Below are 504825 nucleotides of genomic sequence, written 5' to 3'. Positions count from 1 at the left end.
GGAGCATCCGACCAACTCGATGGGAGAACGCGCAGAACAGGAGCCACGGGAGAGCAGCGGGTCAGAACGAACCCCCTCTACGGGCCCACCGCAGGAAGCAGCCAGTGCAGAACCACGCACTCTGGAGTCCGGAAGAAGCGGCACACGACGAAAGAAGCAGACACGGGAGGAACGAACCATCGCCGTCGTCTCAGTCGACGAGCACGGAATGCTCAAACACGAACAATGGGTCAATCAGCTCGAAGCGGCAAGCATCGAGCTGACAGCAGAAGAAGTCAGGGAACTCGAAGCAGCGAGCATCGAGCCTGGGAACAACAAGTTCGCGTACTACGAGGGTACGGCGAAGAACGCAAAGACGGGGCAGATCCCAGACGACTACAAGGGGCACCCGGCGTTCACGGCAAAACATCTTGCAGGGCTACCAGACCACGGACCTTGGGATCACGAGATCAAACTCAAGGAAGGAGCCCAGTTGAAGTTTTTCAAGGTGTACCACACCAACGAGAAGCAAGACGCAGAGTTGAGGAGTTATCTCGAAAAGAATCTCGAGATAGGACACATCAGACCATCGACATCTCCAGCAGGCTACCCAGTCCTCTTCGTTCCAAAGAAAGATGGGAAGCTCAGGATGTGTGTGGACTACCGACAGTTGAACAACGAGACGGTGAAGAACCGATACCCGCTGCCACTGATTTCGAGGCTTCGAGATCAGCTGTCAGGAGCACAACACTTCACACGACTCGACCTTCCAACAGCGTACGCCCACATCCGCATCAAGGAAGGAGACGAATGGAAGACGGCTTTTCGGACACCCTACGGGCACTACGAGTACCTCGTCATGCCGTTTGGGTTGACCAACGCACCAGCGACATTTCAAGCCGCTATCGACCACGCAATACGACATTGCCTCGATAAATTTGCAGTCTGTTACCTGGATGACATTCTCATCTACTCCAAGACACTCGAAGAGCACAAAAAACACGTGCGGCAGGTGCTGGATGCACTGCACGAGCACAAGTTGTCAGTCAACAAAGACAAGAGCGAGTTTCATGTCAAAAAGACAGTATTTCTGGGTTACGAGATCTCCCCAGGATGGGTCAAGATCGAACCCGAGAAACTGGAAGCTGTCAGGACGTGGCCAACACCGACGAACGCCACAGAGGTCAGAGGATTCATCGGATTCGCCAACTTTGTCAGGATGTTCATCAAGAACTTTGGCGACATCACGAGACCCCTACACGAACTCACGAAGAAGGATGCCACATTCCAGTGGAAGCAGGAGCACGAGCAAGCTTTCCAGCGGATCCGCGATGCGATCATCGCCGACCCGGTGCTCATGCTGCCTGATCCAAGCACACCTTTCGAAGTCGAGGCTGATGCTTCGGACTTCGCGATCGGAGGACAACTTGGTCAGAGGGACAAGGACGGCAAGCTTCACCCAGTTGCGTTCTTCTCCAAGAAACTCGAAGGACCAAGGCTTAACTACCCGATCCACGACAAGGAGCTTCTCGCAATCATCGAAGCATTTCAGGAATGGAGACCATACCTCAGCGGCACGACACACGAAGTCCAGGTGTACACGGACCACAAGAACTTACGATACTTCACCACCACCAAGGTGCTGAACGGACGACAGACTCGATGGGCAGAATTTCTGTCCGAATTCAACTTCACGATCCACTACAAGAAAGGCTCAGAGAACGCACGAGCGGACGCCTTGAGTAGGAGAGCGGATCACCACGACAACACATCTGAAGTCTCACCACCATTGCTATATCAGCAGACAGACGGATCCCTACGGCACGCTTCCCAACCGACTGAAGACTACGAGATCGCAGCGCTTCAGCAGCAGTCGGAAGATCCTGAAGGCAGGCCTCTGCAACCGTTTGTAGAATGTTGTGCGACTTTCAGGGAACAAAGATTGGAACGAGACTTCCAAGGAATCATCGCGGACGACGAGCGCGATGCATGGCAAAAAGAGCCAGAATCCAAAATCGCGGGATTGCGACTTGAAGGAACGAGACTCTGGTACCACGACAAGGCCTATGTCAGGCTGGGTGACCAAAAGGAGCTCATTCGAAAGATCCACGAGTCGAGACTCGGAGGACACATGGGAATCAGCAAGACAATTGCGAAAGTCAAGCAGAACTACGACTTCCCAGGAATCAAGCAGACGGCAGAAGAGGTCCGGGCGGAATGCGACCTCTGCGGACGAAGCAAACCAGGACGACACAAGCCATATGGGCTGTTGCAACCATTGCCAGTCGCAGAACGACCATGGAATTCGGTGACGATGGACTTCATCACCAAACTACCAGTCTCCCAGGACTCAGTAACGGGAGTGGAATACGACAGCATCCTCACAATGGTGGACAGACTCACCAAGTGGAGTTACTTCCTCCCTTACAAGGAGACATGGTCAGCAGAACAACTCGCAGACGTGATCTATCGCAACATCACCTCGGTCCACGGATGGCCGGAGGAATGGATCACGGACAGAGACACGAAGTTCGCATCAAAGTTTTGGCAAGCTCTGATGACGAAGCTGGGTACGAAGAGTAAGCTTTCGACTGCTTATCACCCACAAACGGACGGACAGACGGAACGACTCAACCAGATCGTTGAACAATACCTACGGTTGTACGTCAACTTCCAGCAGGATGATTGGGTCGAGCTGTTGCCAACGGCACAACTCGCCTACAACACCACCGTCACGGAGACCACCAAGGTCACGCCATTCTTCGCGAATTACGGCTACGAAGCAGATTTGCGACAAGGGCCCGATGTTTCGGTGCCCCGAGCGGCAGTCAAAGCCGACAAAATGAGCTCGCTGCACGCGATGCTCAAGGAAGAACTCGAATTCGTACGAACACGGATGAAGAAGTTCTACGACAGGAACAGGCTCGAGGGACCTCGCCTAGAAGAGGGGGGCAAAGTTTACCTCGTTTCTCGAAATCTTCGCACGAAGCGACCAAGCAGGAAACTCGATTTTCGCAAGATCGGACCGTTCAAAATCGACAAAAAGATTTCGGAGAACAATTACGCACTCGCGTTACCCTCGACAATGCGACTACGGACCAACGTTTTCCACATCTCGCTTCTGGAACCAGCACCCAAAGGCGCACGACTCGACAAGGACGCCGAAGCAGAAGACGAAGAGGAGGAATGGGACGTTGAGGAAGTCCTAGATTCACGCATCACGAAAGGACAGTTGGAGTACTTGGTTAAGTGGCTGGACTTTGGCCCAGAAGACAATTCATGGCAACCAGCTACGAATCTCAACTGCCCCGAGAAACTTCAGGAGTTCCACCAGAGGAACCCGGATCGACCAAGGGAAGCCCCGCGGACAAGTCGACCCCGGCGAGGAAAGGGTCGTCCAGGGAGAAACTAAGACGGTCAGTACGGAACCAAGGGGAGGAGGGAACAAACGAACCCTTGTAGCCAAGGGGGTGGATCACGAGAGGAGGTGCCAATGGCCTCCCAGTCCAACACATCGACACCACCCGCCGTCTGCACCTGGCCAACCAACTGCTGTGTGGGAGACATGGGCGCAGGGGAAGGAGGGTCCTCTTCCTCTTCCAGACGCTCCATCCCACGACGAAACACTTCAACACCCCGATCCCGAAGAGACCGCTGTTGGCCGCGCAGGCGCGACAAACGGCTCAAAGCTTCGGCAAGCGTTTGCTCCACCGCCTCAATCTCTTTCGCCACCTTCTCTTGTTCAGAAAGGTTTGACAAAACTACCACGATCAGCACACACGCAAAAAAAAAAAAAACCATGTCACTTACGAGTGTCGGCCACGTTTGGCCCACTACACTTCTTACCCATCTTGACGCAGTTCGAACACTTCCTCCCATCCTCCAGCATCATGCATCGCTTTCGCGGTTTCGCATCCCAACACCGCTGGCAAGGCATGGCGACTTCGTAACCAGAACGATCAATTTCCGCGGCAAGAACTTGGCGTTCACGTTGCAGGTCGCGGCGAGCGCTACCCAGACGATTAGCCATCATGGCCAAGGGACTGCGATAAGGTCAAGGAAACATACTCACTAGCAAGGAAGTGGACGTTGGCGCGTATTTCAAGAGGAAGTGCGGCATCTCTCGGGGCGAGAGATGTTGGAGAGGGGGCATCGTGTCACGAACCAACCATATAACGGGACCGCGTGGGGCGCAGCAGGACTGCCCTCACCCAATCGGCTGGGAAGCCAAGACGCGGGGGCCCGTTGGGTAGCCCAGGGACGCTGGCTACCCGGGACAGGCGGTAGCCTTGGATCGCAGTCTACCACGAGCTACCACGGGTAGACTTGGGTAGACGGGCGACCATGAGCTACCACACACAGGACAGGTACAGAGATACCTGGGACTTAGATAGTATATAGTCACTCGTTCTGGAGAGCTCTGGGAGTTCTCCAGTTAGCAATCACAACTACAGTTCGCTACAAGCTCGAGAGCCTACTGTTGAGACAAGTCTTTGTTGTGCACCCTTTGGCTGCACCGAACCTACGCACCCTTGAGAGAATACCTTCGACCGATACTGAACCCTAACAGGACGGGTCCAGAGACAGGTTCGTCACAGAGCGGTGGCGTGCATCCGTGGGTGAGATCTCGCAAATCTCCTCACGTTCTGCGAATGGCATACACAGGAGGTCCCTGAATAAGCCTTGTCTGAGGTGGGTGAGCTGTGGCGAGTCCGGCAACTATGCGGTATTAACATCAGGGGATGGAACCAGAACAGGCTTCACAGTACCCTTACCTTCGTACTGATGCTTCAACGGGATGGGGATATTGGTGAGCCAGCAAACAGCGGGTTACCGTTCCGCGGGCGGTCGTCAATAACAAGATCCAGACGATGCACCCCCGACATCTCCATGCAAGCCACTGGTCCACGCCCAAAAGAATGGTGGCCCAAATGAACAGTCGTGGGCTTGATAATAAAGCTTTACACCCCTCAAGTCGCCGATCGAGCCGCCGTCCACAATTTACAAGCACAGCCTTCAATCCTTCAGCGTAGCGCCCCGACACTTGTTCCCCTTCCCGGCATCGGCGCGTTAGTAGGTACCTTGCTTTACCACCAACAAGGTGTTTCTTAAAATCGTCAGTTACTCTTCCGAGCCCTAAAAAGGACCTAAGTTGTTTGAGTGACCGATCTTCCGAGTCCTATATCTCCATTTCCGTTCCCACGTAGCTTGGGTCGACTGATTTCAGGAAGGGGTGGATTAACTTGGGATCAACGCCCGCCTCCAGGAACGCTCTTGCTGTGCTCTGAAGAAGCAGTCTTTCCCGTCCGCTTAGCTTGGAGCCCTCGGGCTGTCCGGACTCATCCACCCAGAGCCAAAGATTGTCCATCCACAACACACAGATATCCTCGAGAAGATCGGCGCCCTCAAATCCAGACTTGAGGAGCAGTCGGGTCATTTCGGTACGGCTGAATATCCCGTCTGACGGCTCGTCGTTAAACTTATGACTGAGACACCGCTTAGAGACCGCGTGGATGAGAATTGGCCTGCATGTTTGACACGGACAGCGGCGGTTCCGAGCCTTGGCCGCCGCGAAGTCAGGGTGCTGCCGGACAAAGTTCAACGCTCCGGCTTCAACAGCCAACATGAAGCGGGCCGAAGGGTGTCCAGGAGGGGCCGCGGGAATGATGGTGGCGTATAGCTGTTTAAGTCTCTGCATGGTCGCCGTCCACAACTGCCTTCCCGGCTGACTGAGAGCGTCGAGAAAGGGCCCGAGGTGAAAGAAGCAATTCCGAGTGTCGCCGGGCCTCTCCCGATCGGCCACCACTCCCCACCAAAGCCCTACCTCGAGATGGTCCATGGCCTGAACGTCATTTGTCTCGGACAGCGCTTGTACGGCCATGTGGATGCCATAGAGGGACAATGCCGTAGCGGCATCGAAGGCGGCATCTTGAGTCCGTAAGCAGTCCAACTTCCAGACGTCGGCGTTATTGAGAAATTCAAATACGGTGCGGTGCATGAACGACACCTTTGGGCCAATTTCCTTTCCAGCTGGGGGGGTTCTAGCAGTTTTCATCTCCAGCAAGCCACCGCAGCGACTTCTCAGTCGGCCTTCAAGTTCCTCACAAATCTCACGGTCGTCTTCGGCGGTCACGGCTTTGATCGATATCGGACCCGTGTGATAGTCGTCAACCAATGCGAGACCAAGCGCAAATAAATCCGTGCGCAAGAACGGGGAGTTTGTCTTCTGGTAAGTATGGCATATCTTGAACAGCTGCGCGCCCTGCCGCTGGTGCCGTTTTTGGACCTTGCCGAGCATGTGCCTAAACATGTCTTCGAGTTCGGGTGGGAGTTCATCGACGCGGCGACGGATCTCCGAGAGTCGATCACTGTCAGCAAAACCGCCAAGGACGGACCGACACGCGAGGATGACCCATAGAAATACACCGCACGACTTCTGCACCAGTTCACTCAAGAGCTTCTGGGAATCTTGTGGGAAACGTCTCATGTGGCTCTGCATGGACGGGTGGCCGCCGACGACCTCGTTGACATACATTTGAATATCGGTCTGCGTCAGATGGTGTAGCTGTAGACGCGGTAAAAACCGAAAAGCGTCAACACATGCTGGAACTGGCCGACTCGAGACGACAACCTTGATGTCCTCGCTCTTGGCAAGCTGCTTGACGAAGTCGACGGCATCCGCATAGTCGCCCACGAACTCGTCGAGGCCATCGATGAAGAGACAGCACCGTCCTACAATGGATGCGTGGCCAGCGATGACCTCAAGTGCGCGACGCGTCTCGGTTGCAGAGGGTAAGCCGATGCTCTCTGTCCTTTGACTCTCTAGGGACTCTTTCCACATGTTGGGGAGCGCGTGTTGGATGAGGGACGGCCTCTGCGACAGAATTTGATGCAACAAGGTTCGCGAAAGCCCGTCCTGCGTCTTCTGCTCGTCGGAACCGAGGTTGGAGACAAAGAAGTGGCATCGGACATAGCGGCCACCATTGGCCCACTGGGAAAACATGGTATCAGTGAGGCCGTGGCTGTATATGTATTTCATGAGTGTCGACTTCCCGCTCCCCGCTTTCCCCGATATCCAGTAAATGCCGGATCCATGCCGGAGCCAGGCCGGGAGGCTATCCCAGGCATCTGTACCTTTCGGTGGCTCTTCTAGCGCCCATTGGAACGTCTTTCTGTGAGCTTCGGCGATGCTGTCCTTTCGGTCGTTAATTCTTCGAAACCACAATGTGTCCAGCACGTGATCTTGGTGTGTCTTGTCGATGGCGTGTTGCGTAGACTCAGCTATGGCCCGGTGTTGGCCCTCGGATGCTTCCAGGATTATCTTCAGATGCCCCAAATTCGTCTTGATGAGCGCAAGGTCGCTGGTAATCATGGCATTGTCAGAGGCAGAGGCCGGGTCGTAGCTTGTAGCCGGGATAACCTCGCTGAGCTTCGAGATGAAATGTGCGAGGTCTTGAATCAGATGCTCAAACTTTTGCTTGTCTCGAATGACCCAGCGCGCCTTACAAAGGACCGACGCCGCCTTCTCCCGAGAGCCAGCGCGCAGTTGGAGAGCATTAAAGTCTCGGACAAATTTGTCCATCCGCGGTTGACTGATGCGCCAACGGCTTTGTTGTGTCGATGATGTCGACATGACTACAGGGGACCGATTGGATGTAGAGGGCCGATTGACGTCGATGGGCAAGGCTCGCCACAAGTCAAGTAAGTCAAGTATGAAGGCAAACTTGACTTGACTTGGCTCAGATTTGACTGGATTTGACTTACTTGAACTTACTCAAGTTGAATCAAGTCAAGTCTCCACCCCCATATATAGCCCTAACCCCCATCTACCCCCTAGATTTTTTCTGACTTACACCCATTAAAATTCACCAACTTTTTTTCAAAAATATACTTAAATCGAATGATCTTACAATCTACCGAATCGCGGTCGGTTCGGTTCAGTGGGCTGGGGAAAGTGGCGATGGGAATGTCCCTGTAAACGAACTCAATTATGGGTGGCGCAAGTCAGGGATAGGGGTTACACAGGCACAGGCTGGGGGCATATTGCAGTGCCAGCCACTTTCTGTGGCGAATAGTGGCTAACTCAATTAACTCAAGTAAACTCAAGTAAGTAGAGGGTCTTACTTACTTGACTGGGTAGCCGATTTGACTTGATTTGACTTGATTTGACTTGATTTATTCAAGTATACTTGACTTGCGGCGAGCCTTGTCGGTGGGCGGGCTGGGCAATTCCCTCGTCAACGCCTCCAAGGGTAGACCGGAAGCAACCAAGTGGGATGATGCTGGTGCGATGGGGTCCGCAGCCAGAGATGCATCATCTTCGGATCGCAGGCCATATCGCTCCTGCAAGCCCTCCGAATCCGACAAGATGGAGCCGATAGATGCAAGTATTCGGGTCAGAAGCCTCTGGGTGTTCGCATCGTCGAGCCGCTTGTCATAGTCATTGCGAAGCAGTCTGACGCGATCTGCCCGCTGTAGAAGAAGTGTTTTCTCGATGTCAAGTTTCGTGTCCAAAATCTCGTATTGGCGGCCCAGATGGCGCGTGTCAACTACGAGGGTAAAGAGGTCGATGGTGTCTTTGAATGCACCGATCAGCCCGCCGAGGCCGATGATACCGATGGCGAGCCCAGCAACCTCAGCCATCGCGCAGCAGGAGAATTGAAGGAGTAAAAGAACCTAATTGTGGCGATTCTAGCCTGAAGTCGCTCCTGCCCAACCATTCATGGTTGATGCCTGAAGCCTGGTTCGCTGCTTGTGCTTGACGAGTGCAGTGCGCCTTGCCGCCTCTGGAAGCAGGAACGAAGGTGCCGCCAAGCCCGCCATCGGCTGATAGACGTCCCCCTCAAGGTACCTACCTAGATACTAGGTAGGCTTTAAGTTCAGGTTGTATTCGAGAACCGAGTTTGTTCAACAATCGGGGAAGGTTTGACACGTGCGAGTTAACTGCCTCGAGAAGCCCTACCAGATATTGAGTATGATCCAAACCCACAGACCACACGCCGAACAAACCTACCATACCCCAAATAACCTTGCTCACGGTACGGGGAGTAAGAAGCGTGGTATTAAGACAGGAGTCAACCGTGGCCTGACCGCACTCTATCTAGGTCTACTCGGATCATAAGCGTCCCAAAAGACGCTACATCTAGAATCCACTACGGCCGGGTCAATCACGGTGATGGAAGCCCGATCTCCTTCACCACCGAGATCCCCAAGAGACGGTGTAGTAGGCGAGTACTTTGTCCATCCGGGGCCCGACGATGGATCCTTCGCAAAGTCGGCCCACGCTCCTTGTATTTTTGCACTCAGCTCTTGGTTTGCTGGAGTGCTTTGAGGATCCCCAAAAACGAAACTGATCTCGCTGCCGTGTGATGCGAGTCCACTCGGGAGAGAGGCGTTGAAAAGGTAGCGCCAGGTTGCTGGTCACTGCATTAGCATCCGTCACTTGCACCACGGGCAGATGTGAGTACTTACGTATGTCAATGGTGGCCATGATGTTGCTGTCGTATGTAGTGGTACAAGCAAAGTGGAAGTCCGAATGCAACAGCCTGACGGCGTCATCTGGAGTTTGAGCCTGCCAGCTGGACCCAACGGAATATGCGTTGACAACGGCAGCCGCTGCGGTCGGATTGTTGGGATAGATCACATCCGCCCAACCCTCCAGTGTCTTTTGTTGTAACGTTTTATCGGAGAATATGTTGCCTTCCATAAAGGTACTGCCGACGAGCACAGGCACCCTGGCAGTACGCCCTGCCCGCCGTGCCGAGTCGGTATCAGCAACACTGGTCTTGCCCCCGTCATCGACCGGCGAAAATAGAAGATTCAAGGTGAGGACGGCGGATTTGACCAACGCCATGGGTTTAGATTGGAGACACGGGACCGCATTCTCCTCGCTGCAGTTCAAGTATTTGGCTAGTGTCAGGAACGGCGCTTCCCCGGCCTTGTTTCCCGTACCCATACCCGTTACCGACACACCAACACCCAGCGCAACTCGGTTGAAAGTGTGAAGACCTCCGCTCTGCAGAATGGCGGCTCGGAACGGAGGGTGGTCGCTGAGCTCGCTTATCAGATGACTATCGGCCGAGACTGCGCCGGCCGATTCGCCGAAGATGGTCACCTTGGTCGGATCACCGCCAAAGCGAGAAATGTTTTCCTGAATCCATCTCATTGCCATTTTTTGGTCGCGGAAGCCGGGATTCAGCTCGTCCGGTGAAAGTCCGGATACATTCCCCGGGAAGCCGAAAACGCCCAGACGATAGTTGCAGGCCACAAGGATGATGTCTTGGTTGGCAGCGAAAGACGAGCCGTCGACGTCCGTGATGGAGCCGAACGACAAAGCACCACCATAGAACCACAACATAACAGCCTTTTCTGCTTTGGGCTTGCCACACCCAAGATGCGGCGCAAACACGTTCAGAAACAAGCAATCTTCACTCTCAGGGGAGCTTTCGGAGCTTGCTATTGTCTCGAGTCAGAACACAAATTCGTGCATGGAGTAACCGGAAGGGTTTCTCACATTGCTGGATACATGCCGGCGGCTGTTCTGTCGCATTCACAAATAGCGAACCCGGAGGCCGAGGACGGGCAGCCCGAAACCTCTCGGGGGTTGTTGCGTAGGGGATCCCCAGAAACTTGTCCACAGTAGCTGTGGCCGAGGCTACGTGGGTGGTGGTGCCGACATAGACAGCATCCTTTAGGGTCACAGTTGGTAATCGGGCCGCCGCAGTGCTAAGTAGAGGGATCAAGGCCCAGAAGAGGCGCAATGATCGCATGGCCGGACGTGGGGACAAACTTGCGCTAGATATCAAGTGGCAGTGACCATAAGCAAGGAATCGTGTAAAAGTCCTAGGTAAAAAAACAACTTCAAGGCCAAGTTTATAAACCCACCGAAAAGACAGTCCATTAAACAGTGTTCCTGACGAAGACCGGCAACTGGCGGCGGCAATTCTGGGTTCTCCAACTGAAATCGGCTAATAGCTATAAGCGCACCAACCATTTCCGGAATCGAGGCAGGATCGCAGAACTTGATGGCAAGGATGACTGCCCGAGCTTTATCAACTCCGAGGTTGCAAGTGCCGGGTCGATCTAGGGTGCGAGGTGAAGATGGAGGCGCGAAAATGACCACAAACTGGATAGGAAAAGAGGAAAGAAATTAAAACTACCAGTTAATACTATTAGCTTAGGTGTCGGGGACTATACTAGCTACCTAGGAACATAGATAGCAAAAACACACCGAGCAACCCTACCCGCCGGTGTAAATAGTGGCATTGGATTGTGGAGTTTACTTCGCGGCTGGGGGCCGCTTCACGGATGTTGCAAAAACAACGGACTTAAATCATGCCACAAAAGACGTTGCGATGACATTTGAACAGCCAACATGCGACGATGTCAAAGGACACATGTGAATCAAAGGAAACCCCCCCATGCCATGCAACGTGTGAGAAAGTGTTGTCCTCACGCACTTATAAAGACTTTCATTTCCACAATCCGTTCCGTCCACACCATCCTCAGCCACCCTTTGGACGGGTTAGCGCCGGCCTCCAACCATGCGTTCAAGTTTGGTCATTGTTGCGCCGCTTGCTCTGGCTATCCCGGCACTTGCCTCTGTCGCTACAAACTCAACGGTTGTTGCTACTACCCCAGTTCCCCTGTCAACTGCCAACGTAACGAACTTACCCACGCAGAGGGACGGTTGGGAATCTTACTATCGGTATGTCTGCAACCCCGGCATCAGGTTCAAAGAGAATCTCTGGGCGTGGATAGATCGTGAGAATGGCCCAACTAAACGAGAAGAGATCTTCGACTATGGGGTCCTCATAGCCGTCACCGCTCTATGCGTTATTAATCTACATGTTCCAGGGGCCAGGCCGTCAAAACGCTTCCGAGCATGCGCCGCCTTCGTGGGCCCGCTCCTGGTGGCACAGTATGTAGCCTTGTCCATCGTGCCCGAGCTTTTTGAGCCCCCCTCGGACGAATCGAGCGCGAGGAGACGCGAGATGACCAGGTTTGCGATGACGATCTGGATGACACACCACGAGTCGTGGGAACTTTCGGCGTGGCTTTACCACGGGTTGCGGTGGGTGCAGGAAGTTGGTCTGGTCTATGACTTGGTTACAGCTATGAGCATGGCGCCTCCCAGGCCGAATTTGTACGGTGTGGTTGCGGCGGGGACGAATTTAGCCCACATGCTGGGCACGGATTTGGGGTATTTGAGGAGATGGTGGGAAGCCAGGGGTTGAGGACAGACAATTTCGGTCTTAAGTAGAGTGGCTGGATGAGATAGCAGTTAGATTATACCCATGACAGTCTCCAATACACCAGGGCTATGTGCAGCATCAACCACACCTGAAAGTAGCAATAGAGTATAATATGGTATTCGTGATATGCAGCGACAAATGAAATGTAGTACAGGTGCATGGATGGTGTATAATGTTAACCTTCTTCCCTCTCTGATGCTAGTTGAAGCAAAATTAGAGTTCCTCCTTCTCGGTGCTCTCGGTCTCTTCGACCTTCTCGGCCTTTTCAACCTTCTCAGCCTCCTCGACGTTCTCGGCCTGCTCAGTCTCCAAAGTCTCACCCTCGTTCAGCTGCAGCACCTGCGCCTGGATCTGGAACTCAATCTCCCGCTTGCCCTGGGCCCGCTTGGGGAAGCTGTGGTGGATCGGGTACGCAATGACGCCGCCGTCGACGAGCTTGGAGCTGTACTTGGAGAGGTCGAGAAGCGGCCCTGCACGATCCCGGTACGTTAGCAACAATCTAACACCCACGAGACCAACCTAAACGAAAAAGAAACAAGTCATCACTCACCCTCACACTTGCTCCCCTCCACCACCCACAACGGCAGCACCTCATACAGCGCGCCAGGCGCAAACAACGCCACCCGGATCTCATCCCTCGCGCGCCACTCCTCCGTCACGGGCGTCTCCTTCGGCACCTTAATCGTATGCAACACCCTGGTCCCCGGCAAAGGGCGCTGATAGACCGCGAACAACCCCTTGCCCGGGCCATCCGTACGCTCCTGGTCCTCGATCCACTCGCGCACGCGCAGGGGGACATCATTATAATCCATGGTCAGCAGATCGCGATCGTAGCCGTGGGGGTCGATGCCGTCCCAGCTGCCGGGGTACTCGCGCGCGGCAAAGACGTCCTTGAGCGCGTCGCGGTACTCGAGCAGGCCCTTGGGCGCCTTGGCGGCCAGGTCGTCGAGCATGAATTCCTGGGCGCGGAAGGTGCGCAGCACGTCGCAGGCGGGCGTGAATTTGGCGAGCTCGGCGGACTTGAAGGGGTTGGGCCACGGCCAGTTGGCCATCCGCTCGGGCTTGCCTCTGAGTCGCGGCGGTTGGTCCGGCGTGGCGGGGCCGATGGCTGTGGTGGTGGCTGCTAGCCAGGCGGCGGCGAGGAGGGCTTCGAACTTCATGGTCGTGGTGGTTGTGGTGGTGGTGGTGGGTATCACAGGGTTGAGGGTGGGTTGTGGGGGTGGAGGAAGAGAAGCCGGAGGATCAACAAACTCGGCGGAGTCTCTCGGTTTGGACCTGGGGTTCAGCAAGGTCCGTCAACAACAACCAAGTCACCAACGGTCGAGAAAGAAATTCGCAAATAATTCTAGGAGGAAAGCATTCGGCAATTGAACGTATCCTCCATAAAATTGGCCATGGTTCCCAGTAAATAGGCCGTCAATGCGTCTGAACTACGTAAAAGTGTCGTGTTGTCCTCCGGAACGGCCTTCCCGAGATGCCAGATTCGAGCAGGTCCGGCAAGGGTCTAGATGGGGAATATGGAGACGGGCCCGAACCCGCGCAGATTCCCCGCATTGTCTGTGTGGGGAAGTGCTTGGCTTGCTGCTTTGGGCAAAGTTGGAGTTCTTGTGTCGTAACCCGTCCGGGGGTCGGGGGGTTGGGGTTGCTGAGCCAAGATCGACTCCAAGAAGGCATTACCGTGTTGAGATTGTGTTCCGACCATTAAACCACACTGTGAATGGATTTATCTCTACACCGTTCTCTCCAATGCACACGTCCTTCTCCGTGAGATCAGGGTTCAAAGGGGCAGAATCCAGCAGTGAGGACCTTTTTATGGCCGTCAATCAACACCAAGGTAAGGGAAAGGAAGCCCATTATGGTAGTGGACTGGAGAGTTCATCTGGAGTTGGAGGTGAGGGTTCATTTTGTGGGTTGACTTAGGTGTGGCGGTTATCTACCTACCTTACCGTGTACATTCTGGGGACACTCGTCGTAAGAGTTGAGCATCGAACGAGGTTTGGTACAGTAGGCAACATTGCCAGATTCAAGTCAATTCTTCACTGGTTACATGTATCAATATGTATCAAGAAATCAAATAGTCATGTCTTGACGTCTATCCCTTCTCTACAAGTAGTAATTACAACCAGCCGAAGCCTTCCCTTACTGGGAGCACGACTTGCCCTTGCCCTTGCCGCCGCCGTTCTTGCCCTTGCCCTTGCCCTCGGACGACTCAGTCTCGTAGGTGGAGTCAATCTCACCCCAGCGCATGTTGCTGAAGGTGACCTCCGGCTCGGGCTCGACCTTGACAATGTTGGAGGGGTTGCCCTCGTCCAGGGAGCAGGGGCCGGCCTCACCAGCGTCGAGCCAGTTCATGTTGCCGCCCTCGTCCCACCAGATGCTGAGCGCGAGAACCATGCCGCGGGTGAGAGCCTCGCCCATGCCCTGCATGGCGCCGAGGCGCATGAAGCCGTCGGAGCCGGTGGCCTCGCAGAACTCGTCGGTCATGCTGTCGGTGGAGGGCAGGCCGGGGGCGTCGACGACGTACGACTCGATGACGCGGCCGTCCTGGACGTAGAGGCGGTGGATGGCCTCGAGCTTGCCCTTGCGGTTGGCGGGGAACTGCGTCACCACGGTGAAGGGCCGCGACGAGTCGACCTTGAAGGCGTCGCTGGCGCCGTAGTAGTCCGTCACGTTGACCCGGTACGGGTTCCACGCGCACCCGGCCTTGTCGCACACCCCCTCCTCCTCGCAGTCGACGCCCTCGCACAGGTAGGGGCCCTTCTTGTTGCAAGGGTGGGGGGCGATGTGGTTGGCCCGCTTGTTGGCCTCCCAGATGTCCATCTCGTTGCAGCACGCGCCCTTGCCGTCGACGTTGCCCTGGTTGCCAGAGTTAGCTTGTTTTCATTCTTCTCCCGTTGGCCTATCATAAAAGGGCAATCCAAAACTTACGATGCCGTTGATGAAGGGCGTGATGTAGCACTGCGCATCGCAGTACCCGGTGCCGAAGTAGGCGCCGCCGGGGTTGAGGTCGCTCTGGGCGCCATCGGCCTTCATCTCAGAGAGGTAGAGGGCGCTGTTCATGCCGCAGGGCAGCTTGGTCGAGTCCACGTCAAAGGTGAACTCGTTGCCGGTGAGCGAGAGCATCTCGTAGTTCTTCTTGGCCTCGTCGAGGAGGTAGACGCGAGGGGTGACGAGCTTGCCGTCGAGCAGCTGCTGGAGGCGGAGGTTGGTGCCGTCGGTGGTCACACCGTACTGGCTGTAGTCGTCGACGGGCTCCATGATGCAGTTCTTGGCGCACGACTCCTGGTCCGGGCAGGCGGTGGCGTTGGGCTTCTGGCCCCACTCGCCGCAGCCGTGCTCGTTGGTGGCCTGGTGGACGGGGTGGGAGAGCGAGTCCAGGACGATGTAGTTGGTCTTCTCCGTGCACCCGCCCGCCTTGGTGCAGCGGTAGGTGGTGATCTTGGGGTGGACCTCCTCGCCCTCACCGGGCAGCTGGCCGTTGGCCGCTCCGAGGAGGAGCGAGGCCAGACCGAGGAAAGCAGCGCCGCGAGCCATTGTGTCGAGTCTTGAAAAGCACGGGTCGGTAAAACTCGTGATGGGAAAGGTCAAGCAAGGGTGGACTGGGGAGAGCAGGAGGAGAGGTCTGATGGACGAGGGAGGGCGCCATCTCATATACTCCCACGATTACCTCTCTTCCACCCCGTCGGTTCGCCCTCCCCGCGTCCCCGGGACCACGATCTTGGATGCTCCGCACGGAATGGACCCCCGTCGGTGTCATTGCTGACCGTCATTGGAGCGCCTTATCCCTTTCGGTGCTGGTTCGGCGCGCGTTGGGATAAACAAGGCGGAAAACGGGCAGCGGGGCCGCGTTTCCGCCGCATGAGGACCTGCAAGGGACAGGACCAAGATCGATCTCGGTTGCCATGCGGCAGCGGAGGGACGGTTTAGCGTTGGTTGACCGTTCGTTCAGCGTTGCAACCTGGTGGTCCGCCAAGGCGGCCAAGCCGGTTCACGGAAATTGACGAGCCGAATTCCCAGGTCTGGAATGGGGTTCGGGGATTGCGGGGAAGAAGTGGAGGAAGAAGTGGAGGAAGAAGTGGAGGAAGAAGGGCTCCAGAAGGGCGAGCAGGTTCTCGACTCCGCCCCCAACTCTTCTGTGCTGTTCTGCGGCTGGTGATGAAAGGGGCTCTCGCCTCTGCGGGGGAAGGGGTTCGGGATGCACGTTCAGGGGTTCACGAACCTGACTGGACTCCAACTGCAAGCGTGAGGCCATGAAACCATGATTACAAGACACTTACCTAGCCGCGCGATTAATAACAATGTAGAAATGATCAGCCGGCCGAGCCCAAGATGCGCGCAGGTCAAGCCCTTGGCGCCCGTGAACGGTGCGGTTTCGTTATTGTGTATATAGTACCCCCACAAGAAAAGAGCAGATCACGGCCGTGGCAAGTGTTTCCCCGTCTTTCCATACGGCATTACAGAAATGGGCGAGGGCTCACACCACCATACATTATACACTACCTTGATATCCCCACATACTCACCGAGGTCACCAACATACTCGGATGCTTTTAGTTATGCACCTACACGGGAGCAGCGAGACTTGGCTGCGTCAACCCGTTCTCGGGTCTTGACGGCTGGTCTAGCCGGTTAGGAAGTCGGGTTGCAAGAAGACTTCTAACTATGAGCAGTCACCCACGTATTCCTTAGTTTTAAAAACCAAGAGCCTCATCTCCCTTGCGCTGCCAACCAAATACGCTCGGCACCCGACCTGAGAGTGCCTCCCGAACCATCAAACAGGGTCCTTCCCCCCAACACCCTCACCACTTTCAGCATCGGGTTGTTTCGGCCTCGCTTGCCGGTCGATCCACCACGTCTTCGGTCCCTGTATCCACTTTCTCCGTGCCTTTACGGTGCTGCCCTCATTATTTGGAATGGCCTCCTCCTTCACCGCCGCTTCCTGGCCCGGCTTCTGCTCGGGCGCGCTGCCGTTGTCATCGTTCGGGGTGGCTTGCACGGCCGCTCCCTGATTTGATCGCGCCGTTGGATTACTTCCATGATCGACGGGTCGAACGATATACCGGCGCCAAAACGCCCTCACGGACGCCCTGCGCTTCGCTCGCGACTCGTGGTCAAGGTTGAATGCCACAAGGACTGATGGGACGATGAGGATGACAGAAACCGCAACTAATAGCCGCCCGAGAGCGCCACCGGTCAGTTAAGTTGGTCTAGACAGCAACCTGCGCCGAGTAACCTAAAGCGGTGTCTCAACACGATACCAGGGATTATACCGAGGGGGGACGCACAAATAACCTGGAGCACAAAATCAATTGAAAGCTTGCCATCATCCCCACGGGGGAATTGTTTGACCTCGATAGTCAGAAATGAAGACATGAATGACAATGGAAGCTGGGAAACGAGTCAGCAAGTGTTGTCAAGTGAGGCCTAACAAGGGGTGTTCAGACAAAGATAATAGTTGCCACGGTGAAGTATAGGACCGTCTTCCCCTGCTTGTCGGTCCCTTGTGTCAGCTTGAGATTTGCCTGCTTGTTTTTCAAGTCCAACAGCTGCTGGATCTAAAGGGGGAAATGTCGGATTCGTTAGCACTCCCTCGCGCGGTTATTGAAGACACGGACTAGGATTAAGAAGTTGATAGGGAGGATGGTGGCTCACCGCTCGAGAAGCTCTTTCCGCGAATAGGTCTAGGCGATCCACCTCACGGATGTTCCGGTCGACAACCGTCAGCATTCGTGACTGATACATCCGATGGTCATTGATGGCTTCCAAGCTGTAGTCAGAATTGCCATTTAAAGTGGCCGCTCTGTGGAGCAAGTCCGAATTCATCCGCCTCGGCCGCCCTGTCGTGTCGTTTCGCTTGTCCTTTTGCTCCCGCAGCATGTGTTCCATGGCCTTCATGACCTCATTCTGGGTATGGAAGACCGATGACATGATGTTGAGCTCGTCACGGATGTCTTTGATTTCTCGGAGGTCCTTGATGTCGTTTGCAATTTCCAGCAAGCACTCTAACTCCGGATTTTTCGGCGTCTCCTGATCTTGGTGGGAGACCGGCCTAGCCAACGCCGCACTAGCTGGGTTGATGTAGTGCTGAAAAGCCCTAAAGCGACCAATCTCTCTCTCGGTCTGAGAACATGGCAGTCAGTTAGAACCGAATTATCACGGCCCATCGCAAAATACTAAGCTGGGGCGCATGGATTACTCACGATCCCACCCATGGAGGTGGTATAAATTTCCGAGAATTGGAGTGATTCGTCCCTGTTGCTCATTGTATCAAAGTAGATTCGCGAGCACTCGGCAGCTATCACTTTAGCTAGACCGTCAACGGTCCTTTCTGGCGTCTCCTGAAACTGGGCGATGATGTTGGACACCAGGGCCGTCATGTTCTTGAACCCACCAGATCTCATCCTATTAGACCGTTGTGGAAAGGCTGTGATGATTGTAGGGGGTAATTTCCCGCAGCGTGGTAGCACCCACATCCAAAGTTGATCCACCATGGTGAGGACTGGTGTCGGGTTGTTGGCCTGTTTCGGATCGGTCGACTTCAGGTGATCGTTGTGATATCTGATGCCGGTCTGGTCGTTGTCACGTTCTTCTGTATTTGGCAGTGTGTGGTAGTAGTATTGGTCGAGGGTTCGCCGGACATGTAGCGGGTGCTCTTCGTCGAGGTAGACCCAGTGGAGCTTCTCTGTTCCCTTCGGATCCTTCAGGGATGGGTCCGCGAGAATGAGATCTCGTTTAGCTTTCCTCTCTTCTTTCTTCAAATTCATGATCTCTTTCATGTTCCGTTGCTGGTTCTGGGGTTCCCAATGTAGATACGGCATCTACGCCCAACTGTCAGAGCACTGCGCTTCTGCCTTGTGTGACAAGAGTGAGTCAAGTTAAAACATCCGATACACTCACAAACAAAACCAAGCCTTGGCTTGACGAGGTGCCCTTGTCCTCGACAACTTTACTTTCCTTGATATCGCGCTCTTTACGACCCGTTTCGCCTTCGCTTGCGTCTTGTCCCCGTGGTTTCAATTTGCTCGATTGGGGCTGCGACTGACCCTTGCCCTCCGCGTTCCGTTCTTCTTGGGGCGGTTGTGCACTTTTCAATCCGTCTCGCTCTCGTTCCGGTTCGCTCTCCTTCGGCTTCTCGTTCACGTTCTCCTTGGGCTTCTCGTTCATAGACTTACTTACCGTTCCCGATCGTCCCGCTGCATATTGGACTTCTATCAGCAACTCCCCACGGCGTTGGGTGTCAAATGGGAGTTACATGTAAGTATAGCAAAGAAAACGTACCAAGAACGAAACGGTGGCATGCCGGTCGCATGAACCTCGCGTAATGGGCGCCCCTCCGGGATTTGTGTTGTTGTTGTTCCCAAAGCTTGGATTGAAGCACGACACTGGCATTCCAACGTTCGCTCTCGCCGCAAGCCTCGTAATGTCTGGTCATCAACACCTAAGGGGTTTCAGCACGGCATTCAACAAGCCGTGTGTCACGTTAACGTACCTCGACCCATCGCATCTAATCGTTTTGATCAATTCCGTTCATGTTAGCAAGCCCTTGGTATAAATGACTAGTAGGAGTAAGATAGGTACCGACATTGTTGGCAGGGAGGTGCATCCACGCGCAGCTCGCCCCCTGGGGATCGGGAAGCCCTTCCCCTCGGAGGAGAGAGTGGACGGAAAGCTGTGTCCTTGATTCGAGCTCAAGTTTCTCGTTTTCCGGGACCCGCAAGATGGTCGCTTTGAACTCTTCATCCAAATCAGCTGCGCCATCCAAAGGTTTGGACAATAGAGCCTGGGCCGATCTCAGCTGCTCCAGCATCGCATCCAATGCCGCCATCACCTCAGGTTCGACCCCCCCCGCGCTCTTTTTGTTAACAAGAATTTCATGCAGAGCCTTTCCGCTTTTGTCCATGACGCCCGGGTCTGCCCCGTTAGCGCGCAGCGTCTTGAAAACCGTCAGATGGTGCCCTATGGCCGCATACCAGAGGGGTGTTCGCTCTTCCACGTCTCGAGAATCCACCGCCACAGCCGCGCCGCCATTGTCAGGACCCGTCCGCCCAGTGCTGTCCTTGTTTCCGTCACCCAGCCTGTCCTTTGCACCTGCGCCGCCGTCCCTGGCACCTATTCCCCCATGCCCTTTCTTGCTTCTGTTGACGACACCCTCGCTCGTCTTCGTCTTGCCATCACGAAGGGACAGCAAAAGGTTAACAACTTCAACGTGGCCCTTTTCAGCAGCCAGCGAAAGCGGCGTTCTCCGGTTCTTGTTCGGGCTGTCCGGGTGCGCCCCGCGGTCCACTAGCATTCGCACACATTTGTCGTGACCCTGAACGGCTGCTCTGGAAAGCGGGGTCCGTCCAAACTCGTCCGCAGTGTCAACGGCAACTTGTTCGTGTAGCAACCACTTGACTACCTTGCGGTTTCCGCCCTCTGCTGCCCAGTGGAGAGACGTACGGCCGATGTTATCCTTCGAGTTGAAGTCGAGCCGCTTCGCACGTAGCATATCCATCTCCTTGGGACTTCCGCCCTGAGCCGCCCACGAAGCCAGGTTCCTGCCGTCATGGTCCACGGCTTCGAGATACTCCTTCTGGTCCAGGATGAAGCTCGAAACGGGGTGATGGGTCTCATCCCCGCCGTGTAAAGAGGATGTACCGGAGGATGTGTCATCAGAAGACAGGTCCGGTGTGTCTGAGAATGTGTCGTCATCGAGATTACAGGAATACCGTAAAGCCAATTCTATCACGCGCACCCGAGGTATTTTCTCGCCTCCATCCCTCATTGTATCCCTTGGCTGTTGGATGAAAGCTCGGAGTATTTCCAAGTTATCTAAAGCAAAAGATACCGGTGTGTTTCCGTGGGATTCAGCGTAGAGATCTGCCTCAGCCTTGATCAAATCCGTGACGGCCTCCAGATAATTGCCCTCGGCGGCCCAGGAGAGGGGAGACTGTCCCCAACGATCGTCGACAATACTGAGGTCAGCTCCGGCCTCAATCAGAGCGCGTACGCCCGCGGCATTTCCCCTTGATGCCGCAAAGGTCATGGCTGTATATCCGCGCCAGCCTCGGACGTTGACGTCGTGACGATCAAGTTCTCTGCAGAGTCGCTCCACGACTTGACCGTGGCCATTTTCTGCAGCCCACATGAGTGCCGTCTCCTTGTATTCGTCGTCCGACAACTTGGGGTTGGCATGATGTTGAAGCAGAGCGTCGACAATCGCAAGATGACCGCCCATCGAAGCCCAAATGAGCGGAGTACGGCCTTGGGCATCCTGGGCGTTCACCATACCGGCGTCGGACGGCAGCGCCAACATCCGTTGGACGGCTTTCTCAATGCCGTGCTGCGCAGCGAAGTGGAGCGCGGTTGAGGTGCGATCGCCTTCCTCTGGCGCTGCGCGGTGAGGGTGGGTGTCAAGAAACTCGTTCCATTCCTCGTCCTCCCCCTTCTCGGCGAACGCAAAAGCGATGGCCTCATCGTTGGGCAGCTCACTTATCTTGCGGGGCTTAGCGCAGGCTTCCGTCAATAGGGCCCGTATGACTTCAGTATGACCCTCCTTCGCAGCCCAGTAGAAGGCGGTGCGTTGATCCTCGTTCTTCCGGAGTGGATCCGCCCCAGCTTTCAACAGAACGACAACATTGTCGAAGCGGCCATTTTGGGAGGCGGCCATGAGCGGTGTCGTCCCATCGCTGTCGACCTGATCAGGCTCTCCCCCCACAAAACGATTCACATCCTCGACCGAGCCACGTTGGGCGGCCACAAAGAGAAGGCCTCGGCCCTTATAATACCGATGGGACGCGTCCTGCTGTCGGGTAAGAAAAAAAGAAACCACGTCTGTTCGGGAATTCCGAACAGCCCAATCCGTCGGATACCAGCCGTTCCGGTCAGCAATCAGAAGGCTAGCCCCGCGCTCGTAGAGAGTCTTGACCACGTCCAAGTGGCCCCTCTCTGCGGCCCAAGATATCGGCGTTTGCCCATAGTCCCCGTCAGTTGCGTCGATATCGGCTCCCTCCTGCAGCAGTCTCTCGACATCGCCCAGTCTATTATCTCTAGCGGCTACGATAAGGTCGCTTGCCATTTGTACGTGTGGTTCGGTTGAGCTAGACTGTAGCTTGCGTTAATGTGATATTAGGGATGAAGTGGGTGGTGTACAATATCAATATGTGCTGAGATAGACTTGTGACGTGGTGGATGGGCAGGAAAGGAGCACAAGAGCAACAAGGCCGCCGGTCTTTGGAAGAGGTTGCATCAAGGGACAGAATCGGACATGCAAATGGAGGTTCCTCGACATCCCGCTCAACCCCCATTCGAGGTACACGACCTGGACGGAGGTGCAGGCGTGCCCAATGATAATTCCCCGGGCATGGGTAGAAGGCCCGACTGGCGCCAGGCTGGGTGCCCGCGGAAGACTGTTTTCAGCTGTGATAGCTGCGAGTCCATGCAGCACTTTGACCTACCACTGCAACTCCCGGTGTCGCACAGCATGGTACGATGCTAATAATGTACCCGTGTATGGTTAATCGGTTTTCAGCTTTGCACTTTTCGGGCGCCATTTCTCCACCATACCAAGGTAGCGAGGTGCCTTATGAGGAGCAAGTCCGCGGCAGTCGAGTTCCTGGGGGCATTGTCCAAAATAGGGACCTCCCCACCTAAACCGACATACATAGGTACCTCACCTACCAGGTAGCAATAGTTAATCTCTCCCACCAAACACCATACCCCACGGGCCACCTAATGATTCGGTGTAGTCAAAGTTGGTAGTCGACGTAATGCTCTCTTGCTCATTGCAAATCTGAACCTTGGCCTCCCAAATAAGTACATGTAACAGCCACGCCACCGAGCAACATCAAGGCTTCCCCCATCCTCGGATACCATGAACTCGGCCGCCATCAGTACTCGCCCCGGTCTTCTCAACCAGTTCTCAGGCCCCCATCACCGGCTGTGACGCATCGCCACTTTGCTTAGAGCGATCGAGATCCTGTCCATTGTGGCCAACCCGCCTCTCGTTCCCGCCCTTGGTTCTCCCAATGCCGATCATCTGGCCCATTTCTTTCCAGAAGCCGGCCGGGGGATCGATAAAGGTGGCCTCGTAAGCGTCGATGACCGGGCGCTCCCAGACGAGATCGGCTTCGTGCGGCTTGACGAACTTGGTTCCCTTGAAAAACTTCCAGAAGATAAAGAGCGGCGGGATGAAGAGCTGCATCGTGTAGCTCGAGAAGAAGGTCGAGACCGACCAGGGCTTGAAGGACGGGTACCCGTACAGGAGGGCCACGGCGAGCATCCAGGCGAGCCCGAGGTAGGCGCAGTACGGTTGGAACCAGCCGAAGTAGGAGAACTGTCGGCGGTCGATGCCCTGGGCCTTGCAGGCGCGGTAGTAGAAGATGAAGGTTGTGGTCATGACGATGTAGTTGATTAGTCCTGGGTTTTGGTGGTATTGTGTCAGCAACATTCCTCTAGCATCGATAGGCAAAAGGGGGTGGGGGTGCAAGAGCGGGTGTAAATATACCTCCACCTGTGATAAGACTGGCAAACCAAGTGATGACGACCGACGAGTTGCTCGAAACCTGCATGAACGACAGCAGCGGGAAGATCATGACGACGAAGAAGCAATAAATCGGTACACCCTTCTTGTTTGTGTAGGTGAGGAACCTCGGGGCTCTCCCCTCAAGCGCGAGCGAATAGAGGGTACGAATGGCGCAGTAGGTGTATGTGTTGCCGGCGGAAAATATGGAGGTCAACAGAAGACTAAAAGAAGCGTTAGCATCGAACTTGACTTGTCTACCGGACGCGGTGATTTCATGTCGTGTCGTGTTACTAACGCGTTGACAATGTGAGGGAAAACGGAAACGCCGAGGTTCCCCATGGCGATCACATAGGGTGAAGCCGATGCAGTGGCGCCGGAGGTGTTGCCGAGTACGACATCCGCTAGAGCCGGATCCCTTGGAGAGCAAGAGATGCCGACAGCTAGCGCGCCGCCGACGAAAAAAAGACAGAACCGAAAGTAAACCGTCTTGAAGGCGCTCTTGATGTAGACTCGGGGCCGCATTGCTTCAGCCGATACCATGGAGATATACTCGGGTCCCACGACGGTGAAACATGCTGACCACAGGGCTCCCAAGAAGCCTTCGAAGCGACCTAGGGTGCCTTGGCTCAAATACTCCATGAAGGCCCCGGGTCTCTGCCAGTTGACGAAACCGTAGACATCATTTTGAGGGTTCCCGCCCACCATAGTGATGAAGGTGAACAAGAACAAGGCGAAGATCAAAATGACCTTTCCGCCCGAGAGCCAGAATTCGGATTCACCATACGCTCTCACAGCCAGAATGTTGATGGCGCTATTCACACGACAAGTTTTAGCATTCACACTTCACCGGCAGGGAGGGGCTGCATTGAGTTGCATAGGGTAAAAACGGCCCGGGGGTGAATCCCGCTCGGGCTACGTCCTTGAGGTTCTTACGCATAGCAGATGATGATGGCCGCGCAGATACCAGCGACTGGGCCAGGCTCAGTCACCGTAGGGCTCCAAAAGGACAACACCAGGGTAAAGGCCGAGATCTCAAAAGGAATCAGCAAAGCTTCATAGAAACTACATTTGGTGCCACAGTGTTAGCTCTGCCTAGGTACAAATTCCGCATCGATGGTGATGCGGGCGGGTTGGGTGTCAAGAGGGAGGTGCACAAGAAGTTCCAGCCGACCATGAAGCCGAGCGCTTCGTCTACCCATTTACCGGCCAGGCGGATGAAGCCGCCGCTGACGGGGTACGCGGTGCTCATCTCGGCGATGCAGTTGTTGACCATGGCAAGGAAGATGGACTGGATCGAGTAGGCGAGGAGCAAGCTGCCGGGCCCGCCATTGTACAGACCGGTGCCGATGCTCACAAAGAGGGCCGTCCCGATGGAGCCTCCGATGGCGATGAGCTGGATCTGGCGGTTGTTCAGGTGCCGTTGGAGGTTGTCGCTGTTCCCGGTCACGATGCCCTCCTGGACGTCCGAGTCCTCGGTGTAGTTCGGCGCACTAGCCGCCTTCTCCCCGTCTTTGTCCTTACTGAAGGACAGCATGTTGGGGGGTCCCTGTGGAATGTCGGTCGTCGTGGAATACGTATGTCGTGGGATACGTAGGTATTCTGTGGGGGATACCGGCGAGAATAGGGGTACCGAAATCAATCATTCACTGCGGACACGCGACGAGGCTGCCAGAGTACGATGAATTGACGACAATGGGTCGTGACATGAGGGTCGGAGTTGCAGCTAGCTGCGTCGTTGTAATCTCAGCTTTACACCGCACTACGTTACAGTAGCAACTATGGCGAAAATAGACCAGAAAGTTCAATGTTTCTCGAAGGAAAGTGGAAAAGAAAGGGATTCTGCGTGTCTTTTTATCTGAGGATTCCACTGGGCAGGCACATGTGCAGTTGAGCGAAAAGTGTGAACAAGCGACATCCCTGGTTGCAGGATCAATCCCAGTTCTTGGCGGCACACAAATACCAAATGTTACCTGGCGGGATGCATGCTGTGAATGGAGCGACCTGAAGAGATTTACGCCTTGGTAAGAGGAGAATTTGGCCGAAGGGACTTGTGCTGACAAGACGCCTCGGTGTGCTGGGAAGGACTACTCGGCTAAGACGGCAAAAAATCACCAAATGTAGGAAGGGATCTTCCCTTTTGTCACTCCAACCGACTCCAACTGATGTCATTTTGCAGCGCCAAGGGGGGCAACGTAACATGATGGGTGTTGTGGAACCCCAGGTGGGACCACCCACATACATACATGTACACCCACTCACCCACATAACTACAGGTACCTGGGGGAGAGAGGGGGAGTGCGGCACGGGGGGCGGGCACTGGCGGGGTGCTGGCTGTCGCGTGGGCTCGTGGGGTAGCGTTGTGGATTGTGGATGCGCTCTCCATGGAGTGTCCCAGGATGGCCCGAGGAAGGCCAGGCACGCCAGGGGCTGAGCCTTTCTTTCCAGCTGGACTGCAGGGCGGTCGGCTTGACTCGGTTGAGGGCCAACTCGGCGCCGCAGGGGAGGGTGGCGACGCCGATTTCGTCGCCGGGGAGGGAGTTGATGATGGTGGTGTTGATGGCGGCGCTGTGGCGGACGACGGCGCGCTCGATGCTTTTGGAGAAAGAAGGCGACGCGGGTGGTGGTTTTATAGGAGGATGTGGTGTGAGTGAAAGAAATAATCAGCAACCCCATCAAACGATTGAGTTCGGCGGGTGAATCTTGGGGAGTGACGGTCTGACGGGTGGACAGGAGCGATATTTCGCCGCCCGCACATGAAAGGACAGGGATGAAGAGGGAGGGACTGACGGCAGACGACCTGCAATTTCAACAGCGCCCGGGCAAGGATTCGCTCGCATGGCGAGCTCAGAAATGTGACTCGGGAATCTGGCAGCCGTCCCATGGTCCAGCGACGTTGCACCACTGTGATGGGACCGACACCACATATTCTCCCGAGAAGTGACCACCGACTAGTTCCGAGGTCACAACCACGGCCCCATCCTCGCCAACAATCTTGGCCATGCCGGGGTTCGGAAAAGTCAACTCGAGGATGTGCTCAAATACAACCTGGAAGTCCGAGGCGGCGCGGTGAATTTGCTGCATCTGTCGGCACAAAGCCCTATGTGGGGCCCAACGGGCAATCTAGCATTTCTTGTTGCAGGGCTGTGACCAAAGTAATTAATGCGGCCGTCGGTTCAAAGTTCGTAGCGGGAGCAGAACAGGTAGGTGCTGGTATCCTGTTTGTTGCACCCGGTATGTACAACATTTGGCGGCGGCGTGGCCATGGAGCACAGCATGAGAAACATGTCCCGCCGCCATCGGTAGGCTCCTAGGCTGTCGCTGCAAACCTAGCGAAGGGGGACAAAGCATCGTCGTTGGATAGGTACTCACACTATCCAATCCCAAAAGCGAAGCCGTTCGAGGTACGCTTTGGTCGCCGGCCTGGAGATGTGCGCCAAGCTAATTCGCTAAGGTGCCGAGTCAAGGAGACGTTGGAACGCAAACGGGTCGAGTACGGGGCGTCTTTACAGTGTTCGAGCACGTAGTTGATATCTTGGTCTGTCAACTGGCGCCCCGAGGTTGCGTCGACGAGCCGGCGCATGTATGGTATTGGTCATCCGTGGGCTTCCATGGTTTTGGCTTTGGCTAGGCGACGAAAATACTTGTTGCGATGTAGGTACCTAGACATTAGAAGTAGCTTTCGACTGGGTTGTCGAGGAGAGGTCGCAATTCCATAGCTTGGTGTAAATAATGAGACGATCGACTGCCAGGACGTGGTAATAAACAAAAGTTTTGCCCGCTGATCTTGTCGTGTAGGAAGGATTCGTTGAGATTCTTGAAATCGTCAGTTTCCAGCCGCGTAGAAGGTAAGGTGGGCAAGTGGTAATGGGCTGTAGGCATCTAGTCTTAAGAAAAGATGAGTTTGCGGGAATGAATGGTCGATGAGCGGAAACCAGACTCGAAATCAAATTACCCACCCATCAGCAGCACCGGGTCTAGCTAAGACGCAAACATGGGCACATCGGCCACCCCCGATCCACCGACAGTCTCGCCCAATTTAACCAAGGTATACTCATATACCTGCGCCGCATCCATGTAGTCGGCCTCCACGTCACGCTCATTATCATCGCCATCATCATTATCAACCCCGCTCTCACCTTCGTCATCGCCCGCCTCCCCTCGCTCCATCTTGGCCAGAACAGCAATGACGACTGTCCTGGCGTTCAGCGCCGTGCTCCTGCAGCGGACCATGTCGGTCGGGCTCATGCCGCTGCGCAGGCCGTTCTCGAACCCCGGCAGGGGCTCGTGGGTGACGATGTCCTCGCCCGAGAGCAGGCTGGCGAAGCAGTGGTCCAGTTTCCGCAGAAGCGGGAAGATGTGGTCGGGCGATGGCGGGAAGCCGAGCATCCATGTGTTGAACTCGCTGGCGATGCTGAGGAGCGAGGGTATTTGAAGACTTGCTAATCAAGGAATAGCTCGTTAACACCATTGGCGATCATCTCGATCACCTGTATCCAGTCTACGATGGGACAGTGGGACACTCACGAGTACCGGACCTCCAGATGAGATGGATCACCGGATCAAGGTCTCTACACAAGCCGTCTATCGATTTATAGCCCTCGTCGTCTCCCGGCTGATACCCCGGGTCGTTGTCGCTTCTAGCTGCCCCGGCACGTTTTACGAACCAACGGTTGATGTCGGCCATGGTGTCTGAGATGAAGTTCCGCGCGAGGTTTTCTTTCGCCGACCCAGGGCGGAAAGGGCGCGAGCGTGGATGTGGCAAATCGGGACGTTGTGGCCTGTCCCACGCCGCGGATGTTGCGGGAGGTGATGTCGCCGGCGCCGGGGAGGGCGAGGGGGTAAGTGTCATTTGTTCAACCATTGCTAAAACTGGGTCTGGGTATTAGGAGAAGAATGGGTATAAACAACTGGCTTATCAGCGTTGAGAGCACGCCGTCTGCACAACTGTGGAAAACGTGAAAATGAATGGGAAAGGGGCAGGTATTATATATTCTGATTATTCACTCCAGGCTGATGAAGCCCGCCGAGTTAGAAGGTTACGCAACGGCATGGAATGCGTTGGTAGGACAGATAATGAGAACACCGAGCGCTGCTTCAGAGAGCGTTGTCGAGGGTTTGCGAGTCGAAAGGGCAGTCGTGGTGGGGTGATGTCACCAGCACACGTGATTGAGCAGGTGTTTGCATTGTGGGCGGTTCAAGTTGCCGACCGAGGCTTGAGGTGCAAACTGGAAAAAAGACAATTGACTGCGTTGAACTGACTGCAAAACAATTGACTGCATCAAACTGACTGCAAAAACAATCGACTGCGTTGAACTAACTGCGAAAACAACCAACTACGTTCAAAACTGACTGTAAATCTTTTGTGTTGAACTCGGTGGAGTCGACTGAACGGAACGGTTATTGTGGTTGAAAGAATACTGTGATCCGAGTGGGGGTTCGCAACTAACTAATGTGGTTGGAGAAACTTCCATTTGCATTGCGGCCTGTGCGGGTGCTTCGTGGGGCTTTTTTTTTTTTCCAGTTTGCACCTCAAGCCTCCGTATTGGTTGCGGCCCTCACGGGTAGGTCTGCAGCCCGGCCCGCACCCTCCCTACAAGTCAGGTTCCAGCTGGCGGGGGGTCCTGAATACTTGGCGGGGGGTCCACGGCCTTACTTCGGGGAAACTTAGCGGGGGGTCCAGTTTTTCCGACCCCCCGCCAAATCGCTGAGTCATCCCACTGTGCATTGACTTTTTTATTATCGTATAATTAATTGAAAAGTTACGACATATATACGGGGTGTATATGTGTAAGGTTGTGCGGTATGTGGCTGATATCGTATCTGCGTTTATAAGGTAGTAGATAGTGGTGTAAGGAAGAGAGTGATGTGTTTTGTTATATGCTTTATATATCTAATAATTATAAGAGTATTAGATGATTGAGGATTAATGTAAGCTTTTAACCGAGCTTCTATATTGAATATAGTTTAAAGGAGGTAGAGCCCTTTAATATACTGGGTATATAACGGTAAATTGAGGATAATATAAGGGGGGTAGGGTTATATCCGATACTAGTACTATAGGTATATATATACTGTATATATATAGTAATATAGAATTTATATATAATATAGTTTAATTCTCTCTTTTAAGTTTATTAAATAACTATATAACTTATTATTCTATTATAGTACTATCTCTACTTATATATACCTAATACTTATAGTATATTAATACTGTTCTATAATTTATTTATAGATAGGTAGGAGTTATCGGATATTATAAGTGAATTAGATTCTAATAACCTATATTGCTAGAGGTTTATATATATATATACCTAGTATATAGAGGGTATAAGTATAGACAATACTATAATAAAGTAGCTTTAGAATATAGATAACTTTATACTGAACCTAATATATTAGACTAGATATAGTCTGGATATAGTAAGAGAGTTTGTTGGAGTAGGTATTCTACCCTTTATTTAATTAGCTATAAACTAATTGCTATTATAGAAGCCTATTTCCTTTATTAGTATATTATAGAAGTTTAGTATTAAGGTTATAGAGTTTGTGGACTATAATATATACCCTGTTTACCCGTATACTGTATTAGGAGGGGTTGTATACTTTGTTTATTTATCTATTCTGTTCGGTAAGGGTAAGGGTATAAGCTTTGAGGAAATCCGAGGTATATTTATAAAGATTAAAGAACTGGTATTTTTTACCCTCTATATACTAGGGATATACTAACCCCCTTTAGATATAGTTCTTACTTAGTTAGCTAGTAAAGGGTAGTCTATAGTATAATATAAGTTGTATATTGTTACTCGGGTAAGGAGCTTAGCCTATATACCCTATATATACTTACTATACTTAGAAGGAATAACGAATTTAATAAGGTATAGTATATATAGTACTATTATAGTGGTATATATCTTTACGAATATGCCGATCCAGAGTTTGTTTAACTATTAGAATAGTATAATAATATTATTGAGATTTAGGTAGGTGAGGCCCTGTAGTGCACACACTAACAGGGCTTACAATGCACTTTGGGGAAGCAATGTACAGTACTATTGCTTAGCTACCAGCAGTAATTACAGGGCCTAGGCCCTATAATAGTGGTTAATTTAGTGGGTAGACTACTATTGTTTTGGGAATGCCTCTGTATTTGCTATCTTAACTACTGGAGTTAGATTTACTACTTCCTTCTTATATACCTACCGACCAGGGTGTAGTGCCGAATTCGGCCTAGTGGTCTTAGTGGTAAAAAACTGAATCCCGTAAAACTCATTTGTATAGGTTTGACTAAAAATGGGCTCACCTGCTCGCAGCCGCACCTAGAAGTGCCTGGGCCCACTTATACTACTACCTTAAAAACCGGTGTAGGGTAGGCCGGTTGGGGCTAAGCGGTGTAGGGTAGGCCGTTTGGGAGCCAACCACCGGTGCAGGGTAGGTTGCTTGGGATGCTAAGAGGTGTAGGGTAGGCCGGTTGGGAACAACCGGGTGCAGGGTAGCTCGCTTGGGAAACCCAGGTGCAGGGTAGGTGCAGGGTAGCTCGATTCGGGAGAAACCAACACTTAGTGAAAAGAAGAACCAACCTTCTTCAAACTAAGATAGCTAGCCACCCAGTAATCGTACCGCCACAACCAAGATACCAGTATATAGCTATAGGCCATACGAATTCAATTACAGTACTGTAGAGCCCCCCAGATGGCCACAGCACTAGTAATCTGAACTCTAGGGTTCAACAAATATAATATTAGAGAACCTTTAGAAAATAAACGAAAGGCTAGGTAAACCTTTAGATATAATACTACCTAAATAGTTAGTTTATAAATAAATAGAAGAGTAAATATACTATCTAACCCTATATACTCCGGATATACTAACCTAGTAGCTAGTACGTTCTAGGTATTCTATATATTATAGGACTGTTATATATACCGTTGCTAGATGTTAGATAACTTACTATTGTGCTATATATATAGCCTAGCGGTCTTCGAATGTAATAGAGTAGGTAGGCTGGTTAGGGATATATATAGTATATACTGACGATATTCTTTAAGGTTACTATAATCGGTTGTAGTCTTAGCTCCGAAGGGCAACTATAGTACAGATTATAGCCTCTAGCTAGAACAACCGCTAGAATTAACATTCTATATCTCAGGCATCTCTATATAGCTGGTATATATAAGGTATAGGAGATATACTTCTAGGTTAGATAGTTAAGTTTAAAATAACTAGTTTATAGTATGTATATATTAAGTATTTAGCTGCTTATATACTGACTATATATAGGGCTTAACTATCTATAGAGCCCTAGGAAGGTAAAGCCTTATAAGTACTATATAACCTTTGATATCTATATACTAAAGGAGTTTGAACGGTTTGGCTACTATATACTAGTATGCTGTAGGTGCTATAATTATTACCTACTACTACCTATTCGGCTATCTTTATAGGTTATTAACGAACTTTATAAGATTATATAGAACTATAATATTACTATATTTACTAGATATATACCTTACCTCCGGACTATATAGGGTATATATACTAATATAGAATTAGGATAATTCTTTATATTCCCCTAGTTCCTAGCTCTACGATCGAAGTATACCTAGCTAAATATCGAAAGTACGATCCTGCCGGTACTTAATATCTAAGACCGGGTTACAGCCTTAATTCGTTGTAAAAGGCTTTTACAGTATCTATAAGGGCTATATCTTACCGGTATATATGCTGTATATACTGGGTATATCTAGTAGATACTAATAGTTTTAGGTATTTATCGAGAGTTTCTCCTAGACTAGGAACGCCTAGTTAAAGAGTATTGGATTTACTATATTAGCTACAGCGAATATCGTCGGCTTGAAGCCGACTAGTAGATTACTATCTGCTGTATATATCCCTAGGCGGAGCACTTCCTATCCTAACGGTTTATTAAGATTAACCTTTTATTTAAAATAGTTAGAGGAAGTATTAAGACCTTCTCTATTATAGGGTTTGATGAAACTATTAATTATAAGTTAAGACTAGGATATATATAGTATATACTAATGTCTTTAGGGAGCGAAACCTTTATCTACGCCTTTATAAATGCTACTAGCTTAGAAATATATTAGGTTATATTTTGTAAGGTATTTAAAGCCTTTACTATAATTACTAGCTATATAGTTAAGTAGTATTATATCTATTATAGTATTGGAATCTATATTGTAGCTATAGATATAGATAGTATATAGGTAAAGGGTATGGATACTATATATACTGTAGATATAGCTAGTTTATAATAATATCTAGGTTTTTAGCGAATTCCTAATATCTATTAATAGAAGTTGAAGGTGGGATGAGTACCTTTAGTATATGTTTATCTTCTGTAAGGTTTATATTAAGTGGAACTTTCGGAAACGATATCTATACTACCTAGGCTTCTAGGAGCTTGAAGGTCTCTAGGAGGTAGTATTAAAGGAGGACTATATTGTATATATAGGCCGTATATATATAAAGTATCCAGACCTTAAACCTTGGTTTAAGGGTAAGAAGAAACCTTGGGTTATCTCTATACTTATATATATAGAATTAAAGATACCTAGTATAAGCTGGGTATATATATATAAGAATATAAACCCTGTTGAGATCTTATATATAGAAGAGAATAATACTATTAGATATAGTTTACTATTACTCTTTATAGTATTAAGGTAAGAGTTAAACAGTATTTATATATATAGAGTATATACTAACCTTAGTAGATTTTAATAGTTTGTACTTTAAAAGGCAAAGGATGTATAGGTATAGTATATGTTTGGTATACCCTCTATATGGCGAAACTAGTCTAACCAAGCTCGAATTTCCAAGTAGGCTCGAAAGTAAGAACAGGGGTTATAGGTATAAGCCTAGTACTATTAGAACTACCTATCTCTACCTATAAATCTAAGGAACCCTTATAATATAAGCGAAAGGGTTATAGCTGCCTAGTATATACTATACCTATCTATACCTCTATTACCGGTTAGTTCCCTAATATCTATACTCCTACTAATCTAACCTACTCTATTAATTATACCTAATATACTAGGAACGAGGAATACAAATATACGGTTATATATAGGAAGTATATACTTGTTGCCTCTACTATTTTAATATAGAAGATAGGTTACTGGTAGTATCTCGGAAGATATAGTATATATAGAGTATAGGTAGAATATAGAGAGGATCTGGGAGCTGGAAAGTTAGAAAGAGCTCCTTAAATAGCGGAAGCAGATCTAACAACTTAAGGAAGAGCTTGTATAATATAGTATGGATTAAGATATATATACTAGGTATAGAGAGAGTATAGTAGGTATAAGCCTAACTAGTTTAAGTAATTGAAAATGCCTAAACATTCCTAATCTAGAATATAGTATATACTGTATATATATATAGTAGATATTGTATATAGCTTTTAGGCTATACTATTATTAGCGGGACTATTATTAGTAGGATCGATATTATCCTTATTACCTAATAAATAGTAAGTATATATAGAGTATCGGTAAACTATTAGTATATTTACTAGAGTTACTAGTCTTTTTCTAGTTACCTTTAGTATTAGTAGTATCCTTATTACCTAATAAATAGTAAGTATATATAGAGTATCGGCAGACTATTAGTATATTTACTAAGGTTATTAGTTTTATTTTAGTTACCTTTAGGGTTAATATTATTATTATTACCTAAGAGGTAGTTAGTATATATATAGTATCGGTAGGCTATTAACAAATATACTAGTATTATCCTAGCCTTTATTACTAGTATTGTTGCCCTTATTACTAGTATTATTCTATTTATCCTTGTCTATTAATTTGTTAGTATATATAGAGCATCGGCGGACTATCGAGAGAGTTACTCCAAGCACTTTTGTTAAACCCTAGAGTTTAGATTACTAGTGCTGTGGCTATCTGGGGGGCTCTACAGTACTGTAATTGAATTCGTATAGCCTGTAGCTATATACTGGTATTTTGGTTGTAGCGGTACAATTACTGGGTGGCTAGTTATCTTAGTTTGAAGAAGGTTGGTTCTTCTTTTCACTAAGTGCTGGCTTCTCCCGAATCGAGCTACCCTGCACCTACCCTGCACCTGGGTTTCCCAAGCGAGCTACCCTGCACCCGGTTGTTCCCAACCGGCCTACCCTGCACCTCTTGGCATCCTAAGCGACCTACCCTATACCGGTGGTTGGCTCCTAAGCGGCCTACCCTGCACTGCTTGGCCCCAACCGGCCTACCCTGTACCGGTTTTTAAGGTAGTAGTGTAAGTAGGCCCGGGCACTTCTGGGTGTGGTTGCGAGCAGGTGAGCCCATTTTTAGTTAAACCTATATAAATGAGTTTTACAGGATTTAGTTTTTTACTACTAAGACCGCTAGGCCGAATTCGGCACTATACCCCAGTCGGTAGATATATAAGAAGGAAGTTGTCACGAGAGGTGGTTGCCTGTGATGGCACTGTGGCTCAATCGGGGTTAGCGCGCATAGCGCCTCGCCCTACTTCCCCACGAAACGATCGCTAGCGATCCCACCACCTCTCTTTTTCTCTTTGTCTCAGTTTCGATATTATAGTTGTATTGACTGGTGGCCTGACCCCATGGAATATCTGCTTCTCGTCACAAACTGAGACCAATCTCTCTTACCTGGGAAGGTATAATTAATATCCCACCGAAGAACCGAAGATCAAAGATTGAAAGCGTTGTTTCAATCGACCCGACAAACCAAATCCATCCACCTGCGTTTAGCCGAACCAACCGGGTTGGATACCGAAGACCGCCAAGATGGCACGCGAGTCAGCCGCTGACGATCGCGCCCGGAAGGAAGTACGGTTCGTGATCGAAGAGATCAATCGTCACGATCTCAAGAAAGATACCCCGTTGCGCCGCCGCTCGTCGGCAATCCACGACGTGCCGCTGAACCAGGCAGAGCCCCTCGTGGCCGAAGATGACGAAGACGCCGAGCCGGCTACGATTGAGAAGTTCACCCGCGATGTCACTACACAACTCCCAGACGTGCGTTACACTGAGACGCGCGAGAGCCTTGTGGAAGACCTGCGTGCGAAGCTTGTTGCATTTGCCGACCACTTCGCTGGCAAGTACAAGGACAAGGCTCCTGCGATGCCGTTTACCCGGATGGTCGACGACGACCCCAAGAAACCGGATGCCATGTTCGCGGGCGTGATCAATGGCACAGTCAATGCCACCGAATTCGCGGATCTCGCTGCCCGTTTCCCCGACGAAGTATTCAAGGAAGTCAAGATGCGCGGACTGTTGACCGCAGCATACGCGGAGCAAGTCGAAGAGCTCCATACTATCGCCAAAGACCTGGACCGTAACTTGAAGTACATCCACGATTGGGTCCCGATCATCGCCGACAATCTGAAGACGACCCATGACGCAGACTTGAACAGCCGAACCGAAGAGGTCGTGGGCCTTAACCAGATCATCGCCGATCTCATGATGCAAGCGCGCGAGGGAACGGTCGCTACCCACCATTCTATTCGCAGCACTGAAACCGCATCTGGCGGGAGCAAGGGGCGCAGCGCAAAGCAACCCGACCCGCCTATCTTCCTCAACGACGGGGCTAAAGATACTACGACCTTTGAGACCTGGTACCGCAACCTCCAGAATAAGCTCGCCGCCAATGGCGACCACTTCTCGAACGATGCTGCTAGACAAGGGTACATCGAGGGGAGGGTAGGTGGGAAGGCAGCTCGCGAGCTCGCTCCCTATCTCCGCGAAACCCACCCTGACGTAATCAACACGTCCGAGAAGCTGATGGCTCACCTCTGGTCGGAATACAACGACCCGCTCCAATCCGAGAAGTCCCTGACAGACTTCATCGAGCTAGAGATGAAGCCGGGTGACAGCTTCACTGCTTTTAAAAACGACTTTGTACGACTTGCTGGTGAATGTGGCAAGAGCAAGGTTGAGTGGAAGGCTGAGTTCAAGCGCCGACTTCCCGGCACCCTCCAGAGAGCGTTGGCACCGTCGTACCTCGATCCCGCTGTTACGTTCGATCAGTATGTCCGACTTGGCGCAGAGATCTCGCATTCCTACCGCCAGACAGGCAATGGCCATGCCCCGCGCCGCGATGGCGCGCCACGCGCCGCGAAGACCCCGAAGATCTCGGATCCCAGACCTGCAGCTCCCAAAGCCAAGAGCCCGGCTCCCCAGCTCTCACCCGAGGAGGTGCGCAAGCTCTATGATGAAGGCCGCTGCTTCGTCTGCCGCGAGAAGGGACATACGTCCCGGGAATGCCCGCAGAAGACAGGCGGCGGAGCCGCAGCTGGAGACTGGAAAGCGCAGCGCGAGTCCCGCATTGCGAACCTGCAAAGCCGTTGGGCGGCGAAGGAGCCTGCTGAGGAGCCTGCCACTCCCCGAGCACCCGCCTCCAACAAGAAGAAGCTTGCGAAGGTGGTTGAGCTGCCTGACAGCGCCTCCGACTCGGAAAACTAGATACCCTGGGTAGTCTCGACTCCCTCTCAGGGTTGGTATCAACAGTCGGTGTGACAGAAGCTCGACCGGATTTCGTTAGCAAGTTGCTGGGAGGAAGACCCTTTCTCACCTCTTGTTCCATAGCGAATAATGGAGTTTCGTTAACCACCACCGACGTTTTGGTTGATACGGGAGCCAATGGCTACCTCTTTGTGAGTGTTGCCTATGCAGAACGACTGTTGAAGCAGTTGAAATTGAAGACTCGAACCGACTTCACGCCCCGACCCGTGGGCGGGTTTGACAACAAAGGCGCGTGCCAATTGGTCGACGTGGTGCTCGTCGGGCATTTTACCATCCAGAACCGCACTCTCCGCGACGAACCGCTGCTGGTAATTGATTCCAAGCACGATGTGATCGTTGGTGACAAGTGGCTTGACTATCACGACATCCTTACCGACAGCCGACGCCGGAGACTGATCTTCCCTACTGAATGGCTCCCTGATCCAGGATGGTGGAAGAAGGCTGATATCGAGCTCGGCGCACCCCCGACCGGACGCCCCGATCCTGCTATAATGGAAGACATTCAGCGCCGCGAAGCATTGATGGAAAAGGAAGACCAACGAAGGCGCGATGGGCGAGCTGTCGCGCAGCGAATCGCACAGCTGGAAGCGCAGGCGAGCCGCCAGCCTGTTCCGCGGCCGCCGACGTCATCTGCGTCCCCGATTACCCACCTCCTATCGCGATCCGACCCGATACCCAAGACCGTTCGGTTCGATCCCCCTGAACAGCAGAAGATGCAGCGCGCGCTGCAAGGCCTTCCTCCCCCGCCAAAGGAGCAGCCTCCTAAACCACGCGTTCGGCGAAAGGAACCCGCGATCGACTACAAGCGTGGCACAGATAAATACGGACCGTACACTCTACGTAGGGATAGCATCGGCTGGTACAAGGATCGCCCACCCGATATGGCCGTTATCGGTGCCATTGCATTCAGGCAGATTGCGCGCAACCTGCCCACCGGCTGCGTCACTCTTCACGAGATCGACAGGATGATTGAGGACAAGCTCGCAGAGTCGATGCCCCGAGATGATCACGACCTGCGTCAGAAAGCAGTCAACGCGATCCCGAGCGAGTACCATGACTTCCTCGACGTGTTCAGCAAGGCGGAATCCGACGATATGCCCCCATACCGCCCGCAAGTCGACCATAAGATCGATGTCACTGGCAGGCCGGAGGATCTGGGATATTCGCCGCTGTACAAGCTCTCTTTGGAGGAATTGGAAGCCGCTCGGAAATATATCACCGAGAACCTGCGGAAAGGCTTCATTGAACCAAGCGATTCCCCGTGGGCCGCGCCCATCCTGTTCGCGATCAAGGCTAACGGTGGACTACGCTTCTGCGTCGACTACCGAAAGCTCAACGCGATCACAAGGAAGGACCGGTACCCATTACCGCTGATCGACGAGACTCTGGCGCGGGTCTCCCAAGCCAAAATCTTTTCTAAGATCGATATTCGCCAAGCCTTCCACCGCATCCGGATCAACCCGGAACACGAAGAACTCACAACGTTCCGCACGAGATACGGCGCGTACAAGTACAAAGTGATGCCGTTCGGCTTGACCAACGGCCCAGCGACCTTTCAACGGTTCATCAACAACACTTTGATGGGTTATTTGGACGATTTCTGTAGCGCATACATCGATGACATCCTGATCTTTTCGAACAACCTCCGGGAGCACAAGGAGCACGTCGGGAAGGTTCTGGAGCGCCTCCGCGAGGCGGGCTTACAGGCCGACATCGATAAATGCGAATTCCACGTCACCAGCACCAAGTTCTTGGGATTCATTATTGGAACCGACGGCATCGCTGTCGACCCAAAGAAGATTGAAACTGTTCGGGATTGGGAACAGCCGACTACTGTCAAGGGAGTCCAATCGTTCCTTGGCTTCTGCAACTTCTATCGACGCTTCGTTCGCGAATACGGTCGAACAGCGCGCCCACTAAACAACCTCACAAGGAAAGACGTACCATTTGACTGGAATGCGGATTGCCAGTGTGCCTTCGAGGAGCTGAAAGACCGGCTACTTAACGCGCCTGTTTTAGCCCATTTCTCTCACGACAAGCCAACCCGCGTCGAAACCGACGCGTCACAGGGAGTGGTAGCAGGCGTACTTACCCAGCAACAGCCGGACGGCGAATGGCATCCTATCGCCTTTTTCTCAGAGACAATGCACGGCGCGGAACACAACTACCATATCCATGACAAGGAACTCCTGGCGGTGATCCGCGCGCTGCAGTGCTGGCGAGCCGAGCTTGTTGGCCTCCAAGGGGACGACCCGTTCCTGATCATCACGGACCACGAAGCGTTGAAGTATTTTGGCACGAAGCGCCTGCTCAACGCTAGACAAGCCGGATGGGCTGAGCTGCTCGCGCAGTACCATTTCCAAATCACGTACCGGCCGGGCAAAGAGAATGCTGCGGCAGACGCTCTCTCCCGCAAGAGCGAGGATACAGTGACGCAGAAGGCGAAGAGGGAAGCCTATCGCACCTTGCAAATCTTCACCCCCGTGCTGGAGGATGGCGCAGCAACCCGCACTGATGATCTTGAAGTTGAGTTGATGGCGCTTGACGAGGAGATAGAGGCGCCCGCAGACTCGGGTTTCGAGCTCATCGACGAGCTCCTCCGTTACAACCAATCTGCCCTGGAGTTGGAGCCATACCGTGAGAAGGCCCGCAGCGAGCAGGATTCCGAATACTCGCTCCTGGATGGCCGCTTGCTGTTGATGAGCGGTAGATTGGTGGTCCCAGCCGTCAACCATCTGCGGACCCGCATCATTACTGAGGCACACTCGCGCTTGACGACCGCCCACCCGGGCATAAACAAGACGCGCAAGTTGATCAACACCCGGTACTGGTGGCCCCGAATGGGCAGCGATATCGATCAGTATATCGCTAACTGTGTGTGCCGCGCCGCGAAGCACCCGAGAGACAAGACCCCCGGATTGCTACACCCAATCCCCCCCTCGCAGCGAGCATGGCAGAGCGTTGTGATGGATTTCAACGAACTTCCGAAAGACAAGTACGGATTTGACAACGCTCTGGTCATGATTGACCGCCTCACGAAAGCTTCATGGACTATTCCCTGCACGAAGGGAGCCACGGCTCGCGATGCGGCGAAGATGTACTATGAAGGCCCGTATCGAGTCTACGGTCTCCCGATGGAGGTCATCAGTGACCAGGGGCCGCAGTTTCGAGCCGACTTTACCAACGAACTGTCAAAGATTCTGGGGATCAATTGGAAACTGGCCACACCCGGTCATTCGCAGACCGCGGGCCAAGTCGAGAACCTTAACCAGTATATTAACCAACGGTTACGACCGTTTGTAAGCCATTACCAAGACAACTGGTCCCGGGCAATCCCAGCTCTTGACGCGGTACAGTCGAGCCTCCCGCACGACAGCACCGGATTGTCGCCCCACGAAGTGATGTTTGGGTTCGCGATGCCCTTACCATTCGACTGGGAATCACGAACCGGACTGACAGATCTGCCGCACGAAGAGCGTCTCAATCGCGAAGAGGCCCAGCGGAGGGCGCGCCAGATCCAGGAATTTGGGGACTTCGCGCGGTCCAACATCCTTAAAGCGCAGGAGAAGCAAGCAGAGCAGGCGAATCGACATCGCCGCGTACCAGATTTCGACGTCGACGACCACGTCGTGATCATCAAGCGCACCGAAATGACGAGCAGACCCAGCGATAAGCTCGATTTCCCCGTTACGCGGCAGCACTTCCGCATCATCGAGAAGGTTGGCCACGCGTACCGTTTGGAAGTCCCAGCTTCGTGGAAGGGAACCGACACGTTCCCTCCCGACCGACTACGATTACACCTAAACAACCCTCTTCCTGGCCAAGCACCCGAGTCCCCGGATGCCGAAGAGGTTGGTCCGAATCAAGACATGGAATGGGAGGTCGAACAACTCTTGGCGAGCCGTGTTTACTATGGAAAATTGCAGTACCAAGTCCGTTGGAAGGGCTGGGCAGCCGACCCCGAATGGTATCCCGCGGCCGACTTCAAGAACTCGCCGGAAGCGTTGAAACAGTTCCATGACGCGAACCCCGACAAGTCTGGCCCGCCCACACGATTGCAAATATGGTTGGAAATGGCCGAACGCGACGAGTTCGCGGCGGATCATGAGGATGACAACGAACCAGTCATGGTGGGCGCGCCGTTGAGGCGATCCAACAGGAAGAAAAAGTGATGGACCTTTTCCGAGCAAAAGCTCGCGGACGAGCTTTTTCGTGGAGGGGGGGGTTGTCACGAGAGGTGGTTGCCTGTGATGGCACTGTGGCTCAATCGGGGTTAGCGCGCATAGCGCCTCGCCCTACTTCCCCACGAAACGATCGCTAGCGATCCCACCACCTCTCTTTTTCTCTTTGTCTCAGTTTCGATATTATAGTTGTATTGACTGGTGGCCTGACCCCATGGAATATCTGCTTCTCGTCACAGAAGTAGTAAATCCAACTCCAATAGTTAAGATAGTAAATATAGAGGTATTCCTAAAACAATAGTAGTCTATCTATTAAATTAACTACTGTTATAGGGCCTAGGCCCTGTAATTACTGCTAGTAGCTAAGCAATAGTATTATATATTGCTTCCCTAAAGTATATTATAAGCCCTGTTAGTATGTATACTACAGGGCCTCACCTACCTAAATCTTAAAAGGTTATGAGCCTGGAAAAGTACTATTTCCAGCTGTAGGCTTATAAATTGCCCTGCAATTTAGAGCCTTTAAACGCTATAAGCTTAGCCTGTTTCTACTGCTTACAGTTTGGAATCTTTAAATTCTTCGTTTCTCTAAGCTAGAAACTACTATAGGAACTTCGACCTATAGATAGACCTCCTAGTACAAGGTTATTAACTATACTAGATAGCTGACAGTTAATATAGAGCTTCTAGGGGCCTATATTTTAACTTTTCCAATAAAGTTTAAAACGTTGGTTTTCTTAAAGAGATAGAAAAATCTAGCTTAACTTTGAAAGCTAGGGGTTATTATACCTATTGAAGGTACTATATTTATAGGCCTTCCCAACAGCCTAATTAACTGTATTGGTTCTACCGATTCTAGTAGGTAGGTAAAACGTAGTACCTTAAGGTACTAACTACTACTGTAGCTAGTAGTTGTAGTTAAACTATATAAAATAAGGACCTCTAAGAGCTGTACTGTGTAGAACTTAAGGCCCTAACAACCTACTGTAAGGTTGTTAGTCTAGATAACTAGACTACCACTATAAGAGCGAATAGTAGTTACACTATATTAAGGCTAGTAGCATATAAAAAACTTACTGTGGTTACAGTATAGAATATAACCCGGTATTTTATACTGTTAAAGTCCTAGACCTATATAGTGGTATAGGCCCTATAACTATAGCGAAGGTAGTAATAGGATAGTACTTACCAGCCTATGGCAACTGGTATAGCCGCTGTAGCCTATAGGCCTGTACAGAGGCACTATAGCATAGCCTGGGGGCGCTGGGAGCCTCTAAGCCTAAATAGAGGAGTTGTAAACCCGATTAGAGGCCCAGGCTACCCAAAATGGCACAACTACATACCACTATAGCTACGTTAACGGATAGTTTACAATAGTTTACTATTTAATAACAATAACGGCCCCAGATACCTACCGAACAGCAGCTTACAGAAGCTATTGCTTTTAAAGTAGAAAATAGAGTAAAGGCCGCTTTACAGGCCCAACAGGCCTGTAATACTAGCTAGGGCCCTCCGGAGCCACTAGTAGTACTACCTTATACGGTACTACTGCTAAATACAGTGCCTCTAAGCCCTGCCCTGTAACCTACTATACTGTAAGATAATTTAAACAGTAGGTTGGTAAAAGAACTATTAAGAAAGGTGTACGATTTCCCTGAAAATCTACGTCTTATAGGGCTAGATAACTTCGATATCTGGAAATAGGGCCTAAATATTATGTTTAGGGCTATCGGTATACCTACCTTTCCTTCTAACCTAGAGGGATTTATAGGGGGTAGCGACCAAACGTTAGCTCTACTTCTAATGCTACTACGGAATAGTATAGGCCCTAGACCACAGGCCGCTATAGCCTGGCAAACAGACCTTGTAGCGGCCTATAGGCTTCTAATACTACGGTATTTACACTCTACTGGAATTTAATGGGACCAACTATATAGGAAGTTCTACGAGTTGGATTTTAGTAAATTTAGTAGTTCTTTAGTGGATTTCAACGCTGAATTTTCCAACTTAGCTAGCTGGCTAACCCTAAATAGGGTTGAAATATAGCCTATAAACCAAGTAAACTACTACTTAAAGGCTATGGAAAAAGCCTTCCTATAGTGGGCTGAACGGTAACGTAGTTAAATGCGGGCCCTGAGGATAGTTGGCTAAGGTGTTGAAAACCTGAATTTGAGCTTCTTAATAGCCGACCTTCTGGAAGAGCATAGAATTCCAGCCTCTACTACTAATAAAGGTATAGCTAATAGGGCCTACGGCGAAAATAAGGGTGCTAAAGGCCCCTATAAAGGCCCTAAAAAACAGGGGAAAAAGGGTCCCCAAAGCTAACAAAATACCAACGGCAGTAGTAGAAATAGTGGTCAAAACGGCCAAAAGAAGAAGAAGAAGAAGGGTTAGGGTTCAAAATCCAGTTCGAACCACAGTACCCAGCCCGATTCCTTTGCCTGTATTACAGGGGCATACAATATCACTACAGGGCACTACAGTAATAGTAGCGAAGATAGTAGTTCTAAATCCGATTCAGATACTAAAGAACTACCTTCTTTCTTCAATGCTACCCACTAGGCCTCAAAATCTACTACTAAACCAACTAGTAGGAAATCTTCGAAGCTAGCCTATAAAGATCACTGTAGCTACTAGGTTACCTCTGATGCTCTACTCTATAATACTGGTTCCACAGACCATATCATAAATAATAGGAAATGGTTTACTAGTTTTACTAAAAGTACTGGTCAAATACTACCTATTTATACAGGTAGTAGCCCTGTAAAACCCAAAGGTATTAGAACTGCAAAGTTCAAAGTACTGGTCCAAAAGAGTCCCCCAAAATACTTAGAGTTAGTCCTTAATAAGGCCCTCTATATACCCTCTATAGATATTAATCTATTTAGTAGGATCTGGTACTATAAGGCCGGAGGCTATTTGGACCGGGAAACGTTGAAGGGCCCTATAGGGTCTACTATTATAGCTCTGGACTTCTAGAGATCGGGCTTCTTCCTTCAAATTAAAGGTCACCTTCGGCCAAGGCTCTATCTTACTAGCTATATTAATATAGTTGGTATAGGGTATAGCCTAGCCTAAATTACTAAAGATTTAGTGGTTGAACTACCTTCTAAAACCCAATCTTAGAAGGATAGTTATACTAGGTACGATGATAACGAACCTAGTAGTATAGAGCTAGATAGTAGGGGTACTATCGGCTCTTCAGGGCCATCGAGCCCTGAATCTCAGGGTATACCCCGGAGGAATAGGCCCTGTAATTCTAACGAAGGATCTATAAGCCTAGGTGCCTCTGGGAATATAGGGTTATAGGATCTACCCTAGGGCTCTATAGTAGAGGAATGGCCCCGTATACAAATAGAGCCCTGGGACAACGAATCTTAGGGCCTTCTAGAGGAGGACTTGCCCTGTATATAGAGGGGGCCCCAGGATAGAAGTAGTGGAACTACTACTATAGTACCTGGTTCTCAGGCCTATAAAGATCTACTTATAGTGGCTAAACAGTGGCATATTCGGCTAGGGCACCTTGGCCTATACCTACTAAAGAAAACTACTAAAAATACTAGTGGTATCCCTGATTTAGACCCTATAAGGGAGGTTGATTTTCGATGTATAGCCTACTCTAAGGCTAAAGTAACTAGGAGGGTAGACTGGAAGTCAATTCCAGATCCCCCGGCCGTTTTAGATATAATAGAGGGGGATATAGTAAAAATCAAGCTAATTCCATACAATCGGCTTCCTGTAGCCCTATTTCTAATAGATCGAAAATCGCGATTCCGGTAGGTAATTTTAATACCAAACAAAGAGGGTCCTACTGTTTTCAACGCAATTAAAGGCCTATTTCGTAGTCTAAAAAACAAGTGGGGAAAATACCTAAGAAAATTCCATTTCGATGGTAGCACTGAAATTAATACCCATTTACAGGCCTGGTTAACCCGCAAGGGCATCGATTTTTCTACCTCTAGCCCCTATGCCTACGAACAGAACGGTCTAATTGAACGATCTATTCGGGTGGTTTTAGATAGGCTTAGATCTACAGTGGTTCTATTACAGTTGCCGCAGTACCTCTAGTACTATATACTATCTAGTATAGTGGATCTCGTCAATTCCACAGCAGTAACTAATAAAGACCTTACACCCTACCAGGCCTTCTTCGATAAATTAGAGCCTGGTATTACCTATATACCCGACTTAGGGTGGTATAAGGCTATAGGTTCTAGAATAGAACTACTTATACCCAATGAAAAGAGGCCTAAGTCCCTGAAACTATAGGCTCGTACAGAGCCTAGTAGGCTTTTAGCAGTACTGGGAAATAAGACCTGCCTAGTTTGGATACCTGCTAGAAGAGCTGTAGTAAAATCACCGTTTGTTAAAATAGTTGACGAAAATGATACTATTCTACAAATTACTACAGTACCCTCGGAGACCTCCTCTATAGGTGGTTATAAAGAGGATAGTATAGTTCGAGAAGGGGATAATATAGTAGATATAGAGGAAAATCCTACCTCTGAATCTACTAGTGGGCCTTATAAACCCACTAATCTTATAGAGGATCTATTATCTACTACTATAGTATTGAAAAATTTCGAACCCTCTATATCTACTACTAATATAGATTAATCTAAATCTATAGGTGATAGGGCTAGGCTAAATAGTAAGCCTAATAGACCTACTATAGTATCTAATCTATAAGATCCTATAATAGCCGAATCTATACTACCCCCTCTAGTAAACCCGCTATCTAATATAGATATCGATATTAATTATAATATCGATCCTAAAGATAGAATATAGTTAAATAGTTTTATCAGTTCAACTATATATTATCTTTCTAATTGTTATAAGGCCTTGAAAGGTACTACCTTAGAGCCCCAAATACTAAAATAGGTCTATAAATCTCAAGATAAAGACCGCTGGTTAGAGGCTATATATAGTGAATTTGATTAACTAGTTAGCTAGGGAACCTTTAAGTTCCTACCCTATAAAGACCTCCTAAAAGCCCGTAAACCGTTAACTAGCCGGTTAGTCCTTAAGGTAAAGAAAAACAAGGATAACCAAATTGTTAAATATAAGGCTAGATTAGTAGTTAGAGGATTTTAACAAATCGAAGGTTTAGATTTCAACGAAACCTTTGCCTCTACTACTATACCACCTTTATAGTGTATCCTACTGGCTATAGCAGCTATAGAGGACTGGGAAATCGAACAAATCGATTTTATAGGGGCATTTTTAAATGGGGAATTAGAAGAAGAAAACTATATATAAATTCCAGACGGTTTTATAGACTATGCTTGTAGGGCCTTAAAATCTATTAAGGCTTTACTAAAGAAGTAAGGATATAATTCTAAGGAGAACTAAGTTATACTTCTTTCTAAGGCCCTATACAGCCTAAAACAGAGTCCTAGACTATAGTAAACTAATCTTAATATTTTATTAAGAAAGGAAGGCTTCGAACCACTAGTTTCAGACTCTGCTATCTTCTATAATTCTACTGCTAGGATCTTTATAGTTACCTACGTTGACGATTGCCTCCTTATAGGGCCTGATATTAAGAAAATATAGGCCTTTAAACGTCGTTTCAACAAGGTCTATACTATAGAAGATAGAGGCCCGGCAGCCTTTTTCCTAGGAGTTGTGACGAACCTGTCTCTGGACCCGTCCTGTTAGGGTTCAGTATCGGTCGAAGGTATTCTCTCAAGGGTGCTTAGGTTCGGTGCAGCCAAAGGGTGCACAACAAAGACTTGTCTCAACAGTAGGCTCTCGAGCTTGTAGCGAACTGTAGTTGTGATTGCTAACTGGAGAACTCCCAGAGCTCTCCAGAACGAGTGACTATATACTATCTAGGTCCGTAGGTACCTTCGTACCTATGCCTCCTGGATCGTCTTATCCTCAAGACGATCCATCCTGGATCGTCTTATCTATTCCACGATCCCATGGATCGTGAATTCTCCCACACGATCCGCTTCTTATTGGCTGACGCTCCCATCCTTGACGATTGGCTCGGGGCGTCCCGCGCCCCGCTTCCGTGCGTCTGGCACAGTGATCATGACACGATGCCCCTCCTCCGTGCCTTTCGACCCGAAAGGCCCCAACAACCTTTCTGCTTAAGTAGCGCCAGTCAGCCCATCCCTGATGTGCGTGGTTCCCTGTCCTTCTTTCTGTCCTCGCCTTACTGCCGCGATGATGCTGACAAGATGTCGAACCGCGTAAGCAAAACGAAACCCAAACCCTCTACGCCTCATCCCAAAACTATTAAACGTGACGAGTTGCTAGCGCGTATCTTGCGCCTAGGAGTCATTATGCACAAGCCTTGTTCTCGGTGCGAGGAGTTCGGTATTGAGTGCAAGGTGTCCTCCGACGATTCTTTTTCTTGTTACGAATGCACTCGTCGACACGAACCGTTTTGTGATGCCTTGGGTGTAACAGCCCAAATGTTTCAGCGTATCGTGGCTCAACATGATCAAGTTGAGTCGGATCTGGAGCAGGCGGAGGCTCTGGCGGAGGCAGCCAACGCCAAAGTGCGTCGTCTCCGAAATCTGAAAAGAACGTGGCTGGTGAAGATGCAGCGCGCCATTGCTCGGGGGCTCGATTCCATCGAGGAGCTGGAGAAACTGGAGCGCAAGGAGGCGGAGGAGGCGGCGGCAAAAGCAGCTGCCGGTCCCCCGTCGGCAGACCCTTCTTCCGTCGGGCTCCCTCACGACCCTGCGTGGCTTTCAAGGTTCGTTTTTCTTGTTCCCCCCCCGTTGTTGGTTGCTGACGATTGACTTAGTTCCTCTGGCGACCCTTCCTCCGGGTTCGATTGGTCCTTGGGTGACCCTCTTGCTGGGGTCGACCTGTCCGTGGGGTTCCCGTTGGTCGATCCGGGTTCCTCTGGTGGAACTCCTGAAGTTTCTCGGGGCAGTTGAGATTGGTAGCTGGTTGCCATGAATTGTCTTCTGGGCCGAAGTCCAGCCATTTGACCAAATACTCCAACCGTCCTTTCGTGATGCGTGAATCTAGGACTTCCTCAACGTCCCACTCTTCCTCTTCGTCTTCTGCCTCGGCGTCCTTGTCGAGTCGTGCGCCCTTGGGCGCTGGTTCCAGAAGTGAGATGTGGAAAACGTTGGTCCGTAGTCGCATTGTCGAGGGTAACGCGAGAGCGTAATTGTTCTCCGAAATCTTTTTGTCGATCTTGAACGGTCCGACTTTGCGAAAGTCGAGCTTCCTGCTTGGTCGCTTCGTGCGAAGATTTCGAGAAATGAGGTAGACTTTGCCCCCCTCCTCTAGGCGAGGTCCCTCGAGCCTGTTTCTGTCGTAGAACTTCTTCATCCGTGTTCGTACGAATTCGAGTTCTTCCTTGAGCATCGCGTGCAGCGAGCTCATTTTGTCGGCTTTGACTGCCGCTCTGGGCACCGAAACTTCGGGCCCTTGTCGCAAATCTGCTTCGTAGCCGAAATTCGCGAAGAATGGTGTGACCCTGGTGGTCTCCGTGACGGTGGTGTTGTAGGCGAGTTGCGCTGTCGGCAGCAGCTCGACCCAGTCATCCTGCTGGAAATTGACGTACAACCGTAGGTATTGTTCGACGACCTGGTTGAGTCGTTCCGTCTGTCCGTCCGTCTGTGGGTGGTAAGCGGTTGAGAGCTTACTTTTCGTACCCAGTCTCGTCATCAGAGCCTGCCAAAACTTTGATGCGAACTTGGTGTCTCTGTCCGTGATCCATTCCTCCGGCCAGCCGTGGACCGAGGTGATGTTGCGGTAGATCACATCTGCGAGTTGTTCTGCTGACCATGTCTCCTTGTAAGGGAGGAAGTAACTCCACTTGGTGAGTCTGTCCACCATCGTGAGGATGCTGTCGTATTCTACTCCCGTTACTGAGTCCTTGGAGGCTGGTAGTTTGGTGATGAAGTCCATCGTCACCGAACTCCATGGTCGTTCTGCAACTGGCAATGGCTGTAGTAGCCCGTACGGCTTGTGTCGTCCTGGCTTGCTCCGCTTGCAGAGGTCGCATTCCGCCCGGACCTCTTCTGCCGTCTGCTTGATTCCTGGGAAGTCGTAGTTCTGCTTGACTTTCGCAATTGTCTTGCTGATTCCCATGTGTCCTCCGAGTCTCGACTCGTGGATCTTTCGAATGAGCTCCTTTTGGTCACCCAGCCTGACATAGGCCTTGTCGTGGTACCAGAGTCTCGTTCCTTCAAGTCGCAATCCCGCGATCTTGGATTCTGGCTCTTCTTGCCATGCATCGCGTTCGTCGTCCGCGATGATTCCTTGGAAGTCTTGTTCCAATCTTTGTTCTCTGAAGGCCGCACAGCATTCTACAAACGGTTGCAGAGGCCTGGCTTCGGGATCTTCCGACTGCTGCTGAAGTGCTGCGATCTCGTAGTCTTCAGTCGGTTGGGAAGCGTGCCGTAGCGATCCGTCTGTCTGTTGATGTAGCAATGGTGGTGAGGCTTCAGACGTGTTGTCGTGGTGATCCGCTCTCCTACTCAAGGCATCCGCTCGTGCGTTTTCTGAGCCTTTCTTGTAGTGGATCGTGAAGTTGAATTCGGACAGAAATTCTGCCCACCGAGTTTGTCGTCCGTTCAGCACCTTGGTGGTGGTGAAGTACCGTAAGTTCTTGTGGTCCGTGTACACCTGGACTTCGTGTGTCGTGCCGCTGAGGTATGGTCTCCATTCCTGAAATGCTTCGATGATTGCGAGAAGCTCCTTGTCGTGGATCGGGTAGTTAAGCCTTGGTCCTTCGAGTTTCTTGGAGAAGAACGCAACTGGGTGAAGCTTGCCGTCCTTGTCCCTCTGACCAAGTTGTCCTCCGATCGCGAAGTCCGAAGCATCAGCCTCGACTTCGAAAGGTGTGCTTGGATCAGGCAGCATGAGCACCGGGTCGGCGATGATCGCATCGCGGATCCGCTGGAAAGCCTGCTCGTGCTCCTGCTTCCACTGGAATGTGGCATCCTTCTTCGTGAGTTCGTGTAGAGGTCTCGCGAATGTCGCCAAAAGTTCTTGATGAACATTCCTGACGAAGTTGGCGAATCCGATGAATCCTCTGACCTCCTGTGGCGTTCGTCGGTGTCGGCCACGTCCTGACAGCTTCCAGTTTCTCGGGTTCGATCTTGACCCATCCTGGGGAGATTCGTAACCCAGAAACACTGTCTTTCTTGACATGAAACTCGCTCTTGTCCTTGTTGACTGACAACTTGTGCTCGTGCAGTGCAGTCCAGCACCTGCCGCACGTGTCTCTTGTGCTCTTCGAGTGTCTTGGAGTAGATGAGAATGTCATCCAGGTAACAGACTGCAAATTTATCGAGGCAATGTCGAATTGCGTGGTCGATAGCGGCTTGAAATGTCGCTGGTGCGTTGGTCAACCCGAACGGCATGACGAGGTACTCGTAGTGCCCGTAGGGTGTCCGAAAAGCCGTCTTCCATTCGTCTCCTTCCTTGATGCGGATGTGGGCGTACGCTGTTGGAAGGTCGAGTCGTGTGAAGTGTTGTGCTCCTGACAGCTGATCTCGAAGCCTCGAAATCAGTGGCAGCGGGTATCGGTTCTTCACCGTCTCGTTGTTCAACTGTCGGTAGTCCACACACATCCTGAGCTTCCCATCTTTCTTTGGAACGAAGAGGACTGGGTAGCCTGCTGGAGATGTCGATGGTCTGATGTGTCCTATCTCGAGATTCTTTTCGAGATAACTCCTCAACTCTGCATCTTGCTTCTCGTTGGTGTGGTACACCTTGAAAAACTTCAACTGGGCTCCTTCCTTGAGTTTGATCTCGTGATCCCAAGGTCCGTGGTCTGGTAGCCCTGCAAGATGTTTTGCCGTGAACGCCGGGTGCCCCTTGTAGTCGTCTGGGATCTGCCCCGTCTTTGCGTTCTTCGCTGTACCCTCGTAGTACGCGAACTTGTTGTTCCCAGGCTCGATGCTCGCTGCTTCGAGTTCCCTGACTTCTTCTGCTGCCAGCTCGATGCTTGCCGCTTCGAGCTGATTGACCCATTGTTCGTGTTTGAGCATTCCGTGCTCGTCGACTGAGACGACGGCGATGGTTCGTTCCTCCCGTGCCTGCTTCTTTCGTCGTGTGCCGCTTCTTCCGGACTCCAGAGTGCGTGGTTCTGCACTGGCTGCTTCCTGCGGTGGGCCCGTAGAGGGGGTTCGTTCTGACCCGCTGCTCTCCCGTGGCTCCTGTTCTGCGCGTTCTCCCATCGAGTTGGTCGGATGCTCCCGCTGTTCCCGCGGTCGCAGATGGCCATCTCCCTTCCAACTGATGTCTGGGTCGTATTCCTCATGCCATGGGCGCCCGAGAATCATGTCTTTCTTCGGCCCCATGTTTACGATGTCGAACACCACTTGGGTGGTTTTTCCTTCCACCTCAATGTCGAGTGGTTCTGTCTCTCGTCGTACCCATTGTGTGTCGAATGGTCCCTTGACGACGTGTGGTTGCTTCTTGATCCTCCATGGGATTCTGAGTTGATTCACAAATGCGGGCGAGATGAGATCCATCTGCGCTCCTCCGTCCACTAACGCGAGGGCTTCGATCTTCCCCCATCGCGCTGTGATCCAGAGCCTGTTGTCTGGCTTGGTGCTTCGTACAGCAGCTACTTCGTGTTCGTCTGCTGGGAGGTCGTTGTAAGGCTTCTGCTTGCGCCAGTTCTTCCTGTACTGCGCAGCCTGTCTCCGTTGCTGTGGAGTTAGCGGTTTCCGGGCCCCTCGGAGGGCCCTGAGCCGTTTCCCAAGCTCTTGTGGTGTTTCAAGGCGTCCCTGTCCGCACCTTGGCTTGCGGCGTCAATCGTCTGGTGTTCTTGGAGCCATTGGGCCGCCCATGCCTCAACTGGGCGCCTCTCGTTCCTTCGGGACGCTCTCGTCCTCTGGTGTGGCTTCCTCTGGGATTGCTGTTCCATGTATCCCCAGATTTTCTCGTCGGCGTGTGGTAGGCAGTCTGCGCTTCGGCATTCGTTGACTCCTACGCCCGCCATACAGCGTCGGGGCCAGGCTGCCTTGGGTTTAACCCTCAGCCTGCCCTCGTGAGTGCGTTGGGTGTCCCACAACATGCCTGCGGGAGCGTCGCCGCTGTCGTATACCCATCTGATGGGCAGGGGTTGCGTCCCCTTTTCTTCCCTCGTGGGCCAGAAACTGTTGCGAAATTTGTCCTGGAAGTGGTACCGACATTCGTGCGCGATGCACTGGAACCAGGGCAGATAGGTGTGATTCTCCTTTCGTGGGTCCACCCGCTCATGGTCCTCTGGCAGCAACTGGAATCCCTCCGTGTTGTTCTCGCCCCGGAAACCCCACCATTCAAGGTCAGCGGTTTGTCGTCCGGTGCGCACGATGTGCTGATGTCGAGTCCAATATTCTTCCCAGCTCTGCTGTTTCCTTCCTTTCGTCGCATTTTGCTCCTGTGCGTAGTCGAAAAGTCGCTCGGGGTATCGTACCCCGTTTTCGTATTCTTCCGCTTCTTCGGTGGGTCCATCCCACGGAGTGTGATCCGGGAGTGCCTGGCGGATGTCGTCCTGCAAGGCCTGTGCCTCTCTTAATGTCTTTTCGACGTGATCCCCGGCCCTGTTGTTGGCCTCGGTGATCTCTTGGACTCGTTCTCTGGCGAAATCGAGTTCCGCGCAAAGTTGTCCGTACTGGTCGTTTCTTTCTTGGAGAAGCTGCTCGAGTTCTTCTTTTTCTCTCGACAACTCCTCGATCCTTTGCCGTTGGCTTAGGACCCTCTGCTGTAGGAAGGTGAGGTTCGGGCTGACTCCTCCTTCACCCTCGTGGGTTCGCCATTGCCCGTCCTCCTGCTGAACCAGGGTGATGCCCCATTCCTCAGCGACTTGTTGGATGTACCGCGGGGGAGCCAGTTCTCCCTCGTCATCCGTCTCGATGAAAGCATGGTGGGCGGTGTCGTTTTCCTCCTGGTGGTTGCTGCTCATCAAGTCTCCTTGATCCGAGTCGGTGAGTTCATCGTCCTGCTCGATGACTCGGTCAATGTCGATTTCGAGGTCGTCCTGCGTGTAGCTGGCGGCTGCGACCTCCAGAAATCGGGTTCTTCTTCCGACCGTGTTTTGGTCGATGGTGGCAGCTTCCTTCCCTGGAACCGGTCTCCACTCTTTCTTGCTGCGGCAGTCTCGTTTGAAGTGCCCCTTCTTGCCGCAATTGTAACAAGTGATGCCTGATTTGTCCTTGGCACCATCTCTCTTTCCTGCCCATTGTGCCTGGGCAGCGCTGACGTCCATGGGTCCCGAGTGCGTGCCGTATGACGTGCTCTGGTGCTGGCGTTTCTTTTTGTCGTTGGGCTTGTGGTAGCCTGCGGATCGCTGAATCTCGCTGCCCTTCTTCTGTTGTTTGCGGGCGAACTGTCGGTCGTCAATTTTGACAGCCATGGCGATGTACTCGTCGAGCGTGTCAGGTCGGCTCTCCTTGTAGAGCTCGTCCTTGACCTCCTCCTTCAGTCCTCCGTAGAACAGGTGCATCAGCCCCTCGTCGTCTATTTCTGCCTTCATGGAGTCTTGTCGGAAAATCGTGGCGTAGGCGGTGGCTGACCTAGTCTGCTTCAGCCGTCCTAGCCGTTCCTGGGCGTGTAACTTCTCGTCCTTGTCACCGAACACCTTCTGAATCTCACTCTCGAACTCGGAGTAGTTCTCGAAGACCTTTTTGGTGAAGGGTTTGTGGATTGCTCCGCCGAGGAAATCACTCAGTGTTCCCGTGAACCACTTGAGGGCCTTGTCCTTGAGTCGGGTGGCGGCGTACCTGGTCTTGGACTCCTCAGTGGCGAACTGGTGCGAGTTGTGGTCGAGATAGTTCCGCATCTCCGTGATCCAACCTGGCAAGGCTTCCTGGTCGCCCCCGTACTTCTCGGGTTGCTCCAATTTGACCTTCGTCTTGGCCGGGTCCTTGGTGTGGACCTCGGTCGCCGCAAGTCGGGCTGCCAATGCCGCGTTGCTGGCCTTGGTCTTCGCAAGCTCTTCTTCAGTTTCGTCGAGTCGTTCGGTGACTCTCTGAAGCGCGGCCGTGATCTGGCCCGGCGTCGGTTGAGTTGCCATGTCGTTTTACCTTCGAGCCTGAACTGTAACAGATCAAAGGGAGTTAGCAACGTGTGACGAACCTGTCTCTGGACCCGTCCTGTTAGGGTTCAGTATCGGTCGAAGGTATTCTCTCAAGGGTGCTTAGGTTCGGTGCAGCCAAAGGGTGCACAACAAAGACTTGTCTCAACAGTAGGCTCTCGAGCTTGTAGCGAACTGTAGTTGTGATTGCTAACTGGAGAACTCCCAGAGCTCTCCAGAACGAGTGACTATATACTATCTAGGTCCGTAGGTACCTTCGTACCTATGCCTCCTGGATCGTCTTATCCTCAAGACGATCCATCCTGGATCGTCTTATCTATTCCACGATCCCATGGATCGTGAATTCTCCCACACGATCCGCTTCTTATTGGCTGACGCTCCCATCCTTGACGATTGGCTCGGGGCGTCCCGCGCCCCGCTTCCGTGCGTCTGGCACAGTGATCATGACAGGAGTTCAAATAGAGAGGGTTAGAGAAAAGAGAATACTATATATCTATTAAAAACAGTATATTGAAAAAGCTTTAAAGATATTCAGGTTAGATTCTAGTCGATTAATCTCTATACCCCTATAATCAGGAATTACTAGTTATAAATCTAATATATCTAGTAAAGGCAGCCCTATAAATAGGTCCAACTATAAATTGTTCTAGAAGATAGTAGGTACTATAATATACCTAATACTCCTAATAAGGCTAGATATAGCCTTTACGGTATAGTGGCTCTTACGAGCTATACAGGGCCCTACTATAGAGCATCTTAATGCCGCTAAAAACCTATTCCGGTATCTAAACGGTAGTAAGGATTTAGCTATTTGTTATAGTCCTACTAAAAAGGATATAGTAAATACTCTTTTAGAGGGGGCAAAGAGCCTATAATTAGTGGGCTTTTCAGATAGCGACTATGTAGGCGATAAAGAAACGTCTAAATCCATTTACGGCTATTTATTTAAATTGGCCGGTGGACCTATAACCTAGAAATCGAAACGGGCTTCTACTATAGCCCTTTTAATAGTTGAGGCCGAAACCGATGCACTTACAGAGGCTATACGGGAGTCTCAGTAGCTAATGGATTTCTTTAAAGAATTAGAGCGCCTAATTATAGGCCCAGTGCCTATATTTGAGGATAATACTGGCTCTATAACTACAGCCTATGACCCAGCTCTACATAGTAGAACTAAGTATATACTGCTGAAATTCCACTATGTATGTAAGAAGGTTAGAGGGGGCTTAGTTTCCATTAGTTTTCTTAATACTAAATGTATACCGGCCGATGGGCTTACAAAGGCTTTAGCGAGCTAACTCTTTAGGGTGTTTATAGACCTACTAGGTTTAAAGAAGCCGAGGCATTTATAGTGGTTATTAGATTAGACTACCTACTATAATAGCCTATCCATTCCCTACTATTTCTTCCCTTTATAAATAGTTTTGAAATTGGTCCTATAATTTAGTCCTTTTTATATATAGCTTCAACAGCTAGAAAAGCCTGTAAATAGTATCTAACTACTATAGTTCTTTAGTTTTAGTTTAGTTAGTTAGTCTTTTTTATTCTCTTCACTAGTATAGCTAAGGTTTAAACCTTCTATACTCTACTAAGTATACAGGCCTATAAAGAGGGGGTATTAAACCCTAGAGTTCAGATTACTAGTACTGTGGCCATCTAGGGGGCTCTACAGTACTGTAATTGAATTTGTATAGCCTGTAGCTATATACTGGTATTTTGGTTGTAGCGGTACGATTACTGGGTAGCTAGTTATCTTAGTTTAAAGAAGGTTAGTTCTTCTTTTCACTAAGTGCTAGCTTCTCCCAAATCGAGCTACCCTACACCTACCCTACACCTAGGTTTCCCAAGCGAGCTACCCTACACCCGGTTGTTCCCAACCAGCCTACCCTATACCTCTTAGCATCCTAAGCGACCTACCCTACACCGGTGGTTAGCTCCCAAGCGGCCTACCCTACACCGTTTAGCCCCAACCGGCCTACCCTATACCGGTTTTTAAGGTAGTAGTGCAAGTGGGTCTGGGCACTTCTGGGTACGGTTGCGAGCAGGTGAGCCCATTTTTAGTTAAACCTATATAAATGAGTTTTGCGGGATTCAGTTTTTTACCACTAAGACCGCTGGGCCGAATTCGGCACTGTACCCCGGTCGGTGGGTATATGAGAAGGAAGTAGTAAATCCAACTCCAGTGGTTAAGATAGCAAATACAGAGGCATTCCCAAAACAATAGTGGTCTACCCACTAAATTAACCACTGTTACAGGGCCTAGGCCCTATAATTACTACTAGTAGCTAAGCAATAGTACTGCGTATTGCTTCCCCAAAGTGCATTGTAAGCCCTGTCAGTGCGTGCACTACAGGGCCTCACCTACCTAAATCTCAAAAACTTTAGTGTAAACCCGGCTTAGGCTAGTTCTTCTTCTAGACCGGCTTCTACGGAAGCTTTATAGCTATAAAGCGTTAGTTATATATATGCTGAGTAGGTGAGTAACTTACCTATAGGTTTCTTCTTAGTAGGGGTCTCGGGCTCGGACTTGCTATTATTATTATCATTATACTAGATATAGTTAGTATATACTTTGTTAATGTATTAAGGTATAAAATAATACCTTACGTTTGGTACTGCTAGGAGCGGTTGGGCTAGCTGTACCGGTATTATTGGGATAAATAGACTAAGGGAGTAAATAGTTAGTATATATAGGATATATATAATATAGCTGAAGCTTAGTTATCAATTTCTAAAAACGAAATAGGTTAACTAATAGAAATATATAATAATTGCTGGGTTAGCCGTATAGGCTATAGGACCTAAGCTTGTATAGGGTGTATATATACTTCGGTAGGTAGCTCTACGGTGGGTAGAATAGTAGGAGGGGGGGGGGGTAGATTGCTGTTGAGAGGGGGTAGGTGGATTTACTGGGGGGAGGGTATAGGTTTATTGACTTTGTAGTAGTAAACGAGGCTGTTGTTTCTGTTATCGCTTTTTAGGCGCTGTATATACAGAGCCTAGGGGGGGGGAAATAAACTAAGTAGGGAAAGTAACTTAGAATGAAATATAGATAAATAGTAAAATATAGCTAGGAGATAATGGTATAGTTAGTATATATACGGTAGGTGGGTAACTTATAATATGGTGAAAGAGGGTGCTAAACTTCCTAGCGAAGTTGGGATTATAAGTATTAAGATATTAGTATATACAGGGTATATACTAGCCTTGGCTTAGACTTATATAATTATCTTATAGTTGGTAGTAAAGTTATATAGGTAAGAGCCGACTAAACTATATCTATAAGAAGGTTAGTATCTATAGTATATATACTAAGTATATTCTAGATATACCTAGGCTTATAGGTATAGTTAGTATATTACTAACCTTATGTTAGAACCTATTTGCAAAGAGTATTATTATAGTTAGTATATATATACTAGGTAGGTGGTAAATATATACTTCTAACTAACTAGAATCTCTATAATACTGGTATTATTGTATAAGGGATTAACTATTAAAGTTATAAATATATATAAAGTAGGTATAGGTATCTTATACTTATAAATACTAGGATAGGCTATACAAATATAGTAACAAAGCTAAAAGGAAATATCAGCTATTATAGCTATATAGAGTATATATATATGAAACTTATACCGGGCTGGTTACTGTAAGTAATATTATATATAATATTGCTGTTGGGATTAATAATAATGTTATAACTAAGGATATAATGTAAGTATATACTGAGAGTATAGTGGACTTAGATATATACTATACTATTAATAGTAGATATTATAGTACTATCTTCGGAGACCTCGGTATTTTCAGTAATAGTAATAGTAGAAACTACTAATTATTAATATATATATAGTATATAGACTATGAATGAACTTATACTTCCTACTACCTACCTCTAGGACCTACTTATAGGATAGTAGGACCTAGTTATAGTTACAGTTCTCGATCGGACCTAAAAGCTTTTATTAGGCAGGTATATACAGAATATATACAAAGTAGATAATATACTATAGTAGTAACTCTACTAGATAGACAGATTCTCTATATAGTATATAGAGTTATTATCTATTAAATATTAATAAGGTATATATAGAATATATATATTATATACTAAAGGTATTATATATTATATAGATATATATAGGTATCTCGTTAGTAGCTATTTTTTAAGACTAGTAAACGCTTATTATTAATATATACTTAGAGGGAGTATATAGTAATTCTAATAGATGTTTTCTTTATATATATATAGTTGGTAAATCTATAATAAAAATATAGTTAGTATATGATATTGTAAATAAGCGATTTAGCGATAAATAAAATAAACTTATAGGTAAAAATATAACTATAGTTGTAGAGTAGTTGGTTGAAAGTTAAAAGAATTTAAAGTTATAATTTCGATAGATAATTAAATTTACGTTTATACAACGTAATACAAAACGTAGGTCGGAATATCATTTATCCGGCCTATACATACTGTATATACCTACGAATCCAACCTTTGAATTTCTATTCGCAAATACTAACTATATACGCCCAGTATATAGCGGTAACATTTCGCTCAATTACCCGTAACAAAAAGCGGTCAATGCACGATGGATGACTCAACGATTTGGCGGGGGGTTGGAAAAACTGGACCCCCCGCCAAGTTTCCCCGAAGTAAGGCCGTAGACCCCCCGCCAAGTATTCAGGACCCCCCGCTATGTGTATACTCCCTACAAGTACACCAGTTGTTAATTTGTCAATCGGCAGCAATGTGATCTGTTTTTGGACAGGCAGCGACCGGGAGCCACCGCCATCACACATCACAGCCGTAACTTCATAGCTCTGACTCTCGGGACATCCCGAGTACCTACTGGGCGGTTAGGTCTTCGGTGATTGTAAGTTCTTAACCGCCGTAAAGGCCCAGACCTCCCCAATTAGGTGGTTCTCGCTGGTGTGGCTTCGCGGATCTCCGACCCCAAGAAGGACCACGGGCAACTACGCTAATGAGCAGGAGGAAATGATCGCCGCGAGTCCAATGGGATCATGACAGCTGGACTCAGTGGCATGAGAGAGCCTTCAACAATTTGAATCATCATTTGACCAATGATATTCGGGCTTCAGGCTGGGGGAACCACGACAGATCGTAATGCTACCTAGGTACCTAAGTATAAGATAGACGATGGCTGTCAACATATCTCGCGTATTGAATCGCAATGTCGCTTGCCAGCTTTGCTGGGTTGATGGCCCATCTGGCCAACCCGCTCACTTTCGCCTCTACCTTACCTACCACCTATGCAACGATGGGTTTTTTTCGCCATCCTGTCAGCACCGTGGCCCTGATGCTTGCCCTGACGCAAAGTGTACAGGCGATCGTACGGGACTACAACCAGTTTAAAACATGGTATCCGCGGTTCGGCTTCATCTTCGACAGCATTCTGCATCAAAACTGTACGCGGGAATACGATATCTATCTCTACGGAACCGAGAGCAATGTCAGCACTCCGTGGGACGCGGGAGGAGGAGAGTACTCAAGATACACGCTGCCTGTCATCCAGTGCCTCATAGAGAATTCCTCTGAGTTCACCAAAGCCAGCCTGTCCGTCTCACAGCTCGTCCTCGGCCTTGCACCCACCCTTCTCACCCTGGCCGGAGCCAGCTCGCTCGAGATGTCGCTTCTCGCTGTCATTGGCAAGCGACCGCTACTCACCACCATCTTGGCCATCGGGTCGCCCGCTATCCACATGAGCCGAGCCTTCGACGCATACGAACCCAGCGAGGTCCTAGCGGCAGAGCGGGCCAGCCGGTACCGCCAGAACTGGGACACGTCCGCGTCCCGCCTGCGCCGCTACGGCGGCCGGTCAGTAGTGGCCTTTCAGTACGTCCTCGCCGCCGCGGCGGCAGCAAACGTCTCCATCGTCAACTGGGAACTCGGCACCCAGGCAATAAACATGCTCACGCCCAGCTTTATCTACTACCCGCTGGTGTGGACCTTTATTGGACTTGCTGTGCATCTTGTTGGCGCTGGAATTCTCCATATCCGGGCCAGACGTCTGCCAGCCTCGGAATGGAGCCTCCGGCACCATAGCATCAAACGCTATTTCGCCCTCGAGTTCACCCTTTTGGGGAAGCAGGAAAACGGTGGGCCTGTCTGTATTCAGTGGGCTGATGAGTCGGTTCTTTTTCTGGCAGCTTCTTGGTTTCACTCGCTGCTCTGCCTTGTCCACCTTGTCTTTGGCACCATCGTCTTCTCGGGAGTCATGTTTATTGCACCCGAGGATGCATTTTTTATTCTTGTTCGCTACGCTGCCTCTTGCTTAATCTGTAGGGTTATCCTAGTCTTCGAAGTAGCCGGGCTGCGGGAAGCTTACAATCGCCCCAACACATGTTAAGTAGAAGTAATTAGAAGTTGAGTTCCCCCATCCAGGAATAGCAATATCTAAAAAGGTCATTCTTTCTCGATACTCCATAGTACATTTTAGCTGCCCGAATATCATACCTGCTGCACTCGATCTTCATAATAAATTGGCGTGGAGTCAATACTAACGCATCATTTTGAAGCTCGTATGGTGGTCTGGTCACTTGTATGAGACGAATCTGGGCACTCACAATTGCCATTGCCGTTCATAGTCCCGAGCCGCAACCTCATCTCCTTCAAGTTCAACCCACTCTCCTAGCTCACACATAGCCTCTTCCTTAACCTTTCCTTTCTCCGTTCGAGATAGGCCTGATACGGATCTTTGGCCGTCTTTGCGTCGCTATCCTCCCACATCTCATACGCAACTTCCTCCCACACCCTCAACTGCTCCATAAAATTCGGACTCGGCCGCACCTCCTTCCTTTTCCCCTTGACGTACTTGAGCGTCTTGTCCAGCCCCTTTCGCCACTTCCTCACCAGATACGCCACCACTACCGTCGGCGACCGCGACACCCCCGCGATACAGTGCACCAACACTCGTCTGCCCACTTCGTGTTGGGCATCGATGAAGTCGCATATCTGCTGCAAGTGAACAAGCAAATCCTGAGTGTCTGTGTCGCCAGCGGGGACGATGAGGTGGTTCTCGGCTGGGATCAACGCGCGGTATTCCTGCAGCTCCCACCGGGGATTGTTGTCCTCGATGACGGACACCACGGCCGAGATGTCATGCTCCTGGAGTGTGGGGATGTGGTATGACGCGACCACGTTACCGAGGAAAAGGTTGGGGATAATTCGGGAGCATGATGTGAATCGTGCTTCGTGGTCATCCTCCTGTGCTGGATGTGTGGTCGGCTGTGTGGTCGGCATGGTGTTGCGGGGTAGGGGCGTTAGAGAAGATGCTAGGCTGCACCGTTCTTATCGAAGTTGGGGGCGCTTAGGTACCGACCTAAGGTACCTTGACTCGTCAACGCTGTTACAAGTTGAAGAAAACGGATTCCTAGATTCCGAAGTTAATACTTTCTCGAACTAACTACAGGTACCCAAGACTAGAACGTTTATTGGAGAGTGGTAGGGTCCACTAATAGAATTGGAGGGGGCGAGGTACTCAGTACTTGGCTGTGACCAAGCGCCCTGCACTATCAAGACACCGGAAAATGGCGCCAGAACAGCAAGTTCTACATTTAATCTGTATTAAGTTATAGGAGTTGAACTTCTCTGGTGTTTACGGGGTGGGGGGGAATGCCGATGTAGAAAACGTCTGGAAGTATTTAGTAGCCGACAACGCTCTTGGGGACTGCCGTTCCTTCTACGAGAGGAAAAGCCAAGACTCGTGGAGGAAAGGGCAGTTGTTGACTGAGCCTCCGCCTCCAATTCAGTTTGATCAAGCACGTGCCAAGGCAGTGGTGGTCCGTGCAGCAGGGTCCGTGCGTCCCGTATCCCTGCTCGCCCAAAATTTCGGCTTCTGCATCGCCGCCAGGGTCCCGCCACGACCAAGACCTCTCCATCCATCGCACCCATCGCGCAAGATCACCAGCCGACCAGCTCACCATATCACAATGGCTCCCAAGCGTCTCGGCGGCTCGCGCCGCTCCTACAACCCCATCACTGGCGTCTACAATGCGTTCGTTGTCTCCGAGAACGCCCCCATTTTTCGCAGCGTCGCTGCCTTTGGCGTGAGTTGCTACCCATCTTCGTGATATCAAGACCCCGCTAATCGATGAACAGGTCGCTGTCAGTTTCCTAGCTAGCGGGTTTGCCGGAGCCATCCTCTGGTTTGTGACCCCTCCGCCTCCCACGCGATTCCTGTATTGACCCATTTTAGCCCCGAGTAACCGACCGAATATCACGATCCCGAAAAACGAGGAATACGACGATGCGGACGGATACATGTACGAGACTTGGAAGACTATTGTACGATACAAACTAGATGGACCGGATGCTCGGATATCGGATTATCTAGTAACTCATGGGCGGCGTTTGGCGGATGCAATCTCGATGCGCATACACGATACCTCTGTTCTTCGTCATCCATCATTTTCGTGCAGGCCCAGCGCTCCTTGGGTTAAGAACCAACCCACTCGGGCCGCTCTCATAAACCTCTCTCCCGAGCTTTTTCCGTCCTTCAAATTACGAAAGCTTGCTGGGTGGAACGGGGGGGACGACCAACGGCTCCCGCAGACCATGACCACGTCTCAGGTCGAGGTACCTAGATTGGCACCTGTAGACGATGGAGACGATGGAGACAACAAGCCGCCGCCTAGGACATGGTCCCGGTAACCCAATTAACCCGTTTGTTGCTGCAGAATTTCTTGAGCCTTACGCTTTTAGAGCCCCACGCAATTGCCAAAAGGTTTCTTAACCCAAAGCTTTGGTACTCCTTTGTTCCGTTGTGGGATTCATGGACTAAACAATGTGGCCCGTCAAAACTGATGCACCTCCCACGCCTGTTCAGCCAGCACGGAATAAGTTCATTGTGGCCAGTTCTTCAGCAAAGCGGTATAAAACCTACTCATCGGAGACATCTTTGAACGCCGCAAGACATGCCCGACCCCCAAACCACACCACAACCCACACCCACCTCCATCCAAACCACCACCCAACGCTAACCAAGCAGTATGTCTTCCCCAAACCCCAACCCCAGCATCACCCCACGCCCCAACCACCCACCCACCCCATCCATCTCGTCATGCTCAACCCACTCCCTCAACCCCAACGACCCCCGCCCCCCCAGCAGAGCCTCCCACCGCTCCGACACCTACCCCCCAAAGTTCCGGAACTCCTCAGCCTTCTTCCGGCCCGACTCCCGCGCCTCCTCCCAGCCCCGCGCCAACCCCGTCTTCCAGAAGCACCAGCAGCAACCACCACCGCAACACGACCCGCGCGCCAGCGAGGGTTCCCGCCTCGGCGGCTACCACGGCGGGTATGACCGGCTGCCGCCCTCGGGCGCAGACGCCGAGCCGTCACGGCTGCCGTTTGTGGAGCCGCCGATGGAGTATGATGATGACCAGGTCAGTGATCAGGTCAGTGACGGTGGTGAGAGGAGGAATGGGAGCAGGGGGAGGCAGGTGCTGCGGGTGAACCTGGAGACGATGCCGACGGCGGCCAAGATGGGCCTGTGGCTGATGGGGACGACGCCGCGCAAGATGGCCAAGGCGGCGCGGGCGCAGCAGGAGAGGAGGGAGAGGGAGCGGGAGGCGAGGCGGTTGTTGAGGGATGTGAGGCGGGTGGAGGAGGAGGGGGAGGAGCAGGAGCGGTTCCGTAGGGGGAATGATGTGACGGCGGATGAGAAGGAGGAGTGGGAGAGGGAGTTTCAGAGGCTGGGGATTAGGGACGATGATGGGGTGGCTTTGGCTGCTTGATGGGGAGAGTGGGTAAGCTAGAACATGTGAGTGTGTCTTGTTACAACTTGTTTGTTTTGTCTGCTTTGCTCGGATTTCACAAATTATAAACGTTAGAACGGAAAATATACTTTTTAGTACAAGGACTAAACTGTGCCGCATGGATAGTGTTGTCTCTTTTTGTGATCATTATGAGTGGATGACAACGGACATGACATATGTTGGTCAAAAATGCTATTAGCGATATCGCTTTACTCTGCTAACGCTCTAAACTCCCGCTCTCAAGTTCCTCTACCCCTAGTAATTACAAATGCCACCGACGTCATCATCCATAGTCCAGCTGCCCGCCAGCCCGGGCACCGTCACCTCCTCCGTGTTCGCCGCAACCTCGAGGCCGGCCCCCTCCTCGGGCTTACCGGCGAAGAAGTCTCCCTGGCCTTCGGTCCGCGGCTGGCGGCTCATGAACCGCTTGGTCCACTCTTCGACGGCAGGCTCACCCGTCTCGTCTCTCGCCTGCTTCAAGAACGATATCAGCGCGGTGCCGCCGGTGCCCTTGAGGTTCTTCTTGCCGCCGCTCGCAGCGTCCGGCTCCTCGGCGTGGTACGCAATACCCGGCGCCTGGGGGCGCTGGCGGGAGCCGGTGGCGAGGTTCACCCTGCGACGCGTGGCCTCCGGGCTGCGGCTGCGGGCGCGGACCTCGCGCGAGGGGATGACGATGTAGCGGGTGACGATGGCGATGTGGCGGTCGCGCAGGGCCCGCAGCATGGACAGGCAGGCGTCATAAGCGACGGCCAGCGGGCGGTTGGCGCTGTTCCGCTCGACGTAGTCACGTAGGTTGGCTACTGCCTGCACGTCGCTGAGGAAGCGCGCATGCGGGCCCGGCATGTACCGGCGCATCTCGGTGATGAAGTTGTGGTTGGGGGGCGGCGCGCGGCCTTGGCGTTCCGTCTCCTCGCTCCCGGCGCCCTGCGGCTTCTTCTCGCCCGTCGGGCGGTGCTCAATGCCCAGAACAATGTCAAAGAACTGGAAGAGGCTGCTCTGCGCGTTGCTGCCACCAGCGTACTGGCTGTACGTCTCTTTACCGGAACCATCTTCGTAGATGACACCGTGGGGTAGGCCGGCGTCAGTCATGTTCTTGCTCCCAGCGAGAAAGGGGCGGATCCGGTGGTAGAAGATGTGCGGGTCACAGCTCTCGTGCATACGGTGCAACAGGGTGGAAAGGTCATCCAACCGCTCGGCGAACGTGTTAAGGCAGCTCGTCACGGTGGTGGCATCGTCCTCGCGGGCGGCGGCGATGGCGGTGAGCATCAGAGGGATGATGGGGGCTCCGCGGGCTTCCATGGCCACCGAGACGAGGTAAAACCACGACTCATCAAGCGAGCCGGTGAACGTCGTCAGGGTGGCGAGGTTCTCGAGATTATCGATCTCCTCGTCCATGAAGAGCGGCTTGAAGTTCCACAAGCATACCGCGGCGTAGGTGGCGACGGGCGGCACCTCGAGGTGCTCAGCGATCTCCAGCAGGGGGACCGAGATGGGGGCCGGCAGGCGGTCACTGGGGCTGTCACCACCCCAGATGTAGCCGTGAGCCATGAAGCATAGCAGCATGTAGGCTCTGCGCCATTCTGCGTCATGTTCCAGACCGATGGTGGAGAGCACTGGGAGGCGATCGACGACTCCACGCAGCCGCCTGCTGAGGATGAGGCCCTGCAGGTTCGCGACGATGGCCTCCCACTTGTTGTAGTAGGGGTCCGGGAGTCGCGTCAACGGCAGGACGTTCGGGAGGAACCCGTGGGCTGGAGAGATTCCATAGTCGGCCAAGACCGGGATTGAAGGAAGCATGCCTTCCGCTGGGGGGACGGGCCCGAGGGGGAGGAATAAATTCGCTGGAGTTTAGATGCTGTTTCTTATGGCTGTGGAAATAAGGACAAGCCAATTCGCTTGCTACTAGCCAATGCGGAGCGGAAAATAATGTTGCTGATTCTTAGGCGATTGAGGTTAAACGAGAAGAGTCCTGACGCAAGGAGTATACAGAATGAGTTCTGTAATACTCCTCAGCCGTGCGAGAACTGGGATGTGGCGTGGGCATGTAAAAGAGTTGGGAAGGAAAAATTCAGTCCAGGCCGGTGTTTGGGAAAGGAAGGAGGGATGATGATGAGTCGAGCAGTAGCGGCCGCAGACTCTGGCTCGGAGGAGTGGGCCCCCTTTGTAATCGCCAAACCTCAGACGACCAGAAAGTTCGCCCCTCTTCAGGGCTGTTTCGTTTATCCTGGCTGTTCCACTTGCGGCATCGGGTTTCTAGAAACACTAATCCTGTTCTTCCAATTGTGGCATGGTGGGGAACGGGGAAAATATCGCAGTCACAAAGAGTTGCTGTTGGCCGATTCTGAGGACCTTTCCGTGCCTTGGGCCGACAACGGCCGCGGCCGGGCCGAGAGTGTGACCTCTGCCATTTTGCGCGTCATCCGGCATTGCCGCGTATTCCGGCTGGTCGCGGGTTTATCGGGCTTGGGCGCAGGATGTTGAAGTATCAGTCATGCTGGTAACGGAATAACATTAAACGTGTTGAAACTCGAAAGGTGTCAATGTCAATGTCAATGCAGCGTCAACAAACCGGGGTTCATGGTCGCGAAACTGCAGGCGAACCCAACCCTTCGTCATGTGGCGCGGTGTGCATGTGGGGTCACACGAGGAAGCGCGCCACAGTCGATCCAGGGTCGACCGCAGCAAGACCGTCAGCAACCGAATTGGTCGCGGCAGGCAAGATCTGGGGAGCTTGGGCCACCTCACCGCCAAGCACTGACTTCGTCATGGCGCGCCAAGACACGCGATCGGAGGGGCTTGGCACCTCCACACGGGAGCATTGCGCTGCTGTTCGTAGGCTGCGGCAACAAACACATCTCGACAGTGAAGGCCATGCGTCGATAGCCCCGTGCCGCAGCCGCACCAGCCAACATGGTGGTCCAACAACATGTGCTCAACTGGCTCTACAGCGTCCTAACAAGTGTGCGCCGCCCGGACTCGCTCATCGATCGAAGCCAAGAAGCTGACCCCTCTCCTCCTCCCACCAGGAATATCACGATGTCAATCGAACCTACAACGATGTAGCCCAAGCGCTGTCACAGTATCCATCTCTGTCGCCGAGGACTGATGTCCACAGTATGAAATCCGCAATCCCAGCTTGGTGTTTCTCAACTGTAGCCTGTGGCCCCGGTTAACAGTGCGTTCACAGCGTTCCCCGACGGCAACTCTGCCCTGCTTCTCCATCTCTCGGGGACAATACCGGTCCTGTTCCGCGGCGCAACTTACCGTTTCCCGATATCGATATGGGTACCGCACGCATACCCGCGCGAGCCTCCCCTGGCCTACGTGACCCCGACCGAGACCATGGTCGTCCGTCCTGGTCAGCACGTTGACCCACAGGGTCAGGTCTATCACCCCTACCTTGTTGGCTGGTCGACGTTTTGGGATGTAAGTTGTGGTATATCGCCGGAGAAAGGATACGGAGCTGATTTGTGACGGAAGAAATCTACTATCCTGGACTTTCTGGCTATTCTACAAGACATCTTCGCCAAGGAGCCCCCGGTTGTTGCCCGCCAACAAGGGCCACCTCCTGCCGCCCGACAAACACACACACCGCCTCCCGTACCTCCGCTGCCGCCCGACCTCGCCCCGAGACCTGCCAGCGGAGTACAATCCGCGGCACCGGACGATACAAGACCACCCCCACCTCCACCAAAGCCGGGGCCCCAGGTCGCATCTCAACCGCAACCCTCTCCAATTCCCGTTCAACAGAGCGGACCCCCAGTCCCCCCGCCTCCGCCAAAGGTGGGCGGCCAACCGAGTCACCATGCACCCAACGGGCAACCGATGTCGCGTCAGGAACCCCCGAGACCTGGACCCTCGCGTTACGAGACAGCCCCTCCGCTGCCGCCCCAAGGACCACAAGCTCCACTGGCGCAAAGGGGACCCTTATCCCCCCCCGCCCAAAATCCCCCTCCTCAACGCCCTCCGCAGTATCAAGGGCCTCCGCCAGCCGGCTTCCCACCGGGTCCCCAGCAGGCCCCCGTCCCACCGTCCGACCCCCGGCACATGGCAACCTTCAGCCACCCTCCGCAATACAACACCCCTCCGCCAACCTGGCAACAACCCCCGCCGCCCGTTCAGCCCCAACCGAAACCCAAACCGCCCCCTCCTCCCGACCTCATGGACGACGACCTGACGCTCGCCATCCCCTCCCCCTCAGCCGTCCCCGCACCACCCATCCCCCCCAACCCCGAAAAGGACCACCTCCTCCACCAGCTCGCCCAAACCCTCTACATGCACCGGCAAAAAGCGCGCGCCCAAAACACCACCTCCCTGCAGGGCCTCCACGCACAGCGCGCCGCCATGCAACAAGCCATGGCAACACTCCAAGCCGAGTCGGCGCAGCTGACGCAGCTGACCGCACTGCTGACATCCAACACGGCGATCCTGCAGGACTCGCTGCGGCAGGCGGACGGGGTGATCGAGGGGTCGGCGAACCACCCGGAGCCCGACATCGACGAGCTGCTGGTGGCGCCGACCGTCGTGGGCAACCAGCTGTACGAGCTGGTGGCCGAGGAGCGCGCGCTCGCCGACGCCATCTTCGTGCTGGGCCGCGCCGTCGAGCGCGGCCGCATCGTGCCGCAGACGTTTGCCAAGATGACGCGCGGGATGGCGAGGGAGTGGTATCTGAAGAAGGCTTTGGTCAAGAAGATTGGGCGGGGGATGGGCTTGGCTGAGTAGGGGGGAGTGGGCGGAAGTTGAAGTTGTGGAAGAAGGGTGCTGAGGGACAAGAGTGGGGATGATGTGAATGTGTCATGAGCATGAGGTCCAAGGATTATGGTCGTCTGTAGAAGGGTTTAAAAAATATCAAGGCCGTCGAAAGCACATGCCTGTCTGTTTCTCGATGACAACAAAGTTGACGCAACGCCCGCTTCCTCGCGCGTCTACGTCAGGTTTGGCGAACGAGATCCAGGAACACTATTGCTTTCCATTTAAGCTTGAGCTTCGACCTCCGCGTTGCTGATGTAACCTAGACCATAAGAAAAGACATACAAACAATACACCAATCTCCACACTACCACCAAGTCAACAATACAACTTCCTTCTCATGTCATCGTAAACAAACCCATAACCTCAGCCAACCCCCTGAATAACTCTACAACCTCGCTCTCGCCACCACCAAACCCCCATGGCCCATTCCAATCCCAATGTCCATGCCATGTCGCAGTTCAAGCTTCATATTATGCTCCAATCCGCACCCTATGCCATACCCCATACCATGCCCCATCCCAACCCCCACACAACCTCCCCACCCTCTCCCCATCTCCCACCCCCAACTACGCAACCCAACCGGCACATCCAACGCCCCAATCCGCCCCAAATCCAACACCCTCGCCGGCCGCGGATGCACCAAATGGCAGTCATGCAGGCCCACCACCACCACCGGCAGCGACACCGGCGCAGCAGCGTCCTACCCCCCGCGGCCGCGGCCATAGTCATACCCCGCCGCGACTCCGCCCATTGACATCGCCGTGGCGGGCCGGGATCTCGCTTCCTCGACCGCATCGTCAGCAGGGACAGCGCCGAGCCATTCCCCGCCGTAGCCCCCGGCCACAAACCCACGGTCATCCCCGTCCACGGGCGTGGTGTTCACCAGCGTGGAATACGACAACCCCGAACGCCCCGAAGAGCTGGCTTTGCGCGCCTGGGCTTGGGTCTGCGTCTTGAAGCGGCGCCCGATATCCAACGCGACAGCGGCGGCGCGGCGACCCCATGAGACACCGGCGCTAGTCACGCTCGCCGTTGTGCTTATGTTTGTGCCATCATTTGCGTGCTGAGTGCGGGATGTGAGCCGGCTGTTACATGCCGGTTCTTGGGTTGGCATGCCGTTGATCTCGTGGGTGGGGATTGGTTGGGTCCTGTGGAAGGGTCGAGGGGCGATTTTGGCGGTTTTGTTCAGGAGTTCAATGGAGGGGGTTGCCCTTGGTCCGACCGGGGTGGCTGTTGCGGAAGGGAGCCGGCTCTCGGAGTTCTTGCTGGATTTTGAGATCTTTCGGAGAGTCGCCTTGAAGGAGAAGCTTGACTCTCGCTTCGAATCGGTAGAGACAGCTGATGGTGAGCCAGCCGCGGCGGGAGTTGGTCGACGGCGCTTCTTCAGGACGGGAATCCTTGACTTGGGTTCTTTGCGCAGCTTTCTACGACCTGTGAGAGACACTGATCGTAGCGTTTGGGACGCGAGCCTGCGCTGCCATGTTTGCCTCTTTTCCACGTGCAACTCCTCTTCAACGGAGCTTTCCGATGGTTCACTCCCCTTGACTCGAGACATGGGTCGGGCGCTCTCTTCAATGCTGGGCGGGCGCCCCATGTTCTCAAACAGATTAATTCTGTCTTTCACCGGGGACTCTCCAGATTCGGCTATGTCACTTCCAAAGATCTCTAGGAGATCGTCTCCCGACCGCCCTTTGGAAGAGGCATGCGCTGACATCCGGGTTGAGCCGCGTGACCTTACGCCACGGTGTATCAAACTCTCTGGGGAAGAGCACTGGCGTATGCTGCTACGAGTGCTCGCAGCAATGGTCGTCGGTACAATCATTGGGAGGCTTGGGCTGGACTTCAGTGATCTCCTATCCCCTCTCGTTCTCCAGTGCTGAAGGTATGGAGAAGTCATTGGCGCCCCTGTCGTCCCTGTGGAAATCTCCGGAGAGTTGACAGAATCTGCATCGGGTCCCATTCCAACTTGTTGTATCCTTTTGTTCGGCAATATCGCTTGCGCATTGCCACTCGAGCCGGGGCAAACGGGGTGGTCTTCGACAGAACCCGTCCTTGACAGCAGCAATGGTTCTGAGTCTGATGAACCGGAGCCTGAGGCGCCCACCAGGGTTTGATCGGTACTGTGGTCCTGTTTGGGCGCTCCATTCCTCCGATTCATAGTCCGTGACAGTTCATTAATGAGGCTTGCTCGAAGACCCCTTCCCCCAGCCTGCCGAACGGTGACTGCTTTTGCGCGTTGCCGGGCATGCGTTTTATTTCGCGGCTCAGGGATTCGAGTTGGCGAACAAGCCATGTCAACACTATCGAGGTCACTGGGCTGCCCATCCAGCTGTGGCCTAGAGCGCCGTATGGTTGACTGACCTATGGATCTGGGCGGTATCTCGGTACTGGGCGGCCGTGGTAGCTTCGGCGTATCTGGGAGTAAGGGACTAGACACCTCATCCGGCGTCGGCCAGTGTCCTGGGTCAAAGGCTCGGCGCAGATCCGCGACACTGTGGCGTTTATATTGGTTTTCTTTCGGGTGTTGATGACCAGCAGCTCGATGGCAATCAAGCTCCGTGATTTGCAATGCCTGACGAGCGCGCGCATCGGGAGACCGTGTCCCTGAGACTGGATGGGTGGGTGCTAGGAGTGGGTCGGTGCTGCGGAGGGTTGACTCTCTTCGTGGCTTTTCATCATGATTGAGCAGCGTTGTCGCAGACTGCGTAATGGCGGGCTTGCCAGCGGCTTCCGAGATCACCACATGGCCTTTACTGGGTCAGAGCTGTATCCAATACGGAGTCGAAGTTTTTACACTGACCTGTTTGTGCCTCGAATAGCTTCCTCCTCTCCGCAACCGACAACGGGGCCCTGCCTCCCCGACCTTCAGCGGCGCGAGCTGCCCGCTGCACCGATGTGGTTAATTCTTTCGAGTCTGTAACAATGGGATCCGTTCGAGACTTCGGAGACACCTAGTCCCCGGACGTGCCACAGTCCTCCGGCCTTTTGGGCGCCTGATCCGTCTTGGCCTCCTTTTCTGTGTTTGGGCTGGACGGACCCTCGCGTATCATTGCGGCTAAGCATACGGTTGCTGCGGTGGTTTTATCGGTGGGGGCCTTGTCACTTTCGACTAAACAAGCAGCGAGTCGCTCAGGCCTGTGTTCGTTTGAGACAACTTGGATATCAGCCGGGGCGCTGAACGTAGCCAGTTGTGGAGGGACCAGATCAGTGGGTTGGCGATGAAGTGTTGCGTTAGCGTTACCGACAGCGTCGAGCATTTCGAATTTGGCCACGAGAGCGGCAAAGTGAGGCGTTGTCTGTCTGCCGCAATCGGTCGTTCCCCCCTTTTTCGTTCGGTTTGGTCGATGTGTCTTCGCGTCGGGGTAGAGATGCTTGCAAGCGGAAGGGCGGTTGCTCTGCGGGCTCAAATGACTCCTGCGTGATACTCGTAGAGGTTCCGGTTTTAACTTCAAATCTGAAAAGTCCCGAGTGGGCGGAATGCCCAGGCCTTCCATAGGCTGAAGTGGTGTGTGTCGTCGTGCTGCGTTGAAATCTTCAGGCTTCCACTTGGACTCGGGGGCATTTTGAGACAAGAAAGCCGGGCATCGAACCGAGAGGTTTCCACGTCCCATCCACAGCTAGGTCGCGCAGCCCAAAAGGGACGGGAAAGAGCACTCCGTTGTCCCTCGCAGAGTGGCTTGGGGGAAGGTGCCCCTGGAATTGAGGCGGAAAGAACATCACGCCTTCCCGGGCCACTCTACGTCTTTGGCAGTGTTTTTTGAGTCCCGGTCGGCTTTTGAGGGTTTTGGGACCGAACAACAGTACCAAGACACCGGTGCAGATTGGAATCGACAACGATGATCGATGAACAAGATGTGTTAAATGAGGGCAAAAATGTACCAGCCCAAGAAATGGTAATTACAATCTGCCATCCACGGCCTGTGAAGAAAGTATTGACGAAGGAAACCAGCGCGCAATCCTCGATGATCAACTTGGTCAGCGCCCAACCCGAAAGAAACAACCTGGAACTCTGGCGCCATGCAATCTGAAGTTTCAACAACCCACCCGCCTCCCTTGCCTCACCCACCCAACTCCATCCCCAGCTAATTACCCCCGACCTAAACCACCTCAGCCTCCTCCACCGCCCGCTTAAACAGCAACTCCGCCTAAGAGCCACCGCTAGCAGTCGGCAGCAAGCGCTCCTCCCTCCGCTCAATGCCATAATCCACCCTCACACCACCACCAATACCACCACCACCCCTCTCCAAATCCACCCCCATCATCTCCCCCTCCCCCATACCTCCCCTCCCATCCACATGCATCACCCCCCCCTTCTCCCCCACTGACGACGCCTCACTCCCGCCCGCAGCAATATGCGTCGACACATTCCCACGGCCCCCACCCCCACGATGCACACCCCCGCCCACACTCGTATTGCTGCGCACGCTAGTCAGCAGCGGGCGGCGCGCGCTCGTCGCCGTAGTAGTGCCGGACAGCGCGCCGCGGGAGAGGGCCGACGATCCTCCCGCGCCGGAACCCGTGGTGTTGGCTGAGGAGGAGGTGTCGGCGGCGCAGTGGCCCGTGCCGAACCAAGCTGGGTTGGCGAGGCGTTGGGCGACAAGGGTGCCCAGGGGGAGCACGATGATGACGGAGGTTTGGGTTATGGAGCCGGGCTCGAAGCGGTCCCATTGGACGAATTCGAGGGCGGCGAAGATTACTGTTGAGGGGGTTAGTACGTGGGTGGGGGGTGGGTGGTGAAAGAGGTGGTGAAGGTGGGGGGGAGGGCTTACCGGGAACGAACATCAGGATGCCGTTGGTGATGACCAGCACGTCCATTGCCTTGAGGCCCTTGAGGCTGGGGAGGATGCTACGGTTGGTCCACATGTGCATGACGAGGCGGATGTTGAAGAGGAAACAGAACCAGCAGATGGAGGCGGTGATGAGACCCAGGTACGTCTGGCGCACCCAGTCGGCGATCTGGCTGATGTCGGCGTACAGGATCGCACGCGTCTGGATCACCGTCGTCATCATGTTGAACGCCACCGTCAGCAGCACCAGCACGAGCGACAGCGCGGCGGCGGGGAGCTTGTAGAGCGGGCCCCAGAGACGCAGCATGGACCAGGCCTGGATGGAGAGCGCGGCGAGGATGAGGACCGTCACAGGCACACTGAGGACGGTGGCGGCGGCGCTGAGGTAGAAGTCGGAGCGCGGGACGACCGTGGCGTCCTGCGCGACGATGACGTACAGGTCGACCCACGACGTGACGAAGAAGACGGCCAGCAGCACCATGCGCGCCGTGTTGAGCGCCAGCGCCGCCACGCTCACCAGCGTTGGCAGCCGCCGGAACCGCGCCCGCGGCGTCATGCCCAGCACCACCACCAGCGTCATGAAGCAGGCGCCGATCTGTGTGCCGTACAGGATCGAGAGCGATGTCGCCTGCAGGTAGATCTGCGTCACGTTGAAGGTGTTGAAGGGGACCGGGGTGCTGCCGTCCCCGTAGAGGAGGAAGGACGTCTGGTTGAGCGGGTCGAACGGGGTGGCCGGTGGTGGCAGCCCCGGTGGCGGGGATGTGGTGTTGGACATGGTTGTGTCGTTGGTGTTGAAGAGAAAGGGAGACAAAAGAAGGGAGTTTGAGAGGTGCAAGGTTGGCTGGTGATGGGTTTGTCGCGGAACTGGTGTGGTGATGAGTTCTGGTGTCTCAGAGGGCTCTGTTGATGGCTGTTGGAAATGGGCACTTGAACGGTATATGTCAGTTTGATGTTGACGGAGGCACGATGAGAACCCTCCGAGCCATGTTCTGAGAATTGTTGATGGAGATGATAGCAACACAGCGGCTGAGATTGAGCTGGTCGTTTCGGACATGAAGGATTTCCTCAACCAGCCGACCCCTATTCTGCTGAGCTGTCCTCAAAGAACAATCCCAAGATCCAGACCGGACCAGGCCATCTCCCCTTCGGCACCGACTCACTTTTGGGTGGGCTATCTTCAAAGAATACCATCATCCATCAGACGTAGCATATTGCAGGGGACAATGAGAAGTGGTGAGCGGTGGGCCATTCAGGTGGCTAAGCGCGTCCCGCAATAGTCGTCCTGTGTTGGTATTGTCCTTTGCCGCGCTCTTCGTATTGTTCTCGAAACGGACCCACACCTGGCCGCGCCGCTGATCGCAGAACATCTGATAAGTCGGGGGAGCACGTCTGGATCCTGGATACATTTTAATTCATCACAGGAGGTGGCAGAAAAATCAGTTTGGAGCTAGTTGTGCTTGGGAGGTTTGTGCAACCTGGCAGCCAAGTTCCGCAACTTCCGACGGGGATCTCGCCGAGGTTTTGCTCGGCATCATCCAAGGTCACCGGTATCACTTTTTGGCATGGAAGCCAACTCTGGTATTTCCAGCCTGCTATTTTGGGATCGGAGCAGAGTCACCACAGAGAGCCGGCACATCCCATCACAGTTCGCCAACCAGGGGTGCAGCGGACTTTGGGGTTGATGCCTCAAAACTTGTTCACTCCCTGTCTGCGTATTGCCCGCAATGATCTGTCTTCCTGTCAAAAGTTGTGACTTCTGTCTGACCCCAGTCCCACAAAACTCTTGTGTTCAACGATGCATGAAGCTCAGCCGCGTGTCCCACTATTCGGATCTCCGGGCTGTGCAACAACCGGGGTCGGAGGGAGAGACAGGTGTGGGGGAGAGGAACCGGTCCGACAGCAAACGCGATTCTACAAGGCCTGTGTCGGAAGTAGCGCTGTAGCATTGCAGGATGCATCATCATGCATGGCCAGGCGCGCTTGAGGATGCCCGACCTTGACAGATTCGGCTCTTCAGCGAACCCCAGGGCATCATCCTAGCCGCGCGAATGCCGGTGACAGGCAAGGGAACCGGTGGTACGCCAATGGGCGTGGTTGTGTGTGCGATGGTCGATTAGGGCTGCAGGCTGCAGCACTGCAGTTTGTGGCTTGCGGATGCCGACATGACGACCCCATCCCAGGAGGGTTGCCCCAGGCGGGAAAGCTGGGCAATCATGAATTCACGACAGTTCCGAGACATTCCGAACCCAACCTTGCGTCTAAGGATGGATGGGTCTTGGTCCCGTGAAGGTATGCCATGTTCGTCAGTGGTGTTGCTATTGTGACATCTAGGGGAGAACGTGCTTGGCTGGTAAGATTACCCAGATCGGGGTGTTGTGAAGGCTTATTGCGACCGCAGCTGTGTTTCTCAAGTGGGCTCGGGGGAGAAGTACTCAATAAACACTGTGCTGTCAGCAATGTTGACCCAGAAACCATTCTTAATGGCACGTATGCATTCGGCTAAGATGACGAACCAGTGGGTATCAAGCCATGATTCCTACTAGATTCAGTCCCGTTCAGAGAGTGTTTTTCCGTTTTGGTGCCTGGGTGAGGTTGAGAGTTGGGAACCAAGCCCACTGCGGAACACAGTGTCGAAAATTGCGTGCTGCCGTCAGCCTGTGCGGGGATTTCGTCGTCTGACCTTGTTTTCCTTCGCCCACCCTCACCGTCCACTTTGGAATGCTCTCACTGTTGATCCATGAAATACCAAAATGACGGACGAAAGTGGACAAGTTAACCCCTCTAACAATTCGAAAAATGACAGGGCGCGGATAGTAGTAAGCCACGACCCTGGTGTCTAGCGAGAACGACTTCCGACTCTTCTCCTTTCTCCTGAACCCGCACGCCTTTCCAGCTGACACCCTCTCTGTGAGCAGGCTGTAGGTCAGCTAACATCGACCTCTCACATCACCCACAATCTTACCCAGTGCCGCACCCTCGTCGAACAAGCAGCCCAAGCCAGCGCCCAGGTCAGCTCCATCATCCATGCTCACTTTCCCAACCATCCTCTCTCACTGCCATCTCAGACATCATGCTAACCACCTCCACATCAGGCCCTCTTCCTCCCCGAAGCAAGCGACTACATCGCGGGCTCCGCAGCCGAAAGCATCCGCCTAGCCCAGCCCGTCGAGCAGAGCGAGTTTGTGTTGGGCCTGCAGGACGAGGCGCACCGTTGGCAGCTGCCCATCCATGTCGGCGTGCACGAGCCCACCCTAGACGGCCACAAGCTCAAGAACACTGTCCTGTGGATAGACGAGCGCGGCGAGATTGCGCATCGGTACCAGAAGATTCATCTGTTTGATGTGGATATCGGGGGAGGGCCGGTGTTGAAGGAGAGCGAGTGCGTGTCTTTGAGTGGTTGAGGGGCTGGTTGTTGGTCTGACTGTGGTGTGTTTAGGTCCGTCGAGAAGGGAATGCGGATTGAGACACCGTTCGATACGCCGGTTGGGAGGGTTGGGTCGACGATATGTTTCGATGTGGGTACTCCGCACTGCCGTCGTCTCTCGCTGGCTGACGCCGTGTAGCTGCGCTTCCCCGAGATTAGCCTCGCCTTGCGGCGTCTTGGTGCCGACATCATCACCTACCCCTCCGCCTTTACCGTCCCCACCGAGAAAGCGCACTAGGAGGTTTTGTTAAGGGCGCGAGCCATTGAGACACAGTCTTACGTCATTGCTCCCGCCCAGGTACGTCCTTCTATGTTGTATGTTGTTGGGCCTGCTTGCTGAGTGCTGATGCCGCATAGGTCGGCAACCATAACGAGAAACGGGTAAGCTACGGCCACAGCATGATTGTCGACCCGTGGGGGACAGTATTAGTCGACCTTGGGGACGCCAGTGATGGGCCCAAGATCGGTACTGCTGTGATCGACCATGACCTGCTGCGGAAGGTCAGGATGGAGGTGCCGTTGCGTAGGCGGACGTAAGTTCTAAGCTTGCAGTGTTGGTCATCTGGCTGGTCCTAACACTACCGCAGAGACGTCTACCCGGAAGTTTAACGAGTGCAACCTCGCCATCCCGCCGTTATCGTAGTTTAGCCTTGTATGTCTGATCGCCGTTGATATGTCCGTGAAGACTGAATTGTCACTTGCTCAACGACCCTCCAGAGCCTGTTGATTACACATGGACTTCTTATTTTTACGTGATACACGGTAACACGTTGCCATGTCACGTCTCCTTGGCAATGACGATGGCTTGACCCTTGGAAGTGTGGCTTTTCCATGGACAAAGTCACAATGCCCCCTTACCACTGTTCATTCACATCAGTATGCCCACGGTGCACCCATTTCGGAAGTGGGTTGGGGCGAGTGGTTTTCAGTCGGCTGCACGTGAGTCCTGACACTTCCGTCAAAGCCATGCGAAACCGCAAACATGGCTATTTTGATGGCCGTCTTCGATCTTCACGTTTACGCGGTGGAGCGGGTCCCAGGGAAGGTTCCGATGTCGGATAGTGCCCCTGAATGCGGATTCCGAGAACAATCGATGCCATGTTTCCAATCACTTTTGATCACTTCGAGTGCAAGCTGAATCGAAATACTTGTTCAGGCCGACGATACGTTAATGCAGGCGGAGAATGCCATATGTGGTTCCAACCATCAATATCCACCCTGATGCATGTCAACTTCCACACCCTCCCCAAGCTGGCTCCTGTTCTACACTGATGTGGCTCGTCTCCACAACGGAATTCACGGCAACTTGGCCGAGTGGTCTAAGGCGACGCACTCAAGGACTACCTTCCCCTAAAAAAGGGGCTGCATTGCGTTCTCGCAAGAGGCGTGAGTTCGAATCTCACAGTTGTCAGCACAGAATGGAACTGCTCACAGAGTTTCCTGTTCTCTTTTTGTTACCTTTGGACCCTTTTGTCGTGTTTCATTATTTCCTTAGCTAACTTCGGCGGCTATATCTGACTCCTTATCCCGGGTGATCGGATTCACTAGAACGGCCCTCAGCGACCCCCTACCAAGAACACTCAGTTCGACTCAAGTAGGGAACGACAAAGCATCGAATTGTTGCGCAGCATGGGGTCTCCTTAATGAAGGCCCCGCACCGGCCCTACCGGATATCAATCAATCCTCGGTTAGAGTTCCGAACATATGGTGGGTGCATGACAGGTTGACAGTTGCGGACCCGTCCGGTAATTGTGCCATTTATCCTCATCTGGCGAAGGGAAAATTAGCACCAATGGTCGTCCAGCTTGGCTGCCAGTCCTATGCGTAAAGACTCGAAACGGCCGAAATAGGCGCGGAACAGTAGCGTAGTCCGCTCTCTGAGCTCCCCTCGCCCGACCAAGGACCTGGTATAAACCCGGTAGATAAATACGTGCATCTGGCATCAATCTGACCGTCACATCCGGCCGTCTGGAAGGCGCTGAATGGGCTGGAGAGCGGTGCGGCTCTCGGCCACGGCAATCTGATGGTGTGCTAGTGCTCAGTTAGGATACGCGTACAATTTAGAGTGCTTCTTTTCTGCATCTAGAAGGAAGTGTACTTGCCTAGGATTGACACCGCCTGTTATCCGAACCATGTTGTTGGGATATAAGAAGGAGCTTCATGCCGCAGAAAGCGCCGACTGGACCATATTATTTCTCCAATAGTAGCACAGGTCCCAAGTGTGTATAGCTAAGAACCGCAACCATGCACGTGTCGGGTATCCTTTCAGTCTTCAGCCTGGCCAGCCTGGCCCTGGCTAGCCCGGTGGAGATCGCCGAGCGTCAAGCCCAGAAGCTGAAGATCAGTAAGCTGTCCTTTCCGAGCGACCGAACTCACCCCCCTAACAAGACACTAGTGCCCCTCGGCGACAGCATCACCGAGATAACCTGCTGGCGGGCCTTCGTGTGGGACCAGCTCGCAGAGGCCGGCCTCGCGGACCAGGTGCAGTACGTCGGGTCGCAGAACAGCAACCCGCAGAACTGCCGGCCCACGACATCCAACTGGGACCAGCACCACGAGGGCCACTCGGGCTGGCTGGCCGTCGACATCGCCAACAACTACCTGACCAACTGGCTCCAGACCACGCCCGCCGACATCGTCATGTTCATGCTCGGCACCAACGACGTGGTGCGCGGCAAGACCACCCAGGATGTCATTGACGCGTATACCAAGATGGTCGGCATCATGCGGGCATCCAACCCCAAGACCAAGATCATCGTAAGTCTCCCGGCCACCCCACCACCAAACCCGAAAACTAACCTCGCACTGCTAGGTCGACCTCGTAATCCCCCTCTCCTTCTCCAACGCCGCCATCCAGGCCATCAACGCGCGCATCCCGGAGTGGGCGGCCGGCCTCAGCACCGAGGAGTCGCCCATCGTCGTCGCCGACTGCTACACGGGCTTCACGACCTCCATGTTGCGCGACGGCGTGCACCCCAACCTGGAGGGCGACCGCGTGATTGCCGACCGGGTCGGGCCGTTGCTGCTGGATTATGTTAAGGAGGCGTTGGGAGTGTAGAGGGTGGTGGAATAAGGCGGGGTTGGTTGGGGAGGGTGTTGTGGGATGGGGTCGCGGGAAGGAAGTGGTGTGTGTGGTTGGGTCTGGGGTCGTGAGGTGGTGGTGGTTCCAACGGTGATGTAGGTATTGGGGCCTGGGCCGGGGAGACCTTCGTGCCCGTTGATGGCCGGGATGTGGTCACGTCGCCCGCCATGGGGGTTTTGCGGGGGAGGGTCGCCCGGGGGAGGCTAAAATTGATTCCCGGGAGATACTACCGGCTGTTGTAACACGACTCCTTGACAACTAAGCGCCCCAATCCGAAGCCGCCGTTCTCTGCACTCCCAATATACGATCATCAGGAACAGTCGTCGGTACCGTATGCAGCACCGTTGTTCCCGGTTGTTCGGTTTGGTCTTGAGCGCAACGCGGACCTCATCGCATTATAAACGCAGTTTTGATGGAATTGATTGGCGATTTAATGAGCACTTTGTTAGGTAACCGGCCCGTGAGCACGAATAATTAAGAGCAGACCTTTTATCAGCTCAACTATTATAGGGACACCGTCGCAGGTCCGACTAATGCTTCCCCAACCCCACAAGACAACTCCACAACCCGATAGCAGCCAAGTGTCTCGGTATCACGGAAAGTGGTAATTCCTCTGGAGCTCACTGTCACGGTGGGAACGGACCGGCAATAGCCGTGGATCTCGATGCCTCGTTGACCAATAGTGCCGAGTGCCTAGAGAGTAATAGAGAGTAACGGAGGTGAGGGCGGTTGGCTCCGACGTCATCGTCGGGCCGGGGGCCGGACCCGTCCCGGTCTCTAGGCCCCGGAGCCAACAACTCCCCCTCCGGCCTCCAAGAACGGCGATCCAACTCCCCGCCAAGTAGCCGGCGGAGGCCCGCCGTGTATCCCCTGTTCCTAGGAACCCCCAGGGTTAATCTGTTATTAAAATGGGGGTTCACCCCCAGCCATCCATCCACCTCTTCGACGCTCCCATCCCTTCATCACAAGTCGTTCAATCATCATGGTTTACACGTACCCGGGCTTCCTCGCCCTTCTTCTGCCTGCTCTCGCAGCCGCGCAGCAAATTAGCACCGCCGTGCCCGAAAAGCATTTGAAGCTGCCGACTCAAAAATGCACACTCAAGGACGGGTGCAAGACCTTCGAGACGGCTGTGGTCCATGATGCCCTCTGGCGCAAGCTTCACAAAGTCGACGACCCTAGTACCCCGTGCTGGCTCGGCAGTCCTGACTGCACCGACGTGGAGGCATGCGCAAAGAACTGCGCGCTCGAAGGAGTGGACTATGCTGTCCGCGGTGTGGCCACGGAGGGAGACGCCATCACACTGAGCCAGTTCGTCAAGGCCCCCGATGGAAGCCTCACCGTCGGTAGCCCGAGGGTGTTTCTTGTGGCTCCCGATGGAAAGAACTACGAGCCTTTCAAATTGCTGAATCAGGAGTTCACCTTTGACGTCGACTTGTCGAAGTTGGTGTGTGGCATGAATGGCGCTCTGGTTATCGGCGAGATGGACATGACCGGGGCACGGAGTGAGCTGAATCCCGCTGGTGCCGAGTACGGAACGTCAGTCTCCCCATACACATCCTGGAGGCTATTCCTTCTAGTTGGTTGATGAGTTCCAAAGCTGACACTCCCTCAAAGTGGCTACTGCGATGCCCAGTGTGCGCAGCACGACTGGATCGAAGGCATAGTAAGAGCCCATCTCCCTGCCCTACCTACCCTGCTTAACCCCCCTCGCATTCTCACAACTCGTCTAGGCAAACATCGACCACAAATACGGCGCGTGCTGCAACGAGATGGACATATGGGAGTCGAATTCCCTTTCTCAAGCACTCACACCCCACTCGTGCAACATCACGGGCCTGTACAAGTGCACCAGCGAGGAGGAGTGCGGCCAGGACGTCGGCGTGTGCGACGAGTGGGGATGCAGCTACAACCCATACCTGAACGGAGCTCACGACTACTACGGTCCGGGCCTGAAGGTCGACACGAAGCGCAAATTCACCGTCAAGACGATATTCGTCACCGACAATGGCGAGGCAACCGGCACGCTGACCGAGATCCAAAGAGTGTACATCCAGGACGGCAAGGTGATCGAGAACCAGTCCACGACCGTCGGAGGCGAGGAAGTGTCGGCCATCACCGATGGGTACTGCAACGCGACCGCGTCGTGGTTCCAGCAGCGCGGTGGGTTGCCGACTATGGGAGAAGCGATTCAGAGGGGCATGGTCTTGCATATGGTCATCTGGAATCACCCCGACACTTTCATGAACTGGCTGGATAGCGGTGATGCTGGGCCATGCAACGCGACCGAGGGCGACCCGGCATTCATTGAGAAGAATCACCCGGACACGGCTGTCACTTTCTCGAACTTCAAATGGGGTGATATTGGGTCGACTTAGGGTATGTAACATGAAAGCTCATGTCCCAGATTAAGAGCGTTCAATAACAGTACCACCTTTAGCAGAAGGTCGACCACCCCCGCCCTGCCTAGATTGAAAGCATATTTATAAGGATGCGCCCAGGTGCCCGACGTACCACAGCAGCATGGAGGTCAAGTCACACTGCATGTTTGTAGCCTGCAGCCGTACCTAAATGCGACGATCCTTGAGCTGGCAACTTTGAGGGGTACTTGCCGCCTCCACATTTTCCCTCCAACGGACACTGGATGTTGCGTCCCGTGTTGAGGTACGTGGACGGGGGAACGGGGGAGGGGGAGGGGGAGGCGGGGAGGGGACGAAAGCCCTATAGGAATACTCAGCCCCCCCGGGCCCCTCCCGCTTCAACGTAAAAGGTTTTCTTCCCATTCATGATTTCGGGATAAATTCCTTACGTTTGCCTGTTCTTTCGACCATAGTCAGATTGCCTACGCTTGTTATTACTCTGTGTGTAGTCTCCATCCTATCCACGATGCACGTCTACGTTGGAAAAGTCAACTGGTATGACTACGCGAAAGACGAGTGTATCACGATCGTCTTCCCCGCCGGTTTCGCCGTCAACGACCCCGTCTGCGCCTATTGGCAATGGACTGTTGATACCAACGGTAACAAGAAGAGCAACACTACACAGCTGGGCCTGATCACCAGCGTGACCAAGACAGCCATAGAATATGGCGTACGCTTCGCTTTCGATTATTACGCCTTCGAGGGCGTCGTATCGGAAGGCCTCAACACCTTGTCCCTCACCATGTCCAACCCGTCGGGTGACAAAAGCAATGTCTCGCTCTCTAAGCGACATGGCGATGCTGTGCGCATCCCTACGACTTCGGTCTTCACCGGAAAGCTTCACTGGTTCGAGTACAGCCAAGACGAGATGGCAACGCTAGTGATACCCGGCGACGTAGCCGATGGAGAGCCCGTGATCCTCAGTCATCAGTGGACAAAGGACGGCGAGGGGAACCCCAAGGCCAACCATACCGTGAGCGGTACTATGACCGGTGTTCAACCCAAGTCGGACGGCACTGTGAGCGCGCAATTCAACGATGGATACTATACGTACAACTTTACGATGAATACAACTGGCACCAACCTTCTGCTCCGTATGGCAAACCCGTCCAACGACCGGGACTCGAATGCGCCTTACTCTCTGAAGCGGACTGACTTCAGGGACACGAACAAGAAAAAGGTGAGTACCTAGGTATCTTACCTCTTACCTACCTCTGTCTTCAGAAAGTGCCACGCCAGCTAACGAAGGACGCAGGGATTGATCTTGCGTTTCGGGACTAGCACTGACAATGGCATCTTCACAGTGCAAGAGATGCTTGTCGAGCGTCTGGGATTTGCAGAGGCCAACGTCGAGATGGTGTATTTTGACGTCGATCCAGCCACAGGACCGAAGAGATGCACCCTAGGGCAGGACCCGCCCACGGCGACGAATTTCAAATCCAAGTTTGCGCAGCTTTGCAAAGACGCAAGGCCCGGCGATGTACGGTTTTTGTATGTCGACGCTCACGGCACGACATTTCCCGACGAGGAATCTGGAGAATCAGATGGTATGGATGAGGGTTGGATTCTTGCCGAGAATGAAGACGGTACTCGGAAGGAGGTGGTCAGTGATGACTGGCTGGCTGATGCCATCCGAGAGGTAAGCGTGCTCACTGCTATGGACCTAAGTTAGCCTTACTCGTTGCGACGTCTTATAGCTTACCATTCCGGCTACCCATCTAGAACCTCGAAAAAGGGGTCAACCTCACTATCTTAACCTCGTCATGCATGGGTGGCGGGATGCTTGACAAGCACAGCGCGACGCCGGGGGTCCTGCTTGCAGGTTGTCACGAGACGCAATTCAACGTGAAGGCGCTCAAAGGCAGGGATCCGTGGATGGTTGGTATCACGACGGTCATCAAAAACAATATCCGTCGCAAGCGGGGCATCCCAACTTACTCGGTTCTCTTCAACGATGCGAAGAAGTTTATAAAGGCACAGCTCGCCAACGGCCAGCTCGGCAAAAAGTATCAGGGCCCAAGCCCCAACGAGTTGGAGCCGATCCCAAGAGACGAGGCAGCGTTTACAAGCCACCAAGACCCGCAGCTGATCTTCGACGCTGGATATATCGACCCGAACGAAGAGAGGTTCCTCGTTCCGTTTGTGTTGCCGACGAGCGGGGAAGCTACGGGAGACGCGAGTAAATACCCGCGGGACGAGTACCCACACGATGAGCTTTGAGGACTGTGCCTGTGCAGGACGGTGTCGGAAATGACGGCCCAAATTTAGCCTTAGCTTTTTCTTTGTCTTCGATTTTCCTAGCGGCCAATTCGCAATCTCTGCTTCTACATTAACGCGTCTGATAATATTCACTAGCCCTCGCATGTCATTGAGTGTCCTTCTATAGTCGCACGTGAAGTGGACATTGAATTGGCGCCTGACATGGGAGCCATCATTTAGCTCCCCTCGAAACACCAGGACCACATGCATACATCAAGGCCAAGGCCATGATTTCTTACGGCCATTGGCAGCTGAACAAATCTTCCTACCCCGTAGAGGTGAGGTCAACTATCGTTTCTCCATTCAGCAGGGAAAGCCGATAAACTGACCGAGACCTTGGACTGTAACAGATGCAGTGGCGCCGGCTCGTGGCCAGTACCGTACCTAGGCCAATGGCATGTGGACATAGGATGTATGGGGGCTCTTAGCTGCATCGCGACCAGAATAGCGTTTCGGCCGACTCTCCCGCCGTGGTACACTCCCCTCCTTCTGTGGCGCTAGAGAACTTGCATCCCGTTGTTGCCGCCGACGTGTCCGTTAACTATTTCCCGAAGACAGTATTTCTCGAGAACTAGGTTCCTCAGACCCTTAATAATTTGTTGAAATATCGACGTAATTACATCCTATGAGTCTAAGTATAATATGAGAATAGGAAGACTACAATATCTAGTTCATAATACGCTTTGATTAACAGCTCCTTTATATAGACGAATTCTATATTCTAAAAATAAAACTTGTAATTACCCTACTTAACTCAGTAAGTGATAAAAAATGTACAACTCCGGTACGGGGAATCGAACCCCGAGCTTCGCGGTGAAAACGCGATATGTTAACCGTTACACTATACCGGATATAACCGCGCTAACCCGTTCTGGAATGCGATTGGCTGGCGGGAAGGTGCAAGCTTTGATCTGAAAAAGGAAAGAGCAGCCCATGTGAAACTGCCGGATTAGGAAATAGCATCCTCAACGACCCTGATTGTCACTTCCCGCATTGGCAATCGGATAAAAACATTGCTCGACTGAAACTATTTCTCAGTTTACGTCGCTCCTTGGTCGGATTGTAAAGACCGTGAGTAACAAAGTCAGTCGATAACAATTACGGGAATGTCAAACAAATACAAACGAGTATGTAATACGAATACCACTAAACCGTCCGCCCGAACCACCTCTCGTGGCTCAGACACTCACTATGAAATTAAGTTAAAAGCCATACATCTAAGGACTAGCCCGACACATATACAAGTTTAAAGTCTCTATGAATTACCAACTGGGTGGTTAAGACTTTAGGAATATAAAGTATGGCTGTCTTACATTCTGTTCCGGCCCTGGGTGGGGCTTCATGTAATGAAGGATCCAATGGCGTGGACGGGCGAATTGGTGTCCGAGAGTCCGCCGTCGGCACAACAGGGATGGCTTAACTTTCCGGATAGGCAGCGAGCTGCTCGGACTTCAAGTTCCTCGTGAATATAAATAATAACCTTCAGCCGCTTTCAGCCCAGCTCGTTTCAATATTATTTAGCAATACAATAATCATCACCTCTCATCCCCCGAAAATGGTTGCTTACAGCGAAATCCTCGCCTCCAACGCGCTGATTAACGATGCCACGGCACCACGCGTCTCCGTCTTTATGGGCGGCACATCTGGCATCGGAAAACTCACCATCAGAGCCCTTGTCGCCACCGGCGCCAGTGTCAAGATCTACCTGGTCGGCCGCAAAAGCTCGGAACAACGCACGTTCGCCTTCATCCGAGAGCTGCGCTCCATGAATCCCAAGGCCCAAATCATCTGGACCGAAGCCGAAATATCCTTGCTCGCCGAAACAAAACGAGTATGCGACGAGATCAAGCAAAAGGAACGACACGTCGACCTGGTGTTCCTGACCGCGGGCTACGCGCCCTTCGGTGAGCGCATCGAGACAGCGGAGGGTATCGAGGTCTCGCAGAGCCTCGAGTACTACTCGCGCGTGGCCTGTATCTTGCATCTCCTCCCCCTCTTGGAGCAAGCGGAAGCCCCCCGGGTTGTTAGTGTTTTGGCGGGGGGGCTGTCCAGGGCAAAGGTCGAGCTTGACGATATCGACCTCAGGAAGCCGGGGAACTTCGGCATGATGAAGGCTCAGACACAATACGGCACCATGAACTCGCTGGGGCTGGAGAAGCTGGCCGATGAGAACCCTCATGTGGTCTTCGTCCACTCGTGGCCGGGCTGGGTCAACACGGGCAATCTGGGCCGGACATTTGATTCGAAGACGGGCATCATCGCCCGAGTCGCCCACACCATTTTAGGGTGGCTCATCGGCATGTTTGCGATGAGCGACGAGACGTCGGGGCAGAGGAACCTGTTTCAATGCACCAGCGCTGCGTATGGCAGCCGCGGCGTACCGTGGAAGGGCAAGCCGGGCGTGAATACGCGGAACGTGGTGGCGGCAACGGAGGGGTTGTTTCAGGTCGACTACAAGTGCGGCTCCATGCCGAATGCGCGCGTCATGGCTGTGCTTCGGGAGAATGCGCGGGAGAGGATTTGGGAGCATACTAAGGAGGTTCTTAAACCGTATCTATAATGGAGAACCTTCATGTAATATCATACTATGAGGTAAACAGCATCATATCCAATACCATCATCCAACAAAGCAATATTTGACGCCTCCCATTCTGCGGAATCCCGAAACTTGACTAGGTACGGTGCATGTAGATCAAAGACTTTGCCGAATTCAGGACGATATGCTGCGACCCAATCCCGCTGGTTGGGTACACACTCAGCCCAACGGAGTCAACAACCGACCCAACACACAACCGAGCCTGCGACCCAAAACCTCCCCTTGATTAGGGTCAAAGACCGTCACTAAACTCGACATCCTCTCCCGCTCAGCAAAACACGAAATCAAGAGGCCAAGATGTATTACTTCAACTCCATAACAGACGTTTCCACCTTCGCGGCCCAGTACCCCCTCCACCGTCGAGGATCTTAACAAGGTCGAGACCATCCCGGCGGGCAGCCAATGGTCGACCAACCAGCTCTTCGCAGCGCGTGTCGTGGTACGAACTGCCCGGTCAGATCACAGGGAGGGCCACCTCCTGCCCAATCTCCGAGACAGATTCTACGATGGGATTGTCGCCGCCCGCAAGCAGCCGCAACTTCGGGCTCTGCTGGAACCTAGGCCCCCGCGAGGTATTGGCTCAGCATCGGACGCTTACGGAAACAGAGTTGGTACACCGGTACGGGGCGAGCCTCGGGTCTTTTTGGGCCGCCTTGGCGCAGTTTGGAGATGGAGACGGATGTAGCGGGGACAGTAGGGACGATGAGAGTGAGAGCAATGAGATTGGCTACGAGAGCGGCGTGGGCAGCGACGGGGGCGAAGTGGATGCCATGAACGTAGACACCGCGGATGCTGGGGAGGGCGAAAAACGCGCGTACAGTTCCGGGTCCGAGGCAGCAAACGCAGCATCCAACTCCCGTCCGCGACCGAAGCGAACCCGGACCCAACCCCACCGCCCCGAGTTCGTGGACAGCCAGACCGTGCAGGCGCAGTCGAGTTCACCCTCGAAACCCTCGGGGCAGGGGTCATCCCAAAACTCCAGCACCGCTTACGTCGCCGACGTCCACACCTCGGCGGCCATGCCGGAACTCGCCACCATCCAGATTGCGGCCTCCTTCCTCCGACACGTAACCCAAAACTGCCCGCCCTAGGACGACACGCAACACCACCGGCCAGAGCGGCTAGTCGAGTTCTCCGGCATCGCCCGCGAGCTGACCGGGAGCACCGCCAGGGGGGAGCTCATCCGCGCCACGGCGGACGGACAACTCGTGTCGTACACACTCTCGGATGCAAACGACGACGGCGGGGGGTGGTACGGGCGCACCGCACACTGCCCGGCCCTCGTCGAAGGGAAGAAACGCTTCACCGTCCTGGAGGACGGCGTGCCCGTGTTGACGGACGAGGTCCTGGGCCAGATGACGTGCGAGGCGCTGGCGCTGCGGCTGTGGCAGGAAGAGGCGGAAGACGCTGTTTTGCCCGACGAGACGTGAGACAAGCCCCTGGTTTCGTGCCGCAACGTTTCCCTAGGCTGGTTGTGGCGATGATTTGCTGACGATGTGTCCGTGGTTGGTTACCTTAGGGTATTCGTAATCGCCGTCGTCCGGCGATATATGCGTTTCTTGCAATTTAAAATCTCTCGGTCGTACGTCGCGGCCTTGGTTGCACACGGCGAGATGACCGACTTCTTGGAGCTCTGGGCTACACAGTGGTTTGATCTAGCCAGTCCTACGGGCCGCCGTTACGCCGTCGATAATATCGTCGGGTTGGTTCAGCGCGAGCCTGGTTCTTGATTCTTCCATTGGGGTAATCCTCGGTCCCCCGTACACTCTTGATCTCTCCGGCAAGGGAAAACTGGCACTGGGGTGAAAGTCGACTTTACTCGTTTTGTCCTCGTGTCTTCTCAGCATAGTCCCGTGCCAGACAATGGAGAAGACGGTGCGGAAGATTCTCAAAGGGCTCCAGCGAAACACGGCAGTGGTGGATGTCGAGATCGGAGCCAAGCGGTGGCTCCTGGGCTGGAGTATCTAATTTGTGAAGAAAGGTGACTGGTACATGAGCCACAAACGTGTTGAACGATATCGGGGACCTTTTGCTTGAGAAGAGGATCCGGACCTTCCAAGACCAGTCAGTTGATAGGCATGCGCATCATGGGCAAGAAGAACACAAAGCTCACCGTAACAGCAGACAGGGCCGGCTCCTGCTGCATCATGTGACGCCGACTTTGTTGCGCAAGAGCGATGACAAAAGCCACCAAATATGGATCTTTTTCGTGCTCGGTGGGCATATAACGTTTCAAGAGCCGGTTACAACGTTGTACTCCGGGCAGATCCATGGCGGCGAATTTGGTGGGAGGTGGCTTGAAAAGGCGGTAGCGTTCTTGCGCAATGTCATGTGCGTCAAACAAAGCAAAAGTAGCATTTCCGGCAGTTATGCGACAGTACGGAAAGCTGGCACATGAGCGCCCCTCAAACTCAAGACTGGCTACGCGACTCGGGGGTGTGTCAGCGAGTTGACAGAGAAGCTGAATGACGGCCACAGGATGCATACTTCGGCTTCAATAAGACGCTGCCGGAGGCTAATCGAAGGAGCCTGCGAACAGTATCTTCCAATTCATCTGCAATTGGTTGGCGTTTCCGAAGACGAGTCAATAGAGATAGGAGCTTGCCGTCGACGCGGTTGCCATTCTTCGGAGCGGGCCAGTCTCGCGGCACCACCCCAAGGCCGCTTCCGCAACTGGCTTCGTCCCTAACATGGATTCGACAACCAAGCAGGGCGAGCTGTCGGTTGGTCCAGAGCAAGGGCTGAACGAAAAGCCGCTCGCGGGGATGGAGAGCGATGATACGTTTGATCGAGACCGGGCGCTGTGCGATGGAGGAATTTGGTGAATCTTCATCCAGATTATGCCTCAAAGCGATGACCATTTTCGGTGCGAGCTGTGGGTGGTGGACTGGCGGGTATCATCACATTTGAACCCAGGAGCTGCCTGGGCAGTCGCGCTTTCTGGTGTTTCGCCCACGTCTCGTCGCCAGTTCACGTGACCCTCCAAATGCCCTTCTAACTGCATACTTGCGCTCGGTGCATATTGCCGTGTACCTCCGTCTTCCACCCCCTTTTTTGCGGCTGGTTAGCAGCCAGTTCATAACGCGCTCCTTTCCAATCATGGAAGTCCCTTATAACCTCGATTCGGCCATCGAGGCCTTTTTCCATGCTAATACCACCGCCACGAGACAGCAATGCGACAATTTCGCCCGCGTTCATGGAGGGTCCCCGGTCAAGCCCGTCCAGCTTCAAGGAATGTTCAGCTATACTGTCCTCGTTGGCACGGATAAAATCTTCCAATTTCGGTTTTCCAATTCCCAGATCGATATTGAGCTCTTGAGTCTAGCCGCGACCATTCACGGGGCAATTATTCCGGCTTGCACGTACCATGGAATCATTGGAGAGTCGCAACCCCTTTGTATTTACGAGATGAACAATCTCGCGGGCGTCCCTTACATTATGGCGCAAGATACATCCATTCCTCAGCCACCCGAAACAGTGAGATTGAAGGAACAAACAGTCCGAGACTTTGCAAAGTACCATCCAACCTCACCTTGTGCTCTGATGAACCTAGCTGACATACCTACTCATGTAGGTTCTTTGCCCAGGGCTGGAACAACCCCCAGCGGAGGAATCCGGACACCCTCACTGCCCTATCCACCGAGTTCGGGAGCGCATTTGACCGCCTCGCCGAATCCCTCCCGCCGCGCTTCACTCCGGTCCTCGCCAAAGTCAAACAAGACCTCCCCTCTCTTTTTGCGAGGGGCGATCTTCCCCTCGTCTTGACACACGGCGATCTCTGCGAGATGAATATTCTCGTCGACCGCCTGTCCGGTAAGCTGACGGGCGTAATCGACTGGGCCGAGGCGCGGGTCCTGCCCTTTGGTTTTGCCTTGTATGGACTGGAGAACTTGTTGGGGTACATGGATTCCAAGGGGTGGCATTACTACGACAACGCGCAGCAGCTCCGCCGCCTGTTTTGGGGGGGGTTTCGGAAGGAGACCGGTGATATGATTTCGGACGCCGCGTTCCGGACGATCGAGACGGCGAGAATGGCGGGGCTCTTTTACCGGTATGGGCTCGTCCATGATGGCACCGCCGTGCTTGGCGTCGTTGGCCCACAGAGCTCTTCGTTGAAGTACTTGGATGCATTTTGTAATTTGGATGGCTGGGTGCAGGCAGACTAAGGCCGGCATGGAGTCAAGACACCTGACTACCAACCTGTGGTTTGTGGTTTCGGCGAAACGTGTGTCATTTCAGATCTTTTCTTCGCTTTGTACAGTCGCATCACTAGCTACCCTTTCAACTTGGTTGGTGTTAAAACTGGGTATTGCGAGACTTAGACACAACTCATGCTATAGTTATACAAGGTCAATCAGGTAGCTTCTCTTACAGCATAGTAGAAGGTCTGTTCGAGGTAAGGTGTTTCGTTAACAATGGGCTAATACAAGAGCGGAGCATTGATTTACATTCCGGTCGCAGTGATGCCTCAACTCACTTCAAGTTCGCCATAGCCATGATCGCTTCCCTATCCAAGCCCTTTCCCTCTCCGACCCCAAATTTCTTCACCCCATCCATAACCTCTCGCAGCTGCTGCCACCCTTCCATCATGTCCCTGTCCTCGGTTGACAAGGCTGCAAGCGTGTCCCCGGGGCTAGGACCCCAGGGGTGCTCATCCGCATCACACCGCTTCCAGTCTCCACGGCACTGATCGTCAGCTCCCTTCGGCGGCGACGGAACCTCCCCCGTCGCCAGGTACTCCCTGACCACCTTGGCCGTGCACCTCGACACAGCCGAGAGGGTGCAGTGCCCCGACGCATTTTGCTCCAGCAACCCGGCACCCTTGAACTTCTGCGCCATCTTGACCGCGGCACGGAGCGGGGTGACCGGGTCGTAGGTGTTGGACAGGAAGAGGAGGGGGTTGGCCGTCTCGATCTGCTTGTCACTTCCCCAGCGGTTGTTTGGATCTTGCTGTGGCGGGGTGAGGTCCCAGCCGCTGCACTGCATCATGAGCCCCGTCCAGATATCGGCGAATTGGGAGGTCGAGGCCATGGATTGGTAGGCCGAATCCCACTCGGCAAGCGTGAAGTTGACCTGGCGCGGATACTCATTAGTTGTCAAAGCGGAGCAGTGGGGGGTGGTGGACTTACCGGCTGCGCCTTGTCACTGCACATGATGGTGCGCTGGGCATCAGTAAGCATGTGCATGAGCATGGGATCCGCTGATATCGAACACAGCAGCTGTTCGTCCTGGAACATGCTGCCCAGGAGCTCGTGGTTGCGCTGGTAGACGTAATTGACCAGCCATGCCGTCATTGGGAAACCCTGGATCGGCGAATACAAGGCGACGAAAACCAGCTGCTTGACCAGGTCATGGCGGAAGATGGCGGGGTAAAAGTACTGCGGGTGCGTGAACGTGATGGGGTCGGTCCGGAGGCTCTCCATGGCCGTCTCAAACCTCCGCTTCACATCCTCCGTCTTGTCGCCGTTCCGATACAACTGGCACTTCTTCCCGGCCTCAGCACAATACCGATAGAACTCCCCCAGCACCTTATCGGCATCCACCAAGCTCTCCGCCCACACGGCGTCCTCATACAGCTCGGCATCCACCACCCCATCCAACACCAACCTCCCCACCCTCTCCGGAAACGCCCTGGCAAACGCGGCCCCAAGGTACGAGCCATACGAAAACCCCCAAAACACCAGCTTCCCCTTCAGCTCTCTCTCCGGCAACCCCTCCCTCTCAACCCACTCATCCCACTTATCCACCACCTCCACCAAATCCCTCACCACGTACTCCGTCCCCGCCCACTTCAGCCCACTCTCCCCGTCCAACCCCCGATCCCTCTCCGCGCACAACCCATTCACCCCCCTCTGCGCCACCTCCAAACTGCGCATCGCCCCGCCCCCCTCACTCACCAGCCCAACCGCACCCGCAACCTGCTGCCACTGCAGCCGATGCATCAGGCCGGCAACCACCCCGTCCTTCCCATCCCCACAGTCACCCTTACCCTTACCCTTACCCTTACCCGGCTTGCAGTCCTTCGAGGGAGGCTTCGACCAGCAATCGGAGTTTGGCGTAGTAAACATGACGCCGCGCGGGTCGAAGCCCAGGACGGGTTGGTCGTAGCCGAGGACTTGCTGCAGGCCCGAGGCGGCGAGCAGGGTGAGGGTGACGCCGGAGCCGCCGGGCCCGCCGGGGTTGACGACGACGGGGGATTTGGGGGGTTTTGCTGACCTGTTACTGGTGGTTTGGGCGGGGAGGAGGAGCAGGGCGATGTGGACTTCGGGGACGGGCGGGTCGAGGGGGGAGGTGGGCAGGGGGCGGTCGTAGTCCATGGGCAGGGTGAGGCGGGCGCAGAGGAAGGTGGGGTTGAAGGTGGTGTAGCAGGGGTGCCAGACAAGGTCGCGGCTGGGGGTGATCTGGAGGGGCGGTTAGAGAGAGGTTTGGTTGTTAGTGAAAGGGGTGGGAGGGGGACGAACATCACTCCAGGGGTCCATTGGGTTGGGGGAGGAGGTGTCGGGTCTGGCTAGGGGGATTTGACGTTCGCGGGTCCCAAAGCCGGAGGCGAGGAAATAACCCAAAGGCAAAAGGCTCACGAACAAGGCTTCAACGAGTAGCAAGCGCCACTGGGAGAGTAGGAAGCACCACTTGGAGCCATGTCGTCGAGCGGGTTCGGTTCGCGTCGGCGGCGGCTGCGGCCAGGCGCTGCCTAAAGCTTTCTCGTCCATGTTGCCGACCGTTCTTTGTGTGTGCAAATGATGAAAGATGTAAGTCAAGGCTGGGAGTTGATGGCGGGGAACAGCCCTTCGTTTTGAGTGACAGGAGGATTTCCGCCCCGCCAAAGGAGCCGCGCGTCGTTGGTCGAGGAGGATTCTGGGATTTGGGGGCTGGGATTGTGAGTGGTTACCAACCATGTGCAAGACGGACTGCAACCCTGTTTCGATTCGCGAATGGTAACCACCCCGAGCTGGATGGGATCTACATCGGTTTAGGAGAGCTCAGCCTTCGTCGGTTTCTTTGTCCCATGCCTTGCTCATTCATCAAACGGAACCCGGCTTTCAACCGTTGAGTCTCCTCGATGTTGCCTATTCGTCATTCATAGCGGCAACAATTGCCTCGCCCGACATCTATTAAGAGGGATATTGGCGCCATTCAAATATCATATCTCATACAGTGCTTTTCCATACCATCCAGCCGACCGGATATCAACTCAGAAACTTTGACTCACCCTGCTGAAACAGCCAGTCCCGATTCACGTCCACCATAAAGTCCGTGATATTAAACTCGCCCGGCACAGCCCCGTTCAAGTTCCCACCCCCCGACTCCACGCCATTCCCTCCCCCATCCGCACCCGCACCCGCCGCGGCCGCCCCCGGCCCGACCGGCAGCCGGGGCACATTAAAAAAGTCAAACACGTCCAGATATTCCAGCTCATTCGGCGCCGGCGTCCTCGACGCGGGCGTGGCGCTCGCAAGCCGGCTCTGCCACCCGCCATTCCCGCCCGCCGCGCCCCCGGCCCCTCCCCCGTTCCCATTCCCACCCCCATTCGCCGGCGGCACATGCCGCGGCTGGCGGCTGATCAAAAAGTCCAGATCGAACGCGGTGCGCCGCATATCCGCCAAGATCCTGACGCTGCCGGGCACCTCGCCGCCGCCCTGGCGCTCGCTGTCGCGGTGCTCGTCGAGCACGCGGCTCAGGAGGCTGCAATAGCGGGCCGCGACGGGCCAGTACCGCCCCATCTGCCGGAGGGTATCGACAAAGGTCCCGATCTGCGTGCCCAGCTTGCGCTCGACGGTGCTGCCGTGGACGAGCAGGACGCGGGCGGCGACCCAGAGGGTGAAGGCGAAGGGGGGGCCGAGCTTGACGAGCAGGCCGTTGGCGACGACGAACTCGCACAGGGCCGAGATGTTCTCGACGGCGGCGTGGCAGCGCTGCGAGGCCGAGAAGGACGGGGTGAAGATGGGCGAGCGCGTGGTCGGGTAGGCGGCCGACGAGTGCAGCCGGATGAAGGCCGTGTGGTACGTCGCGTGCAGCATCACCCAGCCGCAGTTGAGCGTCTTGGCCGAGGCGGGCTGGAAGAGTTTCGCCATGTACCCGTAGTCGCCCGGCAGGCCGAACTTCCAGGTCGCGAGCGCGTTGTCGAGTTCTTTGTACCGCATCTGCCAGGTCTCGACGTCGGAGAGGGCGGTGATGTCGACGGGCTGCTTGAGGAACTGGTGAATTTTGGAGAGGATGCCGAGAATCTCGATGTAGTAGCTGAAGGCGCCGAGGTTCTCGGGCTTGTCTACTTCGTGTTCAGGGGGGCCGCAGCCCCCGGGTTTGGTGTCGTCGCCGCGAAACCAGCGAGTGTCGACCTTTTGGTTCTTCAACCAGAGGTCGTCTCGACAGGGCAGTGTTCGGTCGATCTCGCAGTCGTCGATACCGAACTCAAACGCTGTTGCAATGGTGGCATATCGGTCAAGCAAGTATACCATCCAAAAGAGCCGTCGCCTTGATTCCTCCTCGATGAAGTCGCGTGGTTCCGGCAGGATCATAGCCCGCAGGGTGTAAATGGACGTGTAGCTGGGTGCCACGGAGAAGGAATTGCTCTCGACGGCCAACCCGAGTTGCACCGCAGCCCGCGTGATGAGTGCCATGATATTCCACCCAGGCGGGCCGTTACTGCTACCACACAAATCCAATGCGAGGATCACGAGGGCCTGTAGTGACTTGACCGACAGGTGCTCCATCCCATACAAGAGCACACGCTGCTTCGACACATCGTGGTAGCGCTGTCGGCTTTCCTCGGTCAACCGAACGTCGGTCGAATACCGGAGAGCCGTGGCGACAATGGAATGAAGCAAGATCTTGTCTTCGTCGTCGATCATGGACGGCCCGAAGAGCGAATCCAGTGTAGTCTTGCGATGCAGAATGGGGCACCACGTATTGACATGTTTGAAGTAGAGATCCACCAACGCATACAGCAAGTCGTAGGGAGGGAGTTCCTGCTCCGAGCCTATCTGTCCCGAATTCTGCGTGGCGGTCGAAGGTGACTGTAGCTGCGCGCCGTGGCCAGTCCCGTAGTACTCCTGAGCCGCGGCGCTCGGCGGCACAGTCGGCTGGATGTGGTTCGTCGGTGATATACCGCTGACAGCCGGGAAGCTATCATGACCCGGCGCCGTCGACAGGCCAAAGTCGAGCGACGTTGTGGGCTTCTGGAGGAAGAGGGCGGTCTCGGCTTGCGGAGTCCGAAGTGTGTCGTGGCCCGGGCGGCCGAATATCGGTGGGATGGCCTCGCGCGGTGTTCCATGGTCACTAGGCATGCTAGCATTGCTGCCCTTCGTGCTTGGTGCCGCATGATGTGTGGGTCCGGGACCGTTGCCGCCGTGTCCGCTGACGGGACTCGTGTTCGAGGTCAAGGACTGCAGAATCTCGGCGTGGACCCGGAGCTTGTCCTCCAAAGTGTCGAGGCGCTGCTCTAGTTCACGGCCGTAGCCCGCACGCAGGCCTGGCTTCTTTCTTTCCCTGTACTCGCAGACGGCGCCATTGCGGCTGCACCACCCGCACGACGGCTGTCCTCGATCACATTTGACCTAGTCTGGTCAGCCGAATGCCGAGAGGAGGTAGATGGTTATGGCGTGGAGCTGGAGCAACGAAGGACCGGAACCTACTTTCCGCTGTTTACACAGCTCACATCTGGGCGGCGTCAGCATCCGACCGCGCGAACCGGGAGGGCGATAAGGCTGCCACCGCGACCCGTTACTCGGTTACTTACGACACGGAGATGGGGCGCTTGCGTTTGCCGAGACGAGTTACATCGGGCTGGTCGTCATCATTGTCGAGGTCGTCTGCGCTGTTCTGGCCATCGTCGCTGTCGGCGGGGTCGGGTTGCGAATGCGGGTTCGGTTGAGAGTGAGGGTGAGGATGCAAATGCTGGTTTGTCGAGGTCGGCGACGACTGGTGTTCCCGGTCGCGGTCGTGGCCATTGTACCGAGCACCTTGCGGCTGCATCATGGTAGGGTACATCAACGGCAAGTGATGGGCCACTCACTGCCCTCAACGGTTTCCGTCACCAACAGAAGAGGAGAAGTGGAGCGGGAGAGGGACAATCGACACCGAAGCCTGGGTCTGGACCTTTCTTCGCCGTTTGTCTCGGGTATCGGGACCGAATGACACGTGCCAAAAAAGCGATGCAGCCTGTCACCAAACAGAGGCGCGTCTTCTTTCGCAATCCCGCCAACGAACAGGCGCAGTGTGGCAGCCGATGCTCCGTGGAGCGGTTCGGGGTAATGTTGAGTAGAGGAGCGAGATGGACGCAATTGTGGGGAGACCTCGGCCGTTTTATCGCGGTGCAAGCCCTCCCGAGTTCCGTGGTCCGAACAAAGCCCATCCGCTCGCCCACTTGGCCCGTGCTGCCCTGCCGATTCCCCTTTGAGACTGCCATTGACTTTCTGGGGTGTGGGGAAGCGAGATTGGCGGAATGTGGGGTGCCGACAAACGCCAATTCCACATTCCATCTCCATTGCTTTGTGCCTCCGAAGCAGAGAAAGGAGGGGGCACCTCAGCTCTAAATAACTATCAAAGAAAATGGTTCGATTGGCGCAATTCCCCGACATACCATGGTGATGGTACAAAGCCCTTCATTGTGAAGGCCGGTAATGAGATCGATCAAAGCCAAACCCTTTGGCCTCTCGCTTCCGGCATCACGCTCCCAAGCCCCCATTGCCGGTGCTCGACACGACCCGACACCCGCCATGCGCCATGCATGCCAGGTGTCCGTGGATGTCCTACCCGTGGATGTTTCGATAACGGCGAAGGGTGGGATGGAGAGTACGAAACTGCAAACTTAGGATAGGCATTCGAGGTGTACTGTGTGAGGCCGAAGAAAAATGTAATCCATGTTGTCTCATGGCCTGGGATGGGCAAACGAAGGAGCAAGCGCTCGGAATATTTCACATTCGCCAATTCGATCCGTTCTCGTCCCATGCCAATTGGTCAATCCCCCCCCCAAAGCTCGAGTTCCTGGATGTGGGGTGCGCAGCGTTGAGCGAGTTCTGGGGGAACTCGCGTGGGGCGACTCCCGAGGTGGTCGACCCCAAAACACGTCTCCATCATCGGGGCATCAACCCCCGATTCTGCCCCGTTTGCTCCCGATAGCCCATAGGTGCGACTAACAAACCCCAAAGGTGGCCTTGTCGAGTCATTTTACACTGGACATACTTTCACGGTTTCACCTCTTCCGTCGCCAAGACAGCGTTGGGTTCCAGGGCATTAGTTATTTCCACCCATCAACTTTCTGGCGCTGCTTTTCTCTCCCACCCATTACCCACTCGTGCATCCTTGGTGTCTGGTGTCACAGAGTTCAGCACGATGGCTGCGGCACGACAATTTCCGACCATCAAGGCCATCAGGTCCTATGTCATTGGCGGTGTTGGGTCAGGTAGATGACAAATTCTCCTGGGCAATAGAGAGCAACTAGCTAACAGGCTGCAGGCGGTGATTATCACAATGTCAAAGGGGGCCACTGGTAAGGTGCCTTGTTTCTCCGTCACGTCCGGCGCTGACATCCCAGGTTGATTGACTCACCCATCTCGACCCCGTGCTCGCAATGGGAGAAGTACCGAGCTTCGCGGACCAGCTGGGGCATCAACGTGCTGGGCTCGTTCTTCGTTGAGGTCGAGGCCACGGATGGAACAGTCGGTTTTGCTACAGGCTTTGGCGGTAAGCGGTGTTAGCCTCCGAAATGTGTGCGTAGCTTTTGCTAACAGCAACAGGGCCGCCGGCGTGCTGGCTAGTGCACCAGCACTTCGAGCGCTTCCTAATCGGGGCCGACCCGCGCAACACGAACCATCTGTTTGAGCAGATGTACCGCGCCTCCATGTTCTACGGCCGCAAGGGGTTGCCGGTCGCCGTCATCTCCGTCATCGACCTCGCCCTCTGGGACCTGCTCGGCAAGATCCGCGGCGAGCCCGTGTACAAGCTCATCGGCGGAAACACCAAAGACCGCATCGACTTCTACTGCACCGGGCCCGAGCCCACCGCGGCTAGGGATATGGGTTTCTGGGGCGCCAAGGTGCCACTCCCTTACTGCCCCGAGGAAGGCCAGGCCGGCCTGAAGAAGAACGTCGAGTTCCTCCGCAAGCACCGCGAGGCCATTGGCCCGGATTTCCCGCTCATGGTCGACTGCTACATGTCGCTCAACGTGCCGTACACGATCGCGATCGCCAAAGCCTGCGAGGACCTCAACATCAACTGGTGGGAGGAGTGCCTCAGCCCGGACGACACGGATGGGTTCGAGCAGATCAAGCGGGCGCACCCGACGCTCAAGTTCACCACGGGCGAGCACGAGTACTCGCGGTACGGGTTCCGCAAGCTAATCGAGGGCCGCAACCTCGACATCATCCAGCCCGATGTCATGTGGCTGGGCGGTATGACGGAGCTGCTCAAGGTGTCAGCCATGGCGGCGGCGTATGACATCCCTGTGGTGCCCCACGCCAGTGGGCCATACAGCTATCACTTCGTGATCAGCCAGCCCAACACGCCGTTCCAGGAGTACTTGGCCAACTCGCCGGACGGCAAGAGCGTGCTGCCCGTGTTTGGGGATCTGTTCCTGGACGAGCCGATCCCTACCAAGGGGTTTTTGACAGCGGCCGATTTGGACAAGCCCGGATTCGGGTTGACGCTGAACCCCGTGGCGAAAGCCAAACTGATCCCGAGCACCTACCTGCTCACACCGCCGATGAACTCGCTCAGCACGCCGGCCGAGGAGGCCACAACCGAGAATGGAACCAATGGCATCGCGGGTAGCGCGAAGAGGGTCAAGTTGACAGACCCCGCCAGGCCATAGGCTTGCAGTGGAAATACGGACAATGATGGAACTGCTCCAACCCTTACTCCTGACCAAACTGTCCCCTGCTTCCCCTGACGTCATCTGCCAAGGCGTGCCGTTGAAACCTTCCCTTCTTTACCACGTCTGGCCGGAATATTTTGCTCAAGTCAAGCCAACGGAGATATACCCGATACGCCTGTTTGAGACCTAGCCGCGCCAACGGGAACGTCCTGTCGATCCGGTGGCCATGGGGCTGTCTCCGTCTCGACCCGGCTCGCTGCAATTCAACCCGAGATGTGGAACCTTGGGCCCGCAGGAGTGGGGCGCGGGGAAGGTGGGGACAACGGCAGTCGAGGATCAAACTTTCAAACAACATCAGCATTGAAGCGGATGAAGCACAAAAGGACGTATTCCATGCGCGATATTGCTATCGCGCCAAGATAAGCCATGATAATAGCAGCACAAGGTTGACTTGGTAAACATCAAAACTCTATCGTCACCGAAACTACATTTCATGTCGTGATCCACCGAATGATACCGTATTTACCCCGCCATCTGGCCCCTCACTTTCGCTTCTTTGGGCCGCAGAGCGAGACGTGAATTTCCTGTGTCTAGCAAGTCGATGTCCTACACAAATCCAGCTCCTAACAACAAGGTCACATCTCATGCCAACCCAAAACATAACACTACCAACTCCCAAATTGTATCTATCAATTCCAAAACCATAACATGCCCCCCACCAACCTCCTCGCGGGCAAGACCGCCATCATCACCGGCGGCACCACGGGCATCGGCCGCGCCATCGCCCTCGCCTTCCTCGCCCAAGGCTGCAACGTCGCCGTCAACCACCTAGACCTCCCCAGTGACAAACCGCATCTCGACTCCCTCCTAACCGAAGCCACCACCCTCCTCAAAATCAACCCCACCACTTCAGGCCGCCTCGCCCACCTGCCCGGCGACGTGCGCGACCCGGCCACCGGCCCGGCCCTCGTCTCCTTCGCCCTGGCCGAGTTCTCCACCGCCCGCCTCGACATCTGCGTCTCCAACGCCGGCGTCTGCACCTTCGCCGACCTGCTCGACGACCTCACCCCGGACCTCTTCGCCACCACCGTGCGCACCAACCTCGACGGCGCCTTCTACGTCGTGCAGGCGGCGGCGCGCCAGATGGCGCGGCATAATGTACCCTTGGGCGGCGGGTCCATTATTGCGGTGTCGTCCATCTCGGCGCTGGTCGGGGGGGGGAGGCAGGTGCATTATACGCCGACCAAGGCGGGCGTGTTGTCGCTGATGCAGAGTAGCGCGGTGGCGCTGGGGAAGTATGGGATACGGTGCAATGCGCTGCTGCCGGGGACGGTGCGGACGCAGTTGAATGAGGAGGATTTGAAGGATGAGGGGAAGAGGGCGTATATGGAGGGGAGGATTCCGCTGGGGAGGACGGGCGTGCCGGGGGATGTGGCCGGGCCGGCGGTGTTTTTGGCGTGTGATGAGTTGAGTGGGTATGTGACGGGGGCGCAGTTGCTGGTGGATGGGGGGTTGTTTGTGAATTTGCAGTGAGGGTTGGTGTTGGGGAGGGGGGTTGTGAAGTGTTGGAGAGGGAAGATGGACAATACGACAATGTTCCAGATTCTAGTCCACAGCCAGCAAGGTGCGCAAACTCCATCCTATACCCTCGACATAGGTCCCCATTTCCTCCTATCAGGCCCTCAACCCTATGGCAACCGCATGCGGAATGAAAGAATAGCCGGTAGCTGTGTGTAGTTGCTGGAGGATTCAATTCTGTCGTCTTCTGCGTCCTCTTCGGTGAACGCCAACTCTTCCATGGCATCCATGACCAGGCCGGCGTTGAAGAAGATGCCGAACAGCTCATGTATCGGACGGTGGAAGTAAACCTACCATCATTAGTAAAGGAAGTGCAACTTGCTCAAAACAACAAACCTGCTTCACCGGTTGCCCGGGAATCGCAATGCCCACCGCCGGGGGCACCGACATGTACTCCTTAATCAGCTTACCCCGGACGATCTCGCACTCGCCCGTCACAGGGCTGTATCCCACCTCGATGCTGCGAGTAGCGTTGGACGTGAAAAAAACGGGATGCAGCACCGTCGCCACAAACCTATCAGCATCTCAGCACACCGGCAAGACAGTCGAAACCATCTCCCCAGCTCAAGGGTAGCAGTTCAGGGGAACTCACACCCCGTCCACCTCAAGCAAGCTCGACAGCTTCTTCGCAAGCGGCGCCAAGTCCGCAATATCCATAGCCGCCATATTCAGCAACACCACATCAAACGGCCCCTCCGCCGCCAACGCCCCCAACTCCTCCTCGCTCGTGACATCCACCCTACGAAAACGGATGCTCTCCTCTACCGTGCCCGGCTCACAATGACCCTTTGCCAGCGCGAGCATGTTCTCACACGCATCCGTGGCCAGCACCGAAGCACCACGGTGGGCGAGCCAGCGCGCGCAGAGCCCGTTGCCCGTGGCCAGCTCGAGGGCGCGGTATTCCCGGTTCGGGTCGGGCTTTTGGTTGGGCGACGATGAGGGCCCGATGAGACGGGCGAGCGAGGGCTCCTGCAGCCGCTTCCAGTACTTGTTGCCGTGCTTGGTGATGCTGCTGTCCCAGTAGGCGGCATTGTCTTCCCAGCTAGCCACGGCGCGGGCCGAGAGGGAGGAGGTGGGTACCGTGGACATGGCGGCGATGGGTTGGGGTGTTTGTTGTGGTGGTTGGTTGAGTTGGCTGGGCTAGGCAAGTTGACTGATAGTGAAGGGTTGAGGTTGAATTAAGGTCTCGACTTATACGAGCGTTGTTTGGGACTCCAGAGCTAAGATCCGCCCCGCCCGCCGCGGAACCCGAGATGCAGGTTAGCCCGGGTGACTCAGGCCGGACAAGGGCCGGACGGAGCTTGCATAGAATCCTGCAGCGCTGGTTGGTTGTGGTCTGTGGGGAAAGGCAAGACAAGACAACGAACACGGGTTGTGAAGACACGTTGAAGAGTAAGCGGAGCAATATCAAGTGAGAAAATATGGAGTGAAACCCCGATGAAGGTGACGTAGGCACCGCTACGAACGCTAATCGGTAAGGGGACCCCAGCCCTAGCAAGCAAGCAGGCCTCTTCCCCTTGGCCATATGAATCTAACCTCAACTCGAAGGACCGGCCCAGCCAATGACCCAGACGTTTAGTTGAGTATCTCCAGGCGAACCCCCCTGTCCTCCAGTCCCAGTCATTCCCACCCTTACCCCTTTTCACCCCCAACTCCCTCACCATCACCACCCACCCCCAACTCAAGAACTCACAACCCTCCAATCCACCCTCACCTGCTCCCCCTCCACCCTGCGACACCACACCCCACTGCTGACCCCGACCCTCCCATCCACCGCATTGCCCTTCCCAGCATGCGCACTAATATAAAACCGCAAATCATTCGTCCCAAACCGATAATCCACGACCCCCGGCTCCCCCTCGCCATCATTATCCGTGCTCAGCCTGACCTCGAACGCACACGTCCCCTTCTCGTCCAACCGCGTCCACCGCTCCGCGCCCGAGTCCTGCGCCGCCCGCGTCTCGGCCGCCGTCACCAGCCAGTAGCCCGACGCTTCGTGCGCCGCGCGCAGGGCGGTGCAGTCGTCTACGAGGGGCCTGTCGTCGCCGGAGGTGGCGCGCGGGTTGGCTTCGCCGCAGTAGTCGTTTTCGGCGCTCTCCGAGGGGTGGTAGGTGGCGCGTTTGGAGATGAGGGCGGTGGTGGGGTTGGGGGTGGTGGTGGGTGCTGCCAGGGTGGTGGCTGTGAGGGTTGTGAGCCCGGCGAGGAGGAGGGTTTTGAGTGAGGGCATTTTGGCGGTGCGGTTGTGGTTCAACTGGTGTGGTTGAAGTTGGTGGAGGGTTGGTTGGATGTTGAGTGATTGACTGCGGCTTAGGTTGATTGTGATGTCAACCGTGGTGTTGATGACCAAGGTGAAGAACTATGCGGTAATGCTGCTTCTTGTGGTGGTGAATGGCCCGGGGTAAATGGATGCAAAACCCTCGCCGAAGCGAGCTTACTTATACTTAACCGTCGCCCCTATTCCGGGCCAAGGACATCCCCCATGACAACCCTACCTCAAAGGCAGTTGGTTCATCACGGGCCAAGCCGTTGTCGCCACCCGAGACACGCCATCACAAGTCCACCGCGTGACGGCCACTTCAACAAACCGTTGTGGTGACCCCCGGTCAACATCGGATCACCCACCGCCCCCCTGCCCGGAGATCAGATCACATCCCGGTTTGCCACAAACAACAATGATTTGCAGATCCGCATTGGCCCCCGGCCAGAGTCCCTCGAGGACGGCGGCTCAAGCCAGCGGGCCAATGGCAACCAGCCCGCCCTTTGCGGGGCCGAGGGTACACAAGCGCTGTGGTTGGGCGCCCCCCGTGTGCTCAGCACACAATGCAGGTAACTGTGATGCGGTTTGTCGAAAGCGGGAACCGGGTTGGTTGGGTCTGCTGTTAGCTCAGGGGTATCGTGCATTCCAAATGCCGTCACGCTGAGCTTAAGTCAGGGGATGTGTAACTGAAATACGCATCAATTGGGTATTCGCGGTCCGGCATTCAGTCCGAAGTGGCCACAGGGAGTGGGTACATCATGCCATAATCCGAGTGAGCTCCATCGTTGCTTTCTGTGCGACAGATATTGCACTATTTAACCCTCCACCAGGGTGGAAAGCTCCAGTCAGTAAACAATAAAACGGATAACTGCGTTTAGCATAACTGCTTACCCAAGTCCTCTGCTGAGTCTGCTCCCACTCTTTTTGAATCCGTGTAAGTGTGTACAACCAATAAATAAACCATTCTTAACAGAAGCAAGCAAAAGCAAGCCGATCTCCCACCTTGATCGACACTCCATAGCAATAAGGCAATATGACCAAGCGCAGAAAACACTACATTGTTTGCCTCACAACGCCCACGCATCACACTCACCCCAACCCAAACACATTATCCCCCGTCATCACTCGCTTCACCCACCACCCTCATCCCCTTCCACCCCCTCCTCATCCCTCACCCTCGGCATCGTCCTCACCCCAAACCCCATCACCACCCAATTCGGCGGCGGCACAAACCCCGGCCACACCGGCACCCTTACACTCCCGACCCCAGGCTTCAGCAACACCGGCGGGACATACACACTGCGCAACCACTCCGCCGGCGTAACCAGCCGCTCGGCACACTGCTCGCCGACGCAAAAGATCACCACGATCGTGTCCTCGGCTTCGGGCGGGTCATCATCATTGACCCGCCGCGGCAGCGCCATGGTCAGCTCGCCCGTGCGCTGCTGCCGCGGGGGGATGCGCACGTTCCAGAGCAGGGTGCCGACGGTCCAGGAGGCGTTGAGGCTCAGCATGTGGACGTAGGCGGTGTGGGTGTCGGTGCGGTTGGAGAGCGTGTAGGCGAGGACGTCGCCGTCGTGGAGGTGGAGGGGGTCGGCGCGGGCGCGGGTGCGTTTGTTGGTGAAGCGGACTGAGAACCAGTCTGGTGGGAGCGGGGAGTGGTGTTGGTAGGTTGTCAGCGCCCGGACGGCTTGGATTGTTGACACTGAGCGGAGGACTGAGCTGAAGCGCTGCAGGGCATGTGGAGATTCGATATGGATTCGTGGGGTGCGAGGCAGTGGCTTCCCGCTATGGTCAGTGAGGACAAGATGGCTTCCATCGATCGCCGCGTTCATGAGATCTCGGCCCTGCCAGGGCTCAAAATCTCGACAATTGGTACCCCAGGGTCCCCTAATGTCATCCGGCAACAGGGCTCTTTCCAGCGCCGCCCCGTTTATCATGATCCAAGGCGACTTCAGTCGAATGCCGGTCACCATCTTGCGGTACCAAGGACGCGACAACTCTAGTAGGCTGAGGAACTCTTCTTGGCCACTCGGCGTATCCGCGTCGAGAGCCACACACACGTGGCTATGCCAAAAGGAATGTGCGTAGCTAGCAAATGCGAGCTCAGCATCGTCCCACATGTGGTGTTCGCCGTTATTCTCCGTGGTAGTGGCGACGCCCTTGAATCGGGAGAGTACGCGCAAGGCCAGAGAAAGATACAAGATGCAACTCTCGGCCAACGTCTTATGGCAAGCCTGGATGGTGAAATCGCCCAGCCAATCCGGCTTTCTGTGTCCGTTCTCCCCTGGACCAGCCAGAAGGAAGTCCTTGGCAGTTTGGTGGATAAAGTAGACCCTGCCATTGTAGACATCCAAGAAGTACTTGCAAGCATCCAGAATCCAGTTCCGAAAACAGTGCTCGTCCTGTAGACCCAGGCCGTGTTTGCTCCCGTTTGGAAGGTCTCGGATATTGAGGGCGATATTGACCTCCTGAAGAGTGAGCGGCCTCGCAGCGGCAAGGACGATCCGAAATAAGCTTTTGACGTCGTCCCTCTGGGATTCCCGAACCCGGTTGAGGAACCCAACGTATGCCTCTTTCACCGTCGCTGGCAGTTTCTTGAAAATGTCGATCCAACCACGGGGCACTCGCGGCAGACCGTCCCGCATTCTCAAATCAAGGTAGTCGAACAACAACTTGACATACAGATACGTCCTGTCTTCCCTCGGCCGAATGAATTCCAGTAGTTCATGTCTCAGCCCGGTGTCCTGGATACACCGCAGCGCAAATCCATCGAAGCGGGCCATGACGACGCTCTCGATGTCTTTGCTAATGTGTCTAAGGCAATGTGGGTCCTCCTCGAGCTTTAGGACCGTAACGCCGGGAGAGAATATCAGTTGCGGTGCCGAAACTAGAGGGCGTGTGGTGAGGAAGAACTTCACCCTTGGGCTGGGCCCAGCAAGATATTCGGTCAGCTTCTGCCACAGTTTGTCAGCCGATTCCGGCTCGCATTCGTCGAATCCGTCCAGAACAAAGGTGACACTCCCCGGCTCGCAATCCTGGGTAGCCTCCTCGAGCACTCCCCAGAGCAGATCGAAATTGCATCGCACTTCCTCCGGGAGAAGGTGATCCACTCTGGCGCATATTCTGTCAACGAGGTCGGGCTGCTCTCGGAAGAGCTCATCTAGAACTCGACAGAGCGCGGTTGTGGCTCCGTTCTGAGCCTTGCCGTTCTCTTTGAAGAAGAAGGCGCAAATTGACGAGGGCCTCCACTTTGGCAGCTCCGTCAACAAGGACTTTGACAGAACTGACTTGCCGGAGCCCGGGATACCCTCCAACACAAATACACCAGAATTGCCCGTAGCCCACTCTAGAAAGACTGGATGTGTAAGGACCCCAGCCCCAGTACCATCTTCTGGTGACTCGATGCTGTCGAGGTAAGCCTGGTAGACGGCGTAGGGGAGGTCGTCGGGGAACTTGAACTTGAGCAGCGTCTCAAAGCGCTGTTTGTGCAGCGCATCCTTGGAAAGCGTGTGGAGTTTGTCCAGCAGATGTTGTTCGTAGTTGAGACTCATGTAATCCTCCAGGCGCTTTTCGCTCTCTTTGATCTCCGAGAGCATGTAGTTCCAGTCATCGAGTTTGAGGATGTCCCTGGAAATCGTAGTCAACGGGCGACAATAGGTGTAGTATGCTCGCAGGTGATACTCTATGAGAAGTTTGTAGAGGGCAACAATCTCGCCGTGGATCGCGTGTCGGAGTGCGGAGAAGCTTTGCGGGCTTTTCCAGTACTCTCGGTTCAGAAGATCGAGAACCTGACCGTACCATGTAAACCGTGACATGACGTAGGAGAAGCCCGACTCCCGGGCAGCAATCTGCTCGGCGTGGTTGACGATGATCTGGTTTTGTCAGCTGACGTGCACGTAACGTCTGGAAGAGAACACATACAGGCAAAACAATGGTGCAAATACCGGTCCAAGCAAGTGACGCAGGTGGCGAGGAAGCGAGTGCAAGGCCGACAACGTCTCTCGTCTTCTGGATGAACTGCACTGCGGAAGAAACAATACTCTGGCTGGCAGAATCCCGCCTTGCCAGGTCCAGGTATTCTTGAGCTAGTCTCGTAAAGCATTCTTCGCCGGCGTTGCTATGCTCTTCGTCATCAGTCAAGGGCTCCTTTTGGATACGCGAGGAGCGACGCGAGTCGAGAAAGCCATCCTTTGTGACGGTATTGAAGAGCGCTTCGTAGTTTTTTACTAGAGGCTTCAGCGCCTCGTCGTCCTTGACCTCATTGTATGCTTCTTCCCAGATTTCACAGGCCGCAAGGATAACGTCTTGGTGATAGGTGATCCCAGAGCTGCTGCGTGCCAAGGGGGCAGTTTCGAAGGACGAGAGCCGAGATGCATCGCGTGCAAGAAAACGAGGAGACGGCGCCAGGGTATAGGATGGTCGACGAATGGCTGGAGAACTCGCCGCGCGGCGCTTGGGGGACGGATGCTTGGGGGACCGATCTGGAGACGGTGCCGCGGATGAAGGGCCGAAAGGCGAGAGCAAGAAAGGAGAGGATGGTATGATAGACGGGAGTGCGTCAGGCAACGCTAGGGGCGAAGGCGAGGATGGCGCAGGAGAATCGTGTTCTGGGTTAATGGATCGCTTGCAAGAGGTTGATCCCTGGCGGTTTTTACGTCGACGTTGGGAAAAAGAACAGCAAAATGGCAGCCCCATCGTGTTCTTAGCTGCGCGCGGCAAACGCTGACGCGTTCTGGATTATTCGGAGTCGGCGTGGCAAAGATGCAAAGGAGAAGGAAGAAAGCAGGGGGGCATGGCGGCCTGATGCCAGAGTTCAAGCTGGACCATTGGGTATGGGGGAAATGAAGGTTCGGTTCTAAGTTCGGGTTTGGTCATGTTCCTACGTCCGGTTGAGGAAGCTGCTTTGCGTCGGCGGTCCAAATTCCCTACTTGGTTGGGAGAGAGGCCAGGGCCGGAGCAGACTTTTCAGGTACCTAAGAGGCCAGCCGCCGCCGCCAGCGTGCCTTCCTCTATTGAAATCAAACCATCGAACCGCACCTCCCTAACCTACCACGGCAGAGATTTGGCTATGGCGACTCGGAGCCTGAGGGAAAAAGGAATTGTCTTCAACCCACAACCCGGCATGGTCACCAGCTCGACGGGATCGCATAATCTGCCCAATTCACGGTAGCATCCTTAAACACCTCGATTGACCCCTGCACCCCGTGCGGCCCGACAGCCCAGACCCCTCGCTCGACCAGGCTTGCCCAGTGGTCCAACAGCCGTTCCAGACGCTGAGGCCGGTGTGGGTGTCCCCCGAAAGGCTTGAACCCATGCTGGAACAGCTCATCCGCCACCGTATCCTTCATCTCGTCCCCACTGCTAAAGCGCGCGCCATACAGGCGAAACGGCAGCGGCAGCCGGAACCCTTCCTCAGTCGCATCTAGGTCGGACCGCACGACGCACTCGTTGTAAACACCCGGTGGCACGCGAGACGGGAGTGGGATGCCGTCTGGCACGATGCCGCGACCGCCGCCCCAGTAGAGGCGGAACGAGGACCGCCGGCCTGACACGTCGACCTGCGGAGCGCCCGCGTCGCTGAAGAAGATATACACGGGCGGCACGATGTCTTCGCGGTCCATGCCGTGCCACTGCGGCACCCGCACCCTCCGAGGCAGGTGGGTGAAGGGCTGGGCGGCGGCGAAAGCAGCCGCATCCGCAGGAGGGAGAGAGAGCCCCGGTGCGATCTGGCGGATGTGCCGGGGACGGTGGGCGAGGCCCAGGAAGGCGCGCGCGAAAGAGGGATCCGGGATTTTGGCGGCGTCCATGGCCTCAGGCGTCAGCAAGGGCTCCCTGGGATGGTTGTCATCCGAGTCGTCGACCCTGGCGCCGCGGCTCTGTCGACGACGTACCTCTATGGCGTCACAGAGCCGATCCCACGCCGCGACGCACCCCGCTATCTGGCCATCGCCATACGGCCGCCACTCCCAATTCCCGACCTTGACACCGCCGTAGAGGGGTGGTTGGTCGGTCGGGGAGGCGACGACCTTGCCGAGGTGGATCAGGGTTATCCAGTTGGAGAGGATGGTCTCCAGGGGATGCCAGTTGTGCCGGCGTTCGTCCATTGGAAACGCAAACTCGGTGTCGTCTGGGTGCACAAAGAAACAGGCGAGGTGGCGGGCCTGGTGGTACAGCATGCCGCCGCCTGACCCGCCATCGCAGACGTCCATGTGGGGGAAGTACAGGCGCACGATGGAGTCCTCGGGCTCGCCCTCATTGTCGGCCGTATAGTTGTCGAAGAGGCCGTTGAAGTCGCCGTCCGGGCCTGGCAAGTCTTCAACAAAGAAGAAGAGCGGCACATCGGGAGTGTGTGCCGCAGCGAGGAAAGCGACCACCGAGGGATGCAACCTTGGGCGGACGGCCTCGGCCGCGTCGCCGTGCGTGCTGAAGTAGGTGGCGCGGCTGCCCCCAGCATCTGGATCGAGCCGACCATCGGCCGCCAGGCAGTAGTCAACGAGGTAATTGTGGAGGGCGGCGCATCGCGCGTGGTCCATGCCATCAAGGTCTATCCGTGGCGGATTGTCGGGCGTGACGAGCTGCTTGTCGATGCTAGGGAGTTGGGACGCCGACATCGCCGCAGTGGTTAATAGTAGTTATGAGGTACTAAGGTGGAATATTTGTGTAGGATTGATGCTAATCGCTAAGCATGTGATATTGACCAATCCCGCTTGGTACGATATAATCCTCTGGCTAATAGCCGTAAGAGCTGCGCTGTGTTGTTAGAACAGTTGAAGTCGGGCTGGGCCTCCAACGCTCCAGATCCTTACCACCCGATCTCCTTGCTGTCGGTGCCAAGGGTACCCCATTTTACCCGCCCGGTCTCGAACATGAGCGGTTCCGAGTCGTCTCCGGTTGGTCGCTCTCGGCGGATTGAGTTGCGCCACCAAACTTAGAGTAACATCATGATAGAAAAGTAAACCGACCCAATCCCATTCCCCAGTAAGTTGTTGACTGACATTACCTCAACCTGTGCCCTAAGGAAATATCTCCCTGTACCACATAGTAAGACGGTTACTGATGTTACGGCATGTTGACTGTGACTTGCTTAAGTCTTTTCCAAGTCTGCCTTAGCCATATCGCCCGTCTTCTCTTGCCGACTTCTTCAACCTTAAGCTTCTCCAATCTGCCATCATCCTCCCCTTTTCGCTGACTGTAAAACAACTGGCCGATATCTCCGACGACATCGGCACCCTCACCGGGGAGCTGGCGCAGGTTATTGAGTTGGGTTGAGGAAGCCTTTCGATTGATCGAGCTAAGATGAGAAAATTGCTAGATGCCCTCTTGCGTCTCGCTAAACGCTGCCGGCTTCCCGAATGTAGAATTCGTGATATCTATCTTGGTATTGGGGAGCGAGGTTTCTATCTTTTTGTATTGTGAGCTGTACACGTATTTCAATCTTAGGGTAATCTCGGGGGTGTTCCCAAGGCCAAATCCGTGGATTCGTCTCTCTACCTACCTAGGCCTCTATCATACGTCTTCTAGCTGCGAGTAGCTTCGTTTCCACCTTGGCTTTCCGCAACCTCCTTTTCGCATCAGCGACCATTATCCCAAGCTAAAGACCCAGCCTGCTCTCCGCCCACCACTGACACCTCTCCTTATTTACATTATTAACCGCCACCTCTGCACCCGTCGCAGTAATATTAACCAACATCTGATTATCTCCCCACTTCGGCCAAGCAACCTTCCCTTTCCCCTGACCTTTAAACACCGGCGTGCCATTAACAACAAACGTGGCAAGCGTCTTCTGCAAAATCTCTTGCATGATGGGCTCAAAAGCAGGCGTACCCGGGTCGTTGAACGTGTACTTCAGATCCTGCGTATGCAGGCCTGGCGATCCAAACTCATCTACACCCAACAGTTAATTAGCATCCCCCCCCGGTAGGTAGCTCACAGTCACGGAAAAGTACGAATTAGGTACTCACAAGCAAAGCTCCGCCCACCAAACGCCTCATTCGCATACAAAAAGTTGCAGTCGAAGAGCGCATCCCCCCACACATGCATCATGCGCGAAAGCAGATCGACATAGCCCTGCGACCCATCATACACGGGCGGGTAGACCACCGCGGCGAGCGAGGCGATCTCCGCCGTCGACAGGCCCGCGAAGGAGGACTTGACCCAGCGCAAAAAGTCGGCCTCGGTGCGGGCTGTCGGGTCGAAGAAGAAGGCGCCCTCGCGCGAGTTGTGGGCGGCGAGGAGGTTGATGGGCGACGTGGCGAAGGCGCCCCTGTTGAAGGCTTGGAGGGGTTCGAGAGGGGCGGTGGTGGGATCTTGGACGGGGATGTGGATGTATGTGTTTGCCGCCGCGGTGCGGCATTGTTCCTGGTTGGCGAGGACGAGGGCGGACGACGGGAGCTGCCGCGCCTCGGCGAGGGTGGTGACGTTGAGGAGGGACAGGAAGTCGTTGTATGCCGACGGCGGGGCTGCTGCGGAGAGAAGCGTGGCGGGGGACTGGAGGATGGCTTGGGCGAAGGGGGCTTTCTTGCCTTCATGTTGGTAGGCCGACATGTGGAGCATGATGGACCCGCCGCCGGCGGACTCGCCCATGACGGTTACCTTGTCGCGGTCGCCGCCGAAAAGGTGGACGTTGTTTTGGATCCATTCAAGTGCGAAGCGTTGGTCGAGGAGGCCGGCGTTTTCGTTGCCGTCGGCGCGGACTTCAGGCCCGGCGAGAAAGCCAAGGGCGCCGAGGCGGTAGTTGAGAGAGATGAATATCATACCTTTGCCGTTGGCTTCGTGGGCGGCGCGGAGCAGACCGTCGGGTTGGAAGCCGGGCGTAGGATGGCCGATTTTGGAGCTGAAGGTGTAGCCAGCGCCATGGATCTAAGAAAGAGGATATGTTAGAGTTGGTGGCTTTAAGGGAAGGGCCGGGAGGGTGTACAAAAACCAGCACGGGCACATCACGGCTGCCCTTCTTGTTCTTGATGGCCTTAGAGAGAACCTTGCCTGGAACATGGAGGTCTAGGAACAGGCAATCCTCGGTGACGTTTCCGTTGAAGATGGCCTGATCGAAGGGAGTGGACGCATCGATGGCCTCCACCCAGGTGGTGAGGTTCCACGGCACGCCGCCGGTATAGCGCCCAGTTGGGATGAAGGCCCTTGACTGCCAGTCTGGAACACCCTGCGGACAGGTCCTCACACCATCGCCGTTCTTCGGCGCGCTACGATCCGTCTTGGGCGCCTTTGGGCTACGCCATCGGAGATCGCCAACGGGTGCCTGGGCGTAGCGGATATTGGAAAACTTGTACACGTCGGTGGTCTCGTTGTGCTTGAGGGCTTGGTGAAGTTCCTATACCTCGGATTGTTAGGATCCCGTCCTCGGTTTCTCCTGGGACTATAACCAACACCGAAAACCTACGTAGCCGAGGTCAACGACAGGGAGGCAAGCCGGCTTAGGGGCCTTGTTAGGGGCGGCCAAGGCCGCCTGCGCCACCAGCGCGGTTATCAGGCCGAGTGCTGAAGCCCAATGCATGGTGAACAGGGCAAGAGAAATGAGTAGCTGGCTTGTAGTTGTATGGGTACTGCTAGGTTGAGGAGAGTCGAAGAGCAAATGTAGGTATGTGTAGAGTAGTGGTGATGGTAATATCGAAGTCGGCTGGGGGGGTTGGCGGCCTAGTTGCACTTTATATAGCACGTCTTCGATATCCTCGTACTCCCAGAGATTTGTTAAAGTGCTCCTATTACCGACACATGCATTAGTAACCTTACTAGCATCCATGATGGCGCAAGAACTTCGCATGGAAGGATCGAAGTTCTGGCTTGTAAACAGGGGCATTCCGTTGGGACCTCCCCCCAAGACCCAACCGACTTCCCAAAGAGGGCCGGTATATCTTTCGGCAGGGGGCATATCCGGATCGCATAGGGGCGCGTTGCAACAAGAACCGCTACTCGGCCTCGTCAGCTTGGGAAGGATTGCATGGCGTTAGACCGGATCGGGTAGTGTATATGTACTGTCTACTTCTTACTGCAGATGCCAAGAGGCATAGCCCTCATGATCCGGCTATTTGCTCCTTCATTCGACCCAAGCCCAGGTTTTGGGTGGCAATCGGCAGCCGGATCAGCCCCGAGACGCACAAACACACACTACCGCATCAAGCCCGTCCACCAAAAGTCCCGCGTGTCGAACCTCGGAATCCCGTAGCATTAGGCACTCAAACGGCAAGGAGTGTCGACGTTGCCCTGAGCGTTTGACCATTGATCTGCCGGGAAGAGCGAAGCTAGGCCCAGCTGGAAAGTGACTACCATGCCGGAACTTTTGTTTGTAAACAAAAACCAGTCGTCCGGCATCCTGACGCGTAGCAAGGCGGGCGAGAAATCTCGCATCCTCCGGCACGTGCAAAACCGCCGGCGCAAAGATGAAGCCCGCAAGAAGCTGGAAGCACAGATGGCTCAGCCATCGTCTTTGTCCGCCGCCATAGCCTCCTCCGAGTTCTGGGCCTCCCGCCAAACCCAACAACCCAACAGCGACGACGACTACATGGCAAAATCTGACTCCGGGTGGAGGGGCAGCGGGGTTGGAAGCAATCGAAGCACGACGTCTCTCGTGTTATTCTACCCAACCCACAACAGCAGCGACCCTTTCTACAGTACCGTAGTCGGCCGCGACGCCGGGTCGCACGCCATGCTGCAGCTATCCTTTGGCAAAGGCGTCAAGATGACCTTTCTCGCCGAAGCCTTCGCGCCAACCAACATCTTTCCCCCCTCAACCTCCATGCGACACGACAGCGTGATCCAGCACCGCCTCCAACGCTGCATTGAAGATGATCTCCTCATGTACGCCACCCTCGCATACGGCTCGAGCTGCGCGGCATGGATGTTTGGCATCCTTGACGACGAACGACCACCCGAATATTTCATCGGCAAAGCCGCCCGCCAAGCGCAACTCCGGCTGGCGAACCTCCAGGGGGATGATACAAAAGCCGGTCGTGTGGCTGATAAGCAGTGGTTCGCGCTGTCCATCTACGCGCTCGCCATCACCGAGATGTGGAACCACATGCCCGAGCTGTGGGCGAGGTGTCCACCGCGACAGGCCCTGGCGATGCGAATCGGCAACCCCGGCAGCCAGGAGACAGCACGCACCCACCTCCGGGCGCTGGTACACTTCGTCCAGGAAGCAGGCGGGTGGGGTGTGTTTGACCCGTACGTCCTGGAAAGCTCGTTGCTGGCCGACAAATACCTTGCCCTGTGGGAGATGGCGCCTCCCATCATCCCCCTGACGTTTGATCCGGGTCCGCTTCCCGAGGCACTACGAAAAGTCCTCACGCGGCTGCATGTGCATGCAGGTAGTGCGGCGCTGAGCCGGCTGGGACAGAACTTTCTCAACCATTCATGTCTTGACGCCACCCTCCGCGTCATCCTCGCCGATGTTGCCGACTACGTGCACATCGCCCGGGGTGCGTGGGCGGAGCTTTCCGTGATGTCGTCGTCGTTGCAGTCGTGGCTGTTTCTGCGGTTACAGGCGCTGTTCTACCGGCTGTTGCTGCTTGATAGCCTGCGACCGGTTGACGAGGCCGTGCAGCTGACGGCTTTGACGTTCCTGCTTGCCACAACACAGTATCATGGTGCTCGCCTGTCGGCAGAGTCAAAGCCGTGGCGGATACGGTCGGCGATGTTGAATGCCAGATATTGGGATAATGGAGAGTTTACGGATGGGCTACGGTTTTGGTGTCTTGCCACTGCTGCCATGTCGGCTAAGGGACCGACTCAGAAGGAGTGGTTTGTTAGCCGGATTGTTGAGTTGGTGGATGGTGATGGGGTGCGGTTCTCTGACGGGGTTAGCTTGGATCCGGACAACGCGGAGAGTCTGGATGGGTACCTGTTTCTCCGGGATGTTCAGGACAAACATCTGTCCGCACTGATCAACCGTCTTCCACCTGATGTGGCGGCGAGGTGCATAGCAAAATTCTTTTGACCAAGCAAGAGGAAAGGTGCTGCAGTCTTTTTCGGCGGAGCGTGGGCCACTCTCATCTCGTTTATTGAAGCGAAGCTTCAATGGTGAGTCTCTGCCTCTCTGGGATGTACTGGCAATGTACATTGAGGAAGCAAAGAAGGACCGCTTCGTTTCATTTACGGGCGAAATCACCAGAGTTCTCAGGGGAGCAATTGGATGCCACAGTTTTGATGAAAACTCGCCAATGTACTCCCTCAGCCGATGAGAGTCACTTCATATAACTAGATACAAGTAAAGGCCGAAATCAGTGTTCCAACTTTGATGTTAAAAGCATTCTCCGCAACTAGTCATTTTCACCCCTGGTTACAGACTACACTCGCCCGCTGATCTACGGATTTCAGTTGGGTGCGCTCAACGAAAGTTCCATTTTGACCTCTGAGTTGCTAGTCAAATCCAATAAACCCCAAATCCGCTCTCCATCAGCCGAACTTAGACTTCAACAGAGAACCCCAGACCCCATACAACGGCCGAGAGCCATGATCTCCAACACACAGTAGCGTCCAGACCGTCCCGCATCTCCAGTAGATTTGCAACGAAATTCCCACCCTGCCCAGCCTCCTGACCATCCAAACTTCCATAAAAGCCACATCAGCAGGGCTTTAAAGGCAACAACGGGCGTAATCATCGGCACAGTTGAGCAGGAGACACGGAACAATTCTTGACGGGACCAATCGTCTGAGGCATTTGACCGCTTCGTCTCCGCATCCCATTCTGACGCATCGGACACAGTTGGGGTCGAGCGGGTCTCGCGCTTCAATCCGTCCGTCAGCGGCGTCACGTTCGTCAACGGTTCCCTCCGCCGCGGGGTGGGCGATTGCGAGTCCGGCGAGGACGGTGAGCAGGGTGAATGAGAGCTTCATATTTGCGGTTGTGTGTTTGAGAAAGGAGTGTCCCGGGGCGATGGTAAATATGAACGTTTGAAAAGGCTGTCACTGGCTTGGTGCTTGCTGACTGACTTGTTGCTGTCCATGTCTTGGTGATATTCGTGAGTACACCTCATATTTATACCTTTTGCTTTCATCACTATTGTCCCCATCTTAGCCAGCAACTCAGCCATCTCAATGAGAAAGCTGTTCACGGCTTATGGTGGCAGGAGCTGTCAATTAGTCCGGGCTTAGAAGCAGCCCCTGAAAGGGAGTAAGTTGTCTCGTTGAGCTGAGGTCATCGGTCACGTTTGTGTTGTTGATCTACATTTTGCATAGCGTTTTATAGAAGAGACGATACAACATCAATGGATCATGTGTCATTGTGCCCATCTTATGAACTGGCAATTACCCCGAGCTTACACGTTGAGGTTATCGACCATATGAAGCAGCAACGCGCTACGGACAAGGAGCTGAATATGTTAACAGGATGGCCGAAAGGCCCCACCGCGGCGAAGTCAATGACGGACAGCCAAAATAAGAGCAGTGTTACAATTATAGAGGACATGTCAGCTTACAAGTATTATTTCCCAACCATTTCCAAGATACCCCCACCCCCAGACTGCCATAGGCTGTGCTGCGGCATTGCCCAAAGTCTATCAACCAACCGATTTAGGATCGTCCCTCGAACTTTAAATAACTGTCTCCAGCTCTTGTTGTGGATCAATCAGAACGGGCGGATCGGCGCGGCCATCCCACACAATCCCGCACCCACGAAGGTAAAAAGTAGGAGGCGACTCTACAATGCTGATCTAGCCTGCGAGTTCCATGGAGGCGCACAGGTGCAACGACGGAGCGCCGAGGACGCCGGGAAGTAGCAGGGAAGAAGGGGACGATCAGTCAATTAGGGTGGCAAATGGAGGAATAAGATTGGGAGGAAAATGGTCCGGGAGGAAGTATTGGAAAAGTGGGAGGTTAGGGCAGGAGTTCAAGCGAGAATTCAATGTAACTATCGTCTTCCTCCCGTTGAACCACACCTTGACCGCGCGGACACGACTTGTGAATTGCTTGTACCCTGTCACCTTACCTCGCATTCCCTTGGTCCTGACACATGATATGTGCGACTACTGCAAGAAAAGAACGATTTTAACTTTTTGGTATGGTTAAGACCATTTACTAACAGAGTTTTCTAGAATGATGCTTGCATATACTTTTTTAATTTAGGGCTGGTCGGAAGAGGCCGAGTAGTGGTACGAGTATAGAGGTAATGGAGATCCGCAAGGTCAAACTCGGGGACGGTCAGCGAAATACGCTGACGAGCATGGTCAACCTGGCGTCGACATGCTGGAACTAGGGCCGGTAGGAGGAGGCTGAAAAACTGGAGTTATAAAATGATAAAAGCACGCAGGATTATACTTGGGTACGACCACTCTTCGATGCTAACAAGGAGCCGGGCCAACCTCGCGTTGACATTTTGGACTGGAGCTAGCGTTGGCCAGGGGAGGTTGAGAAACTAGAGGTGGTCGAGATGGGAAAAAGCAAGCTCGGGGCCGATCACTCAGATGGACGCGCTGACGAGTATGTCGAAGCACCCCGGTAACCTCGCCTTTTCTTGAAAAGGTTGACGTCAACACACCGGTATATGATCATCAATGTAGGAAGGGTTATGCCCAGGTTTAGCAGTGAGTGTTTGGCGCAGAGGTGACAACGAGCGAATCCTCGGTGTTGTATGTTACTTTGCTTGTCCTACTTTCTGTCTCCATTTCGAGTTGAACGGGGTTGTAATGGTTGTCATGCGAGTCTCCCTTATGTGACAGTCTGGCGAAGTTGGGTATTGGAGCAGTATTTGGGGAACCAGACCCTGCGGGGTGGGTACATACATGTCCATACCTGGTAATTAGGTACGCTTTCTGGCAGGTCGGTACAGAGGTATTCGTACCGACACCCTGTTGGCTGGCTGGAGTGCGGAATTACAAGGGCTAGTGTCCCAAATATTAAGACCCTCTTAAATAATTTTAATTTAAGGCCTCGCTTTTGTGACAGTTTGGTGAGGAACCGGGCTAGTATGAGTGCTCGAACGTGGGTGGAATTCCATGGCTTTGTCCCCAACTTTACCGCCAGGAACTGGAAAGAAGCTGTGGGTCGTGCCTGGCTGCGTGCCCCTGACGTGTGGGGTCGCGCCGCGTGACGGGCGACTTGGCGTGGTATTCGGAAGCAGGCACGAGGCAGGCACCATGTCCCGCCCTGTGTCCCGCCTGCGGTCATCGAAACGGGCCACTCTCTTCCTGTTGGGCAACTTTTCCAGCCAGCCACACACCATTCCTTCCTCCGTCTGTCGACCTGCCCGCCTGCCCTGACACTCGCCGGCCCCATTGTGCGACGTCGAGCACACTTCGCCATGCCCCGCCTTTGGCTCGAGACCAAGGACTCGAATGGTCTCAGATTCAGCAACCTTCGGAATCCCGGTTAGCGGCTCCCAGGCGGTGAATTTGGCCCCACGTTTGCTTTTGCACGTTTGCACGTCCACCAGTGGCAAACTCCGCCTCGACTCGACTTCATCCTCAGTTTGTCGCAACGGCAGCCTTTTGAGAATCGGACACGAACCCTTATATCCCCAATTGACGGCGATCTTAAACCAAACCCGAACCCGACGTTTGTCGACTTTTGCGCTGCGCAAAACGGCACGGGCGTAATCAATTACTCACAGCCCCTTCCAACGCCGTTCAGCAGATCGATTGGTGCTGCGAGGATGCGACTGCCCCCATCGACATTCCAGGAGATTTGCCTTTTCGTGGAGTAGTGGGAATGGCAGATACCCAGACCGCGAATGATAGCTCGCTGCAAAACACAATGGGGGCCGTTGCTGTTCATGCAAATGAAGACGGCAACCTCCAGTGCTGCTGTGGGAAAGAGGACTGCGTCTTTCTGGTGCACAACTGCTCCGTTCTGTCGAGCGTCGAGCGGGATGTGCACACTGCGGCGAGAATGGGGCAGGTCAGTTATCCCGCCACATTCCTTTGCTATAGCCTCTCTTTCATCGAGTTCCATATGCACCCTTTGTTCCCCGATCGCCCCGGGGACCCGGGCCGCTCGAGGCAATCGTCGGGGTAGTGTTACACACCGCACCGCATCATGCAAACACGCGAAATGGCTGAAATCCGGGCGATATGGCGGTCCCGCCAACCGAAGCCCGACGATGGCCACCCCTCGCTAACGTTCGCCCTGCAGACGCTCCTTGCCCGCCATGAAGCCTACATGGCATCCGCCGAACGCGACCGACTCGAGCTTACGGCCCGCATCGAGCAATTGGAACAAGACAATACGGAACTCGAAGCCAAAAACCGATCTGTCGCCGACGAGAACCACACGCTACGAGACGAGCTAGAACGGGTAAACGACACGGTAAAGGATGCCGAGGCCAATATTGGGATTCTCGAGGCGTCCCTGCTCGACTCGCAGCGGGAGGTACGGCGGCTGGAGAATGCGACCGACAGGGCGATTAGCCTTGAGCGTCAAATAGCGCTGCTAGAAGAAGAGCAAGTTGTATTGCGGACCACCATTGCGCGCACTGAAGAGGAATCTCGCACGACCATGTACCGGTGGAGACAGGCTGAGAAAGGTCTTAGTGACATACAAGAACAACTGGAGCGCATGGAGAAGGAATCCCGGGAGGAGCGCGAGCGCCATGTCGAAGTTATTGGCCGCATGGAGCGGCAACGTGCTATGGAGAAGGAGTTGAACACGGCAGCAGGACGGCTCAAGGGCGCCGCCGCGGCGAAGTCGATGACGGACAGCAAGAATAGCGGCAGTGTTGTATCACATTTTGTACGCGACCTGTTGCAGGATAATGCCCACCTCCAGGTCGGCATGGCTGAGCTTCGCGAGATGCTCCTCAGCTCCAACGATGAGATTCAGATGTTGCGGGAGCAGCTGGCGTATCACCAGCCGGCGGCCAGCCAGGAACTGACTTCGCCCACGACACTGCAAGCCGAACTGGCCCAGAAAGAGCCGCCAACGCCGCCACAGCCCCCGAGGGTGTCGCAGGAGCTACACATTCACCACCATTACCACGTTACGCACAAGCCAGAGGCACGGAAACCGAGGAAGAGAAGGCAAGGGCTCACACCAGGTGTTTTTACTCCGCCCCAGCTTTCTGCCCCTACCTCACCGATCATGTCGGCCGCTCGCTTTCAGCGGGGCACCCTCTCCGGGCCCTTGTTGTCGCCGAACGAGCCTTCTCCGTCAACGGCTCGCTGGTCCCTCCAGTCCGAGAACCACTCCGAATTTGCGCCGTCCTCAGCACCCACCTCCCCACGGTCAACGAACAGGGACTCCCTATTTGACAGGGTCCCCGATCTACCGTCACCGGCGTCTCCAACGACGACCGTAGATCCAACCTCGCCGGGCTGGAAGCAGGCGCACAGAAAGAAGATATCGGAATACTCCCTCAGGAGTATTTCCGAAACAGCCATGTTTCCAACGGACACGCCACATCGAGCTCATGGTTACACCCAGCGGCCGCATCCCATGACGCGTTCGATGATGAACGATCGTTCTCCCACGGCTTATACCTCCCCCTACACCACTGACGATGTGCCGAGCATCACTTCCCCGTCTCTCGCTACCTACACCGACTACGACAGCAATACCGACATTGGGGCAGAAGATGTACTATCGCCCGCGTCATCTCAGTTCGATTCCAGTGTCGAACAGCGGCCTCGCGGCCTGCGGCGAGTTATCTCGCACGAGTCTATCGTATCCCTCTCCAACGGGCTCGACATTCACACCCTCAGGGCACGACCCAGCCAGCTCTCGCTCCAACCACTCGGTCTCACTGCGGCGGGCACTAACGTCAGCGCGGTCACCGCCCAACCAACGCTCCTGAGCAGCAGCGCTGAGGGGAAGAGGGGTAGCGTTATCCTCAGGGACAGTATGGCCCGGAAGTTCTCCACGCCGAAATCACGGCAGGGCGGCGGTAGGGTTGTGTCTACTCCTAGTAGGGGAAGGGGACCGGAAAGGGATTCCGGACGGACTCTATCTCGGGCACCCTCGGCGCTGGGAAAGTTGGTTTCGTGGAGACCCTGGGGAGGAAACAGCAGCAATGCCGATACGACTAACGATACCGCCTCGCCCGAGACGAGCCCATCGTCAACGCCTGTCCTAGGGGCATCCACATCCGTGACCCCCGCGGCGGCCATCCCCACACTCTGTCTTCCAGACGATGGGGACTCGATCACGAGCTCGACTGCGAGCAACAATCTTAGCAAGTCCCCTCAGGGTAGCCTCTCGTCAACGGCTACCTCGACGACGACTGCAGCGGCGGCGAATGCGGCACTAGCGGCCGTGTTTCGCGCACCGGGGATCAACCAGCCGGGACCGGTCCCGGGGTTTCAAGAATACTGGGCCTCGCAGAAGAGGCGGGGCGCACCCAGCAAGGTCTCGGTTGAGGACCAGGCTGGCGTGCAGGAGGCGTTGAGGGAGGTGTTGGAGGAGGATTAATAGGCAATGGTTCTTGAACTAGGATTCGAGCCGGGGTCGTTAATGAGGACGCTTGAAGTGAGACTAATACCCGGGGTGGTTGCCAGGAAACGGGTTAATTGGCTTCGCACCCGTGAGGTTCTCGCACGCGGATATATGGGTTCATTTTGCATTTTGAAGTTTAGAGTTGGCCATATCGGTCCGGTTTTGCATAGCATTGGGAAGGGGCAACATACCAGTGACGGACATGGTTCTTTTAGTTTCCAGATACCCGCAACAAGGCGAATTCGATTGCTTACAGCGTACTGTGTACAATGAGGGATCACCGTCCAGTGTCTACCTAGGTAATAAGGTTTGAAGCCTGGAAAAAAGAAGCAAACAAATAGAAGACTATCCGAATCCATATCGCCCGCGTTACCACATGCGCGCACCATGCACTGGCATATTTCCCTGTATTTAACGCTCTAGAATTTGCATCTAGTAGCGGATTTGATGTGGATAAGAAAGTCTCGTCCCCGTCCGGTCCCTGCATCCTTCCTCCGGTTGCTGACTTTATGGCTTCCTACCCACTTACACACCACGTTCAGACAAGCACACAATCGCTCCTACTCGCACACTGCTACCCAACATCAACAAACATACAATTCATTTCTGCTACCACAACATGAAGTTTCTCTTTCTTCTGGACGGACTACTGTCCCTGACTTGCTTTACCATTGCCGCCCCTGCTGGCGATGCCAGGCTCGAAGCCGCAGCGTCGGCGCGGATTCTCGAGCTGCAGACGCAATACCAGCAGAACATCCACGACGCCATCAGTAACCGCACGACAGGCTGCACCACCAAGAGCATCCGCCCTCGCAAAGAATGGTAAGTCTTTGTCCGCCAGTCGGTTCTCCCCAATACCCCTATCCGCGTCGTCACACCCCCAACCCCCAACGTGAATCCCCCCTTCTCTAACCCCCCACCCCAAACCATAGGAGCGGCCTCACCCGCCCACAACGCGCCGCATTCATCTCCGCCATCCACTGCCTCAACACCCAGCCCGCCCTCACCCCACCCACAAAGGCCCCCGGCGCCCGCGCCCGCTACGACGACTTCATCGTGACCCACATCGACCAGACCCCCTTCGCGCACGCCTCCGGCCTCTTCCTGCCCTTCCACCGCCACCTGATCCACCGCTTCGAACACGCCCTGCGCGCCCCGCCGTGCGGCTATACCGGGCCAATGCCGTACTGGGACTGGACGACTTCGTATACCGATCCGAGGGCGGCGGAGGTGTTTGATGGTGGGCCGTATTCGCTGGGCGGGAATGGCGAGTTTGTGGGTGGGAGGGTGCCGACGGTGATTGAGTTACCTGGGGGGAAGGAGATGGTGATTCCACCTGCGACGGGGGGCGGGTGTGTCAAGACGGGGCCGTTTCGGGAGGGGGTTTTTGAGATCAGGCTGGGGCCGGTTGGGTATGAGCCCGCGGGGCCGGATGGCGGGTTGGGGTATAACCCGCGGTGTTTGACAAGGGATTTGAGTCCGGTGTTTAGCTGGGGAACCAGGCCCAGTGCGGTGACGGCGTTGGTGGATGGGTGTGCTGGGGATCTGGGGTGTTTTGTGGAGGAGCTGGACGCACCCGGCGGTGTGCCAGGTGGTGTGCATGCTTCAGGTCACTGGCAGGTTGGGTTGAATGCGCTGGATGTGTACGCTAGTCCGAGTGACCCTGTGTTTTGGCTGCATCATGCCCAGGTTGATCGTTTGTGGACCATCTGGCAGGGGCAGGATCTGGCGGCGCGGACATACCTTGTATGGGGAACCGGGACGGCGGCCAATGGTGAGTTCTTGAGCCAACGTGTTTGGGATTTGGGTTGTGAATGCTGACTTCTTCAGACCCGCCGAGTGACAACGTCACTTTGGACACCTCGATGGACTTCGGTATTATCGGGGACTCGAGGACCATTGGCGAGGTTTCGTCGACCATCGATGGGGATTATTGTTACGTGTATGAGTGAGAGGTTAATTCTGCGGAATGACCCAGTTGGGGTTGTTTATGTACGAAAGGGGCTGCTCAAGAGGTCGGATTAGAACAGGCGTAGATGTATGTACCTTATGCGCCATTGGCCACGTTGTCATCTGTCGATTAACTTCGTGAACCCGTTAATCCAAACCAGACGTGCTACATGTGGCTGTTCTCATAGTCTGTCCCAGGACACCCCAAGCTGGTTACCACAGCACCTATATCAGATAGATTCATTGGGAACACTCATCGGACAGCGTATACCCAAGAAACTAACCACACTCTGCCAACAACCGGCATCAAAGAAGATAAAACTCGCTTAGCTCCTGGTGATCTACGACCTCCCCATCCATCACCCCGTCGCAATACGCCTCTCCCACAAGTTCAAATAACTCCACGTTCCGCACATCCAACTCCAACTCAGACGCGGTCGGCCTCAACACGAATGGGATACTCGCCCCACAGAACACCACTACCACATCGCCCACCTCCACCCCCGCCGGGCCCATCCCAAGGTACCCCTCCGACGTCAAGAACGGGCGCTTCCCTACCATACACACCATACTGTCACGATACTCCGCCCCCAACTCTTCCCTCTCCTTCTTCCCCTCCCAATCCCACGCCTCAAACCTCCTCACCCGCTCGTCCGCCCCAGCATTCTCACACTCCCCAATAAACCGCAGCACCTCCACAAACCGCCTATACGCCACAACCTCACCCCCCACCGCCCGCTGCACACCCTCCGCCCTTGTCAAAAACAACCCCCCAATCGGCACCCGCCACCTCGCCTCCGCCCGCCTGTCCCCATCCCCGCCATACATCACCGGCACCCCCGCGTGCTCAACCATCCCCCGCTCAAACAGCCCATCCACTTGCTCCAAAACCCCGCGAAACCGCCCCGCATCCCACGACATATCCGTCCACGCCTGGTCCGCGGCCACCGCCGAGATGGTGTCGACGCGGAACCCGCCGAGGCCCAGCACCCGCGGATTGGCGGCGGCTATTCCTGCTGGTAGCGGGAGGGGGTGCACAGCGAGGTGGGCGGGTCCGCACGCGGCGAAGTGGTGCTTGATCATGTGGGGTTTGTAGAAGGAGGGGCGGAGGTCGCCGCACCAGTCGGGCACCCAGGAGGGGAGGTGCGGGGCGAGTACCGGGGTTTTGGGGGGCTGGGCGTAGCTGAGGATGGTGAGGTTGCCCGTGGCCGGGTTGGTGAGCATGGCGCGCGCGGCGAGGGTGAGGATGCGCGCGTCGACGGCCGGGTTGTCTTGCTCGCTGTAGTCCGGGGTGAGGCCGAGCAGCGGCGCGTCGACGGCCAGGCTGAGCACCGAGAAGATGCGGTCGCGGTGCAGCCAGGCTTGGGTGTTGTGCCCGACGTAGAGCTCGCGCATCAGCACGTGCAGCTGGTCGCCGGTGGCGCCGGGCTCGCCGCGGTCGAACCGGAGGCGACCCTGCCGGCAGCTGAAGAGGCTCGCCGTTGGATCTTCGAAAATGATATCCCAAAGCTCGGAGTAAACGCCGGCGCTGGAGTAAATACCTATGCTTGGGCCCAGGAAGGATATCCGCAGGATGCCGATGGCCATCTCGACGAGCTCAGCCTGGACAGTCTTGGCCCCGCACACGAAGGCCGTGTCGGCGCAGAGACAGAACTCTTGGATCGTCCACGCTCGTGTGAACCAGGGTCGTGCAAACCAGTGTCTGGGGATATCCTTCTTAACCAGGGGAGCGAACGTTTCGGCCCCTATCCTCAACAATGCTTGGTACTCGATGGTCTTCGGGTCTGTTGGTTTCGTATCTTTCGTCATGCGCCACAGCAGAGGCTCTTGCCTCTTAGCGTAATAGCTCTCCAAGCCGAAGGCTCGAGCGGCCCGGCCGACGGTCAGGAAGACCTCCATCAGGGCGTCCGAACCGTCGGCTGCCGGACCAAGCCATACCAGTACCTGCTCAGCCCCGGCGTAGATGCGTCCCATTAGTTCGACCTGGTTCCCCTTCTCGACGTGGTCCTTTTGGTGGATGCAAATCTGGTCGACCCACAACCAAATCGATTGTCGGGTGTGACGGAGATGGACCAAAGCGGTGTGTAGAGATTCCGTGATGGCTAAGGTCGTGCGTTTGCCCTCACTGCCCTCTGCAGGGAGCACGGTGATAGAATGTGACATGCGGCCATTGCCCCACGCGTATGAAAGTGCCTTGTATTTCCTTGATGATTGCCCAAGTTGGCTCACGAGAATGCGGCATGAGAGCTCACTCTGCTCGGCGGTGGACGGGAGAAGCTCCAGCAGACGGAACTGGGTTTCCGCCGCGCTCAGCTTTGACGCGGTGTAACAAAAAGGGTCATAATCTTGAGTCTTCTGTAGCTTCTCCATGATTCCTGGTATTTCTGGCTGCTGTCCGTGTTAGGAACGAGAGTGAATAGAGTAGGCATTTGAGGGCTGTCCGGAATTCGGAGGAGGTGAGTCGGCCTTAGGCACCATGCATGTGGCAGTGTGTGTACAGCCTCACCGCCAAGACAACTCCGCATGCTTAGTGTTGCCCTAAACATTCATCCATTGGCAAGAAGAGCCCCCTGTGTTCGGTAGCCCGAGATAGACGTTGTGCTCGCAGACGCGGCTTGTTCCGCCATGGCCAGAGGCCGAATGAAGACAATCCGGGCTATGCAAGTTCATTGAAACGACAACTAACTTATACTCGACTCGATCAAAATTAGCGATTACATAGACCTCTTGTATCCCTTACCCGTCTTGATCTCTGGATCACCAAGCTTTTGTTTGTGCCCCCCTATAAAACCACTCTGTCTTACACCCCCACCCCCCAATCTCATCAGACGGCGTGTTGTATGCCCCAAATTCCCCACCCGACGGATTAAGAGGACGGCGGCGGCGGCGGGAGGGTGTAGGAACCACCAATGTCGAGCAGGTAGGCGATGCTGTTGAACTCGACGTCGAGGGTCTCGATCTGCCAGTCGCCGTGGTCCTTGGTGGCGCCGAGGATGGTCAGGCCGCGCACCTGCTTCTGGGCCTTGCCAAAGGTGGCCTGCCAGATCAGGGCGATCTCGTCGCACGAGTAGGGCGACTTGTGCGTGATCTCCAGCGGGAGGTTGTCAGGCTTGTGTTGTGTGTTAGTTGGGTGGGTTAGTCCGGAGAGGGGTTAGGGATGCGTGGGAATACCTGAGTGTGCTGGTGGTCGATGAACGCCTGCTTCGTCGGGAAGGTTGGGCCGCCGAGCGGCATGCCGGCCAGGATGTTGATGCTGTCCGAGGTGTCGCGGAAGTTCTCGGCGAGGTACTTGGCGTCGGTGTCGTTCCAATGAGAAAGCATGCGCACGTAGGCGTCCACCAGGATATCAACGTCGTCAGGGTGCAGGCAGGGCGTGTGCCGCGCCTCGTTGCACTTGCCGTTCCCTTCGCCAGAGCCTTTGCCTTCGTGGTCACCCTTGGGCTGGCCCTTGTACTTGGACTGGCTGCTGCCCTCGTAATGACCCTCGTTCTCACCTTTACCCTTATCCTGACCCTTGCCCTTCGGCTTGAAATTTCCCTGGCCCTCCCCCTTACCATTCCCTTTGCCCTCTCCTTTGCCTTTGCCATTCCCCTGGCTGTTGCCATGGCCCTGGCCTTCACCACCATGCTCACCACCGTGCTCACCACCGTGCTGACCGTTGTCGTGGTTGGACTTTTGGCCCTCCCGCTTACCCTTCCCCTTGGCCTGGTTGTTGCTATGGCCCTCGTTGTTGCCATGACCCTGGTCGTTGCCATGACCTTGGTTGTTGCCATGGCCCTCGTTGCTGTGTCCCTGGCCTTTACCACCATGCTCACCACCGTGCTCGCCGTTGTCGTACTTGACCTCTCCGCGGGTACGGAGGAGGACACCGTTTCCACTACTCTCCTCTTCGTCTTGACGGCGGCGGGCGCCCTGACCAGAGTAGCGCTTGTGTTTGTCGTCACGCAGGCCAAGACCGCCCGGTACGAGACCACCGACAGCGCCGGTCGCGCCGGAGCCGCTGGTGAGGCCGTCGGTTCCGCTGGTGGCGCCGTCCTTCCCGCCGGTGAGACCGTCGGTTAAGCCGGCAATCGGCGAGGCGAGGCCTAGGCCTGCTAGGGAGAGGACGGTGATGGAGTTGATGAAGCGCATGTTGGCGAGTGTACTAGGACAGGAGATAGAGTTTGCTCTGGTTGGTTTGCGAAGATGGGATGGGGAATCGAAGACGGCCACCATCAACATCGGGCAGGCCGTCCTTTTATCCCAGCTTTCAGTTTGCTACGACGGCGGTCGGGTACCAAGTTGGCCGACGGCGGGACTTCCCCAAGCGTAACTTCCGAACTGCCGCGTAGTTGGCGTCCATGTGGCTGTCAGTAATGTGTGATTCCATGAAGCATCTCAACACACCGGCGGTTGGCGGCTGAGGATGGCTCTCGGGTCAACGCCCGCGCTGTCAAGGCAGGCAGCCGAGCGCGCTAAAGGCAAGCTGCGTCCCTTCATGCACATACCCATAGACAATAAGCATGGTGTTAGTGTTTGCTCGCAGGATTTATCGGCTTGAGAACGCCACTTTCGGGAGTCGGAATCAACATGTCTCGGACCTTGGACCGATGATGCGACTGTGGAGAGGAACCGGGTAGGGTTGGAACCCGATTGGGAGGTGACACCTGGGGTGTGGTTTTCGAAGTTCCTGGGTGGAATTGCAGTGTTAAGCCACGGGCTTAACTTTTGGTTGACGGTCGAGGCGTTGTTCTATCGTGATTCGGTCGAGCGGCCGACAGATCAACCACGGTCCCGAGCCGATCAACAAGACCCGAAGCCCCCATTCCTCTCCTAGGGCCATGCTTGGCCAACATCGGCCAGCAGCAGCCAGCTTAACCAATCGCAAGAATACCTGCATTTTCATATTTTTGTGCTTCTGCTTCCTTGATGCAGCGGCTGCATGAGGGTCGTTTAAGCGTGTACCCTCGTCCATAGTAATATGCGTTGGATTCATTGCAGTTGGCTCATGTTGTGCAACAGTTTGTGTCCGTCGAAATGGCTGCCATGAACCCGGTCCCGGGTTGTCGCGCTTGGCTCGACGCAGTCACATCCATCCTTCCCCACCGGGAGTGCGATGATTATATCTTTTGATTGAAGGTTGTTGTACCGAGTTCCCTGGCAGGACGTTCGAGTGGTTATTCGGCTCTGAAATAATCGTGTGCAAACCCAACACCACTACTTATATGGTATAGATAGATGTATACACCACACCGTAGGTCCTCATCGGTCGACGTGGTTAAAATAAAGTTAGGTCTCCACCAGTGTCGTGAAAAAAAAAAAAGCTTAACTCGACGTGTCAATGGCGGGTGATGCACGAAAATCGGGCGGTGGGTCTGGGGGGAAAACAGGGGCAAGAGCTGCAGTTTGGGTGCCATGCAATTTGCGTTTCATTCAGCCAGATTCCGGGAAGGAGCCCCAGACAGTCCGTTTCGAGCAGATTCTCAAATCGAACGAAGGCCATCTTTGGTTATTACAACCCTACGAATACTCCACTTCCTTTTGTGGGTTTAAATGCAACACTCCGTCACTCGAATACGAGAAATGCGTACTTGGTAAGACGGCTCTTTTGAAAACGCCGTGCCGCAACCTGAATGCCAAGTGGCAAGTTCATCGCAGTGCCTATGTTGCGATGCCAGAATCATTCCAAAATTGAAGTCTCGAAAACACCAACCATTCCTGGATAACGCCTTCTCCAAACCAACCCAAGACCGGATCTACCCAAAACCTCGAGATCACCGCCGGGATCATTTTAGTGTATATCTACTTATACAAAGCAATACAGCTCGTGCTGATCATGCTGATCGTTAACCCCGTTGCCTCCGCCGGCGCAAGTGCTCCCCAGGGACATGCGTGCATACCCGCTGCAACACTGTTAGCAAATGAACTGGTAGACAGGAAAGCAGAGACACTGCTGTTACTAACCTTCCGCCTCTCCTTGAACTCATCATAAAGCGTATTCCATATCTCCCTCTCCACACAGCTGGCCACCCCATCGCGCTCAAAACAGTCGGGCTGCTTGCTCCACCTCGTCTTCTCAATATCCAGCCACGGCTTCGGCACGGGCCAGTCGGAGAAATGGACAAACTTGGCCTCGTTGAACGCGGCGACAGCATCCCACCGCTCGTCCGCGTTGCCGAGGTAGCGGCCGTGCTTGTCGGGCGCCTCGCGGAACTCGCCCGAGACCAAATCGTACGGCCGGTGCGGCAGGACCAGCGCGCTGTCCCCGTACAGGTAGTTAACGATCTCCATGTCGTAGTCGTTGCCCCCGGCCTCTTCCACGCGTGCCAGCACCCGCGCGAACTCATCCGCGCTCGGTTGTGCTAGAATCAACTGCGAGGAGAGGATCTTGTTGTCGGGGTATAGCCAGTATGCCCGCGGCATTGCTACGGGGCAGGGTGGCAGGAGAAAGAGTTCGTCCATGCTTTGTAGTATTACCGAGTCCGAGTCAAGCGAGAGTACGCGCGTGTATTGGGTTTGGTTGAAAGCGAGGAGTTTCGTGAAGGACTCGGCCCAGGTTTCTGGAATGGTTGTCATGAGCATTGGCAACATACATACAGCATCGGCATATCACTCGGGACGTACCGTCCGCACCCTCGCGGCGCTGCACCTGGATGGGTACCAGCTTAACGCCGTACTCGTCGCGCGCCTTCATCAGCAACCGCGCATCGTCACTCGTGCGGCCGTTCGCCGCCGCCGGTACCGCCGCCGCCGCATTCGGGTTGAACATCTGCGCCGGGTACATCATAACGCGGTCGGCGCGGCTGCCCAAGTGGTGCAGCCGCTCGAACAGCATGACCGAGTTGCACAGGTAGTGGCTGTCGGTCACGTACTGCGTGTAGGCGAACCGCGACCAGTCGACTGTGCCATCGTTCGCCGGCGCGCCGGTACTCGGGTCCCAGATCGGCGGTTGTTTTGTTGGCGCTCCGGTGTCTGACGTCGGGCTGTCTTCCTTCCTCCACCCTGCCGGGAGGCTGGAGAGCGCATCGTAGCGATGCCCGAAGAAGAGGAAAATGCAGATGATCAGGACGGTCGGCACCAAGAGGCGTATCCTTCGTGACGCTAGGAGAGCCGTTACACCGGGCCAGGACTTTGGTGAGGGAGATGATGTCGGGCCGCCATCGGCGGCGGCCGGGCTGCCATTCAGGGGTGAGTATGGCGCCTGTTGCCAGAATGCCAACACCCGCGAGAACATGGTGACGGCAGCCGTCGTTGATGAAAGGTGGAAGCCTGCCCCGACACCACCACGCGGCGGGGCATGGCTCAACCATGTATGAACCATGGGCTGACCGGGAAATCCGGCATCCTTCGAGATGCAGCTTTTACAGCGCTGAGGGAAGTGATCAGCCCTGCAGAACCACATCCGTCGGCATGCGAAATTCCGCGGGCCAACAAGATCAAAGCAAATCCAGCCCCGAACGCGCGGTTCTGGCGTGCGCTGGGCGGAACCTGGTTGCATGCAACCCCTGGGTGCGACCCCAGACGGTCGGGAACATTGGCTCATCTCTCATTTGTCAGCCCGCATCAGCCTGCTCTCCCAGCGGAGCCCGCCCGCCTGCCGCTCACCACGTTGCGTTGGTGGAGACAGGTTTGACAGTGTTTCTGATCGCAACCAGAGTGTCGGGTCGAGGAAGTCTTGACGGCGCTCAGGGGCCGAGGCTCACTTTACAAAGATGGGAGCAAAGAGATGCATCGCCTAGCGCGCCCACCACGGCCTTTCTGGTACCAAAACGGGATGGCCCCTGGTTCGAGGATCCATGCTTTGAAATTCAGGGGTCGCCGCTGACTGAATGCACAGGGCCAGGCCGTTGGTTTTCAGACCGTCGTGGACCTATCAGAGACACAAAAGTCCTCGCCGCGTTAAGTCACGTTCAACACCCGCAGCAAACACAGTACATATGTCGACAGCAGACATAAATTTGGAACCACTCCCGTCCGAACGTCCGTCATCCCGCCCGCATTAACACCGACCCGTAACACAAACCCCCCCAACCCCTAACCCCTTTCCCATACCCACCATTACCAGGGCGGCACCGCCCCCGCTCACCACTCAACCCATACCCCCCGATCTCCCTCCCCAACCCTCACCACCCCTGCAAAACCCTCTCCCTCCTCAACCCCTCCACCTCCGCCCTCACCCCCTCCCACTCCCCCAGCAACTCCCTCACCCGCACACACGTCAAATCAAGGATCTTGCCCTTATTCAACGCCCTCCGCCGCCGCCGCCTCCCACTCCCTTGTTTTGCAGTAGCAGTACTGGTAGCAGCAGCAGCAGCAGCAGCAGCAGCAGTAGTCACCAGCACCACCAGCGCGCCGCCACCGCCGCCGCCGCCGCCGCCGTCCTCTCCGGAGTCATCATCTTCTCCCGAGTCCGATCTGACAGGGGCATCGGCATCGGTATCGGCATCCAACGCGTCCCCGTCCGCGCCGGCGTCGAGGCCGAGGCTGGCTTGCAGGCTCTCGAAGCCGGCGGTGAGTCTGTCGCGGTAGCGCTTGCCGACGCGGTTTTGGCGGTTGCGTACGTGGTGGTGCTGCGCATGCGCCGCCTCGTGTTGTGCTTGTGCGGTGTTGTTGTTGTTGTTGTTTGGGGCAGCGGTGGGGCGGGATGGGTTTGGGTTTGTGTTGCGGCCGGTGGCGGCGTTGGTTGCGATGGAAATGATGGGGTTGGCGGCAATTGTGCCCCGGCGGCGGCTGCTCGTTGGCTTGGTGGTTTGGGGGTTTGCTCCTCCGACTGCCATTTTGGGGTTGTTGTTCGCCTGTGAAGGCCGGCTTTGACGAGCAAGGTTGGGGTCCGCGTTTGTCGATGGAGGTTGTTGGTTGCGTGAGCGGGGGAAATAAGGTTGTGGACCCTCTGCTCCTTGCTGACGATCAATTGAGGTGGGCGGGGCCGCAGTCGGGGTCGGGTACCCGATTAGGGATGCGGGTCGTGCCGCTGAGGAGCCCAAAGATGTCGGTACAGAATCCGTATCATGCACCTGTGAGAAATGCAAGGGCAAGCGGGGTTTGGGGGCCTCGACTTCGGCTGCAGTCTGTGTCTCGGGAGTCGGGCCTCGGGCCACGTGGGGGCGATTCACCGTTGGCGTGTTTGCCGTGATTTTCTCGGTGGCTGTGCTCTGTCTCAAGGTTGATCTATTAACCTTGGGCAAATATGAAAATTTTCCGTTCGTTGTCGTTGATCGCTCCTCGGGCGGGGCGAGGGGTGCGAGGATGGAAATACCTCCACAGACGAAGTGACGGAGCGCGCCCGCAATAATTGACATGTATGTAACGTAATACCGTACATCGATAGTTACATACGCAGTGCACATAAATACAGTTCCAACCATCACCCTGCAGTCATCCCCGCCGCCCATGATCGGATGACAGGGTTCGATCACAGACGACAACAAAGCATGCCAAACTGCCAGATTCGTCCACAACACAGCGGCTTCAGCAAAGTGCACCAAATTAGCATCAACTAATTCTTTATATTACTAATGCGAACATACGTCCCCAGCTGCAAACTCCGACACTCACGGCCCCCAACCCCCGGATTCTAACCAACAAAATCCTCGGTCGAAATCGGCCCTTTCAAAAACGCAGTCCAGTCTAGCGATGACGACGACGTGTTCGAGGCCTGTTGACGGGGTCGGATGTATCAATCAACAAATCCATGGTTTATCTAAGCACACCCTCCCAGCTCAGAGCGGACAGCTCACCCGCTGCCGAAGCGGAAGCCCAGCCGGGGGACGGCGGCGATATTGGGGTTTCCGCTGTCCATAGTGAGGGACAATAGTTTCCTGCGTTACAACGTCGTTGATTCAGCTTTTGAGCTGGAAGCCTCCGGCGAGACTTGCGGCGAGGCTGGACTTTCCTTGGAATAATGCACCAGGCCACACTTGATCTCCCATGCGAGCCAACATTATGCCTTCCCACCAGGAACCAATCCCTGTAGGTGGACTTTTGGTCAGGCTGTCGTTGGGGACAAAAGCTCGACCGAGTTAGCAACACCGAGCGCCAAGTCGGATAGGGCGGCCAAGCGGCCCGTGATACTCGCGTACGGCGTTAACTCCGTTTATCTTGTCATGGTTGCGACCTGGGTGGGGACGGCTCGTTGGTTTGTTGTCTTCAAGTTGTATGCCAACACGGGCGCACCCCCCTTTCCCCAACCGTACCCGCTCCCTGGGGATAACCACCCACCAACCCTTTCCCACTCAACATCCTTCTTTTCTGTCCTTCCTTTTTCGTTTCGTTCCTCGGCTTTCCCCCCTAACCATCTCACGCTTTTGCTTCCGCCCCAACGCAACATCTCCGACCCGGAAGCTGGCCATACTGCCTTCTAGGACACCTGTGCTCAGCCGCCAACAACTACGACAGCCTTTTCGGCTGTTGTTGAAGTCAGGGGCAACATGCACCTCGTCTCTCGAGCTGTACGGTTCCTGGTGGTTTCCCTGACCTACCTTGGGGCCGTCGTCGACGCCGCCGGCAGTGGCGTGTTGGAGGCCGATCTGATTTTCCCACGCAATGAGACTTACGCGCCCACGGATTCGTTTCCCATTTTCTTCGCGTTCCAGAACGCCGAGCTCGCGTGGTACCTCAACACAGATATCTCTTACACGCTAGGAAACCGGTCGGACCTGCTCGGCGACAACGTGCATGGCTCCCATGACCTCCGATGGGCCAACTGATCCACTCACGATCCCCACTTTGTTGTGTATTTCTATGACGAGCCCTTCGCGGTCGAGGGCCAATGGTGGCTGAGCTGGGAAGTGGGCTGGCAAGGCTGTCTCGAGGACTCCTTCACCAGGGGTTACAAGGATCCGGACGACCCCGGGATAATCAGCAATAGATCGCGCTGGTCTGTCGACTTCACCATCAGCAGCGGCGGCCAGGCGGCGGATCTTGCCACCGCTACCGCCGACTATAAGACATGCCCGGGGGAGCTTGGCGTCGCCATCAAGGTCACGGGTGAGACTAAGCGCGCCGACGAGTTGAGATGGTCCGGAGGCGATACTTCCGCGGTACTGGACATTTCCTCTCCTACGCCCACTCCGAACCCGTGCGCGGTCAAAATCGACTCGGCTACAGCTGCCAGCATCTCCGCTTCCTGGACTACTCGGCTGTGCAATAACCTCTTGCTGCCCGACTGCCCACCGCGACCAAACAGTGCTTCGCAGCGCCTAGCGGTTGCTGGCGTGGTATCCTTAGCGGCCGCGTTTGGAGCGTTTGGTTTCCTTTTTTTGTGAGCACGGGATCACGGGTGGTGATTTGCAGTGGCTCCCCGTGTTATTTTGCCCCTTCGTTCAAATACTCACCGCAGAAGGTTTCCTCCAGAAATAGGCCAGGCACGGCCCAATACAACAGGAACCAACTCGCCCATTTCATGGATCCAAATCATGCGAACGGGATGGCTGCTGCAGGCTGAGCGCAGCGCCCATGCCTCTGCAGGTAATAGAGCCGCATCTCGGCGTGCACGATTCTCGGTTCAACGCCTGAACAATGAACCGTGACCCCCGCCAACTGACCCTCGAGTCTCATTCTCGTTACTAGCCGAGTCATAGTTCACCGCAAACAACGGTATCCACCCGCAACATTTCCAATGATGACAGACGTGTATCACACTCTATCCACGACGGCTCGGACCACAACAGCCAAGCAAAGAATGACTGGCTTCCGGGCCGGAAGCTGGAACGCTGGGAGCATGGTGATCAGGCAACTACACATGTATGTTGATGGAGGACATGGGGAAATGAACGAACACGTAGTTCGTCATGTTTAGTCCTTGTATCTGGCAAAACCAAACATACTCGTGTCCGAGGAGCAGTAGAGGTACATACGTTGACAAAGGACATCCCAGTCACGTTATATAGGTACCCATGCTAATCTGACAAAGGCTGAATTCGGGATTTGGGCTTCGCATAATTACAAGCAGGCCGTAAGTAACGAGCGGCGGCCTACGAAACTGTGTACTGACCGATGTGCCAGCCCTGTCCCTAGCAAAACGACGGTCGTCTTGTGGGCTGATCGTGATACGCAACGCCATGCTGCGGATGAATGTATGCGAGGTAGGCAACAGGGATGCCAAGGTAAACACAACACGCCTCCGTATGGAGTTGATCAAATACATTCGAGAACACCCTCCGGAACAACAGCCTACAGCCAAAAGCGACAAGAGACGATAGATGTGGCAGGGGTGGCCCAGGTTGATTATATAGGTGACTATCAAGCAAGGACCTAGATCTCGGCACTGGTGCATGAGGCTGTGGAAGCCGCCGCGGGGCGTCCAAGTCTGTGTTTTCCCCACCGACTCCCCCTTCCGACGTATTGGCGTGCCTCTCTTGTTGACTCGATTCACACAGGACTATCCCATGAGGCTCGAGAGTCGGTGCTTCGAGTTGTCTTACGCTCCATTTCGACTTGCAAGTCTACGAACTGGGCGATGCGTGTTCAAGATGAAACTCGGCAGGGCCTCATGACTGCCATTAGGTGCAACCTGTGCGAAAACCTTGGGGCGGCCGTCAATCCGCCGGCCGGGTGAGCAGGGCCGCTTTTAGTGGCGCGATTTTGTGCGATCTCCCTTTCGCCGGGTGAACACAGACGAACTCATCAGAAGACGGCAAGCGATGAAGCATAGATTCCGTAACTCTCTCTGCGTGCGTGCAAGCATGACTGAATGCCTGTCCATCCGTGAATGCATCAAGACTCCTCAGAAGTGGCGCTCCAAGGACGTGATGAGGTCAAATGTCCTGCATCGGACCCCTCATCAGGAACAAGGCACGGCGCGGAGGCTACCTAGTGGAACGTAACGTCAAGGGAGTCGTTTGGGAAGGGATAGAGCCAGAGCCTGAGGGCCCCATAGCGTGGTGCCGGTTGCGCTCGGGGGTATGGAGCCTAAGTTGGGACCTCTTCATCAACCGGCAAAGGGACAACCAACTGATCGACCGGGCGGTACCCGACGAAGCCCAAGAGGTGCTGGTATCGAGTCCTTGGCTCTTGTTCTTGATATTGCGGATAGTCTAGAGGTAGTGTTTGGAGCTGGACGGTGCTCGGCCGGTCTAGCCACGTGCAAGGACCAGAAGGCGGAGATTCCGTGGAAGTTCCAGCCTAGCCGGATACCACAATGATAGTTGGCGCCAGCTAGAGCTGTGTTCGGCTGTATCCCAAGCGCTGGAATTGTGAAGGGGCTGGTCGGATCCGCATTTTCAAAGACTCGACGAGTACATGTGATGGGAAATCAGTGTTGATATCGAGGCCTCGGGAGTTAGGGAATTAAGGGGTTAATTCCGAGGCGCGAACGGGAATACCTTGAGAAGCCCTATGGTCAAGTTGCCCTATCAGTGTCTGTGGGGTGATCAATTACGTCGGAGTGGAGCGGGGCAGTTCGAAACCTTCAACTTCATTCATGCCTTACACTCATCTCAACGGATCACAGAAAAGTATCAGGAGATAAACACCCACACCCCCTGTCTCTCTCCGTCCTCTCTCGCTCTCTCACAAACCCCACACAATCCTCCACCATGCCAACCCCTCCACCCCCCCAACACGAACAGAAATCAGAGGAGCAGCCCTACGCGCCCGGCCACGCCGCCTCGCAAACCCAGCACCACGAGTGGCGCACCGCCGCCAACAGCGCCGCCCACCTCCTCCGCCACCTACCCCAGCCCACCACCACCACCAACCCCCAACATCCGCATCCTCCCCACCACCACGGTCACCACATCCAACTCCTCGACGTCGGCGCCGGCTCCGGCACCATCTCGGCCTCGCTCGCCCAGCACCTCGCCCCGCTCGGCGGCTCCGTGCTCGCCACCGACATCTCGGACGACATCCTCGCGCGCGCCGCCGCCCACGCCGCCGCCGTCGGCGCCAGCGCTAACATGGCCTTCCGCCGGGCGTCGGTGCGCGCGCTGCCCTTCGCCGACGGCGCGTTTGATGTCGTGCATGCGCACCAGGTCCTGTGCCACCTGGCGGCGCCGGTGGAGGCGGTGAGGGAGATGGTGAGGGTTTGTAAGGGTGGAGGTGGTGATGGTGGTGGTGGTGGTGATGGTGGTGGTGAAGGTGGTGGGGGTGGGTTGGTGGCGCTGCGGGAGTCGGATCTGCACTCGTGGTGTGTCTGGCCCGAGACGGAGGGGCTGCGCAAGTTCCATGCGCTGATGGTGGCCACGCTCGTGGCGAACGGGGGCCAGGACCGGGGCGGGCGGCGGTTGCTGTCGTGGGTGCTGGAGGCGGGGGTGGATAAGGAGGATGTGGAGGCCGGGTTTGGGGCGTGGTGCTTTAGTACGGATGGGGAGAAGCGGGTTTGGGGTGAGTTTGTGGCTTTTATACTCTACCCTCCTCTGTCTTGCCATAAGGCGTATGTGGTGTCAACTAACTTGTGGTAGGTGAGTCGATGATTTCGAGGCTGCGGACCGGGCAGATGCGGGACAAGGGGCTTGAGATGGGTATTACGACCGTCGAGGACATCGAGGAGATGATCAAGGCGTGGGCGGAGTGGATTGAAACGGAGGGTGCAACGCTGGGGCTCATGAATGGCGAAGTAATTGTGAAAAAGAAATAATTACGATGCTAGGAAGATGGGAATGCAAAAGTATTGGGGTTCCGGGTCATGGTTTGCGTGGTATATTCTCGCCAGCATAGTTCACTCTCGCGCGGTTGGCTCCAGCAAAGCTCCGGCCGCTTTAAGCAGGCTGGGTGAGCTAGGGGTAGGCCAAAGGAGGTAGCTCACCCTACTCTATCGGTCGTGCGAGCTCGGGTGAACCGCAGGTGGTAAGGTACTCTATCACTCCTCTATCCGATCAACTCGAGCCGCCGCTATATTCTTCAATTTGATCTTTGCCTACCATGGAGATATCTGTATTGTATTAGCTGTAAATATGTCAAGGACCCGGTTACCCGTTGTTGTGCCCAACCCTCAGCTGAAGGGATTTGAAAAGGTGTTCCTCAAGGCCGGGGAGAGGAAAAGAGCTACCATGAAGGTGAAGATGTAGGATCTAGGGGTGTGGAATTCAAGGATGAAATATGTCCTTGAACCAGGCGACTTTATGTTTACTTATCGTTGGTGCCTCGAGTATTTCAACGGAAGTGTCACGGTAATATTGAAGCATTTCACAGCAGCACAGCAGGCGGTAGAGGTTTATTGACAAAGAAGACTAAAGGCATTATCGGTTTCTCCCCGTTCCTCATGCATGGTTCCGAACGTGGCATATTGACCGTCATCTATCCCACTGCAACCTCTATGGCTAACAAGCATACATGCGCCCAACTATACCAATTTACGAACCGCTACAGTGACTGCCACAGTCGCCGCAACTAGCGAGTTCTTGTTCATGCCCCCAGCGCGAGCTACTTGTGTCGGTCTCGTAGCACCGGCACACTGCCAAATCTAGTACAACCGAGCGCTCCAGCTGACGGGTCCGGCGGTTCAATCGAGTGACGATGCTTTGAAGAGCGGTCAAGTCTGTGTCTGCGAGTACTCCATTTCGGTCGAAACGAGTTGCCTCGCAGAACCAGCTATTGCAGATGGAGTAGTCCTCGCCAAAGAGGTCGTAGTACAGACGCTTGGTGCTTTCAAACGCGGTCTGAATCGCCCCTTGCTCAATGCTGTCGTTGTGATTGATGAAACGGCCCATGGTGACCGCATGAGAGAACAGGGCGTAGCATGCTGGCGAGAGTTGATGCGTATGCCAGACCAGATCTATGTCGACCGTAGGCACGATTGCATGACCAGTAACGGCGAAGAGAGAAAGGAACTTTCTATATCGGGCTACTGCGCGTTGGAGGATCGAATCCGAATGTGGGCTATGGGCCCAACCAAACCGTGTCATCTTTAGCGCGAAGCCCATCTGGCGGTGCACGGCGGCTGCTAGGTCAAGAGGAGGCGCGAATCCGGTCGGAAGTCCACTGTTTCTCGCCTCGTTACGTCGATATTCGGCTGCCATGAGGTCCATGATGTCGATACCCGTTTTATCCTCGCGCTTGAGGGGCTCGAGAAGGTCGGCAGGGAGATTGGAAAGGGCTGCATGTTTAGTTTGCGACTTTGAAAGGACAAACTTTCCCGAGTCAACAGAAATAGCCTCGTGCTATGTCCTTGTTAGTACAACTCGGTTCTGACTTTCTGACTGCCATGACCCCAAAGGACCTACCACTAATGACCACGGGATGCCATGTACGCCAGCTCCGTCAGGGCGTGCGGTCTTGCAAAAGTCGGCATAAGAATGGGGTCTCAGCATGAATGAATGCCAAACCATCAGTACGTCTAATGTACAGCCATATCAATTTAGGTTAGCATTGCTCATCAACTCTTTAAGTTCAGGAACTGACCGAGAGGGGGAAGCGAGGTCTGCATCACGGTATCGCCTGCTGTGGCAAACCAGCGATTAAATCGCGAAGCGGCTAGGCGAACAAACGCCTCCCACCCCGCGTCTTGGTCAGCGTGACAAGACCAAGCCAATCCCCTCACTTCATCACGCAGAATAACGAATGCTTCAAGGAGTCTAAGATGACTGAAGCACGCATCGACGGTAGGGGGTTCCTCGCTAAGGTGATCGTAGGCCCGGGGCTTCAGCTGACGAGGCCGGAACGCAGGAGAATGGAGTAATTGCTTCTCCAGATCCGAATGACTAAGCCGAAGAAAACGTCAGGCATTGAATCTTCCAGGGTAAGGTTTTTAATGGATCACTTACGCATTGGTGAGTCCGGAGGTATCTTCGACATTTTGTCCTCGTCGGCCGTGAAATTGAGTGGTCGAGCTTGGCATAGTCGCGAGGTCACCGAAACTGAGAAACTGAGGAGATCCAGTCTTAACCACTCCGACACGACTTCGGTCGAGACTGCAAGAGGCTTTTTAAGAACATCTGCGGGTCCCTCCGCGAGGCGCGCACGGGCTAAGGAACGCCTCGCGATGCCTTCTCGAGAAGGGGCTGAGGCAGTGTGCGGGGCCAAGGCGAATCGGATTAAACCCGAGAGTTCAAATATTGATGTCGCCTGCAGATAGATGGTGGCCTCATCTTGGCAGCGTTCACCGCTGCGGACGTGGCTGCGGCATTAAAGAGAGTCATGCTCTCTGTCCACAGGCAAGGTGCGCTCAGGATGGTCACCAAACGAGATATCTAAAACAAACGTCTTGGTTCGTGATTCTATCAGATCCCATAATGGCTGAGATCTTTGGGATTCTAGCTGCAGTTGCCGGTCTCGCAGACGTCGGGACGAGGCTCTCCTTACGGATCAGGGATGTTGCCCGGTCCTGGAACGACGCCCCAGTTGAGATCCTGGCGCTCAGCAACGATGTCTCAGACTTGATCACTGTGCTCCGATTCACCGCGGACGCTTGTCAGGAGACTAAGAAGATGTCTGCGGACAGTTCCTTCACCGGCGCTCTCGAAGAACACGTTGGAACGGCCCGTCGACTTCTGGAAGGGGTTGATGATGTCGTCACCTCGTTAGCGTCGACCACCGGGGCGAAGCAGAGGAGGAAATGGGTCAGGGTGAAGCAGTCTATAATGGCAAAGAAAGAGGAATTAAAGACCATCCGCCTCAAGATATGGGACCTTTTACAAGTCTATCAAGTGTGAGTTGATCAACGAGCTACGGATATTCTCCAGTCACTGTAATAACCGTGTGAAATAGGTTGACCGGATCCAAAATTCAGCTCGAACTTGGCTCGATTCAGCTGGCGATACAGGATAAAGCTTACGCAACGTCAAAGGAACTTCGCTCCATGGACCGGAGAATCGAAAGTCTCAACTCAAATTTGGCGATCTTGCTCGAGTCAACCACGCAAAGCCATGTGGCTACGCAGAAACTGGAAATGACTGTCTCAGAGATGCTGAAAGGATTGAGATATGCAGACACAAGCTCTCCTGCCTCGTTCTCGCACGATCCACCGGCGTCTCATGCTACACCAGCGCAGAGAGCTGGGAATCACGGCACATACAGCATCTGGGCAGTCTACCGACAGCGAACGTGCCCACCGGTTTGCATTTGCGCTTGCCATTCCGCTAGGAGCCCGAGGAGAGGACTCAAGACCCCAGCCTTTCTCCGCGGCCTGCTTGGTTCCTTATTTGCCGCGTATACGGGGGCCCCAGAATGGCGCGGCGCGGTTGTTTGTGACACGGCAATGTGTCACCGTCAATCATCAAGGACGTGGGAAATAGAATACCAGTTCCCGCTCTGGTTTGCAAACTGGAATATCCACGCCCTTATGCACATGGCATCGACAGGCGGCCCTACGCTGTGTGTAGTAGTCAGGGAGCGTGTCGAGTACCGGTTCGATAACATCTTCCGGGCCGTCGATTCCAACAACGTCGACGCTATCCAGGCCATCCTCCAGAGGAATCCCGACAGTGTCAACTATCGGTTACATCGCGACGGCTTTACCCCATTTCACTACGCTTGCTTGCGGCCAACCAAGATTTCCTTCCGCGTCTTCCAACTTCTGCTGCGGGCTGGGGCAGATCTCGATGCCGAGAATGACTCTGGTCGGTCGGCGCTAAGCTATGTAGCTAGCCATATAGTGTTAGGCGGGTTCCCAGACGCGCATACACAGGAGATATCCAGATGGGTCTCGATGTCGCGTATCGTGCACGAATTGGAGCTCTCCCCCGTCGCCGAGGTAGCCGTAGGACTGCGCGTAGGAGACATCACACAGATGTTGCGAGCCCTGCCCCCATCAGAGCTCAAACTCACTGATTTCGACAACACCGGCTCAACCCCGCTGTGTTGGGCGTCCAAGGCGGGTAATCTTAAAGCGATTCAGGCCATTGTCAAGATTGGGGGTGTTGACATCAACCAACCCACTAGCACGGGCAACACGCCCCTGATGTGCTCGTTCGCGCTGCAGAACCAGGTCGGCGAGCTAATTGACTGGCTCCTCGACAACGGCGCAGACCCGGCGCAGCAGAACCGCGACGGCTATAACGCCTTCACCTTGGCGTGCTACATTAGATCCTTCGACGTGGTCCAAAAGCTAATCGAGCGGGGCGTCGACCCCGACATCCGCGACGGCCAGGGCAGGACCGGGCTCTGCACCTCGGTCGCGTACGATCACGATCACATCGCCCGGTACCTGTGCAAGCTAGGAGCAGATGTCAACGCCGTCAATGCTCGGGGCTTCGTTCCGCTCTTGGTTGCGACGGGATATAACGCACATCGCTGCCTGCGGATGCTATTATTCGAAACCGAGGCCGACCACCTATTCCATGCCCACGACAACTGGAACCTATTGCTGCATGCGGGCTCCTGCGGCGATGTCATGACAATGAATATTCTCGCGGATCATGGCCTGAGGGGTCTGGACGTCCAGGCTAAGAGTAGCAACTTAACGGTCGAGGATACATTTTTCTCCCGTCCAGCTGCCGCGTCCGAGTCGATGTTGGTGGCGTTTAGAAACCTGATTGCTGTGGTGGAGCGGAACACTGCAAACATGCCGCTTGAAGAAGTAGTCCAGGCGGGGGAGGACACCGAGGAGGAGGTGTATTTTGATACTGTATGTACACTATAAGTGGATAAGGGAGGTATAGGGAAGACGTGGAAAATTCAAGCTTATGCATTGACTGGCGCATCTTTGGCCAGGAGGTTCGTGGCTCAAAGAACCTTGGCCTATTCGTGCACTCTCGCCCACTAAGGATTTCCCTTGACGCCCTTTTCCCGCCCACGGATTAGAACTCAAGACCGAGATACGGAGCCGATCCATACCTGCGTTCCGGCGACCCCCTGTTCGCAGACCGGACGGCGAGCGCCAGTCTGGGCACGCTTCGAGGGGTTTCGTAGCGGCGGCCGAGTTTTGCGAGCATATCAGCTACAAGTCCCTGATTCAGAGGCCTTGAAGATACCTTATCGAGGAATGCGGACCGTTTGCGTTAGAAGAGATGACACGGTTACGTCGAGAGAACGTCAAGAACCTCTAGCCTTTATGTTGTTAGCATCTAACGTTCAATGTTACCTAGTACCTAGGTAACCACTTAATTACCTGCACGTTCGAGATTCACCCACAGCTCACCCCCATTGGCGGGTAGGCCGGAGCCATGCACGCAAGAATGCGATATTCCCTATATCTTTAATCGCGGACAATACGACCCGGGCTAGGTGATAAGTGCCGTGAAATTATAGGATCAGCATTTGCTATAGGTTTTTTGTAATGTCTATCTTTGTCACCTCGTACAGATGCATAACCCTGCCATTCCCAATTTGGAACGCGCTAATAGTTGCGAACTCATTATCATGTCGGTATCTCGGTAGTCTCAGGTATTTTAAGCAGGCTCTTATGTTGCTGCTGATGGAAGCGAGATGGCCCGGGATTGGCTTTTGGCTACCCTTGTGATATCTTTTTCCATCCTGACAAATTCTCAGATGAAGCAAGTGGAAAAAATGTGACTGACATGACTATGAACTTCTATGCAAAACCCGGTAATCCCTGCTCCTGATTTCGCGCGAAAAAAAAGTCTCCCCCCTTTCGATGCTCAGGGGCTGCACCTGGGTTGATAAGATAACGGCAGCAGTCGAGTGAATGATATTGAGTAATAATAATATCGTGTGTCGCGTCGCGTGGTCAGCTGTCGGTTTCAGGGGTAATGGTTCGCCCGATTCATTCTTTCGCTACCATCTTTGGAGACCGGCCTCGAGTTGCCTTTTGTCTTGCCCTGAAACTTGGACCGAGTTCCTTTTCCTTCCGTTTCACCCATCCCCTTGCATCGATCCCCGCTCCCAATCTTAATCCCCTCGCTTCTTTCCGCGCATCTTTCACCCCCACTATCGGGAACACTCAACGTACCTCTTTTTTCGCTTTTCATGCCCCCGAGTTATACCACGGGACCAACTGCCGTGGGCGACCCAACCCACACCCCGTTTCAGGGAGTCCCTATTCCTCGCCTCTTGCACACTGACTCAAGAGGCGATGGGGTTGGGTGCCGAAGATTGCCGTAAAGGGGCACGTGTTGGTGGAGGCCGGTTCGGGATCCGACGCTAGTGCGACGGGACATCAACTGGATCTGGGGAACCGGGCGGCTGGAGCGGTATGGATGTGTCCTGTTGATCAGGTGAACATTCCGGAGGGTATGGGCGGTTGATCCCGGAGCCAAAAAAGTGAAGCGGGAAAATCGTACAATAATTATCGGCCAGTCTCTCGACAAGTCACGTTACATGAGCGACATAATTAGTGTCCCCCCCCAAGGCATCCAGGGGGTCTGGATCTGGGTGGGCAGGTGGGAGAGCTTTGCACTGCGGGACTGCGTGACTGCGTGACTGCTGGTCGGTGTGTCTGCGCTTGTTCCGGCGCACAAATGCTCCACCTGCTCGTCAACCACAATGACGCGATGTTTGCTAAATTCCCGTCTGGGGTGGGGGGAGCCGGGCCTAGACCCGCCCAACCACCGGATATGACGGCATGCCACACCTGCAGAACGACGTCATCGGTCTCTCTGGCGTTGGACCCGCGGTGAGACGACGTGGGCCGCAGTTGGGGGTCTCGGGGGCGAGGGGGTTCGTTTTGGACCGGAAGAGAGGAGACTGTGGACGGTTGACCATGCCACAATTTTCCCACGCCGCGGCCATGCACGCCAGGACGATTTATAGGCCTCAGAATTGCACGAAGATGGCCGGCAACAGTCAACCTTTCGCTCTGGTCAGGGTCCTGCGAAGAGGGAGGGCGCCGTCCGGTCATTGGTCCGAGTTTGCGAGATCAGCAGGATCGGCAAAAGCCCAGAGCTTGGCGTCTTTTGGGTCCCGGAGCCAGGAGAGAGAGACCCTGAAGATGGCAACGGAAGCAGATGAATCCGCCGTGGTTGCAACCAGCACTCTGGAGATTGTTGTCGGTCACGTCGGTGTTGTTGCAGTGTTTGGGCGAATTCGACTCGTGCAAGGTTGATCACAAGAGGCCGTCTTTTTTCTCCGAGTTGGGAGGTTGGAGGTCTGGACCGGGCGTGGAAAGAAAGGCGGCTCTGACCTGAACTTGACTGGCGTGACTGACGTGACTGGCTTTGACTGACTTGACTGACCTGACCTGGAACTGACCTCACTGCAACGCAAACTGGGGAGCTTCGTTCGGGCTGAAGAATCTGAGACAGACCCATTGATAAACCTTCGGAACCATCTGTCTGGGTCTCTTTTCCGGAATCAACTGAATGCGGCTGGCTGTTCTCGACAACAAAGAACAATGGCGCCATTCTTAGGGTAGGTTCCAGGTTGTTTTTGGTACATCTGTATTTTGCATTTTGTGCCGAAGATGGATGCGCGGACAGCTCGCTCTCGATGTGGAAGCAGCAACTGGATGGATGGTCGCAACCTCTGTGGATGGATTCACTCTTAGGTGCTTGGCAAGAGAGGAGGTCTCCAAGACAGAGTGGAGCCTTCCTCCCATGGGCTGCGATTTCGTATTTCCATGGAGCACGGTCACCTATTTTCAGCGGCTCTCCCGCGCCCAGGGCCACCCATGGACCACCACCCACCCACCATCACCCACCTGCACCTACCCAGAAGCTTGACGCCGCTAGGTTCACCCGTGCACACCTGAGGCCGCGCATCAGCCCGAGGTAAGGCACCCAAGCCGGGGGAGCACAAAGGTCCAGACTCGGCCTTTTCCCACCTGCAAAGTCCCAGTCCCAGAGGATTGTCTGCGGAATTTCCATGAGAGCTGCCGGAATTGCATCCCAACCCGCGAACACACTTCGCGTCATCACCAGGGTTGAGTGCACGCAACTCCCCATCTCGCAAATCCCAAGCACTGGCACCGCATTGCGCTCCTGCAATTCTTTGTGTGCACAGCGAAAGATTCCGTTCCAGACCGGGTGACAAATTTCAGCCCTCGCAACCGACCGCCGATCCATTTGCGGCAGCACTTGGCTTTTCTTGTCCCGCAACGTCGCCTATCACCACCACGCCAACCCTGATACTGACAGATTTGACCTTTCGTTCGGTATTTCCCACGCGCCATCCCATCGCCTTCGCCATCAAACTCGACTTCCCCGCGATTTCCCCTCGACTTCGTCCTCGTCCGCGATTCTCGAAGCTCGACGTCATCCTCGCCCTCGTCCTCATAATCGACTCTCCGACATCGCCGTCGTCATCCGATGCCTCGGCTCTACTGACCCAGCTGGAAACATGGCGAACCCGGTGGGGGAGGACAACTGGGTCGAGTTTGTCGACCATCAGCTGCGCGAAGCCACCGACTTCGAGGCCCGCGTGCGCGTCATCGAGGCCTTCCGCCGTGCTACGACCGCCGAACCCGGTAGCATAAAGGTGTGGACCGCTTACTGCGAGTATTTCTGGTCCCTCTACTCCGACTGCCAGCCCGGCAGTGACGCCGGCTGGCCCCCCGACGAGCAGCAGCTCGGCCGCGAGACCTTCACCATCGACAATGCCCTCAACCTCTGGCAGGAGGGCTACGAGGCTGTGCAGTACCGCCTCGCCGACAGCCACGAGCTATGGAACCGCTGGGTGTCGTTCGAGATGGAGATGCTGCGGCGCACCGTGACGGCGAACGGCGTGCGCAGGATCACCCACCTCTTCAAGGACCGCCTTACCGTTCCGCACGCCACCTGGGACGCCACTTCGCAGATGTTCTCGACCTTCCTCTCTGAATACAACCGCCAGGCCTACGAAGTCGAGATGCAGCAAGTGACGCGCAACGCGAAGGCTGCCAAGCGACTCTACGACCTGCGCGACCCGTGGGAGACGAAGCTCGCCCGCGCCGCCAAGTCGCACGATGCCGACGCGCTCAAGGCCATCATGTCCGAGTACACCGAGTGGGAGATCAGATTGGTGAAGTCCAAGAAGGATGCCAAGGACCTCGCCGTCAATTTCCAGATCTGTCTCGGCCTGTTCACGCGCGCTCTGACGGGCGTGCTGGCCTCGAACGAGGACACCTGGCTCAACTTTTCCGTGCTCATCTCCACCACCCACACAGACCTCAAGGCCGGCCGGTGCTACATCCCCCCGAACCTGGTGCCCAACATGCTCGACGTCCTGCAGCGTGCCGTGCACCACGTCCCTTGGTCCGGCCCGATCTGGGCCCGCTACATCCTGACGGCCGAAGAGGCCGGCCTGTCCTTTACCGACATCGAGCGCATCAAGCACGCCGCCACCGACAGCGCCCAGCTGGACAGGGACGGCATGTCGGGCGTTCTGGACATGTACTCGGCTTGGTGCGGCTACCTCAAGCGCTCCGCTATGAACCCCAGCGCGAATGAGGAGGCCGTTGACGTCGCCGAGGTGGGGCTACCGTCAGCCCTCGAAGATGTCAGACACTGGGGCAAGCGCAAGTACGGCGAGGCGTACCAGGGCGACCCGGATTACCGGCTTGAGAAGATCTTGATCCAGTTCCTTACCGAGAGGAAGGACGATATCGAGAGCGCCCGCGCCGTCTGGGAAGAACTATCACGCGTCGAGCTGCACGCAAACGGCTACGACTTCTGGCTCAACTGGTACATGTGGGAAATGATGGTATTTATCACCGCGAGGAGCAAGACGCGCAGCCCCACACCGGCGACGCTCGCTCATGGACTGCGGGTCCCCAGTTTCGCCACCCGCGTCTTCACGCGCGCGCTCAAGGTGCGCACCGTGGACTGGCCGGAGCGCATCATGGAGGTGTATCTGAAGCACTGCAACGACTACGAGCTGGCCGAGACGTTGCGGGACGCCCAGGACACCATCTACAAAACTCGCAAGGGCGTGGCCAAACGCCGCGAGCGGGAAGCGGCCCAAGCAGCGCAAGCTGCTGCACAGGCTGCCCAGGCTGCCCGGGAAGCGGCACACGTAAATGAAGCGAACGACCAGCGCATGACAGGCTCTGCCGAGATAAACTCGTCCCCCAGCTCCAAGCGGAAGCGGGAGGCGACGCCAGGAGACGAAGAGAGCGGCAACAAGCGGGCGAGGAGCGAGACCCACGGCGAGGAGCTGAAGCGGGACCGCGAGAATACGTCCGTGTGGGTGACCAAGCTGCCCAAGGACGCGACCCAGACCAAGCTGAAGCAGTTCTTTCGCGGATATGCGCACATCAACAACATTGACCTGCAGAAAGGGGACGAGTCGGCGATTGCCTTGGTCGAGCTCGGCACGCCAGACGACGCGAGGTCGGCGCTGCTGCGCGACGGCAAATATTTTGGCGACCACGCGGTCCAAGTCACCCCCGCGACCGACTGCACCCTTTTCATCACAAATTACCCACCCGAGGCCGACGAGCAGTACCTCCGCGACCTCTTCAAAAATTGCGGCGAGATCTACAGCGTCCGCTTTCCCAGCCTAAAGTTCAACACGAAGCGCCGCTTTTGCTACGTCACCTTTCGTGAGCGCGCGGCTGCGGCGGCGGCGACCAAACTCGACGGAAAACCGCTGGAAGCGGGCAAGTACAAACTGCTGGCCAAATTCTCGGACCCGGCGGCCCGCCAAAACCGCCACGGTGCGCAGGCCGAGGAGCGCGAGCTGCACATTGTCAACCTTCCGCGGAGCGCGTCCGAGGAGGACGTGCGCGCCCTGTTCGCCAAAGCGGGGCGCGTCATCAGTGTCCGCGTGCCGCGCAACATGGCGGGGTACTCGCACGGCACGGCTTTCGTCGTGATGGAGACCAAAGCCGATGCCCAGGAGGCCATCAAAACCCTCGACAAGCTCATCTTCGGCAGCCACCCGATCAAGGTCGAGCTATCCCGCCCCCCCGGCAACAAGACCACCGCCACCAGCCGCACCGACGGCACCACACCCACCGACACCGCCTCCCCATCCCCAGGCCCTTCACACCCGGGCGCGGACGCCGGAGCCGGCGCCGGAACCGGAGCGGGCCCCACCCCAGCCGACCTCGCCGCGCGCACCATCGCCGTGCTCAACGTCCCCGACACCATGACCGACGCGCGATTGCGAGCCGTCCTCGCGCCCGCTCTCTCGTCATCGTCGTCGTCGTCGGGGCCCGATAACGAGGCCGGCCTGACCAAGATGGTGCTGCACCCGACCCACGGCGGCGCCGTGCTCGAGTTTGCGAGCGCCGCGGCCGCGGGCAAGGCCGCGCTGGCTGTGGACGGGCTGGAGGTGGAGGTTCCGGGCGGCGGGTCGAGGAAGCTGCGCACGGGCACGGTGGCGGAGCTGTTTAGGGGCCGTGGGGAGAGGAGGGTTGATCGGATTGACCTGCCTGCAAGGGGGGGTAGTGGTAGTGGTGGTGGTAGTGGTGGTGGGAGTGGGAGTGGTGCGGGGGAGGGGCATGGTGCGGCAAAAAAGAATGTGAATGCAAACGCGAATGCGAATGCGGCGGAGCTGATGCCGCCGCCGCCGCTGGTTGTGCGGCGGCCGGCTGCCGGGGGCGCGAGGGCCGGGCCGAAACGGGTGTTGGGGTTTGTGGGAGGCGTCCAGGCTGCGAAAAAGGCGGAGGGGGCTGCCGGCGGGAGTGGGATGAGTAACGGCGAGACGAAGGGCGAGGGTCAGGCGCAGGGCCAGGGCCACATTGGGGGGAAGAGCAACGAGGATTTCAAAAAGATGTTTCTGGGCGCGGGCAAGAATAGCAACAACAGTGCGCCGCGGGCTGAGAGTACGGCTGCGAAGACGGAGGGGAATGGCACGATGGAGGAGTAGGCGAGACGGCTCTGTGTTGTCGGTCTACGACCGCGGCTTATTCGGACGGATGTATGATACCACTCATGGATGGTGCGGTGCGCCGGCAGGAACAGCGGCCCAGGCTTAGGTAGTCGGTGCTATGAATACCCCTTGGCATGTTCTTTTTTACCGGGGATTACAAGTTGTATGGGGTTGGTTGTACATACATATTTCCTGTTTAGGCTGCAATCTTTAACCCCCTACCAAGTTACCGAGAAAGGGGTTAGTGAGCCACCGCTATCCAACTAACCCCTGAAGACAAAACAAACTGCCCAAACCGAACTCAACCGACTTAACCTATTCGTACACGTACACGAGGTAACTGTCCCAATTTTAAACCCCCAGCCCCAAACCCTCAACCCATTCATCCCCTCCATCCCTTCCATCCCATCCCGTCCCCAACGCAAATACCACCGACACAACCACAACCACAACCACAACCACATTCACCCTCACCTCACAATCCTCAACCCCCCCTCCCCCCCAACCGCCGCACCGCCACGCTCCGCCCCTCCGGGTCCGCCACAAACTCCTGCAGCAGCTGCTGCGCGTCCTCGCGCGCCGTGTAGTCGCCGCCGCCGCCGCCGCCCGCACAGAACAGCACGTCGAACGAGGCCGTCTCGTCGCCCGAGGCGGAGGCGGCGGCGATGCTGGCGGGGATGAAGGCGTGTTGGGGGGTGTGGGTGTCTATTTGGTTTTTAAGAGGGAGGGGGGTGGTTAGTTGGGTGTTTGTGGCGGGTTGGGTTGGGTTATTTGAGGGGGGTGGGGTGGGTTGCGTTGGGGTGGAGGGTTTTATAGGGGTTGGGGGTGGGTTGATGGTGTTGGGTGGTGTGTTGTGGTCGGGGCTGCGGGCTGGAGGGAAGACAGGGAGAGAAATTGGCGATCTTTGTGTTACAGAGATGCCATTGCATTTTCTCCCCACCTCATGTACTGGTATGCTACCCGAATATCCCTCCGTCTTCCCGATGGGTTTCACAAAAACACTGAGCAGACGTACAAATCTCGGCGCCGGCCCTTGCTGTGCCGGCGCACTGACCGAGGCCGACGTTGGTGGTTGCCGGATCGGGGTCAGGGGCTGCGGATGTCACGCACATCGTGTGTCTTGATGTTTGGTTGTCTTCCTTTGGTAAATTGTTGCCTCGGGTTAAGGTGGCTCGACTTCTGGTTGGATCACCTTCGGTGAGGAGTTATGCTTCTCCATCATGACGATGGCCACGGTGGCGACGCTTGTCCCTTTGGTTCTGGCCGGTCCGGAGTTGACAGGGCCGTGGGGTCTTCTCCGCTTTGACCCCCTGAAAGAGAGACGAAGCTCCTTCGCCAAAGGCAGGGTGGGGTTCCGAAAACTAAAAAAGAAAGAAAAGAAAAAAAGAGAAAAGAAAAGAAAGAAGCTAAATGGAGATAAAGAAGTAAAAAACTGGCAGAATCGCGAACCGCTTTCATGGTCAATCCGAGCCAGCCATGCAACCTGCCTGATGTGATGTTTTGCACTTCAGCTCCCAGGGAAAATGGCCGCTATGGCCGTCTAATATCCAGCATCCTTCGCGGCTGAGCTGGGAGGGCGGCCATAACTGGTGTAGCTGACCGGGGTGCGAGGCCCCAGGCCTCCTCGTAGGTACATAAATCTGGCTCGCTGCTTGCTGGTTCAGCTGAGCCTCGCCGAGCACTTCCGCTTTTCCTTCTGCACCATCTCGGAAAGCAGCTGAGCCATGACGTCGATATGCAACTATTCCCATCCCGAACTCCAGATCTCCGAAGGCTTGGAGCGCCACGGCGCAGGCGTGCTCTTCCCGTACAACCCCGAGTTTTACGAGCTAGCATCGGGGTTATACGGCCCAGGCAGCATCCTAGCATGGCACTTCCTCGTTGCCTCCGTCGTGTTCCACTGGTTTTACGGGCCGAGGGACGATCAGGGCCACACCCGGCCGGGCATGTCAACCGACCTGCTGGCCGTGGTCGCATACTCCGTCTTCGCCGCGACCGACCTGCTCGTCCAGGCCATCAACATGGCCGGGACGGAACATCGAGCCCTCGCCATCTTCTGCCTCCGACATCCCACCTCCACCCTCGAAGGTTTCGGCGAGTTCGGCCACACCCCGCTGCGCCTTGCTGAGATCCCCCCCGATGTCGTCGGCCTCGGCCAGCACGTGGTCGAGCTTACCGGGCCGCTAGCCGTGTCCTACGTCTTCGTTGATGTGTGCTTCCTGCTCGCCATTTCTGTCTTCTCCTCCGGGGGCGCGAACATGGTACCGTGGCGGCCCACCGCCGCGGCGAGGACGTATATCTTAGTCGGGTACGCGTACGTGGCTCTGGCCCTGGTGATTTTCCACCTTGGTCTCGGCAGCCTGGGTATCAGCATCATCCTATTCATCTATGAGGCCGCGCAGCCGTTCTTGCTGGCCTTCACGCTCGGCACGGGCATCGTCTTCGGCGGTAGTACCCTAGTTTTGTCGATCGTCTGCATTGCCGGCCTGATCCGACGAGACCGGGGAATGGTGCTGGAATATGCGCAACATGTGGGATGGTGTGTCCTCGCGTCCCTACTCCCAGGCACGACGGCGGTTCTTGTTGTCACAACTCGTGCCTCTCTGATCCCGGATCTCGGGGTTACCATCGTCGAGCGGGACCAACTTGCTGCCTTGCTAGCGGGGTTGGTGGCGTTGGTCTATACGGTGTATACTGTTTTACGGGATCGGTCCCCGGCGGAGGCGGCGACGGGGCCGGGGACGGGCATGGAGGAGATGCAGGCCCTTGCTGTCGGGGAGGAAGACGGCGTGGGGCTCGAAGCCAGGGGCTCCGTACAATGGCAGGTTCAAGAGCGCAGACCAAGAACGACGTACGATGATCGGATTGCAAGCCATGGTACCCGCAGCATAACATTTTAACGAGCGCTACCGAAGACGATAGGAAAGGGATGTGTAGCAGAGGGGGGCAGCCCACGCTCGGTCCACTGGAAGCTGGAGACATTGGGTCTGTGCTAGGTCATCTCAAGCAGAATCCTCTTCGCTCTCGTTCCCAAGGGATTCGCCCTTCTCATCCCCACCCTGTTCATCCCCGCCCCCCTCCTTTTTATCCTCATCCTCGCCCTCCCCCTCCTTATTCTCGTCCCCGTACAGGTCAACCATGACTATCATGGGACACATCTTGAAGGGGCTATCCCAGCTGCACGTCTCGCGAGATAACTCATAAGACAGCAACAGCGGCCGCACGATATGGTCGACGGGCCGGCCCACGGCGCGCTCTAGGTTGGTCGACTGGTTGACGTGCACGTCCATAGTGTGGGCCATGTCGGTCTTTCGCCCGACGTAGCTGCCGCTGCCGCGGTACGCAAACCCGGACGTCCCGCCGGTCGCCGGGTCCGCGAAGTGGAACTGCCACTGCACCGGGCTGGCCTGGAAGCAGCGGTCCGCGTGGACCACCAGGGCGGCCACCCCGGCGAGGTCGTCGGCCAGCTGCTTGGCCTCCTCCTCCGCCTGCTCGCCGTCGGGCTGGCCGAAGAAGGCGCCTAGCTCCTCCTTGATGAGACCCACCACATGGCCGCGTTCGAAGCGTTCCATGTGACCCGTGGCCAGCTGCAGCAGCTCGACCGTCCGAGGGCGCCAGTTGTAGTACAGTTGTTTAATCACTTCGGACGACTTCTCTTGCCAACCCTCCACCCCGGGGAGCATGCGGATGGCGTGGTGGGGGGCCAGGAGGTGCGATGGGAGCGTGGCCATATCTTGTATGTTCACTGTTGTTAGTGCATGGTAGTACAACGACGACGGAAAGGGGTGGTGCGATGGGGAAAGGGGGGATAATGGCTTGGGGGTTGCCCTGCGCAGGGGCCAACACGCTTGGCAGGCGGAGAAGCAAAGTGAGAGATGGGCAGGAGAGGGCAAGCTAGGTACGGGGGAGAAGGGGGGAGGGGGTGGGCGGCGACTCACGGTCTAGCTTGGTGACAAGTCGTCCATAACCTTCCCAGACCTCGCAGTCGTGTCCTTTGAACACACGGTCGACGAGTATACGCCATATCCAGCCTTCGAAGATACCTAGAGGCAGGGGAATGGAGTCAGAACACCGCGGTGAATGGCGCAGGACCATAAGATGGGCTATGGGCCTCGTAGCTTACTGTGCGATTCAAAGGCGGATTCGAGATAGTCCCCGGCGTGGGGTGCCCAAATGGAAAGCTTTTCCCTAGTGCTAACGTCGAGCGTGTCCCAGGGAACCACTTTGACAAAGTGGCATCGAACAAGGCTCATGATTGCGCCCTCAAGCTCCGACCAAGCCTCCACGGCTCGGAAGCCATCCATCGCATTGCCATAGCAGGTCTCTAAGATCCTAAAGGTTTGCCTGTTCGCGACCTTCTCAGTGTCCGGTTCGTTACCGCTGACTGTTAGGGGAGCTGCTACCACGGCGGCCGGGGACAACAGGGCCGTCGAGGTGGTGGCGGGCACGACTGCGCCCGGTGGAGACGATGGGACGGTATCAAGGGGGGGTACCGCCGTGACATTGTGAAGCGGCGGAGAATCGAGGCACGGTAGCGCATCGGGGGACGCCGGCACATCTGCAGTCGGCGGTGCATCAGGGGCCGGCGAGTCATCCGGAGAGGGCGCGGCCACAGCAGCAGGACAGGGCGTTACTCCGGCGTCCGGCGAAGGCGTCAGCGCGGCGCTGGAGGACAATGCGTCCTCGGCTAGTTGGCGTTGACGTTTGGACCTCGTTTGGCGTCCACCACCGCCGGGTCGGGCCTCCTCCTGGCGTGGCCGCCGCAATGACTCTTGAGGCATGGCACCCACTATTTTCTCGTTCGGGTTGGCGTGGAATTCTGGATGATAGCCAGGGCAGCGACAGGAGTCAAAGAGGGATGCTCAATGGGATATGGGCTGCTGCAGGGTGGCCAAAGGCCGTCGCATCCAGGATAATGGGGAGAATTGTGTCGACGTCGGACCAGGCGTTATCCTGGCGTAATGTAGGTGCAATGTGATAAAGAGAAGAAGGGAAGAACACAGCCAAACCGGGCGGCTGAGAAAGCAGTCTGACGGAGTGGCTTGGTGCCAGCTGCCCGCAAAAGAACAAGCAACAGCCACAGCAAACAAAGCCGCTCGCTCTTATACGCCAGTCAGGACTGAGGGGCGGCCAATGACAATTCGTGAACACTCGCTTGCGAATTCCGCATGCGGTTGCCAGTTCCTCCACAGGTGTCCCACAGGTGTCGGTCCGTTCTGGCCACAAAGTACATGTTGTGTGTGTGCGTGTGTGTGGCGTGTCTTCCTTGTTGGAGCCCGTTGTTTAGTTGTTCCGGCATGCCTGTCGCCTGTTGGCCGACAAGCCCGTTTGCGCTGATGGTGGTTAACACATACACAACGCAACGCTGAGGACACACTCGTTTGGGTCGTCTGAGATAATCGAACTTCCCATCTATTCCTCACCAATACTATCCTGTCCACTTCTTCTTCTGTCGCTCTAACGAGCTTCCCCCGCGACCTCCCTTCGTCACGCAGCTCCCTCTTTCAGTCCCTGCACCGACAAGAGCCCGCGCTCCCCCCGATATCCACCGCCACGTCTGCCACAAACGCCTCGATAATGGATGTCCTTGCCGCAGAGGAGCCTGCTGAACAGTCATGGGCCATCGGTGTGGGCATCGACTTTGGCACGACGTAAGTTTTCGACTCAGCCATCAGTCCCCAAAACACGAGCAGCACTAACGAGCCGGTCGATAGTTACTCCTCCATGGTATTCATCGATTCCCGCAAGAAACGCTTTGTATGCGTGCGCCAATACCCGGGCCATGGAGACCACACCTACGTCAACGAGACCCAAGTTCCTTCCGCCGTTGCCGCTGATGCCGGGAACCCACCGGGTCCTGGGCACCCCCGCTGGGGGTTTCTCGCGCCTGTCGACATGACAACTTTCCGACTGTTCAAGCTTGGGATCGTGCACCCTGAATATCTCCCTAATGGACTGTCGAACTCGGATGCCCTGATAAGGGCACAGAGAGTCCGCACGGCACACCAAGTGACACCAAGCCAAGTCACCGAAGCTTTCTTTCGGGGGTTCTGGGCCACCGGTCTCCAACTAGCCGCTCCTGAGCTCGGCATGAGTGTTGACGAACTGCGTGCCGCCACCCTCCTCGTGGCCATGGGTAACCCCGCCAACTGGCCGCGCGTGGCCTTGGGGTCGCTGGAGGAGGCTGCCAGCAACGCTGGCATCGGCGGGTCCCCCGGAGGCTCAGAGTTCGCTTTCCTCTCGGAACCCGAGGCTGACCTCATCAACTTCATTGAAGGCAACGCAATCTCAACCGATTTCACGGTACGTTCTCTCCGCCCTGCATGTCCCCTTCCCCTTCCCGAGGCGGACGGGGTTCCAACTTCACGACCTGTCTCTCTAACCGTTCCCAGATAGGCGATATCGTCGGAATTTGCGATGTCGGCGGAGGAACGGTTGTGAGTCTCCCTTTCGTCCTTGGTGGCCCGGCTCCTACTGACACCCAGTTACAGGACGGAGGTGCATATGAGTCTCGCACATCGCAACCGCCTTTCATCTTCCGGGAGTGCGTTGCCGGTGATTCACGGCTAGCCGGGACGATTCTACTCGACGACAGGTTCTTCGATCTCGTCAAGCTGAAAATCACCGACCGAGCAACGCCGAGCATGTTGGACGACATTACCAGCGACAATATGATTGGCCAGTTCGGTCGGTTCTGGGAATCCGACCTCAAGAAGCATTACAATGGGACCGGAACACGCTCGGTGGAGGTGCCCTATCTGTTCAGGACCTGGCAGGAACGATCCCCCGCCCCCCGGGCCGCAGGCGGTCCACCCATGATCACATTTACCCAGTGAGTCTCTCTTCGAACCACCTGGTTGTTTGCCTTTCCCCTCTTCCCGGGCAATCGAGCTGTTTGGTGTGAGCGTCTCTAACTAGGGGAAAAGCCAGGAGCTCCAGGCCCTTTTCAACCCCGGGGTGGATCACGTTCTCGATTTAATCCGTGACCAAACGGATGCCGTCGTCGCGGCGAGGGGGAGGCTTCCGAAGGTACGCATGAGCGAAGCCACCGGCGTTTTCACACTTCACCAACCCCCTGCCGTATGGACACTGACCTTTCTCCTGTCAATTCCAGGTGCTTGTGCTCTGCGGTGGTTTCAGTGGGAATCCATATCTGCGGTCCCGGGTCCGGGCGTGTGTCGACGAGCTGAACCACATCCATCAGGGTGCCGGGGTCCAGGGCGAAACTCGGGTCGAGCACGTCAGCGGAGGTGTTGATCGGTGAGTCTCGACTGCAATAAAACCAGACACGTCCTTCCCGGGTACTGATACCGAAAAAGCATGGTTGCCGTAGCCGGCGGCTGCGCGTACCATGCCCTCGGGCTGCGCAACTTCCACGACACCGCTCGAATTTGCTCCCGCGTCTGCAAGGACACTTATTCCTTGACTCTTCAAGTTGACGGACAAACGCCCATCCAGAGACTCATCAACCAGGTTCGTCACACGGACCACACGGTTGAACATGCGGTAGACTAATCCGGGGCAAACACAGGGCGACGATCTGTCCCTAAACGACCCGACGCTCGTCCGCGTCGATCTGGCCGCCATCGGTCTCGATATACGCGCAAAAGGTAACATCGGCCTTGTTATCTATCGAAACATGAACCAAGCGGTTTGGCCGATCCCACCAGGAAAGAAACGTTGCGTGATCCGATTCAGGGCAAGCGGCGCCGCGAAAGTACGGACCGCGAACGAACCTGGCGTCATCGAAATCCGTATTACCTACTCGTGGGGTAATGTCCTCTTCCACGTGCTTGTCGACGGCGCGCCCCTGACTGCGGGGATCGAGGTTGATATCCAAAACATTGGGGCCAATCTTTGATGGTGGCTTAACTCGGTTGCCCCGGCTGTGCAAAGATAATGCCTCTTGTACATGGACCAAGTGCCTGCTGGTGCGGGAAGTTGACGCGGGAAGCATGGCTGCGTGGATATCGCGGGGTTGGTTGGGAGTGATCGATTAACGGGAAGGCACGTCTCAGGCCTGGAGTCTCCGGTCACTCATGGCCTCCTACCCAACCCGGCCATGTTGGGATGGGATGCTCTTTCCCATCAATGCCCCTTCCCTAACTCGTACTTCAGACATGGCTACCAAACGGAAGGCGCAACGGATATCCCACCAAGAGATCTTTTCTTTTGCCAACCTAGTTGAAATGCAAGTCCCAGTCCCCTCCCCTTCCCGTCTTGAGATCTCTTGTCGTGTCGTCTTGTCCTGTCGTCTTGACGTGTCGCCTTCTCGTGCCGCATCTTGTCGTTCTGTCACCCTGCCGTCGTCCTGCTGCTGCGCTGTTGTTCCCTTCTCTTCTCTTCTTGTCACCATGCCGTCCGACCTCTCGCAGAGCAGGCTCCAAGGGCTCCCGTTGGCCCCCGAGACCGTCCTCGCCCTCGCCGCCAAGGGCCGTAGCCTTTACGAAAACTTAATCCACCGGCTCCAGCACTCACGGAGCGACCCAGCACTCCACGGGCTTGACCCCAACTACGAGATCGAAGCCTGTATGTTTCACTGACTGCTTTGTTTGCTTCTCGATTACAACATAATGTTTTGGACGACATGTGGACGCAGCTAAGTGACGTTTGTAACTGCCTCCTCCAATCTAGCGCATCTTGAGGACGCAACCGTCGGCGAGGAACTGGACGTCGCCATCGGTAACGCCGGGCACCCCTTGGCGGGTTATATATTTATCCAAATCCGAAACAACCCGTCCGCCGTCGCCACCCCTCCCGCGGACATCTACCAGAACTATGCGCATGCCGGGGGCAAAGCTTTGCTTTGTATGAGTAACTATGCGAGCCGCGATGTTGTCTTTCGAGAGGGAGGGGTGGGACGTTTGTTTATGTCGGACGCTTTGGCGGAGACCTGTGCTTGGGGTGCGTTGGGCTCATGCCTACCTCCCCGGGCTCTGGACTCTTGCAACCGAGGATGCACGGTACCGACTGGCGGGGTCTGGGGGCCATTTGGCGCCTGATCATCAGCAACGAGCAAACCCAGCGGCTCATTGGCACTATTTGCGGAGGTCGACTCGGCCCCCAGGAGTTTCTCGCTGGTGACGACCGATTTTTCGCCCTTTTGGGCAGCGAGCACGGCAAAGCACCTTGTCGTATGTTGTCGACTTACCCGGATATGTTCGGACGGAAGTGTATCTCCCGGGTGGGCGTGTTCCCGAACGGCGGCCCGAGAGACCGGCCGAGTCTTTGCTGGTTCCTCGAGGAAGCACCTCCGCCGCCGCCGCCTCCGCCATCACCCCCAGCCCCAACCTCCACCACCACTCCAGACCGGCCACTCTCTCGAAAGGAGGCCCGGCAGTATAAAAAACGTCTCGCTAGCCAGGCTTCGTCTGCCTCGCCCGTCACGCCGACTCGCCCTTCCCGCCGCTCGCACGCGCGCAACGCCTCGGCGCCTCAGTGAGCCTTCCCTCCTTTGACCCGGGTATGTCGTTAAAAGGCCTATCACCTACCATCTGGGGTGTCACTCTGTGGCACAGCCCGTTGCTGATCTGGAGCTCGATGACGGATGCCATAGATGCGTCCCGAGGGTGTAAAATGCACGGAATCCCCTGTCGGTCCTAAGAAGCCCGTTCTGATGATACGAGGAACGGCTCCCCTCTTCGAGGGACACCTATACGAGTCTGCGCGTCTGAGCTCCTGTTGGTCGGAGTGCCGCGATAGGTGACCAGTACCCTTTGCAGCATCGCCTGGGTGGACCTATTCCCCCAGGGGCCAAGCGATGAAGTAGACCCTGCAAGGCGAAGCCAATTCACAGACTCATCCGAGGTCACCCTGCATGTCAATACCTGGCTGTGGTTTTTAAGTATTTATTACATATTATACATTTGCATTTCCTTTCCCTCTCATTCGTATTCCCCGGCGACACGAGCCTCCTTCCCTTTTTCTGGGTCTGGAAGAGGACTATACGGTGGTGGTTCCCGCCGTCCTTCTCTGTACATTTGCTGTGCGAACAGGAACGACTTGTAAGAGCGCAGTGCCCTCTGCTCGAAGCGAGGACACCTGACCTCGTCCCAGAGCCGGCCGCGTCCGCCCCAACCCCACTCGGCCGCCTTCTCGTCGCTAACCCACTGGCTGCTCGGAAGTCTTGTCAGCTCGCGGCCTTCCTTGTCCCTTGGCGGCGCCTCGATGTAAGCCGGGTCTGGCTGGGTGCCAAAGACAGCGGCTTCGCGCGCTTCCAGAGCCATGATGAAATCGACGGCGGCCTCAAGCGTTGTCTTTACGACGTTTTCCGACATGAATTTCATCCTGTGGGCGGCAAGTTCGGCATCGAACGAGATGGGTGCCGAAAGACCGTCCTCGACGCCGGTGCGGACCAGGTAGACCGGGAAGCGGCCCGCCGTGGTGGAGTCCTCGTTGTCGTAGTCGGCGCAGCAGGTAATCGCCATTAGGGCTTTGAAGAGCGGACGGAGCAAGTGCGCCTCGGACCATGGGACTCTGGTGGGCGTGGGCCAGCTGTTGTTGACGTTAACCGGGCCCCTCTTCTGCTCTAATGCCTGCTCCTCGACTCGGGCCATTCGGTGTCGTTTCTCGACCTGTCGCCAGAGAATGCCGTGGAACGTGGTGAGAGTGCGGATGGTGGCGTCGGATGGCGGCCCGCTGGAGGGGCTGTATATGTCCTGCGGCATGATGAACCTGCAGGGGAACTGGCTGGTGGTGATCTCGCTCCTGTACGGGCGGAACCAGCGGCGGTAGATGTAGTTCTCAAAGACGTTGGTAACCACCCCACGCGGGGCAGACTGCAAGAAGTACATGGGGACCGTCTTGTTGCAGCTTTCTGCCAGGCAGGTGCTGTCCATCATGTTCTCGGGGTCGTCGAGGACGGGTTGTACCGAAATCTGGAAACCTCTGTCGATCTGCCAAACGTGGAGCGTGTAGCGATGCTCGCCTTCGTGCGTGGTGCGGAGCAGCCAGAGGAGCTCTTCGCCCTCGAACTCGGATTTGGGCTTTGCCAGGCCGCCCCCCGGGGGAGTGTACACGAAGGGGCCGTATTGAATGTCTTCTTCGGTCATTTTGAATGAAAATGTGGGAGAAAAGATGCTTGGAAACGAGGTTCGAAAGGTTGCTCTCCACGGTGGATGGTGCGTGTTGAACGGGGCCGACGGCCTTTCTATATATACCCCGCATTGTCAAAACGGCTGATTCCGAAGAGTCATCATTTGGGTTCGCCACCTGGAGACCGCGAATGGCGTCACCTTGGGAGACGTTAGGATGGAGGCACCACGGGAAAGGCGGGCGTGGACATGGTGGGGCCATGGGCACTCATTTGGTCGGCCATTTCGAGAATGTGGGAAAAGAGAATTAAAAAGTTAAAAATTAAACGTATGCTCAAACCCCTGTTCAAATGCACACTCCAGCGGTTGAACAAGGTGGGATGCCTTTTTATGGCTCGTGTTAACCTGAAAATTGGAAACGTCTGATCGCGAGGAGTCGGCGTTTGTGTTTACGCCCGTCGCCTGCCTAGAAGTCGTCCCCGGGTCTCGCGAGGCTCACATCCTTTCTGATAACGATAGGTAGCGCCCGAGTTCGGCCCGGGCTGCCCGTCAGTGGTCAGTGGTAGCCGAACACGCGACGCTGTCGGCGCAGGACCCCGCATGTCCAGGACTCCAGGCACCCAGGGCTCTCAGGCTTCATGCTTCCACGGACAGCCTTCATTTGGAAATAGTCACCCAATTCCTAATCCCTCACAGCCTTACGAGCCCGCCAAGATGGGGAGTTTCGACATGTATTGTGCCATTTGCGGCTGCTCTCTCGGATGGGGAGGGAAGATTGGGTCGAAGTCCCCCGCGGCCCTGAACCGGCGGCGCGCAAGAATCGCCCGGATACGCGCAGCACGGGAGCGTGGCGAGCCCGATCCGGGCACTGACAGTGATGAAAAAGAGGAGCAGGAAAACGGGAATGAGACGGACGACGAGGTTTGGCATTCAGCGGATGAGGACCACAGCCACGACCCATCTGGATCTCTCGTCACCCGAGAGGCCGCTGAGCTGGACCCGGACACGGATACTAATGAGCACGAGAGGGAGGAAGACAGTGACGAAATGGACGAGGATGCTTGGTATCCGGGACATGAGGATTACACCTACGACCCCACTCTCGTCACCCGGGAAAGCCTTGAGTGGCTTGCCGAAAGCTACTGTCTGGCGATCAATCCACAAGCACAAGGCCACCCGAAGTACGTGCATTATTATTTACCCCCTGTCGAAAAGCCCCTGGGTACATACATACTAAACGCGTCACCTTAAAAGGGCCTTCATATCCGGTAGATCGCGGTACTACGACAACGTACGTCTCTACGTCACTAATCAAAATAGTGATTATAGGGAACTTGAAGCTAATATAACGACTTCTACAGAATGGTGTAACAGTCCAGGCTGGCAGCGGTACGGCTCCCTCCGGCGCTCAACATTTGGCGACCCGAGACTGTGCTAAAGCTACCTATCTATCCCCAGACCCAAACGAACCACACGGAAGCGAAAACACGGAACTATTCGAACTATCCTGGTAAGATCTATAAACTAGTACCGGTTGTGGCTCTCTATGAGACTGTACGTATTATGGATCGTCTGACTACCCCAAGCTACTCCTTTACTGGCCCGGTAGCCTTTCCCTTTCACCCATGCTGCTTCAGCATCCTGACCGACGTGCTCGCTGGGTCTACGGATGTTACCACAATCGACAAGGACGCGTTATACAGCGCCATGTGTGAACTTGTCACACCCTACGCATCGTGTCTGAGGATCAACTACGGGGATATCAATGGCAGGGATCAAACATGGGTGTCGATACCCGGGGAAGAGGTAAGCAGAGTTCGACAGGCACGACCTTACTTACCATTAGGAAGGCCTCTATGATTAACCGTCCCTTTCCAAAGTTCTCTGTAGCGCACCCTGGCACAACACCCGAGATGGCCGAGGTGCTAGTAGCCTGCGTGGCCGATGAGATGTTTCAGATGCGGCCGGACAGTTTAGGAATCACTCGTGAAGTTCGAGTCCAAGACCCGTTCGCTGCACTGCCGCCCGAGATACTGCCCAATATCTTTCGCTTCCTTCCGGGAGACGCCCTGCTCGCCCTGCTCAAAGCCTCCTGGGTGGCCTTCTGCACGACCCGCCACAATTCGTTCTGGAAGTGGTTCCTCAAACACGATATGCCGTGGCTGATCGAATTGCGGCGACTGCTCGAGGATCCACGGCGAGGCCCTGAGCCGAATTACAAAGTCTTATACATGTGGCTAAATGAGCTCACAACCCCGAGCTTTGGCATGGACAGCCCCCTTACCGGTCTCGCAAATAGGAGACGCATCTGGAGTGTTTGCGAGGAGCTTGCCCCTCGTTACTTCCGCCAGCTCCAAGTCCCACTCCAGCAAACGCCCGATGACAGTATGCTCCAAAGGGCCCACTGCCGCCATCTCGTTTTCGTATCCGGCGCCAGGGAGCCGCAGGGGGAGTCTTGGAGTTTTCAAAGGACTCTATTTGTGTACTCACAAGATGAGATTAAGAACAAGTTGTTTTCCTTCAGCGCATACTGGGCGGAAGACTCCCGCCTTGCTGGGTTATGTGTCATGGTCGGCAAGCAGAAGCGCACCTTTGGCCTCACGGACAACGACATGCCTGATCTCACCAAGACGGTCATGTGTCTCGCAATGGGTGACTGTATCAAGGAAATCACCCTACTGTTTGTAACCACGGACCCCAACAAAGATATGGCCGCGTCGCCCCGAGTCGTGGGACTACAGGTACGTAGATGCCCTCACCCGGAAACTACCGAACTCGCGCGAGACCCTTCACCCGCGCCGATTTCCGTTTCCTAATTAATCCCCGACAGGTCCACACACAAAGAGGGAGATGGGCCCTGCTGGAACCAGGCGGCGGCGCCATACCCGAGCTGCCCTTCCGCAGCCAAACCCTCCTCAAAGTTTCCGACGGGGCAGGGCTTGTCGGCATCACGGGCCATGTCGATCGTGTGCGTTCCCTTATCCCGCATCCGGCGCATAGGCGGCGCTTAACAAACCCCCCTTCCCAACCCGCCGTCCGCTAACCAACCACCCCAGGACGGCACAATCCGAAGCATCGGCCTCCTCGAAGCGCCCCTCCCCCCATCGGAATCGGACGCACCACCATCTCCACCCCCGCGACCTCCCTCCCCACTATATCCCGGACTCCCGGAACCAGTCCAAGCCCACCCCCTCCCCTGCACCACCCACCGCCTCTGGGCGCCAAACACGCCCCAACACCTGATGCACTGCGTCCACGGCGAGGGGGATATCGCGCCCAACAGAAAGAGTAACGACAGCAGCCGTAACAGCAGCAACAACAACCACCCCAACGTCCAGCCCCTCACCGCCCCAGAAACCCCCACCCGCCTCAGCGTCATCCCCGCCCACCTGATCCCCCACGAGACACTGGTCTTTGCGCCCGACCGGGTGCTGCGCAGCAAGCTGGCGCGGGTGGCGGTATATCTCGGGCCGGGGGGCGTTCCTGTTGCTGCTCCGCCACTTGCTCCCGGTTCTGCTCCCGGTTCTGCTCCCGGTTCGGTTCCTGTTCCTGTTCCTGTTCCTGTTCCTGTTCCTGTTCCTGTTCCTGTTCCCGGCACCACCGTGTCTTCCACTGGTTCTCTGCTGCGTTCTAGTAGTAGTGGGGATGTGGATGGTGGTGTTCGCAGTGGGGGGATGGATGGGTGTGACGTGGTGGGGGCGGTGGTAGTGCATGGGTTGAGGGTGGAGTATATCCGGCGGCACTGGGAGCCCAAGCGCTACGCGGGGTTGCGGCGCAATGCGGAGGGGTGGGATGACCCACCGGCGTGGCCGGGTGAGCGGGTGGTGGAGTTGGAGGTGGATGGGCCTGGGGGGGAGCGGGTTGAGGAGGTGGCGGTTTGTGAGGGGGCGGGGGATGCGTTGGGGTTTAGGGTCAGTTCTTTCTTTCTGCTTGTTGTCGTCTCTGGGTGGCGGTTGGGTTGTGGTGTTGTGAGGGTGACGAATGTGGCGCTTTGCTGACTGGGCTGTTAGATCAAAACTAACTGGGACCGTCAAGTGTGTGTGGGCGATGAAGCGGCCGATGGATGGACGTCCCGGCGTGCACCCGCAGGGGAGGCCATCATTGGGTTCATTGTTGCTTTCACGGCGAGGAGCAAGGTTCCGGTATGTTCTGGTAACCTCAGTTATGCCCCGATGGAAGCTAACATATTTGGTTGGTAGGGATACGGTGGCTTGTCTTCACTTGATATCTTGACGGGTCCAGAGTAACAATTGTCTAAACGGCTTAACCATGGCCGATAACGGGAAGAATTAAAAAACGAAGACTGCCTACCTAGACAGTGTTCGACCGGGCCGGGAAGTCGTAGACTCCCTGATTTGTAAGTCGTCACTCGCCCCGTCTAGCTCCGGCGTGGAATCCCCGGCGGAGTGCCCTTTTCGTGCAGTTGTGTCCAACACCCCCATCTGAATCCGTAGTAAACAAGCTCGTCGCCTCCCCAATCATGTCCGATATTCTGAGAATAGCCTCGACTTTGACCACCTCTTCCCTGACATCCCAACCCAGCTCGGTTGGGAGACGTTCGTTTTCTAATGTGGGATGCCTCGGTTAGCTGCTAATAAATCTTGTCGAGAAACCCCAGAACCTGGTATTCGTGTCCACACTCACCGAAAAAGTACTCAACCAACGTCCTGTTTACGGTGGCCTGCTCGAGGTCTCCAAACGCAATGAAGGGTGCGGCCATCTCGCCGAGGCTGAAGTGCTCGACAGAGTCGGTGAACCGGTATTCAGGGTTGAATGACTTGGACTCAACCTGGCGGGCGATCTTGGCGTTGGCCATGTGGGACGTGGTGATGAGGGGCTCGGGCCAGTAGCGCCGGGTCTGGTCGAAGATGGTCTGGTTGAAGATGTGATTGCTGCCGAAGAAGGCGTCGGTGCGGCTTAGGCTGCCGTCGTGCTCGAGGACGTTGTGGCGGTTGAGATGGTCACTGTGTCGCCCAAGTGTGACAAGTCAGCAAATGCACCTGGCTTTGCGTCCAAGCATGCCCCAATCTCCCATGATACCGAGTTTAAGTTGAAGCACGTACAGGGTGAAGAAGGTGGCGTTGGGTTCCGGGTTGGCGATGACGGCCTGGTCGAACATGACAATGGCGAGGGTAGAGTCGAAGTTGAGTCCCTGGTGCATGGCTTTGATGACAGCTTCCCTGGTGATGGCCTTGCCGTCATGGGGCAAGATACCGTGGTTGGCGAGCGTGTTCATCATCGGACAGGGACCGCGGACTGTGCCACGACATCAGCGGATGGCCTCAGGGTACGACATAAAAGATGGAGTAGACAAGGGATACTCACGATCACCAGGGCCCGGGGGGTGCCATTTGGGGATACCGGTCGCCTCTGACATAGAGCAGGCGAGTGAGAAGCAACCGAGAAGGACGGCGGGAGACTTCATTGTGGTGGACAAAGTTAGGTATGTAATGAAGAGGTACCTTAGGTAAACGGCAGTTCAGAACTGAAGCAGGGTGGGCTCATCTCATAGATTTGTTTGGTCTTTTTCCAGCCCGATGTCCCCTTTATATATCCATGCCGTCTTAGCGTGGTCGTGGCCGGCATACGAGCCCTCGTGTTTCTCGTGTTTCTCGCGTTCTCGTTGCGACCCTGAACGGCACGGACCCACATAATGCACCCCGGGGATCGTCAAGGCGCAGTAAAGCTTCTCAACCTCGCCAGGGGCCAGGGTAAGAGAAATCTCTCGATTGCTCCCCATATTTTACCAAAGAGATGCCGGATGATGACGTTTCCTTGCCGCAGTGAGAGAGTGAGACCGCGTTGTCAAAGAAGACAAGCCACACGAGCTGAACGAGGAAATACGAGTCAGGAACCGAAAAAGCCATCAACAAACGACATGAATCTACGTGGGTGCCAAAATGTTGCACTGCTGCAAACATATTTAAGCTAGAGAATTCCATGTCTTGGGATTCAAACCTCAAGTCAATGTGCCGGTCCATCTTCCTCGTCTCACCCGTCTCATAATTAATATTTAATACTCACCTCGCCGTCAAAAACCCACGATCCCGTCGTCACACACACCAGACACCATGCAGCAATCAGACACAGGTCTCCTCGATCCGCGATGGAAGCTACGGGGGCACATCATCGTGCTATTTCTCGCCGTCCTAGTCATTGTGCTCACGGGCGTCTACATGAGCATAAGCGCCTTCTTCACCAGGCCCGACATCATGGCGATCCCTTTCGTGAGTGTCCTTGCCTCGACCATCGCCGAGGTTCCCAACAATGTGACGCGGCGAGTATGGCTAACGCGGGGTTCGTGTACAGGCCGTCAAAACACTTGTTTTCATCACGTACCAACTTGTTACCGAACACACGGAACGGTTCGCCAAGTGGAGGAGTCTAAAGGCCAACTTGATCTTGAACTGCATCGAGCCGGTCTTCTGGCTCACCCTCGTCATCCTCAAGTTCATGGGGATCACCAGGTCTTGCAGTGGGAGCGGCTGCGCTGTGACTTGGATTATTACCTTGGTGGCGATTACCATCTTGTACGTTCCCCGCGAGAGGAAGCCCCTGACTTGAACGGGTTTCAGAGAATGACAGACAGACAGAGTGAGAGGGCTAACATGTAATTGCACTGCAGAGTCTTGTCAGTTCATGCCGCAATCGTTTCTTTCAGGCAATACCGCCAGTCGAAGCAGTCTGGCTCTGCTGGCTATTCCTGATTGTGGCGGGGGTGGAGGTCGTCAGGGGATCGTAGGCGTGTTCGATGGTGGATGGGGCAAAAAAGGAAATTAGGTTGTTGATAAATGCGTGGCCAAGCATCCCAGTCAGAGGTCTCGGGAAATGCCGAATCGGGTCGACATGTGGAAAAGCTGAACGCGCGTCTTCCGTATTGTTCGCCCCACTTGGCAAAGTTCTCGTTCGAATCTCGTAACTCTCGCTGTTCTTTCCTTGCGCTTCGTGTGCTGTGCCGAGCTTGGCTCCAAGTCTTGATTGGCAAAACGAAAAAAAAAAAACATGGCAACAACATCATTAAACTCGCTGTCAATACCCGGGGAACCGAATGATGTCAGCTCCATACAAACCGATTCCTCCACGGCAGGCCCGTCCCAAAACACCAGGAGAAGGGGACAAAAAGCCGTGCGACGGGCTCACGAGAAATCTCGGACCGGTTGCCGGACTTGCAAGAAGCGCCGGATCAAGGTAAGAAGAACCCTGGTGTTGCCCCCAAAAGGAAAAAAAGAAAAAAGCGAAAGGGAGAGAGAGGGAGAAGTCACAATGAGGTGGCTGTCATCATCTCAATTGTCAGGCCATTGACCCTTTGCAGTGTGATGAAAAGCGGCCCTCATGTCGAAATTGTGAGAAACACGCCGTGACATGCGATTTCGTGCGATCCCAGCCTTCATCCGCTTTCACGCCTGTGTCGCCATACGCAGAACAAGGACAGGGAGGGCCTGCTGAATTCTCACCCACGTCCCAGCCCTCCTGCGATATCAACATGATCGACCTTGAGCTGATGCACAACTTCACAACCTATACCTGCACCACCTTGGCGAGCGACCCATCAGTCCGGCAGTTCATGCGGACCACCGCCGTCCAAATGGCTACGGATTGCGAGTACATCATGCGCTCTATTCTAGCCGTGTCTGCTCTTCACCTCTCTCGATATCGCCCCCAAAAGAAAAAGACCTACCTCCAGCGCGCTATGCAGCACCATCAAGCCGCGACCTCAACCGCCCTCGAGCTGATGACCAACTTGAAGACCGACGAGTGCGAAAGGCTCCATATCTTTTCCATGCTCACGGTTTACTACGGTATGTGGCCGTTCCTTGGCCGTGTCATATTTTCGGGTTGCTAATATTGTTAGCTCTGGGATGCCCCGTCGATGAGGTTGATCTGGCCCCCGAGAGCCCCTTGATCCCTCACTGGCTACGGCTCCTTCACGGCATGGAACCGATCCTGCACATGCTCCGGCCGCAAACCTACCGTGGGATACTGACGCCGCTGTTTGACTTTGGCCGCAGACGCATGACACCCTTCCTGAAGACAACACCCCCGCGGAACCCGACCTTGCTGGTAGACATCCAATCCCTGATTCACAGGGCCTGTAAAGATACTAGCCTCCTCCCCATTTACGACGACATGATCGAGCAACTCCGTCGTATGCTCGGTTTAATCTTGACGCCAAGCGGCGAACCCGCGGGTACAGCGCCTGCTTATCCTAATTCTCAGAGCGGTCAAAACGGGTTGGAGAACTCACAATCGCCGAGCGCAAACCAGTCACCAGCAGCGGAGGTAGTGGCGCCACCAGCGTGGACGAAGCTCGAGGCGTGGGACATCCTAGTCTGGCAGTGGACACAAGGAAAAGAGTTTCTCCCGCTGCTCGAAGCCGCCACTCCGCCACAGGAGGCAGTCGTCATATTTGCTTACTGCCTGCTCGCGCTGAGAAAGCTAGAGAACCAGTGGTGGGTAGAAGGCTGGGCCGACCATCTGATGGGCAAGACCTGGGCGTTGCTGGACGAGGAACATCGCCATTGGGTGGTCTGGGCGACCGAGGAGATGGGCTGGATCCCCCCGAGATAATGCGAGCATGTAGTACAAATGCTAGGCCGTTGACTCCCGCAGTAATAAATGCACCACCCTGCCAGACCTTTTCCTGCCCCTTTTTCTGCCCCTTTACCCCCTTGTTTTGCCCCTTTTCTTTTGCCTTACGCTTGATCGTCAACAACAACCCACCCAAAAACCAATCAACATGGCAAAACGAGACGTACGACTATCATTGAGATTTCGAGACCATTCTCCTCCCATACTCCGCTTCACGGCATGAGACGATGGCCCATACTTTTCACTTCCCGTCGTGGAGATCTTTCCATGTTCATTGCGATCTCGAGGCCAGCATGTAGGCTTCCTTCTGCGCCATTGGGTTTATGCACTCTTGCTCACAACCAACCGTCACAACCCCTGCGTTCATTGCCAACAACGCAACGCAATTGGATCTCGCATCAGGCAGGAAAGATACCTCTGTGCAACACATTCTGCTAAACGCCTCTCCCGAACGGGATGAAGTGCTGCGCCTTGCCCAGTTCGCGCCGCTGCTTTTAACCCCCTCTTTCTTCGCTTCCATTCTTCTTCCCGTCTTCCAACGCACTACTGCCCTTCCTTCACGCCGTCGCTTTTACGCTTAGATCACCATGTCCGACTCATTTGATCATGTCAAATTCCTCGATTTCCACAACTTGACGAATGAAACAACCGAGGCATATACGGCACACTACCAATACAACAACCAGGTGTTTTCCGTCCTCATCAGCACTACACCACCTGACGGATACGACAGTCAAGGGGCGATCGAGTTTCTGTGGATCGAACGCTTGTGGGATTTGTCGTCCCACCATAGTAACGTCCATGCGCAGCTCCTGAGGCAATTGGATGGTGAACTCGAGATCGCGAGAGAAATCCAGGATGTGGTATTTCCCATGTTCGAACATCTATCGTCGTCTTCGACACCCACAGCTTCCGAGTCGGACCGGATTGGAAATACCGTTGCGGAGTATCTGTTTCCTCATCGCATCAACCTTGAAGTGGTCACGAAGGAAGGAAAGCTGGAGGTTCTTTCTGGTCATCATGAGGACCTGGACCGGGCCCGCATAGCTATCCCCTGGAGTGCTGTCCGCGAGGCTGGTGTCGAGCCGGGTTCTGTTCCTACTTTTGATGCACACCACGTGTCACTTGGTAGCAGACTCGTTACGACCCCTGAACTGGTGGAAGTCTTTAACATGTCGGTTGTCGGGATGGATCAGGAGGTGGTTGGGAAACTTGGACGGAGTATGGGGGAATTCCGGGTTTCTATGAAAAGGGAGATAGAGATATACGGAAAGCTGAAGAAGTTGGATTTACATCCCGAGGCCAGGTTCCCTGAGTTCAAAGGTGAGAAACATCCAAGACCAGCCTTCACATTCCTACTCTCGCGCTCACTAATGTGTTTTATAGGCTTGATTACGCATAACGACGACATCGTTGGCTTCATCGTCGCCAAGATACCGACCAAATACCCAAGCTTGCGTCCCGTCATCGATGGCCAAGGGGAGACCGCACTCCCTGCTCTGCCGCTGAGGATGAAATGGGCAGCACAGATCGAGCAGGCCGTAACAGAACTGCACCGCAACGGCTTGGTATGGGGGGACGCAAAACCTGGCAATGTTGTTATTGACACCGACGACAATGCCTGGGTCCTCGACTTTGGGGGCGGCGGTACAGACGGCTGGATGGAAGAGTCAACATACCAAACGGAGGAAGGGGACTTGAATGCTGTAGCAAAGATGAAGGAAATGTTGTTGCGCAGTGACGATGCCAAGGGGGCAGCAGGGTTGTAAGCCCATCGGACAAACATGTCAGATGGGCATACCAGGAGCCTATGAAAACGCGGCGCTTCTACATGCTCTCACCTGATTAACACTGGGACTGCTCTACACACCTTGTTTATTTTGCTTTAGGCTGTTTTCGCTCCGCTCCAGCTGAGATCTGGGCCCTGGCCTTCCCCGGATTCCTGCCGGCCCCCGCATCTTTTATATGATCTTCCCCCCTATTGCCAGCAACCGGGTTCTCGCCAGACCCTTCCCCACCAGGTGCTTCTCATTCATTTTACTGGGTGGCTCTAGTCTCGGCCGTGCCTCGGTGTACTAGACCCCATTCCAACAATTAGTGTGAGTAAGAAACGACCGATTGGTTGGCTAATCCCGTACTATGCTGTCGTCCAACACCAACTAATAGGCGCAGGCATGTACTTGGGACCCTGACCAGCAACCTTGAACCGCTTGTGTGGTTGTAGCTGAAACTGCTCACGACCGAGGTCCGATAACTCGCAGGAGGACGGACCCTATACGGTGAGCCGAAAATAGAGGCGAGCAGAGTATAAAGGGTCAAGATATTATATTGGAATCAATGTGCGCCGGCCGCGGAATGCTTGATATTGGGTCGACAGTGCCTATGTGATGTTGGCCACTGCACCATGTTGTTTGCCTTTCGGGGGGAACTAAAGCGCAAGAAAGGACTGGCACACTTATGTGTAATTAACGACAGACCAACCATCCCAGTACGTGTAAGTGACATGTCATTCCAGAAGTTGCGTCCCACATCTAGGCCGTTCTTCATGGCCAGAAATAGAAACAGCTTCAAGCTCCCATCGGGTGGTCGCTTTTTCGAGGTATAAAGAACCATGACCATAATCTTGCCTCACACTCCAACGCGTTCACTATCCGCTATTAGATATTCAGCACCCAAAACAACAATGCAGCTCATCAACATTCTTGGCTTGTTCTCCGGCCTTGCCGCCGCAAGCCCCGTCATCGTCGACAACCTCTCCGACGCCCCCTCCGGCCATGAAGTCCAGATTGTCGGCCTGGCCTTTGCCGGCTCGGGCTGCCCTGCGGGCACGGTGTCGGGCCAGCTCTCGTCGGACCTAACGACCATCACGCTGCTGTACGCCGACTTTGTGGCCCAGGCGGGCAACAACATGTCGCCGTCGAACTACCGCAAGAACTGCCAGCTCAACGTCAAGCTCAAGTACCCCTCGGGCTGGCAGTTCTCCGTCTTCAAGGCCGACTACCGCGGTTACGCCCAGATCCCAGAGGGTGACACGGGCACCTGCAAGGCCACCTACTACTTCTCGGGCGACACACGCCAGGTGGGACAATCCTATACCCAACCTCCCCTCCCCCCCTTTACCCTGCTACCCTAAACCCCTGAACCCCCAACCCCCTCCTCAACCCCCAAACCCCTCCTCAACCCCCAAACCCCTACACCCCCAAACTGACTAACCACCCCCCCTATACTTGCCCCCAACCAACAGATCTCATCCACCATGACGATCCGCGGCCCCTACGACGACAACTACATCAAGACGGACCAGTTCGGGGTCGAGAGCACCGTGTGGTCGCCGTGCGGCCTCGAGGGCTTGCTCAACATCAACTCGGAGGTGCGGCTGTCGCCCATGGACGGGACCAAGCCGGCCCTGATGACGGTAAGGTCCCTCGGGTCCGTCGCCATGCGGTGGCGGCGTTGTTGAGGGGTTCCCCCCCCCCTGGGGTTGTTTGTTTTTAAGCTGCGCAATGATGATGTGGTGGTTAACAAAAGTGTTGTTGCTCGTGTGGTGTAGGTCGACTCGACGGATCTGCGGTTCCAGCAGGTTCACCATCTGCAGTGGCAGGTGTGTGAGGAGAGTGAGGATTGAAGGGGGCGGGTACGCCTTCACAGTTGGCGGGGGGGGGGGGGAGGTGATGGGAGCTGAGAAGAGGCGGCATTCCAGTTGAGTAAGGGGTGGCTCTATTGATGTATCAATGAAGTATTTCCGGTTACCTACCACGTACCTAGTCAGCAGCGGAATATGTCAAGACATGGGCTCCGACACTTTGCGCTCCTTGCGAGTGATAGCCACCTCGAGATCGGGAAGTAACTTAGCCACTATCGGGTGCGTATTGGGGATACTATGAGAGGCACCCCAATCATCTGGCTGTCTCGCATATCTCATGGCCATTGCCGCCTTTTAACTGAACTACCGCCACCCTTCTATCCTCCTTCTCGCCATTTCCCCTTAAGTCCACCCGCCGACGTGAACCCCTCACTTCGACAACAACCACTTAAACCCCTCCATAGTATCCTCAGTCCTCTTCTTCGACGCCTCCAACTCCGGATACATATCCCACCAGCAATGCGGATACCCACTATACAAGTCCAGCCGCGTCGGCACACCACACTCCTCCCGCAACACACTCTCATAGATCAGCCCATCATCCCGATTCACATCCATCCCACAAACCTGAAAATACGCCTTCGGCATCCCAACATGACCCCTCTTCACATCCCCCTCACACCCAGCCTGCACAAACGGCGCCCAAAGCGGCGATTCCACGTCCGGCGCCACCGCCTCGGTAACCGCGCGGATGAACTGCCCATCCACCACCGGCGCGTCCGCATTCTGCTCGCGCGACAGGTACCGCCCCCTATACTGCACCGGCACCCGCCCGGCATCCATAAACGCCCCGCACGCGAAGAACAGCCCCGTCAGCGGCGGGCTCAGACCAGCATCGCGTGCCTGGTGAGCGACAACATCAGCGAAGTTCGCGCCCGAGGACGCGCCGCCCACGATGAACCCCGCGGCGGCGTCCGCACCGGGCGGGAGTAGTGTACGTTCGCCTAGGGGTAGCGCGGCGTCGTGCGCGACGGCCTGTAGTGCCGCCCAGGCGTCGTGCAGCATGGCGGGGAAGGGGTCCTCGGGGGCTTTGCGGGTGGAAGGGAGGACGACGGTGGCGTGGTGGGTGAGGGCGAGATGGCGCGCGAGTTTGAGGTCAAATTCGGGGAAGCCGAGGACGTGGATGCCGCCGTGGAAGAGGAGGATGATGGAGGATGGCCCGGAGGATGGGGCGGCGGGCTGGGTGACGGTGGTGGTGGGGTGGCAGATGAGGATGCGGGATGGGAAGCCTGTGCTAAGGGTCACGGTGTGCTCCGTCTCGGTGATGTTTGCCGAGCGGGTTGAGGCGAGCTGAGCTTGGAGGCCGGGAAGGCTGCCCTCGACGATGCGCTTGAGCGTGGGGACCTCGGCGGGCATGGAGCCGGGCGGAGAACCGCGGGCTTTCCAGGCGGCTTCGAAGTCGGGGTGCATGATGCCGGTGGCGAGGATGTCCTCGGGGGCTTTGGGGACGGCGGTCATGGCGAGAAATTTAAGGGGGGGTTTTGAAGGTTCGTCGTGAATGCGATTGACAAGACGGCAGCTTCAACATCCCAGGTACCAGGTACCTGTGTTTATGCAGATACACGAAGTGAACGCCAACGTGCGCTCTTCTTATACCTTAATTATGCCGAGAACACCAAGGATACCTCACCACCAGTCGAGATCAACAACACAGCTTTTGAACGATTTGAACTTTTAATATGGTGTTCTGATGCCGGCTCCGAAGGGCCTTGCAGACACGCGAAATACGTTCGGTAACCCCCATTGGGTATCTCTCACGCTGGCTTGGCTCCCCCGAATCGGGCGTCATGCATTCGGGCTGACTCACTCGGCGGTTCTCGAGAGCTGAGAGGAGCTTTCGGAGCATGGTGCTGGTTCGACACCCTTCCCGGGCCACAGCTTCTAAATTCCTCGTTCCCCCGCTTCCCACAATTCCAGTTCATTCTCAGCCCTGGAAGACGGATAGATTGACAGGCCGAAGCGAAGAGACAGACCGTACTCGGTGCTGCAACCCAAACAGGCGTTTCTTCCCGTGCTAAGCAGTCGGCCATCCTGCACGAACGAATACGGTAATTAATAAAAGACAAGAAGATATATGACCGTGAAACAATATGATATCTTCCATGTCATCTTCAAACTTGTCATTCACTCAGGAGAAAAACGAAGAGAAGAGAGAAAAGAGAAGAAGTTAGAAAAGAGGAGAGGAGAGAAAAGAAGTGAGAAAAAGGAAGATGAGACAAAACAAGAAAAGACAAAAAAAAAGAAACCCCGCGACAAAACAAAAGAAGAGAAACGAAAAGACAAGACAAGAAAACACAAGAAAGAAAAACCCCTAGAGAAAAGAAAAGAGAAGAGAAAAGCAAAGACAAGACAACAAAAGACAAGAAAAATAAGAACTCCATTCTAGACCTATACGAGGTCAAGTCCGGATGCAGTTTCAACCTCTATGGCCATAAAGAACACAATTTCCCAAGCCCTCTAACCAGCTTTCCCCTTCTTCTCAGCACGGAGACAACTACAGAGGCTGAAGTGACGGAAACGAAGGTCAATTAGTATGGTATTACGGACATAATACTTGCAAATCCAAAGTCAATGCTGGGGCCGACATTGGCGCATGCACGTACGTCCCCAAAGACAAGAGCCCCCCCTTCGGGACCAGAAACTTGCGAATCCTGTGGTTGACACGCTAGGCTGCGAGATGTAACAACTCGCCACGACGTCGAGGTATTTCAAGGCAATATGGTGTCTCTAGGCGAAGTGGTCGGTCTAGCGGTATCAGTTTGATGTTTCGGAATCTGGGACCTTGGAGGCTTCGGAAGTTGCAGATATTACCCATCTTTGTGGCCTTGATCACCGCGAGTGTGAGCTCCCATTTGTTCAACTTCCCGCCAACCCGCCTGAACGCGCCAGGCCTTTTAGCAACGGACTACCGCTCATGCCAGTATGCCCCTTCCCGCGTGCGTTTCCAAAGGAAGTGAGGGAAGTCGGATCCCTCTCCAGACCGCTCGAGGCCAGTCACTGGACTATCAAGATCGAAGTTGCCCCATTTGAAGGTGTAAGGAAAGGAGACAGCGTCTTGGCCACTACTGCCGTTGCTGGCCAAAGAGAACTTGCCGATATGTTGACAGCTTTCCCGTGAGGGTTCCTAAAGGACGTTGCCGCTTAAGCTTTGTATAATATGCCTTCCCTCCGCGCTGCTGGGCGAAGTCAGGGAAGGCGTACCGGCCTCGATACACCCATATATATAATTGCCGTGCCCTCAATTGCCTCTGACAACTCCATCTTCACTTTGAACCACCTGCGACAACTGACGAAGTCATATCAACCGTGAAAATTTCGGATCCAACTGCTGTTAAAAACCGAAACACCACCCAGCTACGTTCTCCAATGTCGCAGTACTCTGCTAACGAAATCGGCTTGACCGCGCAGGACGAAGAGTTCCGTGCGGCCTCGACGCAGTACCTTGCCCTCCTCTGCGTGGCGGTAGCGCTCAAGTTCTCGGGCTCGTCCCCCGTCGCGAACGATGTCAACAAACTGATGAACCTCGTCGCCATCCTCCTTGGCGTCTTTGGTTCACTCCTGGCGTACAACGTCCGCGTCGGTGCTTTCAACCCGCCCCGAGAAGACAGCGACCCGCCCCCTTCGCCGGTAGCCATGATGGCCTGGAAGTTGTACAGGTGGTTGGCAATTTGGCTCGTCGTGCCCGTCACAGTCCTCACCGTCGCCGCATACATACGGTGGATGTGGGACCTCGGTCGTGTCCCAGCTTGGCGTTGGGCAGCTGCGTCGCTGGTCATCATTTTTGTTCTGTGTTTACTCGGTGTGTTCCTGGCCTTCCCAGACGCGGTACTAAGCAGCTTGCGCACAGTTCGAAGATTTCCGGCCTTTTTAGGCGATGGTTGGCCCCATGACCTCCTGGAAAGGGGGCACAATCCAGATTTCCAACTACCGATTTCGCATAACGCGACAGCAGCCCAGACGTCTGTTTCGTCTGAAGCGGTAGCTGCCTCGTCAGTCCATTCGACGATTTGGGTTTCTGCCCGATCCTCTCCGAGTCCGTCGTCTTCCCGATCCCCGACCGTATCGACGCAAGCAGGCCCATCCCACACGCAGAACGTCGCCGGAGGTGAAGGCCTCGCTGGCAATACCGAGGGGGGACAGTGATGATCGTGGGAGGCCGATCCGTCCTAGTCTCTGGAAGATGAAATGGTCCGTCCGACAGGATGGTGCCAACACAGAGACGTCCCTTTGGCAATGGGTTTTTCTCCCCGCTCTCGTAGCAAGGGTTTCCCATAGGGAGACAGAGTGTGGGCTCTGGCTGGCCATCTGGCTGGTTTGCTTCTGTCTGGCGTGGCGCGGGGCCGCCAACAGGGCATTCTCCTTTCTTCACGTCATCCATACCCTGTGGTATAGGAGCTTGCCGACGGAAGATGTCAAGAGTTTCCAAAAGGGCCTTTTCCTCACTGAGGTTTTCCCGGAAACTAAAAATTAGCTCTCATGGCTTGTTGTTGACATGTCGTGCCTTAACCGGGCCATCCGAAAAGGGTGGATAGCGATCAACAACCTGCCATTACCTCGGTCGGTTTTCCCTCGTCAGAGGTTTTCCCCGAGAGGAATCATTACTCAGAACTGAAATTACAAGGACGCTCGCTCGTCTTGCCCCTCAAACCAGCCGCCACCCTCATTGCATCGCATCGTATCGTGACCCTGTACCGTGCCGCACCGCCATCACCCTCATAACTAAGTGCCCTAACAACCCCCGGAAACTCCGGACTCCGCCCCTTCCTCTCCATGCCCCGCCCCCATCGCGCTCTCAGCACAAGCGGAAGTTGCAGCGGCCCTTGCAGCACGAGAAGCCGCAGTAGTGCGTCATGCCGCCGCCGCGCAGCGTCATCTCGTTCTCCATGGTCGGGCGCGGCTCAGAGCGCTGAAAGCGAGAGCGCAGTTTGCGGTTAGTCTTGCTGTTTGTGAGGGGGGAAATTGTGGGAGAAGGGGGGAGGATAATGCCTCACTCACCGGTTGCGTTGCGACGATGGTCTTCCCGTCTTGCAGCGGTGCGGGGTTGGCGGCCTCCATGGGCGCTTGCAGCTTAGGCTCGTTGACGGTCGGCATTTTGTTTGAAGGTTTGATGAGGGTGTTGTGATGTTGGGTTTGAGTGTTGGAGTTGTGTGAATGAAGCGGAGTGTTGGTGAGAATGCTGCAGGCGGAGGACGGTGTGTGGTGGTGATGGTTGACCGAGGAAAATAGGTGGCTGTGAGACAAGGAAAGGCTGGGGAGAGGAGGTTGAAATAGAGTTGCGGTGTGAGACGAGGGTAATATGTAAGCGCCCGGGGGAGATGCACGAGGGTCGCGAGCTGACGAGGGCGCCTGACTTCCAGGATGGGTTAGGGGATTGAAATTATCGTGGGACCTCCAGATTGGTTGGTTGGGTGGCTGGAGAGGTGTGTGACATCAGGAGAGCATTTGATTCGCACGAGCAGGGAACCGGGTTTCAGGGCTGAACGCGGCCTCGGCTGAAGGAGGCGCTGTGCCTGGAGATCAGGGGAGACGGAGGAAGCGGAAGGAGAAAATATAAAAAGGGATCCGAGGGTTCCGTTGGCAGCGGGACAAAAGAAAATGGAAGACGAGATGAAACCTCTCTATCTACGGATAGGTAAAAAGTGGAAGAAAAGAGGGAAAACCATGAAAGAGAGGGAGAACGAAAATAAGGGGGCTGGGAAGCAAACCCGCCCAAAGATGAACGGACAATTCGAGAACATCATCAACAACGCTATTCCAGGATCCGGACAAATCACCAACCACTCCAAAACCTCGAATATTACGCTTGATCACAGGCCCTCAGCTCCAACCAATCCCATCCACGCCAACGTAACCTATTACCTACAATACCGTATGCAATGCATTCACCACCGCTGAGCCAGGTCTATCCATAGCCGTCTGTAAAGAACACAAACTCCCCAACGACCGAGCATGTCCAACCTCGAGCCATCCGTGTCCGCTCTCCGTAGACAGGACCACATCCTCCAAGCCCAGTGACCGCCCGTCCCCGTCAAACGAGGGATGAGATCTGAGCCCAAGCAACCCCGCCCGCCCCCACAGCAGAGCACAGCACAGCGCCATCAAGCCCGCAACCTCCCCCGCGACACAACCAACCCGGCTCAACAGCGCCTCTAACGCTCCGCCGCCGCAGCCGCAGCAACCGCCCTCTCGCGGTTCTCCTGCGCCAGCGCAAAGACGCGCTGCCAGACCTCGAGCCAGCGCTCGTGCTGGGCGGTGGGCAGGCGGCCCGGGTTGCGGAACGCGCGGGTGAGCATCTCGCGCAGGCGGGCGCGCAGCACTTTGAGCACGAGCATCGACTTCCAGTCCGGCAGGGCGAAGCGCGCGCGGTTGCCGTCCAGCACGAAGACGCCCGCGTACAGGTCCGCGCGCACGTCGCCGCAGAGGAGGGCGACGGCGAAGGGGTCGGTCGCCGTGGTTTCGTGCGCGTTGTAGAATCTGGGTGGGGGCAGTGTTGGTTAGTTGGAGAACTCAGCGGGAGGAGGGGTTGTTGTTAGAAGAGGTAAGGGGGTGCTTACGCCTTGGACTGCATGATGTGGTAGTAGCTGAGCCAGCGCAGGTCGTTGAAGCCCTTGTTGACGCTGCTCGGGTGCAGGCTGATGGACTGGTTGTTGCCGACGTTGCGCAGGCCCTTGCTGCCGGGGTCACGGACGAGAAGTTTGGGGTAGAAGCTCCAGGCGATGACGGACTGCGCGACGATCTCGTTGTCGCTGTTGCTGTTGACACGCTTCGGGACGTCGAAGAAGGCCTGGTGGCGCCGCCGGCCACTGAACCGTAGCTTCCTGAGCGCCTGCCGCTCGGCTTCGGTGAGTTGTAGGAAGCCCGAGTCGGCGACCGCAACGAGGAGTTGACCCTTAAGGTCTTCGATATTGGCGAGAGTTTGGGGCGCAAGGAAGTTTTTGCGGCAGAACTGAAACTCTGCCCCACCGGACGTTGTGGACTGGCAAACGCGCTTCCAGGCCGTGTATGCGTTGTAAACTGTCAGTAGGTCTGAGTCGCCCTTACGGAAACCCCTGCGAATGGTGTCGGCTTGGCTCCGCTGACCAAAGGGCGCAACAAATGGGGATTTGGACGAGAGGATGGCGGCCACAGTGATGGCCATGTCGAGGCACTTAAAGACGGCACCCATAAGGATGAGCTTTCCGAGGAATACGTCTAGGGGCAGGCGTGCAAGCTGGAGACCAAGTGGCGTTAGCTCCTCGGTCGTGGACGTCAACGCACGAACATCGACAAGAGCATCGATAGCCCGACGAATATTCTTCGCCGACGGCGGGTCCAGTGCCTGGCTCAACGTCTCCTCGATACCTCCGATCTTACAGATCTTGACACGAATAGCCAGATCTTGGAGTGACAGACGCAGCATCTCGGGTGTCTGCTGGTCGTTCATTGAGGTATCGTGTCGATACTTGGTGAAGAGATGGAAGCAAAGACCCTCTTGCACACGGCCAGCACGGCCACGGCGCTGCTTCGCGTTGGCGCGGGAGATGAACGAGTCAATGAGCCGTGACAGCTGCCGCCGCTCATCGAAGCGCATCTCTCGGTGCTTGCCCGCGTCGATGACGCATGTCACGTCGGGAATAGTGATACCCGTCTCGGCAATGTTGGTAGCCAGCACAATCTTGCGCATCCCTGGCGGCGGCACAAGGAAGGCTGCCTCTTGCTCCTCGCTGGCAATCGACGAGTGCATCGGATACACAAGCCAGTTGTCGGCAAAAGTCCGATCCCCGAGGAGCATGTCGTTGAGCGTGCGAATTTCAGCAATACCGGGGAGGAAGACCAGAATGGCTTTGCTGAACGAGGCATAGTCTGGGTCAACAGCAATCCTCGAGATCAGTTGTACGATCAAGTCGTATTCCATCCGGTACTCGTCCATCTGAGCGAGCGTGTTTCGGGTGCGGGCTGAATACCCCTTCAGCCCCTTGAGCAACTCGGGCTTCGACGACGTATCGACCTCTGGTTCCACATCGTCATCGAGCTCTGTGAGCTTCTCCTGGCTCCGTTGGTCGACAGTATATCCCGTCAACTCGATTGCGTCCTCAAGATATGCAACCCGGACGGGGAAGGTCCGCCCCGGAACCGTCAAGACAGGCGCGCGATCCAGGTAGTTGGAGAAGCGCTCGGCGTCGACCGTGGCTGACATCAGCACGACCTTGAGGTCTTTCCTCCGCAACAACAACTTCTTCAGCACAATGAGCAGGAAGTCGCTGTCGATAGAGCGTTCGTGGACTTCGTCAAGCACCAGATGAGTGATGTCTGCCAAATCGTTGGATCCCTCCAACATGCGCATGACAATACCGGTCGTGGCGTAAACAAGGCGGGTCTCCCTCGCCGTGTTGGATTCGAGCCGGATGGAATAGCCGACGAGCGACTGGTTCGTACCAAGCTCAGACTTGGTCTCGCCGAGCTCCTCGCTTACACGTCGTGCCAGGGAGATGGCCGAGATACGCCGCGGCTCTGTGCAGTAGATCTTGCAAGGTTTGCCTTGAAGCAACTGGTGCTCTAGTAAGAACGAAGGTACCTGTGTACTCTTGCCGCACCCAGTCTCGCCGCAGATAATAACCACCTGATTTCTGTCGACAATGTCGACCACCTGTTGCCGGAACTGCCACATGGGCAGCTGTGTGCGTGATGCCAGCATATGCTGATACCTTGGTGAGCTACTCTTTTGCAGCCAAATGTTTTGGTAGTATTCGGGTCCGTAAGGCTGCCGCTTTGCTCGTTCATGGTCAGACTGATCCGAGTCTGGTTGGTTCTTCGACTGTCCGCGACCCTTGAACCCCTGGATGAGTACGCCATCCTCCAGTTCTTGCTCCACCCTCTTGCGTACGAGATCCCGGATATGCCTGAGGATGTCGCGGTCTGCTGCGTCAAGCTTGTCCTTCTTAGCACCCGAGTACTCGGACCACAAATCCTTCCAGGTGGCAGGTAGCCTGAGCGCCACTTTCTCTTCCTTAGGCGAGGACCCGAAGACGCAAAACAGTGCGGTGGTCGCGATGAAGGCTTCGGACTGCTTTGCGTCGGGTGCAGCAATGGACTGCATCTTGTAGACAAATTGAGTGGGTGATGTGAACACTTCAATCTCGGGAATATCGGGAGCAGGTGGGACCTCTTGTGGTTTCGACCAGACGATATTGACGGCGTGTCGATTCGCAAAAGCAACATCGGAAAGGAGATGGTACGATATCCGTACGGACGAATCCCTACAAATTATTAGCGCGGCCTCACTACGACATAGAACAGGGGCTCCAACCTCGATCGGCAGGCCTCTTCCAAGGCCCGCATAGGGGTCACTCCGGTCCATTTTCCAAAGTCCCGGATGATGAGCTTTGACCCATCCGCCCCATTCACAACCGTGTTCGTCTTCCCCGTCACAGGATCAACCTCGCTGACCGGCAGCGTCGCAAACAAGTCGGCCAGCGCGTCATCATCGTCATCCTCGGCGAGGATTTCAGCCGCGATGCGCTCAGCTTCCGCGTTGACATCGTTCGAGTCGTCTGGCACCTCAGTCTCCTCCTGGGTCTCCGTCGGGGTCTCCTTCCTTTTCTCCTCTGCCCTTGCCGCGGCGTACTCCTTCTCCAGGGCTATCCTCTTGTTCCTCCATTGCTGTTCAGCCACGTACTTGTCGAACAAAACGTCCCTCTCGACGCGAGCAACCTTCGCGAGCAACAGTGCTTCTTCCGGGTCGTCAGAGCTATCTGGTTTCCCCTTTGCTCCCTTACGCTTGTTTGTGTCCTGGCGAGGGCGTTGGATCGCAAATAGCTTCGTCTTGGTATCAAGATAAAATGGAAGCAGCTGGTCGGGTTCGATCTCTTCATCATAGGTGACGGCGGGCCGTTTCGGGGAGGCTGGACGTGACGTGAGTGCGCCGCCCTTCAACTTGGTTCCAAGGCGGGGATCGATCTCGAAGGGTGTCCCTGACCTAGAGGGCGTATCCGTTGGCGTATCTACAGCAATGCGGTCAGATATGCAAAATGAAACATGTAGGTTGCCATACCTGTTTGCGACTTGGACCCTGTCCTGCGCCCCGAGTAATCCGGGAGGTCTTCCTTGGAGCATTCCCTCGCGAACCAGTCCAGCACCTCTTCCAGTCCCCAAATCAACTCGCTTCTGGAATTGTATGGGATGTTAGGCGCGATATCCAAAACAAACTGTAGTGCCGGCTGTATCCTGTCCTCTGGAAACCCCGAGTTCTCCAGCGTCTCTTGTAGGGTCCACAGCCGAATGATCAGGTCTTCTTCTGGAGGTAGTCTACTAGCTGCGCCCTCGGACGAGACACTGGAAGCTGCAAATCGACCCTCCGCCTGTATCAGACCCAGAATATGGTCCATTAACTCTTGTGGAAGCCATTTTTTGATGTTGAGGGTTTCGGCGGCGTTTCGGAGCAGTCGTCGGTCCGTTTCGAGGCGTGTCTTTTGCCGTTGAGAGTCCTTCCTAACTTTCTGTGCGTATTTTTCCACCAGAAGCTGCAATGCTGACTCTTCAAGCTGCCTCTCGAATTCTTCGGGGCTCAGCTGCTCTGCTGGCGCTTTCTGTTCGGTCTTGGTGTTGTTGGTCGTTTGTTGCGGGGCATCCTTCGTTGGCGGGGTGGCATCATTGACCTTGCCGGCCGGGGTATTATCGCCCGGATCTTCAGCGGGGTCAACTCGGGTTTTCGACGCGATCGAGGTGGTCGCAAAGCCTCGCGCAGGGTTGGCGGCGGGCTTCTTCGCTTTCTTCTTGCCGGCCATGGCGATGAGATTCTGCTTCAGAAAACGCGATGCCGACAGTGAGTTGTAAAGCGGAGAATGGCCGGGGTTGTTTCCACCGACCAAGACGTCAGTGAGGCCTGAAGCTGCTCGGAAATTTTACGACTCGGGCAGCAGGCTTCCAGGGTTTGCAATGCGGAACACGACCGCCTACCGTTTCAGGGACTCAACCCCACACACAGCAACGGATGTGGGGGTTGCTATCCTCACAGTGGCATGCGTTCGAGCTCGCCGAACTAGAATGGATCGTTGATCCCGAAAGCTGCTTATCGAGGGAAGTGGAAGCTAAATGTGAGGAGGAGCAAAGATCAAAGTTGGAGATGAGGGGACAAAGTCCTCGTCAATCTGTTGAAGATGCTTGCCAATTCATGGCCGTCTGCAAGCAGGGGTCGTGTGCCAAACTGTAAACAAACCCCCTGAAAGCGCAATTCACACTGTCTGTGTAGCCAGCAGCGCCAGCCCCTCCCCTCCAACACAAGAGCAACCCACTTTCGAAATGTGAGTCCCCGCCGAAAATCAGCTTCTGGATGAATCACGGCCCAAAACAAAACGGGGCCAGCAACACCTCACACAAGGCTGCGGGTTTCTGCCACCCGGCCATGTCATTCCACGACCCCGTACAAGAACCGAACGAAAAATGACTGAACCAGGTGCCAACGACACGCCTGGCAGCTTCGATCTCGAACAAGCCAAGGCTGCACTGACCTCGTCGTCGACAACTTCCCGGATCGCCCAATTGCGGGGAGTTGACGAGAAGCTCTCGCAAAAGGGTAAGTGCCCGGGCATGCACTCCCTCAGAATTGGGTTTGGGGGTGGGGGGGGACAAGAAAAGGGCCAGGCTAACCTCAACTGTTTCTATTGCTATAGCCCTCGACAGGACAACGACTCTCGGAATCCTCAAGGTGCTCTTCTGGACACATGCCTTCTATACCGACCGACCATCTCGACAAGCAGTACAAAAATGTCTGGTATCGCTATGCCAAGTAGGGAATACCGACATCCTCACACCTCTCGTTGCCGCGATCCGCCAGGAGGCCCAGAAACCAGGGATTGCGCCTGACAGTGCGTTTGTGCTAGTAGAGTGGTGCAGCCTGTTGACGCAGAACTTGTCGGGCACACCATTATGGGACAAGTTCGGCAAGGATGTCACACTGGCTACGGCCGATGGCCTGGACAAGTGCCTACAACCCACAGCAAAGGGGACAGTAGGCACGTCGGCCCTGGTCATCACAAGGCGGGGCCTCCGAAAGCTGGCCTCAGCAGACCAAAAGGGGATCGATGCCGCCATCCAACTCCTGGCCGCCAAGGGAAGCCAACCCGTCGCCAAACATGCGGTGCTGCTGGGGGCTATTGCGGGCGTCTGCTCTCGCAAGCCAGAAGTGAAACCCGTCGTTGAGGGGTTGAAGGGCCAGTACTTCGCCTTCTACATTCGCGAAATCGTCGGGTCACGGACACCGATTCCCGCCCATCTCGCGGACGGCCTTGCCGATTTCTTTTCCGCCTTTGCCTCGCTTGAGGATCTCGAAAAGGAGGTGTTCCCGGCGCTGGAGAAGGGCTTCCTGAGAGCTCCCGAGGTGGTGTTGAACGACCTGATCACGCCCCTCGTGCGCTCCGTGTCTCAGTTTGACCTGTCCAAAGCCCTGAGCGGACGCTTCATCAAGCCGCTACTATCCAACATCAAATCATCCAATGCCGCCATCCGCAGCGGCGCCGTGGCAGCCTTTAGAGCGATTTCCTCCACCTGTCAAGACCCCGCGCTTCTAGAACCGGTCGCCGACGAAGTTCTTGGGCCCTTGAAATCTGGCAAGCTTGCCTCCGCCGACCACAGGGTTCTTCATTCAGAAATGCTGGTTTCCCTGCCCTCGTCGAAAAGCATCGCAACCAAGATTGCTTCCGGACTTCCTGCCGTAGTCGGCAAGGAGGCAAATGAGGCGGCCCTGAGTGCCGAGACTCTGGCTCTAAACGCCAGTGCCGCTACTCTTCTTCGCGATACCGAGGTGCCGAAACCACTCCTGGATGCATACGCTAAAGGCCTGGCCGATAAAAAGCCACCAGTACGGCGGCTTTGGATTCTTCGTACTGGAGATCTCCTACAGAAGTTTACCGAGGATGCTCAAGGGGAGCTATCCAAAGGGGCAGTGGCCTTTGCCGAAGCCACCGTCCCACCCCTCCTGTCCGCGTTCAATGATGTTACCGCAAACCCAGTGGCCGCCGCACAGAGTGGGCTTGTCACTGGGGCACTGGTGGTATGTGGCCTCGGAGCTCTTCTTAGCCGCCTCGAAAGCGCCAGTGTACAATCACTGGTGAAGAAGGCATCCATACAAAAGAACAGCTTGGCTGTAGAGCCAAAACCTTCGTTCCTACTTAATCAACGGATATACAGCAAATTCACTGAAGACGACCTCAAGTGGCTCTGTCGTGCTCTGTCCGAGATAGTACCCGCCCTTGACTCCAGCTCTGACGCGGTCAAGGTTGCGTGGGCGCAGGCCTATCTCTACCTCGTTTGTTCGACAGCCTCATCTCCCGCTGTGCGCCGGCAGGCCCTCCAGGCACTTTCCGATCTCTGTGCTCGCACCATCGGCGGTGAAGGAGTCTCTGTTTCGGCAGCAATCATCAATGGTGTATGGCATTGGGTCGAAGCCACGGAAACGGCCGAGAAAGAGAGTGCAGCCGTGTTGGCCAAATCCGGCAATTCCAACCTTCACCTAGTTCTCAGGTCGATCTGCCTTACCCCTCAAGAGTTTGGGGACCGAGCCGGCCCTGGAGTGGACAAGTCCCAACTCGAAGCTCAAATGTGCTCTCTCCTCGTACTAGCTAAGCCCCAACTTATCCCTCGGGCGAGCTGGATCCAGCTCTGCTTGCGGGTGGAACTGGACCCTGGTGACTTGGCGAAGAAGTACGAGGAGCCTTTGATCCAGGAGATTGTCGGGCGAACCGGGTTCGGCCAGAAGGTAATACATCCCCCCTGTGTCATTCCCTTGCATCACCGACCCGTGCTAACAGACACAGTCCGAGTCCGCCAAAAGTGCGGCTTACAGCGCGGCCGCCGAGCTCGTCTTTGTCGCCCCCGAAACCATGACCCCTCGCATCATTGCCCTCATTCGAGAGGACCTTGACGCTACCCAGCTTCAGGGAATTGGCCCTCTCGAGGCCGCCATCTTCCGCACCCCTGAAGGGACGGCGTTTGTGGATGTCCTCGCGAAGAAGCAGAACGTCGTCCCAAATAAAAACGTCAAGGACTACGACACGTTGAAGTGGGAAGAAGAACTAAGGGCACAGTTGGCCCAAAAGAAGGGCACGCAAAAGAAGCTCACCGCGGATGAAACTGCAAAAGTCAACGCCCAGCTTAAGAAGGAGGGCGAGATCCGCGAAAATGTCCGGCAAGCCGCTGCCAAGTTGTTGCGCGGCTTCGGCATTGTCAAGGGTCTCGCAACTGGCCCGCCCTCGGATGCCAGCCGCTGGATGGGTCCTGCTGTCCACGCTACTCTGGCGTCTATCAACGCAGGAGCGTCGCTCATCACTGCAGAAACCGGGCCGATGGCGCTCATCTCCTGCGCAGGCCAAGCTACTTCGCGCCTTGGAACCATCCGCCCATTCATCGGAGCGGCCACGTTGCGCGCCCACGAGGTCTCCGCGCTCCCGGAATCCCTGACCCAGGAGCCCTTTGAGGATGTAGTCACAAGAGTGCTCTACCGTCTTCGCTTTGCCGGCGAACAGCGGCCCTTCGACCCCGTCACTCTCATCTATATCCTACCGCTTGTTATGTTGGTTCTTGAGAAGGGGGGCTTTGGCGCCAACGCCGATGACCGAGATGCCCAGTTGGTCCTTGCCATCGAGACCCTATCCTTCCACACGAATGTTGCGGCAGACGAGGTCATTCCGCGCGGCGAAATCCTCCATGCCCTCATTTCCTCGATGGAAAAGTACAGCCAACACTACAAGATCATCAAGGACTGTTTCTCTGACATGGTACGGTGCGTCGCTCCGAATATGACCATCGAAGAGACCGGTGTCCTATCGCGCGGCACCATCGTTCCCAAGGCCAGCGTGCGGACCGCAGTGCTGCAAGCAATCAGCGCCGAGGTCGACATGAGCGAGGCGGGCGTGTCGGAAGAGATTTGGGTTGCGTGCCACGATGACATCGAAGAGAACGTGGATCTTGGCCGCGAGATCTGGGAGGAGAGCGAGTTCCAAACATCAGAGGAACTTGCGCACAAGATGTTGCCCTATTTGGAGAGCAAGGACACCCAGCTTCGGCGCGCCGCTGCCAAGTCCCTGGCGGAGACATCCAGCGAACACCGTACCGTCATCACCCCCGTTCTCGAGAAGCTCCGGGCGTCGTATGTCGAACTCGCAAAGCCGCGCGTTCAACAGTTGGACGAGTTTGGCATGCCAAAGAAGATGGACCTGTCGGATCCTTGGGAGGCACGACACGGCATCGCCATGGCCTTCAGGCACCTTGCTCCTCATCTAGAGAAGTCACAACTCGAACCCTTCTTCAACCTTCTCATCGAGCAGGGCCCGCTCGGTGACCAAAACGCAACGGTGCGTGGCGAGATGCTTGACGCTGCCAACACCGCCATCGAAGTCCATGGCAAGGGCATTCTAGACAAGCTTATGAAGACGTTCGAAAAGACCCTGGAAGCGCCTGACAAGCACTCGGAGGCTGCGGACCGCGTCAATGAGGCCGTCATCATTATGTATGGTGCACTAGCCCGCCATCTGAAGCCTGGGGACAAGAAGATCCCCGTTGTCATTGAACGGCTCCTTGCAACTCTAAGCACGCCGTCCGAGGCAGTGCAATACGCCATCGCCGAATGCCTTCCGCCTCTCGTCCGGACCTGCGGTGACAAATCGGCCAAGTACTTCGATCAGGTCCTCGAAACAATGCTGACGTCCAAGAAATACCCCGAGCAGCGTGGAGCCGCCTATGGTCTGGCAGGTCTCGTGCTTGGCAGAGGTATCAGCGTCCTAAGAGAGTACCGCATCATGATCACCCTCAGCAGTGCTCTAGAGAATAAGAAAGAGATCAACCAGCGGGAATCTGCCATGCTGGCATATGAGCTTCTCTCTACCATTCTCGGCCGACTTTTCGAGCCGTATGTGATCCAAATCGTGCCACAACTGCTCACAGGATTTGGCGACGGCAACGCCGATGTACGCGATGCTGCGCTGGCAGCAGCCAAGGCATGCTTCGCGTCGCTAAGTTCGTACGGCGTCAAGCAAATCTTGCCAACGCTCCTGGACGGCCTTGACGAGGACCAATGGCGCAGTAAAAAGGGCGCATGCGACACGCTCGGTGCCATGGCTTATCTTGACCCCCAGCAACTTGCTCAAAGCCTGCCGGAAATTATCCCGCCGCTGACAGCCGTCTTGAATGACAGTCACAAGGAGGTTCGATCCGCTGCGAACAAGAGCTTAAAGAGATTCGGTGAGGTTATCACCAATCCCGAGGTCAAGGGCCTCGTCGACATCCTCCTCAAAGCGCTCAGCGACCCGACAAAGTACACCGACGAAGCTTTGGAATCGCTTATCAAGGTCCAGTTCGTGCATTACCTCGATGCCCCGTCCTTGGCCCTTGTCAGCCGCATCCTCCAGCGCGGCCTCGGCGACCGGTCCAACACCAAGCGCAAGGCTTCCCAAGTCATTGGCAGCTTGGCACATCTCACTGAGCGCAAGGACCTTATTGCGCACTTGCCCGTGCTTGTGGCCGGCCTCAAAACCGCCGTTGTCGATCCGGTGCCGACTACCCGTGCGACTGCCTCTCGTGCTCTCGGGTCACTCGTAGAAAAGCTCGGCGAGGACGCGCTGCCGGATCTCATCCCCGGTCTCATGCAAACTCTCAAGTCCGACACCGGTGCTGGCGACAGACTCGGTTCTGCCCAAGCACTCAGCGAGGTTCTCGCCGGCCTGGGTACATCAAGGTTGGAGGAGACGCTCCCTACCATCCTACAAAATGTCGAATCTACCAAGTCGTCCGTCCGCGAGGGTTTCATGTCGCTATTTATCTTTTTGCCCGTCTGCTTCGGCAACAGCTTCGCCAACTACCTCGGCAAGATCATCCCACCCATCCTCTCTGGTCTTGCCGACGACGTCGAGACCATCCGTGAGACGGCTCTTCGGGCTGGTCGGCTGCTGGTCAAGAACTTTGCTGTACGCGCAGTTGACCTACTTCTCCCCGAACTGGAGCGTGGTATGGCCGATGACAGCTATCGCATCCGTCTCAGCTCAGTCGAGCTTGTGGGCGACCTGCTCTTCAACCTCGCGGGCATCAAGGCCAATGACGAGGAGGAAGAGGAAGAAGAGGACCAGGAGGTCACCAGAGAAGCTGGTGCGTCCCTCCGCGAGGTCCTGGGAGAAGAGAAGCGGAACAAGATCCTCTCCGCGCTGTACGTCTGTCGCTGCGATACTGCCGGTTCTGTGCGCTCCGCTGCCGTTAGCGTGTGGAAGGCCCTGGTTCACAGCCCGCGGATGCTCAAGGAGTTGGTCCCTACACTCACCCAGCTTATTATCCGGCGCCTGGGCAGCTCCAACATGGAACACAAGGTTATTGCCAGCAACGCCCTTGGCGAGCTCATCCGCAAGGCCGGCGACAGCGTCCTGGCTACACTCCTTCCTACACTCGAGGAAGGGCTACAGACATCACACGACGTGGACGCCAAGCAGGGCATCTGCCTGGCTCTCAAGGAGCTCATCTCATCCGCCTCGCCAGAGGCCCTCGAAGACCACGAGAAGACGCTCATCTCGGTCGTGCGCACAGCTCTCACGGACTCAGACACCGACGTCCGCGAGGCCGCGGCCGAGGCGTTCGACTCGCTGCAGCAAATCCTCGGCAAGCGGGCCGTCGACCAGGTTTTGCCTTTCCTCCTCAACTTGCTCCGCTCCGAGGAAAACGCGAACAATGCGCTTGCCGCCCTTCTCACCCTACTTACCGAGTCTACACGGTCCAATATCATTTTGCCGAACCTTATCCCTACCCTCATCACGCCACCTATTTCGGCCTTCAATGCCAAGGCGTTGGCCTCCCTGTCCAAGGTCGCCGGTGCTGCTATGAACCGCCGGCTGCCGAACATCATCAACTCGCTCATGGACAACATTGTCAACTGCACCGAAGAGGAGCTACGGAAAGACCTCGATACCTCGTTCGACACGGTCATCCTGTCCATTGATGAGTACGACGGCCTTAATGTGGTCATGAACGTGCTGCTACAGCTCATCAAGCACGAGGACCACCGCAAGCGTGCCGCAACGGGCCATCATCTTGCCAAGTTCTTCGCGGCGTCGGATGTGGACTACTCGAGATACAACCAAGACATCATCCGCGGCCTCCTAATATCGTTCGATGACAGAGATATGGACGTTGTCAAGTCGGCATGGAGCGCACTACAGGAGTTCACGAAGCGACTCAAGAAAGAGGAGATGGAGGCCCTTGTCCAGTCCACGAGACAAGCACTCCTGCACGTTGGTGTTGCAGGCCACAACCTGCCCGGCTTCGAGCTTCCCAAGGGCATCAACGCCATCCTGCCCATCTTCCTGCAAGGTCTCATGAATGGTACAGCGGATCAGAGAGTATCGGCTGCCTTGGCCATCTCGGACATCGTCGACAGGACGAGTGAAAGCTCGCTCAAACCATTCGTCACGCAGATTACTGGTCCGCTCATCCGTGTGGTCTCGGAGCGCTCTACCGAGGTCAAGTCGGCCATTCTCCTCACTCTCAACAACCTGCTCGAGAAGATGCCCACGGCGCTCAAGCCCTTCCTGCCTCAGCTGCAGCGCACGTTCGCCAAGTCGCTCGCCGATACTTCGAGCGACGTCCTTCGGAGCCGGGCTGCCCGCGCACTCGGCACGCTTATCAAGTTTACCCCGCGTGTCGACCCTCTCATTGCCGAGCTGGTGACGGGATCCAAGACAACCGATGCCGGCGTCAGGACCGCCATGCTCAAGGCGTTGTACGAGGTCATCAGCAAGGCGGGCGCCAACATGGGCGAGAGCTCGCGCACGGCCGTCTTGGGGTTGATTGATACCGAGACCGACGAACGCGACACCGCGATGACTGTGACCAACGCCAAGCTGTTCGGCGCTCTCGTCAAGAACGTGTCGGCAGAAGTGGCGACCGGGCTGCTAAAGAACCGAGTCATGACGCGCGACTTCAGCAACTCGAGCGTCCTGGCCCTGAACGCCGTGCTCCTTGAGAGCGCGGACACCCTGTTGGACTCGCCCCTGGCAGACGACCTGCCCGAGCTGCTGTGCCAGGGGATGGAGAGCAAAGATGTAAGCAGGCCCCTTCTTCTGTCTGCCGTGTGAGAGAGCAAGACAACAATTAACACAACCCTTCGCAGCCCTCGATCGTCGACAACTTCATCGTGGCCACAGGCAAGTACCTGCTCAGCGACGCAGCCAAGCCCTTCGAGAGCACCAAGGCCATCTTCACGACGCTCGCACAAACAATCCCGCCCGGCGGACCGACCGACTCACGCCGCCTCGCGCTGGTCGTCGCGCGCACGCTCGCGCGCGCCCACCCGGACATGGTGCGCCCGCACCTCGGCATGCTGGCCCCGCCGGTCTTCGCCTCGGTCCGCGACGTCGTCATCCCCGTCAAGCTGGCCGCCGAGGCCGCCTTCGTGCAGCTCTTTGCCGTCGCCGACGAGGAGGCGAAGGTGTTTGACAAGTGGATTGCTGCTGCCGCGGATTTGCAGCCGAATGTCAAGCGCAGCATGCAGGACTACTTCAAGCGCGTTGCGCTGCGGCTGGGCGCGCAGGTCAGGGAGCGCCGTGAGGCGGAGGGCGGTGCCGGGGGGTTGGGCCTGGCGAATGATGAGGTGGAGGATGAGAAGGAGATTATGGCGGTGGGGAAGGTGGATGTTGGGTCGGATGTGTTTTCGGCGGAGTAGATAGGTAGGTGGGTGGTTGATGGGGGGGTGTCTGTGTCTACATGGGTGTCTGGGGGGGGTGTTGGGGTGGTGAAAATTGATGTGTTTTTGGGTTGAATGCCGTTCTACTCTGGTGATAATTGTGAACCCAAAAATCCGTGAGGTTAGGTGCCATACCGAAGCGCAGGATGCAGCCACGGTAAAAGCATCTGCAAATTGAGCTCCCAGACGGATCACAAACGTTGGAAGTCATATCAGGGGAGTAAGAAACTTTCATAATTTGGGTGAGATGTTAAATCCAAAACACAAACATGGGAACTCGAGACGCAATCCTGTCGACTGGCCTGTGAGGGGATTCGGAGTCGGGTTTTGGCAATGGCACCGCCCACCAAAAGTCCAACAAAGCCGAGTCTACTGCGCATTGGTATATCTCAATACCACACAAACTGTTCCCTCCATGATCCAGATCAGGCACCATAGAAATTCCGATCAGTTTTCCTGCTACTTTTGTGGCCGCTGCAGTTTTCTCACTTCCGTCAACATAATGTGTAAACAAAACAGTGGAGGTGCAGGCCCACCCACTCGCTGCGCTGCTCAAACCCAAAGCACGTGCGAGGGCGCATGACCTGCCTAACCCTCGCCAATCGCAACCTTCTATCTGCCCCACCCGCGAAACCCACAAACTGTTGCTCGAGAAATTCTGACGACGAACTTCCCCTCAGCGGAAATCCCAACCCATCGACAAACTCGACTACTAACCATCTCCAGCATCAATCCGTCAAGATGTGAGTACCCCGAAATCCGTCCCGTCACATCAGCACAGATGCAGCACTTTTCCACGATGGATTTCCCGTTGTTCGCCACAGCATCCGATGCTTGCGAAGCAACCTCCGAAAAATCCATGACGACTCTCCAACCCGCGCCCACGAACCTCTCGAACTCGAATTTCGGCTCGGAATGCTGACTGTTTGCCCTGCTGTAGGGTTAACCTTACGACCCAGAAGCGGCTGGCGTCGTCCGTGCTGGGCTGCGGCCAGCGCAAGATCTGGCTCGACCCCAACGAGGTGTCCGAGATCTCCAACGCCAACTCCCGTCAGACGATCCGCAAGCTCGTCTCCGATGGCCTCATCATCAAGAAGCCCGTCACCATGCACTCGCGCTCGCGCGCGCGTGAGCTGAACCTCGCCCGCCGTATCGGCCGCCACCGCGGCTTCGGTAAGCGCAAGGGTACCGCCGATGCCCGTATGCCCGAGTACGTACCACCACCACCGCCACCACCACCCCGAATCCGGATGCCGAACCACCAAACACACCATTGTTGGGAGGGTTTGAAGGAAGGGGGTGGATATGACGGGACAGCGTGCTGACAACGGATACAGGCAGGTTTTGTGGATGCGCCGCCAGCGGGTCCTCCGCCGTCTGCTCGTCAAGTACCGTGCCAGCGGCAAGATCGACAAGCACCTCTACCACGAGCTGTACCACCTCGCCAAGGGTAACACCTTCAAGCACAAGCGGGCGCTCGTTGAGCACGTATGTTTCGGGATCCCCCAGGCCGGTCGGCGTCTGAATGCCGTGCTGACAAATCTTTGCAGATTCACCGTGCCAAGGCGGAGAAGGCGCGTGAGACCCAGATCAAGGAGGAGATGGACGCCAAGCGCGCGCGCACCAAGGCGGCTCGCGAGCGCAAGCTGGAGAGGCAGGCGGCGAAGCGGAACGCGTTGATGGGCGACGTCGAGGAGGAATCCAAGTAGATTTCATCAGGGACCAAGTGAAATGGACAACATGGATTTCTCGGCGGCCTTGCATTCGGAGTAATGGGTTGGGCTTCTTTCTGGGCACGCTTTCTCTCTACACATCTCGGCTCCTGCGCGTGGCCATGGCCCTCTAGCTGTGCGCGCTCTCTTATATTGAAGCGGTGCGGCCACTAGACTCGAGACGTTCTGGCTTGCATGTACGGCATTGAAAATGGAATCAATGGGTTTGCCAGCTGTGGTGAAAATACTTCTAGTTGAATGTTGGTTCGGTGACTTTGCGGGCAACGAACATCATCACAAGACGTCCATGTCGGGACCACAACACGGAGACGGGGACAGCACCCAGTGCAGCAATCAGGGCAGTGGCAAAGCAAGTTCATGAGTTCGGGTATTCTATTCACTTAGATATCTAGGAAATTCAAGTACGGGCTGGAACCCCAGGCGCACGAGAAGAAGCACCGCCTGGCAAGAACAAAACAATGAGAGAAGCGGCTTCGTCGCCGGGCATCAACGGGTTGGGTCAGAGTCTTCAAATTGTCCCTCAAGAGTGGTGAGGTTGTGCCAGGACATTTCAGCATGTCCCCCAAGCTGTTTTACCAGCGGAGGACCTTGCATTTGCCGTTTGGGAGCGTGCTCATCACCCCCAATGTAGTTGATTGCGAGAGAAAAAAGGAGAAATTCAGAATCGTGAGAAATTTTGGGGTTGAAATCGCTTGGCGGAATTGTGGGCTTGCTGGCCTGTGCGCGATAAGATACGCTCACAGGCTCAACCCCCCGGGTTCTCCGGTTCTCGCATCCGTTTAGTTACCCCACACCAGCCAGAGCTTAAGCCGAGTCAACAGACAAGGGCGTCATGGCCGGGTAGAAGCCTCCAATCACATCACCTCTTTCTCTGGCCATCCTCCGGGTCTTCCCACTTATCGAACAACATTGCCGGCTCTGCCAGCTATCGACACCGACGGCGAAGCTTGCTATCCAGTAGGCAATTGGCACAGTCGGGCTTCCCTCTTAATCCAATCATCAATTCCCGAATCACCAAACCAACTCTCCCCCTCTCCGTCCCTCTCCCTCCCTCCTCAGCTGCCATGTCGGCGTTCGGCTCGGTCCCTGCGCTGCGGAGCACTGCTGCCCACGCCTCTGCCTCCGCCTCCCTCTCCCTCCGGGCTGCCGCCGCCCCCTCCTCGACGACGATAGCGAGCCGTTTGCAGCGGGCAACAACACGACAGCCATGGTTCCGCGGGGTCGGCTCGAGGCGGTCCGTTGGGACTATGCCCAATGGCAATGATACGCAGCAGAAGGTGGGATATCGCTGTAGTGTGTGGTATGGTGTAAGGGAGTGTGCATGATGCTAATATGCGCCCGTACGATAGCTGCTTTCTGCACATTTGCAACAGGCCGATCCGATTATGCACGACATCATTGAGAAGGTTGGTTCTCAAGGCGGTCTTCCTCTAGTGGGCGGCGCTAATCGTGTTGGTGGGGGTACAGGAGAAGATCAGGCAAAAGCAGTTCATCAACCTGATTCCGTCCGAGAACTTCACCTCGCAGGCCGTGCTGGATGCTCTAGGGAGTCCGATGCAGAGTGCGTACCCCGACTGAGCCGACACCTCCGGAGCGGGGCTAATTGGTACAGATAAATACTCCGAGGGTTATCCCGGCGCGAGGTACTACGGCGGCAACGAGTTTATCGACGCTTCCGAGAGACTGTGCCAGCAGCGGGCGCTTGAGGCGTTTGGCTTGGATCAGAGGGAATGGGGTGTCAACGTTCAGGGTGAGTCCCCCCGTTCCGTTATGTGATGGAGAGGGTGTGGTATGGGTGTTAACCGCCGTAGCTCTCTCCGGTGCTCCCGCGAACCTCTACGTCTACTCGGCATTGATGGACACACACGACCGCCTCATGGGCCTCGATCTACCCCACGGAGGGCACTTGTCCCACGGATACCAGACACCAACCAAGAAGATCTCGTTTATCTCCAAGTATTTCGAGACCCTCCCGTACCGCCTCGACGAGTCGACCGGCTACATCAACTACGACAAGCTCGAGGAGACGGCCAGCCTCTACCGCCCCAAGATTATCGTCGCCGGCGCCTCGGCCTACAGCCGGCTGATCGACTATGCCCGCATGCGTGACATCTGCGACAAGGTTAACGCCTACCTCCTCGTCGACATGGCCCACATCTCCGGCCTGGTCGCAGCCAAGGTCATGCCCGGCCCCTTCGCCTACGCCGACATCGTCACCACAACAAGCCACAAGTCCCTCCGCGGCCCGCGTGGTGCGATCATCTTTTTCCGCCGCGGGGTCCGCCGCACCCACCCCAAGACGGGCGTGGAGGAGATGTACAACCTCGAGAACCCCATCAACGCCTCCGTCTTCCCCGGCCACCAAGGCGGCCCGCACAACCACACCATCGCCGCCCTCGCCGTGGCCCTCAAGCAGGCGCAAACCCCCGAGTTCCGCACCTACCAATCCCAGGTCCTCTCCAACGCCCAGGCCCTGGCGCGCCGCCTCGGCGAGCCCAAGGAGAAGGGCGGGCTCGGCTACCGCATCGTCAGCGGCGGCACGGACAACCACCTGGTACTCGCCGACCTCAAGCCGCAGGGCGTCGACGGCGCGCGCGTGGAGCGCGTGCTCGAGCTCGTCGGCGTCGCAGCCAACAAGAACACGGTGCCCGGCGACCGGTCGGCGCTGACCCCCGGCGGGCTGCGCATGGGCACCCCCGCGATGACGACGCGCGGGTTCGGCGAGAACGACTTCGAGCGCGTCGCCGACATCGTCGACCGCGCCGTCACCATCGCCGTCCGCGTCGACAAGGCCGCCCGCAAGGCCGCCGAGGAGAAGGGCGAGGTCAAGACGGCTGGCCGCCTCAAGACCTTCCTGGAGTATCTCGGGTCTGGTGAGACGGATACCGAGATTGTGCAGCTCCGGAGCGAGGTTGCGGATTGGGTTGGGACGTATCCCCTGCCGTGGGATGCCAAGCCGTAAGTGAAGGGGGGTTGGTTGTGTGGAAAATAGGGGGTGGAGGAAAAGGGACGGGTTTTGTGAGAGGGTTAGACGATGGAGATGATACTATGTAACTGTTCATGCGGCTTTGGCTTTTTGTTTGTTGTCACCACGAGGCGTTGTTGTGCCGGGCGAGCGGGTTTTAACAGTCACTTGCCCCGATTCTTCTCGGCTTTCAACTCGAGGATGGAAGTCGGTAGCCGAATCTGATATATCGATACACTGCCGAGACTGCGTGTTGGGGTGCTGATCGAGGATGTCAAGGGTCTGTCTGTGCTAAGAGTACGTCATGGCATGTATCGAGCATCGGGAACCCGCACGTGGTATATGAGGTCCGCCTCGCTGACTTCGACCGAGGCACACCGCCCACTCGACGGTTTGGCCAAATGGTAACCGGCGGTGGTCCTTGAGGCCCGGGCGACCCAGGTTCAACCCCCCTCCATCAGTGACAACTGATCGAGGGGGGTTGGCCGGTGAGCTTTTGCTATTTTCTTTTAATTTTAACGAAGCTACGCTTGTCTCACCACTTCTTTTGTTGTTGATTTATCGCAATCCCAGATATCGATATGAAATGTTACTTGTTTTATAAAGCTACATCTATTAACGCCTCCTTTCCTTGTATCTTGTCCCCGAAATGACTTACATTCAACCGACTATCTCGGGTTGCAGGTAGCTAGTTTTGCAAGGTAAGGTTTTTTTCTTCTCTTTTCTTTTGACTTTAAACACCTGCTCCTTTTTAGCCTTAGGGACATATATCTGTTTTGTAATCATAATTCAACTTCTTGTTTGAAGGTGGCCCTCTCTAAGTCTCATCTACATTCCGCTTAAAACATAGAGTTTAACATCCGCTGCTAAATGGCATCACACTAATATCTTTCAGTTGTCTCTGACAAACAGTTGAGGCAATCATTCATGAACCTCGCGCCATATCCTCCACCTGCCCGACCGTCCATCGATCTAAAAAAACATCCCGCTTTACCCACAGACACAACGAACCGTTGATGCAAACACAAAGTCATTCCAGAGTATCCTCAAACTATCCAACCCATTCATCCAACCAAATCTGCTCGCTTACTCGATTCAGAAAATATCATAAGATAATCCAACCAGCCCAGCCCTAAGCCAAACCCAAAATCCTCACGCCGCCCTGATGTGGCCCAAAGCCTCCACTAGCAAGCACCAGTCCTTGAAAGCAGAATAATACTGCCCCAGATGCTCTCCCAGCACCTCCTCACCACACACCCTCACCATATCATGCAGAACCGGCCACAGCGCAAAGTCAGCCGGCGCCGCCTGCTCGCCGCCGGCAATGGAAAATTTTATTCCGCTGATAGCGGCCTCTTTCGCCCACCCGTCCCACTCCGCCAGCTCCTTGCCCAACAGCTTGACAAGGGCCTTCACCTCCTCCTTACTCGCATGCTTCTCATCACCCCCTTCCACATGCACACCCACCTCCTTGACAGCAGCCGTCCACTTCCCCAGCAACTCCAGCCCCCTCTGCAGCCGCACAACCCGCCTGGCCACCTCCCCCGGCAGCATGTGATCATAGCGCCTGCCAGCGCCATACACAGCGTCCAAATACCGCAACACCACCCCATCCCCCTCCACCACCGTCCTGCCCGGATCATTATCCTCAAACCGCACCTCGCCCTCCACACTCCCCTTGGCACACCCCACCGCCATCTCCGACAGCGCCCACGCAACCCGCATATTTTCAACCCTCGCACCCTGCGAGGCCGCATAAAACACCCTCTTCGGCGTGCCCATATGCAGCACATCAAACCCGGCCCCATACCACTCATCCCACACAAACCCCTCCCCGCGATTATTCTCCGCCCCAAACGCCTTCAACAACCTCACCGCATCCTCCGTCTGGCCATTCACCACCGCACGCGCGCCCCCCCTCGTTTTCGACGTGGCGCCCTGGCCCCAGATGACGGCCTGCGCGGCGTCGATGAAGGTGCCGATCTGGCGGAAGGTCAGGCTGACGCGGGCGCCGCCGAAGGCGCGCTCCGGGGCGGTGCGGTCGCGGTCCGCGCGCTTGTCCTGCCGGATCGCGTGCAGCCAGCGCGTGTTGGTGCGCAGGCCCATGCGCATGAGCGAGTTGTGTGGCAGGGCGGCGCGGTGGGTTTGGCGGGGCGGTTCCGGGGTGGCGGGAGGTTCGGCGCTGGTGGGTTGGGGTTGGGGTTGGGGCTCCTCTTTGCTGGGGGCTTCTTCTGGCTTTGTCGGGGAGGCGGTGGTGGTGGTGGTGGTGGTGGTGCTGGTGTGCTTGTCCTTGGGTGGGCGCTTGGTGCGGAGGATCATGGTGCGCTCGGCACCCAGGCTGACGTTGGCGATAAACGTGCCGGGAGCAATGTCCAGCGTCTTGTCGCTGTGCTCGCTGATGTAGTCATTGCCCGTGCGGTAGTGCTGAATGAGCACGTGGTTGAGGGGATGGCCGAGATGTTTCTCGATTTCGGCCTTGATCTGGAGTACGGTAGGGGAGAATGGAAGCAAGGGCGGCGACTCGTCGGCTGGGTGTCGGTAGACTGGCATGCTGCCGTCGTCGGCGACGGCCCCCTGCACGGCAATGCGACGGGGCACCTCCCCACCCATGTGTGACATGCTGGCCCAGCTGACCTCTTCCAGGAGACGCTCAAATCCGTCTGCAGCGAGGGGCGGCGGGAGGACATTGGTGATGACGTGAGTGTCGCCCTCGCAGAGGGCTTCGCCAACAACGGGGGTTGCTTGTGGTTCCGTCATGTTGTGCGGTGATGATTTTTGTTCCGGCGTCAGAGGACGAGGTGGGCTGGTGGTGGTCGGCACTGGGGGGTTCCGCTTCTTCGTGTCACTCGAGGTGTCGCCCGGAATCACGGGGCTCGAAGATGAAGAGGGCGTCGACTTCTTATTTGACTGCGCGCGTTGGGTACGTTGCTTCACCCGATTTACGACCCTGGGTTTTTCAGCATGAGTGCTGCCTGTCCCGGGGGAGAGGGTTGGACCTTTTGAGCTTTCTAATTCGCTCCGCTTCGCCTTCGGGGGCTGCGAACTTCTCCGCGCTTCTTGGGGCTTCTTCGCGCTATGCGTTGACTCACGGTCCGATGATGAGGGGTCAGACTCGGCTTCTAAATGACCCGTGTCTTCCAAAGGGCGTTTCCTCTCCCCTTTCGAACTACTCTTGCTCTGAATCGAGGCCGTGCGTCGAGGCGGAGTTGTTGGCTTGAGCTCGTCCCGGGCCCGCTGCGGCGAAGCAGGCTTGGCCGGCGGGGATCCGGGTGCGGGGGAGCTCTCCGGAGACCCACTCCCGAGCTCAAGCGCAATCTTGGAGATGGACGGCGAGAGCCCCGTCGACAGGCTCTCTGTGGGAGGAGGAGGTTGTAATTGATCGAGTAGGGTATCGGAGCTGACCACATCGCAGCCTACCAAGTGGTCGAGCTGGCGCACGGCGTTAAGGTGCCGCATAGTGCTCCGGAAACCGCAGCAGTCCTCAACGAGGGTCACGCCATACCCATGCTGTCCCGCCCCGAGCGCCGTCGCGTAGATGCTGATGTTTGTCAGCGCTCCGCAGACGTACATCTCGGTCACGAACCGGCCCCGAAGCATCTGAACCAGCTGTTGTCCTGATCCGAAGGCACTGTATTGTGTCTTGGTGAACACGATATCGCGCGCGGGAACTATAGCCGCTTTCACCCTTGGCGCGAATTCGGCGCCTTTCGTCCCCTTGCGGACGCATGTCTTCTTATCCTTCTTCGTACCGACACTGAGGAAGGCCTCGTCGTCATTCTCCATCGTCGCACTTTCATGCCCGGTAGAAGTCTGCTGGCGTCCCCGCGACTGTGCCGTCTTTTTGTCCCGCAACATAGAATCCGTCGTGATGATCTGATCACCTTCTTCCGTCAGGGGGCGATGGCTCTCGAATTCGCTGCGCACCCATATTACATCGCCAGCGCCGGAGTCGCGGAAGGCTTTAGCTACCTCCAGGATTCGTTCCAAGTAGTCTTCAGGCTCCTCGGTGAACAAGGCGCCCTCACGACACAAGAAGTCATTCTGCAAGTCCAGCATTATGAGCGCCTTCCGAGTCCGCACTATGGGAATGGCCGACGGGTTGATGGGGAAGGGTAATGACATGGTGGGCGGTTGCCGTTGTGCGAGTCTTGTCAGTGGCGGCTGATGTGAAGAGAAATAGAGTGTCTAGAAGCCGTCAGCGCTTCGCTCTGCTCCACGGAGCGCTGGCCGAACTCACCCGGAGGAAACGGGGCCCGGGACTCCACACACGGCTCGGCTCGGCTCGGTAGCTCTGCGAGCTCGTCTCCCGTCAATCCCGGCTGCTTAGTGGGCCAAGCACATTCCAACTATGGATTGTCCAGTCGTTTGGAGCACCGTTGAGACGAAAACAGAGCCCGTCAACACACAAGTCTTGCTTGGGTGTTTGGGTAAGGGAGGTCGTAGGGTGTAAGGGAAGGTTCGCGAAGATGTCCGGAAGCCAGCGGGACTGTTGGGAAAACACCACGGGATGAATAGAGCTGCCTTTCAGCCTTTGAGTGGTCACGGTCGGAGAGAAAAAGTTTCCGCTTGTTGAAGATGCTGAATTTGTCACCGGCCTAGGTTTTGTTCGGAGCCGAGAGGCTGTGGGCGGTGCCTCACGGGGATTGTGTGGGCAAGTATAGACGTATACACGAAGGCCGAATCGCGGACCGGGAATTGCTTCCGTTTGCCACGGGTCAGGTCTGATGCCGGGTCAAGTCTGTCGTTCTGGTTGGCCAGCTCGGATATCCGGAAAGCCAGGGAGCCGTTCTCATTCTCTGGTTCGGGGCGGCCGAGGTGAAATTAGGAGAATACTCCAGTTCGTGCCGTTTGCTCTTTACTTGTAACGAAAACACAGAGTTAACCCCGTGTCAGACGGGCAGCACAGGACCATTTATGCGGTGACATGGCGTCCCCCCGGAACCAGGGCCGGAACAGGGGTCAAGCGAAGCGGGAGCGGGAGATGGTGGGGTAAGAGGGCGATGCCGTCTCCCCCCGGTGGATGTGCGCCCTGAAGCCCTACCCTGACGAAACTTGGGTTGTTGAAGCCCTGTTGCCGGATTCGGCCTGTCTCTGCCTCCCCCGTGATGAATGATGGTGTGGGACCGAAGGGAACGAACGGATAGTTCCCGCCGCGGGCGCTAGTGAGCTCCCTGAACCACAGGGCCCCCCAATGACGGGATGGAGAACGGTGATCCGCAATCAACTCTCGACATGTACAGTCCTCTCCCTGAAAGTTCGCTAGCGCGTGACTTCAAGACCGGGGTCCTTGCCAAAATCTCCAACTCAACGGCAAAACGGCGCTTTTTTGAACAGAAAAAAAGGTTTGATTAGAATGGTCTTTACTAACGGTTCTAGATATTGCATTTCTTTGCATTTTAATCGGTTGCTGGGCTGGCGAGGTAGGGGTTTTTGACTTTTGAACTAGGACCCCTGTCAGAGGAGCCGCGCTAACAAACAAACAAGTATTGAACTGTATGGGCATACAGGAACATGCGCGTTCCTGGCACTGCTGAAAATGCGGGAAATTAAGCGATTCTGATCGAGCCCAGACCGCCGCCAACCGGTTGCGGATCCCGCAGGGCGATCACTCAGGCTTTTCGCGTCTTGACCGTTTCGCTTCCGGGTTGCAACTGCTGTGTCCCCCAACGCCTCAATGAACCCTTGCTTGCGGCTTGTTGCAACGACGAGGGGGGGAGGGCTCCTGCATGTCTCAGTGAGGTCGCCGAGAGTCTCGTACACAGTAACTAGTGAGGAGAGCTCTTCGGGGTTCCACGACAGGCTGCAGCGGCTTTGTCTGTGCACGGCGAAGGGGTCAGCCAGGACCAATTCTCTCCGTCGAACATTCCGTCTCTTGATGGTGGTGTGGTGGCCCGGTTGAGAGTTGGCCCGTTTGCGGCACAGCATAGAATACGGATGGAAAGCGGGCAGAACATTGGAAGCTTTGGAAAGGCACAGTCCCGCCCGCGACCGGCCGCGAGTTCGAAGACGTGTTCAGACCAACCGGCCGCCAACCGACCGATGAACAGACGACAAAAATGGAAAAGAGAGTGGGACAAAATGGCCAGGGTCTTGTGGCCCCATGCGCGAGTTGAATTAGCGTCCGATCCACCCCAGGTGCCCAGCCAAGGAAGGGCAGGAAGGGCAGGAGCAGTGCAGGAAGTGCATGCCACTCAGAGATTCGCGCATCGACAAGTTGAACTTTGAAGTGTACTGTAATACCCCCCCCCCTGTACAACTCAGGTAGGTAAATCGTAGGCAGTAAAACCATCCGTTTTTCGTTGAAATAGCCATGACCTCATCCATGCTTCCTGCATTTGCGCATCGCCCGAAGTATGGAGATTATTACATTACACTGCAGACAGATTACTATCCGGCCGTTTACAGTGCGGGCTCGAAGCTTCCCCCCACAATGTCCATCTCCCGCTCTGCTAACAAGCGAAACTGCGAAATTGACCAACCACATACCGGCGGAGCTGGCTCCAATTTGCCCCGCCATGAACCAGGGAAATTTTGAGACGGCAACAACGCAAATCCCGCCCTCATCATTTGTTGTTGTTGAGGTATGTGTCAGTGGTGAGGGCATGTGCACACACCATCACCGACGTACGTAAGGAAAATCTTCTTTGCTTCATCTCAGGGGTTGATATTACGGTATAATAACATCAAACGCAATACTTCCTCTAAAAAACTGGATATGTGTCGCCGTGGCACCTCTTGTTAACATTAGGGCTGGACACACGGGGCGGCACAGGGCACAAAGACTGCTTCCAGAAATATTCGGCGTGAAGGATGGGGGCATCTGCACGAGACCTTCAGAATTGGCCGTCCACACGTGTCAGAAGGGAGAGTTTAGCGCCCGTCATGCAGGGCGACCTTGGGGTGCCGCAAGAGCTGATCCAATCGCTTTATGCAGCCCACCTCCAACACAACCTGGAACATACACAGGAGAGTGAGGTTGATGAGAAACAAAAAGTGTATCCCACCCACCTCCCTCCCCACTCACCCACTCCATCCAACGATGCGTCACTTGCACAGTAGAGGATGCAGCACAGAAAGCACCCTGCATGCGGCATGGACCTGCAGCAGACGTCCGATCTTTCGATTTGGCCACGATGTCTCCCCCCGCGCTCGGACGGCTCTCTAACCGGGGCAGCAAGCAAAAGTGCAGGGAAGAAGACCGAGTTGCAACGCTGCGGTAGGCAGCGCATGAAAAGGATCGTATCCGTGGCGTCCGAGGGTGCTCACATGACCCCCAGACGCGGCAAGGCATCGCAGTAGGGGCCGGGCCAGTGGCTGACTTGTCACTGCGGCCCTTGTGTAAGTCGGAAGACACATGCACGAGCGGGTTTGATTCACAAGGTTCTCTCGGGCGACCGCTGGATGAGGAGCACGTTGCGGCACAGCAGCTTCCATGTGCACCCGCATTCAACGTAACCTTGGCGAGGTTGGCAGTGGCCGAGAAACGGAGCAGGGCGTGGGTGCGTGGGTGACCTGTTTCGTTCGTTGTTACCGCGGCAGTTGGGATGCCCAGTCGAGGTATCCACCACATAGCAACATAGTACGCGGTACATGATATTGCGGCGGTGAGTAATGAGGTTGATGTGCTGCAGTTCATCGCCAACTGCAGCGTTCGATAATCCCCCCAACTTCCCTCCTCGGCCGTCCGCACAGACGAACATGCGGTTGGCTCGGCTGCCACGTAAGTTGAGCGACATCCGTTGCCGGGAAGGATACTCTGACGTTGGAGAGCCAGGATTTTATTAGAAATCCAACCAACCGACGGACAACGGCCCGCCATCTCGACTGTCAGATCACGACGTCACCACAGGCAGCAGCAGCAACTCCAGACACGCGCGTTGCCGCCCAACAATCCCGTCCCCCCCCCTACCGAGGCTCAACGTCCGGAATTCGCATCATGCCGCGCCAGCCCATCAAGCCCTCCAGCACTTCCACCACCTCAGCAAACCCCGGCCGTGCCGCGCCGTCAGCGGCCACACACCGCCCACACAACTCCCCAAGCCCCCTTTCCACCTCCTCCCGCTCCCTCCTCTTCTCATCATCACCCTCACCCTCCCCCTCATCACCGGCACCGTCCCGAGCAACCCCCAAAACAAACTCCATCACCCGCCCAAAGGCAAGCACCTCAACCTTCTCCACCCCCTTCCCCCCGCTTCCTTGCTCGGAGCCGTGCCCGTAGACAGTCGCCCCCCGAAACCCCGTGAGCAGCGCGTGCTTGTCGGCCGCGCTGGCCAGGATGTGCCGCGGCTGCAGCGAGCCGTGGGCCATGCCGCGCGCGTGGAGGTGCGCGAGGCAGTGCGCGAGGCCGGTCAGCATGGCTAGGGCGGTGGGGGGGTCTATTGATGGTGGGGTGGTGGTGGTAGTGGTGGTTTGTTGAGATGGGGTTGCTGGTTGTGGTGCGGGTGGTGGTGGTGACGAGGATGGGGAGGGGAGGGGGGGTTCTTGGTTGTTGGTGGTGGTGGTGGTGTGGTAGGTGTTGAGGGGCGTGTATTCTTCGGGGATGAGCTGCGTTACGATGCCGCCTTGGTAGCTGGGTGTGTCCTCGTCCGGGTGGCCGTGGATGCGGCCGAGGATGGTGACTAGGCTCTCGTGTGCGCCCGCCGCGAGGTACGCGGCCATCTCGTCCGCGGCGGAGCCGTCGTCGTCGTCTTCTTCTTCGGTGCCGGCGGAACTGCGGAAGAGTTTGATGGCAACCTCTTCGGCGTAGTGTGGCGATCGGTTCCAGAGACCTTGGGAGGTGTGGGCGCCGAGAGGCTGCTGCACTTCGAGGTCGGACCAGGCGATGCTGGCTAGTCCGCGGGGGGCATGAAGACCGTTGGTGGTCGGGGAGGAGCAGGGATTGCTACCGAACGAGAGAAAGGCGAGTTCGGGCAGAGTGAATAGCCAGGAGGGAAGGGCTGAGAGGCGGTTCGAGCTGAGTCGGAGGAGGGTGAGCTTCTTGCAGCTGGCCAATGCATCAGGTAGGTCCCGTAGCTGGTTGGAGGCGACCATGCACTCTTGTAGATGGCCACAGTGGCCGATACTAGATGGCAGCGTGGTGATGCGGTTGCCTGTGAGAACGAGACAGCGAAGCGGCGGCGGGAAGGCATCTTCGGGAATCTCCTCCATGCCATTGTTGCGGAACGCAACACTTTCCAAGGCGGGGCATGATGCAAGCTCTCGCGGGAATACCTTGAAGCTGCAGTTGGATAAAAAGATGGCCTTCAACTTCGGAAGGCCAGTGCCTAGATTCGCAGGTAATGATGACAGTCCGGTGCCCGAGAGGTCCAGCTGTTCGAGCGTATCACCGAGTTGGAGTATCCCTTCTGGAAATGAGGCCAAGGGGCATGAGAGCTTGAGATGAGTGAGGCCAGCATTCCTGTAGCCGCCACTCTGGAGAGTCTCGAGGTCGTGCATCTTCTCGGAGTTAGCTGGCCACTTGACTGTTGATTCTGTCTCGAGTTCGTTGAAGAAGTCCAAATAACTCGAGATGGTGCGAAAACGGTAAGTGGTTCAATTGCTTGGCTCCACAACACTTTCACTCATCCGGCAGCTTTGCTTAATATTTCTATTATTATGTCCCTTGCAAAACCAGATAGTGTTTGCAAATACAGCCATAGCCTCGAAGTCAGTTGTAGTGGTCGGAAGCCATTATTTACCTATTTAGTCAATGAGTTCGAGATGCGGATGAAAAAGAACTGAATGAAGCCGTTGGAATTTGTGGGGAACAAACCGCGAGAACCGTGGCGCGAGCCACTCAGGGTCAAGGACAGCGGGCCGTGCACAGTCGTTGATCTCAACACCAGCTCCTTCCCCGAACTCCCGAACTGACCATCGCAAGTGCTTTCCCATCGGCTTCATTTAATCCCACCACCCGCGCATATTCCTTTTCATCTAGGAGTGTTATGGGATTGCAATCTTGGCCTCGCCCATGTTGTCAGCAACCGTTGAAGAACAAGCCGCGACAATGTCGATCGAGTCACGGAAGCGACCGGCCGTGACCGACCACGACAGCCCCGACCCCAAACGCCAACGTGTTCAATCTCCGCACGTCATACTATCGGTTGGGGAGGTTGGGGCCTCGCCATGTTCTTCAGCGGCAGCGACCACAGATGAGCTAGCGAACAAGGGTTTGCGACGCGCCGTTGCGCTCGCGCTGGAGAAGGTCGGTTTCGAGGGCGCCACGCCCGATGCCATGGAGAGCTTCACTGCCATGGCGGAGACCTGTACGTGGCCGAGCAATTTGGGACTTGTTGGGCGATACTCTAACCCAGCTCCCAGATATCACCTCCCTAGGCGACAGCGTGAGGATGTACCAGAATGCAGCTCGGCGGCCGCATCCGATCCCCGGCGACTTTGAGCTCGCTTTGGGGCGCTTCAACTTGACCACATCGCTCCTCGACCCGCACAGGAAACCACCGATTCCAAAGTCGAAACGTCTTCCCACATTCGAGCCTCTGCCGGTCAACGACCGCCTCGAGAGAGATCTTCCGATCCTTGGTCACGAGCTCGACGGTGCGCCAGACAAAGCAGTCAAGCAATACATTCCCGATTCGTTCCCCGCGTTTCCGAGTATACACACATACAAGTGCACCCCCGAAAGCGTCGATGCCGTCACTGTGTCGGATGACTGGGGTGTGTTCAGCCCCGACGCGCCGCCCCAACCCCTGGAGGGGTCACAAATACAACCACAACAACCACAGCGGCCGCTTGCGCCGGACGAGATTCCGCGCGGTGACCCCAAGAAGATGAGAGAAGCGGCCGCAAAGGAGGCCAAGGCAGGAGAGGGAGCGCTTAGAAGGCTGATGCGCGCGTCCAAGATTGCCAAACAAAAGGAGGTCTGGTCAGCGGCACAACGGCAACCGGCCCGCCGCGACCGCTACAACCTATGGGAGGCGGCGATGCGCGAGCTGATCGAGGACGACACCAAGTCCAAGGGCAAGGAAATTGTTCCGGCGGCCATGCACGGGGACAAGGGCCGGTTCGAGATCGCGGATCACAGCATGATCGTGAACACGGAAAAGGCTTGCCTTCGCCAGGACATACCTCGGGCGGGTGTCAGGAAGGCGGTTGCTGCAGGGCAAGGTATCCCTGGCAAGGGGTAAGGAAGAAACGGAGCATGGCAAGTTGCATTTGATTCATACTCAACCCATAGCGCATGGTGTTTTGGAGTTTGGTTGGGACAACACATTAACAGGCAGAAGATACCCGGGCCGTCGGACTGACGGTAAACATAGATATTATATCGACTTGCATTTGCAACTTCCTTGTGCGCCTTGAACAAACTGGGATATTTCTTGTTGCATTGGATGGGTCGGTTGTCGAACAGAGCGACGGCATTTTCTTTTCCGGCGTTGCGTAGCCGTGATGCGAGATCCATGTCGGTTGCAATTGGGCGCGTTGTTGCGCGCTGTGAATGCCTGCCCCGCTTTGCTAAGCGACCGAACCGAGCTCCCAGTTGGTTTGACGGGCCGAAGGCTTCCTGCCACCTGCCCAGCGCCGCCACCGCCTTCAACCGGACCCCACGGCGCACCCTATTTCCGCCGCACAAAAATTTCGGAATTCCCAGAGCTCTCGTAGCGCCCCGATTTCTGTTGACCCCGACGAAACGAGGCACCGCCAAAAAGCTCACCATTCTTCCACCGATCCCCGAATCCCAGGAAGGACGTCAACATGGCTGAGCAACTCATCCTCAAGGGCACCCTGGAGGGCCACGTAAGTTCTCCCCGCCGCTGTCAATTTTCGCACCTCGAGATCAACCAATTTCGAGGTCGGCGATGCGAGCTTGAATTTCCGGGCTGGAGCTGACGGTGTTGCTCTCACAGAATGGCTGGGTCACCAGCTTGGCCACGTCGATGGAGAAGTACGCGCGCCCGATCAATCGTGCCGACGCCGAGGACCTGCGCTTACCGTGACAAACAGCCCCAACATGCTTCTCTCCGCTAGCCGAGACAAGACCCTGATCATCTGGAACCTCACCCGCGATGAGACCCAGTACGGCTACCCCAAGCGGTCGCTCCACGGCCACTCCCACATCGTCTCCGACTGCGTACGTCCTCGCAAACAATTTTTGGAAATGGGAGGAATTGAGGTGTGCTGATTGGCGTGGCAGGTGATCTCTTCCGACGGTGCCTATGCCCTCTCCGCTTCGTGGGACAAGACTCTCCGCCTGTGGGAGCTCTCGACCGGCACCACCACCCGCCGGTTCGTCGGCCACACCAACGATGTCCTCTCGGTCTCTTTCTCCGCCGACAACCGCCAGATCGTCTCCGGTTCTCGCGACCGGAGCATCAAGCTCTGGAACACCCTCGGTGACTGCAAGTTCACCATCACCGACAAGGGCCACACCGAGTGGGTTTCGTGCGTCCGCTTCTCGCCCAACCCGCAGAACCCTGTGATCGTGTCGTCCGGCTGGGACAAGCTGGTCAAGGTACGTTGGAAACGAGTCTTTCAGTTTTTCGCAATGATGCTTGCAACTTTTAAAGTATTTGCTACTTCAGAGCCCGTCTCGCCACGGGCCATGAGACCAACATTCACCATGCACTGAGCGACCCCCAAAATTCTGTCACCTTTTGTCGAAGATTCCGTATGGGTTTCGTCCAGGCTGACAATTTTTGCAGGTTTGGGAGCTCTCTAGCTGCAAGCTTCAGACCGACCACATCGGCCACACCGGCTACATCAACACCGTCACCATCTCTCCCGATGGATCTCTGTGCGCTTCCGGTGGCAAGGACGGTACCACGATGCTGTGGGATCTTAATGAGAGCAAGCACCTGTACTCGCTCAACGCCAACGACGAGATCCACGCCCTTGTCTTCTCCCCCAACCGCTACTGGCTGTGCGCTGCCACCGCCAGCAGCATCATCATCTTCGACCTCGAGAAGAAGAGCAAGGTCGACGAGCTCAAGCCCGAGTTCCAGAACGTGGGCAAGAAGAGCCGCGAGCCCGAGTGCGTCTCCCTTGCGTGGAGCGCTGACGGCCAGACCCTCTTCGCCGGCTACACCGACAACATCATCCGCGCGTGGGGTGTCATGTCGAGGGCGTAAGGGACCGGTGTTTCGGCGTCGGGGCCGGGGAAGGACGGGTCGCAGGGAGGGGGTTTGCATCGCTTCGCTGCGCTGGAGGCCGGGCGCGCCTGTCGCGCGCCGGGGCTCTTTCGACGAATTCCATGGTGGGGGCGTACTTCGGACTGCTTATCTCGCTTTTGGTCGCTTTCATGGCAAGAAAATGAAAGACGGGGAGCTGGGAAAAATGCATCTTGTCATGGCAGCCCTTGCGGCGGAAATGATCCGTTGCTAGATGGCAGATGGATAATGCAACCCATGAACCAAAAGCCTCAGGGTGGTGTGCCAAGTGATTGACGAGCTCCCAAGTGCTTCGTGATATGAATCTCCGGTACCACAGTCTACATGTATCATGATCCATGCATTGCTTCCCCATCCGCCGCCCGACAGAGTCAATTGCTTCGTTGCCCAAAGCCGAACAAAAAGGGGCGGTGCAAACTAAAAGCAACGATTCCTTACATACATGTCGGCCACATTGCGATTATGACGGCAGTAAGTCTGCCAAAGGACCGACACCTTCGAATCGGTCCAAACACGGCAATGTCGGGCGGCTCCGAGACTTGGAACCCGCTCAACAATAGACTACTGCAGATTGACTACATGCTATGATTCATATGCCAAACAACCCCGCCTTTGCTAAATTCACAACTGAGGATATCTTTTGGGTGAAATAATTTGGGCTGTGGATTCAAATATCAACACATCATTTACACACAATGACACCACGTCCTCGTGAAGATAGGACAGCCGACCGTCACCAGGATTTGAATTTTGGCTCCATGCCTCTTCTGAAATATATTTATAAGCCCCCGTGTTTTTCTCAAGCTCTTTCTCTCTCTCTCTAATCAAGCATCAGTCCACTACCTTACTTAACCTCGCACCATATTCCTCTCCAACGATGAGTAGATACGTACCTGCTGTTCTTCCTAGCGAAGTCTAGCCATTGCGGCCCCAGACGAGCCCTGAGGTGGATTGGGTGAGTATAGGGAGCAAACAAGCCGCACCCAGCCCCAGAAGCCACGAAACCCGGCCACGATGTTTAGATTCGGACCGACAATCATACACGATACGACCGACATCCGGCACTCCCGAGTCGAGAACCCTGCTAATTACACAAGTCGGTTGGGCCGAACTGTCACGGGGTTATACATATCTAGGGGCCGCAAATGTGAGTATATCTTTATTTATATTTATTGTAGGGTATCCAGTCGGGCTTCTTGGATGATTAGTGCTATCAAACTGGCGTATGCTTTCTCACCTTGACACCCCGCCGTCAACTCACTTATACCCCACCACCTTCAGCAACAAGCCTGAGCATCCCCGCCCAGCTTCAACGCCAGCAGCGTCTTCGCCGCCTCCTCAAGCTCAACATCCTCGTCACGTTCAACACCCTCCATCGCCTGCGAGTCCATCCCCGCCTCCGCCTTCTGCACTATCAGCACCAACCACTCTTTAAACCCCGACTGATCCCACATCCTCACCAGCGGCAGGACCCACTCCCCACCACCGCGCGCAGCGAGCTCGCCACAATACCGCCCGTACGCCTCCCTGATCACCGGATCCGTGTAGCGCATCACCACTTCCACATGCGGCGGGGTCCCGCTATCCAACCAAGTCTGCGCGGGGAACCCGGCCTGCAGGCCGGCGGCGGCCATCGCCTGCCGGTCGCTGTCGGCGCACGCGCACGCGCACGCCCCGTCGTGGTACGGCTGGAAGCCCGCCACGACCCGCCGCAGGTGCATACCCTCGAAGGCGGCGTAGCCCGAGTAGGCGCGCCCCCGCAAGAGGTCGTTGGTGGTGTAGTGACCCGCGCAGGCGAACCAGAGTTTGGTGAGCCACTCCTCGCTGGTGGTGACGGCGTAGTTGATTTCCGGGGGGAAGAAGCGGGTGGCGGTGATGAGGTGCGGGGGAGGGGCGGCGGAGGGGTTGGGGGGCTGGTGGTGCCGCTGCTGTTGTTGGGTTGGGTCGTAGGTGGTGGTGGAGGTGCTCCTGGCCGACTCGAACATGGCGATCCAGCCGTTGTGCAGGAGGTTGTCGAACTCGGCCTTGTTCGCGATTCGCCAGCAGATTGCGTTGACTAAAGCGTTATCTCGGCGCTGAGCGACCTCGGCTGGGTAGCGCTGGTCGGTTAGCTGGGAAGGGAATAGCTGCAGGCCTGTGCCATGTTTGGCAGAGAGTGCGACGAAGGTGTTGAGGATGGAGCTCTGGCAGAGGTGGCAGATTCCGCCCTTGGGGTGGCGCAAATAGTGCCCGAGGAGAATGAACTCACAATCTGCCTTGTTGAGGCTGACGGGGAAAGGTAGCAGCTGGGATGATAGAGCCATGGTGTGTTAGTACTTCCTTTTCTTGGGGATTGTGGATGATAATGGACGAGACTCAGTGTAAGAGGGTTCGTGACGGGCTAAAGCAGCTCTTTTCACATCGTGTGATAATTATGGTTTATGTAGTCGAGAGACTTGTGTGTGTGGAACAACATCATGTTTGTCTAACAACTCGGCCGCACAGCAGGGTTGGATGAACAGTTTGGTTGTCCTCGGGTTGAGTTGATTGCGAAGTGCTAAGCATTAGTGATGGAGTTAGTCTGTTGGGACACCCTGAAAGGAAGTTTCGTTGAATATTGAATCAGCCCGGCATTGAACAAAGCCTTTGTCTGCGACTCGAGGTTTCCGGTGCGTGCGAGGTCTGAAAACTGTTTACTCGACGTTCGTGCCTAGTAGAGGTAGCGAATAACCATAACGGTGTAAAGAAATGATCGGTATCTGAGGCGATGACGCTTGCTATCTCTATTCTATTATTAGTCTTATTACAGGCTGACAATCTAGCAGAAATAAAACGAAATCGAACACACAAATCCCATCCCCTGCGGCCCGGCCTCCCTTTCTTTATGCTGCCGAATCCCCCTCAGGACCAGCCGGATGCTTCTTCCTCGAGTATAGCGTGATGTTACTATCCCCTGCGCTTTCCTCGGCGGCATTCAACCCAAAGCCCGGTTCCTCCGCTCCCTCAGCGTGACCCCTCCCTGAATAATGACCCGGTGCCGAGCTGCCCTCCGGAACGTGGAACCTGCGATCGAAGCGGAAGATGGCGTACGAATACACCACCAACAGCTCAATCACAAAGTTGAAGCAGTAAAATGCCGCCTTCGAATGATACCACTGCTCCTGCCCGACCGGCTTCACCGCAAAGCTCACCCCAGCCCTGAAACCCGCACCCAGCGTCAACACCACCGACGCACCCAGCAACAACAGCACCTTGGCCCCCATCCCCCCCTTCCCAAACCCCTCCGGCCGATGCACCCCCCGGTTCGGCACCAGCCACGCCAACGCCACCATGACCGCCGGCAAGAAGGCAATAACCGTGACATACACCCCCGCAAACAGCACCACATCCCTCTCCCTCCGCCTCGCCACCGCATCCAGCGTAAACATCGAATGCACCGTGCACACCACCACCATGACCAACATCCCAATCACGCTCCCCAACAACAGCCCCACCCCAACCTTCATCGCCTTATGCCAGCCCACCTTTGGATGCAGCGCCCTAACCACCCTTCTCCCCAGCACCAAATTGACCACAAACAAGATCATGACCCCCGCGGCCGTGAACACGGCCGCCGCCAGCGCCAGACTCGCATTCCGCGGCGCCTGCGACCAGGCGATGCGGAGAGACAGGGCGATGACGCGCAGGGTGCTGAAGATGAAGAGTAGGAAGGAGAAGAGGAAGCGGTGGGAGGGACCCCGGCGCTTGTTGCGGAGGAATATGGTCAGGTGGGTTGCGGCGGAGCATGCGAAGAGGGCGAGGAACACGGCGGCGATGGGGATGTCGGGGAGGGTGGTGGGGATGCCGCCTAGGGAGGCGCCGGAGGGGGGGTAGGGTGGTTGTTGGAGTGGGGGTTGGGCCTGGGTCGGTGTTAGTCGGGTCTTTTTAACTTTCTAATTTTTTTTTTCTTTCTCTTCTTTTGATTTGATTTTCTATTATGACAATGTGGTGAAAAGAGTACTAGGTACGTACCGACTGGCCCGGGTTGGAAGACATGATTCAGTTGACTGGCTGAGAAAGAGACTCAGTCGCTAGTTATGGTATTGATGTCTAAGATGCACCAAGTATGATGTTGGTCGTCTAAGTGCGTGCCAGCCGACGGCCGATGCAACATCGAATTACACAGCAGACTTGGGGTCAAATGCTGGGGAGAGACTGGACACCAGTCTGTCAGCGGTCGAGGTATTCATACTTTTGGAACCGGCGAGTAAAACCGCAAAAAAAGAGAAGGAGGATCGGTCAAATTTGAGACACTCCCGCCGCGCGATTCCGTTTTCAGACCATCGAATTCGGAGCGGTGTCTTGGAGAGTGCGCGCACGTCTTACGTGAGTGGCAGCCCCCAATGAACGGCGTCGGCACGCCTTGTCGCCGACTCAGCCCGTGAGTGATTGGGTCTTGGCCCGGCCAAGGACCGGGGGATGTGGAACGCGAGCCCCGGGCAGAAAAAGCGAGACTCCGACTTCCGTGCTGGTCAGCCAGCCACCCGCACGGCTGGGCCCCCTCGCCCCCAATCTTGTTGGTCCCAGACGAGCCGGCATGGCTTCTCCGGTGTGGCGCCCGCCGCATTTGGCACCAAAAAAAGAACATGACAGGCAGATCCTGACGACAGGCCCAGCGAGAAACGAGATCATAGATTGAACAAATTGGGAATGGATCCGACACCAGAACACCTACAAACAACCCTCCCGGTTGCCACACACCAAAGCCATCACCCACCCTCGATCCTCAAGGCATCTCATACCGCGCAGTGCCTCCAATCTCTGGCGTAGGCTTGCTCTCGTCGTGCATCTTGCCCTCCGCCTCCGCCACAGGTACTTTCGCCGCCGCCCCAGACGACGGTCCCAGCCAGCCGGGCGGTTGGTTGTTGATGAAGGAGAACTCGAACGGGGGCGGGGTCTCGGCGCGCACCGGTGCCTGGCGGCGCCGCTTGCGCTGGTAGAAGAACACCAGGACGCTGCCGGCAATCAAGATGGACGTGCCAACGGCGACCCCGACCGCAACCGGTACGGCTGAGCTGGCTTGGTCGTCGTCGTCTTGCGGTGGGTCAGAGGGAACTGCTGTCGGAACTGCTGTCGGAACGTCTGTACCAGTTGCGTTTGGTAACGTGCTCGGGGGTGCCGCTGTTTGAGAGTTTGGGGTGTCTGGTCCCGGTGCCGTCACGGGCTCTCCCAGCGAGAATTGTATGGTATTGGAAGGGGGTATCGCGCTCGCCGTGTCCTTGCTCTCAGGAGGATCCCTCGACGGGGTTGGGCTTGGTGACGGTTTCGGCGTGATGCCTGCTGTGGCATACACGGAAATGTTCTCTAACCCTGTTCGTCAGCGCACCCATACGGAATCGGAGGGGAGCAGGTTCGGGGGCGTACCGGGCAGCTCAACGTCACCATCGATATCCTTGCAATCCAAATCTGCTGGACGGTTCCCATTTCCACAGTACCACTTTCTCATCGTCTTGCCGCCGCTGCACCGATGCATGGGAACTATCTGATCGTCGCCGGCGGGTTCAGGACAGAAATCCGGACATCCTGGGTCGGTCCAATTCGAGTCGATGCAAGCTCCGCGATAGTAATGAAACTCATCGCTGTGGTCCTTCATGGCGCAGATTTGGTTCGAGAGACACAGGTCGCCGGTTTGGCAGCACAGGACCGTCTGCCCGCTTGTCCCGTTCCAGCAACTGGCAGCGAATCTCGCCGTTGTGCCGTCTGGGAAGAAGCAATGGTCCGGGTCCGCAAAGATGGAGACGAAGAGGAAGGGGAGTAGGAAGAGGGAGCCGAATGGAGCCATGATGGGCGTCATGGTGTATTTTCCTTCGACTTGCGTGATGCAGGAATTGTTGGTTGGATGCAGGAAGGTGGTTCCGAGAGGTGCACTACTTTTCGAGCGACCTTCACAACCTGAAAGAGAACCGAAGGAGGGGAGATTGCGGGAGAAGGACTGCGCTGCACTCGCAACGCAACGACTTGGAAGTTTTCGGTAACTTGGGCTGAGTGCCCTCGCCTGGATGGAGGATAAGCCGAATCCCGCGAAGAAAGGGACGGGAGGAAATACAGAGGGGATTCGCCTGGAAGGAGTGAAAACCACCATTACACGCGGTTACAAACACCTTCCACGTCCCCCCTTCGTGCAACACTGATTTCCGATGTGTTGCCATTCCCAGAGCACGGTCTGGTTGTCTTTAGGTAGTATGCATTGTCTTGCACTTGCAATTAACTCGTCCGCAGCATTGTTAGATCCCGAGGTTGAACACTAGTTCATGATTCCAATCCATCCTCAATTCTAACGAGGGAATAGGGGATGCGAGAGGGGATGCAACCGGGGGTACCAATTCCGAATTATCCAGGATAGCATCACCATGCTTAAGACTAAATTGACCAAAGATCTAAGTCAAGATGAAGCTGCAGAATCGAGAAATGTCCCTGCAGCAGGCTGCAAGTAACAGTTTGTGTAAGATGGATGCGGTGGTGATGTGCGGGAAGGTGCGTCGGAGGCTCAAGGTGTTGACGGTGGAGCCCAATGCAGCTAGCGCGTTCCGAGACAGCGAGCGGGATTTGCCGGCCGAACTTTTTCAATGTCCGATTGCAAACGTGCTCCAGAACGACGACCCGCCTAACAATAACCCGCACGTTGATGCCATCTCCGTCGCCGCCATGAGCCTCAGCGTGCCGTCGAGGCGGCTCCTCCGGGGTGGTAAGCACTAACACACCTACTCTCAGAATTTTATTTAGCACAACACAGAACCTAACTAACACCAATCTCCTCCCCGAATAGCCCCCGCCCTCGCAACAACCCCGACGACGACGACCTCCCTCGTCCCCGCCCTCCATTCCCTCACCCTCACCCCCACCAAGCCCACCACCCCCGCCCGCGGCATGCACACGACCCCAACCAACCAATGGTTCTGGAGCCGCGACAAGAAGACCGAGGCCCAGGCCCCCGCGAGCCCCATCGAGAAGCAAGTCTCGGGCACGCAAGCGGCGCGGCAACAGCTGCTCAAGGCGCTCAACAACAAACCCCTCGAAGGCCCCGCCATCTTCGAAGACGAGCTCAAAGAAACCGCCGACAAAACCGGCACCGAAACCGAAGAATACGAATCCCGCCGCACCAAGACGGGCCTCTCCCTCGCGCGGGAGCACCTCTCACGCGCCACCGACCCCGACCCCCGGGCACGCGTACGCTGGGAGCGCAAGATGGTGATCCGGCAGCTGCAGCGGGGGACGGACCCGTTCAGCCGGGAGCCGCGCGCGGCGCGGATCGCGCGGACGGAGCGGGAGCAGACGACGCGGAGCCCCTTCATGGCGACGAGCACCAAGAAGCTGGTGCACCTGGCGCGGCAGATCCAGGGCAAGACGGTCTCCGAGGCGCTGGTGCAGATGCGCTTCAGCAAGAAGAAGTACGCGCAGGAGGTGCGCTACCACCTCGAGGAGGCGCGCGACCTGGCCCTGGTCCAGCGGGGGATGGGCCTGGGCAGCGCCAAGAAGAAGGCCGACGGCAGCAGCGGTGGCAGCGGCGGTGGCGGCAGCGACAAGCCCGTGGAGATCCAGACCAAGGACGGCAAGTGGATCAAGGTCGACGACCCGACGCGCATGTACGTGGCCGAGGCCTGGGTGAACCGTGGCCCGTGGCGGGGCAAGATTCCCGAGTACCGGGCCCGTGGAAGAATGAACATCAGGAAACTGCCTTCGGCTGGTGAGTATTTCCTGGACTATCCCACCGCCTGTCCCAATGGCTTTCTGACAGTTGTGTTTCAGGCATCTCGGTCGTCCTCAAGGAGGAGAAGACACGGATCCGCGAGGCCGCCGAACGCGAGGCCAAGAAGCTCCGCCATGGTCCTTGGGTGCACCTCCCCAACCGTCCGGTTACTGCTCAGCGACAATGGTATTCGTGGTAGTTGGTTTGCCAGTGGCTGGATTGGAGTTGTAAACGGTATATTTCCGATAGATGGGTGGAGAAGACCATTGTCAGTCACGTCACACGATGGCCACTCTTACGGCTTGTATCAGTATCAGCGCAGCAACGGCGAGGAGCCTGAGCCCGCAAGGTTCTCTGCCCGTTACGGCAAGAAATATGTACAAATAAAACAAATGTCTTCAGCAGCCGCGCGGCCGGCTGACTCGACATGAATGAAGTCTTGCAACTCCGCCCCCGATACCTGACGCCAAAACCGACAAGCCAGGGCCCGATGGCCCGTTCCGGATATCTTCCGGCCACGTAGACCCAGCCAATCCATTGTAAAAGCACAACACCCATCCCGGTCCCATCGTGACCATGTTAAACCTTGCTCATACAGCACTCCTTCCGACCAGGGCCCCAAATTTGCTCCTGGCCCAAGTATTTCGCCTGTAGTTCGACCCCCTATTCGACATTCCAACCCAGCTCTAGTTTCCTTCTGTTTCATTTTCCCACAGATGGCGGTCCATCGGTTGCGCCATTTCCTCTTTCCTAAATCGAAACACCTCTCCGGCCTGCACCAGAGGACCCTGCCATTCCAGAACCCCGAGCAGTGCCTAACTAGACCATCTGCCGTGGTTCCTCTCGCGGGAGCATGTCCTCGTACCGCCGGCTCTTCATCTCCAGGTCGCCCGATCCAATGTCGTAGTCCGAGTTGTTGTTATGCGTATAGGCGTGCTCATCGCTGGGCATTGGTTGCGAGATCTGGAACCGGTCCATTTGTGTGGGGGCCTGTCTGGCCCGCCGCTTGCGTAGGAAGATGCAGGCGGCCACGGCGAGGAGAGCGAGCACACCAGCGGTAACACCAATGCCAATGCCGATCTTGGCAGCCTCGGTGATTCCGGCCGGGCTCGAGTCTTCAGAACTAGCCGAGGTTTCTGCCGCGCCGGCACTTGAGGAAGATGTTGAACTCGTAACAACCTTGGTCGGAACAGCCGTGGGAGCCGTCGACGCTGAAGATTCCGTGGATTCTGTTGATGTTGACGAAGATTCTGGGCCCTCGGATGTCGTCGAAGTCTCGGGCTGCCAAATATGTAAGACATTTTACATTCTTGAACGAACATGCGTTGTACTTACAGTCGAAGTTGTTGATTCCGCGGGCGCCTCGGTGGGTGCCTCGGTTGTCGACGGAGCTGGCTCAGTGGTGGTCGTCTCCGAAGTCGGGGCTGGGGCGCCAGGGGGAAGTGTGGCCGCTAGTGTGAACCGTCAGTTGAAGTTCCCTTCTCAGCACTCGACCAGCCACATACTCGCACACATCGCAGAGGCTGCGTTCGTGACAAGCGCATCGGACCCCGGGGGGCAATTGGCCACCGCGCAGTCACGCATATCAAAGCCCCAGTTCTCAACGCGGCACAGGCAGTTAAAGTCCATCGCCGCACAGGCGAATGAGCCCGCCTTGTTCAACGCTTGGGTGTAACATTGTTGCTGTTGGGGTGTCAGCGCTGCCCTTGTTCTGGCGGAGACCAGTCTCGACGTCGACGACCGAGTCGGGGCTTGGGACATACTTCACAGGCACCGAGGCCCTCGAGAGTCTGGGCGCTGGCGAAAGCTGCCAGCGACAGCACCGTCAAAGCCCGAACTCCCTTCATGGTGGTAATGTTGCGCTGTGGTGATAGAAGGTGTATTGATGATCTATGAGGTTTTTGTGGGTGGAAATTTGAACGGAACCCAAGGCCAAAAATAGACGGCGGTGGTGAAGGTCGTTGTGAACGCAAAGGGCAGCCGCGAAGAGAGTGGTCGCAGGCTGTAAATCGAAGGAGTGGACCTGAAGGTCAGTCGTTGGGGGAAAAAAAAATGAGCGTGGTGGGTTGCAGTCGAGAACGAAGTCAGGCGCGAAGAGGGACCGCAAGCCCAGGGAGAAATGGAACAGAAAGAAAATTGAAGGCGCCCCGTGAGGAGAAGTCCAACCTGGAAGCCGTTGTGTGGTGAGGGTGAGGAGGCGGAAGCTTCCCAGGGAGGAGAGGGCGTGCCAGAAGTTTAACTGCCCAGGGAAGGAGCGGCAGCCCAATCATCAATCCGGGGAAAAGGGCAGGGCTCCATCGTCCATGTGCCCACTCTCCCACTCATTCCACCCCCTGTACTTTCTGGTGGAGACGAAGGGGGGGGGGAATCCTGCTCCAGTTTCTGTCATGCTCCTTATTTAGCATTTGAGTTCCCTTCTTCTTTGGCTAAGCATTCGTCTCTTCTTCGCTCCCTTCTTCCACTTAGTTATCTTGGCCGGCAACGGATTCAACAAGGTTTCCCAATGAAGAGGGGCTGAACCTAGGTAATATGTGCATTCTTGGTCTGTCGTGTACTCTGGACCCCTGCCTCAGCCACCGTCGAATATTCGGGCATGTTTCGCTCTGAGACATGGCACGTCATTGGCATCGCGAACTCCCGCGCCGGTCGGCGCTGTGCAGCAGCAGGGACGGGGTGATGCTGTTCCGTTTTCCTCTGCTTCGTCGATATGCTCGGCAGAGCCGGGCGTCTCGATCGTTCAGCTCCGGTATGACGGTCCCGATATAGACATGCGGACCGGGGTGACGACGCCGCATCTGCAGAATTGACGCGTGGCACGGTTCGCTTCCAAGCCGATGTCCCGTCGTCTCGGGACTTACACAGTATATACACTTTTCCCGAAAAACCGAACTTGGCTCGGCTCGAAGGGTTGACAAGTCCTTCTCGAACGCATTGTTTTGGAGGCGGTGGCATTGGGTTCATCTGAAGTTGAGCGAGCATTGACTTGGAGTTCTGTTCCTGCATTAACCCATCCGAACCCGCCTTCCTTTGGGGCTTTTCAAAAGATCCACGCAGGGGTCCAGCACAAATCGAAATTGAGCTGCTCGCAGGGGTAAGCGAGTCGGAGGCTGCAAGGTTGGCTTTTCAGGCCAACTTGCAAAACCTGTCACTCCTGTGCTCATGAGTGCAGACTGGACAAAAGTGCGGAGTGTATGTAGGTACCTTATCACCCAAACAGTTGCCGCCCAGAGACACCCCCGCTGCTTCAAGTTTGTGACATCACAAGCACCAACAACCCCCCCAACAGCGCCGAGCTTCGAGAAAGCCAACGAAGCACTCACAACCGTGCTTGGAGCCCCGCAGTTAAGCGGTTTCAGCAGTCCAGATTCGGGCAGGTGGGGTAGGGGGCTCCTGCTCAATCAGCGGCCTGCTTTCTTTCTCCTCGGCATCCATCCATGGATAGGTGGGAAAGTGGGAGAGCGACCCCTGAAAATCGATTGGGGTCGGGTTTCCGGAGCGCCTGCACTCTGAAGACTCAGCGCGGCAAAGCTGGTTTGCAAAAGAATCGGAGGATTGGGTCGCCCGACTGGCGGCCCGGTTTTTGGGCCTCAAGGGAGGCAAAATCATCGACTGAAGCGCAGTCCCGCCACTGAATCGCTTGTCGATTGCCGTTCAGTTGGTTGGTTGGTTTCAGCACGCGCTCGTTGTGAATGAGCGAACTTTTAAGAGAAGCACACTGATTGATTAGCGCGCGGGCGGCCGCGGCAGCTTGCTGGCACTGAGTTATCGCAGGCTTAATAAATGCTCCACGGGCTGCATCCGCTGCCCGTCATTGGCATATTACGGATTCCTCAAAGCTGCGGCGTCAAACTTTAAACTATTTGCCGGCATGGGTAAGCCCCTCACATCCTGTAACGAGGCCGAAATTGCTCTCCAATGCGTTCCAAGATACTGCAACTGACTCGATGATCCCCTTAGGAAAACCGTCGATGGGTCGCAAACGAGACACTCCTGAGCCCCTAAGGTTTGTCAAAGAATAGGTGTGCAGCAAGTGACGATAATGTCCATCACAACTCATCGAGGCAAAAAGGTGAGACCCGTCTACACACAACAATTTCGGTGAATTATACGGTCTCAGTATGAATAGCGACATCTACTTTATGGAGTCAGAGTTGTTACCTACTAGTAACGCATCTGAGTTTTGTAACCGGCTTCAGTCGTCCCAGTTATCTCGAGGCCCGAACTTTGTCGACAGAAACCAACATAGTCATAAAGAGGGTTTAGGTTTGAGTCCGAATTTTTTCAACGGCTCGTAAATGACCTCGATAATTAAGGTATTTACAGACTAGACTTGACGCCGCCAATCTCGAAGCTACGGGTTTGGTGGTGAAACCGGCGAGAGATCAATCCTCAAGACCGTCCGGGGCTGTCCCGTTACAAAGATGCTGTCTATAAAAAGAACACTCTAGCCACAGCGGGATGCCCATCCGTCACACCAGTATTACTCCCCATCCCACATCCCACTCCTGCCTTCGCTGTAATATTGGCCCGAGACCGAATCTGAGGCCGTTGGCAAAGCGCACCGTTAGTACTTACGGACGTATCCCCCTCTTGGCCTATCCCACTTCACTTATATTGACCGAAACGGTGGGCTTTCTATATGGTTGTTGCCCTTATGTTTCTCGCGTCTAAAGCATGTCCCTGGCCGTTCTGTATCATAATAGTAATGCTCTAGCAGCCTTTCGCCTTCAAATTGAGCGCCAAAATCGGGCGAATACGCTGTGTTGGCGGCAACAACCCCCTTGTGGCTTGGGAGCTACCTTGGCGGGAGGGGGAGCTGACAAGAGAGGTCTGGAAAGTTTGCTAGGGCGGTAACATCTTGGTGCAGGCTGTTTCTTTCGACCGCCATCAGCCTGTTTGGGTGTTAACAACGTCCTACATTATGTTGTGAAACCCCTCCTCTCAGCAAGCGCTTCAGTTGCGCTCTGCTTACCCGGCCTAGTCCTTTCCCAGTACGCATCCCTAGAACCACGAATAGAACAGTCGCGCCCAGCTCTCTACCCCCGACATCTTCAACTACCTCGATCATTCTTCGTCTCTACCCAAGCACGTACATAGCCCTCTGACAGCACACTACTCTTCAATATGCCAAATCGCTTTTCAAAGCTCAACCCCTTTACGCGGCTGCAAAAGCGAGCAGCTGCCTCGTTAACTCTGGAGACTCAGACTGTGCCACAGATGCCAGCGTCCCGGCCAAGAGAGCGGGGAAGCGGGCGGGGAGATGACCCCAAGCCAGGTTTGGAGACGACATATTTAGACCGGCAACAGCAGCAACTCGACTCTGGGGCTGGAAAGACCGTTTTCGAGACTGCCGTGTTACCGGCTGGCGCCTTCGAATCACTCCCTGCCGAGTTGCGATGCCAGATCCTTTCCTACCTAGATGACCTGGAGGACCTCAGAGCGCTTGCGATGGCATCGCCCGTCTTCTACCAACAGTACCTACTCGACCGACGGGCACTCCTAGAACGGATTCTGACGGCAACTCTCGGTAACTCTCTGGCGGATGCATACGCCGTGCACACGTCCGATGCGCTCTACGAGGATTCATCCGACCACCACCACCCGCCCGCACCGGAGGTCATCGGCCTATTTATAGACGATTACGTCGCGCTGCGTACCGCAACGCCCGAGCTGATACTAGAAGGATGCACAGAGGAGACCTTGATCGATATCGCGAGCTTTTATCACTCCCTGGCTCGGCCCTTGGTATTACAATCTGCTGCCCTGTTCTGCCACGCCCTCGACCCTTATTTTGAAGTTGGCGACCTATCCCAGGCAGAACAGAAGCGTCTTCTACGGGCCCTTTACCGCTTTCAACTCCACTGTAATCTCTTCGGCGAAGGCCGTTGGGGACGCCGTGGTGAGGGTGAGATCGGCTGGGAAGAGCAGCTCTCCCTGTTCTTTTCCATCTACCAATCCTGGGAGGCGGAGGAGCTCTACTGCATATACACACTCATCGAGAACAAGTACGAAGAAGTCTTTGCTGCTGTGCAGTGGGACGCCAATCTGGGAAGCTCCAAGTCTAAGGGTCGGGGCCGGCCGGATACCCCTTCCAAGGTTCTTAACCTTCGTGAGGAATGTGAGTTACTTTCAAAAGACAACAGCTTCTCCATTCTCTAGAGAGCAGAAACAGGCCGGGACCTTGGAGGTTGCCACACTGCCGGACTGACAGCAGCTTGATAGTAACGCGCGAGTCCTCGCGGGACGGCACTCTTTCGAGGCCCGGGGGTTTACGCCTTTTCTACGAAATCTTGAAAACGCAAAACCACGACAGTCTGATCCAACGGGTGCAAGAGCATGCCGTCCTGAACCCCAGGCATAATTCCGGGCGCTGCAGGTTCCCTGAGGATGGTGACCGGGCTCCCAGAGAGTGGCCTTTATTCTCTGGTGACACCACTGACGGACCCCCGCTCGCTTGGGTCACAGGACCGAGTGGGAGGTATCCGCAGACGAGAGATTATCCCATTCCGGACAGCCTGAAGTGGGGGTACGTTTTCTGGGATAGACGGCGCTTTATGAGGCAAGGGGGTGTGGACCATGTATTGCGAGAGCGGGAATACTCCCTCGGCTCTGGTAGGCGGCGCACATTGAGTTTCTACGGGGCCTGTCTCTAGACGGCATCTATATAACGGATGCCCTCCACCGACGCCCGCGATAAAACACGATGGTTCTTGTTCGTTCGTCAGGATCAGAGAGTGCCAACTTATTACAACCCGCCTCAGAAGGCCTAAGCAAGGATGGCAAAGAAACCCCATAAAACAGTAACACCTCGAGGCATTCTATCATGGTCTAATTCTATCCTTCCCGTCTTCGTCCATCTCCCACCTTCCGGCCTTTCTCTACTGCCCTTAATTACAACCCCGACCTATGCAAAAAGTCAAACGACGCCTTGTACCCAGCCGTAGCATTAATCGAAAGCGTCAAGCCATGACCGGTCCCCGGCTGGACATGCACATCCAGATCCGTCGCCCCCGGATAAACCTGCTTAATGACATCAAGATCATACGCCCCGACACAGTCACCGCCACAAACACCATAGTCATTCTCCCCCACCACCATCTGCAGCGGCGCCCTGAACTCGGCCCCCTTCTCCCCAAACCCCGTCGTGAGCGACTGAAACTCGCTCACGGTAACAGTCTGCCGGATCTGCCAGGCGTAGTCCAGCATCGCGAGCTCGAACGAGCCCTTGCGCAAGAAGTTGAGCTGCACGTCAGACTTGGTCGCCGACACGAGGTAGCCCGAGCCCCGGTCCCGGAAGAGGGCCGGGTCGTTCTCGCGCGCGAGCTCGAAGCCCCACGTCGCGACGTTGAGGCCGGACAGCGGGACGTTGGTGATCAGGAACCCCGTGGCGATCAGGCCGTCGCTCTCGGTCGGATAGTTGGTGATTAGGCCTACGGAGACGAGCGAGCCGAGGGAGTGGCCGACGTGGACGACCTTGGATGGCTTGTACTTGGTGAGGCGGGTATTGGTAGTGCAGTTGCTGAGTTTCTTGGATGTGCTGACAAGCTTGCCCGAGCGGGCGAGCTGGGTCAGTTGTCGGAGGATCTCGACTTGGACGTTGAGTTGGACGATGTCGTATCCGTCGGGCTTGTCGGACTTGCCTGTTCCCAGACGGTCATAGGTGAAGATGGAGTAGCCCTCGGATAGTGCGGCCTCGACGTAAGAGTATTCTTCTGGCTTGATCTCGGCGTCCCAGTATCTGTCATCTTGTTAATTACAGCCTTCAATCTTCCCGAAGATGTGTGCACCGACTAACCTCTTGTCAAACCCGCCGCCATGAGTAGCGATCTGAAGGGTTTCAGACCTGGCGGCGCCCTTGGGAGGGACACAGAGCTGGCCATTGATATTGAAGGTCTCCTTAACAGGTATCCGCCCCATCATGCTCTCGGTATTGTTGGGGGACGCCCTGGTCGTTTGGTACCTGACCCAGTCCACAGCATCAATATTGCTGTCGACCCTCGGCTGCAGCCACTTGATTGCCGTGGTTTCAACGCTAACTGGGACCTCGATCTGGACGCATGACCGGTGGTTGACTGTTGTGGGTGATGCTCCTCCTTTCTTGACGGCTAGAGCTGCGATCACGAATGCGATCAAAATGGATGCCATCGTGCTCACGGTGGTTGAGGTTTTTGTTGCCAGTGTTTTATGGCTGGATGACTTGTGAGTTCTAACTGAGTTCATCCCATCCCCCGGCGTGGTCGCTTTTATAACCGTCTAAACATTTGCACTGCCTCCTATCTGCTCGCTATCATCTTTCTGTTTACATGGGGTTGGGCTAATAGCTAACGATTCTAGTCACGATGCGTATGTATGTACCCTGTCAGCTGATTCTATCTTGACAAATAATTCCCGGTTTTTGGTTGAAAATAAGGGGGTCAGGGGGGAATACGCACTCAACGCACTGATACGCACCAAACATGCCAATACGCGACCACGCCGCCACGCGATGCACCGCCTGGCCCCTGGTTCCATTGGAACGGAATCAGACCTACCATGCAGACTGTCGCTTCTATTCGTACGCAGATAATTACTTTAATTTTACCAGTCCGTTGGCAGGACACTGTACGTAAGCGCGTATTCTCCTTCTGGGCCAACAAGTCACTAATACCCACAGTTGCCCTTGACTCTCGAGAGACTGCTCGTCTTGACGTATTCCGATCTCAATGACGCGAGAAATTTATGTTCAATATCGATAGCCATGACCTACTCTGCGTCCATCTTCGGGACTTTGCCTTCGCAATCCTATAGCATGGATGATCTTTGGTGGACCCAAAAGTATTGATTCCCTACATACGGTTTATGGCATCGTCGTCGTCATCAGCGGGCTTAGGCGGCTCCAGTAGCTTCTTCGCGCCATCGTTGCCCATCCGGTCGACGATGGCGCGGTGGATCCGGCGCTCCTCGATCCCAGGGATCTCCAGCGAGGTGTAGTCGTAGCGGAGCTTATGGTAGCGGCTCAGCACAGCCAGGACGACGCGCAGGGAGTTGTCGCGCGAGGTGCGGAAGTTGGTGTCCTTGATCGTGTTGGCGAGCCCGAGCAGACCCGCAAACAGCTTGTCCGACGTCTGCTGCGCGTCCGTGATCAGCTGGAACTTGGCCTGGAAGTCCTGGGCCACCCGCTCCACCGACGCCTTCACCACGTCCAGCGCCCGCATCGCCCACCCGATCAGCGTGTCCAGCATGTACAGCCCGCGGATCTTGCTGTCTACCCCCTTTTGCTCCCTCAGGTTTTCCTCCAGGGCCTTCGACGCGTTGGACAAGATCAGCTTCTGTTTGTCGCGGCTCGACGGCTTAAAGGCGTAGCCGATCTTGTTCCACTCGTCGTCCAGTTCCTCTCTTGCGGTCCTCGCTCGAGACCGGTACGTGCTCTCGCCTTTCTTGAGCTTTTCCACATGATCTTTGTGCCGCTGCCTCGCCGCGATGTTGTTCTTGATTTGCGTCTTCAGCTTTTGCCTCTCCTCCTCGAGCGTGACCTTGAAGGTCTTGGTGTTGTCGCCAAACGACATGAGCGCGGCCGAGTCCTTACCGAGCTTCCACGCGTTGGTGCTGCTGACCTTGTGCAGGTTCTCGAAGCTCGCAACGGCCGAATCGAGCTTTGCCAGGACGCTGGGGTCGACCCGTTGGATACGCGCGTTGCCGCGTTCGATCTTGAGCACGCCTTCTACGGCGTCCTGGAGAGCCTGGTAGGCGGAGACGGCCGCGCTACGGACCCGTTCGTTGGTCTCCTTCTCCAGCTGCTCGCCCGTCTTGATGATGACGTCCAGTTGTTGCAGCACATTCTCGGCTTGCTGCGTGAAGGGGGCGACTTGCTTCTCCAGCCGTTCTAGACGCGCAAACAAACGAGGTGGTCAGAAAGGAGCCAAAGGAGTATTCCGGAAGGAAACATATGTGACGCACCGATTGTCTCGAGGACACTTTTATCCTCATCCCCTGCGATGACCGACGTGAGGGTTCTGGCTAGCTGGAGAGCCGAGGCAAACGCGAGTGGACTGCTTGGGATGAAAGCGCCGCTGAGGTCCACGGCTTTGGCCAGGTCGAGCGAGTTATCCGCAACGAGATCCTTGCTCACATCGACGGCCGTTTCGATTATAGGCGCGACCGCCTTCAGAAAACCCTCCCCAGCTCTGACGGCGGCACCCCGCAGGAAATCGGTGAGATCATCAAAGTTGTTAACCATGATGGCGGAGTAAGAAGGGCGATGATGACAGCAGGCTGAACAAAGCAGTGCAGCTAGCCTCGAATTGGGAACATGTACACCAAGATGGGGACTGAAGGGAGGTGGTTGTCGTGTATTCTTATATATCTGAATATGTGATAGTTGAGTGACTTACATTCTCCGAGAACGAGGAACCCACGGCGCTGTCATCCCCCGTCAACCTCGCTCTAGGTTAATTCAGGTCAACGAGAAAGACAACTGTGGCGGAAGTCGGTGAGACGACCGCATGACGACCTCCTCCCAAACCCGCATCGGGCGGCCATGTTAGGCTTCTCTGCATTTGACGCTGCATGGCCGAGCAAGTCACGCAGTGACAGATCGAGGCGGAAGCCGGATGCTATTCGCCAGTACTGGGGACAACACTGGGACGATACCCCATGCGTTCGTGCGTGCGCTCCCAAAAGGGGTAATGCGGACAAGATGCTGCAAGCAGACGGGAGCTGAATGTGATTCCGAAAGCTGCAAAATCCCCACAACCTGCAAAAGTTTATCGCGACCTCTCCCTAGTGGACGGACTATGGTGATCGACGTGCGGAGTAGGCCCGCTGTGGCTAGCTGAACCTCTTTACAATAGGTTCGGTTCCATTGCATCTTTGCGATAACCTGTGGCTGGATGGACTGGAGGCGTCCAAAGGCGCCCAGAGGCGCGGATCCCGCGGTAAAAATAAAAAGAAGCAATAATTACCTCCGCGGAGGAGATGGAGGGGGACAGAAAAGAGAGTAACGAGGGGAAGGAGGGGGTAAAGGAGGAGGAGGAGAAGGGGGACTGGACGGAACCTCGGCAGCAAACATCAGATCGCCGATGGTGGTTTGGTACATCCAACAACTATCCTTCGGGGTGTATATAAGTACAATCTCCCTAGGTGGTCTTTGCCAACGAAATTAACCCCCAGTTTCCCAGCCAAACGGCCGTCAACCTCTGCAAAGCAACCCACTTCTTCCACCTGTCCCCCCCCCGTATTCGCTCGCCCCTTGCCCATTACAAACCAACCTAGGGTTTTGCCCAAGATGACTTCCAACGCGCTCAAACGCTTCGAGGAGATACAGACCACCGCTACCAAGGAGCAATATGGGAAGCTGTCAAACAGGTTCGTTGATGAGCTCAAGGGATCTACCCTATTCCAGCACAACTGGGGAGAGCTCCTGAGTGCTGCGCCGACTGCCTTGTCGTTGATGGGTTCCTGCTGGCTGGCGGCATCAAACGCGACGGCTGAGAAGATCTCCCTCACGGACTCTAAGCCAACCGATGGCTTCAAGTACATGACAAATGTCCCCAATCCCACCCTGAGATCGTGTCTGGTCGATGGTAAGTACTCGGATGCCCACCCCCCGAAGAGTGCCTTTGGCTGACAACAATGTCTCTTTCCCAGTGTGTAACAACGGAGGACGGCATGCTTTCACCGTCGCGGGGGCAGAACATGGATGCCTTGCAGATGACGAGCAAGCGCATCGGTGACGAGAGAATCCCCATGGTCTTTCGACGCCTGGGGCCCTCCACACTCGGCGAGGACCAGTACGAAGACTTCAAGGACGCTCTTGATGACTTCTCCAACGATGCCAAAACGTGCGCAAAGCTCGCAGCCGACATACGCGAGGCGTTCGGCACCTGGGGAAGGATGGTCGGCGAACTGCACGCCGTCACTGAAAATCAAAAGGGGCTGACGGCGATCAAGGCCGAGAGGACCAGAGTCGATGAGGCTGTGACCAAGATTGAGGAGACGCACGCCGGCACCGCGATTGAGGCGGTCAAGAAGGAGGTCACTCGGGCGTCCAAGAACGTCGACAAACAACAAAAGAACCTCGATACCATGATCGACAAGGTCCCGGGTCCTTGGGCGTCGGTCCTCCAGACGGCCGTCTCGAGCTTCGCGCAGGCGCTGCCCAGCATCATGAGCACCGCAGTCAATGCGAGGAACCCGGCGGCGTGGGCCGCCGGCACAGCTGCCGGACAGGCGGGAGCCGCAGCCTCGAACACGGCCGCCGCCTCCGGGAAGCCCCAAACAACGACGCCAACGCTCGCCGACCCGGCGTATGCGACGGCGGCCACCATCCAGAACCTAGTCAACCACTATTACGAGTATCTGGGTGGCGAAAAGGGCACAATCAAGTGGGACAAGTTCAAGGAGACCACTACTTCCAAGGACGACGACGACACCACTAAATCTGATGACGTTCCCCAAGGTCTGGCCTACATCCTCGGCACCCTGAAGGGGCAGAAGGCCAACATCGACGTGACCGACACGGCACCGAACAAGAAGCTCCTAGGAGCATACGCCGCGCTGATCAAGCTATCCGAGGAGCTACAGGCGCACCTCCGGAAGCAGAACGAGCTCTCGGCCGCCAAGGACCCCGCCGAGGACGTGGTGAAGCAGTGGAGGACGACGTGCCGCAAGGCGCGCGACGATATCCTCGAGTTGGCGGCATCGGCAAAAGCGGCCGGTTCCTCCAACGTACCGACCGCCTTTGGTAACGTGCAGATCCCGCAGCCGGACCTGTCGGCGCAGACGGCGCAGCTCAACACGGCGATGCAGGGGGTGCAGATCGCGCAGTCGGCGCTGGATAACGCCGAGAACGCGTACCAGGCGGCGATCGACAAGCAGGAGCGCACGGCCAAGGCCATGGCCACGATCCAGGCCAAGCTCAAGAAGCTGCAGTCGACGGGCAAGACGCTCGAGGAGATCAAGACGGTGCTGCGGGACTGCATCGAGGTGCTGGCGGACCTGATCGTGCAGATCGGCCGGCTGGAGCGCTTCTTCATCATGCTGACCACCGTCATCGACGTGCTCGTCATGCCGCGCGCCCAGCTCTTCGAGCGGGACATCGGCAAGATAGCCCGGCGCGGCATGCGCTCGGGCGTGCTCCCCGCCGTGGACCCCGACAAGCAGACCATCTACGCGTCGACGCTGCAGCTCAAGGCCTACTTCTCGCTCCTGCAGGACATCGCCACCATGTACTCGCTCGTGCACCGCGACCACATCATCGGCGGCGTGGAGCTGTGCTACGAGCTGTCCAAGGGCACGTCGCGCAACGACGGCATGCCGGAGCTGCAGGAGCGGCTGGCCAAGTACACGGAGAACGCGGCGGCCAAGGTGGCGGCGCTGGTGTCGGCCAAGCAGCAGGAGATGCTGCGGACGCTGCGGACCCGCGCCAGCCGCGCCCGCGACGAGACGGCCCAGCTCGAGGCCGAGATGTCCCGCTTCGGCGTCGCCCCCGTCGACCAAGCCGCCAGGAAGGCCATCGCGGCCGGTGCCCATGAGCAGCAGGTCGCTGCCCGGGAGTTGCTGAAGAGCGAGGTTAGCGTCACGGTGTCGGCGTCGGCCGCGTTCGTGACCACGCCGTCGGAGAGCGTCGACGCGTCGAATATGTGAGTGGCTCTCTTATACTTTCAGACATTGCTAGCTATTAGTCTATATCCAAACAGGCACCTGAAGTACATGCTAGCTTCCTTCCGCCTGTATCGCTGTGCTTGGTATCAAACTATAGAATAAACCGCTGCCCCCTGATGAAAAGAACATCCACTGCCTTCTAATTAATGGTGGGCCCTTTCCAGAGCATTGTCAGCCACCTGCCCGCTCCATCTTTCTTTAAAGCCCCGCCGGTTGACTCGAGCCAGCCACCATCCCACCTCTACGGGCATGACTGGCACAGTATGCCCTCCTGTCCAGCGTTCTTCAAGCACAGCCCGCCCTCGCAGTTCGCCCAGCACTGGTCCCAGTCGGCGTACGAACCGCCTTCACAGACGTGGTTCAAGGGCGTGCAGCCGCTGCAGACCCAGGTGGCGTTGGTGTCGGTGGCGCTACAAAGGCTTGGAGGTCCACGGCCCAGTCGCTCACTCCCCACATGTTAAGGCGCTGGTAGAGGGCAACGCGGCCTGCCTTTGTCGTGTTGTTCATGTAAGCCACCCACTGCACCGAATCGTACACCAAGATGTCGCTGTCGCTGGACGCATCATGAGAGGTCCGCGCGTTGCTATTCTGGGCAATGATCTCGTGATTTCGGCATCGGCTATGTAGCCCGCAGTCTGCGTGCACCGCCCGGGCTTCGCTCCCGAGTCTGGGCCGGTGTAGGTGCACATGGGCCGTGTGCAGTTTGGGGTGGTCATCTGGAACGAACGGCCGTAGCTGGCAATCCCCACGGCGAGCTTGTTGCTGGGCACGTCCGCCTTGGTGATCATGGACAGGGCGTTGATGGTTTCGGTCAGGTTGACGTGCGAACGGAGACAGTTCCCGGCAGGGCAGCCCGGATCAGCCCACTCGTTACCGTAGTCCCACTGGCCATGGAGGTCGTAAGTCATGTAAACGATGTAGTCCAGCGAGGCTGCCATTTTGGCCATGGGGAACCCCCTCAGGTACCAGTAAGACGCTGGTGTTGCGATGGATAGGGACTTGTCAGGGCTGAGGAGATCCCTGAGGAGCACCAAGCACGCGGCGAGGTTTTTGCCATCGTCGAGACTACCCGCCGGAATCTCGGGGAGGTCTTGTGCGCCAGGGTACTCCCAGTCAATGTCGACGCCATCCAAGCCCCACTCATTGACAAAGTTGACCAGGTTTCTCACAAATGTCTGCCTGTTCTCGGGCTTGACTGCATCGCGGAAAATGTTGTAGGTGGCAAGGCTGGTACTCATGGTCCAACCCCCAAAGGAGACCTGGTCGAGAGAGAGGGTGGGTTAGCAAGAGGCCGTCACATCGGCAGCAAACATGGTTCCGGAGACTCGAGAGGAGACTCTGGAGAGCACACTCTACAGTCCAGCTCCTTCTTTACGTGATGGTGGTAATAAAGGGGGAAGAGGGTACTCACAATTCGTTTGACCCCTGTTAACTTCGTGAATCGGGTGAATTGCTCCATGTATCGAACGATGTCGACCTCAAAGGCAGGAGTAAGATCGAGAAAGGCAAAGTGGACATGGGTGTATTTCGAAGTGTCGATCTGCGCGACGTCCATCTTGAGACACGGCCGGTCGAAGTTGAAGGCTTCAAAGTAAGCAATGCGATGGAACTGCTCTGGCCGGTCCCCAATGACCATGTCGGTGCCACAGTTAGAGATGCATCCATTGCTCCCCGGCGCTGCCGTTCCCGGAGCTCCTGTGCCAGTGTCGGTACAGAAGTCAGCCGTGGTACCACACTGACCCCAGCTGCTCCAGAGTTGGCATGAACTCGATTCTAAACACTTCTGGCGACGTACATGTTGCAGCACGCGTTAAGCGGGCAGGGATTCAGCCCCGAGATATCGGTTCCTGAGGGGGGTTTGGCCGTTCCGGGGACCTGGGGGCCACACACGGTACCGTCCACAGCGGCGGGCATGGGCGGGCTCCCAGTGCTAAGACAGATGGTTTGGCCGCGTTGCAGGGAACGACAGCCTGCCCAACCCCAGGTTTGAGTGTTCCACTCTTCCAGGTTGGCAACCGTGATGCTGTTGCTCAGGGCAATCACAAAACATGTGTCCCCGGCAACGGCCGTGTATGAGGCACAGGAGCCATCCTCATTCTGGGACGGGACGGGTAGCCCGCCGGCAGTGCAGCAGACCTTTTGGCCGACAGCGAGTGTTGAGCATAGTGTCGGGCTTGGATTGTACTGGTAGAAGTCGGCGGCTGTAACTCCGCACCTGCTGGCCAAGGAACCGCAGCTGTCGCCTGCCACGACGGTGGTGGTGCTACAAGTATTTCCCATATCGTTGTTTGGCGCCGTGCGATGAATGGGTTCTACAGAACGGGAGGGCACAAGCTGCTCGTCCTCGGACGAAGCAGGCCCTTCTTATACCAGGCAGGTGCGGCAAAAGCACAACGAACCGCATGCTCCATTCAGTCTGGTTTGGCCCCCGTTGTTCGTCCCTCGCCTTCAACCGACTTGGCGTCAACGGCTTCGTTTGCGAATGATTCCGACAACCGCCCCCAAGTTTCCAGTGAGATAGTTCGGTTCCATAACGCGCGAGCGTAGACAAGGCTCCAATATTGAAATGACAGGCGCGGAACACTGCAGGTCTGAACCAACAACGTGGGGTCCAAAAAAGGATGAAAGCGAGTAAAGTTGTGAGGTGAGGTTGCAGCGGACCCTTTACAGTCGGCCATGGAGGGTCGCAGTATTAAAAGATAATATAGCACCCCGAAGGTCAAGCGTGGTCGAGGGCCCTGGTGCAGGGCCCCCACGAAGGATCAGGAACGTTCTAGTGCGGCTTGTTGGTTGATGATGGGTCCCTACTATGTAGGTCGGGTGGTACGTGGGTAGTGACATACCTATCTAGTTACAGGTATGAACATAGAAGTGTTCAGCCACAAGGTCCAAACATCCGAGCCACGTTACACTACCTAGCTAGCTGCATCTTGTGCTCTGTCCGCTTCCCAACCGCTCGCCATCGAACCTTAGAAATTAGCTCGCCGAGACCTTGGGATATTGGACTTCCTCGGAAACAAAGCCCATTCGGCTTCCCACGATCACCTCGACGTGGGCGTGTTGGCTTCGCTGCTCGCAGACCTCAAGTCAGCCACGATGAAGACGCTTGCCCCATTACACTCGGTCGATCTCATCGCTATCACGTTCCCGTCCATCCCCGCGCTGACACCGCTAGACCTAGACGATGCGCTCTCGCATGCTGGCCTGCGCAACTGGTTTGCAGAGCCCGACAGCAGGCTCTTCCAACCGAAGCACGTCGTCCAGTCCCGGGCGGCGATCGCGGGCAACGGCTACGGGCTTTGCGCCTCATACGCGGATCTCTTCGAGTGTTGGTTCGAGGAAGACGCCCTCCCATCCCGTCTCACCTTGTTTGTCTCGCTCACCGGTCACGCCCTGTACGCGTCGCTGGACGTCATGGGCACGGCTTTCCCGCGGTGGGTCCGCGACGGTCCGCGGGTCATGGACTTTCGTGCCGGTTTGGATGCTCAGGATGGGTTTGCCTCCGAGTCCGACTACTGGGCTCATGTTCGGTCGCGCATTGTTGAGCTGGTGCGGGGGGGTGACCAAGGGCAGCAGCCGCCTGGCCTGGTGCTGTTAGGGGGCCAGAACGGAACCCATCACGTCTTCGTTGAAACTGTGCGGGACGCTTTGGCTGAGTTACACCCTGGAGAAGGGCTCGCGCCGTCCTTAAGCCTAAAAGACGCCACGGCGGTTGTTGACCCTACGTATGCCGGGGCCCGAGGCATGGCTGTGTACGCCAGACGGCGTCAGGAGGTACCTGGGCACTGCAAGGAGCGCTGGAGTTGCGAAGAAAAAAGGGACAAAGAGCGCAGCGGAGGGGATCACGAGAAGATGGAACTCCGCTGACCAGCCATAACCCTGCCCTTTCGGCTGCTTCTATGCCGCCTCACATCTTTATGAAGGAATTCAAATCGAAAACTTTGACCCACTCGTGCGAGAAAGCTTTCTCGGCCGTTGGGGTTATGAATTGCCTGCACTTTGAAAGACTAAGAAGTTGTGGTGTTTGCTTTATCATCCCGCTATTCATACCCCTTTTCGGCAGCTGTTGTCTATTTATACCCGCAGCCCGACGCAAGGCCCGGCTGAAAGCAAGGCAAACAACGACCACATCAACGGTGGCTTTGTAACTCGCGCATAAAAGTCTGCTAAAAGCATTCCGTCCGTGGCCAACGCCATTGGGCGAGCGAGTTGAAGATAGAGACATAAGGAAACGTGAATAGGCGGCTGACTTCCCCAGTCAAACGCAGCGCTGATCATTCCACCCTTGCCAACAGCAAGATCAACGGCTTCGATTCCAGAGCAGCCTCCGTTTTGTGGTCTATAAGTATCGATGCTTTCACCCTGTCCACCGCCCCTTTCTTCCTCAGCCACCAGCACCCCCAGCCCCGAGACTCAGACCGTTGCACGCACAAGTCTTCTACCAGACCACGCAAAAACCACCGCTCGTTCAACATGAAGCTCGCAGTCGTTGCCGCCGCCACCTTCTTCATGGGCGTACGTCCCCACCCTTCCCTTTTCCTGTACCTCACCAGGCCCCCGGGAAGCAGAATAGGAGACTAACCCGCAACACCATCCCCAGGCCCTCGCCGCCCCCAGCCCGGCCCAAGCAACCCAGTACAGCGACGCCGAATGGCGCGTCGAAGACTACCCCGGCCACACCGTCATTGTCAACGGCACGATCGAGACGCTCGTCGCCCAGCTACGCCAGTTGGGACACCCACAGAAACAACAACACAGCGCTTCGACCAGACCCGGACAAGGAGAAACAGCAGCACGCAACGCCCCGCAGCAGTTCGACGCGGACGCGGACACGCCGACGGCGACGGTCGCGCGGCGCAACATCGACTTCAGCGGCGGCAGCTACTACTGCGGCGGGCCGCTGCCCTACGCCCACATGGCGGCCTACTGGGAGGGCATGCGCTACCTGCAGAGCATCATCGGCGAGGTGCGCGTGCCGCCGGGGCCCGGGATGTGCAGTCGGGTTAGCTGCTCGTATGGTGCGGCGGTTTATATCTGTAATGATGTGAGTTTTGGTCTCCTCTTCTGCATGGGGGGGTTTGTGTTTTGGTTTATGTTGAAGTTCAGTTTTGGCTGACCCAGCATGTGGCCTCTCAGAGAAAGGATGAACTCTATCTCGATTCGTTCGCGCGCATCGCGGACGGTCTTAGCTACGTCATCACCAGGTGTGCGACCAACAACTGGGGCACGACGATGGTTGCGGGACAGGTTTTCCATCCTGACCAGTGGAACGTCATTGTTCGTTCAGATTATTGCTAGATCTGAGGGGAGGAGGTTCCATGGCTGTAGTTCGAATACTGTGTGGATTTACGGGTAGCTGTAGTTAGTGAGAGAGAGGGTTGGTGTCTATGTATGTTTCCTAATCTGTAAATTGAACTCTCGAAATGCTCTACGCATGCCGTTTACTTCATTTGTCACACGAGACGTTCCAGCGAGGAAGGGCTCGAGTGAAGTCTTGGTGGCTCCGACTTGGTCCACATAGACCTTGGATTTGGTGAATGAGGCACTATTACGGTCCTACTACGGCACTTGTTCTACCCGGCCATAATTCAGTGTCGTTTTAGTTTCGATTTTTCGCAAGTGGGTGGAAGTTTGCCCAATATTTATCGGTATTTTTGAACGAGGGACAATCAATTTCTTGGCCTTCTGGATCGTGGACTCGATCGTCGTGCGTATTACATAATCCTGCAAGAATTACCGGGAGGTGCCGCAAGATCACGTGAAGCTTAGCTCGAACATCAGGCCATGCTTGAAGCTCCAATTCGAAGCCGAATGTCGTCAAACACCGCAACGCACGATTGCCGACAGCCCACGAGAACCTCTCCGCTCACCGCGCGCCCATAAACAACCTCCGAAAAAATGGCCGTCAAACCCATTACCGGTGTATGTGTTCCCCCCTGCCTCGGTCGGCCCAATGGCCGCCAATTGCCGCTGCCCCGCCCGCCCAACGAGAAAGCTGTGGGAACAAATGCTGACGATGGCTGGACTCTAGATGCTCCGCCGGGGCCTCATCACTGATCTCGGAATTGCCCTCGGTGAGTTCGCGCGAAATCCTTCCCCAGACGGAGTTGCATCTGGGCCAGGATTTTGGAGGGGTAACTAACTTTCGACAGGCCTCGGGCTCGTCTTTGGCAACGCTTTCTGGTACCACGACCCATAAACCCGAGTGCCCGACCACGATATCTAATTTTGTTCTAGGTACGGCTACCACGTTCCGCGGAGAGACGCCCGCGACAACTTCTACAAGAAGCTGGAGGAGGAGCGCGCTGCGAAGATAGGAGCTTAAGGGTTTCGGGCAGAATGATTGGGCAGGAACGCGAATAAACGACACCACGAGAAGAGGGATTCTGGCCGTGTAGTGAGGTACGAGAGCCTGGGGATCGCTGGTGTATCATACGGATAGACAGGCCGGCAATTGAGTCAGTGGACAGACCCTTGTCCGTTTCCTTGGCTGGATGTTTATGACGGTTCCGCGAGACGACATGATTTGGAAACTGCTCGGAAAAAGAGAAAGAGAAAGATGCATGTTTCAGCCAGATCTACCTATTGCTCTTTGCAGCAGCCTGCGATGCAGCCGTTAAAATGTGTGCGCCTTGTCCCTCCGGCAGACCCTCGGTTGGGGTAGTGGCCGCCACCGTTCCTTCCCAAGCCGTCGTCTCTGCCGTAAAGCTGCCGTTTTTGTCCTGACATCTAAACTCTGCATCAGCACACCAATGGATTCCACGACATCAGAATAAAGATCCGTGTGACCCGCCAGGGGCTACCGCCAATCCGAGGGAAGCCAAGAATCACACCCACCGGCGAAACCACCGTTGAACCGGCCAGCACTGCACCGGACTGTCGACTAGTTCGGGATGCCGCACGATGCATTCGTACTGCACGAGACTGAATAGCTCGCAATTTCGCGCCAGATCGATCCGGCGGCCATCTTCTGTTTTCCGGACTTTGCCATCGTCTCCGATTTGAGCGGCGGCCGACAGCTGCCGGGCTGGAAAATTGGGGCAGGGCGGCGCCATCGGAACAGCGGGGTGCAACGGTTGACGGGAAACCAGACGATGCGAAGCACGACCGCCGCGGGTCTCGGCTCTCGCGTGCTCGGAGAGATTGAGGAGACAACCTTGGACGAGGTACGTGGCTGGCGCCGACGGATATTTTATTTTTAATCGCGATGGAAGGTTGAAAGGTTGGATGGATGAAAGTACGGACGTGATAAATTTCCTGACGCGCCTCCGATTCAGGTCCTTGCTTCCCTCCGCTCAAGTCTACTCCGAGCCACCGGTGACAACGCCAACGACAGCAACGCTGGAAATACACCCGCATCAATTGCACGGCTGCCATTATTTCCAATTGACCCGCTCAACGATCTCGTCAACCGCCATTTTCGGGCAACTCAGTCAGCGCCGCTGGCACTTAGCGGCCGCCCTTACGAGTTGCTGTACGTTTTAGTGGCAACTCTAATCGCACCGCCTCACGAGAAGGCAGTGGCCGTTGTCGACTTTGAGGGGCGCTTCGACCCGTTGCGGCTTCTGTCTACACCCATTGAAGGGGCTACCGCTGCGGGTTCGATGACCCTCGAGCCGAAACCCAGAGCGGCCCTTCAGCGTGCCGACCTGGATCACGTCCACGTCCTACGCGCGGCACGCGGAAACTCTACGCACATAGCCGGATGTGTCGGCTCCATCGAGGAGCATATGCTCTATGGATCACACCGGAGCCGCGGCCGGGAATGGTGGGGCACCATTGTCATCGGAGGCGGGCTGAATCCTTCGGGCAGTGCGTCCGCTGCGGCCTCCGCCCAGGTTGCCGTCACGGTCGATTGGAAGGGTTGGCTGCGGGTTGACCGGGCGGAGGTGCCCGCATTCTGGGATATGAGCGCCGAGGAAGCACTGGTCGATCGGGAGAAACGGCAAGCGGCGGTGGAGGATGCCGGCTGGCTGGCGACTTCCCCATGGGGAGGTTTCTCGATCGGCAGGAGAGATATGGGCCTCTGATGGGTATGGGGAAAGATACGGTTCCACCGTCAACCCCTCTCGTTGCATCCCTGATTTGTTCTTGAAGTGTCCAAGGACCGGCCTGGAAGAACAAAAGGCGGAGAACCTCGGGTATTGATCGAGATCGGGCAGGTCGAACGCGCTCTTGACATCCCATCACGGCTTTCAGCGATGGCCGCTGTCGTAAGGCCGGCTAACCACCGTCCCGCCCCTCCTAGTCCCCATCTCCATTTCGTTCTCGTTCATGCACAGGATCGCGGGGAAGCAGAACTGGACACTTTTCGAGCATCGGCCGATCTGTTTCGGAGGTGGAGAGGGTCATCCAAACTCCAAAGCATACGGAGAACGACTCCCGCGCCTCGGGTGGCCTCGTCCTCGTTCGACATCAATGGAGCCCTGACGACGCCTAGTTGCCAAGTTGCTGCATAAACAAAACGTCGGGGTCATGGCTGGAGCAGACACTTGGCTAGCCCACACACCGACACGCATGTCCATACGAAGTACTCGCCCTTGACGATGAGGCCTGGCGCCTCTCCCGTCCCCGATCCGGCGGCCATGACGAGAGCTCGATGCCGGCCGACAGAATTGCCGCATCGCTGCCTTGGTTCTTCTTTCTCTTTTCTGCGACTCACAGGAGGCAACGTTTCACCCACTGAACCCTTGACAAAGGTTGGCGTCTCACAACATGGATCGACATATTGCCCGTACAGGCAACGGTCTGACAGAAGACGGGCACACACGGGACAGCCCAGATGCTATTCCTGGAGGCCTCGGACACCATCGCTTCACATGGCATGGCCTGATAGTGATCCACCGTGCCCACAGCACTGTCGATAGTTCACAAGCGTCCCGTCCGTCCGTGGGAATTGATTGGCAGCCCTCCAATGGCAGCGTGCAGTCCCTGCATGCGGTGCCTCGCAGCTTGGCAGAATGCACACGGTGCCGACCGGATGGCCAACACGGAAGAGGCCGGCACGGAATGGGACGGGCCAAGATCTTCGGCCAACGAGCCTGTTCTCCGCCTGCTGGCCGGCAGGCAGAGGGGCGCTAGGGGGCTCGTTCAGGCTCTCTGCTTGGGTGTCGCCCCCTATCAGGGAATGCCTCACAGTGTTTCTCACGCAGTCGGGTCCCACTGCGGGCGAAAGCTCATTCACTGACGAATAACTTCTGACGTCATGGGGATCGACACTGCAGCCGACGCGGCGACTTGGCGCCCAAACCGCCGCCGTGTTTTCCGGGCGTTCGCTTCACAGTATGGACGCATGCAGGACCCTGGAAGCGCGGCATTAACACTGTGTTTCACCGTGGAAAGTGCTCAAGGTGAGATCTGTGCCTGGCGGGCCAAAATCAGAAAATTCTTCCCTTTGCGGTTATTGGAGCCGGTGTGTTGACGACGGGCAGTAACAGGAAACACCAAGACCACGTTCGAGCGTCCAATTCGTCCTCGTCCCTGATCTTCACCCGCCCCTCCTCCTCGAGGATATTCACGCTTTCGCCTCATACTTGTAACGTCGAGCCGCCACGGACAACTTCGCTGTGCGCGGTTAATGGTACGGTGAGCACTAAAGGAGCCGCCTGCTGCCGCCGTCGTTTATTTCCCAGTCAGGGCCTTCCATAAAGCTCACTCGCCCGCCCTAATCGCCGTCTTATCCGCCTTGGCTCGCACTGTCCACCCCCCCTCTTCGCTGAGGCCCCGGTTCACCGCTGGCCTATACCGTGCACACCCACACACCACCCGCCATCCACATGCTCGGACCCTGGATACCCAAGTGAGCCCTGTTGATACCCCGCGGTGGGGTGTGTTTTTTTTTGATGGGGCTATGGGTGGCAGAATTATCTCACCACTGCTCACCACCTGAGCCACCTCGGCCTGTGGGTCCCGGGGCGAGTGGGTGCTATGGAATGGAAGTTTGGACTGCAGGACCTCTGACAGAAGCGATGACGGTTCCCACTCATTCGAGATGATGTTCGAAGGGGGCGACCAATCCCCAGCCTTCACAATATTTCGGACGAGAGTCAGTGAGATGATGAAATACCATCTCCACTAACGGTGCTCCCCTGCCCCGCGCCCCCTTTGGTATCACTGGGTATCCACCACCTTCACAAGGGCCGGCCTTGGATGGGACCCTGTTTTGTGCCGTCTCGACGCGCGCTGATTGCACGGCAGGGAATGCCCCACCACCATGTGTTCCTCCGTTGTTATCGAAGGCGAGCGGCGAGCGGCTTGTAGATGGCTTCGGCCTATATAAGGGACGGCTCCCCGGGCCAGAGAGTCCACCATGTTCGGATTAGTCCAGCCCACATCAGCAGCATCAGTTGTCGTTGAGTCGGATATGCAAACACGCCCTCCTTCCTTCCTTTGGTTTACCGGCAGACACAGACACTAGTCATTCCTTCATTCAACTACTACCTTCAACATGTCTCTCCCAATCCCTCCCCAGCGGCCCTCCATGTGCCCCCGGCAGGCGTCGAGCAGCAGCTTTGCTGATGCCTTCGACGATGCCCGGAGGAAGCTCGACGAGATGGGCGTCCAGGAGCCGGGCGAAGACGAAGTGCTGTCCCCCTCGCTGTCGGCGTCCAGCTCTGCCACCGACGTGAGTGCTGCCACGGCGGGCGTCGAGTCACCCTCGCCCCTGAGCCCGGCCACGCCTACCACCGTCCCGATCACACCCATGGTCGAGGACGTGGCCGACAACTTTGCCTTCGCCTTCGACATCGACGGCGTGCTCATCCGCGGCGGGCGTCCGATCCCCGAGGCTGTTGAGGCCATGAAGGTCCTCAACGGCGAGAATGAGTGGGGCGTCAAGGTGTAAGTCGAACATCACTCCGCAGTAACCCCACCGGTTACCTTTTCGAGACAGATACTAACCTCGACCCCAGTCCCTACATCTTCCTGACCAACGGCGGCGGCAAGTTCGAGACGGAACGCTGCCACGACCTCTCGGAACAGCTCGAGATCGACGTCAGGCCCGGTCAGTTCATCTGCGGCCACACCCCCATGAGGGAGTTCGCCGACCGGTACGGCACCGTCCTGGTCGTCGGCGGCGAGGGTGAGAAGTGCCGCGACGTGGCCGAGTCGTACGGCTTCCGCGACGTCGTCACCCCCGGCGACATCCTCAAGGCCAACGCGCACACTGCCCCCTTCCGCAAGCTCACCGACAAGGAGCACGCCAACTCGCGGGACCTGCTCGCGCGCCACGGCGCCGAGAAGCTCTCCGACATTGTCATCGAGGCCATCTTCGTCTTTGCCGACTCGCGCGACTGGGCGTCGGACCTGCAGATCATCCTCGACATCGCCCAATCCAAGGGCGGCAGGCTCGAGACGCGCTCCGAGACTTTTGACGAGGGTCCGCCCATCTACTTCAGCCACAACGACGTCTTGTGGTCGGCGGCCCACGAACACGCCCGCCTCGGCATGGGTGCGCTGCGGCGCATCGTCGAGACCGTCTTCGAGGACACGACGGGCGGCAAGAAGCTCAAGACGCACGCCTTCGGCAAGCCGCAGGTGTCGACGTTCGAGTTCGCCACCCGCCTCCTGCAGCAGTGGCGGGCGACGCAGCACGGCCTGCGCCAGACGAAGCCGCCTGCCACCGTGTACTTTGTCGGCGACACGCCCGAGTCGGACATCCGCGGCACCAACGCCATGGACGCCATCTCGGAGAACGAGTGGTACAGCATCCTCGTCAAGACGGGTGTCTACCAGCCGGGCACCGAGCCCAAGTACAAGCCGCGCAAGCTGGTCGACACGGTGCTCGACGCCGTCAACCACGGCATCCGCCGCGAGATGGCCCGCCTCGCCTCGGGCAAGGACACCGGCGGCCGCATCCTGCCGCTGAACGATGTCGGGCTCAAGGCGGTTGCCGAGGGACAGAGCCCCGACATTGAGGGACAGGATAGCTTCCTGACTATGGCCTAGGCGGCCACGGTCGAGGAGAGCCAGAGAGAGATGGAGTGCGCGATACTTTTTTTTTTCACGATTTGAACGACACCGTTATTGATACCACTGCGTATTCCATTCTTTGGCTTTCCTCTTCAGCTGTATTTACCTTTTTTCCCTTTCTTCTTTTCCTTCTTCATTTTCGCATTATCGCATTTTTCTATGCGGTATTTTCTTGGGTTGGGATCATTGGATACACGGGCCTTATCCACACTCGTTGCTGGTATGCAACCGGACTTGGGAACTAGGCTCGGAAATGATGACTACGGACGCATGCATCCGTTCGTACCTAGACACAGGTGCCGCATCGCATAGATGTTATTAGAGCTTGGGCACTCATGAGATAGACTTGGAATCAACAGCGCCAGGATGGCGTGTCAGCAACAGTTTTGAGTCGTGAGCCTTGGAAGTGTTTTGTGATATTGACCATTCGTGGCTTTACAACGCTCATTGGAAGCTCTTCTGGAGGATGTGCGGTTTCCGGAAGCGCAGATCGAGGATCATCTGGCCAAACAGGCCGTTGGCCCACGAGAACCTGTAAGTTTTGTCAGTTCACCGGTCCCATACTTGTTAACGAAAGAGAGATAGAACTCACCACTCCCGCGTCCACTTGCTCGCATCATTCGAGTTGATGCTCTCATGCATCAAGCCCAGCCCATCGGTCGACGCCACCAACTCCCTCAGCACCGCCTCGATCTCCTCATCATCCTCCGACGTCAGAATCCTCACCACACTCGCCATCGGCCACGCCATCCCAGGCCCGGCATGCGGTCCCCCAATCGCATTAATCACCTTGCCCGCCATAAAATACGGATTCCCCTCCGCGGTCAGCAACCTCTTCCGCGTACGCTGATACACCGGGTCCACATTCGCCAAATACCCAAACACGGGCGCCGCCAACAACGACGGCACATTCGCATCATCCATCACCGCCGCCGACCCGTACCCATCCACCTCATACGCATACACCGTCTCCGTCTCCACCGTCCCATTCCCACCCCCGCCCAAAACCGGCAAATGCACAACCCCGTACCTCGTCACCGCCGCCCTCACATCCGCCGAAAACCCCGCCATCTCCTCCGCCAACCCCTCGGGGGCTTTCCCATCGGCCTCCAGCTCCGCCACAATCAACCCCGCCCCCGCCAGCGCCCGCGCAAACAGCATATTCGCCGGCACCAGGAACGGGTACGTGGTCGCGTCGTCGCTGGGGCGGAACGCGCTGCGCACCATGCCCGTGCGGCGGACGGGGGCGCCCGCGCCGTCGTTGAGGAGCGTTTCCGTCGCGCGCGTGGTGAGGCGGGTGAATGTGTATACGGGTGGGAGGACCTCGCCGGAAGGGGAGTAGGTGGGCGCGGTCATGGAGCGGGCGGTGGTGAGGAGGGTTTGGAGGGCGGAGAGCCAGGAGAAGGACCCGAAGAAGGCGGCGTCGTGGGTCGCTTCGTAGTAGGACGCGCTGAGCTGCAGGAAGGAGGCCAGGCTGTCGAGCTCGTATTTGCATTCGAATACGGAGTCTGCGGGGTAGGGCGGGTGGACGGTGTCGGTGTCGGCGGCGGGGTTGGGGGCGGGCGGGATGCCGCTTTCGGGCGGGGGTTGGAAGGCGTTGCAGAAGGGGGCGGTCAGGATTTGGCGGGCTTGCAGGTTGATGACGCCGCGGTAGAGGCTGGCGATGGAGGTTGGGTCGTCGGGGGCGGCGTCCGGCTCGAGCAGGGGGAGGTAGGATTGCAGCTGGTTGGCGCTGTCGCGCAGCCACATGGCGTCGATGTCGCCGGTGATGACGAAGGCGAGCTCCTCGTCCGGGTTGTCGGCGGCGTGGCCGCGCCAGCGGACGGTGGTGTCGAGGGTGTTGGGGTAGGTGTTCTCGAAGAGGCGGTAGAGGTCCGGGTCCGAGATGGTCTCGGTCATGTTGGCGAGGAGGGTCTCGACGGTGGACGAGTTGAAGGTGCGGCAGGCGGCTGCCGGGCGCATGGAGGAGAGGGCATGCTTGCCCGAGGAGAAGGGTTCGTGGCGGGACTTGGAGTAGTCGGAGTAGTCGGGGCAGGATTGTGCTGCCACCGAGGGGATGAGACCCGCGAGCAGGACGTGAGCCTGTGTTGTTTTCATGGTGGCCCGGTGGTAGGCAACCTGCCTGTTACTGTCTGCAACTCACGAAAGATTGAACCTCACGATTGAACCCGGATTGTTGGCCAGGTCCAGATCGATCAATGGGTTCAGGAAACGACATGCCGGGGCTCGGGGCATCCCCACGCATTATATGGGTTCGGGGCCTGGACGCCATTGGTCTCGCATCCAGGGATGGATGATCGGCGGTGACACGGGCATCGTCATTTTGTTTGGATGACGATCTCGAAGTGTAACCAAACAAATGAATGCGGGGCTGCACTGGTCCGAGTCCGAGTCACGGTCCGTTCCGAGTTTCGAAGACTCGGGTCCCTCGACGTATCCTAGTCCAGATGGATTTCTTCCGGTAACCGGTTCAACCGTTTGAATACCTTGAATACATAGTTGACGTGATATATCACTATCCACGCATGAACGTGGCACTCTCAACATCCCAGGCATTGATTGCCGAGCCTCATTTTCAGGGGCATCATCCCGTTTGTGGGTCCGTGAATCTTCTTGTCTTTTATGATGCACTCGAGTCATCAGCTGACGGATTTCTTCTTCCGGTTGCAATTGTGGTGTGGGAGTGCTTTTTATGTGATGGTTAGAATCGGCCATTAAGCAGGAGCTGCAATCAGTTACTAACAAATTAAAATCAAAGAGATTTGCTTCTTTAGTTGGTCCGAGGACACCAGAATACCTACCCCTGACGTTCCCCTATTAGACCCCTCATGACCTGGTTTTCGTTGTAGTAAGCTTTGACATAGTCAACAGCTAAGCAGACTTCCGTCTCAACAACCTACATGGGCTAGATGAAGCCTGAAATCTCTCCGCGAATACGTCTTTACCCTTAGCAACCTCGAAGATCGAAGTCTACAAACCATACCAAGACAATAGTAAACAATGTTGAATATATAAGAGTTTGAACTTACTTTTTAACTACCACCCTACCTCGAAACGATGCCATCCGTACGTGACAAGACCTCATGATAATTACACTCTCCGGTTTCCCTGCCAAGAGAGACAGCAGAGCAACTGCAACTCCAAACCCCACGGCGACCCCGCCCCTTAACCTCGTTTTAAAACGGGCCTATCACAGCCTGATTAGCACAGGGGTAATGCGTTGCACTCGTACCGCCTAGAGATGCAAAGATCACTGGTTCGATTCCAGTATCAGGCAGGATAAACCTGATACCACCTCCCTGGACAACTAAGTTGTCTCTACTTTTTGCGTCTTTTTGCACCGTAACGATGGTGGGTTTGTAGCATTTGGGTGATGTTGAAGGTGCTCGCGGTGCCTGAGAAGCATCCAGTAACGGTGGTCAGGATAAAAACGGGCCCTTGAGACTGGAACACCATGCCATATGCATCACAATCAACCATCAGATCGACCCGAACAATGCTGTATTTCCTTCCTACATCGCCGTGCCGACTGCTTGCACCGTCCACAGCTTTACATCCGCTTCCCACGCACCACACCCTTCCAACCAATCAAGTCGCCCCTTCCGATCTGGCCTGCCCCTGTGCCCTTTGCCCGCCTGACCTTGTCGCGCCGCCGCGGCACAACCTGCCGAGCCCGGTGTGCTGCTGAAAGTGCCCTAGAGCCTCGACAACCATGTCCGAATCGTGTTTCCGCGCCGAAGGGGGGTATCTCTGAAAGTTGCTCGTTTCCAAATAGCGTCTAGGTATGGAGGCGATGGAAAAGGAAACAAAGCGGGATGGGGAAAAGAAAAAGGAGAAAAAATGCCTCAAGATGCAACCCAAACCATGCTCAGATTGCACTTGCCCTGACCAAAAACAATCGTTATCGAAGAGAAAGTGCTTTCCAAGGAGGAGACGCGAGTCTTTTCCATTTCCATCGTGTTGTCCAGATGAGAGTAAACATGAACCCAATCGTGATACGAGCCAGAACCGAGAACGCCGTTGGAAGAAACCCCATGTCGTACCGTCCTGATCCCGTGTTCAGAGTAGGAATAGACCAAGGAGAGGGTATGTGGACCGGAAAACCATGTGTTGCCGAAGAAAGTAAATCCGAACTTGACCGACTCCCCGCTGTGTGGTTGGCCAAAGCACGCTTAGGCAACCGGCGCGAGAGGGGCGACGGGCTGGGGGGGCATGACCGGGGCGCCCGTCATGTCGACCTCGGGCTGCATCTCGCCGCCCATGGGGCCGGGCTTGTTGCCGCAGTCGCGCGAGATGTGTCCGGCCTCGCCGCACTGGTAGCAAGTCTTGCCGGCCGTGTTGAGCGGGCCGCCGTTGGGGGCGGTGCAGTCGCGGGAAATGTGGCCGAGCTTGCCGCAGGCATAGCACTTCATCGCTTGCGCCTGGCAGTCGCGAGCAAAGTGGTTCGGGCCGCCGCACTTGTAGCATGTTGCCGGACGGGGTCCGCCGACGAATCCACCCCGCATCGGGGCAAAGCCACCACGGGGGACCATGGCGCCGCCGCGGCCGCCTCCGGGGACCGGGGGGTTAGGGCAGTTGCGCTGCGGACGTTAGTATCCAATCAGATCGTCATGTCGGCAAGGGGAGGACGCACAGCCAGATGGCCAATAGAATCGCAGTTGTAGCACCGGTTGCCGGCGCCGGCGCCGCTTAGGCGGAGGGTCGGGCACTCGGCCTGGACGTGTCCGAGACCCTGGCAGTGGTAGCACTGCTTCGCCTTGGTGGTGCGGGGCATCGGGCACTCGTTCGACTCGTGGTTCGGTTGCTTGCCTGTACTTAACGTTAGCGCATGCACCTACCGACCAAGGAGCGGCCGCAGGAGAGCGCAGTAGAGGGGGGACATACAGTTGTAGCAGAGCCGATGCGGCGAGGCGCAGGCCTCGGCATGGTGGCCAAGCTCACCACACTTGTAGCACGCCCGACGAGAAACTGACGACATGATGCTTGTGTCTGAAAGGGATCTGCAAGCGCGTTAGCAGGATGTCGCGCCTGGCCACGCGATCCCCCTCGGTGATGTTTGTTTGCTGACACGTTTGCAAGCGCTGGTCGTCGTTCTTGGGGTCGTGTCCTGTCGCCGTGGCTCCCTGGCGCAGGGCCTCTGGGGAACGACTTTATCATATCCATGGTCCCGTCTCGGTGTTCTGGTTTTTGTTGACCCCAGATATTCACATCGGGGCGGTTGCTCGGTGGGAGATGGATGGGAAAGGCCTCGCTGATTGCGCCCCCATGCGAGGCAGGTTCCGCAGCGTCGGGACAGGATTGTGCGACCCGACGTCCGGCCGGCTTTCCTGGAGTGCATGGAAATGACGTCTTGTGTAAACCACAAGCGCCAAAACCTGCTTCAACCACTCACCACCACGCGGATGGGTGTGTGAAGGATTGGGAGTGGTTCGAACGCAGATAGAGATGGTGTGATCGCGGTGTCGTTGCCCAAACCCCTGGCTTCCCATAATGCGCGCATTCGACTCTGCTTCCAATAATGCCTCCGCGATGGTCCCGCATGTTGGCGATAGATGCCCGCCGGCCCTGCAAACGCCAGTCCCTTGCGCTCGTATCGATATGTGCGCATGCAAACGTGTCTTTTTTCCAAACGAAAGGAGAGTCGGGTGCTCGAGGTAACGGGGGGACGCCATGGGGATCGTACTGACCTTTGCAAAAATAACTAAATAAAATAAACCCAACAATAGGATGCTTCCCACAAAATTGGTGATAACTTGGAACGACAACTGCAGCTTCGGCCTTACTTCCTTTCCGACTTCGTATCCGACTACCTCCAACAACACCCAAGGAATGGTTTTGCTTGTTCGTTTCAGAGGACACTGGTGCAAGAAGGAAGGATGAGGAGAGAGAGCAAGACGGAATAAGCGGGACAATGAGCAAAGACGCCCGGGCAGTCAGGGCAAGGGAGGGAGAGCGCAGCTTGCTGGCATTCCACACGGGCAAGAGCGAAAAGCCGGAAACGAGTGACTGGAGAGTGACCTCCCTTGTCCGGCGTCTGGGAGCAAGACAACGAGCCTGGGGCGGGGAAGTTCCCCTGAAGATGGAACTTGGCGCCACATCTCGGGTGAAAGCGAAGTACCTTTCAGGTACCTCAAGCCGAGGGGCGGCGACGGCGGCTTCCAATTTTCGGGCCAACGTGGAGCGCTGATGACGGTCCTTGCTTCCTAGCGCTCACCATCAGCAGCAGCACACCTGGCTCATGCCTGGCCAGCGGCGCGGGTGAGCAATGGATCCATTGTTCTTCCCCGCTGCAGCAGCTCCCGGGGCCCGGCGCAAGTCTCAGCTCCAGGGCACGCTAAGGGCTAAAATTCTTGGTCCTTGGCGTGCTTCTGGTCCACCCGTAACCACCCACCCCACACCCAGTTGCAGCTTCCAATTCGCGAGGGAATTCCTGAAAGCGGAGGGCAACTGCGGCTTGTGACTGGTTCCACCCCTGACTCGTTCCAATCTGGACTGATCGAACTGCGAACGGCACTGCCTTGCTCCCATCCTCCTGCCTCCTGCCTCCTGTTCCATCCATCCTTCCCTTTTCAGCTCTCGGTCGAAGTGGGCATGAGGTCGCTGCACAATGACATCCACGCCGGTAGGTGAATACCCATGTCTCAGTGAACGGCTGTCACCAACGGGCTCGCCCTGCCCCGGCCCGAGACGACGTCAAATTTTGGTTTCGGGTCTCACCGAACACGACTGCCGTTGTTTGCTGTGGATCCATGGCGGGGCGCCGTTTCAGCCAGTTCGGTCGTTCAATTACTTTTGCCTCTCTTGCCATGTTCGAAACCGACTAAAAAAAAACACCCAAGCACTGGACCCAAGCAAGGAGCCCGTTTGCCCGGCAATTTGTTTGTTGCGGCACAGTCTGCACCACCAGATACCAAGTGTGGAGCGAGAGCCCAGGGCGCTGGGTTGGCGGTCCGGAGGGCTGCAGTGGCCGCAGTGGCTGCATGGAAACTCTGGGCTCTGTGTGGCAGGTCCCGTCGGTTCATGTATGCTGGCTCTGAACCCCGCTGCATCACAATCCCTGCGGCCACGACCCCCCTCACTCTGCCCAATCATGCCCAACCGACCGCGCCGCAGTCATCAACGCCAGCTTAACCCGTCCAGGCAGGAAAGACGAGGCAAGACGGTCCGGAACGCCCAAAACAGACACGCTGAAGGTGATCTCGCATCCACATGAGGCTTGTCCCGCGCTTCGGGACATGCCATGTCATGCAGGTTGGCAGGCAGTGGCAGGGCATGGCAGGGCATGGCAGCGCAGGGCAGGGTCGGGTGGTTTTTTGTTGGACCTTTGGGCTGGACCCGTCAGCTGCCGCTGCAGCTGCAGATGGAGCGTGCACTGGTTTGTTATTTACCCAAGATGACTGGAGGGGCGTTTCGACGGCGGGTCAGTCGAATTCAGGGGCGCCCCGGGCTTGGTTCGGCGTGCTCCGGAACGAGGCGGCCGAGTTGACCCCCGGCTCTTTACCGACTCCTGGGCTACCCGGTCGGAAAGGTCCCGAACAACATCGTTGATGCCTCCCATCCAGACCTGACAACGGCAACGACACTGTGAAACAACGGGTGACCACCTCTTGTGATTACAATTACGTACGCCGGGTACGCTTCTGGTGATGATAACCCATACGCTAAAATCCCACTGCGCCCTGAAAATGCCATGTGCCACTTCCTGACCATCCTTGCCCGATTAATCCCCAACTCCATGTTCAAGCACCAATGCTCAGAACCACGACCCTGACATGCCGTTCTCAGACGGATGCGGCACCGGCGGCGCATTTCCCCGCGGTGCCATCGACCTCGGCCGCGCCTCGACCACGTAGCTCACGCCATCGTCGGAAGAATATGACGGCGGCCGAGGAACGGGCGCGCGACCACTGCTCTGCGAGCTCACCGAGCTCACCGTGGGTCCCGTGCTCCCCGTGATTCCCGAGCCGCTCGAACTGCTATGATCGGATACTTCTTCGACCGCAGGGTGCTGCTGGTTGCGCATCCAGTAAAGGCGGTTGGGGTCAACCCTCTACCGTTCGGGTCAGTCAAAGCACGGGGGGCATTTCAGTTTGTCGGGCTGGTATGTACATACCACGCTCTCCCGCCAGACGCCGTACGCCGGCGGCCCGGTCTTGGTTGCTTCGCTCTCGATCCCCGCCACCTCCTCGTCCCGGGCCAGCACCACGGGGATGGGCTCGCGCGGGATGGCGTAGCCTCCGGGGCCGACCATCTCCGGCGCGGCTTGCCCACGCTGCACCAGCTGTTCCCGCTTGCGCGCCTTGGCCACCAGCATGCAGAGGCGGATGAGGCTGTGGCAGAAGAAGATGGTGACGAAGAGGAGGATGATGATCATCAGGATGGTGAACTCGTTGCTGGTGACGTTTTGCGTGAGCGACAGCGTGAGGTCTGCGTAGTTAGCGTCCGCTTCTCACGGGGTAAGTTGTCAACAACGGCGCACTCACAGATTGACAAGGTCAGGGCGAGAAACGTGCCCGACACAAAACACCGCAGGATCTGCGACCGCACCCGCCGCGACTTGATCCAGGGGAAACAAAAAAGGAAGTTCTTGGGCGGCGGCCGGTTGCTCGTCCTACTGCTCCGCGACGACGACGACCCTCCCGACCGCGACAAGCCTTCCGACCGTGACGACCCTTCCGACCGCGACCCCTCCGTCCCCCGGCGCCCCTCCCGCCCCTCCCGCCTCGCCCTCCTCTCACCCCTCCTCTCCCCCTCCCTCTCCCGCCTGGCCCGTCTCTCACTCCGACTCTCACCATCCCTCCCCCGATGACTCCGCGACCTGCCACTGCCACTCCCACTCGAACCCCCCTCCGACCTATCCCCATGATGCCTCCTTCTCCTCCTCCTCCTCCGCTCCCGATGCCCCCCCTCACCATCCTCCCCCTCACCACCACGACCCTCCCTCGCAGACCGCCCCGACCCGTGCCGCCTCCCATGCACCACCGCCGGCTCCGGCGCCGCCACCGCTGCCGTCCCGGGCCTCGTCGGCGGACCATTCGACCCCTGCGTCCACGTGCGCTCCAGCTCGGGAAGATGCAGCCGCGTGCCCGGCAGGTGGAGGTCGCGCGGGCCGAGGCGGAACTCCGGGCTTTTGGGGCTCTCTTCCTCTTCCTCGTCGCTATAATAATCATCATCATATCCATGGTTGTGGCGATGGCGGTTGCCGTAATCGAGGACCGTATCGGGCGCGCCGCGCAGGCCGTCACCCGAGTAGTGGCTGCTGCTGGGGCGGAGGCCGAAGGCGGCGCCGTAGCCCGTGTCGGCGGGCGGTGGTGGTTGCAGGTGGCCGGCGGAGGAGGAGGCGGTGCTGAAGAAGGAGGGGATGGCCGGGCGGAAGCGGTGCAGGAAGCGTGCGGTGGGTGTCGCGTGTGTGCGCTCGGCCATCTCTCGGGTGGCGGCTGCTGCTGCGGGGGAGGTGGTTTGGTGGTGGCCGGGGGTGTTGGCTTCGAGGTCGTCGTCGGGGGAGAGGATTATGTTGATGTTGGGGGTTGTGGTGGTGTTGCTGTTGTTGTTGTCTTGGGATGGGTCGCCGCGCGGGGAGAGCGGGGCCCGGTCGTCGTAGGGGTCGCTGTTGTCGGCGCTGGCGTTGGTTGCGCCCGTCGCCGCGGGGCGGCTGAAGAAGTTGAAGCGGTTCATGTTGGGCGGTGTTGTTTTTGGTGTTGTTCGCTGAACAAGTCAGGTGGGTTGTGGTGTCGTTATGGCGCAAAGACCGTGGGCATGCTGTGTTCGATGCCGTCGAAGACTGCCGCCGTCTCTAACAGCTGTCGTGTCAAGTCTTTTCCAAGACAAGAGTCGGCTTTGAAGTTGGCTTTTGGCCTCGCTGGCCTGTGATGTCTGCGCCGTAGCAAGGCGACTCTGACGCAGAGCGCGAATCGTGTCGCGACGGTGGTCGAGTAGGTTCCTTTCGGTCCCGAAGCAACGACCGATCAAGAGAGGGTAGGTATGGAAGAGAATTCGGTTGCCAGAACGCGCGTGGTGGGTATCATGAACTCCTTATGGTGTGTGGTGGTATCAAACCGGTAGAAAAAGCAGAGAAACACCGTCCAGTAATTACCGGCTCCCAGAGCCTTGTTTGCAGAATCGAAGAAGAGAATTGAACAACAGAAGGCGACGGAATGTCGAATCCAATCGTGCCGTCTTGTATGCCACCAAAGGGACGAGGGGCGTCGCTGACCTGAAAAAGAATGACGGGAAGAAGAACCAACTGCCCACGATGACTCCCGGGCTAATGCAGGTTCCCAAGACCATCAACGAGAAACGATGGATTAAAAGCCAGGAAAGAAAGATCCAGCTCGGAATTAAGGCGAACGAAAGTATCCCATAGGCGGGCACAGCACCGTGTGGTGTTTCGGCGTATGCAGGTGAAGGTGCCCAATCGCCCTCGCAGAGAGTCGACTGGCTGAGAATGTCCCAAGCCTAGCCCGGGGGATGGAGCACAGATCAGTGGTGAAGGCAAAGGAAAATGTTGGCAGCCAGCCGAGGCTAACAAATACCTAGTGTGTGTAGGGCAGCAGCTCATCGACTCAAATCGACGGGACGGGGTTGAAGGTGAGACTCGGGATGCAGGGGGTTGAAGCCACACGTTAGTGCAAGCCACCACTGGTTGCTTTTCGCGAGTGGGTTGAAGCACGCTCGGCTTTTGAGGAGAACTTCAATGTGTGGTTCCGTAAATCCGTCTTGTTGGGGGCAGACGATGCCACGCCGCCTCGGCCCCTGCATCGCGGAAGAGGGTGCCGCGTCTCAACGGTCCTGTCCCGGACGGTTCGATCACACAACCAACACAATCAGGACGACAAGAGCTATCAGTGTCTTTCTCCCAATCCCCTTTTCTTCCCTCTCGTCCCCGTCCATCACATCCACTCACTCAGCAGGAAAGCACCCCTTCCCTGCATCCATTCCAGCCCAGCCCAACCAGCCGGTCTCAACCTTCCACCCCCTCCATCCCCACGATTCGTCGACAAGGTGCAGCTGAGATCTCGAGATGCAGGAACCCCTGACCGGCAGAACGGGGCGGTTGCGCCCAGACGATTGGCTCACACGAAACGACGCATGAAGTCAGGGTGGGGCTCCGACCATGTTTCAGGAGGCCCCCTGGCCCTGGCCCCTGAACTTTTGCCCATGTTCCACAACCGGCGGCGGGAGAACAGCATCTCGCGGTGACCGTCGATCTGGCAGTCACCGAGGGAGGATGAGGAGGAAGACGGGGAGAGGGATGCGGATAGGAAATCTCCCGTTGGCTAGTATTTATCATTGTCTACAGAGTATCTCAACACCCCCCCCTTTCAGTGCCACGCGGAAGGGTTCCTTCGAGTGGGGAGAGGACTGCTTCCCTCCGGCGCGATTTTATATCTCTGCGACGAAGATTACCTATGGACTCCTCTAGTTGCCTCCTCCCAGCAGGTATAATTACTTAGGTATTGTGGGTCAACGCTGGGGACGGCCAACACTTGGCGAAGCTGCTCGGCTACCGAGGTTGAAGTCGTGTACAGCTTCTTTCCCCTCGGCCCGCCGTTGTGGCCTTGGTGTTCTCGATTCCATTCTAGGATCTCCAGCACCATTCCCTCCAACGTCGTGATAACTCCATGGTGGCCGAGTCCGCCTCGGTCCGCTGGCTTCCGGGCGTCCGCATCCGACCCGGTCAAATGGGTGCAGATGGAGATGATACCGGGCTGCAAGTGCCTCAAAGCTCCCTTGACGTCCGGGAGGAACCTTCTCAGAAAGGGTATTCGATACGGCAGCAGACGGTGCCACTCGACGGCGTACGACAGGACCGCGACGAAAACCGGCGGCAGGGTTACGGTACGGAAAGGGCGAACGGACAGGGTGGAGATGGCATTGTACAAGTCACTGTACGAGATAGGGGGATTCGGATCCGTAACAACGAATGGCCGGCCGGCTTGAGGGGCGTCCTTGTCGAGGAGGACGTCTTCGTGATCGAGGTGGGCTGATGCAAGAATGACAGCGGCGGTGTGGAAGACGGTGAGAGGCAAGTGGGAAACGGAGCGGTGCCACGGCTTGCTAAAGGCAGCATCGGCCTCAGCGGCCGAGGCGATGTTCGTCCGGACGAATTCGACTTCCTTGGGCAAGCCCTCGTTCATGTTGTTGCGCTCCGGGCGTCGGATGTCGACGATTCGGATGTTGGCAAGCGGTGTCCCCCGAGCGACAAGCTGCAAGACTTATGAAGCCTCCCACGAGACCTGGAGAAGGATGTTAGGTCTGCAACCTGAACAGAAGGGCACCAACGTTGGCTCCTCCGGTCGTCTCACCGTTTCCTCCCGTAACTATATAACGGCGGTCCAACCGCGGGGGGAGTTGGCTCCGGTAGTCGATGGGCTGCTCGTCAAGTTCATGGTACACTGACTACACTCTATTGAGCTGCTCGACCGTCTAACGCTGACTTGAGAGCCTCCTAACCTCGCTCGGGACGCCTTTCAAAAGATGGTTCACCCAAGCAAAATGGGCAAAGAAAAGCGCCGCCAGGACACAGATGCCGGCCGTGAGCCAATCAAACGTCAAGACCGACATGGTGAACGTATCCGAGAACCCAAAGTCCCAACAGCGCACTTTCTAAACAAAACGTCGCACGAGCCTATTTATTGAATACCTTAATTTTCAATCATTAGCAACCTAACGGGCTCAGTATTCCCAGTTTCCCACCAATATACTCAATTCCCCCCTTTGCCACACATGGTTCCAAACAGCCTTCCTTACTATGTTTTTATCCGGCTGTCGATCTGGGCCCTCCGAGCTGTCGCCCCAGCGAGCATCGCCTACTGCCTGGCCAGGGGCCTCGGGCGTCACGGTGGATTTCTGTCCTGGCCGCTGGAGGTTCTTGCCGTTGCCGAAGCCTTGTTCTATTTCTGTGTCAGCCTTCCACGACAACGGGCGCTCGACAGGTCCCGCCCGCAACCGGTCCAACGAAGCCTGCGAGAGCGGCAGGAGCTGTTCGAGCGATGCTGGTCAAGCATCCCGGACCTCGAGTCCTTCCTGCGCGCTTGGTTTCAGGGCGCGACCCTGGACAGCATCCACCGCGACGATCTCAAAGATTTCTTCGCATGGGGGTTCCTGTACCAAACCGAGGCGTCGGCTGACCATGACGACGAGCTCGAAGTCTACGTCCGCCGGACCGAAGAGGCTCTAAGGAGGACATTTCCGCCTGGAAGAGGTCGGTGTCGCCCCTCGCAGGTGTCTACCGATGCTCTTCGCCTCCAACACAGACCCCTCTTGTTCTACGCGGTGAGTGACGACGCGCGCGATATCGATGCGGCATCTCTTTGGCGTCGCTTACTTACAAACCGTGACAGTTTGCAGTGGGAGCAGACGATCTCATGACTTACGTGACAGCCCGGCACATCGGGCTCCAGCATTACCGCCTGCCTCTGCGGGACTTCCTCACCGTTTTCCCCTTTCGACCTCATACCCTTCTGAGCCAGCACGTGTCACCATCTGATCAGATTTCATACTGGTACCGTCCGCACACTTCAGCGACGCGGCTACCCGTCTTATTCATTCACGGTATAGGTGCCGGCATGCGCACGTACACCGGCTTCTTCCGCGACTTCATGCAAGCGGACTCGTCGACAGATGGCCAGACCGGCATCATCGCCATCGAGCTCATGCAGATCAGCATGCGCATAACCAAAGGCATGCCGACCCGGTCCCGGATGTTGGCCGAGATATTCCGAATCCTGCAACACCACGGGTGGGACAAGTTCGTGATCATGGGCCATTCGTATGGGACCATCATCGCGACGCACATCCTCCAGGAGTTGAAAGGCACCGGAAGAGTCAGGGCAACGGTCCTGGTCGACCCCGTCACGCTTTCCATCCACTGGGGAGGCATTCCGTACAATTTCCTGTACCGCCCTCCACGCAAGGCGAGCGAGTGGCAGCTGCACTACTTCATCTCGACCGACATGTGCGTGGCGCACACCATCACCCGTCGGTTCGACTGGTCCGAGAACGTCTTGTGGAAGGACGAGATGCGAGGCCAGGCCATCGCGGTCGCGCTCGCGGGCGAGGACATCATCGTCGACCCGTACGCGTTGCGAGAGTATCTCTTGGCCGACAACGGGCTCAAGCCGCGGTCGTACAAGTCGACGGATCTATCTGGCGACGGGCAGGATCACGGCACGAGCGGGCTGGATATTATATGGTTCGACGCAATCAATCACTCCGAGATGTTTGACAGCGCGAAGCACTGGCTGCCACTGGTCACAACCCTCCATAGATATTGTAAGATGTCGAATTGAAGGCCGTCTGAAGACCATTTGAAGACCGGTCATGGATAGGTTCCGGGCCGTCCTGCTATCGACCCATTCAAATCGCAAAATCATCGGCGTAGATGTAGAGTTTGCCACGGAAGTCTAGAAAAAGAAAATAGGGTACATAGAGTTAGAGTTAAGAAGAACGAATGGCGTCTTCACTTAGTTAGTACTGGTTCCGGGCTCGATCGCAGGCCATATACATCTGGGTAGTACGACGGTATGGAGCGAGCCAGCCCAGTACCGAGCCTCGAGGGGCCGGGCACAGTTGATTCGCATCCCCAACAGGCCAACAGGGGGAACGGGGTCCCGGCGCCGAACATACATCGCCATCTCGCGAATGCGCGGGACGCGTTCCAGGAGACGCTCGATTGGGGGGAGGGGGCGAGGTGGGGTTGGGCGACGCCTTCCGGCCTCCGTCGCCGGCGCCGTTTGTCGTCGTTAGGGAGGCGGCCGCGGTCCGGGAACGCGAACGGGATCCGTCCGGCAAAACATCGGGCGAGCGTTGGGTCGGGTCAGCACTTGCAGTTGTGCACTGGGCTGGGGAGGATTCTGCAAGCTTGTCTTGCTTCCCCGTGCTTCAGGTTGCACGCAGAAGCTTGAGTTAACAGCGAATTGGGAAAGGGGTCACCGTCGACAACGACACAAACGCAACTTTTTCTCAAGTCTCCTCTGAGGGCAATACAGATCTGTACTGTAATGTTTTCTTCCTGGAGCGAATTTTCTGGAGCCCGCCGGATCCTTGGGGGCTATGCGTTCCCTTATGCAGTTGCGGGCTACAAGCGAATCCCTTGCGCAAAATGGATCGAATCCAGACTTCCATGGCAAGGCTTTGTTGGAATCCCGCTGTCGAGATTGGGTATCATCTCCGTAGACTTTTCTCCTGCACTCCTATTCCACCTTCCTCCGTGGCGTTGCAGTAGGACAATGATCCCGTGGGTCGCGCCCATCGATTCGGTCCGGTTGAGCGCGCCACAGAACAAAGTCCTTGCATCCAAGGTGCCATAATCACAGCCTGGGGCCACCATCCATCATCCAGCAGGTCTGCTGCGCCAGTATTCGGCACCACTGCTGTTACTTGCAACTCCAGTGATCGGCGTCTGGGAAGGTGTCCAAGCCGGCGTGCGCTCCTTTAGATCACAAACCATCTGGTTGTGTATCAGAACTCGCGGCATGCCTCATTTGAGCTCACCCAACAACATCGTCCTGTCGGAAGATGCGGAAAGAACTAGCGATCGGTTAGTAAAAATGCATAGCAGCAGATATCGGGAGTACCAACTTAGGGGGTCATCGCCCGGCGCAAACTCGGCGCAGTTCACCGTTCCCTTGTGCCCGGGAAGCTTGTACAGCAGCTTTCCAGAATCGCTGCCCCAAATCACAACGGTACCGTCACCAGCACCAACGCCAATCTTCTTGCCGTCCGAGTCCCAGCTCCCGCTGATCAGGTTCTTCTCTAACCCCAACGGGGCACCGTCAAATGTACGGATGTGCCGTTCAGCCGGGGCGAAGGGTCGGATGTCCCACGTCCTCGCCGTCGAGTCCATCGCATACGAGAGCAGTTGCTGGCCGTCCGGTGATACCCTCAGCGAAGTGATCGTGTCCGTGTGGCCCAGCATCGAGTGCACCAGCGCCTTCTTCCTAATATCCCACACTTTGATGTCATTGTCAATGCCGCCCGAATAGATCTCGTTGCCCGCCTCCGAGATGGCCACGGCGGTAATGGGGAACTCGGTCTCGATGTAGTCAACGGCGTTCTTTGTCCTCGGGTCCCAAATGCCAATCGTCCCGTCATCGCTCCCGCTAATCAACAGCTCTTCGCCGCGCCTACTGATGTCCATCGAGTTGACGATCTCCTCGTGCCCGACGTACCGCCGTATCCTTTCCCCTGACGTGAGATCCCAGCTCGCGAGATGGGTGTCGGCGGAAGCGGAAAAGAGGATATCGGAATCGCGTGACCATTGAAGGTCGAGGATGGCGCCGCGGTGGCCGCTGAGCACGCCGTAGTTTTCGCAGTCGCCGTACGTCCGCCAAAGCACTACTTCCGTTAGCCGCGTGTCGTATCACTAACAGGAGGTTTATGCACGCACTTATTGTCCTGTCCATCGACCCGGATGCGATCAGATTCCCCGTCGGGTCGAACTTGGCCGTGAAGATCTCCCCAGAGTGTCCCGACAACTCCATCAATGGGGCCTGTAACGCGCTCGTCCGCGGTGCCTGTGACAAGTGGTCAGTGGCGTAAAAAGCCACTGGTGGAGTGCTCTAAATTAGTTCAACGTACCGTCTGGACGAGTGCACCGCTCCCCGACGCGCCCTGGCGGGTGAGAGCGCGACTCGTGCCCACATTTTGTCGTTTCACCACTAGCTGTCCCTGATCGGAGGCCGGTCTCTTTTCTGACATTATGATGATTACTATTCGGGTGATCTTTCCGGAGCTAATTGGCGAACGGGATGGGCAGGACGGGCAGAGTGGGTTAGGTGGTGGTGATGTTTGAACCTTCTAGCTTTGGTGTTGGAGTGCTTGCGAGCTTGCCCAGCTTGGAAGCCGTGGAGCAGTTGGATTTTAGATGGCCCGTGCTGCTGGGCCCAAGTCGCAACCCCACATCTGAATGTGCAATTGATGAGCACCCTTGTAGTTACGGTGCCGTCCCCTGTCAGTTTGCTCGGAAGCCAGCCAGCGCCTGGACAACTCCATCTTATCCTGGCCTGCATCTTCTTCTCGATCTTCCAACGTCGTTGCCGTCGTGCTCCGTTCATCTTTTTCGAGCATAGCCCTACCACCCCATAGTCTCGAAAGCCTAGGCTGCATTTATTTAATCCGCCATGGCGTCGAGCAAGGCGTCGAGGCTTGGGGAAGAGTACGTTGTCGCACTCCGCTCCACTCCGTCCAGTGCCCCTCGATCACCACAATTCCCCATCCGTGCTAACAGTACCGCCTTTACCTAGAGTGTGGAAGTAAGAGTGCATAACCCCCGGACCGCCGACCCCGCCCTGCTAACGCCCGGAGGACGCGGATGGACAAGGTCAATGCCGAACTCGTTGTCCTCACATACGGCGCTATGGTCGCGCAACTTTGCAAAGACTTCGACAGCGACTATGTTAAGGTCAACCAGCAACTCGACAAGATGGGCTACAACATTGGGTTACGTTTGATCGAAGACTATCTCGCCAAGTCGAATACCTTCAAGCGCTGCTCCAACTTCCGAGAAACAGCAGAGATGATTGCGAAGGTCGGTTCGCGCCCCCGCCCCGACCCTACTCCTGGCCTCTCGGGAAGTCTAACCATGGTGTGCACTGCAGGTGGGCTTCAAAATATTCCTCAATATCACACCCACGATTACAAACTGGACGAGCGACGGCAAGCAGTTCTCGCTTGTCTTCGACGAGAACCCCTTCGCCGACTTCGTTGAGCTGCCCGACGATGGCCGTGCCCAGGACGAGCTGTGGTATTCCAACATTCTTTGCGGTGTGCTTCGGGGGGCACTGGAGATGGTCCAGATGCAGGTGGAGGCCAAGTTCGTCAGCGACGTTCTGCGAGGTAACGACACGACTGAGATGCGCATCAGCCTGATACGGTACATCGACGACGAGCTGCCGCCAGAGGATGACTAGGCGTTATTCCGAGAAAAGGCGCTGCCTTAATTTGTCGGTTTTTACGCAGAACGCAGGCATCCATCCATCCAGCCCGAGGGTGTAACCGACCGGCGATATTGGCCATAAGGAGAGCCATTCAGGTCTTGACAGAGCGGTGGTCACCCTGGCACGCTGAATGTCGGGACCCGGGGCAACACGCAGCGATGCACATACCCAAACGCGTCGACACCGGCACCAGCACCGCTTAGCATGGGCCTGCCAAATCGCGGCCCGGAGAGAACCGGCCTGTCGGGCCAGACCGGTTCTGAAACTTCAGGGTGATAGTTGCCCTCATAACAAACTAGACAAACCCTCGAGGCGGAAGCACAATTGATGTTTTTATACCTTGTTTTTTTCTAGCCGAAATGATTTCCAGTGCAGTGTCTTTGACGCCAAGCAATCCGCACAGCCGACGAGGTGAGCGGTGATTGACAGCAATGGATGTGCAGTTGTCATGTCACCTACACGTCACCATCACCCGTGGTCAATTTATTACCGCGCTACTTCAGTCCGCATTATTACTTGTGTGAGAGGTTGGTTTTAAAAGATTTGCTGTCCTGCCGTTTTGGCAGTGATTAACGAGCGGTTGGCGCTGGGAAAGTGTTGGATCAAGTCTCCTCTTTTATTTGCAGTTCGGAATCCTGTGTTGTCACGCAAGCCCCCAAATGTTGACTGCCAACACAAGGAAGCGGCTTGTGTTATACATTCCCAGCCCGGTGCCGAGACGGAATTCGTTGTCCCACGCGCCCGGCCGGCGGTCTCGGGCAAAAATGCAGCACAGCCCGAAATTTGGCAACGGCCGCGCGTGGGCCACTCGCTGCGGCGACTGCGCCTCCATCCCGAGCCCATGGGAGTGACGGATCAAAGCCCACCACCCCTTTTGCAGCACTTGCTCTGCCTTTGACTCTTTTGACGCCCGTCACACACAAGTAAATCTTTGCAGACACCGCCACGCCATCCATCAGCCCCGTGATGCTGCGGGGCGATGCGCAAGACACCCGTATATCTTGATGTCGTCCCTCAGGGGGCCGAGCAATCGGCCACCCATCCGACCTCGTCTCAAATACGGTCTCACACATCCGGATTGACAGTCAAAACCGTTATCTAGGCCTTTGACCACCCGACCCTCGCCATTTCTCCCATAAAACGTGTTTTTCTCACCGACGGCCCGTATGATCACTATCTCAAGATGCTCGCGCGCCATCACTCTTGGGCCACGACCACCTCAAAGCATTTCAACATGCACTCGGACAGCACAATAAGAGTGGCCATGGTGGCAGGTTTGAGAACAAGTCTTGTTCTTTTCCGCGGTCTTCATGCTCTACCAGCACACGACTTAGCACAAGCCGGACTTCTCGAGCCACAACCACCAAAAGCCTCACGTCCAGCTCCCGCAAACTCCAAGATGGGCAACTGTTTTTCCCAAGAGGAGAAGCACAGGCCTCAGCAGAATGGTTATGCCCCAGTTCCCGCACCGGCGATAAACAACGGCGGTCATAGCCAACACCCCGGCTATAAGATCGACCCGCGCGAGCAGCGCGAGCAGCGCCAGCAGCAATATCCACAATCACAACCACAATACCCGCAGCCCCAACAACACCAACAGCCCCGGCCATATCAACGGGCCCAGCAATACCCACAACACCCTATCGCCTCCACCTCCGCCACCAACGCCCGCCCAACCGGCAGGCGTCGCGCCAGCCAACAACCGCAGTCCAAACCCAGCAACAAAAAGATCCTCAACGAGTACCGCATCCAGGTGACCTGCTCGGACTGCACAGAGCGGAGTCAAGACTGTCTCATCACCAACGACCTGAACATGAACAAGATCGACCTGCGACGGCGATTCGCCTACCGCGACCCGGCCAACGCGGGCGACGCGCAGCTGTGGACGGTCTCGATCGACTTCTGCAGCAACGAGGCCAAGTATTCGACGAAGCGCGCCAACGCCGAGCGGGTGATCGAACGGTTCTGTGGCGGGTCGGATCGTGCGTATGATGATGTGGGCATGGGGAGCACGTACGGGGCTATGGGGTTGAGGAGCCACGGTTGGGGCGCCAGCCGCGCGAAGGCGGCGCCTTATACCGGGCCGTTTGAGGTGGATGCGTTGTTGGACGCGCTGGATGAGGCGAAAGTGACGTATACGAGCGATGTTTGAAGTGGGTGGGGAGGAGTTGGTGTAATGGGGGGGTTGGTTGTACGATGAGGGTGTTTTTGGAATACTTCAATGGTTTCCGTGGGAGGCAAACTGCGTACCCAAGCATATGGTTGGGGCGTTACGGCGTGACCGGGATTGAGCATATCTCAGGGTGCCGTTGAACGGCTTGAGCTTGGGTCTGCTTTGGATCGTTGATACCCACTAGAGCAGTTGGAAAACGTTAATAACAACTGCAGTCATGCTCTTTCAAGTTAGATACCTCACTATCCCAAATCGTGCCTTCGTGTCCCTGTCTTTTCGAATCTTCTTTCATGTCAGATTACTCCAGCCGCGACCAAGTTCAGAGGTTGAACCAAGTGGGAACGACAAAAAAAAAAAGAAAAAGAGAAAAGAAAGAAGGGCATATCGAACCTTTCGCCTAGATGAAACAGAACTCGTGCATCCGAGAGCCCGTTGCATGCTTTATAGGTTACGCCTTCGTACAAAGGGTCGGTCACATCCATATGAATACGTTTTACCAAACCGTTGTTCGATATCTAATGGTGGCTGCATATCGCATAGCATATACCCAGGACTTTTGGCATTAGTGGGGTTGAAAAGACAACGAAACGCCAATGGCCACAGTATTAGTCTGTCTCGCTCCGTTTGCGAAATTCACTTCAAGATTACAGGTAGTTGTTATCAATCGACAAGGAAATTACACACAACCGGCGTAAGTATGAAGGTTGATAACTCGAAATCAATGAATCATGTAGCGGGGAATCAAAACATGCTTTCACTCGGCGGTGGGGAAGGGGGTTAACGAGAATCGTATTTGTCTCGGTCTACTCCGTAGCTTAAATTTAGCTATGTCTATGTCGGTTGTCGGTGGTAGTTTGCCAAACCGGGCGCATGGCCGAGCTCGTCCTTTGTTCAGACTCGGACCGAACGGTGGAAGTATTGTTTCGGTACTCGGCCCCACATACTTTTGCTCCAGCCCGAGCTTTTATTTGATCCCCATTTAGGGTGCACTCATGTGCGTGATTTGAGTTCTGATTTGGATGACACCATGAGGAGCTGATGGAGGCAGAACTTTGTTGGTGCTTCAAATTTGCAACTGCAAGAGCGGTGGGCTTGGTTGTCGTTACACGGGCAGCGACGAGCAGCTCGGTCACCCCGGGTAACAGTGGGTCTGTGGGCGTTCTTCCCCGGACTGACCCCGGCTCGTGCCCGGCTGTTTGATGGCGCCCGTCGATCATGAGAGGGGCCAATCTCCCCGCAATGTGACGCGTGCTGCACGCGTTCTTCCAGAGAGAAAGCTGAAGCGCGCGAAAACAGACACCCGATTTCAAGATAAACGCGGATTGCGTTTGACTCCCGAAGATCCCGGAAGAACGGGTCGTGCTGTTGGTGGCGGTGGGCGGCCCGGCTCCTCCCCAGGACTCGCGGCTAACTAATGCAAGGTACGGCGTTGCATTCATTGACCGTTACGAAGCACTTGTAAAGTTGTAACGAGTTGGGAGTTAACTATCGTGTGGGTGCACATCGCTGGGGTGCTTGATCTCCAGGGCTGCGGTCTCCCTCACAAGCTGTCCCCACCCGTAGTTAATCCTCAAAGTTAAAGTTAGGGTTAGGTAGCTGTGACGGGAGTCCGCCATCTCACCTTGAGACTGACTGACTGACTGCCCGAGGCGTCCCCGCAATCCAACCCTGGCGATGGCGTGCATGCGTCAGGGGTTGATCGGTCGAGTCGACTGCAGAGGATATCACATCGGAGGAAGCCATCAAGCCCAAAAAGAGACCAGTCGAAGGAATCGGCCTACCTCGACAACCGGCCCGCTGATCGTGATGCACTGTCTCGGATAGAGTCTTGGGTGTGGTACAGAAATCCCACAAAATTCGTTGCGCCGCCACCACAGCCCTCCGAGTTTCGAAAATCCCATTCTCTCCAAATTCTGGGTGCCGATTAACTAACCACCTTACGAATACGCTGCCTTCGGTATCCGTACTGAGCACGCACGCATGTCAGATTTGCTCAGCACGCCTTTATAACCTAAGGCAACCCGGGGCCTCTGGACTGCTTGCCCACCCACCACAACCACACCGGATCCTTGCCAAACGTGGCACAAGGATGGATGCATTGTTCGGGAGCTCCACTTGCGCGTTCAGTCTCACTCACGAGATGTCATGCGCGTGAAAGGCAATGGAAAGGAAGGGGAAGGTCTCGCTGCCATGTCGGCGATGTGATGTAGGTAGTTAGCTGCTTTGTCGATTTTGGCCGATCGAGCGAAGATGCCTGGTCGTGATGTGCTTGGAAACCAACCTCGAGCCAACCCGAATGGATGGGGCTTGCCTTTGTGTTGGCCGCACATTGCAACAACGAGCCTAACATGAACAGTCGTGGCGGTGCGTTGTAACTAGGTAGCCATGTGGCCGGCACATCTCTGAGTCACTGCTCCCAGAATCCGAAAATACCTTAGAATTGGAAGATTTGAGAGGAGCCCAGTTCGTTAAGTACCTATGAGAGCAGAGAACTCGCCATGGCGGGCGTCCGTCAGACCATTTCTCTGTGTCCGGGGTTGGCTGTATCGGGGCGCCAAGACCCCACGAGCTGAATTGCGGCCTAACTTTGCTGCATAGTTGCCTCAAAACCCCCGAAACCCCAGGCATAAGCACGCTCAGTCTCAAAACTACGCAGCTTGTCAACCGTACCGTTCCAGGAACTGCGCAGAACATCCGCTCCGCTCCGAGAGAGATTGGCAGCCATCCCCAATCGCCGTGTCGCTCTTGGGTTCTCGCCCCCCATTACGCTCAAGGCGTCGCCGAAATTTCCAAAAATCCCAACCCCGACCTCCCCCCTTCTCCTCTTCTGCTTCCGCACTGGTCCCTGCAACTTTCTGCATTTCCCATATCCCGCGAGCCATGCCATTTTGATGACCTCGACGCCGCCCCGTCGACCCTCACCGATTTCGCCCGAGTGGTCAAGTAGCGAGCGTCGCGGGTGAGCACGACAATTGCGCCCATCGCCAGACGACGAGTTGGAACGCTCGAGGGCAGTGGGCGGACCCAGGTTGCGACAGCCCCCGAACCTTCGATACCGCCGCCGCTAGTTATCCATTTTGCGCTGAGGCCTCAGGCGTGCAGTGCGCTTTGCACTTGCGGACCATCGATCCAGCTCGCCCTTTTTTTGTTCCGGTGGAGGCCATCCCATCCCACCCCGACACGGGACTTTAAGCAGCACCCAGCCCCCCAAGGCAAGGAGCCCAGCCCGTTCGCGCATTTCGAGCCTTGTCACCTGCAACCCGAATTTCCGTTTCTGAAGGCCATTTCATCATTTCTGCAGCGTTTTTCGATTGTCGCACTCTGCCAAAAATTATCGGCCGTACTCATTTTGAGTCCGGCGCGCGCCTCTCGTTCTTTCCGCAACCCACATTACCTTCTCGGTCGCGCCGCCCCCAGCTGATTGTCGGAGCCAACACTTTTCGATACCCACGCTTACCGCTTCGCCCGTGCCTCAACTTCTCGGGTGCCACTTTGGTGGCGAATCAACGACCCGTCTTTCAATTCTGCGATAATTGAAAGACCGTCACCCAGCGCTGTCGCATCCACCATCATCACAGCACTGCAGATCCACCCATATCCAGGTGCACCGTCCCGTCTCCGAAAACTCCCCACGCGCGGACAGCCGTCTGCAACGCCCCACCGGGAACCATGAACAACATGGCGGGCATACCCAACATGAACGTCATGGGCGGCCCCGTCGGCAACCCAATGGGCACGCCGATGAACATGATGAACAACGGCGCCCTCGGACCCCAGCCAGGGCCTCCCAGTCAGATGCAACTCAACGACTCGAGCCGGACCCTCCTGAACACATACATCTACGAGTATTTCATCCGATACAACATGTTTGGCGCCGCTCGCGCCGTATACGAAGCAGACCCGCATATCAAGGTCATGAAGGACAGCCCAGGGAAGCATCGCGACGAGAACGGAAACGTGCTGGGGAACGGGCTTGGCGATGCCATGGACACCGACGTCAAGGACGGCGTGGACCAGAAGCGCCCGGACGACCTGCCCGCGCCGAATGTGCCGACCCCCGTCCCCGACAGCTGTTTTCTCTATGAGTGGTTCTGCCTCTTCTGGGACATGTTCAACTCCCAGAAGGGCAAGGGATCCAGCGGACAGGTCAACCAATATGTCCATCACACCCAGGTACGTACCACCTGATATCTTGTCATGGGGCGCAACTCACCTCTGACCGTAGCAACAATCTCACATTCGGCAGCATCAGCAACAGAATATGCTTCGCCAGATGCGCCCCGATCTGATGCCCCAGCAACAGCAGCATTTCCAGCAACTGATGCGGGGGATGCCGAACGGCGCCATGAACATGGGCATGAAGCCTGGAAACCAGTTGCAGAGAGCGGCCATGGCGAATAACCAGAAGTAAGTGACCTAACCTGGCAGTGCGTTCGCAGTCCCCCTCGGACGGCCGCTGACAATGTATGCGCCCCTAGTCCTCAAGCGATGCAGATGCTCCACCAGCAAAAGGCCGCCGGCCAGATGCAGCGAGACCCTTCGGACATGGACGGAAACCGTGCCAGACAAGGGTCTCCCGGGTCGGCCGACAACGCGCCGTCGCCCACTAAAAGACCGCGTCTCGACGGAGGCGCCCCTTTTAACCCGAACCAGGGCGGCATGATGCCTAACGGAAGAACCGGCCAGGGCATGCCCGGCCAGCAGCAGGTAGGAAGTGGCCCCGACTTAGGACGAGCATTGCTCCTTCAGAAAGGCATCAACCCAACTTGGCTGAATCCTGACCAGCTCCAGGCCTATGCCTCTGCAGCTCCTCACGTACAAGCCAAGATTGCCACGTACTCGACTAACATGTCGCAGCACCATGGCAGCCAGATACCCAACAAACCCATGCCCAACGCCGCCGGTCCGCAGGGTCAGGGCTCCCCCATGGTGCCGCAAGGCCCTGACGGTAACTCCATCATCCATCTCTACCCGGGGGAGATGCCCGCCAATATGCGGCCTGGCGCGCCTAACGGACAGGCCGCCGCGGGCAGTAGCAATCACGCCTTGCAGGACTATCAGATGCAGTTGATGTTACTGGAGCAGCAGAACAAGAAGAGGCTGATGATGGCTCGTCAAGAGCAGGATATAGTCACCACCAACATCCCGCGAGTCGACGGGCCCGGCGGCCCTGGTGGCGCTCCCGGTCCGAACGGCCAAGCCTTCCAGGGCGGCTCGCCTCCTGGTGGGCGCAACGGTGCCTCGCCGAACCCCGCCGACCAGATGAAGCGCGCGAACCAGCAGATGGCCAACGCCGCCAATATGGGATCGCCGCTCCCGGATGGTGCAGCCCAGTCCCGCGGCTCGCCTAGCGCCATGAACTTCATGGGCGCCAATATGGACCCCAACGCCGCGCAGCACTTCGGCGGCATGAACATGAACATGGCGGCCCAGATGAACGGCGGAATGCGACCTCCGAGCTCGCACCCCCCGTTCAATGGTCAGGTGAGCCAGCAGCAGATGTTAGCTGCGCAGCGCCAGGCCCAGCAACCGGGCGGCCAGGGGGGCCCGATGCCGTGGCCGCAGGGGGTTCCCAACGGTCAGATGCCCGGACAGCCTCCGCAGCCCCAGGTCCAGGGTGGCCCCGCCCCGAACCAGCGGTCCATGCCCCCCCCGCCACCAGGAGCGGCCGCGGCGGCGGTTGCCGCCAATGCCCGCAACACCACTGCGTCGCCCCAAGTAAGCAGTGCCGCGCCTCCGACTCCGCAGCAGGGGACCAAGGCAGCGCCCAAGAAGAAGGAAACCAAGAGCACCAAGGCCAAGGTATGTGCTCCCCTCCTTATAGCCATCGTTGTTGTCGTGCTTTCGTGACTGATTGCGTTATCCGTAGGCTGCCCAGAAGAAGAACAACCCGAACCTCAATAACGCCGCGGCCGCGGCCGCTCCCGAACAACCGGAAGGCCCTCAAGAAGGCCCGACACCCGCGACGCCGATTACGCCCGTAAACCCGGCAAATTTCGCCAAGAACCAAAACGTGAACGCCGGTCAGGTCGTCCCGAACGGACAACCTCCGGCACCGGCACCCCAGCAACAGGCGGCTGCTCTGCCCCCGCCCTCACACTCAGACCCTAACCAGACCACCAACTTTTTGGAGCCCACCGGAATGGTGAGGAGCGGCTTGCCCTTTCTGTATTTCGTTCTGTTCGCTGACGTGTGGTTAGGACTTCGACCTCGACTTTGCCAATCCCATGCAGACCGACAATGTGCTGACAGATTTCGACTTCGACTCGTTCCTGCAGGACGGTACCGGCACGGGAGAGGGCCCTTTCGACTTCAACTCGGGGTTTTCGATGGAGCCGGACACCACAATTGGGGCGACGGATTAGGGCTCCTTTGGGTGCCCGAGCGTCCTGGCTGGAGAAAGGGCATCTGCGCCGTCGGGACTCTTGAGGACTGAGTCACTCGCCACATTGCCCATCGAATATGCGTGTTGTTGACGAGGCGGATGTCCCTTTCCGGCCAGGTTGCTATCTCTGGGTCATACATTCCTTCTCGACTTTCTTTTTCTTTACTTTCGTATTATTTACCGTTTTTGCCGCGCGGCACCGCACACGCTGCCCGTTCGGCGCTGGCCGCTCTAGGTTTAGGGAGCATTGTACACGTTCCTTTTCCGGTTTTGGTATGAGACAGTTGGAAGTGGTGGCTACTGCATGGTTCCCGCTCACCCTCTTGTTGGCATAGGCGGCGCCCTCGCCATTGTGGATTTCCTTGTGTTGGATTTTATTTTGGTGTTTAGGTTGTTGGCTTTGTGTCGAGTAGAGGCCTGTATTTTGTTTAATGCCGGGTCGACGAAGGTCAAAGGTGAAAGTTGGCTCTGGGATGGGTTGTGATACCGCGCGCGTGGGGTGCATGAGCGAAAGTGGCGACGGGGCGTGTTAATAGCCAGTTGCCTCGAATCTTGAGAGGATTCCTATGCCTATCTGGATGAAGATATGATGACATATATCGAACTTTTTGTTATATCCCAGCCAAAGAGTTCTCCTGCAACCCCCAAACTTGGACCCAACCTTGGCGAGCACTCGAGGTAACCGTTTCTCTCGAGTCCGCAGTAACGCTTTTCAGCACCTAAACAAACCCCCTGCTTCTCACCCCTTTCCAGCCTCAATATCCAAGCAACTGGCCAATCACTATGCATACCAAGCTTTATCAGTCAGCGTGCTGCATCACCGAGCGGTGCCGGAGTGTGCGAACTGGGGTTTGGTGGCTCGACTGGGAATAGTCTAGAATGCTGCCGGTAGGCACCAGGCGTATAAGGTTCTTGTTCGCTAGGGCATGTTCCTCTCCTCTTCCTTGCCGTCCCTCTTCGAGTCCTGTGACTAACTACGCTTCGCAACTACGGGCGGAATCATGCTGCGAGTTCCTTTTCTCGCCTGCTGGCTGGCACTCGGCCTTCATACCGTGGTGGGATCAAAGCATAACGGCCTTGATGGGAGTGTTTACGACTATGTCATCGTGGGCGGGGGTGTTTCGGGGTTGGTGGTTGCTAACCGGCTGACCGAGGACGACGAGAGTACGTTGAACCGGAGCAACACTCCTTTCCTACAGTTCTAGGCCGCTGACTTGACGCAGTCACCGTGCTGGTTATTGAACGGGGCTATTTTGACGACAAGCCCGAGGCGATTGTGCCTTGGTACGCCCACGGTCTGGACACGAGCGTCATGATCCGCCCCGAATCGGCTCCCAACCCCGAACTGGATAACACCACATCCCTCGTGGCTGTTGCCGCTGTGGTGGGTGGCGGCTCCGTCGTCAACGGCATGGGGTATTCCCGCGGGAGCAAGGCTGACTACGACGCCTGGGAGGAGCTGGGAAACCCGGGCTGGGGCTGGGAGGGCTTGCTGCCGTACTTCCGGAAGAGCACCACCTTCACACCGCCGTCACCGGATGTCGTGAGCCGATGGAACATAACCTGGGATCCGAGCGTGTACGGGGATGGGCCGCTGCGCACCCACATTTCTGATTTTCAGTATCCCGATACGGCGGTCTTTTGGGACGCGCTCCGGGACCAGCCCGGGCTTGACGTACCCCCTGGAGCCAACGCCGGATTTGGACCAGGTGCCTTTTGGTCTCCGTTGAGCATCGATGCGCGCACCATGACACGCTCTACTGCACGGTCGGCGTACTATGACCCAGTCAACGCTACCCGACGGAACTTGCACCTCATCACCGGTCAGACCGCCACAGAGATTCTGTTCCACCCCGGCAAGGCTTTGAAGGCCAAGGGCGTGCGCATCGTTTCGCGATCCGACAACACCACCCGCAGCGTCTACGCCAAAAAGGAAGTCATCCTCGCAGCAGGCGCCATCCAGACCCCCCAGCTCCTCCAGGCCAGCGGCATCGGCCCCGCCTCCGTGCTCGCGGCGGCCGGAGTGAAAGTAAGAAAGGACCTGCCCTCCGTCGGCGCCAACCTCCAAGACCACCCGACCACCCTCCTCCTCTTCTCCCTCTCTAACCAATCCTTCCCCAACCCCGACACCATCACCACCAACGCCACCTACAACGCCACCGCCTGGGCCGAATACCTCGCCCACCAAACCGGCCCCATCTCCACCGCCAACGGCAACACCATCGCCTACCACTCCCTCTCCACCCTCCACCGTCAAACCTCACCCTCCACCCCCTCCACCCTCGCAACAACCCTCCTCACCCAAAACGCCACCGCCCACCTCCCCCCCATCTACCAGACCTCCCCCGCCCTCCTCCGCGGCTTCCTCGCCCAGCGCGCCCTCCTCGCCCGAAGCTTCACCTCCCCCACCTCGGCCATCACCTGCCACCCGCTCCGCGGAAACGGTGTCGCGCCCCTGCCGCTGCTGAAACCCCTTTCTCGGGGGACTGTTACCTTGGATCCTACAGCAGAGGGGGGTGGGGGTGGGGGTGGGGGTGGGTTGCTGCCGGTGGTGCAGTATCATACGCTGCAGAACCCGGTGGATGCAGCGAATGTGGTGGGGATTGTGCGGCATGCGAGGGCGTTTTGGGGCGGGGAGGGGTTGGGGGGGTTGGGGCCGGTGGAGGTTCTTCCTGGTGATGGGACTGGGGTTGGGGAGGGGGATGGGGTTGGGGAGGGGGGACAGACGGATGAGGAGTTGTTGCGCAGGTTGAGGGCGGATCGCGGGGTGTTTTGGCCGTCGCTGGCGCATCCGTGCGGGACGTGCGCGATGATGCCGGAGCGGTTGGGCGGGTGTGTGGATGCGGAGTTGAAGGTTTATGGGGTGGGCGGGTTGAGGGTGGTGGATGCGAGTGTGATGCCGCTGATTGTGGGGAGCGCGCTGCAGGCCACGGTGTATGCCGTTGCCGAGAAGGCGGCGGATCTTATCCGCGGGCGGGAGGCTCTTGGGTCTTGATGAAGGGGAGCGCACGGGATGGTAGGGCTAGCATGGGAAAGATGAGGGATTTGAAGTGCCGGTCGAGTCTTGGAGGCGACATCGTGGGCGGGCGTTGGATGAAGGGGGAGTCTCTCCCTGAGTTTGGAGCTGGCAAAAAGGCCCGCGTAGTTGATAACTTGGGTGTTGAATTTACTTGCCTAGTGCCGTAACGAGACGGGGGAAGCGCAAACCAGACCTAGATATCGTGCGGACATGAAACCATAGAGCAGGGACTCGACCCGTGGTTAACACTTGAAGAGGTTTGGCGTTGGTCGTCAGGCTTGGGGTTGCCCCTGAGTGGTTCAAGGATCGTCTATTTGTCGACCCACAAACAAGGCGTGGTGGCGGAGTGGTCTAACGCGCAAGACTAGAAATCTTGTTCCTTCGGGAGCGTCTGTTCGAATCAGGCCCACGTCGATTACTTTTGCTTTTTGTCAACGGTCCTTGGGTCCGACCCATCAACTTTTTATTTGCTCGCTGCATCTTTCTGTTTCAAAAAGGGGCGAGGTTTGGAGAGGATTCTTAATGGGACAAGACAACTCCCGCAATCACCACACACGAAGGGTTCTAACTAATGACATTTCAACTCTAGCTACACATGCCTACTAATAGACCTCAAACACATCCGCATCTTAAATAAGCACTCTTCACCGGCACCTACTTCTCGCCACCATCGTTCTTCGCAGAATCAGAGGTCGGCCCAAACCCAAGGTCCTCGTCCAACGGCGACACCATCATATGGCTAGAATTGTTCTTGACAAGGGTGACGCCTGCAAGACCACAGAAGGGTTGTTGGCCCGGCTTCTCGGCGAACCAGGAGATCATGGCGAACGACGGCTTGTTGGGGTCTCTCTTACGGTGACGGCGGTTGTTGTTGCTGCTGTTGCTGCTGTTGCTGTTGTTGTCGTCGCTGTGGTTCATGGTGGAGTTGTTCTGAGTCTGTGGACGATGGGCTCGGAGTTAGTACAGTGCATAGTAGTAGGACTAAAGACTACTGTGTCTTGTGGCCGTGGTAAACACATGGGGTGAGCAAAGCGTTTGTTGGCTTACCTCTTCCATGAATGAAATGCGTAGGATGGTGGCTCAACAAGAAAGTGGAGAGTGGTCAAGTGACAGAATTACAATATGATTTAGGTTTGAGACCCTGTGCGCTGAAATGCTCTGCAAAGGAGGTCGACTGGATTCGAGGTTTTGGTTGGGAGGAGTTGGGACCATGGGATGGGACTTCTTTATACAAAAAGGCGAGACGTGAGAACCGGGCAGACTCTCTGTTGTTAACCCTTTATAGAGCTCCCATGGCCCGAAACTTTTCTGTCATGCCGGCTTGCGACAAAGGTTTTGCTGCAGGAGCAGAGATACAGAAGTTTCTGGCCGACGGCAAAAGCTTTTGGCAAGGGGATGGAACTGAGTGCTTGGTTACCGCTAGCGTGCTTGGACCCGTTAGTAGCTAGGGCGGTGAGATGCAGTTTGCCCCATACTCGTAGTTACCAGCTAGAAGGGAAATCTCGTTGGTGTGCTAGAGGAAGGAATCTTATTACCTATTTAGTGTCAGTTGAGGGCATCGCATTTTCTGCTTATGGGACCATGAGGGGAAATCTAAATGGATACAGAACACTACGATTTGAGGTAAATCGCCCTTCCCAAGAACTGCAAGATGCCTGACGGGGGAGTTAACTATACAAAGAAAGCGATACGCCCGGAAATTAGCCAAAGTAAGCTTTCCTACTTCATATCCCCCATCCAAAGTCCTCGAAATTGTGAAGTTCTCGGGCGCCAGAATAAAAACAAAGAGGAGAGAGTCCGATGTTGAGCCAGAGATAACCAAAGAAATGCACAAAGCCAAAACAGAACCCCGGCTTCGGATTGTCATCGACGCCAATGGGCAGGGGATGTTAGCTAACGAGTGGGGAGGCGCCCTTCTCCAACAAGAACTCGACGATGGCATCGTGCCCACCTTGCGAAGCAAGCCATAGTGGCGTGATGTTGAGCCCTCCCCGGCCGGGACATTGGCAGTCAGCATCGGAACCCCAGGCAACCAGAAGCCGTACCATTTCGAGGTGGCCGTTCTCCGCAGCTTGGTGGATGGGCTGCATCCCGCTGGAAGAGCGGACGGCAGGTTTTGCCCCTTCATTTAGTAGCATTTCAGCAATGCCCAAGTGTCCCTCCTGGGCAGCGATTATGAGCGGTGGCCAAGCCGCCTCGACTTGGTGGCTGTTGGCCGCGTCGGGATAAAGATAAGAGGGGGGCTCGAGGGTTCGTGGGCCGGGGCTCGCCTTGTGCTCCAAGAGGAACTTGACGATTTTAGTGTGGCCCTTCTGACTGGCTATCCACAGCGGCGACGCTCCTTTGAGCTCTCTGCGAACGATATTAGCGTCCCGGCTATGTAGAGACTGCATAAGCCTCGGGTGCCCGTTCTCCGGGGCTTGGTAGATGGGCTGCCGCTGGCTACTCGACAAAGCGTCGTTCACGGCAGCGCCCCCATTCACCAACAACTTGACAACGTCTAGATGGCCGTGAAAGCAGGCTAGCCATAGAGGTGTGGCACATCCCTCGACGGCCTCATTAACGGATGCTCCGATGGCAATGTGGAATTGGACGGCCATAAGGTTGCCCAATTGGGCGGCCAGGTGGAGGGACCAAGTCTCAAGGAAGTAACCGGCCTGCCGTCTCTCAGACAGAATGAGTCTGGCGACGTCAAAAAACCCTTCCTCACAGGCGAGTTTAAACGGTGTTGCGCCGTTAATGTCCATACCGTCTGTGCTAGCGTCCTTTGAGAGGAGGAGGCGGACACATTCGACATGGCCGCCCCGAGCGGCTTGGTGAATACAAGACCTCTGGTTTTTCCGGTCAAAGGTGTTGGGGTTGGCACCAGCAGCGAGGAGTGCCTCGACGACCTCGGTGTGGCCCTCCTGTGCTGCAAGAAATAGGGGAGTTTTGCCGTTTTCACCCTCGAGATCAGCACATTCTGGCTTGAACTTTAGGAGAAGCTTGACAATCTTGATGTAACCCCTCTGCGCCGCGTGGTGGATCGGTTGGCAAGTTTTGGGGAGATCCTGCAGCGGAACAAGCGAACTAGGGCTGCTTTGGTAGGTCATATTGCTGTAATTTTCGACACCGGAGGGCGGGATACCATAACCGGTGAGGTTAACGTTCGGAGTCACCCGGCTTAGGTCGTTGCTGGGGTAGTAGTTGTAAAACCCCGGGGACGATACTAGGCTCGCGCCGTCCACATCTGAGGATAAGATGGGAGAAGTATAAGCCATCCGGATAGGAGTTTGTTGAGGGGCGAGCCTCGCAATCTGTGCGTGCTGCGAGAGAACCGGGTCGAAATAGGAAATGCTCCCATACTCTAGTGTCTGGGCGGTAGTGACTGCCGTCGGAGAGGTGGTATGATTGATTGGTGTCGTGACGACGACTCGAGACGCTGCCAGGCTGCTCTCAGCGTGTACTGATGCCGACACCCTCTGGCCTATGTACTATCAGTTTATGAAGAGGGACACACATGTGGAACATGGGTACTTACGCTGGCGGAAGTCGGCCTTGTACTTTTTCATGTGACGCTTTATCCTGCTGTTCGGCACCTCCTTGCCGTTATGCATTACGATAGAAGTCGGGCTCCCTTCCTCTTCGCTGCGAGTCCTCTTCTTGTCGGCTTCGACAGCAAGCTCGCGGGTGATGTACTTACGCCACCCCCAGAGCCGAAACCTTGACTTGTACATGGCTTGTCTGTTGGGGTACTGGTGTTAGTAGGGATGGAGTGAAGCCACCAAGGCCAACAACAAGGGGACTTACGTAGCAAAAAAACCAACACCTTCCATCTCCCTCACGAGGTGGTCGAGACTCGTAGAATAATACAACCGCTCAATCTGAGGTTTGTGACTCTCCCATTCTGCAGCACTTGGTGCCGGGCGTCTGACATCTTTTCTTGAGACGGTTGGTGTGTATTGTAGGCTTAGCATCTGGTATCGGGATTGTTCTGCTCAGCTTTGAATGAAGGAGGTAGAAAGGCTTCGAGGCCGCTAGGAGGGTTGGAAACGCTAGAGCACCGGTTCTGGACGCAACTACAAGAAATAATTTGGGATATTTCAAGTTAACTCTTGCACACGCACCACATGATGCCGAAATCGACCTACCAATGGGATGCGCTACCGGGCCGGACGAGAGCCGGTGTCGCCAATTATGCGCCTTGTGAGACACCAAAATGCTGTTGATTGGAACCGGGTAGGAAGCCGATGCATGACGTCCAAAACTTTTGCAAAAACTTTTGTTCAAGGGTGTTCTCAGCCTCAAAACACCAAAAGGGGCGAAGGGCACAGACGAGGCTTTTTCGGTTGGTATTCATGGCGCAAGGCATCAACAACGCCCCCTGGTTTGCTCGTTACCGCCTGACTTGAAGATGTCTCGAAAAAGAAACATATTGACGACTCAAGAGTCGAGACGCGCAGGCTTGTGCAAAAGTTTCCTGCTTCTGACTGACCTCGACAAAAGTTTTCGTTCCAAAAGTTGGCTACCTGCCTATCCTTGGCCCGGAACAGTGGAATAGCTCCCCGTACCTACGTAACTATCTTCCCATTTCAGCAGGAGGACGTTATTCCAGAACCAACTTGGTGCCAATTTCTCGAACTATTTTACTCACGCCTTCTCCTTACCACAATTGTTTGCTGCCCTGGAACTACTGGGTTTCTTTCCTTGTATCCTCTGAGCCTTTCCACCGTCTAGGCCGCAACCCGCCATGGATACGGAGAAGCCAGCATCCACGTGGATTACCAGCTCAAGCACCCCCCCCCCCCCCCCCCCCCCGCTGCAGTGTCGATTATTGCATCGTCGTCGGGGACGGAGAGTTGAGAAGGCAGCGCTCTACCTGAGTGTGCGATCTTAAAATCCATAGAGCGAAATTTGTATAAAATGCTCATGCATACCTAGGTAGGCGGGATGCCCTGTGCGGACTGCTGCAGGGCGAAGCGTCCGAAGCCAGAAGCAGGGGAAGTGTCCGCTGAGCTTACTGCGGCCTAGGGCTTTGCGTTGAAGAGTTGAAGATTTCACACAACCAATACAAGCTTCCGCTACTCAGCGGTATCATCGAACCAGGTTAATACTTGTATCGCACATGACATGGGCGGTTGGACCCCCGAATCCCATAGAATGGTTTCCTTGAGGAGCACCGCAGAAAACACGAGACCGGGTTACGACGATGTTCACGTACAACCAGCCGAAGGTGGCTCTCCACACTCCTCGCCTCGTTCTCGAGTATTCGGAGTCGTTCATCTACGGCGCCCTGGTTCGTAGAAACCAGAGCGGAGCTCTTTTATACGGCCCGCTAGGAACATGTGAGGCCATGCTTGTGAAAGCCTTCGCCCGCGGGTCTGGCGTCACCATGATGGAGGTCTGCGATACTCGGCTGGGATAGTGATACGCTGGGGTCGTGGATTTCCTTGGCAGGGATGGTTGCAGCCCAGGTGCTGTTCACGATGACGACATATGCGGTCGAGCTGGTCACGACTGGGGTATCCTTTCGGTTTCGCGTCGGTTTGGCTTCGGTTTCGTTTAGGCGTAGGCAGTATCGGTAACTTACCTCCATGTACAAGTATACAATAGTGCGAGGTGTAAACAGGACGTCCAATTTGGCAAGCCAAACTTGCTGCATGTACCAGAGCGAGGGTGAAGAATATGTACATCCTAGAATGCAAAAACGCTGGAACATGGCCATGGCCAACAATCCGCCGAACAGAATCCACTGATCAAAACAGCAGAGGTATCATGAAGTCTCCCAAAAGCCAACCCGGGAACCCCGTGATATGCCAGGGACACAACACCCCCGAAATGCATATCGATCCCGTGCCCACCCAGCCAGCTCCTGCGCTGTCGATAAAAATAGACCCAAAACAATCTTTTTCCAAAAACGAGCCCCCTCCAAAAACCACATCCCGACTACGACGAGTAGACAGCAACATACTCGACCTCCATCATGCTGCCATAGCTGTCGGCAGTCGCGGCGTTCGGGTCACCCGGCCTAGGTAGTGACAAGCATCAGTCAGCAAATCCCCCCCTCAACAAGACATGGTAGGTGAATAAAACAGCCCAAAACTTACCAGCTCCCGCCCACAGCAACATTCAGAATCATAAACATAGGCGAGTGCGCCAGCGTAGCCCAGATGCCCTGATCAGCAATATCGGCGCCGGTAACCTGATGAAACACATTCCCATCGACCAACCACCTGATCACCTCCCCCTTCCACCCGCCCTCCCCATTCGTGCGATCGACCTGCAGGGTCCAGGTATGCCAACCATAATCGGACAAACCCACCGACGCGCCCCTCCCCATGGGCTCGTGACACGGCCCACCGACCTCCCCCACGCCGCAGTGGGTGGTGCCGTGGGCGGTGGGCAGGCCGTTGACCGTCTCCATGATGTCGAGCTCGCCGCAGAGGGGCCACTCGGTGCCGTGGTGGACGGCGTCGCCGAGCATCCAGAAGGCGGGCCAGAGGCCCTGGCGGCGCGACGCCGGGTTGTCGCCGAAGCGGATCGCCGCCTCGAACATGGTCAGCTTGCCGCGCTTGGGCGTGAAGGCCTTCTTGGTCTCGATCCGCGCCGACGTCCACTTGCCGGACTTTTTCGACTTGAGCGGGACGAGCTGGACGGTGCCGCCGCCCGAGATTTGGAGGTTGCGGTTTGAGGTCGAGTAGGTTTGGATCTCGCCGTTTGTGCGGACGCTGGGGGGAGGGGGTTAGGATACCATCGTTGAGTCGTCAAGGGTGGGGGGAGTGGAGACGTGAAGGAGGGATACAAGAGCGAAAAGAGGGCGCTTACTCGGTGATCAGGTTCCACCTGTTTTTGTTGGGGGTATCGCCGGCGCTGCCTTCGAAGCCATCTGACCAGACCGTCTTGAAGCCCGGGTAGACGGGGGCTGGCGTGGCGGATACCAGCGAGGAGAGGAGGGACAGGAAGAGAAGCGTGCTACGCATGGTTGCGGCTGAACGGTGACTTGCTGGCTGTAGTTGTGTGTGTTCGTTGCTCGGGTTGTCGGTTCAAATCAAGGCGTGCAAGCAAGCCGCGGCCGTGTAAGTCAAGGACGGTGAAGCGCTTCTAGCGTTTCGAAAGGAATGTGAGCCCACAGGGTCTTATCAGAAGGGAACGAGGGCGGTCCGACAAAGGCGAGACCAAAAAGAAGGAATGACTAAAAACAAGACCGGGGCTTGGTAGAGAATGTAATGGTTCAAAGCGAACGCGAAGGGCGGGGAGAAATTCCTGGAGGGAGGAAAACAAAATGCGGATCTCAAGCAGCTATATGCCGTATAAATTGGCTACCACACCAGACCAGGGGGAGCTCAAATCCACATGGGTCTCGACGGCAGCGATCAGAGCCAGGGTGTGAGGGAGGCCGACGGGGAGCTCTGATTGGAGGTATCCTTCCAAGCTTGCATGAAACGACCAGCAGAGACCGGCACCCCTCTTATTCTAATCGGCCGTGGCGGACGGGTCCCAGGGACATGCCGGGTGGCGCCGGGAACCCCCAACAGTCGCTTCTGGCCAGCCAACTGCCAGACTGGGCAGTTGGGAGACCTCCGAGGGCAAAGGTCTGCGCTGGCCTGACATCCCTGACCCTTGACGTTACCGCGAGGGGTGGCGATCAAGATCAGTGCCAGCACTTCATCCGGAAGCGGTGCTTCATCTGATCATCATCCGGGGAGGCGGGGCGCAGATCGAACCCTGATGTGAAGTGTGGAAGCCCAGACCCGACCGACATCAGATCTCGGATGCCTCTCTTTCGGGTTTTCCATAACCGCTTGTGTGCGAAGAATGTCAAATCGCGAGGTTCACAGTTGGTGATGTTCCCGGACGGTGTGGCTGTCAAACGTGAAACATGCATCCAGTGTCCCCTGGTTCCTTGGCGAGAGGTTCGCCGAAAGTCCGAAGGCGTTACTTGGTAGTTAGGTAGGTGGCGTTTTTGGCAGCCCAGTTGAGAGCCTCAGAAAGCCAAGACTCGACCCAAAAGGTGCTTTTTTGGCGCTTCCCTTGGGAATAGCCGCCTGACTGGCTAGCTGCCCGTTTTTCCTCCGCGCGGATGAGCCAGGTGTTCGTCCATTGTTGGAAGGAAAACAAACCCGAGTTCCCGTCTGAACCCCCGTCTGAACACCCTCGAGCCGTCCCATCTCTCTGAACCCCTGACCCGCATTGTTCTCGGCTCTCAAACAAAGCTTGGCAGGGGTCAACGCACCACTGCAACGTCCAATGGTGGCTGAGAGTTGGTATCTGATGCAAATTCAGTGGTCGAAAAAGGAATGCATGCCCAGCACAGCCGGCGCTTCAAGTTGTTTGCTGCTTGACCGTCTAATCTTGGCTCAGTCTTAAAAAAAAAAAATTGTTTGTGCGACACTCTTCGGCAGCCCGGCAGTCGGCAGTTGGTTTTAAGCGCGACGTGTCATGCCAGTTGTTGCCGGTGTAGTTGTGGGTGTTGGGCGGTAACGCATCTTTTCCATGGGTCGATGGGTCTTGGTTGTGGCTGTTGGTTGGAGGCCGGGGGTTTTCTGGAGGTGAGAAGGAGGTTGGAGGGGTTCGAAGAGTGTTGTTTCCATCCCAACTCGAGTTTCCCAAGCTCAGGCTGCTAACAATGACCGAGTTCTCCACTCGAGCACGCTGTGGAGACCACGTTCATGGATTGACTCGGTCTCGGGCAACCACGAGTGACGGCGCATTTTCGTGATTTGACCGCTTCCCAACTGAAGGAGGAAGGAGAAAAAGGCGGAAGTCTTGGCTTCGGCACTCAGCACTTCTTTCCGCATTCCAGATCTCGCAATGATCGCGCTGCGGCTCCACCTTCCACACCTCGGCAAAAGGCATCCCGGATTGGGTTATTTCCCTGCCGATCTTCAGGACCCTAAGCCCTGAAAGTGGGTGAGCACCGGTTAGGTAAGGTATGGAGGTGAGGGTTGGAGGCAAGCACTCCATACCTCGGGCAACTTTTCGTGGCAAGACAGGTGGCAAGGCATTTTCACATTCAGTTTTGCTCCCTTTGGCTTTTTGGACTTTCCGCACGGGATGGCCGCGGCATGATCGACCCCATGTTTAGACACAATATCGGTCGAGCCTGGGGGAGCGCCGCACGTTCTTATTATACGCAGCCATGTTGCCAGTTCGGTTTGGACCGTTCGGTGGCAAACACCCGCTTGACGAGGTTCATTCCGGTTGCACGAATCTGTCAACTTTATTATCGTCCAGTGCTTCACAATGCTTCTCATTGGCTGACTTGAAGCCAGCGGTCTCGTCGGTTCCGGGTTGCCCTTGGGTCTGCCTTGGGTCATGGATGTTGAACCCCCTCCCGCCCGGCTCAATCCCGTCCCCCCAGCCTCGCCGCTCCAACGAGGTTAGTTGACCGAGTCGACGACGATCTTTAGACTGCCAAGACGGCTGTACAAAAGCCCGCCATTTACTGTCCCTATCGGTAGCGATATGCCGCTTCCGAGTCATCTTTCGGGACGACCTGTCTAATCTCATTTGTCTCCTCTGTAATCCCGGGTATTCCACCCCGAACCACGTTTCCAAGGAGCAGCAAGCCACGGCAGCCGGGTCAGCGAGATTATGGCTCATAGGTAGCTATATTATTATTATCTCCCGTGGAAATGGCCAAGCACCAGCTAACTGCTCAAGGGCGGCCTGTGCTCTATTTCTGAACGACTTTGGTGGCGTTCCTAGACTGATGAGGTGAATTACCCACACAATGTAGCAAGCAAGCTGACCTTGATGGCCGTAACCAGAACCTAGATGGTGAAATATTATTCCGTACATAGCGGCGGGGTGAACATGGTTTCCATGAGCCCGAGCTCAAATTTCAACACAGTCCCGGAGTGACCCCGATGCTTCCTCTGGGGCGGGTACCACCAGTGTTGTTCAAGGTGGCACTCATCCCTAATACGGGCGTGGACACCTGGAGTACCTATTATTAAAGAAAGAAAGAATTGGTAAGCGCCGCACCCAGGGCAACCGATCATTCATTAACTAGCCCAAAGTTCAAATCTCCCGCCCATCCTTGAAAAACAAAACAGAAATCGATCCATCAACCACACATAAACGACTTCTTTGACGCTTTACTTTCCTTCCTCCGTTTGTCCTTCGATACATCCCCATCCATTCCAGCCGATCATATCAAACCCTCGCTCGGTGAAGGCGCTTCCTAGAACCTGGAGGTTTACTAGAACCTAGCACGCTCAGCGGCCCGGGCCTCCTCAAGATCCAAAGCTTCCATTTCCGCCTACCGCTCAGCCTGTTTCTGCTCGAAATTAGGCCAGGTATTCGCGTACCGATTCTCGACAGCAGCAGACTGCTCGTTGAAGTTGTTGGGCTGGCCTTGGTCGCTCATGTTGAAGAAGTTGTAGTTCGATGCGGCGGGAAGCCCGTTGAAGCTGGCGGGTTGACCCTCGGCCACGGCGGCTTGGCCATTCAGGATGGGGAAGTCGTCGTTCAATGCGGCTGCCTGCTGGTTTAAGTTGTTGGGATGATAGTCTGGGACAGGGAAGCCGGTTCCGCCCGAGAGGGTAGCATCCATCTCTGCTGGGGTTATGCCGAGTCCTTGGTTTAGGATCGCGTTATCACCCAAGCCGTTCCCGTCAAACTCTCCCAGTCTCTCTCTGGGCGCCGCGAAACCAAAGCCGTTGTTAGCGTTATATCCGCCGATCGCCGGTTGGGGAGCAGCTCCTGGGTATATTGGGTGCTCGAAATCCACGGGAGTGTTATCCTCGAACCCGGGGCCTTGCCGCTCTGTCGTGATGTTGCCGGCTTGGCTGTTCCCATAAAGATCGTCCTCCACGTCGCCGCCAATCTCGACGTAGGCTCGTCGTTCAAACGCCATTCGATCGTTGAACCCCTCGTCGACGGCAACGGCAGCAGCACCAGGCTCGCCACGGCCCTGTTCAATATCCATCCCACCCCCTCTAGCAGCAATAGCCCCGCGCCGCGGGAACCTCCGAAACCCCCTCCCGTTCTCCCTCGGCGGCGTAAACGCCCCCTTCCACCCAGCCGGGATCAGTAGCACATTATCCGCCCTCTCAAACACCATCCCACCCCGAATCGTTGCGGGCAGCGCCGGCGGCACCACCACCCCATCCACAAGCGGCCTCCCCTCCGGGCCCCCATTCTCTATCATCCCATCCACACCCACACCCACACCCACACCCACGCCCACCTCCGCCTCCTCACCATCAGCGACCTCCGCCCCCATAAACGGATTCGCCCCCGACCGCGGAAACGCAAACGGCCGATGGCCCGCCAACACGCCGCGCACGGCCCTCGGGATGGGCGTCCGCAGCGGCTCGCGCGCAAAGTCGTAGCCGCAATTGTCGAGCGCGTCGTGCGCGTAGACGACGCTGTCGGTGGTGTGCGAGAAGAGCGTGGCCTGCTGTGCGAGGGCTCGGATGTCCTCGTGGATCGCCTGCGGGATCGAGCTGTCGGGCTCGGCGGTCAGGGCGGTCGGGTTGCAGGGTCCCGTGCCGGGGGTGAGCTGCGCGAGACTGTGTTAGTGGGATTGGCTTGGGCGAGGGGAGAGGGTGGGGGATGGGCTAGGGGGGATGGGAGGATGGCACGGAGCCGAACTAACGCAATGAGAATGCGACTTTTTGGAGACTTACCGGGTAGTCACGCCTTCTTGGCCAGGGCTCCCAATGGGGGTCGATGTCGCCCTGGAAGTTGTATGGGTACCAGATCCGGCCGGTGAGGGAATTGGCGTCGAAGCATACAGGGACGGTCGGGAAGAGGGCTGTAATCGGGTCCGGCGGCGGGAAGGGGATCGGAGCACCCAATGCGGGATTGATGCGAGCGGCATCAAACAGCTCGAGGCCGGGCGCCGCTTGGTTCAGGTGCTCGAACGGCTCGCCTGGGGGATTATATGCATCGGGCTCGGCGAGGCGGTAATCAAGGCTGGATTGTTCCGACGACCCATGCGATGGACCAGTTGGGGCAAGTCCTCTAAGGCTGTCGTTATCGTGGCTCGGCTGCACAAAAGCACCGCTCGCAAGCCCCCCTACAGCGTCGAAAGGGGGTCCATAGGGGCGCCCCTCTCCGGCCAGTTCTGAAGCATCGTTCGGGGTGTAGGGCAGGAGGAAGCCGGGCTCATCATGGGCGTTATTTTCGGCGGGCTGCTCTGGGACGCTTGTCGGGGGACCAACTGGAGCTACGCTGGGGTTTCTGGCACGAGATGTCTGACCCGGGGGTCTTGAAGCCACGCCCGAGAAGCCTAAAGAAGCAGAGAAAGGCCCATAGGCTTGAGGACCTGGAGTCCAGGGCTGTGAAGTACCATTTGGTGGACTGGCGGGAAAAGGGGCGTCCTTCTTGGCACGCGACTTCCTCTTGGGTTTTGGCGCCTGGTTTGGGGTGTTATCGGCGGCATCGCTGGGCTCACTGGGACCAAGATTCTGGTTCTGGTGCTGTAACGCGCTGGTGGGTGGGAGGGCGGGGGCAGGAGCAGCCTTCTTGCCACGGGGCTTCTTGGTGGTAGGCTTTGTTGCGTCGTTCGAGACAGCGGCTGAAACACCGCTGGGCTCGTCGTGTTGAAGAGCAGCGTGGGCCTGCTTCGCACCGCTTGCGTGGCCGGCTGTAGTGGCGCTCCGCTTTCTCGGACGGGGCTTCTTGGTGCCCGCCTCCTCCTCCTCCCCTTCCTCCTCCTCGTTCCCCGCGCCAGAGTCGCCGTTGTCGGGCTTGGGAATTGCGAGAGATGACCCGGACCGGTTGATCAACTTTATCTTCGTCGCCTTCTTCCGCCGTTGGGCTGGCCCAGCCTGCTCCTCGTCACCGGCGGCTGCGGATGCTTCTTGGTTGCCCGAGGGCACGGTCACCTCACCCCGCGGAATCTTGGTATCGGCCGCCGTGGGCTGGTTGTTGGCGTCGGCGGCCGGGCGGGAGCCCTTGATCACAATCTTGGGCAGGCGAGGAGGGGCGGAATGGGCGGAGGGGGCAGAGGGCGCCGATGGTTGGGGCGCGGGGAGGTGGGAGCCGGGGGGGTGGGTTGGCAGCGGGCCCCTGCTGAGGCCTGCGGTCTCGTCTTGCGCACCACTGATCTGATGCTGGGGCGTGGGGGCGGGCAGGCGGTAAGGGCCAGCGGGGGACGAGAAGAGCGGGTCGGTTGCCCGGTACAGCAACCGCCGCACCCCGGGGAACACCGGCTCACCCGCCGGGCTGTCGTCCTTGTCCTCCTCCTCGTTGTCGGCGTTGTCCCCTTGGCCGACACATCCACTCCCGAGACCACCCGCTCGTGCTCCTCCCTGACCCCTTGTATTCTTGCCGACGATCCGGTCAGGGGTGCTGTCCCCACGATTGTCGGCCGCGCGCCCGCCTTTGCCGGCGAGGGGGGAGGCTGAAGACGCGCTTGGGAGCTGAATCTCCCGCTAGATACCGGTTAGCGCTTGTCTGGTTGTTTCTCACACACGATGGGGCCGTTAAGACATTGAACGTCGCTTCCATGGCATCATGGGGTATCACAACAAACGTTGTCAGAACCACCAAGAGCCGTCTCAACCACCAGTGGCCGTCTTGAGCACCGAGAGTCGCCATTGCCGGCAAAGCTCCTCCGGACTCAAAGCCGTTCAAGCCAAGGATCGCCAAAGTTCTGTGAGTCGTCACAACCAGGGGCTGTCACAACTCCAAGAGCCGTTGTCACAGCCGAGGGTCGCCACAACACTAGCATAATAGGGTCGGGGGTCGCCGTCGTCAAAACTACAGGCTTCCAGATCAAAGGTGGTCACAACCAAGGGACCTCGCAACACCCAAAGGCTAACTGACGGGAAAAGACGAAGAAGACTTGCCTGGTTGCCGCTGGAGTGGCCGCTTGACCGCCGGATGGCGGAGATCTCATGCCGGGCATCCCCCGGGTGGAGGCCTGGCAGCACCGAGGGTGTCGATGGGGCGGCTGAAGCCGCGGCAGCAGCGGGTCGTGCCGTCGGCGGCGAGCCGGCGGCCCCCGAGGGTACGCCCGGGGTCTTCTTCATCCTCGTCCTCTCCTGGTCACTTGTGTATTTTTTATTCTCAAAAAAGAGCAAGGGCGAAGCGGAAGAGGAGGGGGGCGAGAGAGGGCGCTGTCCCGACAACTTCGTGGTCTGGGGAAGTGGTCGTGGTCTCGAGATGGGAGTTGGAAGAAATGGGGGAGCGGGGGGGGGGAAGAGGAAGTAATTCTGAGAAATCGGAGGGTTGAAAACAAAGTGGGTAACGACTAGTGGCAGGAAGGGACACAATGAAAGTCAATACTTGAGATAGTATCTGGGCGAGCTGCTATCACAAGTTAACACGCACTACCCGCACTGTTTAAGCTAAAAAGGGGTTTCTCAAGAAACCCCTTATAGGAAAAAAACGGGAGACCGGGCCCACCTCAACAGTATCACGGGCTGAAGCACCATAAGAGACGAAATGAACAGAATCACAACATATTGAGTGCCTTACTGAAGGTGTTTACCTCTGAACAGAGGGCTCGACGTGTTGTTGATTGCATTCAATGGCGTTGCGGCACGTTCAGCAAGCGCGACAGTTCTAGCGGTTTCCTGAGTTGGTGTTTGGCAGTTGGTCTGGCAGTTTGCAGACAAGGTCATTCATCACCTGTTTAAGATATGTTAACGAGAAGGATTGTTAAAGCGGGAATGCCTCTATGGGCAGGGTATTGTTGTCTTTCAGCTGAGTGTTTGCCTTGATAGTTGTATCATCCGAGAACGTGTTTTAGAGACACACACTACAACACACACTACAACGTGAAAGAGAGATTCAAGCACGGTTCTGCTCTGGACTGGGGGAGGGGACCAAACGTGGATCTCGGAATGCCTCTTAGGGCGAATGCAATCCGAACTTTCTGCCAACAACAAGGAACAGACCCGATACCACAGTGCATACTGTGAGAGGAACTATGATGTTTCCCACGGACTACTATTCATAATCTCTCCACATTATTCAGTCTTATACCACAGTCCTCTTCAGTCTTTCATCGTAGCCACTCACATACTGTGGTATACTACTGCTTTTATCTCTGCAACGAGCGAGTTCCACATTCAGGATTTCTTGAGCCGAAACTTTCTAGAAACTTGATGGGCTAGTTTCGAAATTCTCTCGGTCCAGCATTCTTTTGTCTCCCACTTTCGTCCAGAAGGAGCTTCCCATTATGGGAATTGCATTATCACATTCACCTAGAAAGTGCTAACAGTGCCAGCACCTAGCTTAGGTACTGCCATTTCCTGTGGAACCAATTGGGAGGATCAAAACAAAGAGCATTTAGATCTACCATTGAGCAAGCATAGGTACGTAAGAGTTTCTCCGAACATCGGTCTAAAGAAAAGACAGCGAAAGAGACCAAGCCTAGGGCCCGAGAACCAACCCCCACAGACAGCCACCACACCATTCGGACCCTCGCAAGCCGTCTCACCTCTCCATGTCATCATCCCTCGACGACAGCCACAAGAGCCAGCTTATTCCTAAGCGATGCCGTTGTAGACAATGGCATTGACGGTGCCGCTGGGGAGGCCAGTGATGGTGTCCAGGGTGGCCGTGTCCTTGAGGTACTGGCACAGCTCGGCCGGCGTCTTGGGGCCGAGCAGGCTGAGCAGGTAGGCACCGAGGCCAGCAACATGGGGGCTCGCCATCGAGGTGCCCGAGATGGTGTTCTATTTCCCAAGTCAGTCAGTACCCAGGTGACCTTTCCCACTCTTCGACCGGCAGAACGGATAACTCACAGTCCGATCAACACCGCCAATCCAGCTGCTGAGCACATCGACACCGGGCGCAAACACATCAACAAGCGCACCATAGTTGGTAAAGTACGCTCGCACATCATCCACATCGGTCGCACCGACCGTGCACACGGTCGGCTCACTGGCGGGGGAGTAGTACTGGGAGTCGTCATTGCTGTTGCCGGCGGCGACGGCAAAGAAGACGCCGGCGTTCACCGCGCCCGCGGCGGCGCTGTTGATGGCCGTGGACCGGCTGCCGCCCAGGCTCATGTTGGCGACGGTGCCGCTGGGGCACTCGCCGGCGGCGGTGCGGTTGGCCGCGTCGGCCGCGACGAAGTCGATGCCCGCCAGCACCGACGAGATGGTGCCCGACCCGTTGGCGTTGAGCACCTTGACCGCGAACAGCTTGGTCTTCTTGGCCACGCCGTAGGTCACGCCGCCGACGGTTCCGGCTACGTGCGTGCCGTGGCCTGCGCCGCTGTGGGGGGGAGCGGGGTGTTAGGTTGGGTGTTTGAAGGAACAAAGAGGGGCCGGGGGAGAGGGGGGTTGGTTTGGACTTACTCGCTGTTGGAGGTGTCGATGAAGTTGGCAAGCCAGGTTGCGCGGCCTTCGAACTCCTGTCTGGTGTCAGTACCATACCATGCCCCATGGGGAGCAAGAAGAAGAGACGGGAAGTGGTAGAGGAAAATGGGGACAAGACAAAACAGGCGTACGTTGTGGGCAACATAGATGCCCGTGTCGATGATGTAAGAGCAGGTGCCTTCGCCGGCGCTATCATCGTAGCTATACGACGTGGCGCCCGCGGTGCGGCTCGAGATGCGTCCCAGTCCCCAGGGGACATCGTCCTGGGTGACGGTCGCCTGGGTGGTGATGACGGCATCTTGCTCAATGTACTCGACCTACAAATGTGTTAACTATGGGATGGCCATCACCAGAAGCAGGACATACCTCAGACAGCTTGCTAACGGTGTCTAGCACCTGCGGGCTCAGCTGGGCCGCGAAACCCTTGAACCGACCGGCACGGTAGACATGTTTGGCGCTGCCAGCCTTGACATGCCGGATGGCGTCCTGCAGAGTGCTCTCAGAGGCACCCGCCTTCAGCTTGACAATGTAGTTGCCCGGGATAAGCTGGGCACCCCGGGGCTGGATCACCGGTGCCGCGAGGGCAAGGGGGAGAAGCGTGGCCAGAGTGAGGAGCTGCATGGTGGGTTTGACTCTGTTGCTGTTGAAGGGGGTTGGTCTACTGAGTTTGTCTGAGGGATGGGGGCTGCTCTGAACATCTTGGCCGGCGAAGAGCCCCCTATTTATCTCCGTCGACCGAGACACTGCCTCGAGACGGTTATCTTTACCTTCCCCTTAGGGGGCCACATGCCGCCCTGCACGATTAGTGATACCTCGAGCAACAACAAGGAAGGTCATGTTCGTGACGGCCGGATACGGACACGCTGATACCTCCATCACGGGCACACTCGACAGAGTTGCACCCTCAAAACGTTCTCACCTACCGAGATGGGCTTGGTTCGAGCCGTTGGGTGTTTGCGTGCTTCGGCCAGTCCGTGGTGTGGTTCGCGGATGCCTCGACGCATACCCGGCCTTGCCGCCGTCCATGAAAAGCAGAGTCCGACGTTCGGATAGGAGAGGGGCAGCAGGGTACTGGCGTGCATGTCAACCTGGCTGTGTAGACGTGCAAGGTGGTATTTTGAAAGTTCTCGGGCCGTTGCCATGCGGTTGCGTTCGGGAAATATAAACCTGCCATGGAACGGCGGGAGGGCAGAGTGCCAGGCCGTGGCGTGCTGGCGTCGGGTGCGAGCCGCAACTCGCCTCGTATAGAGGAAACTGCCTCCCGTGCAGAAGCGAACGTGCGTCATCAGTATGCGGTATTCGTCAAGGTAAAACCGTTCCACTTTGGTCACCGCTTGGTGTGACGATGCGGTCGTTGTAACCGGTTTAGGGGCGCAACGGCGACCTGAGACCAATCGTAGCGACTAGGTAGCCATGGTTGCACGGACAGGAACAGAAAGTGGTAGGTGCATCGGGACATGGGGGTTCTGGCCGAAGGCGGCGTGGGACGGTAGAAGGAATGCAGCCAGCAGTGGCCGGACAGTTCCGGGACTTTTCACCGTGTGACAGGCATCCCGCAGCTTTGACAGCTATCGGACTCGTGTGCCAAGCTGCCAGGTTCTGGTTGCGAGGGAGGTGTACGGTTCACCTTCCTAGCTAGGAAACCGCTCGTGTAAGCTTGGAGGGCCAGGGCAATGGCTTAGACATGATCTTGTGCAACTTCGAGTTGTGTTGAGTGACGAGTTTGAATGCCCTTTGGAAACAAGAGTAGCTTAGTGTTTTGATTCCGGGTTCCTGGGTTCTTATTTCATCTCTCTTTCAGCATATATCGAGGGACCGCGGCGTCGGGTCGCTTGTCATTCAGCCTGAAGAGAAGCTCGGCAGTTGGGTCTTATAACCGGGCGTGGGCCCTCGCCTCGAGGTTTTTGGCTGCCCAAAGGAGCCGGCAGTTAATATGCGTATGCAGCCTTGAGTGCCATATCAGCACCAAGGCCTGCGGGATGGATGGTAATTTCATTTACGAATCAGACATGCATTCCCGCGCTCCTGACAAGGTCTTCTGAGCCGTGCGATGAAACGTCAAGATCAACTACAACCAGCACAGCCCAACGTCCATCGGTCTGCCCAGTCAGTGAGCCTTGAAGGATTCCATAAGGTTGTGTTGAACGTGGGATGAAGGTCTTTGTGTTATCATGGTCTCTCGGATGACATCTAGGGGCGACCAAAAATACCTCAAACCATTGCTCATCGGTTGAGGGGATGGCGCTATGTGATCAAATGAGAAGGGTTTCCAGGTCGGGACTTTATGCCCATTATGGCATTGGAAATAATTAATGCGCGGCCCCCATCTGGTCGAATAGTCCAGACCTCGCACCGGGATTCAGAGGAACAACGTCAACCATTTCCAAGTCTCGTATGGCCCCCGTTTCCCACTCAGTTCCTTTCCGGTCCCCTTCATCGTTCTTCTCCCAAACACCACCCCAATCTCCCGCCAGCGGCCCCGAGTTGCCTTTTGTGGATAAGTGGTAGTTTTGGCACGATAACCTCTGGCCCCAGACACACCTCACAGCCAAACTTAACTCTACACCGGCGGTTAGTCCCCTTTTTAGTCTCTCCGCGAGAGACACACTGCAGTCAAATTTAGGAAGGTAAAAATTGCCACTACTCCTCCGGTTTCTCAAAGGTCAAGTGGGATGCTATCGTTTGCTACCCTGTGCACTGCAAGCGTTACCCTATCCGGTTCCGTTTCACTATCTATCAAGCGGAAGCTGGACGTTCATGTCTACTATGTGGCTTTACGGCTGTTATGAATTGCGTGTTTCCTACGCGAAGATGGGTATGGTCATAAAAGGTATGGTGGATGCCGGTCATGCTATGTAGTAGGTAGGTAGTACTAGGCTCTTGTTGTAGAAGTCCTTCTAAGACGATAACGTCTGATTGGATACCCAAACTATGAGTGCATGGCACCACAGGATGGGTATAGGTGCATGGGAGTCTCTGCTGAAGCTGAGAGAGTTTGTGAGATATCCTAGCCGCATGGTCGTCCTCTGCCTGGCTTCTTGTTAAACCTAGAGGCAATACACCTGATGTATCCGCAACGCCCGCACCTGTGGAAGACGTTGCTTGGAAGTAAGGTCCGTTTTTCACACTTTAATGGGCTTTGAGGCTCGACCGCGAACTACAAGCTGCACGATGGTATGTCTAAACACCACGCTATGCTTCTTAACTCGAGCCGACCCGTCCCTCGGGTAGATAGCTATCGTTTTTTTCCGTTTACCGGTTCTTATGGCCGATAGTCCGACGATACCCCATCGATTACTTCCACCCCACGCTTGTCCTTACCTGCTTAACACCAAATGACGAAGCGGTCCCGGCACAAACACTACCACCTAATCCGAGTGTACCCCTTTGCTTGTCTCGTCAGCCCTAAACAAACACATCTCGTCTACGGTCCAGCCGAAGCTAGACACTAGCATCGTACCTCTTTGTCTTCTCGATTCGTTTCTCGGGGTGGATATTGCTTTCATTCCCTAATAGGTAGTTGAGGGGTCGGTTCCGCTACGGTGCAGATCATCCCTTATCCTCTGCTGGTGTTCGCATCCGCCTCCTTAACCCAAAGTCCACCCTTTCCACCTCCACTTTCTCCCCCTCCTCATCGGCCTGCATAAGACACACCATCAACTTACAACCCTACCCCTGAGATACCCCTAACCGACACCATCTCAGATATCCCCGCCCCACCCCCCAACCCCCCCATCCATCACCCGCAACCACAGCAACCAAACCGTTCATCCTTGATCCCACATGTCGCGATGTTGGTAAGGAAGGGTTTCGAGCACGCAGCGGATCGGGCCGTCCCACACCATGCGGGGCTCGGTTGGGGAGAGGGAGGGGACTGGAGGACTGGAGAGCTTGTGTCACGGGGAATTCATGCAGTGGATGTGGTTGGAGCAAGCTGACGTGGGGTTTTGATGGAAGTTAGGATCACTGCTCATATGACTTGGTGTTTGCAAATGCCGGCCGGAGCCATACCAGCCCCCAAGGGCTGTGGAGGATTCGGCTCGGGCATCGTCCTCATTGACCCTGGGAGTGCGTGCCCGGGCCCAGAGTTCGGGAAGATGGGCCTGGATACGAATAGGACGGAGCAGACGGGGTGATACAGATGTAAATGTCTCGGGAGCTATCCAAAAACGCTGACAACCGACGATGCAGGGAGGGTATCACAGACAATATGTGGCAATAAAACAGAAACAGCCATTCATTTGACAGGCAGCTGCCCTGATCCCCACATTCCCAGGGCAAAATACCACCACTCCACCACATCACTCCCGCATCTCGTTCACATCACTCTCGACCAAAGTAGAGGTCATTGCCCAGATTCGCATTAATACACCCCCCCCCCAAACTGAGCCTGGCGCGTGCGCAATTACATCCCAATGTCCAGTCTAAACGCCCAACCACAACCCGTACATCGACAACCAAGTACAAAAAGAATATATACACCATCGAAGATAACAACAACAAAGCGAAGCAAGCCACAACCCGCAACCCCACTCCCCAACCCTTCACATCAACCCCCCTCACGACAACTCATGCACCTGCCCATCCCCCCTCTGCGTAGGCAGCTCCACCGCCGCATGCTGCTGCTGCTGCATGGGCATCGGCGGGCCCGGGTAGGGCACAAACCCACCATTACCATTCTGCGGCGGCGGCGGGGTGGGTCCCATATTATACGGCTGCTGCTGCTGCTGGTGGTACTGCTGCTGGGGCGGCGGGGTGCCCATGCCCCCTTGCATGTGCTGGGGGTAGGCCGGGGCCGGGCTGCCCGAGGGCGAGACGTTCATGTGGGGGCTGGGCATCTGGCCGGGCGGGGACTGGTGCGGGTGGTGCATGGAGTGGACGGGGCTGGCGGGGGGCTTGGCCATGCTGTAGTGGTCGTAGGCGCCGGCCATGCCGGCCATTTCGGGAGGCGGGGCCTGGTTGCCGTAGGCGGGGAGGCCGTGGGGACCGCCGGGCGGGCCGCCCATGTAGCCGGGACCGCCGGGGGGTCCGGCGTGGGCGGCGGTCATGGCGGGGGAGGGCGGGTTCTTGTTCTTGCGGCGGACGAGGAAGAAGATGCCGAGACCGAGGAGGCCGAGGGCGGCTAGGGGGAGGGGTGTTAGTTTCTTGGTCGAGTGGTTTGGAAATGCGGGCATGGGGAAGGACTCACCAACACCACCGATAACACCACCAACGATGGGTCCGACGGGCGTTGAGGAGGCCTCGGCGGAGGTTTCGGGATCCGAACCGGCAGTGGCGCTGGTCTCGGCGGGAGACTGGTTGCCGTCATCATCCTCGGAGGGCGTGGACGGTTCGGAGGAAGGCTCGGCCGCTGCCTCGGTTGATGACTCCGAGTCTTCAGTTGCCGACGTCTCGCGGGTGCTTGAACTCCCGCCGGTTGGGGTAAAGTACATGGTGTAGGTCGTTTCCGCGGTGTCACAGGTCGGGATGGTGAAGCCGGACAGGGACCCGCTGGGGTCGGCGTACGAAAAGACAGCGCAAGCCGGCAAGTCGGAGTCGGAGCTGGGTATCAATGTTAGTGTCTGTCTGTACCTATGCAAGCGAAGGTTCCAGGGAGATCTTGTCGTACCAGATCCGGGTCCTCTCCGCATCAAAGTCCGAGGCCCTGGTGGCGTCGGATGAGGCAAACGGCAGGCAGGCCGTGTAAATTAGGCAGTCGGTGGTCAAGCAGCAGCCGACGGCAGATGCCTCGGTGTTGTAGAGACATTGAGCATCCGAGTTGGCGCAGACATAGTTGGACCCTGTGAAGTGTGAGAAGCGGGATATCAGGTGGCCGAATAGACATTGTACTGACGCGAATTGCCATCCACATAACCACAGGTGTTGGTGTCGCGCTTCTCGAGCAAGCCCCGAGCGGCCGGGCGCGCCGTGAGCACGCGCGGAGTCAAGTGAACACCGGCGTCCTTGAGCTTCGGGGCGGGCGTCTGGATGGGACCGCCGGCAGCGGCGTGCTCACGCCCCATGCCGGCAGACACGGCGGGAAGCCAGACGGCGGCAGCGGCCAGCCATTGGAGACTCATGACGGCCATGTTGGGGCTTGTCTTAGTGGCCGTTGAGACTTGTCGGTGACTTTGGGATGGCGACGGGAGCGGAAAGGAGAAGAAAAGAGTCGTCGGAAAAGGACGACCGGGGCAACGGGTGGGCTAAAACGGCCACAGCCCTTCTCCCAGCAACTGCATCCTTCGGCTCATGGTCCCATGCAGCACCCCGTCCTCTCCATCGCACACCATGCCGTTTCGCGGCTTGCCAAGGAGAAAAGAAGCGACGATCACCGGCACCGTGTTGATGCGCTAGCGACTTTGGGCGTCAGCCGCACCGGCCCTGCAGTTGACAGTGTGGCACAGCGAACGAGATCGGGGCAAGTCTCGTGCGATGTGCAGAGTCAAATCTGCGAGCGAACGGCGCGCCAACTGCAGTGCGAGTTCCAGACCGCATCTCGCGTTTCGAATTGAGACTTCTGGAAGCGTGGCTCACGCGGCAGCCACAGGAAGGCTGGAGGTCATGTCTCGCTCATCCCCGTCTGGCTTTCTTTTCAATTGATGAGGATCAGGCACCGACGGGCATCCTGGTTTCGCTCATCACCTTCATTATCGTGGCGTCCAGCGGGTCATTTCCACCGCCCCTCTCCCCCAGTTTTCGACGACGGAGATTGGGGGAAGACCTTCAGCTCGCAACCCTGTCTCGTTCTCGGCCCATCTTCCCTCCGCTGACGCATGAATTTGGACAAGGGCACTCGAGAGGCTTCCCGCCCATCCACCGCGAGTTGCCGCTGTTATTTGAACGGTTCGATAAATAGGACGACTTCGCCGTCGGGAGAATCTGGCACAGCAAAAAGAAGAGCGCTGTGCCGTCCGAGGGAAGGATTTGGGGAACCACTGTCTTGGGTCTGACGAAGCCTTATTTTAAGCTTTCGGCCCCCCGAGACATTTTTCACAGGGTTCCATCCACCCATCCACTGCCACCCCGCATGGTTCTTGTTCTTCCCTTGGCTTCTGAGTCAGCCCGGGGCTGTCTGTTCGCGGAAACATGTCGGATTAGGGTTTGGCCGTGACTCGTCGGTTTTCTGCTCAGGTGTCACAGTTCGGGGGCCAAGTACCACGAATTCCGCTGTGGCTGGCGCTCTCCCTTTCGGATCTCGTCTCTGTTTTGACGCTGCTCGCTGATGAACGGTATTGTCCCCAGGCCCGGTTTTGAAAGCGCGTCGTAGTGGAACTGCCGGTGCTCAAGCTTGAGGCTTTCGGCAAAGTTCTGGTTCTTCAAGCCAGCACAGTAACGGTAAAGATACGCGAGCTGGGTGCCAAGGCGGCCCTGCAAAGTTTCGGAGGTTGGCGCCACGGGAAGGTCCATCAAAACCCCCACCAATCCGTCGATAAGAAGAGCGAGCGGAGGCACAAAACCACCTCCCGACGGCAGCCGCGTGTCAAGGTTGGATACGCCCCAGTTAGCCGCGGGAAGCAGCACGACCCTCGGCGATTCAGGAGGTCCCCGGGATGGCGGCGCAGTTGACCCCTCTTCCATGGCGTCCCTCGCCGTCATTAACTTCGGGGGTACAAGGCGGCGATGGGGGATGCACTGAGATCCGCTGAGAATATGACGGCCTCGGCTGAGTTGGGGAGCGGGCGTCCATCCTTTGGCAACCAGTGCGTCCTCGGCTCCAGCAAGGCTGTTTACAAGCAAATACAAATCGAACACCGCTGTCGGGACACCGTGCGCAGCAAGCGCATCTTCAAACCAGAGTAAGCAAGAGATGCCATGATTTTGCAAGATTGTGCATGGCTCGTGTCGAGGCCGAAGTGTCGTTGTCATGTTTTGCGCTGAGCCTGGGGTTTGCTCTGCCGCTGAAGTTGGTGAGATCGAATTGACGATTTGGCGAGAGAGGGGCACGGCGAAATAGTTGAGTGGGGTCTTAGCCGCCCACCACGACCGCCAGGCAACAACAACACAGCAGAGCCACGACTTGCGTGGGCTATCTGATAATCTAGGGCAAATATCTGTGTGCCATCCACCGTTTCTAAGCCGTTCTCGAGCACAATTCAGCGCATTTCTTTATTTTCGACAATGACCTCATCCGAGGTCTACCCAGGCTACCCCTCTGTTGACCACATCATTGCGGCCGCCAAAGCTGTCGCTCACGCTTTGAAAGATGGTAGCGTGAAATATGCCATTGTAGGCGGTGCTGCTTGTCTTCTCCTCGGTTCAGACCGGGCCACGAGCGACGTCGACTTCGTCGTGCCCAAAGGCAGCATTAGAGACGCCCGCCTGCTCTTGAAAGCTCAAAGCGACCACTTTTCCGTCGAGGCTCGAACCAACCACACCGTTTATCTCAGCGATCCAACCATCGAAATCCAGATCATTTCCCCGCCAGCCCTGTTCAAGGAGCCGTTTGATGAATCCACCGAGACAATCGAGATACTGGGTGGAATCCACGTCCTGAAGCCGACCCTGATACTGAATGCCAAATGCCGCTCGATTCTTGGCCGTGCAGGAGAAGATAAGAAGATGTCGGACAGTCAAGACATCAAATTCCTTCTCCATTGGTGCGCCGAGAATGGCCTAGATCCGAGGACAGAAGCCCCCAACGCAACAACCGAGTTTGTGGATGCCTTCATTGCCATGTACGGCGGCGCAGAACTGTGGCGCAGGGTTGGGTACACCGCGGGGAGCCAAGCAGCGTAAAAGGCAACTGGGATGACCGTGCCAGCAACACGGGCTCATTTTCCTTCTAAAGCCTATCAACAAGAGTGACAGCCCGCTGCCTTTCGTCAACCGGAATGTGGAACATTGGGAGTGCCCCATGCGCTTGGCTATGGGAGGAAGGCTGTAGGTTCAAACCAGATCGGGCCATCGGAAAGCCAAAGTGTGGAACTTGGACTTGTTCTCTGTCTGAAACCTATCTCCAGCTCAGTCACTGGTAGTTTGCGGATTGTCAACAATGGTGCGGAACTCCGGAAATCGTGCTGCATGCTTCTTTCCAGTCACCAACAAATTATGCCGTACCCAAACCCCATCTTGGTGGCATGGCGCACAAGCGTCACACACAAACTGAGCTAACTACGCATCGCACTTCAGTATTGCAATTGCTAGTCCTAGCTCCTCGAAGTCTCAGTTGGGAAGAAATGCTTTAGTCCCTCAACGCAGGCTAGGACAGCTACCTAGCAAGATCGGTGAAACTGATTCTTGTGACGCCGATGGTCTTTCCATCGGCCAGACAAAAGCACCGTAGAATGCCTTCGTCAGACCTGAAATCAACCCCGATTTCGTACTCGAGTTTGTATTCAACACCAAACGCCGACGTCCTTTTCTCGAACCTGGACATGTTGACATTAGTAAAATCCACAGTGATAGTGCCGATGTGTTCGACTCCTATAATTAACGCTGTCAGTCAACCCGTTCTCCAAGAGACAGATATGGTTTGACATACCAGCATCCTCGATACGTCCAGGTGCCGAGTCAAGGTTACAGGAGTACAATTCCTTTTCGAAGACATACGAGTCACCAGGTGACCAACGTCTGCATATCGGGACTGTTCGGTAGGTTGAGTCGGAAAGTTCCGCACCCTATCGTCCAACTGTTACCAATATCCTCATGATGGTTGATTCCGGCGGCAACGAAAGTCAAAGCTGGGCGGTAATCGGCCTCTATTAACGAACCTTTTCCATCAGCCAGGTCATGCGGCCACGGCAGCAGAGGTCATCCCAAAAAATGTAAGCATCTTTTATATCGTCAATGCCATGTCGAAAGATCTCCCCACATTCGAAGCCATAATGACGACGGCAGATGAGCGTGCGCGGCATTGCTCCCTCGAGGCCCCTAATAGCAGCGCCGCGAACGACGGCAGCTTGGCTGGCATGCAGTTAGTACTGAACATGAGCGGGGGGCCAATATACCCTTCTTCAAGAGTAGTTGGTCTCGTTGCGGCGTTGGAGTTGGGGTTGGGGCGAGGAGGCTAAGAGGAAGTTGAGAGAAGGACGGTGATGCTCATTACCAAAAGGTCGGGCGGATGCATTTGATTGCGCCGTTTGTGGCGCACCAGGAATCCAACTTGTGCTTCAGGTAGTCTGAGTTTCCGAAGCCACCAACAAGGACAATCGTCTGTGGGCCTGTCAGTCCGCATCATTCTCTACGGTAGCTTTGTGGTAGACTTACGTTAATGCGCTTGCCCTTGGTTCGCGAAATATATTCGACTTGGTGACTGAGGAGACGCAGAATATCCTGGACGACCGGGTCAAATATACCCTCCATGTCGCGTCTAAGGCGCAAGACGAGTGTTAGTGGGAGTAAATGGTTTTGACAGTTGGGGCGCGGTACTCACTTCGACAGGATAACAGCCGCCTCATCCTCATCGTAGTGGTCTTCGTCCAACTCGCCTTGCATGTGGATGGGATGGATCTCATAAGAGTCGTTTTCGGAGCTACCAAAGCTCTGCTTTGCCTTCTCAAACGATGCCATGAACCCGCTGCCAGGACCTCTCCGCCTGGGAGGGACGTCTTCGAAGGCTGACCCGAATCGCCGGGTCATCAGGTTGAAAAAGTTGCGATCGATATAGGTAGATCCGCATTTCCCACCTTCAAAACCGGTTAGCAGTGACTTTCATATTAGTTGGGAGGTAGGTACCGTACCGATTCCGACACAAATCTCATCGAACTCGATTGATGGAAACGTCTTTCGGATCATATAAGTGGTGATATCCTGCGTCGCTGGCATCAGTTCCCACTGTGACGACTCTTCAAGTTTGGACTTGCGGAAACCAACGAAACTTACCACAGTTCCTCCTCCACAGTCGAGAATCAGGACGTTGTCTCCAGGCTGGCATACAGATTAAAGTCAGATGACACTAGTGCCACAGTACGGCCACCCCATCTCAATTAGCTGCTCTCACCTTTACGGCATTCGTGGACCCGGGTCGAAGGTCCTTCCTCAGTGCTGCCACTGCTGCTGCTTCGGGTTCGGCCACCATCCTGATGGCATCAAAAGAACGGGAGCCGAAGCCAGCCGCCTTTGCCGCGTCCCAGGTAGCTGTCCGTGCCTTGTCAGTCCAGATGGCCGGGACGGTGAGGTAACACTCCATCGGCGTCATGTCGAAAATCTCGGGTGTTATGCGCATTTTCAGGTTGTCGACGACGAAGCGGTACACTTCGGTTAGAAAGTCCTGGCACACCATCTGTGCGTCTTTTCCTCGAGGGATATGGAAGAGTGCCGAGCCGGTGGCGTCGCGCAGTGATGGGTCGTCGAACTCGGCCGTCTCGGCCGACGTGTCCAACAGCAGTTTCGTCCAAGAACACGACACCATGCCCCCGCGAACCTCGTATCCCCAGTGATTGCGGCGCGCGCCCCGATTCTCGGCTCCGTAGGCAATGACGGTGGGTGTCTTCCAGTTGCCTTCCACCGGGCGTCCATCGCCCGGCCAGGTCCGGATGACGTCGATATCATCGATGCTTGTCTTGTCCGAGGTTACGTAACTCACACCTGTGCGCAAGTTAAAGTTTGCGTATTGGGCAGAGCGCCTCTAGTAGACTTTTGGGCTGGGCGACTTTACCCGTGAATGTGGTCCCGTAGTCTATCCCAATAATGATCTTCAGCCTATCCGTTGCCGGCTCCTCGGACGGCTTGCACTGGGGTGAATCGGCTACCATTAGGAACACAGTTTCCCGGCCCGGGGGTAGATGATGGCTATCGCATTGAGGACGTTGTGGAAAGGCGTGGGCAGACGCCTCATACGATCAACGTTCCTCTTGAAGAACAGGCAAACGGCGTCTGGGCGGGGTATGTAGTAGGCCTCCCAACATGCATGATATGCATGTTGGCTGTGTGTGACACCATGAGAGCGACCCAATGTGGTACCAAGTGTCGCAGCTGGTTTCAGGCCCCCGCCACACATCGCGAAACCCAGGTGGCCATTGGCCAGGAGAACCGCCGGGAACCAACAGATCAGGCTCGCTTCAAGGTAAAGCGGTATTTGCAAAAAGGACCTTCCAGATCTCTGGATTCTCAAGAAAAACCAGCTCGATATCGAGTGTACCTGGAGGAGGCCTGGGAGGCTGTGCCACAAGACGGCCTGGCTGAGAGTGTCTGAAGCCCAGAACCTGGCTTTTAGCGAATCCAATCAGTCCCCCGGCCGGATCTGTACAGGACTTACTTATGTCTTGGTTGGTGAGGCCGATGGAGGGGGGCTGGGGTCACGGTGCGGAGAACCTTAGATAGGGCTACCGTGCTGCCCGACTGGGCGTGTCGCCCAAGCCTCGACCCCTTTCCCCAACATCAGCAGGCACCCCAAGTCCCCGACAGATTATCCTCGCCTATTTTCGCCGCAGAACCCTTCCGCTGCTTAGCCTTAGTCATCTCAACTTTTCATCCGAGTTCCTACTTTGTTAGTGGGCAAGTTGAAGACAGATTGTCAGAAATGGAAGACGAGCCTCGAGCCGACGATCTTGCCACGGCACGACCTTCCCGTCAGTCATCCTATGTCAGAAGACACCGTATGTCGATTGCGGGCCGAGACGGAGGATCCAGACCCGGAAGGTCAAGATTTGGTCTATTGCTATCTGGTACCGGATTGCTTGGGCTCTGGGGTGAGTCTGGAGAAGAAGCTGCAGAGAACGAAGTCTCGATCGACGAGTTGCAGAGCAAGATCCACGAACTACAAAACCAGGCCCGCAACGCACTTAGCGAAGCCAATGCAGCGCGTAACGAAGCCAATACGGCACGGAACGAAGCCAGTGCAGCATGTGACGAAGCCAGTGCAGCACGGAACGAAGCCAAAAGAGCACGGAACGAAGCCAATGTAGCGTGGAGCAGGGTTCGTGCTGAACAGGAAGAAAATCGGCGACTGCTTCAAACTGTCAAGGAGCTAGAGTCCGAGCGTGATAGCATGAGCCGCAGCGCGAAGAAGCAGGAGGAACAGATCCGACAAGTCCAGGCTCTGGCGTTTGAAGGGATTGGAGGCGACTCATGGGCCGGGGGCGACGACAGCACAGCCCGTGCCGACCTGGAGAACCTGCATAGCCGTCTGAAGAGCTGGGCAAAGAAATATGCGATTGAGGAAATGAGCGAGGTGCGGAGTCTGGCTCCTGACGAGTACGGCTCGTTTATTCAGCTCCTGACCCAGGTCGTCCCACTCCATGGTCCCGGGACGCCGAATGACAGCGGCATCGAGCATCTCGAATCTGGATTCATGAATCGGAAGTCCCCTGTCGTATGCATCCAGGGTCTGCTATCACATCATGTATACGCCAAAGTCATCAGCAAACCATTCTTTGCCCTGGGCGACGCTGGTGAGGCGTTGCAGAATGTACACCGAGCAATCCGTAAAGGTGAGAAAATTACACACCGGGGATTCCAACGTACCCAAGATAGGTAGCCAGCAGACGCTAACGTCTACGAAGTCAATGAAACCGAATCGCATATATGGCGCTCCAGGACCCTTCGGCTCCTCGCTACCTCGTCAACCAACGTGCAACAACAGGGCTCGGACGGACGACACAACTACATTGCATCCCAGAAAGCAGTCTGCCACCACTTCGCCAGCGAGTTTTACAATGGTCCGGCCAAGCACCTGATTAAATCACCAACCCGCGAGGGCGGAAACGCGGACACGCAATGCTTCAATGACCTAGAGTCTATTGTTCAGTATGCAGGGGAGCTCTCGTACAGGCTCTGGACCCGTCGGACACTCATGAGTTTCATGTCGTTGCCCGACCTCTACAATCAGCCGTTTAGAATGGGTTCCGACATCATGAAGGCGCATCCACTCCATAAGTTGTACGAGGACGACGGCCGGTGCGACGGCTGGTTTGTTGGTGTCGTAGCGCACCCGGCTGTCCTCGCATTCGGGAGCAGCGATGGGAAGGATTACAATAGTGGTCGCGTGTGGATGCAGGCAGAGGTATGGCTAACTGAAGATGATGGGGTAAAGAAATAAGGAGAGCCGAACTCGTAGTTGCGTCGGGTGGTGACGCGCGAATTCATGTTCTTGGTGTTGTAAGAAATAACGGTCAGAAGAATAACAACGACTCCCGATGCGTGCGCATCCAACCCAGTTCGGCGACATATTGATCGAGAATGGATGGAATATACTCCCAGAAGTCGCTCTCGTAGTCAAGCTGTGTCATGGCATGGCAATATTCCCAAAAGGAGGGGTACCAGCCGGAACGCTCCCAGTCAATGATGACAACGCCCTTGTTATCATCACGAAGAATCATATTCCCCGGAAAGAAGTCTGCGTGGGTAAAAACCGGTTTGTGACCTTTGAATATGATTTGATAGAGCTTTCGGAGCACCGGGAGTCTCTCCCTCTCCGCCGACTTCATCCTGATATCGAGACATCGCCACATGGCATCCACCCACTGCTCCTCCGACTCATGCGGGGCTGAGATAGCCCCGCCAACCGGGGCCATAGAATTCGGGTCCTCGAATGTGTAGTCACGAGTCGGCTGCCTCCATATGCCCCCGTAATAGCCTTGCGAGGGGGTTTGGCGGAGCTCTTCCATATTTTCCCGGAGCTGCGACGCTATAGCCGTCTTCTGGGGAGCGGTGAGATCCTTCTAGGCCGAGAATAGCGATTTGCCAGGAATATACTCCTGGACGATGAAGTTGCACTTTTTTTTCTCGTCCGAGAAGAGCGCATAGACGGTTGGGACGGGCACATTGGTGAATTGCCGGACGAAGAGCATGTTTTCACCCTCTTGAAGGTTGACATGTCTTCCAAACTTCACGATGAAGTGCTCACGAATGCGGGCAACACCGGTTACTGCCTGACCGGCGCGCCGTAGCTGTTCAGCTTTGAGGATCTCTTCCACGGTAGGTATTGGCCCAGGGAGAACATTCTCCGGGGCACAGTAAGGGAGAGTAGGTTTTGAACCCATGTTGTCTGGTCGGGTTTAACAGAGGTTGACTGTCATGGGTACCTCGGGGATTTGTTCGCGTGGGGTTTTGCAAGGATATAAGTAGCCCAGGAATCTGGGGGAACATAGCTGTTGAGCTGACCGGTTAGGACGACTGTGGTCAAGATACGGTTCATTGCTGATTCCGGATAAGATGGGAGAGGGACAAAGGGATCCCCGGTTTCGGCCTCCTTCATCTGGAGACAGGGCGGGGCATCCTGGCACCTAGGTACCCAGAGGACTTTGATCCATATGTCAATTCATTCCCAGAACATAACCAGTCAACGGCATGGTCGACAGTGACTCGGCGGCAGACGTCGAGGACGGTGACCCTTGGTAGCTTTTGATAGCCACCGAGGCTCGCTGCGGAACGAGTGGGGAAGTGATACAAACGCTCGATACACGACCAAAGATCGTGGCTGGACTCAGATGGGTACCTATGGCCTGGCAGCGGAAGCAGGAGTGAGGCAAGTTGCCAGACTGGACACACCATCGATGGGCTGTTGTTCAGTGAAGGCGTACATTCCAACTCCTACCTGGAGTTTTGTTAGCGTACTAGTAAGAGACTGACGTGCTGTACATTGCAAGAATTTCCACAGCAAGGCAGCAAATTTGCTGGCTGCAGCATGATATTAACCCTGACAAAAGCCCCAAGCCAGCCGTCTTATTCAAGCACGAAAGGGGTAATGTGGAAATTTCCACCCCTCCTCTGCTCAGTCTTCATACTGTGGAACAAAGGGTCGATCGAAGGGCTTGCACAGTATGCCATTCCAGATGCCCCTATTATCCTCCCCTGCTAATGATATGCTTGGTTGCCACGATTCCCCTTGCTTTGTTGTGCAATCATCTAAATTTGACCTCGTGGTCAAGTCTTGATCACACCGTCACACCTTCATCCAAGACACGAGGGCTTCCTGTTATGCAGCTATAAGTGCCTCCCTATACTGCCCCTCTTCCAGGAACGGCCATGGATCTCGACACTGTGCGGCTCAGCATTGACGTTGTATCTCCGGAAACGCCCAGCTTCAAGTTCGAACAAGAAGAAGCCGAGCTGCTCCCTGGTAATTCTGATTTCTCCAACTCATCGGAGTTGAACCTAGCCAAGGTCAGGCGGAACTCTGACAGATGGGGGAGGGTTTTGAGCCTACTACTCGCAGTTCTTGCGCTTTTCTTTGGCCTACTTGCGGTGGCCGGATGGGTCCTCTACTGGCGGGCATTACCAGGAACACGCCTGGTTGGAGAGATCAACGGCTTGGTCCCTGAATGTAGGCATTCCGGGTTGCTACCGTCCGGCTGGGGTTCTACTGACACGCGTTAGTTCCAATCGTGCCCATGCTCTTCGAAGAGGATCCCCTGTCGACGCCGGACCACAAGACAGCCGAGTCGGCCAATGCTACATATGAGTATTGGGTGTCTTTCATGCCTAGTAAGAGGCTCTCTCGGCCACTTTATGTGCGTGTGGCAGACACTAACTAACGGCGGCAAGTCGGAAATGGTTTCATGTCTGTACCTCACGACGACAAGCACATTCTGCCACCCCCAATGGTCGACCAAAGTGGCGAGTTCTATTCGATCGCCGTCTTCCACCAGCTTCACTGCCTTGTAAGTATTGGTCAACCCCTCCCAACCACAAGGAGGATTCTGACTTGAACGCAGCATAGCATCATGAAAATGTGGAACCAAGTTAACGACGATCTCGAGCGGGCGAAGCGCGGCCAGCTCCACGACCGCGACGGAGCTGGAGAAGCCCACCATCCGGATTTGAAGCGGCATATCGACCATTGCTTTCGTTATCTGCGACAATCCCTTGTGTGCTGCGGCGACACGGCATTGGAGGGACAGAACCCGCGGGCAAAGATACCAGATACGGATGGGACGGGAGCTACGCACCTATGCAAGGACTTTGAGAAAGTGAGGGCGTGGGCGCAGGAGAGGAGACTGAACGACGGACATGTGATCTAGGAGGCTGAAGTTCTGGTTTTGTGTTCGGAACAGGTAATCTTCGTGGTGATGCTATTATTATACGTTCTTCTGCAATGCAGAACATGCTGTTGCTACTATTTGCAAGAGAGACAAGTACCTTACCCATGCCTGCCATAAGAAGGACGGCCGCAATCAAAGATCATCAGGCAAGGCCGTGCTCTTGTGGACAATTCCATGTGCTTCCTCCCAGTGTACCTGCAAGGAGAGCCAATTCTCGAACTCCTCCGCGCACTGGTCACAACGGCGGTCCGACTGTAAGACACACACATACGAATGAGTATCAGTTGGCAGTCGGATGCAATCCACCCCGGAAAAGGGACAAGGAAACTCACCTCACGCAGAAAAGGGCCCTTCCACGGGTACTGGCGCTCGTCGGTGAGGACGATAAACAGCATGCTCGCCGGGTCTTGCGCCTCACTGGCTGGTTGCATCCCCGCGACAGCTAACAGCGCTTCCTCCCCCTCCTCAGCAAACCCCAGAATCTCACTGCGCAGCTCCGCAAAGCCTGGCGGGGCTTTGTCGGGCAGCTCGTTCACAACATCGATCTCCCGTTGGCCAAAGACCATGATGTAGGCGTACGACACGTAGGCGTGCGTACACATCCCCATGCTCTGCCGGTTTGGGATGAAGATGTGCGTGTTTTGGTTGGCGGTGTCGGCGGCGCCAGCGGGGGTGGCGGCCAGCCTGGCGCGGAGGAATGCAGGCTGCGGATCTAGAGTCGGGAGATTCTCCTCGCCGGGGAGTGAGCCCCTGTGGTACGTGGGAGGGTAACCAAAGGTGGGCGTGACGCCGTTGGCTTCGAGAAAGCGGTCGAGGATGGCAACGGGGACTTTGAAGCCGCGTAGTATCGTGGTTAGGCCCATTTTGATATTATATGTTCTCTATCTGCTCCGGGTTGAGTTAGGGCTGATGGTGTTTATGATGGATATGGTGGCTTGTCAGGGGGTCAAGTTCAAGGTGAAGACACTCGGAGTTGCTAGTACGAATTGGAGATATTCAAAACAAGCAAAACTTTGATTGGACAGGTATTAAATATGGCCCTACGCACGGGTGGAAGAGAAGGTGCAGATGGATGCCTATTCTCATGCATGTATGTGCATGTAAGGTACCTTAGGTAGGTACTTTTCCGACCACCTAAATGGCTCGCACCGTCACCACTGCTGCCTCCAGGCCATCCGCGGAAGCCGTGACAGTGATGTCTCCGGTAGCCCCCTTATCCGCCCGCACAACGGCTAACGCCAAACCACTGAATGCCTTCCGCGTCAAAGACGGAAACGCCGTCATATCCGCCGGGTCCCCGTTATCAGTCGCCACGATCTGGCCAGGCCCCTCAACCGAGAAGGTGATGGCGTCGCTGGCGTGCGGCACCGTGTCTCCATTCCCGTCCACCACCGCGACAGACACAAATGATAGATCATGGCCATCGCCACGAATATCCGTCCTATCCGCCTCGGCAGTCAACGCCTCCGCCTTGCCCACCGTCCTCCTAGTATCCGTCGCCCACTGCTCCCCATCCTTATACACCACCACAGTCACATTCCCCGGCTGATACTCGACCTCATCCCACCGGAACCGAATCTCATACTCCCCCCTCTCCCGCCTGCCCACCGACTCTCCATTCACAAACAACTCGGCCTCATCCCCCGACGAGAACACATGAACCGGCGTAACCTCGCCCACCCTATCCTCAGGCCACGACCAATGCGGCAGCAGACGCGCCATGGGCAGATCAGGCCTCCAACGAGCCTGATACTGGAAAAAGCGATCCTTCTTAAACCCCGCCAGATCAATAATACCAAAGTACGAGCTGCGGGCCTCATCATAGGGCGTCGGCTCGCCGAGGTAGTCCCAACCCGTCCAGACGAACTCGCCCGCCACAAACGGGTGGCGGTCCTGGGCCTCAAAGACCTTGTCGGGCGAGGAGCCCCACGAGGGCGCATAGAGCTCGTACGCGCTGACCTGGAGGGCGACGGGGTCGCCGCCGGAGCCGGGGCCGACGGTGGCGCTGTTGCCCGGGATGACGGGGAAGATGTAGGTGCCGCGCGTGCTGAGCGTGGACGCGCTCTCGCTGCTCCAGATGAGCTTGTCCGGGAAGGCCTTGTGGAAGGCGTCGAAGGAGCCTTTGGTGGAGGTGCCCTGGCCTTCGCCTTGGTAGTTGAGGCTGATGATGTCGAGGACGTCGGCGAGGGCCGAGTCGGGGCCGGCCGAGTTCATGGCGGCCGTGGTGGGGCGGGTCGGGTCCTCGGATAGGAGGATGTCGCGGAGCATCTTGGCGGTTTCGCCTCCCTCGGCGGTGGATTGCTCGCCGAGCTCGTTGCCGAAGCTCCACACGATGATGGACGGGTGGTTGCGGTCGCGGCGGATGAAGGAGCGGAGGTCGGGCTCGTGCCAGTCGGGGAAGATGGTGTGGAAGTCGTTGGTGGTCTTCTGCCTGTTCCAGCAGTCGAAGATCTCGTCGACCACCATGAAACCCATCCGATCGGCCATGTCGAGGAGTTCCGGAGCGGGTGGGTTATGGGAGGTGCGGAAACTGTTGCTGCCCATCTCTTGCAGCATTGACAACTGCCGTTCCGCAGCACGGTTGTTGAAGGCGACTCCGAGAGCGCCGTGGTCACCGTGGTTACAGGTACCGAAGACGCGCACCGGCTTTCCGTTAATGGATACGCCCTCATTTGCGTCGTATGTGACGGAGCGGATTCCAAAGGGGGTCTCGTAGGTATCGACGACCGTTCCGTCGACGGACAGTGTGGTGATGGCAACATACATGTTCGGCTTCTGCGCCGGCGGCGGACCCCAGAGCAGTGGCTTCGTTACCGCGGCCGAGCTGTTGGTCGACTTCTTTTCTCCAGCCGGCACCGTTACCGCCGTTTCCTCGAACTTGGCCACCGCCTCTGCTCCGGGTTGCCCAGTGGCTGAGTCAAGCTCATGGATCTCCGTTACCACATCCACTTCCTGGCTGGAGTCACCGCCGTTCGCTACGTCCACCACGATGTTGACCGTGGCCGAGTCCTCCGACACGTCCGATGTCGTGATGTAGGTCCCGAACTGGCCCACATGCGTCGGGTTGGTTTTGACGAGCCAAACATTGCGGTAGATGCCGGCACCGGGGTACCAGCGGGAGTTGTCTAGCGCGTTGTCGACTCGGATAGCCAAGAGGTTGTCTCCCTCAAACTCCAAGTAGGGGGTGAGATCGACACGGAATGACGCGTACCCATACGGCCATCCGCCGACGAGCTGACCGTTGAGCCAGACGGCCGCATAGGACATGGCGCCGTCAATGTCCAGAAAGACGGACTTGCCCTTGTCGTCCGGGGAGACGGTCAAAGCCCGACGGTACCATCCCACGCCGTTGGAAGGCAGACGGCCCATGCCGCCGCTGACGCCGGGGGCGTTGAAGGGGCCCTTGATGGCCCAGTCATGGGGCAAATCCACGGCCTCCCACTCGCTGTCGTCGAAAGAGGACTTCACATACGTCACATCGCCACCCGGGGGGGTGCCGGAGGGTGGTTGGTGCTTGGACCCCTCGATGAAGTCGTTGCCGGAAGTGAGGACCCATGGCTTCAGGTCATCGTACGAGAGCGAGTCGGGGTTGGAGGTAAAGCGCGAGAACTTCCAGCCCTCGTTGAGGCTGACGCGCCGTGCGCTCTCGCTCGTCTGGGCGCCAACGAGAAGCGGAGCTAAGAGTAAAAGGAAAAGCATCGTGGAAAGCCCACCAAGGAGCCGAGATGTTTGCGCAAGCCGTTCCATGGTCAGGACGGCCATTGACATGCCCATGTGGTACCAAACTCAACACATGAGGGGCCGGGGCTGGTACGAGGCATATATACCACCGGGAGCTTCCACGGCATTACAAATACTTGGCCATGATTTAGACGGTGCTGCGGGACAACGGCGGCTGGCCGAGATCCTGTGGAACCTTGATGCAAGCTACAAATTAGCTTCCTAGTCCGGCATATGGTTACGTCGAGTGTCTTATTCCGCGCCTATGTCCTCGTTGCGCTTGGTCTGATATTTATGCAATGCCACTGTCAATCTTTACCTCACTTTGTTATAGGGTAGTGTAAAAGAGGCAAGTCAAGTGTTGATGCCTGTTTTACCTTTCCCACCCACTTGGAACTTGGACTTGGGGTTTCATCGGTGCCATGATAACTTTGTGAAGCGAGCTTGCCTGGGGTTCCCTCGGCAAATTCCGCGGGATGGGGGGGTTGGTTAGATACACCCTTCGGGCCGCACATGGGGAGTACGACAGCGGTCCACAATCCCAACTGGGACGTATTGGAGGCTGGGTTCCGACTGAAAAGCGTTTTAACTACGTTAGGTAGGTAGGTAGCTGGCCGGTGCTCGTTCGTAGGTACACAACCCTTGGACGAACCAACCAACGGGATTAAGGGGGTGGTGCCAACAAGCGTGCGGCCGTCCTGAGGGGGACGGGCCCCTCGAGAAACACGAGTAAAGTGCTACAATCCCCTCACTTTCCCAACGGGTCCAAAGGGCCGGCTTGCTTGTCGTTGGTGGGATATGGTTTTAGCGCTGGGTTTAGCCTGCCGGGGTATGCCGGTATGCTCGACAGTGAGGAACCCGAGTATGTACATGTTGAGATCTTCACCATTTCCCCGCTCCTGGTTTCCATGGTTGACTTTAGTGGCCGGGAATGAAGGCATTTCAATAGTACTTACGATATAATAACCAACCAATACATGGTGTCCCATTGGCGCGTCTACTAGGTATGTACATCCGCACGGCATTTGGTCGTAATCTTGCCCCGAGGCACGACCGTCTACAACCGAATACGACGCTATGCAGGACGGGTCGGGGTTTCGAAGCACGACGATGACGTCGAGTCTAAAATGTTGCAAAGGTACGTCCTGCAATCCCCGCAAAACGAGCCATTGCTCTGTGATGACATGACTGGGCCTGCTACAACACCGTGAGCAACTCCTACTTTTGACCAAGGTGCCCGTTTGTGTTGTGAGTCATGTTAGACGTCCCACCGTCGGATTTGACATAGACGCAGGAACAGTCCAAAGCCAAGTGGTAACGTAATTAGCCCAGTGAAAGACCACTGCTATGTCTCCTGAACCCAGGAAGTCAAAGACGAGTCAATTGAGTGTGATTAGTTATGAAGTAGCAGGGCTCAAGCTCTCCAGGCATATCCATCCCCTTTTCCAGGATCAGCCGACTTCCATCGTAGTAAAATCCCTCGCTCCAGCATCAAGGAGAAGCGCCTCAAGCTTTCCCCTCGTCGTGCCGCCCCTTCTAGATTCGCGACCTACCCGTTGGGCAACCTCGGCACGAAAGGCACAGGGACCCGTCTTGAGAATCCGAACCGGGCTGTCACAAGCCACGCTCTCATCCAGCCCGGTGCCGGCCATGCTGTACCCGCTCGCGGCGCCGACAGTGTTGGCGTCGGCACCGCTGTCAAGTAGCAGCTTGACGGCCTCGTAGTCCCGCAGCTGGACGGCGGCCTGGAGCGCTGTTAGGCGGCAAGGGCAGGCGTCGAGGTCCGGCCCTTGGAGAATGAGCCATTCCAGGAAAGAGCCTGAGGGGCTGGCGTGGTTGTGCTCGACCGTGGCAGCGAGTAGTAGGCTTTCCCAACCGACCACGGTTGAGAGGAGTGTGGCAACTTCCTGCGGTCGGCCGTCGTGCCTGTCATCCCGGTGCAGGTAAGACTCTAGCGCCAGGCTGGCGAACAATAACGGCACAGACATGCCAACCATCTTGGGCCGTGTTGGGTGTGACCGCTTCTTGTCGTGGCCGATCACAACCGAGGTTTCGATGATTTGTTGGGCGGTGAGGTCTTTCAATGCGGCACCAGCAAGGAGCCACAGTCCTTGGGCACAGCACTCGGCTAGCGTGGCGATCCGGGGGTTGGATGGTGGAGAGTACCATTTGATTTTAAGAATACCCCCTGGCGATACTCGCGAGCGATGTGGTGCGGCCGCATTGAGGAAGTCCAAGGAATGGCTAACAAGCTTGCCGTTGTTGGTGATAAAGTCTTCCCAGGTCTTAATGACAGTGTGCCCGGCCGCGACGCAGTAGTCCTCCATCGAATTATCACTGATTGGCCGGTCGGATGGCCGAGCAGAAAGCGCAACCTCCATCACGAGGTCTGCCCACCGGCGGATGACAACCTCCTCCTGCAGCGCAAAAGACGCCACATGATTCTCGGATTTCTGGGCCGTCCGCTCGGCGTACAAAAACTCCTTCACCGTGTAGTGCGCCATCACGACGTGGGTTGCGCTCTCAGTTCCATTGCCTACATAAAGGGGTTGGCGGTTGGGTCCATACGGGTTAAACGAGGCAAAGTAGGCGGGGTTGGGCTGAAATGAAGGAATTATGGCCGGCACGAAGGTGACGAGGCAGCCGCAGAATTCCCGTATATCGTATATATCGTAAAGGTGGTCAGTGCCTACGTCCAGGGAACGTAGGACCATGGCCAGGAGGACCTCTGCGGTCATGGTCCTGTTTCCAAGCTCGCTTTGGGCAGCAAGAATCGCCAGCGCCGTCCGGGCAAAATCACGGTATTCGCGCGGGATCGCCAGCAGGATTCTCTCATAAGTTTCATCCAGTGTTTCGGGTAGCTCTGTCAACGCCTTTCGGACGTCGGACTGGGACTTGAGTCTTCCGAGGATGTCGACTTGGCAGACAGCCCACCGGAACCTGCGCATTTAGAACGTTAGTGTCCACACCCAAAAGAGATAACGAAGAGGCCGTTATGTAGGTAACTTGCATCCCCTTAGCCCCTCGGACTAGCGCGGTATTGACCTCCTCGATGAGGGCTGCAGGCCATGCGCGGAACTTGGAATGGGATTGTAGTTGTGATGTGATGTATATCCGCAGGTCCTCCTCAACGTAACGGTTCAGCATCGGGAACGAGACGGCGTGGGGTTTGATGCTTTGCTCGATATCGAGGTATTGCCGACTAGTCATCAACAGTCGCAGCTTTTCGAACCGGGGTTCGGTCATAATGACGTTAAGGCAGGCCAGGAGATTGGTGTACGGCATGCTCTCGTCCAAAGCGTCTATCGTAACGAAGGCAGTATCGAATGCTTCAAGGACTGCTTCCAAGATAGACAGCAGATCGTCGATACCGAGTTGATGCCCGCTCTGGTAGGCGGCCGAGAGCTTCTTAGGCACATACCGGGCTTGTTGACACAGTTGGACAATGATCCATCTCAGCAGCGGCTCCGTATCGTCCTGGTTCCGACCAAAGTAGCAGTAGTAGTACACCCAGCCGGTCCGCCGATCCTGTAGCTGTCGTAGATGCTCGACGATGTTTGAGCACAAAATCGTCTTCCCTGCTCCAGGGATGCCGTGAATCCACAAGGAGCGGGAATGGCCACAGATGAAATCGCTCCACTCGGTGCTCCGGAACACCCAGTTACCTGTGTGTGGTTCGTAGAGGTTGACGGAGCGATTGTGTATATCGCAAGGGTTGGTACGTTGTAACCAGTTGACTATGTCGTGCCGTTGTGAGTCTGGAGGCGTAGGGCGAATTAGTCAATGGATATTCAATCATTGTCACCCGATGGGATATTCGGCTTGGGGGGGTGACTGACCCGTCAAAAAGTCCTTCACCTCACTGACGTCTCGTCTGTAAAACTTTGTGTTAGAGGCACATAGCCGGTCGGCAACGGGTCAATAAACCATACTCACGAGAGACTACTCTGCAAGGCCAAAGATAGGGTGGCCTTCTGAGCGGCCAGGTCATCGATAATCTTGTTGACCCTCGTCTCTCCGCCCGTGGCCCATTTCACGGATTGCTTGATCCTTTGGCGTTTTGACGGCCTCGTGTTCGTATGAGCGGGAGAAATTGAAAGCTTGGAGAGCTCCATTTCCAGCATCTGGACCGAATCGTGGCAAGTCTTGATGGGTTGGTCCGTAGCCTTTTCGATCGCCACAGAGATACGAGGGTCGGAAGCGTCGTACTGATTATGCAGCTCGTTGAGAAGTGTTGTCATTGCAGACATCTCGGCCTGTACCGCTTTCAAGGGCCCAGGCTCCCCTTTCATGGCGTCGATAAAGGTCTTGGAGAGCTGACCGACACGATCAGCCAGCTGAATAAAAGCCACGACGCTGGCCGCAAACGCGAAACCCTCTGCCATAGCTGAGTGAGGTCAATTAGCCCAGCCCTTTTGGGCTATTATTGCGATTGTCTGCAACACAAAAGAAGGAGAAGTTGGTTTGCAGAAGGATGAGGTGCCATTGAACCCGGCGGCGTCGCTGCTTTCCCGATCAATAAATCCTACCTAATAATCCATCCCCTGTCACGGGATTGGGCTGTCAGCCCATTTTGTCTATGCACAGCCACGGAAGCTTGCAGATGGCTGGCTGGCGGAAGGCCAGAGGCCGCCTCGTTCACGGCTGAATGGTGGCGGTGCTGAAAGCCAGAGCCATGGTCTGTTGGTGTCTTCGCTGTCATTCACGCGATTGACTAATAGAAGACAAACCTGCTTCGGTTTTGGCACCTGCGTTTGTGACTTGTGTGATTCGATCGCGAGATCCAAACCTGCAGTTTCTTTTCGCATCTAAAAGTTCCGTGTCTATTCAGAAGGATCTACGGATAGAACTGGTAGCTTTGAGGACAAGAACCCCCCGCCCCCTGTGAACGAAAACGAAGATAAGAACCTGTCGTTGTTGCCGGGAGACCGAGAACGGGTCTCTCGACCTGATAGTTCAATTTCTTTTCGGGAAATGGCAGTTCTCCTATTTATTGTTAGTTTGGAATTACGATTAATAAGTATCACAGTGTTAAGGTCTATAGTAGTAAAAGAAGGTTGGTAAAAGAAGGCCTGTCTTCTCTAGTATTGTTTTAGCAAGATCTAGCTACTACTTTAAACAGTTATACTACCTTTGACCAACAATACCATAGGCCATCTATAGGTAGCTATGCTAGAATCAGCCTCAGCTACTACAGACCCGGAGCTACTACAGCGACAAGCTATTCTTGGTCCAGCCACCCCTCTACTTCTGGCCACCGCCGCCGGTGCTAATGTTCTTGTTGCCGCCGCTGGTACCGCCGGTCTTCTGGTTGCCGCCGCTGGTGCCGCCGGTCTTCTGGTTGCCGCCGCTGGTACCGCCGGTCTTCTGGTTGCCGCTGCTGGTGCCGCCGGTCTTCTGGTTGCCACCGCTGGTGGCGTCGGTGCGCTCGGGGTATATGTGGCCATTGCTGGCTATGTAGTACCGTTGGTTAGGGTCTCCTCCCCGGAGCTTGAGCCAGCCATTGCCTGCGGAGTCGTACACCGGGACCCCGGCAGCAAACGCGTTATCCTTGGCTACTGAAGACATATTGTTGATAAACGGACCAGCCGAATAGCCTAATAGTAGAGATAAAGAAAGATGAAGATGAGGTTGTTGAGATAAGTGTGCTGTGAATGATATGATGGAGAGTCTAAACTCAGATGGTCCTAGTTACATAGGTAGGTACTCAAATCTCGCAAAACATCCGTTGTGGAAATGACGGGTGCTTCGATGCCTTCATTGACGCCTATGCCGGCCAGCACTCAGGGGCTGTAGCCTGTTGATGCGAGAGGCCGCGGCATTTACATCACACAGGCTACCTAGGGGCCATGTATGAAACAGGTTACAGCTTTATGGCCCGCTAGGTTGCCCTAAAGATGATGGCTTTGTGACTTGACACACAAGACGAGGCCAACATGAGAATCGTCCCTACGTGGAGGTCACAACAAGATCAGGATAAAAGATAGGCAACGAATTCTTCGTTCGATAGTTGGAGACGTGCTGTTACAGAGTTGTGGGGTCGACGGTCTATCTGTGCCGCGCATTGGTGTTTTGCTTCTCGGACCGTCGGACTTTTTCTCAGTCAGGGGCCGGGAAGCAGTGACCGCGGTGCCAATTCCCAATGCCAAGCAGGCTGGAGCTATCTGGGAAGGCCGCACCACGGTATCTCTTTTAGACTACACCCCAAGCCGGTCTCTGAGCATGTCCCTCTCGCTCGCAGCCTGATCGGCCATGCGCTCAAATCGGTCGAGCATGTCCACCAAGTCGCGGTTCACCTGGGCCATGTCCCACACATTGACTCTGTCGCCCGCCAGACCCTTGGGATCACCATTTCTGGTGCGAGTCTCGTACCACTTACGGCTGTCCCGCTGGTCCTCAGTCGGTCGCTCGGCGAGGTAGGCGGCCTTGAGGTCATTCCACCCCTTATTGCCACCAACATCCTCGCCGACGGGATGGCCGGTCCCTGAGAGACAGACAAAGTGATCCGTAAACTCACCCCGGCCCTCCACGGTGAAATAGTGCTCCCAGTTGTCACCAAAGTCGTAAGTGTAGACCAGTTCCTTCCCTAATTCATACCCACACCCGTCAGCATATGCTCAGCACAAGCTCAGCCGGTCAGTCCATCCGTCCGCGCCCAACTCACCCTGGTACTCCCTCTTCTCCAACAACTGCCACAAGCACCAATCATCACTCTTCTTCTCCACCGTATGCGGGTGGCGGCGCTGGGGCTCATGAGCGCGATCGATCCCCGAAAAACGATCGCCCTGGACCGGGTCGACGACGCGCAGCAGGTACTCGCGCGGGGCCGAAGCGGGCCTCTCGCCGCGGCCGTCGACGGCCATGATCTGCTGGACGTGCGCGAGCAGGTCGCCCGGGGGCGGCGGCACGTAGGCCGGGTCCTTGACGGCGAAGTCGAACGAGTGCGTCGTCGCCCACCCGAACGCCGTCTGCAGCGCCAGGTGCAGCGCGTAGAAGGGCGCGTTGGCCGGGCAGGAGAGCGTGCGCTCCACGCGCGGGTCCGTGATGTGCGCCGGCGCGAGCCGGAACTTGATGATGTAGTTGAGCCGGCGGCACTGGCGCTTGTGGGAGGCCCAGCAGGCGGCCTGGCAGGTCTGGCTGCAGTAGCGGGTTGCGCGGCACCGGGAGCAGAGGAGGAGGGGGGTTGGTGGGCTCCCCTCGGGAAGGGGGCACGATGGGTTGTCGCATTTGTTGGGGGTGGGGGTTGGCATGGTGGGCAAGCAAGTCTTGACTCGGTGCGGTGACTGGTGGGTTGAGTGTTTGATGATGAGTCGGTGTGGTGTTGATGAAGGGATGATTTCTCACTTGCCCTAAAAGTTGTGCGGAGAAATCGAGGTGACTGCCAGGAACCAGTCGGTAGAGACAAAAGCAAACGGAGACAGCGCACCTGGCAGTGTGTTTAGTGTTGTTAGGGGTGTCAGGGGCTTGGTTGGCAGTCGGGCTCAGATGGTTTTTTATTGCTGCCGAAACGGGCTCGCACTGTGCGCTGCAACCATCCGGGATCATGGATCTTCCCCTCCTTCTCTCAGGAGCATCCAACTTCTCCCAAACACACCAGGGCAGAGTCTAACTCACTGGCCGAGGGCACCACTCCACTGACGATGAAGACGGCCAATGATGGGCCCATTTCAGAACCCGCGACCACACCTCCAACTGATGAAGGTATCTCTGAACCTTACTCTACCTTCTCACCATGGCAGCAAAACACCATCATAGGTCTGGCTGCCCTCGGCGGGTGGTTCTCCAGTATCAGCAGCTTCATCTACTTCCCAGCCATCCCCTTTCTGGCATCTGACCTTAATGTCGGTGTCCAGCAAGTCAATTTGACCGTCACATCCTACCTCGTCATGTCCGGCATCTTTCCGTCTATCATGGGCGATGCAGCTGATCGATTCGGCCGACGGCCCGTCTTCTTGCTGGCATTGGCCATTTATCTTGGGGCAAATATTGGCCTTGCTTTGCAATCCCATTTCGTTCTGCTTTTTGTCCTTCGAATGCTGCAGAGTGCGGGCATCTCAGGCACCTTTTCCATCGCCTATGGGGTGCTGGGGGACTTGTTCACGCCTGCCGAGAGAGGGGGTTACTCCGGTATCATCTCGTTCTTGTGGGTTACGCTCCAGAGGCTTAAAAGATCGTCGAAGCTAAACACCTTTACATAGTCTCAACACCCCTCCCAGCCTAGGGCCAGTTATCAGCGGTCTTCTCCTCCTTCGCTGGACTTGGCGATCAATCTTCTGGCTCCTCACGGTGACATCTGCGCTCTGCCTGATTATGATGGTCCTCTTTCTACCAGAGACAGCGCGAAGTATCGTTGCTAATGGTAGCCGCCCGGCAAAAGGCATCAACAAGCCCTTGGTCCCCCTTGTTGCTCCAAAGGCCCGGGACGTGGCAATGGCCGAGAGCATCTCTGGTGTACCCATCAGGGAGGGGCACCGGAAGTTCCCAAACCCCCTGGCCGCCTTGAAGCTGCTTCGCATTCCTGGCACTGCCATAATTTTGGTGGCATACGGAATCAACTACACGGTCTACTGCTGCCTGCAGGCTTCTCTGTCTACCCTGTTCGTCGACATCTACGGCGTTTCTGGCTTAGTCGCTGGCTTGGTGTACATTCCTTTTGGTGTGGCAGTTGCTCTGAGCGCTTTTGCAACTGGGCGGCTACTCGATATCAGTTACAAGAAGACTGCAGCGGAGAACGGAATCAGCATCGTCAAGAGCAAGGAGACCGACCTGAAGGCCTTTCCCATCGAACGCGCCAGATTACGAACCGTCATCTTGAGTGTTGCCTTGAGCGCGTTCCTAGTGATGGGTTACGGCTGGGCTCTGCAGGCGCGCGTGTCCATGGCCGTTCCGTTGGTCTTGCAGTTCTTTATCGGCTTAACGATCCAAGGTATCTTCACCGCACTCAACACGCTGCTCGTCGATCTCCACCAAGACTGTCCCTCCACAGCACAGGCTGCTTGCAACTTTGTCCGCTGCGAGATGGCAGCCGCCTGTCTGGCTGCCCTCGATGCACTAATAAGACGCATCGGTCCAGGGTGGAGCTTTCTACTCTTCGGGGTCACCCTTTTCATTGAGTTCCTAATGTTGCTTCTCCTCCAACTCAGGGGGATGAAATGGCGGCACGCACGCTCAGAGGTTAGGTACCTAGGGCATGATTGAGTCACGAGTATTTGCCGATAGTAGTAGCAAATACCCGCCTCTTCTTTTGCGCGAAACCCCAAACAGTCTACATACATTGGCACGCTCGCAACTTAGTGACATAAAACCGTTCACATTTCCCCAAGGTATTTGTTCACGAGCCAGTTCAGCTCGTTCAGAGCCTCACTTCGTGTCTCTGACCCAGGGGAGTGCGCTGAGTTGATCAACAATGTCTCGACAGAATACAGTCGGTTCCGGTCATCAAACTCGGCCTTAGGCTCACTAGCCTCGAAGTTCTTGAGATATTCCTCACGATAGTGGGGGGTATGCAACTGATGGTGTCTGCATCTCCAAATACCCAGCTCCTTTTCATGGTGGGCGTAGTAGGCGCAGGCGTCAAAGATATAAATCTCTTCCGTGTGCTCGATCGTCCCAATGTTGGACTCCCACAGGTCACCATGGATGAGGCAAGGCTTGATGGCTCGGCCGTTAGCAGTGAGGGGGTCGAGTAGCCGAGGAATTAGCTTCTCAAACGTGATCGTCATCGTGTCGTCCAGCTCTTTCCACAGACCGTTGACTTTAATGTCGAGCTCATAAACGCCACGTATCAATTTCGTAAAAAAGGACGTCCAGTTGCTATCCCACCCCGTCGTGAGAGGTAGTTTACCGTCGAACGTTGTACAGTGGAACCCGAACTTGCCCGTTGGGGACACACTCTTGCGATGCAATTCGGCCAGCTTTTTGCCGAGCCGGACTGAGTTGGGGAGGGCATCCTTGTTGATATGAAGGAAGTCGCACAGGAAAAAGTAGGCACCGCCCTTGTTGCATTTCCCATACCCTCGGGGTTCCGGCGCGATGCCAGGCAGCGTCCTATATATTTCCGACATGGAAATGTACTCGCCCCGGACACGTTCGTCGCCATCGTCAGCCTTCAAGGTCTGTTGGATGTTTCCTCTTAGTAAATCTGAGATGGCCCCCTGTGGCCCTTGCTTTGCGGATGAAAAACTTTCAGATTCCTTTCTTACCTTCAGAAAGTATTCTTTTTGGGAACCATCAGGCGCCGTGGTATGAACCCGCTCTGTAGTCGCCCAATCCGAGTGACCGTGCGGTGTCACAACGATCTTGCTTCCCTTTGGAAATACTAAGAGGCACAATAGCCATTCCCCAGCAAGGGTGAGTCGGGGACACATGCTTAAGGGACTGGGACTTCAACAACTCACACTCAACAACTGCCGTGTCGAGTTCTTTTTCCATGTTTAAGCGAAAGTCGACCTGAATACTTAGGCAATCGAACGGGCCGACTAGGCTAAAGAGGCGGAGCCGCGGTGTTGAATATCAACGCGAGTTCGTCCAGGATGGATAGGTTTTCGGTCTTTTCTTTTTCTTTTCGAGATAATAAGAAATTATATAAAGGAGAACGCTAGAAGAAAATAGAACAAAAGAAGAAAGGGAAGTCGACAACTGAATAAAAATCTGGGATGATACCACGGGGCCGAACACCACGAGAGGAAAAGGAATGGATACCTCCCAAGCGTCAGGAGACCCCCTTTTCAGCTCCGTTACCCATATCACTGTCCCACCCGATTTCACGTCAGGCATGTCCATTGGCGCCTAACACGGGGGCGGGGCGCGCCCCCTGTGCGGCACAGGGTTGCATCCTAAACAACCTCGGAAGGGGTCGGCCACCGGATCTCTCCTCAACTGTCTCAAATCTTGCGGCTGAGGCTAAGGGCTGCAACGACTGACCTTATGCAGGAGGTCCCAGTGTGTCTGTCACGGGTATTCAAGTCTCGAGGAATTTACAATGGTACTTGCCTAAGTGAACTCCGCCCTCTAACCGCTGGGCATCACTGACCATGGTTACATTTCAGTGGAAGCGCCTTAAAGTAGGCAAAAGCGCCGGTTCAAATGATCCGTTGGGCTGGACACCGACTTCGTTCCCGAGTTTGGAGAAAGGCTCAGCATCCCCAGAGCCCACATCAGATATCCAAGTGCCGGAAGGCAACCTGCCATTAACGGATCGGACAGTCAAAACTGCCACGGACGCGTCCCTTTCAGCGACTTCACAATCACCACTTTCCGCGATTCGTTCCCTGTTATCTTCATCGGGGCAGCGGCAGCAGTCGCAAGATCGAAGAAATGACCCCCACGGGCTTTTGGTTTTGCACACGCCACCAAACCGCACATTGGACGTCATATTTATCCATGGCCTCGGGGGGTCCAGCCTGCAGACGTGGTGCTTTGACAGAAACCTGGACAATCTGTGGCCTAAGTTGTGGCTTCCGGTCGAGCTACCAACGGCTCGTGTCCTCACATTCGGCTACGACTCTCACTTCTTGTCCAGAAAGAAACAAGCGTCTTGTGGCATCGGTGACTTCGCGACCGATCTCCTCTTTCGTCTGAAATATAGTGAGAACACCGCAGAACGCCTCGGCGAGGTCCCCATCGTCATCGTCACCCACTCGATGGGCGGCTTAGTGTTCAAAAAAGCCTTCGTACAAGGGCATCTGAATCCCGAGTTTAGCGGCATCGTCTCCATGATCAAGGCCGTATTGTTCCTCGCTACCCCTCACCGAGGGACCGATCTTGCTACGGTTCTTAATCGGCTCCTTTCGACCTCCATCCTCGGTCACTCCCCGAAAAAGTATATCACCGAGCTGGCACGCAGAAGCCCAACCATTGACGAACTAAACGAGTCCTTCCGGCACATTGCCCCGAAACTCCGAATATTCTCATTTTATGAAACACTCGTCACTGCCGTCGGCCCTACGTCAGTAACCATCGTCGACAAAGCTACGGCTGTTATGGGTTATCCAGATGAGATACAAATACCTCTTGTCGCCAACCACCATGACGTGTGCAAGTTCTCCAACGCAAAGGACGCAAACTACACCTCCGTAATTGGGGCGCTCCGTAGCATTGTTGGCTCTGTCGTCTCCACGGTCAATGCTGCCGTGCCTGAGGAAAACTCACATTACCTAACGGACATGTTGAGTGTGGCTGGCCCGCCCAAAGAAGACCTTCAGATTACCCGTTCCGCTAGAAAGCAGGGCCTCTGTGATAGTCTATGGTCAACCGAGGAGATGAACAGGTGGCTCTGTTCCGAAACACCCCAGATCCTGTGGATCCACTCTCCACCGGGTTGCGGAAAGTCAACACTTTGTTCGTTGGTTATTGAGCGTCTTCTAGAAGCTGGCCACCATTGCTGCTACTTTTTCTTCAAGTACGGCCAGCGCGAAAAGCAATCAACCAATACCGTCTTGCGCTCCATTGCCTACCAAACCGCCCTAGGACTGCCCGGATTTCATCGGACCCTGGTTGATATCGCAAAATCGGGGGTGAAGCTTCAGACCGCAGACCCTTCTGCCATCTGGGAGAAATTATTTTCCACTAAACTTACCGATGCTGGGGCGGAAGATACGATATATTGGGTCCTTGACGGCCTTGACGAAGCAGACTCCAGCAAGCGGGTGGTAGAGTTCATGTCGCGTGTCGGCGATTTCGGGAGTTGTGTCCGAGTCCTCATCCTTAGCCGGCCTCTCCCAAACATCCGCCAGGAATTTGAGGTGGCAAAAAAAAGGATAGAGGTCCTTGACCTACCCCTGCCCGACAATCAGAACGATATCCGCTCGATGGTGGCTCAAAGGATCAATCACCTCCCCCCAGGCATCCCTCTAAAGGTCCAAATTGTGAGCGAGATTGTCACACGATCACAAGGAAACTTTCTTTGGGCCAGTCTTGTGGCCCAAAGCTTGGTCAACTGCCGTCGTGAGGATCAAGTCAGGCGGCTTCTGAGTTCTACCCCGGATGGCATGCACGACCTGTATGACCGAATGACAGATACCATCCTGGGTCTCCCATTTGACGAAGACAAGGCACTGGCCAAGGTTTTACTTATCTGGGCCATGTACGCCAGTAGCCCGCCAACTGTGGAAGAACTCACAGAAGCCTATCCCACGGAATTCGAAGGAATTCTAGACCTCAATCACACCATCGCGCACGTGTGTGGGCAATTTGTTGTGCTCAACCCCCAGAGACAAATAACTCTCGTACACCATTCCGCGCGTGAGTACCTCGAGAGGGCGGAACGGCGGCCCTACACCCTGAACGCGCAACAGGCGCATGAGGAATGCTTACAAAAGTGTTTTACCACCCTCTGCGACTCGGCGTTGAGACGCAAGCTTCAGAAGCTGCAACCACCCCAGTTTCTCCCGTACGCTGCCATATCGTGGCCTTTACACCTCCGAGGTTGCTCATTAGACTCGGATCAAGTTCTGGACCTTCTCGTCAGGTTTCTGAGTGGGCCCCATCCGCTCGCTTGGATTCAATATCTCGCAATGAGCAATCGTCTTTCCGAGCTCCTGGGTGCTTCTCGCGAGTTGACGGCGTATGTGAGGAGCCGAAGAACGGCCAATAAACACAAGCCTCTAATGGATCGCCGGCTCTCCGACCTCTCACTCATCGGGTACTGGGCAACCGACTTGATGAAGATCCCGTCCAAATTTGGTTCTTACCTCACCGAGCAACCATCCATGATATATCAGTGCCTTCCCGCCTTCTGTCCGACCTCCTCCATTATGCATCGCAAGTTCAACCAAAACCCCGCTTCAAAACTTACCGTTTCGGGGCTCTCCTACACGCTGTGGGATGACCGTCTCGCTCGCGTGTCCGGCGGCCCTGGTCAAGCCCATCAACTCGCCAACTCCATGCGATGCCTAGCAGTGGCAAACAATGACCCGATTGGCACCGTTACTGTATGGGATACCACCCTCTTTGACGAACTGAAAGTCTTCTCGATCGGTGAATACGTTTCAGCTCTTACCTTCAACAGCTCCGGCGCGCTATTGGCGTGCTATTCCTCCTCAAAGACGTTCGTCTGGGATGTCACCGATTGGTCGCTCCAAATATCCGCGGAAAACCCTCCGATGGACGACGTTCTTGAATTCAGGTTCGATGAACACGATGCACTCATGATGGTTACAGAGTTCCGGCAACTTCATACATTGGCGACAATGACCACCCAAGTTGCACCAGCGTGGGAAAAGCAAGACCCAACATTGCTCAGCGAGCCTTTTGCGAGTCCGTCCTGCGTGGCCTTTAACGCTGACTGTACGCAAATTGCGATTTCCTATGCCCACTTTCCCGTTTCTATATGGTCCGTAGAACCGCCGGAGATGGTCGCACGGCTCAAAAACAATTCGCCACACGAGCAGCGCCCCATGGCTTCGTATACGGGAACCAGCAAAGTGGTGTGGCACCCGTCCGGTACCCAAGTTCTTTGCATCTATGGGACCGCTTTTAGGTGGAACTTCGAGACAGACGTGTATAAAGAGGTCGACGACGACACCAACAGCACCCACCACGACATTGCATGCAGCCCAAACGGACGTGTTTTCATAACGATGAACGGCACAAGCTCCATTGGAATTTACGACTTCTCATCGATGTCACTCCTATACAGGTTCAGTACCGAGGGCTCCAGCCACCGTATCCACTTTGGTTTCGACAGCACTCAAATCTACAACCTGGAAGGATCTTACTGCAACATTTGGGAACCCCACTGCCTCCTCGCCTTTGCTGGTGAGGCATCCGACCCAGTCGAAGACGGTGATATGCAGGTCTCAGTTGACAGTTTCTTGTGTGACCCGGATGAGGCCCCGGACGCCTCCATCTCTCTCGCCGGTCCCGTGGCCGAAATAGAAAACAGGGCAGCTGTTAGGGATGTTAGGCCAGGACTAGCGAGCAACGGATTGCTGGTCGGCTACACAACCCATGACGGGTCCGTGAACATTTACGACACGACAAGCAACCGGAAGCATGAGATTGACAAAATCGACTTCGCCATCAAGGTCGACCGGTTAGCTTGGAGCCCTAAGTACGACCGGATGGCCTACTCGATAATCAATGGGGCCACGGCTGTGGTGGCCATCTCGACCCCCGTTGACCCCAAGGGCGGACCATCAGTCTCAAAGGAGGTCGTGTACATGGATAAAGGTTGGAACACGGACCGCGGACGAACACACCGAATTGTTTTCCACGGCACAGATAACCGGCTGCTAATATCGGGCAGAGACCAATGCCAGGTCCTCCGCCTACCCCAGGGGGATATACTAGCTAAACAACAGCACGAGGGTCACCGAGACTGTCTGGAGTGGCAGCGACACCCTTCGGAGCTTGAACACCTCCTCCGCTTCACTTCATGCGCCGTCACGATCCTGTCATGGGAACACCTCGAAGAAAAAGCCTCAATCCCCCTCGACCTTACCAGTTCTGCGCCTGGAATAGACGACGGTAGCCAACCACCCGTCAACCTCGATGCCATCCTCGACAACCACTGCCGCCGATACCTCCTGCTCCGCACGTTCACCATGGTCCGCAACAGCCCCCGATACAGTTTTGCAATCCTCTCAGGCAAAGAAGTCTATTCCCGCACCGCCGACAGCCTAGTATCTTCTCCCACGCCGCTCGAGCCCGACCAAATCCCCAGCATCAAGCCACTTCCCATCCCGCCATCTCTCGCCTCGAGAATAACCCACCCACTCGGTATCCTCCCCGACGGTCTGCTGGTGTTCCTCGACCGCCAGCTTTGGCTCTGCACCACCACGTTGCCGCGTCCAACCTTCACGTCGGACAGCTCAGCGAGAGACGGCACAACTGATTTCCAGCCTAATGTGACACGACATTTCTTTGTGCCTCAGGACTGGGTGACAGAAGAGGGGCTGCGGATGTGTCGGGTCTTGAAAGACGGGACGGTGGTGTGCCCTTCAAACGGGGAGGTTGCGGTTTTGAAAGGGGGTCTTGTCCAGGATTCGTGGGTTTAGTTGTATTATGGACGTGTTTTGCGCGATTACTTACCAGGCGGCGAGAGGGCCAAATCCACATGCCATCACGTTAGCCCTTTTTCCCAACCTCTATTTCACGCCCGGGAGACTCAACTTCAAGCCAAGGTGCGGTTCGAAGCATGTATGATCCACGGATGGAAGAAGGGACTGATGCAGCAAGCAACCGCGGTCAACAGTTACCCTCGCGAGCCTAGCTTCATGTTTTATTTTTGAAGTGTGTGTTATCATCGGACTTCTTTTTCTTCCACCTTGCATGCATTTAAAACTTTTGGTAAGGCACTTCAACTAGACTAAGTACCTAAGGTAGCTAGGTGGAGACGGGAGTTGGGGTCTCTGGAGCAGCAGCGGTGGTGGGTTGGCTTGTGATGAACTGCAACCCAGAGAGCATCGTCGTTAGCCATCAAGTCCTTATTCCCTTCCCACACTTTTACTATCCACGCGGATGACACTTACATTGCTTGCCGCGCTCAGCAGGGCGAGGAGCGAGCTGTGTACCACGTCTTCGTGGATGCCAACGCCCCAGACTGTCTGCTTGCTGCCTGCAGGCCTGCACTCGATATATGAGGCCGCCTTCACACCTTGGCCCTCACCAATGGCATGCTCCCTGTAGTCGTGAACGTCAAGGTCAATGCCGACGTGCCTGAGTGCAACTGCCATGCTAGAGATTGGTCCGTTACCCCGACCACGCAGCTTTACCTCTTCACCGTTCATGAGGATGACGCCCTCAAAGATACGTTTCAGGTCCTTCGTGTCCTGCGTTTTCCCCGGCGCGGAGGGCATCGGGGACTGTGATCGGTCGGGGGTGATGCTATAGTCAACAAGGCTAAGGCAAGGGTTCTCGTGGAGGAAATAGGTTGTCTCGAAGAGCTCGGTAATCTCGTTGGCCAGTAGCTCGCGTCCAAGCTCCTCGGCGCGGCGCTGGACAACGCTGGAGAAGGCGACCTGAAGGCTGCGAGGCAGATCGAGCTGCAGTTTCGAGTGCAAAATAAAGGCACTGCCCCCTTTTCCAGACTGGGAGTTGATGCGGATAATGGCCTCGTAATTGCGACCGATATCTTGGGGATCCAGTGGCAGGTAGGGCATCTCGTGCCACTTTTCTTCGCTGGCTAGGCCTTGACGCACGCGGTTCTGGAATCCTTTTTTGATTGCATCTTGATGGCTCCCCGAGAAGGCCGCAAATACGAGACTGCCGCCGTAGGGAGCACGCTGGTGGACGGGGATCTTGGTGCAAGATTCGACCATATCGATGACGGAGTCCATTTGGGAGAAGTCAAGTTGTGGGCTCACACCTTGTGTATAAAGGTTCAAAGCCAGGGTGACGAGATCGACATTGCCCGTTCTCTCCCCGTTGCTGTGAAATGTTCAGTATTGTCTCATAAAGCATGGGGGACAAAAAAGGACAAGAATACGAACCCAAACAGACACCCTTCTACACGGTCAGCTCCCGCCAGCTGACCGAGTTCTGCTGCTGCAATGCCTGTACCATGTCAGTAGTCGCACCACAACGATAGAATCGGACACACTAACTACATCCACGATCGTTGTGAGGATGCTGCCGAAACATGGTTAGCATGGCTATAATACAGACGTTGGGCGACGGGAAGGGTACAACTTACCAGCGATACGCACACGTCCTCCCTATCCCCGATATTGGTGCAAAAGTACTCTATCAAATCCGCATATACGTTGGGTGTTGATAGCTCTACCGTAGCTGGCAAGTTGAATATGATTTGGTCCCCCGTTTCTCCGTTAGGGCCCCACGCAGATTTCACCGCTCGGCATACCCTCAGGGCATAATCGGGATCTGTATCGGAGAAGCACTCTGGCGAGAATTCGAACTGCCATCGAGTTCCAGAACCTTCAGGGTTGTCTTTAGTCAGGGACCTGACCAGCTTAGTGCAGTCCACGGCGAGCTCCAGGGCCTGCTCCTCCGAGTAGCCAAAGACAACTTTCCGGAAGCATTCGCTTGTAGCAAGATAGATGTGGATGATGGCGTTTTTCGCACCGCGGACCGACTCAACAGTTCTCCGGATAAGATCGGGCCGGCAAGGCGAAAGGACCTGCAGGCATACGTCGTCCGGCACGGCTCCCGGGGTCTCAATCAAGCGGCGGGTGAAGTCAAAGTCGATTTGGGACGAAGACGGGAAGGAGACCTCAATTTCCTTGTAACCAAGGTCGCACAGCATTTTGAAGTAGCGCCACTTCTCCTCGCCGTTCTGTTTGTTGACCGGCCCATGTCAGTTCGGGGACGTAGGTAAGGGTGCTAGCTCACCAGAGGTCAAAGAAGGGGGGGCAAGAAGATGCATACCATTGGATCAGGCAGACTCTGGTTGCCATCGCGGAGGCAAGAGCTTTGGCGATGTTAGCGATACCTCATGCACTGAAAGTGTGGATTGGGAAAACATACGATAGCCAGCGAGGAGCTTTGGAGATGGTTTTGTCGGGCCACTGCCGGTTCGGCAAATGCGGTGGCTGGTCAAAGTTAGTTGAAAGATAAAAGTCGAGAAGATGGAGGAACAAGGCTTGCCTTGAACGGCTTGTACTTCTTCCAGGGTTCATTGAGGCTGTAGAGGAGGGCCGAGGAGACAAGTTAGCTCTGCGCGTGGCAAAATGGCTCCAGGTCGACTGAACAAAGCAACCTACAAAGGCATCTTGGGAAGGGGAGTATCGGCCGATGTTTAAGAGCAGATCGGGGTAGATTTCGGGTGTCAAAAGTGGAAGGAGCGAGGAAGGCGAGGAAGGCGAGAAAACAGGGTGAGTTGGTAAAAGGTGAGTCACTGAAAAGGGACAGTGTGTTAATGGGAGTCACGTGGTAGAGCACGTGATCTTCAACCTTTCCTGTGTGCCTCAGACCTCGTCGTTCAAGGGCAAAACAAGTGGCCGTGAGGCAGCGAATGTATATTATATGTTGCAATTGTGCTTAGATGTATGAATCCGTCACGGACCGACTTGAACAAAGAAAGAAGATCCCTCATCTCTGGCTTGGCCAACTAGCGAAGCCTCTCCAAAAACCGGTCTTCTCCAAAGCTGACGCTCCACCATTTGCTTTCGGTCATGTTGGACACCTTGCGGGCAGAACTTGTCGACGATATAGGTACCTTAGGTAGGCAGTTGTGAGCCCAACTTGGGCCAATGTGCATGAGCCCCAAAGTTACATGGGTCTTGCTGGGAGGGAAATCTGCAATACCTCAGTTAGACTGAGACTCTGAGTTAGTAATCCCGTCATCGAAACTATTTGTGAATTGTCTCAAGTTTGAATGCTTACCCATTAAGAACAGTTCATTCTGAATCTTGAGCGCACTCTCAGCCGCACCGATGTTCTTGGACTCGAGTTGCTTGACGGTATCAAGGCGTTTCCGGAAAGGTTCGACACCCAACAAAACCTCTTCGTCGCGTTTGAGATCTTCCAAGTCTTGGCTCGAACAAGACAGGTGAAGCTACCTCGCCTTAAAGCCTTAAGAAGTGGGTTTTCTATGGTCCGTTCTGGTGTGTGAGGTACGTGGCACCGGGTCCGTAACCTCGCAGTTTCTCCTCCATGGCAGCATCAACCGGCTCAGGGGAAAACCCAAATCGAGCCCAGAACGGGACAGTCCCGTAAACCGAAATAAGACACGTCGTCGGATACCGCCGAGCAACCTCCAAAGTCCGCCCGATACCCTCCGCCGCAGCCCGCCGGCCACGAAACCCCGGCAAGATGGCGATGTCATGCAGGTAGTACTGGTCGGCGTCCTGCGGAATCACCCCCAGCAGCTCGTTGAGGGCAGGAGGCTTGCCACGACGGACAGGAAATGAGACGATGTAGCCCCCGACCTCTTCGCCGTCGGCCTCAACAAGCACCATGCAACCCTCAGCGAAGAGCTTCAATCTCTCGAGGAAGATAGGCTCGTGCTCGGGCAGGTCGCGGTGGATGTCGTTAGCAACGCGCATGACGCCCGGGATGTCGCTCTCGGTCATTGGGCGCCAGGTAACCATGGCTGTCGGCTTTTGTCGTTGAATAGTAGGGTTACGGAATGGGCAAGTCGTGTCAGAGGAAATTGATGTGTTGTTTGAGTTATTATCGAACCAAGATCCCTGTTTGCTCGGACCTCCTTCCCACTCGGCGGGCCTGGCCCCCTTGGCTGCGGGATGGCCGAAAGACCCAACGAGTGTGTGGGGCCACGGGCACTTATCGCCACCGATTCCCACTGGGGTTATGCTTGGAGTTGATGCTCTTGTCCAGCTTGTGCTGGAAACGATCAAGTATGAGCCTAGTTACCGCATTCCATTTGCGGTGCCATGGGGTCTAACTCCCTTGCCCGGAACAAACACCCTCGGATGCCTGCATCATTTTCTGTCTCGACACACTTACAATCTGGCCAACGTTCCCCAATGATTCGTGGAACCAAACAATAGGCACTTCAACCCGAGGCGACATCCCGCAATGATGACGGCTAAAGTTCCCGTAGGTCGAGTCCTGGGCTCCCACAACTACCGGAGAAGGTCATAAAGCCGGCAGAATAAATTAGAACGGCTCGAGGTTGGGGAAATACCCGAACCCCTCTACAGGCTCTACTTTATCATCCGAGGACCATCATTAGAATGGCGAGGTCCCTGGGGTATGAATCGGTTCTAGATTATTGTAGATACTAGCATCCAAGAAACACACTCCAACTAGCCAGGTGTTAAGCAAAACATACAGCATGATCTCTCTACTTCTCCTCGCCGTTGCGGGTATCTCCTCACAAGCATCGGCCGCATGCACCCGGGCCTTCCTCCAGGAAGTCACCGCAAGCTATGTCGCAGCGCTTAGCTCCGGCGAGGGCCCGGCCGGCATCTCGAACCTGGCACAAGACGACGTCATCTACCAGGAGAACGACGCGGACATGGACATCGCCGAAGGCATCTTATCAGCCGCCATCAAGATCGATTTCGATCGCAGCATCTACGACACGACCGAGTGCGCGTCGTACACCGAGATCGTCGCCACGACGGGCCACCCATACGTGATCGGGACGCGCCTGGCGCTGAACGCGGACAACGAGATCTACAAGATCGAGTCAGTCGTCTGCGAGACGGGCGACTGGCTGTTCGACGCGCAGGGCTCCCTGGACTACAACGAGCAAGAAATCTGGGAGCCCATCCCTGAGGCGGACCGCGACTCCCGCGAGGTGATCATGGCGGCGGGCCAGGCGTACATCGACGCGTGGGGCGACGACACCATCGAGGTGCCCTTCACCGAGGACTGCTCCCGCCTCGAGGGCGGCGCCTACATCTCGGGTGGGAAATGTCTGCTGAACTTCCCGCCGCCGTTCAACGTCACGAACCGGCGGTACACCATCGACGAGGAACTCGGGGCCATCGATATCTTCCACAACTTCCCTTTCCTTGACCAGTCGATCCCGCGGGACCCGGGCACACAGACAAACAACTTGATCAGGGTCGAAGGGGGCAAGATCAAGTACATCCATGAGAACACCGTTTGTGATGCGGACAACTGTGGAAGGTAGATGTTAGCCAAGCACTTCGGATTCTGTACATCGACCGATACTGGAAAGCGATCTTACCGCAGCACGCTGCTGCTCGTGAGCCGTATTCATCTACAGTTAGTTCTCGGTACTACGATCAGCCACGGGAATCAGGGGGAGGGGGGGAATGGGCGGGCCAGTGATCCAAGGGGTAACCAGAGCCGTGCACATATCAAAACAGGCCCGGATGTCTGTTCTACCCTAGGTACCATCCAAATCCAACTTGTAACTTCCACGTATGCATGAAATCCCAAAAAGAAAAACGCCCATTCCCCATGCACATACACCCGCTCACGGTCATGCTCATCACGATCACAAAAAGCTGGTCACCACCGTCACCGTAGTGGTGTACACCATACCAACCAACCCAACCACCATCAACAGCAGATCCCCCCACTTCACCCACCGCTTGGTAGCCAACCCCTTAAAATGCAAAAACGCCGGATACACATACACCAGCGGCACGCACGCCACACTCCCAATCAACGCAACAAAACGATCCAGATTCCCCGTGCCCACCACCGACACCAGGCCACAAAACACCACCACCCCAAACCGAAACAGATTCTTAACCCACTTGGTCCGCAAGCTCCCCTTGCCCGAGCGCATGTGCCCAAAGATCTTGCCCTCGATGATGCGCAGCGCGGGGAACAGCTGCACGGGCGTGCCGACCAGCACCGCAATGGCGTACAGCAGCTGGACCGAGTTGACGAGCGGGCTGTCCTGCGGGAAGTTGTTGATGATCTCGATCTCGGTCTTCTCGCCAAAGGTGGCGTAGCACAGCGCGCCGACCGACGTGAAGACGACGGTGATGAGGAACATGACCAGGCCGAGGAGGGGTTCGAAGTGGTGCGGGTTGGCCATGGAGGATTGGATGGGCAGGATCAGGCCGATGCCTTCGAAGGTGAAGATGGCCGCGCCGATGGTGAGGGTGTAGTGGCTCGGGTTGAAGAGTACCACGGTCGGGTCGACGCCGACGGTGGAGAGGGAGGTGCTGGTGTACGAGTAGATGTAGCTGACGCCGACGAGGATGCAGGCGTCGGCGAGGAGGGCCACGGGGCCGAGCTTGGAGATGTTGCGGATCCAGGCGAGCGGGACTAGGATGATGAGCTGCAGGGTGATCAGGCCCGCCGAGGTGAAGGGGTTTTGGCCGCCGGTGACGGCGTCGAAGAAGCTCATGAGGTTCTCGGCGACGAAGACGATGCCCGCGCAAACGAAGCCCAGCTGGGACAGGGCAATGGAGAAGAGGATGAGGGTGCGCATCCGCGGTCCGGCGATGGCGTTTCCGATGTCGCCATATCCGCCGCCGTAATGGAGCTTGCATTGTAGCAAGAGGTGGAAGGCGACCATGGTGACAATGGATACGGAAAGCATAGCGACGGTGGAGAATAAGATGCCGCCGTTGCGAAAGGCCTTGGGCAGGAACATGATGCCGGTGCCGATAAAAGCTTTGAGCAGGGTGAAGAAGGTCTTGACGGTACCGGCGTTGGCGGAGCGCGGGGCCCGGACGGAGCTGATGCGTTGGCGAAGGAGAGGGCGCCGCTCGCCGGCTTCTTCTTCGTCTCTTCCTTCTTCCCCCTCCTCCCCCTCCTCCCCCTCCTCTTCCTCCTCGGTGACGGCCTCCTCGTCGGTGTCGACCAGGTCTTCGCCGGCAAAGCTGCCGTAGAGGTCGAGAAACTCGACGAAATTGCGCGTGATGGGCAATCTAGCGGCCATGAAATCGTTCCCATGCCTCTGATGCAGAAAGGCGCGGCGGAACCCTCCCGGAGCGAGCTGGTCGCCGACGGTCAAGGGTGGGGCGTCATCGTCGGCGTGGAGGTCCCTGGGCGAGTGGAAAGTTGCGGCCCGGCGGTGCATTGGGACGCGGGTTGCTGAGGGCAGCTTGAAGAGATCCCGGTGTATGTCGCCGCCCTGCAACTTCAACGACGACTCCCCTTCCGGAATAGGGGTAACCTCGGATCCCGATCCCGAGACTGAAGCCGGCGTGGTGCCATCTGTACTCCCGGGTGCACTGTGAAACTCGGCTGTGTAGCCTGGTGGCAAATGTTCAGCGACAACCTGGGCTTGGGCTTCTGTGTCCCGTCGGTCTCGTGATGTTGCCCTATTGTCGGACATGGTGGATGTGAAGGGGATAGTCAACGGTGGTCGATCATCGAAAGGTGGAGGATGGGTGAAAATGGAAGTGGAACGTGAAACTTCCAACTCCTCCAAACTCTTGGGTGGTCAAACAAAGCCAGAGGAGCGGCAATCGGCGGCTTTCGTCCCACAACCCCGGATGATGTCACCAATCGGCGGCCAGAACGCCGGCACGGTTCCAGACGCGGCCGTTTTCTCACCGCCAAATGCAGCGCCCAGTTCCCTGCTGACAGCCCACAACGACACGCATTGGCCGTGCGAGAGCCAACCCGAGAAGGTGCTTCGAATTGTGCAGCTTCAGGCTGCAAATGTCAACAACAGAAGCCAACAACAGACCTCCCTTGTCATGCAAACTGCCACAAGCCTGGCCCGTCTTGTCTATTATTTTTTGTCGTCCTTCGCCCATTCGCAGCCCCATTTCATGCATGTCATCTGTCATCCAAGGTCACTCCTTGTTTTGGTTCCCAGCGCACACACGACTTGGACCCACTGCGGGCCAAGTGAAGCAGACAAGATGCCTAATTCTTCCCCACGAAAGCCTCAATCGCCGCAATTTGCGCCAGCACCGAGCTGCTGCTGGTGCCGCGAAACGTAGACCCCTGAAGTCAAATACCTGCGCGACGTCGTCCTCGAACAACGGCGAGATCTCCTTGAGATCCCCGAGCGGCAGCGCCGGGATGGACACGCCGGCCTTCTCAGCCTTGCGCACGATGGCGCCGGCGATGTGGTGCGTCTGGCGGAAGGGCACGCCCCTGCGGACGAGGTAGTCGGCGATGTCAGTGGCCAGCATGTCGTCCGTCAGGGCGGCCTTCATCTTGTCGCCGTGGATCTTGAGCATGGCCAGCACTGATTTCCTCGTCCGACTTGGCGTCAATGACGAACTTGCCCTCCTCCCACTCCTTCTCCACCTGCTGCAGCCGCCCTACAATCTGCTGTAGCTCATCGTCCGTGAGGATGTCGAGCTTGCGCATGGCTTGGCCCAGGTAATAGAACCGTGGAGATCGCCTTCTAGAACACCTTGTCGAACGAGAGTGACTCGTTGAACTGGAACATCAGATCGTCGATCGCGCCTGGACCATTGCGAAGTGGGGTGGTCAGCTAAAATATCCTGCACGCGGGGTCGCCCTCGGAATTGGAATATCCATACTGGTAAAGCGGCCGCCCCAGAGGAGCGTGGGTGCATCTGTGGGAGCCATGGCTGCGATGGTGTTATGCTATCTGTGCTGTGTTGTGGGTGAGTCGTTTGTCGGTGCAAGATCGGAGCTCTGTTGCGGCCCGTTGCCCAATTCCAATTCCGGTAACTAGTGTGCGATTCATCTCAACCAAAAATTGGGATCCGCCCAAAGATCGCGCCCACCACGTGATGGTTAAATAGCGCGTCTCCTACCAGCTCCCCGGCTAACAGCGGCTGCGGACTCTACATTTTCTTCCTTTGGTGATACTAATTTCTCTTTCATATCTCTGGGTCTGAGCCTCTTATTACCACCAAGTGTTCCGAGCGTCAAGTCTGGGCACGAGTTGGGAATCAATGAGAAACACTGTGTTAGTAGCAAGGAATTCAATATCTGGCACAGTGCCATACATCGCGGGAGAACCCAGGCACTACTTAAAGATCGAAATTTACAATTGGTAAAGTAAAGGGTGGACCGGTGGTTATAAGAGTCCAAAAGGAACAGTGCCGAGTCGTCCAAACCCCATTTGTAGGAATGTAAATCAGCCAAATGATGCCCATGTGCTTCCCCATAATGGCGGGGGTGGAAAAAGCCCACACGGTGTGCAATTGCGTAAGTGTAAGTGCCCAATCCGGAACTGTGGACTCATCAACACCATGTCATGGGGGGGAAATCACAACAAAAAAGTGTTCAGTTAAGGTAGTGTCTAGTATTGATTGTCCAGTAGGTACCTGAATGATTATAATGGTCGTCTTTAGCCACTATGCGCTGTTAATTTCTTTCCGCTTCTCGGTCCTGCCGAGCCATGCTCGAGTAGTAGAAAAGCATATACGCAGTAACTAGGGGGAAGTCAACAAACACCAAAAAGGGGCTCTCCAGGCTTGGCGTCCCCCCGAATGCTGAACCTGACTTCCTAGTCCATGCGCGTTCACAATTATGTGCGTTTTGTGTATTCTCTGCTAAAAAGCAGATCACATACCTCGCGACTTCTTTTCTTGATATCGGCATGGGCCCAGTGGGACGGTGCATAGATCTGTTCGCAGTTCCTCACGCCGTTTGCCGCATCCCGAGACAGATCAAAGTCGACGAACAAGTCCTCGGGATACATTAACGCTCGTAGGGGTACTGTGTTTCTTCTCAGCGCTACTGTGTCGTAGAGCGCCGGCCAGGACTTGCACTGCGCAAGTATCTCGGACGGTTCAATGAACGCAGGTTGCATCGCCGGTCCGGCTTCCCGCAACATGAACCTGTGGATCATCTCCCCCGAGAAGTAGAGCGCTGTGGATGGGTCGGGTGTGTTAGAGGAGGGGCGCTCGAACTTGAAATCGCTGTCGAGCCACGCAAAATGCCCACCCGTTTGCTGCTTCCCGATATACTGCGCCGCCCACTTGGACGCCACGCCAGGGCCACAACAATAAATCGCCTCGTGCAGGGCGGCATAGAGCGGCCTCTCCGGCAGTTTGAATCCCCCGACGTCCGGGTCATCGGTCCTTCCATGATCAACCATGTTGGGGTCGAGAAGCGACCTCACCCGCGCGTGGACTTCCGCAAACCCTTCCTCGCCGCGCCCAAAATGCCGCCCCATGGTCAGAAATCCCCGCGGGGTTAGTCTCTGCCCGTCATCGGCGATGAGGCCTTGTCCGCGATTTGCCGCCGCGAGAGAGTGTAAAACCTCCCGCACCCGTCCCACGTCCTGGGGATACTTCGCATAGTACCTCTCATTCGCGCGGACCAGCCGCTTATACAGCGCCTTGTACACCTCGTCAGGCGTCTTCCCGATCGCCGGCATCCCACCAGTCAGCCACACCCCGGCCAGACTGCCCGGCAAAAAAGACAAGTAAGTCATGGCGATCCACCCGCCAAAAGACTGCCCCACCAGCGCGAACTTGACATTCTTCTGGCAGACTTTGCCCAGGCGGAGCCGTACCGCCTCGAGATCCGCCACGATGGAGTCCTGTCGGTAGAGCATCAGTTGACGCGCCGCATCCTTCGGCCTGAGCCCCTCCAACTTGGACGCCGTGATGGGATCGCTGCCCCCGGTGCCGCGGTAGTCGAGGTAGAGCACGGGGGTCTCCATCTTGTCGAGGAGGGTGCTTGTCAGCTCGGGGTATGCGAAAGCTGGGTTGCCGGAACCCGGCCCGCCGCAGAGGTAGACGGCGACGGGCGCTGTGCCGCTCGGGCAGAGGGGGGATGTGAGGGAACTTAGGACACCGGCTAGGTCGGGAGTATACCCGGTGGTACCAGATCCGCCGTGTCCGTAGACGAGGTCCGCCTGAAGCCGTATCGTTTCCTGGCATTTCGGGTCGTTGTGTGCCAGGGGTACCCGGAAGTCGAGGTGTATGGCACGGAAGCCCCCGGTACCGGTCTTTTGGGTGGAACCCGTCAAGCCGGCGGACTCGATGCCGCCCCAGTTGATAGACATGTTTAGCGCTTGGTGTATGTTGTTAAGACTATTTGAGTGGTGTAGAATAAAGGGATATGCTACCACCGTAGTAATCAAGGTAGAAGTGTTTTATAGGGATACGGGAGCATCATTCCGCTTGGTGAAATAGGTCTTATGAATACAATACATCGGTCAAAGCACGAGTACATCGAAGAACAACAGCAAAGTGAAGCCGTGAAGGCACGCCGAGTGACGGCGTCACGGTCACCCAAACAACCCATTGTTACTTCCTCTATCCTTTGTTCGAGTTATAGATGGAAAGTGCCACAGGGATCCGGCTGACTCAAGTTGCCACTACAAACCTGTCTATCCTGATATCTGGGCTACAAAGACCGGCGAACCAACACTGGATAACTTTGTTCGGTGATGTCACCGCAGCTGTTTCTTTGGCCAAGTGTCAGGTTCAATTCCTTCCACCTCTTTCAAATTTCCTGACAAGTCTGGACCTTGGCCCAGAGCCTTCCGTGTGAGTTGGATGTTGGCACGGCGTTGCCGGCGGAACGGATCACCAATAGCGGAGATTACCAGATCTTGACCACCTCGGCTGACCATACGAAACCCAGACATGGACACACGACATTGCTTCCCCAGCTGAATCGCCACAACGCCTCACAAAAAGTCCCATGACCACCGCCCTCGAGACCATGACCGACCACAGCTTACAATAAGCTAGATGGCTTCTAGACCGAGCTCAAAATACTAGGTACAAATGTAAAAGTTGGACACAAAGTGGGATATGAGGACAATACGGAATGCGTACCGAGCCTAGCACCACCTTGTAACTCCGGTTAATACTATTAGACTGTGCACGATTAAGATAGTATACGAATAGGTACTCAACTCTCAACCAAGTATCATTCATTAGACCCCCACGCAATACCGGTGCGGGAAAGGTGTACACAATGCGCCCAACGAAACACAAGATCATGCGGTCTTGGTAGGGAAGTCGTATGATTGTAGTAGTGCTCAGGTTTACGGTATGTCACGCAAGGCGAACTCCAAACCGATATCGAGTTATGGTTGGAGAAGCAGGTCGGTCGTGGCTCCGGGCTCTCTGACCGGTCAAGTAACACATTGCTTACTTAGTACGGAGGCTGCTTGCTTAAGCCTATCATACAACGCTGCTGGTTTCCTCAGACAAGCCCCGCCAGGCAACTGGTCCCCAGGACGCCAAAAGCAATCAAAGCCCAGCTCCATCGAAACCCTTCTCTCCGATCTGCGCGCGAACCACCGGTGCAAACATCCGGTAGGAACGTGAAAGTGAAACCGAAGGGGGAGAGACGAAGCCGTCTACTCGCTCTCCTTCTGCAGAACAAGCAGCAGGCGCTACCAAACCAGTCAGGACACCGCCACAGGAGAAAGGTCGGGTCCCGGGAACGAGGGTGCGGGTGGAATGCGGTGAAACAGGCCCAAGTCCGGAGAAAAACCTCTGTTGTCCTCGTGCCGGCAGCCAAGCTCAAAACACACCGCTGGCAACTCATCGCCCCCCCTCCCAGCAACATCATAACTGGAACTGACCCTCCTCATCCTCCAACTCCTCGCTCTCGGCACAGAGCCCGCACCCCTACAACTCACTTTTGGCTGCTCCCAGATGCAGAGGCTTCGCAGCCGAGGGACAAGTTGTGTCTTGCCAAATCCCAAATGCTCGCCCGCCACCCAGGTAACGTGCTGGAGCCACTGATCCCATTCAGGGTGTTCAATCTCGAGGCCACTGCCCGGTAGCATCCTACCTCCTAGTTAAGTAACATTGTGTTCTCCATCCGGTGAGCTCCAGATTTACAAAAGTTCCAATAAAGGAATAGTACCTACCTATACATTACTACCACATCGGGGTTCTCTTATCTTTGCCCAGTTAATTCTAAATCGGTTGTCCCGTAACCCCGGAAATTTCGACGTTGTCTAACCGTCTCCCGTCATATGGTTTCTTTACCACTCCTGCGTCGAGTACCTCGATGCCGGGCAGTGGTAGATCCGCAAGCTCAGCACCATACCTAAGGCAACCTCCCCTACTGGAAACGAGACCGAGTCCTTGACAATGTTGCATAATGATATATTTCCTTCAATCTGCAGAGTTTTGGTAGTCTTTGGATTCTGAGGAGACCCCGAACACACCTCTTGCCCAGCCTCTTCGTCACCGCTTGGAGGGATGACGATGCGCCGGCTTCGGTACCGGATTCGGTGATAGCAGTATCCTAATTTGCTAAAGATCTGTCATCCCAAATGTTGGTGAGGAACTTCTGAGTTAACGCTTGCCTGAAAGAAAATGGAATGTGATCTTTAGCGTGTCGGCAACGGCCGCTCTACAGGCGGGTCACAACCGAGTGTATTATTTCCTTTTCTTAAGGATTCGGCGGTTGCCTCTTAAGAGGCAGGTATAGAAAGCTTGGTGCTTGACTAGAATGAGGAGGCAGGCACGAAAGCCCACGAGGCTGCCATCCGACACGGTGCAATGACCAGAGCGCTACTTGTGCCACACAATGGCAGACTTCCTAAGAGGTACTTGCAAGCTCACGGCTCGAGGTTTATATCCAGTATTTCAACCAAGTGTAGCATACACTGGGGAATGTTATGTTCCAATCTGGGTTTCTCAAAACGCCATGGTATCATACATACACTGTCAATTCCACCCGCGAGGCAAAAGAAGCGGAGAGACCGCGCATTGTAGACACCCATTGCACGCCCCCTAAACCACGAGCCCACTAAACTCCACCACGGTACCTGAATGCCGGCCATCGCTGGAGCCTGATTCAAGAGAAAGGAAACCTCGCGGGCGCTAACAAGCTGCAATCAGCGCGAAGAAAGCCATTTTCAGTATTTCGCCCCCTTGTTTTTTTTGCTTTAGGGTTTTCTTGTCTTTTTGTGCAACATCTTAGATTTGTATCGGCTTACGCCGCCGTCGCCGTCTCGAGCTTAGCGGCCGTCCCTGCGAGGTTGGTGGTCTTCACGGCGGGGTTCTTCGTGTAGTAGTTGTTGATGGCCGACTTGATCGCATCCTCGGCAAGCATACTGCAGTGGAGCTTGACTGGCGGCAGGCACTGGAAAACTGTTAACGATGTGACATAAACGGTGTCAGCGCGATGTCAACGTACAAGCTCCTTGGCAATCTCTGTGTTTTTAACCTTGGCGGCTTGGTCGAGCGTCATGCCACGGACCAGCTCTGTTAGGTAGCTCGACGAGGCGCTGGAGAAAAGTCAGCAACGATTCGGCTAGTTATGGCCTGAAACATGGAATGGAGGGCTGGGCTTGGGAGGACCGGGTAGAGGTCCCTTTCGCTTGGTGTTGCGCTGACACCCGCCATGGGGAAAGAACCATAGAAAAGCCACCATGGAGTCCATGTGCAGCCCGGTGAGCGAGCGCAGCTTGGACTCGGATTAGATCGCAAGAAAAAAGGTTCTTACATCGCAGAGCCGCACCCGAAGGTCTTGAACCGCACGTCGCTGATGACCTGTGTATCGGGGTCGACCTTGATATGAAGCCGCATCACATCGCCACACTGTCGGTATCGCTAGGTTAATGCTTATTCGGTAAATCTGCAGGTTTGGGGTGTCACATACGGCCGGAGCGCCGACCAACCCCTCGCCGACCGAGGTATCGGACTTGTCTAATGTTCCAACGTTGCGCGGGCGGGAGTAGTCTGCCACGGTGAGCGTTAGCGGGGTTTTAACCATCGGGGGGCTGCGCGGCAATTGAAAGGGCGCGAGTGGGGGACGTACGATCGAGGACCTTCTCGTGGTACTGCCGCCTTGGTGGTTGAGCGACCAAGGGCGCAATCTGTCGGGAGACTGGGGCGGCGATAGGGCGCACCGAGGTTGCCAGAGCTCGGCGGGACACTGCGCGGACGGTTCTCGAAAACATTTTGAGTGCTGTGGAATCTGTCGTGTCGTTCGAAACGCAGGCTGTCGGTGTCGCGATGTCGAAATCCGGTTTGGATGTCGATATCAAGTCTTGAGTGCTGGCGTTGTTTGCTGGATTGAGGAAGATGTGAACAAGCCAAAAAGTTCCTGGGGATGCGGGACTTGACCCCGGGCCATGACGCTCGAAGGGGCGATTTCCGGCTGGGGTTGGCCCGAGCTGGCTAACAAAGGCGGGTCCCAATCACGGCTTTATCTCGTTGAGTCAGTTAGCAAGGGCGGAGCCATCCAGCATCCGAGCGGGCTCGGCGAATGGGGCGTCATACATATGCCGACGTCGGCAAATCCGGACCATCCGCGGAGATAAGATTGATTGATAACGGACACCGAGCTGGAGGATGGGAAGAGGTTTGTCACGGAAATGCCTGGGCGCTTCGTGCAACGCCGCCTTGGGCCGAAAAGCGGCCTTTTAGCATTCCACGATCCCGTTGAGGGGAGGCATTTTAACGACACAGTACAAAGACATATCAAAGGATGAATTCGGCACAGTGCCTTCTGGGCAGCCCAGCCGTTTGGGATCCACCCAATACCCTTGATCTTTCCCTTTCTGCTTTCGTAATCCTTGCTTGTTGCCGCAGCTGCATCATCGCGGGGCTGCTGTTGCCTGTCATTGCCCCGCGTCTCAGCTGTTGCCAGCTCGTGCCCACCGCGACCACCAGGCAGGGACAGTTCAAGCTTTATGCAATATCGGCCTCTCGCTTCGCACCAACTTGACTTTCAGTATCCCGTGTCAACAGTGCCTGAATATTCAACATGGCTTGCCCACATATTGGAGCAGCCAGTAGGTCACCTTACTTCTATTTATTGAATCGCGTGCGCTGACATGTCGCTAGACCTATCTAAGCCGACACCAGTTGATTCGGTGTACCGCGAGGACTGCACCCAGTGTTTCGATTCCATTGTGCGTACCGCGACTATTTGACGTCTCTTTTAGTGTTAGCTAACACGCCTAGGATGACCCCGCCGGCCTGGATGTCTGCCTCAAGTGCTTCAACGGCGGTTGCGCCGGCGACCGCCACCACGCGAAGCTGCACAGCAGTATCAGGGATCATCCGCTAGTCCTCAACATCCGCCGAACCCGCAAACATGTTGTCAGGGACGAGCCCCCAACGAAAATGTCGAAGCTCGCTATCGCCGCCGAGACCGAAGCCGACCGCTACGACACGGCGCTGACCGTCAGGTGCCGCGAGTGCGGGATCGATGACATCGACAAGAGCGACCCCACGATTGCCGCAACGGTGGAGGCTATCATGAAAGCAAACACATTCTCCAGGAAAGAGGAGGTCAAGGCGTGGGAGCAGGAGCTGACGAGCTGTGAGCATATTTTGATGCTCCAGCAGGACCCTCCGCGGCAGATCGAGTCGCAGGATCTGGGGCACTGCTCCAAGTGCGACTTGAAGGAGAACCTCTGGCTGTGCTTGCAGTGTGGTAACCTCGGATGTGGGCGGGCCCAGTTTGGCGGCGTGGGCGGCAACTCGCATGCCCTTGCGCATTCCCAGGAATCCGCCCACGGTGTTGCTGTGAAGCTAGGGTCGATCACGCCCGAGGGGACCGCGGATGTGTACTGCTATACCTGCGACGACGAGCGGGTCGACGAGGACCTCGGCGCGCACCTGGAAAACTGGGGCATCATCCTAGCGGAGCGGCAGAAAACCGAAAAGAGCTTGACCGAGATGCAGATCGAGCAGAATCTGCGGTGGGAGTTTTCGATGACGACCGACGATGGCAAGGAGCTAACGCCGCTTTTTGGCCCGGGCCTTACGGGCCTCAAGAACCTCGGGAACAGCTGCTACCTCGCTAGCATTCTCCAGTGTCTGTTCGACCTGCCGTCCTTCCAGCGACGGTATGGGGGCGACTATGACTTGCCCCCGGACTCGTCGGACCCCGCTCAGGATCTGGAGACCCAGCTACGGAAGATCGCGGACGGTTTGCTGTCCAGCCGCTACTCCAGGCCGGATTCGGACGTGACTGTTTCGGAACACTCGCCCGAAGTCCCGCATCAGAAGGGCCTCCAGCCTTCCATGTTCAAGCACCTTATGGGCCGCGGTCACGAAGAGTTCTCGACGATGCGCCAGCAAGACGCGTTTGAGCTCCTGCAACACCTCATAAAACTCATTACCAGGTCCCAACACCCTCCCGGAATCAGTGACCCCACTGGGGCCATGCGTTTTGTGATGGAGCAGCGGCTGCAATGCCTGGGGTGTAAGAAGGTGCGCTACAGCAGCACGGAGCAGGACAGCATCTTCATCGACGTGCCGCTCGAGAAACTACCAGCTGAGGAAGGCCAGGAACCCAAATACAAGCCCGTCAACCTGAAGGAATGCCTCGACAACTTGACTGCGCCGGAGATGGTTGAGCTGACCTGCTCGTCGTGCGGCAGCAAGGACGGCTTCACCAAGCGCCAGTTGTTCAAGACGTTCCCCGAGGTCTTGGTTGTGAACGCGCGGAAGATGGCCGTGGTGAACTGGGTGCCCGTCAAGGTCGATGTTCCCGTTTTGGTCGGGGATGAGCCCTTCCCTCTGGATTCGTATCTCTCCAAGGGCCTGCTACCCGACGAGGAGGCCCTACCGGAGGAGGCGGCCGCGAGCAACGTGCCGGCGTTCGTGCCAAACCCGGAGGCATACGCCATGCTCGAGGCGATGGGCTTCCCCAAGGTCCGGTGCGAGAAGGCGCTCCATGCCACCGGCAACAGCGATGCGAACGCGGCGATGGAGTGGCTGTTTGCGCACATGGACGACCCGGATATCGACGCGCCGCTCGACCTTGGCGGCGGCAGTGCCGCGTTCACGGCCGACCCCGAACAACTTGCGATGCTGGAGTCGATGGGCCTCGGCGGCCCGCGCGCAACCAAGGCGCTCAAGGAGACCAACGGGGACGTTGAGCGGGCGATTGAGTGGTTGTTTAGCCACCCCGATGACCAGGGCGAGGTCGAAGAGGCTGCCGGTGCCGATGTCGCGGAGAGCGCGAATAAGGGTGGCCCCGCGGTAGGCAGCAGTGCGCTGCCGGCCAACTTCCAGCTCCAGTCGATTGTGTGCCACAAGGGGACGAGTATCCATACTGGGTAAGTTGATTGTTGGATTCCTTGAGGGGGACTTGGGCTGACTTTCTAGGCACTACGTTGCGTTCATCCGCAAGGAGCTTCGCGACGGGAGGTCATGGGTGCTCTTCAACGACGAGAAGGTGGTCAAGGTGGTGGACGTGGAGGAGATGAAGAAGTTTGCTTATGTGTACTTCTTCCGACGGGTGTAGACACGGAATGGATTGTGCTGGGGAGTGGCAACCAGTGCAATGGCCGTCCCATGCTAGGGAGTTAACCCATAGAGGATGGAGAAGAGCGCGTCAAGCACGGTACATGTAGATTCGATGCCCCCAAAAAAACATCATTGCGTGGTCCAGTATCATGATTCCCACCTTGCATCCCAGATTCACCGTCCCATATATCCATCTATCCACCGCAGTAGCAGTATCCTTCCAACTCCCAAACTCCGCCCAAGCCCACCGCACAACGCATTATCATACAACCCCCCGCCCCCCTTCTCCCTTTTATCCACCCTTCCTTCACCCCCCCCTTCTCTACCACCCCCAACCAACCCACCTCAATCCGCCAGCCGATAACTAACCAACGTATCCACCCGATGACTCTGCGTGCTGAACCCGCGCAGCTGCACGCGCTCCCCGTTGGCGATCTCCTTGGCGTCGCTGTCGCCCCACTCGACGGGCACCTCGGACGACGCGTCCGCGTACACCAGCACGTTGAAGGTGCAGTCGCCGCCCTGGAGCTGCGGGAGGAAGGTGACGGACGCGGTGATCTGGCGGAAGATGGCGGCGATCTCGGATTGGATCTCGGCTTCGGTCTTTTCTTTTGCTTCTGGTTGTTCGGTGGTGGTGGGGGTGTTTTCTGAGGGGGGGTTGTTGTTTTCTTGGTCGGTGGGTTTGGGGGCGGTGGGTTTTTTGGATTTGGAGGACTTGGATTTGGGTTTGGCGAATATTTGGACCTGGTTGGGGGTGAGGGCAGAATGGGTTAGCGTTGGTGCCGTGGTGTGTGGTGTGTTGGCGTGATGGGTGGGAAACCAAGGTGGTGGGAGGGAGGGGAGGGACCTACATCAAACTGCCACCGTTCGACGTGCTCGCCCGTGTCCTTGTCGGTGATTACAATGACCAGCTTGGAGATCTTGCCGCCCACCATCCACTTGTCCAGCTGCGACATGATCTTCTTGATGTAGGCGCGCACCTGGTCGTCGGACGACACCAGCATGTTGAGCCCATACTTCTTGACGGCGGTGAAGTCTTCAGCGGGGTAGACGCCGCGTTGGAAGCTGCGGGCAATGGTCAGCTTTGTGTATGCGGAAGTGGTCGGTCGTCAGTCCGGGCGCGGGGATTGGGATGGCCGTACAGGATCGTGTGGATCGAGTATTGGAACTGTTGCAAAGGAGGGAGCGGTTAGTAATGAAGTGGTTGATGGGCAGATTGGCCGTCGCACTCACAAACTCGGCCACAAGCTTGGCGCTGCCCTTGAGTGACAGCTTGTGCACCTTGGATTTGTCCTTTTCGGGGGCTGCGGATGCCATGGTCGTCGATGCCTGAGTGTAGGGAGGTATTGTCGATTCGAGGATTCGAGGATTCAAGGCGCCGGCGTGTGGATTCCAGGTGCAGGAACAGGAATCGGACGGTTGCAGCTCTCCCCCACTTTGTTTACTTTCCGGCCATTGGTTGAACGTTGTCAGGGGCTGCGGATGGGAAGTGGGGTGGTTTGGCCAGACTCGCAGACTCGAGCCAGAACAGACTGGCACGTGATGTCGCGCGTCTCGGCTACAAGGCCGTGTTCCTGTTCATCAGTTCAAGAACCAGAACCTGTAAGTCAACTATGGATAGTCGTGGCTTGCAGCATTCCGAGACAGAAGCTTTATTTTGAACCATCTCCTTCAAAGTTCCATTCGCCGGTTATTTCTGTTGGATTCTGTCGGCTTTTGACACGATCGAGTTGCTCAGAATCCATGCCACTAGCAAGGTCAGTTCACAACAATGGCATTGTTTTTTCAGAGTGAAAACGGAATTATCTCGAGTCTCCCCAGACATTATTGCCGTTTCATTAATTCATTAACATTGTCTTTTTGCTTCGCTTCAAGTAACAGCAAACTGAAACATGAGATCTCTCAAGAGTACCCCTGATCAGAAATGGCGAGTCCCCCAAAATGCTATGCAGCCGGAGCTATGAGCAGGTCTGTTGTATGTATACACGAGTGCGTGCGGTGTCGGGTGGGCGGACTGTTTCTCGCCCCCGGAGCAATGAAGTTGTACAATTATGGGTATCATAAGTGGTTGTGGTGTGGTTGGTACCTAGTCGGGAATGGAAGCCGATGTGGGTGGAGTTTCGGAATCTCGCTGACGATTCTGCAGTTGCGTGTTATAGGACGGCCTCTAGTAGCCGCCAGACCTGCGATTGTTGCGCGGCGGTTGGTTAATTCTCACGACCGTCTCTCCCGACTCTTGGAAGTCGAGGTATTGCGGCCCGTCGGGGCGTTGGATGGCCGGTGGTGTCCCGGGCGGCATGGGCCACGCTATTTGTCCTGGGGATAGCGCCGCACTTATCCCGCTCCCTGTGCTGGTGCTGCTCATGCTACCTCGGGTGACATGAGCGTTGGTGGAGGCGATGACTCGAGGGTCTGGCGGAGCCTGGACGGGGCGGGAGGTGCGGACCGTCCCCGGGGAGAGCATGCTTGCCGGTGACACCGGGGAGATGGGTGACGGGGTGAAGCCGGTGGTGGCGACGGAGTCGTATGTGAAGGTTGACACGCGGTTGCTGTCTCCTCCGACCGCGGCCGCTGGACCGGAGAGGGGATGTAGGTGGCCCGTCTGACGCATAGGGGGTTGGGATCGTGAGCCGTTCCGGCCGCGGTTGCGGGCAACCGACGCGGCCGCTGCTCCTCCGCCCGTTGCCGCCGCCGTAGGCCCTGGGCTTATCAGGGTCCTTCCCATACTATCTCCGCCGGGCGTGTCAACCCGATCTGAACCGCCCGATGCCCCGCCGAGCTTGCGGAACGGTGCCAGCATGCGTTGTACTGCAGGCGACCTCCTGAATTTGTAAAGAAGAAGGGCTAGAAGCGCGAGCAGAAGAAGTAAACCCACTTCCACCTGTTAGCCGTACGAACCATCGAAGACTCTGACACATGCACTGCAGTGTGGAATGCAACTTACCAATTACACCGGCGATTGCCCCCGCTGGCAGACCACCACCAGATGTGTCGCCGCTGTCAGTCTCTGTTGTCCCACCATGGCTCCCACCTGCAATCCCCCCAGTGCCCGCTGCACTGGTCGGCAAGGGAGCTGTGGTCGATGCCACCTCAGACGGTGTTGGCGGGTTTCTGGTACTCGATCCGGGATCACCATTTCCCGAGCCGCCGGTACCGTTGGATCCCCCGTCCTCGTTCCCGTCTCCCGTGCCGGTCTCCGAATCATCGCCCTGGGATGGCGGCCCGTTCCCGTTGTCGTCGTCGTTTCCGGGTTTATTTCCGTTCCTACCGCCGGGCTGCACGATGACGGGAGCCACGGGCGCCGTTTGGCCGCTCGTCTGCTCGGTATCGGTCGGCGGAGGCATTGGTGGCGGAACCCAAGGCTGGGAAGTCGGAGAGGGAACAGGTTGAGAACGACTCGGTGGTTTTGGAGATTGTGTGGCAGCCGGCGGCACAGCAGGGGCCCGCGTTGCGACTGGGGGCGTGTCCTGCGGCACAGTGACCCTTGGCGAGGTGGTAGTCGGGGCGCTGATCGGCGCTTTGGTTGTCGAACTTGGGGTGTTCCCGCCGTCGCCTGGATTCGCTGGGCCAGTGGGTGTCGCGCAAGCCGGGGGCCAGAAATTGCACCACCACGGCTTGGTGTTCCTGTTGCCCCTCCCTCGCCATTGCCGCTTTTCGGATGACGGATCTTCAGCGATCGGCATTGTCCTGGGGTGTTTTTTTTTTGTATCCACCGTAAAGTGAGGTACTTAATACCAAGGTTGCTTGCTGCTTTCAACACCCTGAAATCATACAAGTACTCGGCTTGCTTCCGCGTCCGGTCCAGTACATGAGATAATATGCCATGTGTTGGCGGGGGGAGAGAGCGAATAATGTGTGTGCAGAGGGGCGCAAGAAGAGGGATTTCCCCAGAGGCTGCGGCGAAGGGGGCATGAAGGTGCTTAAGCAGCAGTGAGCGCACTGAAGGTGGACTTCATTGAGGAGGGCCTCGCCCGAGCAGGGTATCATTCGACTGCTGGGCTGGGCTGAGAAGAGCCAAAGCCGCTTGGCTGCATGCCCGGTTAGCTGGGTTCATTGGCCTTTCTCGCTGCATGGTGCCTGACGCTTGCCCCAACACGGCATTGCACAGACAGTGGCTCGCAGATTTGGTGACCAAAACGGATCGAGGTCATGCAGCCTGTTGTCGGCTTCTTGGGCGTTGCCTGAAGGCTGAGTTGGGGTCTATCTGTGATTAGATGGCCATAAACAACAAAACGCAGCCTGTTTTGGTGTTTTGGTGTTTTGGTGTTTTGGTGGAGTGCGGACCAAAGCTCACGATTAGCGGGCGGAAGCGAGACCGAGTGCATCGCATCATCCCAGACCCATGGACACCCACAGCCCCATGATGCATCATCAAACATGCAGTTGAAGTGGGCATCGGCTGGTGCCGCTCTGGCCACGCCACACGGCCAGTCGAGACCACTGGCAGGCCAAAAGGAGTGACTTCCGATGCTTGGGTCACAATTGGGGGCCATCCCTTTAACACCTAGTTACCTAGGAAGGAACCTCGACGAGGAAGATTGATGGTGAGGTGAACTGCCCACCTGCCGTGGAGCACGCGGCGAACCGAAGGGGATTTTGTAGGTGACCCCAGGGTCCATGCGCTTCGCTTAACGTCTGTTCAGTGGGGTGGATCGGATGCCGGGCCTTGCACGTGGAAACCTTCAGGGCCGTTGCAAGCCACTCAAGCCACGGTGGATGTCTTTGAGAGCTCGCGTGTTTCAGCCCTGGCAAACATTACACTAATTAGTGAGGTCGTTTGGATCTCGGGCTAACGAGTCTGACCTCGGTGTCCAATATACTATGTACAGTTTTCTTGCATTCAACTTTACCCTGCAGTGCGGTGTATCTTGGGGAAGGTACGGTAGGTGGCCCAGGTTGTCTCACCCCTGTGATTTCTCGCGTCCCAACATGGAGACTGTCAGTCGATTCAGGGGTCTTCAACCATACAAACATCAGGAATTACCATGGCTTTTTTCTTTCCTCCCTTTTCTTGCTCCCCTTTTTTGCTTTTTTTTTCTTTTCTCTTAAACGAAAAAAAAATACAATGCCAGTCCGCGCATGTCATTGAGCTTGGCTCGACCGAGGATGTGTCCTCGATGTGGATATCAAGGTAGGTAGGTACCTACCTTAGGTCCGCGTCTGTCCTCAACGTGAAAGTGATACCACGGTGCAACTAGAAGCATGTTTTATCATGATCTTGGATTCGGTCCGCAAGCGCTACATCGGCTATGTCGACTACTTTGGCCACCCCGACCAGCCGGACCACCACGACCGCCACGACCGCCACGACCACGTCCCCCGCGGTTGTTTCCGCCCCTGACCGACGGCGTACCGCCAAGTCCGGTCCGGCCTTGTGATGCATTGCTAGTCGCCGCCCCCCGTGTGCCTCGTCCAGTTGACCCTCTTCCCGGCCTCACCAAAACCACGCCGGCCGCTCTCCCTATACCCCTCGAAAACCCAGACCCCGACTGACGGGCCCCGTTGCCTCGGCCCCTGTTAGGCATCGCAGCATCCTCCGCCCGCTGCTCTCCCGTCTGCCCCTCCACCTCCGACTCTGACGCGGGAAACCCATCCACACCCGCGACCGCATCATGCGAACGATCCCCAACCCTCGTCTGCACTAGTTCCCCCCCAATCCTTTCCGCCTTCGGCCCCGTATCCCACCGTTTCCTCGCCACCCACCCAGGCCACCTGTCCACAAACCGCCCGCGCACCCCGCCCTGCGGATGCGTCCTGCCCATCTCCACCGGCGTACTCCCACTTGCACTCCTCCCCCCACCCCCATTATTACCACCACCACCACCACCCCGATGTCGAAAATGCACATCCGCCCCCCGCACCCTCAAGTCCATATCCGCCCCCCCAACCCTCAACACCTCTAGCGTGGCCAGCACGTCCCACGTGCGCGCGCCCCGCGTGCCCGTGTGGCCCAGCAGCTCGTGCAGCGGCGCCCGCCCGGTGGCGGGGTCGATGGCGTTGGGGTCCGCGCCGCGCTGTAGGAGGGCGTGCACCACGGGGAAGAGGGCTAGGCGGGAGGCGGCGTGGAGGGCTGTTGTCGTGCCGCTGCCGGTGGTAGGGGGGGTGGGAGTGGTGGTGCCGCTGGCATTAGGATTAGGGGGGTGAGAGCTACCGTTGGGAGGAGGGGGGGTGGTGGTGGTGCTGGCGGGGTTGGACTTCCCGTCGTGGGGAGGGATGGCGGTGATGACGAGGATGGGCGGGTTGGGGGGCGCGCAGGGGTCGTTCAGCAAGGCCAGGGCTGCGTCGAGTCGGTCCTTCACCAGCGCCCTGTACAGCGCCGTGTAGCCGCCTGCGTCGGGTGCGTGGAACCCCGCGGGGTGCTTGGCCAGAAGGGGCGGGATGGCCTCGGCGAAGCCTGCTGCCGCGGCGAGGTGGAGCGGTGTCTCCCAGCCGTAGTGGCACGCGGTGAAGCGCCAGCAGAGGCGGCTGCACGTGTGGAGGCGCGCCGCGGGGGGCGTGCGGGTGTCTGGGGCGGCACCGAAGTCGAGGAGTGCCGCGACCGTTTGGCCGACTCTGTGCTGCCAGAGGCAGTCGGCCTCGGAAGGGATGGTGCCGGGGAAGAAGGGGCGGCCCAGGATCTCTGTGTGGTCGAGCGCATAGTAGGAGGTGATGGACCCGAGCAGCTTGCTGGCGGCGGCCAGGGGCGACAGCGAAGGGCCGTACCGAGCCATAAGGACCTCCGGGTACGTCGGGTACATGCCGGGAATGAGGACGGTGAGTCGTCCTTGGCGCCATCGGACCCGGTCGTTCAGGAGGGACACGAGCAGCGTTACTAATCCCGGCATCTCTCGCCGCTGGAGTGCGGCGTGGAGTGCTGGCTCTCCCTGGCCGTCCGCCATGCCATTCGCGGAGGCGCCACGGGCTAGGAGGAACCGCACCGTCCGCGGCATGGCATGATGGATAGCGGCCCGCAGCGCCGAGTCCGCCGCCGCCATCCAGGACCGGCCCCCGTGGCACCCGGCCAGGGTGAGCGAGAGTTGTTTTATGCCCGGCGGCTGTTGGAGGGCGACCAGATCGATATCGCACCCGGTCCTGACGAGATGCCGCACGACCCGGGGAGCGTCGGCAGCGAGGGCGAAGTCCAGAAAGGTGGTCTGCCCGGGGGCGGGGGCGAGGAAACCGGCGGGGTCAACGACCCTGCGGTAGTTGGTCCTCAGCTGGTCGAGTATCCTCGTTGAGTCGATCCTCGCCGCGTGAACGAAGACCTCGCTGATGCGAGCCACAAGGTCCACCTTGGTCTTGGCTCCTTTGACGTGGTGGGGGATGAGTTCCCCAGCCAAGAGGTAGTGGAAGCCGCGAGACGCGCGAGTAAGACCGCTGAAAGTGTCCAAGTCGAGGTTGGCGGCGATCATCACCCACAGTTCGGCCGGCAACCGGGCGGCCGGTCCGTTCCAACCGAAAGAGTTCGTATCGGCAGCCATCGTTCACAATTTTGATCGTGATGGTTGTGGGCTAATGGAACACATTGGTGGTGACTGGAAGAGAAAATGGAATGGAGAATGGACTGAGCGGGCGTAACGAGCTGGGGGGTTATACTCTGGACCTTCAATGCTCTCAGACGGCCGTCAATGTCTGATTTGTGTCGTGTTTACATCTGATCTATGAGCCTTTGACCTATGGACTGACGTCAACAACGATGTACATGAAGCGGCGGGTGCGCCAAACAAATATACCTACACAGTACACAGTAGTGGGTAGTCACATGGCCGGGATGGATGACGGAGATAATTGAACAAAATGCCACGATGATGCCGCTCTATGATAAACAATACCGTCCTTACATGGGTGATATCTCCTAGCAAAATTCACCGGCAAACTTCAACAGTACACATCTTCTGCATTGACCGCCGTATCCATCCAACACAAGCCCAACTAGCGCGGTGGCCAATGTCCCATGACGACAAATGCCGCCTCCCCACGACATCCTTAACAAGGAATGACACATTATGCCCGATGCCAAAACCGAAACACCGAGAACGGTAAAAGTATGTACGAAAACCACGTCGAAAGACGCTTCCCTGACGAGGGATAATCCTTGAGACAGGAAAAAACCGGAAGGAATGGCGACGCCGATGACCAGACAACTGACAAAAACAGAAAAACAAAAAACAAAAACAAAAAAAACCCAAGATACCTGTATTCATTACAGCCTTTTCTAATCATAGCCGGCCCCTCTTTGCCACACACTGCTTTACGTTAGCCACATGAACAAACAAACAAACAGTCAGACGAATAGCGTTAAAAAACTTACGGTGCCCCAGCTGGCGGCTTTGGCCCCGTCTGTGCCCCCTGCGACAGATTCGTCGACGACCCCGACGGGCCAATGCTCGGCGCCCTGATACTCCCGCTCGGCTTCCCCCGCAGATGGTGCGGATCTGTTTGGTAGGTGCCCGACACGGGGTCGACGGGCGCGCGGAACGAGCTGCGCACCGAGTTCCGCGCCGAGTCCCTGATGGACCCCCCGTTCGAGTCACGGTAAGGTCCCGAGTGGGGCGATCCGGCGCGGGCAGCCATGTGTTCCTGGCCCGAGACGGCCGATTCGTCATCCTCCAGATCGCTCCGCTTGAACAGCTTCCCATCGCCGCGAGCCGTCGCGCCTAGGGCGTCGAGCTCAGTCGTCGTGCCGAGGTGCGACTGCGACTTCATAAAGGACGTGCGGTCGTCGTTCATGAACTGGTAGCGTGTGTCGGGGTTGTTGTGGAACAGGATGATTCCGGTCGTGATGATCAGCATCAGCAGGAGGATGAGCGCAAAGGCGGCGTTGGCGATCCAGAGAACGACACCCACCACGCCAATGACCAATCTCGGGAGCCCGAAGACGTCAGTAAAGACGAATAGGAAGATGGCGTTGATGAAGTTCATGGCGCAAATGGCGATGTTGAAAGAATTGGTGCTCTTATCCATCCACGGTCGCAAGACCGAAGCCGTGATGAGTGCCGCCGCCTCGATGATGATCAGGGCCACCGCCTGTACCGTGCCGGCGCGCTGGGCAAAGGCGATGAACATGCCCTTGACGATGATGTAAACGAGGACCGGGACGATAAAGTAATAGGCAGAGGCGCGGAACTGCACGTATAAGAAACCCCATTTGTTCAAGGCATGCGGGTCGGAAAAGAGGATGTAGGCGGGATTCCGGTGGAGAGCGACAGAGCGGCGGGCAATCCGAATCACCCTGTAAGCAGCATAGCTGAGAGTAATGACGACGCCGAAGAAGAAGAACACGGCGAGTACCATGGCGGCCGGGGAGTCGTTCTGCGTGAATTCCCACAAACAAAAGATGGTGAGCTGGGGAAAACCAACGAGCAGCCATCTAAAAAGAACGCCTATCGACGGTCAGTTTGGAACACAATTGGGGCAACACGGAACGCATACCCTTGAGGACCGTCAACCACCCCGCACGGAATTCAGCAAAAGTGTCACTCTGGATCACTTTCATGCGCACAAGCAACTCGCAGATGCCCTTGAACAGCACCACGCAGAGGGCAGCCATCACCATGAAGATGTAGAAAAAGGTCAAGCCAGTCAGGAACAGGTTAGTTGTCTCGATGCCGGCCCGAAAGGCGACCCTCTGGATACCGTAGACGATGTAGCTGCCGTACGAGGTCTCAATGGCTCGCTTGGAGAGCCCGCCGGCCGACCGTCCAACAAGGTCAACGGCGGAGTCCAAAAGCGGCACGGAACGCTTGACCTTCTCGACCTGCACGGAAACGGTGTGGAGGGTATCGAGTATAGTAGAGGCCTCGCCGCCGGTCGACCGCTGATACCACGTTAGGATGTCCTGAATGAATCCGACCTTGATGATGCCCATGCTCCACTGGAAATCCTGGGTCCACGACTTCACAACGGGCGGAAGCGGCACGGCACAGAGGCCGAGCATGGCCTGGGCCTGGAAGTAGCCAAACAGCGAGAGGGTGTTGGATGCGACGTGCGAGGCGGCGTTGGAAAATCCCAGGCCGTTGATGATGGCCGAAGAAATAAGGGCGAGAATTGCCACACCAGCAGAGGCCCATTTCACACCGATAAGATCCACTGTCCCCGTGTCAGTAATCCGTACCAGCCTGCAACATATTCGAGCCGCTTACCTGTCATTCCGTTCGAGATATTGGCCTCGACGCAAGCGATGCTCTCCCCAGCGCGGTCCCCATCGGTCCTGTTAATGAATACCTGGACCGTTGCATCGAGGTCCGGGAAAGTGTATGCGATAGACGGGATTTGCGCAATCGCATCCTTGGTAACGGGCAGGTTGAACGGGTTGTTCATCTTGCCGGATGTCATGGGACACAGACCAGGGAGGTTGGCCTCGCATGGGTCGACCTCGGTGCGGATGATGGGGTACCCGTAGGCGTAAATGGAGATATCGAAAACGACATGGCCCTCGATAGACGATGTCGCAATCATGTTGATGGAAGCCGTGAGGTTATTCGGGGTGAAGACGACATCAAACAGACTAGCCGTGAAGCCCGAGTTTTCCTGGCACGATGCCAGCGAGCTCGATCGAAGCACATATTCGGCGCTCGTAGGAAGGACGACGGTCGCGAGAGAGGTGAACAGGAGGAACGGGTTGATCGACGGAAGCCGCATCGTGGCCGGTATGCCCGTCGAGGGGGCTCCGATGCGCGCTGATGGTTGGTTTCGGGCCGGATGTAGAGGGAAACGGGCGTGGTTAGGTCAAATCTCAAGCGGACATTCTAGAGAATATCGGATCGATGTTGCAGTCCGTAGCCGGTCGTTGGGGCGGGTCTCGATTCACGGGCGGGTTGTTGGGTGGTTAGGGGTTGCGACAATGGTCGAATGGTCTCGAGGTTCGGTTGACCGACCTGCGGGTTGCGGAGAAAGGCGGGGAGTAGAAAACGAGCGACGGCGATCGACAATCGCTTCTCCAACAGTCGGGTCCAGCAAAGGCCGCTGCAGTCGCCGAAAAAGACTGCACGATAGACGATGAAATGGTTGGTCGCGGAGGAGGAGGTTCTGGAACGAGTGAAGTTGATCGAAAGCGAGTGGGGGACTGTTGGTGTGGGCAGCCTCCACCAAGAAAGCGGCAAGACAGGGAGTCTCGTGTTGGAAACAGAGTTGGCCCGAACAATGCAGGGGGTCAGGAATCAGATTTGGATGGCCAACACGAGTTGTGGCTGTGTCGGCAAAATCCAAGGGGAAGGCACGGAAACAGAGCGCCAAGAGGTTGAAGAAACGGGCCCGATGGCAGAAGGACGCTAGCCTCTCCTGGGCAGACCTGTCCCTGACAGGATGAGGTCATCCACCCAAGCAGGGCCGCTAGGGATTTTTGGTTGGCCAACAGGTTACGACAGACGTCAGCAACCTGCATCTCTGCAGCGGGCGGTGGTTGCATCCCCCCATCGAGTTGCTCAAGGGTCCGCCCGATCCGAAAGGTCTCGACCTGGGATCGTTTTGTGCACACAAGATCTCAACGCTCCAGGCGACACCAACAAAACGACGGAATTAATTCGTAATAACTGCGAGAGGTAAACAGAAGCTATGACTGGCGAGTTACTAGAAACAAGCATTCCACAGCAGGTGGAGACAAGAATCTGGTCGGGCTCAGCGAGAAACAACAAACACACAAAAACCTGGAGGCTTGGCGAAACATTTGGTCTTGCTGCTGACGTACCACCGACCAGCCGAGTGGTTAAGGAAGTTCCGCATTCGTACACTCAGGTCTTCCGGTAGGACAAACGTGCATTTCCGACAGCTGTTGGCACTCCTCACAAGTCGGATGTCGTGGAGTCTCTGTACATATTTGGATTTGATTAGCTGATGGACGATTGATCAACGCATGGGTGTCTTACGATGAAGCAGCAAGGTCCAGTGGGAAGCCATCCCTGGTTCCTCGCAACATGCAAGACCGGAAGAAAGGGTAACACTTGAACTCGTGGACGGTCGGTCAATTTTGTCGGCTACCTACCCTTTCGTGCCTTTACTGTGCTTGAGAGATGACATGTGTATTCCAACCGGGGAGAACTTTCGGCTGGTTCAAAGATCTGAATGGCAGCTTCACGCAGCCGACGGTTATACAAATAATTCAAGATGGTGTTGGCCCCTGTGTTCGAGAACCCTAACCGCCAAGGGGGCGAGGAAGAGTGGGGGGCGGGCGCGACCCAAAAACGTCACGGCGCCGTAGCCAACAATCTGAACCCAGCCCCGTCTCTTAATCCGTAGAGTCAGAAATGACGGGAAATGGAATCATCCATATGTGTCATTGATTTCCTCTGTTAGATTTTGACATTTATACGGCTAGCTAGGTATCGATTGGGGTAGCAAGTCTGTAATATCATGTATGAAATAAGCTCAGGCCCTCCATGATGATTCATCCCGTGGCGTTGCGTGTGTCCCGAGCTTGATACTCTAAGCTTGTTGAGTGCTTGGGATTAGCATCCACCACGCAAACCTATAGCTTCTCAGACGCATTCTGCTCCACCAGCTGTGGAGGTGGGCGGCGGCTGGGAAGAACTATGGACTCCCACGCGCTCATGATGGTAAGGATGAGTGATTCGGCGTTCGCAGGTGCGATGATGGACATGCCGTATGCAGCTCCGTTAAAACGAGCGTACCCCAGTGGGACAGTGCCCACAGGGTACCCGGAGATGGCGGCAATGGTCGCGGTTCGGCCCATCGGGATGCTCATGATCACATCAACTTCGTATTCCCGCAAAACCTTATCGATCCCAAGCTCCTTGTTGTTTCTTCGCAAGGTTTGAGAATACTCTTCGTACTTTTCATCAGAGAGATGAATGTTGAGTGCATCTTCGAGGAACCGTTGGTCGGTCCCTGGATAATTGCGCAAATCTTGTAAGTAACCAAGCCGAGAGATGCATAAAGAGTGACAAGAGGGGTACAAACCGGATGGAAGGCAGATGGATGCATGCTCATTGTTGAACGCAACGAGTTCTGCCATGGTTTTGGCGGAGCCGTGGTCCAGACCTCCAGCAAACTTCGCAAACTCGTTGGCGTAGTCAGTCGCTAGAGGAGGACAAGATGTTAGGATAGTCAGGGCACGTTTAGATGGTAGACCTACAAGCAAGGTCACTGAACATCTTGTCATCTTCGTTGCTGAACCGTCGTAGGGTGACGTTCCGCTTGACCTGAGCGCCAGCCTTCTCAATAGCATCCACCGCTGCCGCTACTTCTTCATTCTTCGATAGTCGTCAGCACGAGCGGGGCTCGGGCACATGCATGGTGGGCCGAACAGGGGATTGACTCACTATCTGTGCGGTAAAGTCTGCGTCTGGCCGCACGGCGTCTGCAGTTGGGGCCCAGACAGCGGGGTCGAGAAAGCCAATTCGAATACCGGCCAACGACTTGGTCAGGAAGTCGCGGTGAGACTTGCCTTTGATAGGCGTAAGCAAGTCCAGCAGTATCGCCACATCCTCGGGGGACTTTGTCATCGGGCCAAGGGTGTCCGTGAAGGGTGTGTAGCCAAGGGCGCCGCGGGTCGGAGCTTTTCCTAGAGTCAGCTTGAGTGAGTAGAGGCTGGCCCGGTCGCTTGGGACGAGAATGGATCCATCGGTCTCTGTTCCGAGTGCAACGGGTGCCATGCCGGCGGCCACTGAAGCCGCAGAGCCGGATGACGAGCCGCCAGGAGTCTAGGCCAGGGTAAGAAGGTCTGACACGAAAGTACACATAGGATTGTAGTAGCTTACACTCAAGCCGAGCCAAGTATCTGTGGGGTCAACACCGCCCCTGACATATGGGGTTTGCGTTTGGCTGTGACAAGGTGTTAGTAACTGCCCAAAGTCGGGCGAAAGCGATGGCATGCTCACCCCCCGACGACTGAGCAACCAGCGAAACCGCCAACACCCTTCATGCCAGCCATTTCCTATACGTCTCAATTAGTGCCGGGGAATGGAGACAAAGCCGGCAGTGTGATATACCGATAAGTTCGTCTTTCCCAGCATGATCATTCCCGCATTGACGAGCTAGGGTAGGAGTGTAAGCGCGATTAAATTAATATCCATCCAAGAGACTCACTGCCCGAACGACATCGGCATTCTCTCTCGCTACCGCATCTTTCAGAGCGTATGTGCCAGCGGTCGTGGTCACGGAGAACGAGGCGGCGGTCCAGATACTATCCTGTGACGAGTTAATTCTTTACTTTTCGCTGATCTCGTTGGAAGCCACCTTGGCAGAGTCCCTACCGCACCTTTACCAGGAATGGAGTGCCATGATTTGGGCTTCGGAGGTGGCCCTTGGCCCTCTCGCGGTCCAGTTCAGAAGCGACATCCAGGAGTATCTTTTCCGGTACCACGCTATTCACACAATTTAGATGTGCACCGCTTTTATTGTGTTTCGAAATCTGGGCGAGATAGGCTTTGACAATTTCAACGCTGGTTGTTTTATGTTGATCGAGTAGCACCCGTAGCTCTGAGGCAGTGGCTGTGAGGATGTCGAACGGGACTGGGCTGTTGCCCTGCCGTGGGGTGACTAGAGTCGCCCACAATGAGTCAACTTGGGGCTTCGGAATTGGAAATGGAGGCCGGAAGTTCACACGGCCGCAATGGCGATTGAGATAATCACCAGTACCTTTGGAAAGAATGTCCATGACGGCCGACTTGAGCAGGAGGAGACTGGCCGTGGTTCAGGCCAACATCAAGGCTCTTTGAATTGTGCGAAGACGCATGCACAAAAAGCCACAAGTCAGTGAGCGGTATCGGCGGAAGCGGAATCAGAGGCGGGACGACGGTGCAGGATCTTAAACCAGGGCAAGAGATTCCCAGCAGCCGGCGTTGGCAGACATGAAGTTCTAGGCTGGGGACCGAGTAGTGGGGTCATAGACGGGCAGTTGGGAATTTTGCTGGTCGCTAGATGAGTGATGACGGGGAAAGAGGAAGGGTCGAACGCCCAAAACGTGCACAAAAGTCGGACTCGAACCACACAGACTAGTTCCAAGCTTGACAGTGCCAAAACCCAACCACTAAGAGCCTTGGAAAACTTCCGGGTTGAATGACTTTCTTCTGTCACGCTGAATCCTGGTCCCAGGCCTGGAGTGTGGTTCCGAGGGATACGTTCGGACCAGATTCCAGGCAGGATCGCAACGCCTTTAGACGGCTCCGAACGTCATCTTGGTTTTTGCATGCCATGCCGTTATGTATTGCCCAAATCGGTGGAAGCAGCTGACTCGTCGACGAGTCGGCCCGTGTGACAGGAGAACCAGTCCGAGCAACGTTTATGGTCCATGGAGCAGGGCCTGCTCGTCGGTGTTTCTTTCAAAGTTGGGAAATAAGACCCCGGCTTTATATGTTGTTTTCACTTAGATTCAATGTTTTCCGCCATTTAGTTGGATCGCAAAGGTGGTGAAGTGCCTCAGCAGTGCTAGGGTTGTATTCTCATGTATCATGTCGGATGCCTGTTACAAAGTACGAAGTACGTACATATCTTGTACATATATGAGAGGCTCCAAGCTTCCAGGATGGCGGCGCAGTTCAGCTGTGGTCACTGTCAGCTCGCATCGAGCAGTCCTCCATTGGTTGTATTCGCAGCAGCCCGTGGAGGCGATCATCCCATGCAGTGCGACTGGAGGCTGGAAGCGCGCCCAGCTTTGTGCCTCTCAAGAGTCTCGGCATTTGCCGCTAGGGACGCACGGTGGCACGGTCTGGAACTTTTGAAAGCCGCCCCGGAAGTGGAGACCAAACCCCTGTTGTGCGCGTTTGCTCTTATCTTATCAGGCCCGGCCCAAACGCCTCTGTGCCGTCTTTGGAAACCAACTCGCATCCCGCCGCCCTCAACATCGCACGCAGCACATTGTTTGTTCAACATCACAAGCTTTCCCTGCGCCGCCCGCTTTAAGGATAGCCGCGTCTGCCTTTTTATCAACGGATTTAGCCCGAGGCATACCACAAAGCCGAGTCAAAAGCTCGATTCCAGCTTTCGGGTTGCCATTCATTTTCCACTCGTTTGAGTTGCTAAGGATGCAGTCCGTTTGAACCGTGCATCAGCTACCCCTCTCTTTCAGACGCCGCCGCTTCGTCGACAAAGCCACTACTACCACCCTCTTGAGGGCATTTGACGCCACGGCGACCCCCACTTTCGCCCGCAGCCCTCGCCTTCTTGACAGCGCCAATCTCGCTGGGCTTCGGGGTCTGCGGCAGCCTGCGAGGAACAGAGCCACCGGGTTGCTTCTTTTTCTGACAGCCCCTCTTCCGGAATTCACAGTGACCATGCCCACAAGGAAGCGCAAGATGGACGCCAGCGAGCAAAAGTACTACGCTGTTCGCGTCGGCTTCAAACCCGGTGTCTACACCAACTGGACCATTTGCCAGCAGCAGATCACTGGCTTCAAAGGCGCCCAATGCACGTTTTCCGCCCTTTCTCTCCCGCCATTGCCGAGCTAACATTTCCCGTAGTCAAGTCTTTCCTCACTTACGAAGATGCGTCTGCCTTTGCCGCCGGCCGCGAACCCGCCTCTGCGAAAGATGACGCCAAACCACCCCGATTCTACGGCGTCGCCGTGGGACGCAAGCCCGGTGTGTACACGGAGTGGTCCGCAGCACAGGAGGCAATAATAGGCTGGAAAGGGCCCAAATTCAAGAAGTTTGAGACGCGGGCGGAAGCCGAGGCTTTCGTCCGTTCATTCAGCGGCATGGCCAAAGCAATAGCGCCGACCGTGACCGGTTCAGATCAGGACGAAGCCGATGGGATCGAGGAGCCCGTCGCCAAGAAAAGGAAAACGGTCAGGAATGCGACCAAGGCATCGCAGAGCCTTGTCATTGTTTACACGGACGGGAGCAGTTTGGGCAATGGTAGGGTGGGCGCAACCGCCGGTGTTGGGGTCTACTTTGGGGATAATGATCCTAGGTTTGTCTGCCAACACGCCCCGTATCAGCGAAAGATTGGCTCATACTAACTAACCTCTTCCCGATAGAAACGTCTCGGAGCGCCTGGATGGCGAAACGCAAACCAATCAACGTGCCGAGCTCACAGCTATCCTCCGCGCCCTCGAGATCATCGACCTCCAGCAAGACCTCGAGATCCGCACCGACAGCAAGTATTCGATCCAGTGCGTCACCGAGTGGTACATCAACTGGGAGCGGAACGGCTGGAAGACACGCAATGGCCCCGTCAAGAACCAAGACCTTGTCCAGTTAGTGCGGGACAGGCTCGACGCGAGGGAGGCCAAGGGTGGGCGCACCCAGTTCATCTGGGTCAAGGGCCATGATACAGACCAGGGTAATATCGCCGCCGATCAGCTGGCGGTTGCGGGCGCGCGTATGTGATACCCTTTTTATACTGCAGCGGGGAGTTCTTTCGGGGTGGAGTTGGCGTACATCTCTGGACTGACACATCACCCATTCATGGATTGCATTTTACCGGGAGCGTTCTCTTAATCCCCAGGTGGCGGATTCCCGGCCGGTGGTTTGCTTGTCTTTACTACACACTACTTGCTATTGTGATGCCTCGTACGTGGTGGGCAGATGAGTTATTTATTTCTGTACTACCTATGACTGGCCATCTCGGCGGGACATGTGCCTTCGGGTCTTGGGACTCTATTGTACCTTACTGTTTATTAACCCATTGTTCTTGCCGCGGACGTCCGGGGCTCGAAATCGTTGTTGTGTGTCTCCTTGTAACCCTAACTAACTTGGTCGATCAACCAACTTCAACTTGCTCTGAGACCGTCATCATTCACGACTGGAACTTTCACTGCATCAACGTGGCCAAGACATGGCCAAGCAGTTCATTCTTCGTGGTTTGTGGTCTTTGCCATCAAAATCCCTTAAGAATGCCGCCCTGTCTCGTTTAAGAAGCAATTGAACAACCTCTCCCTCGTCTCCATCTTGCTCTGCTCAAACCCTTCCTACCAGCAGAACGTTCTGCACGGTAGCGTGCCTTGGTCCCCATTCACCCAGGGCGGGACGGTACCAGCAATCGGCTTTTGGATACGGCAAGAACCAATACGTCTGGCAGCTGTGGCGATGTCGGCTCAAGCCTCAAGGGCTGTGTGACAGGGAAGTGCTCAACCCATCGCTGGTGGCTTGATGACGCGCATGAGGAAGTGGCTGGCTCACAAAGTACATAAGGTAGCTGCCAGTTATCCCACGCGACCAGGGGCAGATTAAGGGGTACTGAGTGCTCTTAGTTCGGAAGACGTACGCGTGCGGCGGGTGCGCGTGAAGTCGAGATGATCATCCACGAAGCGGTATTCGGACATCAGAAGGGTATTGCTACATAGGCTAGAGTGATTCGTGTCTTGACATGGTACTCAATCCTACAGAGAGCGGATGTTTCGGCGTTTTTCTCTTATTCTCGGAGATCAGTATTTTGGTGTTGAGGCTGTGCACTGCTTGGGTGCAACCGGAAGGCTTGTTTAGGAAGTTGGGTATGGACGGGACGTGTTTGAGACTAGCTATCAGGTCGCCTTTAATTACGCGGTGACGTGGTCGCTAGACTTTGTGGGAGTTAGATGGCTTGACAGGTTGCATCTCCCTGATCCCCCGAGTCCCCCCCAACGCAATAATGGACTTCCGACCCCGACGGCAGCACAGCCACCAATACCCGCAAGGAATCTGAAGTTTCAGGTCAGAGGAATACCAACCCATCTTAAAATTACTCAACACGCAGCGTAACATCGGTTCCTGTTAGTCAGAACCCATCGAGTACCGGTGTGGTGAGATGGCTGTGGTAGTACATAGGTCACGGTACGTCGCTACTAGAAACGGCTCATTCCGGTTTGTACATATTAACAGGAGGGTGTTGTCTCAGGACACTTCGGTTTTAACATGATTAAAAGAAGTAAATACCTATTTTGTGTGTTAAAATCAATTTGAAGGAACCGTGGGTGTTACTGCCGTAATACCTAACCAGATCATTGGGGCACTTGGAATAAGAACATGGAACCGTGAGCGGGACGCTGGGATTCAAAGCTTCATCGGCATTATGGTTCCTCCATAGTGGCGAGCTCACTCACAGGGACGAGCGCGGTCAAGGATTGCAGCTGTGCCCCGTCCCGTCGTTCGAGAATGCCATCCAATAGTGTTCTTGTGGCCCAGGCGTTCCAGCCGTTGCCGACCGGTAGCTCCGATCTGCCCCTCAGGTGTCATTGTCACCATACGTCATGGAATAAAAGAGTCCGCGGGGCCAGGCCACGTCGGAAGACCGTATTTCAACGCCGTCACTGCTGGCGGTTTCTCTAGTTTCCTTGCCCCCCGATACTTGCTGCCTGTTACCAACACCAGTCTTTTCGTAGTCACACAAACCTAAACACCATCAACATGCTTCTCCCAAAACAAACCCGGGTCAGTCTCTGGGCCCTACCCAGAACCACCAGATGCCTATCAACAACGGCTGTCCGCCCCTGGGCGACGCCGACGAACAGGTATCCACCCAACGACCCCCGCGGAGCCAACCCCGTCGACGACATCGACCTGGTCTTCGACTACCCCTCCGAAGGCCAGACCAGCCATCAAAAGGAGCCTCTCGAGACGTCGGGCCTGGACTATCATTCGGCCCTACCGCACCACCCCAAGCCCGGCATGGGCCAGAACATCCCGGGTACCGGAAAGATGGGTAAAGGGATGGGGGCGACGGATAGCAACGTCATGTGGGTCTATCTTTTGGGGTTTGCTAAAGGATCCAAGAAAGTGACTGACTTTATATGGCCCGTATAGGTATAGATACATCGGCCTTGGTGCTGTCGGCTTGGGTGGTTTGTACATGATGATGCGACGACCGAATCCCAAGAGCAAGAGCAACATGACGCAGCCGGGTGATCTGACTGCGCAGAAGCCCGCAGAGAACCAAATGGAGCGGGTGCTTGGGCGCGGTAGATGAGAACAACCATCTGTTGGTGGTTCTGTGTGTAAAAAGGGGGTTCGAACTGGGTTGGGCGGAGGGGATGATAGAAAGATTGACTAAGGAGGCTTGTTGTGTCTGCACCGTCACTTGGGCAGGACTTGTTGTTTATAGTATTGTGTAGTAATAACCAGAGCTATATTCTCATTCACTCAATCTGCACGCAGTATGCCTACTGCTACAAGCAGGTTCCAAGATGGGAACCCTTGTGCCCCTATGTGCGACGCTCGACAGATCCCATCCGTGGATGGATGCTAAGGCTTCTCCCTGCCCGATTAGTCCCGGAATTTCCGCAGTACATCGGCCGGTAGGATCTCGCCCACGATTTCATTGATGTACTTGACCCTTTCCTCCCACGAAGGGGGGATCTCCTGCCCGAAAGTATGGTACGGTTGGACAAAGTTCCCCACCCCGTCGTCGTCATTCTTGTGGGCGCTGAGAGCGTTGAAGATCTTCTTCAAACCAGCGGGCGTTTTGGCCACGCGGAGTGCCTTGGCCCGTTGCGCATCGTCGGGCGCGAGTGCGCACTGCAGTTTCAAGCAGTACAGCACCACCGCGGCGAGACCGGAAGCGAAGGCTGTGGCGAGGGAGCTCCCTTTTGCCTTTTCCCCCGGCGATACGTCGATCTCCTCGCCGGGGAGGATGAAGTCCGGATGTGCGTGTGTCAAGTTCCGTGAAACTTCGCCATAAATGGTCGCAGAACCAATCTTTATGACGCCAGGGAGCCCAGCTGGGGCCACTGGGTGCGTTTCAATGAACTTGTCGGAGAGGGCGCCGAACAGGAGCTTGTTGGCACCCACGGCGTCGCCAATGAGTTTAGCAAACTCATTTTTGTACGAGTCTGCCTCGCCATCCTTGTGTTCGAAAGTCCAGCTCATCGAGATCACATCCACATCCTGATCCAATGCCCATCTTAGCGCCTTGAGAACGGTTAGCCTGGGATTCTAGAGTTTTCCTCCTACGCCGTTAGCTAACGGCATGGCCGTGGGGGCGTACCTCGCAACAGGAAGAGATTGTAAACCGCTGGTTTTCAACCCGGCGCGTGTCATCAAGGCGAACGATGACGAGCTCGGCAATAGGGCAGACTCGCCGAATACAGTTGGCCATAACCGTGCCGTGGCTGCATGGGCCGACAAAGAAGGTATCGGTTACGGACCGAAACGAGCAGCCCTCTTGGGTTCCATGCAGCTCCTGTAGCTTACAACCGTCATCTAGGAGGGCGATTCGCACCTTCGGTTTCTGCTCGGCGACTTCAGCCGGCAGAGACCGGTCCAATTCGATCAGAAAGTACGTGAACTTCTGGAGGTTGGCAAGCCACTCCACCTTCTTTGGTCTACCCGAATTCGTAAGCCATGATACAACATTCCCTGATCCTGCACGGGGTACTTACTTGACCTCGGTCAAGGTCTGCTGAGTATCTCGGGCCTTCTTCTTGTTGGCACGCCCAACGGTTCCGATGCTTCCCGGGGCTCGGTATCCGTAATTTGTCACCTTAATATCGTCTTCGAGGTTCAGTTTTGGGCACTGGCGATGGATGCCCCGTATCAGGGCGTTTTTATAGTCCTCGCAATCGTTATCATCCCTCGGATTCTGAACCGGTGTCAGATCAGCAGAGCACATGGGCAGGTGTGAAGTTACCAACCTGGGGGTAAATGTTGATGTGTATTTTCTCGAGCTGTTTTACGGATCAGCTTATGAGTCTGACGAAGCATCCCCGAAGGGGTTCGGGCTCACCTTTGTCAGTTTCGCAAAGGAGGAGTCACAGGCCCATCCTCTTAGGACCGCCGTGTTTCCATGGGAGTACAGGTGGACCTCCCGGGCATGGGGGGCCGAGTAGGCGACTGTCTCGGCGCATATGTCAAATTTCTTCCAGTCCCATATCTCAACCTCGAAGTTGCGAGTTGGATCCTCGACTGTTCCTTTGCCGAGTAGAGCTTCTCGTATGGCGGCATCAGTGTGGGCTTCTGGGCCGTCGTCATCGACCTTGATCTCGAAGATCTTGGTCACGCCGCAACTCCACAACCACGTAAAGAGCGCCGGGTATGGATCTGGCTGGGGCCCTGGACGCCCCGTTTGCCCGGTGCCGGTGTTGCTGCCATCCTGGGATTGTTGCTGACTTGGTTCCGGTTGCGCCTCCGGTTGCTGAGGACCCTTTGGCTTCCAATAGGGCAGCTCGACAAATGCCAGGACGGTCTCGAATTTCATTCCCGATTGTTCAGCCATGGTTTCGATGTATTGTTTGTCAAGCATGACGGACTCTCCCACTAGGCTCAACAAGAAATGGCGTTCTAATTCACCGTTAAATCAACTCTCAAAGGCTGTGAACTCGACGTGAAATAAGGGTACGCATGGCTTCACTTACGAGATTTGGCATCCCAGTAAAGGAACTCCTTTTTCTCGCTCCACATTTGGTCAGCTACATATTCCTTTTCCTTTTCGTCGTATTTTGTTGCCCGATAGCCAATGCACGCCCTCTTTAGGAGCTCTTGAGCCCGAGCCCTTGCAGAAGCACTTTCGGCCGATTCCGCACGCGGGAGGCCCATGAGTAGCCGGTATGGCGTTGTCGCCGCTTGTCCCTTCCCCGTTCCCAGAAAGATGGAGCTTGGGCAGCGCTCGATCAACGCCTGGATGATAGATGAGATGTGGTCGTAAGCCACTAATGAACTCTCATAGAGACGGACGGCTAATTGAAGTGGCGTGAATCCGGTGGTTGGCGCACAGCTGAACGCCTCGTCGGGGCAGAGTTCGAGCAGGGTCCTGAAACTGCTCACGGGCATGATATTCCCCGTTTCTTTGGCAATTCGGTCGAAGTTCTTCTCGACAAGGAGTGGTTCTAGGCAGCGGGCAATGGCATTTTCCTTAAGTGCGTCGCGCAGTATTGCCCTCAGCTCGCCGTCCTCTTGAACTAGCTTCTGTGTGTCGATATCGGAGTGAAAGAGAGGCCGTTCGCGCTTCACATGCGCCGCACTGGCGCTTTTCGACTTCTCCATACACCGGTCCAGCCGTACATATGCTACCTTTGAGAGCGGGCAGTCGGAAAGCTTTTCGTCACACCCACTCCGCCTCGTTGTTTCTAGGTGGTCGAGCGTTGGACCGGGGATGAGGAGATCAAGAACACGAACCAGAACGGAGGCGTCTAGTTTCAGCGCCATGAACATGGGGACATCCCCGTTGACATCCGGGTTCGAAAACAGGCTTGGCTTTGAAAGCACTAATGACTCGATACCGGCGAGTGCCGGCTCAGGAAACACCGCCTGTATCTGTCGCTTTTTCTGTCTTTGCAGCTCCGTTATTGCTGTGTGAATCAGGTTCTGTTCATGATAGGATGCCGTCTTGAGCTGCACTGCCCAGGACCTTTCTTCGACCACCTTGTTGTAGAACCAGCCTTGGACGATGTCCATGTGCCCTCTGAGCACCGTCAATGGATCGTCATCCTCCTCGGCTCCGGCGTCAGTGGATGGACCTTGCTTGGGGCCTGAAGGCTTGAACGAATCTACCGCTTCCGCCCCAGGACCACTCAGCCCGAGCCCACCCCTCCTAAGCTTTTGATTTGGTGTTGCCATTGGCACTTGAGTATGATAGGAACAGAGCTGAGGTGAAAGTAGGTGAGATAGGGATGGAAACGAGGACGGAAAGCATGGAAAGACTTAGAGACACGGCGATTGGGGTTTCCAACGGCACTACTCGGCTTGAAGCAGTGGCAGCCCTGAGGAACCGCACAGGAAAGGAGTCAGGGGGTTGGTTGGGGTCGAGGCTCTGGCGGGAAGACGCGGGAACCCCACGGCCAATGGGCTGAAATGCGGCTACGCCGCGGTCATGCATTTATTTGTGTGACTCTTGACGCCCAGTCAGCATGCTGCATGCACGAGAAACTTATCATCACATGAGGTGTCCGGAGGTATCAACCCCGCGTGAGAGCTGGCAAGGCTGAGGATATTGCCGTCGTTACGTGCTCCGGTACTTGGTGCTACCACCCAGAAGCCCTTTTCGACCGTAACCCCGCCGTCTCACCTTCTTGATCTGGCCAAGGGCGGGTATGGTGAGAAGCTCGGAGGGGTGGCAGGTTGATAGGTGTTGAGGGGATGGCGGCCAAATCTAGTGGACGGGAATCGTAGGATACGATTATAGTTAGGGGGTTAAGATTCTCGATTAAAAAGCGGCTACATCAAGCCGCATGCCATTGCCAGTTATTGAAGGAAGGGAGCACTACAAATTGTCGTCCGCACCGTCCGCATCACAGCACGCCCTGTACTTACCTCCACACACTTTGCGACTTACGCCAACACATGACACACGCAGGCAAGATGACGGCGGAACAGGATGCGCAAGCGCAAGCCCATGACCCGTTTGCATTTTCCATCCAGCTGAATACCGAGGAGGAAGACCGTGGTTTTCGCCGAGAGAATGATGGGGACGAGATCCAACGGCCTGACGTGGTTGACGACTGCTGCCAGGGACTCCTGCTGATGTCGCGCATCGACCGCATCGTCCATGGCAGGGAAGTGAAAGACGGGAGTCTCGCCACCCTGGTGGTTTTTGGCTTCCGCTTTCACGGCATCGACGAGAACAGACGGTTCAAACAAGCAGTGATCAACGTGACATTCCAGGACGAGCAGAAGCGTGAACGGGCCGACCCCGAAGTCATTGCCCTCTGGCCAAACGGCGACTTCACTCTGGGAGAGCCGACTGAGCTCCAGGTCGAAGAGACGGACGGTGGTGAAGCCGGAGGTGAGGTTCAGGGCGGCGTGGCCGCGGCGACGGGAGGTGGCCACATCGTGCGGAAGTGGGAGCGGAAGCTCAGCTACAAAAAGGCGGAGAGGGCCAGGTTAACTGGATCAATCGTTCTGGATACCGACATTCGAAGATTCGGCCGGAACAATGGCTTTCGCCTCACCCTTACCGAAGACACGAAAGCTGCCACGGGGCTGGTCACCGACCTCAGGGCAGCGGTGTTGCTCCGCCGCGCCAACGACACGGACAGATTCACGGCGACTGTCAAGATCACAGCCAAGGCTCACTTTGCCTACAATGTAATTCGGGGTATTAGGGACATCAGCGGCTTGTCCCCTCGAAATGATCCGGTCATCTTCAAACCAGGCGTGCAGTACTTGCGACCCGCGTCACTGGGAGACTTTCTGGAGGAGAAGCTGCAGGCAAATATTGACGAGGACAATCTCAACTCCGGTGGGCTTGGCGGATATGCCGGAGTCCTGGGCAGCACTGTCCTTGCAACGTCAGGCTGACATTGGCTGTTTGGTGTGGCAGGAGAGGGGTTTGCCGGGATGGAGGGTTGTGTCTCGGGTTGTGTCTCACCACGGAGTGCAACTGGGGGGTGGCTCGGGTAATGGTTGGGTTATTGAATTCTCGCTCGAATTTCCATGCTCCTGTCCGTTTCTGGAACCTACTTCGTACCCTTTTCAAGTTCTTCCCAACGTGCCGTGTGATTCCTGTGCTTCCCAACCTGCCGTGTGATTCGTGCATATCTACCTTCCATTCCCGTCCAGGCGCAGCGAGCTGAACCTCCCCTGCCTTTTCTTTCATCGATGGTGCCCCGGGACGGCCCTTTTCTGCTAACCGAGCAACAGGCCGGTTGAAGGGCCTTTGTTGGGCCAGGCTCGTTTGCTGCTTCGTGCCAACTTGATCCATGTTGATGCTGCAAACAGGCACACCAGCATTGATTGCAAACACCAGGGCTGTATTTCCTCTATTCAAAAAGCTTCACCATACTTTCTGCTTTCGCGTGGTGCCCCCAGCTTAGTCGTGCCCCTTTACCTGCACAATATTTGGCCGGCAATGGAACACCCGAAGGAAAGCCCGCAAGGCCACCAGGGGAAATACAGGTCAGTTCCTCAGGAACCGCCTGGAGTGATTAACTACCCACCTGGGCAGGATTAATGCTGGGAAATGACTAACGTGTTCCCTTAATTTAGGATTTATCTTGTTGGATTTCCCGACACCAACGGAACTTCGAAAAGTGTTCCAGTCGCGAAGCTGATAGATGATCTCGTGCCCGAGGCCGAGGTCATTAATCATAGCATATTCCGTGGTGATGCTGCTCCGAATCTCCTGCAGTCTGACCTCGAGACTGAAGGGAACGTGGATGTCAATGAAAGCAACGTATCCGAGGACGACGATCAGTTAGAACTGCCCGAATCCGTGGCGAACGAAAAGCTCGGCGTTAGAGCACCGACAGGGCCTGATCTGCTCAGAGTGGACAAAGATCAACCCCCTTTAGATGACGGTAGCGCCCCATATCGCGGTCTCAGGCGTGTGAACACAGCCGCTGCCTCGACGACTTCGGTTGGCGGAGATGCCCATGACTTTACTCCCGGCTGGCTTGAAAAGGAGGCACTCGGTCTTCTCAATCGAATTGAGAAGCACAGGTATGCCGATGTGGACGGAGCGCCGTGTCAGGTGGTGCTCGCCGGCCATGAATTCGGCGGCCTGGTGCTAAAGCAGGTAAATAACTGGCTTCAGATTGTTCTTTTGTTTCGTTCCCGTCATGGCCATCATTTGGTTCCGAAGAATCCATCACTGACCAGGTGCTACAAGGCCGTTATCATGGCTAATACTCTACCGAGATTCTACCCCGTTGCGCTTAATTTGGAAGGGTTGATCTTTTTCTCAACACCCCACCGTTCGACAGGGCGCCTAGCTTGGGAAGAAGTGTTGCTCGACATGATCAGACGATCAAGGAAAAGCTATCGCGGCCGACTGTCCGAGATCTTGTCAGGACTTGTTATTTCAGTCTCTCGGCTTTCTCATGTGTTCTACGGCTTGACTTCAAAGTACCCAATCGCCAACTTCGTTCCGAGTGGCCAATCCGACCACCTGCGAGCCATGAGGTTTGGGAACGGACTTGAGAACGTTGTCTTTTGGACGGATCACAACGGAGACCATGATGCCACCGTTTGTGCCACCGATGACATCGGGAAGATGGAGTCGCTCAGGACACACTTTGCGCCCCAGCGCCTCCTTTTGAAGCTGGGTAACGGTAAGTTCCATCAAACCGAGATCAGTTGACCTCGGCGGTGTCTGACCCTGAAATAATAGAAACTGCCACCCCCTCCACTAGAGGGCTTCATCCGCCTACCAGCGACACATATTTCAGAATCCTCCAGGCATTGTCCCCTTGCCGGCAAGTAATACATGAGACACGGGCCTTCGATAGACCAGATGACTCCAACGACATCAACCAGACTTATCGATCACTCCTTCGCCGGGTTCGACTCGAAAATGTACGCGGAGGATCCGTCCAAGTCACTGCGCCCCCGGGGCATGGCAAATCGGGTCTCGTGAAAGCCATATGTCAGCGTCTGAGACGAGACTCATCAGTTGTGGTTGTCGAAAACTTCAGCCATAATTCACCTCACCATACCGAGATCCTGCATGGTGTAGTAGCTTCGGTTTTGCATCAGGTCCTGTCTCAAAGGCCGTCGATGCTTCATCCTGTTCAGAACTTGGTCGTCCAAATTCTGAGGCAAAGAATGTGGTCAGAAAGAGTCATCCAAGTGCTGTTGTCCGCCATACTTCTCCACGCTGAAAACGTGGACCTGCTGGTGGTTATTTACGACATGGAATCATGGCCGCCGTCAGTACGTTCCTGGTGGCCCAAAATCCAGGATTGGCTTCCTATATCGTCGAGATGCACCTTTCTCACAAGCAGCCGCACTCTTGACAACGGCCTCACACCCGGAAAGGCTCTTCACTTCGATCTCGGAGCCAGGTACGATAGATATAAACGGGACTTCATAACAACCAGAATCCGCCAGTCTCATGAGAGCCCCCAAGACTCAACGTTCCGTGAGGAGGCCCTCAACGAAGCCGTGCGAAAGGATATTATCGCCGCTGCCAGATCATTCCAAGGGTCTTTCACTTCTATCCGCGGTTATCTATCCCGCCTCTTTCAGTCGTTCACTCTAAGCGCCCCTAGGGCCATGAGCATAGCCATTTCCACCTCCTGTCGTTCAGAACGGCAACTCTACCAAATGGAATTGGCGCCCTTTACGCGTGGACACTCACCTGTGTTGTTTTGGGCAATCCCGACGCTTTCATGGGTTCTACTTGCCGCACGCCCATTACACGTGCAAGAGCTCGCGGTCGCGGCAGCAATCGATCTCAGCCGTGGTACGAAACAAGGGATGCAGGAAAATATGTCAGTGGACATGGAACGTGACCTTCAAAACTTCTTGAGCGGTGTTCTTTCCATCGAGAACCGACGTGTGCGATTCATCAGCCCTGTTGTTAAGGAACTGTTGCTCGAAGACGGCAGAACGGGACTCTCCAAACTGGACACCGATTACCGCCTGACATTACATTGCCTTCACTACCTGGGCGTTGTTCTCGCCGACGATTCGCCAAGGGAGCGGGAAAGATGCCTGTCCTACGTCTCGTATCAACAACAGACGCGAGACCCGCCGGACCCAGTCCTCGAGTTCCTCCACTACGCATGCTTGTTCTGGCCGACCCACTTCCTCCACGTTGAAGCTCCCGACAAGGAGCTTATCCGCAAGGTGGCCGAGTTTCTTCAACAACCGAAAGTTGCGGATCGGTGGTTCGAACTGCACTTGCTCTGCACCGCGACACCAGCCGACGTGTGCACAGGAGATGACCAGCCCAAGGGCGAAGCTAGGACACGGGAAAGAGCAGTGCAAATGGCAGGTTATGTTGGCCTCGTCTCGGTCGTAGCCCATCTCTCGACCCTTTCGGCTGCAGGCGGGACCACTCGTCTGCTTGAGACTGTTCCTGTCCGCCACGGTCACGCACAGCACGACGCTGTCCTGGAAACTTTATCGCCAGATGCCTGCTTGGAAAGTGCCATCGCCAACGATGACCATGAGAAAGTAGAAAGGTTGCTGGAAGAGAACGAGGAAATTATGGCGAGGCAGTTCCCTCTCCATATGGCGGCGCTAGCTGGCAGCCTGAAAACCGTCCTCGCGCTGCTCAAGTCGATGAATGATCCACCGGAAAAGGACCATGATGGCCGTATGCCGCTCCACTTGGCGGCTGCCGGTGGGCACGTTGGTATCGCCCGAGCTTTACTGGGAGAGGATACTCCGGAAAAGGATGGTTTGGAACCTGAGAAGAGGAACGAGAACCGGGGGGAGCATGTCCGCAGCATCCTGGATGACCCGGACATAAACAGCCAAACGCCGCTGATGTTGGCAACAATTATGGGCCACATCGAGGTTGCTAAGTACTTGGTCAGTACATGTACTGGCGCAGGACTTGCGGTCCGTGACAAGTATGGCAAGACTGCCTTGCATCACGCCGTTGTCAACTGCCCACAGGTAGTCGAAGACATGGCGACCAAGGAGCCTACTAGCCTACTGGTTCAAGATCATGACGGTTGTACGCCTCTGCACGTGGCCGCTCAAATCAACAGTACCATGTCAGCCTTTGCCATGGTGAAGGCCGCAAGTGGCATTGATCATCTTGCTAACCTGTTGGGAGTGCTCGACAACAGCATGAAGACGGCATTGCACCATGCCGCAGAGTCCGGCGCGATTGAAATCGCAGGACTCCTCGGGGAGAAGGATGTCCTTCGGTTGAGTAGCAGAGCTCGGGACGTAAACGGCAATATCCCCGCCGAGCTTGCTGCACAGCGCGGCCACTTGGATGTGATGAAGCTTATGGTTAGCTGGGCGCTAGATGACTCAAGTGACAACCTGCTTCTCGCCGCTGCAAAAGCCGGTCAGCTGCTCGGGGTGCGGTACCTCCTCCAGCAGGATTGCTCACCGGATGGGCCGGAATCGAGAAGCCCAAGGCCCCTAGCACAAGCCGCGTCGGAGGGCCACGTGGCGGTAGTACTTAGCCTGCTCCACGCCGGTGCACATGTCAACATGCCAGACCAGGAGAGACGGACAGCTCTACATCAAGCCGCGGCCAAAGGCAGGTGTGATGTCATTCGGACACTTCTAGACTGGGTCCCAGTCTCGGGCGAACAGGCACATCTAAATACCCCTGATTCACTAGGATTTACGCCGCTTCATCTAGCCGCCATGGAAGGCCAGATTGAGGCCATGGCCCTCCTCCTAAACCGCGGGGCCAACATCGAGGCTCGGTCACGGGAGAGGCAAAGTCCTTTGCATTTGGCTATAAACTGTGCGCGGGCGGTCGAGTTGTTGTTGGACAGAGGGGCGGCAGTAGACAGCAAGGATACTCTCGAACAAACGCCCCTCAACCTAGCAGTGCGTAACAGGCATCTGGAATCAGCTAAGGCACTCATCAGCCGTGGGGCGGATTTGGACGCTGAAGATGACGGGCAAAAGACCCCGTTGAATTATGCCATTGAGCAGGACGACCTCGCCATGGTTGAAGAGTTTTTCAAAGCCAACCCAGACACCTTTCGAGCCCATATGTGGGATAATCTTAAGCTGGCAGTAACGCATTCCTCCACTAACGTGGCGCGGTTCATCATTCGGAGGCCCCCGGATACAACCAGCACGACCGATGATCGGGCAAACGAGTTGCTCTCTATCGCCGCGAAGGCGGATCTCCCAGACATTATCATGTCATTGGTGGCCCTAGGGGCAGATGTCAAACATCACTGGGGCCCGGGACAGAAAACTCCCTTGCATGAGGCAGCAGCCGAAGGCATGGTCGAGAACATGCGCGGTTTAATCGAGCTAGGAGCCGATGTGGGTGCACTTGATGCAAAGAACGAGACGCCACTGCACGATGCTGCCAGATGGGACAGAATCGAGGCTATCTCTATCCTGCTCGATCAGAACGCCCAAATCAACGCTGTTAAGGAGGACCACATTACACCCCTTTTCATTGCTTCTTACAGCGGCTGTGTTGGAGCGGTCAGGGTGCTCTTGAGCCGTGGCGCCGACGTCACCTTGCGTCGTAGCGACGGTTGGTTTCCACTCCACGCGGCAGCGGACGACGAAGAGATTGTTGCGCTACTTGTGGAATACGGCGCCGACGTCAATTCCCAGGAAGAGAACGGATGGAGCCCAATGCACCTTGCTTCCAGTTGGGGTAAAGGGAAGATAGTTCAACTACTGCTCGAGCACGGGGGCAACCCAAACCTCGAAGACAATACCGCCTCTACACCATTTCAGCTTGCCATGCGGGCACCAGACGATAGCTCTGTCAGAGCCATGCTCGACCACCGCGGCAACAACATGCCGAATCTTGAGATGCCAAATGACGACGGCCTAGCCCCCATCCACTTCGCCGCCACTTTGTCTGAAGGCGACTCTGAAGTATTAACTCAACTGCTCTTGGAAAGGGGGGTCAAGGTCCAGGCTAGGACACATAAGAACGAGACATGTCTAAGCATGGCGGCCTCGAGGGGCTTGTACAAAACGCTAGCTATACTGCTTGGCGGGGAGCAGACCTCGGCGCCTGGTACGGGGTGGGATCACGGCGACTTGGTAGCCGCCTACTGGCAAGCAATCAAGCGCGAACCGAGCGCGGCTTCCGTGAGCTGCGTGGAACTTCTGCTGAAAAAGGAGAGCCGCCTGTTGAACGCAACATCTGACAAAGGCGGCCACAACGGGCTTGAAGAGTATTTCTTGCACAATCGTCCCAATGAGCTGGACGACGAAACCATGCTCTTACCGATCCTCCTCATCAACCGTGGAATAAACCCATTCCAGAAACGCGTATCCGAGCAGGTGACCGCATTCGAGCTCGGCATACTGGCAGGCGGCCGCCACAACAGTGACTACATAGAAGCGTGTGTTAAGTATGTCCCTCCCGATTTACAGCTGTCATCGTCGGGCTTCGGCTTTAGAGAGCTGCGGATCGCTGCCGAGTTGGACACAGCAACCTTGTGGAAGAAGTTGGAGCCGCTGATGAGACATTTCGAAACTGAGACCGACCAGGACGGGTGGACGATACACCATGTCTTGTCACAGTCTGCGTCGCCGCGACGAGAATCTGTCCCGCACAAGCCGCCAGCCACCGGCCCTGGGGGCATCAAAACACCGACCGGTATTGTCTGGCCCTCAGCGTGGCAAGGAGAAGATGCAGGCACCAAACCCGGCGTGGAAATATCCCCGGACGGATGCGGAGCTTCATTTGAAGGTACCGAAAATCGTCAAACTCTCCCATGTTCGCATTTACAGGCTGAGCTGACAATCATCACAACCAATAGGTCAAAACGATGATGGTGAACCATTAACCGTCCGCGCGGATTTCCCCTTTCCACACCGCAGATTACCCATGGCTTTGCCGTATTTCGAAGTAGCCATCGAATCATCCGACCCGGGCCCCAACCCCGACAAGGACCATGTCGATGTCGACGCCGCTGTCATAACCGTCGGACTCTGTGGGGAGTTTTCCAACTTGCGCGAGGCCCATCCAGGCTGGATGTCTTGGTCGGTAGGGCTTCACGGGGATGACGGCAAGATCTTTGAGCAGACCGGCTACGGAGTTCACCGAACCGGGCGACTCTTTGGGCCAGGAACCACGGTTGGTTGTGGGGTTGACTACGAGAAGGGGGAGTACTTATTCACTTTGGATGGGGAAGTGGTCGGTAAGACACCCGTGACCTTGCTCCTGAAATATGAAGAGCGTCCTAAAGCTAACGATTATTACTCGTGTGTAGCTCAGATGGCGAGCAAGCTCGTTTACCACAAGTTATATCCCTGCATTGGGCATCGTGTTGGCCCTGCAAAAGTCAGAGTGAACTTTGGGACGTCTGAATTTGCATGGAAAGAGGCCGAACGTTTGAGAATCAAGGAGGCGGATAGTGGGCGACGAACGGCGAGAGGAGGTGGTTTCAGGCGGGCATTGGTGTGACTAGTGCGCGTGTAGGCAACTTTCCCCTGGGGTTGTTTGTATAGGTATTTCTCATTGCTTTCATTTCATTTCCCTCCAACCAACTTCCTCCCCCATTACATGTTCCTAGGTGTGGCAAGGATGATGCCCCACGCTCTACCTCGGGATGTAAGAATCTTCGGAAGAGATGGTCACTTTCAGCAACCCAAAGCCGAGACTCGCACTCTGCCGTAATTGTCACTCTTTGGGCGCTAGTCTGGCCACCACACACCGGCTTTTGCCTACAACTACTACATGCCGGCGGATCTAAGCGGAACTAAACAGCGAGGCGAGCGCCTTGTACACGCGGTCATTCAACGAGGCGTCAAGACGTTACTGTTTGCCGAGAAATGGGACCATGTGTCTCGTTCTCTTGATGTTGCCTCGATTATCTTCCGCGGCCTGTTTTTTGTGGGGGTGTTGGGGCCGCCGGGGCGTAAATATCCGAAGCCATTCGAAACAGGCTGTCAGCCGTAGTCGATGCGAGGTGGCACAGGAATGCTTGACTGTCCATCTGACCACTAAGAGGTGATACCCAGGGCTCGGACTTACCTTTTCTGCGCAGCCCAGGAGTCTGGTTCAGGAACTGAACTTGTTGGCTGAACGTCGCTGGCAACACCACCGGAACCCTGGCTGGTGGGACTTTTGCCTACCTAGGTAGACCATGACAAGGGCCAAGCGCCGGTTATGTTCCGAGGTGATCTCGGGAATAGGGTAGTGGTAGAGGACGCCTGGAAAGATAAATATCCCTCGATGGCTCGGTAATTGTCCCTGTAGTTCTCCTAGTAGACTACACTATATTCAAAGCTTCAACCCGCGAGACATTTAGCGACACACAAACCCACTCAATAACAACCGATCAACAGAGTCCAAAACAAGTTTCAATACCTACCCTACAAACTGACGCAAAGTAGGTGGTACCGATTACCCGTTGTGTCTTATCCCGATTTCCTTCACACGCCGTATTGTTGGTATGATCACTTACTCACCATGGACATAGTATGTGCATCGTGTATGATTACGTCTGTGGAAATTGTGATCGCGGACACATAACCGAGACCAGCGCGGAGTTCGTGAAGTGCAATAAGAAGGTGGCGGTACCTGACAAGAACTGCGGGAAGTGGGACCGCAAGAAGAAGAAGGTCAAGAATAATTTCTGCAAGGCTGGCGAGGAGAAGAAGGAGAAGAAGAAAAACAAGGGAGTAAAGGGGATCCTGTCGAAGGTTACGGATTCTGTCGTATCATAAGTGCGTGATCGAAAGAGACGGGACACGTTGTTAACTGAGATGGACTGTCTATGGAACCCCTAGCTCGACAGTACAACTGCCAGAGAATAGATTTCTTAAGTGTTTTGGATGGTATCATTCGATCTCAGATCGACATCGAACTTCTTATGGTATTCGGCGGTAAGGTATATGCATGCCGGTTGCGTGTGGCCAAACTCCGACCGGAGTTGTGAACGTGGGTGGTAATTATCGGTGATAGCGCTGTATTTCGCCGCCCAGGATCCATAGCAAGACACAACACAATCATGTAGATAGTTGCTCCACGGCGTTATCCCAGCCATAAACGTTGGAGCGCTCGAGGGGGGGGTGTGGGTGGTAATTTGGTCTTATCACCTAACCCCGATCGCCGAAATGGCCCCCATGACGGACCAAACAGGAGGATGCTAAGTACAGGTCTTGGCAACGCCCATCTGCGGCTTTCGACGTCAGTTGTGACGTTTACACGGTAAGTGGTCCCGAGGTACTTTGTGAAATCCAGGGGCATATAAACAATGATCTTGAAGACGGCCACACCAACCTACTCCTAGAAGTCCACAACACCATCTCCCGAATCTCAGACAATTATACCTGAGCCACGCACGGTCCCCCCAGTATTCTTTCTACCTTACCATCCAATCCTGACATGGCACCGCGTTCCCGTGTCTGGCTCATAACAGGCTGCTCCTCTGGCTTCGGCCTGCACTTGGCCCAAACTGCTGCCGCCCGCGGTGACCATGTGCTCGCTACCTCGCGCAACCCGGACAAGATCAAGGGTTTCGTAGACCAGCAGAACATCAAGCTCGTCCGTCTTGACCACAACGATGAGCTCCCCAAGATCAAAGAAACCATCAACGATATCATTTCCGCCCACGGCTCCGTCGACATCGTCGTCAACAACGCCGCCTACGTCCAAACGGGCACCATCGAAGAAGCCTCGCCAGACGACACCCTCCGCCAGTTCCAAGCCAACCTCTTCGGCCCGCTAAACCTCTACCGCGCCGTGCTCCCCCACCTCCGCGGCCAAGGCCACGGCACGCTGGTCACCATCGGCTCCATGGCGGCCTGGTACCCGATGGCCAGCGGCAACTTGTACAACGCCTCCAAGGCGGCGCTACGCTGGGCGGCGCTGGGGCTGGCCGACGAGGTGCGCGGGTTCGGCATCCGGCACTGCCTCGTCGAGCCGGGCTTCTTCCGCACGGGGCTGCTCACGCCGGGCGCCAACCTGGCGGGCACGCCGCCGACGACGCGCCTGGCCGAGTACGACGAGATCAACCGGGTGGCGGATGGCAACTTTCGTCTATTTGACGGCAAGCAGCTAGGGGACCCGGTGAAGGGCGCCGCGGTCATCTACGAGGTCGTCACGGGGACGGGGGTCGCGGAGGGCAGGGCCCTGCCCGAGTTTCTGCCGCTCGGGAGTGACGCCACCGGTGAGATTTCCAAGGCCGCGCGAAAGACGTTGGAAGAGGTCGAAGAATGGCAGTCTGTTAGCGTGTTGACGGACTTTCCTCAGGGGCAGTAGGTAGGCAAGGGGCCATGACCGTGCTGGGTAGATGATGGGTTCAAAATAAGGAGCGTTAAAACAATAAAGAAAGAAACCAGTGCCAGCGGGGACAGGTACCACACGGCATAGTTCTTTCTTTGTATATTGGGGTCCTGTTCCGCACCCATTCCCATGCGACCTTTGAAGTGTACCCTTCATGCATTGTGGCGTGGGTTTGGTGTCCCCTTGTTCCGGCTCTGACTAGTAACAGTTTCTCTCTTACACCATTAGGATACCCACCAGGTAGGTAGTCATACCCGGGAAGGACACTTGTTGAGGTGTTCTCAGCCGCACAATGGGACTATAAGTATTAGCTGTTTACCCCTGCGTTCTTCGCTTGCTTAACTACAAGCAAGCCTTCACCACCAGCATACAACACCACCAAGCCGCAATTGCCCTCCGAGAAACTCGCCTGTTCCATTACAACAATAATACTACGATGTGCCACTACCATCAGATGTACTATGAATGTGGCTGCGTTGCGGCCACAGAATGGCACCGGGTCTATCAGTGTGAGAACAACCAACGTGGAATGGAATGTGTCACACCAGCCACTGTCACGCGATACACGTTGGGTTACGAATGTTTTGAGCACCGCCGGTCAGAGTTGCTGGACCTCTTTAGTGGCGCGGGAACGTTGGAGTTACCCGAGACAAATGACGAGGAGGTTTAGGTTTGGCGGAACCCAGCCCTGATATTAGTACGCGTGTAGTGCCAAACGAGTTCGCTTATTGCCTTTAAGAGGTATGTTGCTCTCATTCGGCGGCAATAAGCCACTCGTCGGGCGCTTTGTGGAAGTTGAATAGGTAAGGTACCTAGGTATGCTTGGGGAATGGTGACGAGTGGGCGGCGGTATTGGCATCACCAAAGGCGGCAAGGTGTCGGAAGAGTTGGACGGGACCATCGTTTGCGTAGAGGTTAAAGTCATATCCTGGCGATTCAATGACTCTTGAATTTCCCTCCCAACCACAGAAATAAATGACTTGACTATTTTCGTTGTTTGGTTTTGAAGTAGGAAGTGAGCTCATAAATCATCCTTTTCCTGCGCGAGATTTGATGCCTCGGGTACTTGCTCTGGCTCAATTTCCACTTGCTCCAGTAAAGAACAAACGCCATCGCGTTTACCGGTTGGCAGTGTGTCTCCTGATTCGCAGACAAGGTCACTTTCCTGGGCAATTGAGTCTTCCAGCCGGCAGGTGACCCAGACCCGCCTCCCGTCTAACCATCTGTCAATTCTATCCGGCCCTTCGTAGGGGGGCTCCCACTCCCCAGCTCGGAACGTTAGAGTTTCAAACGGTTGACCGGCCTTCTGCTGTCTTAGAAACTGTGCCATGTCGGCGGCGCTCGTCTTGTTCAGCAACGGCTGGGCGTAGCGGTCGGGCCCTGTACATTCATCGCCGCATCGGATGAAATCCATCATCCAGTGAGCTCCACGCTCCTGCCTGTGACATGCACTGGCCAGCTCAAAGTAGATGGTGAGGTCTGTCAGTTCTGGTAGGCCTTCGGCGAGCAGCTTGAGCGTTCCCCACGGCCAATGAGGACCCCCGTTCGTCCCGTTGTCGACCCGCCCGAGATCGAGAGTCAAGCTACGGAGTTGAGGAGCGAGCGTTACAAGCGCGTGCACTTCCTCCACGGACATCACTGGGGGAGCTTCGTTGTCCATTTCCGGTGTGCGGTACTCAAACGACTGAAGACTGGACCCATGGTGCTGCAGGACACGCTCCAACAGAGATGAGTTGGCGTCTTCGTCCTCACGGTTCCCACAACCTGCTTTGGGATGTTGCCAGGAGAGGTGCCTCAGAGAGTTAACGGGGAGGGCGAGGATGAATAACTCGGCTATGGTGTTATGTAATGTAAGAGATTTCAGGCTGGACAGTTTGGGGGGCAGTTTCTTGGCAACGTGCTCGGTCAGGGTCAACTGGTGGCCACGGGTGTCGTTGAACTCTAGAGTATGTACCTGCGAGAAGTCCATGGCGTCGAGCCAGAGATCCATGTTTGTCTTCGTTTCTTGGGCCTCTTGGGCTTTAGGCGACGAGAGACGGAAGCGCAGACATCGCCAGGCGAGGGCGAGTCGAGCCCGAAATGAGAGGTGAGGGTCCGCGAGACTGTATCGACAGGAGTCTCCATCCGTTTCATCTGAGTCATAGCCTTCGAGTGACAGAACGACTGGCGCTGAGGCATATCGGTCGCCGCCGAGAACATCAAATGGGAAAATGGATGGTTCAGGGACGTAGACACACCCGAGTTGTGCCTTGTGGATGTGGAGGGTCGTGATGTTTGGGCATCTCAACATAGCCGCGTGGACACTCGCCATGGATGCGAAGACACTGGATTCCGCTCCGCCCTGAGCTTTCCAGGAGTGTTGTGGGATCCTGGCTCGGATTTCGGTTGGGCATGGGCCATCTCCATTCCCGAAACCGATTGCTGAAATGACGTGAAGAAGACGAGTTATGAGGAATTTCATGGTATCTGGAGCGTAGTAAGAGCGTTGACGGGAACCTCAGGTAACTATGGCAGGTTGTGATTATCCCTGTTGACTGGCTGCCCAGCTGTCTTGTCTGGCAGGAAGATCGCCTGTAGCCCAAAAAAGAAATAACGAAGTTGAAGCGACTCCAAGTCGAGGAATGAAACCATTTCGGCGCCAGGCAGCAGCGGCCGAGTCAAAGAAGTTCCAACCACCCGTCTCGGCGAAGAACTTTCAACTTGCCAATAACGGATTAAGACAGCGGAGGCAGGGCGGCGAGTGTTCATGGATCGTGCTGCCGTTTGGGAACGGGTATCTATCTAGGTAGTTTCGGTTCTTAATAACCTACCTACTTAGATACTTGGTATTTCCAAACCCTTGTCCTCTTCCATCGCCGCAGACAACGCCGACCCCGCCTTCGGCTCGACGTGTTGCACAAAACGTGTAGTGGATAGTGGCTGGAGGTTACGGTACGGCGGGTCAACGACATGGGGGTCACCGGGCCCACAATTGACGCCCGGGTACAGAGTTTTCAGGGGGCGTAGGAGGCCCTCCGTTTGTTCTAGATATACATAAGTTCTTCAGACAATACAATTACAGTTGATTCGGATACCTTCTATACAGTAACCTTTATCGTACTATATTTAAACCCCTATTTAGAAGTACTGTTACTCTAGCTATTGGATTTCCAACAGTTATAAGCCCGGTTAGTATCGAACTTCCGGGAAATATCGAGAACGAATTCGCAACAGCTAGAAACGAACTATGAAAAGTCGAAAGATAAACAATACTCGTATCAACTATAAAAATAACTATAACTATATCGCTCCTTACCTTAACAGTTAATTAGAAAAAGTAGAATAAGTAGTTTATTAAATAAACCGAATAATACTATATCTAGTATAAGATTAACCTAGAAAGTAACTAGAAGGGAGCCTTCCTTAAGGAACTGTTCCTACCAGACCTCAGCAATTATAATAAGAAAGTTACAAAGATACTATCTATCGGAATAGAGGAACTGACCAGCCTACTAACCTAGAGCCGGTAGGGTAAATCCTCTACCCCGGTAGGAGACCGGCTGCTGTAAACCCCGATCCTAACTCAAACCTCCCTCCTTGAAGAGATTAATATTAGAGCTATATCTACTAACGTTAAGGAGATAACTACCTTTACCAGATCCACCTACTAAGTAGAGATAGGTAACTATTGCTAATTATATATTAACTATAAAGAGGAGATAGATTATATTGTTAATATTAAGGAGTAGATCGATAAGATAGTCTCCGATTCCCTATAAAGCTTATACTATAAATCTGGAAGAGGAATCTATATCTAGTATATAAACCTTCTAAAGAGGATCGGTATAAGTAAGTAATAAAATATTATTAATACTAAGAGAGTATATAATAATATTATTAATATTAACTAATATAAGCTAAAGAATATAACTAACTAGCTAATAAAGTAGGACCTTATAGTAACTGAGTACTGGGAGGTAGGTATACTACTTTAATCTATATTATAGTAGAATTAACTCTCTACTATATTAACTAGATAGGGATATAAAATATAGGTTAAAGTTTATTGAATCTAGTATTAGGAGGATATTAATAACGGTATCCTTATACTCTATACTATTATTAACTATTTTAGGAAGAAGTTAATAAAGAAGTAGAAGAGTAGGAAGAATTTAAAGCTTATTCTTAAAGATATATTTATAACCTATACTATAAACTCTAGTAGAGAAGCTTAATCTTTTAGGGATAAAGAAGAATAATAGTATTAACAGCTATATAAATAGGAATGTAAATAAGCTTAGAAACGATCTAGAAGTCTATCCTCCGGCTATAGCAATAACCGAGGCAACTTAATACTATACCTATAGAACGGCCGAAGCCTAAACCGGTATATATCGAATAAACAAAGATATATAGAAGGATCTAAATCTGGATACCCTCTCTATAACTAACAGTATAGTCTAAACGATTATTAGTATATTAATAAAGGAAGCTAGCCCAAATAGAGCAACCTAGCTCTATACTACTGGAAGTAAGTAAAGTAATACCTTAAAGAAAACAACGAAGTTTGAGAAATGGTTGAAAAGTTTAAAAAGAAGAGGGTATATATTATTAACTCTCTAACTAATAGGGTAGGAGAAAAGAAAACTTTAAAGGTTAGTTTCCGGAAGAATTAACTATCCAGCTACTATAAAGGAAGGATCTCGGCTGTATTTAGTACTACCACTAGGATATTAAATACTATCTACCCTCTTAAAAACTTAGCTATCCTTAACTTAGAAGCAACCCTCTATATCTTTAATAGCTCTAATAGATTCCTTACTATATACCCTCTTTAGAAGGGGGTAAGGTTATAGGCAGGTAATAAATAGATCTCAATTCGAAGGTATAGAGAGGTTGATATTACCGTTAAGATAAAGAATAGTAGAATATAAAAATTATATCTAGATAAGGTAGTATATATTCTAGAGATTATAACTAACTTAATCTCCTTACAACCTCTATAGGAGAGAGGTATCTTCTAGAATAACCGACCTACTACTATAGAGCTATAAAATAGGGATAGCTTACCTCTCTATATTATCGAAAATATCTTTAAACAATTCATTCTCAAGTATATCCCAGTTAGAGACTAGGGAGCTATATTCCCGGTCTATAATAACCTCTATAAGTTATAGAGGCTGTTAGGTCCAAAGAGGGTAATAGAGGACCGATAGTACCTCTAACTAGTATATCCGGGATATAAGCTGATAAAGTATCTATTAATAAACGTTCTTAGAGCTAAGATTGTAGAAGGGATCTATAGTATTAAAACGGTAGACTATATAGGTTGTACCGCTAGGAAGATAAAGCGAAAGCCGAGTTGTAAGCTATGTAACTTAAGCTAATATAGCCTAGGAGAAAGATTAGCTATTAACTTCTATAATTTCAACAATAATAAAGATAGGTATAAGTAAATTATATTTGTTAGTAATAGAGTCTCTTACTATATATAGGACTACTATATACCGGATAAGATAGGAGAATAGAACCTTACTACTATCTATAGTTATATAGATATATTTAAATAGTAATACAGTATTAGAGTTAAGAGGATTAAATATAACGGTAAACTTAAGATAAACGCTATTAAGGTATAGTTATATAAGAATAATATCAACTTCGAGCCTTTGCCGGCCTATATATAGGTACTTAATGGAGCTACTAAACGTTTAGGGGGTATACTTAAAGAAAGACTTCCAGCAGTATACTACTCTATAAGACTCCTTAAAACGATATAGTAAGAGATAAGCAAGGCGGTAGTATATATCCTCAACCGAACGTTATAATAGGGTCTTAAATAGAAAACACTGTTCGAAGTTTTCTACTTTAAAGGGGATGTATACTGTTAACTAGATATCTCGAACCTTAAAGTCTATAGATATAAGATTTACATTATAATAATAGTAGTAATAAAGAAAGAAGAATACTTTAAGAGATTTAATTTATATATATAGGTTAAATATCTTATAGGGTATATATTATTATCAATATATTATATTTAGAACCTAATCGCTAATATTATTATCTATATATATAAAGTTATCTTTAACGAGAATAAAGTCTATAACAACTTAATTAAACAGTTAGTAGATAATACCTAGGAGATAATATAGGTATAAATTACTAACCTTCTAAATAAATATATAATTCTAGAAAACTAGATATAAGATAACCTAATATAGATAACCTTACTAGCGGATATAGTAATAGACTAGTTTGAATACCCTATAATAAAGAGATACTTCTACTACTATAAACTTCTAACCGAGATGCCACCTATATATAGGGTTGTCTAGATACCTAGAAACCGCTATAATAGTACTATACTATAAGGTTCCGAAGAGCTAGGAAGGTCCGGGGTAAATATAGATATCCTATATAGAGCCTTACTACCAACTCTATTATTATAGCTAGAGGCTTATATAGCCCCTATTAACTTCGATAAGGTTTCTATAAACCTTTAAGTTAACCTTGCTATTTATAAGTTAGTAGGATAGAGGCTAGAGACTAAGGTATAGGCTTAGCTGCTTTCTACTCTACTACCTACTCTACTAGCAAACTTACTACTTAATATAGTAATATTTAGATCTACTCTCCTTAGTAGTAGGTACTGCTAGGGAGATATACCTATAGAAACTAGAGGGGGTAGCTACTAATATACCGACTAATTATTGGGATATAGAGGTAGCCGCCCTATTAAACGGCTCAACTCTAGAGAAGCAGGTATAGGTAATTCCTACAGACTCCTGGAAAGGTACCTTCTATACTGGAACGAGGGTAAGTATAGTAAAGACTAAATATAGTAGCTATTTAATATAAAGTTAAGTTGATTAAAGGATAAGATACTGTGAGTGTATTGGTCGGATAGAGCTCCTAAAGCCTCCGAGCTACTATTAAGAACTTGATAACTACCCGATAAGGAGGCTATTTAAAGAGGTTAAAGAGGAGTATCTTAGAAGCTATAAAGAAATAAAGTTATAGGTTAAGATATATATAAATAACCTAGTAGTAATAGGATATAAGATCTTAGATTACCGATAGGTCTATATATATAAGTTCGATAAGAAGGGTATATTTATTAAATATAAGGTAAGATTTATTATTAGAAGCAATTAATAGTTAAGAGATACTAATGAAAATAACTATATAGCTACCCTTATAGAACGATCTTTCCAAACGCTAATAGCTATCGTAGTATATTTTAATCTAGAACTTAAACAGTATAATACCGTTAATATATTTATAAACGCTAACTTAGATAAAGATATCTATATATAAGGGCCTCTAGGCTATCGGAAGCTGTATTTAGTTCTTAAGTTAAAGAAAGCCCTCTATAGATTATAAAGATTACCTCTCCTATAGTAACAAACACTATCTCATTTACTCAACGAACTAGGATTCGAGCCAGTATTGTATAAGATATATACGTTCAAGCGAAGAGGAATTATCATCTTCTTCTATATCGATAATATTATTATTGTATATCTAAAGAAGAGAAAAGAGGAAGCTTTTAAAACGATGGTCCAATTAGGCTTACAATATAAACTAACAGGAGAATATAACCTCCAGTAGTTCCTAGGGATGGAGATCATTCGGGATAGAGCTGTACAGAAGATCTGGCTCTCCTAGATAGTATATATTATAAAGATTACTAAACTAGCCGAATCGGCCTCTCTCTTATAAACTCCTATTAGAACCAATAAGCTAATACCGTTAAAAGAGATCGCTACCTAAGCTAACATTACCAGATATATATATAAGATCGGTTCTATCCTCTATATAGCGGTTATTACCTACCCTAATATTATATTTGCTGTCTTTAGACTAGTATATTTTATAACGAATCCTAGATACCGATATTAGAAGGCTATAGATAGGGTATTATAATATCTTATCGAAACTATCTACTAGGCCCTCTAATTTAAGGGAGAGGATATCTATACTACTGCTAGTAATATATCATTTACTAACAATACCCTTAATTATAAGAGTAGTTAAGGATATACTATAAAGCTGTTCGGTAGACTGATTGGATAGTATACTAATAAGTAAGATATAGTAACTATATCGATAACCGAAGCCGAACTTCTTACCCTCTTATAAGTAATAAAAAAAGCTCTCTTTATAAATAGACTATTAAATAAACTAGAGGTTGTTCTAGAGGATAATTATATTATAATTTAGTATAATAATAAGTAAACAATCCGTCTAGTTACTATAGAGATAGCTGCCCTTAAAACTAACTTATACTACATTAATATCTATAACTACTAGATCCACTAAGAGTATCAACAATAGAAGATCGGTATTATATATATTAAGAGCATAGAGATAATTGCTAATAGCTTAACAAAGGCCCTTAGTAATAAAGCTTTTAAATGTTTTCGAAACTAGCTAGGTCTAGTTAACCTCTATATGTCACGAACAGCCAACGAGGGGCGTGCTGGAGACATGCCACCACGGGGCGCGGGCCGCCCCGAGCCAATCACCGGCGGCCAGCTGGGTGCTCTGCTCTTGGCACGACAGAGCACGCTACGCTCTGGGTGCTCTGGCACAGAGCAGGGAGAGCACGACGCTCTGGGTGCTCTGGCACGGAGCATACAGAGCAAGGTACGGAGATACCTCAAGACTTAGATAGTATATAGTCACTCGTTCTGGAGAGCTCTGGGAGTTCTCCAGTTAGCAATCACAACTACAGTTCGCTACAAGCTCGAGAGCCTACTGTTGAGACAAATCTTTGTTGTGCACCCTTTGGCTGCACCGAACCTAAGCACCCTTGAGAGAATACCTTCGACCGATACTGAACCCTAACAGGACGGGTCCAGAGACAGGTTCGTCACACGTTGCTAACTCCCTTTGATCTGTTACAGTTCAGGCTCGAAGGTAAAACGACATGGCAACTCAACCGACGCCGGGCCAGATCACGGCCGCGCTTCAGAGAGTCACCGAACGACTCGATGAAACTGAAGAAGAGCTTGCGAAGACCAAGGCCAGCAACGCGGCATTGGCAGCCCGACTTGCGGCGACCGAGGTCCACACCAAGGACCCGGCCAAGACGAAGGTCAAATTGGAGCAACCCGAGAAGTACGGGGGCGACCAGGAAGCCTTGCCAGGTTGGATCACGGAGATGCGGAACTATCTCGACCACAACTCGCACCAGTTCGCCACTGAGGAATCCAAGACCAGATACGCCGCCACCCGACTCAAGGACAAGGCCCTCAAGTGGTTCACGGGAACACTGAGTGATTTCCTCGGCGGAGCAGTCCACAAACCCTTCACCAAAAAGGTCTTCGAGAACTACTCCGAGTTCGAGAATGAGATTCAGAAGGTGTTCGGCGACAAGGACGAGAAGTTGCACGCCCAGGAACGGCTAGGGCGGCTGAAGCAGACTAGGTCAGCCACCGCCTACGCCACGATTTTCCGACAAGACTCCATGAAGGCAGAGATAGACGACGAGGGGCTGATGCACCTGTTCTACGGAGGGCTGAAGGAGGAGGTCAAGGACGAGCTCTACAAGGAGAGCCGACCCGACACACTCGACGAGTACATCGCCATGGCTGTCAAAATTGACGACCGACAGTTCGCCCGCAAACAACAGAAGAAGGGCAGCGAGATTCAGCGATCCGCAGGCTACCACAAGCCCAACGACAAAAAGAAACGCCAGCACCAGAGCACGTCATACGGCACGCACTCGGGACCCATGGACGTCAGCGCTGCCCAGGCACAATGGGCAGGAAAGAGAGATGGTGCCAAGGACAAATCAGGCATCACTTGTTACAATTGCGGCAAGAAGGGTCACTTCAAACGAGACTGCCGCAGCAAGAAAGAGTGGAGACCGGTTCCAGGGAAGGAAGCTGCCACCATCGACCAAGACACGGTCGGAAGAAGAACCCGATTTCTGGAGGTCGCAGCCGCCAGCTACACGCAGGACGACCTCGAAATCGACATTGACCGAGTCATCGAGCAGGACGATGAACTCACCGACTCGGATCAAGGAGACTTGATGAGCAGCAACCACCAGGAGGAAAACGACACCGCCCACCATGCTTTCATCGAGACGGATGACGAGGGAGAACTGGCTCCCCCGCGGTACATCCAACAAGTCGCTGAGGAATGGGGCATCACCCTGGTTCAGCAGGAGGACGGGCAATGGCGAACCCACGAGGGTGAAGGAGGAGTCAGCCCGAACCTCACCTTCCTACAGCAGAGGGTCCTAAGCCAACGGCAAAGGATCGAGGAGTTGTCGAGAGAAAAAGAAGAACTCGAGCAGCTTCTCCAAGAAAGAAACGACCAGTACGGACAACTTTGCGCGGAACTCGATTTCGCCAGAGAACGAGTCCAAGAGATCACCGAGGCCAACAACAGGGCCGGGGATCACGTCGAAAAGACATTAAGAGAGGCACAGGCCTTGCAGGACGACATCCGCCAGGCACTCCCGGATCACACTCCGTGGGATGGACCCACCGAAGAAGCGGAAGAATACGAAAACGGGGTACGATACCCCGAGCGACTTTTCGACTACGCACAGGAGCAAAATGCGACGAAAGGAAGGAAACAGCAGAGCTGGGAAGAATATTGGACTCGACATCAGCACATCGTGCGCACCGGACGACAAACCGCTGACCTTGAATGGTGGGGTTTCCGGGGCGAGAACAACACGGAGGGATTCCAGTTGCTGCCAGAGGACCATGAGCGGGTGGACCCACGAAAGGAGAATCACACCTATCTGCCCTGGTTCCAGTGCATCGCGCACGAATGTCGGTACCACTTCCAGGACAAATTTCGCAACAGTTTCTGGCCCACGAGGGAAGAAAAGGGGACGCAACCCCTGCCCATCAGATGGGTATACGACAGCGGCGACGCTCCCGCAGGCATGTTGTGGGACACCCAACGCACTCACGAGGGCAGGCTGAGGGTTAAACCCAAGGCAGCCTGGCCCCGACGCTGTATGGCGGGCGTAGGAGTCAACGAATGCCGAAGCGCAGACTGCCTACCACACGCCGACGAGAAAATCTGGGGATACATGGAACAGCAATCCCAGAGGAAGCCACACCAGAGGACGAGAGCGTCCCGAAGGAACGAGAGGCGCCCAGTTGAGGCATGGGCGGCCCAATGGCTCCAAGAACACCAGACGATTGACGCCGCAAGCCAAGGTGCGGACAGGGACGCCTTGAAACACCACAAGAGCTTGGGAAACGGCTCAGGGCCCTCCGAGGGGCCCGGAAACCGCTAACTCCACAGCAACGGAGACAGGCTGCGCAGTACAGGAAGAACTGGCGCAAGCAGAAGCCTTACAACGACCTCCCAGCAGACGAACACGAAGTAGCTGCTGTACGAAGCACCAAGCCAGACAACAGGCTCTGGATCACAGCGCGATGGGGGAAGATCGAAGCCCTCGCGTTAGTGGACGGAGGAGCGCAGATGGATCTCATCTCGCCCGCATTTGTGAATCAACTCAGAATCCCATGGAGGATCAAGAAGCAACCACACGTCGTCAAGGGACCATTCGACACACAATGGGTACGACGAGAGACAGAACCACTCGACATTGAGGTGGAAGGAAAAACCACCCAAGTGGTGTTCGACATCGTAAACATGGGGCCGAAGAAAGACATGATTCTCGGGCGCCCATGGCATGAGGAATACGACCCAGACATCAGTTGGAAGGGAGATGGCCATCTGCGACCGCGGGAACAGCGGGAGCATCCGACCAACTCGATGGGAGAACGCGCAGAACAGGAGCCACGGGAGAGCAGCGGGTCAGAACGAACCCCCTCTACGGGCCCACCGCAGGAAGCAGCCAGTGCAGAACCACGCACTCTGGAGTCCGGAAGAAGCGGCACACGACGAAAGAAGCAGGCACGGGAGGAACGAACCATCGCCGTCGTCTCAGTCGACGAGCACGGAATGCTCAAACACGAACAATGGGTCAATCAGCTCGAAGCGGCAAGCATCGAGCTGGCAGCAGAAGAAGTCAGGGAACTCGAAGCAGCGAGCATCGAGCCTGGGAACAACAAGTTCGCGTACTACGAAGGTACGGCGAAGAACGCGAAAACGGGACAGATCCCAGACAATTACAAGGGACACCCGGCGTTCACGGCAAAACATCTTGCAGGGCTACCAGACCACGGACCTTGGGATCACGAGATCAAACTCAAGGAAGGAGCCCAGTTGAAGTTTTTCAAGGTGTATCACACCAACGAGAAGCAAGATGCAGAGTTGAGGAGCTACCTCGAGAAGAACCTCGAGATAGGACACATCAGACCATCGACATCTCCAGCGGGCTACCCAGTCCTCTTCGTTCCAAAGAAGGATGGGAAGCTCAGGATGTGTGTGGACTACCGACAGTTGAACAACGAGACGGTGAAGAACCGCTACCCACTGCCACTGATCTCGAGACTCCGAGATCAACTGTCAGGGGCACAATACTTCACGCGCCTCGATCTTCCGACAGCGTACGCCCACATCCGCATCAAGGAAGGAGACGAATGGAAGACGGCTTTTCGGACACCCTACGGGCACTACGAGTACCTCGTCATGCCGTTTGGGTTGACCAACGCACCAGCGACATTTCAAGCCGCTATCGACCACGCAATACGACATTGCCTCGATAAATTTGCAGTCTGTTACTTGGATGACATTCTCATCTACTCCAAGACACTCGAAGAACACAAGAAGCATGTGCAGCAGGTGCTGGATGCACTGCATGAGCACAAGTTGTCAGTCAACAAGGACAAGAGCGAGTTTCATGTCAAAAAGACAGTGTTTCTGGGTTACGAAATCTCCCCAGGATGGGTCAAGATCGAACCCGAGAAACTGGAAGCTGTCAGGACGTGGCCGACACCAACAAACGCCACAGAGGTCAGAGGATTCATCGGATTCGCCAACTTTGTCCGGATGTTCATCAAGAACTTCGGCGACATCGCGAGACCTCTACACGAACTCACGAAGAAGGATGCCACATTCCAGTGGAAGCAGGAGCACGAGCAGGCTTTCCAGCGGATCCGCGATGCGATCATCGCCGACCCGGTGCTCATGCTGCCTGATCCAAGCACACCTTTCGAAGTCGAGGCTGATGCTTCGGACTTCGCGATCGGAGGACAACTTGGTCAGAGGGACAAGGACGGCAAGCTGCATCCAGTTGCGTTCTTCTCCAAGAAACTCGAAGGACCAAGGCTCAACTACCCGATCCACGACAAGGAGCTTCTCGCAATCATCGAAGCATTTCAGGAATGGAGACCATACCTCAGCGGCACGACACACGAAGTTCAGGTGTACACGGACCACAAGAACTTACGCTACTTCACCACCACGAAGGTGCTGAACGGACGACAAACTCGATGGGCAGAGTTCCTGTCCGAATTCAACTTCACGATCCACTACAAGAAAGGGTCAGAGAACGCACGAGCGGACGCCTTGAGTAGGAGAGCGGATCATCATGACAACACATCTGAAGCCTCACCACCATTGCTACATCAACAGACAGACGGATCGCTACGGCACGCTTCCCAACCGACTGAAGACTACGAGATCGCAGCACTTCAGCAACAGTCGGAAGATCCCGAAGCTAGGCCTCTGCAACCGTTTGTAGAATGCTGTGCGGCCTTCAGGGAACAACGTTTGGAACAAGATTTCCAAGGAACCATCGCGGACGACGAGCGCGATGCATGGCAAGAAGAGCCGGAATCCAAGATCGCGGGATTGCGACTTGAAGGAACGAGACTCTGGTACCACGACAAAGCCTACGTCAGGCCCGGCGACCAAAAGGAGCTCATTCGGAAGATCCACAAGTCGAAACTCGGAGGGCACATGGGAATCAGCAAGACAATCGCAAAAGTCAAGCAGAACTACGACTTCCCAGGAATCAAGCAAGCGACGGAAGAAGTCCTGGCAGAGTGCGACCTCTGCGGACGAAGCAAACCGCCACGACACAAGCCATACGGGCTGTTGCAACCATTGCCAGTCGCGGAACGACCATGGAGTTCGGTGACGATGGACTTCATCACCAAACTACCACTGTCCAAGGACTCGGTAACGGGAGTGGAATACGACAGCATCCTCACAATGGTGGACAGACTCACCAAGTGGAGCTACTTCCTCCCTTACAAGGAAACATGGTCGGCAGAACAACTTGCAGACGTGATCTATCGCAACGTCACCTCGGTCCACGGATGGCCGGAGGAATGGATCACGGACAGAGACACGAAGTTCGCATCAAAGTTTTGGCAAGCTCTGATGACGAAGCTGGGTACGAAGAGTAAGCTTTCGACTGCTTATCACCCACAAACGGACGGACAGACGGAACGACTCAACCAGATCGTTGAACAATACCTACGGTTGTACGTCAACTTCCAGCAGGATGATTGGGTCGAGCTGTTGCCAACGGCACAACTCGCCTACAACACCACCGTCACGGAGACCACGAAGGTCACACCATTCTTCGCGAATTACGGCTACGAAGCAGATTTGCGACAAGGGCCCGAAGTCTCGGTGCCCAGAGCGGCAGTCAAAGCCGACAAAATGAGCTCGCTGCACGCGATGCTCAAGGAGGAACTCGAGTTCGTACGAACCAGGATGAAGAAGTTCTACGACAGAAACAGGCTCGAGGGACCTCGCCTAGAAGAGGGGGGCAAAGTTTACCTCATTTCTCGAAATCTTCGCACAAAGCGACCAAGCAGGAAACTCGATTTTCGCAAAATCGGACCGTTCAAGATCGACAAAAAGATTTCGGAGAACAATTACGCACTCGCGTTACCCTCGACAATGCGACTACGGACCAACGTTTTTCACATCTCGCTTCTGGAACCAGCGCCCGAGAACGCGCGACTCGACAAGGACGCCGAGGCAGAAGACGAAGAGGAGGAATGGGACGTTGAGGAAGTCCTAGATTCACGCATCATGAAAGGACAGTTGGAGTATTTGGTCAAATGGCTGGACTTTGGCCCAGAAGACAATTCATGGCAACCAGCTACCAACCTCAACTGCCCCGAGAAACTTCAGGAGTTCCACCAGAGGAATCCGGACCGACCAAAGGAAGCCCCACAGACAAGTCGACCCCGGCGAGGAAGGGGTCGTCCGAAGAAAAACTAAGCACTGTCAGCAAGGAAGCAAGGAGGGGGGTAAAGAAGACGAACTTTTGAACCCAAGGAAAGTCAAAAGAAGGAACGCCGGCGACACCCGAGGAAGACGGTTGCCCGGTAGCAACCTCCCGGCGCTCCTGCTCCACAAGCACTTCCCCCTCCTGGTCAAACATCGCCAGGGCCCTGCGTTTCAAGGCCAGACGCTGGGTCCGCAGGCGATCCGCTTTCGCCAGGGCCGTCGCAAGGTCGCGATTCGCATTCAGGAGCTCGCGCTGTGCCTCCCGAATGGCATCAGTGGCAGCACGCTCCTGCTCGTCCAGATCGCGCTCCTCGTCAACAATGCGACGAACGGCAGAATCACTATACCCAAAAGCGTCGCATGAATGGTTACCCGCGTCGAGACAGTTGCCGCAAACGTCGGAATTGTCGGAAACCTTGCAATCTGAAAGTTTCTTTTCCCTGCAGCGAGTACACCTCACCATTTCGGTGCCAACAAGATTGGATAAAGTTGCACGAGTACGACGGCGCTCGGTGCTGGATTTTTGCTTTCGCTTGCGTTTCCTCACACCGTTAGCCATGATGAAGGATGAATGGGAAAGGATGGTGGGGACCACTCACCAAACAGATTGGGGACTGTTGGCGCTATTTCAAGAAGTTGGCTAAAGGAAGTGGCCGACGGGACGTCGACCCTGGAGGGGGGGCATCGTGTCACGAATATGCCAACAGGCGGAACCGCGGGGCGCGGGACGCCCCGGGCCAGTCATGGAATAAGCCAATCGGAAGGCAGGAACAGGATCGATGGTGATCAGTGAGCTCAGTTGCCAAGCCAGGACTGAGCACACTGAGCACCAGGCAAGGTCACCAATCAGGACGATTGTAACTCAGAAGTGATCAGTGAGCTCAGTTGTCGAACCCGGACTGAGCACACTGAGCACCCAAGAATTAGATAGGTATATAGTCACTCGTTCTGGAGAGCTCTGGGAGTTCTCCAGTTAGCAATCACAACTACAGTTCGCTACAAGCTCGAGAGCCTACTGTTGAGACAAGTCTTTGTTGTGCACCCTTTGGCTGCACCGAACCTACGCACCCTTGAGAGAATACCTTCGACCGATACTGAACCCTAACAGGACGGGTCCAGAGACAGGTTCGTCACATATAGCTAGAGGGTTTAGCCGAATCCACTACTATAGTAGAGGGGGGTTTAGCCGAACCTACCGCTATAGCAGGGTCCCTACTAATACCTCCAAGAACTAACGGTACTGTTAGGGCCGAAGGCCGGGGACAATACTACCTTCGTTAAGATCTACTACAATAGAGCGGTAAAGAGTTAGAAACCTCCTCAGAGAAAGTTCCGGGTAAACGTAAAGGGGTAGCTTCTATCGCTACTCCTTAAGGAAAGGAGACCCTAGCTTTACCGGAGGCCAGCGAACCTTCTCGGAGACCCGTTCACCGAAGGCCAGCAAAGGCCCCGGGTATCAGACTAACTACCAAGGGGTTTACAACAGCTATATCGCTAAGGGTTTAGATATAGCTATAATATACCTATATCTAGGGGGGTATATTGTATAAAATGTATAGTAGATAGTGGCTGGAGGTTACGGTATGGTGGGTCAATAATATAGGGGTTACCGGGCCTACAATTAACGCCCGGGTGCAGAGTTTTCAGGGGGCGCAGGAGGCCCTCCGTTTATTCTAGATATATACAAGTTCTTCAGACAATACGATTACGGTTGATTCGGATGCCCTCTGTATAGTGACCTTTGTCGCACTACATTTAGACCCCTGTTTAGAAGTACTGTTACTCTGGCTGTTGGATTTCCAACACGACGCAAATGGGTTGGCACTGTTAGGTTCGCGCCAAACTAACGGGCGCAGCTGCAAGGGTCCGAGGCGCGTTGACAAACCATGATTTTGTGGGGCTCGTGGGGGCGCCAGGGGATAATCCTTATCGATAAGGAACGACGGAATATTTTCCCAAAATTTCCCGCCGCTTTTATCAGGAACCATCTTTTCAGCGTGTCTCCACGCATTCGAAAGCTGTGTGTGTGCGCTTCCCTGCGTTTGTGTTTCAGCATCCCGAAATCATGTCGGCCGGAAAGAAGCACGCCCGGGACGGCGAGGACCAAGGCGCCCGCCTGGCCAAGAAGGCAAAGACCGACAACACACCGACAGACAGCGACCCCTCCGTGCTGAAGGCCGACAAGAAGAAGAAGAAGGATAAGAAGGATAAGAAGGAACGGAAGGAGAAAAAGGAAAAGAAGGAGAAGAAGGCTAAGAAGGAAGACCTTGAAGAGGACTCTGAAGAACAGCAGAATGGCGACAGCGCCGCAGCCGATTCCGAACCCAAGCTTGTAAAGGAGGAGAAGAAGTCGAAGAAGGACAAGAAAAATAAGAAAGACAAGAAAAAGTCGCAATCGCCCGACGATTCAACTCCGAATCCGACCGCCGAGAATGGCGAGTCGAATGGCGCCGAGACCACGACGAACGGTCCAGCCCAGCGCAACGGCGCCGCCTACTCATATCAGCAAACCAAGACCCTTGATGCAATGCCAGAAGAAGAGATCAAGGAGTTCCTGAAGAAGCAGGAAATTTCCATCACAGACCCATCGGGCGCCGACCTCCGCCCCGTTGTCCATTTCTCGCACCTCCCAACTTCGACCCTCACCTCCAAGAAACCGTTCGCCTCCTTTACCGCCCCGACCCCGATCCAGGCAGCCTCATGGCCCTTCGCGCTCTCCGGTCGCGACGTAATCGGAATCGCTGAGACGGGGTCAGGAAAGACGATGGCCTTCGCCCTCCCTTGCATCGAGTCCCTCGCCTCCAGCCCCAAGCCGAAGCACACTAAAAGCGACTGGACTGCTTATGCTCGCGCCGTGGTTGTATCGCCGACCCGGGAGTTGGCCATGCAAACCCACGCTGCCATGTCGTCGTTGGCCTCGCTCGTCGGCTTGTCTGCCGTGTGCCTCTACGGCGGCGCGCCCAAGGACGACCAACGCGCACTGCTGCGCAAGAACAGCGGGGCCGATATCATCGTCGCGACCCCCGGCCGGCTCAAGGATTTCCTGTCCGAGGGCTGCGTGTCCCTCTCCGATGTCATGTTCGCCGTCCTCGACGAAGCCGACCGCATGCTCGACAAGGGCTTCGAGGAGGACATCAAGCTCATTCTCGGCAGCTGCCGCCCGCGCGAGAAGCGGCAGACGCTCATGTTTACCGCGACCTGGCCAACCAGCGTGCGCGGCCTGGCCGAGGGTTTCATGATCGACCCGGTCAAGGTGACCATCGGCAACCGCACCCGCGCCGGTGAGGAAGGAGAGGGCAATGGATCGACCGAGCTGCAAGCCAACATCCGCATTGAGCAGAAAGTCGAGGTGGTTGACCCTCGTGGCAAGGAACAGCGACTGCTGGAATTGCTCAAGGAGGCACAGAAGGGAAGCGCCAAGAACGACAGGATATTGGTCTTCTGCCTGTACAAGAAGGAAGCTGTTCGTGTGGAGCAGAACCTCGAGAGGAGGGGCATCCGTGTTTGCAGCATCCACGGTGATTTGCGCCAAGACCAGCGGACGCGCAGTCTTGAAGCATTCAAGGCCGGCACGACAAGCGTTTTAGTGGCAACTGACGTGGCCGCGCGCGGGCTGGATATCCCCGAGGTCAAGTTGGTTATTAATGTCACAGTAAGTATCTCTGCATCGGTCAAAGTCGCGGACGCCTAGAGCTAACCGAACCCAGTTTCCCCTAACCATCGAGGACTATGTTCACCGCATCGGGCGGACAGGGCGCGCTGGCAAGAAGGGCAAAGCCATCACCCTTTTCACTGAGCACGACAAATCGCACTCTGGCTCGTAAGACCTACCCACCTAGCATACCCTTGAGCCTGGATTATACTGACTCTTCACCCAGGCTTGTCAATATCTTGCGGGGTGCCAATCAACCGGTACCGGAGGACCTGCTCAAGTTCGGCACGACGGTCAAGAAGAAGAACCATGACACGTATGGCGCGTTCTTCAAGGATGTGGACTTGAGCAAGAAGGGCACCAAGATCACTTTCGATTAGACTAGATAGCGAGGCGTTTGGTGGATTATTTGTCTCTTGTTCACGCACACAGCCCCTCCCTCCCGCACTCAAACGGTGACCGTATGCACGTACTTGACCTTCCCGTCCTCCACCCGAATCTCATGGCTGTCCGGCAAGCTCCCCAACGCATCGAAACTACACAGCACATCCACACTCCCCACCACCTCATCAATCACATACCTCCGGTTCCCGTTATTCCTCTCGCTTCCCCCCCTCGGCAACTGCGCCCCGCACGGGCGCGTGTACTGGCTACCCTCGACGCGCTCGCAGTCGGTGCCCCAGGGGATCGAGTCGGCGGCGGCCGGGTCCGTCCACATGTCCAGGTAGGCGTCGCCGACCTGCTTCAGCAGCTCGCGGCTGGGCCGCCCCGCCTCGGGGATGTCGGCCCAGCTCTCGTTGCGCACGTAGCCCAGCGTCTTGGCCGCGTCGAAGAAGAGCGAGCCCGTCGTCGCCGCGATCGTGTCCACCAGCGTGATCGCGCCGGCGCCGGCGTCGCTGTCGGAGCCGTCCGAGCCGTCCGAGCCCGCGTGCCGGAGCTGTGTTGCCAGCACGTACGGCGTGGCACCCGACGCCGAGATGATCAGCGTGTAGCTGGCGCAGGCTTCCGTGTCGGCGGTGGACCGCGAGAGGTCGATCTTGAGCGGCTGCGAGAAGACTGGGGTGTTGGCGAGCGTGGCCGGTTTGTTGTTTTCTTGGTAAGTGGAGTTGGTGGAGAGCGGGAGCGAGGTGATGTCGCCGGTGGACACGGCCGTGACGAATTCGGAGGCCGCCGCAAGGAGGGCTTCGCGGTTGCAAGCGGCTTGGGCCGGGGTGGTGTTGGATAGGAGGAGGAGGAGAGAGGCCAAGAGACCGGATGAGGTAGAGGAGAGCATGCTGGAATGCGATTTGAGGTACTAATACCGTGTGGTTGTCGCAGCTGGAGACACGGAGTGACAGAGCTACCCAGGTCGCTTGATGTAAGGAGCGTCACTGGATATATAAACCCCGGATTCCGAGGGCTGGACCCATTTGCCATGGCGATCTGCCGAGCTCTTTCTCAACACGTTCCCTACCGGCAGCTCCTTAAGCTCTTAACGTGTATGGTTCCTCTGCCAAGATAGATTACTCTCCTCTATCGCGGCAAATAGCCAAATGCCGGTTCCGCGATTTAGGCACGTTCCGATCCGGATATACTGTGTAAAGACAGAGCTGCATGAACTGGACAAGCTTGAACGAAGGGCTGTGTGTGTCACGACAGTTACCTTTTGCGACGGGGTCCAGAGTAAAAGGCGGGTGCAGGAGACGCTGGCGCTAAGGGCGGCGACGGACGTGGTGGGTGTCTGGTATATAAGGTCAATGTTTGCGCATGTACCGGGGGGTGGATGGCGACGGTGAATGGGCCAAATTAGGGGAATGTGTTGCTGTGTGTTAGGGACAGGGTTAAGGTTGCGTGTACTTATACGCATAGACGGACGGATGGGATGACGGTTAACGGGATGAGCGGGGTGGTTGATAGGTTCTTAAGGGAGCTTCTGAGGATGGGGATTGGGGACGCGAAGTCGGCGCTGAACCTGGGTGGGAGTGGGGGCATTATTTTTGGATGGGTTAGGGATGGGAGGTTGAGGTTGCTTGCGGTGGGCGGGTTGGACAACGAGCCCAGGTTGGGACCTCGAGACCCGGGCCGTTATGTGTTGTGTTCAGAGACTGCGCGACTTGGTCAGGCATCATCTCTGAGAAAATATGGAATCGGGTAGATATCTCGTGCATTATGGCTATTTTGACTACCACTGTAGGACTGTAAAGAAACGACAACTGTGTTTTGAATCATAGGAATAGCCAAAAGGAGTCACTCCCCCGTAGTTCATGTTGGTGGCCCTGCCGGCTAGGTGTGGTGAATCCTCCAGTCAATGACAGTGTCCTCATAGCAGTCGGCTCTTCCTTTGGCGCCAACCCTGCCATCGCGGGTGAATTTGCTGATGGAGTCGCGGACCAGATCGGTGATATCCTCATCGCCTATGTTGGTCCACCAGATACCATCCAGGCCCGGGGTGACGATGGCTACGGCGCTAAAGGTACACGTACCCCATGTCCCCAGCGGCCGCTCTTGCCCCAGGGTCAGCTTGTGGAACGGATACCGGTTGTTGTTCCGCCACAGCTGCTCACAGTCCGAGGCGAGAGGAGAGCCACCTGAGGTGTCATCGATGAAGCTAGAGTGGCCGCAGAGGTTGAATTCGCGTTTCTCAGAGACCAACGGAATGCTTCGGAGATATGAACGTTAGATTCTGTGATTTCTCGGCGATATAGGTGCTTGGCCTGGCCCTGGTGATTACTTACCTTGTGGCGGTTGCAAAAAAAGACGCGGTGGCAATAGCCAGCTTGGAGAGCACTGAGGCCTTCATCTTGGGTGTGAAAGATCCAGGAAGTCTAGCGTGAAGTGAGAACAGTGACCGGATGGATGGCGAGTTGAGGTGAAGGAGGAACAAAGGGGCAACAGCAGTGGTGACCGGTCTACTTACTTATAGGCCGGGTTCATGCCAACAGGCAACTATCAACACTATGCTTAGGTACTCTTCTCGCGGTTGATGTTTACTCCCAATATCCCAGTCCCAGCTCAGCCTCTACTCACTCTTGGCCCGTTCCACTTCTCGGCCCCAACCTCGCCTTCGGCAACCAATATTCATTACGCGACATCCCCGAAGGTGCAATATTGATCACGAGCCATCCCCAAAGGCGAGGTTGGGGCCGAGAAGTGGAACGGGCCAAGAGTGAGGAAAGCTGGGACTTGGGGGCTACAAGCTAACCTAGGGGGGCCCACCTTAGCATGGCTCAACCCTGGGTGGGGGCCGCGCTCCGGCGGCTGTTCTGAACGTCACGTCGTTAGCGAAGCTAAGAAGAAGGGTCATAAGTCGAAGTGGAGGAACTGGCAACGCAAAAATGGAAGTCAAAAGCAAGACGATATTCGGATAAGCTCGATGAATACGCCTACCACTATTACCCGTAGCACGCTGTGCCAATTCTAACAAACCGATACGGGACTGCGTAATAATACTACCTTGATGCTCATTCCGTCCTCAAGAACTTGATTGCCGATGCCCTCGGACCGCTTGAAACGCTCCGTGCAGAAAACGCCGTTCAGATACGGCCCTATTTGCATGTTAGCAGCCGGCGTCACGGACGGGAGAAACAACAAGGGGTCTACTCACACTGCAATCACAAACGGCACCGCAACCACCGCCACCTTGACAAGTTCCACAACGGCCTCCCGGGCACCACCTGGCGAAGCCCCTGATGCAACAACCCTCTTCACAACCTGCGACGTAACCGCCGCAGCCAACATCGCGCCCGGCGAGGGCATAACACCAAGCACCTCAAACCTCAGGCCCGTCCGCCCAAAATACCCCTTAATAAACCCCACACACCACACAATCCGACACGCCATATTAATCCCATTCGCCACCACCAACCCAACCGCCCCCCACCCCAACACCCTCAGAAACACAAACCCCGCGACCCCAAACACGACCGAGAACGCGCCCATCCAGGCGCTCTGGCGGTGAACCTCGGCCTCGGAGGCCACGGACGCGACAAAGGCCTCGGCCACGCCGTTGACGGCCAGCAGCGGCACGTACCACATGTAGGCGGCCAGGCAGTCGGCGGCGCCGGAGCCGGCCCAGCGCGGGCCGGCGACGAGAGCGAGCAGGGGCGGCGAGGCGGCCGGGCCGAGGGCGGTGATGGCGAGCGAGAGGAGGAGGTAGGCCCGGAGGAGGGACTGGAGGGCCTGGAGGGCTGCGTGCGCGGGGCTGGCCGCATCGGGGGAGGGTTGGGTTTGTTTTCCGGGGGGTTTGGGGGTGGTGGGAGGAGGGGTGGATGGGGCGAGCAGACGGCTGAAGTAACTGCGGCTGCTTTCCTCGATGGGCTGGAAGACGAGGCGGGCGAGCAGGCTGCCGTAGTTGTTGGCGAGGGCGTAAACTCCCTGCGCGGTGGGCGTGGAGAGGATGCTGACCAGAAAAGTGTCACCCTGGGTAAGGATGTGCTTGACGAGGCTCTGAGCCATCATGCTGGATGCGAGTTGCAGAGTGGGGCGGTAAAAGTAGGAGAGCATGAATTCCGGTTCGTCGAGCTTCTGTTGCTGTGCGGCCTTGGTCGGGAGGGCGGTGATCCGGCGAGGGAGGAGCGAGAACCCCTCCCTTTTTGCGAGACCTGACCCGTGCCAGGTGTAGACGGCAAGTAGCCCGAGGCCGTAGCTCAACTGACCGAGGGCGAAAGGTAGGACGCCCAGGTCACGGTTGGCGCCCCAAACGGCCGACCCGAGCGTAACAACACAACGTAAGAAGGTGGCCGTTGATTCGGCAGTTGCCCGAGTGCCGAACTGCAGGCGGTTCTGCATCACGACGAAAGCGGGCTCGGAGACGAGCTCTACAACAGCAGCGAGGGCGTAGATGTAGAGAGAGACAACCAGATTCGGTGCGGATGATAGCGTGGATGTGCTCAACGAGCCAAGGTAAAGCCAACCGAAAAGGAAGGCCAATGGAATACCAAGGGCAATGGCGAGATAACCCAGGTTGACCACAGCTTGAACCGATGCGTTCGTCACGCGGTTATCACGACTGTCGCCATCCTTGTTGTCCTTAGCTGCGAGTTTCGAGGAGTCTTGTCTCTGGATAGCAACTCTCAAACTCTCGCGTGCAAAGAAAAGAACGGATAAATAGTAGACCTCGAGTTGAGCGGACACGCCGAGGAGCTGTGCTGTCAGAAATCGCAGCAACACCTGGTTGGCCACGAAGGTGATGGCGCGGGAAACCACCTGCAACAGAATCAGCAGCGATGCACCTCGCAGGGCTCGCGTGCTGCTGCTTGTGCTATCCTGCGTCGCCATCGGCAAGCAACTGGGAAGAGACAACAAGAAATGGTACAGGGTCTGGACGGCCTGAATTGGCAAGAGGTTCAACTCTCAACGGTCAAAGTCGGAAAGTTTGAGGACTCGAAAGTTTGTGGGTCGCGACGTGGCTTTGGATCGCTTGTCTCCGTCGTATTGTTACCGTACGGACATACGTACGTACCATACCATACAGTCAATACGTGAGCGTACCGAGGTACGTTACGATACCACCCGGTTGCTCACTAACACAATTTCACCACCACAACATCGATCTCCCGATCCCGACAAACCATCGTAGACACCTCGACTGCATCCCCTTTGGTGATCTGGTGCTCACACAACAGAAGCCCGTTCTCATACACCCCCCAATGGCCGGCCGGGAGGTTCTTCACGGAGAAGTCAAGCTTATGGTCAACACCATCCCAAGCCCGTAATGATATTACCATGGCCTGCTCCTCTTCCACCCAACATCCCCGCAAGCAGTCTACCCCCTGGGATAAGTCGAGATCATCCACCCATGGGTATTTTGCAAGGCTACCCCTGGTCCAAGGCTTATCCCACATCTTCTTTTGGCCATCCTCAACGTTGAGCCGAGCATACCCAATCGCCGCATTTCCGGTGAAGGGGTCGACAAACTTCCAGCAGCACGATTCGTCCGTCACTTGATCCTGGCGCGGGTAGTAAAGGCCCCCTCGATCCCAGGTGGGAGAAAAGTGTGCGTCAGCATGCGACAAGAGTGCTCCCAGCTCTTTTGACTTGCCCAACTCCGAAAGCCACTCGACAACGTATCCAAAAAGCGGTTGCATGTATTTGAAACCGGCCGAACGGTTGGCGAGATACTTGTCTCGGGCACGCTGCAATGTTTCCGCCGAGCTTGGGTCGGCCTGCTCTTCCCGGACGAGCTGCCGGATCGTCGCACCAATCGCAGGGTGGTGGAGCTCAATATGGCCGTCGATATTGGTGATGAACCCGAGGGCTTGTTTATCATAGCTGTCTCTCACGAACTCGGAATTCCAGGTATTCATGAACGCGTTAGCCCTTGTGAATCAGATTAGCCGTGCTCCGGTATGTCCAAGATTATAACAGACCCAAACAACTTACCATGCAGTGAACCCAACACCACCGGCTCGTTTCGTTTGCCCCTGTTTCAGGAACAACCAGTCGACAAAGAGGCCATCAGGTCCTATCATTTGCTTTTCCTGAATTGCATTTCGATATTTTTGTAGGACGCCTTCCAGAATATTCGTTCCGTCCCGCGCGTCATTATAGCGCATGCCGATGATCTATGGGTGGCAAGGGTTAGTTGGGTGTTGCGAGGGCTTAGCCAGGGGACTGCTCACCGGGAACTGATTGCAAACCACAAAGATCAAATTGGGCTCGCAGCACACGCCAGCCCAGCCGCCTCTCTCCATCTCCTTTAAGATCGCCCCCTGAAGGGACCGGTTGTCGTACGAGAAGCTCTCGGGCCCCATGCCCCAAAACAATGGATCCCATTCGAAGGTCAAGCTGCCCGGACGCTCAAACTCGTCATCATCGAAGAGCATGGCGTACAAGCTTGTCATCATCAACAGGTGCCCACTGTACATGATGTTCTCCCGGACCACGGGGTCCGCCCACGGCTGCCGGAGCTTCTCGAGGCCCGGGTCGAGGCGGTTGCCGGACTGCGAAGTCAAATACCAGTAGGACCAAACCTCCCGCCGCAACATCTTGCGGATCAAGTTGCGGATGAGCGGCTGAAAGAGACTTCTCATCGCAGGGAGACGGTGGTAGTGCGCCACGCCAGCGCCGTAGGCCATGGTGGCCAGCTGGTAGCGGTATGCGTCCAGAAAAGCCTGGTCTGGATCCTGGGTCCCCATATGTGGCCACTCGCCGTCGATGCTGGTACTGATATTCCAGAAGTGCCGCACATGGCCGGCCTGCTCGCGTGAGAGCTTGGGGAATCTCGAAAGATCCAAATCTAGAGTCTTGGGGCTCATAGTGAGGAGTCTGAGGACTAAGCAAGCAATGCAAGAAACGGACAACGTTGTGATGAACAAATGTTGCTTGCTAGTGGAGAGGGAAACGTAATTTATGGACTTGAGAATCATGCAAGCCCCCTTGAATCTCACCCAAGGTTTGAACTTCCGTATCACCTCGGCGTTTACTTCACGAAACGTAGGAATGTCCGAATCCTTCTGCCAGAAACCGGAAACAGGCCCCCACTCTAGGAACTTTGCAATACGAGTGTTTTGTTGGGGAGCGTTCAAACACATCCAATCGCGTGGGCGCCATTGTGGTTGATTGCTACAGATCCTACCCGAAACAGAGAAGTGATATCAACGAGTTGGGGGGTACGAGGTCGCGGTAATCCTCCTCTCATGGACTTGAACAGCGAGTATTCATTGGCGGGTAGAGAGACCCATCATCCATACACCGCCACGCATAACGTTGCAATGTCATCCTAGCCCATATGAAAGGAATAAGCCCGCCACGTCGCTCTCATTATGAATCATTCTCCTCTCAACGTCGAGAAGTCCGAACCCAAACGCGGCGGGGTCACCGCGTCCAAAAGATCAACCTCGACCGTCCGAAGAACAAACCCCACCGACGAAGAAAAAAAAGATGCAACATGGTGGTCAGCATTCCCTTGATTTTAGCCCCCAACGGTTCAGATTTCCCCGGTAAAACCAGTTAACTCCGCGGCATAATGTTCAAGGGGACAAACAGGCAGGGGGGTCATGAACAATACCCTCGAATGCGGTAACGCTGGACGAGTGAGTTACACTGGGGGTGACGGGGAGAATGCTAGCGGAGAGCGGGAAGAAGTACGTAATAATTACAAGATAAATGTGTCGATTGCGCGGTCACAGAATTCCACACCGTAAGGTACGAAGTACCTATAGAAGTTCCCGCCCTTGCTCTTACAAACACACTTCAGTCCTCCGAAGTCCCCGGTGGTTGCCAACATTCATTCGAGCTCACAGCAAAACCATTCTTCCCAACGCGAAGGCCACCACACCAACCACGGCTCCGCCGAGCTCCCGGAACCTCGCGGCACCGGCTGTAACCACAGCGGTCGGCAGCGGTTTAGCGGTCCCCACGGTTCCGTTCGTCGGCTGTTTCCAACCGCCGGTAGCAGCCGGGGCTAGCGACACAGGCGGGGTTGGAGAGACAGCTGGAATCACAGGGGCAAGGCTACCCACCGCGTCGATCGGAGGAGGAGGCGCCGCGGGAGCCTGGGTTTCGACGGGAGGAGCCAGCGCCGCTTGAGTTTCCTTGGGAACAGGAAGCAGAGTCTGAGTCTCGGTTGGAGCAGCCAACGCAGCGGAAGCCGAGATGGAGTTAAAGATGGCACTGGCTTGGGCCGCGTCGGTAGCGCTGACGGACACGGTGGAGCAGGACAGGATCTCGCCGGAGACGAGGACCGACGAGGTGTGGTCGACCAGCGAGTACCAGTGGCTAAGGAAATGAAACGTCATGGAGAAAGTGTACCAGTTGGAGCCGAAACCGAGGAAGTCGGGGCCGACATCGGGGCCCAAGGGGTCGGGGTGGGGATGCGGAGGTGCGGTGGTGGAAGGGGCGGAAGCATCATGGGAATGGGCCTCCGGGCCGGCGCCGTCTCCAGCAGAATCGGAACCGTGATTACCTCCAGATCCAGGACTAAAGCCGGGAGCGGGCAAAGGAGTGGTCCCCTCAGGACAGGTCTCGGGACCCAAGGCGTAGGACGCGCCGTCGGAGCAGCAGACTCCTCCAGGCGGGATGCAAGCGAAGGCACCTAGACGTTATTAACCATGTTAATCGAATCACGACATGTAGTAAAGGCGTATGTATCATCAACTCACCAGGACAAGCAGGGATCCAGCCTTCAATATGGCATGTTCCGACACCGCGCTGGTTCAGGGGTGCTCTCGTTCCAAGATGGCCGCTCTTTCCAGCGAGAACTCCAGAACACAACACACTCAGCGCCAGATAAAGGAGGGGTAGCGTTTTCAATACAGCCATGGCGTATGAAGACCTTTGTTGGTTACAAAACGAGTGACAGGAGCGCTGCTCAGTTGAGAAAAGAGTGACGGGGATAAGCGAGTGGACGCAAACGTATGGGGCTGGGATTTGGTTAGGAGCAGTTTGGCAAGGTGAAGAGGGGAAGTTGCCGGTTTAATATATGACTAGCCCCCCGATAATCGAGCTGTGGTGCGTTGTGACGGGTGCCTTGTTGATCACCACCATTCAAGGGCAAATACATATAACGCCTCCCATGCCTGCAAAACCCCGGGTTCCGTGTGACCCAGACATGAGACTTGACTTCAGGTCTGGATCGACATGAAATCTCCGGCCTCGCTTTCTGAGGTCGACCCAGGGACAACGCGCTGGTCTCCCAAACTTCCCCGATGTCTCAGCCTCAAGGCCAGAAACCTGTGTCTCTAGGTGCGGAGTCGCAGCTCTGTGTTACCGTTGTAAATGTCGATTGTCCCATCCCTTCCCAGCCACTCCGTTCTCGCGCGCTCGAGCACGAAAAGAAGCACCTCTACTCCAGCAAAGTACAGCACTAATCGGCCCGCCCATGATGATCATAATTTTGGACCTCCGAGGTTTAGTAATGGGGAACAGAGTTCGGGCGCACAGCGTAAACGGCGGCTTGATTGATACGAGCTCGGGCTAAAATACATGTATAATATTAAGTCTCTCAGACCCGAGGACGCCGATGGCTCAGGATTCACTTGCTACCTGCTCGGCCTCGACCACCGGTGGGATGTTTAACCGCTTGAACGCTTGTTCCCTATTATTATTAACTCATACTTGTGTTGATCTATCGCTTAATATTGATAACAGAGAGAGCGGAAGGAGGGACAGTTAGAGTAGCCTCCTGGTGAACGTAATACCCCCCAGAGTTCTTAGCCGGCGAGCGGCGTGAGTCTCCCTGTCCGCATTTCCGTCACTGGGCTATTAACGCCATCGTATCACAACCTTGGAGCCCCGAGCGCTCACGTGCAATGAACGGCGCAACCACCCCCCTTCCTCCCGCCTCCCCTCCACCCGCTCGAAACCACATAATCACGCTGCATTCGCGGGTTCTACTAGGTGCCCATTGTTAATCTCGATTCCTCAATACAAAAGTACGATGGAAAGTATCTTACAAGGCGCCTGCTCTAAAATCCGCTGCACAACCGTCTCGTACCCAGCAGGATCGTGATACTGCCAGATACCCGGCACCATGCGCATGGCTCTCAGGGCCCAGTACACGAAAAAGCCGCCAAACTCGTACGGAACCCTCAGTACCAATGGAAGAGGGGTGGCTTCCTCTTCGGCTGTGATGTCCGGGCGCTCAACGCCAAGGTCGACGGAGTTGAGCCCCTTATCACCAATGGCCTCATGCAAGATGACGGGGGTGCCCACATGATGGTACCGCCTGTCATCAACGGTACCGTTAGGGTGGGTGGCGGGTATCTTGCCTGGCAACGCTTGGGTGAAGCGGTCCGGAACAGTGGGAATCGGGTCCCCGTCCACCTCGAGGCGGTAGAGAAGGATGTGACTGTTGGTAAAGTGTTGGCAGAACGCTGCGTTGCCGATGCGGGGCGATCCGAGAGTGAGACATGTGATGTCGGCGTTGGGCCATTGGGTCCTGCACTACAAGGCGCACAACACGGCCAGGGCGGCACCAAGACTGTGGCCGCAGATTTGGATTTTCGTGGGCGGGCCGTTCAAATGAAGGATGGCCGAGCGCAGCCTATCTTCGTTGTCCACTAAATTGTCGAAAGCAGCCAGAAAGCCCTCGTGAACCAGGACAGGAGATTGTTCCTCAGAGAGCCAGCTGACCTGTGTCATACGGAAAGCGACATCGGTCCAGACGTTCCCCCAGAAACCCCACCACCGTTTCAGATTGACGAGGTTTTCGATGGTAAAGGGGAAATCGGTTCCTCTGAAGGCAAGAATGACAGTGTCGTCGTCCCTGATGCCCAGGTGGACGTGCGTGTTGGGGGTGAGGGGCTTCAGCTTGTCCTTGAAAAACGGCGTGACGATGTCGAGCTTGCGGTACCTGACGTCGCCATGCAAGTCGGCCGCTGCCGAACGAAATTGGGCCCCATCATCGTTCATGTATGCCCAGTAGGCGTATCGAACGAGGTGCTGGTACTGTTGTAGGATATGGGCCATGATGGCGCACTTGAAGGATAGCGTTTTGTTGGACGGAGAGACGAGTGTGGTGAACCCAAGGTTTCAGAATTCCGATCGGGTTCCCTAGGCGCTTCAAAAAAGGTACTGAGAAGGGTTTCTGATTTTGTCAACGGCTCAGAATGCGGAAGGAGGAGACAAAGGTCGGGAAAGGGTAAGTTGCTAGAGCGTTTAATTACCTAGGAGGTGCGACTGAGCAGATGATACGGGGTAATAGCGCTTAATTACGGTACTTTAAGTGAGAGGGTCCAGGCACTGGGTGACCTCTGTTCGGGGTAAGCATGAATATCTCCCGCCTGTAGGGAATTGCACAACGGCGCAGGACATTTCAAGAGTGTTGCTTTTCTCGTTACCTGAATCATCTCTATCCCGTTCCGTAAGACAGGAGTACATAGGTACCTACATTGGGAGAATGCATGATATACCGTGCCTCATCATTACACCATCAGCGTCAAGCCCTGTGTTACCCAGTTTCACAAGGTAGGTACTTTACATTCCAGGTTAACGGCCTGGCCTACGGGTAACCTAGGGAGACCTGGAAACAGCACACATCACTTATTCACAGTCTTTATGTTTTAAAAATTGTATTTCCAACCCAAAACGACGCGTAATTATGTACATCAAGTAACTCTAGAATAGATGACAACTGACAATAATCACTCCGACTTACAGAAATCGTCTGCCAGGTCCATTTCCGCAATCAGTTCCACATTATCATTTCCGGTCACGTTCCGTGGCTATGGGCCTCCTCGTCGTCGTGAGGGCCGGCTTCCTCGTTGCCGTTGGCAGTGGCTTATTTATCGTCGGCGTGACCGACTTCTTTTTCGTCACGGCCTGGTTTTGCTTTTTGAACTCTTTTTGTTTTTTCGTTCTTGTATCCCGCTGTTCCTTCCACTGTTGAAACCCCCCTCCCCCTTGCTGTAGCTGAGGTGCCGCTCGTACACCGAGTTCCATATCGATCCATGGCTGCCCATACTTGGACTTTGTGGGTTCGGCGTCCGTCTTCTGCACAGCAACCGTTTCGCGACGCCCCCGTGTTGAGCAAAGCAACCAGAGGATACCAACTATGAGAACAATGGCAATCAGGCATCCAAAGACCGTCATTCCGATCGCCACCCCCGAGAGTGTGTTTCTTTTGCCCAACGATAGACCCCTGGTTGGCGTCAGGAACGCCATAATCTTCACTGCATCCTCCATAGCCAACACCATGAGGGCAGCGGAAGCAACCCAATCAACCAAAGCCAAAGGCCGAAAGCAACGAAAAGCAGGTACCTAGTTAGCTCCACGGCGTTTATGTGTTTAGGGAGGATCAGGAGATCAGGAGTGCCTTGAGTTGAGTGGGGACGCGGCAATCCACGAAACGAAAAGGGCTACAATTAGGGATCGAGAGCAAGTCAGGTAGGTTAGGTAAGGTAGGTAGTCTTTAATTATAATGCCGGCTACACTTCGTTTTTCTAGCGCTAGGCAAGGATTCGTTGCAGTACAATGATCTAACGATAATAGAATGAGATTGTTCAGTAAGTCCCGAAGCTCCAATAGACGATGTGCTTTGCGTGTAATAAGGATGAGGAAAAAGGCTTCGGAGAGACAACAACGATATTTAGGTCTAATAATAGATAATGAAAATAAGCTCGTCCTCGATGAAACGCAGGTTGGGTACAGTGGGTCAAAGGGCTTTTTAACTCCAAGTTCACGTTGAAGATCATTTCCAACGTTCAAAAGCTGATGCGCGGGTGGTGTAGTGGTAACATTGACGTTAATACTGAAAAGTAAACAGTGGCGTAAACGATCACGTTTTATCAGTCTGTAATATTCAGCAATTAAAGTCCTTGCTTCGATTCCGAGCTTGCGCTCTTTTTTGCAACTCGTCACTCTCCTTTTTTCTTCTTTTCGTGGAGTTTTTTTCCTTTTTCCCCTCTTCGTATTTTCTGCATGTTTCGCTTCCCTCCCCCTTTCCTCCGCCTCCTTAGATAGGTACATATTATCCTCATTATTAGTTCTCCTTTGTCGCCAGTATTTCGAGTTACATTTTCGTCTGATGCCGGACGGAACAAGAACCCGACCGTTTTCGCCAAAATTTGACCAGCCGACTTCTCATTTTCACTGCCTCAATTGGAGTCAACAAGGTGGCGTTGGCGGGATGAGGAAATGATTCCAGGTTGTCTAGGTAGTTCGTGACGTCATCAACCACCGGCACTCAAATAGCCGCCTAGAACACCGGACGTGCTAATCCAGGTTCGTCTCCTGATGACGACGAACGAGTCTATACCGTCATAGCCTACCCAATGCCTGCCGCTCACCTGTGTTCAATGCCCAATGAGAACCCGTATGACTGTGGAAATCTGGATGTGATGACGGTAAAGCTTGTTCAATGGCGTTGGTTGCCCGTACTTTTGGTTGTAGCGGATCAGTTTATACAACAATCAACCTAATAGGAATTTGTTAAATATTCTGTCCTACCCCTTTAAGTCCCTATCTGACAGCCACCAACTTAAAGTTTACTGTACGCTACAGACCCGTACTACCATTTCCTCAAACCACAATGACATCACAGGCAGCCTATGTGGTCGAGAAGGCCGTTGGCCACGAAAAAGAGAACATTAAGCAGGATGTCGCCAACTACGAAGGGATTGGCGACCCAAATGAGAGGATGAAGGCGCTGGTATGGCAGGGCAAACAAAAGGTCGAAGTTGGTGCGTGGTTCCAAAGGGGAAACCCGAGTTTTATGATGTCCTGGACGCTGACACGAGCCACTCTTGAACCACAGTCGAGGTTGCGAGGCCCCGAATCCTCGAGGACAAGGACGCGATTTTAAAGGTCACCGGAACCACTGTCTGCGGGAGTGACCTACACTTGCTTCACGGCTCTGTCATCCAGATGAATAAAGGTGACATCCTCGGACACGAGTTCTGCGGCATTGTCGACCAGGTCGGGCCAGGAGTGAAGAACGTCAAGGTCGGGAAGCGATATGTCGCCGCCTTCCAGATTACATGTGGAGAGGTAAGGGCTTTAGGTCCACCAAAATTTGCAAGGCTTGTTATTTGTTACTAAACGGTGAGATTGGGGCAGTGCTTTTATTGCAAGCAGAAACTCTCCTCGCAGTGTGAGAAGACCAACTCCAACAGAACCGCCAAAGCCATGTACGGCTCCCAATCGGCGGGCTTCTTTGGTTACTCCCATTTCACCGGAGGCTTCGCCGGCGGGCAGGCCGAGTACGTACGAGTACCGATCGCGGATGCCAACCTGTTAGAGATACCTGACGGTGTCCCCGATGAGAAGGGTGGGTTCTTTTCACCAGGTGCTACGCGTCGTCTGTCTAACCGCGCCCAGCCCTTTACCTATCTGATGTCCTGCCAACCGCCTACAACGCCGTCAAGGACACTGCAGTCTATCCCGAAGACCAAGTAGCCATATTTGGTGCCGGACCCATCGGCCAAATGGCCGGCGTCTTTGCTCTAGGCGAGGGTGCCAGCAAGGTCATTTTCGTTGATACGGAACCCCGACTCTCTGCCATCTCGGGACGCTGGCCGGCGGAGCACAAGGACAAGCTCGAGGTGATCGACTACAAAAAGCTCAGCTTCGGAGTCACGAACAAGGAGACGGTGGTCAGCAAGCTCAAAGAGATGTGCGGCGGACGCGGACCGGATGTAGCCATCGAGTGCGTAGCCGGCGAGTACGCCAAGGGGTGGATGCACTGGCTGGAGATGTCGCTTGGTGCCGAGACGGATACCAGCGAGATCCTCAATGAAATGATTGAGGGTGTAAGGAATTACGGCCGGGCTGGAGTCACGGGGGTGTATGTCGGATACGTAGGTTAACAGGCCTTGTCTCTTGGGGAGGATCGCTGGCCGTACTGACAAACAACTAGACGAACCACTTCAACGTGGGGTCCTTGATGCAGCGCGGCATTCGTCTTATCGGTAACGGACAGGCCCCTGTCATGAAATACTGGGAAGGGCTGCTGTCAAAGATCCAACAAGGCGATCTGGACCCGACCCAGATGCTCTCGCACCGCTTCCGCATTGATGACATCGACAAGGTCTATTACAAGTTCGACTCTAAGGAGGATAATATCCAGAAGGTCTTTGTGGAAACCAGATTCTCCTTCCCGCGGGCCGAGGGCACGCCGGAGCTGACGACTCTGTGAGGGGTGAATCCACGGTGTGTCGGGGATGTTTTGTTGTGGCATGTAGCGGTCTTGTATCAGTGTTTCTAGAGCGAAGTCGAGCGGGCGGCGTCTTTAACCGTACAATTTCTGCATGCTTGTTCCGGGGGAGAAGTACGAGACAGTGCTGTGGGGATGTTTGGTCAACCAAGCCTCGGGTCACAAAGTCTGACGAGTGGCGACGAAGGGGGTGTTATTCATTTTTGGATGGGTGAAGCTTTTCACGGCAGAAAAGTCGGCTTCACGCAAGCTTACTCTCTCTTCGCTAACAATTCACACGCGCTTTCAACAAGGTACATAGTAAAATATTCGTAAAGATCGTGGTTCCCGTTATCCCGTTATCCCCCCGCGCCCCCCTTCCGTCCCCGAATGTTACCATCCGGCAAGTCGCTTTGTGCCCTAGAATGTGCCCGGTTCCCACTACCCGGGCCTCCCGTTGTCCGAGTTTTGGTTCATTCTTACCCTGCACGGGGAAACCGGGACGGGGGGCCGGGACGTGTCAGCATCAGCTTCAAGTCCCAGGTTCGCCCCCAACCTGCTCTTAGGATTCCCAGCTCCTCCCAGGGTGCGATCTCGTCATCGCGGCATCTAATCCCGGCGGGTCCGTGAATTCTCGGCCGCGAAGGGAAGAGCATATCCGGAGATGCCATGTTGGCGCTAGATTTCGGCGGCGTGTCGGGCAGCGGTAAGTTACCCACCAGACACCCAGAACCAGGGGTTCTAGGTATCGCCTCATATTAGTAAAGCTCGTGATCATCGTTATGCCCGAAATTGCACTTACCATCGGTGACCCCTATTGGGGATGAGCGGATTGTGAATCCCGCGACATCTCAATTGATCATGCCGCGTCCAATGGCACTTTTTCCCAGCATTGTCCGAAGCTGCGAGTGATCGTCGGTTGCGGGCGTGGAGAGCCATTTGGTATCTGAGGGGTCGAGCAACCCTCCACCCCCGCTAGTAGCAGTGCTCATCGAACCTGAAGGTGTCGGCCAAGTAATCGTGTTGCACCTCCTGGGTGGATTCTGTCTGGGAACGGCTTATTGCAATCCCCCTAATAGCATCGGCCAATGACATGTTGGACTGAGCTGACAAAAGAAGCAGCCGCTTCGCCTCGTCTGCTGTCAACATGTCGACGGCTCCGGTGAGGTCTGATGCAGGGTATGTGTTTCCCTCTGTCGACTGTGACTCGACGCTGGCCGTGTCAGATGAGTAAAAGCTCGTGGGACCATCAGCGGCCAAGACTAGGGATGTGATGTCGGCAAGGGGAATCCGAGGAGAATTGGGGTTTCTCGTGATCTTGGTTCCATGTGGTGAGGGTGTGCTGCGTGATATTGACTTCCGTCGCGCGGACGAGGGCGGCGATGGGTGTCCCGAGATCACCGAAGATGGTCCGTGTGACGGTTCGATACTCTCAAGCCACAGCCCGACTTTGGTTCGATGGCTGGTGGGTTTGTTGACTTTGGCATCCGAGGTCGAATGCTTGGACCCAGAGTTTCGCCGTATGTGTTGAGCCGCGCGATGGTTCCCGAGGCCGACGGCAGGAGGTTGAGGCCGGACGAAGTCAAAATGGATCGGGTGGCGAGGGAAGATGGAAGTGAGCCGGGGAGAAGAAGCTGGACCGTGACCGTGACGTGTATGGGAGGTGGCTTTGGTCGCCGAGATGGGGCTCGGAACAACCTTCATCGTGTACACTTTTGGTACTTTTCGTGGATGCGGAGGTATCGTCAGGTTCGGAACGGTGGCTGGTTGTCTAGGAAAGTTGAGGAGTCGTTGCATCTACAGGCTCCGAGTCGCTCTCAAGTGACGCACATGGCGAGCCCGGGTTATAAGACGCGTTTGAGTGTTTATACAGGGGTTCGCGGTGCGGGGCTTTGTTGTCTCACCCCACTTACTGAAAAGGGCAAGCTGGGGCCTGTCAAGGGTGCGAGGGACAAGCCATGGCTCAAGTCTTGGCTCTCCGTGCCGCGCATTCTTCCCCAAACAATAACATTGCCGAGCAGTTGTCATCCCAAGTTTGGTTGCCAAAGTGACACAATTCCATCAATCCATGGCCATTGTAGATCAGCTTCTATTTTCTTTAAGCTAACAACATGAAGACTACCGACATCAAGGAAATAGCTGCTATTACCATTCCCCCGTTTTTGTCCCTCGTGCTCTGCGCGTTGTTCTCGTCCACCGACGCGGTTGGGGTTGGAGTCGCCGTCGACGATGGGCAACTGTGAGTCAGGCCCGATGCGCCAAAGAACTCTGCCCGCCCATTCGTCTCACATCCCCAGCCCCATGCATCCCCCGAACCCGTGATCGCCGCGCCGGTCGTTGTTCCGAGCCCTGCGCAAGCTGAGGGGAGCTCTTGGGAGCCGAGTATCGCAACATCTGAGATCTTGATGCTGGTCGAGTTGAAGCAGTTACGCTCGTTAACATCGGGCACCTCGTCGCCATCATCGGTAAAGATGATGTCGGCACACTGCAACGGTTAGCTTCACCCCATGACAGACAGCGTTAGCCCATCGCGGCGCACTCACGGTGAACAACCCGGCGCCATGCTTTGCTGCTTGAACCACCTGAATCGTCGCAAGGTCTCCGCTCTTGACCCGACTCCTCACATCATCCGGAAGCGTGAGGTGAGGGAGGCAGACTGTGCCCGGATATGGGCCATCGGTGGGACCGTCGAGGTGGAATTTGGTTATGGGCCATGAGTAGTTCTCTGGCTGCTCGCCCAGTCCGATGTTGATGTACATGAGCGCCGAATCATGACCGGTAAACCAGCCCGGGTCAAGCGCAATAGCGCCGCCACCAATCGGCCAGTGAGTGCGGTTTGAAGTAACCGGGAGCCCGCCGCCTAGGATAGGGGTGTGTCAAGCATCGTTAGCAAGCTGCCCATTGTCAATTGCATCGCCGATGGATCCGCCAATACGTACATGGGTACATCCATTGCATCCCGAACGGAAAACTGTCATCGCTGATCAGATTATTGCCCCTCCAGCCCGGATATGTCAAGACGACATGACCGTGAGCGAGGCCCGCGAATTGCAAGCACAACGCCAGAACGAAGCAGAAACGGTGGAGAATTGGCTTCAACATATTGTATGTAGGTATGTACAGACACGCACACGCACACGCTCCGACACTTTTGATGTTTCCAAAACGCCGCTCGGCCCGGCCCTGGGGATTGTGCCCTTTATGAACCTTAGCCAACGTCGCCAGCAAATTTCAACCGCACTTTGGGCTGCGCCGCAGTCTCGCAGAGGGATGTGTGGTTTGCACTCTGATTGGGCACAACTGAGAGGTGCATGCAGGATGTGAAATCACAGCACCAACAGCAACCCGACCCCCTTAACTCCGAAATATACGTACGCACGGAGGCACGGTGGTTAGTATGCATTATGCGAGGGAGAGGACACATCCACGGGATGTTAGGGGCTGGAGTACAAATGGAACAGTGAAATTCTGAATCCTTGCAAAAGGTATCTCCGACAAGTCGCGTTATTATTAATTAACAATCCCCAAAACCGCGTCCACGAGTGTTGCCCAGCTCTTTAACGAAAGCAAATGTAAATCATGTGATAAAACACATGTCCCCTCTCACCCCCCAGCCCTTGTCCAGTACGTTTCTGCTCTCACAAAATATGTCATTATTATCGTCTTGATCGAGTCCTTGGGATTAGGTAGCGAGGGGCATTACAATGTCGTCATATTTGATCTTAGACGACGGCCCTCGAATGAGCGCCAGCCCGGTAGAAACCATAGTGCCAATCATAGAGTATGTTGAAAAAGAGGAAGAAGCTTCGGTAGAAGTCAGCATTACTCCCAGACAGGTTGTAAACCTCGAATCAAAGTCGCGCTTACAATGCAATGAAACTGAAGGCCTCGACCGTGAGCAGCAGGTCGGAGCGGCTGTGGCTCCAATCGGAAGCGGTGAAAGAGACGGCGACGACCCAGAGGTACGAGAAGATCAAGTTGAACAGAAGAATGAAGCCGGGTGAGACAACAAGGAAGAAGGCCAAGGGGAAGAACGCCGTTGTCAGAACAGACTGTTGAGCGTCCGTGTTAGTATTGCTTAGGTATTGACTGCATGATGTCGAACTCGGGATGCGATGACTTACAATCACCAGTTCGTAAATGACGTGGTCTCCTCCCCATCCACGCGAGACGGCGTAGGCGAGAATGCCCATCACGATCACGGCCGAGACCCATACCAGCGCGCTGCTCGCAAGCAAGAAAGTGGTAAGCCCTGTGCGGGCGCGAGTGTCTCCGTGGACCATGGTGTATGACTGGGATTTACCGTCTGCCTAGATGCTGCAAGCCGGGACAGTGAATATGGGGGCGTGGCTGGCGTTGATGGTTCACGAAGAGTGGCAGACTGGCAGTTATGGAGGGGACCAGGAAACAAGTTACTGGATGTGGCACTTTATACCACTTGGGTCGATTCTTTTGGCACTCACTAGTCATGACACCTTTCCCGGTTTTGCGTTGACATTCTCGAAGAACGCATGACAACCCACGTCAGATATTGCATCTTGGGCGAATAACAACGAAGATCATTCGAACGGGGGATGGGGGCCCAAATTTGAGTCTGCCAAGGTTTTATGTCGTGGTCGCCACTGGGAATACCACCCACCTCGAGCAGGACAAGTGCCGCTGACGGCATTCGTCCCCCCATTGGCGCGACGATCCAAGGTGCGCAGACTCACATGTTGTTAACCGTTGGGCGAACCAAGCTAACCAGCCAAGGGGACATCATCGACGTCATGGTACAGCCAACACACCACAACTCGGGGGTCGACGATCTCCAGAACTGCCGTCGCTATTCCGTTGCTTCCGGCCTGCCTGTTCAAAGGTTTAGCAAACCCAGGAAAGCGAGATATCAAGGTTCGTATGCCGCGTGGGAGTTTTTAGAAACCTGCAATCCGACGCGGATAAGGGGCGGCCGTCGGCGAGCAACGTTATTGGTGATTTAGGCATCCCTGGGCTGAATCGGAGCCAGGCATCCTCCAACTCAAAACAGTTCGTGTGTATTCTACTTCAAGTACCTTGGGTTGCGACGTTAGGTTGCTCCTGAGCTTCCAGGTATCAACTATCTATCAACATAAGCATCCTTCTGGTTCCCGCCGGTTCGTCTTACAAAGCGAGGATGCTTCTCATCACCTCTTCGAGCTTCTTTTCCGGGTCCGCATTCATGCCACTCGACCTCCACGCTACAAATCTGTCAGGGCGAACCAAGACGCACCCATTCTCATCCACCTCGCGCTTCTTGGCCCAGTCAAAGTAGACATCCTCATAGTCCTGCTTCCAGCCGATCGAGTATGCGACCACTTCCACCCCTACGGCCACAGAAACAGACCGAGCGGCGTCCTTCCACCGTTGCCCCCCCGGGCCGGTCAGCAAACAAAAGCGACCGTGTCCCGCCAGATCAATGGTTGAGATCGGCTGAGCGGGAAGCCGCGTGTTGAGCCAAACGTGCGGCAGGCGGCGGCCGGGGTACGTCGTGATCTGGTGCGTCTTGACCTTGCACGCGCCTTCGGGCAGGACTGGTGGCGGGCCCTGGTCGGCTAGGTACACCGCATCCGAGTTATAGCGTTGGTTCATCTCGATCCCCAGGCCGTGGAACTCGGTGGTGGTATTCTCAATGGCCTCCTGGAAGTCCCGCCTTCGTTTCTGGCCCTTCTCCCCTTGGTCGTCGAACTCGGCCAGGATCTCGAGCCGTTTTGCCTCGTCAGTTTCGAGAATCCCCATCGTCTTTTGCCACTGGCTGTGATCTCGGAGACCTTGGTTTGCCCGGGTGATGATATCGACGCCGACGGGCTGGCGCTCTTTGTTAAACGACTCGAGCAGTTTAGGCCCCGCCTTGCCGGACATGACATAGTCAATCTTCCAGGCGAGGTTAAAGGCATCTTGAATGCAGGTATTAGAGCCGAGACCGTTGAATGGCGGATGACGATGCGCTGCGTCGCCGAGGCAGAAACTGATTCAAGGCAGTTGAGCAACTAGACACGTCCGACAAAGAAATAGGCGTCCGGGGTCGTATAACTTACATGTTGCCATCGGAGTAGTACTCAGCCACGATTTCATTAATCCACCATTTGCTAGCATGTAGCAGTTCGACCTTCACAGAGTCGTCGCCAATGAATTCCTTTACCCTCGCTAGATACTCCTCATTGGTTGCGTCCATCGCATCCGCGGTGAGGTCGGCGCCGGGGGCCGGGAGGAAGATGAACATCCACTCATTCCACGGCCGCACCATGCGCACAATGGTGGCCCACCCCCAAGCAGGTGTGTTCATTTCCTCGGGGCGGAACACCCAGTGCAGGTTGCCGATGCGGTTCGAAATGAAATGCGACATGTCCGCTCTTACCAACACATTCAACGCTAGCCCCTGGCCAGGCTTCTTGATGAGAGGGATGTCAAGCTCCCGCACGACCCGGCTTCGAGCACCATCGCATCCGAACAAGTACCGAGAATGGATTTTGTACGTCCTTTGAGTCACCTCGTCAAGAACCTCCGATATGACGAGGTCTGGCGATGGCCGAGTAAGGCTGATCAGTTTGGTGTTGAACCGGAGCGACCAGCCTTTATGGACGGCTCTCTTGGTAAGGATTGGCTCTAGGAGTGTCTGCGGTAGGTCGACATGGTCACAGGGGCTAGCTGCCTCGTAGTCACCCTAGCTCGTGTCAGTGCCGTGTGGGAGTCTGGAGGGTTGGAGTCGAAAGTTGCACGGCGTTCCGAGTGCGGTTCGTTGGTCTCCTTGGCCGGTTCCTTACTTTGTGCTTCGGGTCATGACCCCACGAGTAGACTCTCGCAAATTCCTCCCCAGCCATGCTGCGGCACCATCTGGTATGGGCCATGTTGTGGCTGGGCGTGGCAACATCGAGACAGTCCTGCTCGAGGCCGATATCCCGCAAACATTCTGTCCCGAGGGATGTCAGCGACAACCAGTTGAGTCCGTTACCGACCGTGATTACACACCCAGCCCAGCCATGTTCGTAATATGAGCACGCGGAGTCTCTGCCGTCCCGGGAGCCGCCGCAATGATAATGCCTTTTCTACCTGCGTTATAAGCCGTGTCAGATACATATTGACTTCCCGTAGGGTCCAGAGGGGGCATATCGAACAGTTGCAGGCGGTTACACGAACTGGCATCCACCCACGCCACCCGGGGTATTATAACATACCATGAGCGGCAAGGAAGCAGGCGAGCGAGGCGCCAGCGGGGCCTGCCCCTACGATCAGGAGATCGGTCTTGACAACCGCCTCATCCGTCATTTTCGAAACGTGACGGTCGTCACCTGGCTTCCGTTATGCTAGATTTGCCAACAGAAGTCGGAAATGGGTAAGAGAATGTCTCTGGGAGATTCGAGAGGTGAAAGACCGAGTTCACAGTCCCCTGGGTCAACTCGCTGTGAAGACCCCTGACTCAGCCATGACAAAGCCCAGAAGGAAGCAAGACGTCTGCTCTCGGCTTGATGAAGTTGAGGGCGAGAACTCCATTTTACCCGCAGCCTGCCAATGAGCGCACAAAACACCAACCCCGCTCAATTTCGAGGTGCGGGGAGGTCGGCTCGGCGGGGTGCAGCCGGGATGATCGAGTTGCTGACGGCAAATCGTGACTCAGGTGATGTGAACTCGGGCAGTTACTCAGTACCGTGCAACACATAGGTAAGTACCTGGTAGGTACCTGTTCAGTTATCCGAGAGCGTACTTAACCACCTCTTGAGTCGATTTATTATACGGCTGTGGACTTTCGACAGGAAATGTAGGAAAAGAAATACATTGAAGTCTAGAATTTAGCACAGCATCCCCCTGTTTGGAACTGTCAAAGTTTGACGGATAACGATTTCCTGTCCCAATAATTCCTCCATGGCGCTCCTGCTTCACACGGAATGTAAACCGGATCTCTCTCCAGCTTCAAGGCGGTGGTGTCATCCCCCAGACACTGCTTATCTCGTGATGGAGAATTCTGCTTGGAATGGCCGGGAGGGTTTGTCGACCCTTTCAGGACAGGAACCGACTCAAGGTCGTTGTCTCCGAGTGCGAAATTAAACTTCATTGACATTTCTGCTACATACATCATAAGATCATAGATCAATGGCCACCATTTAGAGGCCGCATCCTCAAGTACATACCGTGTTCCGGCTTGATCGTGATGACGCCCCTCGGGACGATCTTGGACTCATCCATAGCCAAATCCCAGGAGAAGGATGCCACCAGCGCAGCGAGCAGACACCGCATCTCGGCCTTTGCGAACTCCTGGCCGATACAGCTCCGGGGCCCTTGTAGGAAGGTCAGGAAGTCATAGTTGCTTTTGGCACCACCGTGTCTATTTGTCTTTCCGTCATCCGCATTGATCCATCGCTCGGGGCGAAAGGCGCTCGCATCCGGGCCCCAGATCTCTGGCGAACGGTTGATCTGCCAGATTGAGATGACCATCTCGGTGCCCTTGGGGATGAACTGCTCGCCAATGCTGGTGTCGCGGAGCGCCTCGCGCATGGTGACCGGGACGGTGGGGTATAGGCGTAGTGTCTCATGCATGATGCCATTGAGGTACGGCATTTGCTTCAGCAGGCCCGTCAAGTCGGCTGAAGCGTCGCCAGCCAGCGGATCTTGCCCGAGTGTCTGCGCGACCTCATCCCGGAGTTTCTTTTGGATTTCCGGGTGCTTGGCGAGGAGGTAAGCCGACCAGGTGAGTGCTGACGCCGTGGTTTCGTGCCTAGGGAATGGGTAAGTAAGGTAGCGGGACGGGAACTGTGTGCGGCGATTTGACATACCCTGCAGCTAGAAATGTGAGAAGCTGGTCTTTGAGGACCTCGTCATCAAAGTTGTTGGACTTGATCAGAAGCGACAGGATGTCGAAGTGGTTGTCATCTTTCTGGATGATCGCGTGCCTCTTCTCCCTGATCAGATCTCTGCAGATGTTGTCGAGGGAAGTGGTCAGGTAGACGAAGAGCTTGTTCAGACCCCACGGGAGCAACTTGATAAGGGAGAAGCCGAAAGCTAGGTTGAGCGCGGCAAAGACGATTTTCTCCCGGCTCGGCTCCAGGAGTTCTTCATACAATTCCTGCAGTGGATCGCTCGATTTCTCGACGGCGTTTATCTCACGACCCATGCCGGCAATCCCGATGATGTCGAGCGTGACTTTGCTCGCCCAAGCCGTCAATTCGAGCACAGCCGAGCCCTTGGACTCGCTACTGGCGCCGTTGGCAATTTCGCTTTGGAGCTTCCTGGTCAAGATGCCGGCCTTCGTCCACATCATGGGGTACAGATCCGTGATGTGCCGGGCGTGGAAGGCAGGCAAGGTGTTTTTGCGCAGGAACTTGTGCTTGTCCTCTTCCAGCGTAATGAGGCCATCCCCGATGACAAGCCGCAAAAAAGAAGCGATCCTCCTCGGTTTGGCGAAGTCGTAGCATTTATGCGAAAGCAAGTCGGCCAGAAGGTGAGGTTTGGCGACGAAGATATGCCGTCTGAAAGCATCTAAGGCGACCAAGTCTTCATCCGGATACCGCTTGGCCAGGTCAAGGAACAGGTCTCCCGCAGGTCCTTCCCTTACAACCAGAGTTCGATAAGCAGCACTGATTATCGCCTGCGACGGACTTGGTGAGTATTCTCTGTGGACGAATGCTGTCATGTTGCACTTACTTTCGGCCCAGAGATCCGCCGAAGTGGGCTGAAGAAGTTGGGGTACAAGACTGCCCAAAAGATGAGCCCGAAGGCATAGTTGACCAGGATGGTACCGACGACAGCTGTGAATCGGTCATGCAAGCTGAAGTACTCGGGGAGTAACTTGACAATCACAAGATACTCGGCGGCACCAGCGATGGTAAGACCGGGAAAGTTGAAGATTCGAGAAACTATAGACATGTCTGAGTTGTGGGTAGTCAGAATGAGGATGAGGTTGTCGTGGAGATCTAGAAAGGACAAGACAACAAAGATGATAAGTTTCTAGCTAGGGGAACGGGCGAGAGCGGAAGTCATGGAGTACTTTAAGCGTAATGTAGAAATTCTGCTGAGCATGAACCGAACAAGGCAAACTCCTAGTTTCCGCCTGATTGTCTTGCTCACTCCCGCGACGCGCGTTTGATGTGGATAGGAGATAGTTAGTTGCCAACGGCAGAAAGCCGCCTCGGCAACGACTAAGCATCGCCGCAGTGGGGGTGTGCAAGAAGTTCATGCCCCGATGCTCCTGCTCTGTCGATCAAAGGTGTCCTGTGAACCCCACTTGGAGCGAGCTGGGCTTCGGGAAAGAGAGGATATCCTTCGTCCCAGGGTTTCGGATTACGACGCTACCCCAGCTCGCGCAGGTCGCAAGGTCTGTCCCTATTCAGCTTAGTGTGCGAGGTTGAGACATTCCCCGCGGGACGGGCACCCTACCCGGCCAGGGGGCAGGAGGATGCAAGACCAGCAAAGACGATAAACCGAGGTCTTGCTAGAAAAGCATGACGCAAATGCAGGCGTTGTTGTCTTGTGAATCTTCCCAGTCATCTGCCAAAGCTTCACTCGCGAGTATGCTACGTCAAGGGCACAACAAGGTGATCGAATCCGTGGATATTATCGTGCTAAAACCGGATTTACAAGGACCTAACTTCCATTCCAAGCCGAGGGGAGAAATACACCCTGAATCAAGACCCAACCATGTATCCGAAATCCAGCACTGGGCTTCCATCTTGCACCGAACCTGTCACTGTACATTGCGGCGGAGTAGCCACCACCGGAGAAAGAGTGTCTTCTGCCGAGCTGGGACTCCATCCCACGCCCGGGTTTATCCACGAACGCAGGGAGATCTGCTCTTGCGCCCACCGTGTCTTGCCAATGTTGTCCTCTCCCACGGCAACCGCGGCTCGAATTCCAATCCCGCCATTAAGCCGTGCCAGAATCTCCATTGCCTTCATGTTCTGTTCCGGGGTCACGTACGCGCAGGATGACACTAGCCGGATCGACTGAACGATGACTATGGCCGCGGCCCCGTCGTGGGGGACGGTGCCGGGGAGGCCGCCTTGACCAACATCGCCCAGCGCGTATGGCACGGTCGCGAGGATGTCGTCTATCACGGCAGCGACGTCCATCTCAAGGAACGGGAGATACTCGTCCAACGTCGTCCCAATGCCGCCGCCCCACTGTTCCTGTTGATAGTGGTATGTGATCATGCTCACCAGCAAGATGAGGCGTGCAGACCGAATTAGAATGATGGTGCACGCCGTTTCAACGTCGTAGTGAGTTGTCCCAGATGCAACTTGTCCCAGTGCCGTAGGTGACCCGCGCCCCTTAAACATACTATGCCAATAATCCGCAGCCTCGACGTCCCAGAGGTGGAAGTCGTCAAGCGTCTCGGAGCATGTTTGTATCACGGACACTTGTTCTTCGACATCGAGCTGAGCACTCCTCGATAGCAACTTGTGCCGTAGCACCAGCGTCTTCGACATCATTCCCAGGGCACGCAGGAGGGGGTTGAAGGCGCCCCAGGCAGTGGCAATGGTCCCAGGATCCACGTAAGTGTCGTCGTCATTTAGGAACGAATAAACATGCTACCAGAGGGTCAGTATTGTTTCTTAGAAGCATAGCTAGCAACGGAGCCGATATGGCGCCACGTTACAACTTACCAACCGGATGAGGGCTAAGAAGAGGAGCTCAGCTCCCTGGGAGGTCGCAATCTGCTCCGGCCCCCGTTTCTCCACAAGGTAGTAAAGGCCAGGAGCGTGCTCGCGGGGGCCACCCGGCCGCTCGCCGCTGATGTCGTTCAACATGCACAGGAGCAGGACAGATGTTATCACCTTGTCATCCTTGGCTTCCTCTTCGGATTGTAGGAGGTTCTGCAGCATGCGGATGGCGCGGCTGTAATTCTCGTACGACTGAACGCGGAACTTCTCGCCACCGAATTTGTTGTAAGCCGCCATCTGAGCGACACTAAGGGTGGACGCCTCCAAGAGGCCATGGCTGTGGGAGTCATATAGGGTGGGAAGGAAGCTCAAGTGCCCGGGGAAACCGTCTTCTCGGTTTGGTGTGACGAAACGATGGATGAAGTAGAACAGAGATACGTGGTCGTAGCAGGGATCGGGTGCGCGAGGAAGAGCACGGCTCAAACGGCCGTTCTCGACGGTTTGTTGCTGTTCTTGTCGGGGTGACGTTGGCGGCAGGAGTGATGGTATCGGTTGTTGTTTTCGTCGTTGTCGTTGTTCACCAGCCCTCGCGGCCACCCCGGGTTGCTGAGGGCTTCGGCGTCTCGGGCCTTTGCTCCCCTGTTCTTGCGTGCATTCCTGTGTTGAGACTGCACCAGCAGCAGCTACGACGGAGGCGGGACTTGAGCGGTGTCGAAACTGGAACTGGTCGGTGTATCCAGTGCATGGTTTGCCGTAGATTAAGCAACGGCGACATGACGGTCTGGTTTCGTCGCACTTTCGGCCACTGGCAGTTAGCTCCTGCGTCAGAGAGGCCAGGGGGGACGGCAGCATCCAACACCAACCTTTACTTTCCGCTGGCGACAGCGCAAACAACCCCTGCTGAAATGTCCTGGAAACACCATCCTTCCCAGCCCAAAGTTGACCTAAAACCGGAAGCGGGCGATATGGAACCGTCGCAATGCCGAAAGGTGGAGGAGGTGGGAGAATATTGGGCCGAGTACAAATCTGGGGAGAAGGCCGAGTTTGCGATGCCAGCAGTGCCGCGTCGACAACGGGCCAAGGGCAAGCGCGTCACTTGAGCGCACCTTACTCGGTACGGTTTAGCTTGCGATGCATGCCGAGGTTGTGTCCGGGCTCACATCCCAGTCCAATGGAGCACTGCTGCAGATCCTTTCAGGGGTGGTGTTGAGGGCATCCTCAACATCAACACCAGAAATTCACAGGACTGTGCAGCTCCAGCACGAATCATGAAGATGGATATTGTATATCTAGACTAGAATGTGAGACTAACTTCAGCATGTTCCCATACTCTCTTAGCACCCTCCCGGCGCCCATTTCGTCAAGGCTAATCGCCAAGTTCCTCTCACATCCCAATAACCTCGCCAGCCCGCCTGCCTCACGACCTCGCAACTCACACTTTCTCGTCTCCTGAACCCATCTCCTCGTCATGGCTTCATTCCTCTACTCTCCCGCTGTCGACATGATAGCAGCCGCGGGCCGCATTGTCCTCTCGCCTCTCTTATCCGGCCCAATGCTAGTGACCATCACCTACTACCCGGATGCCGTACGCCACATCATCGCCTCGGCCGTCAAAGTCCTCCCCGAGCAGGTTATGGCACCGATCCTGTCTCTACCACAACCCCTTGTGGCAACTGCTCTGCGGGTTCTCACCGTGTTGAGCCTCGTCCGCGCAGTGAACGGGGCCCTAAACACCATGGCTTCGAACTCTTGGCGTCTCACGGCGGCGAAAGGCTGGGACTGGCCAAACGAAATTGCCGTGGTCACGGGTGGTTCGAGTGGTATTGGGAAGGGCATCGTGGAGAGACTCGTGGCCCTTGGTGTTCGTGTTGCCGTGCTGGACATCCAGGGCCTACCCAAGGAGTTCCAGGGGAATGCGCGCATCCGATTCTTCCACTGCGATGTGACGTCGGCCGAATCTGTCGCGGCAGCGGCAGATGCTGTCCGCAGCGAGTTTGGGCACCCCTCTATTCTCGTCAACAACGCGGGGATCGCCCGGCCTATGCCCATCCTCAAGACGCCAGAGGAGTACCTCCGTAAAATATTCGGCGTCAACGTCATGTCCCTGTGGTTCACGACGCAGCAATTTCTTCCCCGCATGGTCCAGCTCAACAAGGGCCATGTTGTGACTGTGGCGAGCATCGCGTCCTTTGTCGCTCTCGCCACGGCCGCTGATTATTCGGCAACAAAAGCCGGCGCCCTAGCGTTTCACGAGTCGCTCGCGTCTGAGATCAAACACCAATACAAGGCACCGAACGTGCTGACGTCCGTAATCCACCCCAACTTTGTCAAGACACCACTCCTTGACGGGTTTTCTGGCCGCCTTGAGCGTGCTGGGGTCCGGATGCTGACAAGCGACCGGATTGCGGATGAAGTGGTTGTTCAGATCAAGAGCCGGAGGGGTGGTCAGTTGGTGATCCCGAGCTCCGCCACGGGCATATCCGGCATAAGGGGCTGGCCGACATGGCTGCAGGAACTCTTGCGTGATGCTGTTGCAAAGGGGGCAGTGAAGCCGTAGCCATGTAGCATTCTGATATGTACCAGAGGAATGCTAAGTTTCACGCCGTGTTGGTCAAAACAGTGAGGAACAAGAATCCAAGCGCTTGCTCAAATCATGCTGTTCGATACCTGTGCTCAAATACCTACCTACCTAGGTACCTAGCTTTTTCAGTCGTTTTTCCAATTTCCTGCTTGATGCCATTAACCAACCGTCAGTGACTTTGACCGATCGGAGACAACTACCTCGGTACGTGCCTATATCTGTAGGTAGGTAGTTCGCAAATACCACTATTCACTAACAATAATATGTTGATTCTTCCCTATTTGTCCCAAGGAAAATGACCCGCGGTTAGCTGCAAGCGAGGGAAAACCCGCTTGTGTACGAAATAGTCTTGTGGACTGGCAAGATATCGGGATTACGAGCAGCATGCACTGATCCCGGTCCATATCCCCCCCACCCTCCTCGGCCTCTGCCGCCTCGGGTGAGTCGGGTCCGGAGCCCGTACTTGGGGGTTGCGTGGGTCTGGGATTTTTACCCATTTACCCCCTACTACGGAGTAGGGGGTAAATGGGTAAAAATCCCAGACCCACGCAACCCCCAAGTATACAAAAATGGGACCTCACGCACCAGACCGACCTCAACCTAAACTTCAAACACCAGCAGCCTCCGCACCAGCCATACGAACACTCGCAACATGGAGATGGCACGAACACCAAACGCGAAACCTCCTCAAGTTCGCACAGGAAAACCACCCCGCGTGATGCTCCTGTTCACGTATTGCTACACCATCCTCACCACACCATTTTTACTCGCTCATTTTGCCCTTGACATACTTTTGACCTTGTTCCCGCAGACACGACCCATCACCGGGTGGTCACTTAACCAAGCGGCCCGTATGCGGGTGGTCAAGCTGGTACTCCTCTACTGGTCCCGCCTGCGTTGGGGAGACCGACTCACTCTTCGCCCCGGCGGCGAACGCAACCGATTCGAAGTGATGCACCCACGGTCACCGAAGCTCTACACAGGAGCCCTCTCAGATGCCGGGATCCAGCCTGAGGCCATTGGCGCAACCTGGACACCAGCACGGCCGCCACCCCCAGCACTGGTGCGACCGGAGCTGACCGTGGTGTTGCACTTCCACGGTGGTGGATTCGCCGTTGGTAACGGGCGTGATGAGGACACGGGATATCTAGCTCGGACTTTGATTCAGCACATGGGCTGCAAGCTCGTTTGCACGCCGCAATATCGGCTCTCCAGCGGCACCAACGGACGGTTTCCGGCGCCAGTGCAAGATGCGCTTACGGCCTATCTCTGGCTCCTCCACGAAAAAGGGATCCCCGCTCGTCAAATCGTTTTTTCGGGCGACTCGGCCGGTGGCAATATTGCTCTGGGTCTACTACGCTACATCCACGAGCACGGTGCCGAGCTAGACATCCCCGCCCCAGGCGCTGTTGCGCTCTGGTCGCCGTGGGTAGATGTGGGAGCGGCGATCGACCAAGACATGCGGCAGTCGCCGAACTACAAGACGGACTACCTCAACATGGAATTCGGCCGCTGGGGCGCCGCTTCCGTGTCTGGGAACATGGACCCGTCAGGACCGTACCTTTCCCCGCTTCACCACCCTTTCACGCCGCCCATGGCCGACATGCCCATGTTCCTCCATGGAGGCGACCGAGAAGTACTCTGGGACGATATACAGGTCTTCGCGCAACGCTACGGGGATATTGGCTGGAAAGTGCACCTGGGCGTGTCCAGGCAATGCCCTCACGACATTCTCTTGCTCGGCTCCAGGCTTGGGTTTGAGCGGGAGGCTGAGGAGGCAGCGAAGGAGTCCGGCAAGTTCTTGGCAACGGCGGGCATGCATCTGGGCTAGCTGGGACCTGTCTAGTTTCCGGGAGGACTCCAGACAGGTGGGCTCTAAGGGTATCTCTGAAATGGACTAGCTTCCGACAACGTAGATCGATGAATGCAGGAACGTACGAGGCCTTCAAGCCAAACTAGCGTCGTGCTCATGACCATGAACTCACATGGTAAATGCTTCACAAAAAGACACTCCGAGGTAAATTGTGAAATTGTGTCATTCTGAGGCGAATGGAAAAACAACGTGGGGGGGGAATCGAATCTGGAGCCGAGGTCCAGGGTCGAAATCAAGCATTGGGGCTGTGGGGAATTGGACTCATGCGGGGTGGAGGAAAGCACGCGGAAACAAGCAAAAAATGCAACATTCGTACAGTAATGGTCGCTCGAGCTTGAACTGTGCTCGCTTCTGGCATGGCTTCCGAGTTGGTCCGCGTGGTCCGCCATGATGTGCCCACGGTTTGCGAGGTTGGTACTGGATGCGACGCTCCCTTCCAGACAATGCAGCGAATTATACGATGGAGAATGTCCCGAGTAGGTGCCCCCTGCTACCCATCGAGCCCGATCTGGACTCAGCTTGCGACCCCTGAGTGCCGACGCGCATGGTGGAGTTCTCGCGCCACGTAACGCGGAGTATTGTTCGGAAGAGCTCCGGCGCCCGGCGATCAACTTGCGAGGTGCATCGGGACTTGTCCGAACAACATACGCGGCCGCGAAGGAACCGATCCCGCATGGCTAGCGATGGTGAAAATTTATTCACAGAGAGGATCGAGTACATCAACCAAAGCCCAAGTGGCACTCACAAGAGACATTTCCTGAGCCTCATCACTCCCTTGCACATATTCCCGGACCTCGCTGCACCGCCATGGCCAACGGCAACCCCCGCGGACAGTCGGATAACGGCATGTTCTTCGACACCATCATCATCGGCGCTGGCATCTCGGGCATTAACGCCGCGTACCGAATCCAAACCGAAGGACCAGCCGAGACAAGTTACGCCATTCTAGAAGGACGGGACTCACTCGGGGGAACGTGGGACCTGTTTCGTTACCCCGGCATCCGCTCCGACTCGGATATCTTCACTTTCGGGTTTCCCTGGAGCCCGTGGAAGCACAATGTCTCGCTTGCGTCCGCCGAGCAAATCAAAACTTATATGAGGCAGTCAGCCGAGTCTCAAGGCATCGATCAGCACATCCTTTACCGCCACAGCGTGGCGTCGGCGAACTGGAGCCCGGCGGACAAGAATTGGGTCCTGCAGGTTGAAGTGACGGGACAAGACCAACCCATCACTATCCGGTCACGATTCTTGCTGCTCGGCACGGGCTACTACGACTACGAGAAGCCCCTGGAAGCGGCGATTCCCGGCATTGAGAACTTTGCTGGACGGGTTATCCATCCACAATTCTGGCCCGAGGACTACGACTACAATGGCAAGAAGGTCGTGATCATTGGTAGCGGCGCTACCGCCGTGACCGTGCTCCCCGCGATGGCTGAAAAGGCGAAACAGGTCACCATGCTGCAGAGAAGTCCCGGCTACGTGTTTTCCCTCCCATCAAACAGCATCATAACCGCACTTCTTTTCGCGATCCTCCCCATCAGCGTGGCTCACTACCTCAACCGCATCATGTGGCTTCTCAGGAGCCACCTGACCACCGTTCTCTGTCGGGCATGGCCCGGGCTGGCCAAGCTCATCATCAAACACGTCACCATCAAGCAGCTGCCGCCGGACATCCCATGGGACCCTAACTTCAAGCCGCGGTACAATCCCTGGGAGCAACGTTTCTGCGCCTGTGTTGACGGCGACTTCTTTGCCGCGCTCCGGTCTGGGAAAGGCAACGTGGTCACGGGCACGATCAAAACCGTGACCAGCAAGACCATCGAGCTGGACTCGGGCGAGCGCCTGCACCCGGACGTCATCGTCACCGCGACAGGGCTGAAGCTTCGGTTTGGTGGCGGGATCCGATTCGCGGTCGACGGCCGGCCCTTTGAGTGGTCTGAGAAGTTTGCCTGGAGGGCTGCTATGCTTGAAGGGGTGCCTAACCTACTCTTCCTCACCGGCTACGAGACGGCATCCTGGACGTTGGGGGCCGATGTCAGTGCTCGTCTGTTCGTGCGCATCCTCCGGGAGATGCAAGGGAGGAAGGCTACGGTGGCGGTCCCGCGACCGTCGCGGTCCATGCCGGATAAGCCCATGATGAGCTTGAATTCCACATACCTCAAGACGGTGAGGGAGGTGCTACCCAAGGCGGGAACAGGGGTTTGGGCAGCAAAGACGAATTACTTTGCGGATATGGCGCGGGCAAAATGGGGCAGTGTATCGACAGATTTGGAGTTTTCTTAAGCTTGAAAGTAAATAGGAGTAACCTGACAATCACATCACCGTAACCCCGCGCATATTCCCCCCATTCATTCCGCGACCAAACCCTTCGGGGCCTGAGCCTTGAGTTCCCTGGCACTCTGGTACTATGATGTCAACCATGCACATGCACATCCATGTGTATTCGTAGTGAGGTTCATGATCCCGACGGGTCATCCAGCCCACACCTGCATAGCCGTTGCCAGTATTATCTGTGAATGCCGGCTGTTCCCATGCTCCGCGTGACCTGCCCGGGCAGCCGGGCTCGCAACACTCCACTCTCTCGGTATTCAGGGGCTCGAGATCTTCACCGAAATGCGGGGTGCAGGGGCCTCAGGCGATCTTCATGTACAATGGTGGAGCGACGGCGCCTCTGTCCGAATTCGGGGCTGCTTTCCGAGCGCTGCCGAGCTTGCATCCAGTTCAAGGCACCACACATCTGGGAAGGATGATGAGTTGGCTAACTTGGCTCTGTTTATGAGCCTCATAACTCACGACGAGAGGGCAGCAAGTCCAAAATTGTCACATACTGAACCAATCTATTGACATCTTATGGATTGGGTTAACGTTGCTGTGACAAAGAGCTGCTTCCGCATTTCTCGGCCCAAACTCCTTCACCGCTATTACTCAATTTCCTTCTCGTCAACCTCCCATCTCCTCACCTGAACTTCAAAATGCCTGACGAAGCAGCAACGACTTCCCCCGGGCACCTCGACAGCCTTACAGTCGAAGAGGAGGGTAAGTTACAGGAAGCATGGATTCATCTCCTCCGGCTATGCGGCGTCGAGGAGAGCGCCAAGCTTGAGACACCGAACCAGACGCAGGAGTTCCGGGAGCACCTCAGCGACAAGTCGGCCGACGGTTTCCGGCATCGGCTCTGGACGTTTATACTCGCAGACCACCCGGACGTCTTGGTGCTTCGCTTCCTCCGTGCTCGGAAGTGGGACGTGGAAAAGGCGGTGGCTATGTTGGTCTCTGCTCTCAACTGGCGCCACGAGCGGCGACTCGAAGATGACATTGTCAACAAGGGCGACAGCATCGGGCTGGCTGAAACCCAATCGGACGACGAGAAACGATTCTTGGCCCAGTACCAGTCCGGGAAGGCCTACATCCGCGGTTCCGACAAGGAGCAGCGCCCCGTTTTCATCATCAAGGTTCGCCTACACGACCCAAAACTCCAGTCGCCCGAATCCATGGAAGCCTTCGTGCTGCACAACATTGAGACCATCAGGACCATGATCCGGCACCCTAACGAGAAGGCCTGCCTCATTTTCGACCTCACTGGCTTCGGCCTGAAGAATATGGACTTTCATGTGGTCAAGTTTTTAGTCCAGGTTTTTGAGGCGAGATACCCGGAATATTTAGGTGTGGTGCTTATTCACAACGCACCCTTCGTTTTCTGGGGTCAGTCACACTCCGTAACAGAGTTTATTTGGAAGGAGTTATTGCTAATGGGGCACAACGCAGGCATCTGGAAGATGATCCAACCGTGGCTGGACCCAGTCATTGCATCCAAGATCAACTTCACAAGCAGCAACGGAGATCTCGCCCGCTTCATTGCCCAAGAGAACCTCCAAAAGTGTTACGGGGGTAAAGATAGCTGGGAGTACAACTATGTCGGGCCAGTGAAAGGGGAGAACGCGGGAATGGGCTTAGAGAAGAAGCAGCAGGTCGAAGCAGACCGAACCGTGCTCCTGCGCCAGTTTGAGCAACTGTCGCTCGAATGGGTGAGGGCGAAACCCGACTCACCTGATGCAGTGCAGAAAGTGGCGGAGAGGCGTGAGCTGGCAGAACAGTTGCGGGAGAATTACTGGCACCTGGATTCCTTCGTCCGGGCCAGGACCTACTATGACCGAGTAGGTGTAATTGGCCGTTTGGGTGAGGTGGACTACAAAGCGGCAACATAAATAGGTACCTGCTTTACCTGGTACCCAAGTCACAATGAGAAGCACGACTTTTTTCCCGTAACTAACATGTTGATTTTGATGTTGCTAGTTACTTATTACTTACCATTCACCGAGGTCCTCGACAGACGTTCCATTGTCTGCCCAGGTCCACATGCTCCTTTCATCCGTCTAGTTACTGGGGCGAAACTACTACATGTGTGAAGATGCTCGTGTGGAGAGAAAAGGCCACCACAACCTCGGTCGATTTGGCTGTCACGGCCATGGTAGACGGTCACCCTCGGTAGACCAGTGCATGCGCACCCTTTCTCACCTGTCGGCGGATTTCAGGCCGGCATGAACAGACGACTTAGAAACAAGCCGCACACAGTATACAGATACGGAGCCCGGCGGGGCGATCGATCTGTGGGCTGAGAGTCCCCATGGCCTCCCGCCCCCTCCCCCGGTTTGCATCCGGGCACCCCAGATTCTCGGGGGGTGGATGCTTGGCACACTACCCTGCCTCCCTGCAAAAACCAGCTCGTCCGTCCGATGCAGAGTAACCCTCGAGCCGGGGCCGGTAGATCTGCCAAGTTCACTAGAGGATCCTTAACCTAGTTGGATCATGCTCGCGCTCTTCAACTTGGAATAAACTTGGCTTTGGCCCTCTCCACTTCGGCCAACCTCTCAGCCCTGTCCTTCCCCCTTCTCACGGGTTCTGGGTACCCGGGGTCAAGCGCTGGTAACCTTCATTTTTATTCCAGCTCAGAATCCAAGCAACTCAACGTCGGCGTCACAACAGCACCATGCGGTTCTCCAAGTTGCTTCTTGCAATCTCGGCCCCTGTCGGCCTTCTCGCGAGAGAACCCTCCGACCAACTCTCACCGGGCGAACTTGCCGCGCTTCTAGAAAAACATGACTTGGCAATTGTTCCAAAGTCGGAGCTCACCGACGCGCTGACCGAACTCAATGCCCTTCTCAAGAGCCAGCGCGTGCAGCCGCGTCTTTTCGCACCGAAGTTCGCGAGGCAAAACACCACCACAACGGCCTCAGAGTCTGGTTCCGGCTCCGGTGATTCCATCTCCGCCGACGACTTCCTCGGCCTCGGGGATTTTGGAGATGTGTTAAAGGGTCTCTTCAAACCCCTTGAAGACCTCACTGGACTTCTAAAAGCCCTTGAAAGCCTGCTCACAGCCGAGTTTCTCGAAGGCTTCCACGATGCGATGGTCTACCTCGCCGAGACTCTGCAGCCGCCCGCGCCAGCCCTGATACGGAACCTTTTGAAAAAGGGCGGACCGCTCATTGACATGCTCGGTGAAATCGACCTCAAGGGCCTATTGGACCAACTCAAGGGTGTCGACCTCGAAAGCCTGGTCGGCGCGGCGTTGAAGCTCCTGTCCGAAAAGAACATCAACAACATCGAGTCCCTGGTAACAAACGGCGCGGCTCTTCTTACTCCTTCGTTCGTCAACCAGACAGCGACGCTTATCGGAGATGTTTCACCACTGTTGAGTCAGCTGAGCCCGTTGCTAGAGCAGCTCACCAAGCTGGACCTCGAGGGCCTTCTCGATGCGGTGGCTCCTCTTCTCGCCCCGGAGTCCATCCAAGGTATCGTCAAGTTGTTGGACAACGCCGAGGCTTTGCTCACGCCCCAGTTCGTGAAGCAAGTTGGTGGTCTTTTAGGGTCTGTTGGACCCCTGCTTGAGAAGGTCCAGCCCCTGCTCGACAAGCTCGCGGATTTGGATTTGGAAGGCATCTTGGATGCAATTGCGCCTCTTCTCACGCCGAAGTCTGTGCAGGGCATCGCGACGCTGCTGAAGAACGCCGAGGCTTTACTGACGGCTGAGTTTGTTAAAAGCATTGGAGGTCTTTTGGAGTCAGTTGGCCCACTCCTCGAGAAGGTCACGCCGTTGCTTGATAAACTTGCGGGTGTGGACCTTGAAGGCATTTTGGACGCCGCTGCCCCTCTCCTGACACCACAGTCAATAAAGGGGATCGTTGGTCTGCTCGACAACGCAGAGAACCTGCTCACGAGCGACTTCGTCGGCGACACAAAGACACTTATCGGCGACGCGGTCCCGCTGGTCTCGGCGCTTGCAGAGGTCGACCTGGCAGCTCTGATCAAGCAACTTCAACCGTTGCTCAACGCACTCGGGGAAATCGATATCGCGAAACTGGTCAAACAAATTTCACCCCTCCTCACACAACTTTCGCCCCTGCTCGAGCAGCTCGGCAAGATCGACTTGGCCAAACTTGTCGCTAAGCTGTCGCCGTTGTTGGACATGCTAGGCGAGCTCGACCTCAAGAACATCCTCGATTCGCTCTCACCCCTGCTGACGGCCAAGGGCATTGGGGGCGTCGTAACGTTGCTCGATAATGCCGAGGCCCTCCTCACCGCCAACTTCGTCAACCAAACACACACGCTCATTGGTGGCGCTGTGCCCCTCATCAACGCCCTGGACAAAGTCGATATTCAAGGATTGTTTGAGATCATTGACCCATTGCTCAAGGAGCTAGACGGAATTGACCTCAGCGGCTTGATCGATGCAATCAAACCAATTCTGGAGGCTCTTAAAAAGATTGATGTCAAGGGCATCGTGGACCAGGCAATGCCACTGCTTACCCCGGCCAGCATCAAGGGCGTGATAGGACTCATCAACAATGCCGGCACTCTCCTGAGCAAGACGTTTGTGACGCAAACGTCGGAACTCATTGATGATGCGACACCAGTAAGACCTTCTCCTGTTTCCATACCAATCCCCGCTAACGTTTGATGCTTGAAGCTCGTGGCAACGATTGCCGACCTCGTGCATGCAATTTTGAAGGAGTTTGTAGGCAAGCGGGAGGGTTGATCAGGACGAAACGAGGAACAGCTGGGCGAACTTATGTAGCATCCATTCCGTCCACAATTGCTGCACAATTGCTGCACGATGGATTGTGGGATTCTCCTGAGTCCGAGTCGTCGCATTATGAGGCCCTTCGCCGGGCGCTGATATTAATTACAAGCTTAATAAACATATTTCTCTTAACCTCTTGCCTCTATCCCTCCATCGTCAAAAAGTTGAGTTGACCAACGGCTGAGGTTCCTCAGCAGCTATAATCCAGCTTCATGATAATACCTCCCTCGGTCCGCTCCCACGCTCTCACTCAACCCCGGGCAACCAGGACCGGGGGCCGGGCATGTTTTGATATTTCGAAATTTAATGAGCAAGCCGAAAGCGGAAATAGGCCAAGCATCGGCGGGTTTTAACACAATAATTTTGCTGAGAATGCCTGCCAACGGTCCCCTCCTCGGCAGAATGCGGGGATGATCGACACCGGTCATGGGGAAGCAGAATACGACCTTCTAATCGAAGAAAATCGCAATCTAACCCAGAATGAGGCAGGTCCAGAGCGATGGCGATTGAGGTTGCGGGCATTCGCCCTTCGCCCGGTACACATGTGACATGATTCAAGCACTCCATACCTACCTACATAGGTACCTTACCCAGGACATCATCGCCGGTAATGTTACGACCCTCTCCAATGTCCTTGTTAGAAGCAAGACCCCGTGGCCCAAGCCGGAGATAATCTCTCACTATCGGGTGTCCAGCCAGTCATCGTCTTTCCGTGTTCATGCGGTCCCATTAGGGTTAACAAGGCCACGGCGTGTCTCTGTGCTTGTTGTGTTGCCCCGTTAGCGAGTCCTGTCGAGACTGACATTTATCCCCAATTGCTCCCCGGTTTCAAGGTGCTCCTCATAGCCAACCGCCATGGCCGCACAACTTGGTGAAAGGTCAGACGCCTCCGCCGCTCAAAATCTCGAACCTCCATCGGGGAATACCCAGGATGCTGCTTCCTCGCTTGATGATGGTGTTGGCGACAAAACACAACCAGGAACTGTTTCTATGTGGGGAAAAATAAAGCAACATTTCTTGCGTAGATGGTGGATTTACCTGATCGCGATCGTGGTCTTGCTTGTCATCTTATTGCCCGTTCTGTAAGTCATCCCCATGGCGAGCCTCTTGGCCGAAACAGTTAGCCGGAGCCTAACCATAATCCAAGGTTTAAAGTCATCATCCCGGCCATCATCAAAAACATCGTCGATGGCCAGGAGCTACCTGTAAAAGGGGGCTTTCTCAACTTCACAGACCCAACGCGCCTGCGCATCGGCCTGGACACCTCGCTCGATACTCCCCTGCCGGTTAAGCTCGACCCCGTTTCACTCAGCTTACTCCAACCGCCAGTTGACGGTGCTGATGATATTGGGACGCCCTTCCTCACGCTGCAAATGCCGGAGCAGCACATAAACCACGAAACCGATGTCGTCATCCCCAGCCAAGTCGTCGACGTTTTGGACCACGCACATCTTGTCGCATGGTTCAACGAATTCTTCGACAAAGAGGGGGCCGACCTCCGCCTCAAGGGTGATGATCTCAGTGTCTACCTCGGCGCACTGGACTACCGAGCCGACTTGGACAAGACCATCAAGGTACCGGGTCTCGACTACCTCAAGGGCTTTGGCGTGTCGGACATGCAGTTCACCATCCCGCCGGGGCCCTCTGGACACAACATGAAGGGGCACCTCAACATTCCCAACGCCGGAGTGCTGACACTGGGGCTGGGCAACGTGACGTTCAACGTGATGGCGGGGGACATCAACCTAGGATTGGTCTACATTTACAATCTCGACCTGAAGCCGGGAAACAACACACCACCCTTCGAGGGCGATTTCTACTTCGATCAGCTGGTGCCTAATCTCGCCACATTTCTGGAAACGCAACGCGGTGCTCTCGCCAACGGCATGGTTGAGTTCAACGCCACGGGCAATTCTACGTTTCACAACGGTCAGCGCATCCGTTACGTCGAGAGCGTTCTGAATCGGAAGCACATTCCCTTCACCATCCCGGCCACGACTTTGCTCCTTGATGTTCTCAGCGGCGTCCTAGCAAGCGGGACGGATGGTCCAGGACTCCCCTTACTAGACACGGTCGGGGACGTGATGGGGAACAAGACCCTATTTGAACAAATGCTAGACCATTTCGATCCACAAAGTATCGGCAGTGGCGCTCAAGGCATGGGCAACGGGGTGGAAGTCACGGATACTACCCAATTGAAGAGAAGGGCGATGGCACAGACGGCTGGGAGATCGATGCAGGTGAATCTTTTAAGGCTAGGTTTGCGTACCTTGCGATCAAAGTTTTGATGGACGCGTGATGAAGGTGGAGTTGAGGACATCAATAATATGTTATTAGGTTAGGAATTATTAATGATAGTACTGTGAATTACCGTCTCGGTGATTCTGTTGACAAAAGTTGTCACCGTGGAGGCTTTTGGACATCTCGCGCGTTTCCTTTTGCTCCAATTCCTGCCGTTACTTACCCCTTATTTCCATCCGATGAGAGATGGTTAGTGCACGCGGTGGTCCGGTCACCAGAAGCATTAGTTTAGGTTATCTGCCCAACCCAGAACGGCATCTTTGTGACTGTCACTGCTTCCGGCTGCTAGAGCATCTGAAGGCATCACGGGGGTACTTGTATAGTTGAGTTGGTAAGTAAGGTACGTTGAAACTACGCGGCATCAATCTCATTTACATAGATATTGGAATTGCATACACGAAACTCGGTCAGGTTTGGCGGCCCATTTGAATGCTCGCTCTTGACAAACCAGCTGAAGGAAAGATTTATCCCTGAACAGCGGTCTGCTGGACGATTTCCGGCACGAAAGCCGACACCGGCTCCCGGTCGTCGGCCCCGTCCTCCTTCATACCCCCCAAGATCATGGACTTGGGTGCCATGGCCTGCCACACCGGCGGGTCGGTAAAGGCCTTGAACTTCTCGTCGTGCCACTCCTTGGCCGTCACATACCGCCCCTCACTGTCCTGGAACATGGTGTCGTCCTCGGCGCGAAGGAAATAGGCGATGGAGTACCGGTGTTCGGTTGGGTTGAAGGGCACGACACGGTGGATGCACGATTGGAACTTCATGCCGCTCGCAAAGCGCAGCGAGTCTCCGACGTGGACAAAGGCGCATCCGGGTTGCGGGGCGACGAAGCCCATCTCCTGCGCGCCGCACTCTCCAGGAGGACGGATTTGAAGGCCCCACTGGTCGCTGAAAAGCAGCGTCAAGGAGCTAATGTCGGTATGCTTTTGGTGTCCGATCTTGTTTTGGCCCGTCTCCTCAGCCGGGAGGTAATGCATCATGGACAGTGTGGTGGTTGACGGGCGGTCGTTGCGGTGCGAGTTCTCGAAGCGCTCAGCTCCGGTCAGGCCCATGCCGGTAGAGAGAGCGGAGAGAAGGACCTTGGTGACGATGTTGCAACTACCAATGCCCCGCTCCAGAATGTGGAGCTCACCGCTGCTCTTGATCGGCGACGGGACCCGAGGGCTGCCTTGCTGGATCTCATCCCGCGACACCTTGAGCATCTCGTATCCGTCCTTGGAACCCGGCCCGAAGGCGCCCGTTCGGCTGCCAACTGGCTCGTAGCCGAGGTGGGAATCGATCAGGCCATATTCGTTCTTGGCCTCGATCGGGGCCTCGAAAAAGCGGTGCATGAGTTTCAGAACCTCCTGGCGGTCCTCGAGCATTCCACGGCCGTCGATGCCGTCGAGGTTGAGTTGGAAGTAGCCGTCCTCCAGACACGCCTTGGTCACCTTTTCGACTTCGGCCGGGTCTTGTGAGAGCAGCAGGCCGTAGTCAATGGTCCTCATGGACCAGACAGGGACCTGCTTACCCTGCCATTCGACGGTTTGCGGGGCGTCAGTCATCGTGGGTAGGATACTAGTGCTCACAAGAGCTTTGGTGGAAGAGTCTAAGTTGAAAGGGATGAGGTAAAACAAATCTGTAGCCTACACCAAGGCAATCGTCTTATTCTCGAGGCCGCCTGTGGCTTTTCAATGTTTCTTGAAAGATCGCCAATGAACCAGGACCCGGCAGTTGATGTGGTCCTGGTCGAATTCACCCGAGGCATGTTGCGTCAGTTATTCAGTCTTCCCCGCACTTTACGTCTCGCTGGAGGCACATCAGTGAGGGGTGTCGCATTGTCCCATCATGAAGTGGCACGTGGGTGGATGGCGGTTATGGCCGACATATTAAGCCAGACGGCCTTTCCGAGATCCACGTCTGGTAAGTCTCGCGCCCCCCCCCCCCCCACATCCAAGGATATAATATGGTATGTGATCATCGCCCAGACAACGGGGAGACGGGGAAAGGGAAGGTGTGCAATATCGGCCATCTCTAAATGTAACCACTTCAGGCGCCGAGTCTTGGACGGTCTTGGAAGCTCGGAAGCGAACCTTCGGAGTTATTTTTTCGAACGCTGGCCTCTTCAATCTAGCTAATCACCTAATCTAGCTGCTCTATGTAGTAGCGCCGGCACAAGCAGAACCTTAATGCTCTCCACCCTAGTACAAAACAAGGCACCTAACCTCGATGCTCTGCCGAGACCTCTCCTCTCGGTAGGCCGGGTCTTCAAAAGCCGAGTGCAGAGCCCTGCGCGCTAAGGACCTGTCCGAATCAAAACACTTAATCAGGAGTACGTCCTCGGACGTCATACGGTACTTGAAATGCCACCGATGATCCGGATTGTGCCGAACGACCCAGGACTCCCCGTTGAAATCCTCCTCGACCATCGGCGCCGCCACGAGGTCTGAGTCCGGGACGGAGTTCGCATCGGCCACCGCAATGGGATCTTTGAGAATAGTTTCGATGGGGCGCCAGATATTGATGATTTGGTACCTGCGTCCCAGTAGTTCGTCTGCTTCTTTGGGGTCGGGGAATTCCCATCTCAGCCGGAGCTCTGCACCGGCGTACGACTGGTCTACATGTGTCCTAGTGACCGGCCCACGGTTTGCGAGGTTGTTCCCTTGTAGGCCCAAGTGATGCCACTGGGTTGGCCCCCGGCGGACTTTGTGATTAAAGATGTGGATATGGCTTGCGCCCGTGATGTCTTTCAACAAGTTTCGGCATTCTTCGTAGTAAACAGATCGAATGGCTTCCTCGTCGATGAATTCCTTTTCGCTGCTCTCGTGCCGGCAGTATTGAAATCCGTGGGTGTCGAGCGAGTACTTGTCTTCTTCTCCCGCGATATCCATCACCACAAATCCGTGGGGCCGGTGTGGTCGCTTGTTTGTGACTCGGCCCCGGCCAATGAAGATGGGGGGAGGGCAGGAACCGTCTCCTGGGTCGTCCCAATAATTGAGTGTCGTAGCGACATTATGTTTCTGCTTGAGCTCCAAACTCGGGTTGTGGGCTGAGGTTTCCTCCATGTCTTGCCGTAAGAATGTCGTTGGGATGTCGCGCTGCTTGAGAGACTGGCCTCCGTCTATTCACGGAATGTTCTGAAAGAACTCGGCGTCTTTTAGGCCAAGCTGCTGGGCTTTCCGATAATTGCCGGAGTTTCCGGGAGATCTTATCCAAAGAAACACCACGGAAGCATCCGACTCCGAGCGGCCGTGGCACATGGCTGCGTTGCAGCACATTAACCGACTGACTCCCTGACGTTGCAATGGCGTGACCCCCACGTTGCCATGTTGTCTGCGGGGGCTGCGAGGCCACACCCCTCGAAACCGGTCGAGAGTGAAACCTTCTTCACCACACAAAGAGAATGGAGGAAGACGGCTTCATTCTCGTCCCCAGAGTGGACGAGAAATACTCTTTGAGCAACCGATGCTGTACCCAAGACGATGAATCCTCCCAGCTTTTGTCGGACATTGATGACTTCATCGACAGTCTTGAAGAGTCACTATGGGCCCTGAACACGTTCATCCACGCAAACCCTGAGCTCGCGTTCCAGGAATACAAGACACACAAAGCGTTGACAGAGTTCCTGCGGTCGCAAGGAGAGCAATGGCGTGTGACACCATCAGCCTACGGAATGGAAACGGCATGGGTGGGTGAATATGACAGCGGTCAACATGGGCCTGTTGTCTCATTCAACTTGGAGATGGGTAGGTAACTTAACTCAACCCAAGTTACTAGAAACTTTGTAGAACGTAGTCAACAACATGCTCACGCAATACTTAGACGCGCTCCCGGGTTTGGGCCACGCGTGTGGCCACAACCTTATCGCCATAGCCTCGATGGCCGCTGGGCTGGCAGCAGCGGAAACAATGAGACGGCATAACTTGCCAGGGAAGGTGTTCCTTATCGGGACGCCAGGGGAAGAAGGCTACGGGGGTGGCAAGATACGTCTCCTGAAGCAGGGCGCCTATCGGGGGGTCGACATCTCTCTCATATCGCACCCCGGCATTCTGCACAACAGCCCCCTCGTGCGAACTACTGCTTTTGCGCGTCTCGAGGTCGAGTACTTCGGACGGGCGGCACACGGCGCCAAGAACCCATGGATGGGAATCAACGCTCTCGACGCTCTGGTCGTCGCATACAATGCGGTGTCGGCCCTGCGCCAGCAGACCATGTCAGGCGACGTAATCGGTCTGGCCATCACTAACGGCGGAGAAAAGGCTACGAATATTATTCATGCCTACGCCGCCTGTGTCTGTATGATTCATGCGACTAGTGCTTCTCGCCTAGATGTGCTGCAACACAAAGTCAGCGCTTGCTTTCGTGCGGGCGCCGAGGCCACCGGAGCAACGGTCAAAATCAACATCACTCCCGGCTATCAGGATCATGTCCCGAACCGCGTTCTCGCGGCATCGTACGCAGCATACTGGAATATGTTACCCGACCCGCCGGACCCGTCGATTCCATTACCTGAGAAGGGGAATCAGCAGTTCACTTGGGTGCCGTCGAGCACGGATCAAGGAAATCTTAGCCATGCGATGCCGAGCGTGAACGCGAGCTTCGCTATCCCCCCCGGCCCCGAAGCCGGGCAACCGCACAGTCCCGACTTTGAGATGGCGTCGGGAACCAAACCGGCCTTTATGAGAGCTCTCAGAGTGGGAAAGGCCTTGGCGGGAACGGCGGTGGATGTGCTGGCGAGGCCCGGTTTGCTCGACGAGGTCAAGAAGCAATGGAAGCGAGACATGGAAGCAACGGACGGACCGCTCCATGAATGTTTTCCAAGAATAGGTTGAAGTCATTGGGAATTATGTGAGGGGAATCCATATTTAAATTGGTCTATTCTGCGCACCCGTTTCACCGGGCTTCCATAAGGTACCTATGTTGTATGCCTGGTACTTCAGTGTCAAGTCCGTCCCCAAGCCGAGCGACTGCAGAGCGGTGTCCAGCGATTGGCGCGGAACCCATACAAACCTAGCCCCTTTTGACTTTGTTATTGAATCATTACTGCAGATCTGCAATCTTGGGCGCCGATGAGGGTGGTGGTGTTGTATCTGCAGCGTATTCATGACGAAGGAAGGAGGGTGTCCACCGTAGAACGCTGAGCGAGATACGCTGAGGAGGAAAGGGGGAGCTCTCAATGCCAAAGAGGCAAAGCCGGTGAAGTCCTTCTGTTGGCTTGCCAGCCCTAACGACTCTGTTTCCCGAGCGATGCGACGATTAGTCGCTCCCAAATTGTCACGGATTGTAATTAATGGCTCAGGTCATGCCATGCCTTCACTTATTCAACCATGCATAGTAGGTACTACGTAATGAGGCCATCGTTCATTTACCGCGTTGTATACCTCGACCCCCCTTGCCCATATCTCAATACTTTCTGCCAATATGCTTAACTTCCTAACCGCTGTCATACTTTTGACTTCTTCACACAGAGCTGGCCGCGATTCATTATTTGCTATTAACGGCACCCTGGGTACCTCGATATTCTCGACCGCCGATTAGAACCTCGAAATGGAAAACATCACCAAGCGGCGCAGGCGGACAATTCGGTTACGAGTTTATTAGCAGAGTACTTGACCGGGGATGGAGGGCCCTGCAATCATGTGAGTTGGGATCTCCCGATTAACCCCTGTCCCCATCCACGTGAACATTGGCGCGGTCGACACGCGCCTCCCACGCGACAGCGGTCAGGGTTTCCTTCCTTGGGCCAAACGAGAAACCATCATAAAACCACGAACAACAAAGACGAAACACGATGGACGCGCTGTTCCATGCATCGAACGAGACCGTTCGGTCTATTCTTACTGCTCTCTGTGACGATGACCGAGTCCGCTCCAAAGCTCTCAAGTACCTCGATATGATTGAACCCGAAGCCAAGGTCAAGGCAAACGATGCTCCGCCGAGTGATCCAAACAGTAAAAAGCGGAAACCGGCGTCCACTCTCAGTATATGTGTGCGGTGCGGCGAAACGTTTTACGACGGGACCACCGACAAATGCAAATACCATGATGGTACAGAGTGGCCGTCTAAGCCGATGAGCTTCTGAGTGCTGAGCTCGAGCTGACCCCCGGTTTAGGCGAGCTTGAGCCCGATTATGACGGTGACTTCTGGGCTGATCATGATGAGAGATGCCATGGCGTAATCGACACGGATAGAATGCGAGAAGACTTTCCCGATGGTTTCGTATGGGACTGTTGCGAAAAGCTCGGTTCCGAACCAGGTTGCCGAAGAGGATACCACGAATCACACCCCGACAAGAAGTACAAGGGTTATGAATCTGAATCTGAGGATATTGGGACGTCGGAGATTGGCAGTGATGACGAGGGTGAAGGGGAGGAGGAGGAGGATGAGGACGAAGACGACGAGGACAACGAGGACGACGAGGATTAGAAAGTTTTGAACGACCAACACCGGCCGTCCCGTTCCACACCACCATTTGTATCCAAAGGGGCCAGGCATAGTTTGAGGCACCTCGTCGGCCTTCCGTTCGGTTTCGGGCCTTTCGATGCCCTCATCCTCAACCATAACAACTTGAAACGACAAGTCCCAGTATGGTGTGCCTCCATTATTAAATATGTTAGCATAGCTTGGTCCTCGGGAGGTCATTTTCAGTTCATTGGTCCACAATACCTATAATCCTACCTTCGTGGGGTTCAACCGTGATATTTCGAGGCGGTAAATCCCCACGTGGAAATTGTACTTTGCACTCGTCCTCTTCGGTTTCTGCCCCGACGTTTCTTCGTGGCTCCAAGGGGTAACATAGTGACTCTCATTTTAGGCAAGGTGGCCGCCACGATGCGCAGCCAAAGCCACCCATGGGAATGGTTGACACCGCAGCAGTGGCTTGTCCTTCGCATGTGCTTAATTCTATCCCTCGCCCTCGGAAACCATGCGATCGATGGCTCCACGCAATGTGGAATTTCTAAGTTACAAAGCAGAAACGACCCAGAGACAGCAAAGCACGGCAGCCTCGCCAACCTCCTCTTTCCTACCTCATATTCTCTCTCATCAGCTGCTGCCTGTTAAGCTTGAGCGACTCGCGCTCTTGCGCTTTGCCGCATCATCGGCTTCATTGTGTCTACCATTCCAGCCCCGGTGCCCCCGTAACACAGGTTTGGAGTACGGGGAGGGCCGGGGCGTCAGCCATGAAGCAAGGTGGCGGCGGTTTGGAATCAGGACGGTTTGGTTGGCTGTTGTTCGCATGCGAGTTTGTGAAACGTAATGATCCTTCCGCCGTACCTTGGCAGGCACGTGGCAGGCTAAGCTGCGGTAGTCCACCACCCGAGACCGGCGTTGAGAGGGAGTGAGCTACAAGTACAGATTGTGTAGTCGCCGAAGTGGCGGCTTAGCCTTTCTATGCGCAACTCTCGACGCCTCGGCAAGGATATCCCAAGTTCCCAAGCGACGGGTGCGCGCCTCTTCGCTCTTTGGGGCAAGCCGGCCTAACTAGTAGAACTCTAATAACGAAGCCCAACGAGTCGAGTCCTACCTGGGAAGCTACCGGTGGTTTGTTATCGCAGCGGGGATATTCATCATGGTTTTCGGCATCTGAATCTGCTCGTGCAACGGAATAGCCGTTGATAGAACTGCGGCTGGTCACAACATGTTGTCGGGGTCAACCAAAACCAGCCTCAGCCTTCCAGCTTTACCTAGTCCAGGACCCGGTCGAGTTCATGAGAGCGCGCTGGTTTCCGCAGTCACACCCACGCTGATGTAGATAACAAGTTTGCTCCCACCGGCAACGTTTCTTAGCGGTCGTCTAGCAAAGTGCCCCCCCAAGAGCCGTGAAGAACAGGCACTAGAAGTCCATAATCTCTAGTCTATCCCAGATCACCGGCACTGCCTTGTTCATGTCACGGTTCTTTCGGATGCCAATGGACACCCCCCTCCCGGGGCAACAAGCGAGGTTTCCTGGCAGGGGACAACCGCATGCATCGTACCTTTCTTGACTGGGACTGGGGGAGCCAGCCTCCCAGCTGAATCCCAGCGATGGGGGAATCGAACAAAGACCCCTGCAGCAGTCAATTAATTACGACGAGACCGCGAGAGTTCGACGCTGCGCCGCTAGCGCACGCGAGAGTGATGGATCAATGAGGCCGGGACTTGGCATATCAAACAACAAGAGGCACAGCGAAGCGGCAACTGCGAAACTGGCCATCTCCTTGCATCCTGTCGGGGAGGCGGCATCTTTGGATTTCAGCCATGTGCCAACGTGGACTGTTGTTGCATCAAGAGGCAAATTGGCTTGGCCTTCTCCAGAGAGCCCCTGAGGAGTTGATGACAGAAAAAAAGGCCGTCATGCTCTCACGCTCTAACTGGTGTACACAGCAAGGTACTGTGGAGTGTGGGGGTTCGGCCAAGTCATGAATGTTTCGATGCTGGGATGGCAGAACCGAGTCTGCTTGAGGGGACTCGGAGCGGGCCAAAAACAAACTTCAACCGTAACCGACTAAATAACTGGGATGTGACCAAGAACAAACCAGTCGATTGAATCGCAAGTAAGACAAAAAAGGCCACGGAATGAGTCTACTGTGTAGGATTTCTGCTTCCCGGGACTTCTCCTTTGTGATTTGGATCAGATGGCTTGCATACTTCCAACACGATTACGAAGTAATTCCTCATCCTGTTTGCCATGTGGGTTCTTGCTGCTGTCTGGTGTCTTCCATGTGCCTAAATCGAAACTCCATGGCGCCAAGCTCGGCCGTTGTGCTTGGCAGACTGGATCGGTCGAACCGGCATCGGGACGCTGGAACGTCGGCAATTTTTGGCATCCTCCCGGCGTTGATGATTCGATTGCGCATCTGCCGTTCCCAACTCGCAGTGGCGAGCACACCTCAGCTCAGCACGCTCCAGACGAAGGCAGAACCAACAGCTTCGGCGAGTTCGCGGCTTGCCCAACAGACTCTTGGCAATTCGAGTCCAAATTGGAGGAAGGGCTAAACCTCTTAGCGACTCTTCAGGTTGTCTGAAGCGAGGAGCAAACCCAGTTCCTCGCGGCGAGGCCGGAACACGAACACTTGATTGGGGCGATCCTGCCCGTCCGGATGGGGACAAGGCAAGCGTGGGATGCAATTTATAGACGGTAAGGCGGGAGGGTTGCGGGGTTCGCCAATATCGACGGATCAATGGGCATCGCTGTTGACACATGCAAAACGCAGCTCCTTTCCCCTTCGCGATTCCTCTTCCTGTCTGTTGGTTTTGAGGGCGGCTCTGTCGGATCTGTCTTGGCCGCCAGTGGCCGCTACGGGCTTGGCCACTGTCAGCCGTTGGATGGCTTGCGGACCGATTAGAGACGGCGAGGACGACGCGGCTGCGTCTGGCAAAATTGCCGATGAGAGGAGGACATGGGGGAGATCCATCCAGCGGCCCAGAAATGAGCGAACCTGAGAGGTTGCGGTTGTTCGCTTCGCGCTAGCGGGACGAGACTGCGAAGAAGCCGGCTTGGCATCCTCAGCATGGCATTTACCCGGAGAGACGGGTTCCATCCATGCAAGGTTCCTCCAATCCGGTGGTTTGAACGAGCAAGCTTCGAGGCGCCGACCCGCGAGTGCCAAGGCCACACGCAGGCCGCTCCAGGCTTCGGTACCTGCCAGTGCCTGCCAACCTGCTGCCAACCACGCAGCGCTGGCCCGCCCATCCCCCCCCTGTCTGCAATCGATCAAGGCCGTCGCTCCGTGGTTGGCTGCCTTGGTCGCGGGGTCACACCCTCCCCTCGCTTGTTTTGTCTGCCAGTTGTGGTGAAGTTGTTTGCGCTCGCATCGATGGAGAGTGGATACTCGAGGTGGAACTTTCACCCCCGGAATCTGCTACCGCCCATCCTGCCGTGCTTGCCTGCCTTCGGAGTAACGACTGGAGTGGACTGCGGACATTTTCTGGTCGTTTTCTGGTGTCCTGTCACCCTGTCTTCCGATGCAGCAACTCCATACCGACATACGCCAGGGGTGGAGGAGTGTGGTATGGAACACCCTCAACAACATGGATACGGAGCACACAGACACGGGATCCCGCCCGTCCACCCTCCCCCCCCCCCCTTCCTCCCTCCCCCAGCTCCCCTTTCTCCGCGCGAGCCCACCGTCCGTACCCACCCACACAGGTTGGGGTATTGGGGAATCATGGGGTCAGTCCGACCTTCTCCACGGGGTTGAATCCTCACGATCCTTGCAGGCCCGCCGGACCAGCCGCGTTGAGCCAACCGCGGTCCGACTGTCAAGCGGGACCTAACGGCAAACCGTCCTTGTTGGGATGATGGAAGAAAGGCGGTTCTTTTCTTGGAATGGGGGAATTGGGGAAAGTGCCAGATGCCTTCCCGGGGTCGTGGATCGCCTCTGCAGCGTCGTATATTGGACCCATGAGCGCGGTTGGAATAAAGGAGGGCCTCTCCTGCGACTCTGAAGAGACGCGTTCTCTTCGTTCTCATCCCCTTCCTCCTCCAACCTTTCCACGAGTCTCGCACTGATACCGGGAGAGCCTCTGGACCAGCGACAATGGCGATCGCAGCCGCCAACAATGCCGAAGTCGGCAAGTCCGACCCCATCATCACTCGGCTTGCCAACGAGGACAAGAAGCCCTTCTACAAGAAGCCGAACCTGTTCTTCCTGTACCTCATGCTCTTTCCGACATGCATGGGTATCGAGCTCACCTCCGGGTTCGACTCCCAGATGATCAATGCGCTTCAGATTGTCGACTACTGGATCTCGTGTAAGTAGTTTCACCAGCAGCGCGCGCCGCCGTGACCCCTTGTTCCTCCGGCCAAAGCTGACTCGGTCGCGTCCAGACTTCAACAACCCGCAGGGTTCCCTCAAGGGCATCATCGCGGCCTCTTACTCGCTCGGTGCCATCCTGTCGCTTCCCTTGATCCCCATGGTCAATGACCGCTTCGGTCGCCGCTGGTCCATCTTCGGGGGCAGCTGTATCATGGTGATTGGAGCATTAATTCAGGGTTTCTCGGTCCATGGTGAGTGCATCTGGTGTGTTGTGGGTTGTTTTGGTTTAAGCTGACCTCGCTGGTGATAGTCGGCATGTACATTATCGCCCGTATGATTCTCGGCTTCGGAATCCCGACTTGCATCGTTTCTGGTTCTTCGCTCATCGGCGAGCTTGCCTACCCCAAGGAGCGCCCGGTCCTGACCTCGCTCTTCAACGTCTCGTACTTCGTTGGCCAGATCGTTGCGGCCGCCATCTGCTTCGGCACCAACAGCATTCAGAGCGACTGGGCCTGGAGAATCCCCTCGCTCCTGCAGATTTGCCCCTCGTTGCTGCAGCTCACCTTCGTCTTGTGCGTCTGGCCCCTGTCCCCCACCGTACGCCGATGGCTTGATCAAATGCTGACCGTTGGGCCTGCCGAACAGCTTCTTGCCCGAGAGTCCCCGATGGCTCATCACGAAGGACCGTGCTGCCGAGGCGCAGGCCATTCTCGCCAAGTACCACGGTGAAACCGACCGCGGGGCCGAGTTCGTTGCCGCCGAGTTTGCCCAGATGCAAACCACGATCCAGCTGGAGGTCGAGGCGTCTAAGAAGTCTTGGCTTGATCTTTTCAAGACCGCCGGCATGCGGCGCCGTCTCCTCATCACCACCATGCTTGGTCTCTTCACCCAGTGGTCTGGCAACACCCTGATCTCGTAAGTGGTTGCTAACTGCCTTCCTCTGCGATTGCCTCTGCAATGGACTCGCGACCGCGAAGAAATGGAATGACTAACACGAGACTCCCTCGCTTAGGTACTATCTCGGAGATCTCCTCAGGCTCATCGGGTTCGAGGACTCGCAGTACATCCAAAGGATCAACGTCTCCATTGCGTGCTGGAGTTTGTTCTGCGGCGTTGTCGTCTCGCTCCTCGTCGTCAAGATTCGCCGCCGTGTCATGTACCTGATTTGCACCTGCAGTCTGTTGCTGTGCTACATCGCCTGGACGGTTGCCATGGAGCGCGCCCAGACCGCCGAACAGTCGGGCCACCCGAACCAAGCGGCCAACGTCGCTGTGCTGTTCTTCATCTACGCCTACTCGCCGTGCTACAACATGGGCTACAACGCTCTGACCTACAGTAAATCACATTCTGCTTCCCTGGACACCCGAGACTAAAACGCTAACCCTACTCTAGCTTACATGGTCGAAGTTTGGCCCTACGCTGAACGCTCGAGCGGTATCGCAGTCTTCCAGCTTTTCGGCCGTTTGGCCGGCTTCTTCACCACGTTCGTCAACCCCATCGGTCTCGACAACGTCGGCTGGAGGTACCTCATCTCGTACTGCTGCTGGCTCGCTTACGAAGTTGTCTTCGTCTACTTCTTCTTCCCCGAGACCCACGGTCGCACCCTGGAAGAACTGGCCTTCAGTATGCCCCCCCTCTTCACCCGCCCCGTCTATAAACCACTTTGCAGATCTAACACATGGCAGTTTTCGAGGACAAGCGTCTGGCGGACGAGGCCGTTGCTGCGGTCGAGAAGGTTATTGGCCACGACAACGATGATGTCGCTGTCGACGAGAAGCGCGCCACGGCCGAGACCAAGGAGAACGTGGTGTAAGCTGCCTCTGCTCTTGTGTAACGTAGCAAGGACGAGAGACTGTGAGCGGTTTGGGAATACCCTGTCATTACTTAATAAGAGTGATGACTTGCTTTGGAGAAGATGCTTTGATTACCTTGGGTTGTTGTCGTTCATCCGGGCCATACCATTTTGTGGACAAACCATTAGCAAACAATGGCTGGTCTCGCGTTTATATTCTTTGCCGTTGCGCATAATTCACGAAGCATCTTGCTCCCCCTTGCGAGTCACCGATCCCGGTCGCTCTTTTCCCGTGCGCCTCACCCATGTCTCCTCGTGCTCTGCACGTGGGACCCCTTCGTCCAAAGGAAACCATTCACTCAAAAGGATCATCCGAAGTCTGGAGCTGCTGCGTGCCGAACCCAAATCTGTGGGTCTTCATTCGTTGAGTTGCATGAGACCAACGTTGATCATACACTCTTTTCCGGACTAATCCGTTTATTGCCAAGGATCAGAGCTATCAACGATCGAGACAACTCACTGTTACTTGACCTTGGTATGGGAGAATGCTACGGGATAATACCTCTCCAAATTGGCCAAGCCCACGCATAGACATCCCCGCTCGTCCTGCTGAGGATATAACCGCAGCCCCTTTCAAGTGAGACTAGGGCAGCGCCTCGCCCATCGAAGCCTCTGATTCTTCTCCCCCTTCCGGCTCGCCGTGGGTCCTTCATCTCGCAACATGCATCTCCCGACTTGCCTCGCTACCCTGATCGCCGCCCCGCTTTTAGCGGTCGCGATCCCGACCAGCAACCTGGCTCCCGGGGAGCAAACCGGCCTTCTTCTTGCAAGACAGCGGCAACCAGCCCCTCCTCCTTGTGTCCGAATGGACCCGCCTCCCACCCAGGAGGAAACGGAGGCCCGGTTCAACGCTTTCGTGGAGGCTTTTGTTGGCGAATCCAAGAGCTTAGCAAAGGCATTCGAATACATTGCCGCCGATTACATCGTACGCCTACCCTTCCCAGTCCTCTTGTGTTAAATCAACTCTGACTCGTAGGCCACAGAATCACAACCCTGCGGCACAGAATGGGTCACAATCGGCCTGGGATATCCTAAGCCCATTCTGGGATCAGTCGTCACATACATATCTCCGTTCTACCATCGAAGAGAATATGTCCTGGGTCAATTATAGATCTGGCGGTTTCGGAGAGGTTGTCGACCGGTTCCGGTGGGAGGCAGGCTGCATCGCCGAACATGTTCGTTACCCCTTGGCCCTCCCCAACACGTTATAAATACAATGGCTGGAACGTGGAAGGAAGCTAATATATAGAACAGTGGGATCAAGGGGAGGTGTACCCGACTTCCTGAGTACGACCTACTTCCAGGGCTATTCCTGACATCCAGGCTCTCGGCGAGCTTGGAGCCATATCCTTCAAGCCAGCGACTATCATTGTTCTTCGCCCTATTTTGTTTGTTGTCGGAACTTCGTGGAGCAACAACAGCCCTAAGGTTGTTGGCAGTCATTATTATTGACGCCGCCGCAGCTTGAGGGGTTTCTTATGCAGGATAAAAATAACGGCAACAGCGCAGCTGTTGCTCCATTTGTATATTTCAAATAGCGCGTATACAGACTTCCTGAGCCCACGCCGTCCCGCTCCTCGTTCATTTGTACACCTCCCTAGATTGGACATCTCGTGCTTCACCATAGATCTGGGTCCGCCTCCTCTTTGGTCGTCGCGATGGCAACCTTATCGTAGAACACCTGCCGGAACCCCTGAGTCCCCTTCATACCCTTGTCATCGTGCCATCCATTTGCGTACAGACCAACACGGAACTGGAACGGAACGTCTTCAGATACGGTCGTGGCAACGTTTTGCTCTTCCAGAACCTGCTTGTCGTCAAACCACAAACGCAGGAACCCCGTAGCTTCGCTCTCCCAACGGGCCTCAATCATCACCTTGTGCCATTCGCCGGCAGTGAGGGTCACATCGAGGGGGAGTTCCTTGGTCTTTTGGTCGCAGACACTCCCTGACTTCAGGCGGGTGAACAATTTCGTTCCCTCGGCCCAAAACATCGTGGTAGGCATGAACGAATCACATTCGTCAAAAGGCGCGATGAACTGTGCCAGGTCGTAGCTCTGCGCGGGATCAAACTGCCAATCGGGGGGGAGCCGGAAGGCAAAGCCGTAAAACCGTGTGTCGCCGTGTTTGTAGGCGTTCAAAACGCGGACCTCGGAGTGGTAACGGCCCGTGTAAGATTCGTCAAAGGTCTGCGTCATGACGAGTGCTGGCGGCTCGTCGAAGAAGACATCGGTGACTTCTTTAATTTCGCCCTTGTGCTCGGTTTGGGTGCCACCCCAGCCAGTTAACGTCCCTCGATTGTTGAATATTTGCTCCGCCCGCACTGCGGGCCACACCGTGAGGAGAACCGGGAGAATAATGCGGAGAAACATGATTAGAGCTTCTTGGATTTGGAGGGGAGGGTGAGCTTTTTTGGTTGCTGTTATTTGTTGAAGGAAAATGGGGCCGATGGAGATCTGAATGACGGGGTTGAGGCGGAGTTGTGCAGCCCCCAATACAAGGTGGGCGACTCGTGCCCTTTATATGCATCTTGTGAGTGGGACATTCCGTCGTTTGTTTCTCATGATCGTATCTTTGGCAGTTGAAGAACAGCAACCCCCCACAGAGCGAAGCAATAAAATCGCGAGGAATGTCTGGATACGAGAGGTGTTTTGTTCGAAACAGCCAAACGACAGCCAGGCCCGCCTTCTTGGTTGAGGCTGAGCAGTCCTACTGAGTGGAAAGCCATGACAGAGGCCAGGCCCCACCGACTTCGTGTTTCGAAAACCGGTATGACATGTGTGGCGGATGGGGGAAACATAGGTAATAATAGCCCATGTTCCTTGCAAGAAATTTCAGATACTATAGCCAGTCAAAGAACCCTCGAGAAAGAGTCCTATTATCCGCAATTGTGATACATGAGTATCTCTGTAGAAGCCGACCGCACGCATTGAACACTGGCTGTCAACGAGCGGCGGAGGTGTCAGCCGTTTCGGGTTTGCTGACATGGCCAGCGCCCTCCGTCTTCTTCCTTTCCATATTAACAAGGGCCGGGGCCACAGACCTCGGGCCAGAAACATCGACCCCGCAACGGCCCAAGACGCGTGAAGAAGCAAGCATGTTTTGCGCGTTTCATTTGTAACCCACATCACGACTTGTTAGTTTAGATTATGTGCAGCTCGCAAGGCGATAATCGCGTCCTGGTCGTACTCGTGCTTCCGCTTCATAGAGTTGATGTACATGAAAGTGTGCGGGCACCCCAAGTATCGCTTGATAATGGCCTTATTCCCACCAGCGACGAGCTTCATGGCATATGCCTCCCCTTCATCCCGGAGTGGGTCAACTTCGGCTGTCCGGATGAACGTATCGCAGAGGTTGTTCCAGTCTGGTGCCTCGAGGGGCTCAAGCCACCAGCTGGGCCACAGACTTCGCAATTCGGGGAGCTTCTCTGGCGGCATACACAAGCGGCCAAAGTACTTGATGCGTGCCCAAGGGAGCACTGGTCCTCGGTAAAACTCGTGAAAAGACGGGAAGGGTGAGTCGGTATAGTACGTGTAGGTCAGCCCCTTCGTTGCCGGCGTTACGGACGCCATGCAAAGTTTCAAGGGCATGCCGGCATCGCGGGCCATGTGCTGCAGTATCAGGCAAATATGCGCTCCAGCTGAGATTCCGCCGATCGAGATGGAATCAGGGTTGATGTTGAGTGTGGTGGCCGACTCTCGAACCTACCGCTACAGGTGAGACAACGTCAGACTAGTTCGCGGGGCACGCATCTCACCCATTTTAAGGCACTCCAAGCGTCAAGAATGCATTTGCCCCACGTGTTTTCTTCCATGCATGCCACGTCAGTGGATACCTCCATGTGCGTTCAAGCTGAGGGATCATTTACTGACCTGGACAGAGCCGATAATCGACATCGACCACCGAGACTCCCGCCTCCCGCATACTGAGACAAAGCGAAGCCTCCGTGCTTAAGTTGCCGAGAACGAAGCCGCCCCCTACTCGGCCGAGTCAGCGAGAGCCCCTTGACTTTAGGGGGTTTTGGGGGTTTGATAGGGGGGGTGGCTCGCCATGGAAGTTTAAATGCACAGGGTACGGGCCGGAGCCATGTTTGGCCTCATCTGGACTGTACACCCGTACGGGGATGCTGATATCGTCCTGTGATGGATACTTGGCGTCGGTAACCCTTGGGTATCCCGATGTGTCAAGAGCGCACGGTGATTGATACGCCTCTGGATGTGCGCGCACATGCTCGATGGGGGGGAAGACGGGAGTAGCCTTTCGGGGTTGGCTCGCCGCCTGGGGCTGGCTGTCGGTAAAATAAGCGAGGAAATCGGAATCCAGTTTAGCAAGAATGTGCTCCTCGATGAGCCCGTCAATGCCTCCCGAGTTTAGTGTTGAATCAGGTTCCGTGGCCCCGGCCCCAGCGCTGCGTTGGGCGTTCATCCTTCCGTTAGATACCGTAACGTTAATGTCGGAAGGGTGGCGTTGGCAGTTGGTTCACGTTTTAGACCTGGGGCACTTTTGGGTGTGGAGTTGGGTCCAGCGGGTTGACACAGAGTGATTGGTGTTGGTTACCTGAGGAATGGGTTCGCTCGAGGTTCGGTAGGGGCGGTCAAACTTTCCGGTGGGGTGAACATCCCAACTCCACAACGGTTTCCGTCAATTCCCGGGGGCTACTCGGTTCCTTCCGTCCGAGGGTTGCAGGGTTACGTGAGAAGTACTTGGTACACCCGAAAGACCAGCTTTCCGCGCGGTTAACGGCGGACAGCCGACAAGCGGGGTTCAAGTTTCGTTTGTCCAGACCGCAAGGACCAAGATACGAGTATATCATATCTCTCCATATAATAAAGACATAAACCAACCTTCTCACTAACCACCAACTTCATCGTTGAGTAGCGGACAAGGCCCAGCGTGCTCGGGCGCCTCCCCATGGGCATGTGAACCCGACACGGTTACGGGCGTGGGGCTATGGCAGAGGATGCCAGGGACGGAGCGTGGGAGCCGACTAAAATGGAGTCAACATCAAGGGATGCATGTCCCGATTATGTGCACAAGTGCGGGGTTTGCTGATCGTGGTCTAAAGAGATGGAGCCCGAGCCGGGCAATAAGGGGTCGACCACACGGACCTACTTAGCCGCTTGTTACAACAATTATGACGCTGCCGCTAAACCATCCCTTAACTCATCAAGCTGAGATATTAGACGCTGACGAGCCCTCGGGTACATTCGAGATGTCGAACCGCGATCTCAGTGCCGCTGGCCGTCTTCGGGACCGACAACCGATTCCGACGCCCGTCCCCGCCTATCTTCCCACTGCGGGATCGCCTCTCACAGTCGACAGGACTCTCTACTCTTCGGCCCAACAAGCCCCGCGAATATTGGTCAAGGAATTCACCCTCCCGATCCGCTCCGGCCGTGCTTGGAAAGCCCCCGCCGGAAGCATCGTCCGGATCAGCACCCCCGAGGGTCCTCAGGTGGGCGACCTCAATATTTGGAACGCCCATAACCCCCGCGAACGCTTTTGGGCTTCGCGAACAAGGCAGCTGCATGCGACGCATGTGTCGACCTACGACAGGTTATGGTCGTGTTTGCCATACATGCGACCCTTGGTGACCATCATCTCAGACACCTTGGCGTGGTACGGGGAGGATGAGCACGGTGGGCGCGTCCACGATCTTCTCGGCACCCGCTGCGATCCGTACATCAACACGGTCTTGAGTGGCGGAGAGTATAACTTTCATTGTCACTCCAACCTGACCCGCGCGGTACTGCCGTTTGGGCTAGCTGAATCGGATGTCCACGATGTCATCAACATTTTCCAGGTGACAGGGCTGGACGCGAAGGGACGGTACTTTATGAATCCATGCCCAGCGACGAGCGGGGATCACCTAGAGTTTCTAGCAGAGCAAGATGTCTTGATGGCCCTGAGTTCGTCTCTCCAACCGTCCCTGTGAATTAGCATGGAACATGACGTTTAACAAGCATCATAGGTACTTGCCCCGGAGGGGATCTGTCGCTGTGGGGATTTGGTGCCGATAGCGAGAAAGAGATGATCAAATGCTGCCGCCCCCTCAAGGTCGAGGTATTCCGTCTCGCTGATTCGGACTTTCTGCGCAAGGGCGGTTGGCAGCCGGCCGAGCCTTCCGAGTACCAGGGACAACACGGAATGACTGTTATCCAAAGAGAACCACGTGCGGGACACGAGGTTGAGCACAAAACAAGACAGTAATAGAATAGGTACATGTTTAGGCAACTACATAAGTTTGATAGGTCCTCATTTCATTCGGGATGTGCTGCTTCATTTGAGACCTTTCTTTGACAAGTCTGTCTGTCTTTTCCCTTCAACCGCTGCCGCTGCCGGGTGGTATGAAGCTGCGTATGGCGGCGGACCTGACCAGACGATCGCCTCCGACAGTACTACCCATAGCGAAGTACCTTCCTCTCAGTCCCGCGCAGAACGCTTCACAACAAATGCACCTCGATCCATCGTGTTGATGACAATGAACCCACTGGGGAAGAAGGGATAATGGCTCCATGACCCAGTAAAGGTCACATTTCCACCACCAGGGAGATGGTCATCCTCGGGGTGGGTATCAAAGAAAGCGACTTCTTTGATGCCTTTCCCCGTCGGGTCCGAAGACACGGAGTGCAAGTCCAGAACACTCAGCCCCAACCCATAATTGCTCTGGTAAGCAAACCCATCCTTCACATATTGGTTGTGGTCGATGCCCTTCCGCAGGCCTTTGTAATGCCCGGTTTGTTTAGGCGACTCAAGAGAAGAGATATCCCAGATGTATGAGACAGGATAGCCATCGGCGGCGAGGCCTGACTTGTCGAACTCGTCATACTCGTCATCAGTGATCAAGTACTGTTGCCATTCGGGGTCGAGCACCCAGCCCTGATGGGTGTAGACAAATCCTTCGTATGACGTGTTGGAGATGACTTTGATGTTCTCCTTGTCGCTGACATCGAAGCTGAGATGTGATGTTAGCCGGTCATCCACATGCACCGAGTTTCAACGTCGTGGCCCTACATTGTCAACGAGTCTTCATCGTACCCATAGCAAATATCCCTCCCGTCGTACTTTTCGTCAGGGCCCCTGTATACAATACACTGGGCATCGTGGACATAGCCATCGACGCCGGTGCCACCCAAGGTCTGGGGATTCGATGGGTCGGTCAAATCGAAGAACACGAGACCCGCGCCGAGGGGTCCGTCTCTGGGTTGAAAGCCTGTGGCCACTCCGTAATTCATCTCTTCGTTGGTGACAACGTTGTGAGAGCGGCCGAGGGGGAGACCTTCGATCCAGAATCCCGTGAGATCTTGGTCATTGCTGAAAACGACGGGGCTCGAGGGGTTGACGTCAACAAGTTTGCCTAGGTCGAAGATCTGGATACCATGGCGCTCAGCCTCGCTTCCAATGAGGATGTAGCTTTTATAGCCCTTGATTTCGCGCCACATGGATATCGGGGCTCTGTCGTACTGAGGCAAACGGCCAAGGTACACCAGCTTTCCCTTGGTGCTGACCTCGGCAAACGCGGTGCCATCTTCCTGAGCGATGGCAACGAACTCGCGGCCTTCGGGGCTTGTCCACCCCCAAGAGCCTGCTCCCCTACCAGACAAGCTACCTAGTTCGGCATGTGGTTTGAAGTCGAAGAGGTCGAGATCCTGGCATCGGAAGGTGTTGCCGGGGTCGTCAGGTATCAGCGCCACCGTGCCATTCACACAAGGGATATAGTCCGTTTCGTCGCCAAATGTTTTGTACTGTGCCGAATCGAACAGACCTTGCTCTGCCATCTCCTCCCACACTTGCTATGCCTTGGTTAGACACGGTCCCCTTCCTTCTCTCCCCGGTCACTCACATGTTTTGTTGCCATGATTCGTCCATGGACGAAACCAGGGTCATACAGGTCCGCTTTGAGCTTCATGTCGACAACGAGCTCTTTGGCGGACGACAGAACCGCTAGTCCCGCCACGAGGGTGGCAATGTTCAAAAGTGCCATTGTGACTGGAAGGGGCTTATGGAAGCAGATTCGTGGTCGGTTCGCACGTTGCCGACAACTTTTGGGGTTCTGTCGGACTGGGTTATGTCTCGAGAACCCTGAGCAATGGCGATCGTTGCAAAAACAGGAGCGGTTGGATCAGAGGGCTATTCGACCTTTTTAAGAAGAATATGGCGGCGACCATGGGATGAACCGGGGTCCTGGATGATATCGGCATTTGAGATTAAGCGCCCAAAGCGGCAGGTATAAACCAACCTAAGTTCGAAATGCCGTGGCCCGCCCTGGCCAAGCATGAGGCTCCTCGGGTGGGGGCAACCATGTTTCAATATCTACTGTTTAGGCTTGTGTGACCGCTTGCCCCGATTAACCACTCTGCTGTGCACAGGGCATTAACTGGGCGGTGGTGCTTGCGGATCGCCAAAGGTCATTTACGACATCACGGGGCCGCCTGACGTGACGGACTGAAGTGGAAGGTAATCTAACCAGGCCATCATAACTGGCAGTTAGTGAAACAAAAAGGGGGGCTAGTACCAGCCTGCCCCGACGAGTGATGATAATCTTTGGGTGCCCGATAAGACAAGTTACCTCCCTATCATCGGTGGCGGGCCGAGATTATACGTACAACAACAACGGAAGTTACACAGACGGAGAGGCAGGGTGGTACCGATACAACAAACAACTAGTGCGTTTGCATTTTCATCTTGGTTGGACTCAGAGCACCGCAAGCAAAGTGTGCTCCAGGAATCAGAAGGGATTAATCGGTAATACGAAGCAGTCTATCCTTCTATGAACCGGCAACTGTTAGTCTGCCGCGTCAAGGGACAGGCCGAGGACAACTCCAGCCCGAGTTCTGGTCCCCGAGTTAGGGGGTCTCATAGGTGGCGAGCCATTTGAAGTTTGTCGAGCATTGGTCGGACGCCTTGACGGGTACACGGGGTAGATGGTGAGCGACTTAACCCCACTCGCTCAGCGGGAGAGCGGGGAGCTGCGAGAGCGGTTAGGTTCCGAGCTCCTCACCTCCCGCAAGAAGCCGGCAAGTCGCCGCGAGGGAGAGCTCAAAATACCACCTGCCACCCTTGGCAGACGAACCTTCCGTGGGTGGATGTGGAACAACAGGCAGTGACCAATAGAAGCACTTGTCACCCCACGATGACGACAATGCTTTCCGTGTGTTCATTGCAGGGTGGGATGCATGGCACTGGCCAGTCAAAAGCATTGTAATTACCTTTCTCCCTCGCGCTTTCGCGGTCTGGATCCTCCTACAGTTCCCTTGCATGAACTGAGCGGCGGCTTTTCGTCCTTGCAGAACACCACACTAACGAGTGTACTGCACGGTACAACGATATCCCCTCATCCGGTGCCAGCCGCGCCCGACTGCCCCGCGCTGACCTCGAACTCCCCTCATCTACTTGCATTCATGACATTCGTCCTCTCCGCTGCTCGGAATACCTGCGCACTTATTCTCCCGGTTCGAGGGCTCGTATCGACTTTTAGAATAGAGACCCGACATCTCGTTACGGCGTCACCACGAATAATGTCACAGGAATACAAACTCAAGGGGGTTGGCTCGCTCGCGCTGAAGCCCGGCGAGAAGCAGGAGGTGGAAGTCGAAGGGCTTGAGGCCAAGGTGCTGCTCCTTAACGCCGGCGGAACGGTGCAGGCGGTCGGGCCCAAGTGTACCCACTACGGAGCACCCCTGGTCAAGGGCGTCCTCGGGACAAACGGGAAGCTCACTTGCCCGTGGCATGGAGGTAATTGATGGTTGCCGCCTTGTTTCGTTGTCGGTTTCTACTTGCTGACCGGGGGGTTCTCACTACAGCTTGCTTCAATGCTAAGACCGGCGATGTCGAAGATGCTCCTGCTCTGAACGCTCTGCCTGTCTTCAAAGCGATCGAGCGGGATGGCGCCGTTTACATCACTGGAGACGCCGAGACCATCAAGCGAGGACATCGCGCGCCCGAGTTCAAGGGAAGTGCCACTGGTGGCGACAAAACCCTGGTCGTGGGGGGCGGATCTGGGGCACTGGGCACCATTGAGGGATTGCGTGGGGGTGGCTACCAAGGAAGTATCACGCTCATCTCCAACGAGGGCTATCTACCCATCGACAGACCGAAGCTCAGCAAGGCCCTCATGACGGATCTCGGAAAGTTACAGTGGAGGGACGAGGGTTGGTACAAGAGCCGTAGCGTGGACATTGTCGACGATGAAGTCAACGGGATCGACTTCGCGGCCAAGACGGTTGCGACCAAGTCTGGAGCCAAGTTTGCTTATAATAAACTTGTGCTTTCAACGGGTGGGACGCCCAGGCAGCTGCCGCTGCCGGGGTTCAAGGACCTGGGCAACATCTTCACGCTACGTAACGTCCACGACACGAAACGGATTGTCGGCGCCATCGGGGACAAAGGCAAGAAGATTGTCGTTATTGGGTCGTCCTTCATTGGCATGGAGATCGCCGTGGCCACGTCTAATGGCAATGACGTGACGGTTGTGGGCATGGAGAAGGCGCCGCTCGAACGGGTCCTCGGTGAGAGGGTAGGCAATTTTATCCGGAAAGGCGTCGAAGGGAAAGGCGTCAAGTTTTACATGTCGGCGGGTGTCGAAAAGGCCGAACCATCGGCGTCCGACCCTTCCAACGTCGGTTCGGTTCACCTAAAAGATGGGACGACGCTCGAGGCCGACCTTGTGATCTTGGGCGTTGGTGTCGCCCCCGCGACCGGATATCTCAAGGGCAACGACGCGGTCCAGCTTGAGCAAGACGGGAGCTTGAAGGTGAACGAGTCCTTCTCGGTGGTTGGGCTCGAGGACGTGTATGCGATTGGTGATATCGCGACACACCCTTACCGTGGCCCGGGAGGGGAGGGCAAGCCTGTGCGCATCGAGCATTGGAACGTTGCTCAGAACTCAGGCCGGGCTGCTGCGAGCCACATCCTCCAACCAAACCACACGCCCGAGTTCTATACGCCGGTGTTTTGGAGTGCCCTTGGAGCCCAGATGCGGTACTGCGGCAACACCATGGCCAGTGGCTGGGACGATGTGGTGATCCAGGGAGATCCGGAGCAGGGGAAGTGGGTGGCGTACTACGCGAAGGGAGAGACTGTGGTGGCAATGGCAAGCATGGGCATGGACCCAGCGATGGCCCAGTGCGCGCAGCTCATGTCACTCCACAGAATGCCTACCAAGGCCCAGCTCCAGGGAGGCTTGGACATCTTGAGTGTTGGGCCGCCGCAGTAAGCTTGTTGTAGAGTTGGTTGTGGTAGGAAAGAAGTTTCATGGCTTTGGCTTGCTAAGCGAGATGAACACGCTGCATTTGCACAACCACGTGGCATTGGAAGCCTCTGTCGACTAAGCCCTAACCCTTAGCTTTGTAAATCTTCGCCTGTACAGATTATTCGTTGGCTGATGTGGGATTCGATCGAAATTATCCACGTGTGGATGTTGGACCAACCTGGAGTCTCCGAGTCTCCGAGTCTCCAAATTTGCTCTAGCGATCTTACACATACACGGTCTAAATAATTTATATTCCCTCTGGCCGTGGACGAATCTTTCAACTGCCGAACGACTACCCACGCATTTTCCGCCATGGACCTTGTGGTCCTGCTGAGGTCGGCAGTTACGGTGGTGGCCCTGTTCATTCCGCTTGGGCTCCTATCTATGTTGGTCATCGCCATTTATCGTCTTACCTTTCATCCGCTGGCTCAAGTGCCTGGGCCAAGAGCCGCCGCCGTCTCCAACATCTGGCAGGCCCGCCATGTGCGGGATGGACGGGCTCGGGAGTTGGGAAAAACACTGCATAAGAAATACGGACCTGTGGTTCGCGTCGGCCCCAACGAGGTGTGGTTGAACTCCGGAGACGCGTTTAAGAATATCTATAGTATGGAACTTTCCTACCATGGTTCCTTGTCGTTTGGCATATCCGCCGGCTAACATTACCGAGGTGCTGGGAGCGGCTACGATAAATCCGACTTCTACCGTAAGTGGCGATGAACTTCCCCTAAGGCCGTCTCTAAAATTTGGACAGTGGCCACGGCCCTAAACAAACCCAGATTCGACTGGAGGCTCAACGCGCACTTCCCCGACACACTTGACTTCCTTTCCGAGTTTGATGTCAATCGGTACAGGTTGCAGAGGCGGCTCAGCGGGCCTTTATACTTGGCATCGAACATGAGGAGATTTGATTCGGCCGTCGAGAACGTTACCAAAGCTGCGGTTGCCGAGTTGAAAGCCCTCAAGGGCGCCGAGGTCGACCTGAAAGAGTGGATGCACATCATCGCCGTTGAGTGTCTCGGAGCCGTCGTGCTCTCATGGTCACCCAAGTATCTGCAAAACCGTTCGGACGGTGGCACCAGTACCCAGAGCTATCTCGGTTGGAAACGAAAGAGCGTGTTCGGGTTGTTTCCAACTGTCACCAAGATCTCTTTCATTTCCAAAACCTTAAGCCGGGTCTTCTCTAACATCTGGGGAGTGACATTCAAGACACCGAAAAACTTTAGGCCTTTTTTCATAGTGAGTGAGGCCGCTTTACATATTCGTGTGCTACAAAGCCCTAACCTCAACATTAGCCGGTGTACCGGAAAGCGTCGAAGAGAATAGCAAATGCACTTCGAAACGCCCCTCAGCGAGGCGCTGAAAAGGCATCAGGCGATGATTTGCTTGAGGATCTAATCAACCTCCACAAGGAACGTCCCGCTTTCAAAGAAGCCTACTTGCGCCGCCTTGCCGTTACTAATTTTGGTGCTGGCCATGAAACAATGTGCTCGGCACTTACCGCGGCCATGGCCATGATTGGAACTCACCCCGAAGTTCTACGCAGAGTAGTTGAGGAAGTCCGCGACACAGCCAGCTCACCAGCTTACGACAATACTAGTGCTCATCTCCCATACACACAGGCAAGTATCAAGGAAGCCCAGCGCCTATATCCAGTCATTGGAATGTCACTTTCACGCAGGGTTCCACGAACCGGTTTGGTTCTTCATGGCCACTTCTTCCCGCCCGGCACTACTGTTGGATGCAACCCCGCCGCGTTGCATAGGAATACCGATTTGTTCGGTAATGACGCGGGCGAATACAGACCGAGCAGGTGGTTACAAGACGAAAACCCCGACACGGTCCGCGCGATGGAGAGGACAAATTTAACCTGGGGAGGCGGGATGCGGACCTGCCCCGGGAGGCATCTCGCGGAACTAGTCCTGCACAAAGTCGTCCCCGCGTTGATGAAGGAGTTCGACTTGGAGATTACGGCTTTGCCGGAGGAAGAAGAAATGCCGTGTTACTTTATGGCGATGATAACGGGGGTCAAGGCAAGGTTCGTAGCTGTAGAGTAAACATGAAAGTTATAGAAGCTACCTATCTAGCTCGGGGCTGACCCTGGCAACCTTCCCCGTAGTTAATATTCTACATAACCGTCACGTCTCCTCTCCGCTCTATTCGAGCGAGACCCCTTCCGGCCACCAGCCGCAGGTTTACAAGTATTCGTAAAATGATGGTGCTCGAACAAAGTTCTTTCTTACTTTATGAGGATGACGACAGTATGGGATTGCAACAGATGAACCGGCCGCTCGTGATAAACCCTATAGCTAAACCTAGCTCCCTAGGTACTCTTGGAAACTCCGTGTCTTGTGCTCCTCATTTGGCGATACATCGTGGGATTCATACCCTATTGTGGATGGGTCGCCTCAATCGCTAATAACCGGACTCGGCCCATATTTCGACGGATCGAGATGGGTCTCGCGACGCTTTTCCGGCCAACGTTCCGTCTCCCCGCTTCCCAAGGCGTCTTGACGTAATCACTTGCGCTGGGCTGAAGTCATCCGTTATCTAAGCGGGAGGGAGTATAAAGAACACCTGGCGCTCGTTGCGGTCGGGCTTTCTTCCTGTTTTACTTATTTACGTTCCGTCATATCCTCGCACCACCGGAGACTTTCACTACAAGGTCCAATCACAGGTTTGGACACCCACATAACCCGACAATGTTCATTACTCGACAGCGTCACGCGTTGCTTCTCCACGTCAGCAGGACAGCCACAACGAGCATCGCCTCCCCAAAGACCCTTCCATTCTATCGCCGTACTTCCCCTCAAGTACAAAATGTCTCCTCCGTTCCTGGTAAGAGCCCGGACGACATGGGTGGACCTGGAGGCCAGGAACACTTCCCAGAGAGCAATGGGTTGCGAAGGTTGGACCCCCTCGTCCCGTTTTACGTTGGCTCGTTGTGCTCCCAGATGATTTATGACTACTAGGAGGTATACCATCACCACCATGTATGGGGTGCTCGCTGCATGTTTTGTCTTGGTAGCTGCGAGGGTCGCTAGGTTAAACTCGAAAACCGGCTATGTTTTAGTTCATGATTCATCAAAGGGGGAGCTTGATGATGTAAAGTACATAAAGGTGTCCGATTTGCCAAAGTCGTAAGGGAATAGACGTTTTGTGGACGCAAAAAGGCAAATGTTGTGACGGACATGAGCGTTGGGTCCCTGCCCGAGAACGGCGCTCGCCGTTTCTACCTCCGCCCCAACTCGGCGAGCTCGGACACGAAATCCGTCGCAATCTTACCCAGTCAGCTGACGTTTTCGTTCTGTTTGCCTTCACGACGGAAGAGAATTGGTCCACCGTCTGTCAGCACAAGAAGATCGGCACGTACTTTTGCTCGATTCATGGAGGTTTTCAGGCCTTCAGCCAATGCGTGGCACCTGCCAAGGACGAAGCCCTTTCGTCATCCGTCATGGAGTCTTTGACACGCCCGGTCTGACCACCATGCTCAGTTCTTGGTCGGGGAATACGAGGTGTTCTCGTGTTCGCTCTGGGGCTTGGAACAGGAGGATGATGCGACTGGTGATGGCTCAATCTGTATATAAGTATAACAGGAGGTCCCTGTTGTTCTCCCTCCCCCAAGTTAACATCATCCCCAACTTGTGACGGCGAAACACCGATACAGTCATATCTAATAACGTTGCATTCGCACACATCTTCAGAATGAAACTTTTCAGCCTTCTCATCCCTCTTGCAACGGCCTCGTTCGCCGCCGCAGCCCCCGCCGTCACCGCACGCCAGTTCCAGGTCGGTGACATCCTCTATCCATCCGGGACCTACCGCAACTGGGTCCAGACCGGCAACATCATACAGGACCCACAAGACCAGCTACTGGTCGTCAAGAACGGAATTCCTGTAGAGGAAACAACCGCAATTGTCACCTTCGACTTCCCGACAGACTCGCAGGGCAAGAAATGCGAGCTTATCTTTGAGTTGTGGGGGGACCGGGACCACTCCACGGGGTCCCAAACCCTTGACGTCTTTACCTACAGCGATCCCCCGAGGGTTCTGTCGGACTTCGCGGCTGAGCTCAAGGGCAGGGACGTCCATGTCGGCCGTATCGTGGCCCCGCTGCAGGACAATGCCACCTGGATCCAGTCTTACCACGGCTACCCGGTGATAGACTGCCCAGCGGGGCAGTATCTTGGCTTTCAGTATGTTGGTGTAGACGATGCGGTGGAGGTTCGATGGGATATTGGTGTGACCGGGCCAAGGTTCCGGATTCATTATGACTAGAGTGCGGCGGTGAGGTATTTTACTTTGTAAGGATCGCTGGAGGAGGCGAACGAGTGATAGGAAATCGCGAGCTTTTATTTTATTCGGAAACTTGAAGACTGGGCTTTGTGAATACCCGATAGTATCTTACAACTAGGTGCCTTGCCGAATTTCGAAAATCATTGCATCCATCAGAGGGCATAATGTATAAGAGGCTGGGCTTTAGGCATGGCCGTCCTTTAACCTGACTGCGTTAACGCGAGAGAACCTGAAATGAACGTCTTCTATGTTGGCTGCCAATTTGCCTCGGAGCAAGCTGAATATACGAGTTACGTGACATGCCGCGCGGCGTAGACCTAGAGTTTGGAAGGTTGTCGATAGTTGATGTAGGGCGGTCAAGCAACCAAACACAGAGAAAGGCCCGCCCCCTACCGAAAGGTAACCACCTTACCGAATGTATCCCCCATCCCCCAAATTCCTTGCCTTAAGCAGCTGAGCTGCACAATCTGTGAATGGTCCACGAATAAGTTCACATCCGCACCAAACTCCCGCACATACCAATTGAATACCTTGGGATCCGCCGCCTCGAACATGACCCTCTCCTTGGGCAAACCACCAAGAATGGCCTGAATCACGTCCGTCCTCCACCCCCTCACATTCTCCGTAATACCCTCGCTCTCAATCATAATTCTTTCGACCCCTGCCTCCTCAATAAACCGCCGTCCCAAGTTGATAATCTTGTTCGGGTCCGACGTCCCCCCTAAAGCTTCGAGTTCGGCGGCGTCCGTATCACCGCCGGCGCCGAATTGGATGCCTATCTCGGGTTTGGCGGTCAGCCCAGCGTCGTGGACAGAGTGAACCAAGCGGAGCCAGTCATCGGGTGGGAGGGAGAGGAATCCTGAGGATATTTCGATGACATCAAAGTTGAGGGCTTTGCACTTGGCGAGGTAACGCGGGATAGCCGTTGAAGGGTCGGATTGGAGAAGCACATGCTCGATCCAGCCGCCCTATTCGAATGTCAACGATGCTTTTACAGCCAAGTGGGAGTGTGTGGACGGACTGTAGAGACGTAGACACCATGCTCGTGTGCGAGATCAATGAGCTCGCGGAGCCTTTCCTCGGGGAACAAGGAGAAGGACCCGCCTGCGAATTTGAGGCCATCTATGTGATGGCCCATTCTAGGGCGTTGTTAGTGTTTGTGCTTAAGGGGTGGGACTGTAGACTCACGTCTCGAGGATGTCCTGGAGGTACCGCTTCCCCATAGTGGAGTAGTATGGGCCCCTGACCTCGGTGACTCCGACCTGCCGGGGCTTTGGCGGGCGAGTGTTGTGCCGGACGAAGCCGAAGGCGCCTTCGTCCTCAAGCATAATGTTCGGTTGCTGGCGGGGGGCATTATGTGAAGTTTCTTTTGTCACTAAATTTGCAGTGGTTGACAGAGATCGCAGGGAGGCGGGTTTGATAGGTATGTCGCCGAGGATTCTGCCTATGGCTGGTCGAAACAATGTAGAGAAATGCTGAGCACCCATTCCGACGTTTTAGAGCGGATTACGGAAAGATTGTTTACAGTCAAGTTGGCTACTTGACCTGAGTTCAGTACGCTTGCAAGGAGGATATCAAGTGGGAAAGAAGCTACAGATAGAGAGTGAACTCTAAGATCCTCGTTGTTTTAGCGGGTAAATGGTTAGGTATTGAGAGTAGTAGTCGAGTCTGGTTATTGTTAGGGGATGGTTGTGTATGGTGACGTCGGTGGAACTTGTTTTCTTCCGGATTGATGTCATTATTACGACAACCCCACACGCACGGTAACTATTCCCACCAAAATAACTGACTCTTGTATAGTTGGCTCCGGCCAAGCTCCGGCTGCTTTGGGTAGGCCGGGTGAGCTAGGGGTGAGCTAGGGGTGAGCCAAGGTGAGCTAAGGTGGCCCTGCTCTGTCGGTCGCGCGAGTCACCCCGGGGATCTACACGGCCTCTGGCTCGACGCCCCTCTGCTTGACCCGAATCAGCGCCCTCACCCGGAGTCGGCGTCGGTGGCATTACCGTGAACTTGAACCTTTTCCTACCGCCGTCGGCTCCGACCGTATAGGTAATGTATCCAACCCCAATGCGGCGGCCCAACCATAGCGCGGGCGCCTATCTTCCACCATGCTACGAACCTCCAAGTACTTGTCGTCACCACAATCCGCTCTTCGGGCATAAACCACTCATGTAGCATCTTCGGTGAAGGTGAAGTCTACCTATCGGCTTGATCTGTACCTGACGGAGGTGACCGGCAGGTACAATCTTACATTGACGCCTCCCATATACTGAACACCAATCCCGAACTATAAGAACAACCTGTTCCAGTCCGTATCCGACCACTAGTCTACTACGAGTCGATAGACCTTTCCACCAAACACAAATCAAAAGCCCCAACGGAACCAATTCCAACCCTCTTTCACCCCTGCTAATACACCATACCGAATTTCAACCCTTTGCCCGAGCAACCCAACCTAACCCACCCCAACTACATAACCCCTACCCCAGTCCCACCCCTCCTCTTCCCCCTTCCCACCTTTACGATATAATCTCCACCCAACCCGAAAGTCCCTAAACGGAACCTTAGCCGTCCCCCTCTCCACACATCATCCTGCCTAGGTGGTGGTGGGGAGAGTTATACAGTGGGTAGCAGGAAGGGGGGGGTTTCTAGGGAAGGGGGGGGATTAATTGCTCGGGCTAGCGCGCCGATTGGGAAGCGGATAAAGTGCTCGAGTTCGGGATCGTCCAGGTGTTAGATTGCGGGGTTGGGGAGGAAATGGTGTAGGCAAGGGCCAGGCCCGTGGTGGACGAGTTGGTGAACATGGGTTGGGTGCCGTCACGTTGGTGCTCGCTAGCCGCGGGGCGACGGTGAACTAGAGGAGGAGTATGCCGAGGCGGGTTTCGGGGGATACGGCAGGGCTGAGGGTGAGTGCGTCGGTTGGATTCCGATAGTCAAGAAAACTGTTAGCCTTTTTCCTGTGCCGTATATCGACGTTCGTGCTCAAGGCCACCCCTCCCTCCGACTACCTAAGTTGAGGTCGCGACCGGCAATGCAGAAAGTCTGAAACTAGGCACTAATCACTACATGTCAACAACTCCCAATCAAGCTATCGGGGAAGATGATGCAGCACAGTAAGGTGAAGATTCATCGGCGAGCAATAATGTATTGGAGCTGCTGTCTCCTCAGAAACAAAGAAAGAACTACGGTAATCAATCCTTACAGATCTAAGTCCCACTACTACCTCCCAGCAGTGCCAATGCCATCAGAGCCACTGCTTGTTGCCGAGGTGGGAAAGGAAGTCACCGCCATTGCCCTTCTCAATACTGGCGTTTGCGATCACTGACTTCACGGCAATGGCAGACTGCTCTGGGGTAATAGGTCCCTTGAAGTGAGGTGCATAGTCGACGAACTTGGCCATCATGCCCCCCAATCCTTCCATTTGTTCTGCGGTCACTGTGGGAAGAGGAAGGGCCGTTAGCAAGGGTCGCCGAATGCTCCAAACAAAAGTACTGGAACCTTACGGTCGTCATAGCGGCCCGTGTCGACCACCCCTGGGGAAAGCGCCAGGAAGAGAACGCCATCCTTCTTGTACTGAGCGCTGTACTTGGCAACGACCATGTTCAGGGCCGCCTTGCTCGTCGAGTACAGCGAGCCGGTCGTCAGGTCGTAGTTGTTGGTGAATACCGTGTCGGCGAGGCCGGTGGAAATGGCGACGACTTTCTTCGCCTGGCCTTTGAGGATGAGAGGCATGAACAGCTTGAAGAGGTGGATGTTGCCAATAACGTTGACCTCGAACAGCTTTCTCAGGGTCTTCGTGACCATCTCGGGCTGGTCACTCCTATTTGTCGTGTCAGTTGCGAGCCCTTTTTCTCAGGTCGAGGAATCCTACAGGGTCCCGATGGGGTCAAAGGAATCAAAGAGAGGTACGAGAGCAGCGTTAGCGATGAGGTAGTCAAGACTCCCACCGGTGATCTTGGCCGTCTCGGCGGCTGCAGCCTGTCAAACTGCTTCAGCATCTAACCCCCACTCATAGGACTTGTCCCCTAGGTTGAGCTAGCTTCCTACCTGTAGAGCATTGTAGTCGGTCACGTCGGCTTGCAAAATGTGGATGTTTCTGCGCTCCTTAAGGTCCGGGTGCTCTGACACTCGCTGCAAGGTCGCAGACTTATTACGGACGAGTCCGATGAGGGTGTCGTTCGGGTCGCTGGAATACTGGCGAATGAACTCGTACTGTTTGGATTGCGGTTATCAACACCGGCTCAGAGGTGCAGAGTGCCAAAGGTGAATGGCGAGGGTCGGAGTCGTCGAACGTACCCCGAGTCCCCTGGAAGCTCCGGTGATGACGTAGGAAGGCATATTGCGGCAGGGTGCTAGTAGGGACGTGGAAGGTTTTGCAATTGAAGACAGCGGAACAAGGACTAAATATATGAAAGCAATGGGCTTTGACGAGAGTGAGTGTTCTTGGTATGCCGACGGCTTGTAGTGTTATAATATATTTCCCGTTTTTCCGTTTGAATCTGCTAGGAGGGCTCATCTCGATTTTCAATCCCCGTTCTGCTTACACGATAGTTGCCCATTGTTGAATCCTATAGCTCATCTGCAGCCGACTGGCTTTTCCCTTTCTGTTCTTCCCGCCAGTCAGGTCTGCGTTCGTGAGCCAAGATTTGCAATTTCAAAGGGAGGCACGGAGGGTGGTTGAGAGGTCGGGGGTTCTGACTTTCGCGTATAAGGGGACCAATGGGAAGGACGAGGAAACTCTGCACGGGTCCTGCAGTGTAACCCGAGAATCGAAATCGAGGCAACTTACAAGGGAACTCCAGTTTTATTTGTCAGCATTGTGTTCCAGGCCTCCGTTCGCCTTCTTACCAACCACATAGGCCTCCGCCCAGCCGCCCGAACGGCGTTCAACAGAGCCAGCGACCAGCTCGTAACTATTTGCCCAGCTGCGACATCCATAACATTGGAATCCGCGGATATGCTTTGTAAGACACTAGGCGTCAGAGGCGACTCTCGCCCGGGAGTCGGGACTAGTCGAAGGCTAACAAAATCCATTGGCAGTGAAACATGGTTTTCTCGATACTATGCCTCCCGGTCCGGAAGTCGACCTCTGCCCACTGCTTCGGGAATCCCGGTCTCGGCAGGGTCCCGGTCTTCGACTCTCCTGGCCTCATGCAGGTGATCCCAGACGCGCTGTTGTGGGAAAGTCGCCGTTAGGCTCGGTACCCAAAGCGGCGAGCAGAAACCCGCATGCCGGCGACACGCGCATACAGATAGTTCAGGTATCGCAGCAGGATATGGAAATGCACTATTACCTCAGCCACCTGGAACCCAATGGTACGCTGGTAACGCCGCCCGAGACAATGTTTGGGCCCTTCCTAACGCCTTCTAGTGCGCGTTCCGCCAGCCTGGGACATCCGAGCGGCATGGAATCCGGCGGACATGCAGGCCGGTGACCAAGATCTGATCCAATACTGTGGGTTCATTTTACCGGAGTGGTCCACCTACCTAGGCAAACGCCGCTGACTGCGCTGGCTGACAAACTCAGTCCAACTGGTCGCTTCGAAATCCCTTGCTACCTTTGGGCGTGATCCTACTGAGCTGGGGAACGCCGTCATCCGCATCGCCTTGGCCAGCAACACGGCGTCGTCCATGGCCCTGTTCCGATCACTTCTCGCCCTGTCCTCGCTTCATCGTCATAATGACAACCCACAGGCGATCGACCTCAAGATCTCGGCCCTCGAAGCATTGACTGCCACATCGGGGAAATACATTAGCACCGCGGAAGCGATCCAGCATGTTGCGACAAATATGCTGCTGTGTTCTCTTGAGGTCGGTACTATCACCGGCCGCCGGCGTGCTGCCGTGCTGATCATTATATTATTAGATCCACCAAGTATCCTGCAGTTCGGGTGAGTGGAGCTGTTATCTTCGCAGCGCCAAGGACATGATACAGGCCGCTGGTCTCGAAGAGCTGCAGCACGATAGCGACTTGGCCGCTCTGTTGGACTGGGTCTACTACCATGATGTCCTCGCCCGTTTCAGCCTACAGCACTGGCACAGGGAACCCACGGGCAACCTGCCGCCTTCGCCAACCGGCGCGTCCAGCCGATTAGGCCTCTCGCCGACTATAGGGGGCTCCCGAGCCAAGGTATGGCCACTACGAAAGTCAGCGAGGTGACTGGGAAGCCTTTTCTAATGTGATTTGTTACATAGCCCTCAAAAACAGCATCGCCGCCGCTGGCTCTAATAGAGCTGCTGTCGGAAGTTTGCGACGCCGTCCCTAGCCATCCCCCATCTATGACGCCTGCCGAACAAGGTGAGTACAAGTCTTTTCTGAAGATCCTCGACTGGAGGCTCAGGAGCATGGAGCTGCCGGCGACAGCCGACGGCAGCGCAGATACGTCATTGGTGATGGAACTCTACCGACTAGCTATGCTCGTGTACCTCAGCCGGGCGTCCGATAGCCTGCGGGGCCAGTCGACCAGGGCACAGCAGCACATTGACAAGGGCTTCACCATACTTGCTCGGTTGGGCTCCTGCGACCGACAGTTCCCTGTCTTCATCCTGGGCTGCGAGGCTCGGAGCGATGATCAGCGGGCTGTGGTTCTCGACCTCATCTCCAGGACGGAAAATAGCAATTCTTCCCGTTCGTTCAACCTTGTGCGGGTGTTACTACAGGCCAGTTGGGCGCAGGATGAACTTGGCAAGGGGGGTCTGAACTACTGTGACGAAATGGGCTATATCATCAGCTGCTGCAGGATCTTGCCTACTTTTGTTTAGTTGGGGCACTGATAACATGCCCGAAGAGATTCATCAGGGCACTGTGTAGGTAGGGAGTGGATTGAACGGACTGCAAGATAGCCACCGGTCGGTATCAAGCCTGCCGTAAAATGGTCAACAAGTCATATGTTCTCAAGGGCGCCAGGACGGAGGCGCCTCGGGGAACTTGAGAAACCTTGTATCTAATTCGGGACCAACTTCATCTTTTCTTGTTCTGAACTAGCCTGACTACCTAGGTAGGTATCATGCGCAAATGCAACGCCGCGATGGGGCTCGGGCGGGAGGTCCCGAGTGGGTGAGCCAAAAGCGGCGAGCGCTCACCCCCGCCGTCACCCCAGCTCACCCAGCTCACCCAAGCAGCTCACCCGGATTGGCGGGCAGTGAGGCGCGCAAGAGCGCGATATTCCCGAGAAAAAGTATGTCCACTTGTGGATTGCAAAACATGCATGTCTTGGTGGGTTTTGTGACAAAATAATATGGTTTAGAAACTGAAAAAATAAGGTTGAAACGGGGAACACGAGTGAGATAATGAAATATAAGAAGCGCGCAGCAGCCAGTTCCAATGGTACCACGATTCAGATTGTTAGTGCGCTCTATCTATGAAATGCAATACCTTCCCACCAGTGCTACTCCTCTCAAACTCGGTCAAGTCCTTGACGAACTTGATTAGAAAGAGGTGGGTATTTTCTGGGAACACAACAAAATAATCCTCGATTGCCTTGACAAGCTCGGACTTGGCGGCAACGGCATCACCAACGTTAGAAGAGGGAACAAGAACCCGGACTTCAAGGGTCAACTCCGGTGACGATTCCGAACTGGCCAAGACAACCTGCCACTGCAAAATTCCGCGCTCCTCGGCCTGCATAAAGGCCGCCAGCTTGTCAAACTCGAAATACATCCCGTACCACTTGAAGCTAAAGCGGCCGTCGCGGCCGCGTAGGCGGAGGACCCGGAAGTGTTCGAGTTCACTCAGGGGTATCACGCCGGAGGTGGTAGCGAGCTCTGGTAGCGGGTGCAGAGACCCGATGTCGCCGCTCACGTAGCGCACGAGGGGGTTCTTCAGGCGCTGTAGGGACGTTTGGACGATGATGCCCGGCGATCCGTCTGGGAGGGACTCGCCTCCTTCCCCGGCGCTGTCGTCACCCCCGTCAAGAGCGGACGGGTCGAGAATCTCGATCCGCATCGTGCGCGTGTCAAACACGAAATCGGCGGCCCCCGGAACTTCCGGGGGCCCGTCTCCTGTGAGATCAGGGCAGCTGAGCGCCCACGGCCCTGCCTCCGAGCTTCCTAGAAGAGAATATATCTTCACTGGTCCGAGGACGTGGGTGACATACGCTCTTTGAGCGGGGGTGAGGGGCTCGGATGTATAGATGATCTTATCTATCTTGATTAGCTTGCGCTCTTCCGCCGGGAGCGTCGCGATGTGGTGGATGGCCCTGATGACTTGACTGCCGTCGCCAGATAAGACGTTGCCGCGGTAGTGCGCCAGGGCGGCGGTCACCTCGGCCAGCTCCATAACGTTTCCGGCAGACAGAACGCTCGCACCCGCATTCTCCAGTATCTCCAGGGTGAGGTCAAGCGATCTAGGATCATCGGTTGTTTCAGTTGCAGTACTCATTTCTATATAGGGTAGCAGGACGGACGTACCGGTAAAAGTGCCCGGAGGTGTGGGTAGTCAGGACCCAGTCGCCAGGCCCAACAAGACCACATGTTCGGATGAACTCACCCATGCGGGCCCGCTGCACGCGATTTTCAAATGCGTCCGTCGCGAACAACATCGGAAGACCGCCAGATCCGCCGCCAGTGATGCTGAGGTAGGAGCTATGGCGGTAGGTATTCTCGGGGCTCGTGTCGGCCGTTAGCCGCTCGATGGCCTTGTACCTGATCCCCCGAGCGAGTTAGCGAAAGAGAGGATAATGGGGACATGAACTGGAACCGCTCCCCAGGCAACAAATTTTTATAAAACTGGCTTACAGTTGTTTCTTTGTGGTGAGGGGGAAGAGACGAAAATCCGGCGCTGCCTGGTCACTTGCCGCCGCGTCCAAGGCATTCTGGATTGCCTTAGAGTCGGGGGGGTACTGGATCTGGGCAGAATAGAAGGGGTGGATCCTCGCGACGGCAAGGACCTCATGTAAGGAGAACACTTTGGAGTTCATTTTTCTGAACAGATGCGCTGATGTGGCTGGGGGTGTAACACTTGTGGAAAGGTTTGCAAAGTGACTTGAGCCGTACTTCGTACCTACTTATGGCCGTCACTTGTCCTCCGAGGCTCCGACATCACACGCGGTGCATTGCATTCAGTTGATCAGTTCGGGTAAGTGATGGCCGAGCACCATGGGAACACGCAACACAGTTTCACCCAAACTGTGTGGAGCGCACAAGTTGAATTCAGCTGAACATCAGAGACATGGATCAACAAGTGTCGGGATTGACGCTAATGCACCTAAGCCTTTTTGGCGCCGATTCAGCTCAGCCCGGGCCGCCACGGCGCGACGGGACGGATCGATCGGCGCGCCGAGTCTCACCGTCCTCGACAGGGTGCTTCGCCCCTTGGACGTCCGACACCTTTGCTCTCGCCTAACTAGTTATGCGAAAGAAGAGTGTCAATCACCACTGGTCATCGATACGGCAAGGCGGTCAAACGTGGCGGAATGGAGGGTGTCTAATGCAGTGACTCGGCCAGTTTTATATAAATTCTGACCGGACCGGCCTGGAAATAGAGCCGTTGCGGGCAAAAGGATGCTGTGCCAGTTGTGACGTACCGCGTAAACGTCCTACATAAGATGGCCACTACGGAAATGTCTGCAGATAGGCAGGTCGACAACCTGATCCGGAGACGGATTGCGGAGCTCGAAGAGACACCCTTTGCGCCCCAGGCGGACCTGCCGTTCATTGTGGCGGACGGCACCAAACTCCGACGACAGCACCACCAGTGGATGCAATTCCTTCCTCGGATTCAACCTTTCTACGGTCAGTATACGGTCGACGCAACCACGAAACAACATGCTAACTTTCTCTCGAAGCCGTGAAATGCAATCCGGACGTCCATCTCCTCCGGTTCTTAGCTGACCTGGGACTCGGATTCGACTGTGCCTCCCTGTCCGAGATCCAGCTGGTGCTTGGCCTAGGGGTCGACCCGTCGCGCATCATCTTTAGCCATCCCTGCAAGGCCGTTTCGACACTGCAAATGGCTTCCAGTCGTGGTGTCACGTTGGCTACATTTGATAACTCGGATGAGCTGGACAAGATCAAGAACGTCAGCCCTTCTATGCGCCTGCTGCTCCGAATCTACGCCCAGGATGATACCGCACGGGTCAGCTTGGGCAAGAAGTTTGGAGCTGCGCCGCTCGCCACCCATTCACTACTGTCGAAAGCTCGTGCCCTTGGCCTGAAGGTGGTGGGCATTAGCTTTCACATTGGTCTGTCCACTCACCTCTCGTCTTCTGCCTCCCAAGTCTGACGTTCACCCGGTAGGCTCTGCGGCATCGGAACCAAACGCTTTTCCGATAGCAGTCAGAGACGCCCGACGAGCCTTTGATCAAGGGAGGGATATGGGCTTCGATATGACTATCCTAGATGTCGGAGGCGGCTTCCAAGACTCCAACTTTGACTTGATGGCGCCCACTCTGCGCGTCGCTGTCGAGGAGGAGTTTCCAAGTAGGCACGTCCGCATCATCGCCGAACCTGGCCGGTTCTACGCCCGCAGCTACTACACGCTTGCTTCCAAGGTCATCTCCCGACGTAACCACAGCAGTGGCGCCGGCTTTTCCCAGGTCGGCATGTTGTACCAGAACGACGGAATCTATGGGTGCTTCATGAACAAGGTGACGGAAGACGAGGCGTTCGTGCCGACGCTAATTTCCGTGGACAAAGGTCATGGTGTCCCGAGGGGCCAAGGGAAGCATTGTTATTCTGTCTGGGGCCCGACGTGCGACAGCGTTGACTGTATTACTGACCGCGCGACGCTGCATTCCGAGGCCTTGGTCGGAGATTGGTTGAAGTACGAAAACATGGGATGTAAGTGTCAAGTCCAGGTGCCCTTTATTCGTCCCTAGGTAGCCTAACATCCAGATGCAGCATACTCTGCGGCGTCGGCGACATCCTTCAATGGATTTCCTAACACGTACGAGATTTTTTACGTGAACCACAGGATGCTTTCGAGGAAGGAGACTTAGGCGGAGGTACCTCTATAGGTGGTTGTTGTTTGTAGATAGAACCGCCGCGGGGTTGTCGTTGATAGAGAAAAATGCATTTCGTCCACTCCAATGTGGGATAGTTTCAAGACACCGTCGCTGAAACGTGGTGGACCGATGTCAAGTAGAGTTACCCTACGTATCACAGCATCACTGTATAGGTAGACATGGCGAAGCGACTTGGTATGTTTGAGTAGACGACCTGTGGCAACACTTTGCTAGAATGTCCTCAACACTCGAGTGTGTATTTCAATATCTTAATATAGTTATTTGAACGAAGCTTAAAAGGTGCAAGCTTTTAGAACCAAACAAGGAAACGGCATAGAGCAACGACGGACGGTTAAAAATAGTTGGCCGAAGGCAATGAGCTCGAACTTTTAATTAAGTACCAACACGCTAATTAATGACTCCCCCCTTTTGCGAAATCCAGTTTAAGGAAACGACGTAGCATCCCACCTCACTCGGCGTAGGTGGCGCTCCGGATCCCTCACCTCGTTTCTCGCATGGAGCCAGCGCCGGTTATCCAACAACAAGACGGAACCCCGGGGCATATCTTCCGCGGTGAGATGTAACGTATCTCTCTCTGCCCCCGTGCTCATAAGCACCTGCTTGAGCTCCTCCACCGCCGACACGGCCGCATGGCTCAATGGGGTGATAATATCTTCCCGGAACCTCATCATGGCGGTGGCGGGCCCACCGTGGTTGTCGTCGTCGGCCATGGCGAGTATACTGCCGACGATATGGCGCTTGCCGCTAGACCGCACAAACTCTGGGGGGACCGTGATGCGGTAATCCGGGCGGCAGAGCGCGGCGCGGGAGGAAGGTGACAGGTGGTGGAGGATGTTGTCAACCCCAAGCGCGGAGAACACGCCGCCGCCGCGCCGATCCGGCTGGAGGACTTGCAGCGCGAAATAACGCGGCGGGTTCGCCTCGTAGCTGCAGTCCGTATGCCAGGGAAACTCCTCCATCGTCTCGGACCGCGCCTGGGCTCCGTTACTCTGGAATTGGGTCGCGCTCGGCCGGATGTCCCAGAACCATCCCTGCGAGGCACTGTGATCCACGGGCAGGCCGTGACCGTGGAATTTGGCCAGCCCCACGATCAGGCCGTGCAGGTACCTGCTCTCGTCGTCCGGGAATCCCAGGTTGAGTTTCAGAAGACCTTGTTTCCGGAGGAGCTGTTGGACTTCCTGGATGTGGTGCGGATGGCGCAGAGAATCCAGTCCCGGCACGCTGAGGTGTGGAACCAGTGCTAAAGCTCCTACACAGAGGCTGAATTCAGTATGTGGGCATTCCGGCAGAGAATTCCCAAAACGGCAAGAAGCACTTACGGGTAGGAAGGGCACTCGCCCTGGATTGTGTTAAGGGACGCAGGAGGGATTGCATAGTGAGGGAGATACGCAGGCGCTGGCTGGAGGCTAGGAGGGTTACCAACACCGGGTGACGCAGAGAACTTGCAAATAAATCCAACCTTCGAGGCTAAAAGAATACATTCACTGCCGGGCAGCGCGGGCGGCATTGCCAAGCAAGACCGAGGATTTCTCGCGCAGAAAAGCGTCGCCGAGGTGTCCTGCCGATCCACAGAGGGAGGACAGCTGAAGCGACTTGGCGCCATCCAGTTGCAGATCCGATGTGATCCAAAGTACCAGTGGCGGGAACGATGAGCTCATCTCCTCTGGGTCCCGTTCGTTTGTTTTACCGAGAGGTCATCACGGCTTCAGCTGCCCCGCACTTGGATGTGGATGGGAAAAGCAGCATGGCCAGGGTCTTGCACAGAATGGATCTGCAGACCGACGAAAGGGGGTAGTGTAGGAGCAGCCGGCGGGTCCGTGTCCTTGGTAACAGGAAGATGGGTTGCAGATTGCAGCCCGGGGACGGACCAGATCGAGAGCGAGACACGCTCGATTCGCATCTCGCAGCTTCAGCTGCTCTGGCCCCGGGATTGGCATGTGTAATGTGGTGGGAAAGGCGGGCATAGCGTGGGGTTACGCAAATCTGCACACCGACGGAAGTGGTAGGAGCATCGTGCGGCTCCTAGTGGCTGGCGGATTTGAGTTTCATGTATGTACGACGGATGCGGGCCGGGGCCCGGGGCCGGGTGGATGTGGACCATTTTGACACTTGGGGAACCCGAGCGCACATTAGTGGGCGGAGATCGACGGCTCTCGTTTGTTATATATACACACCTCTACCGGGGCCACCACGCCCACGGACAGGGGTCCCTCCAGCCTTCAACGAACTTTTCTGCACAGTTCCTTCTCAGAGGCCCGAAGGTGTTTGTGTGCTTTATGACGTAGCAGGAGTCCCGCGTCTCCAGCTGGGTAGACAATGGCGAGACTTGGTGACCGGAGCGTGCGGGGACAAACAGGACGGACTTTGCGTATGAGATTTGAAATAAATCTTGGTTGATTCTCTTAGAAATTTTGGAGCCTGAAAAACGCTTGTAATGGATACCTTGATAGGGGGTGATCCCACTCGAATTGCTGAAACTGATTTGCAAGAAGCCATAACGTGTACGTGCGAACATGTTTCCAAATTAACTTCTCCAAAGTGACATTACAATGGAGGGGACAAGCCCCCTCACCCACACTGCTACTTGCATCAATTTTCCATGACAGAACAGAGCCACGAACCCCCGTTGCTCACGGCACAGATTCGGCCAGGGCTACTCCTCCAGGTCCCGAGGCCGAGGAGTTTACCATGAGCCACGTGGTAGGTCCCTACAAGAGGGTAACGAACGCGCTCCCCAGAGGTCCCAAGAACAACATCATACAACCGCTGCTTCACCTGGCGCTGAACAACCCAGGCTCCACGCCCGGGAACGAGGTCGGCGCTTTCAAGTTTCTCCAGGTGTGACGTCCACTCGGAGGCACTCACTTCATCCCCAAATATAATGCCAGCCCCTTTACCACCCCGGATTGGCTTCAGGAGGTAATCGTTTCGGAGCTCTGGGAATTCCATGGAACGCAAGTAGCAATTCCTTAACTTTGGCGGACCCCGGGAGAAACGTCTCAGCGATGCCGTGGCGGAGAATATCAGCCTGAGCCTCGCTAAGCACTGACCGACCAACGAGAGAACCGAGCTCTTCTGTCACAATCCCGAGCATCCTCTTGTCGTGGACAAGAAAGATGGTCCGGAGGTCATTAAAGCACCGAAGGCTGATGGCACGCAGGGTTTCCCTTGGCAGGGCGAGAAGCTCCCGTTGGTGCAGTTCCAGACCGACCTGGTGGACTTCCTCGACCATTTCTCCGTTGACAGACATGAAACTGGTTTGTCCTAGGGCGTTGCGTGGGTGTTTTGGGGATTGGGCGAGACAGCAGAGTTTGTAACCGAGTGGATCCTGGTCATCAGGGACGAGGCGGAGGTCCTCTGGAGCGATGACCCGCGGCTCAAGCCCGAGATGACGGCGGTAGAAGTCGACAAACATGTGGATGTCGATGCCGCGCTCCTCGCTTTTCAAGAGGTGTAGGGGTCTATCGAGACGAAACAAACTGTATAATCCGCCAACGATCTATTTCCGTATCAGTAAACCGGCTCAGTCTGCGTGAAGTCGGGAGTTGGTCGTACCTTGGCTGGATCTGTCGCGCCATAGAGGCCACGGTCCTCAACCCCAAGGTTAAGAAGGGCCTGCTGCCCATATGCTTCATGCATAAACCCGTTGAAGGAGAAGCGGGCATTGATCTCTGTGAGACAGAAGGTCTCTGCAGATGGGTACAGCCCTCCTTCCACGCCTTCCGCGACCAGGAAATCTGGTCTCCATGACCCTAGAACATCGCGGAACTCGGGGAGGCCATGGGGAACTTGCTGGTCCATCCACTAACGATTGCGTTAGTGCGACAGAAGCGACAAGGCACATGGAGCAGGGGACTTGCCTGGAGCAGTTCCTCCTCCTCTTTGGGCAGCGGCATCCGCTGGGGAAAGCGAGCGGAGTCATCAGTCCACCAACGCTGAACAACATCCGTGATGGCCAAAGTCAATGCTTCATGCAGTTCCTCCAGCTGGCGCTGATGGTGCTCGGTGATGAGGATGGGTCTAGGACAGCCGTTCGCGAAGGAACCCTTGTGCCATACTTCGGCGTGGCACATCTTCAGCAGGCAAGACTCGTGCATGTCCTGCTCCTGGCGATAGGTAGCCATTGCAGTGGATTCCGCGAGTCCATGGCCAGCAGGGCCGAGGATTGCGTGTATCTGCTGCAGCTGCTGTGTCGTTGTGGATTTCATGGCGTCGAAAGTCAGAGTAGGAATGAGATAGCGATCGGGAAGGGGAACAGCAAAGTGAATGCGAGCCTGTGAGCTCAGGAGTATTTCTGGGTGGCTTACCCAAAGTACTCGGACGGATGGCTGGGAACGCTAAAGAAGATCTTGGCTGAGTATGAAGACACAAACAGACCACCACCCTAACCGAGGTGCTTGGAGCGGCACGCCGGGTGTAGTTGCATCCATCATCGATCATGCATGTGGTGATCGCGGCGGTCCAATGATCGCCGAACATGCAGCTGCATGTTTTGGATGTGTTCGTGATGGATGTGATTCGAGCTTTCCTCCCGACATAGGCAAGCGAGAATAGGTACTCAATCGTGGAGTTCTCAGCTACGTCCTTTAGCCGAAAGAGGCTGTCATCGACGTCCAAAAATTCCGATCATCTGCGGCTACTGTGGTAATTCAGCTGGCGCACTCGCGATGTTTTCAGACCCCTGCCGACGGACGCCTTGCAGCTTGGTTGGGCCATCCGAGACCTCACATCTGCGGATCGTTGTGACATCGGGATACCAAGGCCAAACCACACTTGGCATCCGATGGGATGCCCCACCGGATGGAACACAGTGCGGCCGACACGATGGCCTGCGGGTGATCGCTTCCAGCGTGGGACAACAGACGGCACACTGTTAGCGTGGACCATGTTGAAGGAAAAAAGAATAGAGAGAAAACAAGTGGGTGTGCATGTCATGTCGGCACCGTGACTGGGCCGCTTTGCACAGTTCGTAGCAGTTCCCCTCAGCATTGCCTTCTCAGCACGCATGTGCGTCCATTGTCTCATCACACTCATTGCGGACGCTGTCCAAACTCCAAAGCATCTCGTGCACCGTTCCTGGGCTGCCACCTTACTGCCACCGCGATGTCTTCGTCACCAGCACCGTTTTCTTGGTCGTCCTCAGAACCATGTGACGGAACGTCGGAAGAGACCCCCCTTCTCCATCCCAAGGGGTCCTCCCTCGGAAAACACACGAACCCTACACCTCGGGCTGAGGACGACCTCTGCTGCCCAGAGAAGCCCCTTCCAAAGGGGCAGATCCTCTTGCTGTGCTTTGCACGCATGATGGAGCCGATAGCCTTTTTTTCAATATTCCCCTTCATCGCGCAGATGGTTCAGAAGAACGGGCAGCTCCCCGAGTCCGATGTCGGTTTTTACAGCGGCCTCATCGAGTCGCTCTTTTCGGCCACGCAAATGGTCGTGCTCATATTCTGGGGCCGCCTGGCAGACCAAATCGGCCGGAAGCCCGTTCTTCTATGTAGTCTCGTGGGGCTGGCGATTGGGCCTGTCTTGTTCTGCTTGGCTACGACCATCCCGGAGATGATCTTCTTCCGATGCCTCGCCGGCATGTTCTCCGGGTCGGACCTCATCATCCGGACCATGATTGCTGAAAACAGCACTCCCAAAACTCAAGCCAAGGCCTTTGGGTGGTTCTCTATCGGGGGCAATCTCGGCATCTTCCTGGGGCCGGTTGTGGGTGGTGCGCTCGCCAGCCCTGCTACCCAATACCCAGCTCTGTTTGGTGGCATGGAATTCTTTGAGCGGCACCCATATGCGCTTCCGGGCATTGCTACTGGGGTTATCAGCCTCACGGGGGCGCTCACCGTCGCTCTCTTTCTCAAAGAAACACTGCCCCAGGAGGAAGGTCGGCAGGATAGCTCTCCTAGCCAACAGCAACCAGCACCGGTAATGTCTGTCTCAGAGATCGTCCAAGCGCCGGGCGTCATGCTCGTCCTCTCTCTCTACGGGCACGTCATGCTCCTTGCCTACGCCTTCACCGCCATCCTCCCTATCCTCCTCTACACCCCCGTAGACCTGGGTGGTCTCGGCTTCGGTCCTTCCCTGATCTCCCTCATCATGGCCGCCGAAGCCGCTAGTCAAGCTCTCTGGCTCCTCCTGGCCTTCCCCCCACTTCACCGCCGTTACGGTGCAAAGGGCGTCCTTCGCGCGTGCGGAATCGCTTACCCGCTGACCTTCGCCGGGTATATCCTCCTCAACCAGATGCTCCGACGAGGTGAGGGCAACAGTGTGGTAATGGCGTGGTTCTGGGTTGCCTGCGCGATCGAGTCGCTCGTCGGACCGGGTGTAGCGATGTCCTTTACAGCAGCCCAGCTCGCCCTCAATGAAGCTACGCCCAGTCCCCAGGTCCTCAGCACTCTCAACGCTATGGCTCTAACCGCTGCTAGCGCTGTGCGCGCAATCGCACCTGGTGCAGTGTCGGCGGCGTACGCGGTTGGGGTGAGGAGTCGACTACTGGATGGGCAATTGATCTGGATAGGGCTAATACCCCTTGCTTCTATCTTGGGCGTGATTGCTAAGTGGCTCCCGGAACGAAGGGGAGAAAACAGCGAGGAGGTTAATGATGCTTAAGAGGGATCGCAGTGTGTTACATTATGTTAGTTTGTTCCTACTACACTTAGGATATGGTAATAAAGTAAACGTGAGCTATGAGATTACTTGTATCTCGTAATCCATTAGTCTGGCCCTCCACTTTGGACATTAGATGCGGAATTTGTTATCTCTGTAAGTTACGCGATGCGGTGTAAGAGCGGGCTTAGGTGTGACTGCTTGGTATACATGGATTGTTTGCACATACGTGCAAAAGCCCCTGCGTAGAAAATGGCTGTTCCTAAAATGACAGTTCGAAGTCCAAAATTCTTTAAGGTTGGAGCTAGGATTTGGGGCTAGGTAGCCTTAAAGTTAAAGGGAGTTAGTGTAGCCGTTGCTTGTTGGGTTCCTCGGATTAATAAGGTTTACAAGATTAGCAAGGAGCGGAGATGACATAAGGGAGCGCGGGGTGGCTGCATGAAGTTGAGCGGCTTCGGTCATTGACGCCCACCCAACGGCTGGCACCTCCTACGTAAAACCGACGCCCGCGGCCGATCCAATATTGACCTGTCGAGGCCACACCTTTCATCATGACCAACCAACAACAGGACACACTACCACTTCTAACCGAGCGCCTGCGATCTTCTTGCAATCCTTGCGGGACCGCCAAGGTGAAATGTAATCGCGGACAGCCTCAATGCCATCGCTGCGCTGGTATGGGCTTGGATTGTGTCTACGGAGTTACGCGCAAGTCCGGAAAGCCGCCGCGGAAACGTCTAGCGTACACGAAGCGTCCGCCCACCGCCATAACAACACTCACCGCTATGACAACACCTACAAACGATGCCCCGAACGCTCGCGACACAAGCTTCTTACGCCCTAGACCGTCGGATTGCCTTGGACCACCGTCGAGCATCCAACCTTCAGATTTAATGATGACCGACATTCCAATACAGCCTGACATTGCCAACGGTGTTGATGACCACAACTCACTCGAGCCCTCATTCTTCGTCCCCCAATCCTCGTCAATGTTCCTCGACAACTGGGACCTGGACTTGGGCCCAAATCTTTCTTCGTTTGTGCCCGCGACCTTCGCCCCGGACGAGCGCGACGGCTTCTCCCTAGCGACACCGTCGGTTTCTACCGAACACGACTGCCCCCTGAAGTCGTTTCAAGTCTTCAGGGATTTGACAGCGGTTCCGTCTCTGTCCGAAGAAAACGCGGATACTATCTTGGCGCAACTCGACCGGGTACTGCAGGCCAACAGGAATGCCATTGACCGCCTCACGAGTCTTCTCAAATGTTCCTGCGTCAAGCCGCCATACCTGATTATGCTTCACTCATCTATCATCTCCCGAATATTGGGCCTGTACCAACAGGCGGCCGGGTCCGCTCACACCGTCCGACGTGGTCCAGCAGCAGAAACAGCTCAAACAGCAGCCGCCGGTAGCTCGCCGGCGTCTTCTTACTCGACACCGGCATCCGGCACCACCATCAACACCAGTAACGCGGAGATAGGTACGAGGGGGATTTCCGACGAAGTCGCACAGTTGCCCTTTTCGCTGGGAAGATTCAGCATAGAGGACCCCTGTGTGCAGTTCGCCTTCAAAAATCTGCTGATCGGCAACGAGCTCAAGAGGGCAGGCAGTTTGATCGGCCTCTTCGCCTCGCAGTCTGCCGGGGATAATGCGGATGGTCTCCGCTCAAGTCTAAGCGCATGGCTTCGGGCCGATCATTCCAGCACGGTCAGGATATTGCGGTCCGCAATCAAGGAGCTAAATGATGGCATCGACCTTTAACCAAGGTCATGGTCCCTAAGACTTTCCTTTTGTTATATGGCTAGTCCTTTTTCACCATTCTCCGTTCTACATAGTATATACTATCAGTCTTAGTTACGAATTCAACCTCTTTTCATACCACAAAAGGCTGGTGTGCTGCTGGGTATCGTGGATGTGGTTAGCTCGGGATATGTCTCTGCCGTCTTGCCAAATTCCCGGTCCCGGGACTCCCGTTCGGGACTCCCGTTCGGGGCGCCCCGTCGATGGATGTCATGAAGTGCGTTTGTATAAGGCTTGGCAGGCTGCCGCATCGATCCTGTATCCGCTTGTGGACCAAGACGCCTAACTAGGGGGATTTTCCATGCTCGCCTTATTCTAAGACGGAATTAGTATCCATCAATTAGTCCAGGCATGTCCGCTGTCCGCTGGTGGTGGACAGGGAGGTGGTACGATCTCCCTTTTGGCCCCCGGCCAATGGGATGTTGTTTTTGAACCCCAGCCAATAGGGGCCGACCTTCGGTCCCCGAACGACACGAGAACATCGAACGAGAATAAGGTAGGGGCTGCATGTTCGGAGGACCACGCTGCTGTCCCGGCAGCTCGATCTTGAGCGAAGGGTCGTTTGATTGCTTACGAACGGTCAAGTTGTCGGGGGAATGCGTTTATTCTCCTGATTACCAAGCGAGGAATGCTAAGATCTGACCCGGATACGCGTCGAGATTCCAAGATTATAGATCTCGATCCGGCTTCTCTTCTGCCTAGAGTTCTCTCACCGCTCCCGATCAGTCCATTTTCCTTTAACACAGACAACATTCACAGCGGACCCCGCCGGTCCCAAATTAACCTCAACATGTCGGAAAACGAGCCCGCCTCCCGCTCTGGTGGAGAGTCTTCCGAGCCGGTGGAAGAGAAGGCGCCGGTAGGAGTACCCTCCGAGTCCACAGACAATATCGGCGCCCAGTCTTCGCACCTATCCGGCCTCGCTCTCTCCCTCTGCATATTCGCCCTGTGCATCGCCACCCTGTGCGTCGCCTTGGATAACACTATCATCGCAACCGCCATCCCTCGAATTACGGACGAGTTTCACAGTCTCACAGATGTGGGATGGTATGGGTCTTGTGAGTTCCAAACTGTCCCTACCTCTACGATTATAATCCGCCCTGGATGGCAGTGCTGACGACAGCACGTCCGCAGCCTACCTTCTCACAACATGCTGTAAGCAATGCTATGGCCCAGGACGAACGGGAACCCCTCCCAAGTCGAGCCGCTGCTGATACTCTAGGATGCAGCATTTCAACTCCCCTTTGGCAAGCTCTATAAGGTCTTCAACCCGAAATGGGTTTTCCTCGTGGCCTTGTTAACTTTCGAGGTCGGCTCTGTCATCTGTGGTGCTGCACCGACCTCGATGGCATTGATCATAGGCGTAGGTTCCACCATCTTAACAGACGGCTTTCCTCGGTAGTTCCACTCCGGACTAACAGAGGTATGAGAGGCTAACATTTGTAGGATTAGCGAGCCATCGCTGGTGTAGGATCCGCGGGTGTCTTCAGCGGCTCGCTGGTCATTATCGCACACTCCACACCCATAGAGAAGAGGCCGATCTACACCAGCATCGTTGGTGGCATGTTTGGCATTGCTTCCGTTGTGGGGCCCCTCGTAAGTGCACTTCCCTGTACGAAGAGCTCGTACCGTTTGAGCGGAGGCTAAAGCAGAGTGCGTTAGCTTGGAGGTGCATTCACCGATCACGTAACCTGGAGGTGGTGCTTTTACATTAATCTTCCAATTGGGTGAGCGCCCTCCTACGTCCCTTTTGATAGTTTATAGGCGCGATGACTGACTGACCATTCGTGTAACCTTGTAGCGCTGTGACGGCGGTGGTTCTTCTCTATTTCCTACGTCTAAATGCTGGCGGCAATCCTCTAAGGATACAAAGCGCCGGGAGGTTCCTATGGAGCCTTGACCCTCTCGGTCTCTCCCTGTTCGTGGGCGCTATCACGTGTTGTCTCATCGCTTTGGAGGTACGTGGACACGATGATTCCGTATAATCGTTATCAGCAGCTTACCCCTCGCTAGTATGGTAGTGCGGGCGAGTCTTGGGGTAGTGGACGAATAATTGCACTATTTGTAGTGTTCCCCCTCGCACTCATCAGCTTCGTTATTGTCCAGTGGTGGCTTGGGGAGAATGCGACTAGTAAGCCTTCCGTTTCAGCTGTGCCCCCTTAGTATTGCTAATATGTCTTAGTCCCCCCCCGTGTCGGGCTTCAGCGGACGATTTGGTCCTCTAGTCTTTTCACCTTCTGTCTGTCTTCTGGCTTCTTCATTCTAATCTACTTTCTCCCTATCTATTTCCAAGCTGTAACGGGCAGGACAGCGCTCGACTCGGGCATCGCCAGCATCCCCCTCATTCTCTCCAACGTACTGGGCCTCATCCTAGTCGGCGGCCTGGTCAGCACATTCGGCTTCTACATACCCTTTGTCTATGCCTGTATTGTCTGTATCTGCGTCGCGGCGGGTCTCATCACGACACTAGCTGTCGATACTACTATAGGTCAATGGATCGGCTACCAGATCTTATACGGCTTCGGAGTCGGCTGTGCCTACCAGCTGCCGCAGATCGCCGCCCAGACAGTGCTCCCTCTAAACGATGTCCCAACCGGCCTCGCCATTACCATCTTCTTCCAGAACTTCGGCCCGGCCGTGCTTCTCAGTGCGGGAAACAATGTGCTTAACGAAGGGCTCCTACGCTACATTTCCGAGCTCGACCTCCCTAGGGTTAACGCTCTCGCTGTGTCCCGTGCGGGTGCCCTTGCCTTCCGAGAACTCGTACCTGAAGAATACCTCGGTGCCATCATTGGGGCGTATAATGAGGCGTTGCAGGACACCTTCCGAGTCGCGCTGATTATGTCGTGCTTAACCGTCATTGGTGCCGCCTTTATGGAGTGGAAAAGCGTGAAGACGGCAAAGGGGGGGGGGAGGTCAGCCATTGCTATAGCCTAATGGGGTAACTATAATAAGATTCCAATAGCTAATTAGTGATTTCTGTCTGTCTGTTTGTCTGAGGATGGAATGCGGTGCTTATGCGGATTTTAACGCTGACCAGCTTTAGGAAGTCCTTCTAGAGGTGGGATGTGAAGCGCGAATCTCTGTTAGAGATAATGTTGCTAGGAATATTATCGAGACGCTAATACTCTCTAGTAAAGTTCTGCGCGGCACTGGGGATCCGAACCCGCCCGCTCGGCTATACCGAGCCGCACTTATATACAGGAATGTTAGCGGCCATCATGTGGTGGTCACGGCTGTTCTTCTTGGAGGCCGCATTCGAGGACGAGCCGCGGGATCAGGACGAGGTTGCGATCGAGGCGGTGCTCGCATCCCGGGATCAGCACACCGCTTGGATGTGCGTAGGCACACACACCGTCGCCAGCACCATCATCGGATGGATGGCGCTCGGAAAGGGTTGGCGGTTGCGGATGGGTGGGCAGCCGTCGGTGCGTTAGGCCGAGGACGGCGAGTCGCTCTTCCACAACAGCGAGCACATTATAGTCCAGGATTTCACACGGGCGCTCCGGGAACAGGTCGTCGAGGCACAGAAGCTGCTCGTTCCACTGCTCAGGGGGCCGTAGGAGAAGATAAGGTCGAGGATTAAGCTAGGGCGGATCATCGACAGCATGGTGCGACTCGGGGCCGGACAGTCATTCGCCACTAACCCGAAGAACAAATGGCTTGAGCCAGGACCGTCGACGGTAATGAGGCAGCTGGGAACATCGATCTAGAATCCGAGGAGGCAGGTCTTTAAGCGAGAGGCAACTAAGCGCTGGCTTCGACAGCTCAGGGTGTTCCGGGGTGCTGATGGTGCTCGTCCATACATAGGGAGGGCTGCCCGGTCGAGGACCCGAGGTTGCAACGCTGCGGCACTGCCACTCATAGCAGCTGATCCGTAACTTGTTTGTGGTTAACGGGCAGGTAATGATCGTCACCGACCGAGACAAGATGAAGGCGATCCGGGACAACTCGCACAAGGTCGCCCGGTTCGTGCCCGAGGAGATCGGGCAGATGATGGTGGCATACATCGCGTAGCTGATCCCGGCGGAACGCGCACTCCAACATAGGTGTAAGCTGGCCGAGCCGTACGGGGAGCAACTGGAGTTCATGTAGCACAATAGTAGCTCGCCGGTATAGGATACGGACTGACTTAGCTGGAAGCTAGTACGAGTGCTACAGGCTCCTACAGGCGTGAGGCTAGGGGTAGGACGATACCGAGTCGTCGCCATCGAGATGGGTCGGCGAATTCGGAGGCTGGTGCTGAAGCAGATCGAGAGCCGGATAGACGACGACGGTGGGGACGATAATAACGTCGAGGTTAATCCCGTTACAGGGGAGCCGGTATACTATAGTGGAAGCTAGAACATCGTATAGGATCTGGCATCAACGTACGGCAGCTAGGTTGCTCGACAGCACTATGCTGTGCACATCAGGTTCCTGGGTAAGCTGTAACCGGAGATAATTGTAACGTTTAAGGAGATTAGCCGGTTATAGCATCAGTTCTTGGAGGGAGACGGGATCGGAGATAGCAAGCGGAGGCGGGTAGGTAAGGTTACCGAGTCCGGGATACGGCACCGTACCGATAAGAGCAGCCAGAAGCGGATCTGGAGCAAGGTGGTGGTAGAGGTTAATGTAGAGGAGGAGATAACAACTGGCTTGTGTAAGCTGCTCGGGGCCGGGGCGACTTGGCGCAGCGAGGAGTAGGCCGAGAGCATATATACGATTATAGCTCTGAAGGATAGCCAGTTACTCATTAGTATATTACTAACCAGGGCCGGCAAGAGCATACTGTTTATGCTACCGGCGATTATATAGAATACTGGGACTAGTATTGTAGTTATGCTGTTTGTAGTATTGATGGAGGACTTGGTTATATATATAGTAGCGATAGGGGTTAACTATATCCATTTTCGATTATTATTATATGCTGGGTGTAAGGGGCTACTGTAAGTAGCCTAGTTAGTGGTTATAAGCGCTGATATTGTTAGTACCAAGGAGTTTTCGGGCTATACTAATAGGTTATTATATACTAGCTTGCTTTAACGGATCTTTATTAATAAATACTATACCGTTATTATAGACATTAGGTACTAGGGTTAGCTAGGAGAGCTCTAGGGCTTATACCGGTATTACTGCCTGCTAATACTATTAATAGTAATGTTACTGGATATATTTAATAACTGGTTCCGAGAGTAGATGTTAGTAGAGGCTGCTATAACGGTATAGGCCCGGATAACGAAGGTTAACTGCCGGTACCGAGTATAGTAGGTTAAGCCTAGGAATGGGGCTATTAGGTAGTAGGTTATAGAGATAGCTTAGTAGCTCGAAGTACTAATATCTAGGTAGTTAAAGGGTATAATCTACTACTAGTTAAAGTAGCAATATATAGCTATTGAAATTTAGGTGGGTGAGGCCCTATAGTGCACACACTGACAGGGCTTATAATGTACTTTGGGGAAGCAATGTACAGTACTATTGCTTAGCTACCAGCAGTAATTACAGGGCCTAGGCCCTATAACAGTGGTTAATTTAGTAGGTAGACCACTATTGTTTTGGGAATGCCTCTGTATTTGCTATCTTAACTACTAGAGTTGGATTTACTACTTCCTTCTCATATACCTACCGACCGGGGTACAGTGCCGAATTCGGCCCAGCGGTCTTAGTGGTAAAAAACTGAATCCCGCAAAACTCATTTGTATAGGTTTGACTAAAAATGGGCTTACCTGCTTGCAGCCGCACCTAGAAGTGCCCGGGCTTACTTATACTACTACCTTAAAAACCGGTGTAGGGTAGGCCGGTTGGGGCTAAGCGGTGTAGGGTAGGCCGCTTAGGAGCTAACTACTGGTGTAGGGTAGGTTGCTTGGGATGCCAAGAGGTGCAGGGTAGGCCGGTTGGGAACAACCGGGTGTAGGGTAGCTCGCTTGGGAAACCCAGGTGCAGGGTAGGTGTAGGGTAGCTCGATTCGGGAGAAACCAACACTTAGTGAAAAGAAGAACCAACCTTCTTCAAACTAAGATAGCTAGCCACCCAGTAATCGTACCGCCACAACCAAAATATGTCACGAACCAACCATATAACGGGACCGCGTGGGGCGCAGCAGGACTGCCCTCACCCAATCGGCTGGGAAGCCAAGACGCGGGGGCCCGTTGGGTAGCCCAGGGACGCTGGCTACCCGGGACAGGCGGTAGCCTTGGATCGCAGTCTACCACGAGCTACCACGGGTAGACTTGGGTAGACGGGCGACCATGAGCTACCACACACACAGGACAGGTACAGAGATACCTGGGACTTAGATAGTATATAGTCACTCGTTCTGGAGAGCTCTGGGAGTTCTCCAGTTAGCAATCACAACTACAGTTCGCTACAAGCTCGAGAGCCTACTGTTGAGACAAGTCTTTGTTGTGCACCCTTTGGCTGCACCGAACCTAAGCACCCCTGAGAGAATACCTTCGACCGATACTGAACCCTAACAGGACGGGTCCAGAGACAGGTTCGTCACACGTTGCTAACTCCCTTTGATCTGTTACAGTTCAGGCTCGAAGGTAAAACGACATGGCAACTCAACCGACGCCGGGCCAGATCACGGCCGCGCTTCAGAGAGTCACCGAACGACTCGATGAAACTGAAGAAGAGCTTGCAAAGACCAAGGCCAGCAACGCGGCATTGGCAGCCCGACTTGCGGCGACCGAGGTCCACACCAAGGACCCGGCCAAGACAAAGGTCAAATTGGAGCAACCCGAGAAGTACGGGGGCGACCAGGAAGCCTTGCCAGGTTGGATCACGGAGATGCGGAACTATCTCGACCACAACTCGCACCAGTTCGCCACTGAGGAATCCAAGACCAGATACGCCGCCACCCGACTCAAGGACAAGGCCCTCAAGTGGTTCACGGGAACACTGAGTGATTTCCTCGGCGGAGCAATCCACAAACCCTTCACCAAAAAAGTCTTCGAGAACTACTCCGAGTTCGAGAGTGAGATTCAGAAGGTGTTCGGTGACAAGGACGAGAAGTTACACGCCCAGGAACGGCTAGGACGGCTGAAGCAGACTAGGTCAGCCACCGCCTACGCCACGATTTTCCGACAAGACTCCATGAAGGCAGAGATAGACGACGAGGGGCTGATGCACCTGTTCTACGGAGGGCTGAAGGAGGAGGTCAAGGACGAGCTCTACAAGGAGAGCCGACCCGACACACTCGACGAGTACATCGCCATGGCTGTCAAGATTGACGACCGACAGTTCGCCCGCAAACAACAGAAGAAGGGCAGCGAGGTTCAGCGATCCGCAGGCTACCACAAGCCCAACGACAAAAAGAAACGCCAGCACCAGAGCACGTCATACGGCACGCACTCGGGACCCATGGACGTCAGCGCTGCCCAGGCACAGTGGGCAGGAAAGAGAGATGGTGCCAAGGACAAATCAGGCATCACCTGTTACAACTGCGGGAGGAAGGGTCACTTCAAACGTGACTGCCGCAGCAAGAAAGAGTGGAGACCGGTTCCAGGGAAGGAAGCTGCCACCATCGACCAAGACACGGTCGGAAGAAGAACCCGGTTTCTGGAGGTCGCAGCCGCCAGCTACACGCAGGACGACCTCGAAATCGACATTGACCGAGTCATCGAGCAGGACGATGAACTCACCGACTCGGATCAAGAAGACTTGAGGAGCAGCAACCACCAGGAGGGGAATGACACCGCCCATCACGCTTTCATCGAAACGAATGACGAGGGAGAACTGGCTCCCCCGCGGTACATCCGACAAGTCGCTGAGGACTGGGGCATCACCCTGGTTCAGCAAGAGGACGGGCAATGGCGAACCCACGAGGGTGAAGGAGGAGTCAGCCCGAACCTCACCTTCCTACAGCAGAGGGTCCTAAGCCAACGGCAAAGGATCGAGGAGTTGTCGAGAGAGAAAGAAGAACTCGAGCAGCTTCTCCAAGCAAGGAACGACCAGTATGGACAACTTTGCGCGGAACTCGATTTCGCCAGAGAACGAGTCCAAGAGATCACCGAGGCCAACAACAGGGCCGGGGATCACGTCGAAAAGACATTAAGAGAGGCACAGGCCTTGCAGGACGACATCCGCCAGGTACTTCCGCATCACACACCGTGGGATGGACCCACCGAAGAGGCGGAGGAATACGAAAACGGAGTGCGATACCCCGAGCAACTTTTCGACTACGCACAGGAGCAGAATGCGGCGAAAGGAAGGAAACAACAGAACTGGGAAGAATACTGGACTCGACATCAGCACATCGTGCGCACCGGGCGACAAACCTCCGACCTTGAATGGTGGGGTTTCCGGGGCGAGAACAACACGGAGGGATTCCAGTTGTTGCCAGAAGACCACGAGCGGGTGAACCCACGAAAAGAAAGTCACATCTACCTGCCCTGGTTCCAGTGCATCGCGCACGAATGTCGGTACCACTTCCAGGACAAATTTCGCAACAGTTTCTGGCCCACGAGGGAAGAAAAAGGAATGCAACCCCTACCCATCAGATGGGTATACGACAGCGGCGACGCTCCCGCAGGCATGTTGTGGGACACCCAACGCACTCACGAGGGCAGGCTGAGGGTTAAACCCAAGGCAGCCTGGCCCCGACGCTGTATGGCGGGCGTAGGAGTCAACGAATGCCGAAGCGCAGACTGCCTACCACACGCCGACGAGAAAATCTGGGGATACATGGAACAGCAATCCCAGAGGAAGCCACACCAGAGGACGAGAGCGTCCCGAAGGAACGAGAGGCGCCCAGTTGAGGCATGGGCGGCCCAATGGCTCCAAGAACACCAGACGATCGATGCCGCAAGCCAAGGTGCGGACAGGGACGCCTTGAAACACCACGAGAGCTTGGGAAACGGCTCAGGGCCCTTCGGGGGGCCCGGAAATCTCTAACTCCACAACAACGGAGACAGGCCGCACAGTACAGGAAGAACTGGCGCAAGCACAAGCCTTACAACGACCTCCCAGCAGACGAACACGAAGTAGCTGCTGTACGAAGCACCAAGCCAGACAACAGGCTCTGGATCACAGCGCGATGGGGGAAGATCGAAGCCCTCGCGTTAGTGGATGGAGGAGCGCAGATGGATCTCATCTCGCCCGCATTTGTGAATCAACTCAGAATCCCATGGAGGATCAAGAAACAACCACACGTCGTCAAGGGACCATTCGACACGCAATGGGTACGACGAGAAACAGAACCACTCGACATTGAGGTGGAAGGGAAAACCACCCAAGTGGTGTTCGACATCGTGAACATGGGGCCGAAGAAAGACATGATTCTCGGGCGCCCATGGCATGAGGATTACGACCCAGACATCAGTTGGAAGGGAGATGGCCATCTGCGACCGCGGGAACAGCGGGAGCATCCGACCAACTCGATGGGAGAACGCGCAGAACAGGAGCCACGGGAGAGCAGCGGGTCAGAACGAACCCCCTCTACGGGCCCACCGCAGGAAGCAGCCAGTGCAGAACCACGCACTCTGGAGTCCGGAAGAAGCGGCACACGACGAAAGAAGCAGGCACGGGAGGAACGAACCATCGCCGTCGTCTCAGTCGACGAGCACGGAATGCTCAAACACGAACAATGGGTCAATCAGCTCGAAGCGGCAAGCATCGAGCTGGCAGCAGAAGAAGTCAGGGAACTCGAAGCAGCGAGCATCGAGCCTGGGAACAACAAGTTCGCGTACTACGAGGGTACAGCAAAGAACGCAAAGACGGGGCAGATCCCAGACGACTACAAGGGGCACCCGGCGTTCACGGCAAAACATCTTGCAGGGCTACCAGACCACGGACCTTGGGATCACGAGATCAAACTCAAGGAAGGAGCCCAGTTGAAGTTTTTCAAGGTGTACCACACCAACGAGAAGCAAGATGCAGAGTTGAGGAGTTATCTCGAAAAGAATCTCGAGATAGGACACATCAGACCATCGACATCTCCAGCAGGCTACCCAGTCCTCTTCGTTCCAAAGAAAGATGGGAAGCTCAGGATGTGTGTGGACTACCGACAGTTGAACAACGAGACGGTGAAGAACCGATACCCGCTGCCACTGATTTCGAGGCTTCGAGATCAGCTGTCAGGAGCACAACACTTCACACGACTCGACCTTCCAACAGCGTACGCCCACATCCGCATCAAGGAAGGAGACGAATGGAAGACGGCTTTTCGGACACCCTACGGGCACTACGAGTACCTCGTCATGCCGTTCGGGTTGACCAACGCACCAGCGACATTTCAAGCCGCTATCGACCACGCAATTCGACATTGCCTCGATAAATTTGCAGTCTGTTACTTGGATGACATTCTCATCTACTCCAAAACACTCGAAGAACACAAGAGACACGTGCGGCAGGTGCTGGACGCACTGCACGAGCACAAATTGTCAGTCAACAAGGACAAGAGCGAGTTTCATGTCAAGAAGACAGTGTTTCTGGGTTACGAAATCTCCCCGGGATGGGTCAAGATCGAACCCGAGAAACTGGAAGCTGTTAAGACGTGGCCGACACCGACGAACGCCACAGAGGTCAGAGGATTTATCGGATTCGCCAACTTCGTCAGAATGTTCATCAAGAATTTTGGCGACTTCGCGAGACCTCTGCACGAACTTACCAAAAAGGATGCCACGTTCCAGTGGAAGCGGGAGCACGAGCAGGCTTTCCAGCGGATCCGCGATGCGATCATCGCCGACCCGGTGCTCATGCTGCCCGATCCAAGTACGCCTTTCGAAGTCGAGGCTGATGCTTCGGACTTCGCGATCGGAGGACAACTTGGTCAGAAGGACAAGGACGGCAAGCTGCATCCAGTTGCGTTCTTCTCCAAGAAACTCGAAGGACCAAGGCTTAACTACCCGATCCACGACAAGGAGCTTCTCGCAATCATTGAAGCATTCCAGGAATGGAGACCATACCTCAGCGGCACGACACACGAAGTCCAGGTGTACACGGACCACAAGAACTTACGGTACTTCACCACCACCAAGGTGCTGAACGGACGACAAACTCGGTGGGCAGAATTTCTGTCCGAATTCAACTTCACGATCCACTACAAGAAAGGCTCAGAAAACGCACGAGCGGATGCCTTGAGTAGGAGAGCGGATCACCACGACAACACGTCTGAAGCCTCACCACCATTGCTACATCAACAGACAGACGGATCGCTACGGCACGCTTCCCAACCGACTGAAGACTACGAGATCGCAGCACTTCAGCAGCAGTCGGAAGATCCCGAAGCCAGGCCTCTGCAGCCGTTTGTAGAATGTTGTGCGACCTTCAGAGAACAAAGATTGGAACAAGACTTCCAAGGAATCATCGCGGACGACGAACGCGATGCATGGCAAGAAGAGCCAGAATCCAAGATCGCGGGATTGCGACTTGAAGGAACGAGACTCTGGTACCACGACAAGGCCTATGTCAGGCTGGGTGACCAAAAGGAGCTCATTCGAAAGATCCACGAGTCGAGACTCGGAGGACACATGGGAATCAGCAAGACAATTGCGAAAGTCAAGCAGAACTACGACTTCCCAGGAATCAAGCAGACAGCAGAAGGGGTCCGGGCGGAATGCGACCTCTGCAAGCGGAGCAAGCCAGGACGACACAAGCCGTACGGGCTACTACAGCCATTGCCAGTTGCAGAACGACCATGGAGTTCGGTGACGATGGACTTCATCACCAAACTGCCAGTCTCCAAGGACTCAGTAACGGGAGTGGAATACGACAGCATCCTCACAATGGTGGACAGACTCACCAAGTGGAGTTACTTCCTCCCTTACAAGGAGACATGGTCAGCAGAACAACTCGCAGACGTGATCTATCGCAACATCACCTCGGTCCACGGATGGCCGGAGGAATGGATCACGGACAGAGACACGAAGTTCGCATCAAAGTTTTGGCAAGCTCTGATGACGAAGCTGGGTACGAAGAGTAAGCTTTCGACTGCTTATCACCCACAAACGGACGGACAGACGGAACGACTCAACCAGATCGTTGAACAATACCTACGGTTGTACGTCAATTTCCAGCAGGATGACTGGGTCGAGCTGCTGCCGACAGCGCAACTCGCCTACAACACCACCGTCACGGAGACCACCAGGGTCACACCATTCTTCGCGAATTACGGCTACGAAGCAGATTTGCGACAAGGGCCCGATGTTTCGGTGCCCCGAGCGGCAGTCAAAGCCGACAAGATGAGCTCGCTGCACGCGATGCTCAAGGAAGAACTCGAATTCGTACGAACACGGATGAAGAAGTTCTACGACAGGAACAGGCTCGAGGGACCTCGCCTAGAAGAGGGGGGCAAAGTTTACCTCGTTTCTCGAAATCTTCGCACGAAGCGACCAAGCAGGAAACTCGATTTTCGCAAGATCGGACCGTTCAAAATCGACAAAAAGATTTCGGAGAACAATTACGCACTCGCGTTACCCTCGACAATGCGACTACGGACCAACGTTTTCCACATCTCGCTTCTGGAACCAGCACCCAAAGGCGCACGACTCGACAAGGACGCTGAAGCAGAAGACGAAGAGGAGGAATGGGACGTTGAGGAAGTCCTAGATTCACGCATCACGAAAGGACAGTTGGAGTACTTGGTTAAGTGGCTGGACTTTGGCCCGGAAGACAATTCATGGCAACCAGCTACGAATCTCAACTGCCCCGAGAAACTTCAGGAGTTCCACCAGAGGAACCCGGATCGACCAAGGGAAGCCCCGCGGACAAGTCGACCCCGGCGAGGAAAGGGTCGTCCAGGGAGAAACTAAGACGGTCAGTACGGAACCAAGGGGAGGAGGGAACAAACGAACCCTTGTAGCCAAGGGGGTGGATCACGAGAGGAGGTGCCAATGGCCTCCCAGTCCAACACACCGACACCACCCGCCGTCTGCACCTGGCCAACCAACTGCTGTGTGGGAGACATGGGCGCAGGGGAAGGAGGGTCCTCTTCCTCTTCCAGACGCTCCATCCCACGACGAAACACTTCAACACCACGATCCCGAAGAGACCGCTGTTGGCCGCGCAGGCGCGACAAACGGCTCAAAGCTTCGGCAAGCGTTTGCTCCGCCGCCTCAATCTCTTTCGCCACCTTCTCTTGTTCAGAAAGGTTTGACAAAACTACCACGATCAGCACACACGCAAAAAAAAAAAAACCCATGTCACTTACGAGTGTCGGCCACGTTTGGCCCACTACACTTCTTACCCATCTTGACGCAGTTCGAACACTTCCTCCCATCCTCCAGCATCATGCATCGCTTTCGCGGTTTCGCATCCCAACACCGCTGGCAAGGCATGGCGACTTCGTAACCAGAACGATCAATTTCCGCGGCAAGAACTTGGCGTTCACGTTGCAGGTCGCGGCGAGCGCTACCCAGACGATTAGCCATCATGGCCAAGGGACTGCGATAAGGTCAAGGAAACATACTCACTAGCAAGGAAGTGGACGTTGGCGCGTATTTCAAGAGGAAGTGCGGCATCTCTCGGGGCGAGAGATGTTGGAGAGGGGGCATCGTGTCACGAACCAACCATATAACGGGACCGCGTGGGGCGCAGCAGGACTGCCCTCACCCAATCGGCTGGGAAGCCAAGACGCGGGGGCCTGTTGGGTAGCCTAGGGTTAGGGTTACTTAGGGTTAGGGTTAGGGTTAGGGTTAGGGTTAGGGTTAGGGTTAGGGTTAGGGTTAGGGTTAGGGTTAGGGTTAGGGTTAGGGTTAGGGTTAGGGTTAGGGTTAGGGTTAGGGTTAGGGTTAGGGTTAGGGTTAGGGTTAGGGTTAGGGTTATAATGATGTTGAAAAGTGTTGGTGAGGAAAACCTGAGAAGCAACAAGAAGTCCGACTGCTCTGATCTGGGGAGATGACAGAGGAGTTTCGCCCTTGAGGGCTCCTCAGGGACATTTATCTTGTTGAGAGTCACCGAGTACCGAGGGACGGAGTAAATTAAAACGCGAAGGCCGAAGCCTTCGCGCATTAATTGTCCTCCTCCCATTGGTGCCCGCACCGGCTAAACGCGACGAATGTTCAGCTGACGCGGGGGTGACGAGAGAGATTGACACCTCCAATTTTCATTGGAGAACTGAAAATCCGCGCGGTGTGAGTGGGCCCACACCGTATTCGCAGGCCTGCTCCTGCCGCCGGTCTTTTCCATTCCGGGCCTGTCCAAAGTGCACGCGCCACGGCGCCAAGCCCCCCATGCGGGGGGCTCGGGGCCGACGTGCACGGTTCCCACTTCATCGGTCCGGGGGTTCACCGTCATTGTCGGCCCGACACTGCTTCGCAGCAGCCGGTCGGGGCGACGACGTGCCTGTATTGCGGCAGCACTAAAGAACCTCCCATACGAGAGCGGCGAGATACCGACATTGAAACGAGAGAAAGACCGACATTGCCAGTTCGAAAACTGCGCGGTTACGGTTAAGGTTAGGGTTAGGACAGTACGAAGGGTATGCATTTTACCGCATGGCCGACGTAGCGTTTAAACTCCTTTCCTTTAGTCTTGAAGAGGGACGTTTTGAAACAAACATAAGACGACGCGTTCCCCCCAGGGGGAACTCATGTCTCATTGCCTGCCAAGACGGCTTTGTTCCAGGCCGAGATCTTATCAAAAAGGTTCTCGGTCCGTCTTAACGATTTGATGAGAGGTCCGTTGAGAGACTCGGGGATTGGCCCGCGTGTCTGCCAAACTGTCTTCATCTTTGTCAAGACGCTCTTCACATCAACATATTCCCAAATCTCATCATATGAAGATGGCAACATCAGAGGGAGCCCAGGCTTCGAGTCCTTTTTCTTAAGGAGCTGTATTGCCCGGTCCTTGTATGTCACCAGACTTCTCCATTTTCTGAGTGTATTCGCTGGATACCCTCTCCGAGCGAGCGCTTCATAAAACTCCCGAACCCTTTCCTCAAAGAATTCTTCATGGGAGCAGATGGTCATGAAGCGGGTCAACTCTGCTTTAACGAAAGCTCGCTTCACCGTCTCAGGGTGAGCAGAGGACCATGGAATGTATTGATGCTTGTTCATTCGCTTGCGATAGACCCTGGTGTGTAACGACCAGAGTCCCGCGCCTGCTCTGTAAAAGAACTCTGCGTCCAAGAACGGAGTCGCTTGCGAAGAGGAACGAATATCCCAAGTGATGTGGTAAGGCGCGAGGTTGGGGGTGAACCCTTCCAGCCAGACATCTAGGGACGAACGAGATCCGGACCATATCATAAAGATGTCGTCCATGTAGCGGACGTAGAACCGGAGACCGGTGTCCCCGACCGCCAGCATGTTGGACATCCTTTCCTTGAAGCCAAGGGAAAGATTCGCGAATGCGGGCGCGCAAGAGGTGCCCATCGCGACGCCTTCCACTTGATGATAAAAAGTCCCATTGAACTCGAACACGTTATTCTTCATGACGATGTTAAGCAGTTGGCTCAGCATGTCAGTCGGAATGCCTTCAAACGACTTATCTCCGAGAGCATGACTGATGTTCTCGATGGTTTCGTCGATCGGAACATTTGTGTAGAAGGCTCCCACGTCACCAGTGACGAGCCAGACTTGATCCGATAAAGAAGGGGGGAGGGCCTCCAGTCTCTGCATCACCTCTCGTGTGCTTTCCACGCACCACGGGACGGTCTCTTTGAGGCATTGACGAAGGAGGAAATCCGCAACTTGCGAACATTTTTTCGTCACCCATGAATGACTTGGAATGATAGGTCGCAAGCTCCACTCTTTCTTGTGCACCTTGGGGATGCAGTGAAATTGCGGGATGCCCGCATCTTCCCGGGATGACAATAAAAATTCAGATACCTGTTTTGGCAGGTCGAACATGATGGGCAAGTTGCCAACGTTCTCAAGGACTTCGGCGCGGAGGTCCGGCAGGTTCGCAGCGTCGAAGATAGCGTACGTTCTTCGGTCGCTGAGGTGCCGTCCGCATCGCTCGAGGTACCAGTCTTTGGCAAGTACTGCCACGCCCAGATTTTTGTCAGTGATTTTCACCAGGGACTGTGACTGCCGGAGAAAATCGTTGATCTTTGCCAGGCCTGGGTTCGGCCTGGGGGTCTGTCCGAGGTGTAGGACCGTTGCCTCCACTTGTGAGAACAATAAGTCCTTGCCTGCGGCCAGACCACGCTCGATCACTGGGTCGCGATGGCGCAGAGGGGGTTGCCATTCTCGTTTGGGAACGTAGAATTTAGACGCTTGAGAGGGGGAGTCCCGGAAATGCCAGCGGATGCGGA

At 55.5% G+C, this 504825-nt stretch overlaps 178 protein-coding genes and 5 non-coding genes across 183 annotated transcripts; 86 read left to right on the top strand and 97 right to left on the bottom strand.

Annotated features, from left to right (window-relative positions):
- Positions 1-5158: 5158 nt before the first annotated feature.
- On the bottom strand, positions 5159-8622 carry B0H64DRAFT_366923 (prion-inhibition and propagation-domain-containing protein; the record flags this gene model as incomplete). The annotated part of the gene is made up of 2 exons (XM_062801923.1): positions 5159-7586; positions 8174-8622. 2 exons carry the CDS (start codon positions 8620-8622, stop codon positions 5159-5161), a joined length of 2877 nt encoding a protein of 958 aa, XP_062655085.1.
- Positions 8623-9075: 453 nt separating this feature from the next.
- B0H64DRAFT_469366 (Carboxylesterase) lies at positions 9076-10748 on the bottom strand (the record flags this gene model as incomplete). Its single annotated transcript, XM_062807796.1, has 3 exons — positions 9076-9395; positions 9451-10434; positions 10493-10748. The coding sequence occupies 3 exons, from the start codon at positions 10746-10748 to the stop codon at positions 9076-9078; spliced, it is 1560 nt and encodes a 519-aa protein (XP_062655084.1).
- Positions 10749-11522: 774 nt separating this feature from the next.
- On the top strand, positions 11523-12304 carry B0H64DRAFT_469364 (uncharacterized protein; the record flags this gene model as incomplete). The annotated part of the gene is made up of 2 exons (XM_062807795.1): positions 11523-11600; positions 11661-12304. 2 exons carry the CDS (start codon positions 11523-11525, stop codon positions 12213-12215), a joined length of 633 nt encoding a protein of 210 aa, XP_062655083.1. The 3' UTR covers positions 12216-12304.
- A 31-nt stretch (positions 12305-12335) lies between these two features.
- On the bottom strand, positions 12336-13740 carry B0H64DRAFT_366921 (uncharacterized protein). The gene is made up of 2 exons (XM_062801922.1): positions 12784-13740; positions 12336-12703 (listed from the first exon to the last, which is right to left on the bottom strand). Exons 1-2 carry the CDS (start codon positions 13391-13393, stop codon positions 12447-12449), a joined length of 867 nt encoding a protein of 288 aa, XP_062655082.1. The 5' UTR covers positions 13394-13740; the 3' UTR covers positions 12336-12446.
- Positions 13741-14372: 632 nt separating this feature from the next.
- B0H64DRAFT_446212 (concanavalin A-like lectin/glucanase domain-containing protein) lies at positions 14373-15767 on the bottom strand (the record flags this gene model as incomplete). Its single annotated transcript, XM_062806898.1, has 2 exons — positions 14373-15089; positions 15162-15767. 2 exons carry the CDS (start codon positions 15765-15767, stop codon positions 14373-14375), a joined length of 1323 nt encoding a protein of 440 aa, XP_062655081.1.
- Positions 15768-16934: 1167 nt separating this feature from the next.
- On the bottom strand, positions 16935-18631 carry B0H64DRAFT_248055 (uncharacterized protein). The gene is made up of 4 exons (XM_062799954.1): positions 17885-18631; positions 17677-17787; positions 17518-17620; positions 16935-17398 (listed from the first exon to the last, which is right to left on the bottom strand). The coding sequence occupies exons 1-4, from the start codon at positions 18158-18160 to the stop codon at positions 17004-17006; spliced, it is 885 nt and encodes a 294-aa protein (XP_062655080.1). The 5' UTR covers positions 18161-18631; the 3' UTR covers positions 16935-17003.
- Positions 18406-22289, bottom strand: B0H64DRAFT_330524 (ankyrin repeat-containing domain protein; the record flags this gene model as incomplete). The annotated part of the gene is made up of 6 exons (XM_062800946.1): positions 18406-19050; positions 19130-19176; positions 19511-19670; positions 19722-19736; positions 19815-20820; positions 20893-22289. The coding sequence occupies 6 exons, from the start codon at positions 22287-22289 to the stop codon at positions 18406-18408; spliced, it is 3270 nt and encodes a 1089-aa protein (XP_062655079.1).
- A 726-nt stretch (positions 22290-23015) lies between these two features.
- Positions 23016-25466, bottom strand: B0H64DRAFT_247971 (amino acid permease-domain-containing protein). The gene is made up of 5 exons (XM_062799953.1): positions 24890-25466; positions 24669-24797; positions 24031-24546; positions 23718-23956; positions 23016-23629 (listed from the first exon to the last, which is right to left on the bottom strand). Exons 1-5 carry the CDS (start codon positions 25267-25269, stop codon positions 23133-23135), a joined length of 1761 nt encoding a protein of 586 aa, XP_062655078.1. The 5' UTR covers positions 25270-25466; the 3' UTR covers positions 23016-23132.
- On the bottom strand, positions 25467-26511 carry B0H64DRAFT_247924 (uncharacterized protein). Its single transcript, XM_062799951.1, has one exon. The coding sequence runs from the start codon at positions 26406-26408 to the stop codon at positions 25665-25667; it is 744 nt and encodes a 247-aa protein (XP_062655077.1). The 5' UTR covers positions 26409-26511; the 3' UTR covers positions 25467-25664.
- A 931-nt stretch (positions 26512-27442) lies between these two features.
- B0H64DRAFT_247931 (uncharacterized protein) lies at positions 27443-28804 on the bottom strand. The gene is made up of 3 exons (XM_062799952.1): positions 28260-28804; positions 27692-28174; positions 27443-27548 (listed from the first exon to the last, which is right to left on the bottom strand). Exons 1-2 carry the CDS (start codon positions 28594-28596, stop codon positions 27714-27716), a joined length of 798 nt encoding a protein of 265 aa, XP_062655076.1. The 5' UTR covers positions 28597-28804; the 3' UTR covers positions 27443-27548; positions 27692-27713.
- Positions 28805-59780: 30976 nt separating this feature from the next.
- On the top strand, positions 59781-60830 carry B0H64DRAFT_330185 (uncharacterized protein; the record flags this gene model as incomplete). The annotated part of the gene is made up of 1 exon (XM_062800920.1): positions 59781-60830. The coding sequence occupies one exon, from the start codon at positions 59781-59783 to the stop codon at positions 60828-60830; it is 1050 nt and encodes a 349-aa protein (XP_062655075.1).
- Positions 60831-60970: 140 nt separating this feature from the next.
- On the bottom strand, positions 60971-62180 carry B0H64DRAFT_247894 (protein-tyrosine phosphatase-like protein). The gene is made up of 2 exons (XM_062799950.1): positions 61962-62180; positions 60971-61802 (listed from the first exon to the last, which is right to left on the bottom strand). The coding sequence occupies exon 2, from the start codon at positions 61721-61723 to the stop codon at positions 61112-61114; it is 612 nt and encodes a 203-aa protein (XP_062655074.1). The 5' UTR covers positions 61724-61802; positions 61962-62180; the 3' UTR covers positions 60971-61111.
- A 1384-nt stretch (positions 62181-63564) lies between these two features.
- On the top strand, positions 63565-64313 carry B0H64DRAFT_409283 (uncharacterized protein). Its single transcript, XM_062804707.1, has one exon. The coding sequence runs from the start codon at positions 63844-63846 to the stop codon at positions 64213-64215; it is 372 nt and encodes a 123-aa protein (XP_062655073.1). The 5' UTR covers positions 63565-63843; the 3' UTR covers positions 64216-64313.
- Positions 64314-64413: 100 nt separating this feature from the next.
- B0H64DRAFT_409282 (Indoleamine 2,3-dioxygenase) lies at positions 64414-65561 on the bottom strand. The gene has a single exon (XM_062804706.1). The coding sequence runs from the start codon at positions 65533-65535 to the stop codon at positions 64492-64494; it is 1044 nt and encodes a 347-aa protein (XP_062655072.1). The 5' UTR covers positions 65536-65561; the 3' UTR covers positions 64414-64491.
- Positions 65562-66850: 1289 nt separating this feature from the next.
- B0H64DRAFT_427114 (UEV domain-containing protein) lies at positions 66851-69294 on the top strand (the record flags this gene model as incomplete). Its single annotated transcript, XM_062805766.1, has 4 exons — positions 66851-66925; positions 67263-67350; positions 67424-67662; positions 67717-69294. The coding sequence occupies 4 exons, from the start codon at positions 66851-66853 to the stop codon at positions 68956-68958; spliced, it is 1644 nt and encodes a 547-aa protein (XP_062655071.1). The 3' UTR covers positions 68959-69294.
- A 268-nt stretch (positions 69295-69562) lies between these two features.
- On the bottom strand, positions 69563-70702 carry B0H64DRAFT_435876 (uncharacterized protein; the record flags this gene model as incomplete). The annotated part of the gene is made up of 1 exon (XM_062806159.1): positions 69563-70702. The coding sequence occupies one exon, from the start codon at positions 70700-70702 to the stop codon at positions 69689-69691; it is 1014 nt and encodes a 337-aa protein (XP_062655070.1). The 3' UTR covers positions 69563-69688.
- Positions 70703-73085: 2383 nt separating this feature from the next.
- On the bottom strand, positions 73086-74550 carry B0H64DRAFT_377745 (fungal pheromone mating factor STE2 GPCR-domain-containing protein; the record flags this gene model as incomplete). The annotated part of the gene is made up of 3 exons (XM_062802541.1): positions 73086-73133; positions 73395-73684; positions 73758-74550. 3 exons carry the CDS (start codon positions 74548-74550, stop codon positions 73086-73088), a joined length of 1131 nt encoding a protein of 376 aa, XP_062655069.1.
- Positions 74551-76525: 1975 nt separating this feature from the next.
- On the top strand, positions 76526-77808 carry B0H64DRAFT_446197 (carbon-nitrogen hydrolase; the record flags this gene model as incomplete). Its single annotated transcript, XM_062806897.1, has 8 exons — positions 76526-76591; positions 76742-76783; positions 76868-77154; positions 77212-77290; positions 77339-77413; positions 77474-77497; positions 77557-77732; positions 77787-77808. The coding sequence occupies 8 exons, from the start codon at positions 76526-76528 to the stop codon at positions 77806-77808; spliced, it is 771 nt and encodes a 256-aa protein (XP_062655068.1).
- A 691-nt stretch (positions 77809-78499) lies between these two features.
- On the top strand, positions 78500-78610 carry B0H64DRAFT_t157. Its single transcript has one exon. It is a non-coding gene; the product is annotated as a tRNA-Leu (tRNA).
- Positions 78611-79443: 833 nt separating this feature from the next.
- On the top strand, positions 79444-80257 carry B0H64DRAFT_330196 (carbohydrate esterase family 3 protein; the record flags this gene model as incomplete). Its single annotated transcript, XM_062800923.1, has 3 exons — positions 79444-79543; positions 79595-79956; positions 80012-80257. The coding sequence occupies 3 exons, from the start codon at positions 79444-79446 to the stop codon at positions 80255-80257; spliced, it is 708 nt and encodes a 235-aa protein (XP_062655067.1).
- A 710-nt stretch (positions 80258-80967) lies between these two features.
- Positions 80968-82931, top strand: B0H64DRAFT_469327 (glycoside hydrolase family 7 protein). Its single transcript, XM_062807794.1, has 3 exons — positions 80968-81820; positions 81899-81947; positions 82015-82931. The coding sequence occupies exons 1-3, from the start codon at positions 81264-81266 to the stop codon at positions 82657-82659; spliced, it is 1251 nt and encodes a 416-aa protein (XP_062655066.1). The 5' UTR covers positions 80968-81263; the 3' UTR covers positions 82660-82931.
- Positions 82932-83167: 236 nt separating this feature from the next.
- Positions 83168-84921, top strand: B0H64DRAFT_330401 (uncharacterized protein; the record flags this gene model as incomplete). The annotated part of the gene is made up of 3 exons (XM_062800936.1): positions 83168-83881; positions 83957-84340; positions 84424-84921. 3 exons carry the CDS (start codon positions 83168-83170, stop codon positions 84919-84921), a joined length of 1596 nt encoding a protein of 531 aa, XP_062655065.1.
- An 818-nt stretch (positions 84922-85739) lies between these two features.
- B0H64DRAFT_t152 lies at positions 85740-85811 on the bottom strand. Its single transcript has one exon. It is a non-coding gene; the product is annotated as a tRNA-Glu (tRNA).
- Positions 85812-86376: 565 nt separating this feature from the next.
- On the top strand, positions 86377-87791 carry B0H64DRAFT_247735 (uncharacterized protein). Its single transcript, XM_062799947.1, has one exon. The coding sequence runs from the start codon at positions 86516-86518 to the stop codon at positions 87518-87520; it is 1005 nt and encodes a 334-aa protein (XP_062655064.1). The 5' UTR covers positions 86377-86515; the 3' UTR covers positions 87521-87791.
- B0H64DRAFT_247738 (uncharacterized protein) lies at positions 87792-88929 on the top strand. The gene has a single exon (XM_062799948.1). The coding sequence runs from the start codon at positions 88063-88065 to the stop codon at positions 88645-88647; it is 585 nt and encodes a 194-aa protein (XP_062655063.1). The 5' UTR covers positions 87792-88062; the 3' UTR covers positions 88648-88929.
- A 399-nt stretch (positions 88930-89328) lies between these two features.
- Positions 89329-90460, bottom strand: B0H64DRAFT_247732 (uncharacterized protein). The gene is made up of 3 exons (XM_062799946.1): positions 90044-90460; positions 89670-89985; positions 89329-89608 (listed from the first exon to the last, which is right to left on the bottom strand). The coding sequence occupies exons 1-3, from the start codon at positions 90415-90417 to the stop codon at positions 89372-89374; spliced, it is 927 nt and encodes a 308-aa protein (XP_062655062.1). The 5' UTR covers positions 90418-90460; the 3' UTR covers positions 89329-89371.
- A 138-nt stretch (positions 90461-90598) lies between these two features.
- B0H64DRAFT_478303 (uncharacterized protein) lies at positions 90599-91925 on the top strand. The gene is made up of 2 exons (XM_062808238.1): positions 90599-91071; positions 91131-91925. The coding sequence occupies exons 1-2, from the start codon at positions 90656-90658 to the stop codon at positions 91720-91722; spliced, it is 1008 nt and encodes a 335-aa protein (XP_062655061.1). The 5' UTR covers positions 90599-90655; the 3' UTR covers positions 91723-91925.
- Positions 91926-91973: 48 nt separating this feature from the next.
- B0H64DRAFT_247645 (TAP-like protein-domain-containing protein) lies at positions 91974-94597 on the bottom strand. Its single transcript, XM_062799944.1, has 3 exons — positions 94018-94597; positions 92686-93957; positions 91974-92629 (listed from the first exon to the last, which is right to left on the bottom strand). Exons 1-3 carry the CDS (start codon positions 94450-94452, stop codon positions 92030-92032), a joined length of 2307 nt encoding a protein of 768 aa, XP_062655060.1. The 5' UTR covers positions 94453-94597; the 3' UTR covers positions 91974-92029.
- A 146-nt stretch (positions 94598-94743) lies between these two features.
- Positions 94744-97531, bottom strand: B0H64DRAFT_330598 (fungal-specific transcription factor domain-containing protein; the record flags this gene model as incomplete). Its single annotated transcript, XM_062800949.1, has 3 exons — positions 94744-97110; positions 97189-97213; positions 97293-97531. 3 exons carry the CDS (start codon positions 97529-97531, stop codon positions 94744-94746), a joined length of 2631 nt encoding a protein of 876 aa, XP_062655059.1.
- Positions 97532-98789: 1258 nt separating this feature from the next.
- Positions 98790-100386, top strand: B0H64DRAFT_247635 (enolase C-terminal domain-like protein). Its single transcript, XM_062799942.1, has 4 exons — positions 98790-98957; positions 99011-99044; positions 99090-99238; positions 99292-100386. The coding sequence occupies exons 1-4, from the start codon at positions 98888-98890 to the stop codon at positions 100362-100364; spliced, it is 1326 nt and encodes a 441-aa protein (XP_062655058.1). The 5' UTR covers positions 98790-98887; the 3' UTR covers positions 100365-100386.
- Positions 100387-100917: 531 nt separating this feature from the next.
- On the top strand, positions 100918-102105 carry B0H64DRAFT_247637 (uncharacterized protein). Its single transcript, XM_062799943.1, has one exon. It carries the CDS (start codon positions 101076-101078, stop codon positions 101898-101900), a length of 825 nt encoding a protein of 274 aa, XP_062655057.1. The 5' UTR covers positions 100918-101075; the 3' UTR covers positions 101901-102105.
- Positions 101978-103330, bottom strand: B0H64DRAFT_247658 (S-adenosyl-L-methionine-dependent methyltransferase). The gene is made up of 3 exons (XM_062799945.1): positions 102538-103330; positions 102282-102459; positions 101978-102235 (listed from the first exon to the last, which is right to left on the bottom strand). Exons 1-3 carry the CDS (start codon positions 103032-103034, stop codon positions 102056-102058), a joined length of 855 nt encoding a protein of 284 aa, XP_062655056.1. The 5' UTR covers positions 103035-103330; the 3' UTR covers positions 101978-102055.
- On the bottom strand, positions 103323-104537 carry B0H64DRAFT_409243 (uncharacterized protein). The gene is made up of 2 exons (XM_062804705.1): positions 103494-104537; positions 103323-103419 (listed from the first exon to the last, which is right to left on the bottom strand). The coding sequence occupies exon 1, from the start codon at positions 104170-104172 to the stop codon at positions 103627-103629; it is 546 nt and encodes a 181-aa protein (XP_062655055.1). The 5' UTR covers positions 104173-104537; the 3' UTR covers positions 103323-103419; positions 103494-103626.
- A 359-nt stretch (positions 104538-104896) lies between these two features.
- B0H64DRAFT_409240 (uncharacterized protein) lies at positions 104897-105407 on the bottom strand. The gene has a single exon (XM_062804704.1). It carries the CDS (start codon positions 105284-105286, stop codon positions 105077-105079), a length of 210 nt encoding a protein of 69 aa, XP_062655054.1. The 5' UTR covers positions 105287-105407; the 3' UTR covers positions 104897-105076.
- On the bottom strand, positions 104897-108914 carry B0H64DRAFT_366873 (uncharacterized protein). Its single transcript, XM_062801921.1, has 3 exons — positions 108127-108914; positions 106204-108077; positions 104897-106014 (listed from the first exon to the last, which is right to left on the bottom strand). Exons 1-3 carry the CDS (start codon positions 108898-108900, stop codon positions 105333-105335), a joined length of 3330 nt encoding a protein of 1109 aa, XP_062655053.1. The 5' UTR covers positions 108901-108914; the 3' UTR covers positions 104897-105332.
- Positions 108915-109024: 110 nt separating this feature from the next.
- B0H64DRAFT_409236 (uncharacterized protein) lies at positions 109025-110558 on the bottom strand. The gene has a single exon (XM_062804703.1). The coding sequence runs from the start codon at positions 110412-110414 to the stop codon at positions 109332-109334; it is 1083 nt and encodes a 360-aa protein (XP_062655052.1). The 5' UTR covers positions 110415-110558; the 3' UTR covers positions 109025-109331.
- A 1579-nt stretch (positions 110559-112137) lies between these two features.
- Positions 112138-113713, bottom strand: B0H64DRAFT_366868 (Alpha/Beta hydrolase protein; the record flags this gene model as incomplete). The annotated part of the gene is made up of 3 exons (XM_062801920.1): positions 112138-113064; positions 113123-113530; positions 113600-113713. 3 exons carry the CDS (start codon positions 113711-113713, stop codon positions 112138-112140), a joined length of 1449 nt encoding a protein of 482 aa, XP_062655051.1.
- Positions 113714-114484: 771 nt separating this feature from the next.
- B0H64DRAFT_304735 (uncharacterized protein) lies at positions 114485-116014 on the top strand (the record flags this gene model as incomplete). Its single annotated transcript, XM_062800120.1, has 1 exon — positions 114485-116014. A coding segment is annotated over one exon (1530 nt), but the record flags the coding sequence as incomplete, so codon positions are not given.
- A 4172-nt stretch (positions 116015-120186) lies between these two features.
- Positions 120187-124529, top strand: B0H64DRAFT_420332 (uncharacterized protein; the record flags this gene model as incomplete). Its single annotated transcript, XM_062805453.1, has 7 exons — positions 120187-120867; positions 120898-122321; positions 122748-122834; positions 123274-123399; positions 123510-123852; positions 124141-124351; positions 124408-124529. The coding sequence occupies 7 exons, from the start codon at positions 120187-120189 to the stop codon at positions 124527-124529; spliced, it is 2994 nt and encodes a 997-aa protein (XP_062655049.1).
- A 10-nt stretch (positions 124530-124539) lies between these two features.
- B0H64DRAFT_409227 (heterokaryon incompatibility protein-domain-containing protein) lies at positions 124540-126971 on the bottom strand. Its single transcript, XM_062804702.1, has one exon. The coding sequence runs from the start codon at positions 126895-126897 to the stop codon at positions 124834-124836; it is 2064 nt and encodes a 687-aa protein (XP_062655048.1). The 5' UTR covers positions 126898-126971; the 3' UTR covers positions 124540-124833.
- Positions 126972-127393: 422 nt separating this feature from the next.
- Positions 127394-128658, bottom strand: B0H64DRAFT_330405 (uncharacterized protein; the record flags this gene model as incomplete). The annotated part of the gene is made up of 3 exons (XM_062800937.1): positions 127394-127636; positions 127699-128178; positions 128371-128658. The coding sequence occupies 3 exons, from the start codon at positions 128656-128658 to the stop codon at positions 127394-127396; spliced, it is 1011 nt and encodes a 336-aa protein (XP_062655047.1).
- A 1694-nt stretch (positions 128659-130352) lies between these two features.
- B0H64DRAFT_446179 (glycosyltransferase family 8 protein) lies at positions 130353-131740 on the bottom strand (the record flags this gene model as incomplete). Its single annotated transcript, XM_062806896.1, has 3 exons — positions 130353-130409; positions 130471-131066; positions 131131-131740. 3 exons carry the CDS (start codon positions 131738-131740, stop codon positions 130353-130355), a joined length of 1263 nt encoding a protein of 420 aa, XP_062655046.1.
- Positions 131741-132629: 889 nt separating this feature from the next.
- Positions 132630-133283, bottom strand: B0H64DRAFT_446178 (uncharacterized protein; the record flags this gene model as incomplete). Its single annotated transcript, XM_062806895.1, has 1 exon — positions 132630-133283. One exon carries the CDS (start codon positions 133281-133283, stop codon positions 132630-132632), a length of 654 nt encoding a protein of 217 aa, XP_062655045.1.
- Positions 133284-134933: 1650 nt separating this feature from the next.
- On the top strand, positions 134934-135770 carry B0H64DRAFT_446177 (uncharacterized protein; the record flags this gene model as incomplete). The annotated part of the gene is made up of 2 exons (XM_062806894.1): positions 134934-135176; positions 135255-135770. The coding sequence occupies 2 exons, from the start codon at positions 134934-134936 to the stop codon at positions 135768-135770; spliced, it is 759 nt and encodes a 252-aa protein (XP_062655044.1).
- A 2074-nt stretch (positions 135771-137844) lies between these two features.
- On the top strand, positions 137845-139580 carry B0H64DRAFT_409217 (S-adenosyl-L-methionine-dependent methyltransferase). The gene is made up of 2 exons (XM_062804701.1): positions 137845-138828; positions 138906-139580. Exons 1-2 carry the CDS (start codon positions 138042-138044, stop codon positions 139079-139081), a joined length of 963 nt encoding a protein of 320 aa, XP_062655043.1. The 5' UTR covers positions 137845-138041; the 3' UTR covers positions 139082-139580.
- Positions 139581-139627: 47 nt separating this feature from the next.
- On the bottom strand, positions 139628-141509 carry B0H64DRAFT_409216 (uncharacterized protein). Its single transcript, XM_062804700.1, has 4 exons — positions 141207-141509; positions 140845-141143; positions 140667-140779; positions 139628-140603 (listed from the first exon to the last, which is right to left on the bottom strand). The coding sequence occupies exons 1-4, from the start codon at positions 141278-141280 to the stop codon at positions 139797-139799; spliced, it is 1293 nt and encodes a 430-aa protein (XP_062655042.1). The 5' UTR covers positions 141281-141509; the 3' UTR covers positions 139628-139796.
- A 45-nt stretch (positions 141510-141554) lies between these two features.
- On the top strand, positions 141555-144503 carry B0H64DRAFT_478289 (ankyrin repeat-containing domain protein). Its single transcript, XM_062808237.1, has 3 exons — positions 141555-141649; positions 141884-142090; positions 142525-144503. The coding sequence occupies exons 2-3, from the start codon at positions 142023-142025 to the stop codon at positions 144020-144022; spliced, it is 1566 nt and encodes a 521-aa protein (XP_062655041.1). The 5' UTR covers positions 141555-141649; positions 141884-142022; the 3' UTR covers positions 144023-144503.
- Positions 144504-147615: 3112 nt separating this feature from the next.
- Positions 147616-151068, top strand: B0H64DRAFT_330483 (uncharacterized protein; the record flags this gene model as incomplete). Its single annotated transcript, XM_062800944.1, has 2 exons — positions 147616-150598; positions 150842-151068. 2 exons carry the CDS (start codon positions 147616-147618, stop codon positions 151066-151068), a joined length of 3210 nt encoding a protein of 1069 aa, XP_062655040.1.
- Positions 151069-151480: 412 nt separating this feature from the next.
- B0H64DRAFT_409206 (uncharacterized protein) lies at positions 151481-152561 on the bottom strand. Its single transcript, XM_062804699.1, has 2 exons — positions 152087-152561; positions 151481-151776 (listed from the first exon to the last, which is right to left on the bottom strand). The coding sequence occupies exons 1-2, from the start codon at positions 152181-152183 to the stop codon at positions 151556-151558; spliced, it is 318 nt and encodes a 105-aa protein (XP_062655039.1). The 5' UTR covers positions 152184-152561; the 3' UTR covers positions 151481-151555.
- Positions 152562-152710: 149 nt separating this feature from the next.
- Positions 152711-154022, top strand: B0H64DRAFT_247400 (uncharacterized protein). Its single transcript, XM_062799940.1, has one exon. It carries the CDS (start codon positions 152796-152798, stop codon positions 153969-153971), a length of 1176 nt encoding a protein of 391 aa, XP_062655038.1. The 5' UTR covers positions 152711-152795; the 3' UTR covers positions 153972-154022.
- Positions 154023-154986: 964 nt separating this feature from the next.
- Positions 154987-156199, bottom strand: B0H64DRAFT_247407 (uncharacterized protein). The gene has a single exon (XM_062799941.1). The coding sequence runs from the start codon at positions 155850-155852 to the stop codon at positions 155175-155177; it is 678 nt and encodes a 225-aa protein (XP_062655037.1). The 5' UTR covers positions 155853-156199; the 3' UTR covers positions 154987-155174.
- A 126-nt stretch (positions 156200-156325) lies between these two features.
- Positions 156326-158932, top strand: B0H64DRAFT_435852 (uncharacterized protein; the record flags this gene model as incomplete). Its single annotated transcript, XM_062806158.1, has 8 exons — positions 156326-156722; positions 156786-157374; positions 157464-157508; positions 157563-157903; positions 157998-158100; positions 158186-158331; positions 158391-158544; positions 158582-158932. Exons 1-8 carry the CDS (start codon positions 156649-156651, stop codon positions 158930-158932), a joined length of 1803 nt encoding a protein of 600 aa, XP_062655036.1. The 5' UTR covers positions 156326-156648.
- Positions 158933-159425: 493 nt separating this feature from the next.
- B0H64DRAFT_469279 (uncharacterized protein) lies at positions 159426-160535 on the top strand (the record flags this gene model as incomplete). Its single annotated transcript, XM_062807793.1, has 3 exons — positions 159426-159600; positions 159706-159879; positions 159921-160535. 3 exons carry the CDS (start codon positions 159426-159428, stop codon positions 160511-160513), a joined length of 942 nt encoding a protein of 313 aa, XP_062655035.1. The 3' UTR covers positions 160514-160535.
- Positions 160536-160955: 420 nt separating this feature from the next.
- B0H64DRAFT_330440 (uncharacterized protein) lies at positions 160956-161738 on the bottom strand (the record flags this gene model as incomplete). The annotated part of the gene is made up of 1 exon (XM_062800939.1): positions 160956-161738. One exon carries the CDS (start codon positions 161736-161738, stop codon positions 160956-160958), a length of 783 nt encoding a protein of 260 aa, XP_062655034.1.
- Positions 161739-162818: 1080 nt separating this feature from the next.
- Positions 162819-164920, top strand: B0H64DRAFT_330444 (uncharacterized protein; the record flags this gene model as incomplete). The annotated part of the gene is made up of 4 exons (XM_062800940.1): positions 162819-163076; positions 163230-163285; positions 163691-163919; positions 163985-164920. The coding sequence occupies 4 exons, from the start codon at positions 162819-162821 to the stop codon at positions 164918-164920; spliced, it is 1479 nt and encodes a 492-aa protein (XP_062655033.1).
- Positions 164921-165157: 237 nt separating this feature from the next.
- Positions 165158-166837, top strand: B0H64DRAFT_247370 (uncharacterized protein). The gene is made up of 4 exons (XM_062799939.1): positions 165158-166015; positions 166115-166246; positions 166304-166461; positions 166723-166837. Exons 1-3 carry the CDS (start codon positions 165347-165349, stop codon positions 166349-166351), a joined length of 849 nt encoding a protein of 282 aa, XP_062655032.1. The 5' UTR covers positions 165158-165346; the 3' UTR covers positions 166352-166461; positions 166723-166837.
- On the bottom strand, positions 165984-167605 carry B0H64DRAFT_409193 (Peroxidase, family 2-domain-containing protein). The gene is made up of 6 exons (XM_062804698.1): positions 167430-167605; positions 167170-167360; positions 166750-167070; positions 166304-166670; positions 166115-166246; positions 165984-166015 (listed from the first exon to the last, which is right to left on the bottom strand). Exons 1-4 carry the CDS (start codon positions 167527-167529, stop codon positions 166470-166472), a joined length of 813 nt encoding a protein of 270 aa, XP_062655031.1. The 5' UTR covers positions 167530-167605; the 3' UTR covers positions 165984-166015; positions 166115-166246; positions 166304-166469.
- A 203-nt stretch (positions 167606-167808) lies between these two features.
- On the top strand, positions 167809-170711 carry B0H64DRAFT_427091 (uncharacterized protein). Its single transcript, XM_062805765.1, has 5 exons — positions 167809-168331; positions 168414-168634; positions 169163-169292; positions 169417-169903; positions 169957-170711. The coding sequence occupies exons 1-5, from the start codon at positions 168176-168178 to the stop codon at positions 170670-170672; spliced, it is 1710 nt and encodes a 569-aa protein (XP_062655030.1). The 5' UTR covers positions 167809-168175; the 3' UTR covers positions 170673-170711.
- Positions 170712-171280: 569 nt separating this feature from the next.
- Positions 171281-172462, top strand: B0H64DRAFT_330262 (uncharacterized protein; the record flags this gene model as incomplete). The annotated part of the gene is made up of 2 exons (XM_062800927.1): positions 171281-171787; positions 171890-172462. The coding sequence occupies 2 exons, from the start codon at positions 171281-171283 to the stop codon at positions 172460-172462; spliced, it is 1080 nt and encodes a 359-aa protein (XP_062655029.1).
- A 711-nt stretch (positions 172463-173173) lies between these two features.
- B0H64DRAFT_469271 (uncharacterized protein) lies at positions 173174-174318 on the top strand (the record flags this gene model as incomplete). Its single annotated transcript, XM_062807792.1, has 3 exons — positions 173174-173772; positions 173938-174108; positions 174244-174318. The coding sequence occupies exons 1-3, from the start codon at positions 173305-173307 to the stop codon at positions 174316-174318; spliced, it is 714 nt and encodes a 237-aa protein (XP_062655028.1). The 5' UTR covers positions 173174-173304.
- A 180-nt stretch (positions 174319-174498) lies between these two features.
- B0H64DRAFT_409187 (Alpha/Beta hydrolase protein) lies at positions 174499-176033 on the bottom strand. The gene has a single exon (XM_062804697.1). The coding sequence runs from the start codon at positions 175792-175794 to the stop codon at positions 174706-174708; it is 1089 nt and encodes a 362-aa protein (XP_062655027.1). The 5' UTR covers positions 175795-176033; the 3' UTR covers positions 174499-174705.
- Positions 176034-177702: 1669 nt separating this feature from the next.
- B0H64DRAFT_377708 (uncharacterized protein) lies at positions 177703-178168 on the top strand (the record flags this gene model as incomplete). The annotated part of the gene is made up of 2 exons (XM_062802540.1): positions 177703-178107; positions 178157-178168. The coding sequence occupies 2 exons, from the start codon at positions 177703-177705 to the stop codon at positions 178166-178168; spliced, it is 417 nt and encodes a 138-aa protein (XP_062655026.1).
- A 960-nt stretch (positions 178169-179128) lies between these two features.
- On the bottom strand, positions 179129-179427 carry B0H64DRAFT_446159 (uncharacterized protein; the record flags this gene model as incomplete). The annotated part of the gene is made up of 2 exons (XM_062806893.1): positions 179129-179242; positions 179332-179427. The coding sequence occupies 2 exons, from the start codon at positions 179425-179427 to the stop codon at positions 179129-179131; spliced, it is 210 nt and encodes a 69-aa protein (XP_062655025.1).
- A 1373-nt stretch (positions 179428-180800) lies between these two features.
- B0H64DRAFT_409182 (P-loop containing nucleoside triphosphate hydrolase protein) lies at positions 180801-185364 on the bottom strand. Its single transcript, XM_062804696.1, has 3 exons — positions 184367-185364; positions 183623-184316; positions 180801-183572 (listed from the first exon to the last, which is right to left on the bottom strand). The coding sequence occupies exons 1-3, from the start codon at positions 185097-185099 to the stop codon at positions 180887-180889; spliced, it is 4113 nt and encodes a 1370-aa protein (XP_062655024.1). The 5' UTR covers positions 185100-185364; the 3' UTR covers positions 180801-180886.
- A 270-nt stretch (positions 185365-185634) lies between these two features.
- Positions 185635-194046, top strand: B0H64DRAFT_348767 (armadillo-type protein). Its single transcript, XM_062801389.1, has 4 exons — positions 185635-185887; positions 185985-188068; positions 188127-193388; positions 193457-194046. The coding sequence occupies exons 1-4, from the start codon at positions 185755-185757 to the stop codon at positions 194006-194008; spliced, it is 8031 nt and encodes a 2676-aa protein (XP_062655023.1). The 5' UTR covers positions 185635-185754; the 3' UTR covers positions 194009-194046.
- Positions 194047-194608: 562 nt separating this feature from the next.
- B0H64DRAFT_330655 (ribosomal protein L19/L19e domain-containing protein) lies at positions 194609-195738 on the top strand (the record flags this gene model as incomplete). The annotated part of the gene is made up of 4 exons (XM_062800952.1): positions 194609-194772; positions 194970-195239; positions 195367-195517; positions 195580-195738. 4 exons carry the CDS (start codon positions 194609-194611, stop codon positions 195736-195738), a joined length of 744 nt encoding a protein of 247 aa, XP_062655022.1.
- Positions 195739-196564: 826 nt separating this feature from the next.
- Positions 196565-199162, top strand: B0H64DRAFT_247131 (serine hydroxymethyltransferase-domain-containing protein). Its single transcript, XM_062799938.1, has 5 exons — positions 196565-197039; positions 197112-197168; positions 197230-197323; positions 197375-197512; positions 197574-199162. Exons 1-5 carry the CDS (start codon positions 196827-196829, stop codon positions 198722-198724), a joined length of 1653 nt encoding a protein of 550 aa, XP_062655021.1. The 5' UTR covers positions 196565-196826; the 3' UTR covers positions 198725-199162.
- A 339-nt stretch (positions 199163-199501) lies between these two features.
- B0H64DRAFT_348758 (uncharacterized protein) lies at positions 199502-202849 on the bottom strand (the record flags this gene model as incomplete). The annotated part of the gene is made up of 1 exon (XM_062801388.1): positions 199502-202849. One exon carries the CDS (start codon positions 202847-202849, stop codon positions 199880-199882), a length of 2970 nt encoding a protein of 989 aa, XP_062655020.1. The 3' UTR covers positions 199502-199879.
- Positions 202850-206632: 3783 nt separating this feature from the next.
- Positions 206633-208162, bottom strand: B0H64DRAFT_420315 (uncharacterized protein; the record flags this gene model as incomplete). Its single annotated transcript, XM_062805452.1, has 1 exon — positions 206633-208162. One exon carries the CDS (start codon positions 208160-208162, stop codon positions 206633-206635), a length of 1530 nt encoding a protein of 509 aa, XP_062655019.1.
- Positions 208163-208520: 358 nt separating this feature from the next.
- On the top strand, positions 208521-210065 carry B0H64DRAFT_247086 (Bromodomain associated-domain-containing protein). The gene is made up of 2 exons (XM_062799936.1): positions 208521-208971; positions 209027-210065. Exons 1-2 carry the CDS (start codon positions 208677-208679, stop codon positions 209848-209850), a joined length of 1119 nt encoding a protein of 372 aa, XP_062655018.1. The 5' UTR covers positions 208521-208676; the 3' UTR covers positions 209851-210065.
- Positions 210066-210349: 284 nt separating this feature from the next.
- B0H64DRAFT_247050 (guanine nucleotide-binding protein beta subunit-like protein) lies at positions 210350-212003 on the top strand. The gene is made up of 5 exons (XM_062799935.1): positions 210350-210460; positions 210571-210608; positions 210668-210794; positions 210858-211175; positions 211366-212003. Exons 1-5 carry the CDS (start codon positions 210419-210421, stop codon positions 211789-211791), a joined length of 951 nt encoding a protein of 316 aa, XP_062655017.1. The 5' UTR covers positions 210350-210418; the 3' UTR covers positions 211792-212003.
- A 1086-nt stretch (positions 212004-213089) lies between these two features.
- Positions 213090-214249, bottom strand: B0H64DRAFT_247041 (uncharacterized protein). Its single transcript, XM_062799934.1, has one exon. The coding sequence runs from the start codon at positions 214131-214133 to the stop codon at positions 213108-213110; it is 1026 nt and encodes a 341-aa protein (XP_062655016.1). The 5' UTR covers positions 214134-214249; the 3' UTR covers positions 213090-213107.
- Positions 214250-214521: 272 nt separating this feature from the next.
- Positions 214522-216055, bottom strand: B0H64DRAFT_469243 (uncharacterized protein). The gene is made up of 2 exons (XM_062807791.1): positions 215821-216055; positions 214522-215708 (listed from the first exon to the last, which is right to left on the bottom strand). The coding sequence occupies exons 1-2, from the start codon at positions 215842-215844 to the stop codon at positions 214692-214694; spliced, it is 1041 nt and encodes a 346-aa protein (XP_062655015.1). The 5' UTR covers positions 215845-216055; the 3' UTR covers positions 214522-214691.
- Positions 216056-216574: 519 nt separating this feature from the next.
- Positions 216575-217630, bottom strand: B0H64DRAFT_330575 (uncharacterized protein; the record flags this gene model as incomplete). The annotated part of the gene is made up of 2 exons (XM_062800948.1): positions 216575-217152; positions 217213-217630. The coding sequence occupies 2 exons, from the start codon at positions 217628-217630 to the stop codon at positions 216575-216577; spliced, it is 996 nt and encodes a 331-aa protein (XP_062655014.1).
- An 863-nt stretch (positions 217631-218493) lies between these two features.
- B0H64DRAFT_420309 (ribosomal protein L22/L17) lies at positions 218494-219734 on the top strand (the record flags this gene model as incomplete). Its single annotated transcript, XM_062805451.1, has 3 exons — positions 218494-218533; positions 218615-219532; positions 219595-219734. The coding sequence occupies 3 exons, from the start codon at positions 218494-218496 to the stop codon at positions 219732-219734; spliced, it is 1098 nt and encodes a 365-aa protein (XP_062655013.1).
- Positions 219735-219771: 37 nt separating this feature from the next.
- B0H64DRAFT_246972 (uncharacterized protein) lies at positions 219772-220323 on the bottom strand. The gene has a single exon (XM_062799932.1). It carries the CDS (start codon positions 220091-220093, stop codon positions 219809-219811), a length of 285 nt encoding a protein of 94 aa, XP_062655012.1. The 5' UTR covers positions 220094-220323; the 3' UTR covers positions 219772-219808.
- B0H64DRAFT_246967 (uncharacterized protein) lies at positions 220161-221500 on the bottom strand. The gene is made up of 4 exons (XM_062799931.1): positions 221299-221500; positions 221041-221218; positions 220871-220986; positions 220161-220816 (listed from the first exon to the last, which is right to left on the bottom strand). The coding sequence occupies exons 1-4, from the start codon at positions 221380-221382 to the stop codon at positions 220355-220357; spliced, it is 840 nt and encodes a 279-aa protein (XP_062655011.1). The 5' UTR covers positions 221383-221500; the 3' UTR covers positions 220161-220354.
- A 2835-nt stretch (positions 221501-224335) lies between these two features.
- B0H64DRAFT_409148 (uncharacterized protein) lies at positions 224336-226387 on the top strand. The gene is made up of 2 exons (XM_062804695.1): positions 224336-225653; positions 225758-226387. The coding sequence occupies exons 1-2, from the start codon at positions 224660-224662 to the stop codon at positions 226186-226188; spliced, it is 1425 nt and encodes a 474-aa protein (XP_062655010.1). The 5' UTR covers positions 224336-224659; the 3' UTR covers positions 226189-226387.
- Positions 226357-227680, bottom strand: B0H64DRAFT_366797 (Alpha/beta hydrolase family-domain-containing protein; the record flags this gene model as incomplete). Its single annotated transcript, XM_062801919.1, has 2 exons — positions 226357-227273; positions 227331-227680. 2 exons carry the CDS (start codon positions 227678-227680, stop codon positions 226427-226429), a joined length of 1197 nt encoding a protein of 398 aa, XP_062655009.1. The 3' UTR covers positions 226357-226426.
- Positions 227681-228277: 597 nt separating this feature from the next.
- B0H64DRAFT_469226 (uncharacterized protein) lies at positions 228278-229787 on the bottom strand (the record flags this gene model as incomplete). Its single annotated transcript, XM_062807790.1, has 3 exons — positions 229472-229787; positions 228369-229397; positions 228278-228306 (listed from the first exon to the last, which is right to left on the bottom strand). The coding sequence occupies exons 1-3, from the start codon at positions 229749-229751 to the stop codon at positions 228278-228280; spliced, it is 1338 nt and encodes a 445-aa protein (XP_062655008.1). The 5' UTR covers positions 229752-229787.
- A 1892-nt stretch (positions 229788-231679) lies between these two features.
- On the top strand, positions 231680-233158 carry B0H64DRAFT_469224 (uncharacterized protein; the record flags this gene model as incomplete). The annotated part of the gene is made up of 1 exon (XM_062807789.1): positions 231680-233158. The coding sequence occupies one exon, from the start codon at positions 231680-231682 to the stop codon at positions 233156-233158; it is 1479 nt and encodes a 492-aa protein (XP_062655007.1).
- A 378-nt stretch (positions 233159-233536) lies between these two features.
- On the bottom strand, positions 233537-235090 carry B0H64DRAFT_420306 (glycoside hydrolase superfamily; the record flags this gene model as incomplete). The annotated part of the gene is made up of 4 exons (XM_062805450.1): positions 233537-233759; positions 233822-234435; positions 234588-234921; positions 234972-235090. 4 exons carry the CDS (start codon positions 235088-235090, stop codon positions 233537-233539), a joined length of 1290 nt encoding a protein of 429 aa, XP_062655006.1.
- A 1134-nt stretch (positions 235091-236224) lies between these two features.
- B0H64DRAFT_330156 (uncharacterized protein) lies at positions 236225-237043 on the top strand (the record flags this gene model as incomplete). The annotated part of the gene is made up of 1 exon (XM_062800918.1): positions 236225-237043. A coding segment is annotated over one exon (819 nt), but the record flags the coding sequence as incomplete, so codon positions are not given.
- A 482-nt stretch (positions 237044-237525) lies between these two features.
- B0H64DRAFT_246935 (uncharacterized protein) lies at positions 237526-238758 on the top strand. Its single transcript, XM_062799929.1, has 3 exons — positions 237526-237691; positions 237777-238220; positions 238313-238758. The coding sequence occupies exons 1-3, from the start codon at positions 237650-237652 to the stop codon at positions 238472-238474; spliced, it is 648 nt and encodes a 215-aa protein (XP_062655004.1). The 5' UTR covers positions 237526-237649; the 3' UTR covers positions 238475-238758.
- A 1154-nt stretch (positions 238759-239912) lies between these two features.
- On the top strand, positions 239913-241292 carry B0H64DRAFT_246844 (uncharacterized protein). The gene is made up of 2 exons (XM_062799928.1): positions 239913-240342; positions 240454-241292. The coding sequence occupies exons 1-2, from the start codon at positions 240271-240273 to the stop codon at positions 241204-241206; spliced, it is 825 nt and encodes a 274-aa protein (XP_062655003.1). The 5' UTR covers positions 239913-240270; the 3' UTR covers positions 241207-241292.
- Positions 241293-243623: 2331 nt separating this feature from the next.
- Positions 243624-245122, top strand: B0H64DRAFT_377688 (HAD-like domain-containing protein; the record flags this gene model as incomplete). The annotated part of the gene is made up of 2 exons (XM_062802539.1): positions 243624-244015; positions 244087-245122. 2 exons carry the CDS (start codon positions 243624-243626, stop codon positions 245120-245122), a joined length of 1428 nt encoding a protein of 475 aa, XP_062655002.1.
- Positions 245123-245356: 234 nt separating this feature from the next.
- On the bottom strand, positions 245357-247457 carry B0H64DRAFT_246946 (uncharacterized protein). The gene is made up of 2 exons (XM_062799930.1): positions 245739-247457; positions 245357-245678 (listed from the first exon to the last, which is right to left on the bottom strand). Exons 1-2 carry the CDS (start codon positions 247241-247243, stop codon positions 245591-245593), a joined length of 1593 nt encoding a protein of 530 aa, XP_062655001.1. The 5' UTR covers positions 247244-247457; the 3' UTR covers positions 245357-245590.
- Positions 247458-248341: 884 nt separating this feature from the next.
- On the top strand, positions 248342-248423 carry B0H64DRAFT_t158. The gene has a single exon. It is a non-coding gene; the product is annotated as a tRNA-Thr (tRNA).
- Positions 248424-248794: 371 nt separating this feature from the next.
- B0H64DRAFT_246713 (uncharacterized protein) lies at positions 248795-250238 on the top strand. Its single transcript, XM_062799926.1, has 3 exons — positions 248795-249679; positions 249840-249957; positions 250033-250238. The coding sequence occupies exons 1-3, from the start codon at positions 248962-248964 to the stop codon at positions 250124-250126; spliced, it is 930 nt and encodes a 309-aa protein (XP_062655000.1). The 5' UTR covers positions 248795-248961; the 3' UTR covers positions 250127-250238.
- Positions 250239-251611: 1373 nt separating this feature from the next.
- B0H64DRAFT_246674 (uncharacterized protein) lies at positions 251612-252508 on the top strand. Its single transcript, XM_062799925.1, has one exon. It carries the CDS (start codon positions 251754-251756, stop codon positions 252357-252359), a length of 606 nt encoding a protein of 201 aa, XP_062654999.1. The 5' UTR covers positions 251612-251753; the 3' UTR covers positions 252360-252508.
- A 391-nt stretch (positions 252509-252899) lies between these two features.
- On the bottom strand, positions 252900-254569 carry B0H64DRAFT_330525 (uncharacterized protein; the record flags this gene model as incomplete). The annotated part of the gene is made up of 4 exons (XM_062800947.1): positions 252900-253196; positions 253260-253573; positions 253630-253800; positions 253984-254569. The coding sequence occupies 4 exons, from the start codon at positions 254567-254569 to the stop codon at positions 252900-252902; spliced, it is 1368 nt and encodes a 455-aa protein (XP_062654998.1).
- Positions 254570-256632: 2063 nt separating this feature from the next.
- Positions 256633-257184, bottom strand: B0H64DRAFT_303528 (uncharacterized protein; the record flags this gene model as incomplete). The annotated part of the gene is made up of 1 exon (XM_062800115.1): positions 256633-257184. A coding segment is annotated over one exon (552 nt), but the record flags the coding sequence as incomplete, so codon positions are not given.
- Positions 257185-257764: 580 nt separating this feature from the next.
- B0H64DRAFT_246656 (alpha beta hydrolase fold family) lies at positions 257765-259554 on the top strand. The gene is made up of 2 exons (XM_062799924.1): positions 257765-258421; positions 258490-259554. Exons 1-2 carry the CDS (start codon positions 257873-257875, stop codon positions 259435-259437), a joined length of 1497 nt encoding a protein of 498 aa, XP_062654996.1. The 5' UTR covers positions 257765-257872; the 3' UTR covers positions 259438-259554.
- Positions 259555-260449: 895 nt separating this feature from the next.
- B0H64DRAFT_246643 (WD40-repeat-containing domain protein) lies at positions 260450-262013 on the bottom strand. The gene is made up of 4 exons (XM_062799923.1): positions 261728-262013; positions 261537-261663; positions 260729-261484; positions 260450-260677 (listed from the first exon to the last, which is right to left on the bottom strand). The coding sequence occupies exons 1-4, from the start codon at positions 261845-261847 to the stop codon at positions 260628-260630; spliced, it is 1053 nt and encodes a 350-aa protein (XP_062654995.1). The 5' UTR covers positions 261848-262013; the 3' UTR covers positions 260450-260627.
- Positions 262014-262094: 81 nt separating this feature from the next.
- B0H64DRAFT_366774 (NO signaling/Golgi transport ligand-binding domain-containing protein) lies at positions 262095-263429 on the top strand. Its single transcript, XM_062801918.1, has 3 exons — positions 262095-262304; positions 262454-262676; positions 262747-263429. The coding sequence occupies exons 1-3, from the start codon at positions 262270-262272 to the stop codon at positions 263056-263058; spliced, it is 570 nt and encodes a 189-aa protein (XP_062654994.1). The 5' UTR covers positions 262095-262269; the 3' UTR covers positions 263059-263429.
- A 669-nt stretch (positions 263430-264098) lies between these two features.
- On the top strand, positions 264099-265527 carry B0H64DRAFT_246612 (uncharacterized protein). The gene has a single exon (XM_062799922.1). It carries the CDS (start codon positions 264269-264271, stop codon positions 265235-265237), a length of 969 nt encoding a protein of 322 aa, XP_062654993.1. The 5' UTR covers positions 264099-264268; the 3' UTR covers positions 265238-265527.
- Positions 265528-266046: 519 nt separating this feature from the next.
- B0H64DRAFT_409115 (uncharacterized protein) lies at positions 266047-266920 on the bottom strand. Its single transcript, XM_062804694.1, has 2 exons — positions 266880-266920; positions 266047-266805 (listed from the first exon to the last, which is right to left on the bottom strand). The coding sequence occupies exon 2, from the start codon at positions 266695-266697 to the stop codon at positions 266080-266082; it is 618 nt and encodes a 205-aa protein (XP_062654992.1). The 5' UTR covers positions 266698-266805; positions 266880-266920; the 3' UTR covers positions 266047-266079.
- Positions 266921-268936: 2016 nt separating this feature from the next.
- On the top strand, positions 268937-271623 carry B0H64DRAFT_420296 (uncharacterized protein; the record flags this gene model as incomplete). The annotated part of the gene is made up of 6 exons (XM_062805449.1): positions 268937-269431; positions 269484-269665; positions 269737-270388; positions 270467-271060; positions 271128-271403; positions 271459-271623. 6 exons carry the CDS (start codon positions 268937-268939, stop codon positions 271621-271623), a joined length of 2364 nt encoding a protein of 787 aa, XP_062654991.1.
- A 671-nt stretch (positions 271624-272294) lies between these two features.
- On the top strand, positions 272295-274927 carry B0H64DRAFT_427067 (uncharacterized protein). Its single transcript, XM_062805764.1, has 3 exons — positions 272295-272807; positions 272867-274308; positions 274369-274927. The coding sequence occupies exons 1-3, from the start codon at positions 272645-272647 to the stop codon at positions 274636-274638; spliced, it is 1875 nt and encodes a 624-aa protein (XP_062654990.1). The 5' UTR covers positions 272295-272644; the 3' UTR covers positions 274639-274927.
- A 67-nt stretch (positions 274928-274994) lies between these two features.
- On the top strand, positions 274995-275076 carry B0H64DRAFT_t159. Its single transcript has one exon. It is a non-coding gene; the product is annotated as a tRNA-Ser (tRNA).
- Positions 275064-275727, bottom strand: B0H64DRAFT_409106 (uncharacterized protein). Its single transcript, XM_062804693.1, has 2 exons — positions 275710-275727; positions 275064-275598 (listed from the first exon to the last, which is right to left on the bottom strand). Exons 1-2 carry the CDS (start codon positions 275716-275718, stop codon positions 275317-275319), a joined length of 291 nt encoding a protein of 96 aa, XP_062654989.1. The 5' UTR covers positions 275719-275727; the 3' UTR covers positions 275064-275316.
- Positions 275728-276569: 842 nt separating this feature from the next.
- Positions 276570-277601, bottom strand: B0H64DRAFT_310768 (ankyrin repeat-containing domain protein; the record flags this gene model as incomplete). Its single annotated transcript, XM_062800148.1, has 2 exons — positions 276570-277183; positions 277373-277601. Coding segments are annotated over 2 exons (843 nt in total), but the record flags the coding sequence as incomplete, so codon positions are not given.
- Positions 277602-280253: 2652 nt separating this feature from the next.
- On the bottom strand, positions 280254-281648 carry B0H64DRAFT_246477 (concanavalin A-like lectin/glucanase domain-containing protein). Its single transcript, XM_062799921.1, has 3 exons — positions 281467-281648; positions 280749-281369; positions 280254-280669 (listed from the first exon to the last, which is right to left on the bottom strand). Exons 1-3 carry the CDS (start codon positions 281619-281621, stop codon positions 280588-280590), a joined length of 858 nt encoding a protein of 285 aa, XP_062654987.1. The 5' UTR covers positions 281622-281648; the 3' UTR covers positions 280254-280587.
- A 3257-nt stretch (positions 281649-284905) lies between these two features.
- Positions 284906-288629, bottom strand: B0H64DRAFT_330399 (uncharacterized protein; the record flags this gene model as incomplete). Its single annotated transcript, XM_062800935.1, has 4 exons — positions 284906-286150; positions 286392-286717; positions 286943-287998; positions 288359-288629. 4 exons carry the CDS (start codon positions 288627-288629, stop codon positions 284906-284908), a joined length of 2898 nt encoding a protein of 965 aa, XP_062654986.1.
- Positions 288630-290093: 1464 nt separating this feature from the next.
- B0H64DRAFT_420293 (peptidase S8/S53 domain-containing protein) lies at positions 290094-291551 on the bottom strand (the record flags this gene model as incomplete). Its single annotated transcript, XM_062805448.1, has 5 exons — positions 290094-290282; positions 290352-290826; positions 290910-290965; positions 291062-291247; positions 291297-291551. The coding sequence occupies 5 exons, from the start codon at positions 291549-291551 to the stop codon at positions 290094-290096; spliced, it is 1161 nt and encodes a 386-aa protein (XP_062654985.1).
- A 3588-nt stretch (positions 291552-295139) lies between these two features.
- On the bottom strand, positions 295140-297340 carry B0H64DRAFT_246282 (uncharacterized protein). The gene is made up of 4 exons (XM_062799918.1): positions 296764-297340; positions 296539-296710; positions 296119-296471; positions 295140-296052 (listed from the first exon to the last, which is right to left on the bottom strand). The coding sequence occupies exons 1-4, from the start codon at positions 296996-296998 to the stop codon at positions 295490-295492; spliced, it is 1323 nt and encodes a 440-aa protein (XP_062654984.1). The 5' UTR covers positions 296999-297340; the 3' UTR covers positions 295140-295489.
- Positions 297170-298775, bottom strand: B0H64DRAFT_469176 (uncharacterized protein; the record flags this gene model as incomplete). The annotated part of the gene is made up of 3 exons (XM_062807788.1): positions 297170-297710; positions 297918-297961; positions 298048-298775. 3 exons carry the CDS (start codon positions 298773-298775, stop codon positions 297577-297579), a joined length of 906 nt encoding a protein of 301 aa, XP_062654983.1. The 3' UTR covers positions 297170-297576.
- Positions 298776-298901: 126 nt separating this feature from the next.
- Positions 298902-299968, top strand: B0H64DRAFT_246302 (uncharacterized protein). The gene has a single exon (XM_062799919.1). It carries the CDS (start codon positions 299028-299030, stop codon positions 299643-299645), a length of 618 nt encoding a protein of 205 aa, XP_062654982.1. The 5' UTR covers positions 298902-299027; the 3' UTR covers positions 299646-299968.
- Positions 299882-302701, bottom strand: B0H64DRAFT_246217 (uncharacterized protein). The gene is made up of 10 exons (XM_062799916.1): positions 302506-302701; positions 301849-302435; positions 301731-301775; positions 301589-301658; positions 301282-301534; positions 301116-301218; positions 300955-301061; positions 300620-300812; positions 300391-300526; positions 299882-300332 (listed from the first exon to the last, which is right to left on the bottom strand). Exons 1-10 carry the CDS (start codon positions 302600-302602, stop codon positions 300118-300120), a joined length of 1806 nt encoding a protein of 601 aa, XP_062654981.1. The 5' UTR covers positions 302603-302701; the 3' UTR covers positions 299882-300117.
- A 1136-nt stretch (positions 302702-303837) lies between these two features.
- Positions 303838-304887, top strand: B0H64DRAFT_420289 (uncharacterized protein; the record flags this gene model as incomplete). Its single annotated transcript, XM_062805447.1, has 2 exons — positions 303838-304279; positions 304352-304887. 2 exons carry the CDS (start codon positions 303838-303840, stop codon positions 304885-304887), a joined length of 978 nt encoding a protein of 325 aa, XP_062654980.1.
- On the bottom strand, positions 304572-305830 carry B0H64DRAFT_469161 (kinase-like domain-containing protein; the record flags this gene model as incomplete). Its single annotated transcript, XM_062807787.1, has 2 exons — positions 304572-305509; positions 305552-305830. The coding sequence occupies 2 exons, from the start codon at positions 305828-305830 to the stop codon at positions 304961-304963; spliced, it is 828 nt and encodes a 275-aa protein (XP_062654979.1). The 3' UTR covers positions 304572-304960.
- A 922-nt stretch (positions 305831-306752) lies between these two features.
- Positions 306753-308076, top strand: B0H64DRAFT_246203 (uncharacterized protein). Its single transcript, XM_062799914.1, has 4 exons — positions 306753-307113; positions 307167-307274; positions 307335-307450; positions 307505-308076. Exons 1-4 carry the CDS (start codon positions 306816-306818, stop codon positions 307808-307810), a joined length of 828 nt encoding a protein of 275 aa, XP_062654978.1. The 5' UTR covers positions 306753-306815; the 3' UTR covers positions 307811-308076.
- B0H64DRAFT_246201 (uncharacterized protein) lies at positions 307887-308842 on the bottom strand. The gene is made up of 2 exons (XM_062799913.1): positions 308164-308842; positions 307887-308083 (listed from the first exon to the last, which is right to left on the bottom strand). Exons 1-2 carry the CDS (start codon positions 308692-308694, stop codon positions 307964-307966), a joined length of 651 nt encoding a protein of 216 aa, XP_062654977.1. The 5' UTR covers positions 308695-308842; the 3' UTR covers positions 307887-307963.
- A 123-nt stretch (positions 308843-308965) lies between these two features.
- B0H64DRAFT_420285 (glycoside hydrolase superfamily) lies at positions 308966-311530 on the bottom strand (the record flags this gene model as incomplete). The annotated part of the gene is made up of 1 exon (XM_062805446.1): positions 308966-311530. The coding sequence occupies one exon, from the start codon at positions 311528-311530 to the stop codon at positions 308966-308968; it is 2565 nt and encodes an 854-aa protein (XP_062654976.1).
- Positions 311531-312898: 1368 nt separating this feature from the next.
- B0H64DRAFT_409076 (uncharacterized protein) lies at positions 312899-316041 on the bottom strand. The gene is made up of 4 exons (XM_062804692.1): positions 315488-316041; positions 315391-315425; positions 314562-315309; positions 312899-314491 (listed from the first exon to the last, which is right to left on the bottom strand). The coding sequence occupies exons 1-4, from the start codon at positions 315934-315936 to the stop codon at positions 313003-313005; spliced, it is 2721 nt and encodes a 906-aa protein (XP_062654975.1). The 5' UTR covers positions 315937-316041; the 3' UTR covers positions 312899-313002.
- Positions 316042-316795: 754 nt separating this feature from the next.
- Positions 316796-317119, bottom strand: B0H64DRAFT_446115 (uncharacterized protein; the record flags this gene model as incomplete). The annotated part of the gene is made up of 1 exon (XM_062806892.1): positions 316796-317119. The coding sequence occupies one exon, from the start codon at positions 317117-317119 to the stop codon at positions 316796-316798; it is 324 nt and encodes a 107-aa protein (XP_062654974.1).
- A 421-nt stretch (positions 317120-317540) lies between these two features.
- On the bottom strand, positions 317541-318998 carry B0H64DRAFT_409073 (MM3350-like domain-containing protein). Its single transcript, XM_062804691.1, has 2 exons — positions 318216-318998; positions 317541-318137 (listed from the first exon to the last, which is right to left on the bottom strand). Exons 1-2 carry the CDS (start codon positions 318799-318801, stop codon positions 317749-317751), a joined length of 975 nt encoding a protein of 324 aa, XP_062654973.1. The 5' UTR covers positions 318802-318998; the 3' UTR covers positions 317541-317748.
- Positions 318999-319314: 316 nt separating this feature from the next.
- B0H64DRAFT_293859 (major facilitator superfamily domain-containing protein) lies at positions 319315-319689 on the top strand (the record flags this gene model as incomplete). Its single annotated transcript, XM_062800061.1, has 1 exon — positions 319315-319689. A coding segment is annotated over one exon (375 nt), but the record flags the coding sequence as incomplete, so codon positions are not given.
- Positions 319690-319710: 21 nt separating this feature from the next.
- B0H64DRAFT_246161 (major facilitator superfamily domain-containing protein) lies at positions 319711-320804 on the top strand. The gene has a single exon (XM_062799912.1). The coding sequence runs from the start codon at positions 319862-319864 to the stop codon at positions 320747-320749; it is 888 nt and encodes a 295-aa protein (XP_062654971.1). The 5' UTR covers positions 319711-319861; the 3' UTR covers positions 320750-320804.
- On the bottom strand, positions 320805-322065 carry B0H64DRAFT_246151 (Fructosamine/Ketosamine-3-kinase). Its single transcript, XM_062799911.1, has 3 exons — positions 321949-322065; positions 321754-321869; positions 320805-321666 (listed from the first exon to the last, which is right to left on the bottom strand). Exons 1-3 carry the CDS (start codon positions 321980-321982, stop codon positions 320860-320862), a joined length of 957 nt encoding a protein of 318 aa, XP_062654970.1. The 5' UTR covers positions 321983-322065; the 3' UTR covers positions 320805-320859.
- Positions 322066-322455: 390 nt separating this feature from the next.
- Positions 322456-327764, top strand: B0H64DRAFT_246143 (uncharacterized protein). Its single transcript, XM_062799910.1, has 2 exons — positions 322456-322535; positions 322600-327764. Exons 1-2 carry the CDS (start codon positions 322533-322535, stop codon positions 327547-327549), a joined length of 4953 nt encoding a protein of 1650 aa, XP_062654969.1. The 5' UTR covers positions 322456-322532; the 3' UTR covers positions 327550-327764.
- Positions 327714-330321, bottom strand: B0H64DRAFT_246119 (uncharacterized protein). The gene is made up of 9 exons (XM_062799909.1): positions 330214-330321; positions 330098-330134; positions 329978-330042; positions 329879-329921; positions 329187-329786; positions 329098-329122; positions 328984-329047; positions 328024-328921; positions 327714-327940 (listed from the first exon to the last, which is right to left on the bottom strand). Exons 1-9 carry the CDS (start codon positions 330219-330221, stop codon positions 327878-327880), a joined length of 1803 nt encoding a protein of 600 aa, XP_062654968.1. The 5' UTR covers positions 330222-330321; the 3' UTR covers positions 327714-327877.
- Positions 330322-330893: 572 nt separating this feature from the next.
- B0H64DRAFT_246098 (uncharacterized protein) lies at positions 330894-331652 on the bottom strand. Its single transcript, XM_062799907.1, has one exon. The coding sequence runs from the start codon at positions 331540-331542 to the stop codon at positions 331042-331044; it is 501 nt and encodes a 166-aa protein (XP_062654967.1). The 5' UTR covers positions 331543-331652; the 3' UTR covers positions 330894-331041.
- Positions 331653-332161: 509 nt separating this feature from the next.
- B0H64DRAFT_409063 (uncharacterized protein) lies at positions 332162-332951 on the top strand. Its single transcript, XM_062804690.1, has 2 exons — positions 332162-332593; positions 332929-332951. Exons 1-2 carry the CDS (start codon positions 332250-332252, stop codon positions 332936-332938), a joined length of 354 nt encoding a protein of 117 aa, XP_062654966.1. The 5' UTR covers positions 332162-332249; the 3' UTR covers positions 332939-332951.
- Positions 332952-333219: 268 nt separating this feature from the next.
- Positions 333220-335353, bottom strand: B0H64DRAFT_246104 (transmembrane amino acid transporter protein-domain-containing protein). The gene has a single exon (XM_062799908.1). It carries the CDS (start codon positions 335187-335189, stop codon positions 333387-333389), a length of 1803 nt encoding a protein of 600 aa, XP_062654965.1. The 5' UTR covers positions 335190-335353; the 3' UTR covers positions 333220-333386.
- Positions 335354-335655: 302 nt separating this feature from the next.
- On the bottom strand, positions 335656-336057 carry B0H64DRAFT_330630 (argininosuccinate lyase C-terminal-domain-containing protein; the record flags this gene model as incomplete). Its single annotated transcript, XM_062800951.1, has 1 exon — positions 335656-336057. A coding segment is annotated over one exon (402 nt), but the record flags the coding sequence as incomplete, so codon positions are not given.
- B0H64DRAFT_469141 (Alpha/Beta hydrolase protein) lies at positions 335982-339204 on the bottom strand. Its single transcript, XM_062807786.1, has 3 exons — positions 337362-339204; positions 336358-336424; positions 335982-336280 (listed from the first exon to the last, which is right to left on the bottom strand). The coding sequence occupies exons 1-3, from the start codon at positions 338802-338804 to the stop codon at positions 336219-336221; spliced, it is 1572 nt and encodes a 523-aa protein (XP_062654963.1). The 5' UTR covers positions 338805-339204; the 3' UTR covers positions 335982-336218.
- Positions 339205-341267: 2063 nt separating this feature from the next.
- On the bottom strand, positions 341268-343120 carry B0H64DRAFT_409054 (NifU-like N terminal domain-containing protein). Its single transcript, XM_062804689.1, has 6 exons — positions 343003-343120; positions 342539-342926; positions 342380-342459; positions 342224-342318; positions 341915-342005; positions 341268-341860 (listed from the first exon to the last, which is right to left on the bottom strand). The coding sequence occupies exons 2-6, from the start codon at positions 342678-342680 to the stop codon at positions 341711-341713; spliced, it is 558 nt and encodes a 185-aa protein (XP_062654962.1). The 5' UTR covers positions 342681-342926; positions 343003-343120; the 3' UTR covers positions 341268-341710.
- A 261-nt stretch (positions 343121-343381) lies between these two features.
- B0H64DRAFT_246030 (uncharacterized protein) lies at positions 343382-346083 on the top strand. The gene is made up of 4 exons (XM_062799906.1): positions 343382-343517; positions 343570-343637; positions 343690-345797; positions 345847-346083. Exons 1-4 carry the CDS (start codon positions 343490-343492, stop codon positions 345983-345985), a joined length of 2343 nt encoding a protein of 780 aa, XP_062654961.1. The 5' UTR covers positions 343382-343489; the 3' UTR covers positions 345986-346083.
- Positions 346067-347452, bottom strand: B0H64DRAFT_246026 (DNA-binding protein). Its single transcript, XM_062799905.1, has 4 exons — positions 347221-347452; positions 347130-347155; positions 346839-347052; positions 346067-346731 (listed from the first exon to the last, which is right to left on the bottom strand). The coding sequence occupies exons 1-4, from the start codon at positions 347302-347304 to the stop codon at positions 346333-346335; spliced, it is 723 nt and encodes a 240-aa protein (XP_062654960.1). The 5' UTR covers positions 347305-347452; the 3' UTR covers positions 346067-346332.
- A 515-nt stretch (positions 347453-347967) lies between these two features.
- On the bottom strand, positions 347968-349872 carry B0H64DRAFT_246023 (uncharacterized protein). The gene is made up of 2 exons (XM_062799904.1): positions 348932-349872; positions 347968-348861 (listed from the first exon to the last, which is right to left on the bottom strand). Exons 1-2 carry the CDS (start codon positions 349668-349670, stop codon positions 348155-348157), a joined length of 1446 nt encoding a protein of 481 aa, XP_062654959.1. The 5' UTR covers positions 349671-349872; the 3' UTR covers positions 347968-348154.
- A 2087-nt stretch (positions 349873-351959) lies between these two features.
- On the bottom strand, positions 351960-353447 carry B0H64DRAFT_330461 (ankyrin repeat-containing domain protein; the record flags this gene model as incomplete). The annotated part of the gene is made up of 3 exons (XM_062800942.1): positions 351960-352071; positions 352183-352562; positions 352767-353447. Coding segments are annotated over 3 exons (1173 nt in total), but the record flags the coding sequence as incomplete, so codon positions are not given.
- Positions 353448-354273: 826 nt separating this feature from the next.
- On the bottom strand, positions 354274-356607 carry B0H64DRAFT_330495 (uncharacterized protein; the record flags this gene model as incomplete). Its single annotated transcript, XM_062800945.1, has 3 exons — positions 354274-355349; positions 355399-356055; positions 356109-356607. The coding sequence occupies 3 exons, from the start codon at positions 356605-356607 to the stop codon at positions 354274-354276; spliced, it is 2232 nt and encodes a 743-aa protein (XP_062654957.1).
- A 1607-nt stretch (positions 356608-358214) lies between these two features.
- B0H64DRAFT_409039 (amidase signature domain-containing protein) lies at positions 358215-360840 on the bottom strand. The gene is made up of 10 exons (XM_062804688.1): positions 360562-360840; positions 360182-360462; positions 360010-360111; positions 359913-359957; positions 359802-359857; positions 359682-359745; positions 359244-359624; positions 359057-359174; positions 358882-359001; positions 358215-358809 (listed from the first exon to the last, which is right to left on the bottom strand). The coding sequence occupies exons 1-10, from the start codon at positions 360578-360580 to the stop codon at positions 358430-358432; spliced, it is 1566 nt and encodes a 521-aa protein (XP_062654956.1). The 5' UTR covers positions 360581-360840; the 3' UTR covers positions 358215-358429.
- A 915-nt stretch (positions 360841-361755) lies between these two features.
- On the top strand, positions 361756-363667 carry B0H64DRAFT_435794 (ribonuclease H-like domain-containing protein). Its single transcript, XM_062806157.1, has 3 exons — positions 361756-362328; positions 362382-362832; positions 362900-363667. Exons 1-3 carry the CDS (start codon positions 362196-362198, stop codon positions 363249-363251), a joined length of 936 nt encoding a protein of 311 aa, XP_062654955.1. The 5' UTR covers positions 361756-362195; the 3' UTR covers positions 363252-363667.
- Positions 363668-365116: 1449 nt separating this feature from the next.
- Positions 365117-365976, top strand: B0H64DRAFT_435793 (uncharacterized protein). The gene is made up of 2 exons (XM_062806156.1): positions 365117-365575; positions 365643-365976. Exons 1-2 carry the CDS (start codon positions 365247-365249, stop codon positions 365803-365805), a joined length of 492 nt encoding a protein of 163 aa, XP_062654954.1. The 5' UTR covers positions 365117-365246; the 3' UTR covers positions 365806-365976.
- Positions 365937-369604, bottom strand: B0H64DRAFT_366705 (uncharacterized protein). Its single transcript, XM_062801917.1, has 6 exons — positions 368189-369604; positions 367561-368114; positions 367469-367501; positions 367217-367416; positions 366823-367159; positions 365937-366746 (listed from the first exon to the last, which is right to left on the bottom strand). The coding sequence occupies exons 1-6, from the start codon at positions 369387-369389 to the stop codon at positions 366102-366104; spliced, it is 2970 nt and encodes a 989-aa protein (XP_062654953.1). The 5' UTR covers positions 369390-369604; the 3' UTR covers positions 365937-366101.
- Positions 369605-369746: 142 nt separating this feature from the next.
- Positions 369747-371247, top strand: B0H64DRAFT_409031 (uncharacterized protein). Its single transcript, XM_062804687.1, has one exon. The coding sequence runs from the start codon at positions 370113-370115 to the stop codon at positions 371067-371069; it is 957 nt and encodes a 318-aa protein (XP_062654952.1). The 5' UTR covers positions 369747-370112; the 3' UTR covers positions 371070-371247.
- A 372-nt stretch (positions 371248-371619) lies between these two features.
- B0H64DRAFT_446095 (uncharacterized protein) lies at positions 371620-372972 on the top strand (the record flags this gene model as incomplete). Its single annotated transcript, XM_062806891.1, has 4 exons — positions 371620-371666; positions 371757-372285; positions 372616-372820; positions 372902-372972. The coding sequence occupies 4 exons, from the start codon at positions 371620-371622 to the stop codon at positions 372970-372972; spliced, it is 852 nt and encodes a 283-aa protein (XP_062654951.1).
- Positions 372973-373979: 1007 nt separating this feature from the next.
- On the top strand, positions 373980-379847 carry B0H64DRAFT_377642 (ankyrin repeat-containing domain protein; the record flags this gene model as incomplete). Its single annotated transcript, XM_062802538.1, has 8 exons — positions 373980-375029; positions 375117-377865; positions 377936-378316; positions 378389-378576; positions 378817-379011; positions 379258-379361; positions 379515-379571; positions 379601-379847. 8 exons carry the CDS (start codon positions 373980-373982, stop codon positions 379845-379847), a joined length of 4971 nt encoding a protein of 1656 aa, XP_062654950.1.
- A 484-nt stretch (positions 379848-380331) lies between these two features.
- B0H64DRAFT_409027 (uncharacterized protein) lies at positions 380332-381643 on the top strand. Its single transcript, XM_062804686.1, has one exon. The coding sequence runs from the start codon at positions 380509-380511 to the stop codon at positions 381382-381384; it is 876 nt and encodes a 291-aa protein (XP_062654949.1). The 5' UTR covers positions 380332-380508; the 3' UTR covers positions 381385-381643.
- A 415-nt stretch (positions 381644-382058) lies between these two features.
- Positions 382059-383531, bottom strand: B0H64DRAFT_409026 (uncharacterized protein). Its single transcript, XM_062804685.1, has one exon. The coding sequence runs from the start codon at positions 383396-383398 to the stop codon at positions 382430-382432; it is 969 nt and encodes a 322-aa protein (XP_062654948.1). The 5' UTR covers positions 383399-383531; the 3' UTR covers positions 382059-382429.
- A 14975-nt stretch (positions 383532-398506) lies between these two features.
- On the top strand, positions 398507-400609 carry B0H64DRAFT_408984 (P-loop containing nucleoside triphosphate hydrolase protein). The gene is made up of 3 exons (XM_062804684.1): positions 398507-400180; positions 400236-400348; positions 400407-400609. The coding sequence occupies exons 1-3, from the start codon at positions 398594-398596 to the stop codon at positions 400558-400560; spliced, it is 1854 nt and encodes a 617-aa protein (XP_062654947.1). The 5' UTR covers positions 398507-398593; the 3' UTR covers positions 400561-400609.
- B0H64DRAFT_245781 (uncharacterized protein) lies at positions 400595-401582 on the bottom strand. The gene has a single exon (XM_062799901.1). It carries the CDS (start codon positions 401451-401453, stop codon positions 400629-400631), a length of 825 nt encoding a protein of 274 aa, XP_062654946.1. The 5' UTR covers positions 401454-401582; the 3' UTR covers positions 400595-400628.
- A 796-nt stretch (positions 401583-402378) lies between these two features.
- On the bottom strand, positions 402379-403164 carry B0H64DRAFT_245794 (putative necrosis-inducing factor-domain-containing protein). The gene is made up of 2 exons (XM_062799902.1): positions 402895-403164; positions 402379-402818 (listed from the first exon to the last, which is right to left on the bottom strand). Exons 1-2 carry the CDS (start codon positions 402957-402959, stop codon positions 402443-402445), a joined length of 441 nt encoding a protein of 146 aa, XP_062654945.1. The 5' UTR covers positions 402960-403164; the 3' UTR covers positions 402379-402442.
- A 467-nt stretch (positions 403165-403631) lies between these two features.
- Positions 403632-407415, bottom strand: B0H64DRAFT_420263 (Rft protein-domain-containing protein; the record flags this gene model as incomplete). The annotated part of the gene is made up of 4 exons (XM_062805445.1): positions 403632-403704; positions 403764-405306; positions 405687-406477; positions 406826-407415. The coding sequence occupies 4 exons, from the start codon at positions 407413-407415 to the stop codon at positions 403632-403634; spliced, it is 2997 nt and encodes a 998-aa protein (XP_062654944.1).
- An 814-nt stretch (positions 407416-408229) lies between these two features.
- B0H64DRAFT_427037 (uncharacterized protein) lies at positions 408230-409537 on the bottom strand. Its single transcript, XM_062805763.1, has 2 exons — positions 409261-409537; positions 408230-409193 (listed from the first exon to the last, which is right to left on the bottom strand). Exons 1-2 carry the CDS (start codon positions 409418-409420, stop codon positions 408397-408399), a joined length of 957 nt encoding a protein of 318 aa, XP_062654943.1. The 5' UTR covers positions 409421-409537; the 3' UTR covers positions 408230-408396.
- A 915-nt stretch (positions 409538-410452) lies between these two features.
- On the bottom strand, positions 410453-411568 carry B0H64DRAFT_469095 (uncharacterized protein; the record flags this gene model as incomplete). Its single annotated transcript, XM_062807784.1, has 2 exons — positions 410453-411038; positions 411285-411568. 2 exons carry the CDS (start codon positions 411566-411568, stop codon positions 410522-410524), a joined length of 801 nt encoding a protein of 266 aa, XP_062654942.1. The 3' UTR covers positions 410453-410521.
- Positions 411569-413313: 1745 nt separating this feature from the next.
- Positions 413314-413439, top strand: B0H64DRAFT_t160. The gene has a single exon. It is a non-coding gene; the product is annotated as a tRNA-Phe (tRNA).
- A 689-nt stretch (positions 413440-414128) lies between these two features.
- B0H64DRAFT_446084 (chaperonin 10-like protein) lies at positions 414129-415733 on the top strand (the record flags this gene model as incomplete). The annotated part of the gene is made up of 5 exons (XM_062806890.1): positions 414129-414279; positions 414354-414586; positions 414656-414866; positions 414917-415395; positions 415455-415733. The coding sequence occupies 5 exons, from the start codon at positions 414129-414131 to the stop codon at positions 415731-415733; spliced, it is 1353 nt and encodes a 450-aa protein (XP_062654941.1).
- A 972-nt stretch (positions 415734-416705) lies between these two features.
- B0H64DRAFT_377632 (uncharacterized protein) lies at positions 416706-418832 on the bottom strand (the record flags this gene model as incomplete). The annotated part of the gene is made up of 5 exons (XM_062802537.1): positions 416706-417451; positions 417644-417722; positions 417880-418215; positions 418274-418590; positions 418670-418832. 5 exons carry the CDS (start codon positions 418830-418832, stop codon positions 416706-416708), a joined length of 1641 nt encoding a protein of 546 aa, XP_062654940.1.
- Positions 418833-419182: 350 nt separating this feature from the next.
- B0H64DRAFT_408950 (uncharacterized protein) lies at positions 419183-420297 on the bottom strand. The gene is made up of 5 exons (XM_062804683.1): positions 420194-420297; positions 419855-420131; positions 419598-419782; positions 419434-419534; positions 419183-419362 (listed from the first exon to the last, which is right to left on the bottom strand). Exons 2-4 carry the CDS (start codon positions 420011-420013, stop codon positions 419453-419455), a joined length of 426 nt encoding a protein of 141 aa, XP_062654939.1. The 5' UTR covers positions 420014-420131; positions 420194-420297; the 3' UTR covers positions 419183-419362; positions 419434-419452.
- Positions 420298-420869: 572 nt separating this feature from the next.
- Positions 420870-423011, bottom strand: B0H64DRAFT_420258 (FAD binding domain-containing protein; the record flags this gene model as incomplete). The annotated part of the gene is made up of 5 exons (XM_062805444.1): positions 420870-421713; positions 421784-422409; positions 422510-422655; positions 422715-422795; positions 422921-423011. The coding sequence occupies 5 exons, from the start codon at positions 423009-423011 to the stop codon at positions 420870-420872; spliced, it is 1788 nt and encodes a 595-aa protein (XP_062654938.1).
- Positions 423012-423758: 747 nt separating this feature from the next.
- On the bottom strand, positions 423759-426077 carry B0H64DRAFT_427032 (cytochrome P450). Its single transcript, XM_062805762.1, has 3 exons — positions 425382-426077; positions 424514-425325; positions 423759-424455 (listed from the first exon to the last, which is right to left on the bottom strand). The coding sequence occupies exons 1-3, from the start codon at positions 425601-425603 to the stop codon at positions 423831-423833; spliced, it is 1659 nt and encodes a 552-aa protein (XP_062654937.1). The 5' UTR covers positions 425604-426077; the 3' UTR covers positions 423759-423830.
- Positions 426078-426282: 205 nt separating this feature from the next.
- B0H64DRAFT_348602 (uncharacterized protein) lies at positions 426283-428385 on the bottom strand. The gene is made up of 3 exons (XM_062801386.1): positions 428200-428385; positions 427340-428131; positions 426283-427264 (listed from the first exon to the last, which is right to left on the bottom strand). Exons 1-3 carry the CDS (start codon positions 428257-428259, stop codon positions 426362-426364), a joined length of 1755 nt encoding a protein of 584 aa, XP_062654936.1. The 5' UTR covers positions 428260-428385; the 3' UTR covers positions 426283-426361.
- Positions 428386-428804: 419 nt separating this feature from the next.
- Positions 428805-430037, top strand: B0H64DRAFT_366666 (uncharacterized protein; the record flags this gene model as incomplete). The annotated part of the gene is made up of 1 exon (XM_062801916.1): positions 428805-430037. The coding sequence occupies one exon, from the start codon at positions 428805-428807 to the stop codon at positions 429891-429893; it is 1089 nt and encodes a 362-aa protein (XP_062654935.1). The 3' UTR covers positions 429894-430037.
- A 423-nt stretch (positions 430038-430460) lies between these two features.
- B0H64DRAFT_427029 (uncharacterized protein) lies at positions 430461-434122 on the top strand. Its single transcript, XM_062805760.1, has 3 exons — positions 430461-431714; positions 431848-431851; positions 432625-434122. The coding sequence occupies exons 1-3, from the start codon at positions 430570-430572 to the stop codon at positions 434071-434073; spliced, it is 2598 nt and encodes an 865-aa protein (XP_062654934.1). The 5' UTR covers positions 430461-430569; the 3' UTR covers positions 434074-434122.
- A 529-nt stretch (positions 434123-434651) lies between these two features.
- On the top strand, positions 434652-436054 carry B0H64DRAFT_245131 (CRAL-TRIO domain-containing protein). Its single transcript, XM_062799899.1, has 2 exons — positions 434652-435492; positions 435556-436054. Exons 1-2 carry the CDS (start codon positions 434763-434765, stop codon positions 435993-435995), a joined length of 1170 nt encoding a protein of 389 aa, XP_062654933.1. The 5' UTR covers positions 434652-434762; the 3' UTR covers positions 435996-436054.
- A 723-nt stretch (positions 436055-436777) lies between these two features.
- On the top strand, positions 436778-438913 carry B0H64DRAFT_427027 (uncharacterized protein; the record flags this gene model as incomplete). The annotated part of the gene is made up of 2 exons (XM_062805759.1): positions 436778-438700; positions 438755-438913. The coding sequence occupies 2 exons, from the start codon at positions 436778-436780 to the stop codon at positions 438821-438823; spliced, it is 1992 nt and encodes a 663-aa protein (XP_062654932.1). The 3' UTR covers positions 438824-438913.
- A 366-nt stretch (positions 438914-439279) lies between these two features.
- B0H64DRAFT_408926 (uncharacterized protein) lies at positions 439280-441242 on the top strand. The gene is made up of 2 exons (XM_062804682.1): positions 439280-439950; positions 440016-441242. Exons 1-2 carry the CDS (start codon positions 439724-439726, stop codon positions 441154-441156), a joined length of 1368 nt encoding a protein of 455 aa, XP_062654931.1. The 5' UTR covers positions 439280-439723; the 3' UTR covers positions 441157-441242.
- Positions 441243-441476: 234 nt separating this feature from the next.
- B0H64DRAFT_408925 (uncharacterized protein) lies at positions 441477-442989 on the bottom strand. Its single transcript, XM_062804681.1, has one exon. The coding sequence runs from the start codon at positions 442714-442716 to the stop codon at positions 441634-441636; it is 1083 nt and encodes a 360-aa protein (XP_062654930.1). The 5' UTR covers positions 442717-442989; the 3' UTR covers positions 441477-441633.
- A 110-nt stretch (positions 442990-443099) lies between these two features.
- B0H64DRAFT_408924 (uncharacterized protein) lies at positions 443100-444324 on the bottom strand. The gene has a single exon (XM_062804680.1). It carries the CDS (start codon positions 444214-444216, stop codon positions 443353-443355), a length of 864 nt encoding a protein of 287 aa, XP_062654929.1. The 5' UTR covers positions 444217-444324; the 3' UTR covers positions 443100-443352.
- Positions 444325-444554: 230 nt separating this feature from the next.
- On the top strand, positions 444555-445983 carry B0H64DRAFT_330462 (uncharacterized protein; the record flags this gene model as incomplete). The annotated part of the gene is made up of 2 exons (XM_062800943.1): positions 444555-444897; positions 445052-445983. 2 exons carry the CDS (start codon positions 444555-444557, stop codon positions 445981-445983), a joined length of 1275 nt encoding a protein of 424 aa, XP_062654928.1.
- Positions 445984-446868: 885 nt separating this feature from the next.
- Positions 446869-447894, top strand: B0H64DRAFT_435768 (uncharacterized protein). Its single transcript, XM_062806155.1, has 2 exons — positions 446869-447198; positions 447264-447894. Exons 1-2 carry the CDS (start codon positions 446943-446945, stop codon positions 447575-447577), a joined length of 570 nt encoding a protein of 189 aa, XP_062654927.1. The 5' UTR covers positions 446869-446942; the 3' UTR covers positions 447578-447894.
- Positions 447895-447901: 7 nt separating this feature from the next.
- On the top strand, positions 447902-448361 carry B0H64DRAFT_408919 (uncharacterized protein). Its single transcript, XM_062804679.1, has one exon. The coding sequence runs from the start codon at positions 447983-447985 to the stop codon at positions 448211-448213; it is 231 nt and encodes a 76-aa protein (XP_062654926.1). The 5' UTR covers positions 447902-447982; the 3' UTR covers positions 448214-448361.
- A 2829-nt stretch (positions 448362-451190) lies between these two features.
- On the top strand, positions 451191-453947 carry B0H64DRAFT_408913 (general substrate transporter). The gene is made up of 7 exons (XM_062804678.1): positions 451191-451885; positions 451962-452141; positions 452201-452462; positions 452536-452805; positions 452903-453225; positions 453283-453513; positions 453576-453947. The coding sequence occupies exons 1-7, from the start codon at positions 451672-451674 to the stop codon at positions 453701-453703; spliced, it is 1608 nt and encodes a 535-aa protein (XP_062654925.1). The 5' UTR covers positions 451191-451671; the 3' UTR covers positions 453704-453947.
- On the top strand, positions 453945-455239 carry B0H64DRAFT_408912 (uncharacterized protein). The gene is made up of 3 exons (XM_062804677.1): positions 453945-454667; positions 454726-454917; positions 454997-455239. The coding sequence occupies exons 1-3, from the start codon at positions 454404-454406 to the stop codon at positions 455027-455029; spliced, it is 489 nt and encodes a 162-aa protein (XP_062654924.1). The 5' UTR covers positions 453945-454403; the 3' UTR covers positions 455030-455239.
- B0H64DRAFT_408910 (polysaccharide lyase) lies at positions 455240-456259 on the bottom strand. The gene has a single exon (XM_062804676.1). The coding sequence runs from the start codon at positions 456111-456113 to the stop codon at positions 455361-455363; it is 753 nt and encodes a 250-aa protein (XP_062654923.1). The 5' UTR covers positions 456114-456259; the 3' UTR covers positions 455240-455360.
- A 619-nt stretch (positions 456260-456878) lies between these two features.
- Positions 456879-458250, bottom strand: B0H64DRAFT_469065 (Alpha/Beta hydrolase protein; the record flags this gene model as incomplete). The annotated part of the gene is made up of 4 exons (XM_062807783.1): positions 457791-458250; positions 457614-457718; positions 457499-457548; positions 456879-457445 (listed from the first exon to the last, which is right to left on the bottom strand). Exons 1-4 carry the CDS (start codon positions 458164-458166, stop codon positions 456879-456881), a joined length of 1098 nt encoding a protein of 365 aa, XP_062654922.1. The 5' UTR covers positions 458167-458250.
- A 703-nt stretch (positions 458251-458953) lies between these two features.
- On the top strand, positions 458954-459951 carry B0H64DRAFT_330457 (uncharacterized protein; the record flags this gene model as incomplete). Its single annotated transcript, XM_062800941.1, has 2 exons — positions 458954-459650; positions 459713-459951. 2 exons carry the CDS (start codon positions 458954-458956, stop codon positions 459949-459951), a joined length of 936 nt encoding a protein of 311 aa, XP_062654921.1.
- Positions 459952-460164: 213 nt separating this feature from the next.
- On the bottom strand, positions 460165-461725 carry B0H64DRAFT_330222 (uncharacterized protein; the record flags this gene model as incomplete). Its single annotated transcript, XM_062800924.1, has 3 exons — positions 460165-460696; positions 460756-461534; positions 461585-461725. 3 exons carry the CDS (start codon positions 461723-461725, stop codon positions 460165-460167), a joined length of 1452 nt encoding a protein of 483 aa, XP_062654920.1.
- A 1534-nt stretch (positions 461726-463259) lies between these two features.
- B0H64DRAFT_330129 (cytochrome P450) lies at positions 463260-467046 on the top strand (the record flags this gene model as incomplete). Its single annotated transcript, XM_062800917.1, has 6 exons — positions 463260-463401; positions 463545-464952; positions 465328-465596; positions 465660-465695; positions 465744-466228; positions 466285-467046. The coding sequence occupies 6 exons, from the start codon at positions 463260-463262 to the stop codon at positions 467044-467046; spliced, it is 3102 nt and encodes a 1033-aa protein (XP_062654919.1).
- A 447-nt stretch (positions 467047-467493) lies between these two features.
- Positions 467494-468414, top strand: B0H64DRAFT_244896 (uncharacterized protein). The gene is made up of 2 exons (XM_062799897.1): positions 467494-467897; positions 467962-468414. Exons 1-2 carry the CDS (start codon positions 467692-467694, stop codon positions 468131-468133), a joined length of 378 nt encoding a protein of 125 aa, XP_062654918.1. The 5' UTR covers positions 467494-467691; the 3' UTR covers positions 468134-468414.
- B0H64DRAFT_244917 (uncharacterized protein) lies at positions 468414-469607 on the top strand. Its single transcript, XM_062799898.1, has one exon. The coding sequence runs from the start codon at positions 468695-468697 to the stop codon at positions 469265-469267; it is 573 nt and encodes a 190-aa protein (XP_062654917.1). The 5' UTR covers positions 468414-468694; the 3' UTR covers positions 469268-469607.
- A 67-nt stretch (positions 469608-469674) lies between these two features.
- Positions 469675-470772, bottom strand: B0H64DRAFT_330310 (uncharacterized protein; the record flags this gene model as incomplete). Its single annotated transcript, XM_062800930.1, has 3 exons — positions 469675-470253; positions 470307-470424; positions 470474-470772. The coding sequence occupies 3 exons, from the start codon at positions 470770-470772 to the stop codon at positions 469675-469677; spliced, it is 996 nt and encodes a 331-aa protein (XP_062654916.1).
- Positions 470773-472526: 1754 nt separating this feature from the next.
- On the bottom strand, positions 472527-473950 carry B0H64DRAFT_427012 (uncharacterized protein; the record flags this gene model as incomplete). Its single annotated transcript, XM_062805758.1, has 5 exons — positions 473579-473950; positions 473330-473494; positions 473154-473260; positions 472786-473102; positions 472527-472717 (listed from the first exon to the last, which is right to left on the bottom strand). The coding sequence occupies exons 1-5, from the start codon at positions 473618-473620 to the stop codon at positions 472527-472529; spliced, it is 822 nt and encodes a 273-aa protein (XP_062654915.1). The 5' UTR covers positions 473621-473950.
- A 188-nt stretch (positions 473951-474138) lies between these two features.
- On the top strand, positions 474139-476247 carry B0H64DRAFT_408887 (fungal-specific transcription factor domain-containing protein). Its single transcript, XM_062804675.1, has 6 exons — positions 474139-474246; positions 474323-474598; positions 474654-474737; positions 474810-475093; positions 475149-475412; positions 475478-476247. The coding sequence occupies exons 1-6, from the start codon at positions 474240-474242 to the stop codon at positions 476042-476044; spliced, it is 1482 nt and encodes a 493-aa protein (XP_062654914.1). The 5' UTR covers positions 474139-474239; the 3' UTR covers positions 476045-476247.
- Positions 476248-476627: 380 nt separating this feature from the next.
- Positions 476628-478244, bottom strand: B0H64DRAFT_366614 (uncharacterized protein; the record flags this gene model as incomplete). Its single annotated transcript, XM_062801915.1, has 3 exons — positions 478019-478244; positions 477692-477925; positions 476628-477627 (listed from the first exon to the last, which is right to left on the bottom strand). Exons 1-3 carry the CDS (start codon positions 478198-478200, stop codon positions 476628-476630), a joined length of 1416 nt encoding a protein of 471 aa, XP_062654913.1. The 5' UTR covers positions 478201-478244.
- Positions 478245-478666: 422 nt separating this feature from the next.
- B0H64DRAFT_366609 (pyridoxal-dependent decarboxylase) lies at positions 478667-480219 on the top strand (the record flags this gene model as incomplete). The annotated part of the gene is made up of 4 exons (XM_062801914.1): positions 478667-479014; positions 479068-479463; positions 479519-480061; positions 480122-480219. The coding sequence occupies exons 1-4, from the start codon at positions 478828-478830 to the stop codon at positions 480217-480219; spliced, it is 1224 nt and encodes a 407-aa protein (XP_062654912.1). The 5' UTR covers positions 478667-478827.
- Positions 480220-480668: 449 nt separating this feature from the next.
- On the bottom strand, positions 480669-484619 carry B0H64DRAFT_427008 (uncharacterized protein; the record flags this gene model as incomplete). Its single annotated transcript, XM_062805757.1, has 5 exons — positions 484107-484619; positions 483802-484050; positions 483221-483745; positions 482998-483180; positions 480669-481424 (listed from the first exon to the last, which is right to left on the bottom strand). Exons 1-5 carry the CDS (start codon positions 484452-484454, stop codon positions 480669-480671), a joined length of 2061 nt encoding a protein of 686 aa, XP_062654911.1. The 5' UTR covers positions 484455-484619.
- A 638-nt stretch (positions 484620-485257) lies between these two features.
- B0H64DRAFT_366603 (major facilitator superfamily domain-containing protein) lies at positions 485258-486925 on the top strand. Its single transcript, XM_062801913.1, has one exon. The coding sequence runs from the start codon at positions 485350-485352 to the stop codon at positions 486853-486855; it is 1506 nt and encodes a 501-aa protein (XP_062654910.1). The 5' UTR covers positions 485258-485349; the 3' UTR covers positions 486856-486925.
- A 405-nt stretch (positions 486926-487330) lies between these two features.
- Positions 487331-488737, top strand: B0H64DRAFT_408875 (uncharacterized protein). The gene has a single exon (XM_062804674.1). It carries the CDS (start codon positions 487404-487406, stop codon positions 488610-488612), a length of 1209 nt encoding a protein of 402 aa, XP_062654909.1. The 5' UTR covers positions 487331-487403; the 3' UTR covers positions 488613-488737.
- Positions 488738-489441: 704 nt separating this feature from the next.
- Positions 489442-491723, top strand: B0H64DRAFT_469026 (major facilitator superfamily domain-containing protein; the record flags this gene model as incomplete). The annotated part of the gene is made up of 8 exons (XM_062807782.1): positions 489442-489472; positions 489536-489709; positions 489881-490014; positions 490104-490247; positions 490314-490378; positions 490453-490609; positions 490683-490782; positions 490834-491723. The coding sequence occupies 8 exons, from the start codon at positions 489442-489444 to the stop codon at positions 491586-491588; spliced, it is 1560 nt and encodes a 519-aa protein (XP_062654908.1). The 3' UTR covers positions 491589-491723.
- Between the last annotated feature and the right edge of the window lie 13102 nt (positions 491724-504825).

Source organism: Chaetomium fimeti (genome assembly GCF_033439085.1).
Source record: "Chaetomium fimeti strain CBS 168.71 chromosome Unknown B0H64scaffold_9, whole genome shotgun sequence".
NCBI classification, from domain to species: domain Eukaryota; kingdom Fungi; phylum Ascomycota; class Sordariomycetes; order Sordariales; family Chaetomiaceae; genus Chaetomium; species Chaetomium fimeti.
This window is presented reverse-complemented; position numbering and strand designations above follow the sequence as displayed.

What these genes read in the sequence shown, in the direction of transcription:
- B0H64DRAFT_366921 (XM_062801922.1), bottom strand. Translation starts at nt 13,393, where the DNA reads ATGAAGTTCGAAGCCCTCCTCGCCGCCGCCTGGCTAGCAGCCACCACC. An exon ending in GGAGGGGAGCAAGTGTGAGG is followed by an intron (nt 12,704 to 12,783) that starts GTGAGTGATGAC and finishes GGGATCGTGCAG; the next exon opens with GGCCGCTTCTCGACCTCTCC.
- B0H64DRAFT_248055 (XM_062799954.1), bottom strand. Translation starts at nt 18,160, where the DNA reads ATGTCATCGGTCTTCCATACCCAGAATGAGGTCATGAAGGCCATGGAA. An exon ending in CGGAAAGAGCTTCTCGAGCG is followed by an intron (nt 17,788 to 17,884) that starts GTGAGCCACCAT and finishes TTCCCCCTTTAG; the next exon opens with ATCCAGCAGCTGTTGGACTT. An exon ending in CCGTGGCAACTATTATCTTT is followed by an intron (nt 17,621 to 17,676) that starts GTCTGAACACCC and finishes CTCGTTTCCCAG; the next exon opens with CTTCCATTGTCATTCATGTC.
- B0H64DRAFT_247971 (XM_062799953.1), bottom strand. Translation starts at nt 25,269, where the DNA reads ATGCTGTCCTTCAGTAAGGACAAAGACGGGGAGAAGGCGGCTAGTGCG. An exon ending in ATGGTCGGCTGGAACTTCTT is followed by an intron (nt 24,798 to 24,889) that starts GTGCACCTCCCT and finishes CACCAAATGTAG; the next exon opens with TTTCTATGAAGCTTTGCTGA. An exon ending in CAGTCTTATCACAGGTGGAG is followed by an intron (nt 23,630 to 23,717) that starts GTATATTTACAC and finishes ACCAAAACCCAG; the next exon opens with GACTAATCAACTACATCGTC.
- B0H64DRAFT_247924 (XM_062799951.1), bottom strand. Translation starts at nt 26,408, where the DNA reads ATGGGGTTGCTGATTATTTCTTTCACTCACACCACATCCTCCTATAAA.
- B0H64DRAFT_247931 (XM_062799952.1), bottom strand. Translation starts at nt 28,596, where the DNA reads ATGGTTGAACAAATGACACTTACCCCCTCGCCCTCCCCGGCGCCGGCG. An exon ending in CATCTGGAGGTCCGGTACTC is followed by an intron (nt 28,175 to 28,259) that starts GTGAGTGTCCCA and finishes TTCCTTGATTAG; the next exon opens with CAAGTCTTCAAATACCCTCG.
- B0H64DRAFT_247894 (XM_062799950.1), bottom strand. Translation starts at nt 61,723, where the DNA reads ATGCCGACCACACAGCCGACCACACATCCAGCACAGGAGGATGACCAC.
- B0H64DRAFT_409283 (XM_062804707.1), top strand. Translation starts at nt 63,844, where the DNA reads ATGGAGTATGATGATGACCAGGTCAGTGATCAGGTCAGTGACGGTGGT.
- B0H64DRAFT_409282 (XM_062804706.1), bottom strand. Translation starts at nt 65,535, where the DNA reads ATGGAAGCCCGCGGAGCCCCCATCATCCCTCTGATGCTCACCGCCATC.
- B0H64DRAFT_469327 (XM_062807794.1), top strand. Translation starts at nt 81,264, where the DNA reads ATGGTTTACACGTACCCGGGCTTCCTCGCCCTTCTTCTGCCTGCTCTC. An exon ending in GCTGGTGCCGAGTACGGAAC is followed by an intron (nt 81,821 to 81,898) that starts GTCAGTCTCCCC and finishes ACTCCCTCAAAG; the next exon opens with TGGCTACTGCGATGCCCAGT. An exon ending in ACGACTGGATCGAAGGCATA is followed by an intron (nt 81,948 to 82,014) that starts GTAAGAGCCCAT and finishes CAACTCGTCTAG; the next exon opens with GCAAACATCGACCACAAATA.
- B0H64DRAFT_247735 (XM_062799947.1), top strand. Translation starts at nt 86,516, where the DNA reads ATGGTTGCTTACAGCGAAATCCTCGCCTCCAACGCGCTGATTAACGAT.
- B0H64DRAFT_247738 (XM_062799948.1), top strand. Translation starts at nt 88,063, where the DNA reads ATGGGATTGTCGCCGCCCGCAAGCAGCCGCAACTTCGGGCTCTGCTGG.
- B0H64DRAFT_247732 (XM_062799946.1), bottom strand. Translation starts at nt 90,417, where the DNA reads ATGGTCATCGCTTTGAGGCATAATCTGGATGAAGATTCACCAAATTCC. An exon ending in AGCGTCTTATTGAAGCCGAA is followed by an intron (nt 89,986 to 90,043) that starts GTATGCATCCTG and finishes CACACCCCCGAG; the next exon opens with TCGCGTAGCCAGTCTTGAGT. An exon ending in CGGCCCTGTCTGCTGTTACG is followed by an intron (nt 89,609 to 89,669) that starts GTGAGCTTTGTG and finishes TGGTCTTGGAAG; the next exon opens with GTCCGGATCCTCTTCTCAAG.
- B0H64DRAFT_478303 (XM_062808238.1), top strand. Translation starts at nt 90,656, where the DNA reads ATGGAAGTCCCTTATAACCTCGATTCGGCCATCGAGGCCTTTTTCCAT. An exon ending in ACAGTCCGAGACTTTGCAAA is followed by an intron (nt 91,072 to 91,130) that starts GTACCATCCAAC and finishes CTACTCATGTAG; the next exon opens with GTTCTTTGCCCAGGGCTGGA.
- B0H64DRAFT_247645 (XM_062799944.1), bottom strand. Translation starts at nt 94,452, where the DNA reads ATGGTTGGTAACCACTCACAATCCCAGCCCCCAAATCCCAGAATCCTC. An exon ending in CAATGGACCCCTGGAGTGAT is followed by an intron (nt 93,958 to 94,017) that starts GTTCGTCCCCCT and finishes CCGCCCCTCCAG; the next exon opens with ATCACCCCCAGCCGCGACCT. An exon ending in GCAGTGACAAGGCGCAGCCG is followed by an intron (nt 92,630 to 92,685) that starts GTAAGTCCACCA and finishes TATCCGCGCCAG; the next exon opens with GTCAACTTCACGCTTGCCGA.
- B0H64DRAFT_247635 (XM_062799942.1), top strand. Translation starts at nt 98,888, where the DNA reads ATGGCTGCGGCACGACAATTTCCGACCATCAAGGCCATCAGGTCCTAT. An exon ending in AATGTCAAAGGGGGCCACTG is followed by an intron (nt 99,045 to 99,089) that starts GTAAGGTGCCTT and finishes CTGACATCCCAG; the next exon opens with GTTGATTGACTCACCCATCT. An exon ending in TTTTGCTACAGGCTTTGGCG is followed by an intron (nt 99,239 to 99,291) that starts GTAAGCGGTGTT and finishes TAACAGCAACAG; the next exon opens with GGCCGCCGGCGTGCTGGCTA.
- B0H64DRAFT_247637 (XM_062799943.1), top strand. Translation starts at nt 101,076, where the DNA reads ATGCCCCCCACCAACCTCCTCGCGGGCAAGACCGCCATCATCACCGGC.
- B0H64DRAFT_247658 (XM_062799945.1), bottom strand. Translation starts at nt 103,034, where the DNA reads ATGTCCACGGTACCCACCTCCTCCCTCTCGGCCCGCGCCGTGGCTAGC. An exon ending in TTGCTTGAGGTGGACGGGGT is followed by an intron (nt 102,460 to 102,537) that starts GTGAGTTCCCCT and finishes AGATGCTGATAG; the next exon opens with GTTTGTGGCGACGGTGCTGC. An exon ending in CCGGGCAACCGGTGAAGCAG is followed by an intron (nt 102,236 to 102,281) that starts GTTTGTTGTTTT and finishes TAATGATGGTAG; the next exon opens with GTTTACTTCCACCGTCCGAT.
- B0H64DRAFT_409243 (XM_062804705.1), bottom strand. Translation starts at nt 104,172, where the DNA reads ATGCCCTCACTCAAAACCCTCCTCCTCGCCGGGCTCACAACCCTCACA.
- B0H64DRAFT_409240 (XM_062804704.1), bottom strand. Translation starts at nt 105,286, where the DNA reads ATGCGTGGGCGTTGTGAGGCAAACAATGTAGTGTTTTCTGCGCTTGGT.
- B0H64DRAFT_366873 (XM_062801921.1), bottom strand. Translation starts at nt 108,900, where the DNA reads ATGGGGCTGCCATTTTGCTGTTCTTTTTCCCAACGTCGACGTAAAAAC. An exon ending in TTTGCACCATTGTTTTGCCT is followed by an intron (nt 108,078 to 108,126) that starts GTATGTGTTCTC and finishes TGACAAAACCAG; the next exon opens with ATCATCGTCAACCACGCCGA. An exon ending in GAGTTCCTCAGCCTACTAGA is followed by an intron (nt 106,015 to 106,203) that starts GTTGTCGCGTCC and finishes GATCGATGGAAG; the next exon opens with CCATCTTGTCCTCACTGACC.
- B0H64DRAFT_409236 (XM_062804703.1), bottom strand. Translation starts at nt 110,414, where the DNA reads ATGGACGTCTGCGATGGCGGGTCAGGCGGCGGCATGCTGTACCACCAG.
- B0H64DRAFT_409227 (XM_062804702.1), bottom strand. Translation starts at nt 126,897, where the DNA reads ATGGAGAAGCTACAGAAGACTCAAGATTATGACCCTTTTTGTTACACC.
- B0H64DRAFT_409217 (XM_062804701.1), top strand. Translation starts at nt 138,042, where the DNA reads ATGCCAACCCCTCCACCCCCCCAACACGAACAGAAATCAGAGGAGCAG. An exon ending in TGGGGAGAAGCGGGTTTGGG is followed by an intron (nt 138,829 to 138,905) that starts GTGAGTTTGTGG and finishes AACTTGTGGTAG; the next exon opens with GTGAGTCGATGATTTCGAGG.
- B0H64DRAFT_409216 (XM_062804700.1), bottom strand. Translation starts at nt 141,280, where the DNA reads ATGCCAAGCTCGACCACTCAATTTCACGGCCGACGAGGACAAAATGTC. An exon ending in ACCTCCGGACTCACCAATGC is followed by an intron (nt 141,144 to 141,206) that starts GTAAGTGATCCA and finishes TCTTCGGCTTAG; the next exon opens with TCATTCGGATCTGGAGAAGC. An exon ending in GACCTCGCTTCCCCCTCTCG is followed by an intron (nt 140,780 to 140,844) that starts GTCAGTTCCTGA and finishes GCTGTACATTAG; the next exon opens with ACGTACTGATGGTTTGGCAT.
- B0H64DRAFT_478289 (XM_062808237.1), top strand. Translation starts at nt 142,023, where the DNA reads ATGGCAAAGAAAGAGGAATTAAAGACCATCCGCCTCAAGATATGGGAC. An exon ending in CTTTTACAAGTCTATCAAGT is followed by an intron (nt 142,091 to 142,524) that starts GTGAGTTGATCA and finishes CCATTCCGCTAG; the next exon opens with GAGCCCGAGGAGAGGACTCA.
- B0H64DRAFT_409206 (XM_062804699.1), bottom strand. Translation starts at nt 152,183, where the DNA reads ATGTGCGTGACATCCGCAGCCCCTGACCCCGATCCGGCAACCACCAAC. An exon ending in AAGGGCCGGCGCCGAGATTT is followed by an intron (nt 151,777 to 152,086) that starts GTACGTCTGCTC and finishes AAAACCAAATAG; the next exon opens with ACACCCACACCCCCCAACAC.
- B0H64DRAFT_247400 (XM_062799940.1), top strand. Translation starts at nt 152,796, where the DNA reads ATGACGTCGATATGCAACTATTCCCATCCCGAACTCCAGATCTCCGAA.
- B0H64DRAFT_247407 (XM_062799941.1), bottom strand. Translation starts at nt 155,852, where the DNA reads ATGCCTCAAGAGTCATTGCGGCGGCCACGCCAGGAGGAGGCCCGACCC.
- B0H64DRAFT_247370 (XM_062799939.1), top strand. Translation starts at nt 165,347, where the DNA reads ATGCACTGCGTCCACGGCGAGGGGGATATCGCGCCCAACAGAAAGAGT. An exon ending in GGGATGCGTTGGGGTTTAGG is followed by an intron (nt 166,016 to 166,114) that starts GTCAGTTCTTTC and finishes CTGGGCTGTTAG; the next exon opens with ATCAAAACTAACTGGGACCG. An exon ending in CGGCGAGGAGCAAGGTTCCG is followed by an intron (nt 166,247 to 166,303) that starts GTATGTTCTGGT and finishes TTTGGTTGGTAG; the next exon opens with GGATACGGTGGCTTGTCTTC.
- B0H64DRAFT_409193 (XM_062804698.1), bottom strand. Translation starts at nt 167,529, where the DNA reads ATGAAGTCTCCCGCCGTCCTTCTCGGTTGCTTCTCACTCGCCTGCTCT. An exon ending in CCAACGCCACCTTCTTCACC is followed by an intron (nt 167,071 to 167,169) that starts CTGTACGTGCTT and finishes CTTGGGCGACAC; the next exon opens with AGTGACCATCTCAACCGCCA. An exon ending in CGTTGGTTGAGTACTTTTTC is followed by an intron (nt 166,671 to 166,749) that starts GGTGAGTGTGGA and finishes CATCCCACATTA; the next exon opens with GAAAACGAACGTCTCCCAAC.
- B0H64DRAFT_427091 (XM_062805765.1), top strand. Translation starts at nt 168,176, where the DNA reads ATGCAGCAATCAGACACAGGTCTCCTCGATCCGCGATGGAAGCTACGG. An exon ending in ACATCATGGCGATCCCTTTC is followed by an intron (nt 168,332 to 168,413) that starts GTGAGTGTCCTT and finishes GTTCGTGTACAG; the next exon opens with GCCGTCAAAACACTTGTTTT. An exon ending in CATGCTCACGGTTTACTACG is followed by an intron (nt 169,904 to 169,956) that starts GTATGTGGCCGT and finishes TAATATTGTTAG; the next exon opens with CTCTGGGATGCCCCGTCGAT.
- B0H64DRAFT_409187 (XM_062804697.1), bottom strand. Translation starts at nt 175,794, where the DNA reads ATGACCGCCGTCCCCAAAGCCCCCGAGGACATCCTCGCCACCGGCATC.
- B0H64DRAFT_409182 (XM_062804696.1), bottom strand. Translation starts at nt 185,099, where the DNA reads ATGGCCGGCAAGAAGAAAGCGAAGAAGCCCGCCGCCAACCCTGCGCGA. An exon ending in AGGGTCCAAGTCGCAAACAG is followed by an intron (nt 184,317 to 184,366) that starts GTATGGCAACCT and finishes GCATTGCTGTAG; the next exon opens with ATACGCCAACGGATACGCCC. An exon ending in GAAGAGGCCTGCCGATCGAG is followed by an intron (nt 183,573 to 183,622) that starts GTTGGAGCCCCT and finishes AATAATTTGTAG; the next exon opens with GGATTCGTCCGTACGGATAT.
- B0H64DRAFT_348767 (XM_062801389.1), top strand. Translation starts at nt 185,755, where the DNA reads ATGACTGAACCAGGTGCCAACGACACGCCTGGCAGCTTCGATCTCGAA. An exon ending in GAACCGGGTTCGGCCAGAAG is followed by an intron (nt 188,069 to 188,126) that starts GTAATACATCCC and finishes TAACAGACACAG; the next exon opens with TCCGAGTCCGCCAAAAGTGC. An exon ending in AGGGGATGGAGAGCAAAGAT is followed by an intron (nt 193,389 to 193,456) that starts GTAAGCAGGCCC and finishes AACCCTTCGCAG; the next exon opens with CCCTCGATCGTCGACAACTT.
- B0H64DRAFT_247131 (XM_062799938.1), top strand. Translation starts at nt 196,827, where the DNA reads ATGTCGGCGTTCGGCTCGGTCCCTGCGCTGCGGAGCACTGCTGCCCAC. An exon ending in TGCACGACATCATTGAGAAG is followed by an intron (nt 197,169 to 197,229) that starts GTTGGTTCTCAA and finishes GTGGGGGTACAG; the next exon opens with GAGAAGATCAGGCAAAAGCA. An exon ending in ATGGGGTGTCAACGTTCAGG is followed by an intron (nt 197,513 to 197,573) that starts GTGAGTCCCCCC and finishes TAACCGCCGTAG; the next exon opens with CTCTCTCCGGTGCTCCCGCG.
- B0H64DRAFT_247086 (XM_062799936.1), top strand. Translation starts at nt 208,677, where the DNA reads ATGTTGTCAGCAACCGTTGAAGAACAAGCCGCGACAATGTCGATCGAG. An exon ending in CACTGCCATGGCGGAGACCT is followed by an intron (nt 208,972 to 209,026) that starts GTACGTGGCCGA and finishes CCCAGCTCCCAG; the next exon opens with ATATCACCTCCCTAGGCGAC.
- B0H64DRAFT_247050 (XM_062799935.1), top strand. Translation starts at nt 210,419, where the DNA reads ATGGCTGAGCAACTCATCCTCAAGGGCACCCTGGAGGGCCAC. An exon ending in AGGGCACCCTGGAGGGCCAC is followed by an intron (nt 210,461 to 210,570) that starts GTAAGTTCTCCC and finishes TTGCTCTCACAG; the next exon opens with AATGGCTGGGTCACCAGCTT. An exon ending in TTGGCCACGTCGATGGAGAA is followed by an intron (nt 210,609 to 210,667) that starts GTACGCGCGCCC and finishes CGTGACAAACAG; the next exon opens with CCCCAACATGCTTCTCTCCG.
- B0H64DRAFT_247041 (XM_062799934.1), bottom strand. Translation starts at nt 214,133, where the DNA reads ATGGCTCTATCATCCCAGCTGCTACCTTTCCCCGTCAGCCTCAACAAG.
- B0H64DRAFT_469243 (XM_062807791.1), bottom strand. Translation starts at nt 215,844, where the DNA reads ATGTCTTCCAACCCGGGCCAGTCG. An exon ending in CTTCCAACCCGGGCCAGTCG is followed by an intron (nt 215,709 to 215,820) that starts GTACGTACCTAG and finishes ACACCGACCCAG; the next exon opens with GCCCAACCCCCACTCCAACA.
- B0H64DRAFT_246972 (XM_062799932.1), bottom strand. Translation starts at nt 220,093, where the DNA reads ATGGGTGTTGTGCTTTTACAATGGATTGGCTGGGTCTACGTGGCCGGA.
- B0H64DRAFT_246967 (XM_062799931.1), bottom strand. Translation starts at nt 221,382, where the DNA reads ATGAAGGGAGTTCGGGCTTTGACGGTGCTGTCGCTGGCAGCTTTCGCC. An exon ending in AGGGCCTCGGTGCCTGTGAA is followed by an intron (nt 221,219 to 221,298) that starts GTATGTCCCAAG and finishes ACACCCCAACAG; the next exon opens with CAACAATGTTACACCCAAGC. An exon ending in AGCCTCTGCGATGTGTGCGA is followed by an intron (nt 220,987 to 221,040) that starts GTATGTGGCTGG and finishes GGTTCACACTAG; the next exon opens with CGGCCACACTTCCCCCTGGC.
- B0H64DRAFT_409148 (XM_062804695.1), top strand. Translation starts at nt 224,660, where the DNA reads ATGCCAAATCGCTTTTCAAAGCTCAACCCCTTTACGCGGCTGCAAAAG. An exon ending in TCTTAACCTTCGTGAGGAAT is followed by an intron (nt 225,654 to 225,757) that starts GTGAGTTACTTT and finishes GCAGCTTGATAG; the next exon opens with TAACGCGCGAGTCCTCGCGG.
- B0H64DRAFT_246935 (XM_062799929.1), top strand. Translation starts at nt 237,650, where the DNA reads ATGAAGCTCGCAGTCGTTGCCGCCGCCACCTTCTTCATGGGC. An exon ending in CCGCCACCTTCTTCATGGGC is followed by an intron (nt 237,692 to 237,776) that starts GTACGTCCCCAC and finishes CACCATCCCCAG; the next exon opens with GCCCTCGCCGCCCCCAGCCC. An exon ending in CGGTTTATATCTGTAATGAT is followed by an intron (nt 238,221 to 238,312) that starts GTGAGTTTTGGT and finishes GTGGCCTCTCAG; the next exon opens with AGAAAGGATGAACTCTATCT.
- B0H64DRAFT_246844 (XM_062799928.1), top strand. Translation starts at nt 240,271, where the DNA reads ATGCGAAGCACGACCGCCGCGGGTCTCGGCTCTCGCGTGCTCGGAGAG. An exon ending in AGGAGACAACCTTGGACGAG is followed by an intron (nt 240,343 to 240,453) that starts GTACGTGGCTGG and finishes CCTCCGATTCAG; the next exon opens with GTCCTTGCTTCCCTCCGCTC.
- B0H64DRAFT_246946 (XM_062799930.1), bottom strand. Translation starts at nt 247,243, where the DNA reads ATGAAAACAACACAGGCTCACGTCCTGCTCGCGGGTCTCATCCCCTCG. An exon ending in AGCAAGTGGACGCGGGAGTG is followed by an intron (nt 245,679 to 245,738) that starts GTGAGTTCTATC and finishes CAAAACTTACAG; the next exon opens with GTTCTCGTGGGCCAACGGCC.
- B0H64DRAFT_246713 (XM_062799926.1), top strand. Translation starts at nt 248,962, where the DNA reads ATGGGGAAAAGAAAAAGGAGAAAAAATGCCTCAAGATGCAACCCAAAC. An exon ending in AGCCACCACGGGGGACCATG is followed by an intron (nt 249,680 to 249,839) that starts GCGCCGCCGCGG and finishes GGCGCCGCTTAG; the next exon opens with GCGGAGGGTCGGGCACTCGG. An exon ending in CGTGGTTCGGTTGCTTGCCT is followed by an intron (nt 249,958 to 250,032) that starts GTACTTAACGTT and finishes GGGGACATACAG; the next exon opens with TTGTAGCAGAGCCGATGCGG.
- B0H64DRAFT_246674 (XM_062799925.1), top strand. Translation starts at nt 251,754, where the DNA reads ATGACATCCACGCCGGTAGGTGAATACCCATGTCTCAGTGAACGGCTG.
- B0H64DRAFT_246656 (XM_062799924.1), top strand. Translation starts at nt 257,873, where the DNA reads ATGGTTCCAAACAGCCTTCCTTACTATGTTTTTATCCGGCTGTCGATC. An exon ending in GACCCCTCTTGTTCTACGCG is followed by an intron (nt 258,422 to 258,489) that starts GTGAGTGACGAC and finishes AAACCGTGACAG; the next exon opens with TTTGCAGTGGGAGCAGACGA.
- B0H64DRAFT_246643 (XM_062799923.1), bottom strand. Translation starts at nt 261,847, where the DNA reads ATGTCAGAAAAGAGACCGGCCTCCGATCAGGGACAGCTAGTGGTGAAA. An exon ending in GCGGTGCACTCGTCCAGACG is followed by an intron (nt 261,664 to 261,727) that starts GTACGTTGAACT and finishes CACTTGTCACAG; the next exon opens with GCACCGCGGACGAGCGCGTT. An exon ending in GCCGGGCGATGACCCCCTAA is followed by an intron (nt 260,678 to 260,728) that starts GTTGGTACTCCC and finishes ACCGATCGCTAG; the next exon opens with TTCTTTCCGCATCTTCCGAC.
- B0H64DRAFT_366774 (XM_062801918.1), top strand. Translation starts at nt 262,270, where the DNA reads ATGGCGTCGAGCAAGGCGTCGAGGCTTGGGGAAGA. An exon ending in GCGTCGAGGCTTGGGGAAGA is followed by an intron (nt 262,305 to 262,453) that starts GTACGTTGTCGC and finishes TAACGCCCGGAG; the next exon opens with GACGCGGATGGACAAGGTCA. An exon ending in CAGCAGAGATGATTGCGAAG is followed by an intron (nt 262,677 to 262,746) that starts GTCGGTTCGCGC and finishes TGTGCACTGCAG; the next exon opens with GTGGGCTTCAAAATATTCCT.
- B0H64DRAFT_246612 (XM_062799922.1), top strand. Translation starts at nt 264,269, where the DNA reads ATGCTCGCGCGCCATCACTCTTGGGCCACGACCACCTCAAAGCATTTC.
- B0H64DRAFT_409115 (XM_062804694.1), bottom strand. Translation starts at nt 266,697, where the DNA reads ATGAATGCAACGCCGTACCTTGCATTAGTTAGCCGCGAGTCCTGGGGA.
- B0H64DRAFT_427067 (XM_062805764.1), top strand. Translation starts at nt 272,645, where the DNA reads ATGCTGCGAGTTCCTTTTCTCGCCTGCTGGCTGGCACTCGGCCTTCAT. An exon ending in GCTGACCGAGGACGACGAGA is followed by an intron (nt 272,808 to 272,866) that starts GTACGTTGAACC and finishes GACTTGACGCAG; the next exon opens with TCACCGTGCTGGTTATTGAA. An exon ending in GGGGGTTGGGGCCGGTGGAG is followed by an intron (nt 274,309 to 274,368) that starts GTTCTTCCTGGT and finishes GAGGGGGGACAG; the next exon opens with ACGGATGAGGAGTTGTTGCG.
- B0H64DRAFT_246477 (XM_062799921.1), bottom strand. Translation starts at nt 281,621, where the DNA reads ATGCGTAGCACGCTTCTCTTCCTGTCCCTCCTCTCCTCGCTGGTATCC. An exon ending in AGGTGGAACCTGATCACCGA is followed by an intron (nt 281,370 to 281,466) that starts GTAAGCGCCCTC and finishes CCCTCCCCCCAG; the next exon opens with CGTCCGCACAAACGGCGAGA. An exon ending in GTTGCTGTGGGCGGGAGCTG is followed by an intron (nt 280,670 to 280,748) that starts GTAAGTTTTGGG and finishes GTCACTACCTAG; the next exon opens with GCCGGGTGACCCGAACGCCG.
- B0H64DRAFT_246282 (XM_062799918.1), bottom strand. Translation starts at nt 296,998, where the DNA reads ATGGCCGTCATGAGTCTCCAATGGCTGGCCGCTGCCGCCGTCTGGCTT. An exon ending in TTATGTGGATGGCAATTCGC is followed by an intron (nt 296,711 to 296,763) that starts GTCAGTACAATG and finishes CACACTTCACAG; the next exon opens with GGTCCAACTATGTCTGCGCC. An exon ending in TGGTGTTATCGGTGGTGTTG is followed by an intron (nt 296,053 to 296,118) that starts GTGAGTCCTTCC and finishes CCCTCCCCCTAG; the next exon opens with CCGCCCTCGGCCTCCTCGGT.
- B0H64DRAFT_246302 (XM_062799919.1), top strand. Translation starts at nt 299,028, where the DNA reads ATGACCTCATCCGAGGTCTACCCAGGCTACCCCTCTGTTGACCACATC.
- B0H64DRAFT_246217 (XM_062799916.1), bottom strand. Translation starts at nt 302,602, where the DNA reads ATGGTAGCCGATTCACCCCAGTGCAAGCCGTCCGAGGAGCCGGCAACG. An exon ending in GGTCCACGAATGCCGTAAAG is followed by an intron (nt 301,776 to 301,848) that starts GTGAGAGCAGCT and finishes TCTGTATGCCAG; the next exon opens with CCTGGAGACAACGTCCTGAT. An exon ending in CCAAGGGCAAGCGCATTAAC is followed by an intron (nt 301,062 to 301,115) that starts GTAAGTCTACCA and finishes ACAGGCCCACAG; the next exon opens with ACGATTGTCCTTGTTGGTGG.
- B0H64DRAFT_246203 (XM_062799914.1), top strand. Translation starts at nt 306,816, where the DNA reads ATGGATCTCGACACTGTGCGGCTCAGCATTGACGTTGTATCTCCGGAA. An exon ending in TTGGGTGTCTTTCATGCCTA is followed by an intron (nt 307,275 to 307,334) that starts GTAAGAGGCTCT and finishes AACGGCGGCAAG; the next exon opens with TCGGAAATGGTTTCATGTCT. An exon ending in TCCACCAGCTTCACTGCCTT is followed by an intron (nt 307,451 to 307,504) that starts GTAAGTATTGGT and finishes ACTTGAACGCAG; the next exon opens with CATAGCATCATGAAAATGTG.
- B0H64DRAFT_246201 (XM_062799913.1), bottom strand. Translation starts at nt 308,694, where the DNA reads ATGGGCCTAACCACGATACTACGCGGCTTCAAAGTCCCCGTTGCCATC. An exon ending in AGGGCCCTTTTCTGCGTGAG is followed by an intron (nt 308,084 to 308,163) that starts GTGAGTTTCCTT and finishes TGTGTCTTACAG; the next exon opens with TCGGACCGCCGTTGTGACCA.
- B0H64DRAFT_409076 (XM_062804692.1), bottom strand. Translation starts at nt 315,936, where the DNA reads ATGGCAGAGGGTTTCGCGTTTGCGGCCAGCGTCGTGGCTTTTATTCAG. An exon ending in GCCTTGCAGAGTAGTCTCTC is followed by an intron (nt 315,426 to 315,487) that starts GTGAGTATGGTT and finishes AAAGTTTTACAG; the next exon opens with ACGAGACGTCAGTGAGGTGA. An exon ending in GTCCGAGGGGCTAAGGGGAT is followed by an intron (nt 314,492 to 314,561) that starts GCAAGTTACCTA and finishes CTAAATGCGCAG; the next exon opens with GTTCCGGTGGGCTGTCTGCC.
- B0H64DRAFT_409073 (XM_062804691.1), bottom strand. Translation starts at nt 318,801, where the DNA reads ATGCCAACCCCCACCCCCAACAAATGCGACAACCCATCGTGCCCCCTT. An exon ending in GGAGAAGAGGGAGTACCAGG is followed by an intron (nt 318,138 to 318,215) that starts GTGAGTTGGGCG and finishes GGTATGAATTAG; the next exon opens with GGAAGGAACTGGTCTACACT.
- B0H64DRAFT_246161 (XM_062799912.1), top strand. Translation starts at nt 319,862, where the DNA reads ATGATGGTCCTCTTTCTACCAGAGACAGCGCGAAGTATCGTTGCTAAT.
- B0H64DRAFT_246151 (XM_062799911.1), bottom strand. Translation starts at nt 321,982, where the DNA reads ATGGAAAAAGAACTCGACACGGCAGTTGTTGAGT. An exon ending in CGACACGGCAGTTGTTGAGT is followed by an intron (nt 321,870 to 321,948) that starts GTGAGTTGTTGA and finishes TGTGCCTCTTAG; the next exon opens with TATTTCCAAAGGGAAGCAAG. An exon ending in AAAAAGAATACTTTCTGAAG is followed by an intron (nt 321,667 to 321,753) that starts GTAAGAAAGGAA and finishes AACATCCAACAG; the next exon opens with ACCTTGAAGGCTGACGATGG.
- B0H64DRAFT_246119 (XM_062799909.1), bottom strand. An exon ending in AGAAGTACAAGCCGTTCAAG is followed by an intron (nt 330,043 to 330,097) that starts GCAAGCCTTGTT and finishes AACTTTGACCAG; the next exon opens with CCACCGCATTTGCCGAACCG. An exon ending in TGCTGAGCGCGGCAAGCAAT is followed by an intron (nt 327,941 to 328,023) that starts GTAAGTGTCATC and finishes TCTGGGTTGCAG; the next exon opens with TTCATCACAAGCCAACCCAC.
- B0H64DRAFT_246098 (XM_062799907.1), bottom strand. Translation starts at nt 331,542, where the DNA reads ATGGTTACCTGGCGCCCAATGACCGAGAGCGACATCCCGGGCGTCATG.
- B0H64DRAFT_409063 (XM_062804690.1), top strand. Translation starts at nt 332,250, where the DNA reads ATGATCTCTCTACTTCTCCTCGCCGTTGCGGGTATCTCCTCACAAGCA.
- B0H64DRAFT_246104 (XM_062799908.1), bottom strand. Translation starts at nt 335,189, where the DNA reads ATGTCCGACAATAGGGCAACATCACGAGACCGACGGGACACAGAAGCC.
- B0H64DRAFT_469141 (XM_062807786.1), bottom strand. Translation starts at nt 338,804, where the DNA reads ATGTCTATCAACTGGGGCGGCATCGAGTCCGCCGGCTTGACGGGTTCC. An exon ending in TCAAGAAAAGAAGTCGCGAG is followed by an intron (nt 336,425 to 337,361) that starts GTATGTGATCTG and finishes CAGCACAGATAG; the next exon opens with CATAACACCATCGCAGCCAT. An exon ending in CTGGGGCGGCCGCTTTACCA is followed by an intron (nt 336,281 to 336,357) that starts GTATGGATATTC and finishes GCAATGGTCCAG; the next exon opens with GCGCGATCGACGATCTGATG.
- B0H64DRAFT_409054 (XM_062804689.1), bottom strand. Translation starts at nt 342,680, where the DNA reads ATGTTTTCGAGAACCGTCCGCGCAGTGTCCCGCCGAGCTCTGGCAACC. An exon ending in CCACGAGAAGGTCCTCGATC is followed by an intron (nt 342,460 to 342,538) that starts GTACGTCCCCCA and finishes TCACCGTGGCAG; the next exon opens with ACTACTCCCGCCCGCGCAAC. An exon ending in TTCGGGTGCGGCTCTGCGAT is followed by an intron (nt 342,006 to 342,223) that starts GTAAGAACCTTT and finishes ACTTTTCTCCAG; the next exon opens with CGCCTCGTCGAGCTACCTAA.
- B0H64DRAFT_246030 (XM_062799906.1), top strand. Translation starts at nt 343,490, where the DNA reads ATGGCTTGCCCACATATTGGAGCAGCCA. An exon ending in CCCACATATTGGAGCAGCCA is followed by an intron (nt 343,518 to 343,569) that starts GTAGGTCACCTT and finishes ACATGTCGCTAG; the next exon opens with ACCTATCTAAGCCGACACCA. An exon ending in GGGACGAGTATCCATACTGG is followed by an intron (nt 345,798 to 345,846) that starts GTAAGTTGATTG and finishes CTGACTTTCTAG; the next exon opens with GCACTACGTTGCGTTCATCC.
- B0H64DRAFT_246026 (XM_062799905.1), bottom strand. Translation starts at nt 347,304, where the DNA reads ATGGCATCCGCAGCCCCCGAAAAGGACAAATCCAAGGTGCACAAGCTG. An exon ending in TACTCGATCCACACGATCCT is followed by an intron (nt 347,053 to 347,129) that starts GTACGGCCATCC and finishes CATTGCCCGCAG; the next exon opens with CTTCCAACGCGGCGTCTACC. An exon ending in TCGAACGGTGGCAGTTTGAT is followed by an intron (nt 346,732 to 346,838) that starts GTAGGTCCCTCC and finishes ACCCCCAACCAG; the next exon opens with GTCCAAATATTCGCCAAACC.
- B0H64DRAFT_246023 (XM_062799904.1), bottom strand. Translation starts at nt 349,670, where the DNA reads ATGCCGATCGCTGAAGATCCGTCATCCGAAAAGCGGCAATGGCGAGGG. An exon ending in GGCAATCGCCGGTGTAATTG is followed by an intron (nt 348,862 to 348,931) that starts GTAAGTTGCATT and finishes AACAGGTGGAAG; the next exon opens with TGGGTTTACTTCTTCTGCTC.
- B0H64DRAFT_409039 (XM_062804688.1), bottom strand. An exon ending in ATGCCGATGTCGTTCGGGCA is followed by an intron (nt 359,958 to 360,009) that starts GTGAGTCTCTTG and finishes CTCCTACCCTAG; the next exon opens with CTCGTCAATGCGGGAATGAT. An exon ending in ATACTTGGCTCGGCTTGAGT is followed by an intron (nt 359,625 to 359,681) that starts GTAAGCTACTAC and finishes ACCCTGGCCTAG; the next exon opens with ACTCCTGGCGGCTCGTCATC.
- B0H64DRAFT_435794 (XM_062806157.1), top strand. Translation starts at nt 362,196, where the DNA reads ATGCCCACAAGGAAGCGCAAGATGGACGCCAGCGAGCAAAAGTACTAC. An exon ending in TGGCTTCAAAGGCGCCCAAT is followed by an intron (nt 362,329 to 362,381) that starts GCACGTTTTCCG and finishes CATTTCCCGTAG; the next exon opens with TCAAGTCTTTCCTCACTTAC. An exon ending in TTTGGGGATAATGATCCTAG is followed by an intron (nt 362,833 to 362,899) that starts GTTTGTCTGCCA and finishes TCTTCCCGATAG; the next exon opens with AAACGTCTCGGAGCGCCTGG.
- B0H64DRAFT_435793 (XM_062806156.1), top strand. Translation starts at nt 365,247, where the DNA reads ATGCTTCTCCCAAAACAAACCCGGGTCAGTCTCTGGGCCCTACCCAGA. An exon ending in GCGACGGATAGCAACGTCAT is followed by an intron (nt 365,576 to 365,642) that starts GTGGGTCTATCT and finishes TGGCCCGTATAG; the next exon opens with GTATAGATACATCGGCCTTG.
- B0H64DRAFT_366705 (XM_062801917.1), bottom strand. Translation starts at nt 369,389, where the DNA reads ATGGCAACACCAAATCAAAAGCTTAGGAGGGGTGGGCTCGGGCTGAGT. An exon ending in CCTTTGCGAAACTGACAAAG is followed by an intron (nt 367,502 to 367,560) that starts GTGAGCCCGAAC and finishes TCCGTAAAACAG; the next exon opens with CTCGAGAAAATACACATCAA. An exon ending in CAATCTCTTCCTGTTGCGAG is followed by an intron (nt 366,747 to 366,822) that starts GTACGCCCCCAC and finishes ACCGTTCTCAAG; the next exon opens with GCGCTAAGATGGGCATTGGA.
- B0H64DRAFT_409031 (XM_062804687.1), top strand. Translation starts at nt 370,113, where the DNA reads ATGACACACGCAGGCAAGATGACGGCGGAACAGGATGCGCAAGCGCAA.
- B0H64DRAFT_409027 (XM_062804686.1), top strand. Translation starts at nt 380,509, where the DNA reads ATGGCACCGCGTTCCCGTGTCTGGCTCATAACAGGCTGCTCCTCTGGC.
- B0H64DRAFT_409026 (XM_062804685.1), bottom strand. Translation starts at nt 383,398, where the DNA reads ATGGATCTCTGGCTCGACGCCATGGACTTCTCGCAGGTACATACTCTA.
- B0H64DRAFT_408984 (XM_062804684.1), top strand. Translation starts at nt 398,594, where the DNA reads ATGTCGGCCGGAAAGAAGCACGCCCGGGACGGCGAGGACCAAGGCGCC. An exon ending in AGTTGGTTATTAATGTCACA is followed by an intron (nt 400,181 to 400,235) that starts GTAAGTATCTCT and finishes AACCGAACCCAG; the next exon opens with TTTCCCCTAACCATCGAGGA. An exon ending in GACAAATCGCACTCTGGCTC is followed by an intron (nt 400,349 to 400,406) that starts GTAAGACCTACC and finishes CTCTTCACCCAG; the next exon opens with GCTTGTCAATATCTTGCGGG.
- B0H64DRAFT_245781 (XM_062799901.1), bottom strand. Translation starts at nt 401,453, where the DNA reads ATGCTCTCCTCTACCTCATCCGGTCTCTTGGCCTCTCTCCTCCTCCTC.
- B0H64DRAFT_245794 (XM_062799902.1), bottom strand. Translation starts at nt 402,959, where the DNA reads ATGAAGGCCTCAGTGCTCTCCAAGCTGGCTATTGCCACCGCGTCTTTT. An exon ending in TTTTTTGCAACCGCCACAAG is followed by an intron (nt 402,819 to 402,894) that starts GTAAGTAATCAC and finishes ATATCTCCGAAG; the next exon opens with CATTCCGTTGGTCTCTGAGA.
- B0H64DRAFT_427037 (XM_062805763.1), bottom strand. Translation starts at nt 409,420, where the DNA reads ATGGCTGTATTGAAAACGCTACCCCTCCTTTATCTGGCGCTGAGTGTG. An exon ending in CTGGATCCCTGCTTGTCCTG is followed by an intron (nt 409,194 to 409,260) that starts GTGAGTTGATGA and finishes AATAACGTCTAG; the next exon opens with GTGCCTTCGCTTGCATCCCG.
- B0H64DRAFT_408950 (XM_062804683.1), bottom strand. Translation starts at nt 420,013, where the DNA reads ATGGTCCACGGAGACACTCGCGCCCGCACAGGGCTTACCACTTTCTTG. An exon ending in TCATTTACGAACTGGTGATT is followed by an intron (nt 419,783 to 419,854) that starts GTAAGTCATCGC and finishes GACGCTCAACAG; the next exon opens with TCTGTTCTGACAACGGCGTT. An exon ending in GCCTTCAGTTTCATTGCATT is followed by an intron (nt 419,535 to 419,597) that starts GTAAGCGCGACT and finishes CTTCTACCGAAG; the next exon opens with CTTCTTCCTCTTTTTCAACA.
- B0H64DRAFT_427032 (XM_062805762.1), bottom strand. Translation starts at nt 425,603, where the DNA reads ATGTCTATAGTTTCTCGAATCTTCAACTTTCCCGGTCTTACCATCGCT. An exon ending in GGCGGATCTCTGGGCCGAAA is followed by an intron (nt 425,326 to 425,381) that starts GTAAGTGCAACA and finishes AGTCCGTCGCAG; the next exon opens with GCGATAATCAGTGCTGCTTA. An exon ending in CTCACATTTCTAGCTGCAGG is followed by an intron (nt 424,456 to 424,513) that starts GTATGTCAAATC and finishes CCCATTCCCTAG; the next exon opens with GCACGAAACCACGGCGTCAG.
- B0H64DRAFT_348602 (XM_062801386.1), bottom strand. Translation starts at nt 428,259, where the DNA reads ATGGTGTTTCCAGGACATTTCAGCAGGGGTTGTTTGCGCTGTCGCCAG. An exon ending in GTCGCCAGCGGAAAGTAAAG is followed by an intron (nt 428,132 to 428,199) that starts GTTGGTGTTGGA and finishes AGTGGCCGAAAG; the next exon opens with TGCGACGAAACCAGACCGTC. An exon ending in TCTTAGCCCTCATCCGGTTG is followed by an intron (nt 427,265 to 427,339) that starts GTAAGTTGTAAC and finishes ACCCTCTGGTAG; the next exon opens with CATGTTTATTCGTTCCTAAA.
- B0H64DRAFT_427029 (XM_062805760.1), top strand. Translation starts at nt 430,570, where the DNA reads ATGGAGATGGCACGAACACCAAACGCGAAACCTCCTCAAGTTCGCACA.
- B0H64DRAFT_245131 (XM_062799899.1), top strand. Translation starts at nt 434,763, where the DNA reads ATGCCTGACGAAGCAGCAACGACTTCCCCCGGGCACCTCGACAGCCTT. An exon ending in CGCACCCTTCGTTTTCTGGG is followed by an intron (nt 435,493 to 435,555) that starts GTCAGTCACACT and finishes GGCACAACGCAG; the next exon opens with GCATCTGGAAGATGATCCAA.
- B0H64DRAFT_408926 (XM_062804682.1), top strand. Translation starts at nt 439,724, where the DNA reads ATGGCCGCACAACTTGGTGAAAGGTCAGACGCCTCCGCCGCTCAAAAT. An exon ending in GTCATCTTATTGCCCGTTCT is followed by an intron (nt 439,951 to 440,015) that starts GTAAGTCATCCC and finishes CCATAATCCAAG; the next exon opens with GTTTAAAGTCATCATCCCGG.
- B0H64DRAFT_408925 (XM_062804681.1), bottom strand. Translation starts at nt 442,716, where the DNA reads ATGACTGACGCCCCGCAAACCGTCGAATGGCAGGGTAAGCAGGTCCCT.
- B0H64DRAFT_408924 (XM_062804680.1), bottom strand. Translation starts at nt 444,216, where the DNA reads ATGGAGGAAACCTCAGCCCACAACCCGAGTTTGGAGCTCAAGCAGAAA.
- B0H64DRAFT_435768 (XM_062806155.1), top strand. Translation starts at nt 446,943, where the DNA reads ATGGACGCGCTGTTCCATGCATCGAACGAGACCGTTCGGTCTATTCTT. An exon ending in CAAATGCAAATACCATGATG is followed by an intron (nt 447,199 to 447,263) that starts GTACAGAGTGGC and finishes CCCCCGGTTTAG; the next exon opens with GCGAGCTTGAGCCCGATTAT.
- B0H64DRAFT_408919 (XM_062804679.1), top strand. Translation starts at nt 447,983, where the DNA reads ATGCGCAGCCAAAGCCACCCATGGGAATGGTTGACACCGCAGCAGTGG.
- B0H64DRAFT_408913 (XM_062804678.1), top strand. Translation starts at nt 451,672, where the DNA reads ATGGCGATCGCAGCCGCCAACAATGCCGAAGTCGGCAAGTCCGACCCC. An exon ending in TCAGGGTTTCTCGGTCCATG is followed by an intron (nt 452,142 to 452,200) that starts GTGAGTGCATCT and finishes CGCTGGTGATAG; the next exon opens with TCGGCATGTACATTATCGCC. An exon ending in CTGCAGCTCACCTTCGTCTT is followed by an intron (nt 452,463 to 452,535) that starts GTGCGTCTGGCC and finishes CCTGCCGAACAG; the next exon opens with CTTCTTGCCCGAGAGTCCCC.
- B0H64DRAFT_408912 (XM_062804677.1), top strand. Translation starts at nt 454,404, where the DNA reads ATGCATCTCCCGACTTGCCTCGCTACCCTGATCGCCGCCCCGCTTTTA. An exon ending in ACATTGCCGCCGATTACATC is followed by an intron (nt 454,668 to 454,725) that starts GTACGCCTACCC and finishes CGTAGGCCACAG; the next exon opens with AATCACAACCCTGCGGCACA. An exon ending in CAGGCTGCATCGCCGAACAT is followed by an intron (nt 454,918 to 454,996) that starts GTTCGTTACCCC and finishes TATATAGAACAG; the next exon opens with TGGGATCAAGGGGAGGTGTA.
- B0H64DRAFT_408910 (XM_062804676.1), bottom strand. Translation starts at nt 456,113, where the DNA reads ATGTTTCTCCGCATTATTCTCCCGGTTCTCCTCACGGTGTGGCCCGCA.
- B0H64DRAFT_244896 (XM_062799897.1), top strand. Translation starts at nt 467,692, where the DNA reads ATGTTCATTACTCGACAGCGTCACGCGTTGCTTCTCCACGTCAGCAGG. An exon ending in GAGAGCAATGGGTTGCGAAG is followed by an intron (nt 467,898 to 467,961) that starts GTTGGACCCCCT and finishes TATGACTACTAG; the next exon opens with GAGGTATACCATCACCACCA.
- B0H64DRAFT_244917 (XM_062799898.1), top strand. Translation starts at nt 468,695, where the DNA reads ATGAAACTTTTCAGCCTTCTCATCCCTCTTGCAACGGCCTCGTTCGCC.
- B0H64DRAFT_408887 (XM_062804675.1), top strand. An exon ending in CAGCCACCTGGAACCCAATG is followed by an intron (nt 474,599 to 474,653) that starts GTACGCTGGTAA and finishes AACGCCTTCTAG; the next exon opens with TGCGCGTTCCGCCAGCCTGG. An exon ending in TAGGGGGCTCCCGAGCCAAG is followed by an intron (nt 475,413 to 475,477) that starts GTATGGCCACTA and finishes TTTGTTACATAG; the next exon opens with CCCTCAAAAACAGCATCGCC.
- B0H64DRAFT_366603 (XM_062801913.1), top strand. Translation starts at nt 485,350, where the DNA reads ATGTCTTCGTCACCAGCACCGTTTTCTTGGTCGTCCTCAGAACCATGT.
- B0H64DRAFT_408875 (XM_062804674.1), top strand. Translation starts at nt 487,404, where the DNA reads ATGACCAACCAACAACAGGACACACTACCACTTCTAACCGAGCGCCTG.